Raw genomic sequence first — 576,716 nt, forward strand, 5'->3', positions numbered from 1 at the left:
ACCTAATGTAAGGCAACGAGTTATGTCGTATTTCTGTTCTCTTGCCTAGTGCTGGGAATCAGAGGCAGAAAAGGCACAGGGGTTCTCTTGGTTCTCCCAAGGTGTCCCAAATGACCTCAGAGATCTGCTGCAAGGACACTGCTAGTATTTTGATCAGATTAGGCCTGCTTGATTACCCTTTATAGGCAAACTTTATAATTTAGAAATACATCAGCATTTGTTTACCCTGTCCATGACCTCTAATACAGAAGAAATTCTGACAAATCTGTTCTAGTTGTCAGACAGCAGCAACAGCAAGAGCTGAAACTGAAAGTAGGAGCCAAGCAAAACCCAGTATTTTTATGCAATGCCAAAATATGTCTCCTTAAATTTTTAATTTTTTCCATTTCCATGTCGGAAGCTAATGTTGAATACAATAAAGCAAACCGACCTGCAGTAAATTACTTGCGAATGAAAGATCCAAAGTATTTTTTCTCACAAACAAAAGGTAATAAATGGAACAGCTGCACTAAGTAATAAAGAAAAAAATATTTCTAATTTATGGAATGTTAAAAAAGCTTTATTCATCCAGTTACTCTGGGGAAATGGACTGTAGTAATAAATATTCTTTAAATATAGCCAGGAAGGAAATAGAAACTGACTTAAAATAGAAAACCTCACTATATAAACATTGCTGAATGATGGTGTCTAGATGCAAAACAAAAGGTTCCAGTCCCTGTGGGACAAATATAAGACTGACTCATCCAAACCACTGATGTAAGAACAGCTCTATATTACACATGGGAGAACACTACAGCAATGTGTAGCCCCCACCTATAATGCATTTCTGAATGTTTAAGATGTCACACACATCTCTCTTTCTTTAATACTTTAAGTAGCACAAAATGTAACCTGAAGTATTTTTTACATTTGACTAACGTGACAAAGAGACACTCCCCAAGTCACAACCCAGCTCTGGCAGAGGTAGAAACAAAAGTCACACTTCACACATATTCTCCACATAGCAGAGTTTTCTGTAGCTAACTGAACTGGTCCTTCTCAAGGACACCAAAGCTTTCAGCTCCTGAACAATTTCAAGTGCATGGCTTGAGTCCTCAGCAAGAGCTGCTTCTCTATAGCGATCTGTCCTTGTAGACCTCTTAATGCAGAATCACAGAATCTCTTCCTGAGCTGGAGACAAAGAGTTCATTCTATGAAAAACAAGCCTAGAGTGAATAAGTTACTATTCATTTCTCATCCCTTCTCTGACACCATGAGATCCCTGTTGCAAAGCCTGGCCAGGGTGTTTTGGGACAGGGACACACACATTTTGTTTTACACCGAGAGAGAAAACTCATTGGGATGGCTTCTAGGCAGTAGCCTTAAGTATCCTAGTGTTTGAATAGTTTTGGAAATTATTCTGCAGAGGTAAACGTAGGGAGAGAAAGACCATGGAATTAAAGAAGAGAGAGCAGTGGAACAGGGGAACGAAAGGGCAGGAAAGTAGAAGTTATCCACAGGTTTGCCATTTATATACACAAACAAAATTTGGCTTTTAATAATAACAGAAATTTAAAATAACTTTTAGGTTCTCCAAAGAGTAACACATACATTTTTTCATGTTCATCAAGCAAGACAGCACATTGTACATATGAAATAGGATCTCACAGACTGAAAGTTCATCCAGTTCCAAAAATGAGAAAATTTAGCTATTTCACTAATTGCCATTTCTCTAAGATATCATAATGACCTTCATGGAGTCTTCCTTTGGTGGCTTTTATCTACTGTTTCAAGGCCAGTGCAGCTAAACCCAGAAATTTCTATAATCTTCCAAATCTTCTTTTCTCTCACTGTAGACAACAGCCATCCAGTACTAATTCCCAGGCAATACCTTCATTTCCCCTTCTAGGTCACAGAGATTTTTATGCACTTTAAATGCAACTTTTATGCACCTTTTGCAACTTTTGGTGCACCTTATGCACCAAAACTAAAAGTTTTCCAGAAACTAGACCTTTTCCTAGATTGCCCAAGACAAAAAGCTCTTTTTTAAGTTTTCATCTCTTTACTACAGTTTTTTTTCCTTTGTTCACTCTGAATTCTGCTGCAAGATCATTTCCCTCGCACGGCCTGTTGGTGCAACATCTCTATTTCCACGTTTTACTGCCTTCCCCTCTACAATCTCTGCTGGCAAAAACTGAGTGTCCAGCCTTTCCTGGTCACTCCTGGGCCAGTTCATCCCTCTAGCCCAGAGCATTTGGCACAGCTCTGAACCACCCACAAGCCCTCCCTCCATCTGCATGTCAGATTTTGAAAGACACATCACCTTCTTGCTTACTGTCCTTCTTTCTCGCTGAGCTCCCCAAAACTTTTCTAGATCACCTTGTTGTTTATTTTCATCCCCCCCCATTTTTACCACTCATAGAGATTCAAGATTTTTTGCTCTTGATAGGAGTCTGCCTGCGGCATGAGAAGATCAGCCCCTGTCATGCTGACAAATATCTTCCTATTCCCTTGTTTACTCTCATCTATATGTCAACATCCATCATATCCAGCACTCATATTCTTGGAATATTATATTTTTCAGCAGGTATTGTCTTTTTCTGTTCAAGAGACCAGTACAGCTGTGAATTTTAGACATTCCTCCCCTTCTCAAAAGAGCTGAGAGAAGGGTGAGTTCACAGTAGGTCACATAAGTTGAATTTAATTTCTCTCATTAGGAAAGGGACTAAGGAGCTTTAATGCAGGATTTTATCAACTGAGGACTACAGAAACAGGGATAAGAAAAATGCAAGAGAGATTGCAAACTTATTTATGTTCATTATCAGTTAATTTTACCAATGGAAAGCAAAATGCCTTTGTTTAGGTTGAAGAAAGAAAAGATGGCTGGACTGGACAGGGCTTGGGGCAAACTGGTCTAGAGGAGGGTATCCCTGCCCATGGCAGGGAGGTGGAAATGGATGAGCTTTCAGTCTATCCCAACCCAAACCATCCTGAGATGCCTTGGAAGGAGGAGGAACATGGTCTTGTTTAGAGCAAAGGGGCAAGGATTGCTCTTGTAGCAGGAAGTCTCGTGTCAGCCCAGTGCCACTCACAAAAAGGGAAATACAGAGCAGGCACAAACTGCAAAGCTGCACTTTCATGTGCACAGTTTCCCTTGATCCTTTACCTATAGTATGCAATTAACATTTCAAGCTAGGCACAGCATTAACATTTTGATAAGGAGGCTAGATAAAAGGGATGCAATATGTATTTTCATTCTGGGTTTTTTCCAAGTTATGTTTTTGTTCGTGACTTGTGTTTTTTTAATTGCTTTGGATTACTATCTCAAGAAAATGGCATGCAGCAATCCCTAGAGTCTTCCAGCTAGAAATCTGAGGGTGTATCTCTAAAGGCAAAGAATTGAAATCCACATTTGCTGTACTATGCTCTGTTCAAGATTCACACTGAAGAAAAGCAGTGAAACAAGGATCCTGATCGTAAAGGGGCAGAAAATCATGTATTCCCAAAAGAACAGAAATAGTAATACAAAACTGAGCTTCCTTTAGCAGCAATTTCCTAGGAGACATTTCCTAAAACATCCCAGAATTTTCCATCTCTGTACACTCAGAGGAGGTCACCATCAGGGAGGTACAGGTTGCAGAACTAAACCTGCACATTGTAGTCTTAAGGAGTACAAAAGCACAGTGAGATACCAGTTCTCTCCAAATGCAATCCCTCCATACAGCCAGCTGTGAGAGTGAGAAACCCTCACTTTATAGAGTTTAGAGTGCTCTTTGTGCTCCTCATGAAGGTCCAGCAGAGAAAGGCACACTCAGTACTAAATTACTGAGTGCTGAAAATAAATCTTTTTCAGTCGATGCACAACTGCATAATCATCCAGGAGACCTCTAACACCTATATTTAATATTTTTCATTTAGGCATAAAGACATAAAGCTATATATTTAGATCCAACATGAGCCCTTAGTAGTTATAGTCAAAACTGCACACAAAATACTAACCATGGAAATCACTTCAATTTTCTAACTAGTTATTATTTCCATACTTCACTATGAGATGTTTTAAGTGAATACAAATTTTTCTTCTCCTCCCCAGGTTTAGATAGTAGATACGAATCCCCTCACAAAGCTCCAGGGACATAATTCATTTTATAAGAAAAGAATAATACAAGTAATAGAACCATTAGTGAGAGAAAAGGAACATTGTAATTATTTCTTGCAATATAGGTGTACTCACACACTGGAGTCCTCTCAACTTCTCTACAAAGAGAGCTACTTTTTATACCTTGCTTTTGAGAAAATATTGGCTTGATTGCATAAATATATTGTTCAGTTTTTGCAAATACTTGTTTGGATTTTGAAGAAATTAAAGCAGAAAAAGGCAGGTACTCCTGGGGAAAAGCACAGCTTGATGCCTGATTTTTTAAATACGTCATCAAAAACGTGGTAAAAAAATGTGTGGGGAAAAAGACCCGTGACTAGCAGCAAATGCTGTCCACGAATCCTGACTTGCTCAAAACTTACCTGGAATTTTAAGAGACCTATTGGTATGTTTGGTAAAATACTCCTCATACAACTTCTCCAAGCATTTTGCTACCAGATAGTTTCAATGAATATTGAAGATTTTCTGTGTACTCACCAGTTGAATCTCTTGGTAACATGATGCTCAATTACTCCTACCAGTGATCCTCTGTCTCCCACTCCTACATCAGGCTTCCCACACAGACATTCCCAAAACAAGCTAATAAGTGCAACAAAGAAGATCACGTTATGTATTCATATTTGTGTGTTAGTTTGATTGCACACAGCAGAATGTTTAGCCCCAGATCTTTGGGATTTTACAATCACCACAGGCATTCTGTTCAGTGCAGGTGGAACTTCTCACTTAAACCAGACAGGTCCTGCACAGTGTTATAGAACTGAACCCTTGCCCAGTGTGTGTGTGGGGGAAAAGCACTGAAAACCATTTTTCCTGCAAGGGCTCTGTCTGGACAAGGTACATCCAGCTGTCCTGACAGCTCCCGGCAAGGTGAGTGAACATTTAGGAAGGAACCAGCTCATATTCAAACACCTTCTACAGATTGCATCTGGAATGTATTGGAACACCCAGAGCAAACAACTGGATTGTTCATTAAAATCATCTGATTGCAAGCACTTATCTTTGTGTTCCAAACAAAAGAGAGAGAAAGAAAGAAGAGCTGCTTTTTTCAGTCCTTTGTACCATCATCTCTTTCTATTAGAGTCTGCCTATTGCAGAGAGGTTTTACCATGATTGGTTTCTTTGACATGTATTTCTATTGCTTTTCATTTGAGAGGAGAAGGTGACTAAAAATTAAATGAATTCTTCATTTAATAGTTGCCCCTGCTTTGAGAAAAGGTTATCCTTTCTTTGGATTCTTTGATGCTGTGTTAACGATGCCTTTTCTTCCATAGGTTTTGTGCATCAAAGACAAGCTCTTGGAGAAAAGATTGGAAAATAAACCTTCTCCAGTCCACCCCTCCCATGATGGTAATTTAAGAGATAACTGTTTTCAAGATAAAGCTGATTTCTGATAACAAAAGACCCACTGTTTAAAAATGGAGTCTGAAACTCTTAGCAGATGATTGACAAGAAAAATGGCCCAGTAGAAGGATAGGTCATATTGGCTGATGGGGACCTGCAACAATGAAAAATAAAGTAGCAATCATAAATGAAAATTACTCCACTAAACTCTTTCTGGGCTACAATAATTTTCTTTGTTTGTATTTTGTTTTAAGTGTTGGTGCATTTGGACAGAGCAGGAATGTAGGTCATCTCATATGAAATTGCATCCTAAAAAGAAAAAAGGATCAGCCAGCTCCTTGCTTCACCCATCCTCTGTCTGTTTGTGAGGCAGACATTCTGAGCTGTGGTGTGTGAGTTATGTGGGTTGTGTGGTGCTTTTCCCCTCTCTTATCTTTCATCTGTTACTGCTAACAGAATCAAGTTTACTTGTTCTTAAAAGGAAAGAAGTTAGAGGAATGTAAAAAGGACAACAAAAACAAAGATATGTTTGTGATTAGCATTTATTATTTCTTGAGTATTGCCTTATTAGGTAATATGTTTATAAGAATTTGTAGGTAAAAGTCCAAGGACAGTGGTTTAGATTCATATTAATTTTTGCTAAGGGATGCTTTCATACTCAACAAATTACAGAGCAAAATATCTAACAACTCGAAGGTGTCAGCACCTACAATCTCATGGCGGATGTAGAATAATGATGCACCATTAAGTTCCTTGCCTAGAGAGAAAGGACATATGCTAGTTGCTTTTTTAATTATTCTGCAGCACTGTTCACCAACTATGAATATATTGATGGGAGAAGAGGCAATAAATGTCACCCAAAGTCCCCCGCTTGTTATCATTGTTCTTTCTCTACTCAATTGTTCCCATCACCAAAACATTTATATTCTGCATGCATACCCTACCAGAGTATGGTGCATGGAATAGTACTGAGTAAAAGAGATGGAAAATAGGTGAAAAAATAAACCAAAGAAATCAGATATGGCCAGGAGGTGTTAATACCAAGAAACTGGACAAGAGGCTCTGGAAAAGTCTCCTCAAGAAGAGTTTGGGTGCAGTGCAGCAGCAGCATACTCAGAATTATACACCAGATAAAGGGCCTGCAGTCTGCTGCCTGGGGAGAAGACCCTTGCACTAACTCCATCCATATGTTTGCCTTTTTACTAATAAATGAATGTTTGGATGGATTCACCACAGATTTGAAAAGGAAAGGAATATCTTCATTTTAGGTGGTAAGATTACCCTTTGATAGTTCTCTATATGATCAACCCCTAGAAAATTTCCCTCAGAAATACTTATGGGGTGAATTCAGCAAGGACTGAAGAATGATGTGGTGCTCAGTGCCTGTCCCATCAGCTCAAAACTGGCTATATAACTTGCTCTCAGTTCTGAGACCTCCAGCTTGCACTAGCACAGCTCAGTGGTTATCAGTGTGTATCGTGTGTTCAGGCTCCTAAGGACACTGCAGAGAAAAGTCTCTCCTTTGGCAGGACCTTCCAGAGTGTTGTTCCAATAACAGCAGGAGAAAAACGAGTTGAAGCCAGCACCAGGTCAAACTCCTGGGGCATATTTTTCTTTTTATCAACACCCTCTTTCCCCTGGAGCTGAGCAAAGCTGGATGCTGCTCCACATGTACTTCTGAGCCTCAGGAACATCTGGAGAGCACATCTGTTGCAGAAGACAAGAGCAGATGGGTGTCTGCAGCACACTGGAACAAGGAGACCTCCAGGGGTCTCAAATAAGTGTTGAAAAACAGACTAGAAAGTCCAGTCCTCAGGGGGGGTCCATATGCCAGGGTCACAAGGGACAGGAGCAGCAGATGTTTCTCATGCTCCTTTGGGACCTCCCTGTCCTTCTTTCTCTCCTCTCTTCCAAACTACTGACACTGCTGGAGTGACATGAATCTACAGCTGCATGCTGTCCTGTAGTTTGTGGTTTGGACAATCAACATTCATTGACTTTTGCCTCCAAAAAAGGTTCCTTCCACCTCGTTCTGATCATCCTTTCCTCCAGTTATGTTCTGCCAAGGGTGCTGACACTGTCAGGATTGTCTGGAAGATGCTGGTCATTCCTGACCCAGCTGGGGCCCTGACAGTTTTCAGGAGGACTGGATACACTTCCAGTGCCAGCCCTGAGCTGTGAGCCCAGACACACACATATGCTCCTATATGATTATTGATGAATTCTTGATAGGTCTGGAAAGCTACAGCTTCAAGGTAAACATGAAATATAATTCTGAGAGCTGTTTGCAGAAACAATCAACAAACATTACAACTTTTTTCCATAACAGAAAAAGGAAATAACTGTTCCTTTTCACCCAGTTTTAACCAGGAGTTAAAGTTGCAATTGTTTGGAAATTATTGTTTCATCTTTCTCAGTTCTTTAAAATTAAAGTGAAAAGGGTGGATGACTGTAAGAGCAGAAAACATGACCTACAGCAGATCTGAAGTAATTGAAATCATCTAGCCTTGAATATAAGAGACTTGAAGGAAAACAATAATAGCTCTAAGATAAAGAAAGCAAATTATACACCATGACATGTTCCACAGCCATAATATATGTGTTCTTTTGACAAACATTTTTTTCTGTATGATTACAGTGACTTTTATTAAAATAAGAAAACTACCATTTGAGAGGGAAGAGGGGAAGAAATTGATTAACTGTATCTCATTTTCTCCCAAATATCTGGATTTAAGAATCAGAAGCTGCATGTAGCAGAATGCTGACACAATTGTTTGGAAATTATTTCATAATGGTTCATCTCAGCTTAGGTGGGGAAGGGACAGATTTTGTCACAATTGTATGTATGAAACATCACTCAAAAAGCCCTGTTCTAGTGGCACACAATGGAACCTCTTTAGAAGTGAGTAAAATCTCTCTAGCACAGGTAGGGTGTTTCATGGGAGTCAGGCCTATCACTCAACATGCCACTACTTTTTTGTTATCTATTCAATTGCTGTCATTTTTAAAAAGGACTTGGAAGAGAGAAGCAAAAAAAGAGGCTGAGATTCAATATATTCACTGTTAATCTGTATCTCATGCACATCTAGGCATCTTCACCTCCATATAAAGGTACATTTTTAGTACATTGTTTGCCATTCTAAGGAATCATGGAGAAATATAGGATCATTGATCAACTGAAGATACATCTTCCATTTGAGACAGACATACAACAAGCCTTCTTCAAGACAAACAATCCTATTTTATCACTTCATCAGTAAAGTACTACGTTATTCCTACAAAGTTTTTGAACAATTGTATTTCATAGCACTTTTTCTCAAGTATTCTTTCAATGAATAAATCTAACAGCAAAACATAAATAAGAAGACAGCTTACTGCTAGGCAATCTGTGATCTTGGTTTTGCTGTTTAAAAACCAGTCCTGAAATAGTATTTGAAAACCAAGAGAAGCTGAGTTACTATCACCACTGCAACTACGGGAATATTTGGTAGCTCTATACTTCCACTTGTAAAAAAAAAAGAAGGGACAAAGAAAGTGTAAGCGAATCAGCCTTTTTAGCTCCAAAATGGAAAATTTAGGAAGTTACCTTGAATAAAACCTGAACCCTTGTACATGTCAGTAAAGCTCCTAAAACCTGGAAGAAAAAAGGCCATAGTGATATTTTCAAAATGCTTGCAAAGAAAAGTAAGGATAATATTTCATTACTATAAAATCAGCAGCTTTTCAGTTACTTAGAAAATACCAGCACAGGTAAAGGCAGCTGAATAATAGTTAGTGAGAACCAGAGAAGTAGCTGAGTTCTACACACCTCTTTTGTTCACTAAGGTGAAGTTCAATGAAAGTAGGGGAGAATTAACTTACCTGGAGCCAGGAACCCATGGGAGGAGTAACCAGGCTCCTCCTTGACTTCCATCAGCCCTGGAAATGCACAAAAGCATTTTTGGGGGGGACAGGTTGCTTGATTGTCTCTGAATAAGAAAGGCAGAAGCCTTCTCTGCTCCAAAAACCCAAAAAACCCAAAGAAACAAAACACACAAAGCTGAACATCCTTAAATATAAGAAGATGATGGTGTCTGCTGTATTTCCAGCAGAAGCCAAGGCTTACTGCCCCAGCTGGCATTCATGGAACTTCCCTGATGATCGTCCTGTCTGCAGCTGCAGAACGATGCCTGGAGGATCCCAATGTTTCTGTCCTTGCCTGGCAGCTGCCACTGTGTGACAGATATAAATTGGCTCACAAGGCACTTTCTATTTATTTTATTTCTAGTAAAGAGCAGAGCATACATGGGAAGTTCAATCACCTCCTGTTTTCAGTAATAGCCATATTTTCATGCAGCATTTGCCAGAGGACATTGCCACAGACATTTGCACGTGAGCGCAGACCCACTCAGCTGCTCTCTCAAATGCACCAGCACTTCCCCTCAGTCTGGGTGATAGATGCAGTGCAATCTTTGTTCCCTCCAGAGTGTTGCACAGCACAGGGAAAAAGCAGGGAAGGGGATGATACTCGCTCAGCAGTCCAAGGTGGACTGTGTTTTTATAACTCATTAGTATTTCTGTGCCATTGCATTTCTCATTAAAATCCCTTTCTTGAAACTAAGTACAATTTGCACCATGTTTTCCACTTGTTTGAGCTTCAAGCTGTCGCTCAAAAAATTAATTTTAGCTGGGTTCATCTTTCCATCACAATTTTTTTGTCACAGTGGTTGATTAATTCTATGTCATTGTTTGCTCTTTTGCAAGATTAATTGCAGGATGAGAGAATAGATGACTTTCTGCTGAGGGAATATATGAAGTTATTGTAATTCCACAATGCTGGAAAGCAACTTTTCCCTCATCTGACTTCAGGCAGCAAGCAAATGATGTAATGAAGCTGGTTTGGTCTGCTGCTGGATCAATAACTGACACAGGGAAAGACTTTGTTGAGATTTTTGGTTAAGTTCCATTTAAAATCTCCAAGCCCTTAAAGTCTGAAAATTACATCCTGAGCCCTGGAAGGAGACCAGCCGTACTCACAAGCCTGCACAGATTGACCAACGATGGGCAGGTCAAGCATTTCAACAAGTATTTCCTCTGGAATTCCATTTAACATTTACAGTAACATTTTAGGGTAGGAAATACTGTCACGGAGGTTTTCCCCGAGTGGGGCTTGCGCCCTTCCAGCCCAGGTGAGTTGGCATCTCAAGGTGAAATACCCATAAGACACAGTAGATTTATTTGAAGTAAGGACAGGAAGGGGGCTTTGGGATGCTTTTTTCAGTCTGTAAGGACACAAAACAGACATTATTTTGTATTCAGTCAACCTTTCATTGGCTCCCTTTAGTATACATTTATTTCCCCACAGAGCTGCTTGGCAGAGCACATCTTCAATGCTGCATGATACCCTCATGGTGTTCTTTTCTATACAAACCTAATTTATTCAGCTCTTACACCATTTATTCTGCTTACTGATCCTTTGCAAAAAATACTACCCACTTCTTAGACAACTGAATTGATATTTCTCTACTGGTTTTTCATTTAAGTTTGAACATAGTCTTTCTGGTCCTCATTTACCCCATTGTATAGAGAAATAAAAGGTTTTCCAGAAATGTCTATGCTCCCCAGATGTAGAACATTGTAATTGCTTGTCCTCTTCTGCTCTGAAGGCAAGGAGAATATTCCTCAAGTTTCTATGAGAGCAAGTTTAGGCACTGCTTGTATAAATTAATTTAATGAATAACGAAGAATGAATTGCTTAGCATCATAAGGCATCCAACCCAAAAATTCATGGTGCTGCATAAATGCAATAATATTGTCCACAGTCTGTGAGATTTTTACTATTTGAATTAAATCTATAAATACAGATTGGAACTGAGTTTTCAGTGTTCAGCAGAACTGTGTAAAAAAAGGAAAATGCTTGACATTTTAAATTTTTGTTAATTTTGTCCAATCAGCTATAGTTTTTTGTATGCACAAAACTGGGTGTGCATTGCCAGGAATATTACTCTTTTTTGTCCCATGACACTTGTAAGCAAATCCAGTAAGACCAATCCAGGTAAGAGAAGGCAATAAAGCACATCACTTCACTGGTGTTAAACCTTCTAATACCTGGAAACAGCATCTACTCAAAACTGCCTTGAGCTGCACGAATATATGGATATAACCTGAATGTTAATCTGAATTTTGCAACTCTCATAGAAATAGATCATGAACATTTAAAACACCTATCGCCCTGCAAGGAGATAACTACAGCTTCGTTTGTATTATTCTCCTTTTTTTCTGAATTTAACTGGAAAAAATTAAATTGAGTTCTTTTTAAGAATGCACTTCAATGAAGTACTTTCAATTTTTAGCCTTTGAAAGCTGAGCTGCACCTTTTATTCTGAAAAAGACCCTCACTCTAGTTTACCCAAGAAAAATACTCTGCCATGTTGGAAGCATGTACTGGTCTACTATAGTAAAAGCTGACTGTAAACAAAATCCACCCGTCTCCAGAGTATGAACATGATAAAATATTCAGAGTTTCTGTAAACAGCACCAAGCTACTCATGCAGCAATGAGGGAAAAGTACTGCAGTGGCTGGATTGAGCTGCTGGTAGAAGTGTTTCGGTTGGTGCTTGTATTGGCCGTGTCAAAAGTCTTCCCTCCATGAATCCTGCTGGGGAGAAGCCCTGTGCACAGATGAATGATAACTGATCACCTGGGACTTGTGTGCCTAGAACACCGGGGGAATAAAATCCTAGAAACAGACATTGTAAAAGTGTTATCACCTCCAGAGCATGTAATTGCTTCCTGATTTCTGGATCAGGGTTGCTTTAGGAATGAGGAATGCGAGCCCCAGACCAAAACCCAGCAGCCTGTCCAGTTTACTTGGTTTACTGTTCTCCTTATTCAGACTTTTCCAATGTGTCCTGTCATATCTTCTGAGACAAATCTGCCTCCTAAAATCCAGCCCGTAGAGGAAAGAAAACCTGGTTTGACTTTTCCAGGTATTAAAAATATGTGTTCTTTTGGGAACTGATGTACCCAATTGAGTGAAATCATCACAGACATTACAGCATCAAGCCTGTGATTATGAAAGTCTGGCTTTTGGGACTTACTTCAGAATTTAACAGGAACTACATGACTCAATCCCATCAGGAAAATCCCACGAGGAACAGGAAACTTTCAGTATTAAAACTGAAATTCAGTGAAAAACCATGGGAGAAATCACTCTGTTCCTTACGTCCAGGTAGCAATGGTGAAATCACATCCTGTGTGGAGGATGCTAAATAAATATGTGAGATGTTGTAACTTACAAAGAATACTCTTTTTAAAGCTATTTTACCCGCAGGAATATTTAATACATCCCTCTCCATCGTGAGCACTCCAATGCCACACTGAGGGTTCAAGGAGGCTGAGTAATTTCTGCAATTCCTCTTCAGTCCCAGCTCTTTCAGCCTTCCCACACCACAGCAACGTGTCTGGGGGAGAATTTGCAATTTCTTGTCACAAGGCAGCATCTCATAATCAAAATGTCATCTGTGCTGTAGTCAGCAAGTCAGAAGACGAATTAACTGGCCATAACAAATACATAAACAAGAATGCATAGTTTTAAAAAACTCATGGTTTTTTCTTTCAATGAAAAGCTTTTCTTAAGTATTTATCAAGGCATCAGGATTTCAAGAGAATCACTCAGATGTTTAAAGCCTGTTATTTGTTTAAGTGTCTCATAGCACGAGGAAACTAAATTTAGTGAGCAAATTTAGGTTGTTCACAGTATGCGATTTTTTTCTAGTCTTGGGACTCTTGGGCATTACACCAAACAATATTAGAAAGCAGTAATAATTAGGTAGAATTGCATCCAGAAAGTAAATCTCAATATATATATAGCAGCGTAGGATTTTACAGGACTTTTCCCCTCCCTCCAGGCCATCATACTCATTTTGTAAAAATGCAAAAGAGAAATATACATCAGTAAATGAACAAAGTCTCAAAACAATTTAGACTTTTACATACCTCTGAGGAAGTAGGACAGCTTTATTAGCTACTGTAAGGCAGCACAAATAACTGCAGATTCAACTGCCTGGTTTTCTGAAACTTGTCAAAGAGCTTAATAGAAAGATAAATGAGAACTTCAAGCTTTAGGCTTCAAATCCTTAGGATACGTCAAGCTACAGCTTTAATACTAAACTTCATCTCTAATACAGTCTCCAAATTCAAAATGAAGCTATGAAGTGAGACTGAAGGCTTTTATTTTGCATCCTAAATTCCATTCTGGTGTTCAGCTCAACATACTTGATTTCTGGGAATTCCTTTGTGCTTTGAAATAATATTGCACCTCATATCAGACCAACCTGCCTTTCTTTTCCCAAAAATGTTTTTAATTTTTTTTTGCAGCAGAGTGGTGCTGACATTTCATGGGTTTCTTTCATGCCAGGAACTGGGATGACCAGACTATTTTCCTTCTGAAAAGGGCTGTTTGGAGATTTTAATTTCTCCATTGGCTCATTTATCACAGGAGGCATCACCTGCTTCAAATTGCAGGACTTATCTCGTGCCAGGGAATTGAGGATGCGGGTACATGGTTTGTTTGGAGACAGCCAATTCCTGTCCCTGCAGCTAAAACTGGAACTACATAAACAGCATGGATGTATTAGTTTTCCCTCAGTGTGTGTGTGTACACTAATACACCCACCCACACATACATTTATCCCTGTGTTATCTGTATTGCTGTTAGAATGAGAATTTTGCATCTGTGTAATTGAATTTTCAAAAAGGCCAATGTCTAAGCAGGAAAACAGAGATCTGCAGCAACCCAACTCCTGCTCTGCATGACCACAATATTTGAAGCCACTGCAGCACACATTTTCAAATATCCCATTATCCAGGAAATTGCTCTTTGACTTCTAAGCTTTTAATCATAGCACTTTTTTTTCCATTGGAAAAAGTCACCACGGTTTGCCTCCTTAAAAGAAAAAGATTCCCAAACTGAGTTCAACACCTTAAAAAAAACCATATACCCCTGGCATTTCAGGGAAAGAAAAGAAGACAAATCTGAGACAAAATATCAAGATTTCAAGTTTTATAAATAAATTTGAAATACGCTCTCCATGATTTATTTTAGGAATGCCAAAAATCTTTCTAAGAAAAAACTGGTTTACATCTATCAGTAAATACATGTATATTTATGGCAGCATTTTTAATGCTATATTTAATTCATCCAGAAGATATCCTTTCCTTACAGCCTTTGTTTCCCTGCTAAGAACATACTCAGTGCACACCTTCTTGTGGAAGAAATGAGGGCACCAGACTTCTCTAATCCTGCATGTGCAATCCAGGAATTGTTTCTCGCCTGCAGGTAGCAATAATTGGTAGCTGTGATTTGGTTTTCTTGGAAAAATAACAACTCAAACAGCTCTTTATCAAGGCTGTTAACAGCAAGGCTTTTTTCTCCAAACCTTTTGCTTTCTCCTACCTGTGTATAATTATCCACACACTCAGATCAATTTATTACCCCATGCATAAGCACGTTCACTCTCGTTTTCCTTTCCCTTGGGACCTTTACATTAAGATGACGACTCAGACTGCTCAAGTAGCCCAGTTGTAAATGCCCTTTGATCAAATGACGACTCAAGGAGACTCAAAGATTACCCCTGCAGGGAAAGTCAAGGCAAATTGATCAGTGCTGTCACTGGAGAGCAACAGCTCCTGAAGGACTGGATTTAAAATGCATTATCTTTAATGTAATCAAAGGAGCATTTAATTTAATTTTAAAATGCCTAGCAATATTTGTTAGTGCTATCATTTCAGTGTGTTGCAGGGACAAAAGTTAATCATGCTGACTAGACAAACACTAATTTGTATAATTAAGGCTATCCTGCTTTCTTTGGGTAATATTTTTCCAACTTGGTCTGCCCATACATTATTTTTGAAAGAGCAGGAGCAATTGTAAATAAGCAAAAGATGTAAATAATCTTTCATGGTAGAGCTGCTGAGCCTAATGAGATACGAGGGAGAAACTAAAGGAAAGTAAGGAAAACTAAGGAATAGAAAGAACTTTTTCTTACCACCTCATGACGCATTTTAGATTTAAATGTGAAGATAATAAACACGTCTGTGGCATGGATTTTCCAGAGGAAGATCATAATCCACCCATGGATTACCCAGGCAGCATGAGTGAAATTTTGGTTTGCTGCCTAGACCCTGCTCCCAGAGCCAGTGATTAGGGAGAGTTTGCAGCCTTCTGCTGTGTTGGCTTTGCCCTTTACAGGAAGGGTGAGCTGCAGCAGTGATGGTGGGGAAGGTCTCCAGAGGAAAAGCCCTTCCCTGGCCAAGTAGCAGGAGGGATGTGCTGAGAGAAGAGGCTGAGAGCCCTTAAACCCAACCTCCCTCCCAGAGCCCCCCAGGCCACAGAGTCCCACACCCACCCTGGGCACCAGACACACAAACCCCAGCTGGCTTTTGTCAGGCTGCTGCAAGGCAGGCTTTGCTTGGACTGAGCCAACACCCTGTATTTCCTCTGTTCCCAGGTATTCCCATGGGCTCCAGAAAGCAAGTGAACATCAAGCTGGCTGTTCCTTATCACTTTAATTTCTGTGACAGAGACTCATTCTCCTTCTGGTTTATCCACTCTTAGATGATGGCATTAAAGAAAAAGACATTTAGGAACCAGTGAAAAGTGGACACCTGGATTTAAATAACTATGAGACAGAGTGGGACAGGGAAGGAGAAATAGGGAAAGGATGTCTTGAAAAGTGAAGTTCTGAAGTGAAAGACAGCGAGTATGAATAATGTTATTTTTAAGGATCCTCCAATGGTTTTTTCCCATGTAACAATCCACGGCCATGTGGATGAAACTCAAACCTTTAAAACCTTTAAAAGGGAAAGAGATGGAGCCTGAAGAGCTTCTGTACTTGCCAGATATCACAGGACTTTAGACATAAATCAGGAACTAACCACAACCTAGAGAAAAGATCATAACAATTATAGAGGAGAACCAGGACTGCACCAAGAAAAATACGACTCAAACAACTGAGAGCCCTGACTAAAGAAGCCAGGTCACCTGGCTCTAAACCAGGTGAGAACACATCTTCCCTGCCCTTATGTAGGATTTGTGCTTCCCTAGAAAAATCAGTTGCCCCCGTATTCTGCCTTTCAGTGCAAGAACATGGTGTCTGTCCCCTGTGCACAAGTGAAACCAGAATAAGCACAGGGAGCTTTGCAGGGTGGTTTTGGTTTTACAGTTGTTATATAAAAGAAAAATCTGTGTGAATTTTCTCCACCCGTATTTTTTAGATGCATTTTTTTCTTCAAGAAATTTCATTGTTAGTAATTTATTTGTAGTACTCTGACTTTAAACAAGTTCTACAGCAAGAAAGTTTTGTTTAGAGGCAGCATTTACTCTTTTTTTATTTACTTTCTGTGAAATCTACACTGCACCTCACAAGAAACAGACTCAAACATAGTAAATTTTAATGAAAAAATGCCTGTTAAATAAAGCATTTATTCACTGGCACAGCATTATCAAACCATTGGCAAGACCCAAGATTTAAGAGACCAATGTAAACATTTTCTGGTGTTCATCCATCTGCTTCCCCATAATAATACTGTGTTTGAAAGCTTTTTCTTCAGTATCATGGGCACAGAAGCAGCTCTTTTTCCAGGATGTCAGTCTTTGTTCTACCACTGCTCACCTTCACACCAGTCATCTTCTCAGTCAAGCAGAAAAGTGAAAATGGAAGCAACACTTCGAGTCAAGAAAATAATAAAAAGAAAATTCTCTGAACATGACAATTTGGATAAAAGCTTTTCTGTGCATCCTCCCTCTTTGTTGCAGAAACAAGAACGAGGACGTGTTTGATCTGCTTTTCATTCAGATCTCCAGCTGTGGGCACAGCTGCGAGAGCTGCTCCCAGAAAAAGCACTTGCACAGGAGGAAGAGCAGAAAAGATATCATTTTTAGATAAACTCCTAAAAATGCAGAATCAGGCTCTGGTATATGTGGAGTACTAGTGCCCCAAGTATAGTTGACTTCCAAGAAATATTTAGTCCAAAATCTGTTACAGAGAAATGTTACTTTCTTTCTGATTCATCTAAATTTAGGTCTAAAATTTTCTCAGAAAGTTCAGCTATAATGGATCTCTTCTGTCAAAATGCACTAAAAAGGTTCAGCCTGAACTGGTTCTTGGGGTCATTGAGGTGGAAAAAGCATAGACTACCTCAATTTGCTTGGGTTTTATTATAGGTCTGTAGCTAGTCGTGCCACTCACTTGACTTACAATGCTGTTTCCTTTCTGCACACACAGAGTCTGAGTAATGAAAAAGGGATTCAATCTTCCTATTTCAAACAACTGCATAATACTATGAGAAAATCTGGTTTGCATTAAAAAAGGGCATGTTTTCACTAATTTTCCTTCAAAATTTCATTAAATTAGAAAACAGCAGCTGCATTTACAAACTGTCCCTTTCCCAGGACAGTCACTCCAGACCAGTCTATGGACTTACAGCTCAGCATCATGATTATTTTGAGTAAATTGATTTTAAGGCTCCTCTTCTTGGGTTGGAAGGAAAAGAAAAAGAAATTACTTATATAAGCAACCATTTTTTTTCTCCCTTTCAAATTCAATAAAGCATCTTAACTCTTACCCTGATCTTTTGTGAATATCTTGTATATGATATCACAGAAAAAAAAAAAAAAGTGGAAAAACATTCACTCTGTAGTCTGCAGGCCACTCTGCAGCCTGCAGCTACAGGCGAGTAATAAGCAACAAAGTTACAGGATTTATTTGCCATAATCCTGGTTCCACACCATTAACCATCAAAAGACCTTCTCCCCAAAAAACCCCCAAACAACCCAAAATCTTATCTGAGAGTCTGTATTTCACGTACTGAAAGCAAGGACACTGCACCTGCAAAACTGGAAGGAGAAGCAGAGGCAATGATTTCTGGAGGTTGTGATTTACAGGTGAGCAGCAGCAAGGCTGTTCCAGGCAGTGGAAACAAGAAAAGTACTGAGGACTTTGAGACAGAGAAACTGAAAGGTGAGAGGAGGAAAACAGAAGGTGTCCTCAGTGGGAACAGACACAGTCTCAGCCAAAGTGGTCTCCTGTGCGCCAGTGGGAAAAGACCTTGTCAGAGTGAAGCAACAAGACCTCAAGGCATATAAATTTCTTGCCTCAATTTGATTTCAAACTCCCTCCACAGCCTGGAGCAAGTCACTCCAGAGGAGGAGAGCAGCACAGGTTCAAATGACACCTTGGCAGAAAGCCTAAAAAACTCTGTGCAGGCTCCCACTGGATCATTTCTCCTGCTTCTTATGGCAAGTTTTCAGACCAGACCACAGCCAGATTTAATGTTCAAGTTAGCTGATTATGAGTTATAGTCCCCATCGCAGACCAGGTCACCCCAGCTGGCAGTGCCATGAGGTGCTTTGGAAAAATAAGATGGATGGAAGCAGCAGGAGCAGAGGAGCAAGCTCTGAACCAGGAGTAAAAGCAGAGCTCATTTAAGTCTCTCTTGCACTGCGCTGCAAAAGCTTGGGAGGGAAGAAGAGCAGGGGTAATGGTTTAAACTTATATCAGTTTATATTAAACAGAAGGAAGAATTTTTTCACAGTGAGGATGGTAAAACACTGGCACCCATTGAGGTGGTGGGTGCTGTGTCCCTGGAAACATCCAGGGTCAGGTTGGATCTGAGCAATCTGACTGAGCTGGAGATGTCCCTGCTCTTTGCAGGGGGATTGCTCTGGGTGAGGGCACTTCCAAACCAAGCTATTCTATGACTGCATGGTTAACTTTTCCTCAGAAAACTTAGGGTGGGCTGGACTTACAGAGGTCAGATTGGAGGAACCTAAACAGAACTCTTCCTAAATAAAGGTATGTTATGGTTAAAAAAAAAACAAAAACAAAAACAAAAACAAAAACAAAAACAAAAAAAAAAAAAAAAACAAAAAAAAAAAAAAAAAAAAACAACAAAAAAAAACAAAAAAACCCAAAACAACCAACAAAACAAAACCAAAAAAGCCAGAAAATCTTGGGACAAAGGGAACAGTGGGAAAAGATTTGAAGAATGACCCAGGCAAGTAAAATATTCCTTCAGTATCGGACCATACCAAATTATTTTTGGTATTACACTCTCTTGGGCTGTACTGAGGATACCTGGCTATGCTAAGCAGCAGAGCCTCTGAAAGTCCAAAAAATTGGCCTCTGGATATATTCAATATAGAATAGAAAGGAATATATAAAAACAGTAAAGTGAGGAAACCTTCTTTTGCATAGGTAAATAATTTCCCATTTAATGTAACTGATAATATTCCAGTAGCACTCATGGAAGAACACTTCTGTCACAAACAAACCATTGAAACAAGGGATTATTTCCTATGGACTGGTCTCTTCTGTGTGGGATCAGTTACAGTTTAGGGTTAAAAGCAGAACATCTGTTGGAGATTTTTCCACTTGCTTCACACACATTTTCTACCACAACAGCATGAAGATTTAGGATGCTTGATGTTTATTCCAGCTTTAATTTTCTTCACAAATTCTTCATCTCTGTGGCAAATTAAAGGAGCAGATGCATCCCTGGGAAGGTTTCCAGACTGATTTTGAAGAAAGTGAGACATCCAATACTTGCTGAGCTGAGCTGGGGTTTCTGATCAATGGCAATTCCACACACAGGATCAAAGAAGAGCTTGCACTAAATAACTGATGTGTAGAGTTGTATCACATGGGTAGGGTGCAGATGGTTTCTGTACCTCCCCATGGATTGCTGCTGAAAATATAAACTGCTGATCCCCATCTTTGATTATCGCTCAGATCATCTATATTGCCTTATCTTTTGATGCAGCTGAATACTCTGCTTTATTATATGGGTAAATGATGAAAGCCCTTCCAAAAAATAAATACACATGTAAATCTTGTATGTACAATATTATTAAACTACTGTGCTATAATCCAAAGTCTTTTCTACAAAAACTTGACTTTTATTTCAGATTTATGGCATGCAAATAACAAATCCCAATAATTCCACTCTGCTTCACTGGGCACTGCAAATAAAAAGGAAAATATCAGCTCTTTATTTTGCTTTTAGTGCAGGTCCAAACTAAGTGTTGCAGAGCATTTCGAACACTAGTATTCATCTATTCAGCTTATTGTATGTGAACTCCCACTGATTTTCACGAGGTAATGAGCATAAATAATGCATTTGAGAAAATTCAGTTACAAAATTAAACTGATCATTGTTCATCTGACGAAATAAATTCTATCCCTTAAGCACAGGCAAACGAGGTTTGGGAGTGTGGTTTAATCTCAGAGGGGCTCTGTGAAAGCTGACGGAGTTGGCACAGTTTTTTCTGCATAATCATGGTTTTCAGAACAAAGCTGAGTTTTATTGGGCACATCAGGTAGAACTACAAATAGATGCTTCAAATGCTACTAAATGACCATTGAACTGACACAAACAGGCATCAATTTGCAATAAGAAGCCCAAAAAGCTTATTTCTAATACCAACAGAAATCTCTTACTTCAGTGGCCAATTGCCCTTTTCACCACATGAATCCTTGCCATTTCTTGGAAAAAGACATTTCTTGAGAAGACTGTTTTGGTTTTAATCATGTAGGCAAAACCTGAGGGGAAATTGTAATATAAGTTGTAATTCAATCATTTTCTTTCAGCTCTAGAATTTGTTCTGGTGTGGGATTGGCCAAGAGAGCTTTTGTTTCATCCTCTTAACTGTATATTTCCTTTAGTATGGAGTAAAGAGATATTTATTTTGTTGCTCTTGTTGAAGTAATTATTCCCGTGTTAAGATCAACATTGCAAACATGAAGAGAATGGTTTCATTTATAGCAAATGAAACATAAAAAAAATTTCTATGAATGATTATGTTTGAAATGTGTATTTGTTCTCTCAGAAATACAGTTCATTACACAATATGAAGCAGAAATACTGAACTGCATAGCTAGGGCTTTCAGCAGAGTCTTAAAGGCCAAAATATGCAGTTCTACCATGTACTGCTGTATTAAAAAAAATGAAGGGAAAAGAAAAAAGCAAAAAAAAAGGTGCAGTGTCATTAGGAAAGAGGAGAAGGGATTGCCAGGTTTTGTGCACTGCATTTACACCCAGAAAGTGCAATTCACACCCAGGGAAAAACTTTCAGTGGTGGCTTTCGGAAAGAGCTGTCTAATAAATTCAATGTGTAGAAGTGAGAGCTCTCATACCTTCTGAGGAGAACTCTGCTGATCATGGAACTGGAGATCCAAAATTAAATGTAAAAAGTAATTTCAATATAACCAGATTTCCCAATTAAAAAAATAGATTGTGAAGAAGTAATTTTTTCTTCCAAACTCAAGCAGTTCTTCTGTTTTTACTTTCCTCCTGCACCCACGTTTTCATTCGGCATCTGAACTGACACCTCTGGCTAGCCCTGGGAGGGAGAGAGTATAAGGTGGGGATGGATGAGAAGCAGAAGGACACAACACAGCAAAGAAATCCCAGCACTTTCGTGACACACACTGATGCCAAGAAGGAAAAAAAATCTATCCAGTGATAAATCTCTGTCCTGTCAACTCCAAAACACTTCTTAAAACATTATCCACTGCCATTGGCACACTGTGCTGCTGGACTTGGGATAATCAAGGGAATGTGAGTGTTAAAGTAGAGTGAAATTAGAGTATCCTCACGTAGCTCATTTTATGCATTATTTGAGGGAAAACTTAATGAAGGGCTTTCTATCAATGCAGAAGACCAGGAGGTACTTTTAGAAGTGCACTTCATTCCTGAACCTACTGAGCCCCAGAACCAGATACTTTACAAGATTAGCACAAAGTGACTGCACTTCCCTTCATTTAGTGGTCTTACTGATGTGATTGAAACTATTTGTTAAGCACTGGTGAAGCAGCACCCCAGTGTGAGCCACCCCAAGGGGTCTCTGCCTCTGGGGACACTGCCTCACGCTACCTCCTCCCTTGCTGCACCAAGGAGCCCCTGCCCTCCCCAGAGCTCAGCCAGCTGCTCTCCCACTGCTCCAGCAGCAGTGGAAAATTCCTTTCTGTCTGAAAGGGGAACTGTGTGGTAAATCTCAGTGACAGGATCAGGAAACATCTTAAACCAAATTAGCACAAAGCAAAGCAGAGTGAACAAGTTCTAAATTGTATTACCCATCCTAAGTGTCCCTATGGCCTCAGCTCTTGCTCTCTGCTTTTAATCTTACAAAAGAATAGTTTGTGCTATTTGTTTCCTAAGGCTTCTTCTGCTTCTTTTAGGAGGAGAAATTCAGAAGCAGTGGAATTGTAAGGAGTGGTGTCTCCAGCCAGATACAATGGGGTGACCTATTCCGAAATGCAGTACAGCCCTCAGCATTGAAATTATTACCAGAAATAAATCAATTAAATACAGTTATTCCAACCCGGGGTAGCAGTTTCTTCCAGGAAACAAGCACCCACTTGCCAGGAGATAGATATCAAATCCTCTGCAAACCTAAAGGAACAAAAACATGAGCCCACTAATGAGCTACAGCTCTTTCAAACACGTGTGTGCTTTTGTTTCTATTTGCTGCAGGATCTCTTCCCTTTCTCCCTTCCTCTAATTAATTTTCCTCCTTCATTTGATAGACGCAAACCTCCTTCCCAATATATTTTAAATACAGAAAAACCCACCACATATTCAATGGTGTGTCCAGTGCAATGTAATGACATAAAGACAAGAACTTCCTTTAGAACCACTGCTCAACACCCAACTGTCAACACAACAGGAGGACAGTGCAACACAATGAAGTCCATGATAATTAATCGGAATCTGGTAATTTGATCTTTCACTGCCATCCTGAACACAAGATAGGATGACTTTTGGAGATGCTTCCTGGCCTGGGACTGCAGAGGGACTTGTGGATTCTCTCCTCTCCGTCTAGCTCAAGAAACAAGAATAATGTTGAAAAGATTGAGACTTCTTGTCACTTGAGCTTAACTTGTACTTTCTCAGCAGCTATATAAAGGCATCAAAGACATTTTGTTCATGAAAAAAATCATCCCAAACTGCATCTATCAGTGTATGGGAAATTTTCTGTTGTTCAGCCTGAAATCTTATTTTCAACTAACTTTTAAAGGGTGTTCTCAGGACTCTCCCTAATGTTCTCCAAGCTATAAAGACTTGATAACACAAAGAGAAGATTCTTGGAAATCTGAGGAACACAAAAATGGTGCTACACAGACAAAATTTTCTGTGTTAAATCGATGATGGAAAATGTCCACCTCCTGCTTTCTATCCCAATTGTCAGGCTGCGCAGCTGTGAATAGTGGAGGGAATAATAAGCAGGAGGCATAACTAGCTGGATTTTCTTCTTAAAAAAGGCATCCAACCATTTTTGCTTGCGGTAGAGAGCTATCCCAAGCTTGGGAGTAAATATTATAGGTAGGGGTAGCCTAGAAGGACTTTGAAATAATTTTAAAGAAACACTTTACAATTAATATGAGATGGAAGATGAAGCAAGAGCAGCCTTGTGAGCAGGGGAGCTTTTGGTCTGGATCAGAATAAGGAGTTAGGGACTACTAGGTCACACTAAAAGTCTGCAGGGTCTCCAAAATGCACAATATGACACTGCTCAGCATTGTTAATAAGGAACTTTGTCCTTAAGAAACACATTATTAGTTCAACTTCCTGATACCCACAGTTAAGCCGAGCCCAATTACTGAGGCTGTGAATTAACCTCCTTATGGACTATTTGCCTTCCTCCTGTAAAAACTGCCTTAGAATTTAATGTTTAAGACAAGGTTTCTCTTTTCAGAAACACCCACCCACCACACACTGAGTTTGCCAACAATTAACCAGACAATCTGTCTGTAAAACAGCTAAATATGTTCTAAAGAAAAAAAAATCTTTCTATTTAAATAAAAAAATTACAGAAAGTGTGAATTTTTTTCCATGTACCATTTTTTTTTGAGGGCAACATGGCCTATGTCTTGTGTGTACCAATTATATGAAAGTTGTGGTTAAGACTCAGCAGCAAAGAGCTTGATTTCACAGTCTCTCTTATATCTTCCTCAAATTAATATTCTTTTCAAAAGTTGTTCAGCAAGGCTGAACATCCTCATGCTTCTGTTGACAGCAACCTGAAATGGGAGCTTTTACATTTGGATCTGTGGCTTTTTAATTCTGTCCATTCACTTTGGTGCCAATCTCCCAAATACTTCATTTCAAGAACTGATTAAAATTAACTAATAAAATTAGAATTAAATTCAATCTCACTCATCACCTATCATGCAAATGAAGCCAAGACATTTCCCTCAATAGATTCCGCTTTTCAGATTTCATCTGCAACACAGCTACAGAGGAAGCAGCTTATGGATCCACACCAGAGTCCAGGAGGTATCGCCACACAGGATGGTGTTTGCAGAATACAAATATCTTTACATCTTACTGTAAACTTGTCACTATGGCCGCTCTATTTTGGATTGCTCCTGCATTTAATTTCTTCAGTTTTTTTTTTTGACATTTCCACTTCTTAAAACTATGCCTGAATAAATCTTCATGCCGTTTCCACTTGCTATAATTAATCAATTTCCCGAAAAACTGCAGAAGAGAGCTTGAAAGTGTTGAAAATCTTCCAAATGGGACATTTTGTGAATACCAAAGTATGAAAGAAAAAGCAACAAACTAAAAAAAAAAGCCATGGTTGAGCATGTTTGCAGTTCTGTGCTGTAGATATCCCTGGGATGAAGGGCTTGGTCTCTCGAGGTGCTGAATGTGTTGGCCATAAATCAGCATTTCACAGCCTCAGGGTTCAGTCTCACCTGTCCCCAAACAGGTTGCTGAGGAAGTGAGGTGGATTGGAATGAGATTACAAAATTTTTATGCACTTCAGCAATACTAGCTCAAATTATTGTTAAAAAGAGCATAAAGCAGTGATCATAATTTTTTTAGAAGTTCTCAGATTTTAATGGCACAAAAATCAGCCTAAACTTTCCAGCATACAAAGTGTGTCTTTTTTCAGCTTGGATACCTGAGAATTTCTTCAATTTAAATGCATTTCTATGTTTACTTCAATTCCTGAATTATTGACAAGTGTTGTATTCAAAGAATTTTTTCTTTCTGCAGCAGCATATGTGCACAACTCTGAAAGACAGATGATGCCTGCAACATTGCCAAGCAAAATTCTGCCTGGTGCAGCATATTTTATTTTTGAAGACTGAAATGTACTGGTCTAAGAGAAGATCAGTTCCAAAATTCAGGATAACACCACATCATAAATTAATGATCCATCATAGCATACCATGGATGCTTCTTTTTCATCTTTCTCCCCCCACATGGTATCTATCTGGTTAAAAAAATAGTGAAAGAAGAAAAAAATGGAAGCTGAGGGTTGTGTAGTTTGACAAGTTGTCAGGACCTCTCCCATTGAAATTTACACTCAAATGTTTCCAAGACTTTTTTTTTTTTTTTTTTTTTTTTTGACAAAATGAATTCACATTTTCCCTGGAGATACAATTTTTCTGGAAAACATGACCCCAAAGAAAGGAAAAAAAAAAAACCCCACTGTGAAAATTATATAATCAAAATTACATTTGGAACGCAATTTTCATTTCTGTAGTTTACCCTACCTGAAAGTCAGGTCTTACATGTCATGAACACAGGCAATGCAAACAACAAGACAAAGAGATGTAAATTCACCGAACAGCAAAGGTTTCCATTAGGTAACTCAATTCTGAATGAAGCCAACCTGCACATCCTAGGAGCAGGGAAATATTATACAAATCTCAGAGTGAAATGGTGGGAAAGGCAGCAAGGCAAAGTCTGTCCAGCCCCAGTTTGATCTATCTTTCAAAAAACTTAAATGCTTTAGGTAATCCAGATACCATTTAATACCATAACATTTTTAGCCTCAACTGCTTGGGTTTCCTTTCAAGCCACGTTTATGTTACATTTAAGCTGTTTAAACACTTTAAAACTCATCCAGATGTGAAAGCTTTTCCTTTATTGTTACAAACCAATTCAAATGAGCCAGCCTGAGCCAGCAGCACTGGCTGCTAAGGTGGGCACAGCAAACCTTTTGCTCAGCTCAGCAAAGGGAGGTTGGAGCTGCCCAGTGACACCAACCTGGGGCTGATCCAGGATTCCTGCTCCGAGGGTCAGTCAGGAAAACAAATTTAAACACATTATCCTGGGGCAGCAGAGCTGGGTTACTCTGTGTGTGGCTTGGCCTCCACCAAATCCACTCAGGGTTGTCATTTACAGCACCCAGATCCTCCCCAAACACTGCTGAATCACACACCAGAGGAATTTGCTTTAGACCAGTGCCTGCTTCCCAGTATCCCCACTAAAATGATCTCCAGTAAAAAGCATAATAATCTCATTCTCAGTGAAAGAAGAGGTGTTCTTAGTCTGTTGCAAACCAGAGCAATCCCTCTGAAGCCAGGGGAGATGAGTGACCTCACAACAACTCCACTGCTGCTGAGGCACCTGGAAGATCCTACACTGGATCTGCTTCTGCCCTGCTTCTAATCCTCGTTGCCCCACAGCTGGAGCATCCCTGCTGGGGCTTCTGCTGTTTGTTTTTGTTTGGCTTGTGGCTTTTTTGTTTGGATCTGGTTTGGTTTTGTAAAGACAGTGTTCCTCTTTAAATCTCTCCATTCTCATGCCTGAGGAGATTAAAAATTTCTCAGCTAGGTGTGAAATACACCGATCTGCTTAATGCTTGTGCCAGCTCCATCCTACCAAGATCCATGCAAAGCATGTGGGAAGGAGAAAGCTCTAGTGGAGAAATGAGCAACTTCCATATTGATTGAATGTGTCTCACAATACTTATCAAAGAGATTGCTCATCACTTTGCTTTTACTTGAACACCCAGATCCCTTAAATCTTCCACAATCTAGATTTATACGTATCCTGATTACATTCTCAAGTTCCGAGAAAGAAACCTACAGCTTGATGACTTTTAGCTCAACCTGAGGATTTTCAAGAGGTTTGATGCATTATCAGTGCCTTGATTTCCTCTGTCTTTGATGCCAATGGGAGGCAAATGGGCTTAAGTAGCCAGAGGGACTTGATTTCTGCAGAGCATTCCCTACTAATGTGCCCATCTCACAGGCAGTGCAAGGAAACTTGATGCACATTGCTCTAGGAACACGAGGTGAAAGTGCCTTTGATCAAAAATGCAGTCAGAGTAGGATTTTCAAAATATTCAACTCCCGCTGAAATCCAAACTCTACCCACTAGCTTTAAAGAAAATAGATTTAGGCCAGAACTGAACACCTTTGAAAATCCAAACCTGAAGCAGAAGAACTCCATGTGGTCACCACTCCCTAAAGTTAAAAGATGCAGATAAACCAGCTGTGACAGAATGTGGATCTACTGGAATTTACCTAAAACCATGCTTGAATCTTTGCTGAGTTTGTTTGCAATTAATTTGTGATTTTTTCCTTCCCAAATGATGAGTTCTGGAAGCAGCTGGGAGTTGGACTGTCATAAGTGTAGTTTCCATAGCATTTCCAGTCTGACTGGAAGCCAAAAACATTAGAAAGCCCATGAGACAGCCTGTTTTCAAGAGTTCTCAAGCAAATTTTGGCTGATCCACTATGTTTTGATGACTTCAGAAAAGCATCCAAACTGAGGCATATCTCATAGCCAAGCTAAGACCAACCCTGGAGAAATTTGACTGCAACAAGATATGATTTGAGAAAGAAAAGGATGACCAAATATTTTCTGTGGTTTATTAGAAGCATATAAAGGCAGGCAGAGGAGAGAGAATAAAAACAAATAGATCCTGAAACATAAGATTGACCAACTGTTTTTCAGTTCAAGCACTCAAACAATACTAAAATCCAGACCCCTTGCCACATAACAACATTGCTTTGGGCAAAATTAATTTAGGTAGGGTTTGAAGATGGGGAACTGTGTGCTGGGGTCTTTACTCTGGACAGGATATGTTTCTATATGCAAAAGAAGAACAGTTGTTGTTTTCCCCATTTTACCCAGGAAAGGTTGGACTCCAAGTTCCTGACAGGATACCAACTGCACAGAAAAGGCTTTTCCAGGCATGTGCTAGCAAGAGCAAAGTTGAAAATCTATACTCAGGCTTTGTACCAGTAATTCACATTTTCATTCCAGTGACAGAGCCTTTCCTTCAGCAGGTTGGATATTAGCTTGTTATCAGGTTTTCCTTGAGTGCCAAATTGAAACCACACAAAAATAATAGTTCATTCCTCCAGAACACTTCTAGCCAAGGTGTCAAGTGAAGAGATATTCGTTATGGTGAGGGCTTGCAGCTTGAGCAGTCAGGGAAGTAATGGATTTTCCTGCAGTTGGAATCAAAGACCTGACCAGAGAGATGAGCTGAGAGAAAACTACAAGTTCAGCCTATCTTTGGTCATTGTGAAGCCCTTCTAGGTTTTGTAAGCATTTTGGAGCCCCAGCTCTTTCTCTGCCAGCCAGAGGAAAATATGGAAAAGTGCTCCTTTCGTACCTCACCTCATGCCATGGCCAGACACACAGAGCCCTCCTTCAGCAGCACCTTCTGAGAGCCTGGCTCCACCAGAAGGGTCAGAGGTACGCTGCTGGAGAGGAGCTTCCAGCAGCTTTATCTCCCTGCTCTCCTGGTGCTTGGCCAGGGACACGAGGAGGGCTGGCAGGAGCCTGTAGCCATCAGCTCCTCCCCAAATCCCCAGAAGGCCTGGCCTGCAATGTGATGCATGCCCTTCTTGTCAGACCCCCAAACTGCTTCCTCTCCTCACAGAAGATGTCTTTTTTCTGAACAGAAAGGACACAGCTTCCAATAGAGACCTTGCTGCAGGTTCTTGGTGGAAGCAGAGCTGCCTGCTGTAGCTAGTGCCTCAATAAACAGAGGGGGAAAAGCTAAAAACAAATAAAAACCTGAATGCATTAATTTACTTCATGCTCTGCATGAAGTACTGAGTGCATCATTTTCTGTAAATCAAAGAGAAGATGAATGCTAAGTGTAATTCCAACTTCTCAGCGCAGATATAACAAACTATTTCCTGGCTCCAAATCTCAACCAGCCACCGTGCAAGAAAATACATATGTATGTTAGTGTTTCTTGTTTGATCAGTGTCAAGATTGCTTCCATTTTTTATTTCAAAAGAAACTAAGAAAAAGCATTTTTAAAATTCACTGCCAAGCATAGATTCAGTTAGAAGATCAAACTCCCAATTGATTGCATCCTTCATGGCCGCTGCAGCAAATTCAGGGTACCAGCTGTGCTCGTCACCCTCTCAGAAGGCAGACACGGTAAATTACCAGATCTTTAGTTTTATTAGCTGCACCACAGGTCCCAAAGAGACCTCAACTCAGTTTGTTTTTCTTTCTGCCGCATATAACGCCTCTCCTTCTGCTGTACGTGCTACTTCATTGTGCATTTGAATTTCTTATTTTAAGTTCAGAAATGTGGCACTCATCCCCCCAAATGGACTTCAAAGCTCACAAAACAGGCCAACCCTTGCACATAAATAAATTGATTTTAAGAGCACCCTTGTCTTTAGGAAGAACACTTTGGCTTTGGAGAAATATTCCCTGCTAATGTCTCATGATCCTAGTAGTGACAGGAATTTTTCTCAGCCGAGTATGTGGTAACTCATCACAAGGTGTAGCTGCGGATTTCACACGGCAGGACTTCTTTGTCAAAACAATCCTCTGCTGCAGAAGTCTCTTCTGTGGGAACTCCACAGGGCTCTGAGTACTCTGACATTTCAATCAAATTCTCTCAGCTCACAACTCATTTTCAGCTCTCTGTGCTAAGCAGATTTGCCCTGGAATGGCACACGGAGAATGTTCCTTACTGCTCCAGCAGCTCTCACAGAGTGCTGCTCTCAATTCCCCATCAATACACTCCACAGAAAGCAGTAAGGAGATCAGTACAGATCCAAAGGCAGCTTGAAAAATGTTTCAAAGAAATAATTCGATGTTTTTTCTAAGTCTATTGCTTTTCTTCAAATATAAAATAAATACATAAAGTGTATTCAGTGATCTGTATTCTGTGTGCAAGAATTACTGAGAAAATACACTTTCAGCTTAAATCAAGGTAATTCCTCAGTTTCACAGAGTTTCATTCCTATTTATATTTTCTTTACTCCCTCGTGTTATCAGGTCCTAAACTGGATGAACCAACTACATGTTTCTTCATTTTATTTAAAGCCATATTTAATACTTCGTCAAACTAGAAACTGGCTGCTACCAGACTGGTGAAAATCCTGGCAAATCCTCTCTCAATCCATCTAATTGAGTCTTCCTTTCCTTGTCCCTGCAGATCAGAGGTATTTCTTGTACAGTTTTTTGACTTTGCAAACTGGTTGAAGCGGCATAAAAATGAGAGTGCAGTTGCCAGTTCTGTGACTTGCTACAGAGCCATGGTTGTGGAAACAAGTCATTATCAAAAACTGAGACTGGGAGTGGTGATTGAATTTAGCCCTGAAGACTTATTTTTTGCTTCTGAATTTTAGATATAGAAGGAACTGTAACAGTTATTTTTACAAGGAAAAGAGAAAAGTCTTTAATCTTATAGGTATATGCAGGAGTGTAGCAGAGTAAGGCTAAAAATATAGATTAATACCTGGAAAATGTATTCCAACAGGTTTCTTTTGGAGAGGAGAGATTACTAGAACTAACAGTGAGATGTTGTATTAGTTTATTTCAACAGAAAAATGTGGAGAACAATGAAGAGGAAAGGAACCCTAACTTGGTCCATGAAAACAACTTGTGTAATTGTGTGGTTTTTAACAAAAGGAGCAGTTGAGTCAAATTCCAGAAGGCCAGATACCATGTTTTCAGGGAAAATAAAATTCAATTCCATTTTTCAAAGTTTTTTTTTAAAAAATGTGTTACCACAAAATGGATTAAAGTTACATCAGACCCAGAGGTTTTCTTGTCACTGGAGATCACAAGAGAAGATTTTATATGAGAAAGCAATACAGAAACAGTATGGATTGAGGTGGAGAAAATCCCAATGAAAATTGACCAAGAGCAAGGGAATTGAGATGAAAATGCCTGATTGTTTTAGAAGAAATGGCTCATTACACATATAATTTCTGAAAACTCATTGAGTTATCAAATTGCTTCAAGGATGGCAATGGATATTTCTTTACTCGAAAACATTAAGAACTTGAGAGGCACAATAATTAAACAAAAACCAGCATAAATTAATCTAATTATCAGGTTGTCTAGTGACATAGTGACACATGGATGTAAAATGGATGAAGGATATTTTTTTTTCCCAGATGAATTTACAAGATGAATGGCTAGGTCACTGCAAAAGTAAGAGTTCTCTAAATATATAAAGTGCAGCACTTCACCTGAGGTCATAGTTTATAACCCAAGGCTGAAAATCATATAATATTAAGTCCTTTGGAATCTTCTATCAGTATCTTGACTTTCTTTGTTACTACTTTAGTCAAGCTGGATTCTTAATGTAGTATTTTACAATAGCTGAGCAAATACAGACAGGTAATAAAGCAGATTAATTTGGTAATATGGTTTTTTCGATTTTCAGCATTGATTATTCAGCACCATCATTAGCAGGCACTTCTTTTTCCTCACTAAAAAGATCATGCAACTCACTGTGTTAAACATAATTTTGTTCCAGTTATTCAATTAATGTCTGCACATATGCAAAGAGGGGAACTTCAGACTAATCCACTTTACTGTAAGATTTTCCACTTCTCATCCATCACTCCAGCAAAATAAGAATCCATACATATCCCGCGTCTTCTAAGTAAAATAAATGTATTTGAAACAGGAAAGTTAATTCAGTTACTGGAACTCAGTCTTCATTGTCACATAGTGATAAACAACATCAGATCAAACAGCTCTGTACTTGAAGCCATCCATCCAAGTTGCCCTTCAACACTCTTATCATCCTCAGACACAGCCCAGGTCCTCCTAGAACCCACAAAAGCAAATATTTGCAGGTGGGATCACTCGTTACCTGAGTGAGCACCATCTCCTCTACCCTGCAGGGAGTTTATTGCGCAACAAAGCAGCTCCTCACTCTGTGGCTGGAGGGAGAACCAGGTGCCAAGGAACAGGGAAGGATGAATCCTCCAGATCACCTGCAGGTCCTGGAAGATCAAAGTTCATCCAGGATTGCTTCACCTCAGCTGTCAGCCACTCCACACCTTCCAGATTTGCATTTTAGGATAATTTAGTAAGAATCCGTTTTATGGTTCCAGCACATGTCTACTTGAAATCTGAAGACAGGAGAGCTGGCCCCAAAATCCAGTTTGTTTTTTTTTTTTCCTTTATGAAAACAGTGCAAAACTCAGGGCAGCTTCTTCGTTAAAATGAAATTAACCAAACTCACATTCCAAAAACTGATACTGAAAGCCTTTAATTTGAAGTTCTCCTTAAGAAATGATCCTTTTCTGATAGTGGAAGCCCATTTCTGAGTAAATAACTCTTTTCCAGTTTCTTCTGTAGAACTCAAGCATTAATAGTTCTTGAGCATATCTTTAATATAATGAGCAGATGCATTTTTTATGTATAAGTTCTAGGCTTATTTACATGAATAGAGGTGTAGTAAAATGAGATTGGGAAACAAATGAAAGATGGAGAAAATAATCTATTGGTACAAAGCCTCCATGCAGCCTTCATTTCCTTTTAATTTTCTGTGGGTACAATAGCTGCATCCTTTGTTTGTGTTTTTCTCTCCTTTCCACTCCCACTTTATCACATTCTGCACAATAATGTGAGAGTTTTTGTCTTAACTGTGCTCTGAGACAGCTGACAGCATGGCAAGTAAATTCCAAAATGGAATGGGTTTGAATATTGGAACATGAGATGATTTCAAAAGAAAGAAATGGGATTATTTTTCTTCTCCCTTCTGACCATTGCTTGTTTTTCACTGCCAACCCTGGGGTGAGGCTTCTGAATGGAAAATCCCTACTTCATGTGATGATCCATTTTTCCACTCTTTCCCTTGTTTGTCAAACTCCCGACAGTTTTGCAGTGTTATGTCTCTTTTATTTAAGATCTAGGATGTTCTTAAGTAAGACAGATAGTCTGTTTTCAGAGCTGTGGCATGTGTCTGTTTATGAATAATGAGTATGACAGACAGACTGATTAACAGGCGTTTTCTAGGTGGGAAGAGGCTGGAAAGGAGGACACTGTGTGGAATAATTATTAATGACGTACAGTCAGCACCATGCAATGGATAAGGACTCTGTGGGGAAGAAATATGGGAACATAAAGGGAAAACTGCCCAAAACCTCCAGAAGGACTGTAACGTAGGTGGTCAAGGAGAACAGCACAAAAGAGGAATGGAAGGCAGTGAAAAGTGATCCGGTCACATAAACTTAACTCAAGAGCACAAAGAGCCTCTGTTTGATTCTCTAATGCAGGTAAATGACAGAGATGATCCCAGCAGTGTCTCACTGGCAAAATTGTAATTTATGTTTTATCCTGACTGAATTAATGAGCACACAGTGTATCAGTGTCAGCAGAGCCCAGCCTGAGTCTCATTCCGTCACTTAAATCTGCCACTCAAACACTAAATTGCACTTCTCAGATTAAAGATCTGCCCAAGTGAGCACCTGCTGGCATTTCCCCACTGCTGCTATCAGCATCTCACAGTGCCTGCCAAAAAGTCCCAGGCTGAACTACCCTGTCTCAGACAGGAACTCCAGTAACTATAGCTGCAGAACATTTATTTGCAGCTTCAACCTTTTCTGTCAATTTAGCCATTCCTGACAAAGAAAATGGAAGAATTTTTCAAGATTCAGAATGACCCTAAGACAGTCAGGTTTGCATCACCTGTCACTTGTTTTCTCATGTTTAAGAGCCAGAGCATGCAGTAGTTCACCTCTAGAGACAAACACCCCTCATGGTTGTGTTTTAGCCATTCATTAATAGCTTCTAAAATTCTCAGTAAAGCAAAGGGGGAAGGGGAAGGGGAAGGGGAAGGGGAAGGGGAAGGGAAGGGGAAGGGGAAGAGAGGAGAGGAGAGGAGAGGAGAGGAGAGGAGAGGAGAGGAGAGGAGAGGAGAGGAGAGGAGAGGAGAGGAGAGGAGAGGAGAGGAGAGGAGAGGAGAGGAGAGGAGAGGAGAGGAGAGGAGAGGAGAGGAGAGGAGAGGAGAGGAGAGGAGAGGAGAGGAGAGGAGAGGAGAGGAGAGGAGAGGAGAGGAGAGGAGAGGAGAGGAGAGGAGAGGAGAGGAGAGGAGAGGAGAGGAGAGGAGAGGAGAGGAGAGGAGAGAAGATGCATATGTTAAAGCAAGATTGAGAGTTATTCTAACAGAGAGAGCAGAAAAAGAATTAAAACATACCTATCATGCTCACAAAAGAAACTCTGTCACGTGTATACCTTTTACAGTGGTCCTTCAGCAAAGCGAGTAAACAAAAAATTGTTACATAATTAAAATAAGTAAAATCTGCTTTTATTTTTCCCATTAATTTCCTGCTAGTTATTATTTCCCACTGTAGTTTTTCAGAAGTAGAAGAAATAACATTGGTATATTTTTATTTCAAAAATGAGAAATTGCTCTGTATGTCAATGTCCATGGACTACCATCCATGGCTAATATTTTTCATCACTGATCTTTATTAACATGTAGTATTTTCACCCTCCAAAGAGGCTGTAAATTAATCTGAAAATAAGGTTATGTAATGCCTAGCTTTTAACAATTTTCTCTTTTTTTCTCTTGAAATAATAACTTTTCTGTGAAACACTAGAATCCCCTGTGAATGCCCACTGTGTCAAGCAGAGACTCAGAAGCACCATGAGACCTTCAGTTCCTATTCCCAGTCACAGAGAATTTTAAAGTCCCTTCTCTATCATTATCTCTTAGGAAAATAGGGCCTTTTTTTCCCCCATTACCCCACTTAGACACAAAAAATCAGCATATTTGCAATCCTGCTTTATTATGTTTTTTCTCCAAACCCTCCTCTTCCATGTTGAAGACGCAGTGGAGAAATGTTGTTATTGTGGCTAATTGTGGTGGTTGTTGTGCCAAAGAGCCCCTCAGAGCTCTGTGAGGGGTTTGAGCCCCTTCCTGGCCCCCTGAGCCCCCCTGGCACCCTGAGCACCCTCACCCAGCACCGCCAGCACGGGTCAGTCCAGCAGGGCCAGGACACCAGGATCTGAGATCACACCTGCTAAAAGGCCATATTTTTATTTAAAATGCATGAATACCTGAAAAGAACCTGTAGGTATGTTTACTCAATTTAACATTTGGATCATAAATAAAAGACGGCTGGAGGATGGGATTTCCTTGGAGAGTAGCAAGCTAAGTGCCTTGCCACCAACCTATTTTAGCATGTCTCATGACTGTAATTTCCAGCTCACCTGGTTATCAGCAACCCTCATTGTTTTCATGTTCAAGGGGTGATTTCAATGCCCAGTGCAGTTTGATCCTTTGTGAGCTGATTTGTACCAGTTTGAACTGTCTTTGTCTGGTTGGATGCAGTTGGATCTGGTTTGGCCTGGTTTTATCCAGTTTGTTCCAGCTGGAATATGTTGCCTGTATATCGATCCTCACCTAGGGAGATCTGCAAAGCTCAGCTGGAAAGAGCTGCAATGGATTTTACCCAACTGTTTTCAAAGTTATTTGTTGTTCTGCTTACAGTGCTCACAGGTTTTTCTGTTCCATTTCCTCTTGGTCCCCATGCCCAAACTCTAGGATTATTTTGTTTAATTCAATAAATACCTTCCTCAGTGATATGTGGAGCCAGGCAAAAACCTCATTTGCAGGATGTAATTTCTGTTTCCAGTGCCCAGTCCTGTCAATCCACTGGTCTCAGGATTCCACAAAACTGTCTGATGATACATTTTTCATGCTATCCTCTCTGATCAGCGTGAAAGAATTTTATTTCCATAAAATAAATGGTTCCATAGTAAATAAAAAGTTTGTTAAACTGCACCGAGACTCAGCAGGCACAGATAAGACAAAGCCTTAATTAATTTTTCAGCATCAAGTCTTTCTACATCAAATTCATTTTAACCCTTTACTAACTGGAAACTACCAAGGCAGACGATCAAGGAGACCATAATGCAGTGACTGGCCTTACAAATAGGTGAAATATGATGGGAACAAAGGAAAATATTTTCCCTCCTTCTCCTATCCCTTCTTCTCCAGAAGAAGCTGCTTGGTCCTTTGTGCAATAAAGGATGTTCTTCCTGGGAAATTTCTCACATTCAGCCCCAGCTTCTCGAGAAGACTTTTCCTTTCCTGGAAAAGGAAAGGATCGTATCTCCTGCAGTGCAGAACCCCGTTAATACGGTTTTTGAAATATGCCCTGATATAGTCAATCACAGGTCAAGTTTTCTTTGTTAGATATAGGAAGTTTCCCACTTTGGGGCAGTCTTAGGAAGGCACATGTGACCCCACAGTGTTTACTGGGGGACCAGAGTGGGAATGGGAGAGGAATGAAATGGCATCTACAAAGACCCATAAAATGCTCACTCATGAATTCATTCCCCAGTACCTGGATGTGCTGTTTGAGCACATGAGGCCCCAGTGCTTGTGAGGTGGGTATGAACCAAACCTGGTCCTGACGTCTCTGCCCACTTTGGATCATCCCTTTCCTCCTCTCCCTTTTTTTTTTTTCCCCCCAATTATTTCATCATGTATATAAAGTGAAACAATGAAATTCAGTTCAAATTTCAAAGGGCAAAAAGCTGGAAACCCCATTGATTTGGTGTTGTTTATTTTAGTTTATTTGTGAGATCAAATTCCTGTCTGTGAGAAAGGGGTATGTGGATAAGGATGATGGCATGTTCTTTGGAAGAACACAACCTGCTCAGAAATGTGGAGTATTCACTGTTTGTATTTCATGTGTATATCAAAATCATAAAGTAACTCCCTTCTAGACTTTTTTACCATTTCTCATCATTCTGCCAATTTCAATTTATATCTTTGTCCTATGAAATGTAAAAGCTTCTGACAATTGCTGGAAAAGGGACCATACTACAAATAAAAATATCACAAAACAAGATGAACTGTATTTCTTATTAACAGCTCATCATCAGTTCTCTCAAGAGAAAACTTGTGTCTCTGGAAAGAAAAGCACTTCAGCTGAAATAATTCCTCAGATTTTTAATTAGTACATTCGTCTTCAGGAGTCGTCTTTTAATTGCTAATTCCTTCACCTGCCCCTCTTTCTTAATCCTTGAAAACAATCCCCTCAGAAGTTCCAGCAGAGATGGGCTTTGCTCAATGACATTTAAAGATAAATCAGAAAAGAAACAATAAAACTGACCAGCTCAGAGATTGATTTTAGAATTAATATAAAATAAATCCCAGCTACTTTTTTAACTCCAATTTTATTTATGTTAATGCAAACAGAAAAGAACAGACACAGTATTTCCCTGCAACCCAGAATCACAGAATGGTTTGGGTTGGAAGGGACTTTGAAGATGATCTTGTTCCAACCCCTTGCCATGGGCAGGGACACTTTCCCCTAGACCAGGTTGCTCCAAGTTCCATCGGACCCAGCCTTGAGCACTTCCAGCTGAGGATGGGCTTGCACAGCCTGAGGAGTCAGAAGAGGTCCCAGGTACTCCAGCACAATTTGCTTTTGAGTAGCAGCTTCCGCCACAGACTGATGGGCTTTACAGGGCAGAGTTTTGTGTCACTAGCTGCTCTCTCCTCCTCAGCAGGGCCCATGAGGAAAGGAAACCTTGCTGGCTCTTGGCAAATAGCCTGTGACCTTTCCAGGGGCAGAGAAGTGCCTGTGTGCTGACTAGAAATGATGCTCACCTGTAATCTTCACAAATGTAAACCTGTCTTTTTAAGTTATCATTCAGGAAACCTGAGAAAATTAAGTGAGAATGATATTAATATTTTATGTCATGTAATGATTCCAGTTCAATACTGGAGACCTCTCAATCACTCTTCACACTGTACCTTCAAATCTACAAGCAAAACAATGAAGAGTTCTTACACACAAACATACACGTGGTGTTTGAGTAATTATTCTACTTTGAAAGCATGAGAACTGTAAGTAGCAGGAAAAATAAATTACTTAAGAGAAAATGTATATTCCTCTTTTAAACTCCTATATAGGCTGTTTTTTGGAAGACCTAAAATTGGAAATCAACTGATTTCTTATTTCTGCATAATAGGCTGCCTGGACTACTGCTGCTCAATGATTGTTTTCATGTGAACTTCAAGAGCCTCTACTTTATTTAAAAATACATATTTTCTTTTCTTCTTCATGCAGGGGTTTGCTTTTTTCTCAGCAGTAATTCCATTTGTCTGGGTGCCAGTATCACTAAACCAAACAAGGCTGTTTATTCTTCTGCAATTTGAGTCACAAGAAGAGTAAACCTAGACATCAAACCCTGAGCACTAAAAACAGCCACTCGAGGTATTGTGCACACTCACACAGGTCGTAAGATAAAAATCAGAAACCCTCTGAATGTCTACTCAGAGACACAAGTCTGAGCAATTTCATCTCCACGTCTGTATATGGTGTTATTGTAACTCCTAATTGCTCAGATTCATTCTTTATACTTTCATTTGCAGTTTGAAAATATTTTTCTACCTTTTAAGAAATATATATATATATAGATTTAGATTAGATATTAAGAAAATCTTCCCTGTGAGGGTGGGGAGGCCCTGGCATAGGTTGCCCAGAGAAGCTGTGGCTGCCCCGTCTCTGGAAGTGTTCAAGGCCAGGCTGGATGGGGCTTGGAGCAACCTGGGATAGTGGAAGTTGTTCCTGCCCATGGCAGGGGTTGGATCTGGATGATTTTTTGAGGTTTCTTCCAACCTAAACCACTCTGTGGTTCTGTGATTCCAGGGAAGAACACATGGTCAGCTTCAACTCCAGGACACATCACTTTTGTTGTAGGACCAGGACAACTTCACCGACTTCACCCATTTTCATCTAAAGCACCGAATCACACAGCAGGAAATCTGGATCATCAGCCTTATTTAATGGTATAGCAGGACTTTCCAGCAGAGTGATTCATCACAGGGACTGATTCCCAGGGCTCTGCTGTGTGAAAGGCTTGGCTGGATATGTGCCAGAGGAGAGCAGGAGATAAAAAATAGTAGGCATATTCAGAGAGCATCCTTTTATTTTTAAAGTTGCCAATAAACACAATAAATATTTATGCTAAAATAATGCTTTAGCAGCTTCTGAAAAATGAGAAAATCCCAGTGTTGGGTAACAGCTGACTGCTTCAAATCTAACACAGCTGATCAAGCAGAGTTGATGAAATTGAGGAAAACTGTGAAGATTGGTCTCAATCACACATACACACAAATACAAAAAAAAAAAAAAAAGGGTCTGTGGAGGAGAATTTCTGACAAAGAAAGTTTGATTTTGAGAGGGTAGAAAAAGAAATGACTGCTTAAAACTTCTTCCCGCAGAGAGGCAACAGCAAATCAAGTGCCTGGTTGATGAAAAATTTGCTGTAGATAGAAGGGATGAGTGGAAGGTGTGGAGTCTCCAGCTACCTGGATTTGTCTGTAACTGCTGATGGAATTTGTTCTTGGCCACGGGAGCCTTTGGTGATTCAGGGTGAACAGGAACCGCCTCTGGCAATGGATCAGTGACAATTAGGGACACGACCAAGAGCAGTGGATCAGTGAGGCTGAAGTAAGGGTGAGACTTGATCTCAGGGCACAGATCTTCGAGCATGGTTGCAACAGTGAAACAGCTCCTCACATCCTGAAAACTGTGAATTTTTAACTTTTCTTCAGGCTCTGTGCTCCCAAGAAGTCAGCAACATTGGTAACACCCAACGTATTTTCATATACCACAACTAAGAAATTAACCCTACTTAGTGAAAGTTAAAAAAAAAAATTACCTCTTTTTTCTAGTTCTGCTTGACATGGAGCCAAATAGCTCAGTGTCTAATAAAATACAAGCTCTATAACTTCATACAGTTGAAAGACCTAAAAAAAATTAATAAAATGTATCAGTACAGATTTTTAGTAGCCCTCCTTCTGGAAGTAAAGCTTTTACATTAATTAGTGTCTCCACATGCTTACAGATTTGGAGATGTCCCAGAAAAGAGTTTCTAGGGATTGGAAGCCTCTGGCAGACTTCAGCGAAATATAATAGGTCAGAGTAGAAAAGTCGATTAATACTCTCTGCCCACTCCATTGTGAAAAGAAAAATGGCTTCTGTATATGAATATTAAATCAAGACCCTAAGCAAGGGAAAAATTACATTACCTTCTGATTTCAAATCTTTGTAAACAGCATAGAAAGAAGGATGGCAAACACCTTTGGCTCAGAGGCATCTCACTCCCTTTCAAACCTTCAAATTTCCATTTTCCAGGCAGGGCCACTTCAGTGGCATCCACAGAGCAAGCAAACCTGGGAGCTGACATTCAATAAGTTCCATCTGAATATGAGGAAAAGCTTCTTTACAGCGAGGTGACAGAGCACTGGAAGAGACTGAGCAGAAGGATTGTGGGGTTTCCTTCCCTGGAGACACTCAGAAGCCACGTGGAGATGCTCTTGGGCACCCTGTGGCAGGTGAACCTGCTGCAGCACTGGGCTTGGGCTGGATGGTCTCCAGAGGTCCCTTCCAGCTCCAATGTTCCTGTCATTAAGGGATTTAAGAAGCTGGCAGGATCAGGACACAGAGCACGTTGGGGCAGCAGGTTCAGTTTATTACTGTTTTCCAAGTATTCCTTTTCAAAGCCTGTGGTGACCATTCTGCTGTAGCAGAGGTTTTGAAGAGATTAATGTGTCCTCTTTACATTGGAAGAGATATATTTTTTCCATTGCTGGAAATCCACACTGATTGCATTTTAAAGCCTCTAGTATTTAATACTTCATCTGAAAATTTCTTAGCTGTAAAAATTACCTTGAGAAGTGTCCTCTTATATTCAATACATGCCTCTACTAAAAAAAAAATTAAAAATAAAAGAAATGGTGTTGGTCTGGAGGGAATTTTGGACTTTTGGTTCAATAGAAGTGGATTTTTTAACCATATTTTTATGAAGACCTGAAAGAGTGACTTGTTACCATCCACTATACCTCAAGTGGAAATGAAAATCAGAAAATAATCAAGTACATGGAGACCAATCATCAAGTCAAAGGAAAAGGATAACTAGACAACCCAAAGTGCTCTGGGGCAGGACAAGATAAACATTTGCTCCCAGGGAGATGACAAGTTTTACTTTGCTTGGCAGCCCTGAAAAACGCCAATATTCACCAGAGGAAAGGGCCCAATTAAATCAATTAAAGAAACACCAATCAGGAGTTGACCAAGTTGAAAGCTTTTCAAAATGCAAACAGTTATGTTCATGATTGATGACATTCCTGTGTGCTGGGTATTTCAGACATTTTCTCTCTTGATACAGCTCCTCTTTGATCAGTCAGGGAATAGTATTTGAGCATAAATGTTGCTGTGACATACTTCATACTCCATTACAAGTTAGGCAAGTATTTCTGTAGTGAATTTGGGTTAAGAGAATAAGTTAGAATCATATTTCTATGATTCAGCTTGTACCTTTCTCGGTAATAATTTGACTATTTTATTACGAAAACTATAAATCTGCTAGATTTCATCATAAAGGCAATGTGAGAAAAGCAAAACTAACTGCTCTCTCAGCTCTGAATTACTTTTAATTTAGGAGAAAGAATTACTCCCCTGCCCAGAAACAGGACTGGGTGGATTAGCTGTAGTTGCCTCAGGGTAATAGCCTAGGTGCAATCACGAGAAAACTCTTGAAAACTCTGCGAACTAGTCTGATTTTTGCAATGTTCCAGTTTTTCCTTTTGCTTCTGTGCACAGAAGCAAAACTTAGCTTGGCTGGAAGTTGTTTACATCTTATCCTGGTACATTTTCCATGGCACAGCCATCTGTTTCCAGCCTGCTGGCTCTAATAGTAGATCAGGAAAGCGCTGGCCCCACAGGTTCCCTGCGTCAGCCAGGGACAGAGTGGGCTCAGGCTTTGTGAGCTCCTTGTGCCATTTGAGCTTTACTGCGCTGGCAGGGCTGGAAGGACACACTGTGAAAAAGCCCAGAGCTGAATATCCTGCCTTGCTTCAATAAGTAAAGAAAGAGAAGTCAGTATTAAAGGCTCTAAACATGCCATAAACTCAGTGGGAAAAACCTTTGCGATGATTTCCCAGGAGGTACGGAAAGGTTAATGCAATTATTCACTTATGTGCCTTTATTGCAGCTTCTCTTCCACCTCTTGACTCCACCAAACCTCTCTCTACCCCAATAAGAGCCAACCACCAAACCTATAACAAATTCTTCACATCACACCTCTGTTTTTAGAGAGATCGTCAGGCATCCCAAATTAGACAACAGAATCCTTAAGCACATGCTTAATTAAAACACTGAGTATTGGGAGTTAAATAGGTCTTTAAATGCTTTGTTCAAGTGTGCCATAAAGCAGAATGTCACTTTCCAGACCAAACTTCACCTATCGTTTTCTTCCCTACAGCCTTGTGAGCAGTCTCCAGCCAAGCTGCTACACAGGTTCCTTAAAGCACATCAGGGTTTGATTCCCTGCCAGCTGCAAGTGCTGCAGCTTGGAAAATGCCTCTGACTCACATGCCAGCCCCGGATAGCTTTTCCTGCCCCAGGGCCCTCTTCCACTAATAAACATAAGTTGCCTTTAGATTTAAATTTTCTTTATCAGCCTTAAGGAACTGTAGGAACAACATCTAAAATTTCAGTTTTGGAAGAGTCATTGTCAACATGGAGGTGTTTCTATATCAAACATTGTGCCATGGGGTTTTCAAAGTCAAACAGTGCAACTTTTATTACAGATTTATATGCTCTAATTTTTTTTGTAAGTTTCCCTTAAAGCACCAGCCCATCTGCAGATTAGTTGGGTTTTAATCAGCTCTCAGAGTACCAGTGGATAGTCCTGTGTTCCTTAACTCTGCTGCAGCTCCAGTACTAGGGAAAGGGAGGAGTAAACTGTCCAATATTCAACAGTTTGGGGGTTTATTTTTCCCTTGAAAGAGAGCTTTTCCAAAATAACCTCTCTGCCCTATCCTTGTGCTTGACAAACCTTCTGCAGCCTCAGCGTGAGCAGACTGAGAAGCACAGCTATACCCTCTCTCCTCTACACACAGCACATGCACTGCCAAGATGTGGTTTCAATAACAATTCCCAAGGCAACTTTCAATATTTCTTTGAATATGCTACACACAGCCCTTAAGGATTTCCATTAAGCTCATCTAGCAAGAAACAATCTACAAAACACTAGTCACCCACAGGAAAATAAATCAACATAAATATATTGTAGAAAGCACAATACTGTAATATGCTTTTTAATATTCTGAACCAGAAGTTTTTAAAGGAAAAAAAAAAAAAAAACAAAACCAAAAAAAAAACACCCACAAAATGAACAGGAAAAAAAAAGCCACACAAAAATGAGTCAGAAAATGTCCTTTCGCTGTTAAGAAACACCTGTGATTAATTCTGGCAAGGCAGATGTCCTGGGGAGGGCTTGTAGGTTTTTTTTCTGGTTGCTGGCAGCTCTGTGATGATGCTTTAGGTGGTTCAGGATGGGGTTGGGCTCAGTGCTCCCTTGGATGCTCAGCATGGCACAGAGCCTGCAGGCACTGACCTGCCCGCATGGATGAGGTGAGCAGGCTGAAGTTGGTTTGGAGCCCTTTTACTTCTGATTTAGACAATCTTGAGTTTCCTCTACTTAAAAAGTGAATTATCCTGATTTGTATTCTACTAAAGCCTTGCTTTGGTCTGAAAGAATGTTGATCTTTGCAGGGAGCTGCTGTTGCACGAGGCAGAGTGCTGGCCTGGGGTCTGCTCCCTTTAGGGGGCTGTGATTGAGTGAGTGTTGGTTTTTAAACAAATGTCTTACTGAACCTGATTTAAAACGTTGTGAGAGGACAATAAGTAATGTGATCCTGTAATTTGACAGATTTTCAAACTAAACACAAAATTCTTAGCTCTGCAGGTTCTCATGGGTGTTTATGTATTGTATGCTCTAGAACTGCAATGTTTCTGAATTATTGCAAGTGCCAACAGGAGAACAAAAGTAATTTTCATGCAAAAAACCCCTTTGTTTGCTTGATACTTTGTCCCTTCTCCTGTCATTTGGAAATGATAGTATTGCTGAAAACTGCAACAAATTAATGCATATTTCCAAGGTGGATGCATGTTATTAACCATAGCAGGAGATGCCGATAAGTTATTAAAAAGGAAGTTTATCAAACTTTATTATATTTAGTATATTTAGTCTGTATGAATGTTTGGTGTTTTTAAGGGAGTGAATGAAGAAACTGGAAGGGGACTTAATTTTTTGTTTTCACTCTGTTTCCTTTACTAAAAATGTAACTTTAAAGAAACAAAGAACAGCGTTAGGGAAGAACATGGGAGCAAAGGTATCTGTACAGCTGCACTTCTGTGCTTGAGCACTTGGAAGCTGCTGCTGAACAAGCAGAGGTTTGATGGCTCCAAATCAACACCAGACTTCAAGAGACGGGCTGGAGCAGGAATCCTCCATGGGTGTCACAGCAGGTTGTCCATCTCTTAAAGGGAATTTGGGGCTTTTGAAGAAAACCTCAAAGAAAGAAGAAATATGTTATGGGGAATAAGGTACTGGAATTAGGCTCTCCAACAGGAATTTTAATGTAAGTTTAATTTATAGAAGCAGTAGCAGGAGTTGGCTGTTGAGGCCTGGATTTCAGGGCCTTGGAGGTAACCCTTAGTCCTGTGTTCCCTTCTTGCTTTTTCCAGGTGCAGGGGAATGAAAGATCCTGGCTACAGCAAAATAGGGAGGAAATTAAATAGAATAGTATTCCTGTACTTGCCTAATTTAACAGGCTCATGTAAAATGAGAGCTACAAAAGCCATTGTTTGCTTTCTTTGCTACTAACTTTCTGGGATCAGTGTGGGAATTATCCATAATCACAGATTAATTTATTAAATCCATGAAGTAGCATGAAGAGCATTCATTGATGATGCTCAGATAAGTAAGTAAACCAGAGGGTTAACAGCCTGAGAAGAGTTACAGCATTTGCAATGCATAGCTGGTTCTAAAAGCTACTTCACAAAGCAGCTGGTGATGATACAATGATACTGCACAAGAAAAAGATTGTTATCCAGCTGTCAACTGCCTTACATGTTTTCATCCATCAAGTGCTTTAAAGGGGCATCTTCCTACGCTGCTGTAATTTAAGCCTCATGGCTGTGACACCCTAGGTCCACTTTATGCAAATATGAATTATCTGTATGCCAAAAAAACCTCTTGATCTCCCTAGTGTGATCTTGAAAATTGAAAAATTCAATAGATCTTTCTATCCCAACCACACAGATGCATATAGAAGAACATTTCCTGGCTAAAGAGTTCTCCTGAGTAGTAAATATCTACTGTTCTTTTCTTAGAGTTTTGTTCCTTGCTTTTTCTTTTATGGATTTTATCACAGTTCTTACAATAAATCTTGTGTGCATTTGCAACAATAGCTCTGCAGAGAGATTGGTTGCTCCCTCCTTTCCAGCTATTCCAATACTCAGGATTAGATTGTTTACAGTTAAGAGTAAGACCACAGACATATAAAAAGTGCTTTCTTATTTTTCCTACTGTTGCTGCCATTAAAAAGTCTTCCCTTTTTATCTTCTCAAAGCTCATCTCTGAAAGGTATACTTTAAAGAGTATTTATCTACTTCAATTAAAACAGTACTTTTTGCAGTTAAATATATTTCTGGAAGTCTGAAAAGATCAGACTCTAAAGACTCAAAACGCTTGTTTTCTCTCCCATGGCTTGTGATGTTCAGTTAACCTGCAAATGCCTCAATAACAATCAGGGAATAGTCCCAAGCCAGTTTATGATTGCTCTTGCAAGTGTTTTTAGCTGTATTTAAGTATTTGGATGATTTAATATGTGAAGCCTAACAGCCATAATATCTGAATGAGGCCTGCCAAATATTCACTGAACTTACTGACTTCCTTGATAGTAAATATTCATGACTTGGACTCATGTTTTAAGATGAAAATGAGTTTTAAAAGCCAGATGTTGCCTTGCACTGAGCTGTCCTCTGCACCTTCCGAGGGGAGTGATGAAGCAGAGCCAAGGCAGCAGGAGCAAGGCTGATCTCTGCTCTGGCATTTTGAAGCTCTTGCCATGAGTCTGGATGGCATTTTCAAATTTGAATTAGGTGCAGGAACACGAGCTGGATTGGGAATAAGTATGTAATGCAAGTTAAATGCTGTTACCACTGCATTCCCAGCCTTTCTGCTGATGCTTTTCTGGGATGTGCCGGATCTCTGACACTCTTGGGTTTATTGGGACCCTTGGCTGGAAAGGAAGAGAGCAGAAGGCTGGTTCCAGCCCATCCTGGCTCTTTGAGGTGATGATGTTCATGTCAGTGTGCACAGGGGCTCCACCCATCCTTTCAGTTTTAGTCTTCTGTGGCTTAGCCTGATGTCCACAGGAGCTGGAATGTTGAGATAAACACTGAACTCTGGCTTATGGTCAGCCCTTATAATTGACTTCAGTCTGAAGGACTATGGTAAATACTGCTGAGTGTATTAGTATTGACCTGGCTGCAAGATCAGTGCCTGTGGTTCAGCTGGGAATGGATTTGAACAAATCTGTGTGGCCCTGCATGCATTTTATAACACCGTGTTTAATGAGCTGTTCATTCTGTTTGTTGCTACTGCATAAAACAGATAAAACAAAATATATTCTCTGCTCCCAGGACAGATAAATCCTGGTGCTGTTTCCCTACTTAGTTGACACGGCCTAATAGCAACACTCTGCCCTCGCTGTCAGGGTGTGTGTAAGAGTTCTTCAGCCTCATTTCGCATTCTGTTAACACCATGTTTCTTTTCAATGTTTTCTCTCATTGTTGCAGCTAATGTTTTGTAGATTTGTATCCATGCTGATACAGCCTGGTGCAGGGAACACCAATTTACCTCTGCTTTGCTGTTCATTATTTTCTAGATCTCTCCTGCAATTCACAAATCCATGCCAATGTCACTTTTCCACAGCCAGTACTTCCCAGGTTCTCTTGCCACTTAATTGGAAGCACCCTTGACAGGAATGACAGATATGCCTGAGGAAGAAGTAGTGTCCAGGGGAGAGTGTTGAGATAAAGCTGAAATTAATAAGCAGATGAGTTTATGATGATGCTCTTGAATAAAGTGGCTAATCAATAAAGCACACTTTAACAAAAACACTCATCCTTTATAAGTGCAGGGACTTGCCTGTGGCTGGAAAGAGAGAAAACGTGTGAGAAACTTGCTTTTGTGGTGTTAACAGGGCTCTTACAGTTAAGGTTTTAAAGCAATCTTGGAGATGTATTTTACAGAAACGTAAATATTTTGAAGTTAGAACAAGAAAAATAAGTAGGGATGGTTATAGGATGTGTTGTTGGAAGAATGCTTCTTTTCCACTACTGGTGTGGGGTATTTTTACGCTTTGTTTTGTTTGTTTTTTTGTCTTTTTGGTTTTTTTTAAATTTTATATTTTTTTAATGCAAAACAGCCTAAAGGGCCACAGCTGCTACCAATTTACCAATTGGACAGGCTGGCATTAGGAAGGGTACACTGCCACAACGACTTTTCTTTTTTTTTCTCTCTCTCTCTTTTTTAAAATAAATATATTTTTCTGATTCTACATCCAATACCATTTCTGACACCCCCAAGCAGTCTCTTTCTCCATGCAGAGGCTTCCTTACAGCTGTCCTATGAGTGAAAAATGTGACTTAAGTGTTCATCCAGTGCAGTGGATGTGAGTCCACACAGGCTGGGCCATAACTCTTGAATGCCATTTTGCAGTCTTTCACACTTGGTACTTATACTCTAATGGTTTTATTCCTTGCAGCCAAGCAAGGCAGGTTACTTGTTATTCCAAAGTTATCAGAAAACTTACCCCTTCTGCGTGTCTATCCTTCATTCTGTCTGCCCTGGGTTTTTCTTTGCAATGAGGCAGATTCTGTTTCCTTTTTAACGTTGTTGGCTTTGTTATTGGCTGTGAGATTGAACCCCAAACTGTAGATTGCCACTATAAAATAATATCCTTAAGCAGCTGTAAACAAAGTGTGATTTTCATTGCTTGCCTGTGGTGCATGCTGCTCTCCCCTTGGGGTTTTGCTGGTACTGAGGAAAAGTTCCCTCACAAAAAAGAATTTCCTTGGCAATTTCCTTGTCCATTACACTCACAGCCATAGAATTGTACAGGAAAAGATCTCTAAGATCCTCAAGTCCAACCATCAAGGTAACAATGCTAGGTGCAGCACTAACCCCTGTCACTAAGTACAGAATATACTTGTTTAATAAATCCCTCCAGGAATGGTGACCCTAGCACTGCCCTGGGCAGCCTGTTGAGATGTTTGACCTCACTTTCAGTGAAGAAATGTTTCCTAATATCCAACCTAAACCTCCCCTGGTGCAACATGAGGCTGTGTCCTCTTGTCCTATGAACACCCAGTCATTCAAACCCCAGTTTTTTATTAAATTACAAGGCTAAATCATGCAGAGTCAATTGCAAATGTTGTTCAGTGATAACTTCTGCCAGGAAACACATTCTCCATCATTTATTGGTTTTTAACTTCCATATTATTCCTGAAGTGGGCTCTTTATCAAGCGTGGAGGCTCTGTGTCATATGGTAGCAAGGACACACGTGTCAAACTACACACTGGGACATGCTCTTAGCAGTGGCCATGGCAAGAAGGATGTTTGGGATTTGGAAAAGCAGTGCTATGGGTTTTCCACTTGCCTTTCACTTCTGATCTTCCTGTGTAATCAATATTATGGCCTGCAACTCTGAAATCAGCATTCCCAGGAAGGAATTCTCTTCACTGAGGCATCTGGTGGTTTTTATCTGCAAGCAGGAAGCTGGCCAAACTCATAAAGCATCTGCCTTGTTAGTCCTGCTCCTCTGCCTCCATGGTTAGATTTATAGTAGCCTGATGCCTTTCCAGATTGGTTTAAATTTAAAATATTACATGGAACACGTTTCAAAACAAGATTAAAATGACAGTATGGTTTGGACTCCATTCCAAAAATACTTGTTTTCCCTGCTCCTTAAGGACACAGGCTCTGCTCTGTTTTGTTTGCTGCCCTGGGTTTCAGTTCCAGCCTGGGCATGAGAATCCGTCATGTGGATACAACCCAGCAGAAGGAGATCCCTCTAGGCTGAGACAATTTGGGCCCAAAACAACATGAGGCAGTGCAGAACTGAAGCTGCAGTACAGGTTTTTTTGGTCATAATCTGTTTATTTTGCTGTACCTTTTGTTTCTACTTTCAACAATAAACCACCAATAACAGCCAGATGGGGGAAGCTGCTGAGACTTTTGGACCTGTTTTCCTCTCCCACTCTCCTAATCACTAATGGACATTATCCAAGGAGCTTTTATTCCTGTGGGAAATATTTAATTTCTCATGTATTGCTTGGGGACACAGTCAAAACGGGAAGAAGTGGAAGAACTTCCCCAATGCCTCCCCAAACCATATAAGTGCTTATTTGTGCCTCAGTGGAAAAATGTAAATATTTGAATGACCTTGTTTTTTCCTTAATTTTGTTAAGGGAGTGGATCCCTGCAACAGCATAAGCGTTATTCTACAAACCTTGTCTGTGGGAAAGACCCATTGGAAAAATCAGCTCTGTGTAAACCTAGTAAATTTTGAAGCAAGGGGAAAAAAGTGACTGCAGTAGTGTCAGATGGCAAAACTCCCATTGTTTCAGTAGGATCAATATTTCATTAGTTGGTCCTGCTTCTCCATAGAATGAGAAAGGAGGGAAAACATGCCCATGTGAGAGAAGTGGTGTATATACATAGTATAGGTGGCACTTGTCAAATTCATTTAAAATTTGTGATGAGCATCTTCTTATTTCCAGAAGTGTAGTCTTGCTGAAAGCAGGAGTTTTTGCAGGAATTTTTTTCATTTTTAGTTTTAAGTTGACATTATCAAAGCATGTAATTTCTAGTATTTTTCAAGTTGTGTGGGAGCATAAGCTCAGCAAATCTGTATGATGTTAACAGTTTATACACATAGCTTTTACATGCTGAAAATTGGAGATTTACGTTTATTGCTGCTATTTCAGTGTTTGGGGTTTTATTTTTTTTAAATGCATCCAATCTGAGGTTCCCTTGGACAGGCTAAACTAATTCCACTTGTTTTGCTGCTGGGACTGAGAGGGAGACCCATGGGTCTGGTGCAGTCAAGACTGTCTCTGTGCACTTGCATCCCCAGCCCCTGCCAGTAAAGGGAACATTTTTTCCTTTGCTGCAACATCTAAAATGGCTTTTCTCAGCCTCTTGTAAAAGGAGCAGGCTTTTATCACATCTCCTCTTGACCCTGCACATTCCCACAGGGATGCAGCTTCTTCTCCTGGATGGTTGTTACACAGAGCTATAAAATCACACATGGCCACACTCTGCCACCACAGCAATGTGTGTTTCCACCATGGAATGCACTTACATGAGACTGGCAAATTTCTACTAAATCATCTCCTTTGCTTAAACCAAGGCTGTTTCCAATTCCAGTAATAAATGTGTGTGCACTGAGCTGAGGAATACAGGGGGCTGTGTAAATGAATGTAAGTCATTTGCAGAGCACCCACTCCAGCAGGTTAAATGGAATGTGTGCAGGAAATATTCCCTCACACCTGCTGCATGGGAATGAGGTGTTCAGGCAGATAAAGCAGGCAGGCTGCAATCACCCCTGGGACTGCCAGGAGCATGTTATGGATGGATTCTGTCTCAGCGGTTTAATTGCAAAAATGAGATCGAGTTTTGTGGCTATTGATTTTGCTATTTGCTCCACCAGTCATTTAAATGAGTGTGGAAGGGAACTCTTGGGTGTTACACTGCTGAGAAATAATTTCCATAAAGTAATTGTGGTTTGTGTCTTTACTAGGCATCCTGACTGCATTTCCTGCATGGGAATTCAGGACAGGGAGAGGGACAGGATCAGTTTCCTTATTAACCTTCTGGCTTTCTAGTCTATTATTTCCTGAACACTGTTTTATAACATACTTTATGTAATTAGTGCAAATCCTCTTAGAAAGGCAGCTCTCCTTGCAACAAGATAATCTGAGCCTGGAAGTAACAGTTTGGGTTTTGGTTTCTCAAAATGTTACTCCTTGGATAAAGTAATTGCTGGAATTAAATTACCTGGATTTTGACGGGTCCAACTGAAGCTGATGACAAACAGCCCTTGGGTAGCATCAACAGGGCCTTCATTTCTCTTCCTTTTTTTTCCTCTTCATAAGAACTATTTTACTTTATCACCTGAGTAGGGTTTGAGATACTTCACCACACCTGGCTTTTCTGAAGCTTGTGTCAGGGAAAAGGTTTGCCACTGTTAAAAGCATAAATTTGCAGGATCTGTGCTAAGGCCAAATCTTTCACAAAGAAAAACCTCTCTACCTGCCTGGTGATGTGCAGCAAAGAATACAGAAATAACACAGATGAGACTTTAAAGAATAAACCTGCTGAGGCAGAGAAGTACTGAAAACTTTGGCAGAAATCTGCTCTGTCCCAGTATGTCACAGAGCCTTTGTGGAACTTGTAGAGTGCAGAGACAAAAAAAAACCAAACAAAAAACCCAAAACTGCCCAACTTTCCCACTCCCTCAAAAAAAACCCAAACTCCTCCTCAACCAAAACTTTGTACAGCTGTGAGGCAACAGGAGAGTATTTTCACCTTTTAATAAAAGACTAATTCAATTCTTTTCGTAAATGGGTGTTTTCCGCATATCTGTGTGGAATGAAAGGATACCTTGGCTCAGATTGGTATGGTAACATGGAAAAAGCACATGTTTATTTACTCATTAAAACTGCTGGCAGGGATTTTGAGTTCAAAGATTCTGTCCCTTGTGCCTCCATCTTTAAAAGAGCATTAAATTAAATTGTCTCAAAAATATGTAATTGCAGTTTCTGGACTAGTTTTCAGGTCTTTTTAAGATCAGAAGGATGCATAGAAGTACCTAGAATGTTAATTTTCCTATTACTTGGGGAGCTGCAATACAGCCACATTGGGAGATGGATAATTTAAGTGCATCAGAGGCTCTTTATGAACAATTTTCATTGATTTTTAGCTACATATTCATATATATTAAAATTACTACCCTGGACTGCCTTGCTCTATTTTACTGGCTTAACTTCTTCACAGTCTGAAAGAAGACTTTTTCCTACCTCTACATCTTTCCCCTTGTAGTTATAGGAGACAGTATTGATGTTTTTCCTACTTTTCAAAAAAACTTACAGGGTATGATCTTGCATTTCTTTTGTGAACAAAATGTATTTGAATGTTAGAGGAAAGCCCAGTCTTGTTTCTTTAATCATGTTGTGTAAATGGATTTCAGAAAAGCTGAATGAGTGTCAGCATAAGTAGCATAAGCTTTATTATCAAAGTTTCATCCATCTCATGGGACTAACTTATCTATTCATCCAGGTTTTTGCCTGAGGAGAGAAGATTAGAAGAAAAGAAAATTTAGTAGGAGCTAGTCTGCTTTGATCACTCATTTTATGAGATATCATATATGCTACAGCATTTTAATGTCCAAGGTTTGCTAAAAGCTCAACAAATGGCTTCAATTTATAGGTGGTAAAGCAGGCAACCTTTCTGTGGAAAAGATCAGTGAACTGAATGTATGGTCATATTCTTAAATATAACAGAGGTAGTAAAAATGCACCCCTGATTACGGCAGTCTTTCCATGAATCTGAGATAATTTCCAAAGGCTGACTTCCAGTAATCACTTCAGAATCATTTGCCTGAGATTTTAATGTGAAAATGGAGGAGTCCTGACCTGCAGGGTAGAGAGCAACAGGTAAATGACTCTAGTAGTCATTTCAGATTTTTAGATTAGATGTGAAAAACGGCCTTATAGCCTAACCCAAGCTCACTAAGCAACACAAGTTTCTCCTTTTCCTTAAAATCTTTGCATATTGCAGAGGAAATTCTTGGAATGGAGGCAGCTAAAATTTATTTGGGTTTATTTGGGGTTTTTTTTAATGATCAATTTAGCCCCTGATATAAAAAGAGGTAGACAGGAAGGCACTAAACCAAACTTCAAGTGTGAGGTAAAGTGTTGGGTCTGCCCAGCCCAGAAATTTCTTTAGGATGGATGCCCAATGATATAAATAAAGTACTGTTTTCTTTGCCTGAAAAGAGATCTGTATTTCCACTTTCAGCTACTATTTTAATAATTAACAAAAACCCATGCCTTTTATGCATGTTAAAATTGTCCTTCATTGTAGCTTTTCCGAAGGCCAAATTCATGAGTGTACCGGGATGTAATTGGCAAAAAAAAAAATACCTGTAGTAGATGCAAACCTTGTTTTGCACAAAGTAACTCAAACTAATAAAGCAATTTCTTGAGTGTCAATTTTTCCCTTCTGTTAGGTCTAGTTCCACACATTCTTCTTAGGGTCTAAAGTCCACTTTTAATTTTTATGCCCTAGAAGTTTTTATAGTCACTGTCTGTCACTGGACTCAGCTGCACAGATTTAGCTCTTTTAATCTTCTCTAATAAGTCAGTCCACCTCCATCTGCCTCAGTTTATGTTGCTCTCGGAGTTCCCCCAGCGTGTCCATCTCCTGTTGATGAGGTGAACTATCACCAAAACTCCTGGGAATGAGACTAATTCTTCCCTGATTGCTGACACGACTCTTCGTGATGTGTTGTACTGGGACGCAAAAGAGCTGTGAGGTGTAGACAAGTGGGGAGCTCACAAACAGCAAAATGTTGTTAGTTGTGGTAGATCTGAGATGGGAGAACTGATAATTCTGATTGACTGATAATCAATGTCTTTTTTTATGTACTCTAGAGCCCAGTCCTAGGGGTACCTGCAAGATAGAGAGGATCAACATATTAAGTTTAACTTAACTGGGAAGCCGGCCACAAGGAAAGGGAAGTCCTTACTGTCCTTGGTGCTCAGGAGATCTTTGATTGTGACTGAACCTACACAATTTTCCTAGGGAAGGAAATGAAATTTCAGTAAGTGAAGAAGAGTGGTTTTAAATTTGCCACTGGCAAAATTTTAGTTACACTGTTTAAAACTACTTCTTGGCTTGTCTCATATTTGGGGTTTGGTAGACTACTCACCAGTAGTTTGTTAAAGTCTCCATTATGTTGCATGTATCAATGTCCATTGTATTTTCCATAACATGTTTCGAGTGAGCTTGGCAGAGTGAGGGTTCAAGGCTGGGCTGGATGTGGCTTTGAGCAGCCTGGTCTAGTGGAAGGTGTCCCTGCCCATGGCAGGGGTTGGGAGCAGACAGTCTTTAAGGTCCCCTTCAACACAAGGCATTCAATGATTCTATGACATGGTTACATTTAGATGTTAAATGTGCCTGTTCTTGTTTGGTGGCAATTTAGCTGAACCCCTTCTCTTATGCTGGGACTGTGCAGTCTTGGGGTACATGTTTGGCTGGTGGCCACAGAGTTCCCAGCCATGGCACGCGCTGAGTGCCTGGGCTGTGGTGGGTCCATCAGTATTCCAGCCCTGGTCAGAGGCTGAGACAGCAGTGCTCTGCAATCCACAAAATTCACAAAAAATTCTAAGGGAAAATGAAACCACCTGGATGCTGAAAAATCCTGACATCCCCCTCTGAACTCTCGCAGTTCACACTGAAGGCTTGGGGATTTGTGTGTGTATATATATATGTGTGTGTATATATATATATATGTTACTATAAATACATATATATATATATATATATATATGTATTTATAAAGGGGAGAGGGGGAAAAAAATAATGTGAAGCTGTTGTGGCATGCTGGCACAGTATGCTCCTGTGTTAGCACAGCCCTGATGGGCTGGCAAGGTGCCTGGAAGGAGCAGGCAGCTGCCTGTGGATCCCTCCACAGGCTGGGCAGGGGCCATGCCTGCAGCAGAGCCTCAGCTGCTCTGGCACCACTGAACAGCAGCTGAAGCAGAGTTCATGTTTAAAAAATATTTTACTGTTGAATTACAGTTCATTTAAATAAAGTCTAGCTGATCTTCTTTTGTCCCTGCTAGTCTGGGAAAGGCAGATCATGAACCTCTGAGTGCTGCTCTGCACAGCAGAGCTCAGCCCAGGATAAAGGTTGTGGATTCTGTCACTTTTCCTGCAGTTTGGATCATGCTATAACTTTTTTTTTTTACCCATATTATTTTAGAAATTTACTTCTATATCTCTGCAATTTTGCCGTATGAAGGCAAACACATGCCTATTTAATTTTCATTATCTGAATTCCTAGCACTACTGCTCTCAAGGCATTTTGGCTAGACAAAACAGTGATTTAAAACATAAAGCAGCATTTATGGCCTATTTTCCAGTATTTATAAATTTTGGTAAGCATACATGCACGATGAATCATGGTAGTGTCTTCTGCAGACAAAGCTCCCTGGAATAAATACTTGATGCATAGTCAAGAAGAGCTCTGTTTATGCAAAGCAGAAAATACAGATACAAGCATTTCTGTCTTAAAAGGTAATCCTGAGGTGAGACATTTTAGTTGGCTGCTTGTTTTTAATAACAGCAGGGAGAAGAGAGATAGGAGTTTTAAGGAGCACAAAGCAGTGTTTTTGTTTACATTCAATAACACTGATTTTATATTTTGGGGTTGGGAAAAGGCTTGTCTTACAAAATCAGCCCAAGTAAACATTGCGTACAAAGCTGTAATAACACCTGAAATAACACTTGATGTGGCTTACAGCAGGCTGTCTTGAAGGGTACATGCTTCATTGATTTTCAGAGCTTATTGCTTGTAATATTTCTGCAGCACACTCATTACAACTGCTGGCTGCTATCGGGCTGGGAGCAGGCAGCTGTGAGCTGACAATGACATCTGATGCTGCAAGCCCCTGCTTGAGAGAGATTTACCCTTTTCAAAGTGATTATGTAGCTCAAACCTGCACTTTTTTCTTTTGGAATTCTCTTGCAGTGCTCTCATGTAACATTTATCCAGTATCTTACCGCTCATCTGAAAGGCAGCTTGTTCCAGGCATAAAGGTTCACATCTGTGTTGCTTTTGTAAGGAAAGAGTTGTGGGGAGGTTAATAATAAAATTAGTACTGCCAAGAACATTTTAGAGTATGATCTGCAACCTAAACTAGTTACCTGGATGTTTGTTTATGCTGCACAAAGGTAAATACCAGCAGGGTCTGGGCTTTTTCCTTCTGGGCAGTGATTGACTTATTTTTCTACAGCAACAGGATCTGTATTATGATCTACTTGGAAATTGAGCTGAACTTCCTCTTCTCCATAACAAAAAAGTTTCCCTGAAAGTACAGCTACCACTTCAATCAGCAAACTGGTGGAGTGAATTCTTGTCACCTAATTACTAAGAAAATGTATGTTAGGAGAGGGATAGCCCCAGAAATCAAAACAATTTGTGCCCTAGAAATCTGTGAGGGTCTGATACAGTGAGTTGTCTGGCCTTTGAAGGGCAACAGATACATATTTGAACTCATAATTATAATATGTAACATATACTACATACTTATAAATATATAAAAAGTATCAGAACTCTATGGTTTCTGAAGCATGGGTGCAACTCCTATTTTTACTGGTTGAGGCTCTGGTGTTATTCAGCTTGGAAAGTGAAGTCAGGTTGATTTAGACTGCCTTGAATCAATATAAGAGAGGGTTACGTGTTCTAAGAGTGACAAAGGAAAAAAATCAGTCAAAAATTTCTCTGCTTCTTTTTACCCTTCTATTGCAGGTACCATGTTTTCCATTACATTAAAATTGTCACTAAAAAATTGCTATTTAGATTTAGGATGCTAGAGAATTTTTCTGACACGAACAGCAAGAAGGAAAACAGTGCCCACCCCAGGGAAATCTATAATGAAGTGGAAGCTCCTGAAGGGCTCTCATGGGCAGGCTCAGTCCTGAGCACACTTATGCACATCCACCAGAATAAGTCCTCAGAGCTTGGTAAAGCACGTGGCACCTTTATGCTGAGAGCCTTGTGCAGGACAACATCCCAAAGCTGCCAGTCCCAGGCTGTGCTGTCTGCATGAAAGGGGAAGGATTTTCAGCCCTGGATAGAAATCTCTGATACCTCCTCTCACTCACAAAAATGCTTCTCTCATTCACGGTGCCTTGCAGTGATGTGAGAGGCAGCAGTAATTCATCAGGGCAGGAGCTGCCTGTGGGACACAACACTGAGTTGTCATTGTTTTCCTAGCTCTTCAAAACATGTTTTTGTTTTTTTAAAAAAGCGATGAAGAATTATACCAGCTGTCAAATCCAGGTGATGTAAAAGCAGGTATTTTGCCTAATTCTCTCAGGCTGTTCAGCTACTGAATTTCAATCCTAACCCTTTGCTTTCCTATTCGTGAATTTCTCTTATAGCAGCACAGAGTTCTTTGACACTGCCAGCTCATCATACCTGTGCTGAGCCCCAGTGACACAGCCCTGCCTTCTCAGCTCGATTTTGGCAGTGATGGCAGATCTGAAATAACAAACACCTAAGGGGTGACAGCCATGAGCTGATTGGGTTAATACTTTGCTGCCAAGGTCTTGCCAAACTCCTCTTTACACAGGAATTTGTGACTGCAGCCATCAGTGAAGACATACTTGGCCCTGGCTGTGGTCAGTGATGGGGGTGATCAAGTGGGTTGGTCCTTCCCCAGTTCTGCACAGGTTAGGATTTGACAGAACCTCTTGGATGCCCCAAAACTTCCTCATCTCCATGAGCTTCTTGGAGGGGAGAAGACGTATATACAGCTTACCCTGTGCCAGAAAAGTTTGAGCAGTTTTTACGTGGATTTTTTGTAGCTTAGCTGTACAAGATACAGGGTTTGCTTGCGCTCTCACAAATATTCACGTATCTGTTTATGCGCATGCAAATGTAGAGCATGCATGTTTTGGAGGTGTAGTGTTCAGGACACACCCATATATACTGGAAGCCTAAACTTCATTTCTTTAAGGGAGAGGGGAACTGAAATGTGATCGACATGGTTACTAAATATAAATACCTCTCGGAGGGCACAGTTGTGCCTCTAGTTTGTAATACCAAGGAAAAGCTCAAGATCAGACACCAGAGCAGCTAATTATTGCAATCATTTAAGTAAATAGGTTGGTTCTTTCATTATAGAAAGTTTCCTTGCTGAGCTAGATGTACAATATATTTATCTTTTCATGAATATAAATGTCTGCTACTGATGGAAACAGTCAGCTGTCACTACACTACAAATGCAAATTGCAAACTGATGGTTGAACAATTAAGATCTAGTGCACAGAGCTTATTGCCACTGGAGGACTGTAATTGAATTCCTATTGCTGTCAGACAGGTTGAAAATTACTGTAATGAAGAGCATCAGTTTTCTACTTTACATCTTGTTGTTCCCCAGCCAAGGAGCATTGGTGCTACAGAGGTTCCCACAAATAGATAATTGAACAGAGAGCAACAAATGACAGAGGAATGCTACCTGTCATTAAAAAGGAAAGTAATTAATGCTCTCGTTCCCACATGCCCATGAAATCCAGGGAACTAAAATCGTGGTCCTTCCCCCAGTGATCCTGGCTGTGTTGGTGTGTATGCAGAGTGCAATTAGAGATCAGACAACTGTGTACCTAAATACCGGATGATACTGTAAATAATTGGATAACTTGATAGAGTTCCTCTTAATACAGAGGAAAGTCATGGTTGTGTGACATGTGAAAGAGGTTTTGAAGTAATCTTTGGTTATATGTGTGAAGGTAGAGATTTTTTATTGATACGTCCTTTAAAATATTCAAGGTGTACACATGCATGTGTTCATGGCGTCGTAATAACAAGAACTCTGAATAATCTCTGGAGAGAGCAAATAAAGAAAGATTAAATCATTACTTACAATGTGCATTAGTTGGTGCAAAATTCCTGCTTCTTACATAGATATTTCTGCTTCTGATATTGCAGGAAGAAGTATGCAATAGGGAGCTGTCAGCATTTGTTTCTCTGAGTTTGCTTTTTGGGGACGTTTTCGCCCATAACAAGAGTGTTCAGTGTTGCTCTGTGGAGAAGATTTCCCTGCCATCTCAAATGTGAAATGAGTTTTGTAGACATTGAAGGTGACTGAGATGTGCCAGCCCCCCTCCCTTAGAGCAGGATGTTTGCATCAGCTGGGCTGTTCCTGTGTCAGGAGCTGGAAAGGGATGGGCTTCTGCAAGACCTCCAAAAACTTTGTGCAGTGCACAAGAACCCACCCCGAGCTCTAGCACATCTACTGGATAGCTAAGGTTAGACTGTAGGAGTGTTTTCTGTTTGAATGTTTGGAGCTTAAGCTCTCTGACAGCAGTGGATCTCATAATCAGAAATGCCCAAGAGGTACTGCACCCTGTAAGAAAAAAGGGAAATTTGGTCTGACAGGGTCACTCCTACCACGTTTTCTTGACCTGTCTTGACCTAATGCTGCAATTTCAGAGAACAATTGGCTTTGGAGGTGTCAGCTTTCCTGTGAAAAGGGACTTTAAAATTTTTCAGCATCTAAGATGGATTGGAGAGTCTATCAAGGGGATAGGGCTACTGATGGAGCATTTGGCTGTGAAATCTACTTGGCCAGGGCTGTCCCTGATGTGGCTGCAGCCTGGAGCTGTGCCTCAGACAATACAGGTGTGGATCCAGCAGTACAAAAAGAAAGCACCTGCTTCATCTAAGCAGCTACAAAATTTTTGTTTGACTGTGTTATAAAGGCCATATGTTGTGAAACTTATTTGAATTTAAAATATTGCTGCTGTGAGTAATTCTCTGTTTAATTTTCAATTACCCCGCTCAGCATGATTGTGCACATATTCCAGTATACTAAATGTGAAAAGAAAATGAACATTCTGGAATATGAGCAAGCAACATGTTGTAATCATCTGAATAGGCATTTTACAATTTAAAATAGTGCAGTAGAAAAATAAAATTGAGGGTCCTGCACAGCTTTTACATCTATTTTACGACCTTCAGAAGTCCTGCATGTGTTCCATATATGACTGTATATACCCCACTATAAAAACAAAGACAAAATGGCAATTTTTCTGCTTGCTCTGTAAGCTGCATAGCTCAGGTGACAATGAAGGAAAAAGACTCTTAACCAGTCCCACAGATATTATTTCTGAGTTTGGTATTTTCACTTTCATGTAACATGAATTTCTTGCTCTTGTGATCATCATTGCTCAGGGCTCATTAGTACCCTGCCTATGGCTGAATTCACTTATTTTGTACCAGCAGTGAATCCTGAACAGAAAATTGCCTGATGTTTACTTCAGTTTCCGTAGAGGAGGTATAAATCCATCTGGATGTTGTGGGGGAATTCTTTTGTTACATTGAATATTTAGTACTCCTTAATAGAATTCAATGCAGTATTTATTATTTCTGTGGATATCAGCAGTTGGTGGGACCATGCAGCTCTTATTGCTTCAAGAACCATTAAATCAAAGCAGAACAGCAGTTCAGGACAGATGTAGTTTTCTTTAAGGCACTCCAGTGCCATAAACGTTGTGCTAATGTAGGGCTGGTAGTGACAAACAGCATCCTTTTGGCAACACCAAACCAATTACAATCTAATAAGTGTTACACCCCAGCAGCTAAATAATGCAAGGTATTGGCAGAAAGTTTCTGTTCTATAAGTCTTTTCAGCCCAATGGAGTGAGACGTAACTAGATTTGAGGAGCAAGATCCATCTTCTCCCTTATTAAGAGGTTATTGTACATTAATAGAAAAATGTTCCCGCATACAGGGTTTTCCAGTGCATTGTATGATGTGCTTGAAAACCACATAATCCAGTGCTTCAAAATTAAAATGGTCTTTCTTTCATGGAATGGTTTCATCCCTGATGAATACTAAAAGTCTAAGCTTTGCTTCAAGTAACAAAGACCATTTTCTGTTCAGTGCAGAACGATGCACTCAGAGTGGGCCATTTAACAACAAGTTACACACAGACTGCACACTTTTCCAGGAGAATAGTTTTATAACCAGTAATTGCTTGATTTTGGAGCCTGACACCTCTCATTGAAAAAGATCTTTGCTCATGCTGAAAGAATACCAGGATATCTGGAAAGCTCAGCCCTTTCTGGCCTCCTGTCAGCTGTGTAATGTACTCCAGGCTGGTGACACCTTCCTTGGCAGCAATGGTTGGGGAATTTAAAGCATCTAACTCCCTTGGGAGGACTCAGCCCATTTGATAAAGGCAAGTGGTTGTGTTATCCTTTACTTAGTGGTATTCTATACCAAAATTATAGTAGTCCACATAGAGTAGGAAAGAGCTATCAAGTAAGAAGCCCACTCATCCCAAAAATACTCATTCTTGCTTAGATTGGTGATGTTCCAGTAAAAATCAGAGCAGACAACTTGTGCTTGCTTTCTCACTGAGCATCTGCACTCACCTATAACCTTCTGCTTCCCTGGACACTTTTATATTTTCTGGTGTCTTCACCTTTTCCTGATTCCTGAGTGCTCCAATGACGCACACAGGGGATACACGGGTGAAATTGTCTGCTGACACCAGAGGGAAGGCTCGATATGGAAAGTGTTTAAAATGGCTGATTGTTGTGCTCTTCATTCTACTTTTAGCACCAAAAGCTATTCTGTGCCAGCCAACCTTCCTGCTTTATGCTCCTGTGTTGCTTTTTTTTCTGGAGAACACCACAAAACCAAAGCAGCATCAGCTGGGGGCTAATTGGTGAAGAGTGTCCAGTGCCCATGGTGTGGGAAAAAGAAAAGCAAAAAATCCCTGTTATCAAAGGATTTGTAAAACCTTCCAGTTCTTTGGATTTGTTCCACACTGAAATGGCATTTTATGTGGCCAGTTTCCAGGAGCACTAAGCCAAGCTTGCCTGCATACTGCCTAACCAGGAAAGATCTATGTGATGTGAGGTGTGTTGATCAGATGCGGTGCTGGCTGTTATCTCAAGAAAAAAAAACCCAAAACATCTGGTACCAAAAGAAATGGGTGCTCCTTCCTGAAAATGATATCTTAAATGCCAAAACCGTGTGTTTAAATTCAGGTGGTTTTTCTTCCAGGCCTAATGACAGATAATCAACCAATTTATTTTCTTATAATAATTCACAAAAAGGCTTCAGAATTGCCAGACACAGAGGGTTTTTTTTTCACTTGAATATATATAGATGCCTCTAAGAGGGGGGAAAAAACTCTGCAAAGAGAAAGACAAAATCTTGTGGATTATCCTTACTTCAGCTAGAAAAAAAAGCCATTAATGCTTCCAAATCTCTTTTTTCCCCACCAAATCTTTTTTCTCTAAAGGGAACTCCATCACTGTTTAAAACAAGAACAACTGTAGTTTTCAATTTCCATGGGTTTAATTCTTCTATAAACCTAAAAAAATAAAAACAAAAATTCCTGAGGTGTTTTCGTGGTTAGACGCTGCAGCAAGAGCCACGTTTACAAGATAAAGCTGCCAGATCAAACAAACAGATTCAGCGACTGGCGCTGGATGAGCTCAAATGCTTATTGACAATGCTTGATATTGACCCCAGGAGAACAATTAATTAAATGGCCTCAGCAGTGAGTGCTGAAAACATTATCTGCAATGAACGTGTCCTTGTTCTGTGTTTGGTCTAATCAGCACAGAGAGCAGTAAGTAAATATTGTTATCTTCCCCACCTTTGTCTCAGTTTAAAAACATGTGAAAAGCTCTGCCATGGTTTTCGCCATCAACCTTTTCTGAGAAAGGTTTTTAATTCACATTTAGAGCCAAATTTGCTTTTGCCACACGTGCAATACCACTGACATCACTGCAAGCATTGATATGAAGGAATGACTGAAATCCCTGCTTGTAGTAAATTCGTCTGTTGGTTTTGTGATCGGGAAAACTAACATTCAGCTTGACTGCCGTGATCAATTCATGCCACAATACCCTTTATGTTTTACCAAATACTTTAGTTCTACTTCTTTCTGCTGTAATTTGACTGACAGTCTCAGGTAGGCTCACAGTTTCTAAAAGAATCTATTGTACACAGGTAATGTGTTTTGCTGAGATGAAAAGTGCTGTTATCCCATGGAACTTTTTCTCCTGAACAGTTAAAAATGCGTTCCAGAGACACTCTGGGTGCACTGGGTTCCTACGGGTGGCATGTTAAATGTTTCCTCAGCTGTGGTGACATTAATCCTGCAGCTGTTGAATGAAGCATGCAGAAGGTACTATACCTTATTTTGAACCATTTTTAGCTACAAAGCTTTTTTTAAAAAATCTCTGCAGATTTTCTAGTCATCTATCTGCTCACTTTCTCCTTTTTCAGAGGTTCCTGGATGTTTTAGAGCCTTTTCCAGGAGTAACAGTGATGGAAGCACAGCAGTGAGCTCAGGCAGGTTCAGAAGTGGGAGGGCACAAGTTCCTAAAATTTACTGGAAAAAAATAAAAGCAAACAAACCCAACGCTAGATGTGTTACCTGGGAGTGAAATGAGAACACTGTTTGTTGTAAGATGGTCTGGCATGTCCCGAGTGCCTGTGCTGTGCCTGCGGGGTCTGCAAGAGCATTTCTGCACGGAGCCATGCCCACTGCCCCAGGCACAAGGTGTCTGAGACATTCCCCAGCCACTGGAGCTCCTTGGGATGCTGCAGGGGCAGGGCTGCTGTGTCAGTCCTGCTGTGAGCACTCAGAGATATTGGGATGCTTCTGTCACTGTAATTAACCCACAAAGTCAGAGGCTGTTGGTGAAGGCAGTGACTTGTCCTGGCACTGAGCTGCCCAAGTGTTTCAGAGGCAAAAAAGAGCTTGTTCTGGAAGTCCTTACAGCATTCCTGCATTCCTGTCCCTCCCCAGAGGGCAGCAGGGCTGGAGTGTGTGCAGCTCATTGGCTCCTGGGTACCAGGGGTGACAGTAAAGTGCCAATAACATGGACATCCTTTGAGGGGGGATAATGGAGGGGTTGTGTTTTTTCCAACTGCTGATCTCTCTCCGCCCTGCCAGTCTCTGTTAGTTGCTGCCTCTGCCAACAGGCAGTCCCATTTCTTTTCCCCAGCAATAGCTGTGAAATTAACTTTCACATATCCAAAACAGCTTCTAGGGATTTAGCCATGTAATTTCTTCTGACCTTAGAAGAAGATACATGATTAAAACTTAGCTCCGTGGCCTGAAATTGTCCCTGTGGTGTTTTCACCTTATCCTGGCACCAGTGATGCCTCAGCATAGTCAGGGCTCTCGGAGGCAGATGGGCTTGAGGGCAGGGAAGTGACCTGCTACTTCTGCTCATGGCAGAGAATCCTCATCCTGCTTGCTCTGGATACACTGAACACGAGAACCTCTCTGCAAAATAATTAATGAAGCAGGAGGAGGTGTGAGAAGGGTGAAAGGGAAGGTAGAGGAGAAAGAACTGGCAGAGTTTGAACTGTGGTTCTCTTGATTTTACTCTGTCCCAGTAGTTCTGTGTTTTCTCGTATAAATTTACAGAGAGGTGCAGCACATGCTGTGTGACCACCATCCCAGACAGCTGTGACTAGCCAGAGAAAAGCTGCAACCTGTATTTTTTGTGAATATAGAGTGAGCAGTCAACAGGGAATACAAAAGCACCAGGACAACCCTTAAGAAAGGCAAAATAATTGTCCCAAAACAACTTGGCTCCTCTTCCCACTCACATTAAAAGTGCTTGTATACTTCTTTGGGGGAAAATAAGATTTTTTCAGCTACCTCCTCTGCCTGGGAAATATGTACTGCTGCTGCCCCAGGGGTTGTTCACTGCAGTTTCCTGTCATTACAAAGAACAGGCAGCACAACTCTGAGGAAAGCTCAAAGAGGATGCATAATCTTTGCTCTCTTGAAAAAAAAAAAAAACAAAAAAACCCAAAACCCAGGACTTTGAAATACCTCATTCCCAGGAAGCATTTTCTTTTACAATTCTGCCTTTTGATGTAATTCAGATTTCAGGAAGAATTTTTTTCCCAAAAAACGTTGGACAAAAAAAATCTCCAAGTAATTTCTTTCTCTTTGCTCAGTAATAAAAATGAATGCTTTCATTGTTTCTAATTTTGAAGCTGAATTATACATCTGTAGTTATATGACTGTTGCAAGCACTGTGTACATGATTAACTGTCTGTAACAGAGCCAGTCTATTTTATATTTTTGTAAGGCAGTCCCTTTGCTCCCATCACATCATCATAGCAAAAGTAATTTCAGAGTTGATATTTACAATTGTAGAATGAGAAACAGGAGGGCTTCCCTGGTGGCTTTTAACCCTACACCACACCTTCCTGAACAAAAGGCACTTTGGAGCAGCTTGGGAGGGGTCAGCTAAGATGAATTCGGGAATTGTTTTGGGGTTTCTCCCACCCTGAGAAGCATTCAGCTGCTTCCTGTCTTAAAGGGTTTCCATGTTACCTGCCTGGTGACAAATACGTGTCACCTGTTTGTCCTGAGGACATAAAAGTGCCCTTGTCCTCCCCACCTGAACTGCAGTGTAGGTGTCACCTCCAGCTCCCTTCTGCCACCATCCAGGGCTGTCACATTCCTGCCTGTTCTGGCTGGTTCCTGTGGCATATTGGCTGAAATGGGAGGAAGTGGAGTGCAGTTTGTGAGGCAAAGTCAGGCATTCGCTTTTAGAATAAAGCCTGAGAATGTTTGCAGTCAATTAATTGTTCTATTCTTCCTCTACTAAATATTCCAGTATAACCATGTTGATTTATCAGGGAACCAAGGAAAAGTAGTAAGAATGCATGAAAAAAAAGAGACAAAACACAAAGCACTGAATCATAACATTAATCTAAGGACATAATAGATTCTAGAAGTTAGAGACAAACTTCTTGCCAGAATATCTTGCTGGTATTTTTCCCTTAATACAATGGAATATTTGTGTTTAATTATCTGTGGTGATAAGTGAGATCTGTGAGTGCTATTGGAGAGACATTATTCAATTTTGCATTTACCCAGAAAGGAGATAATGATACCAATTTCATGTACATGTTCCAGTTTTGTAGCCCTTTCTCACTAGAACAATAATCCAGGAGCATTTCAGAATCTTCCTTTGGCTTTACACCATCCACTGTAACATGCCAAAAGACCAATCATTCCCAGAGCTAACAAATTATCAAGCATAAAGCACTGGAGCAGAACAAGGCAGTGGCAGTGGTGTTCTGGCTGGTTAAACAAAGAACAGGTTAAGATGTTGGAGTGGAAGAATATATTGCACTCACAGCATCATAGCTCTCATGGACTGATAACTGTTCATGGTGATTTCACTTCCAGAAGTGACTTCTTGCTTCTTTCTCACAGCATGCAAGCTGACTTTTTTACTGTGTGGTGGTTCCCCAGGCAGCACTCTGGCAGCTCTGGGCTGTAGTTGGTTCCTACACTTGGAAGTAAAAAAGCCCCATTATTATTTCCTGGGTCTGCACAGGCTCAAACGGAACCTTTAAAGAATTGGGCATGTTCCAAAGCAGATGAGGTGCGCAGTGCTCCAGGTGCCTGGTGACTCTTGAAGGTCAGGGTCTCACCTGTGCTGGGATGTTTTAGCACACGTAACAAAGTGTTTGAGGTGAGAGCAGGCCAGGGGTCACAGCTCTGCTCCAAAGTGCTCTCAGGCTGGGAGCTGGGTTTCACCAGTTCAGACACATCCAGTTCTGTGACAACTACTCTTGGAATACAGCACAGCCTAATTTTCTAAACTGTGAAGCAAACTGTCACAGTTTGGGTTCCTCCCACCCTTCCAATCACAACACATATTGTATTAGTTCAGGCGTGATTCACACACTGAATGTTTATGAGCTCCCTCTGAGTGTGTTTTATTGAAACAGGCTTTGACACTTGCTAAAGATTTTCAGTGATAAAAATACAATCTTTGTGATTCAGGCTGTCCCCAGGCTTATTAGAACAGCAGAGCAATATGTGTGTCTTGAGATATCCCAGGCAAGAAGTGCTTTCCTCTGAAGAAACAACTCAATCTACTAAAGCTTCTTTTAGAGAAATACCCAACCAATTATTATGTTTGTTTATTAATGTAATTCCCACAGGTATCTGCACCAAGAGATTTTATTTGACTTAGTTACTGCTCTGGAAATTCTAAACAAAAGCAAAACTGACTCAGACCTGAAGGCCGGGGTTAAACCTCTCTGAATCCTGGGAGCCCAAAGGAAGGTTTGCCCTTGTTTGGGGCACTGTCCAGGCAGGAGGCTTTTAGCCTAATAGAAGGACTTCTTTTCATGTGCCCATTTTCCTCTGATCCTTCTGTCAGGAACTTCTGTATTTGCTCACAGTGTATTATGTCTGGCCCCAGCAGGAGCTGCCCAGGCCATCTGGAAAGCAGCTTCAGTTTCATATCTCATTTTACTAGCAAAATGTGAAGGTATTGCAATTCACATACTTCTTGTGCCTGAGTTCTGTTTGTGAGTATCTCTGTGTATAAAGTCCACAGCAGTACATAAACCACTTCTACTCTCACCTTTCTGGAGAACTTGTGTCCCTCTCCTTCTTTCCTTATTTTAAACTAGGAGATCTTTGGGGCAGTGATTTTCCTCACTCTGGCATCATGTGTTTCCAAGTAGAACACAGGAACCAAAGCTCTATTTTCTGCCAAAATTTATAGAGTAATGAAGATAACAGCCTATAGAAGCATAACAACATTGCTTCTCATCCCTTTTTCACCATCTTGTGAAGTTATTATGGCCACCCATTACTCTGATTCTCCTGTGAGTTTTGCTGGCAGAAGTGACTTGGCATCACTGCTCTGCCCCAAGCAGCTCCTCTGGCTTTGCAGATCCCCTGCAGAGCAGTGAGATGTGGATCCAGGCAGGATCAGTCTTTTGCAGACAATGGCTCAGGCCTGAATTTGAAGGAAAATGTGAACAAGCATAAGCTCAGATATCAGTAAAACTCTCCCACAGTCTGCCTGTCAGCACTGTGGAGCTTTTTACATATTAATCAGTGTCAGAGGAGATGATCTCCTGGTCTCAGGAGGGTGAATGCAAGTGTGAAATTCAGTGATGCCCTCTCAACACATTACTGAATATTGTACAGAATATGGGTAAGAAATTAATTTGGCATAAATTGAAAGGTTAATCAACTGGTCTTGTGATTTTGTACTGTGAATTTCCCCTTGTGGTACTACTGGCCATTTACTTAAGAGTTGGACTCAATGACCCTTGTTGGTCCCTTCAAACTCAGAATAATCTGTCAATCTGTGAACTGTGTCCACCCAAAATAATAAAACCTGCAGGGCTATGAGGTTACAGAATCTAGCTGGAACAGTAATGCACCTCTTGCTATGCACAAAGCATCCCAGAGATCCTTTTCTCAGGGGCCAACCCGAATTCCTGACTTCTGTAATGGGACAGGCTTTCACCGAAAGAGGTTTTCATTGTCAAAATCAATTTTTTGACTCTGTACATCTACCTGTTAAAAACTATCATTCTGACAAGAATAAAATCCCCGTAAATCCCAAATGCTGCTGGATAACTGACAGCCTGAACTCCTAATTCACCTGTCACCCAAGAAGAATTTTGTTTCAAGATGAATGTCTGTCACTCCTGTGTATTATTTTATGTATGAAAATCAGTGCAAAATTTCAAAAATAGCTATTAAATCACAGATCAATAGATTTCATTTCTCTCTGCAGTGTTACAATCAATTCTCTTTCTGGACTTGTAAGAGTCTGAGCTCTGCTGTGGAAAGGGGCACATCCAGGTGATCAAGGTTTAATTATAATTAACATAATGCTAATGAGCTGTTACCCCTTAATGGGGAATAGGAAGTAGAAGAGAGAATAGAGATACAGGATCCTTCAGCTAAAGATAGTGTGGACTCAGTCCATTGAACTGAAGTGTGCAAACAATAAGTACAGACATCCAAAAGATGTGACAGCTTCTTTTCTGCGCAGTATTAACACCAACAGCTTTATCTTAACAACATATGAAATTTAGTGTTAATAGAAAATGAGTCACCAAAGTAATGTATTCTAGAACTAAAGAAATGTAAAAATGTAGATTTTCAACAGAGGGGTAGCACAATAGAAGATGTGTCAGGGAAGCACAGTGAAGTACTGCTGCACATGTCCTATATTCTGAAATCACATATGCTAGATAATGCATTTTTATTTTCATTCATATCTCTAAAAACTAGCAAAAGAAAACACACTTATGGATACATGGGGGTAAAAGGGGCATAAAGTTCAAGCCCCAGTTTGGGTCTATAAATCCTGCCTTGTACTACTTCAAGTATTTTTAATAAATGTTCCTGCTGAGGCTGAAAGATCTATAACTTTGTATACTTTCCTTGGTAAAAATCTCATTTATTGTATATAAGCCACTAGAGAATGAATAAAGACAGCATAACTAGTCCTGTTTCAGACCAGAAGATCTTGCCACCAGATAACACTATCATTAGCAAGCGGATAATTATTAGTAATTAATTTCAATAGGATTTATTGTGTTGTAACATCATCTTAGCTCCAGTCCTAAAGACGAGGTTGTGAATATGATCTGCTGAACTGATCAATCTCTTGTAAAAGCTGAAAAGTCCTCTGTGCTTGCAGAAGACAACTGTTAATGTTCAAATCACAGGGCTGGACTTCTCATACCAGCAATACCCTTATCAGATCTGTTATAAACATTTTGGCCCAGGCAGCTGTTGTGAGTTTCTGACCATACTACCCTTACCAAATAAGAAAGTGTCTGGTACAGAAAAGCACACCTTTCCTACTCTTTTCATGCTGAGATGCAGAGAGCAGGCTAACTGAGGAGGGGGATGGAAATAATGTTTGCGGGCACTTTCTTGTGTAGGTTTGAACCTGCTTTGATAAGAAATCATTCGTGAAATGATTGGTGTTGGCTGCATAAACATTGCATGAGCTGCTCTGCTCGGGGGCTTTCACAAACTGCTCCCCAGCGCTCCTCTGGCTCTGCTCTTCCCCTTCGGAGCTGAGTCACCCTGTCACTCCCCTGAAGGAAGGTGTTCACTGCTCAGGAAAACAGAGACTCTCTTGGAGGGATGATGCAGATCTTTATCTTACCTTTGTACCCTGCAAAGTCTGTGCTGTGTCTGGCGACTGCAGCAGCTGCTCTTTCTCTGACAGAGCTGTAACCACCAGTGCTTGTGTTGCCCTGAAGATGTGGGTGTTACGAAGCAGAGAGCTTGGCATTTGCGCCTTATTTTGGGGTGTGATGGAGAGTGAGAAAGTATCTTCTGTTCTTTCATTTCAGTGTATCTTCTTTTCCTTGTGGGAACTTACAGAATAGTCTGTACTGACTTATAAGCCTTGTCCTCCTCACTTGGCTTTCTCCTGCTGGAAATGTCCTTAGTCACAAAAGATAAAAGCTTCTCTGAAATACATTAAACTATTCAAACCTTATTACATGTTTTCATCCCTCTAGCAGGAGAATTTTAGTACTGAATATACAAAGCATCACCACATGTAGATCTGTAGACTCTTGCTGGTGGTGAGAATGAGTCGAATTGTCTTTCCTTGGTAAAGTGAGAGAAAAACAGGACACCTAAAAGGCCCAGCCCAGAGTGAGTATGCTGTGCTGATAGACCCACTGATTTCTGTGAAAACAAGAATTATTTCTTGTATATAACAAAACCTGCTCAATGTGAAAGAAGATTCTGCCCTTCTCAGTGATAATGTCTCCACTGAGAGGTCTGTGTGCTTTGCTGGCTATTCCCTGGGTGATTACAAGCCTTGAGACAAGTGCACCCTGGTGAAAATCCCGTGTCTTTCAGAGCCAGCACTCAGTGCAGCACGTTGTTACAACTTCCCTGCCAGCTCAGGAGGGGTCCCATGTGCTTCCCACACAAGCAGGATGCCCACAGGGACAAGGAAACACAGCAAAAAGCACCACTGGGAATCTGTCTAATGAGTCCTTCTGGTCTTCTGCTGGACTAAAGAGTAATGGTGCCAAAGGAATGGTACAGTCAGGAGAATTGTCCTGGGTGGGAGAACATGCTGTTCAATACAAATGCTCCTGCATGAAGAAGCAGAGGGCAGAAACAAGCCCAGTGTGTACAACGGATTGGAAGGAACTCCCTGTTAAAGAACAGTGCAGTAGAGGCAGGAAGAGCAATTCCTTTCTGCCCAGGAACATAAGGACAAGTGCATGCTACCCTGAGCAGCTCAAAAGCAAATAAACACCCCAACCCACCCCAAAAATGCCCCCAAACTGACTCCCCCAAACAAAAAACCCTTTTCAACTTTTCAACTTTAGGCGTTACTCACAGTGCTCAGGAGTGTGAGCAAAGGGAGAAGCAATCTGCCACACCACAGGTTGGTTTCATCCCTTGCCATCCAATGTTAGCCTGCTCTCCTGGAAGGTTCACACATATCCTGGGTAACTGCTCCTATTAAATAAAATGTAATTTTTGCTGAGTTTCTTCTTTGTGCCCTAGTTTCCACTTAAGAGTACCAGCCATTCAGAAGGAAAAGCCTCTGTATTTTCCCCCCTTGAAGATCACATCATTATATCCAGATTTTTTGTGCTCTTTGACATTTTTAATGAGTAATGCTTGAAAAGGCTGCTGGCTCTGGCTATTGTGTGAAGCAGTATCTGAGACTGACATTAGCAAAAAAGCTCTCAGTCCAACTCAGGAGTGATATTGCTGATGTGCCTTTCACATAAGGTGTTTCATCCCTTGTTCTTACATTCAGATTGATGGATTTGCTGGGATTATTCCTTCTGGGCTAATAGCTACAATTTCTTTGTACATAGAAAATTTAAAAGGAGTAGTACATTTGATTGATTTGTTCAGGAACTAGGTGTGATTTTTGGGAATACGTTTGAAGTGTCAGATGTTGAAAGCTAATTGCGTATTTAACTGCTGAGCTGCACCGAGGTTTAACTTTAGGACTGAGGGCCAGATGAGTCACTGGGTTCACATGACTGGCTAAATGCTAACAAAGCAATTCAGCCCTGTCTGTTCAACCTCCACCTGATTTTGTTCATGGCTGCATTTTTACCTTCCTCCTGCCACCAGGCATTCCTCCCTGTGAACAACATTGCTAGCAGCTCAAGCTGAACTTTGAGATGAACCAAGCTGTCTTGAGCAACTGTGCCTGCCCCATCTCTGGAAGCGTTCAAGGCCAAGTTGGATGGAGCTTTGAGCAACCTGGTCTAGTGGAAAGTGACCCTGCCCACGGTCAAGGGATGGAATAGGTGACCCTTGAAGATCCTCTACAACCCAAACCAATCTCTGAGCCTGTGCAACTTAGGACTTTAAAGTTGTTATCTGCCCAACACTTGGTCTCCTTGTTTACATGGTACCCACAGACACTCTCCTGCCTGGCCTATTGCCTGTACAAAAATCTTGGTAAGAACTTCGTTTTGGTAGATATTTACTTTTGGTAGGCCTATGAGTTGGAGTGGCAGGTAAATCATCAGCCTTGAGGGGGACTGCATGGCTTCTGTCCCACAGGTGTGTGGAGGCAATGGACTCCTTACCCCTGGTAAAATCTGGCCTTGGAATATTTACTCACCTGCATGTCTTCCCATCTCTTCATGGCAGCCTGCCTGTTCCCTGCTCAGTTTTCTTTCTATTTTTCCCTGGGTTATTTTTCACTGTTGTTTTTCTCACTTATCCTAAATGTTAAAGGAAATACTTTCAAAGAATTATACAGTATATTTGACTGTGTCTTGGGACAGAAGAATAGGCTAAATATAGTTTTAGAAATACTTTCTTGCTTCATCATTCATCATTCCATCAGTTTAAGAAAAAATTGCAATTTCAGTGAGACTCTTCATGGGTCAGTGAAAAATGAATTGAATTCCCCAACTTCCCCTGAAAGAATAAGCATGAAGCTGTGAAATGTCACATCCTTATTAGAATGCCAAAACCACTACTGTCTGTTTCAATATTCTCAGGAAAGATACGGAGTAATTATTTTTCAGGACAAATACTTGTTACAAAAACACTCCCAACCCTTAAACCCAAGAAACCCTGCAGCAAGACACTCAGTTACCAGTGGCTTTATGTTAAATAATTCTCAGTTATATTCCAATATCACCAAATGTGACATACTCTTTCATATGTGAGGAAAGTGAGGAAAACATTGCAAGAGAAACTGGACCAAAATATTTTCCAGTTTATGTTGCAAATCTGTATGTGAGGACATAAGTGTTGCTATGTGCCTACAGACACGTCATTTCATTAAAAGATTATATGGTTTAGTATATCTGGTATTGCTATATAAATCTGCAATTAATCACATTCCATTTCATGCAGCTTTTGTTTGTCCTTTGTTACAGGCACACTATGCCTATATCCCATATTTTTAGCTCTTATACAGCCCATTTTATGTATGTAATGCCAGAACAGATTAGGAACTGCAGAGCTGTGCAGAAGGGCCACGTGCAGAACTAACACCGTGGCAGTTTTCTGTTACTGCCATGTTTCTGTCCTGACACTTCTCTTTCAGGGTTGTACCAGATCAACCTGTCTTGAGGAATGTTTTCTTCTTATTCCTGTCCATAATTGCTCTAACTTGAGCTGAATGTGATCAGGACTTTCAGGCAATTTGTCCTACAAGAGATTTTTAGCACTGTTTCTAGATTTTTTTCTTTGATTTGCTTTCTGAATTAAAACCACTTTAAATACCTCTGCCTCAACTAGTTGTGACTCAGCAGTAAGATTCACTCTAACTTCTGCAAATCTTTTTTACTTCTCCTTTGAATTACTTACCTTCAGTTCTAGGCTCCTACAGTATCAATATTTCACACAAGGCAGTGTCTCATCTTTCTGAAAGGAATGTCTATTTTCACTCCAAGAATCCAGCTAGGGAGATCAGAAAACGATTTGGCAGTTTTTTGGCAAGAAATCTTGAGAGCATCCAGCTAAGAACCCCTGTGCTATGGCAGAAGGGGGAAGGCAGGTTCATCTGACAGTGTTGTGGGGAGCTGAGCAGAAGAGGGGAGAGGAGGAATCTCTTCCTCCAGGTTGGCTGCTGCTCCAGCTGCTCAGACACAGAGCTGTCTGAACTGCAGATAATCAAGCACATTCACATTCACAGAACTGCTTAACATGAAGAAAAGGATGTTTCAAGAATCAGTCCTGTCTGCCACCTACATTTGCTCTCTCCAAATTCCAGGAAACAGAATATTTCAGACTTTGCTGATAGATAGCAAGAACCAAGTCTGTGTTATGACACATGGAACAGGGGGACCAGATGCCATCCTCCCACCTATAGCAAGGAGAAGGATAAAAGATGTGGAAGAAAGTCCATACCAAACACAAGCTCCTCTGATCCTGGACCAGCCCAGAGGACAAGAGCTGTGGGTAGAGAGGTTTGTCCTCTTGCTGAGGTTCCCCACAGCCAGAGGGACAGGAGCAGCAACAGGGAGTGAGCTGCAGGGTTGTCCGCAGGTGACATTCCCCAGGGATGAAGAATTGCCAAGAGTGACGGCACCAGAGCACACCCCTTGTGAGTTGCATCCCACCCCCTTTATGCAAGCAACAACATTTCAGTTCTGGGTTGAGAAACTTTTCCCTCTTGTTGTGTGAGAAAATCTGGACCCAAAAATCTTTTCTAGTCAGGCAGTCACTTTCCTCAGCCCATCTTCCTTCAGGGGCACCCTGGCCATGGAAAACTGAAATGATGCTGAGCCCATAGTAATGAAATGTGATTGTTACTACTTGTTCTCTTGCCTTGTGCTGGCTCTTCAGCTTGCTATGTGTCTTGACTCTCATTCATTAACTTTGCTTCTGTTTTCTTGGCAATCATCATGATAATTATTCACCTCTTTCATGCACATTGCACACATTCCCAAACTCCCAAAATAAGACACCTCAGTGATATGAATAGGAGGCACGTAGGTAGGTCCTGTTCTGCATCATGCTCCTGAATATTTACAAGATAATTTCAAAATGAAAAATAAGTGCAGCTCACTAATGAGTTGTAGCTCAATGTTTCTCATGGATATGTACTTATATACATATTCTGCCTGTTGATCACTAAGGATCAGGGAGGATCAGCACATCAAGATTGAAATGTAAATAACAAAGTCAATTTTTAATAATCTTTATTTATTTACAAACAAATGGAAGCAAAACTTCTCATCAGGAAAAAAAAAACCAAAACCAAACATTCTTTTCCTTACTGATGGGATTTCTTTTTTGTTTCAAGCTTTTCTGATAGAAAAATAAAATAAGAGGGAAGAGTTTGTAGCCGTTACTCTCTCCAGGGGAGAGTGGTTCAGAGTAGTCTTACCAGAATGATCTACTAATGAGACTTTTGCCTCAAATTCCCTTTCTTCTCACCTGAAGAGACTTTATTCTCATATCCTGAGTCCTACGAAATAGGACAAAACACAGTCACAAATAAAAGATAAAAATCACAGCATTAATAATCCAGGAAGTGCCTCAGTCCAGGATTTGCAGGATGGCAGAACTCCTGCTGGCAGAGGCAGAGTGACTTCAGTGACCTCTTGAGCCGTGTGTGCACTGAAGGTGTGTGGGAGTTGCTCTCCATTATGGAGCAGATCAGAGGGATGATATGAAAACTCCCCAGCAGCAGCTGTCTCCTTAAAGAGTAGGAGACAAAGTAAGAGCTGTCTGGCTTGTATCTTCCCTTTTAGACTTCTTAATGGTGCTGAACTCAGTGTTCTGGAAAACCTCTAGGCACCCTTCACTCTGCATTACATTTCTTGTCCCTGAGTTACACAGCTCCTTGATCTGCAGCCCCGTTGGGGTTTGGTGAGACTACCCTGGACCCTGCCAGCTGCCCCCTGGGGCCACCCTGCCAAGAAGCAGCTGAGGTGACACAACCTGGGGCAGAGACTTGTCCTCTCTGACCTTGGCATTGCCATGGAGCAGCACTAGGGGCTGGTTTGGGGAGATATTCCTGTTCATCTACCCAACGTTGTGCCAAGAGTTACTTTCAAGGGTGTGTGGCCTGTGTAAAGAAGCAGAGAGGCAGGGTCTAAACTAAAGGTGAGCTAAAGGCCACCTGCTCCTCTGCCCACTGCAACCCAACACTGAGTGGGCTGAGCTTGTTTGAAGCTGCATCTGCCAGTCCGTGGGCTCTGCCACAGCTCCCTCTGCCAAGGCAGCACCGTCCCTGCTGAGCGGGGATGTGGTTTGGACAGTGCACAGGTACCCCTGCAAAATCAATCATTCACTGCTTGTTCTGGGTGTTAAATCAGCCTTGTGAAGCATTGTCCAAAGCAGATTCCCACGAAGGGTGGAGTGGGAATCCTTTGTGTCTGGAAACAGCCGTCTCTGCTGTCCAGGACCAATTTGTTTCAAAGGCCAGGGGTTTGGCCTTGCCAGTGACTCAGCCTCTCCCTCGCTCCTAGGTTCTCCTCGTATTTTTTCATGGCTCCTTTCTTTCCTTCTAATAGAGAAGTGGTCCACCTTCCTAAGATGATAAATAAATAAAATTCTTGTGCACTCTACCTGCGTAGCAGCAGCAGCACTGTGGGAGATGTTATTTACATGAACTTCATTAATATTTATAATCACATTTATAGAGTTGTTCACCAGGAGGCTTGATCAAGTCAGTAGTATGTCTGGAGAGCAGTCTTTGGTATACTACTTTTAATGAGAATAATTTGCATTTAATAAAGTGCCTGAGGTAGCAAGTTTCAAGGAAGATTTGATTTTTCTTGGTGTTTAGGGAAATACTTGGATTAGTGGTTTGATTCCACATCCATTTTCACTTGCAGTGATGGAATGAAAACAGACATCCAAATCCAAGGAATCAGGCTGACAGGAACAACACAAGGATATGCCAAAAAACAAACGGGGCATTTCTTGTAATCTCTATGACATGGGTAATGCAGAATTAGAGCTGGATCCTGATTACTTTGAGTGTCTGCCTTTCTCTTTGCCATAATCCCTGGAGATAACTAGGAGGGGTAGCTGGAGAAGCCTGGGGTCTTCCTCTGGTGCATTTTAAACAAGTTTTACCCCTTAAATCTGCTTTTACCTCCCCACAAATATTCGTGCTCAGGCTGCTCTGGTCTCTAAATGCTCTAATTTCACCTGCCTCTGTTTGTGTGACTTCATGGAGACACTGTTCAGAACCAGGCAGTTTTCAGGACCAGCCCTTCAAAGGCATCCTTCTGCCACTGCAAAAAGCACCACGTTCATTTGGCTGTAGTTATTTATAGGCCCAGTCCTCTCCACAAAAAGTTGAAAGGCCAAGGAGTTAATAGATGCAGAGTGACTTCAGATAAAGTTGGTGAACAGAAATAGATTCAGGAAAAAAGCAGATCAGAAACCTCTCTCGTCCTGACCTCTGGGTAATTTGAGGGAAGGGATTTATAATCTTTTTGTTCTCTTCTATTGTCAAAGACATAGAAATATGCTATATCTGGTTATATGCCCCACTGTTTCTCATTATTTCGTAGCTTTGTGATTTATTTTAGCCTCAAAGTACTTTTCCCCCCAAAGAATTAGCATTCTACCAGCCCCAGTTTTTTTCCCTGGGCAGGTGGTTTGGCCAGGCCATGTCTGCAGTGGGATCACCCTGATGGTGATTGTTATTTCCTGGGAGCATCAGAGTGTGACCTTTGGAAGTGGTGAGGAATTAACAACTGTGTGTGACCAGCAACACCAAATCGCTGCTCAGAATCCATGGTGGAACCTGTGGCTCCTGTGCATCACTTGAATGTTGTGTGGCACATTTCACAGAGCAACCTGCTGGCACAGAAGATGCCCAGGTTCCAGCTCTTGCTTTGGCTACATCAACTCATGTTTTGAGTTTTCAGCCAGCTGCTTTGTCACAAAGTAGGATGTGACAAGGGCTTGCATGTCTTCTTATACTTCATATGAGCCATAAATTCTTGGATGTACAAAGACCACTACTTCCAGCCGTTCTCAGATGGTTGCTGAGCTTCCATCTCATTGCAAAAATGTTACAATAACTTTATGAACAAAATTACAGCTAAATTCAGTGTATATACTTGTGGTTTTAATGTTCTTGACCAGAAAATCACGGAGATAAGGATTACCTGATATTGTTATTTATATAACCTGGTGTTTTGGACTGTGTGTCAGCTTATGGCAGGGGCATTGGAATTAATGATCTTTCATTTCCTTTCCGCCCAAACCATTCTAGGATTCTGTGATATCGTAGAGACTACAGTTATTTTAAACAGCTGTTACAATTTTTTTTTTCTGGATAGGCATATTCTGTTCAGCTTATTTTTACATTTTGCAGTCATTTCAACAATTGTTCAGCAAACAATAAATGAAGGACTCATTGAGGGCTGACCTTGCAGAGATGAAAGGAAGAGAAATAAACAGAGGATCTGTGCCTGTAGGTGCTTGCAAACACTGAAACCTTGACCAAGGATGATTTAGAGCCTGAGCAGGGTTTATGTAAATGCTACAATTCTTTTGCATTCATACCTCAATGCTTCTTCACTTCCTCAGGAAGATATTTTTGTGTCCGAGGTCATTAATCTTCCCACACAGTGTCCCCTGATTCTTGAGATTTGTTAATACATTTGGCAGTCTTGCTTGTTATTCTTGAGCATATATTGAACTTTTACACAGCAGCTATTTGTATAATTCCTGTAACATGCCAGAACAGCTTCCAGTTAGTGTCCAGAATTTTCTGGCTCTCTGGAAGTGCTTTTTAAAAAGAAGGAAAGATTTAAAAGATCTTACCAAAGCATTATCTACAAGGCAGGGTGGAAAACCATACATGCACCTCATTAGGACAAAACATTTAGATGTAAGTGTGAATTAAGACTTACAGTGTGAAAACTACATGAACTAAGGTAGATTTTGACTGCAGTGGATTACAGTGCTGTTGTCCACATTTGTAAATAGGATGATTGAACAGTGGTCACAGGAAAGAGTTTCAAGGTTGAGGTTTTTGGGACAAAACTTCTACAGAGGCTCTTTCCTTTAACACAGCAAGATGAGAGAGGATATGATCACCAGACAAGGTTGCTTCTGCAGTAGTACTCCTCAATCTAGGAGAAAAGAGTGAGAGCCAGTGATTGAAAGTGAACAAAGCCAATGTGGAAATGTGATGGATGTTTTTATCAGTGTGCACCATCAGCTCCTGGAACACCATGCTGAGGTTGTTAATACCATCTTCTTTTTATAGCAGGGTTTTGTCTACAACATTTCAACTCTTTACCAAACCATTATATGACAATAGGTAAATATTTTGGTAGCTAATCTATTAATGCCATCTACTGCGACCAAAGTAAAGGGAAATGAGAACCTTCACTACTCAGTTTTGAAGGAGGCTGAATATGTTGTGAAGGGGGTGAAAAGTCTGGGATTCATCTGGGAGAAACAAATGGGCAGATACCAGTTAATATTGTCATCTGCTGTTCGGCAATATGGGGGGTTTTTTTTGTTCCTTTAATCATTAAACTGTAAATCTACAAATCAGAATGAGAAGCAACATCAGTGCAATTTGAATGTAGCTCCAACGGAGTCAGCAGTGCTAAACTGGTTTGCATAAACGCTGAGGAAATGTGGCCCCTGGGGCAGGGGTGAGAAGAGCTCAGGGTTTCACTGTCAGAGTGGGTGTTTTGTGCCTGCCTTGCACGGAGAGGTCACAGCAGAAATGCATCATGATACAGCACCATAAGTTAAGGAACACTGAGAGGTACCTGAAAATGAAAGCAGCAAAGCTGCAGAGAGATTTGGGTGGATGTTTCATCTGATTCTCATCACATTCAACTAGTTAGCACAAATGAGTATTTTTATAATCAGGGTTCAAAGGTGACAAAAGAGAAGCAAACTGCAGTCAAAATGGGATCATTTCACTGGTGACACACACAAAACCTTGAAATGCTGCTTGACTTTTATAGGAAGCTGTAAATCAGGCCTGGATTACTTGAAAAGTTCAAGAGCCCTAGAAAATGTTTTAGCTAAATGCAGCTGAGTTTTATGATTTGTGCTTTTATGCACTGAGCTCTGAAAATGAGCAGTGCCATGAAGTTATTTCAGAATCTCCCTAAAGAATGCTGTGCCTGCCAAAAAGAAAAGTAGGAACCGATGATGTTTCATTTGTCATCTTTGCAGATGTAGCTGTACTGCTCACCAGGGTGAATGCATGCAAAAAAACCACCTAAGGGCTGTATAGGTATTCCTTATGAGATTAAAATAAAAGTAATCACAGAATGGCTATTTGTCACAAATTTGTCACAGGTTTTAATCACAGCTGTAGAGCTTTTAAGGGCATTGTGTACTTGCTCCTATACAGGACAGCAAAAGAAGTAGCACTACTCTTGAAATACTGATATTGTTACCTATTTGCAATTCAAGAATATCGTATCAACCATTCTGATGTCAAAAGGGGTAAGGGAGCCCAGGAACTCAGCCTGTAACACAAATGTGCTGCAGTGGTTCCTGGCTGCTTTTTCTACTTTCTGCAGCATAGGAAAAAGGGGAGTGTTATATTATTAATAAAAAGGCCTGCCATAAGAAAATGCAGGTTACATTTCGCAGAGAAACAAATATTGTTACTGAACCACAAATAAAATCCCTATAATGATGCCCTGATTAACCTTTAATACTTTTTAAGCAAACCAGCCTGGTTTGGAGCAAAGGGCAGTTTCCTTTGCTGCTGTCCTATTTATAGAGTCTAAAGGCTTGCAAAGCAACTGGCAAGCAGAGATGAGAATCTGAAATGTGCCCATTACAACCTGGCAATGTTCTTTCTTAGGTTTTAGGAAATTTGAACAGGAATCAATTTTAAGTGCTGAAACATTTTGTGAATTGATACACAGCAGAGGTGTACTGCCTGGTAAAGAATGCAGAGGAAGGGAGAAGAGGTTTCCATGCCAGCAAATGTGTCTTTGACTGTACCAGAGAACGAAGTGTACAGACCCTGACTATAATTTATATTTGCCACGAGACCCAGAGATGTCAGAAGACATCATATTAGTCAGGACAATTCAAATTGGAGGATTTGTACTATGCTGCTTTTAGCTTGAATGTCTCAAATGGGAAAAGACATGCTGAACACTTCAAAAAGGAGTAAAATTTGGTTTTATTTCACTGGCAGCTGTATATATCATTTGCAGGAAAATCACCAGCAATGTCTTTGTTAGCTTTCTGCATTATTTGCAAACAGCAATTCCTTTAAAAATGCTTTGTCTTTTCCAGATCATCATTTATGCCAACAAGACTCCCCCTTGTCTTAAATACATGGAGGAGAGGAGGCTCAGGGGGAACCTTCTTGCTGTCTACAGCTTCTTGGAAGCCAGGTGGGGGCTGGTCTCTTCTCCCAAGACATACAACTGGAGGAAATTGCCTCAGGCTGTGCCAGGAGAAGTTCAGATTAGATAATTCAAAATATTTCTTTACTGAAAGGTCATTAAGCACTGACTGCCCAGGGCAGTGCTGGAATCACCATCCCTGGAGGGGGTCTACAGAGCAGATGTGTAAATGTGGCACTTGGTGACATGGTTCAGTGGTGGCTTTGGCAGTGCTGGGGGAACAGCTGGACTCGATGGTCTTAGAGGGCTTTTCCAGCCTGAACAATTCTGTGACTCGCTGATATCCTCAGCTGTACATAAGCATTTGGTCAAGAGCTCTATAATGACCTGTTGGGCTGATGCATCGAGGCACAGAACCCAGGGTGGAGATGAGTTCAGAGATGGGCTGGAAGGCAGCAGAAAGCTGTGCAGCCTCTAGCACAGGGAGTGATAAAGTCAAGCTTTGGTTTAACAGGTTATAGCTGCAATTACTCCTGGGGTAGGGAATGACAGGGCCTATACAGGGAGCTAATCAAATAAACAGCACGGGCATTTCACAGCAATAACTGATTCGATTTACAGGTGTGTCTCAGGAAACTGAACTGAAAGGTTGAAATTATGGTGACACTCATTATTGACTTTGGCATTAACTTGCTGGAATGCAAAAAAATCACTCTGTAGGAAGTAAATTAAAACCCATGAATGAAATTAATTTAATTTGTACTACCTGACCAGTAGACTTTGTATTCCAACAAGATGTGATACAGTGAGAGGTCATTTTTCTCATGGTCATTTGAAGGAAGGGGAGCAGCAAGCGGAGACTGAAGAGTGGACATGTCAGAATTAATTTGAACCATGGTGCTTTGGCTTTAAAAAGTTACAGCCACAGGTCAATTCCAGCTCATAGGAACTTCTGCTGAGCCATGAAAATTCCAGGTATGGAAATAAGGAGTTTGAATAACAGCAGGTGTGATTCTGTCATGAAAGTGTTCATGGCTGAGCAGAGCAAAGTGCCAAGATCCTGTGCCTGGGGGCTGCAGGTCCCTCCCATCACCGAGGGCCTCCCCAGAGCTGACCTTTAGACTGTTTCAGAGGTCACTTCCACCCCTTTCTTTCTAGGATTTTATAAGGAACTTGCCCTTTAAAAGGAAAACCAGCTACATTATTCTGGGAGACAGACATCCATATGCTGGGGTGGGGATGAAATGTGATGTCAGATTTGCTGTTTCTCTTGGTGCATATTCTGCCTGTGTATCTGCTAAGGCAGACAGTGAGGCTTCTCATGAAATCAAATCAGCTTTGTGACAATTTCCTTTTTTCCTCCTCACTCCTTGCATGTCCCTCTGTCTCCTTTCAATACTCTGGCAGTTCTCCAGACTAGAAATTTGATGAAAGAGCAGGGATGTGTTATGAGCATTGGCAAGGTTTCTCATCTTTGCTTCCTTGTTCTCTGCTTGCTTACCTTCACATGAGCAATGTTAAACTCTGTCTCTGATTGGGGTAATGAGGACGTGGTACCCTGTCAGAAAAAGCAGATGCTATTCAAATCTTCAAACCATAAGAGAACCTAACGAACAAAGAGCAGTAATAAGTGTGTCTTCAGACACCTCTGAACCTGGCACAGGAGAAAAGCCCTGGATATCATTATCAGTTTCCAGTGCTGAAGTAAACGGAATTATTGGACATGTCCCTGATTCTTCATTATAGGTTATGTCCTTTTATTTCTCAGGAATTAAAACATCCCTCGGAATCTGAAATCTTCTCTGAAAGCTGACTGCTTAGTGCTGTCAAACCTAGTAAAAGCCAAGACAGGTTTGTAAGCTCTTTTTGCCCTGGGATTTATGTGAGGTAGACATGAGTAAGTCAAGTGCACTCACTCCTCAGGGCAAGTGTATCAAATTCTTTCAGGTCTTGGCCTCTTATCCTCTGTTTCTGACATCTCACCCTTGACAGTTTTCTCTGCCAGATACGAGTTTGAGAAATAACTCAGGTGCGCAGAGAAGCAGAAATGTGCTGCTCCCTGCTTCCATGGAGTAAAAGGCAGCTCTTGTAGGTCATTTCCAGGTGGTGAAATGCAGGAATCCCCAGCTCTGCAGTACTCCTAGAGAACACAAATGAGAACAGGAGTCACAGGCCACCCTACCCCTCTGCAAATCAGCTGGAGGGTGAGGTCCTCCAGATTAATCCTTCCCCTCTGCAGACTCAGATCTCTTACAGAGCCTGTAGAATTTAAACCTGAGCTGTGTGGAATAGCTATCCACGACTGCCAACATTGGAACTCTTCATATAGGGGAACATTTTTAATTGGAGCTCACTGCTCTCTGTCCAGGTGCATTCAGCAATTGGGTCAGCTGGGCTTGTGGCTGTACAGGTGAGCAGATCCAGGCAGTGGTGAGGGCCTGAGAGAAGAGCTGGGGGATGATGACTCAGTTTTGAAAAGCTGTCATTTTCTTCCTGAAGCTCAGAAATGGATACTCCCTTTCTTTAGTAGTGATGCATGTCATAGCTGTGCCAAGGAGACAGCCCTGGGTAACCACAGTGTGGGGAAAGTCTGTGCTAAGGAACTTTCCCTCGGGTGAGCAGGGAGGACTCCAGCACTCTGCCAGGCTGGCACAGGCAGACCAAACCTTTTCTTCTTAGCCCAATTTAAATAAAGCTTCAACCTCATTTCAGCCCCTCTTTAGGTATCAGAGACACTGCCTAGCAGAAAACAAAAGCTTCCAAAACCTTCTGAGGGAGCAGTGAGGTCCCTCAGATAAACTCCAGAGGGATGGCTGATTGTCTCAGACTGGGTGCTTCCCAGTCTCTCATTTGGGCTTCCTGATCCTCAAGAAGAGTTGCTCCTGCTGCAGCCATTCCATAGCAGAGGCATTAAAAAGTCTCTTCTCTTCTTGGCTATCCATCTGCACAAAGCTTGCAGAGACTTTTTCTCTGTGGGATAGAAACATCTTTGTGACACATCATTCATTTGAGGAGGAAGAAGCAAAGCAGAAAGGCTAAAAGGCATAAAAAAGTGAATTACAGGCAGGATTTCATTTAGTGATAAGACAGCTGTTTGGATTTTGTTTTGTGGGCTTATTAAAAAATGTTCGTGGTTAATTAATGCCAATGACAACAAAAAATGGGTTCAAGCATCACAATGACAGAAATTACAGATGAGCTTTCTAAGAATATAGAGATTCAATTTTATTAATAGAAGACAAGATTGACTTTTTGATGAATGACAGAGAAATTAGGATAGACTTAAAGACTAGTTGTACTCTCTAGGTATTATTCCTGTTAAAAGAGATTAAAAAAACCCAAAAAACCAAAAAACCAAAAAAACCCAAACAACAACAAAAAACCCCCCCAAATTACTCTATTTTTCATGTTTCTCTTGATCTTCTTGTCCCTTAAATACTCTGTTCCTCCAAACCTGGGCAGCTTTAACCTCTCTAATTCACAATCTCAGCAAGCCTTGTCCTCAAAAGTTACCAAGTGAAAGGTCACATGAGGTATCTGAGAAGATTTTGATATTCAAAGCTTGCATGAGCTTTGGGAACCTTGGAGAAGAAGGAAAATCTCATCAAGAAGTAAGCAACATATGTAAAAATAGAAAGGTTTCTGGATTAAAATTTATACTTTAAATATTGTTGTTGTCATTGTTGTTATTATTATTATTATTATTATTATTATTGTTATTATTATTATTATTACCAGTATGGTGATCTCTGGAAATTTATGTATAACTTTCTGACACCCAAGAAAAGACAGGCGGGTTGAATATTATACATTTAAAAGTTCAGTGTCATCTGTGCAAGTTCCTGTATGTTTTCCCTTTCACAGGAAAGGGAAAGGACAATCCCTTTGGAAGTGTTGCTCATCTTTCCCAGATATTCAGTGTAATGTGGTGCAGTATCAGGTTGTAAAGTTAATATTTTGCTCTAGTGCTCTGTTAAACCTAAAATTCACTTTAATGAGATCTCCTCACACTGTGGCTTACAAAGGATCTGCTTGCCCCTTTTTAGTGTGGCTGACACATAGTAGAGCCACCTGGACTAAAAATACAGGAAAGGCAATAATTATAACTGAGCAAAAGCAAATATCCTTGACAATCCTGTAAATCTGAGAAGTCTCATGAGGATAACAGAAGGCAATGAAAGGAAAGGGTAGCTCAAAGCTGGAATGAAATTTGGAAGATTCTGAAAATGTGTATAGGCAGGCCCAGAGCTGGAGTATAAATAGATTTGTTGTCTGTCTTTCTAGAAACCCAAGGGAAGGTGCAGCTATACTTTCCCTCACTGCCAACTCCCGAGCTTCTGCAAAGATGGCAGCATTTCTATGTGACACTCCCAGATAAAAGAGTGCAGAAATAAAGTAGAACTGTAGATTTCTGGGCTAAAACACGTGTGGGAGACCCTGGGGCCCATATAAGCACACAAAGACAGTATTCTCCACCTTTCTGGGTGCCAGTCCTGCATCTCAAGGCATTATTGCTCCTTCAGAAAAATAGGAATTTTCCTTATCACACAGCTCCCCATCTCCCAAGCAGCTCTGTGCCAGAAAGCTCTGGAGAACATTGGCAGGAGACAAACCTTTCCAGCAGATCCCTGTCTGAGGGATCTGCCCCAAAGGGAAATCCAGAGTTCATCTGTGCTGCAGAAATTGCTGTCCCCAAACTGCTGCATTTTGACCTAAAACCCTTCTGGCCCTGGGCTCCCTGCCTTTGGCATGGTGCTGCTCGAACTGTGCAGTCCCAGAGAGGCCTCAGATCAATTCTGGCTTCCCAGAGCAGGACTGGGGAGTCTGAATATAAATTATCTCTTCTGGACCTGAAACCACAAAGGTTTTATTTCCTGAATAACGGGCCCCTTATGGAACATGACAGAGAGCATTTTGTTACTGTGCAATCTAGAAAAGGGAGGAAAAAAATACTTTAGTCCAACTTCTCCTAAAAACAGGGCAAGGGGTAGGAAAAGCCAAGCAGAACACGTTGTCTTTCCTTTATGATCTTTACCGACAACTGTGGGATCACCAGTTTCATATTCACTGGCAAGAGGAAGCAATTAGCTAAAGCATCTCACACCATTTTGTCTCTGCCCCTTCCAGGCCTGAGACAGGAGTGACATTTATATCCGAAAAATGAAAGATTCACTTGCTAGCAGTATTAGTGTGTGCCAAAAACTATGAGATACAGAAAAATTGATTCAGGGATATTCTGCCAGGAATCCACTTATCCAGGGTTCAAAACCAGTTTAAACTTTAGTCTCAGGCATAATTGTGGAAACCAAAATCATTATCAATGCTTTTTACATACTCACAGGACTTTGCTTAACCGCAGTCTGGTCATGGGCATTCAAAGAGAGTTTTTTTGTTTTAAACAATATTTTTTTTGTATGGCTAGAAAGGCGGTTTTTGTATGAAATCGAGGTCAGACAACAGGGTAACAGGGACCCAGGGACATGCCCAGTTGTGCTGCCCAGTCACCCCTCCCACCATACCTGGGTCCTTCAGAAAAGGAAAGAGAGAGCATTTTAGCAGACATATTGTCTGCAATAAGGAATTAATTTTCCAAACATGTATCCAGCACTTAAAAGAGTCATTTTGATTGCACCCAGGGAAGAGGCTCCAGACGGATATGCACTGCCCACTGCAATTAGGATCACAGTGTGACTGCTGGCCATGAAATGCAAAATTTAAATTTGTAAAGATGTAAAGGGTGTCAGTCAGACACTTCCTGGGTCACCGACCTGCTGCTTTGTGTTTATAAGCATTGAAGAAAACCACTGTGTATGCTATGAAGCCTCAGTGAACCCGAAGGAATAATTTAATGCATTATTAAAAATCCTCAAATCCAGAAGGAGAATATTAACTGTGTTTGGTGCTGAAGTTGAATATTTAATGAATAGAAGGAAGCAGAACAGTTTTGATAATAATGGAATTTGTTATCTCTTAGTTTTACATACTTCAGACTAATTTAAATAATTAGGTAAAGGTCACTGTCTCTGCCCTTTGTTCCAGGTGGCAGCAGCATCTCATTTCAACCGATTCTGTGTAAACTGACAGCAAGTTGTTGACTGAAACACATTTAAATTATTTCTTTAATTTAATGGAAATTCATCAATCCATTTGATTTCTAATGAAATAACTAAAATCAATGTGTCACCTATTTGCTTGTGTGCAGTTTCAGCTCTGTGTAATTAATATAACCCTGTTTTGTTCCCCATAACATAGTTGTTCTAAGTGTAATGTGACCAGCGCATCTGGGTTTTGTCCTCTTTGAGGAACCCATTCCTGCCCTCGCTGACACACAAAGAGGGGCCAGAAGTTCTTGCCTAGAGGAGAATAGAAAAGGGCTTAGGAGTGATTACTTCTCACCTTTACCCTGAGGAAATGACTGCACTCCGGGCTAGAAAAGCTCTGAATTGACTGAGTGAATTGGATACTTAGAAAGCATCAGAGACACCATGACAGCATCCTGCTCTGAAATCTGCCCCAGGATCAGGGCTGGGGCTGTGCCGAGGTGGATGTGAGCCCTGGGGAGGATCACAGGGGTTCTCCTGCTGACCTGGACACCATCCTCTGCTGCTCAGAGAGCTCTCAGAGGAGCAAAGGGCAGGGTCTGGCTGCTTTCCACCTCCAGGGAATGCTCTACTCTGCTCTGGAAGGTCACTTCTTGATAAGATCACTGCCACCGTGACACTGTTAATAGCCTTGGCTCTCCCAGGACTTGTAAGGTTTTCTCCTGCCCAGTACTTGATTCAGTGCAAGAGAGTAACTTCTGGTACTTGCAGAGCACCTTGAAAGCCTCCCCAGGTTCTCCCTGAGTGCACAGCAAGGGGACAGTCACCTCACTGGGAGTTGTACAGCCGGAGGCAGAGAGCACATGGGCCCAAGGAAAGGACTAGGAAGCACCAAGCACCAAGAGCAGCATGGCTGTGCTTTTCCATTTGTCCCTGGTGCAGGAAAGGGGCAGAGCTGAGGAATGATATTTTGGGTGGAAGAAGCTGAGGAGATGGCAGAACTGGGAGTTTGAGTGATGAAGGAAATGTCACCTAGCAGGCAAGCACAGCATTTTCCAGCACTTGTTACGTCTAGTAAGGAACAGAAGTAAGCAATGACAGATTCCCTGCAGGCCCATCCTTCATGTGCTAAAAGATGATCAAATACACATCTCTGCCCGACCTCCTGCTGTTACTATTCTGTGTCTGTTATGAAGGCCTCTCAGAACTGAGGGAATCACTGCCCTGCCCAAATCACCAAGGCACAGACAGAAGGGTCTGTGGGAAGCACCCCTAAACACCTGCCATATTTGAGGGCTTGTGAATCTCTACCTTCCATCCCTCTGACACAAGGTGCATCTCAGGTCACTGGCTGTGGGTTAGGCTTGTGTAAATCAAGAGGTATTACTGCCACTTGAACTGGAATTTCAGTTTTTAGCATCACTAGTCGTTTTGCAATACTTTTTCTTTGCACACTGAACAACACACCGGGAGGGATTTCTGCTGCTGTTCTGTTTTGTCTGGCAGGATGCTGGTGCCATCTACTGCTCTATCCACCACTACTGTGCCTGAATTCTGAGACATTTGCCTGGAGGAACCTCTGCCCTGCTAAACCTCATGGGACAGAAACACACTATCCTGGCAAGGAGGATGTCCTTAGCAGCTGAGAAAAAATTCAGCAAAACTTAGCTCCTCCAAATGTCTCTAACAAGCAGTTTTTAAGTCTATTGGGAAAAAAATTATCCCCAGTAAATTAAAAATCATTGTCTTACTGACTGGTATGTAGGGGTATGGACATTGCTACCTGTCTGGGATTCTACAGTCACGACTGTACTCCCATAACAAGCACATCACAGAATCACAGAATTGCTTAGATTGGAAAAGCTTTCTAAGGTCATTACGCCCAACCATTACCCCAGCACTTCCAAGGCCACCCCTGCACCGTGTCCCCAAGCACCTCATCCACACACCTTTCAAATCTCTCCAGGGACAGTGACTCAACTACTGACCTGAGCAGCCTTTTCCAAAGCTTCACAACCCTTTCAGTGAAGAAAATTTTCCCAATATCCAACCTAAACCCCCCCCCCGACATAACTTGAGGCTGTTTCCTCTCATCCTGTCACTTGTTATCTGCGAGAAGATAACAAGTGACCTGGCTACAACCTCCCGCCAGGGAGTTTTAGAGGGTGAGAAAGTGCCCCCTGAGCCTCCTTTTCTCCAGGCTAAACACCCTCAGCTCCCTCAGTCACTCTTCATCAGACCTGTGCTCCAGACCCTTGTGCAGCTGTGCTGCCCTTCTCTGGACATGCCCCAGTCCCTCAGTATCACGGTGTGTCTGCTCAGCAGCTGTGCAGAATCAGTGCCTGAGTGCAAACAGGACTTTGAGAGTCTGTATTTGGTCCTGCCAAGCTGTGTCTTGGTCACGCTCATCGCCACAGGCCACAGAGAAACCTGTTGGGTGTAGTCAAGCTAAAAGCAGCTGGTTCCCAAGAAAAGCCCTGGAGCTGTAATGCCACCCTGCCCTCTCTGTTCCAGAGTGTTAAAGCCACCTCTGAGAACTTTATTGAAGGGAATGATCCTTTATTGTCTGATTAAGGGAATTCTGTGCTGCTGTGGAGAGATGCCAGTGTCTTACCACATTTTTTGGATGTTCCATTAGCTCTGTAATTTTTGCAGGTGTATTTTTATCCCATTGCTGTATATTTTTAGCCTCGCTTCCATTTGCAAGTGCCACACAGTACGATAGCTATCATTACAAGAACACTCCTGTCTGGCTTTCAGCTAATCATGCACTGTCCCCTCCAACATCAGCATTTAATGTCTCCCTATAATACCTGGGGCTAAAAATAGCTCCCCCTCCTACTTGCAATGTGAAAGCTGCTCAGTGCAGAAGCATGTGTAACTTTTGCAGTCAGCAGATATAATGTTAGATGTCAGGTCTGCCACCAGCATTTCATCCCACAAGCTGCTCCCCAGTGATGCTCAGGAGATGGGCTACACTGGCCACCATACAGGCTGCTGACTTTGATGGATGGTTTAGTCTTGTAGCTCTTTACAGGAGTCCAAAACAAAACATGAAAACATATATATATATATATATATATCTTTAAAAGCTACTTCATTTCCTAGCTTCTGTTGGAGTTGAGGGCTGCACAGCAGTTTCCACACTTGATATTCCTTCTGTTTCTGCATTTACATGGCAGAAAGCAGAGTTTATGTGTAACCTTTGTACTAGAAACAGTAGGAAAAAAAAAAAAAAAAGAAGTGCAGTATCACATGAAAGTATCAGTGACAGTGGAAGAAATGCTTTTTGTCATTAGGCCTAAGCTAAACATTTTTTTTTCCTTCTGTCTAGTCCATGCCAGGGGTACCTTGGATGCATTTTCAGTTGGATAGATTGCAGTTGGACAGTTGGATAGATCTCCAGGAGATAACATGGGAAAGGATTTACACAATACTGGAAAATACAGCAGCATATGTAGTTGCAAAACTTCTTTACCACTGAACATTTCTTCCTTATGCTTTCATGAAGTGAGACAAAGGCTGGGCCTCAGTGGAACTGAAAGCTCACCCTGGGACTGGGTGATCCCTTGCTGAAGAGAGATTGTATTCATTCTTCTCAAGCAAGATACCTCCAGAATCTGTAACTCGGTCTGACTCTACTGTCTGCGTTTGTAGTGAGTGTGCAAGCACGTCAGTTTTTGCTAGAGATAGGCTTTATTTGCTTTTGACAATGAACAACTGCTCTCTGAGAACAGTCATTTGTGCTTTTTCCACAAAACTTGAGGAAACAAGAATCTGAACAGATTACCAGCACAGATCACTGCCTCTGCCAGCATGTGAACCTTCAGCTGTTTGCTTGTCAGGCTCCCCAGGAGCCAGAGCAGTCATGTCCAGGCATGGTGCCTCTGCACAGGGAGCCTTGGAGAAGAAAAAAAAGACAATCAGCTCTCTGGTCTGAAGCAGGGAATTGAAGGAGATGTGCAAAATGCTGAAAAAAAGGCAAGTCAGAATGTAACCAAACACAGCAGTGCAGTGCAGAGCAGCAAGTGCTTCTTACACCTCCTCAGGCACCCCCAGCACACAGGCAGTGACTCCTCTGCCACAGCCAACTTCAGTTCTGTGGCTATTTCCAGCCTGCTTGAGCTACAGCATCACAGCCTTGAAAATAAAAGAGCCTTCATTCTGATTCCTTGCAGATTAAATACTCCACTGTGTTTCATGATGTTTCCTTGTCTTCTAGACCATCTGAGCATCCATCACATCTGCATTTTTACAGAAAGTTTAGTAATCCTTCATGCTGCAGTAGTTCTTTTTTTTGTTTTTCTTATTTCTCTTAACACAAAGCAAAAATCCTGAGTTTCCATTTCATCTTGATCTCCAGGACCTGAATGAAAATCAACCAAGACCAATAATTCGTTTATCTCCAGCAATCTTACCTGTTCAGATGTTTCCTTGCTTTTTCTTCCTCTCCTTATTAGCCTCTGCCCTTCCTCAGACTGATTCCTGCACACTTGTCTGTAGTCATGGGTTCACTGTTCCTATTGCTCCAGGGATTTTGTATTTGAAACCAGGTGTGTGAATTTGTGATCCTTTCTCCATAGATTTCAGTTGTGCCCATCTAACTTTTTTTTATCTTTCATAGCTCTGCATTATCTGTTTATTCCTGGTTATATTTTGTTGGTAGCAGCTGTTCTGTCACTGGCCATAAATTACTTTGCTGGTGTTTCAGTGATGCTGAGTACACATGTAGGATCAATACAGCTGCCGGGCAGTTGCTGAAAAGGCTGTCTGTTCCTGTTCTGATTAATAAAGCTTGGAGAACTTTTAGAACTAAGGTCTGATTTACAAACTTGAGAATTTATAGCTGTTTTAACATAACTTGAAGGGGAACCTCAAAGGAATTTTGCAGAGCTGCTCAGAAAGACCTAAAGAAACTCTCTTGAGACTTCCTACTGTAAAGAAGAATTGGGATAGCACAGGCTCAAGTGGCAAAGAGCCAGACTAGGTAATTTAAACTGCAGTTCAAGAGATGTATATTAAAGTAGTGCTTCAGGGCTCCTGAGATACTTTTCTAGGTGGTGATAGTGGAATAGGAGCTTCTCTAAGGGGATGGAGCCAGTCCTGGCTCACAGGGGTCTTGTGTCACTGATGATACACTTCTGGCAAAGGGGAATTTTCAGACTTTCTGCTACGCCTGGGCAATTTCTGGTTTATGATATTGCACCTAGATCCAAGTCCTGAGTATTTAGCACCTAAAAGAGCATATGGTGAGTTCATTCTGTAATTTATTTTCAGCTGGAATTTTTTCTTTGTCCTCATATAGGCTAAAACTTAGTATAAGCAAGCTGGACCATGGTCAAGAGACCAAGTAGTCTGCCTGACACCTGTCTGTATCTAATTTTGCAAATAACAATTAGAAAAACCATTTTAGAATGGTTTTGTTTTCCACTTAGTGGAAAACACTGATGCTTAGTGTTGCACACATCATGTGGGTAAGCATACAAAGTGAAGTAAATTAAAGGCAAAACACACATTTTGCAGCCAGCAGTTGGTAAATACCTGATTTACTGGAGGAATTCAGCAAGAACCCCGAAGAGGGCACTGTTGGCTGCCTTAAGGCTTCAAGTTGCAAAGAGCTCTTTCTGTTCAATTCTATTCATTCCAAGCCTGCCCCTACAAGAAAATCCTCATTATATTTGGCCAGGTAACTAAAGGTAATGCTGAGAGCCTTTGCCCAATACAATTTACACGTTGCTGTAACAATTGATAAAAGTATTCCTGGTTAAGTCAGCTCTAGTCAGAGATAAACACATCTGCTTCCTAAACTCTGAGCCTTTCTGTTCCCAAACGCGGCTGGGCAAGTAGGAGCCCAGCTAATGCTCTCCCTGTTCGGAATCACTAAAGCAGGGGGTCCCCGGCCATGTAAGCACTTGGCCCCAGTTTCATGAGCTTTTTCACAGCAAGTTTTGCGCTATAAAACTCAGGGTGTCAATGGTCACAAGTTACTGAGGCCGCAGCACCTCCCTCCATTACCTCGGAGCGCTGCCCACAGCTGCCCCAAACACAGGGGAGTTGAGGGCTGAACAGCAGTTTCCACACTTGATATTCCTAAATAAATTCTTCTTTGTGTCTAAAGGAATCAACAGCCAGATACCAAATGCAAAACCGAACTCTTCTTCTCACTGGAAGTTTGTAAGCAAAGATGAATTTTGCTCTCATATTAATCACTGAAATACAGGATGAACACACAAGAAAACTCCAAGAATATGAATAGAATTCAAAGGCTTGGCTAGATGTGTGTCCCGAGAGATGCCTCTGTGTGGGAGGAAAGGTCAGGAGAAGCCTTTGCAAAAGATCCAGATCAAAGAGCTCTCCCTTGCTGACAAATCTGGTTGCATAAAGGACAGCCCCTCTCTCCGAAGTTCAGGCTTCTGAAGTTACCTTTAGATCTGTGAAATCAAAGGCAGTTTATTGATCATATGCCTTTAGATCACAGTGATTCCCAGGTCATCATCATTTCAGGCAGGTAGAAGTGAATGGGGGAATTTCCTTAGGTTTGCAGGCGGGAGAGTTGTGCATCTGTCTTGGTAGGGCAGTCAGTGCCATGGCTGATGCCTTTTTGGGCTACCTGAAAACAGAGGCTAGACAAAATCAAGGGAGTAAAAAGCAGGTATATTTATTGAAGGGCCTTCAGGTACATTTTGGGCAGATGAAGCCCCACTAGGGTCTACACCCAAAAATGGATGACAGGTCACAGGGTTCTATACTTTTAAAAGTTTGGTCTATTTGCATAGGGGGAGTTAATCTTCCAATTACAGCTTCAGGTAATGAAGTCATTTACCCCAAGTTTGCTCCTCCCCAACTCAGTTTTGTTTACATTTCTTGGGACCTGAGAGTGAAGTGTCCTTGAGAGAGGAATTATTTTGTCTGACCAAAATGGGAGAACAGTAGCAGACACTCTATGTGGAGTTGAGAGTTATACACTAAAGAATTGCAGGATTACAAATATATGAAAAATATAAAAGCTAAAATCATAAGGCATCATAGAGCCCTGCCGAAACGTTCCTGTAATGCCCTGGCCAAGCCACAGATTTTTCTTATGCAAACATCACCTTAGACGGATGATTTACTAGTGGCTGTACCTTTGTCTTCAGATAAAAACCCCAACACTTGTTGGAGATTATAAAGAGTGTTTAGACATGCCAGATTTCACCTATTCCAAAAGCACTGACTTTCCTGCTGCTGCCTGCCTGTGGTGTGACTGACACAAACACCCTCAACACTCCAGGTACCCCAAATCACCCCCCAACTCCCCAAATTTGGGGTTAAACCCCAAAAACACCTCCCGTGTTCAGGCCTCTGCCATCCCCAGGCTCTCTGAGGATGCCACAGCGGGTCACCTCCCCATGCAGCACCTGGAGCTCCCCACACACAGCCAAAGGCTCCTTCCCAAGGCCATCCACATATATCAGAGCTGCTTCTACATGGCAGCATCTGCTCATGCAGGTTAAATGTTCTGCTTTTTTTTCTGTTTGTTCTTTTTCTGCCTACATAAGAGGAAGGAAGAGAAATGGTAAAAACAATTCACTGCTCTCAAGAGTCTCATCAGTCTCTCTCTTGCCCACTGATGCTGCTGTATGAATCTGTGAGTGGTAAAGGACATTCACGTGTGACTCGATCCATGATTTTTGCCTGTATATACACTTCCAGCTTTGCAGGGCACCTTGTCCACAAGAAACTTCATGTAAATATTTGTCCTTCCACTGTACCTTTACTCCTGGGAGATAGATTGCTTTTGCTCACCTTCCTTTCAGAGGCGAGTAATTTCTCCTCCAGCATTTTAAAAACATGCAAAAGAAACAATATCTTTTGCCTAGGACGTGAATAATATGTTTTCAGCTTAATTCAGACAGGAAAGCAATGAAGTGTGTGAAGAAACCACTCGTGAGAGAAAAGTGGAGGGCACAAGGAATTTTGAAAGCTAGAGAGCAGCAGTGTTCCAGCAAGAGAAAAGCAGCAGGAACGAGGAACATTACAGAGGGCAGTGTTAAATGGAAACCTGGTGGGGTCGAAGACTCAAGTGAGCATCTGAGATTAACAACAGGCTAAGAATTAATGAGCCAGCAGAGCTGTCCTCAGTGAGCAGCAGCAGCAGCAGCAGCAGCAGTGCCTCGTGCTTCGTGCTTTGCCTCTTGCGCTCTCCTGCTCACCACACCTCATCTCCCATCGACGCAGAGTCAATTTGCAAATCTATATTAAATCCAGGGAGAGAGCACTTCATGGGCAATGTGTTAGGTCATTCCATCATTGAACCTACAAAAGCCAAATTTCACAGGCCTGAAGCCTGATGGCTCCCAGATGGGATCCTGGGATCCAGTCAACCCATGCAAAAATCTAAAGAAACGGCTGGTATCTGTCAAGGTGAATATTTGATGTATTTGCATCCTCCTGTCCTGTGGCTTTCTGGTCACTGTTACTGTTTACAGAGGACAAAGAAAGGCCTGAAGACATCTCAGCCTGCTGTGATATTCTATAGGGCTCAGTTTGAGAAGCTACTGATTTGCTGGACTGAAAAACAGAATTACAGCTGTACTCATCACATGGGGTGTTTTACATTTGAACATTTTAATATCACAAAAAAGTTAAATAAATTTTAAATTAAATGTTTCTATTAAAAAATAAATAGAATGTTACCTACAATGAGCCTAAACACTTAAATACAGTCAGCTTTAAAAAGAAAACATCAGAAACAACTGTGGGCTTGCTTACATGGGTATAGCTGATACACAGGTTGCTATGATGCCTTGGTTACTGGTAAAATGTGTGCAGACTGATTACAGTGTCATGTGTGAGCTTCAGTGAGAAAGTTTAGCCATGCTGATTTTACACAGTCTATCCCTTGCATTTCTCCCTCTCCAGTGTTTCTTTGTGTGCTACATCCCCTTTGCATTAGAATTTAAAAAAAAAAAAAAAGAAATCCAGGCTTTTTATATTATTTTTCCCTATCTTCTTCCTGCTCTTAAAAAACCCGACAATTCTGGCTTGTAAAGAATGTAATTCAAAGTTGATGCAACAGGGCTTCAACCCAGGCACCACAGGGTGGATCCAAATGAGATGCAGAGGTAAAAGGTATATCTGAGACAGAGAGAGACAAACACATTTATTCCAGGAGCTCTCTCAGCAGGCAGAGGTTGTGACAGTTCTCTGTATCTATAATCAAGGGCTCACTCATGTTGCTTTCTAAATCTGCCATACATTCCTAGTGACTTGAGTAGGATAAATATCAAGATCTTCTTGCATAATTGTTCTAGTTAAACAAAGCAAATAGACAAGAAATCTGTTGTAGACTGTAGTCAACAACACCCCAGAAAATAGCTCATAGTGCTAAAAATAGCACCCCCAATTCAATTTCTGAAAATTCATGGTTTAAGAATGACTTGAGCTTTCTGTAGATCTGTACCTTCCTCTGCTTCTAAAATGCAGAAGGAAGGAACTCACATCAAACCAACCCTCTGCTTCACACCAGGCGCTCCCCAGTCCTTCCCCTCCTGTCTCTCACCCCAGCTCAGATCACAGGTGTTCTGGAACTCACCCACTGAAGTCATGGAAACTTTTAACCAAGTGAAGGCAGGCAATTCCAGACTACTGCCAACAACAGAATAATTTACTAAGAATTATCAAAGTTATCACCAAAGACTGCTTGATCAAAGCCTCCATTGAGAAGTGCCCTTTGGTGGGAACAAAAACACAGATCAGAACTAGGTTTCAAAGCAGTTATTTGCATATTATTTGTTCTGCTGTTACACAATACCTCTTGTAGCCTCACCCTCTGGGACTGGGAGATGAGTGGATTCCTCTGTTCATGGGCTGTGTCTAAACCCAGAAGAACCATGGTGACAATCTGCTCTGATCTGTGGCACAACTCAGCACAGGAGCCTTCCCCTGTCTCTGTTTTAGCTCTCACCTCCTATGTGGCATGAATTCATTTCATTTCCATGTGTGGGTTCAGCTTGTTTGGTGGTGCCATAACTCCAGGCTGCTTACTGGGGGAAGTTAAACAGGAATGCAGTCTCAATAGAGGATGAAACAATAGACTTCGAGGAGCTAAGATGTTGTTTCCAAGCTCAGAAAACCTCCCAAATTAATCGCCCTTCACATTTGCTCTAGTTAAAGGTTAGAATAATCCATTCCCTTCCATCGCTGTAACCTAGCACACTGTTATCACTCCTAAAACCTTATTAAATTTCAAAATATGATTAAGTGGATTCTTGAGGGAAGCTGGTGTGAGGGGAACTGGGGGGGCTTTTTTTCTCCTGAAAGGTTAAAATATTCATTTGAGTATCAAGCACACAGCTTGTAGGAATTCTTCTATTTTATGGTGGTATATGATACCCAGAGGCATTACATGTAAAGAAAACCTATTGATCTCTAGGTTTTAATAAACACTAAACTACTGCACTAGTGAAAAGAGTGGTTTTTAATCAGGAATGATTCCATTATGATGAGAGAAATCTCACAGTGTTTCAACCTGCCTTTTTTTCCAAAAAGCTGCCATCACACACAGTGACTTGTTGAGTCAGCTGCAGGGAGCCGTGAAGGGGACAGCACTTCTTTCTCATTAGGGATGGCAATCATATGAAATGGGATTTTACTCTGGATCCAAAGAAAAGCAGAAAAGGTCAACATTTCTGAAGGAATAGTCATGCATTTGTACATTTTGCTCCAGCAAAAAAAGGAAAAGTTGTACCTCATGACTTTGTTTTGGACTTGTGGATTTTACTTTTAAAAGAAATCCAGGGTAAATGGCCCAGCTGTGGTGAGAGTGATGAGTGCAGTGGCTGGGACAAGGTGCTGGCACCCGGCCCTGAGTGCTGTGGAAACAATCAGGGAATGCTCACCTTGCTTCACCCAGCTGAGGTGGGAGCAGAAAGCTGTGCCAGTACACCTGGTTCCTAATGACCTACAGGCTTTTTGACTGGTTTTGTTTTGTTTTGTTTTGTTTTGGGGGTTTTTTTCAGTTTGTTTGGTTTGGGTTTTTTTGTTTTGTTTTGGGGTTTTTTGTTTGTTTTGTTTTTGGGTTTTGCGGGGGTTTGTTTGTTTGTTTGTTTTTATTAAGGCAGTGCTTAGATCATGTGGGTACTCTGAGAACATGGTATCTGTAGAATCCTTTGCCTGGTGTTGATGTTATTGGGTGGCTTTTTGAACTGCTTTAAAAATCAGAGTGAGGACTATTGAGCTGGGGGGGAAAGGAGAAGTTGTTCAAGCAGCACCTCTAACACATTCACGAGCTGCAAGACAGCTCCCAGAAAGAGATCATTTTGTGTCAGGGGACAGCAGATGAAAGGACAAGATCAGGAACATTGCTTAGGATATCCAATGCCCTCCTTAATAGCTAGCTGGCCTCCTTCCAAGGAAACTCAGACAGCTGCTTCATCTCAAGGCCAATTTAATGCTCAGGGCAAACTTGGATTTGAAGTATTCTCAGAGCAAGGGTAATGTGAGAAGACTGAGTGCATCACCAGCCCCATTTCCAGCCTCTGAGAACCACCTGCATGCTGCTCACAGCACAGAGCCTGTCCCCTGTGCCTTCCAATGCACCTGTGGCTCCTCTAAGATTCCCCCAGTGACAAGATATCTGTGCAGGACAACACTACACTGTGGTATAAGGGGAAAAAAAGGGAGAAGAGAAAGCAGTTCATGTCATCTCTGCTGTTTGAGTGCTGCCCTGATACTTTAGCTAAATCTCTGTTTCGGAGAACACTTGACTTCAAACTGACATAAAGGCAAAATTGCAACAATTAAATATTAAGTACGTAATTTCTGTTTCCAGTACCCTATATCTGTTCTTGCTGATAACCATGTCTGTTTGCTGCCTTTCCACCCAGCCACATATTTCATTTCTTAAAAGCTTCGGAGTTTGGGGCTATTCTGTTTTTACTAAGTTATTTATTTTGATGTAGATTATGCATCTTCAGAGGGTGTATTTCATCACTGCTTCAGAACTGGTTTGACACTTTTCTTCTGGCATATCTGTCTCCTGAATAAGACATCTGTGACATAGGCTGCTATAAATCATGGATGGAAAAAACAGCATCAGGGACAATTTCTCTAAGGGCAGTAACACTGAAACCATCTATGTGCAGGTTTTGGATAAAGATGTATTTTAAAATGAAGGTAAAATTGTATTACTTTAAACATGCAATGAGATCACTTGATGGGAACTCAGTCAACATTTATTCCATATCATTAGCCCCTGAGCATTTTATAAGTGCATAATGTTTTAGGACATCCTCGTGGTCATGAGCCAAAAGCTGTGCTGAATTAGGAATCAAAAAAGCTCCAACTGGTATATCATTATTAATCTCTAATTCCCTATCTGCAAGGTGTAGCAGATAAAAATCCTGTGTCCTGAAATTGTATTTGACAAGCGGAAGAAAAATGAATGTCAGCAGTGGTAATGAGAAAGAGAGGCTGAAGAAGGAAAGGATCTTGCACATGAAGCATGTGAAAAATATTTTAACAGAATAGATGTGGATGAAAACTCCTACTACACCAGGATTGGAGGCAGAAGTCTCTACTTTTCAGAGACTTCATGAAGTGATTTGGATGTCAAAAAAGAAGTGACATTTAATCTCCACTTTGCATAAGTGTTAACAGCTGTACAAGACTCAAAAAATGGGAAACATGGTTTATTTATTTCATCTGGCACAGTATGTTATACTGCAGTAATTTGCACAGTAAACTGTACTCCAAGAATGTCAAATTTATCATCTTGTCACTGTCCACCAATCTGAGACCCAAAAGGCATAATCAGAGCCGTATCCAAGGAGAAAAGATTCAAAATTCTTTAGTCAATACCTGTCAAGTAAATAGAGTTTGAGAAGTGGGACTTTGTCATTTAATCCACTCTTCAAAGTATTCATAGAGCTAATAGAACAGAAAATACACTGCAGAAAGCTTTACAGGGCTCCCCTCCCATTTGGAACAGCTCTGGAATTTCTGAAGGGTGCTGGTTGTGCAGCTACTTGGTGTAACCCCTGTGGAAGGAAACAAGCTTTAAATTAAAGCTGGATTTGGGAAAATTAACACAAATGAGCATACAAATCAATGCTTGGATAGCTCTGGAAAGGACAGGACGTGTGTGCAGATACTCTTGCCCTCCTCCCATGTCTGCCATTTCACTCCTGTGATTGTGCTGACAGCCGGAGATGCTGCACCAAGCCCCGTGCAGCTTCAGCAGAACCCTCCTCACATGTTTCCTCTTTGGGAATGTGAGGATCTCACCTTGAAGCCAACCTTGCAGCCCCTCAGAGTTACAAATGAGACAGTCACTGCAATGGCAAGCTTCCCATGGAGTTATTTCCTGGGCTGCCCTGCCATTTTTTTTGGTCACTGTAATTAGTCTTGGGTTTAGCTGCTGTAGCTCAAACAGCAATTGTCCTTTACAAGATTACACTGAAAAATGATTTAACACTGTATTACACTGAGCAAAGGGTGATACTAAATACAGGCAAGTATGCAAACATTTCAGTAGGCAGGTAATCACTGTAGCCAGAAGAGTATATTTGCTAGAAGTTCTGCAAATATTTAGCATTTAAAGGTTGCTGCTGTTATTTTACAGCCTTATAATGTCTTACCAAATTATACTGTCCTAGCCTGAAAACTAATTTTTTCTTCAGCAGAAGTCATGGATTCAAAAATTCAGTCAGCTTGGATAACTTGGTCCTCCACAGGTATGTGTGGTCTTTTCTGTAAGCCAGAACTTCAAAGCACTTCATGAATGATGCAGGATAACGGAATGCAAGTTGAAAAGGACTTCAAAAGTTATAGAATACTCTGTCAACACAAATCCTCCACACTGCAGGATTTATATCATGACTTCTTCCAAATAAACTAATTCTAACCATTGGAACATCACCTCTTGTAATACAGAATCTTATAATTTTGTGTGACAAGGAAAGAAATAGATTATTTTCCTCACTATTTTGGTTTCTGTCTGCTTATAATGACGAATTCCTACTTACATCAGCAGTAACACCAGTGTGCCTTCTCATACAGAGGATCAGACATGCAGCATTCTGATTCAGCATGGTAGTAAAAAACCTGATTATTTAATTCAAATGTTTAAGTAAGCCTTGGAGTTCCCAGCCCTACATCCCCAAATCCTTTTCCAAAACAAGGAAATAAATCTGTTGAGACAGATCCCCTGTGTTGAAAGCTGTCCCGCAGCCACATCTTCCCTGAAATGTTAACAATTTCAAACCCATTTGTCTCAAACAGAGTTTGGATCTCCTAGAAAGTCCTTGTAATATTTAAATTGAAAGTACATCAATTCCTTGTCCCAGTAGTTTTCTTTTTTTAACTTTTTAGTGTTGATTTTTGACAATGCAGACTCTTTGGCTGCCTTCAGTAAAACACCTCCTGAAGAGCTGTCAGGTGGAGGCATCACTAGGTTTTCTCAGGTTTAATTTTAAGTCTTATAACGACCAAAAGCTATTTCCAACCAGAAGTTCTACAGCCAAGATCCCAAAAATTGTATTGCAGGTCTAAGAAAGAAGAGGGAGTTCTTGCTGAGCTGCACTGGAGCAAACCAGGAGTAGCTCTATTAGTATTAATGTACCTGCATCAATTTTTCAACTGATGTAAGGAGAAAATAAACATGTGGGTTATCTCTCTACCACTGCCCTTTAATTTGCAATGCCAGAATTATCAACAAGTTCTTCTAAATCATTTGTTTTCCACTTAAGATTAATGCTAAGATTAATAGGGTTCAAGAGAAAAGATTTATATCCTGTAAGGCCCTGAGTGCTATTGGAATATTTTTCTGTAGGGAGTACTCTAGAGGAGGCAACATGGATGATTAGAGAGGGCACCAGATTTGGAAACTCTCTTAATGAGGTTGACATTAGTCTCTTGCATAGTAGGAAGGTCATTTCAGTTCCCTGCCCCAGCTTCTTCATCCAGACTGTCATGAGGATCCTCCTTGGCTTCCTTCAGTCCAGCATCTGTCTCTTATTCTGAATATCTCTCTCCCCTTCTCCTCATTATGGTTTAAGCCACACAAAAAATAGTTTCTAAAATAATTTGAGAATCAAGCTCACCAGAACAGCAAGATATTTGGGGATTTTAAAAACCATTAAAATTATATTCAATTGGGTTGCCTTTTGGTTTTCTGAGGTATTAGAAGTTACTGGTATGGGGTTCAGGGAATCTAAGTAGTTTAGAAGATAGAAATTTGCATTTAAAAATAATGACAGCTAAGATTCTCCGGGGAGTTGAGAATCTTTAAAGGAAAGTACTTTGAAGCATAAGAAATGTTACAAGAACTGAGAATTTGAAAACTACACTGTGCTTTTCTGAGAGACTGTGCGAAGTTGCTTTTGCTTCTCTAAAGATATTTGCGTCTTACTCTCAGAGGCCAAACTGTGCTTTAGATTAACACCTGAGTACTCCTAAACAGCTGGTTGCAAATGAAGAGTTCTCTTCTATCTCCCCCACATACTCCATACACCACAGCTTCTTGGGAGGCTGCATTTACCTTGGACCGCCCTGTCCAGCAGCACAGAGACATGAAACAAAGGCAGGCTGGGACAAGGACATGGAGTGACAGAAGGTAAAATGGCTTCAGACTGACACAGGGCAGGGGTAGATCAGATATCAGGAAGAAATTCTTCCTTATGTGGGAGGTGATGTCCTGGCACAAGGTGCCTAGAGAAACTGTGGCTGCTCCATCCCTGGAAGTGTCCAAGGCCAGGCTGGATGGGGCTTGGAGCAACCTGATCTGGTGAAAGTTGTCCCTGCTCAGGGCAGAGGCTTGGATCTAAATGATCTTCAAGGTCCCTTCCTTCACAAATCATTCCACGATTCAAAGAAATCAGCCTAAGGGCAAACTGGAACCTTGGCAACCAGTGGCTGCTCGCACTGATAATTTCTAATAAAGGTTTTTCATACTCCCAAAACTCTTTTCCCACTGAGAGTCTGCTGGGCTTTTATTCTGTGTTGTTTTCCAGGTGTCCTTTACAGGACTCTGAGGTCTTTAGCTGCAGGTCAGCAGTGAGTCTTATTGACTCATCACTCTCCGTGACATCCCTTCCATGGGCACATGTGTGGCTGTGGATGCCCAGCATCAACAGCAATCCGTAATAAAGACAGGAAAATATTCCTTGAAAAGGGACCAACCTCTGATCATTTGATATGGTTTGTATTTTTCAATAACAGTAAGGATTTGGACAAAAACTCAGGGCTGAATAGATGGCCACAGGAGCTGTTGCGTGCTGAGACAGAATAACTTCCCGTACTGTTCTATCTGAAATGTGAGTTGGATTTCTGCTGTAAGTAACAAAAATAAGCATTGTAACTATTCATATGTAGGGAAAGAAGGACGAGATATGGTTACTGAGCAAACTGGACTTTAGCAGCACCAGGTAAATTAAATGCTAAAATATTTCTTTGCATCCTACATCACTACGTAGGGTGCACTTTAAATCCAGAAGGGTTGATGTAATTTCACATCCATCAGTGGCAGATGGGATCAAAGGTTTTGTTGAGGCATCAGAATTCCAGCTGTGCCTAGAGTGGCTAAGGAAGGTGTCAAATTTGATTCCTTTTTTTGAAAACTGAGGAAATTTGAAGGCTGAAAGACCTGATTGTTCTTTAGGGTGTAACGAAACCAAAGGTTGCAGAGCAGCAGTTGCAGACATTAATTTGGGTTTGTGCAGTTCTTGCAAATTCAAGGAGATTCCTCAGTCTCCCTCCTCGGTGCAGAGAGATCTGTGGAAGTGTTATGTGCACAATCCCTCACTTTAATAGGATGGGCTTTTAGTTAAACAACGTGGTGACCTGAAGAGAGAAAAGCTCCTGGGAAGCAGCAAAGTGCTGAGCAGCCTCACTCAGAGTTTTCTGTTTGGCCATCCCACAGGAAGCTCTCAGCACTTTTTATTTGAATCTCTGTTGTGAATCCCTGAAGACTTCATCAGAAGGAAAAAAAAGGAAAAAAAGTTCCATTGCTTGTCACACTCAATTTTTTTTCCTGAGAGCCTCTGAGGGATAGAGTGTCTCTGCAAAGACAAAAGTAGAACTCCTCCTTTGTCAAAAAAATAGTCCAGAAAGTTAATACCTTTATCTCCACACACAGAGTATTCGATATCTCTAAGAGCTTTTTTTAATTTATTTTTAAACAGAGCTATACATTTCCAAAGACTGGCTCCTTTTGTGTGTGCAAAGGGCTCTTTCTCTGCCGCTGGAATTTACCATGCATAACCTTTCTTTCACATAATAAACCCCCCCAGGAGAACAGGTCTCTGCCTTTGGAACCTTCAGCTCCACCAGCCAATTGAAGGGTCACCCCGTTCTTAAGGGACAGGTTTCTGGGTCTGTTCAGCTGTCCCAGTGTGACTAAAGAAGAAAGGACTGAGCAGGCAGGTTCAATAGGTTGAATTGTAATGTCAGAGAACACACCACCATCTCCATGGGAAAACCTCAGCAGCATAAACTGTGCAGATTAAAAAAAAAAAACAAAAAACAAAAAACAAAAAAACAACATTAAAAGGTATTGCTCTAAATTATTAGAGTGAAATAAATTAGCCATTTTCCACAGTCAGCTGTGTTGTTTCAATGACTGGGTTGGAGGAAAGGCCTTCACCCTGGTCATGAGACACTGCACATAAGAATTGTGTCTAAATGTGGATTTCAATTTTGCAAAATGTATTTCCCCCTTTTTAGCAGATCACTAAAATCTGACATTAAACAATTCTGGCACATTAAGGTCTTGCTGCTACTTAGAGGTAGAAGACCCAAGGGTCAAGTTATTCTATGCATGTTGCAGTCTAAGAGATTTCTCTCTGGGTTTTCAGCAGGGACAGCTTCACTTGTGAATTCAGAATGAGAGGGTGGCTCAGTGACAAGGATTTAGGGAGCATCTCCCAAAAGGCTTTAGACAGACCCAAATAAAACTGCTCCAAGCCATCATAATGAAATGTCTGGCAGAGCCAGACTGGAGGCTGAGCCTGAGCAGATCCATCATGACTCTCAGCAGGAGCTCAGAGAACTGCCTGACCTACAGCAACCTCAGGGCTTGCTGGCCTGAGGGAAGAAAGGGCTCAGATCACTTCCTGCAGAAATGTCCCTAGAGAAATGGATTCTAAATCCACTGGGAATGAAAAGACTTTGTGGAGTACTTGTGAAAATCCCCACTAGGCTCCTCTCTATGCAAATGCAAACACTTCAATAGTGACTCCTGGGGTCTCACTAGCTCTCAGTCTTACTTTACCTTTAAAGTGGGAAAGTCCTGTCGTCCTCAAACATATTAAAAAATAAAGAGCTCAACCAATGTAATAAACCAGGGATTGCAGAGGAGCCCATAAGGGAGAGCATGCTGATACAAATATCATAGTCTGATTAAGCTCTGATTCAAATAGAATTTCGAATTACAATATAATATTCAAAAGCAGTAGATGAAGACATACAGTTTTCACACAGAGTAGATATGACAGTGTTGCACAAGGCTTTCATGTCTTTATTTATAAAACTCTCTAGCATGTAGAACTTGGTATTTGCTCCCACAAACAGTGAGATTTTAGCTCATATAGCTGCTTCAGCTGCTTCTGGGAAGACAAGTCACAAGATCCAAGGGAACTCAAGGCATATTTAGAATGTTGTGGTTGCCTGCTTGTGTACCAAACTTAGAGAAACGTATTTTATTTAACGTGGGCTTTTCTTGTTTCTCAGTGCACTAGCAGATTAGATTTTTTTTTTCACTGCACTCTTGCTTTAGGGAGTTAATCAATGTGGATGTTGGGATGCTGGACCTCATTAGAAAGTACCTCCATTTCCTGTTGCTGGCAGAAAGGGGAACTGAGGCCCTGAGGAACTGAGCTAAAGGACTAGAGAGGGCTGGGTTTGGGACTGCTCTACAAACATTAGTACAGGACCAGTCTCCAATCAGGACAAAGACTTAAATATACAAGATAAGTATTTGTGAATGACTACAAGTTTGTTTTGCCCCTGGGCACTGCTCCAGCCTGCTCCAGTTCCACTGTGCCCCTGGCTGAAGCTGGCTCCAGGCCACCCCCGCAGGGCAGGCTGTGCGTGGGCAAAGAGCCAGGCTGGCAAAGGAGCTGATGTGATTTCTACTCCACACTTCATGGTGGTAGAGCAAATATACCCTTTCTATAGCTCTCCAGTTCAAGATTGTTCATACAAATAGCTGTGCCTATTTTATCTTCCTCTAGCTTCCCTACAGGAAACCTTTTTCAGTCGGAAGCAGAAATGTGCATTTCTAAACTGCAGCGGGCTTATCCCTGGAATGAGGTCTGTGTGATGACCTTCCTCTAACTGGATCATTTTTTGTGGTATTTTCTGCAGATTGCAGCAGGTAGCAAATAGTTTTAGTCAAAGCTTTCAAATACAGTAATTTGATGTTCCAGATGGTGCTGTACGATGTTATTTTGACTTTGCTGCTATATTATTTGATGCTCTTTTTGAAAACTAAGGCCATCATGTGAAAAAATTCTCATTAAATTATTCAAATATTTTCTTATGAGTCTATAATACAGGTGAAATGTGGAATGAAAAGAATTGCTGGAGGTGTTCTTTTTTACCCAAGAGCTATGACTTTCTAATAAACATAATATTCCTTGCTGAAGAAGATATCTATTTATTAAAAAGAGCCATTGTTTGCTTTTCAAGGTAATGTCTTGGACTTTTGTTTGCTCCTTAAGTCTGAATGAATAATGTGTATTTACAGTCACTGTGTATAAAGCTGCATTATCTTTCATTACTCTTGCAGCCTTTCTAGGGTGTAAGGTTGGGAAATGTATTGTAATTAAAAACGAGGAGCTGGCTTTAAAAAATAGTTATCCGTGGCTGTGCCCGGGAAAGAAACATTATTTCCTCTGTGACAAAAGAATAATAACCCTGGCAGATGGGTTGCTGCAGAGCTGGAAGAAAAGCTCTGTTAGAGTGGGACTGACAAAGCCATCTGTGCCGAGCAGGAAGTCCTGTCGTGGAGGTAATAAAAAGATCCTGTTTCAGTCCAACTGGTACCAGATAATCCCTACTTTAAGCTTCCCTTCTGACTTGCTAGGAAACTATCATGGTGCCAAGATATCCATGGCTCTTCCCGCTTATTGTAATGGCCTTGTTGTTGTTTCTTCAGCAAATATTATTTGAGTATCCTGCCCTCTTCTCTCTGCTGGATCCTACCAGCACCTGAATTCCTTGGCATTAACACAGAACACGTCCAAGGAAGTTCTGTGGCAGGCACGGCTGTGACAGCTACAGATGCATCCCACGGATCCAGGAGGAGAGGAAATGTCCCTGTATTTGCAGAGTGAGATGAGTCTTTGAGGAGGATTATCCCGAGCAAACTTCTCAATAGAACCTCAAGTGGACCGTTTCAATTTGACTTTTGTTTTGTTGACTATTCAATGTTACCCAACCTTTTCCTCTCTTAAAACAGATTGATGGATTTCATACCAATCATTCCTCCCATCCCCCCCCCCCTTTCTTTTTGTGGTTTTCAGCTGATTTTCCTGGGAAGGAGGTGGTACTGATGTAAGTATTATGGCCTCCTCTGGCCTGTGTTACAAATGAGAGAGATTGGATCCCCACTATTTGCTCTCTTTATTTTTATATCCTTTTTTCTTTGCTAAAAAAGTCCATTTAAAGGAGGTGAAGCAGAAAAGCTTCTTTCAAAAATAATTACTTAGAGGTTTTCCAGCCATGTGAAAACAAACAAAATCTAAAAACCTAAATCTTTAACAGAGAAATGCAAAGCCATTGGTAATAAGCCTTTACCTTGAAAAGACAGAAAGGTGCAAACCAGAACATTCAGATATAAATCCCATGGTTTCTTCTTGAGGAGGAAGACACTAAATTGCAGACCTAATCAGGATGCTGCTCTTTCGGGATTGGTACAGTCTGACCCCGGCAAACTGGAGCTTTGCTCTGATTTGATCAGAGCTGCAGCTCCAATACTTGGTTGAAAGGCAAGATTATCAGCAGGGCCATTGATGCTGTGATCAGTGCTGTGTTTGAGAGTAGCAAGAGTCCTATAAGAAACAGCAGGGATTGTTTTCCCATTTCTGTGGAGACTGAAGTACTATAACAGCTTGCAGACTTTTTCATTGTGAAACCTGACTTCTCCTGGCATTGCAGTCTCAGACCTGCTAAAGGTGTAAATCTGGGCATCCTCCTGATCCTGCACCCAAGGATTCTCTTTGGAAAGCTTTGGTTAAAAGCATGAGGGCTTGAGCATTTCTTTTGTCTGAGGCTGTGTATTTTAAGGGAAACCCATCCTCCTTGTTTGATTCCTACCCAGGAGATTCTGGTACCAAACAAATCACTTCTAGGGGAGCAATTCTTCATAAAAATAACAACGGATTCTGAGTAAAAAAGCCGGTACCTGATTAATTCTGCCTTTTTTTCCTGGTTTGTAAGAAGGAGCTGGACAGGGAAGGAAGAGCAATATTTCACAATTTAGTGTTTTCATATGTTACTGAGAACAAAAGAGCTCGTGAGAGTACTTGAGTCTCACTAAGCCAGGTTCAAATTTTTATAAAGGGAACAAATGCTTCAAGAGCACAAGAAGGTTTAGCGCTTTGTTTTCCTAATCTGTTTTCTGAGTCCAGACTCAAGTTTCTTTGCTTTGCTTTATTGACCTCGAAATTAGCAATGGTAAACAGACCAATATAAATCACCTTGCTAAGATTAAGCTCTTTCACGGTCCCTCTCATAAAACAGCTCTGGGGAGTGATTGCAGGAGTCTTTGTAGTCAAATAAGTACCAAGCAGCCTTGGCTCCATGGATGAACAGAAACCACATTGTTATTTAATGGTACTAGCAAGGTTAATTAACAAAGTGAGATGATTAATTCACTGAGACATCTCAAGTAAACACAAGAGTTTGAGTTTAATCTCTGGATGTGCCTCCACTACTAAAGCTATTTTATTTTTATTTTAATAGGGAAAAGAAGGTAGAGTTGATGTTTCTGTCAAGAATGTGCTTGACTCAGCCAAAGACATCACAGTGGCTGTGAGGGTGCTTTAGATGTTCTGACCATGTTGTAGCATTCACAACTACTGTTTTCAGAGCTTGGATTTACAAAGGGTATGAAAACAAATTTATAGAAAATCAGATCTATAGCCTTCTTTAGGTTACTACCATTGCACCATTTCAGTGAAGAAGGTAAAAACTTAATTAAAATCAGTGCAAATGAATCCCTCTCAAGGCGGTAACAGGTGAGCTCCACCTGCCAGGTTCCAGTTGCCTGAGTGCCACAAGATGCCTGTTGTGAGTCCACAAAGAGCGCCCTCAGCCCCTCCCAGGTCACACATACAAAAACACAGCCTGGGGTTCAGAGGAGACATGGCATGACACTGTGCCAAGGGAAAAGTAGTTTTATTGAAAATGTCAAAAGAGACTGAAATGTAGTGAGAGTAAGTCCTCAGTTTAACTCCTCTCTCTCAGCAAGATGGGTCACTGAGAACTGGATCCCTTTCTCTTCACACTTAAGTTAACTATAATTCCCCCACTGGTACTAGAGCTGATGTTTTGAAGCAGATATTAGTGTTTCATTTGCTTAATTATTTGCAGCTTTGGGGCCTGACCTTTCATTGCATCCAACACAAAATTAATGGCACATGAAATACTCACTGCTAAATCTCAGGCCTTAGGTACTGACCTAAAGCCCACTGATGCTGAGCTGGTTTTAAGACCCTCAGCACCCAGTGACCAAACTGTCACTCTGCACATATTTCTCCTGCTGCAGTAACCATGGATTAGCAAGCAAAATTTCATGAGAATAGCAAGCAAAATTTCATGAAGTTTTACAAAATCGTGTTATTTTAGAGCACAATAGGAACTGATTATCCATATATAAATAATGAAAGTTTTCATTTGTATGGAAAACAGAAGACAAAACTCACTGTTAACAGTTGCCTCTAACTGAGGATTTATTAGTCACTATTGGAGCCTTAAGACTAAATTGGACTCTTTAAATACAAATGTCTTTATATTTTAACTCAGTGCCAATAATTTTTTTTATTCTTCTTGAAAGGCAGCTTAGTAACCATTAAGTATCTTCTATTCCTAGAAGATAAACCAACATATGAAATGCTGTGCCAGGGAGTCAAAAGCAGGAGGCTGAAGTGAATCTTGCTACTGGGGGAATGAAAAGCAATCTTTATGTTCAGTGTTAATGGTCCCTCTTTGCCTGTTTAAGAGACCTTCTGTAGTAAAACCCATTAAACAGGTGATAACAGCTTTTCAAAACAGGTTGAATTAAATGTTGAAATTTCAAACTGTGTTGAGCTTCTGTTTCTGACAGAAGAAAATTAAGTGGAAGATGAACAGAAACGTTAAGAAACTACTTCTTATGCCTGTGAAGGTGCTAGGATGGGAAAATTACTTTCCTTTGTTAGTAATCAGTCCATGGTTCAGGTACTCAGAAAGGGGGTATTTCATCCACAGTAGAGAGAGTGGGCAGAAATATCCCAGCATTGGAAGAGCTATTCTTGAGGGAAGGTTTTTAATTGTCTTTGGCTGAGCACCCATCACTGTCTTTTGGACCAGGGAAATTATTTTTTTAGTGCCTTCACCTTTGCTTACAGAGAATATAACACCTTCCTTCTGTTCTACCAAGCACTCTCCATTACAGCAATGTGGACGAAATTTATGACATTCTGAGCATCATAAAGTTAGGCAGGCTGCACTCAAGCCAGTTGTCATCACTCTTTCAGAAATAACACAATTTTAAATAAATGCAGTCCCAAGTGTTCCCTGTAGTTATCACCACAAAACAATGCAGGGAAATGTTGCTTGCTGCAGCTGACATGAAGACTGATGGTGGCCCATTGAAAAGACCGCTCACTTTCTTAAAATGCAAATACCTGCAGACCAGATCTGAAAACAGCTAATGAGCAATTGCCCTTGGAAACGTGTAAGACAGAAGACATTCCATCCTGATCTTTTATATATTCACAGGTATGACTTCTGGGTAATTCACCAGAGCCATAACTCACTATATGATTCATTAGATGTTAAAAAAAATGTTCGGAGTTGTCATAAATAAGATGACAAATGTGCAAACTACATGTGCAACTCTGATGAAACTGCAGAAGATGAACAAAGCAGACTTTCGTGCTCTTTAGAAAGTTCCACAAATTATTTAAAAATTCCCAAACCACAACACTCCAGCACAGTGATGTCCCAGTTTAGCAAAAGCTTTCATAAACTGTTTCTCACCACAAATATATCTGTTTAATTCTCAAGTAAATCTTCTGTAGTAAACTGTCACATCTTGTGACTAAAGACTAAAATAAAAGCAAAACTTCTGAATAATCATACTATACATCTTTAGCCATTCTGAAAGAAAATGTTTTTCTTGACCAAGCACAAAGAGTTTTTGTGACAATTTCCAAGATTCAGAAAAACTTCAATATATTATTAAGCTGCATTTAAAAAGAGAACAATCTTGCTCGAGTTCTGAGTAGCTATACAATAAACTTTCAGACACTGCACAGCAGTGGAAGATTCTCCAAAGCACAGACGGCATCACACATTGCTTTTTGAAGTCCACATCACTGCATCCATGTGCAGTCTCTGTGTAAAACCACTGCAGCCTGTGCCTGGAAAAATGTAATGTTCTGGGCATCCAGTACCCTCTCCTGAAGAGATTTCACTTTAGAAAGATCAGGGTTTTGATGGTCATATTCCTTTTACTAGTTTATGGGTTGAATTTACTCCCATTCAGATTGCCTGGGAGTTAAGCAGCACCAGGACTACTGAAAAATAAGACAGAATATTTATAACTTTCCAAGTAGCCCGAGCCTGTTAATTTTGGGTGCATTACTTAATTTTTTATTTTCCTAATCAAGATTTGCACATTTCTGAGGAATCAGCTGTGTTGCTTGCATTGCTGAGACTTTGTAATTCCTTCCTTTGCTCCAAAGTGGACACAAAAAGACTTCAAGGTTTCCAGCAGGTAAGAGGTCAATTCCCACTGTGAGCCTGTGGGTGTGATTCCTGTTTCAAAGCACTGTTGCTACCCCATGGATAGGAATATTCAGCCTGCTGCCCTCACTGCCAGAGACACAGAGAAAAATGGATAAGTAAATGCACGAGGATGCTGAGTAACCTGTCACTTTGTCAATCCAGGCCCTGTTCAGAGACTCTTGCACAAATAACATCATCTAAACATGACAGAAACCCTGAATAGTACATAGTGGAGGAAAACCTGTGCTATGGGGAAGCTCAAAGAAGAACTTGTTAGGTCACCATGAGATGCCAAGGAAAAGATTTGGGTTCGTCTTCTGACAGATTATTGAACACTGTAGAAAAAACAACAACAAAAAAAAGCTTCACTGTGAATAAAGAGGCCAGGAATTCAATTCTCAGGCTCCTACAGGAGAGTTAAGCCTACAGGAAGACTGCATTATTACATGGTCCAGAGCTGAAATGTTCAGGTTTTGATCAGCAACTGAATGCTTTGACACTGCTTTTTTCATGATAGGTCTCACAGGGCTTTGGTGCCTTTCCTGCTCACTGTGAAATAAAACTGTCAAATCTTGAAAGCTGCCATGGAACAAGAATGTGCATCCTCCCAGCAGCTTTGCCTGTCATTGACATGATTATTTCCATGCTACATACAGGGTGAAACAAAGCAGAGAGATGAAACGATAAACCTTCCCTCTACATTTTCTCTCAGGCTTTTGTCCTCACTTATCCTCACTTTTATCCCGTTTCACCCTTTGGTTATCTTATCATTTCATACCATACTGTTTAAATATGTGGCTTTTAGACCCAGAGTGGGACTTTGGGTAATTTGGAGGCTGGGTGCCTGTGTAGCTGCAAGCTCCCCTCTGGCACTACCCCTCACTCAGACTTGTGGGTGGCTCACAGTAACCTTAAGGGAGAAAGGGCTGCTTAAGGGATGGGTGATTTAAGCTTCCTGGATTGACCTCGAGCTCAAAGAGACAAAAAGAATAATTCTACAGTGTGACACCACTGATGGTTGGGAGGAAAGTCCAAAGCCTACTGCTGACATGTCCAGCTGGCTCTGAATTGTTGTTCTTGGGAAAGGTGAGTCAGGCAAGCCAGGAAAGACAAATCAGAGGTTCTAAAACCTGTCTTTCCTTCCTGATGTCCATTCCTACTAATCACAGCAGCTTTTCCTTTAAACCATCTTGCTTATGTGGGCACTGTGTTACGTAAAAACCAAAGGATGTTTTGAATCAATGATTTCCCTGCATGGCATTTGGAAGATTTACATCCTCTCTGCTGTGTTCTCCCTGTAGCTGGGAGAGTCCGAGCCAGCCTTCCCTACTCCTCTCACTGTGTTGCTGCACTTTTTTTATAATTGAGTCCAGTCTCCTGCCTGCTTCTTGGGGATTTGAATTCCCCACCTTCATGTATTATCTCATGCCCTTGCATTTCTATTTAATGCAACAGTTGAGTATTGGCATCGAGGCTGGTCCTTAATATTCAGAGTGAAACATGGTGACTCCAGTAACAGCCTGCTCCTGGGCTGGCGACAGAATTATCTTACTAAATATTCCTACTCTTTGTGCCACTTGTTTTCTCAGGAAGGAGTTTCATTCTGTTCTCACAACTGATTTTTTCTAGCAGACTCCTAATACAGAGATCTTTTGATTTGAAATTCTCAGAATCTGAAATTTTTTCCCCTGGTGCTACATAGTTTCGACTTCCATAAGTTAACTTTAGTGAATGCAGTACTTAAAATTCCAGCAACTGTGTTAGCTCTCTTGGTTATACATATATTGAGAGAGAAACTCAGTACAATTTCATGCCTAAAAAGACACAAGTACCAAATTAAAGAGTCTTTTTATTGATCTAAACATTGAGGTGTACCTGCCTTACAGAAAATATCTTCAGGCATGTTAACTCTGAGATGGGAGTGTGCTCAGAAGTGTAACAGAATATAACAATGAAATATGGCCATTACAGGGAACTGTTTTAATGGTCATGAATGTGTCTACCTAGTGATAACATGGCACTCTCTACACAGCTAACAAAAATACTTGTGAGCTGCGGTGTGACTTATGTACACAGTTTGCCTCACACACTGCAGTGAATCTGGGCTGTGTTTTATAGGACTTGGCACAAAACAAAGCTATTAAAAGAGTGAGCTAGAGAGCCCACAGGGGAAAGGATCTCTGCTCTGCTCTGCCTAGAGAGGAAAAGAGCCACTTCTTGCCATGGTTGATGCAGCACATATGGGTCTTAGCTCATACACTGAGATGTTGATCCTTGGTGACTCCAGATGATATGTTGTGCTTTTCAGGGCTCTTTCCAACTGTTTTGTGCAATTGGACTGGAGTATTTCGTCAAGTTAAAGGCTGGAGAATACCAGCCTTTACCCAGTAGCCCCAAAGTGAGAGCCAGGCTCAGGAGTGGCACTGGGGCTGGACCTGCAAACTGAACAGCTCAGCCGTTCATGGTCACTCCTTGCCCACTGGGAGACCTCTGGAATTGTGACACACAACCAGCAAGCAAATACCAGCTCTGTAACAGCCTGGCTGCTGCAGCAATCCTCCTGTGAATGCTCATGCAGGAGCTCTGATTATACAGGCTCTGATTTAAAAGCAATGAATTTTGGGGGGAGCTGTCTCAAGCCACTTATTTGACCATAACAAGAGTTGATGAGAATTTGTGCCTGAGGTGAACAAGAGACTGTAATGGTAATAATCTCCAGACCCCACTGATCTAAGTAAATAATAACTAGAGCTGTGAGATGAGCTAACAGCTTCAGACTATCTTTTGCTGCCTAGTTAGGTGAACTGTGTCCATCTTTCCCTTTACGCTTTCTGGCAAATGAGAGATACAATCAGTGTATGAGAGTTGCTATACGGGAGCAGAGGGCTGAACACTGTTGAAAATAGCTGGAAGTAGGAATAAGAAATCTGAGTGGCAAAAATATTTAAGCAACTCAATTTTTACTTTTACTTTTACTTTTACCTTTTTTTTTTTTTTTTTTTTTTTTAAAGCAGGGTATTTTATATAATACTAAGGCTGTTCTTTGCATTGCTAATGGCAGCCTGCATAAAGAGAGGAACATACTTTAAATCCCAGAGTGTTTCTTCTGGGCTATCTGTCTCATGCATTGGGCCTAGAGAAGACATCCTGCTCTGTCCCCCCTGTCTTGGTTGAAATGATGCCAGGGATGATGCCTCTCAGAACTTGTCTGTGGGGTAGAGGTTTGAACTGGAGCAAGGGTGTCATTAGATACTGTTAGACTGTGCTGACCATATTGTAGCATTTCAATAAACATTCTCTTTAATCTCTAGTTCTCGAATAATCTGCACATAAGCCAATACAACAGGTTTATCACCTGAGAAAGAATTGTGTACAAAGGCTGGAGGGCACAAATACTTGGGGAGGAGAGATGATGATAGGCCTTTTTTCAAAATGTCTTATTTGATGCTGTTGTGCCATGGATCCAGATAATGATGGGTTCAGGGCATTTTTTTTTTTTCCTCTTTAGAAAAATGAAATATGTTTCTGTGGATCCTAACAATGAAATTTACATTACAATGCATGGCCTTTCTAACCTTCTGCCTGCAGTGTTCCAACTTTCCTTGTTCATAGTAATGATTAAAAATCTCCCGAGCATACAGTATTTTTGGATGTTAAAAGATTTTATAAGAGGAAAATCTTAGATTAAAATCTGAAGTTAAACAGCATATAAGGACAATTAAGTACACAGATCTCACTTCCTTACATTTTCCTGTTTGGTGTATTGCCTCAGGTTTCATTGCTTGTGATCAAAAGATGAATACAAAGTTCAGACAGACACAAATAGGTCATCCTCTCTTGCGTGGCGGTATCAGTATTGTGCAGCTGTAGTTGAGGTTTGCAAGATCTTTAACAAAAGTTCATTTCTCATTCAGAACACAGACAGATTTGTGTTGCTGAATCCTTTTCACATCCACTCACCACACAAAAAAGCATGTGCTAAATTGAGTTCAGCCCATAGCAACAGTTCTTCTGATAACCTTGGAATGCAGACTGCATGGACAGAGGACACTTTAAGTCTTTAGGAGGAATACTTATTAAATAAGACCCTGCTTTTGTAATAAAAGACCAATTTTAATAAAACACTCACAGACATTCTCTTTCAAGTAACTCCTGCATTTACAGAGCCAGGTGCTCCTCTTGCTTTTATCTCACCACTTCTAGCACAATCTCAATTTATGGTTTTAAATTTTTTGCTTTCTGGCTTTTGTCCCTCTCTCTTTATAATTGGGCTTTTATGTTTAACTCCATGCTTGCCATCATGAAATCATGAAAATTCAGTTGCTACTGCTGTTCGGATGTTGCTGTTTCAATTGTTTAATTACAGTGCTCCTGGGGCTTTCTATCCTATTCTTTATCAATCTAATCCAGATTTGATTCTGAGGAGAAGTAACAGTGGGGAATGACTGAGGTGAGATATCACACTTCTCTTTGTTTTCTGGCTCTGAATGGTCGGGTGCTGTGGGAGGCATGCAGACACGTTTCTACTTTTCCTTCCCTTTCCTCAGCACTTGCACCATACAGCAAAAATCAGACTATTGTTTTTCTGCTCAAGCTTTCTAACAAATAGAGTTCAGCATTATGGATGTCTGCTGGAAGGATCCTGGAGTGGGCTCACACTCTTTCCTTTGGTTCTGTACCATGTGCCCTGCCCACCTTCTAAGTATTTTTCTTTGTCTAACGATGATGAAGCAGCTCCACAAAGGGAGATTAATGGGCATTAGGTGATACTTGTCTGCGTGTCCTCTCTGGAGCTCACCCACAGAGCTGGCCTGTGAAAGAATCCAAGAAAAAGCAGATAAATGATTTTTCAACAGATTATCATCTGCCCTTACTGGATAGAATAAAACAATATAAATAAAATGCTGTATCACACAAAACTTTCAGATGATAAAAGGTGAAAAAAATCCCATTAAAGTTGAGTGTACATAGAATATTTTTAGAGACTTATCTGCCTCTAGTTTCATGGTCTCACGGCTGCATATCTTTATCATTAACCTTAACAAAGGATATGTGCTATGTTCATTACCGAAGATATTTGCTCTTATTCATTTTAATTTTACCCTTCTGAATTTTGTCCATCACTGTTTCATCCTGTTCTTCCCTTTGGATGCACTTTCTTTTTAACAAAACACATTCCTATGAGCAATAAGGTCTTCCTATCATCCTGCACCTTAATATGCTGTGGTCCATTCTTTAGGAATGCTCTGCATATCTTTGCTCAGAAATCAGTTATGTTGGCTCTTAGTGAAGTTGGTGTTTCTTATCTAAATTGCCCCCAGGTTCCTTCTGGCGTTTGGATGCCTGAAGTAGAGAGCTAGATCTCCAGCAGGTGTAAATCAACACACCACTATTGATTTTAATTATGCGCGGTGTCTTCTTATACTGGCAGATGGCACAGCCTGGAATTACAGTACAATAGATACCTTGTGCATTTCAAGGAAGGAGGCAAATTGTTTTCTCCCTGGAAGCATCCAGCTGTGTTTCCTGTACCATTTTCTCCAACAGCAACATTGCACAGGGCAAACGAGAGTCTTCTAAATCTCATCCTTTAACTGAAGAGCTGTTCTTGTGATATGGAAGAGCTTCTTCCAGAATTAACCTTCCCTGGTTCAAGATACCATCATAAGCTGCTAAATCTGTATTCACACAGTGGTGGCTCTGAGCCTCCCGATAAAGTAAAAGCCTTTCTGCTAAGCAGTGTCTCTGGGATTTAGCTTGGGCCCTTCTCTTCAAGCCATGATGAAGACATGAGGACTTGATGAAGAATTGCTCAGTATTTCTTCCTTAATGGTAAAGAAACACTGTGGATTTGGACATGACCAAATAAAAGGCTGGTTCTAAATCCCTATTCTGATAGGAGACAAGCATGCCAGTATATTTTATGAGATTTATGTGTTAATTAGACACTCCTCATCAGCCAGCCTGAGACAGGAATTGTGTTCTTTAGAAAAGAGACAAAATCTTTCTTAGTTGCTGTGCAAAATACAAGAACCTGATTTGGTTGCTGAATCTGGTGTTTACACATAGGAACAGACACTCAAAAGCATAAAAGTACAGAAAAGTTAAAAACAACTAGCTACCAAAAAAATTGGTGTAGTTCTCCATCTGAAAAGACAAAAAGGGGAAAAAAATACCAAAAATCCAGTTAAGTTTGATGCTTTTATGCTAGAGGAAGGATATTTGATACAGCAACATAAGTGATAGCAAAATTCATCAGCTAAAATTGTTTTTATAGTTAGAGATGGCAGTTACTAACAACTTATAGTCCTGATTAAAATAAACAAAACCAAAGAAACAAATGAAAATTAAACTCTCTTCTTCAAACACAGTTCGTAGACAAAATGAATAAAAGATGACTTTGTTTCTCTCCCATGAAAGCAAAGAAGAGTTGAACTGTCAGTTCCTTAAGCCAGCTCTTAAAGCAGTTTGTGACTGAAAAGTGATGAAAAGAGAGAATAAGATGAGGGAGTACTTAGATTGGCACCTCTCTATGATGAAGTGAAAGCTGTTTTCTGGTCAATACCTGCCACGAAATATGTCTACCCCATATACTGGGATCAAATTCTGAGCCTAATTGTTATAGACTATAGACTGAATAATAAGTTAAATTCTGCAATCCAGTCTGATTATGTGCAAAGTCAATGTGACACAGTCCTAATTTGAAATATATAATTAAACGTCATAACTGCATTTCCTAGTTTTTCAGAGATTGATTTTTTTTCCACCCTAGCTCAGCTATTCAGATACATTTTAAGGAAAATTTTATCTAGAAGAACAATCACATAATTTTAAAACTGCTTTTCATATTCATATTTGCAGAGAAATGTTGGCCAAAAAGAGTATAAACAATGACTTCAGGGAGGCTGTTTTCATGAGTAAGATTGCACCCTGTAAATATGAATTTTGGAATTAGACCTGACTGGCAATTTTTGTAAATGCACAGTTCCATCCATAATGATATCCAGCACTTGCTTTGACCCAGGTTCATTAAATTTATCATACATAGCTGCATCACAACAATTACTGCTGGGGCTGAAGATGGGAGATGGTGAACGCTAAACTGTGCAGCAGAGCTGAATTTTGAAGACAGGAACTGTGTTTGGGCAGATGTTGATTTCACAAAGCAGCTTTGCCATTTAACAAGTCAGTGTGTGTGGGGAGTGATGCACAGCTGGATGGATGTGGCAGGTGCCTGATGAGCACTGCCAGAATGTACAGATGTGTGTTGGAAATGAATGAATGCAGTGCTGCTGCGGTAAAGAGAGTCACAGGATACTTTGAGGTGAAAACTCCTGTTCTTGACATGTGGTACTGAGAACTCAAACCCATGAAACCTGGGCTCCTGTTGCAGAAAACTGTGGTTCTGCAGACCATGCTTCCTGAGGCAGAACCTTCCATAAAAGAATTACTCACTTCCTACCTTGGCAAGCCTTGGACTCAGCTGAACACACCCAACCCGGTCAGTAGAGGAGCCTGAACAGAGCCCCTGGAGTTCCTCAGCAAAACTCTTACCCTCACATCACAGACTGACACCCTGTCCCACTTCCTTCCCATGGGATGGGACACAAGGAAAATGTCACCTAAGCAAGAACTGCAATGCAAGACAAAGGTCCAAAGTAAGAGGCAATTAATGCAGCTTTCTGAAAGCAAAAGTAAGAAAATAAAATAATCCCCGTATGTTATCTCATGAGAGTGGAAGAGTAAAAAATGCTATCTAGGGTTTGCCAGTCAAGAAAAGGGCAGGAAAAACCAGGCCATCAGCATTTCTGCTGCTTATCTGAGCCCCAAGCAGTCAGGCTATCCAATTCAAGCAGTAAGGTTTCTCTGAAGATATCTCTGAAGGTCTTCACTGAATTTCTGAGCCTGAATTACCTAAAATTTTAGCTGTGCAGGAGAGTCTGGAAGAAGGAAGTCACTAATGGTTGGGCTGAGATACTGTATCATGCCTCTTTGATATTCAACCTTAGCATAACATTTTCAAAATAAAAAGGCCAGTAATTCTCCCTCCTGCTAAGGAACAAAGTTGCTGTGAAGATGGAAGATGGTTGTGTCTCCTGAGTTTCTTTCACTGCTCTGCTCCTCTTAAATACCCTGCCACAGTGTGAGGGGAAGAAGAAGAAAAACAAAAAGAAACAGGGAAAGAGAAAACAGAAGCAAGATAAAATCCCTGAAGTTGCCTCTAAGTTTACCCACAAGGTCACATCTATGTTTAAGTGCTTTGCTGAAATAACTTCTGCTGTTAGGGTTCTGGCAAGGACTGTCTCATATTTTATGTATGAATTCTGAAACCCCTGGTTGATGTTATAATATAAACACTAGTAATTATTTTTAATATTAAGGCTGAAGATAGCAGTCAGCAACTGGATGCAGACTATGAGGCTGCCCTTGTCCTGAAAAGTTTACAATCTAATTAGGAGTTGAAAGTGGTCTGAGGATGAACAGTCACACATCTGCATACATATATATTGTTCTCCTCAGCTCCCCAAAGAAATGCATAAAACCAAATCCACACTTCATTTAAATCTACATTTAAAGAAAATTAGATCTTGTAAATAAAGCTGAGTCTGAGGGGAGAAAAACACACAAGTAGAATTTCCCAAGTTGCATGGAAAGTGGAGAATGAAGAACAAATATACTCAAAAAGTTATTCTTTTATTAGTCAGGACCTGTTCACACAAATAAGACAATAATCAATGAGAGGTATATAAGAACTTACACTTTGTTATAAATTTCCATCTTTAGCAAAGATAGACTTAGTAAATTAACATCAAAGTCCCAAAACACTCATGTAGACAGATGCTAGAAAATCTAGAACAATGATCTTAGTGTGCTTCAGACTTCACTCTGTATGATGAAGCCCATGAAATAACAGAAAAATTTCAGCTAAAAAGAGCAATGTAGATATACATGTAGGAGTATTTAATGGTGGTATAAGACAAAAATCTGTACGTAGTTTCAGTTTCATAAAAAAAAAAAAAAAAAGAAGAAATTCAAATAATGAATGCCATAAAAACAATGGAGAATGTGTGCCATGCAAAAGGTCAAAATGGCATTTTGCCATCTTTAGGGTTTGCCAAAGCTGTGCTTAGATGTTGCAGTCCTCATGACCAACTTCACTGCAACCCCATGGAGGGGTCTATACTTAGAGCAAGGCCTTGTTTGAAAGTGTTGTCAGAGCAGGCTGTTTGCAAATGGGTGAGCAAGGCACAGTTCGTGTGAGGAGTCTCAATCAAAGCAAACCCACCTTGGAACTTCCATCTCAGCTGCAGCTCTTGCGTGGCTTTGTGGCTCCTGTTCCCCCAGGGGTCCATCATTCTCCCAGAACAGCATGGTCCACATGTCCTATCTTCTACAGACCATATAAAAATAAAATACAGGATAAAACAGATTTTTTTTCTGTGTGAGGTGATGGGCACTTTCTTTTATATCAAAACCAAAAGTAGCTAAATGCCAAAGATCTTTGCTCTGATTATAAGGGAGAACTACATCACACTGTCCATGAGAAGTCTTACTTATATGTAAAATCAAACAACTCAGTGTATTGGATTGTAGATATAAAATATCACAAGAAAACCATGACCCAGGCTTTGATCCCATCGCTTTGACTTAACCCTGTGCCATTGTAAAGTTTGGCTCTGCCTTAGAGTTTGGGAGCAGACTCTCAGCACTTTGGGTACGTATGTGGAAAAGAACAAAGATCATCCAAAAGTTTCTGCTATTTGACTCAGTGGCCAATAAATGATGCAAGAGAGGTGAAGAAGACGTGACCTCCTTTTGTGTAAGGAACTCTGGAGGTATTTATTTATCTGTTTGTGGGTCACCAGGAAAATCCTTTCCTTTTAACGTGTACTTTCACAGAAATTGCTGCCATACCCATCCTACATTAATATTCAGAATCTGAACTCATAATCCATTGCTAAGCAACACTTAACAAAATTGATCTTGCATTAAGCAAGCTCTGGAGCTTGAATAATACATTATTTCCTCTTTCTACTTAAAATCAGAGAAAACCTCTGGTTGCTTTTTGAATGTCACAATATTAAAACTGCATTTTAAATACAGATTTTAATTGCTGGAAAAGTCCATTTGGATTAAGGATTGGATGCAAATTCACAGCTCGTACTCTTTAATGCTAAGAGTAAATAAATTGCAAAAAAATTGTTCAACCCTTGAAGAATATGGAAAAACTCAAAAACTGAATGCAGTGTAATACAGAGCAGCCATATCCCATTTTGCATTCTGACACATCCAGGGCAATACCTTGTCAGTTTTTGTGTGTATATCTTAAGCATCTCTGTCACTGTTTATTTATATTCTGTATTAAGATTACACAACCGTGTGCATTTGTATGCTGAATAGAGGAGTTTGTGATTCCCATACATGAATTTTATGTACATAGGAAATAACCTTGCCTCTCTGGAGTTGTCTGAATGGCTGCTGGGGATAGAATTCCATGCCTTGAAGTTGCTAGAAACTACCTGTTTTGTCTACCAGCCCATTTCCCTGCCACTGCAGGGTAGTTCCCCTGAGTATATTCACCAATGCCTTAATCATGCTCTTCTTAAGAGTCTCAAGCAATGTCTCCTTCGGGAGTTCTCTGCACAGCCTATTAGTGCTAGACAGTGCTTATTTATATCCATCCTGCATTTATTAAGCCAGAGTCCTTCCTGGCTCTATCCTTCCAAGCCCCTGCTACACCAGTGCAAGAGAGAACGCAAGAAGTGATTACTGAAGGTGTAGGGGTTGGGATAAATATGTATGACTCCACTTCATGGAATTATTAGCTATCTTAAAACTCTAAAAGTTGAGCCCTGGAGAATATGAATTGATTTTATTTTCATAATGTCAGTCTTCATTCAGTAGGAACTAAATCTGAAATATAATCCCCAACAGGATCCAGACAAAGGGTTAATTTACTGACTTCTCTTATTTTTTTTTGCTTATGCTCTATCAGTCTTCATCAAAACGTCCAGTATCCATGCTGTAACACCTGGGACTGATGTGAGGAACTTTAATCAAAGGCTCTTCCAAGAATCCGTACTTCGCATTTAGGAAGTGTATGAGTTGTTTAAATAAATAGAGAATATAAGTTATGTATCATTTGCCCAAGAGAATTTTTTTTTGTAAAATTAACCAAAACACACCATGTCCTTATCTGGAGGTTAGGGTTTTTTTCTTATTTGTCTTCGTCAGTGTAAAACTTTATGCTGTGACTTAAAGAGGGAGGGAGTTATATTTTTCTGTGCAGTTGAGAGTTGAGAACAATTCATTACTCAGTGCTTTCCTATAAGATCTTAAATGACATTTTGCTTTTGCTGAATTGTATCCCATCTGCTTCCCCACCACTGTGTATTCCTTAGGCACAAACCAGGATTTGTAGGGTCCTTGCACTTCGCAGGGAGCACAAGAGTTTGCATCTACCCCTAGAAGGGAAGGCAGAGGGAAGCTGTCACAGTAAGCCGGCAAGACTCACATGTGAGTGCCCTTCTGTGCTATCTGGGTTTCAGAGGCTGGGAAGCCTCAGGTGAGAGCTGTGGGATGCATCTGGGACTCAAACCACGGTGCTGGTTTTCCACCCTCTCGTGTAGCTCTGTGTCCCGAAGGAGTGCAGCTTTAGATTTTGAACATCCAACAGGTTTCCCATATTCTGTTGAATAAAACATCAGCAAGTGATTAAACTAATTAATTTTTTTTTAAAAAAACCTTTAATATGAAGTCTGGAAACAAGTCCAGTGTGTCTGGGCAGGCTATTTTTTCTTTTGACAGTTTCTCACAGCAACCCTCTGGACTACGAATGATGAAAAATACTGGGCAGGAATCTGAAGCCAATTTCAAATTAATGGCTTAATCTGAAGCCACATATACCAAGCTACCAATACAACTTACTGAGCTTGTTTAAGCTCATTTACATATTTAGAAAAATAAACAGAGACATAGGATTATATATTTAATTATAGTTTCTTGCAAGAATGCTGCTGAGGGTGACAGAATAAAATAACTGTTATGTATTTGTTTCTAGACATTGTTGTTAAATTCTCCTGTTGGAGAGGACAGCAGAGGACAGGCAATTTTTTTTATGTGGCATCAGTGTGCTGGTGATTGTCTCCTAATGTGCTCTTTTACTCAGTGTGGTCTCTCTTGCTGGCCTAGGTGACAATATTTAATAACACATGCTTCATTTGAGGCAAGACTTCAGACATTTTCTTAGAGTTTTTAATGTCTAAAGTCACCTTTGTGTATATCTTCATACATTTTTCTATGAAGCCTTGGGGAGTCACTATCTTTGCCTCTTTAACAATTTAATAATCTCATTTTTTAAAGTATATGGGCCAGGAACATGCAGAGCTGACTTGTGCTAATAGTACTAATTTTTTTCTTCAGGGGGATCTCAGCTGTGTATTTGGAATTTGCAGTTTTTACTTCATCTGAGGTCAGACAGATTGGTTTTATGAACTGGATTCAGAAAAATATACATAAACAAGTGGTACACTTTGTTCTGTTGCACTTCTGTCCAATATTCTCGAGTGTGTGTATGCAACCAAGAGCCTTGCACTTGTAGATGAGGAAAAACAATCTCAAAAGATTATTTTTCAGGTCCTCTGGCAATCATAATGAATTTTCTATATTCAGTTTGAGCTGGCAAAGTACCTAAGAAAAGTGTTCACTCTGATTGAGATAAAAAAATTACTTTTCCATTGGAAAATTATTGTTAGGTTTCTGCAGACATAATGGTCTCCAGAGCAAGAGAACTGACCAGTATCTTTTTCCTTTTTCTCCTTTTCCTTTTCCTACCCCAAGGCCTGAAGTTGCCTCTGAGAATCAGATTTTCAGATCCCTCATGCCACACCTGGGACAGCAGGTCTACAATCCTCACATTTCCTAGAGCTGCCCTGGCTCCCAGCAGACACTGAGGTCGATCCTACCTGCATCTCTTCACCTCTTCCAGCAAAATGCCACACCCAGTGCCTCTCTTCCCTCCCTTCCCAAACTCTTCATCTCAAGCACTTGGGCTTCAAGGGATTCGATGGTTGTGTAAAACAGCATTTGGTTTTCCATAAGGGTCCAAGTTATTGGCATAGAGAATTGTCAGCCTCCCTAGAGAGTTTATCCTCACATCTAAAATGTAGTGACAGGCAGAAAGAAAATGGTTTCCCTGCATTATCTGAGAGTATTTCAATCAAACACATCTTCACATTATCCCCCATAGGAAAGCCTTGAAGCCACAAAAACTTTATGAGTGTGCAAACCATTATGGCTCAGCTGTGGCTCATCTTTATTGTTCTCATCTATAGACATCAATACTTCTATTTTATTTCCTTTAATGAAAAGAAGGTTCAGAGAGAGCCAGAATACTTGGTACAATAAATCCCAAGTTCCAGTTGTTTCCACATTGCTCAGCAGATTCAAATCTGATGATAACCAGATGCAGCTGGGCTGATGCCAAGCCTGGCCTCTGAGCTGCAAGATGTTCTGGGACTCCTTGTCCATCAGGCAGCACTGGCTCCATGAGCTATTTTTGTAAGGATTTTAGTATGTGGTTATATGAACCAGGGAAAAGGGGGAATTGGAAGAGTGAAGTAAACAAGAGGAGAAAGGGAAGAATGGAAGAAATTATCGTGAAGAACCATAAAGAACTCAAAATGTGAAGGCTCTATAAGGTCGTGTTAAAGATCAAAGAAAAATTGCAGAAAAAATGGGGAAATATGAAATAGTTTAAGGAGGAGAAAAGAAAGTACAAGCATACTTGAGTCTTCTTTAACATTTACATGAATGTAAATTTAATGTATGTAGTTCTGCCATTAATAATGCTCCATTCTTCCATGCAAATTTAATTTCTGAAAGTTGACTGTTAACGTAAGTGGTGTTATTTATTATTGTTTTCTGCTGTGGTGCCTGGCAGATGTTCAAAACAGATCTTGCTGTGGTAAAAATTGAACAAACCCTTTTTATATTCCACATGTTAATCTCCAAAATCTCTGTTCCTGTTCATATATTATAGAAAGGCTCAAGGCAACCCTGTAAGACAGTTTGACAGTGGCATGATATTTTCCAGGTTGAAGAGAGCCACAAAACTTCATACCAGTGTTCATCCCAGCTAAGTAAAAAGTCTGAGGATAAATTTAATTCTAATGACCTTTTCCATCTGAAAAGGAAGGCTGCATTGGCAGAGTTAACTCTGGCATTAAACGGTGAAACCTCTCCACTGCAATATTTATGTTAACCGATTTTTGTGACGTAATTCCTAGTAAAAGTTCCAGTAGTAATAAAAGCCACTATAAAATACAGTTGCCATTTCACAAGAGACTCTGTGAAATACTATAAAATTACTTTTGTCATGATCACCATACCCACTAGAAAGATAAAAAATTGAAACCATTTGTCAAATATGCAGGGATTATCTTCCCATTAAATACTTACTCTTTAAATTGATGAATGTTCTGATGTGACCCAAAAAGACTGATTCATGTCAGTCAAGTTATTTTTTTACGTTAGTCTGCAGCTCCTGAGGACAGCAATCACAAGGCCTCCCTTACACCTAGTGTGCCTCTGGTTTTGTAGGCTCTTTCTGGAGCTGATACCATCCTTCACAAAACAATCCACAGTGGCTGGAACAGACTCCAGCTCTAAGGCATCATTCAGAAAGACTTGTTTCTTTTTCCTTATGACAGAGGAAATTGAGGATTAGCCTCAGAAGACACAAGTTAAACATTATGAATACCTGCCTCAAACTCATTTTTCAGCTTAAGTGTAACATTGTATTTGATTGTACATTTTATGTGAACATGAGTCTTTTCAATTTTAAATGTATTTTTCTCTTCCTACTTCTAGACAGACGTGGGCAAGATAGGTTTGCAACTTGAGAAAGACTTACCTAGAAAACCACCTGCCATTTTTTATGTGATAAATAATTTTATTTATTATTTTTTTTACTGTTCTTTTACTTGAATTGTTTTGCTTCTTATACTCTCTACCATAAACTGTGTTCAGCTTTTACTTTCTCCAGGACTTGCCATCATTTCAACTCACTTTAATCTGGGTTATTACAACTAATACACACTAGTAAATAGATCGCAGAACATGATGATCTTGCCACGTCATTGGATGTTTTCTCTTTCAGTGAAATCACTGACATGGGGGTTAAGTGCTTCAGAAGGTTGAGAACATGGGGGATTGCACCAACTGCAATGTCACCAAAGTAACTGGGGACACTTTGCCTGCTAGAAACCCATAACTCTCCGGCCGTGGGACATACTCACAGCTCCTCTGGTGGCAAGCATTTAGCAAATTCTTGCAAAATTCCAGGCACTGTTGCAATAAAACATGGCTGTCACAGGGAGCAGAGGCCAGAAGCAGAGGCAGATAAAGAGGTCAGATCAGAACCTGTATTTGTGTTATTTTTGAAGAAGAATTATGGCCTGTTGTAAAATGAACAAATGTCTCAGGAACTTTGTGTAAGCCACCGATCACTTATTGCACAGGTTAAACTCGTTTTTTTTTTTTCTGCACAATCGCCCAGCAGAGCTAACAAAGCTGAATCTGCAGTTCTGAGACTCACAGGAGGAAATAAAACTCCTGACTATTAAAAGGATACAGCAGTATATGGAAGACACAAAAGGTTGTTAAATAAAGGTCTGTCCCACTGCATGCACCTTTGTAGTGATATATTTTTTAAATCCGTTTAAATTACCAGAGCTGAATTTTCCTAATCCAGTCAGAGAGGACTCTGGTACAGGAAAGAAATACACTTTAAACATTTGTCACTGCAAAGATTTTCTTTCCTTAGTGAATGTTTCAAAAAAAATTAAGCGAGTGAAATGGTGGCACACAAGAGAAAGGGGAAAACCATGAATAAAAGTCCACAGAAGCTTTCAGGCACCACTACAAAGCCTGAAGTCTCTCCCTCAGGAAGTATGGAAGCAATGAAGGTGGTGAAAAAGTGAATCTTGCTGCCAAATATAAATGGGGGAAGTAAAATCCTGCACATACTAAGGCTTCTGTGCCACTGCTATGGACATTATCTTGCTAGTACAGAGCTGCTGGCTACAGGCTCTGATGTGAGACCGGGTGAGGGGAGCTTCAGGGAAAGCAGGAGTGCCTGGCTTGGTTTTCCAGTCATCCTTGGTTTGTGTTTCTGCTGCTGGCAAGGCTAGTGCTGAAGGCTCTGTTTGTTAACTGAGGGTTCCAAAGTGCCCAATTAAGACAAGGAAGACATTCCTCCTTATGGGAAGTTTAGTCTTAGTCGAGATCTGGCCCTTGATCCTTGTGTGTGTGAAACCCTTCCTGCACCAGAGGGCTCTGCCTCCAGAACAAACCTGGACAGGCCACAGCACAGAGGAGCTGGCAGGGAATGGTTGTTAACACAACTTCTGACCAAAAAATTTATACAGTTGAATTATCAAGTAATATCCAAAATCAATACTGTGGCACTTTTTACATTATAAGTAAAAAAAGAGAAAAAAAAAAAAAAAAAAAAAAAAAAAAAAAAAAAAAAAAAGGTTTTTACCTCTTCAGTATTTCTTCTAACTTGGAACAAAGGAGCTGTTTACATCCAAAATACCAAATACTTGAGTCATCCACAACATGGAGATGTGCAATATTGTAATTTTGGATGAGAATTAGAGGCAATTATAGCACTGTCCCAAGATAAAAACCAGTCGACAAGGGTGTTTCAATTCTAGTCATGGATGATAAACAGTGTGGAGGTGAAATGCTGCAGCTACTGAGTGATAGAGATTGCTATCAGGATTAAACAGGAAGGCTGTGTTTTACAGGATCAAGAAAGATTAGCCATGTGTTGAATATAGGATTATGAAGTAATTAAATAAATGAAGATACATTTCTGACACAAATGCTACACGTAAGAAAGTAATTACTCACTTTATATACAATGTTTCTGCAATTTATCATTCAGGTCTTTGACTGGCAAGCAGAGCAGTCTATTTCATACTCAGTAAAGTCAGCAGTACTGAGGTCACCAAAGGACTGAGCCTGGTTCACTGTGCCAACAAGTGTGTTTTCCAGGGGTGAACTAACTGCTCCTATAAACACATAATGGGTAGAACTCCTGCAAGTTTTGGGGGGAAACAATATTCATCTGCTTTTTACCAGCCGAGCCTAAGAATTCATGAGTTGAAGAATTGCTCAAGGGAGAATCGGTCAAGGGAGAATTGGTCGGATCTCCAGTGGGAGCAAGAAAGCAGTAATTATAGAGCATCTATGCAAAACTGTCATGGTGCATAAAAGTCCTCAAATATTTAGCAGGTAAAGGGGTTTGTGCCTGGTGGTGCTGACATGCAGTGCTATCTGGGGTGAAACACCAGTCAAATGGAACTGTGTGAAGCTGAATGCCCAAGGATTTCTGTAAGGTCACGGAGGAAATCTCTTAACCATCAGGTTAAGATCTTTAAGAAGAAAAATCTTTAATGTCTGTGCAGAAGAGACAAATTCTCTGTTGTTAAAAGCCTTGCAGAAAGGCCCCATACAGAATAAACTGAACAGTGTCCCGTTAATCTAAGTAAGAAGGGAGGAAGCTAGCGCTGACCCTGTCAGGTGGAAGTTATATAAAACTTATCTCCCACAGAAATGAACAGTTTATAGGATGGCTGGTGCACGCAGAGAGAGATTTGAGAGGAATATGTGCCCTGGGCCACCTTCAGCAAAATGCTACAGTCCATTGTAGAAGGGAGGACAGAGCAAGGCTTTTAGGTAAGGATTTACATTGAAATCTGCAGGGCTTTGGTTTGGATTTCTTCTATTTGTTGCTTTTATTGGGTTATATTTTGCCCTCCTGCAGGCATGTAGTTTTCATTAGATTCTATGTGCACCAAGGGGAGGATTCAATGCGGGGCACTTACGCGCTTGTGTTTGTTCTCTGCTGTTAAAATTAATAAAACTTCACAGTTTTCTTTTAAATCCCAGAGGATTTTATTGAGGTAACATCATATTTGGAAACTGTATTTAAAATCAGATTAGTAATAGATCTGTATCTTGTATTCAGTACTCAGATGCAGCAGTAAAAAAATAAATAAACACGATCCTTTTCTGTGTTACTAAAGAAATGCTTAATGTGTCTGTCATGAATGTGGAATTAACCTTGTTGACAGTTTTTTGGAGAGAAAAGGCATTATTTACAAGACAGTTTAATGAACTGTATTTGAAAAATGTCATATGGAACAGTAGTCCCAGCTGTATTTAAAATGACCATCAAAAGTATATGTCCTCATTTTTGGGCATCATATGATATATCATGGGATGAGTTCCCTGATGTAGGAAACCAGCCAGCCCCTCCCTCCCACTTCCTCCACTGACAATGAAGAACTCTCTTTTATATCCCTGGAGAAGGTATCCCTCCTTTCACCCAGCTTCCAGACCGATGTAGCTCCCCTTGTGTTTCCTCCCCGTTTTTAACAACAGGAGCTGGTTCTCACTACACCCTTCTGACGACCTGGGCAGCATCTGACATTCTCCAGTGCAGGAGCGAAACCTCTTCACAGCGTGGGGTATGCTCACCCAGGGAGGGAGCTCCTTCCCTGAAGAAACCCGGGATGACCTCTGGGCTTTGGAAATGTCACTGCTTCTGTACATTGCAAAACCATTGACTCAAGACAATCATACCCTCCCCAAGGCTTATGAAAGCTGGTGTTTGATGGGGGGGTTATGTTTTCAAGGCCACTTTTATGTCTCTTCAGACTGCACTGCTAGTGAAGACTTCGCTGATGATTTCTCACAAGAGATCGTCCCCAGATATGATCACAGGCACCCTCTCCAGGTATCCTCACAGACCTCCTCCCCAAGATTCCTTACACACCTTCTTCTCAGGATTCCTCACAGCCCTCCTCTCCAGGTATCCTCACAGGCATCCTCCCCAGCCTTCACTAAATCCCCGAATGGTTGGGATTGGGAGTGACCTCTGGAGATCACCCAGTCCAACTCCAATGCCAAGCTAGGGTCACTTGGAGCAAGTGACACAGGCACGTGTTTTCAATGAGTTTTGAATGTCTCCATACAGGGACACTCCACGCCCTCCCCGGGCAGCCCGTCCCAGGCATCCTCCACGTGAAGTTCTTCCTCATGCTCAGGTGAAACTTGCGTTTAATTTATGGCCATTGCTCCTTGTCCTGTCTCTGGGCACCAACGAAAAAAAAATCCGCCAGCCTCTTGGCAGCCGCCCGTGCGACATTTAACCGCTACCTTCTCCTATTTGCGCTGAGCGCTCCCACCGCCCCAGGGCCCCGCGACCCGGCCCGGCCCTGCGGCGGCGCTGCCCGCGCTCCGCCCCCGCGCTGCAGCGCGCCCCGCGCCCGCCAGGGGGAGCCAGGCCGCGGCCGCGCCCGCCCCGCGCGCACCCGCGACACGGACACGGCGGGCTCGGGACCCGCCACGGGCAGCGGCTCCGGCAGACAGACGGACGGACGGACGGATAGACAGACAGCGGCACCGCCACAGCACACACACACACAGCTCCCCGGCACCGCCACAGCACACACACTGAGCGCAGCGGAACCGCGCGCAGCTCAGCGGCATCGCGCGGGGCTCAGCCACAGAGCACCGCGGCAGCAGCAGCAGCAGGAGAAGGACAAGCATCGCACGGTGCTGCGAGCCCCGGCCGGCGGCACTGCCCGGAGGTAGGAGCTTCCTCTCCGCCCTGGCAGCCAAACTTCGCGGAGCCAGCGCTGGCTGCGCCCGCGGGGGGCTGGGCTGCGGTTCCGTGCCGCCGTGCTGATGTCCCCTGGCTGTTCTCCGCCCGGCCCCGGTGGCTCGTTTTGTATTTATTGTTGTTGTTATTATTGTTGTTAGTGATGCTGTTTGTTCCCCGCCCCTCCGGGCTGGGCGGGGAGGCGGCAGGTCTCGGCAGAGCCGGCAGCTCCGCAGCCAGAAGTTGCCGAGGGCCGTAAGGGGCGAGTGGCCCCAAGTTGGGTCCCCTCGAAACTTCCGTGCCCGGGGAGCCGCTGCTGCCCCTCGCCTCTGTCCTTCCTCTCTCCGCTCCTCTCTCCGCTCCTCTCCTCTCGTTGCAGATGTCGGGGGTGCTGGTGATCGCTGCCTGGTGCTTCCTGCAAGTGGAGAGCCGGCATCCTGAAATCATCACGAGTAACAGCAACCATGGCAATTTCCTGGACAACGACAAATGGCTCAGCACCGTTTCGCAGTACGATAAAGACAAGTACTGGAACAAATTCCGGGATGTAAGTACTTCTCCCTTTAACGCGTGTTTCTCGTTCCATTGGCCGCAGCATCCTTCCGGGGGGCTGCTGGCTGCGAAGAGCCGTGCGTAGAAGAGAAATGCGGCTTGGGCAACCGGTTGCTGCCTGTGTGAAGGATGCTCAGAGCTGTTTGGGAGCTGGACAGACAGTCCTGGCATTCTTGATTTACCCTATCGATTGGGGCAGCCTGGGCTCCCTGTCAGTCTCTCTGTTCTTACAGTCTTCGATTTTCCTCTAGGGAGGAACTTTGAGTGAAGTTTCGGTGCTTGCTGCTTAAGAGTCTGGTTAACTGAAAAATGATGGAATGGTGTGTGTGTAAAAAGGAATACTTACCAGTTCAAGCCACAAGGTGGTAAACAGCGAAGCCTTTTGTGCCTGCAGTTTTTGTGGAAAGGATTTTATTGTCAATTCTGCTTGTAGAGATCTTAGAGGCTGGTATAGTGTTGAAGGAAGCAGTGCTTTGGCTTTTTTTTTTTTTTTTCCCCTGCAGTCTGGAAAAAAGGGATATCTTCAAGATGTGTTACCTGTATAAAACAAATTAATTTCTTAATTCTAGACTTTTCCCTAGTTTGAATACAATCATGTATTAAGTCAATGGCAGCAGAAAGGGAAATGCAACTTTTTTTTAAAATAAAAGTAATATTTAAGTTGTTCCTTTTACTTCTGCTGTCTATACACTGAAAAAGCCTTTTGGGAGCACACACAGAAAACCCTGCTTCAGTCTGCCCAAGACCGTGTGATGGAAGCTTTACTTTTCATGTTAATCATGAGCAAAAGTGAGGTTAAATGTTCTTCACTGTCTGGGATTTGTGCACTATGGCCACTGTGAGACTCTAGGAAAGGGAAGACTAGAGCTAGCTAGCTGTTCTGGTAGTACCTTCTGTAAGAAGATTTGTTTATTTAGGAATAAACAAACTGGCCTTTTATAGGATATTAACAAGTCAGACTTTTATGCTGTGCCTTTGTCTCTGTGATCCCAAATTTGTATCTGACTTTGCAAAGGGGAAGTACAAGTATTGCACTTAAATTTGGTGTGTCCCTGCTTAGCTTATTCTCCCTGTGTTTTTGTGTAGTTTTGGGTATCTCTGTGTGAGAAATGCTGCTGGGAATCTCAGCATAACAAAGTGTGGCCTTAGCAGTGGTATCAGTTAGCAGCTATCTTGGAGTGTGTCTTCATGTGCAGTCACCAATCACATCCACCTACTGGGACTGCTGAGTTCTCGTACAGAAAAGGGGATTCCACAGTAAACAAGAATTCTTAGATTTACCAGACTTCAAGGGAATCTTTGTTAATATCTGGTTTAGTGTTCTGGGAAACAGAAGTTAAGGATTTCACTTGTTAATTTCTACATCTCACTTGACGCGAGAACTGAGCGGCATTTGAAAATGGTAAAGTGAATGAAGGACTAACACATTGATTTGAAAACAATTCTAACTAGAGGCAGATTCGTAGCAAGCAATCTTTCAACAGCCTCCTTCCAAATGGAGGCCTCATGTAAATCACAAGGCTTAAAGGTTTTATTTAAATTTGTGTAATTTTTATGTTGTCTGCTTCCGTCTTACTTTGCTCTTTAAAACTGGAGTCCTTGCAACTTCTTTTCTTGTCCCCTTTCCCAAGTCTCACAAGTCCAGAGAGACTATTTGTCTTCCTGTGGAAAATATTCATGAAGAATACCTCTCATATTTCAAGATTTCACAGCTACGGATGCTTTTGTAGACCCTCTGAAAATGCTAAAAAACCCCCTATAAAGCCTCAAAATCTTTTATATAGGAAGAATCATTCTACGGAAAAGTAAAGTCAACCTTAACCAGTGGTCTACCAAGCAAAAGCAAATAGTATAAAGTTCATGCAAAGCTTAGGTATCTTTCTATCTGGCCATCTTAATGGTTCTATTTAATTGCTTCAAAACTAGCATGTTACATATGATTATTGATGAAATCTTTTATGGAGCAAATGAACAGAGACTACTAATCATCGCCTACTAAGCCTTTTCCAAAAAGAAAAAATAAAAAGCTTACATATGTAATTAAGCTCTTAATTACTTATCTTCAACCAAATTGATTTACTGGATCGTAATCTTCCATGAGAAGTTCTGTGTCCACAGATGAAGACATGCAGAGGTAGAGTTGCTGCCAGCACAGCAGGTATAGCAGTGACAGCACATTTATTGCATGCAGAGGTGGTTAGAAGAAATCTGGTTCTTGTTTCATGGCTGTGCTGTTGAGGACAGATTGTTAAAATGTTTGTTAAAGCATTTCTTAAAAGACTGCCTGATGAGACGTATCATTACAGTATTAATTGCTGTGGATGGACTAGGCCAGCATTTCGTGGATAAGTGTTGATTTCTAGGAAAATTATCTTCCTTTTTCCCCTCATTGCCAAACTAATAAACTAATTTTATAGAGTCATGTCTCCATAAGGTTTTCAGTGTAGGCTTTGCACAGGAGGCTGGAGTACAGAAATGGTGTTGCAGTTAAAACTTTCTTGGATCTGACACTGCAGTTACTCCAGGGCAGAAGCCCTGCTTTGCACCCCATAAATCAGCAGAGGCAAGGTTGCAGTAATTAGCACAATAACCCTTAGCTGCTCTCTGAAATTTACGTCATGTTATGTAAACATCTGCACAAATATTTACATGTCTGTGCCCTTCTGTGGGGTGGGGGGAAACACTGAAGGTGTGGAGCTGAGATTTGGTGCCTTTGGGTGTGGCCACTTTATGTGCATCAGCACAAACATCTGCACACACAGATGTGCGCATAAATCTGTTAAAATGTTGCAGTACTGGGTGGGTTGTTTACTCAGATGATGTGTAATTGAATATAAAATTTTAAAATTAAGCTTTTCCCAACTTTTTCAATTATTCTTTTCAAAATCAATTGGTTGGTCAGCCTTATTGAGCTATGGGCCGATATGGCCTAATTTGAGGAGAAGCTATGGATTGATATTGTTTAGCATGATCCATATTTCTTTTGGGCAAAGGCAGCATGGTAGTTGCACTTATTGTCTCAGCAGTCACTACTTTTTCTGTGAAAAGAGAGCACATTTGAAATCTGCATTACAGCCACAAAATCATGTTAAGTTTTTAAACGTGACTGAATTCAATAGTGTGAAATGTCATCAATTTCCAAAGGCCTCAAGAGATGTGTCTAAAACAACAGTTTACAACACAATCTTTTCATGTGATTTGAACACAATTTGTTTATTAAGTTCTCAATTTTAAAAATAAACAGCTGTAAATAAACAGTAAGACCAATGTGACTGATCTATTGCAAAACATTTACTGTTGAAAATCTTGTATATTTTAAATTTGCCCGGCATCAATAATGGTGTAATGTCTATGGTATTAAAAAGGTTTCAGTGCAATCTGAACCTGTTATTCCAGTCTGTCTTTCACTCCCTTTTCCTTGTCTGCCATGGACTTTGTGTGATACATGACAAAATCTTAGCTGTGTCTTAAGTTGCATTTTTTAGCTGGGGATAATAGTACTTTTCTTCCTCACAACTGTATGTTGAAGCTGTAAATAAGAAAGGACGGAGCTCAGAATCTGTGGTAATATGGAATTTATTGTTCACTTAATCCATATATTGAATGTGTCTTGGTACATACTTAAGTAACTGACTAGTAAGTTTCTAAAAAATAAAAATTAAATCAATGTAATTATCACTGGAAAAAGAAAAAAGTAAGCAAGGTGCACTCTCTAGGGAGGACTTCCAGCTATTTCCCTTGTGCAGATCTTAGGCTTGGAAAAGCAGACATCAGGATTATGAAAGTCAAATTAGACCTTCTGATACCATGAACCCTAATATGAAGGCCTCCTTCTTTTGATCAAACCTGTTGAGAGGGATCCTTTGGCTTGAGAGGAGCTTCAGAATAGGTTTGATAGGTGAATGTGAAGTGAATTCTTATGAGCCTTAGGAAGCATTTATTGTTATGGGAATAGGCATACATGTTATTGTACCAGGTCACATTGCAGCATCTCATTGTGTTCATAGAGGCTTGGCACAGACAGCACAGAATAAATGTCATTTTAGTGTTAGATCTGCCTTTAATCAAAATTATAGGAATGGACTAATTCTAATACTTCTGCTTGGAGTTATGTCTGTTAAATTATTAATGCTTATATATAAAAAGGTAATAAGTTCAACTAGCCACGGATTAAACTGCAAAAAGGAAGAAAAAAGTTAAATGAACTAAGAGGATCTAGTATAAACCACACAAGGAATTTCTATGAAGTTGAAAGCTAAGAATCTTGGCATGAACTCTGGTTTCAGTGCGTGTTTATGCATGGCAGGCTGCCAGACCACGTTCTGAGCATTAACTAAGCTGTTTCTCTAAATTTTATTGCTTACAGAGTTTCAGTTCAGGCTATCATGTTAAAAACCCCCATGCATTTTATGCCTGGAGATGCCTTGAGTCTGTGCAAGCCTAAGAAGCAAGGCATGAAATGTCATCATCTGTGTGTGTACATTGCTCAGGCTTACTGGGGATAAATAGTTACACATAACTATTCACACTGAGGATGGTTATCAATAGATTAGATGGATATCAGACTTCTGACAAAAACCACTAAAGGGACAATTTTGTCAGCTATTAATATACATCACCTTTCTGAGCCTGCAAATTTCTCCTCACACCTGATCAGAAGTGCAGTGTTAGGTGACAGAACAAATACAGGATTAGGTACTGGGGGATTTTTATTGTTCCAGCTTTGCCACTGATGATTTTTTGTCATTTGGGTTGGCTTTTCACACTTCTTCACTGCATTTCCCCTTGTTGGCACTTATCTTTCTCTGATTTTTTTAGCCCCAAATTAGAAGTGTGGTAGTGAAACTTGATAGCGGAGAGTTGGAAAACATGACCAGTACTGAGAAGGGTTGGAATACCAAGCAGGCAGAATTGGAAGACCTTGAGAACTCAGGTAATAGAAATGAAATGAAATTTAAAAGTACAAAGTGGAAGGTCGTGGAATTGAGAGCTAACACAAATTTATTCTGGGTCCTGGCAGCTCAGCTTGAAATAGATGAGAGGGAAAACCTGTGTACTTTCATTGATTTGCAGAGTTATTCTAAGTTACAGAAGTAATACTACTCTGAGGAGAGAAAATATGTTGTAGGAGTGCAGAAAATGAAAGATTTCTGCTTCTGCTGAAGAAGTAAAAATGTTCAATGTATAGAAGGGACCACTTAATTATGAATATGGTGAGCACTTCTAGTCAGTAAAATTTATGAAAGATTTTTATGGAATTGGTGGTCCAAAGGCCTTCCAGCATCATAGGAGAAAAGACCCTGTTCTAAAATTATATAATGTATTAATTTACTCACACAAAAGTCATTACAAAGGAGTGGATTTTCTTCAGAATGTTTATCGAGAAAAGGATACCAAATCCAGCATTTTGTCAAGATGAGATATATCAATAGATAATTGGTGGCAAAAATAATCTCACTGATAAATTTAGCAATAAGGTTATTTCTCCACCCACAGTTACGTTTTAAAAAGTTATCTAAACGAGCACTCCATTTTCAACATGTAGCTTGTATCTTAACAAAAAAGATTATGATGTAGTGAAGAGCAATAAATGAACATGGATTTGGGTATTTCTAAAGGCCTTGGCTTTTTGTGTCATGTGTCTATGAGTTTTAGAGCCCCTTGCTGGATGTTGTCTTGCTCCTCATCCATACAGTATGATGGAACTTGATCTGTGACACCCAAATATCTCCTGCTCTGGTGTGAATTTTGAGGTAAGAGGTGATTGCTGTAGACTGGGTTCTTTCTGCTCTCCCTTCCCTGGCAGAAACTTGCCTTCAATGGGTCTCCCTACCAGAGATTTGATATCACTTTTTTTTTTTCCTATGTTGTATTTAGGTCTACAGGAAGAATGAAGTAATTTTTTTGCCAACAATTTATTAACAGGACATTTCTTTTTTCTTTCTTTATTTCAAATGTAAGCACAGTTTTTTCTGTGATGCACTTACTGGTACATTCAATAAATACATTCCTGGAGAAACCATTCAGGTCCTGCTAATTATTTGTAGTGAATTTAGTCATAAGGAAGGTTACAGTACACTTGAGGAATATCTGCTGGCTGCGTAATGGATGTGCCAAGTGGTTGGGTTGTGACAGGACACAGGCACCTCAGGCTGGCTTCCCAGGAGATTATCATTCCAAGCCCACCTTGAGATTTAATTGAAGGTGAAGACTCAGTGTGTGTGTATTTCAGTGGATATGCTGTACAACAGGGTTGAAATGTGATTTATAAGTCTACCCAGGCACTTCTAGCATAGGTTGTCTCTTAGAGCAATTCTTACTCAACAGAGGGACAAGGCTGGAATATAAATGTGATCGAAAAGTACAGCTGAGATGTACTTGCATGAAATTTAAAAGAATGGGAAAACAGGAGGCTGAATCTGTGCAAGTGTAATGCATAATCATCTTCTTACAACAGAGGAGATATGCTTTCTAAAAAAGCCCTTCTCAAACTTGACACTTTCCTTTTGCAGTGGACAAGGGGAAAAATAATGGCATTTATGTCAGAATAATTAGCTTGGAAGGTACAGAGAGCCAGCTTTTTCTAATTAACTGACACTTATCCGGCTTCCCTAGGAATTACCTGAGACTCTACAGTTAAGTAGGTCAGTACAAAACTGGGGTGTTAGTTTCTGTATTATGTTTTGAATTATAACTTTAATAGTTTCTTCACTTACAGAAGGGTTCTGTAGACTGCAGTCACAGATCATATCCCTATCATGAAATTCTGTAGATGTAAAGTTTTGTCCAACATATATTATGCATTTTTAGAGTAACCATTCTTTTATTCTGCTAGCCTTTGTCCTGTCCTCCCCCCCCCCCCCCACCCACCCAGGTGGATTTCTTTTCCATAGGGGCTTGTTTAGTTCAGATTTAAATTGTATTTTTTTCAGATTCCCGAGAAATTGACAAAATAAAAAAAAAAAGAAAAAAGAAAAAAATGCTACACAAATGAGCTGTATGTCAGTGTAATATAAAATGGATGGATTGAAAATCATTATAGGAGGCTGAGTTCTGATGTCAGTTAGTATAAGAGCTGCTATCAAGCTCAGGTATCTATGGGTAAATGATACCAGTTTTATTTTAGGTATGTTGTCGAGGGTTAGAGTTGAGAAAAACAGGTCCATTATTCTCAAGGGCCAAAAGTTACAAGTTAAAGCCTATTTATGATACCCTGTTTTGACCATCATGGAGATTATCACCTTTCTGGCAGGGGGAGGGGGGGGGACAGGAGGTGGGGATGGGGTTTCTCAGAAATTTTTACTTTATACTTATGGTTTTAACCATGATGCTAGAGATGTGTAATTCCAGTCAGTGTGTCTTTATCAATGTGTTTTGAGGGTAAAATGCAAGCCTGTCTGAATTTGGGGTGGAGCGGCTGAGCTGCTTTTGCAAGAAGTAGGACTTCATGAGGAAAGTGGAGCTCAAATATTACAACTGGGGTGTGAAACCTTTTTCTTTTAGATAACATCTGCTTATTCATGGACTATTTGATTATTCCTTTCCCTTAGTAACCAAAACTGAGATTTGTCCAAAGGAGATGTAGTGAAGCCTTGGTTACGTTGAAGCTGATGGCCAAATTGTCAAAGACTTTAATGAGGCTTGAGTTTGATTCTTGTAATTGCTTATCTTCCTTTTCTCTTAGACAAAGAACAGTGCATGACAGACCAATTAGATTAAACAGTTCTTTTTGCCTTTTGGAGGACATTGTGGAATTGGAAAAGCCTGAAAGATCAGGTGTCTGGCCAGCATAAATAGAAGAAGCTCCTTCAAAGTCCCTGGAAGAATCAAACTATCTGAAAATCAAACATCTGTAGTCTACAAAGTACACACTTTATAGATTTCAACCAAAATAAGAAAGCAGAGTTGACACAGAGTAAAATTAAAGTGATGCTGCTGCCTCCAGTGTGGTTTTTCTGTACTTCCACCACTTAACACTTCCAGCTTTAGAAAGGGACTTATTGCTGCAGAGGTACCAAGTCCTAACTCTGAGTAAGCAGTCTGTCATCAGCTAGATAACTCCAGTGGTTATCATTGGGGGATTTGCTGTAGCAGGTTGGCAGCTAAAATTGAATTATACGTTTGGACTGAACAGCTAATGTCTAATGACTTTCAAGGCTAAGATATGATTCAAAATTCAGTTTACAGATAAATTGCTAAGCTACTCAATAGTGGCTTTGGCAGGGAGTAGATTGGTCTTTATCTGTCACTTCTGTGACTTGGCTTGTAATCCTGGGTAACAGAAAATCATTCTCATTAAATAGGTACACGGGGACATCAATTAATTCTGTGATCTTAGCTGTCCTCTTAATGAACTTTGTGTCATAAATTTACTTCACTGATTGCTTTCTCCCAGCTAGATAGAAAAATATTTTATTAAAAATTACTGTCAGAGTAACTATTTTCAGATTAGTTTTTGGAAAAGGTTTCAATGTATCACAGCTTACAGCTGAGTTCTGACTAACACAGGGATTTATAGAGGTAAGTGATACTTGTCTGTCTTTTCAGGTTGCTTTGAAATTGTCTAATCAGCAAATTCAGCTGCGTACACAATTTCATTTGAAATTGTGCAGCATAAATTTTATGTGGTTTTAACTTGGAGATCTGTCTTCATCCTTCCTTCCCTGGGTTCCATTGTCCATGCAGAAGTTTATTCCAGCACTGTCTTCCAGTGTTTGTGTGTTGGCCTTTCTGGCTTTAAATGGCAGCAGTTAGAGAACTTGAACCTGGAAAAAAAGATTGAGGTAAAAAGGTAGAGGCAGCTGCAGTCACTGGAACTCCGTGGGGGGACGCTTAAATTTTAAAGAATGGGAGAGAGGCGGAAATTATCCTTGTAGAATTAAGATGAAATTAAGCTAAATTGTTTCTTCAAGGGAGTAGAAAACATTGATTTTAGAATAGTGTTTCTGTGTGTACTAGGGATGTTGAAGTTCTTGGTAGAATTTTTGATTACAATTGGTAAATATTTATAAAAATCAGTTTGAGAGAATTCAGAATTCCCTGGCATTTCTTGGTGAATAACAAGAGTATTGTACTTTGAACCCATGTTTTCTAGAACAATTCTGTCAGTCCTTCTGTCCATGTACCAGTGCACCAGTGCCCTCTCTGCTGCCAGAGCAGAGTGTAGCCCTGGCTCTTGCAGGGTTTGCCGAGTGTCCATCGCAGGCGGCGGGTCCGGCCGTGCTGCCCGGAGCTGTCCAGGGGCTGGAGCATCTCAGATGATCGGGCGTGCCCTGCCCGGAGCTTTCCGGGGCTGGAGCATCTCAGATGATCGAGCGTGCCCTGCCCGGAGCTGTCCGGGGCTGGAGCATCTCAGATGATCGGCCGTGCTGCCCGGAGCTGTCCAGGGGCTGGAGCATCTCAGATGATCGGGCGTGCCCTGCCCGGAGCTGTCCGGGGCTGGAGCATCTCAGATGATCGAGCGTGCCCTGCCCGGAGCTGTCCGGGGCTGGAGCATCTCAGATGATCGAGCGTGCCCTGCCCGGAGCTGTCCGGGGCTGGAGCATCTCAGATGATGGGGCGTGCCCTGCCCGGAGCTGTCCAGGGGCTGAAGCATCTCAGATGATCGAGCGTGCCCTGCCCGGAGCTGTCCGGGGCTGGAGCATCTCAGATGATCGAGCGTGCCCTGCCCGGAGCTGTCCGGGGCTGGAGCATCTCAGATGATCGAGCGTGCCCTGCCCGGAGCTGTCCGGGGCTGGAGCATCTCAGATGATCGAGCGTGCCCTGCCCGGAGCTGTCCGGGGCTGGAGCATCTCAGATGATCGAGCGTGCCCTGCCCGGAGCTGTCCAGGGGCTGGAGCATCTCAGATGATCGAGCGTGCCCTGCCCGGAGCTGTCCAGGGGCTGGAGCATCTCAGATGATCGGGCATGCTCTGCCCGGAGCTGTCCGGGGCTGGAGCATCTCAGATGATCGAGCGTGCTCTGCCCGGAGCTGTCCGGGGCTGGAGCATCTCAGTGAACAGTCTGTGCCTGTCGGGCTGGAGCATCTCAGGGGACTGCACAGCACAAATGAGGATCCTTCCTCTCTCTTGAGAGTCCTGAAGCTTTTTGTGGCATCCTGTACTACGTGGGAAAACACTTTCCTGACATGGTTAGGCACTTGGGGATGTATATCTAGATTAGATAGATGTGAAAGCAGAGGATAAAGCTGGTTCAGAGTTATCCATCAAGCAAATGCCAGATATAACAACAAAATGTATGTCGTGCAAGTCCCAGGACAGTGCTCTTCTGCGGAGCGATGAACTGTGCTGGCATACAGAAAGACAAAGCTTAACAGGTCTGTGTGGATATATGTGCCACTATCTGACAGCAGTGTTTATTGGCCCAGATTCATTTCTTGTTTGATAACATTAACTTCATTCAAGGTATATAAGGGATAAATTTTGTTTCTTTTTTTTTTTTTTTTTTTTTTTTAAGTGAAGTCAGGATAAGCAATCTTTTATGCTAGCTAAATGTTATTTATTACTTATTTAATGCTAGGTGAATAGCATATTGGAAGGGGATCAGGTATTTCCTGTTAAAGCAGAGATATTAGGCAGAGTGGATTTCCTGTATTTATTTTATTTTTATGTTAAACTACATGTAGTGAAATGCATGAGGCTCATGTCTTTTACATCTACTGATCTTTTAGAAACTTGTTTAAAAAACCCACTTTTTCAATAAAAGTACACCAGAGTGCTGCATTCAGGATATCTATAAACATTTGATAATTAGTGGTTTAAATACAGAATTGACTGCAGTATTCCTTAAGCATAACCATGAATCTCTACATTATTGTTCACTCAGGACAGCAGCATCCAAAAAGAAATTGTGCTACATTTAATTAGAATAAATATAAACTGTTAAAATACTGCATACTGCCAGTTATGCGTAGAACTGCAGTTATGCAGCGTGAAGAAAGCTGATAAACCAGATATATTTGCTCATAAGGAAGCATAGAGTGATTCAGATCAGTGACCACAGATTTATTTATTGCTCTCTTCATGCTTATATAACAAAGTTAAGCTGGATATAACAAGACACTTAAGGGTTTATTTTCGTTGGAATATGAGGCAAGATGGACGGAAATGGGGATTCTTATGTGACACAAATGTCTGTTTTTATATTTAGTCTCCTTTTTGTAAAGCCTTTGTCTCTTCTGATGAAGTGATTTCTTTCTTATGTGTGTGCCTTATCTTAATAAGTTAAAATGCTCAGCAGAGCAAAGGTTTTGTGACTTGTAATGAACTTACAACCTGAGATGAAATGTAATCCTTTTCCCCTGGAGATTGTGCTGTTGGAGATTGTGAGCAAGCATTTCCTATCCATGTGCACTGCCTGTAAAAAAGAAAAGACTGAACACAAGAACAAGAAACTTTAATGGGTATAGATCAACAATTTTGGAGCATTCTTGAAAAGCTCCTATAAACAATTTTAGAACCATGGTAAAATGCATTGAAACTTCCCCTTGTAAAGTAACATATGGCATCACAAATAGTCCTATCTCAGTATGTAAAGGAAAAAGAAATCCAAACAACTTCTTATGGGCCATATTTTGTTATCAGTATTTTTTTAAGTAACGGCACAACCTTAGCATCAGTTTCTGTTGAGCTACTGCATCCACACTTTAATGGTAGAATATGTCCCTGTGTAATCAAGAACGAGCAATATTCTATTACAGCAGGGCAATGTACAAATACAGACAGATGTGGCATGTGCTGCAGTTTCCATTAGCAAAAAAAGAAGCTGCAAATAGGAAGCAATTTTGAAATCTGCCACCATAATTGCAAACCCATTACTGATATATCAGGGATGGTGCAGTTGATGTGTTCCCTCTAGAATGACACAAAGTTGTCTATAAAATTTGAACTCACTAAGGAGAAATGTGGATATAAAATAAGATGCTATAAGATCCTTAAGGCATGGCTGATTTTAAAGCTGAAGCTCCCTGAAATTAGGAGTTACTGAAACAGCAATGATGGAATAAATGTGTTTTCTCCACTTATTTCTGTAGGTGCAAGGAAATAAAAGAAAATAAAACTAAAAAAAGAAACCAAACAAAGGTTCCCTAATACCAAAAAAATCCCAAAGCCCTGAAGCACAAAATCTGTGTCAGAGGCAAATGAATGCTGGATAATTTAGTGGATCCAGATAGAGGAGTCATGACTGAAATGGAGACATGCTCCATTAGGTGAGAAATCATGTCTGGAAAAATCTTTACTAAAGCCCAGTGATTTCTCCTCATGGAAAATACCTGGCAGAGAGAGGAAATCAGAACAAGACACGTGTGTGCATATACAGCAGTAATGAATCTATAAACACAGAGAGAGAATGGAAAAAAAGTAAATGAGGAAAACCATGTTTCACTTCATTAGAGGGAATTCCAAAACGACAGTGATGGTGTTAGGGTTAGAGGGAGAGAGGAACAGGAAGGGATTTAGGAAAGATGCAGCTGAAAATTATTTACCTGCTGAGCATCATCCTGGGTGACCCTGACTTGGGCAGCAAAGAGTTCTTGTGAGCAAAGCTGCTGGCAAGCCCCACTTCAGATGTGTGATTCTGCAGTTTTAAGCTTGTCTTGCTGAGTATACACAATACATTTTGGACTCTGAGCAAACACCAATGGCCTATTGCCAGATGAGAAGCTCTAAACATCTGCCCTTCTGTGGTCTTCCTACTGTGGGACTTGTGTAGTGGGTGGTATTGCTTTTCATTTGAGACAAACAACGAAGATGCATGGCAGAAAGAATGTATGCACTTTAATTACTTTTTTTCTTTGCAGTGTAGTTGTGGATATTTGTAGCATTCATAATTAGCAGAGGAACAGATGGCAAAAGCTTGGTTTAAAACAGAGCATCCATCGAGTGATCATGTGGTGCTGCAAGCTTGTTTGGGAAGAAGTTTGTTCCCTTGGATGATGCTCCAACACAGTGGTGCAGGAGTAAAGTAGGAAGATAATTTCTAACAGTTGGTGTAATTCAGTGTGTAGGACATATATAAAGCATGGAAAACATTTAAACATACAAAATATCTCCTGGATTCTCATGCCTTGTGCTGCAAAAGGATGAATTTCAACTTTACTGTTCTGCAAAGCTGAAACCTGTTATGTACGAATTTACATACAGGGGAAGTACAGCAAAGTATCCCTAAGATTTCCCCATTCCCCTGTCCTATATCTGCACAGCAGGGAACAATTTAGTTGTTCTGTGCTCAGATTTCAGGAACTATTGTACTGTAGGTTAATCAAAAAACACCCCCAACAAAACAAATCAAAAAACCCTGGGTATATATTTCACTTCTCTGCTTCCAACATTAACATGGTGCTGCAATTTTTCAAAGCTGGAAAACATGAGAGGATTTTGTCAGCATTTCACCATGACACTTGTTTCACTTAGAAAGCCAGAGGGCAAAACAAAGTGGTTTCTTTTGGTCCATGTAATGTTTTTAGAAGGCAGTGGTAGCCCGGCAGGCACAATCACTGAGATATGTATGAGGTAATGTTTGAAATGATGAGATTCTGGATGTAAAGGCTGATTGATTAGTTGCGTGATTCCATGTTCCAAATTCAAAACTTAGAAATATTTGATTTTAAGGAGAGGTAGGAGCAAGGAGAAGATTGCTGAAGAGAAAAATAAGCTAAATCTGTTTTTCATCGATAAAGCAGAAGTATGGTATTCTCCATCCCAAAGGAGCTGAATGGATTATTGCAAGCACCCAATCTAGTCGAGATCACGTTTTCTTTTTTGCTTTCATCCTTTCTTAAAAAAAGATAAATGAACCCATGTTGAGATATTTATCTCTGTGAGATGACCTGTATTTACCTTCGAGTCACAGTGAACTGGATATTCTCTTTCTCTGTGAAACTATATCGCTCTTTCTCCCTGCAGACTCTATGGATGCAGACGAAAAATATTTCTGTGAAAAAAGTGCTGCCATTCCCTTTATCTATGTAATATTTTGGAGAATATCTGTAATAGCCAATGAAATGATCTTTGATAGCTCCTATTTTTTCTCCTATTTTTAAATATATTGTGAGTTGTGTTTTCTTTTTCTTTCATGAACTCCCTATATCTCCTCACAGTAAATAGTTAAGAGAATATACTAGTTTTGTGTTTGCCTAAACATCTTTCTAAAATTTTCATCTTCAATTTCCATGCAAAACTGAGTCAAAATTCTTTCACTGTGAAAATTAAAGTTTCCAATTGCACCAGTTTCTGCATTGACAAGATTGAATGAATTGTTAGTGCTTATTCAGTTCAGCTGATGGTTTTTTGTAAAAAAAATTCTTGAATATATTTAGATAATAAAACTCTTGGGATGGAAACACTTCTGGGTTGATGGTACAAAAGCTGAGACTGGGGCCTGTCATCTTTGCAAGGACTGCTGACCAGTATAAATTTTAGAATACAAATAATTAGTCTTTATCTCCAAATGATGTGGTGAGTAGTAGAACAGAATTAAAGCAACCATGTCAATATGGGGTCTTTTTGCGTTGACAATTTCTGATTTCTCAGTGTGCTGCTCTTGTTAAGAGCAGTTTGCTCAGACTACGGCCAAACTTCAGCTAAGTTTACTGAAAGAACAGCACTTTCACAGGGTTAGACTTTTCCTGGGGCTCCTGTACCTCCCTTTCCTTTTGCAAATCCCATAAAACCAGTTCAGGTCCAGAAATAGCCTTCTCTAAGTTAGTGAAGTATTTTCACTTTAGGGATTATCAAAACACTCACAAACCATCTTAGTATTCAGTTACAAGAGCTACAAAAGCAAAATCATTTCAGTTGCCCCGTAGCAGAAATAAGCCCAGGCTGTTTGAAACTTTAGTCAGAAATGCTTCCTTCACCAAGAATTTCCAGAAACTATTAGTTTATTGCAACCACTTGAGTCAACAGGCCCATGAGTTGTAGGAACTTTGCCCAGTAGAGTTCCACTTTCTCCCTTGTTTTTGAAGCTTTCAGTGGATTTTTAAGATGCCTTTCCTCACAGTGATTTGCTGAACACCACCTCAGAGGGTCTTAGTTGCACGTTCACGGCTTCAGAAGATGCTTCTTAATTTCTGAAAGTGTAGAATAGACAAAATGCCTTATCTATCACCCAGGGTCTGAAGTTAATGCAGCTGTGCTGCTCAAAACCCCAACTACTTCAGGAGCTGAGGAATTACATGGTGCTCCCCATAATGACAGGGCTTACCGCTACCTGCTGGGTTGGGAATTGTTCCTCCCAGCTTAGACTGTAACTTGCACTAACGTGACTGTGCAAAAAGCTGAGGAAGAAATTAAGGCCACCTAATCCCTTTTGCTAGTGCCACCAGCAGCCCAATAGTTAGGGCTGTGTATTGAGTGGCTGTGGATGGTTTGAGGAAAGCGTGGGGGATGTATCTCAGGAATGTACAGAGACTGGGAGGCTTGACTTTTGTTTTGAAAAAGATCATTAAGTGACTGCTCAGCAACACAACATGAAGAATGTGTATGGTGCTAGAGAAAACCAGTGAAATCCAACGACAGGGAGTAAACAGCATATTGTTAACAATTAAACAGCATATTGTTAACAACTGGGAGGAGTGACAGGAGGGAAAATAAAAGGATTTCCATAAAGCAAATTTTCATTTGCTGCCTAGGGAGTGTTTCTTTCTGGGGAAAGTCAGAATACAAATTGTTGCTCGCTTTTGTCCAAAACACTGTGTACAGAGTGAATTCCTGATTTGGGGGCATTGCTGTCTTTCCGAATTTTCTAACAAGTGCAGTGTTAAATCAAACCATGGAAGATTTACACCCTGCTGTGATCGTGCAGCTCTTTCTCCTCCCACCTCCTTTCCATATGTCAGCAGCAGTGCTCAGCGTTTGCTTGCTTACCCTTCCTGAGCACTGCAAATCCTTTTTATTGGGCCTGTACACAGAGACCACAGCGGCAGGGGATGGTTGCTGACTTCCTTTGTATTCCTGCACAGAACACAGCAACTACCCAGCCTTCCATCCATGTCTTCCAGTTCATCACTCCTTGTAAACCTGACACTGATTTCACTTCTGTGCTTAGTTAAGAGCACTTCTTTTATCTTTTGTTTTCACATGAACACGGTACACAAATAGTAAACGCTAGAGTGCTGTGGGAATAGCTCCTCCTTCATTTCAGCCTCATCATTTCTGTTACATAAGTGGTTTTATTTTTATTTCCAGCTTCCACTTTCTGAAAAGTGAAGCAAAATATATGGATTTTTAATCTCTACAGTCTTGTTTTTACCCTAATTAATATGAGAAAAATAAGTCTGTTTTTCAGAGATAGACCTTAGATCATGTTTCACAGTTTCATGACAAATTCCTAAAAGTGAAGCAGTAGGAGCTGCCACTGTGGTTTGGATAATAAAAACAATAAGAAAATGCCAGACGAAAAGTCATGTCCACCTCACTTAACAAACGAAATGACAAGCTACTAGCCAGAGTTAAAAAGAATATCCAGTATCCACAGACTCTGCTTTTATGCCTGTACCACTGGCAAGGCTCCTAGATTGGTGCCTGGGAGAGTGTTGATAATTGGCCAGGATATGGCTGCACGGAAGTGGGAGAGGCCACTTAATCATTTGGCACTTCTGGCAATTTTCTTCCAGGAGAGCACTGGGATTTCTGTGAGTCTGCAGCAAGCAGGATGACTGCTCTGGAAGAGGAATGCTAATGTGCTTGCGATCTCTGTGGAAAGGATCCGCTAGCATTTTGAGATGTTCTGGCAGCATGAAGTACTAATGCCCCTATTACTGAGATTCTGAGGGTAAAAAAGCCTGAGTATAAAAAAAAAAAAAAAAAAAAAAAAAAACCCCCCAAAAACAATGAACCAACCCACATTAAAACTGTCTTTGACAGTTTGTTTATATGAAAGTTATTCACACACTTATTTACAATTATACAAAGTATTGTTTAAGATTCAGAGTTTTATGCCTAAATAAAAAACCTGTTTATATAAGTTTTTCTGTTTATTCTCAGAGAAAAATCTATAGCATTGTCCACTGAACCTATACATGCATTTTATAAAGAAGTCATCCATAGAATTAATTTACTGTGTTTTCTAAGAGTTTCTTTGTCAACGAAGATATATTCAGAAGCAAAACAGGCAACTTTTTTTTACTCTTCTCCTTGGTATCAACTAGAGTAGACATGTTCTATGATTCTATGATGTTGTTATAGTTTCTGTTCAGAAATAACTGATATTCCATCTGCTCCTCTTCTGTATTTTGCAGTGAGTTAAGCTGTGTAGGATTCCCTTATAACATGCTGAACTCTCCTATGGAAATAATAGACTGTGATAACAGAGGCCAAACTTTCATGATTTCTGGAGTTATGAATTTTAATGTGATACTAGAGCTGAAAAGAGTCTTTGAGAATGAAAAATTGATGTTTCCTTATCTCCATTTTGAAGTGTGGTGTAGAGAAAGTAAAAATAATTAAGTGCCCTTCATTTTTCCTTCTGGCGACCAGTTTTCTGATATTTACCCATTTGGTGACTATTTTAGCCTCAAGCCAAGTCCCTGAAAACCAGATAGAATATCTTTCTGCCTCACACAGAGTTAAGTCAGTATTTCTGAAAGGGCTGTAGCTAGTGTAGATTATACTTCAGGCAGTGCTCTCTCCCCTTGGAAGCTCTGCACTGACATTTAAAATCCTGTATTTGACATACTCATCAACAATATAGGGATAGGTGATGTGCTTCCTGAAAGAGATTTAGTTATAAAATATTTTGGTTCATGTCCTGCATAAAGAGATCTTAGTAGAATTAAAGCATCTCAGATTTTCAAAATAGGTTTTTTTCTGTTATTTAAGGCTTCCTGCTTCGTCTCCAGGTTCCCAGGAACTTTCCGACTCTTATTTATCTCTGAGGTTGATTTTAAGCAAGAACTCGGCTCTCAAGGAAAGAAAACATTTTGGTGGGTTTCTCATAATAATCTTGCTAGTAAGGCATACTTAAAAATAAACTGCTTCTCTCCTTCCCTCCCTTCTAGAGTCAGCTGAGAGGACAACAGCTGAATCATCTGTCTGAGTCATGCAAACTGCTGTCATTGTTTGATGTAAAGATGAACTAAAAAGCTGTCATTTGCTTGGGAATATTTTTATACTTGACTCACTTGTCCAGTGAAGGGAAGAGTTTTTGTTAGGTTGTTTTGGGTTTTTTTAGCTTTTTTTGCCTCCTTTCACATGGAAAATCACAATGAGGCCATGTGTCATTTTTATGGCTATAAACTCTGCTACTAAAAAAGCTTTACAGAAATCTTCCACCTCAGAGCATCTGTCAGCCCAACAGTCTGGCTTTTTTGCAGCTGTACACAAGCTCTGTGAGGCCCTGTGCAAAGAGACCTTTCCTTCAAACTGTCTGGGCTTGTGCAAACACCTTCTCCTGCCCAGCTTGTGCTGCCTGAAATGATTCACTCATCTCTGGGCTGTCCATGCTGTCACCCCGATGTCTAACAGTTGATCCTCAGATTCATGTGCTTCTGCTTTTGCTTTCACTCTCCTTCCCCTCCTCCATCTCGCTTCTTATTCTCTCTTGGTTAATCTTTCTTTATCTCTTGTAGTTGACTCTGTAGCACCTTCTACTCTTTCTTCACTCTGTCATCTCTGTTGTCCATCCTCTTTCTTTTTTTCTAGTGTTAATATTTCTCCCCTCCTTTTATAATAGATACCTTTAATATTTTCTTCCATTAAGTCCAGGTTCTTCCAAGTCCTGTGAGTTTGCTATCAAATATTGCTAGCCAGTAAGTCACAGCAGAACAGAGCTATTTTATCCAAACTGATGATGATGTGATCAGTCTGATTTTCACCTCAAACCTGGCACACTGAAAGCCAGCGTATATACCAGGAATTCCTGCACTCCGGGACTACAGTACTTTTAACAGTGAACCAGTGCTGCAAAGTGATATAAACTTGGCAGAAGTGCAGAGACTACCTCAGAGTCCTAATTTCTCTAGCAGTCTGTGCAACTGTAATTGTAAGACTTTGTTTCAGCTCCCTAACCACAGCCTCACAAAAAAGTGGAGTTTTTCAAAACTGCGTAGCTGAAGGAAAATCTCTACTTCCAGTTCAAGAGACTAGATAGGAGACGAAGATGCAGCTTCTCTTCATTGCTGTGTCTACCATAAAACTTAACATTACTGACTAAATGACTATTATTATTGTTTTAATACCTCTGAAACAAGTAATGGGTTTAATACATTTCTTACCTAAGGAATCTAATGATACAAATCTCACATGAACTGGAAGGCTTAGCTGTCCAGTTTTGGGGCACTTAATGTTTCTTTCTAGGACCCACATTAAAGCAAAGTGTCACAGTATCTTTGAAGTGTAGTAATTTTGAAATCTATTACAGTTGATCTCAAAATACTAAAAGAAAAGAACAGTGATATTTCTGCTTCTATAACCCTACAGGATCATTTCTTTATGGTTCCAATTCTGGAAGATGAAATTTATGTCACTTAAGCTTTGAGGCTAAGCCCAAGTACAACACTCTCCACTGTGACTTGCAGGCTGCACTATCATATTTTTTCCTCACTTACCCCTAATCAACAGGGTAAGCTTCTTTTTTGAGATCTGTCTCTCTCCAAATGGTATATTTTGAATGCTTCTCGTGTTTTAGAATGTGTTGGATTCCAAGGGAAGTCATTTAGAGATACCAGATTAGAAAGAGTTTGGATTCCTGAGAAAGTGCTGTATAGCTACCAGATCAGTACAATCTTGAGTTTAAAGCCTAGCTAAAAACATTAATTTTCCTGTTAGACAGGAGATCATTAACAAGTGTAATTTTGTCTGTCCTGCAAAATAAATTGAATAGAGGCTCTTGGAACACCGCATAAGGGATAAACACTAATGTAATGCAGATACAGTCATTTAACACAGGAAATGAAGGTATTGTATAAAGCAAGTTGCATTACATGAAAGATCCATTTGAAACCCGAGGTTAATGTTTTATATTGAGTATTTACCATTTTATAGGTGCTACAAAAATTAATTTAGTTTGTAAATGTCGTGCTCTCTTTCACAAAAACTGTAGCCTGACCATTATTATGTAAAATACCATGGAATTAAATTGCATTATTTTGATTAAGTCAATATAATGTTATCTCATTTCTCTAGGCAGAAGTACTAAGCAGACAGCATGGCTATGCTATGGTTTTGACACCTTGCTGGAAGCTTCAAACAAATTGTTATAATGAAGCTGTGAAGTCCTCACCCTGATAAAGCTTTACCATGTTCAGATTGGAGATACTGCTTCAGCGTATTTCAGAAATGCAGAATAACCCCCCCACACCTGGTTCTCTTATCTTCATGGCAAACCACGGTTTCTGCTTATCTGATCCCTTCTGTGTGTCACAGCAGTTTCCTGGAGAGCCTGAGAAAACTGAGTGTGAGGCAAATGACTGCCTCTCTGAGTCCCACTCCATTTTTCTGACAGATCTGCTGAAATTGGTGGCATCCTTCCACTTTACCTGTGTGCACATTGTGTAACCACAGGGATGAAAGTCAGTTACGTTTCCTGTAATGTCAGTGAATCCTTATCTTCACGTTTGTGCTTAGCCCAGTGCAACCAGTAGAGTTTTTGTAGACCCCAGTAAGCTGTTCAAGCAATTAGCCTCCTCACACTTTGAAGTAAAAGAAATACATAACCTTCCCCTTTCTTTTTTACTGGTTTTATCACCCAGCCGAGTACAAGTTATCTTCCTCTTCAGTTGCCTTCTGACAATTTTGCTTATGATTCTTGTGTATGATACAATAAGGTGTAGCAATCTGTGACATCAAGTGAAGTTTTATAACCAGATTCCTTGCAGCATTCTCTTCAAATATGTCTACTTATCCATATTTCTTTCTGCATGGTGCTTTTTCTGATGTGAGTAAATAGGGAAACTAGAGGGAAAAAGGCTAGCTTTGGGAAGGAGGTGAGGAGAATGTCTTCCTTTCAAAGGAGTTTAAAATAAAGAAAACTGAGTATTCAAAAATTCAGTATGAATTCTGGTAGCTGTAGCAAATATGTTAACTATCAGTTCTGTTAAATATGCAGACATTATGTTTAGAGTTGCCAAATCTGCAAATGTTTAAGTAGGTGTTCGACATTAAAGAATAGTGATTAGTTCAGTGGGCTGGTTTGCCTTCTCCATATTAGGGTCTTCTATAGCTGTTTGCAGAATTTATGTTTAGTGATGCATTTCATTAGCTTATGGTTGAATTTTGAGCCCAAATATGTAGCTGCATAGTTACAAGTTTCAAAATCTGTTTGCCTTCACTGGAAAGCTATTTTTTTGCAAAAGTAATTTAATCACTCAGTCCTGGTAAGAAGACTTTGGTAATAAGCAACCAGAAATGCTGTGTTTAGTGTGGTGGCCATATGTGGATGCCCTAAAGTCACAAATACATTACACAAAAGAATAGGTGTGTTTGAATCCTGCAGAGAGTATTGAGGAAGATCTTCTAGTGACTGACTTATTCCTAAGACTTCATAAAATTGTGAAATGCTTTACCTGTCTTTGAAGGCAGCTGTCTGCAGGGTAAAATGTAGCAGCTGGTCTTACACACCAGAGTTAACCCAACCCTACCCTGCTAGGCTTGGAGTCTGACAAAATCACAGTGGGAGGCTGTAAGGCTGCAGGCAGACCTGCAAAAAAGCAGTATAAATCACTGACAATTCCAAATAAATGGCTGAGTGTGGTGGGAGATATGGAATGTGCCATTTTGTATTTTGTGAGATCACAAAATGTATTTTATTCTTTTCAAGCTGAGCTTGCCTTTTGTTTTAGTGGGGTTGATACTTCTCTATGAACCCACTTCAAGGGTTTGATTATAGGTCCATTTCAGAATGACAAGGTGACATTACTTTCTTTCCCCATTTCGGTGTTGTTAAATTCTGAGTGCTGGCAGGGCTCAAAGATTAGTCACTGGGACAGATTTGCCATTATTTTCAAGCAGTCTGGTGACATATTGGTGCTCTGAAGCTTTCGCTTTAAACAAAACTAAACCCACCTTTGTGGCTGTCTTTGCTCTTGTTTTGTGGTTGAATACTTCTGTAGCTGATGTGCAGCTCTCTGTCCTCAGCTGCTGATCAAAATCAAATCAAATACTTATTCCTGAACTTGAACCTCTCCCAGCGTTTTTCAATTTTTACCCACTTATAGATGTTAGTTATTTGTAATTTTCAAGTGCCTGTTGTTTAAAGTTGAAATTGTGGTCCCGCTCAAGTCAGTTAAATTTACCTCTAGTGGGGTCGTGTTTTCCACATGAAAATATCAAAAATTACACATTAATTTAAAGATTCTTTCCCTTGAAAGACAAGAAAATAATCCTATCAGAAGAACCTGATTTTTCTGAAACATGTCTGTACTTTGCTTTCTAAGTCAGTAGCCTCAAGCAAAAAACAAAGAGGTATAGGGCAAAAAAATATCATTTGAGGTCAGAACACAAGAAAGCTGTAGCAAATGGCCTTTAGAATTTGTTCACTAGCACAATTCAGGTAATAGAAGAGTCCCACAGCACACACTCATATATGTCATGTCCAATACTGTTACAATATAAACCAAAAAATCATGGAAATAGTAACAGCTTCTAAATAGAAGAGGGGGAGAAAAAAAATTCAAACCCTGAGCGACCTTACTGTCTCACTTTGTTTATAGTTTATAATGTATGCTAACTGTATAAGGGGATATCAGGATTATGATTTAGCAGTTTAAATCTGTTTAAATTTTCAGGTCTGATCTAAAGGATTTCTGGTATTTCTCCTCAATCAGTCTGTGTGTCTGTTCTGTCGTTCAGTCATTTCAGATACAGACAGTCTTTTCTATTGATTTTATTCCCTGTGATATTGCATTTGATATGGCAATTTTTCCTGATAACATTTCATCTGATAACCCACTGAATGTGCCCCAGATAAAGTACTTTGCCCTGCTTCAGTTTGCATACAAACTGGATCAGAATATTAAAGCCAGAGTTTGATTGAAATATTGGTATTCTTCATAGTCAGCTCCCAAACTTCCCTTGGAAAAGGTTGGTATGGGAAATTTGCAGCTTTACATCCAGGCTTCCTTAAGTTGAGTTATACTCAGGTATATACAAAACAAGTTTATCTTTCTAATCTTCTTAAAAATAAACGTATATACATTCAGATGTGTAGGGCATATTCCACAAAAATACTTTTGTAATGTCAGTGATTCATACAAAGAGTCATTCTCTTGAACTTTAACTGTGAGAAACGTGCAAATACACTGTTTTGTTTCTATCTTGTTGGAGGTATGACTGGCAAGTAATGTAAAAAAGAACTATAAAGAGCTTTTCATTCTCATATCTTCTTTTTGTATTTTTGTGTTTGGTTTATTTGTGAGGACGTACATCAAAATCCCTTGCTCAGGTTTCCTTCTTCTGCCTTATATGAATTCTTACTCACTGGAGCAAGATGTTGCCAGTGACAGGAGCTTGCCAGTGTGACTGAAATTGTTGCACTGGACCAAGGGAGCTTTATTTGATTTCAGCGGTTGAGCAAAATGACGTAGTGGTGAGAGGTTTATGGTCAGAAAACATGAATTCAGTCACTTGTATTTTACTGGACATCAGCATCAAGGAAGGATAGTAAAAGAAGAAATAGAAGCATTTTCTTCTCTCCCTACTCAGCATGTCACTACCCACTGTGGAATGAATGCTCTCAGGTTTTGGGCTGTGTGGCACTGTGTGGTGGATGGCTCCAAACAACAGCATTTGGATTTCCCCGGGAGATCGGGAGCCCCAGGGAAGGAGAGGATCATGTTAAGAAAATGGACAGAGTAGCTGTTCCTCATTATTGATCTTAACTAGATCTATCCCCAGAGGCCATATCACACTTGCTCTAGGTTAGATCTTTATTTTGAAGTAGTTACTTAGTAATTTATGGAAGAAAATTTTTATTTTCCAATTAAATATTAGCATTTATGTTAATGAATAATGTATTTTGAAACACCTAACTTCTTAATTTTTTCCCTTTTTCCCTTCCCCTCCATGTAATTACTCTTTGATTTAAGGTGGCTATTGATTTGTTATACACTCGTCCTTGGTGTAAATAGATAACCCTTAAACATCAGATAAGAGGACATGAGTGACACTTCCCATTATACAGCTCGTGCTGTCAGTTACCAGGGAACGTTTCCTGCATTGAAAAAGATCTTCCAATGGATTTTCTTTTGTAATAGACACTCTTTTGTGGTATTTGTTGGCAATACTAATGACAATTAGCATGCTTCTCCATATCAACAGACAGTGAGGAGCCTGTCCCCAGGGCAGCTGGCATGTTTGTCACTCCTGGAGATGAGGGTGGAAAGTGAATCCTGGCAGGAGGCTGGACCTGGACGGAGTGCAGCTCTAGAAAGAAGTAATGGAAGAGAAATGCCTCATTATTGTGAAGTAAAATAAGAGTCTTGCCACTTTGAAGTTCTTCTGGAAGGCCACAGAGGTTTGCACGGAGAAATCACTGATGACCTAAGACAGAAGGAGCTGGTTCTCTTTCCCATAGGACATTCTTGTCAAAAGTGATCAGTGTTTCCTGGCATTTCCAGGGGACAATAACTCTCCCAGCAAGTTCCCCTGTTGCAGTTAGGGCTGCTGGAGGTAGGATTTTGTTATATGTGAGCGGGAAGCTGGAGCGGGAGCTGCTGTCCAAGGCAGTGACTTACTGACTGGTTACCTGAGAGACTCAGTGCTGCTGCAATTGGCACGGAAAGACTTCTCAGTAAAAAAGGAGAAGGGATGTGTAGCTGACTGCTTTCAGTGAGAGCTCATTGCAAAGTTTGTCACTTTTAGTCTGACATGCTGAGTACTTGCTGACCTTCAGAGGAAATTGCAGAATTCCTTCTTTTGCAGACATTCTTACTGAAAAACTTTTCCCTGGGAGGGATTTTTCATGCACATTTTGCTTCTGCTTTGAGGCCTGATCTGGTTGTCACATCATGCATGGATGCTGCTGCTTTAGGTGGTTGATTGTGTCATTGGCAAGGCTTTCTATGCTCAGAAGAGATGCCCTTTCATGTCTGTCCTTGTGAGTGTCCTGCAACAACAAATGGAGCACAACAGTAAAATTTAACTCTTACTGTCCATAGTCCAAGGAATGTTACCTTTGATTAAATAATAAACCCTGGAGAAAAATCCAGGCTCATCTGCTAAACGTTTTCTGATGCCCAGGAATCGTAACATAATGCTGATTAATACACCACATATTTTCTAGTTTTGCAGAGCATGTCACAAGTAATTGATCTAGGATCATATTCCCCTTTATTGCCATGCAGCTAGAAATATATACCAGCACTTAATTAGAGACAGCTTTTAATGAAGATAATGAAAGGAACAGCAGTAAATGGAGCAGAAGCAAGATCCAAGTATTGCTCAGTGGAAGTTACAGGATAAAGGTTTAAAAACGTCCTTTCTAGGCCCTTGATTGTGAGGCAATTCTGTGCAAGGTCAGCAAGGTCGAGGTTTCTGCCTCCTATAATGGCCTGTTCTAGTCCAGCAGAGTACTGAATCAGCCTGGAGATGTGTGGGGCATAAGGAGAGTCTCACTCTGTCCCTTCTCTTAAATGTCTCTGACTGAAGACTGAGATGGCAAAAGAATTTATCCAAGAGATTTGGTTCTGGGCAACAAACATTTGTCCAGATAAAAACCTACCCATACTCAAGGCATACAGTGTTTTTATATTAAAGGCACCAAATGAAGAAAATATTAAGTCAGTTAAAACAAATACATCACCTAATAATCACTAAAGAAGATCCAAACTGCGACCAACAGGCTGTTTGTGGCATCATGTATTATGGCAGAAAATTAAATGTATCAAAAATGCAAATTCAAAGCATAAGAAGCAACATTTAAAATCATTTGCAACGACTGATAGCTGAAGAGAAATATAACTGTGATTGCTACAGCGGCAAGTGTTTTGCAAGGTTATGGAGCTCCAAGAGGAGAGCAGTAAAGCTGTAATCATTTTTTTTAATCAGAGACAGATTGGCAAGACACAACTCTGAGCCCAAGGGCTCAATAAATGAAACTGCAAGGACCCACAAAGTTACTTTAATTTTGCGAGGAGTTTGGGTAAGTGGCAGCATTTTGCACATGCATTAAGAAGTGAGAGGATGAATATTCAGTTTGCATTCAACCCTGAATGCTCTGATGGTGTTTGTAACTGTTCAGGCAATGACCCTTGTAATTCAAGGGCTGAAATCTGCAAGCCATCACCATTGGCTTATCTTTCCTTCCTTTCTTGTTTTACGTTTTCTTTGTTCTGTTTGCATTGTATTGTGGGGTTTTTTTTCTTTGTTTCTTAAGGTTCCTTTAAATTGTGATTGGGCTGGGGGAGTGCCAAATAGAACATAACACGTTGGAGGTGTATTTTTCAATAAGTGATGTGCACTATCACTGGGTGCATCCAGGGGAAGGTGCAAAGTTCATTGGATCTACTAGAGAGCGTATTGAGTGCCAGCATTTAGAAGATTATAGGGGCTCTAGTTCAGAGTTAATACAGTGTATTGTTTGTTCATCAATCTATCTGCATATAGAAGAACCCCTCAGAAAATTCTGATGGGTTGTGAATTCTTTAGAAAGTGAATCTGGGAAACATAGTAAGGTTTTTTTCCTGAGCTGTGCTTTTCACTGCAACAATGACAATTTTCTAAATCTTACAAGAAGGCACCTCCCTGATACCTTTTGACTTTCATATAAAATTCTGTTTCATCACAGTGTGCTGATTTTTGCAAGGTTGCTGTGAATTTCTGTTCATTCATTGCAATTGTAGAGAGTGAATAATGACGTATTTGGGAAGTTCAAAATGCAGAGGAAGTCACAGAGGAATCTATGGATTTCTCTAAAACCTGTGGCCCACTTGCACTGGATTATTTGAGAAACTTAAGAAAATGAGGTGTGGGTGAAAGGAAAGTGAAGAGGGAAGTCTGTCATAAAAATAACCCTCCCTTTTTATTTCTGGGAAAACTCCTAAGGCAAGAAACATTCTTTTCTAGTCAAGTTTGTAAAAAATGCACCACAGAAGTGATAGTGTTCTGGCTGAGGTATTCTGAGACTAAGGATAATATCCCATTTTTCATCCTGATAGATTTAAATATGTTGAAACAAGGCGTAAGTATTTTCTTGATTTGCAATGTATTTTCACACTGTAACACATTAAAATAAAGATTGATTCCCATTTTATTTAGAGGTCATTATGAATTCCTTTTAAAACAATGCATGGATCAGCAAATTCCCTACTTGTAGGCTACCATCTGTAAGTCTTACTGGATCTATTTAATTAGATTTCCATGCAGCATCTGTAGCAGTGGAAAATGCAAATAATTAAGCTTCATGATTTCTTGTGTATTATAAATGTCACACATCTAGTTGCTGCAGAGCAGATAATTCCTTTTGTAATTGGAATTTCTGTCATGAGTCGCTCCCTCATTTATAGCAATTAGAACTTTTAAAATAATTTTATATAATTTGGTTCAGTTTGAATTACCTTTTCCTATAGCTTAACTTTTTTTTTTTTTCTGATGTATCTTTCTTTTCTTTTTCTTTTCAGTTACATTTTATGTTTTCCCTAAACTGGCTTATTATTCCTTAATCAAAGGAGAAAAAAAAACAGAAACAGATCTGTCGTGACCCAGATGTAAGCTGAGTCGGGTTCATCCCAAAGCATTCCATGCTCGTGCCAAGACTGGAGTTTCCAAATGCATGGCACTGGATAACAATCTCTGTTTCGTTAAAAGAAAGAATTAAAAATTCAAACAGCAACACAGGCAATATCTGGAAGGGTGGTACCTGCATTTCAGTTTCTGGTTCAAGGGTTGGTTTTATAGTTGTCGAGTTTTTCAGTGCTTAGAGATGAAGTCCTTTAAGTATTCAAATGTGACCTTCTGGGGCTCTCAATTTATGGCAGCTGCTGCCAGAATCGGAGCGCCAGTGCCTGGAAGATTTCATCTAGATTTCCATTTTGGTTTCTACCTTCAAAATCTTGGAAAATAGTTGAGAATATAAGTAAGATGTAATGTAAATATTCTAAAGCTAAAAGGCAAACAGCTCCCTTCCAGATAAAATCTACACATCATTTTGAAGTCCCTTAGATGACAGTTTGATCTCCTGATTTCTGTGACTTCTTGGCTTATTGAATTTAAATTCACATCATTGAAAATAACAAGGTTAAAACACAGAAGTCTGTGGAAGATATCAGTTGACTGTGCTGTTTGTTTGGTCAAGCACTGAAATTTGAACCTTAGCATTTTAGTTTTTTCAGGAGTGATGTTTTTAATAAAACCACTACATGAAATTTAAAAACTGGGACCAGATTTTCCTTTATACTGACACTGAGCTTCAGGTGTTGCCCCTGCCCTTAAAATGAGTTGTTGAAAGATCAGGCACTTTGATCCAATTCTTGGAGAGGACCACAAGGCTTTCTCACTGTTCTTGAGATGTCTTAACATGTCCACAGAACTGAAAATGTACTCAACACCCTTAATGAAGCTGGAGTACTGGAAGGCATTACTCTTACACCTCGTGCTTTCTCTGCAGTCACAAAGGGTGTTTCTACTTTGGGAATCTGAAGCAGAGAGGTGATGTAACTTTTTTGTTTGACATTTTCCTGGGTGAAGGGCAGAGCCACAAATAGAATTCAGGTCTCTGCAGTGTGATCCTGCACTCTACTTGAGCCTGCTGTTACAGAGGCTTTGCGACCCAGCTGCAAGCAAATTTGGGGACAGACATATTTTACTTAACTTGTGTATGTTCTTCATGCAACTGCAATTACTGCATTTTTCTTTCAGTTAATGAAAGCCTCTGCACTTGCATCCTACTGTTACGTGACAATTCTGTCAAGCAATGAAGATTTACAGTGATACTTGTGGGAAATGATGCATTTATTGAGTGTTTATTACAAATTCCTTGCTGTAATGGAAAATTAGGAAGCATGGGGAACATGCTGAATAGGTATAAAAGAAGGAATCAGACAAGTTGAGAAACACTGCGGGTAAGGAAACGCTGACTGGCTCTTGAGAATTGCCACTAAAGCTCTTGGAAGTCACTTCCAGTGTGTGGGGGAGACTGTGAGTGTCCAGCTGATCAAAGCTGGTAAAACACTTGGCAAGATACTGATTATAGTATAGAAACTTGGCACTGGATTCTGCAGTTTCATGACTTGTGAGCAAAACAAAGGTGCAGTGGGATCAAAAACCCCAATGTGCTCAATAGCTTTGATTTCCAGGGCAGGCTGTTGAATAAAAAGGTTAAGACAGACAGTTTTATAAATGGCAATATCACTGGCTTGGCTCCTATTGTATAGGCCACACATTAATCTCACACCATGGGGAGCATTAGTGCAGCAGTCCCAACACGGTTCTTTTGTAACAGTTCTGTCTTTTCCAGTGATTAATGAATTTAGCATTAATCTATTATTACCACTGGGAATTGAGTGGAATCAGGCGTATACAAGTTATCAGTTTCCAAAACATTTCTGAACTAGGGATTATTTGTCTTTTGAGGGGTCATTTTATTCTTTCGTTGTTTATTTTAAATATGCTGCATATGATTTATTGTGATTTATGGAGCTGACAAAGACTGGATTGTTTGGAATACGAGGATTAACTTTGTCTATCCATTGAATAGTAGCTTTTGTTGGAAAGAAACTTATGTTTTGGGATGCTTCTTAAGAAGTGCAATTTTCCTTCTTTCCTCTTGTGGCATTTATTTAATGATTTACAGATTTATTTTTGTAGTATTTTTTATTCTTTAGGTAAGCAACTCAACTTCTAACTCTCTCTTCTTCTGTTGCTCACAATTTGATACAACCCAATATACAGAAGGAATTAAAATACTCTCAGTCTAACTCACTCAAATTGGTTTTAAGTCAGTGTAACTTCACTGAAATAACAAGATTAATAAAATCCCAAAGCATAATACTAAAATGCTGTTCTGTTGAATTAGACTTGGCTATTAGCCAAAAATCTGCTGATAAAACTCCAATAATCCTGCATTTGCATAATGAAGTAAACCAGGTATTTTTCAGGGGCTCAAAAGACCCAGAGAGTGTGTTTTCCTGAAATTGCAGTATGCTTTATTATTGTTGCATATTTCTGAATTTTCTGGAATCACATAGATTTTTTTTTTTTCATGGTTAATATGGGTTCTCTGTTAGCACAGAACATCATGAAAATTCATGTGAATGTCACCTGGCAAGTAGGAAAGCCTTTGAATGCACAGAAAAAGCTGATGTTCACTGGCATGAAAAGAACATCCATAATAGATAAGCCTGTATCTCTTAATCCTAATGAATTGTTACAGAAGTTACTGAAAGGTAACTGCATGTTTTTCCAGCAGTGGCTTAAAGGAAAATATTGATCAGCATGGATGATGTAATGTAGTATATTAAGACTTTTGGCATGTTCTAAGCTTTAGGCTCCTTTGCTTATACCATGGTTTTAGCAGCATTCAGGCAAATAACAAAAATGAAGATCAATAAAAGCATTAGAAATAAATGTTATTCTCTTGGGTGAAGTAATCCATTGTGCTGCACCTGAACAAAGCCCGGGTTTGCAATACAGTTAATTTATAAGGATGATGGGCTGATTGATAGAGGAGTTGTCTCAGATATCCTGTCTTTAATATTAGAAAATCAATTCTATGGATGGGCTTGCATAGAAAAGAAGTTTGTGATATGGAAATTCCCAGTAGTGCTGTATAAAAACAGTGCTGCCTTCTGACCAGGCAGTGCCATTTTACTGTGTATTTCAGAAGATGTTTGGTTTATATGCAGTTCAGCAATAATACCTTTGCATCTAAGAAGCCAAAAGAGATCCAGTTTTTTGGACCTGGGGCAAACATCTCTTAAAGAAGTGGCTGCTCCTGACTCCTGTAGGGAGCAGTTGCTGAGGTGGTTGAGCCCAGATGTCCAGGCAAATGACTGCAAGGCATATTCATGGAAGTAATGGGCCATGAGGGCAGTCTCAGAAATTTGTTGCACATCACAGACTCATCTGACAAATGTCTGTTGGCTATTTCTGTGTATATTAGGCATTAATAATTCACATATGTGAAGAGCTGTGTGTCTGTGCTCTGCTTGGGAGGTTGGAACCTTCCCACCTGAATGATGTGGTGATTCTATGATTTGTGTCCTGATACAGATGTGTTCAACCGAAAGGATTTGGGGTGGGTTTGTTTTTGGTTTTGTTTATGTTTGGTTTTTTTTTCTTTTGGGGTTGGGTTTATTTTTTATTGTTGTTTTTGTTTGTTTGTTTTTTTCCCTCTTTTTATTGTGTTTTACAACTGCCAAATTGAGATCAGATAGTGTTGAGAATTTTAGTGGTTCATGTACTGGCAATTTATGACTAATGAAAACTTAGGTTTTCTCTTATAGAAGGTGGCTCTAGAAAAACCAGAGCCCTAGAGGACCCTCAGACAGAAATTCTTCTTGTTTCTGGTGATATGGGGGCGGGGAGAGACAAGAGGCAGCGGCTTCATGAACTATTGATGGTTCCTTATAGCTGAAATTTGTTGTCCTTGCTGAGTAGTTGCATGAACAGTTGTGATGCCTGTGACTCCTGCTGAGCTGCGCTCTGTGGGAGCTGAGACATGGTGTTCTTTTTCAGTGGATGTGCCTGTCAATTTCTAAGCTTGATGCTTATGTAAAGTATGGCTTTTAAATATTAGGGTGGGTTTGTTTGGTTTTTTTTTTTCCTCTTTGTATGATAGTAGTGCAGTTCTTTCAGGTTGACGGTTTGTCATCTTTATGTAACCATTTCAAGCTGGTTGAGGTTTTTCTTTGCAGTTGTTTCTTTGAGGGGAGAGTCAGGAGTATTCCTGGATTGGAAGACTGGATTGTGTGCCAGTGGTCAGCTCTGGTATCACTCACATGCCCAGGGTTTGCTGTGTAGGGATGCTGAAGAGGTTGTGTCAGGCTTTCAGGGCAGGCAGGTGGGGGGCTATTCTCTAATACCCTGGTCAAAAGTCCTGTGGATTTGCTGAGTTTAGCCATCAAACAGCAGCATTCTCGTGGAAGAGAGCTCACATGGGCTTTTTGGATGATTGATGGGATTGAAGGGGAGAGGAAGGCAAAACGATGCTTTCCAGCACGGTTCGTTGGGCAAAGGTAATGGTGTGAACCCTGACAGACAAGAGATACTCTCTCTGTGAGAAGTCTGCCTCAGGAGCACTGAATTTCCTAAAAGACTATAAATTTAAATTGTTCTCTAGCTTTGCTGGGTAACAGAGAAGTCTAAGATTAGATGAACTACATTGTGTTATTCTGAAATAATGTTCTATAATGTTTTGTTCTATTTAGTATGAAATGCACCTGTTTAAGTAGATAACAGTAACTTCAAACTCTGATCACGGGCTCCTTGAAGGAGTACAGGTTCTGTTACGTGTGGTTGCAGTAAAATAAATGGCCCCACTGAGGATATTTCTCTCAAATCTGTGAATTCGGAGTATGAGAATTGTTAAATGCTTTTGCAAACCAGGGAAATGGAACAGCTGTAACATTTCAGATAGGCAGGACAGAGAGACCAGAAAAGGGCAGAGGAGTAAGTTGCTACATTACCATGTGTATGTACAGAGACATTAGAGCCTCATCTGCTTTCAGATTTGAATCAGTGCAGGAACTGAACCTGCTCAGCATCCACTCAACAGGAATGATCTATATTGCTCCCCTGTCACTGTTTCAGAATCCTGATGGGGTAAAAGACCTTAAAAATAAAAAGTAAATATTTTAATTGAAATGAGGGAATACTTGAATTCATTGGAATTCTGGACTTCCAGTTGTTCTGTCTCTCAGATTTCAGTGCACTGCTTTTTGTTCAGACTACCTTATTATAGCACTTAAAATAACAAATAAATGTAAGTAGCTCATCTCAAATGCTTGGTGTAATTTATATAGTGGAAGCTAAAGGGTTGTTCTCCTGTGCCCATAGATGCATTTCTAGTCGTGCTGTTTGATGTACAACACAGCTGCTACTGTGTTACTGAGTTTTCTGTAGAAGTGAAATCAGTTTCTCCCACGTACAGCCTGATTAATCAGCCTGTACGCAAAACTGAAACCAGACTGCAACTGAAATGTGCCATCTCAACCCATAACTGGACTGAAGAATATCCTAGTTTTTATCTAAGGACTGGAGGAGCAACAGCAGGTTTTAAGTGTGACTTGTGCTGACTTAAAGCCATCCATCATATCTGTATGGATACAAATTTTATTCCACTGTCTTGGCTGTTTTGCACCTCTTGTGGGGGTGATTTCCCAAAAACAGACATGCAGTATTTCAGTCGTGACACTGAGCAGCTCACAGAGGAGGTGTGACTCCATCAAGAAGGTGCAGGTCAGGGATTTAGAAAACTTGTTTTCATTTCACATCCCTTCAGGTTTCCTGTATGCCCAAAGCCACTAAATTAGAGTATATCCCAGCTTCCTGGCCAAACACCCTTGGAGTGGGAACTTGCCTGTGAGGGTGTACAGACCATATAGTGGCATTTGTGCCGCTCGCAATGGTCACCATGCTGTGGCCCCGTAAGTGCCTTAGATAGACTAAGGATGTTCTTAGTCCTTAAGAGTACTTTAGGAAATGGTTTCCTCAGGCTGTGATTGATTCTAATTCTCTGGAGAACTCAGTTTTTCCATAAGCTAAAATATCATCTGTTAAAAGTGCTAGGACTTTTCCCTGACCTTTCCTTTCCATACTTCCTTCTCATTATTCCAGCGTTCCCTGTTTATCATTCCATAGTTAGCTGAAACAATTGTGGTTCCAGCAGGAACACCTGCAGTGATTAACTGAAGAGCCATATGTTGGCTCAGCAGGGCAAAGTCACCTATAAACTATTTTAATTTTTTTTTCATTCTTTTTTGGGTTTTTTTGGGATGGGGAGGACCGATCTTACTTCCAAGAAGCAACTCGGATGAAAGGATGGTGAAAATCCCTCTCCAAAGGGAACTGGCATCATTGTCCATCCTGCTAGGCAAGCAATGCAATCAGGTTTCAGTCTTGCTATTTCATTACAGAATTCTGCCAGGCTGGTGATCTTTCAGGCTTTAATAGAGCAAAATATACACTTTAAATGTGATTCATCTGATCTAACCTGAGCAGGCTGCACTATAGTTGTACTTCAGCCAACTGGTTACACTTTTTTGCAGCCACTGGAGTGAAACGGACAATTAATTTCGGATGTGGTTCATCTGACCTAATTTAGACAGCTGTGTTAGCATGAGATGAATGGGGCCTGCTTCAGCTTATTGTGGCTAAAGGAAACCTAGACACCAGCTCAGAGGGATCCTGCCTTTCAGGTCAATATTCAGATATCTTCTGATACAGAATCTTTCTATACTTTAAGCTCAATCAACACATAGTCCTGAACAGAACAAGAACAAGAACAGAACAAGAACAAGAAAAGTTTTCTTATGAAAATGGCACTAAATCTTACCAAGTCAGTATCTTTGGGCTGCAGAGTTTTTAACTTTCCTATAGATATTACAGAATATAAATAAATGAGCGCAGCTGGGGTACTCAAGGCAGTCGGCAGCACAGAAAAGACTGGTGCTAGGTTATAATTCTAATAAATCTTGTATTTAATATGCTGCAGTGATCTTCTCTCTGAAACATAAATAATTTACTGATTTTGCAAAAGGGGACAAAGAAATGTACAACTCCAGTGGGAAAAATGAAAGAATGTGGCCTTCCCTTTACAGTAATAGGATATTCTTAACAAGTAGGCCACAGAAGGAAATATATTGGGAAGGGAATAGAAATAAAACATTTTCTCCTCTGTTATGCCCTGGTGACCCATGGGTTTTCTGATACAGATATACATGGGAACTTGGCATGTAAAAATGGACTTAATTTTCCACTCTAGAGCACAGAGGGAAGTGACATTCTATCAGGTATGGGGTTCACCTATTGATGAGCTGGTGTGAGCACTGCCAGCTGATAACCTTATCTGCAACTCTGAGGGGCTGAATTCGCTGTTGCCTCCTTTGCAAGGCTGAAGCAAAGGAGCAAGAATCTGAGAATTCCCAAGAACGGCAAAGCTAAAGACACTGCAGGTGTGGAGAAGGCGGTGGTAATGTGAAATTCTTCATTGGAACTCAAAGTCCAGAGCTGAGATGGCAGGGTCAGGGGACAGTGCTCCTGTAAAGGAGAGCATGGACTGGGAGGGCAGGACACAGCCCTACCCTTGATGGGAAGGTTATCCAGTTGGGATCTGAATATGAAACATCAGGACGGCACCTTTCTCACTGCCAGTTCTCCCTGTTTTGCTAATTTGAAGGTGTTGTCCATGGTCAAGCTACTTCCTGGACACATCAGGTTTTGTTCAGATAATGTTGCATTTCATTCTAAATCAAAGTAGCTCTAAAATTAAAGCCTGTGCCTGCTGGCTTTTCCTCATTTATATGGTAATGCCATTTGGGGAAAAAATAATCTTTGGTATTTTTATGGGTTTTTGCAGAATTAAAAGAATGGATTACAAATGAGAAGCTGGGTTAGAAAAATATACTTTAAAAAGCAAGGGACAGTGAAAAGTAGAATTCATTAATGTTATAATCTTTTTGTTCACATGCTTTGTAAACATGAAGTTTTATGGTTATCTTCCATATTTCTCCACCATCTGGAGAGTAAGACTTTCAGAGCAAAAGTTTTTTTCTTATTTTCATCAGTGCATCAGAAGTTTGCTGGAAATGCTTCAGGAAGAGCAGTTTTCTGACATAATGAACTTGAAAGTGAGTTTTGACAGAGTCCCCCATTTGTCTAATAAGTACAGTTCCATAATACAATATATGCAATTGCTGCTGAGAATTTCAGAAATTTGGATGGCATTTAAAAAGTAGCTAGCTTCTACTTAGGACATTGCATGCTCTTTAACAAGTTTTTTCACTATTTCAAATTCCACCTGAAAAAAACACCCTCATTTTAGCAGTAATAGCTTAGAATATTTTTAACTATAATCTTTATTCTAGTGTATTCCACTCTCAGTTTTTCTGAATGTCTGGTAATATGTTTGTATTAAATATATATATACATATATATATATACATATATATATATATATATATAGTAAAAAAAAAATTGCTAGTGTTCCAATGTAAATTAAATTGAACAATCAATCAGAAACAGCCATTCAGAAGTTGTTCTTCTGGAGGAGGCCAGCAAAGAATTAGCATGAAGCAGTGTGCTGGAATGAAAACGCTCAATTGAACACGTTCCACCACGCAACCAAGGACATTTAGAGATTCCAAAGTTAAATCTAACCAAATCAGTGGATATACAGGTCAGCTGGTTTGTCTTTGAGGCTTGTTCAATGCCTCAGAATTAGCATAACTATCTAAAGGTATTTTTAGAGGTAAGTTAGTTGCACAGAGTCAGCTTGAGTGCCTGAAGACTCGCTGTGTATGTAACAGCACCAGAGGCTTGCAGAAGGGATCCAGCCTTTCAGGTCAATATTTTCGTTTTAATCTCCTAGTCCTAGAGTTATTTAGTTACATTTGACTCTCATCTTCTGTGCGTTTCAAGACTGTGTAGAAAAAGTTAGGAAGCCACAAGGTGGAAGCTGCTAGGTTCACAAATTTATTTTTCTTAATCCCATAATCTGTAATTTTTAGGTGGTGTTTTTTTTTTTGGTGATTCTTTGTGAATCTTTTTTTTTTTGTTTATTTGGTAGCAGGTACTCTCTAATTCTCTGAATGTTTGGAGTTATTAATGCTTAAAGTACTCTTTGCTGGCACACACGATATTTTTCACGAGATGGTGGGACTGTTTTATCTGTTATATTGCATATAGCATAAGGAGACAAAGCAGTTAAAGATTTGGAGGCCTTTTGCAAAAGTCTTGGTACATGCTCCTTGTACTGACAATCAGAACATGTTTGGGGCAAGACTGCTTTGAAAAAGTTTGTTATACTTTCCTTATTATCAAATGCAAAGGGTTCCAGGTGGGGAGTAATGGCATATTGCAGTTAAAAATTAAAAACACACAGCCCAGAAACTGAGAGGGAGAGCTGGAAATCTCATAATCTGAAAAAACGGTTTCAGTAGGGCCATTTACAGACTGAGGCTGCTATGCCAGGTGGGAAGAGAATTCCCTGCAGACAAAGGACATTTTTTTGGATGTCTAGGAGTTTTCTACTTATCTCACAATACATGTTTCCAAATTCTGTTATTCTGACAGGAAAACCTCATTCTAAATGGACAGAATGACTTGGAGGAAAATTTGAGGAGGAGGCTTCTCTACTTAGGAAACCATCTGGTTCACAGTTGGAAGCTTCCTGCTGTACTCTCTTTTGTCTTTAGCTGCAATGACTGTTCTATATGTGTCCCAACACTATGCATCTGATAGCTGCTGTAAACCAAACAGAATATAGATGTGTGAAACTTCTCTCAGAATTTTGATTTTTTGATCAAAATATTTATTTTTAAAGTAGTTTGAAAGAGTGCATTAGATGGCATTAATTTAATGATTCTGCATTTTGGATTATTTTTTATCTGCATCATACCACACTGAAGTATTCCTGTAGATTATTTTCTCTATTACATTCAAGAGATTTGCTTCAACAGACTCTTTAAGTCACAAAAGTAGCATCCTTACCCCTGTGAACAGTCTTACTAAAGCTGGCAGCTGATTACTTACTGCTGAATGTAATGGATAAAAAACCCCAGAAAGTACTTGTAAAAAAACCTTCCAATTGCTTCTGTGCATCTCTTCAACATCTTAAATAGCCTTTGAATGTGTCTCCAAAAGCTGTGTGTGATTTCTTATTTTCTTGCCTGCTGCAATTGTATGAATTTAAATTCTTTTGTAAGTGCTGTGTGTAATGACAAGTGAATTATAACCAGTGAGTGAGGGGAGTCCACCACGACCTAGCCTTTTTTTCCAGCATCACAGATGCAAACCTTTGTTTGTGTGGTCAACAAATAAAGATATTTGGCTCTCTCACGCTCTCTCACTCTCTCTCCTTAAATAAAATTGGATTGTGGCCAGGAGAATCAATAGTTTAAATACTTTATTTAAAAGCAATGTGGAGATCAAAAAGCAGCTTTATAACAGGTCAGACACGTTGAGAGTTCTGTGCTGGGTGCTCAGTCACTCCCAGAGAGAGCCGTGCTGGTGTTCCTGGAACACCCAGATCCAGCAGGACAAGAATGACATCTGCAAAGGCACACCTTCAGAACAAGCTTTACAAACCTTACAGTTCTGAGGATGTTACAGCTGGAATCAAATTCTTCCAAGGCAGAAACCCCAAACCTACTGGGGAGCTGAACAGAATGAGTTAGTCTTAGTCACCAGATATGATGAAAATGAGAAGGGAGTGAAGTGTTTGATGGAAGTTAATAGCCACAGTTTGAAGACTTTTAGAAGAGTTCTTTCTTGTGTTCTTTTTTTGTTGCACCATCTAAACAGCTGTAAGTGATGGATTTCTGTTCTGAGTTACAAAATCATCAATCCTAGTTCACAATTAGGGGTTTAGACGCCAGATACCCTCTGAATTTGTTCAAGTATTGTTCAGAGGAGTTGACTCAACCTGTGACTCCACTTCCTTCATGAACAGTTATTGCCCTTACATTTTCCATAATGACTTCTCTACAGGTCACTTGCTGCCGTTGCACTAGACTTCAATAATTTCAATCTACAAAAAGCAGAATCATTGTAAATACGTCTCAGGGTCAGTTTACTGAGTAAAAGTGAATTTCTTAGTTCAGTTTCTGAATTTGAAGATGGGAAATCAGTTTCAGTGGACCTAAAACTTGGTAGGAGGCATTGTTTTACTTTTTAGAAAATCTCTACGCACCATAAATTAAAACCCCTCATACTGACAAAACACTTTTTCATATTTTTCTGTGGAAAGCTGCTTTGGTTTGGTTGTAGGTTTTTTTTCGTGTGGTGGTTTGTTTGTTTGTTTGTTTGTTTGTTTGTTTGTTTTTTCTGGGTTTTTTGGTGGTGTTGGTAGGTTGGTTGGTTTTTTGTTTGTTTTTGTCTTGCCTTTTATCTAAACTTTTCCACTTCTATCAATGAATCTTGGGGAGTTTGTAATGGTTGCTCCAAGAGCACAAGGGTTGTTCAGCAGTGTCCAGCAGGGATCATGGTCCAGTTGATGAACACAGTGCTTATGTCTGCTATGGGTTAAATTCTGATAAGTTTTACAGCTTGTCAGAAGGAGGGAGAGAATTAATTCCAGGGATGGACATTTTCCACTGAGGTCCCTAAATGTGCTGACCATGAGGATGCACATCTTGTGTAACTTCAGCTCAGCACCACAGGCTTCATGTTCTCTAGTGGCTGAAATTTAACCAGTTGTTCAGGCAATTCAGTCATGTACAGCAGGCTGGTAAGTGGTAGGCTTGGAAGACTGGCTGCCTGCGAAGTGAAATAATAAGAAACCTCAGATTATTACAGTTTAATCTTTTTTTCTCTCCTCCATTCATTGCTTCTGGCCTGCATTTGGCTCGTAGGATATGAGAAAATATCATTTTTTTTTATATTTATCCCTAATTGTATGCTGATAATATTTGTATCATAGTAAGTGCTAAAGGGGGTTTTGGGTTATGCATTTTAAAAAAATTATCTTACCTGAATGGAAATTCTGCCTGGAACTACTGGAATATTACCTAAGAGCACAAAGGTTGGATGAAAATTTTTATGAGTTTGTGGTATGGTTAAAATTGGATGAAATAGGACTGTTTTGTCTGATGTTGAAGTTGTGTGAGGCAAAAATGCATTTTAAAGTAGCTTGCAAAAATAATGTTAAGAAAACACAAGAAATACATCATAAATTCAGTACATAACATTCCTGATGACTTGACTGTTGACTGAAGATGAATGATCTCTACCAAAACAATTTGTTAGAGTGGTTCCTGGAAAAACGAAATTAGATCATTTATGACCAAATAAACATCTTTGATAACAGATGAACGGTATTAACATAGAATTATAGAGTAATATAATTAACTGTATTTTTTGCTGTGTTTGTAAGTGGCCAGTAGCCATTTGTAAGTCAAATTTGTTTGGGTTTTTTCTGCAATTAATATTTTAAGTGCAGAATTTAGCTGATGCAGTAAAATGGACAAGCTGTTCAGTCTCACTGTGTGTATTTCAATGGGGCTAGAGGCAATTCAATGATCTGTTCTCAACTAATTTCCAGAATTCAGTGGCAGCTCTTGAGAAGTGACTCAGCAGTCCAGTCTCATTCCTGCAGATCATCATTACAGTCCCTCTTAAATCTTCCTCTGATGGAACTGAGAATAGAAGCTGCGGCTGAATAATTAAGAAGTCGTTGTTAAAATACCTAGGAGGGGTGTATATATATAAAGTAGCTTTTAAAAAGTAAAATCTCGTTAGACCCCATCAAGAAAGCTGAAATAATTTGCATGTTTTTCCAGTAGAGTGTGTCACATAACTTCTAAGCAGTATTTCTAAAAGTGTATTTATGTTTGCTCGCAATTAAACTTGAAATGTTGATGTTGCTGCAGCCTGTGCTACATGCAAACCATAAAACAACCTTGGTGTGTGTTGTTCAAGGAGGAATTTAGAAAAGTGCTAGTTGAGTATCAGCATTTTGCTGCAAGCTCCATGGGATGGGGACTACTCCCACAACAGAGCAGAACAGTAAATCTGAGGATGCTTCAGAAATACTGAGATGACAGCAGCCTCTGGTCATCAGAAGTTATCATACAGAGTTAGGGTTTCTACTCTAATACTTCTAAGGGCCTTTCAGATTTCCCTCTCTTGCAGTACTTGAGGATTTTCTTTGCCAAACACCTTTTCACTCAGGAAATTGCCACATGAGCAATAAAACCAATTTCTTCTTTGTGTGCACGTATACAAATAGAGCAGTGAAAGAAAGCTCCATGTCTTATATCCATATCTATATCTGTACCTAGCTGTTTCATGGCAATGTGCAATTTCAAGGTATTTCAGTGTTAAACTTACAACTTCAGCTCCCAATGGAGTTAGGGGTTTTCCTACCTGAATTTCTTACCTTCTGTTGAGATGTACCTTTGATCTATGGTTTCATTGAGGTTCAGGAAGGAAGGATCTCCCTGAGTCAGGAGTCACAATTTTTTCCTAATGAGGACAGTATGTCATTTACCCTTTTATACTTGCAAAACACTTTGTTTCCCTGACCCTTGACTTCATGCTGGCTTTCCTGGAGGAGCTGAGCCATGCCTCATTCCCTGTTATTCACAGAAGGGAGACCTTCTTACTTCCTTTTGACATAAACAAAAGTAAATTCAATTTGTGCATAAGTGCCAGGCCTTGATTATGTCAAAGTCTTCCTGGATATGTGTGGGAGTTTGGAGACACAAGTGACTCTGCCATATGATGGATAATATGATTTTTTAGCAGTAATGATTAATGCTTCTTGAAAGTGATTTAACCTGACTGGAAACTTTGTATAAGTATCAAAGTTGTATGCAAATTATGAAAGGAGAAATAAAATGATACTCAACATTGAGTGAGATGATAGTTTTTGTTTTGGATCATTCAAGTGGTGTTAAAAATCTCCAAATGGTTTTTGAAAACACGCTCATTCGCTGAATCCTCTGAGGGAGCAAAATTTAAAGAAACCAAGCCATTTGAAATGTGTCAGGCATAAATGACTGATATCTCTGTCTGACAGAATTATTTGGCTTCATTTGACTTTCTGAAATGGGGCTTCTGCAGCAGTGTCTTACATAAGAGATGATTAATAGAATGAGGAAAATAAGGAGCTGAAAAAAAAATCAAAAATGTTTTCCTTCCCTTGTGTTATTACAGGGTTAAAAAAAATCTGAGGCATCCTACAACTGTTAGAAACCATTTCAAAGAAAGCTTTTTGCCCCGCAAACAGCTTCATGAAAAGTAAGCATAAAAAGACATTGCCATTTTAGCAGCATCTTTTGAACAGTAAGTCTCTCTTCTTGTACATTAAAACCTCAGAATCACTTTCCCTTATAGTCTGGGAATTCTCTGTCTTTGAGGTAAGGATGAATCTGCTTTTTTGATCTATTTCATGTTTGAGGATATTAACATATATTCAGGATAATGAAAACCATTTCAAATGCACAGAGCATCTTTGTTGTCATGAAGGGCTGATGTTGGCTTCCTGCTGAGGTCTGCAAAACCAGAGCTCTTGAATTTAACGGAGCTCAGAGATGTGCTTCTGGACTTACATTGAGTTAAGACGTTTCTTCCTTGCCATGTTGGGCTGCTGCAATTTTTGGTACTTTTTGGTTTTTGGAGGGATGGGGTTTACTTAGACATAATGCTTATTTATTTTCTTTTGCTACACAGGGACTCAAAACATGATTTTGTGATATAAATTGTAAACTTCTGAGGTCAAGATCCTGTGCCACCTACATATTTATTTATTTATTTTCAGCTGCTGGAGTTGGCATTTTTCTTTCTTCCTATTGTGTTAGAGTTTCAGAAAGAGTTTCGTGTTTAAATCTCTGAATGCAACTTTAATTACAGACTGCTGAAAAAAGCCCATGGTCTATCATAGCTATGAAATCCCTTTTTTGAGTGATGTACCTGGAAATCTTCTCCTTATATTATAAGGACCTCTTGTTTCAGTAAAGTTTCAATAGAATTTCCACCTTTTTCTGACCTTTCCAACCATTAAATCTTCGTTTCATTGATTTTTAGAACCAAGTGGAATATACTCTTCTCTTTCTTTGTGGGAAAACTAAAACATTTTTGTTAATCAAGTCATGTCTGACTGTGAATGCAAAGACTTCTTCCAAGTGTTCTGGCACACCAAAACATTCACATTTTCTTAAGGACAGCAGATGTCATCTCTGAGAAATGGTGTTTTATAAAAAATGTTACTTTCAATCAAAGTGTTTTTATAGAAAATCTTCAACCAGTCTAACAATGCACCACCTCAAGCATGTCACTGACTGCAGTTTGGATTTGAGGGGAAAGAGCTTACCCAAATTTTGAGGCCGCTTATTATATTCTTTCCATGTTTCCTGAGGACTGAATACATTTGACAACTGTTTATCCTTATTAATTTAATCAAAAATTCTTTCCTAGGAAATTACCAGGCTAAAAACACTGACAAAGGCAACTAAGGCAAAAGTCTATTAGCTTTGTTTCTTCAGGGAAACACTTCATAGACAGAAATTATGCTCTCAAGAGTGAGGAAAAATCATTACAAGAGGAATTTCATTATTACTGAAAAGACTATAATGTGTGTGTGTACCATTTCAGCAAAATGCCAAAAAAGATGCATGATCTGAACCGTGGTGTCTTTATTACTGCAGCACATTATCCTGGCATATTCTGTACTAAGTGCCATTGAGCAGAGCCAACATTTTGGAGTAGAATTCTTCTTCCTCAGGTGTTTATTTTTTTGTTGTTTTTGTTTTTTTTGTTTTTTTTTTTTTTTTTTTTTAACATTTTCTTACCCCTTGGTTCATTCTTCCTCACCCTGATCTTGCTTTGAAGTTGTCATTCTCAGCCCTCATCTTTTGCTTTCCTGTTTCTTTTATAGCCTTGCTAGCATTAGTTAAGCAATGCTCAATCGCCATTTAAGCAACTTGGGGATAACTTTAGGACTTGCATCTGATCATCAAATTGTCTTAAAAGTGAAAATTCAGCACCATTCAGGCCTTGTTCCATTACTCTTAGGGAGTTTGCCTTGCTGTTATAGGTAAAAATAAAATGATTTATGAAGACAAATCAGGTGTGCATCATCCTCCTAGTATGCAAAAAGAGCTACATATCACATTATGTAAGTCAAAGAAGTGTGAGAATGTTAATAACTCTGTCAATCAACTTATTGTTTCATTTTAAGCCATGTTTTACCTCTAATCTTAAAGCAGAGTAGTAATCCCCAGTTTCAAAATACTATTGCTCACCAATCCATTCCAAAGTGCCTTTCACTGTATTATTCCTATTTTTTATATCAGGAGAAACTGAAGCAAAAGTAAAATTAACTGTCTGAGCCCTATCCAGCTTAGTCCCTGATGCCATTAGACTTTGCTTGTGATTATAGCTCTTTGCTTAAAAGTGTCTTTTTTAAGACAGTCATCTTCTCTTCAACTCACACCATAGTCATGGTCATCTCACATTCTGTCCTTTCCGACTGCAGAGATGTGGGATGAGTGGCTTTTTTTTCACTACCACAAATGAGCCACAGGGCTGCAAAGGGCCTTATTCTACTCTGAAAGCAACTATAGCCTGAAATAGTTCCAGAAGCCTTTCTGGCCTTGCCCTTGAATTGTGCAGGATTCTGTGAAGAAAGCTGGTGGTGTGAAAGAGATGAATAAACCTCTGTGGGAGCGAAGAAGACATTGACACCTTACAGGAGTGTGCAGTGATGCTGATGGCAGCTGTGACATGTACCAGATCTACAGGGTTTGGCACCAAAGAAAGGACCTTTTTTAAGGTGGAGGTAAATTATACCTCTTAGGAAGAGCTGAGGCTGGGATGGACTCTTACAGGGAATAATAGCTGGGTTAAGTATCTCAATTTAATATCCTAATCACCAGCCTACAGTTTCAGCCCCCAGAGAGATGCAAGTTCATCCTGCCTCTGGTACTGTCCTCATGCATCTGTAATGGTTTGGTGTCCAGTCCAGCTCAGGTGGGTGTCACTGGTACAGGGAACACAAGTAGTTGAAATATGTTGCATAAAAACACTCACAATTTGATTTCTCTCAGTGCATTGTAAAGCCATGATGATTTCCATAGAGAGATCTGGGGCACTGTAGTCAGCCTGTCATGACAGTTTGCGGTGTAACTTTTTTTTTTTTTTTTTTTTTTTTTTTTTTTTTTTTTTTTATTAGCCCCTTGTCAAAGGAATGGGGTAGAGCCTTAGACATCCCCTCTCTGTCTTGCCAAACTCTCATACAGGTCCTTTAGTCTTGTCCAAACCTAACAGGTTGTCTCCATCATGGAAGAGGGAGACGGTTTTTGCACTGTGGGGATGTGATAAGTACAGAATCTTCTGCTCCTGGGTGTCATTTAATGGGAAAAGGAGCAGCAGGTGCCCCATGCTGCTCAAACCAAGGTCTTTGCACATCACACTGACGTCCACATGTTGGTTTCCTCAGACTTGTGTACAGCCCTCAGGCAAAAATAGCCTGTCTCTATGGTCCTATGTGCTCTGAAAGGTTATGTCTGGAATGGCTATTATTTATTTCTGGTTTTTTTCCAGCTTTTAACACCGTGGTGTTTCTGCACGTCTTGATTCCCGAAGTGTAACTGTTGATTATGTGCTCAAGTAGATGTACCCAAGTTGCCAAGCATTCATTTCATAAGTAATACTCAAGTGCTCAATGAATGCTGATATAAAAAATCCAAGTCCACAGCTGTGGATCAGATCTTTTCCTGATGTAAACTGATGTCACTCAGAGAATGTATCATTCAGAATATTTCTGCTGGGAGTCAACATGGGGTGAACTTAATAGCTGGAGGTTGGGAGACACAATTACATGGAACCACTAGACACTTTTGTAAAGGCACTTTTAAAACACTCTCCAGTTGAATTTGAAGGATGTGTGTGGCAAATCTTTTGAAAGGGTCATTGACTGTACAAGGATAAAAGTTGTGGGCAATCAAGTTCTGTAATTTGTTTCTGCCTACTGAAGAAAAAGGGCAAATGTTTCTACAGAGGATTTTGACTTTTCATTGTTTTTATTTTTATTCAACATACAAACTTTAAAGGAATCATTTTATTTTGGAACAAACACACATAAAAACATGACAGAAGACTATTTGGCATAAAATAAATTACCAAGAATGCACACAGTTCCAGAATTTCTGCTTGTGAAGTTCACGGCACTGTTTAGAACCTGAGCTTCCGTGTGCATCATAAACTGATGATTTTATTTCACTGTATTTGATAGAATATTTATAAATTTAGAATAGACATTCTTAGGGGATGAGAAAGAAAATGTTCTCTCAGATTATTTGGCTGAAGATAGGGTTAAAAAACAAGTCTGGGGTGACGGGGGAGCAAATAACTTGCTTAGCAAGTTGTTGCCAAGCTGTGACCTACACAGCTGTTTGTTTGAGAACTTTTGCCCATACTCTAATTTCAGAGATGATAAATGTGAAGCAATTAGCACTGATTCATGCTTATAAGTGCTACTTGAGAGTTCAGTTGAGGAATTGTGCCTTTGTATGATTTTGTGTAAGTGGTGCTTCAGCATATTTAATAAGGTCAGTTATAATACATGTTTGAAAACTGCATAAATGCAATCAGGAAAACATTTCTGATTGCATGAATAATAGTTGCTGCATATGCTTAAAATGCAGTAAATTATGATGGGATATAAATTGAGCTCTAGAGACATTTTTACATTAATAAACTTAAAATCTCATGTATTTTGACTAAGTGTTCTGATTAAGCAGGCATTTGAAGAGAGTGAGGAGGGAATACCCCGTTGGTGAAGAAAAGGCAGTTGCAGATGTCACAGAACCCATTTCTAACCTGAGCTGATGACACAGACTAGGATGGATGGGTTTTGTGCAGCTGAAATGTAGGTTGTGCTTAGATAAACTATTTTATGAAGGGGTTTTAAATCAAAGAACAATAGGGCTGGCAAGACCTTAAAGTTATTTGGCCGACCCTTTTGCTCCAGTACCTGTGCTTTTCCCAGCAAATATTTATTGACTCTGTTAAAACACTGAATATTCCTACCGTCGTTCCCCAGCTTGCACATGAGCTTTGTTCTTCTTGACTTAAATACAATTTTTTAGTCTCTACTCAGAATATTTCTGCTGGAATTTGATGTGATTTTTTCTTGTCCTATTTACAGGAATATAAAGAATAGATACTTCCCTCTGCGTTAATCTTTTGGGGACCGTTTCTTATCTTACCTGCAGACTGCATGTGTTACAGGTTGAGAGGGCACAGTATCCAATTTTCTCCATTTCCAAAGTCACTGTGAGTTTCTCTCACTGCTGTTCCTTTAGTGGCTGTTTCCATGATACTGTTATATTCCCCAGCTTTCACTCTTGGGGCAATTTCAAAGGGCCATTGCAGAATTCAGTGTCCATGAACAAGTTAGTATTTCTGGTTTCTGGTTCACTTAAATTTCCTTCCACTTCAAACTGCCTGTTAATTTTGTTCCCCATGTCCTTTTGATAAGCAGAATAAATGGGAAAATTATGTAAAAACTGTTTCTAGGTGTTCTGCTGCATTAAAAAAAAATGAAAGAAAAGACAGTACTGAAGGTTCTTGAGTCTCAATGAGTTTTGGGGAATAAAGTCTGTACAACTTGAAGAACCAGCATGTTGGGGAGAAGAATGTAGGGATGAGGATGATGAATGTGGTTTCATAGATAGAGGAGAGTTTAAGGAACTCTGGAGAGCAATTGGCTTTGTGCTTAGCCTCTAAAGAGAGGAAAATTGCATTGACTGAGACTGAAACTCCCTTGGGTTTCTCATTCAATTCCACCCTTGTACTCCCTGGGCCAATAAACAGATAAAGAAGAACTAATAAAAAAAAGAATCAGGTTAAAGAGAGAATCTGTAGCTGCTAGTGCAGCTGCAGTTAAATCCTTTCCTTGCATCATAGATTGCTCCCAAATAAAATCATTCAGGCTATTGAAAAGACAAAAGCTTCTGCTTTTTAATCGTTGCCTGCTGAAGGCATTGACCTTTGGCTGTGCTGAGGCAGGAAGACTGTGAAGAAAAATGCAGATTGGAAGTAAGTCTGCCTTCATTTTGAGGTGCGTTCCCTTCCTCAGTGCAGGAAGGAACTGCCAGCAGGTTTCTCAGAGCCACTCAGGTGGCTCTGGGTCTCTTTACAACCACCACAGGTTACAGGTGGTGTTGGCAGTTCTTCAGGTGCTGGTTCAGTTCCCAAAGGCTTCCTCTGCCCTCTATTAGCAGAGCTGTACCTTCCCTGCCTGCTCTGTAAAACATGAGGGGATCTGAGTTAATTTCTGGTTGTTTGCATTTACCCAATCATGACTCTGACCCACTTTCTGCCCTTTCCTGAGTTAAAAATATACATTGTCTTAATAAAAACTACAACAACAACAAAAAAACCCACAAAAAATCCCTTATTGCAAACTGGCAGTTGTACACATATATCTAAGGGCAAATAAAGCTTTGTATTTTGCTAACTTTTTTTAGTTCTTATATTAAATTGCATGACTGCAAACCTTTGCTTAGCTCACTGTGTTTTCCCATGCTGTGGTATGACGGCAAAAAAAAATGTAACAGAAGACAGTTAACTAAAATGGAAACCTTTAAGTTGGAAGGAGTTTTGAGTCAGGTTTCTAAATGTTGCAGTGTGTGTTTCATACACCTGTTCCCGGGGGTACGTGCAGCACACTTCATTCTGTGGACAGCTTAAATGTTATGAGGTCTGGCAGTTCTTTATTTCACTGCTGATTAGATGACCTATGAGCAGTGTAGCATGTCACCCTTGCATTGGAGAAGAATTGGCACTGCCTGTGGAGTTGGATTCAATTGTTGGGATGTATGAACGTCTGCTTCCAAATGCTTGACAGAGATTAATAAAGTGCAGAGTTTCTTAAAGAGAATCAATGGCAAGATGGCAGATGCTATTTTCTTTGTCTTTTTTTTCTTGGGGGTAGCGTGGGGGAAGTTGCTTTTTCGAAGTAACAAGCACCATAAAGGCTTGGGGACAGCTGACGTGGGATTCTGAGAATCTACTGTTATATATAAGTTGCACTTGCTAAACAGTAGGAAGGTGTTTAGTTTGGGGTTTTTTTAATTCCCCGTTAGCATTTCAATGCAAGTTTGGGTGTGATGTTTTTGGGAAGGTTTGTTCTTGTGCAAATGTGTCCTCAGATTGAAAACTGTATGAGGACGAAATGGGAGACCCAGCACCTTCAGTGAAATAGTCCTCAAAGCCCCTCTGAAAACCCAACTTGCTTTTCAAACTCTGTTCCACCTGTTCTAAATTTTTAAACCTACAAGAAAGTCATGCTATTCCGTGCTTTTACAGAATAAAAAGAAAATCCCACCACTACCAAAAATAGAAGCTATTGATATGTCAAAAAGTGTTAATGTATACCACCTACATGTACTTCATTAGGTCTGTTTTAATTCTTCTCACTTTCCCCCTACTCCCCCACCATTTTCCAAGAGTTACAGGGGATGTGTCTATTCCTTTGCAGCTCAAGTCGTGGTGTGGCTGAGAAAAGGAGGATGGACAGCACATCATTCTGAAATGGACCTAGTGGGCTAGTTTCTTATAGAGTTATGTGCTCACCTAATAGTGAAAGTGTTCATTTTAAACACCATTTCCCCAACAAGTATTTCTTATATATATTTTACTGAAGACTCCTGAGCGAGTTAAGTTTCCATAACCTTCCTTTGAGACCAGCTGGTTTGTGAGAGAATTTTTTCTGACTACAGTTCCAGAATCAATACCTGAAAAAGCAGTCCTGTATTTTCCTGTTCTGTGGGCTTTGAGGTCATTTAGTTCTTTCTGTGGTATCACTAAGTGCCTATTAAATTGGAGTTCAAGGTAGCGAGATAGGAGGCAGGAGATAAAGAAAAACTGTGTTTTAAATGCTTGATGTACTCTGGCAAATTTTCTTGAAAAAGATCTGCAGAGGGATAACACATTCTGATTGGTGGGTGTCTGTAGGAAGCAAATTGAAGGAAACCCTTTTCATCACTTGCAGATAAATATAGCTACAACATAAAAACATACTGTAGAGGGGGGAAGAGAGAATGTATGTTGAGAAGTCAAAAGCCTATTAGGGAAAAAAATCATTCTAATTTAAACAGTAGAAAGGAAAGACAGTTTTGTGAAGGTTTCCAACATTAGGTTACACATTTTATTTCCCTTATCGGTATAGCATGTAGGGAGTGTATTAAATAAAACATATCTTATTATGGATTTTAACAGTTGGGTAAGAAAAAGGATTATTTTCATATGGGTCAGCATACAGAATTATTTCTGCTTTTGCTAACAGCTTAAATGTCTTATGTAAAAATTTTGCCACCAAAATTTGCCACATATATAAATAGAAAAGGCTTATATGGAAGACTGAATCCAAGTGATTAAATGGCAAATTGTCTTGCCTTTTCCTAATAATGGAATAAGCTAGAGGCTTCAGAAAATGAGGGGAAAAAAATAGGTTTTAACTCCTTTTATAAGTAACTGCCTTTCTAAACTTTATCTTAGTTTTTTTACACTTCTTTCTTAAAAACCAGAAGTTCATTTAACCCAAAATCTTCTGGTGGGATGCTGTCTGTTTCCACAGCACTGTTATCAGAACAGGATGGGATTTCACCTCAAGCTGTATTGAAGAAGACAGGTGAGAGAACAGCAATGATTGGTATCAGCTCAGATGTTTCATGTCTACCTGCAGTCCTTCCTCTGGCTCATTAGGGTAGAGGATTCAGGCTGTTTCACCAGAACCTTCTGAGTGGAAGTTCAAGTCTAGGCAGTTCCGTGCTTTTATTTTGTGTGTGTAAATCTGCCTCTCTGCAGTCCATCAGGGTGTGGTGATGGTCCAGAAAAGATGTTTGTCTTTCCCACAACACCAACAGCTGCATCTGGTTGAGGGGAGAGAATGGGGGGCTGGAGGAGCTGGGCTGCCTAAGCAAACATTGCCATGGAAAGAAACCTCTCTCAGGTTGGGCCCTAAATGCCAAATATATTTCTTCTTGCAAAGAACTGAACGCAGTGCTGCTGCCTGTGCAGTTAAACTTGATCCCCTTTGTCTCAGAGCTGCTCAAGGGAGAGTGGCTCTCAGAGATGCACTGATGAATTTTCACCTGTGTCAAAATGCATTCTTCCTCTAGCCATTTTATTCCAGTGAATTTTAATGTCAATACAGAAATACTTTTTTTTCCTGTTCTCATTTTGTCAAAATCCTATTTAATGTGGGGTTTGGTGAAAATAAAAACCATTTACTTATTAACTAGAAATGTCAAGGAAAGAAAATCACGAAGTCTTGAAAAAACCAGGTCAGCTTTGGACCTTTAGGATTAAAAACGGGCTTTAAAGTTCTGAAAAGATGTCACAAGGTTTTGCAGCCATTTTTGCTCTTCGGAAAATTCTTAGTGCCCTCCTTTTATCTATCGCTTGCTACAGTTTTTTCAGCTCCATTATGAAAACTCATGGAGGCCAAGGGATGAATGATTTCACAAGAAGGTCGTCCATCAGCTTGTTCTTCACTCTCTGTAATTAAACTTGGAGCACAGTGGGAGGCTCATCTTCATACTCTGACCTTCCTGCAAGAAGGGAGGTTATGAAATAGCAAAGTAAAGTTTCTTCCCCAGTGTAATCAAATCTCTGAGATGAGGTTTATGTACCTGCAGCTTCTTACCAGGACACAAGACAGAGTCCTAAACTGGCAGGTTCTTGTCCTTGTAATAGGATGAATACATCAAAAGTCACCTTTGGGCAGACAGATACATTTCAGTGACGTTTTTTATTTAGGATTTTGCTATTTCTCATTAGCAAAACCCATTTAGTTGGGTAAGAAGGTTTCTTCAAGATGGAGTGGGAAGGTGACATAGGGAGCTTCCCCAGAGAATGGGACTAAACCCAGATTAGTAAAAGACCAACAAATAGGTAAAGAGCATATTGATAGAGTGCATAGACAAGACTGAGCAGGAGAAAATGTGTATACAACTATAGCTGTCAACAGTGAATAGAAACTGAGAAAGTAAAACCCATCTAGAAAATAACAAATGAAGAGCCTTCTGTAAACATCCAACCAATATGTGTGGAAAAAGCAATTCAAGAAACACAGGCTGGTTATTAGATAAGACACAGTGGTGGCAGTGGGAAGCAAGTGAAGCAGAAGAAATGCAGAGTAACAGATTTAGGATTTCAAGGTTAGATATAACTCCATAATTACAGTGTAGATGGGGTTGCTCTGACTAAGTTGATTTCGGGTTTACCCATCTTCCACAGTGAATTAAATTCTACTTCTTAAACATTTTCACATCTAAGGGTATATTATATGGTCCTTCCTTGAATTATGTGCACTGAACCACGTAGTGCATTGTCCTTCAGGATTTTCAAAGTAATCAGAAGCAAATCCTTATGACTAGAACTTAATGGTGACAAGTTTCTGAAGGAGTAAAAAAGCAGATACTGCTGGAGTGGCAACCACATGACTCAGTGGATACAAGAGAAATCCTTTTCTCCCAGCAGAGAGGATGTTTGTGGGCTGGTGTGTCTCCCTGGGCACTGTGTGTTCTCTGTGTTTCAGCTGTGTCTGGGGTCCCTGAACCTCATCTTACTCATGCTGCAGTGATGTACAGGAGTGTCGCTCTGCCTTGGTGTGTCTGCATTCTGAAATGTAGTTGTCTGATGTTTGACTCTTTTATGCTTTGCAGAGATGGAAATCTACTGCTAACAATTACCTTTCCCTGTTAAGATTTAGGGATACTGAGCTGTGGAGGATTTTTGTACAAGGTTATTTTTGTGAGGTTATAACACACTTTAATAGGTTGCAATTGTTTTAACCAGAGGCTGTAAATATTAGAGAGAATTACATACGCTGTAACTTTTGCAGGCTGTTAAAAAAAAATTATGGGAGGAAGAGGGTGTAGGAGAATGCCTCCATGGGAGATGCATTTTCTGGGTAAACAGCCTAATGGGAGGAGGGGACTGGGATGTGTGGGTTGTTTCCTCAGCTGTGCTGATGGGCCTGCTGGGTGACCTTGTCAAATGTGTTCCCAACTTTGTACCTTGGTCTCCTTATCTGTGCAGCCATAACAGCTTCACTCGCCCTGCAGTTCCTATCTAGGGCTGGGTCAGAGTGTCCCGCTGCTCCCCACTCAGCTGAGTGTTCCTGGGTCCTTGACATGCTGTCTCCTGCTGCCATTCTCTTTGCTCAAAAGTTGCTGTGAGGAATCTGGAAATCAGATTTATTTTTTTTCTTTTTTTTTAAAGACAAACGATGCTAGATGTGTCCCAGTTTGCAAATTGGCTAGACAACAGTTACTGCTTATTTTTAGTAAAGGTCTGGGTCTGCAACTTAGGTGCCAACACACACAGACAAACACCTATCAGGATTTCAAAACTCAACCTATATTTCCAAACAGTCCCAGAAGCTTTCTCCATCTGTTTCCAGTTCCCTACCCATTTATTGAGTTCATGAATTTAGTTTTATTTGAGAAATTAATACAAATTTGGCAGTGGTGTTCTCCTTTTGGATTGTAATAACTAAATGTTTGCATCTCTTAGCACCCAGCAATTATTTTAAAAATCAGACCCAAATAAAACAGATTTCTGATTGAATATTTAGGGGCAAGAATTGAGGGGACAGAACAGAAAACAAGGCAGTCTGAGGCCGTAAAATAGAACAAAAAGAAATTATATAAAAATGCATATTAGCATGTTTGTTCTGAATATTTTATTGAATAAATGTCAAGAAAGCAGGTAGTAGATAGATTCCAGAACCCATTGTCTTCTTTCCCATTATTTTCCTAGCTTTTTTTTTTTCTTTTTATTTGGAAGAAAAAGCCATGTCCTGTATATAAATATCTGAAACGGTTTTTATAACAAGAGTGGACAGATTGATAGAAGGTGCATTCCTTGGAGAATATCTGACTGGTTTTCCCTTGCAGCTGTTAGTAATATTTGTCACTCAGATGATAAAGCTGTTCACTGGAGGTTGGTTGAGAATGCTTGATGCTATTTTAATAAACATTGCATATTTCCCCTGTGTTGAAGTGGACTGCTTTTATTTGATGGGAGAGGCATTTGTTCCAGGCACAGGAAGGGCCCCTGACAGTGGTGCCAATGTGCCACTTAGAGTAATTTGGTGTTGGACTACTGAGCCAGTCTGATCCACTTTGAAGAAGCCAAAGCACTTATTTCTCTGAGGATTGGCTGCTTATTCATATTGATGAAGCATTAACAAAATACAAATGAAAAAAAAAAGATAAAAGATTATCATACTAATTTTGTTTTTTGATTTCTCATGGGATTTCAAAAGAAAAGAAAAAGGTTAACAAAAGAAAAAAAAATTGAAAATTGGCATGGCTTTCTTACCAAGTGGAATATTAATAAAAGGAGGTGAATAGCATTGAAACCAAGTCTTCAGCTTTAAATCTAACCTCTGGAAATAGCATGTCCTTTATTTCATGTATTACACTTACTGTGAAGCCTAATTAATAAATATAAACCCGTATGTTTCTGTAGCCTCTGTCTAGGAACCAGGCTGACTGGAAAAAAGAGATGAGTTTTCAGTCTAACACAGACATAAAATCCCTGTTTTCTATTTCTGTGGCAACGGTGATTCATGTTGAATTAAAGTGACCAAGTAAACATAGCTTGAGCAAGGAATTTAGCCTAATCTGTGGTATTTACTTGGCATAAGGGAATAGCTGATATCCTGATGACATAAGCAGGGCAAAGCCAGCAATCTGAGCTCTATTCTACCCGTGTAATAACACATACCATTAAATTTGGTGGCTTTACTTGGGGATTTAGTGTAGAATGAGATTGTAAATCTTCTAAAGTGCAAATAGACACAATGTTTTATCTGGAGCCTACAGAGCTAAACTTGTTCTAGGAACATTGAGATCTGCAGTCCTCAGTACAGATGAGGAGAAATAAATAGATGATGGGAGATTGAATGTGGAAGGGAGCAGGACTAGAATCCTTTTCAGTGAAAAGAGGGCAAGGTGGGAAAGGAGCCCCTTGGGATATGCAGGGTGAGAGGGGATTTTTGCTGAAAGTTGAGGCTTTGATTGCAGCTTCTCCACAGCTGCATGGAGCGTGTGCTCTGTGTTGTGCACAGCCCATGGGGGAGAGTAGTGCTTGAATATCTGGTGCCAAATTTGATGTGCTGTGCCTTCCCTCCTTGGAGCAGTGCATAAAGCTTGTCGGCTCACTGTAGCCTCCCCAGTGGTGTTTTGCTTCTTGTCTCGTAGAACTGTGATCAGATAAGTGAGCATTTTACTTTTCTGACCTAGTGGTGTGGCCTTACCTTGGGTTTGCTCTTAGTGGTGTGTGAAACAAGTGACTGGGTAGAAAAAGTGACGGTTTCAGAGCAATGATTGATGCAGAGAGTGTAATGTGGCACCAACAGGAGGTATGCCTGGCTCCTGAGCAGATAAGGAGAAAGAAAGGCTGGCTGGGAATTACTGCTGCTTTTTAAATTTTTATGTTTTTTGAAGTTGCAAGATGTTCTCTGCTTTTCTTGATATTATTTCCACAACTAACAGATAAAGTAAAGTACTGTGTGTCTGAGATCTACCCGTTTCTGTCCTGCCAAGAAAGTCCAGGCTTGTCTATCATGCAGTCACCATGGCTTCAAGTCACTATAGCTGAATCCTCCCAGCTAAAAATCCTTGACAAGATTCTGGTGCTGCGTTTAATCCTAGCTTTGTTTTAATCATGATTGTGTGTATTCTACATTTCTGAGACACGATTATAAATTTGAAGACAGCTTGTGGAGAAGTCGCTTCAAGGCTGATGCTCAGGCCAGTGTGCAGGAGCAGAAACAGCGGACAGAGGTATGGCCTATCATCCTCACAACATCACAAGTTGAGGATAAAAAGCAAGCTGGCTTTCAGTTACCTGAGTTACCAGATTTTTTTTCAGGTTTTTGGATGAAAGGCTGGGTTTTCTTCCTTGAGATTTCTTATAATTTAATGTTCTATTCAAAAAACATTTCTTTCCCTACAAAATGGAGGGAGGTAAGGGCAGGCAGAGACTTAAGATGCTGTAGAGAGAAAAACTTGATTGGACAGAAGCTGAAAAAACAGCTATGACACAATAATGAAAAATCTGTATTTCAATCCTACACAAATTATGGGGTAATGAAACCTACCTACTGCAGTTGATGACTCATTGGATTATAATCACAGAAGCAAATGGATTTCCAGACCACTGTGGTAAACTCAGAGATTTGGGTAGGGCAGGTACCTTGAAATGAGCCCACAGGTGTTGGGATGTTTATCTGAAGTGCAATAGGTTACTAACTCCTTTGGCATTAAAATTAGCAACACAAATCTAAGACATTTCCAACAAGTACTTAATTCCAGAGATCAAGGATTGCTCCAGAGGCTGAAAGGAAATTGTAATGTTTTCTTTGTACATAGCTCCTACTAAGTGCCACCCTCTGATGCTGAAGATGTGACATCACCTCTATTTTAAACACTTTGGGACAGGGAGATGCTGCTTTTGAGCACAACCTTTACAAGGCCATGTGATGGGCAAGGAAGTTACTTGAAAGTCAACTTAAAGAATAATTGCCGAGGTGACTCTGAGTGCTGCCATTAAACAAAAGGATGAGCACAAAGCAATAAACTATTTGGATCCAATAGCTTCCATGAATCTGTCTCCTTTTAAAGCAAGTATTGATCTTCACCATAAGATGAGGCAATCAGTCACTCTCGCACAGTCACACATATGCATGCAAGCAGTAATCACATGGGGCATCCAGTTCCCCAGAGAAGTATCTGGGTTTGGGTGTGGGGATTTCGGTGAGTTTTTAAAATTTATTTAGAGCGTTTCCCAAATATGATGTCTTAAAAATATTTTTCACCACACACGTGTTTTATAGGCACTTTTTTTTCTTTAAAGCTGTGAAAGCTAAAGCATGGCTGGGAGGCTAGTTTAAGAGAAAGATTGATTTTTAGGAAGGTTATTGAAGTCTTAAATGCTTAACTGCTTTATTTCAATTCGATTATATTGAAATCACTGGTCTTATCAATTGGTCAAGTCAGAGTTATTTGCTTTAAAGAAAGATTTAAACGTTATTTGCTTGGTTGTCCTTCAAAATACGTCTATATTCTATGTTGATGAATTCTCACTTTGTGGGAGCAACAGACAATTAAATATCCACCCAAATCATTTAAGCTAAAGATATTTTAGTTTCCAAGCATCCATTAAAAAAAATCCACCAGAAAAACTCAAACACTGGGGTTAAGGGTTATGATTATGCTTTCACTCAAGTGTAATCCTTTTAGCTGGGAGTGTGTTCTCTGACTATGCAGACAAACTGGAACAGAATGTATCTGACAACTACCTGAAAGCCTTGTTATATCCATAATGCAGTTATATATCTGTATAACCATATATCCAGGTGGTTATTCCATATTTCCCTACTACTACTGTGCTTGTGGTGGAATAGGCCTCCATTTACTATTATTTTTATCTGACAAAATTAAGACTTTTTGAGGTTGGAATGCTTGCATGTATCTTGGGAGCATTGATAGCTGCTATATATTTTCTGCAGTATATTTAATATGAGAAGAATTGTTCTTTCCAAGTGATGTTTCAGGCAGGAGTCTGAATTTTTTCAATTTTTTTCTTTAAGAGTAGCTGACTTGACTCAAAGAAAAAGTTTTGGGATGAAAGGGGGATCAGAAAACTGAGAACAGCACCAGGTTTCTGAAACCTGTTTTGCATTTCAATATTTAGAGTCTATTTAGTTTTCCATGGACTATAAATTATGGAGTCATCATACATTGAGAAGTTTCTCGCATAGTTATTTGCACTGAAATCTTGACTTCCTGTAAATCAAAGATAAAAACAAATTTTAAAAATGGATGTCTAATAAAGCTATGGCTTTGTTCCGAATCATAGAATCGTGGAATGATTTGGGTTGAAAGGGACCTTAAAGCTGATCTGGTTCCAACCCCCTGCCATGGGTAGGGACACCTTCCACTGAGTGAGTTATTCCGTGTTGTTCAAGAGATGCCTGAGTAAAAATATTTTTTTTATAAAATGATTTCTGAGACCATAAAATAAACTTTTCATTTTGATAGGGCCTTTTTTTTTCTTTGTGTGTGAATGAGATTTTGAGGTTTTCCTTAGATCTAGAATTGCTTTAGAAGCACATGGCATTTGTAATGTGTTGCATTGTCACTCTGAAGCTTCTGAATAGATCACTGATCTTGAAATTCACAAGACCTCTGAATATATTTATATTTCTTACACATCTTATGTGTAAGAAACACATCAGACAGACTCGAGAAAACCATAATTAATTTTGCTGTGCTGTTAATATTAAAGCAGCACAATTTTAAAGCAATCCTTCTAGAATTGGAATCTGTGGACAAGCATTTGAAACTTTCAATACTTTGGAAGCTTTAATATGGCAAAGGATGTACAATCCCTAAACCTTAGCTGGCATAAATGTAGAATTTGATCACCAGACCCTGTTTTTGGGAGAGATTCCAAGCCCCAATAGCATCCTGAGAGGGGATGAGGTACAATAAGTAATTGCTCATTTTGCAGAACTTTTAGAGGTTATTCTCAAGGCTCTGTTTTGTATTTTTGTGTTTCTCTAAACAGCTGTCAAGGTAAGATCCACATCAATAAAATATACAATCAATGCTGACCTCAGGTCCCCTGGCTTCAATAAGACAGCCAGCTACAAACTGTTCTAATTGAACTCTCGACACCCGAAGTGTGCTGATAAGATTGGTGTTGCCTTCTGCTGAAGGATGATAAATCATCCGGGTGAAATCAGTTCATTTAAACAAAGTCATATTACAGGACTGAATTCTGTTTTCTGGGAGAAGAGGGATGTATCAGTAAGAGTGGACTTCAAGCCAGAAGGATTGTTCTTTGGGCTGTGAAATAATTTTTCAAAGTAAAAGCCCTGGAGAATTTAAAATACAGGGTGAAAGTCTGTGGGAGGCTCTGGTGAGGCAGGTTACTTTCTCCAATAATTGTTTCCTGTTCAGGACACTGGTAGCCCCAGGAAATGTAGCAAACACCTTATAGAGGGGACTTTCAGAATTCAGTTCAAGGCTTTTCATTTTACATTGTTCCTACTGGATTTTTTTAAAAATAATTTAAATTAAATGCATTAGGGTTTTGTCTTGGGGAATTCCATTGAATGTGCCAGACCCTTTGACAAAGAAGTGTTAAAAGCTGGACCCTCGGAAAGGTGCTGTGTTGGAGCTGATCTTCCAGTTTGGTCCTAGAGGAGATCCAACATGGGAGACAAATGCACAGTGGGATATCCTCAGTCTGCAGCTCCCGAGAGATAGCTAAAAGGCTGGAATTTGGGAAGGACATGAGGCAAATCCACTGTGGTCAGCAGCAGAGAGGGCCAGAAGTCCCCATGTGTAATGCCTGATGGGGAAAAATCTGCTCAACCCTTTAATCCCATTCCACAGGATTAAAGGTCATTATTTTAAATAATTTAATTTTACATTTAATTTTAAAGGTCTTGAAAAGGAGATGTAGCAACAGAATTGGGTAAGGTGCTCTATATTCATGTTTGAATTCTAGAGACATCTGGGAAGGGATTGAAACATTCCTTCCTGTGCTGACCTAACAAAGGGCCTCAAACCCATCCCTGTATTTACTGTCTGATTGTCGTTGGGGGTTGTTCTTCTCTTGGGGCTTTCTTGCTGTATAATTCAGAATTGATCGAAGCAAAAATAGTGGGCAGGAGAGGCCATCAATCTAACCGTCTGTAGGAGAAGATGAGCATATTTTCTAGAAAGATGATCAAGGAAGTGCAGTGGATGTGCCCAGGAGAGCTCCTGCCTACGTCCCCATGTGGGGTGGGAAATACACCACTGGTGTCCCGTGTGACACAAATGTGGCACGTCCTGTGTGTCCCTGTCCCCGTGCTCGCTGCTTTGGGACAAGATGAAGATTTAGGAGTGTAACAGGCACATTTCCACATCTGAAGCAAACAGAATTCTGAAGAAGTTTCAGCCCACCAGTACAGGGCCCTGTGCTCCTGACCCAGACAAGGACAATGGGATGCTCCAGCACAGGGAGACTCCCACTGACTCAGAGCAGATTTTGTTTGTTTTGTGTGAGGGCACAGCAGAGAGTGAAATTTACAGGAAGCCTTCATTTGTAGTATTTTAGACAACATTGGCATTAACTCTTTCATGTTACATCTGGGACTCAGGACTGTGCACTGAGGTTTTTTGATCAGAAGATCCCCCACAATAAAATAGCAAGATGTGCAACTGCAAATATATCATGTCACATTAGTAGCTAAGTGCTTCAACTCTAATATCCAAACTTAAATTTTGAAGTGGTTTTTATTTATTTATTTGTCTAAAAATGTGAGAAAAACCTTTTTCTGCTCTAGTCTTCCATTTTCATCCCAGAATAGCAGGAGCTGAGCAAGATAGATGGGTCCTCCTGAGAGCAAACAAACCAGCAGCTACTCATAAATTGAAGATAAGGATGTGGTGGCCAAGGCCAATAAAACTCACCTCATCACTGAAACTTCTAATTTCTTGAACCAGTCCTTTGTTATAGTTTCTTGGGAGGAATATCATCATTACTGAAGGAAAAGAATTTTATTGGGGTTTTCAACATTTTTTTGACCTTTCGATTTAACATGTCCACTACCAACTTAAAAGCTGTGAAAGAGTCACAGAGTTATTTCTATATTGACTGTACTTGTGAGATGTCAGTGTGGGCTGTGCTCATAGACTGAGAGATGAAGAGTTTTATAAATGCAGGTGGTCTAACACAATAAAATATTAATTTTAGCACATACCTTAATAGTGTGTATTAGTTTTAGTTATGTATTACATGTATCATTAATGCATTCAGTACATCAATATATTAAATTGTATTAACCTGGATAACAATAACTGGAAGTAGCTCTTCCTTTATTACTTAAAACTCTGGATGACACTATTAATTTTGATTTAATTATTAATTATTAATAATTATTAATTTGTCTGTACATGCAAGGTATGGTTGGGGAAATAAATCCATTTTTAAGACAGAAATAACCTATAATTAAATATAGATTGCTGTCTATTATGATACTGTGTATTAAGTACTGTTTTTCTGTTCCATTACATTTTTACCCATTCTCTACGAGCTGCACAGATGAACAGCAAACTGTAACATTTCTCTCCCTGCTAATCATAGAACTGTGTGTTTCTGCACTGTGTTTTGGGCAAATATTTTATGCAGCAATGTTTTCATTTCTTCCAGTAAAGACCAGACTATTTAATGGGAAATCAAATATTTTCTGGGCTAGTGTTTAAAAGCAGAGAATGCACTTAAGCAAAAATTTGCTGTGCCCTGCCCAGATCTTCCACCTAATTATGGACATTTAACCTTCATATCCCGAGATGGTGAGGAGATGTCTTGTGATGTATTTTATGCTGTGTGCTCTCTGACTCCTTGGTTAACATTCTTAAACTTCCAACAAAAATGTGTAAATATTAATAAAAGCCCACGTTACAGTCCCTTTGGGCTGTCTGCCAACTCGTCTATCTAGCTGGTAATAGAAAAAGTATCTGCCTGGCCTTTTGGATTAATCAATATTTAAGTACCTCGTGCAAACTGGAAAATTTTCTACAGGAAAATAAACAATTCCAAGGCAAAGCAGGGATCTGCAAGTGGTCAGGGAGCGCCTTTAACCCCAGTGGGAATACACCTGCTCCTGTGTGCTGACCCCTTGTCTCTGCTTCAGCTACCCAGCCACCCCACCAGAAAGGATCAAGCCTCCTGCAATCTTAGTTACTGGCATAAATATCATGGTGTAATTTGAGGGTTTGTTTTGGTTTGATTTTTTTAACTGGAATTTTGCTCAGGGTTAATTGTGTTCTGCTTTTTGTGTAGTTCTGGGATGTGGAAAGGTAGGAAAATCCACCCCTTAGTGGCGGCTTTGAAATGTTGTCTCCTTTTTTAATTTTATATTCTTTTAAAAAAAAACCTGAAAATCCCAAAATATCATGTTTATAGTTTCTTCGGTCTTCAAGAATTTCTGAACAACAGAGCTTCTTGACTGATCAATAGCAAGAATTCAGTTCATATACCCAAGTAAGAAAATTTTTAAATCACATCTTCGATTCCTATAATGAAATAATTTTTCAGACCAGTTTTGATACTGCTGATCTGTGTTGCTGTCACTGTCTCCAGCAGCTCACTGGCAGTGTCTAGAACTGATGCAGTATTTCCCTGTCACCACATCCATTCCTCACTTACCACTGTGGCAGCATGAATGAGAAATAGACACACAATAACAGGCCTGTCAAGTGATAACCTTTGCCTTCAGAGAAATCTTAGCATCAGTTGGTCGAGATCCTTCCCCGGCTGAGTGTTTTGAGTACTGACCTCTGGAATACTCCTTCATGGGGGTGTGAGACTTTCATTACCATATGTCAGGGTAGCACAGGAGACTTAGGTTTGGTTTTTCCCCAGCTGTGATAATCAGGTTTTCTTCAGAGAATATCTAGTGAGTAAATTATCTTCCTGAATTGTAACAAAAATGCTGCGTTAACTCCAGTGAGGACCATGTGGGTAGTTGGAATTAAATCCTAAAATACTTTGTAAAATTTTAAGTACTTTTAAGATATTTGGGCTTCCTAGAAGCTTGCTACTTTTTTTTGTCTTTTTTGTTTGTTTCTGGATTTGGTTTTTTGGGAGGAGGGGTTTTGTGGGTTTTTTTGTTGTTGTTTTTGGTTTTGTTTTATTGTTTTTTTAACTGTGTCAAGTGAACTAATTGGTCACAGGATGACGAATAGTCCTGCAATTTTATCAGGCTTGTTCATCTTGCTTGTATCCCTTGTCAGCTGTGGGTCAAATGCCAAAACCTTAGACTCCCAGGTTTGGAACTGGAGAAAATAGATAAGTCTACAGTGTCTGCACTGATAGCTAGCTCGGAATAAGCAAATATTCACTGAGCAGCAAATTAACGAGGCTTGGTTTCCTACAGATTTGTGCCATGTGAAAGCTTTTCAAGCTTTCATAGAGCATCAGGCACATGAATAATAAATGTGTTCATACACAGCCTCTCCCTTAGTATTCTAGTAGAGACAGTTAGAAAAGCTCTCTTCTCATCCGCTTCTCCTGTTGGGATATAGTTACATGTGAAGCCCCCTGCTCTTTCACCACCCTGAATTAAAATCAGTCTGTGTATTCAGAACTTGGTAGCTTGTGCACAAACCCCAGCACAGAAAGAATGTATGAACACCAAATCCTTAGGAAAATATACTAAAAACTTAGCGTAGATGTGAAAAATGAGGGAAGTTTAGATTGGGTATTAGGGAAAAGTCTTCACTGAGACAGCTGTCAAACACTGGAACAAGATTCCCAGGACAGTGGTGGAGTCACTGTCCTTGGAGGGGTTTAAAAAATGTGTAGATGTGACATGTGCACCATGCTTGGGACATGGTTTAGCGGTGGCCTTGTCAGTGCTGGGTTAACAGTTGGGCTTTATGATTTGAGAGGACTTTGATTCCCTGATTCTGTCCTATGCTGAAGTGCTGTGGAATGGGACATCTGCAGTGCCAGCCGTGGCTGCACGTGGTCTCTGGAGCTCAGATCACAGGATGTTAAGCTGTGATAGATGGACTGAAGAGCTGCAGTGAAGTGCCCAAGTAAAACTAAGGTTTTCAAGTCCTTTCTAGTGTTTCCCCTGAAATAATGGCCCTACCTGCAAGTTTTTCTTCCTTCTTTGTTAGTTTACGGCAATGAAATTCTCCCTTTCTTATCCACACATCTGCTATCTTCTCAGCATCCTGCAGAATAACTTCCAGAAGCAGCCACTTTCTGCAAATTGTATCTTACAGCTGTCTGAGCTGTTGAGTGGACTGAGAACAGCTTCAGTTCCAAGGAATTGGAGGAATAAGAACCTGCAGAAGCACCTTTATATATGCAGCTGACAATGCATATTGTTAACTATATCGTGTTTGTACCACTATTACTTTGGTACTATAATTGCATTTCATGAGTCTTCACTCTGCTGTTATTAATGGCCATCATATTGGCAAGTTAATTTGGATACAGTTATTTCCTTCTCCTAATACAAACAAGATTTGATTAATGAGAAACATTAGTAATATACAATGGGCCCATTATTGTAGTTGTGTGTTTGCCAGCGTGTATTGATGGCTGGAAGAGGCCTTGTGGTTTTTTTTGCTCATGCATGCATTTATTTCACTTGCATTCAGTGTTTTAAATAACAGAAAATTGCTAAAGTAGGGAAGCAGCAGTAGAAAAAAGTGTTTAGAGCTGATGATTAAGTCATGTGAGTCTGTTACACTCCAAGGTGTGTGCAGTGAATATGGAAGCCATTAGAAAGCCTGGTTATTTCCACGGTGTTTTAGAAGTTCGGTGTTGTTCCTTTTCTGGATTTGTGCCAGTGTCAGTGATGGATTATTGATGTGCTAATGCTAACACTCACCTTCTGGCTTGAAAAGGTATCAATGACAGCATTAATATAAGTACAGAAATAGTTGTCCTGCCTGTTTATGTAAAGGCTGAATTATGAGAAATAAATGGATTGTTTATATCAAGGAGGGTATCTGGAGCTGAAGCTGTAATCTTTCCAGTTCAGCCCACTCCTCTGCCTTCACAGCTTTCTGACAGTTAAATCAAATTGCACTGCTTTTATGCTTGGTCTCTGCCCAACCTTCCTCCCACCTCCAGATATCTGGGTTTGATTTGTAAGAGAAGGTGAAATATGCAGAAATCCTCCTGTGGAAATACTTTAAGCTATTTTTTTCAGCGAAGAGAAGGCGAGAATAAGAATAGGCACTCGCGATATCCCTTTCCAGTGTTCCTGGTTGGAATCTTCAATAATTTAAGAAGTCTAATGAGGACTTGACCCTTTACAGCATCATTACATGCTTGCTCTCAGCAAGCACTGAACAAACCATTATAAGCACTAAGCAAAATAAAAAGTTGTGAATATGCAAAGTGGCAGCGATTCAAGGAATGCCACATCCCTGTGGATTTTATGTACACCACGTCCCCTTAAAGGTAGAATAATGATACTGTGTCCCTTTCTGCCACGAATATAAGGATATTCCAATAGATGCTGGTAGCTACTGCTCAATAGCCAAACAGATGAGAACATGAGGATCAAAGGTCCCTGTTCAGGACTACTTTCCAGAGTCCGCATGGTCATTCTTGTGTGTTTCCTGCACCACTGAGGCATGAGTAGAATCCAATGTGCAGAGAAGAGTACATACATATGTAAATATATATTATGTGTTTGCATATGTAAATTTACATACATATGTAAATTCTAGGCAGCGTGAATTCCTGATGTGTTAAGGAGAATTAAAGAGAAATGCAGAGGATCACTTTCTTCAGTGTTTTCTGGGCAGGGACTGTAGTTTACAGATGCTCTATGCAATTTGAACAGCCAGACTGTCCTGATGCATTTGGCCCTTTAAGTATATAGAAGTATTTTGCTGGGTGCTATTTTCTATGCAATAGTGCGTTTTTATTCATTGTAAGCCAAAACATAGTTTTAAAGAAAGAAAGCACTGCTGTGATTTCAGTCCTCTTAGCTGGAGAGGCAGCTGGGTTCTTCTCTTTGTCCTTCTTGCTCTCCTCAGAGGTTTTGCAGATGGCTCTGAGATCAGGTACCAAGAGTAGCTCAGTACTGCTCAGTGTCTCCTGGGCTTGAGCAATTCTCAGCATCCTCAGAGGAGATGCAGTTGGTGGATAGGGATAGGAGGCAAGGAGCAGAGTTATCCCACCCAAAAGTTTAATCAGTGCAGTTCCTTATCCAGGCGTACTCAGTTGTGTGAGTGCTTGTGCTGAGACAGTGGAGAACTGGTACGGGGAAAAATAATGATAAAGGGGGTGGGGCTCTTCTTTTCCAGCCTATGTCAGGTTCAGGCAGCTGTGAAAAATGTGTTCCTGCCAGGAAGGAAGTAATACCATCCTTCCCAATGCAATGTTGTCTTGCAGTGTCTTCAGCCCCATTCTTGTATATTAAATGGGACCCCCAGGTCAGAGGGAAGTAAACAGAATACGGCAGCAGGGCTCTAGCATACAGCTTTTAGAAGCACAAAACATCATGAATAAAGAAGATGGAGGATTTATTCCAAAAGTCACAGCACATGGTTAATCCATTTCACCTCTGATGTTATCTAGGAATTAGGCTGTCAGTTTTGGCTAATCTATGGAGGTATTGATATTATGAGTATCATTCTGCTGTCTCAGTGCTTACATATCTGTTGTATATTGGGGAAGAAACATCTCTAATTTAATTAGTTCAATTTATGGCATGAATGAGTTTAGGAATTATTATACAGAGGATGCTTACTTAAGAGGGACTTAATTTTTCATTTCTGCATTTGGGTAACAGTAACATTGCCTCATCACAAATAGTCCTGTTAAGCTTACAAGTATTAGTTTCTTCCAATGAGCTGGATAAAAGTCTGATGAAAGAAAACACTGATGCAGACACAGTAAATTACCCTGCTCCCACCTCACACTGAGATTGAGTTTAGGCATGATTAATGTGCTATAGATTTCTGTAGCAGGTCAAAAGATGCAAAGAAAATGATCCCCTCATTCTCACCAGGACACTACAGCTCTAGTGTTTAATATGTTCATCCACGCTTTGTCTGTCTCAAGGGTACGAATTTGGAAGCCAAAAAGGCATTTATCTTTTTTCTGTGTAGAGAAGGGAAAGGATGACAATTAAATTACATAATGGAAAGGCTAAGCCTCTGCAATTTGTATTTGATCTAAAAACAACTATTGTCTAAGAAAAATGGATCAAATTCTACTTTTGGGGATGTCGTTACTACCCTGCAGTGTTAACTAGACAGCACGAGTGTGACTGAAGGACCTTCTGGGTTTGTTCATTGGGTGTCTACAACTTAATGTTACTGATTGAGAGAAAATCCTGAGAATTAAATGAATTATTGGGATGAAGAGACTGTTTTCTCCACACTTTATTTCATGATGTCTCTCTCCTGCTGTGTTGTGGCAACAGTTTCCATAAGAATTTGCTTAGACAGCCTGCGTTTTGAAGCAGAATTAACTTTTCACTTCTAGATTAATGTGCTTCACTTTATGACATCCCTGGGACGTGTCCTGTCCTGGGAGAACTGGGAGTGATCTTGCTCCTGTGTGGCAGTGCTTCCACAGCAAACTGAGGCTTCTGTTCCTCTTGGGGCTTTTCTTTCTTTCACAAAGGAATTGTCTATAGGGGAAGTTGATGTTCTGTAAGAACATCACCAAACCTCTGAGGTAGGTTATTCTAGTAAGAACTGCTGAGTGGGTTTTCCTGAACAATTAATTGAGATGTATGCAGGCAGGATTTCAGTTCAATTGGCAGTCAGCTGCAAAAGGTGCTTTTGTAAATATTAGATGAAACAATAGCTGGTCTTTTATCAAAATACCAAAGTTTTGTGTCTCAAGCCAAAATATATTAGGTTATCCAGGTGATTGTTATTTGTGCAGTTTTGTTGGAATGGTTTAAATTATATGTCAGTCAGTGCCTCTGGAACATGATCTATTAGCAACGATCCCACTCCCCATGCCCAGCTTGAATCAGGCGTGAGCAAAAGTCTGAAAGCAAAATAAAGCTGTGTGTGAAGCATTACAGAACTCAATTAACGAGGAAAACTGAAGTGGACTCAGCTTGAAAACCATTTCAAAGGGAATGGAGGACCCATTTGGAAAAGCTTTTTGCAAGCAGCTCACTTGCTCACACATTCAGACCCAGTCAGCAGCCAGGCTACAGCAGAGCAGTGAATCTCCAGAACTTCTGAGCTGTGTGTTCATGTCCGTGCTCCAGAGATCTCCCACATCAATACTGATTGTGCTGTCTGCTCCAAAATACCCTGGGTATGTCACTGTGCCAGCCCAGTCAGCCAGGAGTGGGTACAGGGTGAGTGCCAGAGCTCAGTGGGGGAGAACTGTTTCTCTCAAATCTCTTCTACAAAAGAAAGACATTTTCCTTGACCAATACATGTTATAGGTACATTTTCATTTGATCAAAAGATGCCCTTTTGTTATCTTTTTTTTTTCCAAAAAACCCCACCCCCACAGACACAGATTTTTATCTTCTCCATTTTGCAAGTGTAGTTTTACTCAAATAAATACAATATTTCAAACAACACAGCTAAGACAAATGCAGAACATATTGAAGGTACATATCTGGGAAATATAATCTGCTAGCCTATTTGTTCTTTCTTTTTTGCTTTTTTCTAAAGGAAAAGATTTGTTCCTGAAAAATACTTTTGCACTGCTTCATGGTGAACTCAGACACCCCAGAGTCAGCACATAACAACAGCCTCAATTCACCTGCTTTCAAGGTTTAGTCACCTCTCCTCGTCTGGATGTCAGATTTTCAGCAAACCTGTTCTGCAGGAATATTTAGCTGCTTCTTGAGCACTGCAGTGCAATATATTCACTATTCTGTCCTGGTTTATTTATTTTAAACAAATTCTCTTTTCTTGCTTATGATAGGCTAGTCATCGTCAGAAATTATCTCTGATGTTTGCTGATCAAGGGTGGATGCTCCAGAGGAAAGGGAACATGATGCTGTCACATTATTTTTGTTGGGAAATATTTGTCTTAGTTGTTACCGGGTGTGATACTCAGGGTTGTGATAGGATCCAGTCATCCATGTTGCCATACCAAATGATAAAGGAAAATTATTATCTTTAAAAAATAAAAATAAATAAACTTTTTCTTTCCCTTTGTCCAGTGTTCCTCTCAGTATCAGACAGCAAGGAATTGAAATGAGTGGAGTTTATGGATGGCTGCAGAGGCTGTCTCCGTTCCCACCCTGTATATCCATCAGCCACTCTGCAGCATTTTCCTGCAGCAGCAGGGGAACAGACAATCAGCCCCATCCCACTGGAGTGCTCTGATGGGATGGAGAGGCTGGACTGTGGCTTTGTGTAGGCTTGGAAATGCACTGGAATGAGAAGTCTTTTTAGAGCTTAAGCAGTCACAGGCACTTTCGGGGAGTAACCACCCCCAGCAAACACACATATTAAAGCCCTTGGAGGTTTTAGAGTGAAAGGAAATGCGTTATCTGATTTTTGTTTGTTCTTTAAGGCAATAATTGCTTATTGCAAAAAATCAAGTACCCATTAAATAGTTTGCAGACTCTACCTTACCTAATCAGACTTCCTTATATCACAGCAACTCAATTTAGATACAGTTAAACATAAAAAAAATATTTTTTTATCTGTAAATCACTTTCAAGAGCAGAATCAATCATCATGCCACTCCACAGCTCCAGATGCTAAAGGGAATATTGCAGTAAACAAGCAATGTTAAGAGCTTATTTAGCATACAAAAGTGTAGGTCATCACACTTCAAATAGAAGAAAATGGTTTTAAGTAGAATTGGGTATTTTGTGTGTTTATATGAATTTGACACAGAAGATGAGAGGTCCCCAGGACATCCCCCAGATTCTCTCTGAAATTATTTTGAGTGATGAGTTGAAATAAATAACATTGATATATAAGGCAACAAGTATAGCATGATTCTTGCTTTAGAAAGATTTTTCTGTTAGTTGTACATCCAGCCCTACTCTATCCATCTTCCATCTCAGGATTTTTTATTTTGCTATGCATTCCAGAAAAGCTAAGCACACCCTATGGCAGCCAGCAGAATATATATGATGTATATAAATAAAGCAAATACTTTAGCTATCAATCTGCTGAGCTGCAGAGATACCTGGGGTAGCTCAGTGCTCAGAGGCGGCGCAGAGCACTGCACTCCAAAGAGCCAAGCAAGTTCTGACGTTTTAAGAGCTATACTGAGAAAAAACCGAGAGTCATCTCAGGGACTTGAAGGGTGTTTTGGGGTGTTATGTTTTATCAGCATTTGGATTTGATAATCTTAGCTGCTAAAACTTGACAAGGTCACTTTTGGAGGGGATTAGCTGCTCCTGAAGGATTGTTTCCCAAGTGCAAGCCTGGAAAAGGAGGAAATATTTCAACTGCTTGAGGAGAGACCTGGGAAAGTGACTGTCAGAAGCAGGAAAACTGTTCATGTGGGAAGGAGAACAGTTTGGTCAGCCACGTGTGGAGAACAGTCAAGCAAATCAAGCAGAGGAGGAGCAGAGAGAACACGGGCCATGTAGATGAGTTAGGGAATAAACAAAGGCCAGCTGCCGCCTTTCAGGAAAAATTATCAATTTTAAGATCTTTGAATCTCACCGTGCTGTCTGTGGAAAATTAAGTCTCAAGATCAGAGTTGTGTGAACAGCCTGTAAAACAGTGCAGCCAAAAAAACTGGAAAAGTGATCGGAGACCTTTCTCCTTCATTGCATCCCTCAGTGCTCCCACTTCACTTGCCCTTGGGGCCAGCAGATCCCAGCCCAAACTGCCCAGGAGGGCTGGAGATGTGCCCTGGGGCAGGGCTCTGTGTGTGTGTGTCCACATCTGAGCTGCTTCCTGCAAAGCAGCAAAGGAGCAAAGCACTTCTGAAACCTTCACCATCAAAGAAGAGGAACATGACTGTTTAAATAACACATGGGAAGCGATGGTGGATTAGAAGCACTTGGAGGGTTTCTTCTTAGTGAAGTGGAATTTTAATCCATTTAATGAAAAATATGCAATGTTACTGCCTGGCTAGAATGGACTGAAAGTAGATTCAGATATAATTTCAGTGTGGAAATGCTGGAATTGTAATAAATTGAGAAGGTTATTATGTTTTGAGCTTACTGAGAATAAGTCGTTGAAGTAGGTCCAGGGGATGGACTGTAGCAAATGTCCAGCTTTCTAGGGAAAAATTCTTTGGCTCAGTTTGCACAGAACCACTAGATGATTAAAGTTTCAAACAAATAAACTACAGTCTAGTTCAACTTTCTCTAAAAATTGATGCTGTCTGGCTTTAAAATATAAAGTAGGAAGCAATCCATTGTCTAGCTGATGAGTACTATAGGTACAAATAAGCAGTGTTCATCAGAATACCAAAAAATATGGGAAGAATCTGGAAGTGTCAGGATGGTGAGGAATGGCAAGTTTTGTGTGAGCACTCCCTAAATAATAATTTTTCAGGAAATTCCTTCAAATTTTCTTTTATTATACAGACAGGTAAGAAATAGAAAAGTAACTTTGTTTTAGTCTACAGCATAAGCAAGTCATGAATTGCTGTTTGTGCTAGTGCTGTTGCTGCAGATGACAGAAAGGAATCTGTTATGCTTAAGCATAGGAAGAAGTGTTGTAAATTCTCAGCCATGGTTTTCCATTATATATATATATAGAAAGAAATTAGGTGCTGTTTATTTAGTCTGTATTCTGCTCTCATTTCTGTCACTTTTACATCTGTACAAATCTGTTAATTTCAGTTCACGTACTCCTGATTTATATAATCTGTCCCAGTGAGTGCAAAGTAAACAGAGAGAAATAGGTAATTAAAGATATCAAGGACATTTAGGAGAGAGAAACTCTAGTGACAATCCATCAAATGCATTGGGACAGATGGTGAAAAATCATGGTATCTCCATGACAGCCAGAAGTGAAATTGAAGGCAGAATAGGAGTTGTTTTTCTGACATAAAGAATTGCCAGAGTGAAAGATAGTGAGAACACATTGGAGATGCAGATTGCAGAAAGCCAAACAGCCAGGCTAAGCTCATAATAAGAGGAAATAAAGAAGTTGGGTTCATATCCTGAAATATAAGTGAAAGATATTTGAGTGAAAAAAGGAAATAGGCAGAGGAGGGTTAACTGTAAACAGTCTTTTACTAAAATGTAACATGGGTGGCTGAAAGCAAGTATGAAGTTGGGAGAAATTTAACAGATCAGTGAGAGCAAAGGAGGTTTAGCCTGATTGAATGCAAAACTAAGAAGAAAATCTGAGCCAAGGTGAAGAAATGCAAGTATTTAGGTAGTTGCATACTAAAGTTGAAGCAATAAGCTCAGAACAAAAGCAACTGCTAACAATCTTCGGTGAACACTCCTTTTGTTGCTGGAGTTGTCAGCAGTCACAAAGAAATCTTTGCAGTGTTTGTAAACCACAGAACCACTGAACCTTGCAGAAAGAAATAAAAGATGTACAGGTAATTGTGCATTTCTCTTTATTGTCAATGCAAACCTTCAAGAGAAAAGCTGTCCAACTGAAGGGGCACTCAGAAGATACTGAAGGTCTTAAAATCCAGAAGTGTGAAAATTTTTGATTAATGAATTTTTGCTTGCCTACCTTATTTTGAAATGTTGATGATTGTTTTTTTGAGGCAGGAATGTGAAATTAAGCATACAGGACTAGATACAATAAACCAGTCAGTGGAGGCAGTTTTAAGGGAGGTGAAGAGCTGCTTTTGAGAGTGTAATTGCACAGATATGGTAGCCAGGAAAGCACAATACAAGGTCACACCTCACAGTGGCAAAGAGCCACACAGAATATTGAATATGGTTATTTTAAGTTCTAAGTATATTGATTTAGTGTGGGTTTTTCAAAAATCAAGGCTCCACTTTTTTTTTGTCTCATTTATAGACATAGAGAAGAGGGGATTCTACTGAGCTAAAACACAGGCAAATAAAGCAGTGCTGTTTCCTGCAGAGACATTGGTGTGGGGTATATGTTTATTCATCCTTCTGAGCAGAGGTGAGATTCATTGTGGCCATTTTCTTCAAGCTCTTCATGGCTCTTGTCATGATTAATGACACGACGTTGGAAAGGATAGTTGCCAATGTGTAATGGTGCCTTCCAGCAAATTTCAGGATCTACCAGCCTGTCTCAGAGGTGAACTATAGATGTAATCTCAGATGAGGGTCTGCTGTAAGGAAAAGAATGATTAAAAAGTGCAGAATATGGTCTATTGGCAGATGGCTCTTGTGATTCCTGCTTGCCCTTTTGCTGCTGCATTGTACTTCACCTTCTGGATTCATCTTGCATTGGGTCAGACTTTCCCCTCACTTTCTTTTCAGTCAGTGTTATTGCTCATCCCACAGCAGTTCAGCTCACATGATCTGCATTTAACCATCCTCTATTTATTATCTATTTTAGGTCTTGAAGTAGTGTGCAGTGAGCACAGGGCATTTCTTCATTAGCATTTTAGTTTCCATCCTAGTCTACCTCAGAAACAAACCTCCCACTTGTTTCCAGTCACTGCACTCCTTGCATTTCAGAGCACGTGAAATACATTCTTTATTGATGGAAGGAGAAAACAAGATGAGTTTGGAGATGTGTGAACCTAATAGGCAAGAGATCAGTGCAGGGGATCAGGCTGGAGCTGCTGCAAAGTGTGAATTTAATGAGCAGGGTAGATGTTGGATCCTCAGTGTGAATTATCCCGTCCTGCAAATGCAGTCCCCAGGCTCCTGTGGATGCAGGTGCCAGAATCTGCACTGCAGGAACCTTATCTGTGAATCTCCTTTCTTTCCATAAGATACAGCTGCAAACCTGCTTGTGCACTTTGCCACTGCTGAAGGGTCTGATCCTCTTCCCCCTGTCACAAAAGTGCTTTTCAGCCATCAGATGTTCTCAATCCTCTGTTAAGAAGTGATACACTAGACCATAATTTGCATTTTATTAACTGATGGCAGGATTCTAACATGAAAACAAGTGCATGCTGTTTCCTTTAAACATCCATTGTGTCTCAGTGTGGTTAAACCATAATTTTCTGAGGACTAGACAAACTGAGAGATCTAGGGGAGTGTTATATAGGGCAGATTTTTCCAGTCCTCCAGCTAATATTAAAATTCTCTAGGATATTATTCATTCATCTGGATTTTTTTTCCTCTTAAATTCAGGTTGCAGTTTCCCTCACAAACATTTCTCAAAATACTTGGGTGAAAATGAGTTCACCTCTGTTGAAATATTCCTCCAGCTCATATTATGTTTGACTGAGCTGACAAATGGCTTGACAGCCTTCTTGAAATCTGCCAAAATACAGTGTCAGGAATGACAATGCCATGCAAGGTAATAATCTAAATGAATGTTGCTGCAGCTGAGCAGTCACATTCCTGACTCTCTATAATTCAGTTAGAACGAGGCAAGTCCCCAGATGTTTGTTTCTTAGCAATTGGAAAAGTTTGGGTTGTGTTTCCCTATTAACAGATGATTATAATTCACATTTCATGGTTAGCTTGCAACAAATTTAACACATTTCAAATTATTCCTTAAGTAATGGTGCTTTATTTATCTGTTCAAACTCCATTGGAGCAAGAGCTGCTGTTATTTAGTTACTCAGAAATCCCAAGCATACACAAACTAGAAGTTTCATAGTGTTTGTGAATTTAATCTTGTGGAGTGTGGAACGTTAGTGGGTTTGAAATGTAATTTCCAATTTGAGCTGTCTGAGATAACCTACAAATAGACATTACAGCTTTAATGTAAAAATTATCTTCTCTGCCTTACCAAAATATGTCTTAATTCGATTAATATTTTAATGACACTGTTGTCACAGATTCACAGGATGGTTTGTGTTGGAAGAGACCTTAAAGATCATCTCATTCTAACCCCTGGAATGGGCAGGGATGCCTTCCACCAGAACAGGTTGTTCAAAGCCCCATCCAAGCCTGGCCTTGAACATTTCTAGGGGTGGGGCAGCCACAGTTTCTCTAAATTGCCAGGTAATTTAGTGTTTTATATCTTGCAGTACATGTTTTCAGAGATCCTCAGCACATTTCTTTAATTCCATACCCTGTAGTTGCAGCTGCTCTCTGAAGTACTCATTTCCTTTGATTTTATATCTCCAAGGTTTGGAGATTAGTTACACTGCAAGTTTGAACTATTTTCTCAGTTGTTAGAATTAAATAGCTAGTTGTACTAGACCTCAGGTGTAAAATTACAGCTGATCAAAATGCAAATGTTCTCTTTTTCTTAAAGAATTCTCTATGACCTTCTTTACTCTTTTGCTGGCTTTTTCAGGTTCTGTTCTTTGCTAAAATGCTGTTTTGATTTTCTTTTAGACCCATTTCATGATTTATTCCCTTCAAGAGTGAGCAACTATAATGTCTTGAGATCAGGAGCAGACTTCTATTTACAGCTGAATAGTTCAAAAACTTTGAGATCTGGGAGCTCTATATTCTCTTGAGCCACGGGCACTTGGTTAGGAGGTTCCTGAGATTGGAAAATAAAGTTTTGCTACATCTTTCTTTCTCATGTCATTGTTCACTTCATGCCATGCTTACATACTGACCTTCTGTCACTGATGCAGAGGCTCGTGTTCTGGCAGCCTCAGGAGTGCATTATATCTTCCTGCAGGAGACTCTTTCAGATGTGTGTCCTTGATTCCAGTGGAAGAAATGAAAGGTCACTTAGTTTTCTCAGTTTTATCTGAACTTAGTTTGAATGTTGCTTTGTCATCATGATCACAGCTGTAGAAGCCTAATACAATATATATTTCCTATTTACAATTTATCCTTTTTTAAAGCAGCTCTGAACGTGTGTCAGTAATTAATACTGACTTGTTTCTGGAGTGTGTACTGTGTGAAATTCCCTATGTACGCAATTACAAATCTTAGATGATGAACCAAGTGCCAGTGCAAGCATAAATAAAAGGATCAAAGTTTCTGAAAACATGTAACACCAGTGAATTATCTTTGAACCTTTCTGCTGCCTTGTTCGACATGATTCTGAAACAAAGAGTTCAAGTATAGCAACGTAATGGGGTTTGTTATCAACTTCCAGCTGGCATTATGATGTAGGATTTGCAGCAGTTACTTGTGGGGTGAGCAGTAGTGGGATTACTGCTTAGGGCATGAGGGCTCACTGTCTCCCTCCCTTCTTGAGGGGAAGATGCTGAGATGGAGTAAAATCTTTACCCAGTAATGCTGGAGTTCCTTTGCTGTCGAGGAGTCCTCCTAGCGAAGAGAGGTGTGTAAATTAGAGCACCTTCTTCTTTGCAAATGCAAGACTTCTGTGGCTTAAAATGCTCACCATGGATCTGAAGTTGCCTTTGGACAGTGTTCTGTGGACTTCTTAGAAACAAGTTCTGTGCAAACTGAGCAGTCAGGTGCTCTCTTCTGCTAAAATAAAGTAGGCTCAAAGGTAGTGGAAATCCATGCTGTGGACACCAACAGTTTTGGCATTTGAATCCCACTGGAACCATTACTACAGTCTGCTATCTGGTGCCTGAATCAGAGTATTTTGTTTCTGTGGCCTTTTTAGCTTACTTTTTTATTATTGTTGTTATGGATTACTTGAGCAAAATCCTTTGAAATACCGTTCCCAAAAAGCCTGTTTCTCTACAAAATAGAGAACATCTACAAATATTTCTCTACAAAATAGGAACATCTGTTGCTTCAGCCAGATGGCAAGTAGCAGTCAGTGAGGAAAGGTAACTTCTCATTGTTACTTTAAAACTGACACAGAAAATTAATTTATTAATATTCATTAAAATCTTATTTAATCAGAGTAATAAATTAATGAGGAACTATCAGTTTTAAAAAGTTATGTTCATGTATCTCCAATATTTTTTCAGGAAATGGGTAGAGGTAGCACAAGTCTGTCAGTAACAAAAGAGCATCATGAAGGACTTTCCTGAATGAAGGGACTTCACCTGTGGATGCCCCATCCCTGGAAGTGCTCAAAGCCAGGCTGGATGGGGCCCTGAGCAGCTCAGTCATGGGTTGGAACTGGATGACTCTTAAGATCCCTTCCAACCCGAATCACTCTGTGACTCTGATGACTGAATCAACCAGTCCCAACTATTATGGACACTTTTATCACGTGATAGCTTTTATAAACAGAGCAAGGCACTTAAAATAACCTGCTGGGTGTTCAAGTTGTTGGTGACAACCAAGGTGAGGAGCCTTTACCTGAGGGGGAACAGCATTTCTGTTTGCAGCAACTGCTGCAGGTTTTTTGCTGGTTTGCACCCATTAACCCGCCCTCAGTTCTGCATAATGATTTTTGATGTAGTGTTCTTTTTTTTTTTCCTTAGAATGGATAAAATGTCAGAGACAATTAAGATGAATTAAATGATGTTAGAAACTGGAATGAAAACTGCACATTTGTAATGGCTCACAGGGTTTCTGATGTAAAATGTGTACGACCCTCTCCCACACTCAGCAGCTGGTTATGTCATGGACTGCTTGCCCATGACTGCTTCTTCCTGATGCAGTTCTAAAAAATTTTCAAATATTGGCTAAAACTGACTAAAGGGCTGCAAAGCTGTCCTTTTCAACAGCAGCACGTTTAATTTCAGCTTTTTGCAAAGGTTTCTTCAACAATACTTGGAACTAGATTTTCCTTGAAGCTACAAATGACGTACTGAGAAATGCCTGTGTGCTCCCAGGGACACTGCATTGCTCATGATCCAGTATAATTCATACAGTTTCTTTCCAGTCATTAGTTATGCATTCAAATAAGTATTTGAAAGACTTGGGACATTGTAACGAATTTAATTGTCTCTACAGAAAATTGTGTCCCTAAATATCAAAGTTAGATAAGTTGATTTTATTCGACTGCTGTTTGTTGCCATGTATGTTTTGACCACTGGGATTTGTATATCTAAGTGGAACATCAATACTTTATGCATAAATTTTATTTTATAACTTTGATATTAGGAGAATTATCACTTTATTTCATAATGAAATTATTCCCATTATGGTAAATAAAAAAAAAATTCACATGACTCAGAAAAAAATTCTGAAAACTTGTAAAATAAACCAAGAACTAGCAACATATTTGATCATTATGCAAATTTTTATTTGCTGTAAAGCAGTTCCCATGTGGGGAAGCAGTGGTAGCATTAGATTTTTTTTTTTTATGTGGGTGTTGTTCTCCAGATACAAGCCCCAAATGATCAGCTAAAAAGAACCAGTGATTGTGTCAAAAACAGCTACTGCAGATGTACTGTCAAAGCAACAAGGGTAATGAAAGTGAAGTCACATTGCCAATGGCTTTATAACCTTCAGGCTAATGTGTTTGGCTTTCAAGCTGCCTAAAAACAATTGCTTTCTAAGCACGTAATTTGAATTTTTGACTGAAAATTAAGATGTGGAAAGAGTTTAGCAGCTCCCCTTTCAAGGTTTGTTTTCAGTATTACACCTGTTGAGAATATGATTTATTAACAATACTGTTCTCTCTACAGAGAACCTGCAGGGGCCATTCCCCAATAATATTTGGAATTATAAACTGAGATAAAGGCATGGTGGTTTTGGCAAGTGGAAAACAAGCAAATGATCATCAGTGAGAAAGCATCATTAGGCCAGGTTGTGACCTGTGAATCTTCATTTCACGTGGAGGCAACTTCTGTTATTTTTGCACATGAGTTGGGATCTTGTAAAGCTCACCAGAGGCAGTGAGTTATCCTGGCAACCCAGCTGAGAATTCATGCCCAGTGTTAGTTCACAGATGAGAAGCAATGCTGCTTTGAGGAATTGCACCTGGAAGGAGAGGGGATATATTTTTGTTATCTCTGACTGGGAAAAGTGAGAGTCGATCGTTTCCATTGCAGTGTTCAGTCTGGCCTTGGGCTGTGGCAAGTCCAGCACATCCAGCCCAGCAAGGATCACTGAGTCCATCCCTTGGGAATTTTGCCTTTCTGGCCTCGTGGGAGCTGTCCAGCCTGCAGCATAACCTGCTGTGACCAGTGGGACACACTGAAGTGTGAAAAGCTTTATGAATGTGAAGTTAGAGAAAATTATTTAATTCAAGCAGGGGTAACAGGCTCTTTAGCACTTGATAATGAGTGCAAGAGTTCAGGCAGAAATGCATTGTAGTTCTGAAGTTAGTCTGCCAAAAGGGAGAGCAAATAATAAAATTCAGGCACTTTTCCCCTGCTACTCCCTGTTTTAGATATTCAGCACCGGCCAGCACAGACGGTTGTGTGATTGTCCCAGCCACCCAAATATATCAGCTCTGTCAGCCATGTGTGCTGGCACAGGGCTGTGCCACTCCAGCTCTGGAGCTGCTGGTTCACAGCTGGCCCTCATTCATCCTGCCTGGAGCACAAGCAGAGAAAATGAGCATCTGTTTGCCCTCAGCATTGGAGACATACACTCTGGCTTCATTCTTTTGGATAAGCAAAAAGTGGTTTGGGGTTTTCTAAGAAATATTTTTAATTCTTACCATATTTGTATTTTTACAGAAAATCCTAAAAACTTTAAAAAACCCAAACCGCCCCCCCCCCCAAAAAAAAAGCCAAAACCAACCAACCAAAAAAAAAAAAAAAAAAAAAAAAAAAAAAACCCACAAAGATGGAAAAAACGAACTGCGTAACCCAAGAGAGCAGGATGAGCACCAGGAGAGCAGCATTTCTATATAAAAACTCATGTGATTGAGTTGTAAAGAATGACAATTCTTACTCTAGCTGATCTGGGTGCAGGGGTAAGAAATATATTTCTTTTTTTTTCCAGATATTTCAATTTAATTTTAAAACTGTTGCCACCCCAGTGGATGATTGTTAGTGTGGGTAAGAACAGTCTGTGCTGAAAGTTTCGCCTGACACTTTCTCAGTATTGTTCATGGAAACTTCTGGAAAAATCTTTCAGCAGAACAGGAGTAGCAAATCTTTCCTAAAAAAACCCCAACCAAACCAAAGAAAAACTTCTAAGTTTTGAAAATAAGAAACTCAGTAACATTCTGGGCCATTAATATGGCCAGAAGTTGGTTTTGCACATTAGTGGAAACTCAGATATTCCTGGCCTTTCTGGGACATTTCTCACTGAACTTAAAGCTTTCCCATTCAAAATTTAAAACTAAATATCTCCAGCAGCAGCATTACTAATTCACTATGCCAAAGCATCCTGTTTGGATGCAGTTCTCTGATTCCTTGGAGAGAGAAAACACAGAATTGGTTAGACACATCTTAACATAGAGATCTCACTGGGGAGCTTTGTTCACTGAAGTACTCAGTGGGTAAAATATATTCTCTTCCTCTTAAGCAAATAAAAAAATAAATAGATAAATAAATAATGTGTAATTTGCTGACAAAAGCTATTTGCATAAAACAGGCAATAGGCCTAGATATTTATGACAGGCTGGATTGACTTTAGCAAGCAGCAGCTGGTGCTTTAACACTGCTTGGTGTTGGAATGATCTTCTACACTGCAAGGTGGAGAGGCAGAAAATGCAGCTGCATCTTACAGGAGCTAATTTTAACAAAAGCCATGAGCTGGTGATTACCGCTTTTTCCAGCTGGGTCCTTATGAGGGTGAACAGTTTGTTCATAGATGGAAGGTGGAAGAGGGAAATATTGAGCAGGCTGCAAAGCAGTGTTAATAAATGTCCCTCCTGGAGATACTTAGAAATTTAAACTGGCGTTGGCTAGGAGGGAATGAAGATCGTTTCCTCGGGGGTCTCTGTGAGTCCCCCTTTGTGTGGGAGGTTCCTCAGGAGGGGCCTGTGATGAGTCTTTCCTGATGGTTCTGCACCAGTTCTGAAGGACCCTCCCAGGCCTTGGGGGAATGAACTGAGCTGAGCTGGTTCTGAAAGGTACAAAATCAGGGGAATGTTTTCAGTCAGCATCTCATTTCTGCTTGAGTCATACAAATAAGTTATAAGCTCAATTAATGCAACAAATATAAATATTTATGAACCCATTTAGCTAATGTTTGGCTGTATTTATAAATAAGAGCATCTTGCAAGAGCTTCTTTTTGACAAGTAAATAAAGTGTAGAGAGTGTTTGTGTGCTAAATTATCCATGCTTCATTAACTCTTCCGAAATATCAAGTCTTAGGTAGTAACTAAATTCGAAGTGACAAAAGAGTAGGATTAGTGGGAATAACTTTAATACTTAAACTTGAGGAGAACAGGAAATTGTTTACTTTCTTAGTTGGTAGGGGAAAAGAGGATAAATGTGTTTGGTTTTGCCATTAATTTAAATTTTTTTAAGACTGTATTGTTATTGTAGTGGTAGGAGGGGTAATAGGAGAGGAGACCAGTCTCATATTAATGTCCTGGTCTTAGGGACAATTTCTATTTGCTGACTTTTCTGAGGTGACTAACAGGAAATTTTATTAGACCCAGGTCTACTTCAAGACGTTTTTTGCAAATCAGAACACAATCTATGAATTCTGATAAATCTAAGGGTTCCAATGGATGAGATTTTTGACTGTTCTGGCTTTTTGTGAACTGTTAAGCTGGTTTTTTTAACATGCCCTTCGCATACTTAGTTTAAGATATGAATATTCTCTTGATTGACTTTGTTGATGTCACATCAATCTATGTTGGCTGGGTTTGACAGCCACATATCGAATGATAAAGGATCATTTTGGTCTTCTTAAGAAACAACAATTTATTATGCATGATGTGGCAAAATGGATTTTAGAACACAGTGCTAGTGATGCCAAGGTCACTGTTTCAATCCCCATGTGGGCCATTCACTTAAGAGTTTAACTTCATGGTCCTCATCAGTCCCTTCCAGCTCTGTGATTCTGTGAAAATGTGTTTGCTCTAACCTCTTGATAGCTCAGATCAACATAATAAAAATGCAATGAAAAACTGAGGCTCAAGTCTAGCAATTTATATTGGCTTTTATAATTTTTCTTTCATTTGTTATGTTCACAACTGATTCCTAAGTCAAATATCCTGAGGGTATAATCTAGAAGTAGGGTTCCATGATGTGAAGTGGTGAACAGATTGAAAAGGCAGCTCCTGTCCCAAGTCTTGCAATGTAATTAGGGTGGGGGAAGTCACTGGTGAGCATCCTTCTGTGTGAGTGGCCCCTGGGCTCCTTGCCTTGCTCTCCCAGGCTGTTGCCCACCTCAGGCAGGCAATAGATTATATAAAGGGGGCAGAAAAGAATCTTAACAAAGGCCTCACCCCACCCTAGTGAGAAGAGATCAGGACTCTAGATTTCCTCAGAAATTGCATTGGGTTTGACAGGAGATGGAATTCTCCTGGTTTGACAGGAGTTGAATTTCTTTTCCTGAAACTGGAATATTTAGGCTGTGATGTCAGCCTTGGAGTCCAGAAGGAGCCAGTTGCAGAGGCCAAGCCAACACATCACTTTTCTATAACACTGAGTTGAGCTAAGGGACTCAGATACAGCCTTGGCTTGCAGTATCAGCTCTTCTCTTTTCATGCATGATTTTAGGTGTGCAGAGTCCCTTCAGTTAATTAAAAGATTGACTTAGTCGTATGCAATCACTGAACCATAGGCAAAACCTTCAAAGTGTGAATTCTATGCAAGAAGAAAGATATTTTCAAATATTTGTTCATCAAAACCATTTCTCAGTTGCTGTCACCTGCTGCATTGAAGTGGCCCTGTGCCTGGTTTTGCATTCCCTTCAAAGTCCATCCAATAAATATTCTTTAAAGTCAGCTAGGAAAAAAATATATTATGTCTGTCTTATACCAGGTATGTACAGATGAGTGTGTGGAAAAACACTTTATGGTGGATTTGTCTGTGAAAAGAGAATGAAAAAGCCTTTTTTGATGCTCTACAAGAAGGAAACATGTTAGTAGAATGGCATTTAGCTAATAGTACAGCAGATAAAAACTGGGTCATGGCAGCAAAGAAAGAGAGAAAATTGTTTCATTTGGGGGTGAAGGTCATTTGAAATAAGTGATTTCACATTTAAAAGGCCACTGAGGAGAAAATTGATGAATGTTAACCTAATTTTGTATTGCTTTATTTCATTCTTTTTTCTTTTCTCGTTTGTAATGCTTACGTGTTCAGGAAGTTGAGGTAGGTTTCTCAGTTTTAACTTGTAAATATCCATGGAGTGAATAAAAATATTTACAATATATCATAATTCATTCAATGTTTTGAAGTCTTATGATCAACTGTTAATATTGTTACAAATGAATGGCATTGATACATGTTAATTATTAATGTGTTAATATTGATTAATTAACATGTTAATATGAAAATTGTGTAAGTTTCATTTGTTACAGAAGGCATAAGAGATTTTTAGCACATTAGTATCAGCCTTAGTGGAATTCTCAGAAATGCACAGATTTCTTTCTGTCATGAAGGTATTTTACTGAATGGGAAATTTAAATCTCTTAAATCAAGTTGATTGTGTATATATATATATATATATATATATATATATATATATATATATGTGCTGCTTCTCTGTTGGAAGAAGTTACAGGAAAACGATGACATTCCTTCAGAGACAATCTGAGTTCCACCTTCTAACAAAAGTCATTTGAGGATATTGTTATAAATCTCAGCCCCTTCCCGAGTACTGGCACAAAGCCCTGTCTGCTTCTGAGTCAGAGCTTTAGGTTGTATTTAAATGTGACACAGATTTTCTGCTCACCATATCCACAGGGTGAGTTTCACCTTTATGGTGCCATAACCCTTCAGTCTCAGTTCTTGCGGGTCTGGATGCTGAAGTGGAGCCCTGGTGCTGTATTTTGTGTCATTTTGCTTTAATCCAGGTACCACCCAACTCACACCCTCACCCTCCCCATTACCTGGGTGGCACAGGGAGGAGAACGGGGGAAAAAAGATAAACCTGATGAACTGTGATACAAACAACATTATTATTATTATTATTATTATTATTATTATTATTATTATTATTATTAATATTAATATTATTATTATTATTATACAAAAAGAGAGATTAATAAACCATAGCCTAGTAGTGCCCAGTACAATTTTCACCACCAGCTGGTCCCCCAGTACTGACCATGTCCCCCCAGCCAACTCACCCCAGTTTATATTCTGGGCTTTAAGGTGTGGAATATCCCTTTGGCCAGTTTGGGTCACTTGTCCTGGCCATTCTTCCTCCTGGCTTCTCTCTGAAGAAGCCCGGGAAACTGAAAAGTCTGGCTTTGAATAAACACTCCTCAGCAACAACTAAAACACCAGTGTGTTATCAACATTATTCTCATCCCAAATCAGCACTGTACCGGCTGCTAAGAGGAAAATAAATTCCATCCCAGCTGAAACCAGGACCGTTGTCCAACTGGCATAAGTTATTTTGAATTTCAATTGATTGTATTGCTCTAATGTATGTATAGTCATTATTTACTCCTATAAATAATAATGGGGTTTATATATTGAAAATCTCAAAGGTTTTCTCTATTCCACCTTTTGGGGTTTTTTTTCACGTATTTTTTCTTGTTTATTTTCTATGTTATCACACTGTGGTTTCAGGCACATTCTAAAATAAACATAATTTCAATTTTCAAAATGGAATACTAAACCGGTCTGCATGAAGGAGAGGAAGGGGAATGATAGATCTACAGAAGAGATGGCTGTGTTGTAGGTATTTTTGTGAGGAAGGTGCAGTTTTTTGTAAAATATTCCTTTGACACTGAAATTGAGATAAACCCCCTTTCCAAGCCTTATTTCAAAACTGGTTCCATATGCCACCAGCGTAAGAAATCCTTGTTGGGAGTTGAATTATTTAACAGTTTCTGATGCTGAAAACCCAGCAGCAAAGCAACACCTTGGAAAAACTGTAAGGAGGCACAAAAAGAATATTTTGTTGCTGAAAAAAAATTCTGCTGTAAAAGCTGAAAACCCAACACATTCTGAAAAGTGATTAATGCTTGGTGAATTTAGCAGTACATCATCATCAGTTACAAAGCATTGTATAACCATGAGGGGGTTTTTGTATTAGCAAAGCTGTGAAATTCAAAGGCAAGCCTGCAATTCTATTTCTGGTGCCAAGCCTTGTACTTGTGAAGAAAAAAATATGGATACTTTTGATGTATCTGAAATAAATTATGGGTAATAGTCTTTGCTGCTATTGTGGAACATTATCACTGTCCATAAAGTCAGTATGACACTGAGCATGAACACACTAAAAAAATATACATTTCCTCCTGCTAGTCGTGCAGAATAATTTGACCTAACCCAGCATTTGCCGATGGTTGCCTGCTCCAGAACAGGCAGAGAAGAGCAGCAGAACGATTCATGTTTCTCCACGCTGTCCGTAGTGTTCTGTAAGGAACATGAAGTGCATCTCCTGGCGTTGGCTGGAGCTGTGGAGTCTGCACTCCTTGAAACAGCCTGTTCTGAACCCATAAAGTCATGCTGACTTCCAAGTCTCCAAAATGTCCCAGGTTAGGGTGACTGGATCGTGTGAGAGCATGTGAAATTCAGATAAATGGTAAATGGAGCCCTACAGAAGAAGTAATTTAGATGTTTTATTCACACAGATCGGTTTTTAGTTACCATCCTGGCAGGAAAAAGAAATCTCAGTGTCATTCTGGACAGCTTGATGAATACATCTCTTAAGTGACATCCCTCAGGAAATTAATATAGACTACTGGATATATTAAAAAGGAAAAAAAAGATTAATATGCAGAAAAATATGACAGTGTTGTAGAAGTTTTCTATGCTTCCTCACCTCAAATAGATAATTTGTGTTGTTATCACATCCTCTCAAAGAGGACACAAGTGAGATACTCAGGGTATGCTGAATCAAATATATCAGCTGGGCTTAACTCCCAGTTCTTCAGCACCAGGGTTGATGGCACTCTGAAGCAGAGAAAACTTTGCCTTCAGAAAAATATTTGCTAAGTACATAGAATACAGACTGATCCAACACATGGAAGAGTTCTCCATTCTTTCTGCCAAGAGACTAGTTTGCAACAGTCATTATTTGGCCAGGCACTCTGACAGTCCCTGCTTTCTCCAGTGGAAAATCCAGTGAGAATTGTGTAGAACAGAACCACAACACTCACAGTAAAATGATCTCTTTCCATCAGACTTCAAAAAACTTTTAAAGTTTAATAGTGGGAACACTGACAAAAATACTGCAAGTGCTCCTGGAAGTTTTTGTACTATTTAAGTATAATGTTTGCAATATTACTCCTGTATTCTATACGTTCACAATGGTGTGATTTACATATGTATGTATCTTTGGATACAAATGGATGTACCTTTGAATTTACTTTGCTGACTTTTCACCCCACCGGAATGGTGTGAACAATATGTTCTACCTGAACAATATGTTCTTTCTTGTCAAAGACTGTGGACTAACCTGAAATAATACAGACTTATTGTAAAATATTTGATAATGGCCGTGCTTTCAAAAACAATCCAAAGAAAAATTCAAGGTGCTGAATCCGAGGAGTTCTTTATTCGTTAATTTCTAACCTGCATTGACTATTCTTTAGGACACAACCTGTTGATAGTCTTATCTGATTGGAGCTAAATCTGTTAGAATCAAAACACAAGTTGATTCATTCAATTGTGTAAAATAGTACTGAAAACACTGGTTGTATTTTTTCTGAGATTTCTTTTCTTTTTTTTTTAATCCCCATTTAGGATGATTATTTCAGAAACTGGAATCCAAACAAGCCGTTTGATCAAGGTAAACTTAGTACACATTTTGTGGCTGTGGCTGTCTTCTGCTATTTTGTGAAATCCCCATATGCTTTATGCCTCTCCTCCTCTGTCTGTCCCGTGCATTACTGGAGAGCTATATTCATACTTACATCTTGTTCCCAATTTAGTCACAGCTTGAGGTGGTTTATGTAGAAGGGTTTTGACTCATCTCGGTATTTTTTCACCGTGTTTTTTAAACCCCATCCATTCCACTTTATATTCAATGCTGAAATGTGTGCTCAGAGAGATTCTCTGTAACCATGAATCTTGGTTTAACATGCAATTTAGAACGGGGATCTTCACCTTCATTTTCTTTCATGTTAAAGGCTTTGCTAAATTAATGTCCTAAGTGTAACCACTGCATTTTCTAACACTCAAGGGGCCAATTCTTTGAAACCAGCTGTAATGCATGAATTTCAGGGCTGATTTTAAAAGGGAAATGGTGTTTTGTATATGCTGCTGTTTCAGATGCAGGCTCTGTAAATGATGTTTTGCACTTTGTCTTGGTGAATGTTTAAGTTATTGCAGTATTTCGAATATTTCCAGGCCAGCCACTAAAGGATAGGAAAAAAACCTCAAAAAAAACCCCATTCTAATTGTGTCCAGGATAGCGCTGGATACAACAGTCATACCAGGAAAAAGAAATTCAAAATCACTCAAGCGTTTAGGAAGAAAATACTTATTGGAAGTCTCTGATGGTTCTTCTGAAAATTTCACTTTACATCTATTTCTATATTTCGTTGCCAACCATGTTCCTTGTATTGTCTGTAGCTCACAGGAATATCATTGGGGTTAGAGCTTAAGAGTGTAGATTCTCTGTCTTTAGGGAAATGGAACTTCAGTGTCAATGGAAAGGCAAAGTTGATGCTTTTGTCAAGACACATATCCACAGAGGTTTTCAAAGGCATTCGTGGGATTTAGGATTACAAATCCTATTGACTTCAAATGGAACTTATGCTCCTGCCACTTTCGGAGGCCTTGTGACCCTCTGTCTTCCCAAGAGGAAAAACAAAAAGGTAAATCCTGGCAAAGTATTGCAGAGAGATTTTGAACTGACATGCTTTAAAACTGTCCTGTTTATTGTGTTGCTGAGATGTCTGACTCTGGGCAAAACCAGGAATGCTTGTAGAGAATCTAAAGTCACACATGGATACCTTGAAGGGTTATGTTGGATGTCTGCTGAAGATTTCTGTCTCTTTGTAAAGAAAAGGATCATTTCTTTTTCGGGGTAGAGCTTCTCTGACACTGGATGTCTCTGGTGAGGAAGCAGAATGCAGACTAGAGGGATGCAGTCTGAGCAGGGTGCTCTGCCTTGTACAAAGATCTGCGCACTGCTTTTTGCTCACTTAAATCTTCCAAACGGATTTTATTTGACCAATAGATCATTCTTTTTTGACAGAGGTCACTACTCTTGGCTTTGACAAAACTCACCCTGACTAGAATGTTAAAAATAGCCACTCAAACATTTCTAAAGAGATTTATTGCACACAAAAAAAAAAAATCTTTTGAAAACTGTTGATTAGTTTAGTTACATATACATAGAGCGTGAGTCTTTAGTCATTGATCCCAGTGTTGTCACCCAAAAAATGAAGAGAAATCACATGTTGCTACTTTGGGCCCTATGAGTCAGATGCTGACAAGACTAATCCTGAGTTATATTTGCATATAGGTATGTATATATGTGTAAATGTATCCATGATATATTTATGTGAATATAGAGGGAGTGGCATTAAAATAGAAACTGCTGAGATGAAGAAAGGGAGGGAAGCTTTCTCTCCCAGATGTTGTCACCAGAGCTTTAATTTCTGTAATTTTCCACAGAGAGGAAAAAGAATAGTCAGAAGAATTTGTCCCAGCTCCTTCACACAGCATGAGCTGCAAGACAATTGTTTAATCTGTTTTTCCTTTTCCATTCTCCCTGCCCTAGTATTTTTCCCATGTTGTTGTCTGGTTTGGGGGAGTTTAAATGCCCCTTATGCTCATGTATGGTTTTGAAGATAGAAAAGCTTTCATTTTGTATTTTTTGGGATTCTGATATCTGGAGAGCTTGTGCAGATCCTGTGGTGAGGGGCCCTAGCTTGCTCCTGTGAATTGAGTAGCAGCTCTATGTTCTCACCACACAATTGTTATTTTGAGAGATATCCCGAAAGCTTCTTTTAACCTCACAAGACCAAGATTCTTCCTAGTTACTGAACAGAAAAAACTTCTCCAGTGGGTGAATGAAAACACATCAGGGATTTTATAGAAAAATCTAAATCTGGTGTCACCAAGCTAAAGTTCTTTTGTGCAGACACTAACTTTTTGGGACGAGTTTGCAAGGTTTTAATATTAAAAATCTACTTCTCAATTCTAAATCTAAAATCCAGCTTGAATATTCTAATTGTGAAGTCTTCATGTGGAGTCAGACTGTAGAGCCAGGCTGAAGAGCTAGGAGGACAGAGCTGCAAGTAACTGAAGGCAGAAAATACCTGCCAGAGGGACCTCACAAGGCAGCTGGAGGATTCTATATCAGATGGAATTAAACAGTTTCCATCTGATTTAAAAGCTGATTAAAAACAAGTTTAACAGATTTAAAAAGCAACAGTAATCAGAGGTTTTGAAAATCAGCAGAGTTCTGCTTCCAGGCTTGTTCTTCATTTGCATCTTTTAAAGAAGTCTGCTGCATCCAACCAACTCTGTATTCTTTTCTAACAAAAAGCTGGCTTTATTCAGCAGCCTAAATTATTTAATTGTGCATCGAAAAACAATAGCAGTGTAATCAAGCTGTCTGCTTTCTGCTTGCAATGTGGCAAGAAATACCTGAGTGTTAGTCTCAAGCAAAAAAAATACCTTGTTTTGTAAAAAAAAGCATTCATGGATTTCACTGAAACCACGAGGAGTGACACGAGGTATCTTTGGATAACAGGCCTGTTCAAGGGAAGTCAACTTGAATGGTTCAACTGCAGCTCAGAGGGCACTTGAGTGATCAGAGTTTATTTTTAGCTGAACTACCAGCCCAGCTTTCTATTCATCTTTAACCCAGGAGAAACCAATACAAAAGTGAGCATCTTACTGGCAGAGCTGAGCTAACAAGGCACTTGGACTGCAGAAGGCAGCAGAGTTTGTAGCCTGGAAATGATTGCTGGTCATTAATATTGAACTCGATTCTGTCACAGTTACAGAATCAAGAAAGCAGAAGAGCAGAAGGGGCAGGTTATTCAGGATTTTGAAATATGAATCAAAGAGTTGGGATTTTTTTCCTGACAAGGTCATTTGAGAGTTCTTAAGGAGTTTGACAGCTAACTTGGCATACTTTCCTCGTCTTCTTCTTCCGCTTTGGAGAAAGAAAAGAGGGAATAGGGGAAAACTTTAGCATAGCTCAAGTGAGAGATTTTGATACGTCTCATATTCGGCACGTATTCATACTTGCCAGAAAATGAACTCGTTAAGACTTTATGGATTATATTAATTGAAAACTGTTAAATAAAAAAAAGTAAGTTAAACTTACTTAAAATTTATGCTAGAAGCCACCCCTAAAATTTCTGGCAGCAGTTTGGAATGGTGTCCAATTTGCCATGTGACTTTTTAAAAGCATCGTTACCCGGAACATAGCAGCTGTGGAAGTAATGGGGTTCATTTTGTATTGCAGATGCATGAGCTCTGAAAACATTTAAAACATCAAGCTGCCATTATTATTAACAACACAACTGTAGAAGGATGCAATAAGAGGGGTAAAAATTTGATTCTGTCGTAGTGTGGATTTTTTTCCCAAATATGTGCTTAAAACGATCCACTGACCTGTTGAATTTTCTGTTCAAGGAGATGCAAGTTTCCCCCTTTCTATTTGGATTGTGACTCTGTCAGAGGATTTGAGTGGGTGGAGCTGGCCTGAGTCCCCTCCCTCAGCTCTGCCTTCAGCACTGAGGCACAAGGACTGGGTAGAAACAGGGTACAATTTTACCCATCGCTGGTGGTAGCAATACCAAATATTCCAAGCTGCTGGGAAAAAAAAACTCCTGATTAGAAACAGTCTGACCTTCCCCCCTTGTCTTCCAGCCTTTGTCTTTCTTTTCACTATCTATTCCCAATCCTCTTCCCCAATAACTGATAAATGTGGACAGGGATGTTCCTTCTCAGGACTTTCATTATCTGCCCTTGGAGAGGAGGGAATACAAAAAATTAAAAAAATTCAAACTCCTTATTCCATTGTACTGTGTGAAAATCTTTATCTGCCTGAATTGGACCTATCAATGAGTGACTCTAATATCAGACACACTCATTTAGACTTGGCTATCATTATTAATTACAGACATGTACTCATTTCAAAGAGCTCCCCTTGAGCACTAATGAAAGGCTGAACTAGCAAAATACCCTCACTTTTGAAGAGGAAACACTGCTTTTGAGTGGGTTGAGGCCTCCAATGTAGCATAGCCCATGACTTTCACAGCCCAGCAGCCCTGTGAAGTGAATTTGCCAAATTTAGGGCATTACATTTCAAGATGAGTGTGTTGGTATCCATGCTTCCTCTCCTTGTGCATCACATCCTACCTGTGTCTTTCTAGTGTTTAAATCCAAACTCCAGAAAGGGTTTCTGCAGCTGTGCAGAAAAAAAATTGCCTAAAATTCATAAGCCTTCCAAAACAAAAGGAGTGAAAATGGGAAGCCTGTGATGCAGGATGAAAATCATAGAACCTGCAATTATTTTTGAACATGTAATTTTCTGTTAGCCCAGTTAAGATGTTCTTTCAGAAAAGCCTGAATAAATTCCTCACAAAGAGATGTTTAGTACTGAGCACATCTCTAGTCACAAATATATGTTAGTTTTATAATAAATGTTTTCTATTACGGTGCCTCAGATGGCAGATTTCAATTGAATAACTTATTTTGCAATTTATTTTTTGACTGTGCTTGAATTAGTTTTAGGGGCTTATTCATAGTGCAAGTGCACATGAATTATGTTTGCAAATCTTCAGTAAATCAGTCCAATTTTAGAACATGTTAACTGAATCAACCGAAAACAATAGCTGAGATGCAGCACATGAAATATACTGTCTCCCATCAAATGCATTTCAAGCACATGTAGCTGCTTATCTCCAAGCAGATGCACATGGTTCTTTTTGCATGCTAGATACATAATATTAAATTCCTTATAAGCTTGTAAGCAACCAATTTTGTCATTAAATATGGCATGAGAAGTGACAGGGCTGGGGTCCTTGTGTGTGATTGCATTATGGCTGATGTGCTTTGAGCAGAGACAGTGATCAATAGGCTGCTTGCCTGGTATTTTATTAGCGCTTGGGGAGCACTTGTTAGTTTTGTCAATAATGGTGTTGGCTTGCTTTTAATATCTTACTTCGTTGACTGTGAAGCAGACATGATTTTCAAAGGGGAATTCATGCCCTCCCCATGCTCATGCAGCTTCCATTGAATTAAGGGCATTTTTGGGGAATGTCACAGAACCCAACCCTGCTCTCTTTGGAATCTCTCAGGGAGCAGAGGTTTCCTTCCCTGTGCTTCAGTTCAGAATTCATGTTTGGTAACCTACCTAGACCTTAAAAGATGAAGTGTGCATAAATACATGCCTGCAAATCTTCCTTCCTTGTTTGCTGCAAGAGAAACCCCGGTGCATCATCTGAACATGTTTCCATTACAGCCTTATAAGCAAGTTAAAGAAGTGCTGTGTAAAGTAAATAATTAATTATAAGGTGGATACAAAATCAGTTGGAAAACTATGTTCTGGTAGTAGCTGTCAATGGTTCTATGTCAGGCTGGGAGGATGAATTGAGTAGAGGTCTCTGTGATCTCTTTTGGATCCAGTATTACCACTTTTCAACATTTACCATTATTTACCATTTTAATTAAACTATAGGTGTTGAAATTAGGCTGCCTATTAAATGTTGCATGGACATAAAATTCTCAGTCACCTTAAGAAATTTAAGAAATGGTCTGAAAACAAAGGCTAAATTCAGTCTAGGCAGATGCAAAGTTCTTAGATAAGAACAATCATCTGCACAAAACAGGATGAAAACCAATCAGTCACACATTTGGAGCAAAGGGCTGGGGGATTATAATGGATTACAAATAGAACATGAGTCAACAATGTCGTTCTGCTGCAAAAAAAAGGCAAATGTTGCACTGGCATGTGTAACTGTGAGTAATCCTTCAGCTGTAAGCAGTGCCAGTAAGACCTTGGCTGGAATACATTGTCCAGATTTGAGTACCAGGCTTCTAGACTACTGTGAATCAACTGGAAAGTACCCAGAGAAATGTAACAGGGATGATCAGAGTTGCAAAGATATTCTCTGTGAAGAAAGAAAGACTGAAAGAGAGGAGCAAACCAACAAAACAGCAACAACAAACCAAAATAACCCACAAAAACCCCCAAAACAATGCACAAATCCTGTTTTCAAATACTTAAAATTAACTGCAAACTGGAGGGCTGATTCTCCGTCCATTGTGGATACAACAAGGGGGAGTAATTTTACACTGCAGCAAAGAAGATTCATTTTATCCTTCAAAGTGGCAGCAATATTTAAGCATTGGGAGAGATATTTTAAAGAGGATGTCGAGAATCTGTTGAAAGGTGTTCTGAAATACGTTTGACAAATGTCTTGCAGATAATGACCCATGGGTAGCTGGTCTAGCAATGGAGAGGGGGAATGGAGCCAGCAACCTTCCCAGAACTGCCATTCTAGCACAGTGATTCTGTGACTGTATTTTGATTAATGAAAACCAGCTAATTCCATTGAAATTGCAGTAGAAATGCCGAAGAAAGTATTTCTTAAAATGAATTTCCAGCCAAAGCAAAGAATGGAAAATAAATGAACCAGTATTCTTGATAGATGTTTAGGCACCACCTGAAAAAACACAGGTTTTTATTTGAAGGGAGTAATGCTCAAAAACTGCAAGACAGGCACTAACCATGGTTGTCATGGGCTTGCAAAGCTCTGTGAATGGAAACAGGGACTGGGAAAAGGAGGGCCATTTTCTGTGACTGCTTCTTCCTCCCTCTCTCTCTTCCTTTCTCATAGAGTCAGGAGGACTTCCTAGGGATGTAGTACTTGGTATTAGTAGCTGTTTGTTGTTTATTTTTTCTCCAGACAGGAATAAAGGTTGTGATCCAACCCTAAGGCTAAAGATTTGGGTAAAAAAATCAGTTACCTATTCTTTTTCAATTCATTAGCTAAGATGTGATGATGCATATGTATTTAGGAATTAAATCTCCCTCTGCTATAAACCTAAGTGCCCAGGTCATCAAAACGCTAAGTGAATCACAGCTATTTTACTTCCTCTTCTCATTGCTTCAAATTAAACATATTTGCATGAAATAATATTATTTCTTCTCTAAGCTGATTGTTTGCATTCTAGCTTTGCAGCCTTGGTCATTTGGAAAGTTCCTTTAAACTCCCGACTGCTGATGCTAAGCAGTCCACGGCAAGATGAATAAAGAAGTTTTCAAATATATTCTGATGCGGTTCTGCACTAACAAATTCCCTAAGCATAGTATGTTGAAAGTTAAGTTTGGCAGGTGTTGTTTAATCATTTGATCTCATTCTGTCTTTTCTCTGTGTGTCTTCTGGTTGCAATACATCCATGGACTTCACCATCAACACCTGTTTGTGTTTAACAGTTATTGCCCAACAGCTTTGGAAGGCTTGTCAAATTTACATACATTTCTTTAAAGTGCAGAGACAGGAAAGCCATGTCTGAAGACTGAAATTTTGCTTCTACTGTCCTTCTTGCAAGGTCTGTTTTGGGCTTTATTCTTTTTTACCCAGGGAAGATCAGCAGTGTTGTTTCCTTATAGATGTGCATCCTTGCACTGCCTCTTCTGCTGTAGAAGGATGCAGACAGATGAAGTGCTGACCCAAAATGTGGACGTATTAGATTCACTTGAACCACAAGGCAAGGCAGTACAATAAAATCTGCAATATAAGTATGTTCTTCTCCTGAGATAGCTTTAATTTTATGCGCTGAGCAATTGAATCAGTCTCTCACTTCCCATCTTATCTGTAACAAGTAAACAGAACTCTGTGGTGACTGGATGTACAGTAGAGCAATCCTAGGGATCATTGCACATTACAGCCACCTTTAATGCAATGTAAGTAAGCATTATTGTAATTATTTTTATGTCATCTGTGTGTTCATAGAGTTTATCCTTTATTTAATTGCTGGAGGTTAAAATTCATTAGAAGAGGCACGTATTCTCTAAGAGCAAATGAATGTATCTTTGCTGGGAAGGCTCCAGCACTGAGACTTGTTTCTCTCTTCAGTGGGGCCTTTGGAATGACCTTTCATATTTAAAACCAGTGAAAGGTTGCTGACATAACCAGGAATCTGCAAGACCAAAAGGGAAGAACCTCTGTATTTCATAGTGTTAAATACAGGCATCTAACAAAAAATCTTTGGTTCTCTCTCAGTGGACCATAAGGCTGCCTCAGGACTCAGTGTTAGCTAAAAGAAATTCAGTAGCCATGATTTGTTACTCCTGTTCTCAGCTCTAGCATATGGTTATAGTTAATTCAGTCTAATCCAATGGATTTATTTATCCTGAAATCCAGATTATGTTTAGCTATCCCAAAGAAGATAAAAGTAAAACCATGAAAAGCCATGTGCAAGTAGAGTCATGAAAAGCACAGGTCTACTTGAAAAAACACCAGCAGGATGTTAATGTGAATGATATATCCGAGTATTAGAAACATAAATATATTGGTCGTGATAGTTTAGACATAAAGACTATGAGTTGCTATGTTTTTCATCTTTAGATACTTCATCAATAGAACTCCTAAATACGATATTGCTATGTGCTGCCTGTAGGCTGTGCTTAGTTGCTCACCCTCCTAATTGCCTGACATAGCTTCTGGCTTCATCATTATTGTATTGCAAGAAATGGGAGTTGATATTTAGGGAAACATTATTCATTTTCCTTATGTTTGTACTTCTGAGCTACTTTTTCATGAAGTGGCACTTCTAGTATATTTTCCTACATAGGGCTGTGGCAATAACATTTTCCCAATGCCTATAAATAAATTAAGTATACTGTGGCTTGAAAGAGAAATTGCTATCAGCTGGTGTTCCACTACCTACAAAACATTTTATCTTCTTTCAGTTTCTATTATTTTGCTCTCCCTTGATTTTGTAGGGGAAGTCGTGGTCCCTGTTAGTGTCATGTGGTGCATTTGTGAGCGGCGTGCTTGATGTATGGAACTATCACAGGCACCTGGGGTGGAGAGCTCTGCTTTGGAAATTGCATTTGAAGATGAACTTTTTGGCAGATGAAGGTGTTGATATGATTTGGAAATAGGCCTGTTTGTATCAGTCAGTCAGGTACTTCATTTTTAAGATGGAAAAAAAGAAAAGTAAAGGTTGGAGATGAAAGAGGAGAGGCCACCTGTCTAGAGGAAGCAGAGAGCCCAGAAGGAGGAATGCACTCTCTATTTGTGTCTTTTATAAGAATGCAACAAGTTAACTTCTCTTCACATGCTGCAATTTTAAAAAAAGGACATAGTTGCTTAACTTTTCCCATTTGCACAGTCGCACAAATTCTGGAGGTGGTTGTTCAATGTGGTTCACATTAGGAAGCCACTCTGAGGTCTAGCTAAACCTAATTAACCTTTAGTGGGATAAAGTTAGATGGGACCAGGTGCAAACAAGAGGCACTCAGGGCTTCTTCTAGGCACTGATCTCAGCTGAGACGCTGCTCATATTAGTTATACACAAGATATTTGAAAATTCCTTTATCCAAATTTTCTGAAACAATAAAGAACAACTAATTCTGGCAGGCTTTCAAATTAAGACAAGAACTTGGAGGAAATGTGTGAAATAACCATGACAGGTGTCCCTTAACATGAAGGGTTCTCCTGGAGCACAATCCTCAGCCTTTGTGTCATCTCTGGGTATTTGAAAATTACCCAGTTTCAGTGGGGAAAAAGGTGTGTTGGAATAAAGGCTTCAGGAGTGGGAAACTTGTGGTAGTGTCCCTTTTACTGTTTTCTTTTGGGTTGGGAAGGGATGAAGAAGAAAGAGAATGCTGAGAGAAGCAAAAATAAGGTATGCAGTACATGAAGTTTAATACTTAGAAAAAGGATCAGGTAGATTAATAATGGATTTTTTGTATGGCAGTCCCCTGGTATAGCTGATTTTTGCCTGCCCGTTAGTATGCTGACTTTTCCTTCAATCCAGTAGAGAGAAAAGAGTCTTTTGCTTGCTTTTCTGAAATAACAGGAATTCTGTGATCTCTGTACAGGTTTAAAATTATTTCTATTTTTTTTAATTAAAATATTGAACCCATACCTTCGAGACCTTAGGATAATGAAGTTTTTATCTCACTTCTAGTTAGTATTCAGTGAAAGGGGGGATGGGGTTTCGGGAGGTTGCTGGAGCAAGGTAGTACAGAATGGAAATAGAATGGAAATAGATCTTTTTGTGTGTTGGAGAAGGCAAGGAGTGAAAAAGGTATATCTGGGGCAAAGGTGTTTTTTGTGAACAATTTTATTAGTTTTAGGGATGTCTATATTAAATTCTATTTCACTATCTCCCTCCATGTGTTTGTCAATTCATGGGCACAACAAGAGGTTTCAAAAGGAAACTATTAAAAATTAAAGTCTGAAATATTTACAAGCTTGTTTTTCTTAAGGCACCAAATAATTATGAGAGGCCATTCTTGTATGTCGACAATTTCCTCTATGATGAGAACACTTAGTTTGAGAAAGTAATTTTTGGTATGCTGACTAAATAAAAAAGTTCATTAAAATCTTTGTAGGGTCTGTAGTAGGGAGCTAATTACAATGCTTTTTTTTATATTTCAATTATGGTAGATGTGAATTAACAAGTATTTTAATAAAACTTGGTAGCATTTATTTTCCACCAAATGGTGTGAATTTAAGTGACATCTCTGACACATAAAGAGCCTAGGGTTGGATATGTGTGGTGAATGGATTTTATTTTAATGAATTATGGTATAATTTTCATGTCTTAGCAATTAAAGTTGGGCATTAACTCTAAAATTCATTAATTCCTTTGCATCCTTTTTTTCTTTGGTAGAGGACGTACTAAAAATTCCTTTAAGCTTATAAAACTGGATGGGGTGTGTGACAAATAGATTTAAACCGGATTACTGAGGGGCAGAGCACAAAGGCAGAATTACATCAGTGTCAAATTCTGCCCTCAGTTACATGCAGGCTCCTTGAGGAAGTTACAGTGATTTAAATTTGGCTGAGACTTGCATAACTTGGATGGAAAATGCATGTTCATTGGGTATTTCTTCTTTTCAGTCATTCTGATATAAACCTGGCTACTGGGCATTTGTATCCTGTGCATTTTCCTATCCATGTAAAAACATCATTACATTATGGCAATACTTGAGCAAATCTGGTCTGAATTAGTTGCTTCTTAGGCTTTAATTAATTTCTTAGCTTGTGGACTTAAGCCATTTCTCCTCCATCAGATAAAAGTACTAAGGTGCAAAAGCAGTGTTGATAGTGTTGGTAGAATTGTCTAACGCTTTGGGGGGATTAGGAAGCCACCTTCTCATCTCCTGCCTTCCCTTCACATGACAGCCAGAGCTCAGAACCCTCCATCAGTTCTGCTGAGTCTGTTTGTGAGGGGTGACCAGCAAACCTGGTGGGCTCCTTGCCTCTCTCATATTGTGGTGTCTGAGCTATCTGACCTCATTCTTCAGATGCCTATAAGGTCATGTATTTGCAAGAATTCTCCAAGTGAATGAAGCAGATGAAGCGGAAGGATTGTGTCTGCATCTGCCATTTTGTAATTTTACCATTCAGTGCTGTTTTCTGAGGCACAATTTCATAGCAGAGACTGAAAAAGTGTCATTAGTCCAAACATGAAAAAATGAGCATGTGACCAGATCTGGCTTCCACAGTTCCCTAGAAAATATGCCATAAACAAGGAAACTGCAGATCCAGAGGGGAGTGATGAGCTCAGCATGGTCCTGAAGTCTGACAGTTCTGTTCTTCTAAACACTGTCTGATGTTGTTATGTGCTGAATCCTTCTACTGAAGCAATTTCACACCTCATCTGCTAGAGATGAAAATGGCAGGGAACAAACTATAAATCCAGCTAAAACTTAGTTTAGTAGATATATCATCCTATCAGAATCTTTTCGTATAAATAATTAGTTCATCACTTCCTCAATCCACTAAACTTGCAAAGCTTTGGAAATGACATGGTCTGTCATTATCTCAAGAAACTCTTAAGGAATCAAAGTAATCCAACTCTTCCCACAAGGCAGCATCAACCCTGTCTGCATCACTCCTGACATCTCCTCACTGTCCACAGTCTCCCCAGCAATTTATTCTGGTATTCTTAACCATTTGAAATTTGTCACCTGAACTTTCCTTTTCTGTAGTTCAGACCTTTGTATCGAAAACTTTCGTGTTGTGTGCCATTGACAAGACAAACAACTGGGTGTCACCTTAGGTTTAGTGCCTTTTTCTTTATATGAAGGCTTGCTATGTTTCCTTTCAGTGCTGCCATCTTAACCCCAGATTCGTGAGTTCTTCCTCCCAGATCACTTACTGGCCTCATTAGCCTCTATCAAACGGGTCAGAATGAGGGATTTCAAAAGCAAGAGAGCAAATACCAAGGAACCAAGGGTTTAGGAACTGGAAGGCCATCTTCTGTGGCTCATAGTACATGTGTCCTGGTTCCAGCTGGGACAGAATTAATTTTCTTCCCGGTAGGTGGTTTATTGCTGTGGTTTGGATTTCGGATGAGAATAATGTGGATGACACACTGATGTTTCAGCTGCTGCTGAGCAGTGCTCACGGCAAGTCAAGGACTTTCAGCTTCTCACCCCACCAAAAGGGAGGCTGTGGGGGCACAAGAAGTTGGCAGGGGACACAGCCAGGATAACTGACCCCAGCTGATCCCAGGGATATTCCAGACCACATGAGACCCTGCTTAGGGTATAAACTAGGGGCAAAACTGGTCAGGGGCTGCTCCTGAGGAGGTGGCCAGGCATCAGTCAGTGGCAGGTTAGAAGTTGCATTTTGCATCACTTGGATAATATTACTCTTATTACTGTTATTACTACTATTATTATTATCATAATCATCCCTTCCTTCTCTGTCCTGTTAAATGTCTTTATTGCAACCCATGGATTTTTCTCTTCTTCCCTATTCTCTCCCCCATTTCACTGCCAGGGCAGTGAGTGAGTGGCTGTGTGGAGTTCAGCTGCCATGGTGACATACCTGTGAATTTCCATGTACGTGTGGAACAATCTGTGCATCCATGGGCACAAAGGTGAATGTGCTTGGTGCTGTTTTTGCAAACAAGCAGAATCAGAGGAGCAAGAAAGTTATGCAGTAGGATTTCATTCACTTCTTTCCAGCTACATGTAGTAGTTTGAAAGAGATTCTTGTCACATCTTTCCAAGATACCACAGTGGTTAGGTAGTTGCCATCATGAAGAGTTGCTGATATGTTTTCCAGAGATCACACCAGATGTTTTATGGTTCCCAGTTCCGTATGTGGGTGTGTGTGAAGATCTTAATTATGCAGTCTCTTGATAAAACTTGCACATGCAAGTGGGACTGCAACAAGGTTAAGGCAGGGCAGATACACTACATTTATAACATTCCTCCTCCTCACCTTTTTCACCCTGTGTATTACTCAATGTGTTATGGGTCTGTAGAGGGTTGGAATCTGTTTTAAGCTGTTGGACTTGTTGATTGCTGGCATTGTGGAGTTGGCAGAATTGCCAAAATCAAAAGTTTGCGGAGATTCTTTAGCAGCTCTGCAAAGGTCTGTGATGCCAAATGTAACTGACTGCAAGCCTGGGCAGGTACTGTCACTCTCCATTTCTCTTTCCTTGTTCCACTTGTTGTGTGCTCTGATTGTGCAGTGAACTGAGGCAGCACTTCGTGTGGGCACCCTGCTGTAAAGCTGCAGGCAGGAAATCTGGGAAGGGTCTTCCCAAACTGGACTGGAAGTCAGTGAGACACATAAAGAGTATCAGTGCAATGGAATGGACAGGCCAGCAGAATATTGTTCATTCTGACTGCTCATGTTTTGTTTGACTGCATTAGACATTTACATGCTTGACCCAGTACCTGCAGTTCAACAAAATATGTTTGATCTCTCTTCAGGATAAGCTTTGTTGTGTATAAAATTAAAGAGAACTTGGGCATTTCCTTCTTGCACTTTGGATTTTTTCTAGGATTGTGTCTCCCATAAATAACACAACTCAGTGGTTTTACTTCCCATGGTTTTCACTAGACCCTTCAATTTTCAGTTTGAAACAAATGGTGTTTCCACATTGTTTGAAATAATTTCAGCCTCATTGCTTTCATCTGGTCAAATAATCCTTTAAACCATGCTCAGAACCAATTTATCTTTTATTTTTTAATGTTTTTCTTAGTGGATGCTTATATTATGCTATGGTAGTGCAGATAAAGTATGATTGATCAGTTAATCAAATGAGATTTATTACTGGTTCATTAATTCTGGCTACATAGATGATTAAAACTACAGATTTTTACACCCAGGGCTAGCGATTTTTTTTATAATATGGATTTAGAATATATTTATGCAAGCAGAAAATTGAATCAACATTACCATCAGTGCATTAAATTACAGGATTTTATTAGAGAAGAATCCCTTTCTAACAGTAGATGTAGATACGGGGAAAAAAAAAAGGCATGAGAATTACCATGAAAGGTTTTGCATCTATAAACTGCAATTTGATCTTTAAAATATTGTGCATGCCCAAAATCATTCTTTTTGCATGCTGGATACCATTCCTATGTGATTTATGTGTTCTCAGTGTGCACACCTTTCTCCCTGAATCATGAGATGCTCCTGATGATTTGGTTTATGTGCTATGATTTGTGCAGTCTGAGTTAGTATGGTCTCCTGGATCAAATTAAATAAAAGGAAGGAAAATTCTCTGCTATGTGGAGGACTGACTTTTTCCTACATTATAAACAAGTGAAACATAAATATGACAAAGAATAACTGTTACTTAAATCTGACCAGGGCAGCAATACTGTGATTGAAGAGTCTGCACTGCCTCTTTGTCTCTTTCTGGCCATGCTGGGAAGTTCACAAGACTGGTCTCTAACTATGAATTCTGCCTGTCAGAGAGAAGTAAATATGCTTCATCTCTGGAATATTCATAGAGTAGTAATCTGGCCCTTGTGATCATCATTTTTTCTGCCAGATCATACCATATCTGTTGGAAAAAGTGCTTTTGTAAACAAACTGTTTAATAGGTTTAGCTTATGAAAAAGCAAGTTGGAGGGCAATGGATTGTGTAGTATAAATTCCCTCTGCTAAGGAAACTTGGACTGCTGAAGCAACTTTTAAGAGGAAAGTGATAAAAATAAATGCCAAAAGTAAACACAGATTAATTCAAATTGGAAATTACTCTCACGTTTCTAGAGTGTGCAACTAAAATATTCACCTTTCTCTAATAGAAAACAGCCATAGAAAGTTATGGAAGATTATTTAAATCCCCACTCCTGGAATTTCTCATGACAATGCATAGGCCATGAGACAAGATGGTCTAGTAGTTAATTCTATCCTTCACATCTCTGAATGCATCTCCTCTCTAACTCCATTAGAAATCAGATGGAGAACCATGAAATAAAGTTTTGTTTTCCAGCTCTAATGTCAGCCTCTTGAGATCTCGGGATGAGATCATATAAACTTAGTTTTAGCTCCATGTGCATGTAATTGGAATGATAAAATTTTCTTTTTCCTCTCCTCCCCTGTTTAGTTTAAATGTTCACGTGTGTGACCTCCATGAATTGTGTGCTCTACAGCTCTTCACTGGGACTGCCCTCCTAGTTTCAGTAGAACTACTCTTGGAGAAAAAAAGAAACAGTTGCAAAATTTCTCATCCCTTCTCTTCCCATGTAGTCCATCATCCTTCTCAAGTTTTGCCACCTTGATGGTCCCAAGTACCAAATCAGGAGCCAAGGTTCAGTATTCATTAATCAGTGTCCAGTAATGAGGAAGTTGTGAGCTATCAGAAAGGGGGGAGCAGGAACCCCTCCAGGTGGTGGTGGAACAGTCACTGACAAGGCAAATGCCCTTTAACAGCCTCCCTTTTTCCCTCAGCCACCTGCTCACCCTGCCCTTTACTGATCAGTACCCACAAGCTTCCCCCGAGGAGGAAGCCCTCCTGTTTGTCCCACATCCCTTTAGGGACTTCATCATTATTCACTGCTAATGGTCCATCAGCTCTTTCAGCTTCCTGCCATTGCACTATCCCTTGTGGCCAAGTGAACTTTTGTAAAAGCTTTGAGTTTGCTCATGCAAATTCTATCCAATTTTTCATTCAAATGAAAAAAAAACTGCACTTCTGTGTACCCTTCTGCTACTGCTTTCTGTAAATTGATAAGAAAAAAGTGATGATATCTTTTTTGACACTGTTCCATGTAATCCTGCAGGATCTAAAGTTCACATGCCCGGTATGTTCTCAGGAGGAAACACCAGCTTTCCTTGTAGTCAATGGGAATTTATGTCATTTATCCTAGTGGAGGCAGATTTTCAACCCAGATGCTTGCATTCTTTTTGGTTCTATTTATTTCTAAATTACCTATAGAGATTTTTAGGGGATGAAAGGGGAAATTATGTTATTTGGAATAAAAGACAGGATGCAATAAAGCAGAATGGTTGGCTCATCTGAACTACTTCAGAGACCAAAAGTTTCTGTTGAATCTCAGGAAAAGACTTTCTCAAGTTCATTGATTTTTTTGAATTGGGTCTGGGTTTTGGCTTCATTTTCTTTCAGAACTTCTGTTGTATTTTCCAATACTGTATCTTCTGGCTTCTGTGAACTTTGATGTTTTCTCTGCCTTTTCTTTCATTCCACTACTTTTGGCTCTCTCCATCCCAACTATTATCTGTTTTCTTACTTCTTCAGCATGGATCCCTCTGACTTGTGAAGTGCTGATATGTTCCCCATCAGCAGCGTTGATTGCTCCCATTAATGCTTTTCCAGTATCTTTTTGTGTGATCAGAAAGGTCAGATCAGCCTCCATGTTGTGAGCATCTGGTGTTTTTGCTAACATGAGAAGTAGTAATCAGAGGAAAAAGGAAAGAAAAGATCAGGGAGCAGCAAGATGCTGCCATGACTGAAGGACAGCTGGAAATCATGAATGAAAGGCTTGCTGTCAAACATTGCATATCTATATGGAGCCAGAAAATAGCAATATTAAGAATGGTAAGTTAAAAAAAACCCACCCAAAAAGAAGGGAAAAAACCCAAATGAGCAAACAAAATAAAACCCTAAAAGGTCAACATTTTATTTAATGAAGTCAGAACTGTATAATCCAGGGCAAAAAAAATGTTGGTTCTGCAGGAGTTAAAAAAACAAAGTGAGCTTGTTTAAATATGATCTCACACAGTTGTGCTCAACCAGGTTTCTAGAAAAGCAATTAAGGGCAAAACATCAGCAAGGAGACCTTCCAGAATGAAAATGAAACTGAAGATTGTTTACCTTCCTCCCCTCTGAACTGAAATTACTTTTTGTTGTTTCTACATTCAAATGCAAAGACAAGAGCAGTTTATTCTATTTTATATCTTTTCAGAAACTCCTGATGGGAATGATCATTTTTCCAATCTGCCTTATTTGTGCCTAAAGAAATAGAAAAGTAGCCCAAATAATATGTTATTTTAGTATTTTCCTTCAGTTCCAAAATTCAGCCCTTACAGTTTGTGTCAAAGTTTCTTTTTACCTTGCCCACCTAATTGTCATTCCAAACATGATCTAAAATGGGGAATGTGCTTTACATTTACAGTATGCTCTTTTCTGTGGGAAGATATAATGATATTTGGCTTATTATTTTGTCATATTAAGATGTGATAGTGTTTTTACTTTGATGTACGACTGAAATGGGATTATAACCAATTTTAACAATACAGGATAATTCAAAGTAAGATATTGCCTGAAAGTTTGGAGTAATTTTTGCTGCTAGAGTCAATTACAGGAAAAATTATTTCTAATATGACTGCCATATATTGATTGCATGTAAATACATTTAAATAACCCTCTGACTCACGCTTAAGAGTATCTAAAGATGACCAGGAAAATGAGAATGAGTTGTGTTCATACTCAGACTGGATGGACTCCCTAAGGATAATCAGAACATTCCTCATTGTGCTTTTTTTACTGAAAATCTGTAACCCGGTTGTCTCTTCAGACTTCAGAAATTCATTATTTTCTTCCAGTCATAGAACTCTCCAATACGAAACCATCTCACCAGAAACAAAGCCCTTACCTTGGCTTCATGGTCACCATATTCTTTCCCAGGGAGGTGGGGGGTGATTTCCCACTGTTTCCCCAAGGACTGCAACTGAGCTGCAGAACCTGTGAACCTCCTCTCCTCCCAAGAGGTCATATAACTCCAACAACTGCTCGCCCAGGCTAATCATAAACCTGTGGGGAAGGCAGTCTGATTCCTTGTGAAGATTCCTCCAATGCTTCACCAAAGCCCCCACACTGGAATTTGTTTTTTCTCATTCTGTCCTTACAGATATGGAGAAAATTTTCAAGGATAACTGCTTGCTTTGTGGCAAGTATTTTCTCGTTTTAAGACATCTCATTACTCCCTTGTTGAGTCTTCCCTTTCTCAAGTAGTTCGATCTATTTCCTTTTTTCATTTCCTTTGAAGTCATATAAAAATTTTTATCAATTTTACTGTTCACCCCTGAATTCTTATCCTCATCTTACCCTCTTATCCTCTGTATCTTGTTTATGCTTTTACCCAGACAGAACCATGTGCCAATAAAAGCATCAACAATGCTTAATAGAGCAGAACATCTCCTGTGTTTTAGTTAAGACTTTCCTGCTAATACACTCCATTTAAAAGAGTTTACTTTTGTTGCAGTGTCTTGACAATTTTGATTCCTATTCAGCCTGCAGTTTGTTGACACTCTGGGATCTCATTTTGTATTATTTCTACCTAGTCAATCCCCATTTTTGTTTATTGCTTTGATTTCTGCTTTGTGATGCTGCTGCTTTGTATTTGTGTGTACTGACTGTTGTCTTATTCATTCCTCTCATTTCCCAAGATCATTTTTAACTGTAACCTCCAGAGCATTACAGCTCTTTTCCTCATTTCTGTGGCTTATAAGCCTGCTCCCCATTCCATTATCCAAACAGTTGGGCTATGTTTTTTAATCTCAAAACACCTCCTCATTTAACTGAATCATGCCAATTAGCAAAACGGCCCTTGTGTGAAGACAGACTAATGTAAAAAAAAAAAAAAAAATAATAATAATAAAAAAAACCCCAAAAAACCCCCAAAACAAACAAAAAAAAAACCTCCTCAGATGTCTGTGTTCATTTTAGCACATTTTATGCGGGCCAGGCAGTTTTGCTTGTTGGTGTCTGGGGGCTGAGGATGGATGTTGACTGTTTAGCAGTTGCTCGGAGTTATCCTGTATATTCCACATTCTCTGAGGGCTGAGCCTCCAGAGGTGCCGAGCCTGCCCAGCAGCCCGGAGGGAAGGAACAGATGTAGCAGCTTCACACATCCGTGGGAGCAGTTTGCTGAGCCAGGGTAATGTTTGTTCTCTTTGGCAAGGCAATTATCAAACTGGTCAAAACCCAGGAGCCTTGTTCTCACTGTTGGGAACTGAGCATCCTTCCTGCTGAGAGTGCCTGAACCTAAATCAAAGCCATTAGGCACTAAGTACTGACAAAGTGACAACAAGAAGTCAAGGTGGTTTTGTCAGATTCTTTTTTTCCTAGTCAGAAATTGAGCTGCTGAAAACTTTTTAACACGGAGATATTTCATGTAAGGGAACTGAGCTGTCTGAGGCTGATCGCTGCAAAGGAATAGAACAAGAGCTGCAAGTCCTGTCTTGGTACACAAGAGAAATTTGGGGGTGTGGGTTTCGTCCACTGCTACTGTGTCTGTGCTGCCTGCAGGAGAACTGCTGTGGCTGTGCAGGGGTTGGCAGCTGGACCGCTGGACCCTCCGTTTCTGTATCAGCAAGGACAAGAATATCCTCTGTGGACAGTTTTCCAGATTTAGAGCTCCTCCATGTCAGCAAACTTCCAATTCAGAATAGTATGATAAGTAAGATCAAATCCAACTATGCTGAAATAAATCATATTTCCAGCAATATTTGATGCTTTTCTTTACACTTGCCAGGGTTTTTTCCCTAGTTCTGTGCATGGGCAAGTCACATCTGTGCTCCTCACAGATGTTATCGTGCAGTCTCTCCTGTGAGCCAGGAGTGTCAGTTCTGTAAAATGCACTTTGATCCCATGAGGTGTCACTTCAGCCTTTACCCAGAGCGAGGTGTAGATGGCATGCGTGGTAAATACTTTAATTTGGTCAATAGTTTAATTTGGTCTGAAACTTAATGACATTTGAAAGTATGCACTGGCATTTCTGCTAGGCTGCCTGCCGTCATTTTTGCCTTGACATGGCAAATAAAGGTTTACTAACTCAGGAAGGAATTAGCATGAAAGATGTCCATCAATCTCCATAAAGAAGCATTATGTAGTAGATTTTTATTAATTCTGAAGTAAGCGCAGTATAACTGAGCAGAAATGTGTGCAGCGACTGATAGGCTTGTTTGAGAAATTCTCAGTGTTGCTGGTTCTCATTCTTTTTGAGCAGCATTTTAATTCCAGCTGCATTTCTTTTCCTATCACTCCTCAGCCTGTGGACAATACTAAATATTTTATTTTGAGGAGCTTTGCAGAAAAATCTGTGTTTCTTACTCCTCAGAAGGGGCGGATTGACCTGAAATCAGATAAGGTGCACAGAAGAAGGTTCATTCTATTACCCCTGTGCTGCAAAGTCACTTCTAGCTCAGCTGGCTGTTATTAGCCCTATCTAGCAAAATAGTTCACAACATCCTATATTGATAGCAGAAGATAGATGTTACACTAGATGCACTTTAGAAGTTCATTCCAAATTTAGAAGCATCACTAGTAACTGAAATATCCAACAACTTAGGTATGAAGAGTATCACTGGAATTGATATTGCCTCACAAAAAGATTTTGAGAACCTGCTGCAAATTAGCCTGGCTGTTATGAGCACATTCTATTTTATAGCATTATATACTGCAAAGCATGTACACCTTGGAAAAAATGGACATAAATTAGCCTTGTAAATTGTCTCATATCTTGTGAATGAACTGCTGAGAGTCTAATCAAAAAAGCATGGACGTAAAACAGATTCCCATTGATTTCAGATGCCTTGGGTTCAGGTCCTATGTGTGTGTGTGTGCTTGTAGAAGTCATATTGTGAATCCATTCAAGTTCCAGAAAAATTAACCACCTTCAGTTGCTGAACTTTTAAAGCTCTAGGTTTGCTCATTAGTTAGGTGCAGGAATGCCAATCATTATCACTCTTCCTTTCCATGCACAGTTTCTGTTGACTGCAGGAGGAGTTTCCTGCTTGGAGAGACAGAAGAATCAGCCTTAAAAAGGTGAATAAGCCAGAATCACCTGCTCAGCTTTCATTACTCAGAGTGCCTTGGTGACTTTTCACTGATTAATTACAACTGTCAGGAAGTAAGACTGAATTAAGGATTTTTCTGTTGCTCCTAAGATGTTACTTTATGAGGTATCCTATAGGTTCTCCATTTTGGGGTCAAAATGTTTGTACCAATTGCATATTTGTAACTAAATTGTTGAGATTGCCAAATGTTGAGAGACTCTGGTAATCATTGAAATTTTGCCTCATTCCAAGTTCCCTCATATTCTGCAGTCCTATGGCTCCTTAGCTGAAATGCGCAACCTTGACATCAGAATGAGGTTTTTAGTTGCTTGAGTAGATCAATGATTTTGTGACACACTTTTTAGTGAGATTAACATTCTTAGTTTACTTTAAAGGCTTATTCACTCCCTGATATATTACAAGAAAATAACTGTCCTCTATCTCCAGAAGTCTCTTTATTTCACTGAGAAAGCATCTTTAACTTCAGCAGGAAGGAGCTGTGTTAACTTTTACATATTGCTATCCACCACCTAGCCTTGATTTGTTAAAACTGCATCCTATGCAGAAAAAAGCATCCTTTGGTTGGGAAGCGTCCTAATATTTAAACTCCAAAGATTTTTTATATCCTTTAGTACATCACAGTAACTTGCAGCAGATTTCTTTCTACAAAGCTGAGCAATGAAAAGACAAAAATAGACAAAAGGGCATTAATTCTTTGCAATTAGATCATTAGATATGTGGCACATGAAACTCCTGATTATTAAATCACATAAAAATATATTTCACTTGCAGCTCTTTCTTTGAAGTACCAGAGGCCAGATGCGTACGACATCAATAACGTTCAGTTACCCGTTACTTCAGTTCAGCCCATCAGCTTTATGTGGCACTTCGTAGAATTCCTCATTAGTGGATTCAGGGTCGTGGATGCAGCAATGCCCTGACCACCTCGGTGCTCTGAGTTTTCCCATCAGAGATTGCTAATTGCTTTTGTGAGATGGTTCAGCTTGATGGTATGCACAAGTAACCATTTAGATATCTAGGATCTCAGCTCTCTCACAGGATAATTCCTTGAATTGTTAAAGAGACATCTTCCTTTTTTTCTTTTCAATTTTATTTGTGATGCAGAATCAAGATTTGCATTTTTATCAGAGCCCCTGAAGCCTGGTTTTGCTTTACTTGGTTTCAGTGCACTGATACTTTTAAGCCTCCCAAGTGCTTCTACACTCATTACTTGTGTTTGTGTGTCTCAAGGTTTTCCTTCCAGAAACTCACTATTTCTTTCTTAGTCCATCGTTGCTTTGTTCTGGGAATGATAAAGGCAAAAGCTGCTTTACTGGTCAGCTCACTTGCGTCTTCATTTGATTCATCCTAAATTAGGTTTCCAAAACTCAGCATGTAACTCAGACTTGGGATCTGCAGCAGCTCAAGCTTTTCTAATTCCTGATGTGTGTAACCCTGTTCTCTTTCCCAACCCTGGCTCTGCATTCCTTCAGATCACCTGCACTTTATCCAGCATGCAATTGATTAATTTTTTTCCTTAACTTTCAAGTGTGCCTACAACTTCTGTCTGGTTGGTTTTCCACTCAAAAGCCCTGTGGTGGTTTCTCACACAAGCCACTACTGAGTGTGGTAAGTAAAAGTGGAAAACTCTGGTCTCTGGCTCAAATATTCTTGAGCATCAGGCCAAAATTGGATTCAGCAAACAGCAAGGGAGAGGAAGATTTCATTAGAAGTAGTGATTATGTGGCAACATGGATTAAATAGGTGCAGTACTGAGACAGATGCATTTTTTGCAGCATTTTGTAGGAACAGCTGTTTGGCACTTTTTTTTCACCTCCAACTGAGGAGCTTCCTATGCATTGTAGCACTTGGGCTTGTGTAGTGAGTGATGTGCAAAGGTCTATCAAGGCACTTCCATGAGGTATTTGACTCATTTATTATAGATATCATAGTAAAAAAAAAGTAGTTCTCAGTCACGTACTTCTAATTTTCCACGCTAATTCCCCACATTCATCTGCATAAATTGTACTCCTCCTGTCTTTGGTTAAAGGCTATTCTTTTATTTTCATGGAAGGCACTTTTTTTAAGTGTTTGGAAATTATGTGGTTTTTTCTTGAAATAAATCACTCCTGGGATAAGACATGGATTTGAATTGCAAAAAACCATTATTTATGAATGCAAATATCTTTTAATCACCCCAAATATAACTGTCATCTCAAATGCCATATAACTCATGCAAAGCCCAAGTGTGACTGCCTTGTGAAAGGAACTATGACTTGCTGTTTATATTTCTGGGTCTTATCAGTATAGCTGTGGGGGGGTTTTGGTTCTTTTCTTCTTTCTTTTATAATAGAAACTTGGGAAGTAGATATTTTTCCCAGTGATACAGCTGAGGTCAGACAGGACAGTTCAGTTGAATGTGTTAAATATATTATCAAGATACAGCTCATCAAGTGATAAATATGTAAATACATCAGTTTAAATAGATCTGGGCAAGGAAAATTAGCATCAAAGGATGTTTCCTGGTGTCCTCTAGTGACCAAAGCTTCAAAAATGGGCTGTAGGAAAATAAGCTTTTAATTCTTTGGCATCAGACTTTTTTTTTTTTTTCCTGCTGTATAACAAGGGCAGCCAGAATGTGGGAAAATTCAAAGCTTGCAAGTTTTTCATTGCTCTTAGAATTTCAGGTATAACAAAATAAATAAAGAAAAGGCACTCAGGGAAACAGTATTTGCATTTTTGCTAGCTTGGGGCCCAATCATGAAATTCAAATACTACACTGTGTATTTTACTGTGAATATACTGTACTGTGTAGTACAACTCAGGACAAAATGGGAGGAACATTTCTTGGATAGGCATTCTGAAAAAAAAAATTCATTGGAGGTGCGATGATCTGTTTGGTTTGGGTGTATTGACTAAGCCTGTAAAATACCCTTGTTGTTTTCCCTTTTTGTTTTGTGCTAAATGTACCGTAAATGCTTCATTGGAATCAGTGTAAAATGCTCATCATTCTTGTTCCTCTTGAGCATTTTGCACAAATGTATTTTGCAGTTTAGATATATGTCAAAATTATTTTTCTGATTTGAAAAATGAGGAAATACTAATTTGTCATTCAAAGGTCTGATAAGCACAGTGTTAAGGTCTGGAAAGCAAACAGTTCCCAATTTACTGTGGCAATAATAAGTGGATTACATTCACATAGGAGGAAAATACTCTATTGTCACTAATTTAATCTGGAATTTTTTCTTGGGTGGAAAAGAGATGCTGGTGTTCTACTGAAATCTGCTGCAAGACAGGCACATCATTATTTTATAATTCTCCAAAAGTCCAAACCTTTGCACCGAAAGAGTTCTGGGTTTTTTTGTTGCTTATTCCATAGGAATAAGAACTCTCTTCATTAAAACCATATGATAATAGTGAAAAGAATTTTTTATTATTCATAAATAATGGCTGTTGACCTGGAGAGCAGCCAGAGAGATGAGTGATACAATTGGCTTCTTGATTTTTAAAAGTTTTATTTATATTTGAGCTCTGACAGCAGCCTTTTGCTGAATTGATGTGTTAATGCACATAATGCATTTGGCATGACAGAAGATCATCTCTAAGCCATAAATCCATTGCTTAAGAGCAATGTTAATCAAGCTGCTCCTCAGATTTGATTGAATTAATGAAAAATAAAGGAAACATAAATATAATCAATGTAGAGAAGGAAAAGAAGCATTATGGACAACTTCAAGTTGTTTGTAGATAGATAAGGAGCGACCTGAGAGGACTGCATAAGCTGGTTGTCAAAATAGGAATAAGATAAAAGTCATTTGCATCTGTTCAACATTTTATTCATCTGTGTTGCTGGAACTGTTTGTTCAGGTGCATTAAGGATGAAAATGTGCAGACCAAATATTTCAGCAGGGAGGCAGTAAAATTGTGAAGCCATGATAATAACTTTGGGGAAAAAATTATGTATGTATTCTGGTATCTGCATTTTGGCTGCTGTCAGTCGTGTTGGTTCCATGTTTCATGGAAGAAAAATTTTTTCTAGTGGTTGTTTTTTGACACTAGGAGAAAATTGTGGAAGCTTCAGCAGCATTAAAATAGTTGTTAATGAGCTGTAAAATCATGAATGGGCAGAGGCAAAAAATGTCATTACAGGAAAAGATGCAATATTTTGCAAACCTGAAAATTGATTTATTCCATTTTCTTCATTTGCAGTTAGTTAATTTAAAATGGCTTGGAGGCACTTGGATGAGTAGGAGAGAAATTATTTTGTTTAACTGATTTGACCATTACTATCAGCTAGTAGTCTACAGTGTAAACAGCCTTCCCAGCAAGGTCTAGGACTGCTCCAGAAACTGTCACTGCCTGAGGAAGGGCTGTGTTTTGATATCCCTCAGCACACTTGTGCATTTTAACTGCCTCAAATCAGAGCAGGATTTGAGGATGACCAGGATCTGTCCCGGCTGTCACACCAATGTGGAGCTCGTGCTGCTCAGGATCAGAGTTCCAGCAGCACTCCCTCTGTGTTCTCCTTCCTGAGGAGCAAAACTTTCCCCAGCAGTGCTCAGGGAATCCCAGTCACCTCTTTGCCCACATGAAAGACCAGGTCTTGAAAATGCTGTTCACTTTTTCCTTCACTTTGCTCATTAGGCAAGTTTAGGTGCATTTATGACTCTACTTGTTTTCATGAGAGGTCAGTATTTTTTTCCCAAAAGTTCAGGTAAATTAAGGCTATGTTTTATTAATTTTGGATTAATTGAAAGCAACAAAACTTTTCTCCTATGATTTCTTTAAGAAAGTTTTAATGGAAATTGATACTTCAGCACAGCAGATGTTCTCAGGTAATGCAGAGGTGCCTGTCCTTCAAATTTTTAGGTTCATATATTTAATAGTTCTAAAACACTATAATTTCTTCTATTTTTCTTGTAAACATTTCTTTAAAAGCTATTGCTGGCAAATCCTCAAACTGCTCTTTCAAGTCTCATACAAAATAGTAAATGTCTTTGATATGTAATAAAAGGATTCAGCATACGGATATGCAAACATATTAGCCAAGCTAAAAAGGATGGAGCTTTCACACTTTATGCCTCATCACAGGATCCCTGAGAGCCTAAAACTCTTCATGGGGGGAAATTGTTACTCAAGTGCTTGATTTTGACGGATGCTGTGATCTGTAGTCTTGAATGATAATCACTCCACTGAAATCAACAGGAATATCAATAGGCAGAGATGCAATATTCTATAGGAGCTGCTCTCTGCATGACTAAATCAAGCTTGACTGAGGATGATGGAGATTTTATTGATAGCTCTTTCTGTCGTTGTGTTGGGCATAACCCAACAATGGGCCTTATTTCCACTTCCTGGGAAATGGCTGTTTTCTCTCTCTGTGCGAAATGGTCATAAGAAATTTGGCTTTGTTACTCACTCTGTCTCTCCTTAAGTGCAAATAATTTAGCATCTTTTTAGAGAAAGGTTCCTTATTGGTTCATACCAGTTTTGATAGCAAAGTTTTGTTATTGTTGTTCTTTGGGCAAGATTTGTTGATGATTGAGTGATTAGCATAATGTAATTCCTATATCCAAGTAATGTTAGATAATAATATCTAATAGTAATGTCTTCAGCATCCAGGGCCTACCATTGGAAAGGAAACATATTTTAAAATGTGGCTTTTGAACTAATTGCACACCTGTGTAACCATTGGTATATTCGACCATCGAAATTATCTGAATTTTGGACTAGAAATTGGTGTTCTGATTCTCTTTATAAGGTTTTATATACCTCTGTAGTAATTTCCATACTTCTAGCATTGATCTCCAGTTCATGCAGTCAACCCTGCCTGGCAGCCTTAATGTCCCAGAATCAAGATTTTCCTTTGTGATGTACTGAGAGATAAGCAATCAACAGACCCAGGGAAACCTGGCAGTTATGTTAGACTGCACCACTTTTAGAGAAGAAGGTATAAATATGCTTTATCAGCTTCCACAGAATTTAAACGATTTTTTGAGCTACTTACCTTTCCTGATTTGACTTGGGGAGTGAAGTAACTCATTTCTTATAGCTGGATGGTTTTGATCTAACAAATTAATGGCAAGCAAAATAAAAATAGGTTAGATTAAAGATGCCTTGCCAGTTGATTTGTAATTGGCTGCTTTTATGACAGTGACAGATGAAATGTAGGGACTTTTTTGGCTGTGGAGTATGTTCTGTTACTGTGTGCAAACCTCACATTTGGAGAAACATTCATTCAAAGCATTACGAGAACTGCAAGGAGTAAATAGTTAATTAACAGCTAAAGAACCTGCAGATGGTGGTTAACAACATGGCATCATATCTGGGTTCTGTGTGCCGCAGGAAACTCACTGGAGGTTGGAAAATGGTTTTCTGTAGCAGCAATTCACTTCTTTCAGGGGGGGGCATTAGTGAGGTAGTAATCAATAGGGAGTACAATAACATGCCCGCCAATGTTGAGAAGAAAAATTCTGTTTGGGGTGAAAAGAAAAAAGCCTCACCATTGCTTGGCTTTGATCCTTCTTGCGGTGAGGAGAGGACATGATGTTAGCAGTGAGGCTGCTCCTACAGGTACATATAAACAAACCAGAAAGATCAAATAGCACTAATGGAAAAGTACCAAACCCCAGCCTGTGGGCAGATGGACAGGGTTTATTTACTGTTGAATAGTCTTTGGATCACAGTGGGTGCTGCATGAAAAGGCAAACAAAACATGAGCAGAAGTGCTGTTACACAGACCACCAACAATTAGCCAGCAGCAAACAAAGGGATCCACAAAGAGCTCCAGGAACACTCCAGGAGGATTTGCAAACCACAAAAATGTCACAAGATACTCAAACCTGTGCAGTGAGGGACTTGAATAAGCGCTAAAGTACTATTTAACTGAGCTGTACCAAGTGATTGACTCATGCAATTATCAAATCTCAAAAGATGAGTTAATTCCTGATAGATCAGTAACATGAACAAAGAAACTTAAAAAATTCTAGTCATCGGGCTCACACTGAATGCAGGATAAAAGCAGAGATGATTCATTAAGTTAGGGAATTAATGAAAACAGAAGAATTGAAATAAAATTAATGAAAAAATAGAAACATACAATTAGTAGAGAAAATACAATTGAATACCTATGGGTAGTGGCAGAAAATAACATGATAATGAAAAATAACCTGCATATGGACTCTTGCTGTAATGGCAGTAAAACAAAACAAACCTCTACATGGGAAAACTGAAGGGACTGTTATAATCTGGTTTAAACCCAGAAAGGCAAAGAAAACTGAGTCTCTGTGTATAAACTGGAAAGAACTTTAAAAGTTCTAAATACACCCAAAAACGAGATTAAAACCAAGTGAGGTCAGCTGTTGGGGCCAAAAAATTGATGTATTTTATTTAATAGTAAAAGAGGCAGAGAGAAAGAGTGAGGGAAAGAGAGAGAGAGAAAGAAAGAACGAGAGAGAGAGAAAGAAAGAGAGAGAGAGAGAAAGAGAAAAAGAAATAAAGAGGAAGGAAGGAAGGAAGGAAGGAAGGAAGGAAGGAAGGAAGGAAGGAAGGAAGGAAGGAAGGAAGGAAGGAAGGAAGGAAGGAAGGAAGGAAGGAAGGAAGGAAGGAAGGAAGGAAGGAAGGAAGGAAGGAAGGAAGGAAGGAAGGAAGGAAGGAAGGAAGGAAGGAAGGAAGGAAGGAAGGAAGGAAGGAAGGAAGCTCTGACAGTCCCTTGTTCTTAATTATTGACATTAGAGGGTCTAGTAGTAAAAACAAGAGTACAGCATCTTGGTTTGCACTCTGCAATTAGTGTTTTTGCATTTTTAGCCTTTTTCTATCCTAACCTGCTTGCAGGATTCATTTCTATAATAGTGGCTTTTAGTTACGTAGTCCACAAAACCCCTCAGGAATTTATGGGTTACTTTAAAGGACCCAGGAAGAGGGATCCACATATAGTAAAGCTGCTTCTAAAAGAGTTAGATTTGCTTGCCTCCCCAGATGAGCTTTCTTTTTAATCTGAAAATCAAAGACATATGAAAATTGATGGTATTACAACTTTGTTGTTCTCTAGTAGCACAGACAAACTGTCGAATACATGGATTACGGAAAGTTACCTATATTTTCTCACTCCCACTATAATGTTGATCTCTCAAAATATTTATTTTTGCATCTCCTTTAACTGACTTCAGCATTAATTTCTGTAAAAGGCATTTTGTACAAAGCAATATGTTTAGTCAGGTTCAGTCAAACTTAGCATTTTGTAATCTTCTTCCCCAGGTAGGAATAAGAAGTCTCTTGATACTTACCTGAACAAATTGTTATGAAAATATCCCCTGCCTGTAGTAACAGCCTTCATTTGCCACATCTGTAAAGAAAATTGGGTATTCCTCTAGCAATCTGAGGAAATACAAAAGAGAGGGTATTTCCTTACATTTCAAAATAATCATCTCCGCTTGTACTGCTTATAGTTTGGTCCCATTCCGCTCCCCCCCCACCCCAATCCTTTGTAGTCTTTGGTAGCACTGGTTTAAAATAAAATGAAGCATACAACAAATCTAGATTTAAAAGAAATACTCTGTATTGATCAAGCATGTTTTCTTTTTCTAATATACTTTGATAATAATGACTTTTTTGTCACACTTTCCTAAGGTTAATAGAACCCTTTTGGGGGCCATGTCTGTCAGGGATGAAGTGTGTTGACCTGGTGACACATACAAAGAGATTTTGAAATACTGAACATTTGTATTCTTGCTCTCTTTTTTAAAAATAGGTTCTTTTGGGGTTGTTGTTTTTTTTTTTCCTCCTTCCAGTCCTAAACCCGTAAATACTAGGGTCAACGGTTCAAGTGTTGCTAGTGTGAATGTTATATAAATCACGTGGAGATGCATGACTGGTTTCTGACAGCCTGCCTCCTTGGGTTTTGCCAGCAGGATAAAAAATGTTTGAAAAATTTGGAAAGTTTGCTTTAACCTCAGTGTTTGGCCTTTGGCTCCATTGTGGCACTGTAGGTTTGCTGGGAACAGAAGAGAGGAGAGTTTGGGAATCTTCATGAGTTTTCATTGCCTTCTCCCACTTCATATCATGGGAGAAAGTCAGCCCAGTGTATTCAGCTCAGGCTGTGCTCCTCCTCTGCTCTTTGTGGTCTGTGAGGTCCCTCAATATTCCCTATACTGCTGTCTGCTCCTTCCCCTCTTCACACAATAAATATCAATGTCACTGCTGACCATCTTTGCAGAAAGACTGAGGCACAATCATGTGCTCACCAGAATATCCATACAGAAAGCAGACGTCAGTGTGTTACGAGAGAACAATTTTTGTCTAGCACTAAGGTTTGTTCTAAAAGCTTTGGTAAAATTCTCAGTGGATTATTTTTCTTATACAGCAATATACTCTTGGGATCTAGCTGGTTTTGCAATTACTTTACACCTCTTCCTCCTGGGGAAAAAAGAAATAAGGATTAGTGTAATATAGCTATGGTAAGACAAGTTGATTTCATTCTTGTGCTGTTTAAGTGATTGGAATTGTCAGATTTTTCTGACTTTAATCCCTTTTGATTAATTTCCCTATTTTATCCTTAAAGTAATATCTTGCTCTTCTATAAAATCGTTCCACAATAACCTTGAATATTTAGGGACACTTTTCTGCTCTCAGTTATAAAACTGTAAATCCACAGTAATGCTACACAGTTTCAAGGCTTTGCTTTCAATTTACACTGGAATGTACAAAGTCCTGGCTCTTACAGCAAAAGTAAAGGAAAAATAAAAAAGGTGTCCTTGAAATTTTATTCAATAGTAAAACTACAATCCCAAGGTAGCAGGAAATTCTGCTGACAGCTCTGCAGGTTTAGATAGGAGTGTGTGACTAGATCCTCACTGTGTAAAGGTCTTGCTCAGAGGAAAATTCCCTCCAGATTGTAAGCACCTCATTGAAGGAATTAATATTTTTCCTTTTTCCTTAAGTCTGATTTCTTGTGAACTCAAAATTTCTCCAATTAGTATATTTATTGCTGTACTAAAGTGATTGCATTATACATTAGTTCTGTGTAGAAAGATGTATTGGGGAAATATACTGCTTTTATAAAATATATCTATTTTTGGTATGTTTTAATTCTGAAATTTTGAAAGGTTGCATTTATCTTAAAATGACTGTCTGCATTCCCTATAGGGAAACAGTCTTTTCTCAAGATTTTATTTACCTGACAGAAGATTTCAAGGCTTGATTTGAGCGAGTCATAACCTTCTGGTGCACTGATAAATGCTCCCCTCTTCACATGTTCCCCCTCTGAAAATTAAGTTATGTACCAAAGAATATAGACTGCTGTTTGCAGTGAATAAATATTCCTGTTAGAATAATTTTGTTCTTTGCTTATGACTTTTGGAAGTCTCTGGACTTATGTTTAAATGGACAAAGAAACCTTATTGCCCTTTAAGTTAGGGAGGTTGAGTGATATAATGTCAAGAAACATTCAGGTTCTTTGCTTTAAATTTGTAAGTTCTCTTCTCTGGAGCCACAAATAACCTCAATTTCCAGGGCTGTGAGACCAGTTTATCATCTTTATGGTTCTTAAATTTAGCCAAAACAATAAAAGCAAGTTCCAGGAGGAATTTAATTTTCTGCTAAGTGACAAGAGCCTTTAGTTCCTTCCTAGACTCTGACAGTGATACTCCTGGAGAAGAGAACTGAAAAGCAACAGGTGCTGAAAACCTCTCATTTTGCCTCTCACTTTCAGCATTATCTGCAGAATATTTAAATAACTTTTTTTTTGAATATTAAAACCTATCATTATACCATATCTTTAGGCATCATTGGAAATTTCTCTCTAGTGTTCTTCCCCCAAACTGTCACTTTGATTAAATAATTTAGAAAGAATGTAATAATAAAGATGATTCCTCAGAATCATGTGGAATGGGTTCTTTTTCTTATGTATATTTTGCAATTGGTGTTTACCCTTAAATCTCAGCGTTGGTATAAAAGTTTTATCAAAAACATTTATGTTAACTCAAATATTTTCAGATGTCTTATGCATTAAAATGAAAAAACCCTCACTTTCATAATTTACTTTTCAAACTCTGTTTAAAGTGTATTTCTGCTGTAACATGAAAATAAAATTCAAAGCAATGCTTGGAAAAGCTACGAAGAAAAATTCTGGAGTTAAAGAAAACCCTCTTGCCAGAGTATGACACAGAACAGTACCTGGTTTTTCTCTTGGTTTCACATACTTCTGGAACAGGAAGCTCAGCTCAACCTCAGTAGCAATTTTTCCTGAAAAAATATTTCGTTATCAGGTTCCAAAGCTTTGATTTCATCTGCTGATCCATCAAGGTTTTCAGCAAAGTATTCCAGCTAGAGCACAAATAGAAATCTGCCTGGGAACTTTTAAATGTATGTGGATGTGTGTGAAGTTTATCAAAAATTGATAAGAAAACAAGAAAGAAATCTGATAGCATTACTCAACTTTTCTTCAAACATAGGTACTAAGTAGAAGGGAAAGAATTTTCATTAGAGATAATGCAGTTGTTAAGAATAAGTCAGCTCTAAAGTAGCTCTAATCAGTTCTTTGAACAAGTGAAAACCAGCTATCAGTTCTTGGAGTAACACAAACCAGGTCAGGGAGAACTGACTTTCACCCCACTGCAGAAAGCAATCAATTAGTCAAGTGCTTTGATTAGTTGATTAAGAAACACCTAGGTACTGAATATGTATGAGATTCCTAAATCAGCATCCTCAGATCAGCAGATGATTTCTTTCAAATCACTTGTCCAGCAAGTTTGAATGGTTTACAGTTCATGAATATACATTCATCCATGCATTAATACATGAAATCCCTGTTTCTGCTCCTGGACCCTTAAGTAGGGGGTGGCTGTTGACAGTCAGTCTGTGAAAACAGTGTGTGATTTATTCTATTTTCCATTTTCCTTTCTTGTTTCCAACACGTTCCAGCACAATCATTTTAATGTGTGAGGTTGCTACAATCCATTTTTCAATAGAGCTGTACCTAAACAGGAACTCACATTTAGGACACAGCCTTGAAAATTGGCCAGGATGGTATTTTCATAGGTACCTGTGCTTTTCTCTAAGATCAAAGGAGTCCTGAATATATGGACTGCAGAAATTTCTGCCATTGTTGGTTCCTTCTGGGTGATTTGTGTAGTTAATCCCTGTCTTGGGGGTCTGACCACATTCAGTCCTGGTGTGCACGGGCAGAGCACCAGAGTGGGGAGGGACACTGCCCATCCCTTTACCTTTCCTTTGCATCCTCCCTGCTCCTCTCTCACTCAAAATCTTTGCTCTCAGAACAAAGGCAGCCAACTCTGCAATCTCCAGACACCATGGGAAGTGTAGCAATCCAGACTGAGCTCTGAGAAGCCTGATGGTGCCAGCCTTTGGAAACATTGGCCTGGAGAATTATTTGTCTCATGTTGAAAGAGCTGTCTGGTACCTTCCAAGGCTCTTACTTGTGCTGCATTTCCTTCATCTCTAAAATGAGATTAATTGTATCTTCCATAGAGCTGAGTTAAGAGGCTTTTAATATGTTCTACAGCACTTCAAAAATATAAACTGCTCCCTCAGTATAAGCACTGTTACTGTGTCATGGTAAGTCCTCACTTGTGCTTCTGTCTCACAGATTCTAACTCTGTGTCAGTGAATGAAATCTCCTGGTCCTTCCTCCACCCATCTGATTTAGCTGGGGCTTTGTACTGCCACAGTCAACATTACATACTATCCACGGCTATCAACATCAAATTTTAACACCAATTAATTTCATATGATAAAATCTGAATTTGGCAGCAGGTTTTGAATAAGATCATGATACAGCTGTCTGGGACTCTTTTCAATAAAACTAAATTATTTACAAGAGAAATATTAAAATCCACATAAAAGGAAATTGAAATGCTATAATGTTATATTTTTGTAAGCAAATATTACACCGAGAGTACTTGAAGTTAATTCAGAAACAGCAGGGAACCTCATTAATGTTATATAATGCAGATAAGTATGTGTGACTTCACAGCAAGCATCTTTCCTTTTGGGTGTGTTTATGAGAACTGTAGCAATATTTCAAGTTTTAGTTGCAAATATTCATTATTATCAGCTTCCATGAAATTATTAGCATTCTGTTGGTTCCTATTTTGTTGTCTTGTTCATTAAATTCTGAGCACTTATAACACACTTGTCAAGCAGAAGTGCCCTTTGTACACCGAAGTGACAAGCTGACAAAAGAGTTACATGATGATTTAAGTCCTAACTTCAATACAAGTAAACCCCACAGGAGGGGAAAAAAGCAGTCCCATGTCAGCAATTGTAATAGATACAAGCCCAATAGATACCCCAGTGACACTCCAAAGGTTTCAGGACTTGCCAGAGAAGCCAATTTCATAAGAACTTCATTTGGCAGGGAAATTTGTCAAGGAGGGGATAGATTTTTCATTGAAAAAGCGACAGAAACAAATTGACAGTCATGTTTTGAAGTTGTTGGGGTTTGCCATCTTAGGGAGAGGAGAAAATTCACAAGGTCCAAATGTTTCATCATCTTTAAAACTGAGTGTTCCATTTGCTTTTTTGGAAATTTGGTACGTTTTTCCATTATGTACCAGCATTGTTAAATAACAATAATTATTATTATGTATGAGAATACATAACTATTTGTTTTACCTAAATAAAGAATATGCATGTAAAAAATTAAATAAATAGATAGATAAACAAAAGGAACCAAGAAACTAAAAACTGAAACCTTGAAGCACATTATCATCTGGGGAATAACAAAATCTCTGGTTATGTTGTAAATTTTAATTTATTCTGGAAGAATTCAGTTAGTGATAGCTCCTCCGGGCATTCATTTGGTGCTTTTGGAAAAGCACTATATTATGGCTACAGAACTCATTACAGTTGCAGCTTTGATTAAAAGCCTCTTGGTTTACTGAATAAGTTAAAGGCGAACAAGTTATTTTCAGTAAGATTCATGAAGGCAACACCACCACATAGTCATGTGCATCTTGCTAAGCTTTGAAAAAAAATATAAGTTTCCAATTTGAGTCCCAAGTCTTCCCCTTAATGTTTGATATTCAATGATATTTGTCACAGTCCTTCAAGTTTTTTCTCTCGCTTTGAGGAGAGTTTTGATGAGTTGCAGTGGAGTCTCTGTCCACAAACCCCTGAAGCACTGGAGGCCTCCTGCAACCTTACAGGAAAATCAGGGGCCCATCTTTGAACTGATGAAGAAGACGGTTCCCCTGTTATTTCCTTTATAATAGATACAATTATTTGCTGAATGGGTTTTATTTTTAGGCTGGAAAAACACTAAGTTCATGTAATATATACCAAGAAGGGGGATTTCTATCCACTACCTGTTTTAATGTAGAGTAGGCAGTAATTGAAGTGTAAGATCTCACAGACAGTTTGTTCCTGGCATGTTTTACTGAGATATTTTTGTGAAATATACAACAAGAAAAACAACCTGGGAAAACAATTTTGTCTTCTTTTTGTGTGTGTTTTTTGTCTTCTAGAGGAAATGTCAACTTCGCTACAGAAAAGAAAGTAAATCATTAGAGTAGTTATGGGGAGAAAGACATCTCCCCCATTCACCAGGGAGTTTAACTTTGGCACATGAGGGGAAGAGGAGCATGCAACAGGCATTGGAAAAGCAAAAATAAAAAAGGAATGGCAAATGAAATTTGGATTTGTTGTGCAGGTGGCCTGTACAATGAAATCTTGCAGATAAAAGAAAAGGTTAAATAAATTCAGGGAGACTGTTAGGTTGGTTTGGTTTAATGGTGTCAGACTAATGTGGAATCAAAGTTTTTCTTCTCTTGATACAACAGGGTCTGAAAATCCCGAATTTCTATTAAAATTAATGAATTTGAAAGTATTCATGAGGAAAGAAATCACCTGTGTGTGGGATTTTTCTTCCTTTAAGAAAAAAAAAGGTTCTTAGCAAGTTTTAGTACACCTAGGAGAACAAACATTAAAAAACATCAGATTGAGTTAACTTCAAATTCAGTATTTCAGAAAATAATGTTTATATGATAAAAGCTTCTTCCAAAACTCCCAGGGAATGAATTGAACCCTTTTTCCCCATGGTGCTCTGTCAGGTAACTGTGATTTGTGGCATTTGTTTCAGCTGCAAAATTCATAAAGACGAGCAACTCAGATCCTTATCACTGACTGCAGCGACTTAGTCAAAAAGATCTACAAAGCAAGGAAGCTCAGAACAGAAAATGTTACAGACCTTCTGGTATTCAGCTTCCTGAAATGTTTGAATTATGGATAATTCCTTCCTCAGGACTGGCATTCTGCTGCCTCCTGTTTATCCTCTTATGGTATTTTAAGTTATCTTAGCATCTAATGAAACGAGGAGATTTGATTTAGAGAAGAGTTGAAGTGCACAGAGGGAGCAGTGCATCTCTCCCTCTAGAAATGGAAAATTGAACAAGCTCAGCCCATTGAGCAGAGCCCAGTGGGAGCAGAGCAGGTGTTGCAGGAGCTGGGAAACTGTGTGGAAGAGAGGAGAGCCCCACGAGATGGATTTGGTGCAGCAGAATCCCTGAGGGCTCATACCACGCTTCAGTTTTCTGATGTTGTTCTGTGGTGAGGAAAAGTAAAAAGAATTATTTCTGCTTGTTCCAGAGGTGTATTCCGATGATGTTGAGGTGCTCATGCAAGGGAATATACATTTTAAAAATGTGTGCATTGGGTGATCACCTTGTATAGTTTCAGTTTACATTTTTACCCACCCATCCATTCAGTGTTGTCCAGGCATGGCTGGAGAACAATAGAACTTCTCAAGCAGCTCGTTCAAATCAATTTTCTGTTTTAAATGTATTCCGGGCTATTTTGTTTGGTCCAGAACAAACCATTCATTTCTACAAGGGAATTTGTTTCACTAAGCATTTGCAAAGCTGAATCCCATCACCAGAGGATAAAAGGAGATGAATCCATGCAGGATTTTAACACAGCCCTGAACTGACAGCATGTCAGTGCTGGTGATTTCAGAGATGCCAGTTCATCCAGATCTTGATTCATCCAACAATTAATTAGCATGAAAAAAATAAAAATAAACACAATTGAAAATAAGGCAGATAGAGGCAGATTTCAGCTTTGGACTCCCAGTGTGTTAGTGATAAAACGAAGTTGTCTTCAGGGAATTAGGATGCTGATGGAGAGGAAAATGTGTGATCATTTGTAAGGCAGCAGCCTGCTCAAGACTTGTGTAATGGTTTCCTTATTCTTGTAGAATTGAATTAATTTGTCCTATCAAACACAAATCAGTGCCTGTCTGTTACAGATTTTTTTGTGATTCTTCCATGCAATCATAGCTTAAAGTGTAAGGTGAATTTTGCAGGACATAGAACTCAGTTACTGTAGACATTTCTGGCATTTCGAAAAAGCCCAATATGAACCATTATTTTTAAAAAAAGTAAAAACTCCCACATATTATATTTACTTAGGAAAAAACCTAATTGTTTTCATAGCTCATTTTTGCTTTGATATTGCTTAAAAATATATAATAGAATAAAACATCTTAGAAACATTGATGCTATGGCCTGTAGAAGTAGCAGAGAGCTTTTAAATTACTGCTGGCTGAGAAAAGAGTTCATCAGTTTTAGGCAAGGAAGCCATCATTTGTTGATGGATTAAATTTATTTTTTTGAGAAAATATTTTTTTTAAATGAGAGTTTCACCTAAGTCATATCCAACTGCCCTTCTAAGAAAGAATCCTGCAATAACTCCAATTTTGGCTGTCAACTTTTTCAACATAATAAAATGTGATGCTTTTACAGTGCCTGTCACTGTAATATCTGTATCCTTTGCAGTCCCAGACTTTTACATTAAAAATTTTTGAAGTAGGCAAGAATAGTGGTATGATCAATGCAGAAGTGAGGTTCCATTAGCATATCTATAGGTCTGTAGCTTCCTCAGGACAGAACCCAAGTTTCAGGGGACACAGTTCAGTGCCTGAAATACAAAATCCTCCTTCCTTCCCTCACCAGCTTTTCCATAATATATTATTGCTGTTTTTCAAGAAGGAAAGAAAAACAAAACACCACTTTAGAAAAGAAACTGAAGAGGTGTTATTTTCTATTGAATATTCTTTCCATTTGTAAAGGATTTTTAAGCTACTCTGCATTGCAATTTTCTCCTGTTAGTGCCACTTGAGGTATATTGCTATTCTATCCTATGTATGCTGTCAATAAACAAATCAAGAAAATATGCCTGAGTTTGGGAGCTGGGTGAAGGATACTGTGTTTTTACTTATTGTACCTCCTCCTATTCAAGTGTCTTTGTTTCCTAGCTACCAGTTGTGTTTTCTTTCAATCTCTGCTGAACATGATCAGAATTTACATTTGCTGCTTAAACAGCTGTGATGCCAAGATCCTTTTGGGGCAAATTTTGTGGTGTATTCATGAGTGTGCTCTCCAGACCACACGTATCCCTGGTGTTTGCAGTGATCCTTCACATGGCATTTTGAGTTCGGAGGAATCTGTATATGAATAACAAATGCAGTACTGGGCGTATTTTAGATTATACTTTCAAAAAAACCTCTGCTGTGTTTTAAATACCAGTATAATTTTTTATAGTTCCAGCTGGGACATTTTACACAAATTGAGTGTGTATAGAACCTCTTGGCAGGGCTGAGGTCTGTGTTTGAATTGGAAAAGGCTTGATCTGCTTGAAAAAATGTTATGTTAATTAGGAGAATACCATGTATAGCTGTTGTATATGTGAGTAATCTCTTGAAAGTTATTCCAGCACCATTGTGTAAAAATTTGGGAGGGAATGGGATTCCATAAGCCTAAAAACAATTACATTACTGCAATGCTAGTTATGATAACTTCTCTTAGGAAAGCTCTTCCTTAAATCTTTGATCTTATTCTACATACCTTGATCCCCTTTTTTTTGTCTTTGCCTCCTACATTTTCTCCTTTCCATCTGAATAGTACTTGTATGGCATTGAACACCAACATCTCCTAGATAACAGAACGTTACCACTGTGTTTCAGCATCAACAGAGGGATTGAAAAAAAGCTTTAGGATCTCCACATGTTCTGTCAATGCAGTGGCTCTCACCATGCTCAGAGCAGGGTTTTACAGGAAAAGGTGCCCCTGAATGAAGCTGATCTGAAGCTCTGGCAGGCAGTACAGCTCCAGGCAGAGCTCTCCAATATCCTTCTGCCCTTGCAGAAGAACACCACCAGGGTAAGGCAAGGAAAGGGGTGACTCTGGCTGGGTACAACTTGAGTGGTTTGTTTTATACACTTTCTGTCCCGATTGGGCGGCAGCCATTGCCTGGCTGGCACAGAGTCATGTTTTTATATCCCCAGGAATCTCTGTAAAAAGATTGATCTGTCATTTCACTCGAGGTTTGCAATATAGCTAGCACTCTCCAAACATCTGTTTTCACAGCTACGCTCAAAAATAGCCTCTACTGAGACGTTTAATGAAATTCAGTGAGCTATTTTAAAAATTACAACAAACGTTGAGCCACAACCCTTGGTTATCTGTGGAATATGTTGTAGCTAAGCAAGTTTAATATGACAGTCATTCCCATAATACAACACGGTGCAGTAGTAGGTAGGGAGGCAGGAGAGTTTGGGGGTGATAGGATGGGACAGGTCCTTGAGCCCCTCTTTTGAAGCAGTCAGGGATTTATTTATATGTCATTTCCATGCTCTTAAACATCATCTTTTACAGGACAATACAAAGACTAAAGGGCTGCACTAGTGCCAGCTAAGCCAATATTGTATGTTATGATAATTAATATATTTTTATAGACTTTGGTTCTCCAAAGTAGTTCGTATCTCCTTGGGGATGCAAAGTCCTCTGATGTCCACTGACACTGATGAGTTGAGGCTTCTTTAGCCATCTGCGTTCTCTTCTCAAGAGCCCTCAGAACTCTTTTGTTGCTACACTCAGTGATAGCATAGAATTGAGGCTTTTTATATTCAGCAGTGTGATCAGGTCACTCCTGGTGTTAGAGAATAGGTTTCAAGCACTGCTTCTGTTTTTGCAAGTGCCAATTACCATAACGTTCCTTTGTTGTAGGTGCCTTTTCGTCTTGCTCCTGAAATGGCATTAATCCACCTACTCCAATTTAATGGATTAAAAACAGACAATCAGTTAAAGTAATTGAGTAATTGAGACCATCATTTCATCATCTTTGAATAGGGCAAAGCCTGTGTCCTTTGCTGTAGGTCCTTGGGTAGCACAGTACTGTCAAACATTACATCATTCTAGAGCTGCTTTGTCACAGCACACGAGAGAAAATGTTCTCCAGCACCAGGGAGTAGAGAACATTTTAAAATGTTTAGGAGTGCAACAAGTACATAATTCCTTCTACCTCAGAAATCCATGGGAAGTAAAAGATGGTGTAAGTCATCAAAAGAAGAGGCTGTCTTGCGCTGTACATGTGCATATTTTAGTATATAGAGATATGTATTTACAGGTATTTTTATTTGAAAATTCTCGGGGCTTTTACTCGCTACACTTCAAAAGTGAACAAGAAAATGTCATCTTGGGTAGCAATTATCACTGAATTTCTCACCAATACCTAATTAAGCTGTGCCAGCTGTGTGTCAAGAATTTTAACCCTGCTTCGTATCTAAATGGTTGTTGGCAGCTTTGGGCCCCTATAATGCTTTAAAACTGCAAAATTACTCTCATTGCTTCTCTCAGAAGAAACCAATTTGGGATGAGAGTTACTCATGTGTGCAGTAAATTGATGGTCCTTGCACTGCAGTGGATGGAGAGTCATCGCTGCAAACCTACAGGATAGGGAAGCCAGGGTCAAGTGGGGATGACAGACATGAAATAGTTTAGGGCCATGAGACCATTACTTCATTTCAGGATTTTAATACTAGGTTTTTTTCGTTCTTCATACAAATTTACATCAGGTACCAGCCCTTCAGGTTATTTTCACAGACAAACTTTTCATACTGAGCCTCTGGTACCATCATTGCACAAGTGTGTAAGCAGCCAGGGGCAGATGGAAAATGGCATTTTAAGGTGCTGGTTAGACAAAAGACTTCTTTTACTTGTATGTTCCCACTGGGAATGGAGCAGAAATTCATTTTTAATTCTTCTTGACTCATTTCTCACTCTTCTCAGTGTGTGAAGCACTTCTTGTTTGCTCCTCTCTTGCCGTGAAGATTGGAGAAATAATCTTCCAGGGAGACAGATCAGTTGCAAAAAAATCTGAGCCTTCTTTCATCTCTTTAAAGAGAGGGGGAGTTGGGAGGGGAGAGAGCTTGTGGTCAACAACCTCAAAAAGCTCCAAAGAGCCCAGGCAGCTCCTCAACCATAATGGGTTTTTAATATCATACATTGTTTGTAGCTCTGAGAGCTCACTCAGTTGCCAAAGGGTTACACAGGTTCTGTAGCTGCACGAGTTTTGCTGAGTATTTGGGGATTCTGTCTGTAGCTCCCAAGTTGTTCATTTTTTTTTTTCATTTTCACTTGAGTAGGTAGAGGCTTTGTTTCCCAAATGCTTCGGAAGAGGAGGTTTAGAAATACTGCCGCCTGTGTTTGTCCACTCCTTAGTTACAGAGGTTACGGTTGTTTTTTTCTTTGCTATTTACAACTATCTTGATACATACATATATATATATATAAAATATGTAAAATTAGATACTCTTCAAAGGTTTGGGAATAAGATGAAAAAATTACTGAGAAGGATTTTTTTTCCTCACATCACCAACAAGATAACCCAGAAGCAGCAATGTAAAACATCAGAAATTGTATTATAGAAATATCCTATATTATAAATCCTGACAGTCAAAGAGCAAGGGTAATGGCTTATTTTGAGATTCAGTTTTTGGCATGATTTACTGATTAGAAAATTCCATGTTAATTTGTGTTGTTGAGCTTAAATATTACACTAATTACACTATCATTCTTATAACTTTGCCTCTGATTTTTATCATGACTAAGGCTTCACAGTGAGATTCCATTTATTTTTTAATTTGAAAAATACTAGATATATCTTGTAAACCACTAAGGGCAAACAAGTTGTACAATAAACTGTTTCTGATCACAATCTGTAGCAGTTGCTCAGGTTGTCAAGAGTCAATTATATTCAGGTAAATTAAGGTTTAAGGCATATCTTATTCATCTTTAAAACTCATCAAATGCATTGCCCAGGCATTCAAGTCATGGAATTGTTCACATTAACTGTATTTATTCCTTTTATAAATATTACTCAGAGGCTTGCTAAGTAGCAATATTGTGCTCTAATGAGCATATGTATGCTGCAGAGCTTTCAGGGAGATTTAGTTCAGTGATTACGACTCCTTGATCTGCCAATCTGCACATCAAAAGAAGCTATTTTGTTTTAATACTCTGTCTACCAATATTAACTTCATGGAAGAGGTGACCCCCCCACCCTCCCTCTTCCAAATTGTCAGTATGTTCTAAAACTGTTTGGGGATTATATTTATGCCACTGTAACACTACTTCTGTCTAAAGACACCTCAGCATCCCATGCAGCAAAACATCCACAGATGAAAGGCAGAGAAGATAAAAGGCAAAGAGAATGTTACTAATTAACTCTGGATATCTAACGGGCCCCCTTTCCAGTCCAGTCTCCCAAAAATATCTGGCATGCACAACAGGCTCCAGATGGATTGGCTGCCATGCACATATGGCTGCAAATAACCAGGGCACATGTCTTGGGTTTTCCTTGTTGGGTTCCTGGCTTATGGGAATGGGATGGCTCACAGCTGTGACACAGAAACATAAAGAGATCCCAGTGCACTGGCACATCTCTAATAATAATTCAATTTTAGGCCCAGATGGGAGGCCCAAGGGTTGCTGGTCTTAACTGAACACTGCAGGGATAGGGCTTCTTTTCCCATTTCATCCACGTTTGACATGTGTGTATTGTTGGCCTTTCTTGGGGTCTCCAGTTGTTCTTATGAATACTTATAAACCCAGTGAAGCTTATAATTTTAATTTTTTTTTTATTATTTCACTCTCTCTGTGAGGTTCAGTTTCGCCCTTTGAGTAAGTCAGCCACCTGCACAGCCTATTTGGGTTTTAAGTCAGCAAAGGTTTGTCATGTTGGCTGGATAAAACAACAGAGGAAAACAGGAATTTCTTTTCTAAATTACACAAACAAGTCCAATGTCCCCTTTTTCAGAGGGGTTTGAGGCAGATGCATTAGAAAAAGAAGTGTGTTAAAATTGGATGATAAGCAAATAGGCAGGAATTTTCTTCATACGCAGCATTGTCCTTTGAAGGCCACTTCAAAGACACCTTCAGAACCAGAGAAACTCCCTACAGCTGCAGGCAGCACGGCCAGCAGGAGTGATGCAGAGAAAAGAGGACCTTCTGTAGCCAGAGCACACGTAGATTCTTAATGTGCCAGATATATATGTATGTGAGGGGTTTGGGATGCCAGTGGGCACCGTGTGTGCAGGGAGCAAGTGAAGCAGAAAGGAGCCACGCACAGGCAGCCACAGTCATCCATCACGGCCACCCAGCACAGCTGCACACATCTGCCCATTAGATCTTCTCCTGGGCTTTCACAGATACCGGCTTAAGCCTTGAAATATTTAAGCTTTAAAATCCTTTGTGTGGTTAATTATGTTAATTCTAGGTATTCTTCCTGTCTGCATAAATGCTCAATCCTTTGGGGACCTCGTTAAGTTATTAGCTTCATCACTTCCTGAGCAGCATGAAAAAAAAAACAAACAAAAGCCCACCCTTTTTCTGTGAATTTGCATACAACAGCAAAGTTTTGGATTTTAAGAAACTGAGCAAAGAATTGCTGTTTTCCTGATACGTGAACAAATGTCAAGTCTAAAGAAGGACATCTTGCACACGTGGAACTATAAATGGACTCGGTATTTTTCACTCCAGGAAAGCTTGTTTGAACATCCCAGGGGAAAATTCTACTTGCTGTTTTAATAAGACTTGCCTGTGTTTTGCCTTAAGAGCAAGAAGTGTTGATACCAGCCTCAATCCTAAAGCTTTCTTAAGCCAATACACAGGGCAGTGGAAAATCTTCTGCGCCGCCGGTGCCCTGTCGTGCTGAGAGCTCTCTGCAGTGTTTGTTTACCACCTGCCTCAACAGAGGAAACAGCAAATGGGGCCTTTGTTTTCAGTGACAGCAGAGATGCTGCTTTAAAGTCATCGTTGTCTTTCCTGTGCCTGGCTGCCTGTGGTGAGCCGGCCGTGCTGCCAGGCAGCGGGATCCTGTGTTTGGGCAGGAGGAGCACTGCTGAGAGAGGAATAGCTTCCATAGCAGGAGAGATGGCAGCATGCCCACCTATTTCAGGTCCATTTGAGGTTACTGAGCTCAGTATTAAAAGCTCCAGAGAATGAGCAGCTTTGATGAACCATTGCTCTCATGATTTCTTCATATTTATTATGGCACTGCCTTGGCCAAGGTGCCAAAGCTTTTGGGGCCAGAATTGGAAAGAGGATCTAAGAGACAGCTCCCCAGTTGTGATACCTGTTCACATACTGACCTGAATGAAGGTTTAACACTGACTTGTGGCAGGTACCATCCACCACCCTCCACACTTGCATGCTTCCCACCCCCTCAGGAAATGCAGAGTTGGGTGCTTGAATATTTCAGTTGTTATTGACAAGGTTGTGACCACAAGAAAGCTCCAGTGGTTTGAAACTCAGGCATTTTTCCTGCCATATTTTATTCATCTGACAACCTGCTGTTACATAAAATGTAATTTGAAGTATGGTACTTCATTAGATGATTTTATGGTATTGGAACCACCCAAAAGCTTTGATGTAGAAGATAATTACTAAGAAATTATGAGGAGATGAAGGATGGGTGGGCAGACAAGGCTAATGAGTCACAGTCAGCAAAAAGTGTGAACTGCGGTAGTTTTTTGTCATTAATATCCCAAGTATATTCCTGTTGCTTTTCTTCCCGAGGCATGAGAGGAAGACACGGAAAAGATGCATTTCCAGAGCCAGAGGTTGATTCTAATCTGCCTGTGTGGTCTGTCAGACAGTTACAGCAGTGCCATTGAAAAATCACAATGCCTTGATTTCTGAAAATTCAAGGTCATAGAAATCGGACTGATTCCAAAACAAGCCATGGTTTAAATGGTTGATTTTCTCCTTAGTCTGAAATATTCAAAGGAGGGGTTTTTTAGGAGAGTATCATTTCAGTGCTGATTTGAGTCTGTTTGCAGACTTCACAACTGCTGGCAAGGGTATTGAGCTTCATCTTAAATTTAGGTGTATGTAATACCACCAAGTCCCACAAACACACTCTTCCCCTTCAGCCTCTTTCCTCTTATCTGTTGTTTCCATCAAGAGAAGGTAAGAATCATGGAAAGTAATTATTTAGTGTTTAGCATCCATATCAGTCATGACCCACCAGAACAGGTATCACCAGGCCACAGCAAAATTCTGTAGTTTTAATTTGAGGTAGCAAAGTGGTCTCTGTTTGGTTTGGGAATTTGGGTTTTGTAGGGGTTGTTTTTAGTATTGCCAAAACTATTTTTGCTTTATATAGAATTTCAAAGCCACTGGCCATTTTTAGATGTCTTATATTTTGTTTGAGTCACGTACATAACCTGGTCCTTAGAAACAATGTCCAATGAGATTATGAGTATACTGTGGTATATCTTGAAACCAAATATACCATTAATTAAGCAGATAATAGTCCATAGGTAAGGTCTGTGGGTTCATTGCTTGAAGAAAAAATACATGATTGGGAAGACAAAACTAGGAAAGGGTTAGGCCTCAGTTTTCTATTGAGATTTTTCTTCCAGCTAATCACACATGCTGTTAGAGCATTCCTTTCATTCAGCAGGAGATGGTTTTAGACCATATTGTATTTTAATAATCTCTTCCCTGGTGTTAGCACTGCCCTCACTGTGTCTCTTGCAGTTTGTCTGTGTTCTGTTGCTGACAGAACTTGCAGTTATTGTCTCTTATATTCACAAAGGTGCCTTCCTGAGGAGGTAACACGGTATCAGCTCTTGTAGTCATTTTTAATCATTGTGTAGAATCATTTCTTTCTAATAAGGCAAGTGATTAATTATCGTGCCCTTTTTATCAGTGTAAAGCCTGCCAGGGGTGCACTAGCTTTCAATTACAACCTTGCAAGGTTTTCTTTGGTAGAATCCAGCGTACTTAGAGAGACAACCCCATAATTAAATAGCTTTTTTTTCTGTACAAGCAATAATTATCTTCTCCATTATTGTTCTATTTATTTACAAATAAAGACCAAAAATCCGCAGTGGCATATATAAAAAAATAATAAGAAATTCCATTACTCCAACACTGAAGAAAAAATTGATATCAGAAGCTTGATGGAAACGGAAATACACTATCCATTTGCGTGATTGGAGAGTATGAGCCCTTTATAAGTGTAAAATAAATGAAATACCAATATGAAATTAGGAATATGTTTCTCATTTATAGAGAGTCCTGAAGCAAGATGCTTTTGTCTTTTCCTAATAGCTTCACTTCACATTCAATTGTTATAGATTACTGTGGAGATGGAATGGAACTGTGCAGCAGTAAAGGAAGAAGGCAGGAGAGCAATGCCTGAGAATCCAAATAAAGCAGCAGGAATCTTTACAGAGAGAGTGTGAAACTGCTTTATGACAAGCCATATTGCTTGCTTCTCCATAAATCTGTAGGAAGGCTTGGCAAAGGAGTTGAGGCAGCAACAGATCCAAAAGTACTGAGTGTCTCCCAAAATCACTGTCACTTGGGGTGGCCACAAGTCTATCCACGGCAAAATCTTGGTGTTCCTCATGATAATTGAAATTTTCCATAGGCACATCAGGTGGGCCTGGAACAGTTCTCTCCTGGGCTGTGCCTAGGGAAATAAAAACATATGTGCCCCTTACTGCTCTGGGAATTTTCAAGTGGACCTGAAATTGTTTCCATCTGCCTTCTGTGTACGTTCTGTTCCTTGAGATGCCCCTGGTTTAACACCAAACTTGATGAGCTCTTTAACCTGCTCTCAGTGGGAATATCGACTCTGCTTTTGCACTGGGGTATGAAAGATTTCCTCCACAGAGGGAAAAAACACGGTAGTTCTGAGTGTTTGCATGAATATCAGAAGGATTTGGAGGGACACAAATCTCCTTCAGCAGTAATCAAATTTTTTTGTTGCTATTAGTATAACAAACTAAAAATCCTTTTGCTTATACAATTTGTTTTCCCAAAGGGAACTGTTCATGCCCTTAAAAACTCTTAGTGTGTGAAGCAAGTGCATAAATAAAAAGACAACAGGAGAAAGAATGAATATTTATACAGTCAGCGTTCAGGGCATTAATGAATCTTTATTTATTTTTTTCTATCTATAATTGAAATAACCAACAAATAATGAACTTTCTTATTGAGAAGATATTCTTAGAGATAAAGCCTCCCACTAGGCATGGGGATGTGGGGATGCTTCTGCTAATCCCAAAATCTTCTGATCCAATTTTGGCCTCACAAGAATTTGTCAGGATGCATATTTCTCTGTCTAACACATTTTGAAGGGATCATTACTTAAAAACTCAGCATTTCATAACAGAGAACAAAATTTGGAATTTAATTTTAGTAGGAGATACGGAAAATATTTTTTCTCAAGTTTGCAACGTCTTTTTGAAGTGTGCCAGTCATCCTAAATATGAAATACATTTCCAGTCACAGTACTTTCAAGAGCACAAATGGGTTTTTTAATGGCATCAGTAACACAATTCACTTTCTATTGCTTTCTGTACTTGATGTCCATTAAGTTAATCGTATTCAAATCTGGCCATGATTTATTAATGCCATGTGAATTCTAGTTTACCTATTAGTCCTTTCTCCTGTTGATACTGGTTCTTTCACTTTTTTCCTTGGAGGGAGTGTACTGTGCGTGTAAGTGGTGTTTGTTCTTTTTATGATTTCTTCCTAGGGGTGGGAAGTTCTCCCCCAAACCCAGCAGTTTGCAGCGGCAGGAAATGTTCCTGTCCTTCTCTCTTTCCCCCAGGCCTGGTGCAGTGTGACAGGCACACACTGTCCTCTCTTGGCTCCCCACTCCATCTCTGGAACACAACAGCAGGGAGCTCTGGGGTGAGAAGAGGAGCCTCATCTCCTCCAAGGTTTCCTGTGTCACATTCAGGGCTCTATTCACATTTCTGTGAATAAACAGGGATTTTTCCTGTCTACAGCACAAATAAAATAATCCCCTCTTTAATCCTGACACTGCTAGTCCTTCAGCCAGCCAGGACAGGCCACCCTTGGTAACTGAGGTCTTTCTCACGCTGCATCCAGAAATTACCAACTTTTGCAAATGCAGAGTGCGCCCTACAATTTGGCTAATTCATGATGACAGAGAAACACATTTCAGTGAACTGGCGCAGAACTGGCAGCCAGGAAAACCAGAATTTTCTGTCTAGCTCTGCCTTTTTTTCTCCTTGGCTAAGACTGATAAACTTCTTGCTTTCATTTTCCCCACAGGCTAAAGTGCAGCTGCTGCAATTTTATAAGGTTCTTGAAGGATTACTAAAGAAATTTTGAATCTTCCTAAGGTGCTAATAGTGTTAGGCTGTATCTACCAGAACAAGCTACCAGTTCTGATAAATAACTGGAGGATAAAAGCTCAGGTTAGCGAAGTCACTGTAACTAATATAGTCTAAACAGGGAATCCATAATCCTGCTTACCAGGCTTATAAACCTCAACAATCAAAAGATATATGCAAAGACAGGTCCTTGATTTCAGGTACAGGGCTGAACATGCTGCTGCTTTAATCAGTAGCTATGGTACCTGTTGATATATTTGCTGACTAAATTCAAAGCATGAGTGCTTTTCAAATTTTTTTTGATGAATAGTGGAAGATAAGATACCCCTCTCTTTCTTCTTATCTAAGGAAAGCACTTTAAAAATTGCCTGTATGAAATGGCCAAAGGACAGATTCTGTCAATTCTTCACAAGTAAATTGTATGAGACTCCCTCTAGTCGAGGTTTTTTTTTTTTTCATGGTAGTGTTGTTAGCAATTAAATATTCTTAATAACAATACCTCAGTAACATAGGAGCTTTCCAAAATTCTGTCTCTTTTTTCCTGTATGGATTGTTGCAATATCCTTAGGGTGTATTGCCACAGCAGCAGAGATTCATCTGTCTACATTTCGGTGTCTGTTACTATGGATCTCACTGTCTGGATTCTCTTTCTCATTGGTACAGGCAAATAGATACTCCAGGGTGTAATTCAGCTCATTTTCAGATTGCTGTCAGAAAACAAGTCAGAAGAGTGGTTTGGTTTTAGATGCCTACAGTGTGGAACTCTAATGCTAAATGAGATGGCTTCCCACCTGGTATGTTTATGTCTTGACATTTCCACATCAATGTAATTTCCCAGCTGGTAGTTGTCAAACACAGGAGAACTTTTGATTTTTTTTTTAGATTTAAATAGAAGTGTGAATGAATCAGATTTAAGTGATATAAATGTTTTCATTTCTCGTTTTAGTCTCTCAAATGGAGCAACTTACACTTTTGTCCCTTTGAATTTATATAGACTGCAAGGAAATGTGGAACAGAATGTATTAAGGGATTGCACTCCCTTGCATGAGATGGACACCAAGTGCTTTAAGATTGCTTCAGCTACTAGAAAGAATGTTTAAGTTTGAAAGTGTGTTATTGAAATGGCAATTCCCCTCACCACAAGCAGCCCCTGCACAGAGAAGCTCTGTGTCATACCTCTCCATATCACAGATTTCTCAAAGCACGGGTTCAGCCATGTGCTTTGGATAAGAGCTTGAATTGGACATGTAGTCAACTGTCCTTGGTAATTATTACCTTTTCATGAAGTGTACTCATTGCAATAGCTCAGAACCTTGAAAGCTGAATTCCGGCATCTTCTAATTGCTGCCTGTTACCGTATTTTCATGTATAGGACTCGTACATCCTGGAGGGCTAAAAACTGGAGACTGGGCAAGAAAATCTTCTGAGATACAAGCAGATACTCATCTTGTATCCCTATCCCATGATAATGAGTGCCATAGAATACAAGCTTGCCCCCTTTTTCTTAACCTCAGCAGTACAACAAGAATACTCCTGGTGTAATCTGTGCGTTTCACCAATACCTTACAGCAATAGCACTTTACTTACAGGATAAGACTTAAGGATATCCAATCAATATATTTTTCCACTTTTTTATCTAGTGAATATTCTAAAGAGTCTAAATGCCCTGCTGCACTGGAAATGAAAATTTCTGGAACTTACACAGTTAGAAAACTGAGAATATCAATTAGGGCCATAACCTGAGTAATTGTTCGCGGCTGGCCACACATCCTTCTCAGAGCCTCTTCTAATGTGAGTTGCTGGGACCTGAAAGTTCAGTTTGTATTAATGAGGGACATCATTCTTTCTCTTGTACACCAACATGACAAAATGTGTATTCATTGACCAGAGTACAGGTAGGATCATAATCACTTCAGGGGCTCTCAAAACAGTGCCCTGGCTTTAGCTGCCACAGCTCACATCCATGCCAAGGTTCCACACCTTCTGTGTTTGATGCCTGCTCTGCAAACCCAGTTTTGAACATCTCCCCAAGTCCACGTTCCTTTCCCAAGAGCTGGTGTGACCACATCCTCAAACTGGAGTTCTCCTTTCTACTGCATCAGTGCCTCTTCACATACTGCAATAGGAATCCCTTCAGTAAATCCAGATCATTCCTCTCATTTCCTCTTAGATTTCTAGGCAACCTGTTGATCACATGGATTTTCAGTGGTGTATTCAGCTGACCAACTGGTTTTGGTGCAACTTTCAGAACAGTAAGTTCAAGGCTAAGAGGAAGTCATTGTTGGTACTGCTTTATATATACTGTACCAAAATAAAATTCTAATTATTCTGTAGATTCTGTAGATTGAAGATCCTATTTCTTGAGGTGAATAGAAATTTCTGGATATGTTCACGTGATCTTCAGATACTTGGTTAGTTCAGTTTAAGTTACTGTCTGTAGCTGAACTTCCCAGCCCTCAGCTGAAGGAGCACAGGGATGGTGTGCTGCTTGTGGTGTTCTGCAGGGCAGAAGGATTTATTCAGTTACCATGGACAACTCACACTTTTCATCCGAAGAGTGGGCAGATGGGGCTTTTGATTCCTAAGTGACTTGGGATACTGTAGATTATAGGTTTCACTAGACTGAAGTATTTAGTTACATCAGAAATTAAGTGTTCCCCTACAATCTGAGAGTTAAAATCATACTGAGATATAGATTATGTTTCTTGCCTTTGTGCTGTTGCAGGGTCAACTAGGAAATGTAATATCATTTATATTTGTTCTCTCTTGGAAAAGTAACTAGGTAGGTGCTAATTAATGAAATTCTGCTCACACACATTCCCACCACACCCACCCCAATTAAACGTCAGCATAGTTTCCCAGGTCAATATTTCAAGGCAGTGCTGATGAGATAGGATGTCAAGTTATAATAAAAGATTGTGTTGGTAAGTAAATTTAGCACTTACTCACTCCAACTGGCAAAATTGGGGAGCAACTAGATGTTCAGAAAGTTAATTGGATATTGAATCCTCTGAGTTGTTTCAAGTAAGATGAGCAAGCCTTTCCTCACAGCAGAGGATACAGCCTAGAGTTAAATTAAATGCTGGCTGCAAGCTGAATTAGCAAATGGGATCTGGGCAAAACTGTAGAGGGGAAAATTAGGATTATTTTATGTCATCAAGCAGACAACCTGTGGTTCAACTACCAAAACATACTGACATGCCGAGAAACAGCATTTATGGGGTACTTCAGTTGCCTTTGCAAGCTCTCAAGTAATGTGTGTGCTAGAGATAGGAGTGGGGTCAGAGAGCCCACAGAAGGCATAACAGTCAGAAAGAATCTGATATTTCTGTCTCTTAGTACTTCTCTCTCTCTCTCTCCTGCATTTCCAAGAGCAGTAGCTGATGGATATTTTTTAGGTCTGGGCTTTTTTTCCACAGGAAAATGCACAGTTATCAGTACATGAAGCCTTCTGTTTTTCACATAACATTAAGTGCTCCCTGGGGGCTGTTCATGTAGGAGTTCTCTGCTAAAGATTTGCCTCGGGAGTCTGTAATTCCTACAAGAAGAGCGCGTATCTTTATTTCAGAGTCATCACACTGGTTGATGCTCACTCACATTCTGCTTCATTAACTGTTTCTCACTTGTTTCCTTCTCTTGCCAGTCCACTTAAGCCAGATTCCCCAGTGTACCCCCATGAAAGCCTTTACCAGTTTCAGGCCGAAGACAGATGGCCTCATGCCCTATCCCCTCTCTCTGCCATGTACTAATTTTATCTGAGAAACTTCTTTCAAATGTTACTAAAATACTGAATGCACTCTTTCCCTTCTACTAAAACTACAGGCATTATGATTTGGTTTTATATCTTTTTGCTAGAGAGGAAGAAACTTGACATGGGAGTGTGGAAACAGCTTGAGATGTCATGAATGGGCAGCAATACTCTCTTAAGGACTTTCTATCTTTCCGCACTAAGTCTAAAAAAAGGCTGTGTTGTGCATTTGCATATTCTCACAATCTGACCTAGGGTAGCTGATAATCGGCACGATTAATCTCAAGGAAATAGTACAAGGAGTCTAGAAGCTCTTAGGTGTTGATGGATAATATAACTCTAATTAAATGTGTAATCTAATGTAATTAAGTGGCTTCCAGCTGATCTTCTTCTTGGGGAGGGCCCAAAGTTTCTGTTCTGACAGACATTGTGATCATTTGTGGGTTTCTTCGTCTCCACGTGGGATCATTTCAGACAGTGTAATGGTGTGTAACATGGCAAATCCTCAGCTGTGGTGTTGGACAAATGGGAAGATCATTGGGAAGCAATGTGCATTATCTAGATGTTAGCAGTCATGTGATGCTTTTACTGTTTCTTCTTCCTACATTGCTTGTGTATATGTACATTTATGAATGCATGTTTTCATCTTTACATGAATTTGGGGAAACTGGTAAGTGAAGCATGCAAAAAAAAAACCCTATTCTTTATTACTTAATAATTTGGTTGTAAGGCCCAGCATTCAGCAGTTCAAGCAAATAACAGAGATGTGAATTATTCATTACAGGAGAATGAAAGATTCTAGCTGTTCCAGTCTCCTCTTTTTGACAGCTCTATCAAGCATGAGAGACAAAGATATTGGCACCATAACAGCATGCAGGGATGGGGTCATTGACCCAACCTGTCCCTACTGTTTAGTTTGTTTTTTTTTTTCTTTTAAAACATAGTGGGAGCAGTGATATGTATTGCTCAGCTATCAGCTTTTTCATGGTGGCAAGAATGTTTGTGTCTAGTGTTGTATTTCCATTTGTTACTTTCTGATGTGCATTTTTTCTCAAATGTGTCAGCAGTACAATAAAGTATTGTAATCCTCCAAGTGACCAAGGCTACTGCGTAGATAAGCATTTCCCTACTTTCCTATTGGTTCTGTCTTATGAGTCATTTAGCAAAGCCCATTTGAAAGCAGAAAGTTAAATCCCCATCCCAAAGAAGTCAAAGCTTCCACCAGTGTATGATAATGTCTGGTGTTTCATCATTAAAAGATAAGTATCTGTAAAAACACGGCCATTTGCAATTTTGCACATTCTCTGATGGAGGCACTTAGTACTTTCCATGCAGGTAATGGCTCTTCATGGATGATGACATTTCTATAGCAATTTTTAATTGCCAGTGAATGCCAGCAGAGGAAGTTGTGGATAAACAGCATTTTGAAGGATCAGCACTCCAGCTATATCACTCTGGGATTTTTAAGTAGGATGAATACCTTATTTCAGATTACTCACAGAAAGAAGCAACTATATGTTCATTTTATTTCACTATAAAAACCTGACAGTCCACTGTCTGTAAAAATACACTTCACTTCTCCGTATTTGTATCATGAGCCTGCCAAGCTTCCTCTTCATCTCTTTGATTTCTCAGGCTTCAAGGAAATAAGGAGGGTCAGTAAAGTCTTTTAGCTGCAGCCTTTTGGCTTTGTCCTGCTTCATTCTAAAGCCAAATGATCCAGAAATCGACCTGAAAACATAGTTAAGTGATGGTGAAATTTAGACATGCCAGCAAATTATCAGTAGGAGAACACGCTGAGTTTCAAATCATCCTGCAGCCTGGGAGACTGCTAAATTAATTAGCTTGATAGCAAACCTTAAGGAGGAGCCGCTGAGACAATCCACTGGAAGGAGGAAAGAAGGATGTTTCTTTGGAAACAATGACATTGGCAGTTTGACACCTGCTGTTCTGAAGTGTTTGCCAAGCCCTTGAAAAACTCGATCTATGTATGAATGCCCATGTGGCACCATCCAGTTCAGCAGACTGGGACCAGTAGTAAGGGCTACACACTCACTAATGGCCATGCCCCACACAGAATCTGCCGTGTTCCAGGAGTCCATTATGCCTAATAAATATCTTGACTGTTATCGACTGTTCAACTCACATTAAAAAAACCTCCTATGGCAGTCTTCCTTTAGAGAAAAAAAAAAAAAAAGCACGAAGATTTGTGGGCCATTTAAAAATCCATAGGGCATGAAATTGATATTGTGTGAGAAAGAGAGAAAGGAATTCCCTCATTAGCTCTTGCACATTAGTACAAAGGCTGTTACTGTAGCTTAATCTGAGTTTTTGTGATATTTCCCCATAACTCATTTGTAGCAGGCAAGCACATGGAATAATACACTAAAATACTGATATTTCTTTTAATTACATTTTCTCGATGTCTTTACTTCTTTTTATCCATCTGTACTGTGTAAGCAAGGGATGGTTAAAGTGAGTAACTGAATTAAACACCCTGAACTGAAACGCTGACTCCCTGCCTCCAAATTGTGATGTACAACATAAAAGCTCTCAAGAGAGTTACAAGGGCAGAATTTCATTTTTACTCTGTTGTTGATGAACTTTATGGTACCCAACACTGAGGCTGCCTCTGTGGCAGCAGCTGAAGCTGATGTGCCAGTGCTTCTTGTGATGGAGGGGTTTGGACTGGAACTTAACTGGTGCTCAGGATTATTAGTTGGTACAGCTGTTCCCCACCTCTGGATATCAGGAAAGTTACTTTAATATCCCAAGTGCTGAAAAAGGGTCAGAGCACAGAGCATGAAGCTCTCAGTTATTTTTTTTCCTTCTGCACTCCTGGCATGTTCAGATTGTCTTCAGTCTTTGCTCTGATGTGACTTTGAGTGGATAAAATTTTTGAGTTAGGCTTTCTGTCAGCATCTATATCCTGGAAAGTGCTGTAAAATCAGCTGGAAAATGATCTTGGGCAAATTATAAATGCAAATTCAATATTCATGTCAGACAAACACATTTTCTCTGAACAGATTTTAATGTTTGTCTATGGCAAAATCAAGCTAAACTCATTTTCCAGTTCAGTGTCAGCCCAAATATCACAGGGGCTTATTGCAAACCCTATGGAGTAGGGAGGAGGAATCAGAAAAGAGCAGAGATACGAGACATGCCCTCACTGAGAGCCTTTTTTACTGAACACCTTGTTCCAACCTCTTCTGGAAGTACAGAAGACCTCTTTGTAGTGATGTATTAAAATGGCAATTTACTGATTAAAAGCGGATAGAAATATATTCTGCAAAAGAAGCAGTGGAATGGATAAACTGTGCTGCAATAAAATTTATGTTTTCTCAACATCTCACATAGCAAATTTTTATAAATGGAAATTTTTAATCTCCTTTATATTAAGGTCACAACTGTGCCATTCCTATTTCTGATTGTCATTTATCCACAAGGATCTTGTTTGGAATCAGAAAAGTATTTGGGGCAATGCCTCCAGATATGTCTAGAGATAGATCAGACAAGTTGACTCTGGAAATAAAATATAATATATATATTCCCTGAAAGACAGGAAATCCCAGTTTCCAATTCCATTGTTACTTTGTGTTTGAATTATTCAGCTTTACTGATACTTATGGTTCCTTTTTATTAGAACTCTGTTTTATCTTTGTTCTAATAAAAAACCACATGTATATCAGGGAACCCTGAATAATTCAGTCTGACTTCATAACTCAGGGAACTTATTCTTTTCCAAGGCAGTTCTTGCCTAGGTGTTCCAGAAATCAAGCAATTCTCTTATGAACAGTTGTTCCTCTGTTGTAGAAGTCAATTTTAGCTACCATACTGAGTGCAAGGTTACAGAGTTTGCTGTTGTATTGCCTGAGGCAGCTTCAGCTCTTTCTCTGTAGGAAAAGGACAAAACAACATTTTAGCTACTCCACACAGTTACTCGAGAAAGGAACTGTTCAAACTTTAATTCTTCATAAAGGATCTTCTTTCAGAATTATTTTGGCTAAATATTGGCAAGAGAAAAAGCATTTCTCCTCTGTCGGGTGATATCTTCATCAATGCATTTTTTTTGAGAAATGTAAAGCATTTTAATTAAACTATGAGTTCCTTGAAAACCCTCTAAACATTGGGTTTGTGTGTTTAAAAATTATTATCACTTATCAGAAGACATATCAAGATGCCCTGCAATGCATTAATAAGACAAGAATTGTACCGTTTGTCAGACAACTATTTAACGACAACTTTGATTAGCAGCAGCTCTCTAGAGGTGATCTTTTGTTAAAAATTAATTTTCAGCTCTAAAAACCAAGATAGGAACTTCAGGTTGTGTGAATTAAATACTGGATTATGAGATGCCAGCATCTAAATTGTAGCGAGAAAAAAAACTGAAGAAAGAACCCAGTCTTGGGGTTTTTTCCTTCTGTACATAAATTCTGCAGTGTGGTACAGGTCCTGTGACTTCATCTTCTCATTGCTGTCATTCCACTCGACACTTCTCACCTGCAATGCTAATTCTCTTCCTTGTGACCACTTTCTGTCTTCCAGCCCATTTGACAATCTGCTTTTTCCACTCCTGAGGTCACCTGCTAATTTTACCCTTCCATCTCATTCTGTGCAGAAAAGTCACTGATCTCCTACTGTTTACGGACTCCCACTCTCAAAGTGTCTACTTTTAGCACAATTCCAGCAATTACTGATCAATTCCAGCAGAGTGGAGTTAATTTTTACAAAACGATTTTGTAATTTAGGAATTTTCATCATTATTTGTTTCACACTAAAGCCTCTCTCTTGCACTTTGGAGTGAGGAATGGTATCAGATCCTGGTTTTCCCAGGACTTGTTTCTGTTAAACTCATGCTTGAAGAAGGAATTCTCTTTGCTATATTTATATTCATTATACTCTAGAACCAGGCATGCTGGGTGTTTGTCCTTTCATTTATTTCCCGTTTAAACCTCTTCCAGATATCAATTATATGACTAATTGATTATCCATAGAGAAGCTTCATCTTTTCCTGCTTAGGTAATTCCTCTTAGAAGCAATGAAAATTCCATTTGGCAACAATCTATTACACCAGTCAGCCCCAGCCAATTTACACTTCTGATGTGTTTCCTGTTTCTAGATTAAGTACAAGCCATGTGCAGCGGCAGCAGAAGAAGCAGCACTCATTTATTCAGGGTATTTTTGATTCTGCCTCATGGCTAAAATCCTTATAATTTAATAATTCTAGTGGCTTCTTCTGACAATAAATTCTTTACCTGTAAACATATAAATATGTGATTTTTCCATTGCATCCCTAATCCAGAGGTGTTCCACGGAACACTGCCCATCTTGCAAGGTTTTCCACAGCAGTATCACCTTGGCAGGAAGTGCTTCCACATGATAGGACTGAAACTGCTCTTTTCATAATGAAATCACTCTTTCAAGAGCCTTTTATTTTAGTATTTGTTTTGCTCAGTGCACACTAAAACTAATGTAATATGGAAACAAATCTTCTGTTGATGGCGAAGATGAAGTGTTTTTCCCACGTTTCCATGGAGACAATCAGGCTGCCATAAATGAACAGGAAATGGCTCTTAGTTCTGCAGTTTGGCTGTTCTGAAATCATTCCCTTACAAGTCATTCTCAGGTTCCTTCACTTGTGCTCTGTGCTGCCTTCCAAGAGGCCCAGGCTGATTTCTAGACACTGAGTTTTGCTATCTCCATTTTAAATGCTGAAAAAGATACTGAGGCGCACAGTGACAAACTCATTTATCCCAAGGGATAAAAAAGGCAATGACAGAACAAGAAGACAATGTTTTGTTGTTGGCCCATTGTTTTCTTGTTGGCCCATTGACTAGGACAGACACTGCCCCTGCACTAAGGTGCTAAGAGCGCTAAGAAAATGTGCAAATTTGGGAATTCTTCCCTGACATATTGTTTCATAGAATGTTATCAGTGTTCTAGCTTATTCCTTAAGTAGAAAATCTCAGAAGCATAGAATGTTTTGGGAAAGGAGGGACCTTAGAGATCCTCCAGTTCCATTCCCGTGCCATGGGCAGGGACACCAGCTTGCTCCAAGCCCCATCCAACCTGGCCCTGAACACTTCCTGGGACAAGCTTATAAAACTTTATATGCAATAGCTGATAATGTTTGGAGCCAAATTCTGTTTCATTTATCCCAGAAAATAAGCATAAGAACTTAATGGGAAAAGTAGAGTTTTTCTCATTTCCAGAGCAGCATGTCTTATCTCATTTCCCATTTAAATACAGGCATGTGGAGATAGGCAGCAGCCTGGCTGGGAATTGCTGTAACTGTAACAACGTTGACATTCAGTCTGTCGACAAATAGAGCAACCTCGTCAGCCTTTCAGAGAATTCATACCCAGAATTTTTATTGCTTGCTTAGCTCTCTACAATGCTGTGCTAGAAAAGAGTTGTAATTATGCATACTGAAATACTGATCTGTAAAACCAGTTTGGTCCTTATTTTTTACTATTTGCTGATGGAATTATATTAACAGTGATGCCATTTTTCTTCTGCATTACCTCTAAAAATAATCATTAAAAGATATGCATGTTGTTCATGTTTTGAAATGAGATTTAATGACAAAAAATCTATTGAATAATAAAATTTGATTGGTTAAATATTTTCCTCTGTGAAAAATACAGAGGAGTTCTACATTGTTTCAATTATTTCTTTCTACTCATAGTTCACACTATTAAACTTCATTATAGCTTTTAATCAAAGTTGGGAAAGGGTTCAGTTATGAGTTAGCTATCTGAATTAAATCTCAGCAATTTTTTATCCATTATATTACTACTTCAGCTAAAGTATAAATTCCAACAACTTTGAAAGTATTACAGAAGTGTTTCACAACATACAATGCAACTTCTCTCTGAGCATGTTAAAATATGTTTGTATTAATCTGAAATGGGAATGGTATTTCTTTAATTATGCATTAATAATTTCAAATACTGTTTTCTGTTGAAGGTATAACCTGGTTTGTTTTCATTGGCCTTGGAGTTAAATAATTTGTATTAAATGAAATCCCACTAAATAAATTATAATTCACTGCAGTGTAACAGAAAGCAAAAATAATCTATGTCAGTTCACAGGAAAAATTATATCCAGTGTTTCAAACTTACCATGGGATTGTTAAGTCCAAGCATTCAGAAATCTCAATGTTAAATTAAATATACTTTCTCCTTTTTCATTTATTTATGATGATATGGAGTCTTTTGTATGGCTTTGACATTATTAAACCTTTCTAGTTTTATTTTCAGGATTTTCCTAGCAGCAAAGAGAATAAAATCTTTCAGGCACTTGGAAAGAAACACAGAGTTCTGTTCTGGCACTGGGATCTGGAGGTTTCAGGGGATCAGGCAGTGTCACAGGACCCAGTTCAATGACAGATATGCAAGACGCAGTCTCACCTTCTTACAAAACTTAAATCTGGCTTAGAATCCTTAGGCAAGGTGTTACCAGCCAGCCTGATATAGCAGTGCAGAACTCCCAGTCTGTCTCTCTTTTCCTCACGCTCATTTTCCAGGAAACTGAAGGTGTCAGTCAGAGGAGGGTGTTTCATTCCCAGAGGGGCTGGCAGGGCGCCCATGGGTCAGCAATGGCTCTCCCAACCTGCCTGGGCAGAGCAGGGAAAGGCCACAGTGCTGGGCATCACCGGGAGAGCCTGGGGACAGAGACTGGGTCCTCCCAGGGATGGGGAGGGGACACAGAGGAGCAGTGGGAGGAAGTGGTCACATTTAGCTCTGCTCCCGTCCTGAGGATCTCTTACAGCACATCCTGCAGAGCTGGGCCCTCCCTGCAAGGCAGACCCCGGGGTTTCAGCATTTCCTCTCGTTCCACCAGCTAAAGATCAGAGCAGTTGTTTTGAAGCTCTCACTTCCATCCCAGCAAGTTTGAAGCTGGACAGTCTGGGGGTTTTGGGGACTCTAAACCAGAAGTTGTAAAGGTGATGTCATTAAACATTTGCCAAAGCCCTCTGAGTCCCAGAGAATGGGGTGATTTTTATACCCCACTACTTTCAGGAGTTAATAACTGAATGTAACTTCTGACCATTATCTTTCTGTCAGGGGCCTTTTTAAAGTCTGTTTTGCCTTCAGCTCACTGGGACATGCAAAAATGCACCCTCAAGTATGACATGTGCAAGCAGAAGTTATTCTGTAGTGGAAGTGCTTGGAGCTGAGGGGAGTTATCACAACTCCAAACATCCAGTCCTGTCCTATTTCTCTTTTCTTTCCCTTTCTCTTTTTTCCCACTGCATTGGATTTCTGTTTATTCGTCAAAAAATTTAATTTAAATACCAAGGGTTCTTATCCTTTGCTTCAGAAAGGAAATCTGCAGAGTCCTTTGAAGCATCTTCTGCCTTGCATGGCCCTCAGCAATGTCAAAAGCAATTATATGTCAGTTATAAAAAGTGATTTTTAAAGTGCCTGTAAAAATTAAAATAGAAGTTTCTGTGCACTGTATCAGCATCTTCAGCCACTCAGATGTTAGAGAGCTCCAAAACAAAGCTGCACAAAAATATCAGACAGGGATGGAGCAAATGCTGACAGTTTGAGATGTTATTGCCTAAGTGCCTTGGGAAATTCCATTTATTGAAAGTAATTCACATACATGTTTGAAACATTCAGTGATTAATTTTCAGCTGAATTGATTTCTCTATCCAAACTACTCTGAGGAGAGAGAGAGAGAGACTTAAATATCAGAGCTGGTGGTTGGAGGACATGTTCTCTCCTAAACTTGGGGGTGGGCTAGCACAAATTTACTTCCTAATGAAGCTGAATGATTTATGCCAGGATTTGCAGAGGCAGAATAAAACCATTGGTGTTATTTACATTTATATGGTGGGTGGGTCTTGTAATCTCTTGTTAAATAACACTTTGTAAGACCAGAATTATTAACAGTATCAACTCTGAGAATAAATGTTACACTCAGCTCCAACAAAGAACCAAGTCTTCTGAATGGCTGTAAAAGCCCGGAATTTCGTCAAGGGCTTCCTGGGACACCTTGTCCATTCCAGGGGGATGGAGGAGTCCCATTGGACTTGGATGGAGCCCCAGTGACAGTCTAACCCCAGCACATGGAGTGGTTCAAGTTTACCACTAGAGCACTGAAAACTTACCATGCCTTCACAGAGAAGTGCTCTTTAAATTAATATGTATTATCATGCTCCCCTTAGAAAAAATAGCATAAAGTCATCATAAAGCTGATGAAGCTCTAACTCTGATGGGAAGGGTGTGGTGTACTTCAAATAACCAAAATGTGAAAGCCAAAGCTGGTCTTAGCCAGCATGTGTTGAAAACATGTCCTTTCCCTAGCAAAAAATCAAGAGCAGCTTGTAAGAATTTTCATTATCATGTTTCTGCTGGCTTAGTGGCTCCTTCACACTTCCTCTATGATGGTTTTCATGGAAGCACAGGGTAAAATTCCCCCAAGGCACTACTCAGCTGCCTGTCACTTTCTCTTTGGTCCTCACTCTGCTCGAAGTGGACACACGATGCGGAATTCCTCCCAGATCTGAAGGTTGACATTAGATGCCATTTGAGGTTCATGCTGAGTGGGAAGGAAGAGTCAGAGCCTTCTGTCCTCTGCCTGCCCAGACCTGCTCATGTCCACAGCTTTCCCATTCCTGCCTTTCCCTTCCCTACCCATTTCCTGGCCTCTACAGCCAGGATCTGTGCTTTCCTTCTCCTGCCTGCCTGTGGAGTATAGCTGGAACCAAGTAACACATGATGATATTGAAATGCACACATATAATGTAATGCATCATTTAATTGAGAGACTTAGTTTTGTTATCAATCTTTTTTGTATTAAAATACACACTAGGATCTTTCCATTGAAGACAGCAGGTCTCGTTTTCCATTTCATCACACCTCTCCCAGCAGATGTTCTTTTCTTACATAGTCAGAACAGTTCCAAGGGGATTGCATAAAAGCAACTGCTCTTGACATTGCATTATGCAGGAGCATTTTGTCATGGAGTGATAATAGTACTCATTGGCAGGCAATTTTAAAAACAAACCCCCCAATATTTACATAACACCATCTCTTTTTGATTGTGCAGTGCATTTCAGCTTCATTGAACAGATGCATTTTGAAAATACTCTCCTCCCCCTGAGGAATGGCCATAAAAACAGAATCAAGCTCATATATCTTTTTGCAAACTAGTTGTACAGTTTCTGCAGGATTAGACATCCATTGCTGTGAGACACTGAAAGTGTTTATTTGTTATCACCCTTTTAAAGTCAGATGTGTGAAAAGCAAATTCTCTCTGTTGTGATTAACATGGTGACCCACTGGCACAACATATGGAGCTACATCCTTACAGAGCAACTTCCCCCTGTACTGCCACTGAGTGAACTAAGATTTTCCTGCAAGTCGTCTTTTTTTTTTTATTGTGGCACCAAATAAAAACGTGAAATGTAATAGAAAAGTATCTCAGACACTGTTGGTAGGTCTTTGTCCAGCACTGATTTATATTGCAAATCCACAGCTCTGGTGAATGGTGCAAGGAGGGGAAAGTGTGTTCAGTCCTTAAGGGAAAGTTCTCTGGTCTGCTGTGTGGAGCTGGGACAGAAAGAGGTTCGGGATGCAGTTGGTGTCTGTAGATCTTTTGGTATTGGAAAGCAATGTCACCGTATCATTAGGAGGCTTTTAGGAGGCTGATGCCGCACTGCAATCCCTGGTGTTTACCAATTATTTTGGTCTCTCTCTGAGATTACCATAAAAGATGTATAGTTTTAAGAGAGAACTTAGGTTGCCCTGTATAATAAAAGCTAGACCAAAAAAGAAAAAAAAAAAAAGGGGGGGGGGGGAATGCTAAAGGACAGGAATTCTGCACCTCTATTCACTTCTTCCCTTGCACTGTCAATTCAGAGACTTCTCAGCTCTGAGTACCTAGATGGCTGCCCACAAAGCAAATGTCAGCAGCAGAAACATCTGGGTGTGAAGTGAGGAAGACTGAGATTCATGAGCCAAGTTGAAATTTTCTAATTTCCTACATTTTTCCAAGATAAGAATTTTCTGAAAATTATTATACTGAGATGTCCACTACTACATTTCAGTCAGCTGCCTCCTGGGATGGATCCTTCCCTTGGAGACCCAGTGTCCATCGGAAATGCTCAGAACAGGACACCATGGAGACTGCGTTCAAAAAATGATAGGTGGGGTGACTGAAGTGAGTTTTCATCAAAGAATTTTTGTCCAAGTGAAATATTTAATTCCAGTACTGGCTGGATTCATATCTCCGTACATAAGTGTTGAATGAATGCTCAACCACTCGAAAGCAATTAATCACATCAGTTTCACCTCCAGACTCAGCCTAAGGAAAAAGTGGAAAAATGCTCGCATCTCAATGCCAGGCTTAAGGTATTTTTGTTATTGCTGCGCAGACAGAGCTGAGTGCAGACTCCCTGACATAGAGAAGGGATGGTTGTGGTTTTCCTTTCGAGCTGATAAAGTAACATCTTCTTCCCACTTTATTTATATATTTGTACTTTTAGCTCTTTATTTTTAAAGAGTTCATACTCATTGCTTTAGGACAAAAAGAACTGTAATGACAAATATGGTTGTGTTTCATCTTATTCCCAAGAGTGTCTTCTTCTTCCAATGATGAGCATCTGCTCCTAGTCATGTAGAAATCTGATTAACAAAGCATGATCTTTGATTAGCATATTTCAGAAATTGTTTCTTATTACAAGCTCTCCTTAGGGCTTGTGTTGCTTAGAAGTAGAACAACCTTCTAAACGTATTTAACATGTTGAGGAACTTTGCAGACATATAAATCCCTACTTTTACTTTTATGAACTTTTATGTTCACGTGAATCATGCATTCTGCATAAGTGGGAAAAAAAAATCTCAAGAAATAACAATCCATATCATGGGGTTTTTGCTGTCTTCTGACAAAGTCCACAGTTTGGCTTGTATTTAATAAACTACTGTTTTGAACTGCATGTAAGGACTGTTTGTAATGAATAATAAATGATGCTTCTATGATGTGTTCCACTTAAGGATTTTCCTGAGGTTTTCCACCATGAATGAAATAATTCACCCAACACATCAGTTGCTTTATTTATTGTCAACATTAGTATTGTTTTCAGAACAATGGTAGAAGCAAGTCACCAAGGTATAGGAAGTTGAGGTCTGGTTTGGAAGGCAGTGGTGGCTAGGTTTTCCAACCACATCTTTTCCCATTGTTTTCCTTCAAACTGATGATTATTCAACTGTTTTTTTTTTTTCTTTTCAAATAGACAATTTTTAAATTGCAAAATATTTCAAAGTTGTCTTACTTTTACCAGTAATGTATAGTGTGATGCTATTTCAGAACTGCATGCACTTTTATTGCCTTAGAAAACCTAAACAGTTCCTGAAATAGATTCACCAATTGGAGTAAATTTTATGGGGGAAAAATGCTAAGTATTGTAGCTGTGCATGATATCACATAGACCATGTGGGCCTAAATTTTGCTCCTTATTCATGCCAAACTAGTATTGACTTTCCAGGGTAAACCGACATCCCCACTCCTCAGGTTTTGGCTGATAGAACACTGAGCACAAGGCCGGGCTGTGCTCACCAGCAGCCCAGTGCTCCTGGCAGCTCTTAGCCCTGGGCTCCCAGCCAGTTTGCACAGTGATTTCTGTTGATGCAGCATTTTGCATCAAGGATGTGTCACCAGCAAAAGCAAACAGCGTGCGTTGGGCTCCAGAAACAGAGCAAGGCCAGCTGCAAGCAAGCAAAAGTTCTGGTCATTAAATTTGTGTGTGGAAGTGACCTTTGAATTACCTCAGCCACTGAAACGATGATGTGGTGACCCTGAACGCTCCAAGTGGTGCTCACTCATTAAAGGCTTTGCAGAAGGAAGGTGTTTCACTGGTTTGCAGTTTAAGAGTATCCAGGTAGACAGCCAGCTCGGGAGACTGTGGCTGGCCATTTAAATCCCTGTCAAAGATCTGCCTCAGTCCTTGACTCAGCCTCCAGTGAGAGTGAAGTAAGAGGATTAAGAAGGTGTCTCTCACTCTGTGTTCTGGGAATGTCCGGGGCAGGGAATCAGATACTTCTCATCTGTCTGGCAGAAAAAAGACACCAAAAGGCAACAGTGAAACACATCCCTGAAGAGCCTTGACAGCCTTTGGTCTTTCCACTGGGACAGACCCCGGCTCCTCAAGCACTGCCTATGTATTTTCCTGATGGCAACACATTGAATATTGCTCCTTTGTTGTTTATGGTGTAGGAAACAGATGGTCTTTTCTCCTTCCTTGTTCACTTCACCTCTTCTATCAGTTTTAATAGTTTAAAAGAAAAAGCTTTTAACACTTTTGCTTTATTTTTACGATTTCCCCGTCTTGCACCAAAGGCATTCCAGTAAATACATATGCACTAGTGAAGCTTAATTGCCCATCACAAATGTGTAATGGGTGTTAATGTGGCAGGAGCTTGTAGCTGTGGCTGTTTAACCCAGCACAGAACAGCTGCAACACTTCAGACCCGAAGGAAAACAGAAGAATCCTCCACTCGTTGGAAACATATTTGCTCTCAGAGAAATCTGGTACACAGCAAACTGAAACTTCTTCTACTTCAAATAGTCTCCTTTGAAAGTTTCTCTTATTATTCAGTAGAAATGGGAAATGGTTACCATAAAGGGCAAGTAAGAGCTCAATACCATCCCCAAAATGAAACCAAGAGTTGCCCATTTCCAAGAATGTGAGGAGGGATGGGAGAGGCAAATGGGATTTAAGGACATTGAAGAGGAGTAGAAAATTAAATCCATGGCAACAGAATGTCCAAGAAGAGCTTCTCTAAAAATCACTTCTTAAACAAGACTGAAATTTCTCTGTGTGACTGGTACGGCAGAGACCTTCTGATGTGTTCACATAAGCATGCTGTGAATACTTGTAATTCATCTTGGCAGAAAATGTCCTATTGCTGATTTTTAGAAACCTTCTTTTGTAGAAGAATAAATTTAGACAGGTACCTTTCAAATGGGACAAGAGCCTGGACATATTTGCTCTGAGATGGCAACTCATCTTGCTATTTAATCCCAACTCTGACAGCAGTGCTGGTGGTGCAGGTTGTTGTATGAAAGCCAGGATTATTTTGCTGTTATTACTGCTCTTCTACTCAAGGATTTTAAATACAGGAGTTACTTAGCTGTAAAAGTTAAAAATAATCTCTAAAAGTATGATGCCTGTTTTACAGCATCTGTGAAATAAATTAATTTATTAGCACTCAGCATTATATCAGTTGTTAGCTTCTAAAATACCAGTCATTTTGTTATTTGAGTACATTTTATGCAAACATGGCTTTTCTGTGAAATAAACAGCGTGATATAGATTGTTAAACAACAACTTCATCCCAAAGTCTCATATCTAGTATTAATGTGAATGCCAGTTAGACTCAGATCACTGTTCAGTAATCAGTCTTTAAGCTCTCCATCTATCTTTCTCTGTAAACTTCTCTACTTCACAGGCAGTCTGAAAACAGCAGCACATACTATAAAACATCAAAGTATTTATTCACTCACGTGTGGGAGTGTTCGTTCTAACCAGTTGTCCTCTGCCTGCCAAGACAGACCTCTGCATGCCTTTCTCACTTTTTTTTTAATATGTTTGCTATTTTATAGCCCTTGATCCATCCAAGGATCCCTGCCTGAAGGTGAAGTGCAGCCCCCACAAGGTGTGTGTCACCCACGACTACGAGACCGCGATCTGCGTGAGCCGCAAGCAGCTGGTGCACAGGTGAGGAAACCTCCCCGTGCCTGAGGCTTTCGTGTCTGTCACAGACATCCAGCGTGGGAGAGGAAGTAAAATGAGAAAACCCCAAAATTAATACTAAAAACCCCATAATTTTACAACGCTCTTTTGAAGTTTAATTTCTGTTAAAAAAAAAGAGAGAGAGAGAGAGACAAACAGAGGTTTTATATTTATAACTGAGGCTATGTAAAAAAGATGACCCAGAACATGCTGCATCCTGTGGTGTGGATTGCATAATTCTCTCCCAGTTCTGGGAGGGATTTTCTTTCCCCCAGAGAGAAGTAATTATGCATCTTTTAAAAACTGAAAACATGAAATATGAAAACACTGTGCCAGAGATATCTACAGTTCTGGTAACTTAATTAGAAGTAATTAACAGGAGATTGATAAAGATTTTTTAAAAAAATATATCAAACCTCTGCTTAAATTTGCTAAAGAGCTGAAAAGTGTTGGTGGAATTTTATAGAGCAACTCCTTGAGAAGTCGCATAACTAGAGGAATCTCCAGATCAGATTGCTAAATGACTGAATTAAGAGCAAATGAACTAGCTAATATATTACAAGGCCAGGATATCCAAATTAGACCACAGAACTTCAGAGAGAGAAGCTACAAATAAAAGAAGAAAAGCCTACTGATCGTGGGTTGAGATATGTTACAACCTAGAATTGAGAAATTTATAAACAAATGTTGAGAAAAAAAACCTAACTTTGCCCTATTTAGGAAGGAATAGAAGAACTAGTAGAACCAGTGGGGAAACTAGAGTTGAGTTATCTCCAGAGCATGGGTCAAGACCCAGAATTAAACTGGAGGAATCAGCCCCTGCACTTGCCAACAGATATATAACAGAATAAATGGTGTACTGCTGTAATGAGCAACTCTGGATGCTTGGTCTGCACTTTAAGGAAAATGCATTGTCTCGCTTTCATTATGTTTGAGTGATAAATCTGGGGACTGCTCTTCAGTTTCTCTCCCTAGTATGGGAGAAAAAAATTTGCCTGTAACATAGCTCAGGTCCCCAAATGTTGTCAGCCAGTGTTGTAGTTCAACAACTGTTTAGCCCAACTAAATTCAGGATGATCTGATTTCCATGTACTGCATCTCATCTCACTGTCACCTGGTTGAGAAAGCTAATCCTGTAAGAAAAAATTGTCTTTGACTGATAATGCAAAGTTGATGGTGTCATGTGCATGAGGCAGTGTGTTCAGTGTTTGGTTTTCAGTATGGAATGATCCCTGGAACAGAGTTAGGAGTCTGCTTTGTGCAGTGCTGACATTCTAATTATGTTTTTGGCATTATGTAGCTTATATTTTCTAGTTAGGATGGGTTGAAACTTGGTTTAAATCCTTGCATTATATACTAGTCGTTGTGATATATAGACATAGATGTTGAGCCAAATGCTTTCTGAGCTATTTCCAGTATTCAATGTCTCCAAAGCAGTCAAAATGTTCAGAGGAATGGTGCAGAGGAACTGAATATCCTCTCTTTGCAGAAACCAGGCTGCATTTCATGTGATCTCTCTGTGATTCCTCCACTGCCTGCAGCTGTTTCAGCAAACCTTTGAGTAGCACTGTGACTATGGAGATGAATTGAAAAGTATTGAAAACTTACTTTGAAAATTCTCCAAACAATTTTCAGCAAGTTTTGCAATGCTGAAAGAACTATTGCTGATGTGTGACAGTGGCACATACAGCCCCACAGTGGTTTTATTTTCCAGGTACCCAGCTATCCTGGCCTCAGAGGGCAGATAGGTCAAGGAGGGGAAGTAACCAGGGGAAATTGTCTGTTGATTTGAATCAGTGGAGTGACACCCCCTGAAGGTTTTCATCTTTAGTCCCACAGCATTCTGTTTTTTTCTGTGCCTGACCTCAATACTGCTGTATATCTTACTCCAGTCGTATCAAATGCCGTGTTAATCAGGAGTAAACACATTAAAAGGGGTGGAGTTGCACCTATTGAAACCAGCAAAAATCTGAATATATTGGTGTGGGCACATGTAGTAACAATTACCAAATAACACGGTGCTGTTGTGATTGTTTTGCACATCCACGGTGCTGTTGGGTGTGCTCTGGAGGATTTTCCATTTCACGCATCATTATCAACTTGCTGCAGTGGCTTTACACAGTATGTAGGCTCAGCAAAAAGTAATCAAGAGCAACACCTTAGTTGTTGCTGAGCCTCCCAGACAGAGCTGTGCTGGTTTGTGTCCCCCAGTGCCTGGCTGCATGGAGAGCTGTGGTTTTCCCGGCACTGTCTGTTGCAAGCTCTGAAATCACCAGTGCCAGCACGATGCCATTCCCATTTCATTTCCTTTCTGCAGGAATGCCTGCTTTTTAAACCACTGCAGCAGCTCAGTAGCAGTGTAGAAAATTGAGTTGCATGGAAATGTGTTATTTAATCTACTCAGACCCTGCCCCTGGGGCAGTCTGGCCTCTCCTAGGTTCAGCATCTGCAACCTCTTCCTTCTCTGCTCCCCCTCCACAGTCACTTGTGAACAGCCCTGGGTCTTGAATCATGGAATGGTTTGGGATGGAAGGGACCTTAAAGATCATCTAATTCCAACCCTCTGCCCTTTGGATCTACTGATACAATCAGTTGGTTCCTCAATTAACCCTGCTGTGCTCATAGATTTTTTTCCATTCTCTTGCTCCTTTTCATACTGATTCTGAAAATAATTGCTTTTCATTTGGTTATTATGTACAATTCAGGGAAAAGGGCATAGCCCAAAGGGAACTTTGCAAAATAGCATCATTTGGATTCCTGCTGGTATATTTATCCATGTTAACTATTTGTGTTTTATTTGTATGTATTTTCTTGAAGGGCCTATCACAAGCAGAAAGATGGGAGAACACAGACAATAACAGGGGAAAACCACTGGGTAGTTTATTAATTTTTTTCTCTTTCTCTATGGGAGTTAACCAACTCATTTTTCTAGTTATCTGTTAGTACTGAAGAAATTAAGGCATAAGATGTCTGAGAGGTATTTCAGACAGATAATAGAGTTTTGTGAGCACATCCTCTAAGGCGTTTACAGTACAAATCAGCACATTTAGAGAAAAGGCAAGAGTGAGTTGTAATTGAAGAGTGTGAAAAAGATAAATTTGGAGGTACCTTCTTATATGCTTAATAGTCCTTGTACTAATGATAGAGTCTTATGAAATCTTTTGGGTGGATTAAAACCCCTTTCAATTTGGACATCTATGAGGAAAAGTCTTTATTAGTTCAGTTTTGCATGAAATGCAGTAGTTAATATCTCTCAAAGTTGTCTCATGCATTCTCAGTCCCATAATACTTGAAGCCATTTGTCTCTGCTGGTGCTGATTGTGCAGCGGATGGGAAGGAAAGATGTCACTCTTGGGCTCTTTTCAAAAGAACAGAATGAGAAGAGAGGATTGATGAGAAAATAATGGGCATATTACCACGTCCAGGATTTACAGCTTCGCTCAGTCCATTTGACCAGCAATGACCAATTAGTTCATCACTGCCATTTAAGTCATTCACAAAGATAATCACACATCTTCTCTGCTTCTCTGCTGTGTCGTAGAAATCCAGCCATTTACTCACTATTTCCTCAGTACTTTTAAGGATAATGCTGCTGACAAAAGAGTCTACTACTGATTTTCTCACTTGTTGTTTGTTTTTGGGTTTTTTTGAGATCTGGACAAGTTCCCAGATAAAACATCTGTTCTTCTAAATTACACGTCAAAACCTCGGTCTGACCAGCATGGAGGTGTTGGCAATTACGCTTATCCACAAGGAGCAGACAAATCTCCCTCTCTTTCTTTACAAATCCTGCAGCTGATGCACCATTCCTGGTTAGGAAGGACCATGTACAAAACAAGTCAAGTAAAACATCCCCGTATGTGAAACAACATTTTTGTAGCATTGCTCTGGTTTGCCAGTGAGTGCTTTAAATTGTTTCCAAAAGGGGGAGGCAAAGCAATCACTGCCAGGACGACAGTGACCCACCTGCTTTGGAGAACTGCTGGGAGCATTGCAGAAAAATCTCTGACCACAGCAAATGCACTTTTGGGGATTTACTGAAAAGTTGTGCACATAAGCAAGGATTTGAAACAGTGCTATTCCTCAATGTCTATGATTACATCAACAAGCACCTGCTAAAAGGTGCTAAAATAGGCCCTATAAACCCAACCCTGTTGTTTTGCTATTCCCTCTGATTTGTGTCTGCCTGTGTTTTCTCTTGTTTGCTTCACTGCTAAATGCTGATGAGGGGTTGGCCCAACACCAGGGATTCCTCTGGGGGTTACAGCTTCCTGTGCTGAAAACCTGACTCGCACATTCCCAGTGCCCTGACTGATGCCATGGAGGGCTTGGTCCTAAGCTCATTTAATTCTGCCTGATTTATGTGGTAATGTTTATCAAAGCCTGAGTAGGTGAGAAATCCGTAGGAGAACCAGATTTGGGTGATGATTAATTATCTTTGGATTAACTAATACCATCAGTTGGTTCCTCACTTAACCTTGCTGTGTTCATAGCTCTTTTCTATTCTCTTGTTCCTTTTAACTCTGACTCAGAAAATAATTGTTGTTCATTTGTGTATTATGTACTGTTCAGGGGAAAAAAGCATAGCTCAAAGAGTACTTTACATGAATCATGGAATTACAGAATCACAGAATATGCTGAGTTGGAAGGGACCCATCAGGAATATCGAGTCCAGTTCCCGGCCCTGCACAGGACACCCCAAAAATCCCACCATGTGTCTGAGAGAATTGTCCAAATACTCCTTTAATTCCATCAGGCTTGATGCTGTGACCACTTCCCTGGGGAGCCTGTTCCAGTGCCCAAACTTTTCCTGATATCCAACCTAAACCTCGTAAATACTGTAAATATTTTTCACATCTCCCGTAGTCTTGGTAAATTTTGGGATGAATTCACAGTTATGAGTTAATTTTTACTGCAGATTTGTTTATAAGCATCAAATGAATTCTTTTGCTGACTAATGTTTTCAGAATTAAGGGAAGAAAACTGCAAAGTTCAGAGTGAAAAGGAAATCTTTGACCATTGTTTTATTATAAAAGAAAGCCATTTAGAATAAGTTGGATTTTTTCCCAAGCAACAATACAACAATATTTACACACTGCAAACTGATTTGAAGTCTCTAAATCTGACTTTTTCTAGGGAATAAAAAAAAAAAAAAAAAAGAATGCTTTCATGAAAAACCTTTTACCTATCTCTAGTGCTGAGTATTGATTGATCTACTGGCATAGATTTTTGCTTCAGAAGAAAGAGCATAGAAATATTTGATTAAACACAAAGTCACAAGACCAAACAGATTGCATTAAGTTTCTTTCAGACAAAGCTATTGTACTGGAGAAATTACCAGAATTTAGGCTTCTTATTCCCAAGGGTAGCTCTGATAGAATCTTGGAGAGTTACTTTAATCCTCAGTGAATGAAAGTTCTAGACATGAACAGGATTGAGTAAACATTTGTTGTTTGGGGTATTTTTCTCTAAGTTGTTAACTCTAGTGCATTACTCTGTAAAGACTGTTATTCTTACTAATATCTAATCCCTCACGGTACATTGCACAGTTTAACTGTGGCTCATGCTGTTTGTCCAGAAAGAGAAATGAGAAGCAGGAAAATCAAGGAGAGGAGGCCCTTTGAGGTCACAGCCAAGTGCAGTAGATAATGTGATGCATGCAAGTCCTTGGAGAAAACTTGAAAGTTTTTAAAAGTCTTTAATTTCCAGATCATCTGACAACAAAGGTACCTCTACTACAGTGCAAGAGCTTGGGATTTTGCAATGGACAAGTAACAAACACATGGAAATAAGGAATGTTTGTTTTGTTATGGAGTCCAAGTTGCCTTTTCATGAGACAGAGAGCACATGTTGTGATGTGCCATCAATCTGTAAGTGCACAAGGGGACCGCTGAGTATTAAAAGAGAACAACATAAGACTCTGGCGCTATCCTCTATTCCCCATTACAGTTAATTCTGAAATTTTGATTATGAAAATTACAATCTAAGCATGAACTCCCAAAGGTGAATAGCTTTTCTTCCAAGACAGTCTCCATCAGTAACTGCCCGGGATTCAGTCCAAGGATGCTTGAACGTTGGAACAGCACTCACTGGTTTTAAAAGCAGATATTACTCTACTGAACAGGATCATTTGTAAACTGTAGGTCTCCCTCTCAAAGTGGTCCATTTCTCAGTTTCAGCTCTGCCTACATTAAGTTGCTTTTAGCTGAAGAGACCATGTGGAGAGGTTGTGGAGGGACTGGCTTTCATCTGACACGATGATCTGAGCTCATTCAATTCCGAGTCTTGAGTGACCTACCTCCCGCCAGGGGTTTCTGCACAAAAATCCTCCAGTTGATTACTTTCTGGAGGAAGCTGGCTATGGTCTGTCCTCTCAACAGATGAGAATTCATGTTCCTTTTAGGCTGCTTTCTGGCTTTCCCAAGCTCTAGGTATGCTGTTGACTTTGGTGTATTTGAAAACTCAGAGGTAAAAGACCGCTGAACAATTCACAAATTTAGGAAAGATCCTTCCTTGGCTTTAAGTACTGCAGTCATCCTTAAAGCTGAATTCAGATTGGATTACTGACTCAAAGCAAAAGGAGCCCAAATTTGACACCATGCATTTTGGTATTTCCATGAATTTCCAAACTTCTACAGAAAAATGTACTCATGGAAAACCATGGTCAGGCAGAGCACAGACATCTCCCATGGGAATTGCACAAGATTGTCACCTCGGACTTGATGATCTCAGAGGTTTCTTCCAACCTAATTATTCTGATTCTGATTCAATAGCCTGGATTTTCTTCATCCCAAGGCCAGTTAGCTCCTCTGTTTGTCTCTCCACAGAACTGCTTCATGCTCCATCAGCTTTAGACCTCATTAGAGTAGTGCAAGGTGATGGGCTCTTCCTGGACATGAGTGATTTTTGAAATATATGGTAATGCACAGCTCTTTAATAACAGATTTTAGAGTGTGTCCTCATCCCTGTCTGCACTGGCCATGCCAGCAGATAAACTTGTTCTTGCTGTCAGCAGGGGATTTAGGGTATTTTCCTCACAGCCACCAAGCACCAGGCTGTGAGTGGACATCTCACTGCTGAGGTCACTGGCTTTTACCCTGCAGCTCCTGTCTCACTTTCACTGTGCTCTGCTTTACCCTGAGGCTGCTGCAAGCACAAAGGAAACCCAAAGAGTATTGAGACAATCACCTGCTTTTAGGCCAGTGTCAGAGCACTCACTGAAACCACCTGAATATTTCTGGGTACCTTTGCTATCATCAGAACATTTTTTATATTGAACAGAATGAGAAAATAACTTATTTTTTTCGCACTTTAATTAACATTTATAAATAGTTTTTGCATTTAAAGATACTATTATTGAATGGGTTGAATGCCTCTTTGTAATATTCCCACTCTTAATATTTCTAGTTGTACGCTTTTAGCAGTACATAAAAACGGACTAGAAGTGACTTCTTGGATCATTAAGTCTAATCCCTCTGCAAAAGTATAAAATAAACTTTTTCATAAGCCTATCAAGTTCTGTCTTAAAGATAATAAGGTTTTTTGCCTCCTGTATGCCATTTGGATGAATCCTGAACATCTAAACCTTTCTTGTCGGAAACCTGCTAGTATCTGGCCTAAATTTGTTCAAATCCAGCTAAAACTTCTGGAGTTTTCCAAAATGGTTACTCAGTATTTATTTTGAAATAATGACCTTCTGTGGTTTTGCTACATTTTGCAAATGGTCATAGCGTTTTCTTATCAATTAAACGCTCTTAAGAAAGACATTCCTCTTGCCTGTTTCAGTTTTCCTTTGTAACAGAGATCATTGGGTTTGGCTGCTTAGATCAGTAAAGAAAGAAACCCAAAATTATCACTTCATCTTCTTGCTGTTAAAACTCTTTTTAGATCTTTGGTTTTGCAGTGACTCTGAGTCATCAAAAAAGATGTTAATTTTAATCTTTATTTCTTAAATTATTCCCCTTTTTAAAATGGCTGTTTTATCCATGCCTGTTTCAAACCTCTGGATGATTCTTCCATCAGCCCTGGTGGAATGTGTGCAGCTTGGAAGTCCTTATTCCAGGTGGGGTTTCACCTGAGCTTTCTGGAGAACAGTTCTGGCTTTGGTGCTTTGTGATCTCTAAATTGATGTGTATTGTAAATACTTGAGCAGTTTGCTGCTTTAAGCACTCCTGCATGACATTCTGTATTTGTTTCATCCTTAATAGAAACAAACACTAATTACTTTTCTCTGTAATCTAAAATGTTTTTTTATTAACATGATAACAAAAAGGAGGCCGGGGAGAGAGTTTGAAATAAGTGCCATACCTAGTTCAGCATCACATATAAGCTATATATAAAATGCAGTGTTTAGAGCTCTGAGCTCTGACTAATATGTATGCTAATGTATAAAGATGGAAAATGCATGTCAGAAAGTTAATGTGTGAATGTCAGTTTGTGCAGCAGATTCATAGGAAACAGAAGCCAGCAGGAAAACTTAAATTTATGGAAGGTGAAATAAGGGCAACATCATGTTTGTTCTTCAATGGTTTTACTGTCTCTGTGGGTTCTCTTGGAGACTGCAGACTTGGTCATATGTAAACCTCTCGACACGACTCTTATCAGCTTTTTAAAAGCCACCATCCAAAGCTCAGTCAGCATCCAAAAGTTCCTGTTTCCCTTGGGATATCTGGAAAAAGGCAGAGTTAAAAGTTCAGTCACCTCCTCCATGGCATTTTTCTGTTTCTGACTTCTGGATTGGGAGCTCTTGATAGCATAAGGGATGCTGCCTTTTTTTGTTGTTTGTAAAGCTCCTCTTGCTCACTTTGAAGTGAGCAAGAAATGAAAACAGTAATTGATATAAATGTCATCTGCTTGGCAAATGTCTCGAGATTTGCCAACAAGCGAATAGTGAACAAATGAATAAAATTGGAAGGGATTCATTGCCTCTGAATCCACGTTCTCTAAGAAGCCGTTAGGTTTTGCACATGGAGCAGCCTCATGATTCTTGCATTTTCAGTGCTTTTTCAATCAATGTGGATACATCATCATCACTATAATTAAAGTACAAACAGGTTGGTATAAGAGGGTGTGGGATCCAGGAGAGCAGTTCCACTCTCTGGGTTCCTGCCAGCAGCACTACATTTGACCATTGGCCCTGGTGTTCACATGGGTGTATTTTTGCCTGAGCTGTTGTCTGACTTTTTCTGTGACTGTGTTAATCCTCACACGATTTGGAATCTGCAATATTTTCAGGTTCACCAGAGCACAGTAAGTTTAAGATGTATTTCCTGATTCACCTTCTTCGTATTTCTTATAAAAATCTTAACCATGAAATTGCTGGAAGCAAAATTGTGATAATATTTAATATGTGCCTGTAGTTTTGCTTTTTATCCCTATCTTCAATCTGTTGAGTAATCCAGTCAGTCATAAATTACTATTTAATGTTCACAAATGACCTCCAATGCACCAAAAATTATTCTGTGCTTATACCATAATCTGTTTACTGGGAATTCTAAATTTATTGCTGGTTTTTGCTGTAGAAGCCTCAGGACATGAATGTGTTCAGTGGAAGTCTTTTTAGTGCTAATAAAAGCCATGCTTTTGTGAGATTGGGACTGATGTTTACAGTAAAGGAATTTTATTAAAGTTTTTCCTCAATTTCCAGCATCCTGTTATATTGGAAAAAATGTTACACATGCAGCATTTAAAATCTTGCCTTTTGGTAAATGGCATTATACATTCCAATTGCAGTCAATATTCCAAACACTACACTTTGTATGAAATTTGTAAATTAGGCCTTAAAAATATTGCATATCATTTGATGCTGGCCAGTTGGCTGCTTTTTCCAACCGTGTCTCTTCTGTGTGATGCAGACTCAACACACGCAGCTCTTAAACCAACTAAAACCTGATCTTTATTGTTTGCAAAACAGTTCTTTATTTTACCTTTGCACTGCTGAGATTTGCCAGGAAATGCTTCTAAAGCCTTTCGCTGGCAGTGAATTGGTTTCCCTGGCACCAGTAACAACAGGCTGAAATTCTCTTCAGTTGGGTCAGACTCTTCCACACCTCTTGCCTTGAGTTTTCACAGCGTCCTCCCCACGTGTAGGGCTCTGCTGGTGGGGAGCTTTGGCTCCTCCAAAGCTGAGAGTGGTTTCCAGCAGAGTTCTGCTAAATTTCACATCTCCTTCAACATCCTTCATTTCAGGCACAAAACTTCACTGGGAAAAATGATGAAACCCTATCCAAGACCACCCTAAGGAATTGATCAACAAGCTTTCATTTTTGAGTTAAAGCTTTCAAAAAACTTGCACTGTGAAGACATTTCCACAGAGGTTTGCCAGTTCCAAACTAGATTAACAACAAAGACATGAATGTCCGCTGAAATATGAAATTGAAAAAGATAGTCTTTGGTGTTTGATCCCTTTCAGAGCCATGCAGTTCCATCTAATGGCACTCTTTTGAAAGAAATAGCACATGAAAACAATAAAAAGAAGCTTCTTGCATCAACCATTTTCTTACTTGGTGCATGTTACGTTATCAAAAATAACTTCTAATCTATTACTTCCTGCTTCTTTAGTATTTCCATTTTTATCATTCTCTTTTCATTAGCAAGCTTATTATTGCCTCCTTGGTGCTCTGCCAGAGCTCATCAAGAGTTCTACCTACAGATTTTCAATTTAGTCATTTTGTATCAGATTATTTCAACCAATGAACCGCAGGTGACATTATTTATGGACATGAGCCACCAAAGTAAAGTCTATTCAAAGCTCTGTATGTAGGTAGAACTAAGCATGATTCGAAATCAACCCAAAATATTTTGCTTCTTTAAATGTTTTTGCTCAGGCGTCGCTGTCCTACTCCCAAATTACCTATAGAAAGGTGATGCTGAGCCATTCACCTTTTAGACACAAAGATAAATACCTTAGCACACTTTGGAAATAATATTGCTTCTATCTCAAGGTTTAAAGCAGTCTTGTAATATATGATAATTTAATTCCCATGAGTATCTTCTACGTCTTGAGAGGTGGGGCAGAAAAAACCCATGGACATGAGGAAGACATTCCTGCTCATTGCAGGGTGTTGGACTCAATGATATTTTAAGGGTCCCTCCAACTGAAACTATTCCATGATGTCTTTGATCTGTATATTCATTCTAAGCTGCTTAACCAGCTACAGCATAGAGCTGTCTAAAATAAATAAATTTTTAAAATATCATGATAGATTTCATTACATTAGTGGAGCATAATTATCAGGAAACATTTCTACAAATTTGTGTTATTAAATCTTTGGGAAATAACAGGGGCAGGAAGATTAACAAGTTTTCAAATTAGTTAAGAGAGAATTATCGAGTCTTCATTTTGTTGTCAGTTATTGGGTTTAGGTTCTCTGCTTTCACAATGAAATCCTAAAAGATTCATTGCAAGTAAATACAGAATGCCCAGTAACTGCAATTTAAGAAAAATAAAATTTCTGATACATTCCATAGAGTTATTTCCTGCTCCAACTAGTGGTTTAAATAAAATCAGAGAGAAAATCTTGCACTGCAGTCACTGCAGTCAGTGTAAAATTGCCACCTCTATGAAATCAAATATTGCAATTAGATAAAGTACTTAAAACTGTGGGAGTTTTATTGTTCTTGGATTAGCTCTTAACTTTGTAGAATTATCTGTGTACTTTTTGCTCAGTTTGCACTTGACTCCCTGCTGAGATTTTTTTAACATTTGAACATTCTGAGAAAGTGGAAATAGAAATAAGCTCAAAATGAAAACAAGCTTTCAGCTCTAAGCATGGAGTAGATGTGTTCTGGAGTCTTCTGAAAAAATGGTTTTCCTGTCAATTCAACAAAACATTTTCTAGCAATGTAAAGAATTGTTCTTGACAAGAAAGTCTCTCACCTCAGAAATGTGAGTAGGATGATAAAGAGACCTTGAATGTAGAATGTGAAAAAGAGAGGTTTAAGCCTTGTCACTCAGGTAGTCTTCTGCATCTTCTGGTGAGTGGGTATTGACTTCTCTTTCCCTGGAAGTCTGCAGGTTTTATTCCTTTCCTTTGGTGTGAATTGAAGAAGAGATTTGATCTCTTCATTAATTATGCCAAAATCACGCAGTAGTCTGATGGTTATGGCACTCAGCTGGCACTCAGGATTTACTGAGTCTCTACTGCTGTTGTAAATAAAATCCACTCCCACGACTTTCTAGCACACCTTTGAGAAGTCAGTCAAACCAGAATGGTGCTGTCATCACCTCCCATCTTCATGGAATGACAAATTTTTTTCATGTTAAGCTTGTGAAGATAGCATATTCACAGTAGCACTTAGACAGCTCCAACTGGCTCGAGTATTCAATTATCATTTGCACCTAGAGAAAAAAAAAAATTATCTTTCATTATTATGTCTGGACATAGAGTATAAATTTGCTCCTGGAAAAGTGTTGAGAGATATTTTTTCTCCTCTTTTCATTATTTGGAAGGGATCCAGCATTGCTGCTTTCATATTTTATTTCTAAAATGATAGCTATTAAACACACTGTATTGTGATTTGTGAAAGATGAAATCCTTTGCCTGGGTCTTCACTGGTTTCTGATGAATGCAAACTACTAAAAAACATCCCTGATCTCCTTTCTTTTCCATTTCCTGGGACAGTGTCTTTAATAAGTAATAATATTGCAAAGTAGACTTTCCCAAAAGCCCTCAATTTATCTTTCTTTCTGTGCATATGAAGAATAGGCAATTTCTGTCATTATCTCTCTGCATACTTTTCCAGGGAAAGCAGATTCTTCAGAGTGTTCTGAGGACTTGCCTCTACACCTGCAGGATTCAGGAAGAGAAAAAGCTCATAAGTCTTGTGAACACTTAATGATGTGATTACTCTAATTACTGCAGTGTTTTGCTTACATTTTACTTTAGCTCCAGCAACAAAACTTGTCATGGTGTAAACATTCTCTGATAGTCACTGTGCTTTTCTCCTGTCGAGGTCTTCACTTTGAAAAGAAATAATTTTGTCCTTAGTGAGGGCTTATGTTATCTCACACATCTGAATGAGCACTCCTATACAATGTCATGCAGTTTTAAAATAAAGAACGATTTTGTACCTTGAGGTCTTTTACAACCATGTCAAATTTTGAAACTGTGTTAATTTTCCAAAAAAGGAAAATACATCCAAGGGCTAAAACATGCTGTGCATTTCATTGAAATCTCAATTTTCACTGTATTTTAATTGTCCTTCAAACCTAAACTATTGCGCAACTGATTTTTTAAGGGGGTCATGGAAGGACAGTCACAACAGTTTTGATTTGGATTAGAAGAGTTTTCTACTACAGCCACAGTTCTGACCCAGACTGAATCTACAATCTGTAAATTCTTCAAGTGGCAGCTCTACTAGAAAAGAATAGTTTAGTAGAGGTCTTGCTGAACATATTTCAGTATTGCAGTTATGTCACTTCTGCAAGTAAAGTTTTACAAACTTTTTATTAACATTGTTTGCTTTCAAATTTAACATATTTTGTTCAGAATTAACATTCAGCCTGTCACCAATGCAGATTGCAGCCTTATGACTTCAGATTCTCTTGCAATTTTGTCAATTTTTCTTCTGTTTCCACCCTTTTTTTTTCTCCTTTCACTGGCAAAAAAAAAAATTGAGCCTTTTAATTTTTTTTTTTTTTTTTGCTTACTAATATTAGTAAGAGACAATGGAGTCTGCTTGGTTTTGTTATTGCAAGTGTTACTGTAAGCTTTATTATGATAATATCTAGGAAAATGTTCTTCAATATGTATGGGGAGAGAGAGCTGGGTTTTTTGGTTCACTGATTTATCTGGCCTCTAGCTTTGGTCACCATGTAATCCATCTCCTTTTATGAAACAAAACACACCATTCTGATTATTTGGTTGTTACCATCAGTGACCCTCAACTGTGGAAAACTAATTAACCTTAGTAGTAAAACATAATGTGAGGTTTTTTGTTCATTTGTTTAATGAGTTAAGAAGTCAGATGAACAGAGTTGGTAAAAAAGAGACAAAAATATTAATGGAGACCCAAACCTGCTCCTCTAGTCTTGCATCCAGTCCCTTGCTTTGCAATTCAGCAGAGAGAAATACAGAAAACTTTCACATCCTCTGCTTCTTCTTTCCTCTTTTTTCATAAATTCTCAATTTGTAACTTATTGGCATTAAAAAGATGGTTCATGTTGAACAAAAAGGACACTTTATAGTGTTGTTGCATGAATTAGTCTGTCCGTTATTCATTGCCCTATATTGTAATGTGTGTGCCATTATTCTGGACAGCTTTGAATCTCTTTCAAGTCCTTTGACAGATTTTTGTAGTCTTAGCTGCCCCAGTTTACCCAGAGCCCAGGACTGCCAAGCTGAATTACACCACGGTCATTCCTGCTTAGCACCTCATCCATAGTTAATTTCTTGAGCCTCTGTGTTTTATCTGTGTATAAATTTTTCATTTGCAACAACACTTTATCTTAGCTCAGAAGTCTGGGGGTTTTGTTAATTAGTTCCTTCGTTAGTTCAGAAATTTTTGCTTCATTTTGAACCAGCTTCCTGTGTAACAGGTTCATAGTCCTTTTAGTAACTCATATGGATGAAACACAATGAGAGCTTTTTTTATTTCGTAATGAGTTTCACCCAGGGCTGTGCAGCACAGCAGAAATGTGAGTGCTGGAATGGAAACCCTGCCCTCCTCACAGCCAAGGAGAAAACTGCTCTGACACTGACACCTCAGGATCACCATCAAGATGAGATAAACTGCCTGCAGATGCTTGTCAGGAAATACAGGCTGAAGTTTCAGCGTTGCTGATATTCAGTGTTTAGAGGTCCCTCTGCTAAATTCCAAAAGGCAGAGAAAAAATGAGGATCAGTAGAGCGTGAATCAGAAGCACAGTTACCAATACAAAAACCGGCCTTACAGCTGCTATCATGCAACCCTCAGAGGAAGATTTAACCAGCCTCTGGCTTCCTTTAGATGGAAGGAAATGGGCTCATGAAGGAGGAATCTCAGAACATGTAAATTCATTTCCAGCTCTGGAAAGAAACAAAAATATTTTGTATTTTATCTTTGCAAATATGTCCTTCCTTCGCCAAAAGTATTATTTACTAATTAGCCCTAAATGTAAAAGTACATTTGTCCCCTAAGTAGTGTACAGACTGAAAATAAGAATAGAATAGATTGTAAACAAATGAAATAGGAGAATGATTGCTTAGATAATCTGAAAGAATTTTAGGAAGATATAGGACAGCTAAATTCATGATTGCCTCTTGAGCATTGTGGAAAGCAGTAAGATAATGTGCTCTGGTTTGCAGCTGGGAGAGGGAGGATATGGTTAAAGAACAAGTCCAGATAACAAATATAATGACAGGGAAACAGCAGCAGAAAAAGGAAGAAGATGATATGAGAAGAAATACAGGATATTTGGTCTCGACATAGTGAGCTTCTAATGTGGACAGGATGTTCCTGAGAGGAAATGGCAGTAATAGTGCAGAGAGATAGAGGGATAAACCAGAGAGGACACCTATAAAGTTTCTCAGACTTCCAAGGACTCAAGTGTAGAAGGGTAAGAAGACTAAACTATTACAGGTAAAGCACCAAAATGACACTGAGATGCCATTTAGAGGGAATATAATACTTAATAGGATACATCCTAGCAGAGAGGAAAAGAAGAGGCAGGAGTAGATGAAGAAATAACTGCTTCTCCAAGAGGCCTCATTTTTGCGGTTGAATGAAGCAGAAGAAAGTTTCAGAAGTAGGAGGGGAAAAAGTATGAGGAAAAGGAGATTGTGGGGGAGGAGGTCAGGGCAAAGCGGTCAGGCTGAAAGATTGGAATCACAATGGTTAAATACAACAGGGAGTAAGAAAGGACACTGCAATTTTTTCACAATTTTATCAAATTTTCCTTAAAACAGCTGACCAGATCTTGGGAAAACAGGGCTAGAGGAGAAAGTCAGCTAAGCCAGTCAGGCCGAAGGTAGAGCACAGTCTGTAGGATTTCAGAAAAGAAAAGTGATTTTGAAGAAATGCAACGGCATTTGGGAAAAAAAGAATAGCTTTAATTTACAGTGATAAAGAATTAGTGCAGTCTCTAGATTTCCCTAGCAGCAGCGAAACTGTGGAAAGAATAAGAATAGAGTCCAAGGAATCAATAGCGAGCAGCTGAAGTGAAATTTGGGTGGCAAGAAGTAAGGTGCTACATCTAAAGCCAACAACACTCAAAACTGATTCCTGTGTAGTAACTCAGCAGCAAAATATTTTTTTCTTTACAAAACCTTTTAAAGTCCCAAGTAATGTTCTGACTTCTATCTAAATATGCCACTGATTGAGTCTTATTTTTTCACACAGTAAAATTAACTTTTGAGGAAGCAGCTATAAAATGCTGAAACTATCAAAGTGATAAATGAGTAGCTACGTTGCCTTTTAACACCACCTTATCCTCCATGGTAGAGGGGCCTATGGAGCTACATGGTGAAAGAGGATGGGAAGAAGGGATGTTTTGTGATGCACAGGTGCTTGGCTTCATGATTCAAGGTCACAGCAAAGTGAGACCTTAAACACTCAGTGGAAGTACCTCATGAAATGTATATCTTGCAGTTTCTGCAAGTATGTCAGTTGAATTCATCTTCAAATTTTACCCAAAGGTGTGTTTCACCATGTGGTGTCCCTACACTGGATCATGTGCATTCAGTTTGTATCATAAATTAGTGTGATTATGTAAATCCTGTCCATCAGTTGGGACCTTCCTGAAGCTGTAGTCACCTTTCATTAAGACACAGCCTGATAAAAGATGGGCTAATGTTTCTGATGGCCTCATTTGAGAAGCTGGCAATGGTACAGATGCTATGAGCTCCATCTCCACCATCCAATAACCAGACCGGCAGCACTGAACACGGTGAGAAATTCAGCAGAATGTTTAGACATTCATAGTACTGAGCTCTATAAATCAGCAGTGCTGAATAAGCAACAGGGGTATTAGCCTATTTAGATGCTAAAAGGGATGGGATTTTAAAATTACTCAGCTCCTTATAGTATTTATAACTGGTTTAGTTTGCATGCACTTCACTAACATTCATTTTATTCTGACATAGGAAACTGCATTCTGATTATTTCCCTGAACCTACCTTGAATAGTGAATTTTGACTACACTCTGGAGGTGGCTTTGGGATTGATTATTTTTTTTAATTGTCTGTTGCTTGACAAGCCAATTCTATTCAGAAATCACACATGAATTCTTAGGTAATCGATGCTAATTGTAAAAATCCTCAGCAGCTTAATCTGCTGTAGCTTTCTTGAGAATTTAATAAGCCTACCTCATAATAAAATATGTCAGAAGGGGCAAATATTTTGCTAGCACAGCTTGTAAGTGATTGTCTGAATCATGGTGCCAAGTATTCACAGAACAGGAGTACTCTGCAGCCATTTTTAAACAGAAACATTTGATTTCGTGCCTTAAGGGCAAGAATTTTTACTATATTTTTAAAATTCATTTACTTTCTTATCCCTACCAGCAAAATGTCAAATTTTTTTTCTGAGGATTGCATGTTATTTGCCTTAGGATAAGCAAAAGCAACATAATGAAACAGAACACAGCTGAGCTGTCTGAGGATGCTTTGGGGGGCAGCGTTGATTTTCTCCCTTGCAGTTGCAAAGTGACAGTAAGATTTCTAAACTTTTTTGCTTCAGAAAAACAAAAAAAAAAAACCAACCAACCAAACTCTCACATTTTGAGCAGAAGGGCCTTTTGCAATGTAGAATTAAGGGTTGTGTTGCACGTGATGGAATAAATTGGGCGGGGTTATAAATTGAACCAAAGGCCATGGAGCTGAGCAGGGCCCCAGGGTGGGTCTGTCACCTCCTTGAGCCCATTAGTTTGTTCCGTCAGTTCCATTCTGCCAAACTGCTGAAAGTTTGGGGAGACATGAGACATCAGAGCTTTGATGGTGCTAAACTTCACATTTGGCCTTCACCTCTGCATTTGGTCAAGACTGAGGATGGTTTCAAAGCTATTCTGTCCTCAGCTTCTGGGAGATTCATGGGTCATGCTGGAGCTTTAAAGTGTTGTTAAATGCTACCAGGAAATCTGCCTTGAATTTTAGCCTTACTAAGTAACCTGCACCTGTGTTTGCACAGCTATGGTTATGCACAGCTATGCAGGGTTCAACACTGGAGCTATAAATATGAGCTGGAGCAGGGAAATGGTGGGAAATGACTGCTCTGCCAGGTTTGGTGAGAACAATTTTGAACCTGTCTAATTGCATGAAGCAGGGCATAGTGAGGGAGGATCAGCTTTCCTCCCCAAACAACTTGACAGCTCAAATTAATCTCACACACCATCAGCAATTCACCTTCCTTGGAGATCTTGGCAAGTTCAGCCAGCAGGAGGAGGCAGACCTGATCAGTGCATTATTTTAAAATCAAGGTAATCAGATCCTGGGCAGAGAAAAGCTTCCTTTATCCTTTTAAAATGTATTCTTTTTTGGTAATGGGGGAAAAACCAATAAGCTGTCCTAGAAGGAAAGAGGGCCAGTGCCAAAGAAAAGGTAGTACATTTGCTGCACATTTCACCTTGAAGTGCTTGGTGCCAGGTTCTTGCATCTCTTCCAGCATGTGAAATCCAGGACTGCTGGAGATTCCTGCAAACTGAGGAGTGGTGAATAAGATTTCAACTTTAATTACAAACTTCCTGCTATCTCCCCTTCTTCTTTGAAATTCAAGGCACTTCATTTTATTTTTACATAGTTCAGTGTCTGAGATTCCTTTTTATGTTAGTGGGAAAATAACGATGAAAAGAAAAATAATTCTCTTATGAAAATTCATGAGAACAGGCAGCGTTTAGAAGCTGTGTTTTTTATTCAGGAGAGCACAGTGACTTTTAAGAACACTGGGATTTTATGTTTGTGTGGATTTTTTGGTTTGGTTCTTTTCCTTTGTGTACTTTGCCTGTTTTCATACCTGTGCAGCTGTTGAGCATATGTATTAGGTCTAAAAGTTGAAAATCATTAAGAATTTAGATTACAAAATTTATTGCCTATAAGTGCAATAATCTTTTAGCCAGGATTGTAAGTGGAACTTTCAAACACCATTTTTATGTATTGAAGTGCTCAAAGGCAGAAATCCCTGTGCTTCTCTAATGGCCTTAATAAACAACCTTACCATTTTTAGTCCAGGAATAAATAAATCCAGAACTCACATCTCAGACAGATACTGGTACTGAGACGTTGATACTGTGCAGTGTGGGTTGTCCTGACAGTGTAAGAGTATCCATGTTTAAATGATGTATTATATCTGTTTAGACACAGACCTTGCTGCTTTCTGAGCAGACTTGCTCAGGAAGTTGCGTTTGGGGTTCTCTGGTGTTGCTGGATCTCAGGAGTCGCCTGCAGCAACTGCATCACCTCAATCAAACTCAACAGAGTTTTTCTGACCTTGTAGGCCCTCAGAATGTGTCAGCTTTTCCAAGTTATTTCTTCCTTTAAAACACGGAGAAACATTAAAAATAAAAAGATTCCTTCATCTTGCAGAACCAATAACCCTGAGGACCCTGGGCCCCCAGGCCCTTTGTTCTCTTTCCAGAGATGGTTGCCAGCTGGACTTAGCGGGATCCATGCAAGAATCTTCAGGGCATTTTCCCTGCAAGATGTGTCAGGGGGTGTTCTTGCAAAACCTACACTGTAAAACGTCTTTCAACCTTCCCTACATCCAGCTGACAAGTTCCTCCTGGAATGTTGTTTCCCCCATGCTTATTTCATAACGTCTTCTTACTGATGGTAAGAAATAGAGGCTCGACTCTTCCTCTTCCCTTGGAAATACAGGTTTTTCACTTCACTGGAATGACACCTCGTTCACTTTCACTTCAGCACTTGAGATTTTCGCTGTAACTCTTCCCTAAATTTGTCATCTCTATCTCTTGTCTTCTGTCTACCAACTGCTTTCTGGGAGCACTCCAGTGTCTATTGGTTCTCTCTGTACAGACTTCATTCCCAATATAATCTCATCAGTGTCATTGTTTGAAAGAACAGCAAGTAAGGAGAGTATCCATTTGCTGTGGGGCCAGTCTGGAATGAGTTTCATTCTGCCAGAAGGGTCCCCAGCCATTGCCAAGCCCCCATTAAGTCCTTTGCACATCTACCAGTGAGCAGGGACCTTTTTATTTCTCATGGCTCTTTTAAGCCAGATCTGCTGGAGAGAAGATATAAAGGCAGCAAGAGAAAGCAAAATCAGTTGGGTAAAATTATTTCTTTGAATATTGAAATCAGGGAAAATGGTACTTAGTTCAGTGGAATGATGCTGAAATGCAAGGCTGCATGTTGTTATTCTTTGTATCTGAAAGTTTAAAACCCAGGTGGAGAAATTGCTGTAATCATATGTCTGTTCTCATTTTACAGTGTTTATATTAAATAAAGAATCTGTATCAGATTCAATAGCATAGTACCTTTTTTCAAGGTAATATGTGTAGACTCTTTTCTTCACAAATCTTGACTGGTAGTGGCTCAAGGTATACACAGCTCTTGTGAAAAATATGAAAAATTCTAGAAATGAGGCCAAACTCTTTGCTCTAACAGAATACCAAAATGATACAAAGAGAGGAGAGGACATTACCATTTATACTGGCAAATTTCAGGTTTGTCATTCTTTTCCTCGAGAACAAGAGAAACAACTTATGCAAAGGAAAGATAAAAGCAGGCAGGCACTGCTGGCTTTATCTTCAGGGTGATAAGCTTCCTTCAGGGGGACATGAACAAACTATGCATGAGGCATGGAGACAGTACAGACGGTACATTTTAAACTGTTCCCACTGTGAATCGTTCCAGCTTCAGGAAGCCATTCAAGTTTGCTGTCAGAGCTCTTCTGGTACCAGCTCTGGTGCACTGAACTTTTCAATTTTGTTTCAATAGAGTTTAAAACAGTTTTATGTGACTTAGGAATTGTGGTTTGATTTAAGGTCCAGAAAGAAAGAAGGATGGATGGAGTTAATCCTAATCTTGAGGAAGGTCTCTGTGGGAGCCATAATTGAAAACTCCAGTACACAACTCACAGACCCCCAAAGACACATTTACCTGGAGAGTCCTTGCAGTGGGTGGGCCCTCCTGTGGGTGCCTAACTCAAACCTGCCTTCCAGGGAACTGGCAAACCCCAAGGATGGTGGCATGGCTGGTGCTTCATGGGAGAAGTTTCTGGAAGAGACTGTTGGGAAGAGACAGCCTTTGCTGCCATCAGCCCAGTTAGGAGGGGCAATGTCAGTAAAGGTTCAGTGGCACCAGTTTATCTCCATGAAATAACTTGGTTTTGTCAAGTCAGTATTTTGTACATAAGGCCTGTTCTATTTAAAAAAAAAAAATCCTAACGAGCTCAATGCTGTTCAAATAGGACCTGAAGTAAGTAGTTGTATTATTTTAAGCTCAGAAAACACGATAGGTGTAAGTAATTTACAACATGAATTGAACCAAATTCTATGGTTGTGTAACATCACTGAAACAGCACGTTAAAGAACAAGAAGAGACAGTACCAATCTCACTATTTGTTTACCTGATACTTTCTGTCAGAAGACATTGTGTAACTGATTTGTTGGGGTTTTTGAGAAACTTTCTGCTGTTATTTGCAGCAGACCTTTGAAAACTCACCTAACAAAATCTTCTTTGGGTAAAATGTCTTTTTCTTGTCCAATAAAATTACCGAATACATTCTAAAGTCCTAAGGAGAAACTTCTATTTGCTGTCTGCTTCATCCTAAAAGTTTGTCAGGACTTTCAAAACAACAGCCTGCCAAAGGAACCTGATTTGTGATTGCATTAAACGCATCAATGCTTCATCTGCTACTTTACTGTAGGTGCATTTAGGAATAACTGGTCTTGAAGCAGATTAACATATTCTTGATACTGTACTTTTTTTTTTTGTAATGAAAAGTCTGAACATCCATCAAATATAAAATTAAATGAAAATAAATCAAGCTGTAAATATAAAGAAACAAAACATCTTTTTTTGTGCAAGTACCTTTACTTTGACCCCTGGCTTTGCCAGAGGTTATTCCCATATATGCTCCTCTGTACTCTTCCTAAGAAAACTGTTATCAGACAGATACAGAGATTCCCTAAATAGCTCAGCCTGGGTCGTCCAGTCAAGGGTTGGTCAGGAATTAAGGCTTTTCATTTTGGGGTTTGGTTGCTGGTTTTGTTTTTTTTTTTTTCTTTAATCTGAGTCAATTTAAGATGTTTTGTTTGACAAACTTTTGCTGAATCAAAGGCACAGTTCAAACTCCCCAGCAGGCTCTCAGTGCCCAGAGCTGATGCTCCCAGACAGGCTCGGACCCAGCTGGGTGATTCCCATCCTTGGGGCTGCCAGCTGCACCCAGCTGGGGCTGAGCTTGTGGCTCCCCAAAACACACCTGGAAGCCATAATATCTTGAGTGGAGCCACTTTTCCTGGAGCTTCTGAGGTCCTTTCTGCGTGGCTAAGGCATTGAGGTTGGAAGCCGAGTGCTGACGTGCAGGTGTCGTGGCTCTGGCTGCCCGAGCTGCCACAAACTGTGCTGGCATCTGCCTGGTGGCATCTGCAAAGCCTCAGGCACTGTCCCTGCCCCTGTGCAAGCCAAGCAGATGTCAGCTCCCTGGGATGCTGCAGTGTGTGCTGAGCAGTGTGTCTGTGTGAAGTGTCGTGAACTTGAGTCGCTGTGCATTCTCCCTGTGTGAACTGTGAATGCTTTAAACCACTGAGATTTCTTGATGGATTAAAATACCAAGAGGCTGAATTCTGTAAAACTTACCAACTCCTTAATTCTTCTACCTTTTGGTACATTGATTCACCTGTCTATAAAGCAAAAGCAGGCAGGGTTTTCCTATAAGTCTTAATACTTGACCAAAACATTCATCCAGCTTCTGGAATAATGAAAATAGTAGTAGATCCTTTCAACTCTGAGTCTTAAAGCAGGATTAAATTTGGTTGTCAGAAAAGAAAAGAAAAGAAAAAAAAAAAAGAAAAAAGAAAAAAAGGCCTAATTTGCTTTGGCCTGGCTTGCTCCTGACACAATCATTCCAAACCAAGATGATTAGCAGAGCAGAGCATTCCCGGAGTATGTGAATGGGCACTTCCATTGAGAGGGGATTTGCTGGCTTATGGCAGCCAATGTTCTTGTCTAGGTTTTAATTTGTTTGTATGTTTGATGTGCTGTTAGGAGTTACAGGATTGAAAAGCTTCCAAAAGTCCTGTCCAGCCTCTCAAAACATGACTGCAGAAAAATACATTTGTTTGAGGAAAATAGATGTTCCTTTTACAAGATAGGAGCTCAGCTATGGTTTTGGTTGAGGGTGTGAAACCTGGGTATCCAGTTAAAACTTTCAGCTGTTGCTCACTTGGCCAAGCAGACAAAAATTACTTTTGATTTGCTTCAAATACAGTGGCATGGTGCAGTTTCATTTTGGAAAACCATGCAGCTTGAAAAGAATATATTAATTTTGGAAAGCCAGACTGTTTCTTGCAACAAAAATGTCTATTGTGCTACCAGTTCTATGCACCTGCAGGAATGAGGGAGCTGCAGATCGCTTGCAGCATTCCCTGCCTCATTACACATTATATGACATGCTACTAAAATTGTTTTGGTTTGTTTCAAATTAATGAAATGCTTGGAGATCTACTCCACCCTAAATTCTTGTTATTAAGCATCACTCTTTCAGACAATAAACTTCCTTTTATTATCAAAAGAAGATACTGAAGATGAATGTGGGGGTTAGAAAGAGTAAATAGTTCCTTTATTGTCTGCAGGTGAAACACAGCAAAGTGTTGTCTCAGATGAAACTGTCGGGGTCCCCAGATGAGGGGACACACCAGGCTCGGTGTTGTCTTCCAGGCAGCTGCTCTGAGAAGAGAGCTCAGGCCTAAGGCTCTGCATGTTCTTTATACTCTCAGTAAAGTGATGGAAAAGGCCACCAGCCTCGATGAGCTGCTGGAATGGCTTGAAACATTTAATTTAATTACTTTTTTCTTTTATTTTTTTTAAGTGATGATGGGTGAGGGGAAAACATCATCAGCTCCAGAAGAATTTTCCAATAGGAACTGGCTTTGCAATATGAATCTTGAAGGGACCAAAGAAGGATTAAATAAATTAAGAGCAAGGGGGTATAAGGCTGTGCGGAGATGGACAAGCAGCCCTGTCCTGAGTGGACTTTTCTTTCAATGTTATGGTGCAGAACACCTGATGTAGTGTGGTTCACAAACGCTGTACAATGTGTTTTATACTTGCCACTCAGATCCTGTGATTTTTTTAGGCATCAGTCTAGCTAAGAACTGCAATATATTTAATTTTGATGAGGTGCTCGTTAGTTCACTCACTCCCCTCCATCCTCCACACTTCGTGGCTAATGGCTTTCATGATGATGGCACTAAATCACACACTTCAAGTTTAGCATTTCTTGGCTGTTTTTCTAGAACTAATCCTAAAATGTTCTTCTTAACAATTTTATGTATAGCAAAGGATCTATCTTTTGAGATGGTGGAAATTAAAATCAGTGAAAAGTCTGCTTTATGCTATGACTTTCTGCAGTCTCCTTTCATATTCGTCTTTCATATTCCTCTACTCATCAGTATCTACAGTACAACATTCAAACATAATTTTGACTCTGAGTTTGTGTTTTTCCAAAAGTGTAGGGCTTTAAGTAAAGGAAATGAGGAAATTTTCCTGTCAAGCTGAAAAAAAAACAAAAGTCATGCCTGTAATCCAAAGAGCTCAAGAAAATAAGATAATCATTACATTTTGATAAGAAAGCATGGCTGGGGGCTGAAGAGAAATCAGCTGCTGTGGAAAACTTAAATAAACAGTTTGTACAGCCTCAGCATAAGAGATCAGATCCACAGAGCTGCTTTAGGGGGTTCAGAGCCAAGTAACCACCCATCCACAGCATTTAGCACCTGGTATAATCCTACCTTGGTGAGGCAGAATGCATCTAAAACAGGGAGTGCTGCTCTCTGCATTAAGAAGACTTCTTCAAAATAACAAGGGAATTTAGTCTTAAATACTTGGCTTCTATTTTCATAGTTTATTATATTATGATTGGATTCCTTCTATGGACTCGATCTTCTTAATAGTACTGTTCATCCCTGGCAAAGGTTAAACTTGAGGAAAACTGGGACTGAGATGAAAGAATAGAATTTATATTATTTAGCAGCTGAATGTGTCATTACATCAGAGTTGGTATTGTGTAGCAAATTGCAAGCAGTAGAGAAATTGCTTTAAAAAATATCTGTATATATTTTTCTAAAACTGTGATAAAGTCACTCAGCAGCACATTGAAATGCATTTCTTGCTGAACTGTTATATCTTTTTTTTCCTGTGGTACAAGAACAGATGGCAGTTATTTTTCTTACCAGTCTCTGCTGTGGTGCTTTGCCTTCCCTTGTAAATGCTTTCAAGTGAAAGACAAGTACACACGATCAAAATGAATCTGCATTGTAATACTGGATTGGGGTTTCTAAAGCAAACTTTTAATCAGCTTACAGCATTAGGGTGGTGATAATTACTTAATGTCCTATCAGTCAAGTAGTTCATTATGGCAGGAAAATTAGCCGTTAGTCAGAATCAATGGCACATTTTGCAATAAGTTTTTGGAACAGATGTCTTTCTTCATAGACATTTTTAATGCAATAATTGAGTATTCTATGACTTGAACACAACCGCAGTCACTCCCCAGGGGCACACATTGGTGGATTTGGAGGTGTTCTCTGTGATTTTGTGGCATACCTGGGGGGCTGTGATTGATCTGAGAACCTCAGCTGATCGTTCAGTAGCTGGTGTGTCAAAAGGGCACCTGCCCCTGCAGTGACAAAAGTGTTTAGTGATTCTTTACATTGTTATAAGCACGGTATAAATGGCAATGTTTTTCCAAGGATTTTGTTCTAAAATCATTGCTACCTTAGCAATAGTTTGGCAGCTCTGAGAAGGCCTAGTGAAAATGTCTCTATATACAACCTGGTGTAATGTTGCCTGCATCACCTGAAATGCTGTGTAGCTCAAGAAATGCTGTATTCTGAAGTGAAATCATTTGTAGTTATAAATCTAAATGAAACCACCAAGAGTTGTAAATCTAGGGCTGCCTACCAATTTATGACTTTTTAGATTGCCTGACCGTAATGTGACATATTATAAAAGCATTGTTAAGAGCTGTATTTAATTTACTTGCTTTAAATTATGCTTTAGTAGACTTGGCAGTGCTGGGTTAATGGTTGGACTCAATGATCTTAAAGGTCTTTTCCAACCGAAATGATTCTAAATTAGCGCTGCGCTGAAAATCCAGCTTTATTCAGAGAAGCTGTAATTCTTCTGTTTTATACAAACTTTTCAAAAACCACAGCGTGTGTTTATTTTGCAGCCTTCGACAGAAGAAAGGTAGCTTGCCCCAGAAGCACTGGGCTGGAGCAGCCAACATAGCCAAGTGCAAGCCGTGCCCCGGGGCACATCCCAGCGCTGTCTGCGGCTCCGATGGACACACCTACACCAGCAAGGTGAGCTCTGCCTGGGGCCTCGGCTCCAGCAGCATCCCAGGGCTCAGCTGGGATGTGGGGAGAGATCAAATACCTCTTGTTATTAGGCAGTATTCAGTTACACTCTTCATTTATCTATGAATATTTTTTTCCACGTGAAAGGTGCTGATAAATGTCGGCTTGTAGCCCTGGTTTCGTGCCTGAGATATTTTGGTTTTCTGAAATTCTTTTCCCTGGGAATTTTCAGTAAACAGAAATGTTTTTCTAAACTGTACCTATGTTTTCATTCCTTTTCCTAGAAGGGACTTCTTAATGTCCCTCTGGTCTGACCAATGTGAGTGAAGAGGTTTGTCTTTGTTTCACCAATCAAATTGGTCTGTGTAGAACAGTATTAAAGGGAGACACATCCCAAAAGTAAAGGAGTCATTTTCAGCCTTCTGAAGTTTGGAGTCTGTGTCGTTGTGGTGTAAAACAACATCATAGGCTTTTCTCTATTTGATAAACAGGAAATCAGAATGCCAAATCCCAATCACAAGTCACAAATAACTTTCCTGTTTCACATTTCTCCAAACAGCCTGTTCTCTTAATGAAGTAGAACATTTCTAATATTGATGATGCAACTGAAAAAAAAAAAAAAAGTTATTTGGTGAGATTGTCTTGTTTAGAAAAGAGGATTTGCGGGGGTAGTTTTTTTGGTGGTTTGTTTTTTGGGTTTTTTGGGTTTTTTTGGTGGGGTTGTTTTTGTTTTTTGTTTGTTTGTTTTTTAATTTGGTCTCCAAATCATGAAACTTAGCAGAATCATTCTTCAGTGATGGATTTATTTTTAATTGTCTCTTTTTTTTTCCTAGTCTGCATGGGTAACATATTACAATTCATTTAGCCTGTGGTTTTAATAGGCTTGTGTGCCAGATGCAGCATATATGGTACCATAAAAAAACTCCCATAACCCAGTGGGGATAAATTGACTCATTGTTATACTGAAAATACGATCACCTTAGGGCTTGACTCAATAAAAGAAAATGTCTTCACAGCCATTCAGCATTCCAGATCTCCCATTAGCAAATAAAGCCTTCCATGCCTTGGATACATGTCCCAAAAACAGCACTTCAGGCACTGGAAAGATTGTTTTGGAGAATACCCTTAAGGTTCTCTCATCTTCATGCATGCAAAGGAATGTTTGACAGCCAGTAAAACTACCATTTAAAATCCAAAAATAGCCTTCACCAAAAAAAAAATAAATAAATAAAAAAGCAGGAAAATAAAGCTATCGGGCAAAAAAATTCTCCGTTGTAACAGCTACATTATTTTCTCAGCTGGGCATCTTGAATTCTCCACTTATTAATGGACACAAATATTAAAATGCTGCCATGCCTTGGTAATTTCAGCTTCTCTCCTGTTCTGGCTGAAGGATTTGCATGGCCAGAAGGAGCAAATCAGAGCAGAAACTCTCATCTGTGCACACAGACTGCAGGAAAAATGGCCACATGTTGCCTGTTAAACAAGTTACTCTTTAATACTCTCTAGGAGTGTGCATTGCAGTAATTTAGCTTTGGTTTTCATAGTTAAGATGGGCTCATTTTAAAAACAACTTTTTCTGTCTGAACCCGTGAGTCCATAAGATGTTCTGTAGTTAATAGATTTCATTTCATGTTCTGTCATGCTATTAACTCATTTCTGTGCATCTTACTGCATCTCTGTCAGCTCCAAATGGGCTTTTGGCCTTCTCCCTTTCTCGCCATAAGATCTAACTGGTTTTCATCAGACATGCTGCCAATGTTATAAATTCACCAAGCCATTGTGATTATGATATAATCCTGACAGCTACAATGAAGACATGAAACATTTCCTGGTGCTGACATGTTTGACTGTCAAAGAGACACCTCCCAGAAGCTGCCTGTTTGGGTTTTGGGGGTTTTTTCAAAGGAAATTTTTTAAAGATTTATTCGGAAATAACTGTCTCATCTTTGTTTATTGTATGTTTTACTATCAATTGCTCCTGTCCTAGCAAAATCCATTTTTTTTTCTTTTTTTAGAAGATGAATTTTGGTAAATGGGCTAATAATACTGTAGGGAGAGAATTAAAATAAAATAGTATATGTTAGTATCCTAACAAATAATATTTCTATGATAAGGAATGATCATGGGTGTCTGGTATCTTTTACAAAAAGAACATCCTGCTTCCCTCAAACTCACTATTAGAATTCACCAGACAATGTGATCCCTTTTTCTTGCCTTCAAGTCACTAAAATCAAAGTTTTCTCAGTAATTTTCTTTTACATGCCAGTGCTGTTGGCAAGCATTATTTCTGGCCCTGCAGTGCCGTGATGTTCTAGTTTTGACTGTGAAAATGCAACGAGGTGGAGTCAAGCGTGGGCACTGCTTTGTGCAGGGCTGTGTTTGTTGGTCCCTGGCTCTGCATCTGCTGCGTTGGGAACCTGCAGTGACAAGCTGGGCGAAGGGGCAGATTCTTGCTAAGCTTGTAAACGAAAAATGGAGAGAGGCCACTCAGTTTCGGGGGGAAAAAAAATCACCTGAAGCTGTACATTGGGTTTGGCCTCTCCTGCAGGCACAGCAGGGGCTGAGGTGGGAGATGGGCTTTGGGCTCCCAGCTCCTGGCCTGGCAGAGAGCATCAAAGGGTTTCAGTGATGACCTGGGGCTGCCATCCTGCAGCAGCAATGTTTGTACCAGGGCTGGCCCTTCCCGTGCTTTGAACTGTTATCTGAGGAGAAAAATGAATGAAAAGGAAAAGACACAACAGAAGTGTGAGTGACTGATCAAATGCAGATGAAACTTGGGTGTCAATAAACACCCAGGAATTCACATTAAGAAAATACACATGAACTAAATATACATCTCACAGACTCTCATTTAGCCATTTGATCCTGGAATAATTCCAGCTGTTTCTCAGGAAATGTTGTAGACCTAGAGGCAAGAATTTCTTCACAAAATCAGGGAAAGTCAACCAAATCAATAATTGAAGAGTTACAGGGGGAAAAAATAACAAAAAACAAACTACAGCTCCATTTATGAGCTTACTGGTTGATGTAGACAGAAGTTCAGGATGTTTAACTCAGCCTTGCATGTCCACCAAGACACGGAACACTTCAGCCCCACAACTGATTTATTGAGGGCTTGTCAAAGGAATCTTTTGTATTTTTAATCTTCCATTGCAAAATACTGAGTGGTGTTGATTTCCAACTCAAAGACAAATGGTAAAATGCTAAAAATTATGAAAATGGCATGCCCACACCTTGTGCTACTATGATTTAAGTGTCACCTAAACTATAGGAGACACAAGGTAATGAGAACTTTGATGGCTCTAAAGTTGATTTAGCTTCATGTGTGGGAGTTGTATTGCTTAAAAAAATCTCACCACCCTTTAGGCATTAAAACTTTCTGGTTCTCTTTCTGAAGTCTTGAAAACTTGACCTGGATTATTTCATCTTCTTGCACAAGTGCTAAAGTAAAAATTGATAAGCCTGTTGAAAATTGATAAGGCTGTAGCGTGTGGTGGGGTTTTTATTGTTCTAGTTTTGTTTTCCAAATGACAAACTAATTCTTCTAAGCAATGGAATTCTTCAGTCACACTAATAATTCAGCACTTTTGCATGACAAAATTTGAGCACAGATGTGGCCCGGATGTACTCAGTCTCTGTACCCTGTTTTCAGCAACTGAAAAATTAGTTTTTTGAACTAATTGCTTGTATTTCTGGAAACTTCATAAGTTATCGCCCTTTCCTGTGAGCTTTGAACTCTAAGGGGCTTAGGTTTATCAAAGATTTCAAGGATTTTTTTTCCAGTTAGTGCTTGAAATGCAGATGTTTTAAAATGTATACCATCTCTCACATAATCACTTTGTACAAAGAAGTTTCCTGGGTATAACTTCTCTATTTAATATTGTGACAATACAAAGCACTTCCATAGGTTATTACAGAGTTTTCAAAGCTCTTTAAGTACTAATGAATTAAGCTTATGAGGTACGTAAGCCCCATAAAGAGCTCGATGTAATTAGTTAATGTTTTTGTGAACAACACATTAAGAAGAATAACTTTGTACATGTCAGTTTTACAGGAACTTTAATTAAGCTTGTTAATAAAGCAATTACCTGAACATGACGATGACTGTACTTAACTAGTCAGAAAATGAAAATTAGGATGATCTTAAATTACAAAACATACCACCTCAATGACTAATGGTCCTTCAAAGATGGAAAGGTACATTGGTGTAATTATTATGTTTCTAATTAGGTACATTGTTGTTCTGCAAATTTTAATTAAATCATTGTGAACTAATTAAGTCCATGATCATGTCTCTTTCTGTTTGAAAAAGTAAAAATCATGTCCTATTGTCATAACATTAGGTAATAAATTTGATATTAAGGGACATACAAGAAAAAGAAAAAAAAATCCAACTATCTTGAAACATAAGAAAAAAAAATAACGACCAAAAATAATGAGACATTATTAGTTAAATGTGTGCAATGTGAAGGCTGCTGCATTTAATTAGGAGGGGTCTGTATGCAGAAGCACAATTAGCAAATACTTGTTAAAGTGTCTTAACTGTTGAGAATCACAGAATGACTGGGTTGGAAGAGATCTTCACGATCATCGAGTCCAACCCATGCCCTAACACCTCAACTAAACCATGGCACCGAGTGCCACATCCAGTCTTTCTTTAATCACATCCAGGGATGGTGACTCCACCACCTCTCCAGGCAGACAATTCCAGTACTTTTTCACTTTCAGTGAAAAACTTTTTCCTAATATCCAACCTATATTTCCCTTGGTGCAGCTTAAGACTGTGTCCTTTCATTCTGTCAGCTGCTGCCTGGAGAAAGAGACCAAGCCCCACCTGAGCACAGCCACCTTTCCGGGAGTTGTAGAGAGTGACCAGGTCACCTCTGAGCCTCCTTTTCTCCAGGCTAAACAACCCCAGTGCCCAACCCTTGGCTTCTCCTGATGGAAAACAAGATACTGGGCAAAGGCTCAGCAAGTGTTAAAACTACTTGTGTGCCCAGTTAGATGAAGGGTTAGGTTAAAATCTTTGCTAACTTTTAACTTTGATCTGGTTTTGTAGGGGAAAACTACAGAAATAAGAGAGGAGGTGGGGGAAAGGAAAGTGAGACATCACAGGATATGATTAAACAATTCCGTGGGGAAGAAAATCAAGTCATCCTTGTGCTTCTGCTCCCTGGATACATTTTAAAGATTGTTGGTGGGAGGTACAAGAATAAATTATTCTTTCGTATATCTCTTTGTGGAAATTAATAGATTTTATGGGATGTGACCATTCTGGATGAAATTTCTACAGGAAAAAGATTTTGCAGCATTGTAACTTCTTTCTTATTCTAGCAGCAGATTTTCAATATCCATCCCTATGTCACTACTTGACTCCCTATGTTACAGGGGGTTCCTAACTGCAGCAATACATCTGACACGAGGCTTTTAGCACTACTGACTTTATTCTCCCAGATAACCACTGGGAAACTCCAGAGGACTGTGAGAGAACTAGAGCTGGCCTGATGTTCAGTACTTCTGTACCTCCCCTCCTTTGACTCTGGCAGATCTGGCTCCTGCATTCCCACAAGGCAGATGTTCCCTCAGCCTCTGCTCTGGGCCAGGGAGACTTGAGTTGTGTAATCCAAAAGCTGTGTGAAGCTGTTATTGCATAATCAACCCCTAAATTATAAATTTTGTCTCTCAGAAGGCAGAACAGGCAGAGTTCTGTGCTGTGCATCCAGGGCTGCACAGTTTATTTGGCTTGAAGCATGAAGTGAGCAATATTTTTTGATCAAGTGCTGTGTATCCTAAAGACATCCTGTTGTTCATATGGTGTTTTTCTCTGCAGGGTATCTAGGAATGAGCAGAAATTTGGGAATAAAGTAGATCTGTGTTCTTCTGTACCTTGTAATCCATGTCAGTGTCTTAAGATACTTAAGTGTAAAGGGCATTTTTGCATATGCCTGAAGAATGGCATTTCTCTTTTGGTCAATTAATATGATTTAAAAATGGCTTTCTGCCTCCTACAGTCTTTCCAGTGATTCCTCTTAAGGGTGTCTTGGCCACAAATTAACAATCCAGGACAAAGATCTGTGCTTTCCCCTGACTGGGGTAACCTTTGTTAAATTTTGAGGGAGCTGGGAAATACCACTTTTGAACTCTGCTCACATAATCATTCAATTCTGCAAATTCCTGAGCTTCCTTTCAAATCCCATTTAGTTCTGTGTTGAAGTGAAGAAGCTTTTGCTTTTCAGTGGTGTCAGATAGTAAATTCAAAATCCCAAACAATGCTCTACCAATTTTACATCCTAACAGGGAAAAAAATAGCCCTGCATAACCACTCATCTGTGCACTGCTGCTGCTCCTGTGACAGCTCCCCAGCTAAAGCCCATGAATATATACATGTTTGCCAGGATTTTTACCTGACATAATATGAATTGTGAGAACAGCCAAAATAGAGGCTTCTGCAGTGGCTCAACAGATAGAGGGGGAAAGGGAAGAGCTCTGGGCAATTTCTACAGAGTAAAGGGCTGCTTTGTCATATTGCCAGGTTTGAGATTCTGTGAATTAATGAGAAATTGCTGTGGCCCAGGACGAGATGTTCTTTCAGAGACTGCTTGTTGCTATCCCCTTAGTTTTTGGAGGAAGAGTCTTCATGAACACAGTTCTACAAACATGGACTGAGGGGGCGGGGGGGAAGGCAACAAAAAATGAACCAAGAAAGGAAAAACAACACAAAAGGGGTTTTTTAGTCCCTTAAATAAACCTCTTACAAAGAAGATACTGATTCTTTTTGTTGGAAACTGGCTACTTAAACCTCTGTTAAAACTACTGGTCAGTTTTGGAAGGAAATGGGAGTTCTTTGGTCCTGCTGAAGCCTGGTGATCTCTGCTCCTTTATAAAGGCAGGACAGAGGAGGCATTCTGCCTCTGCATTGGAGGTATGCTTGTGAACAGATTAAAATGGATCACACCCTGGTTTTGTTTTTCCTTGCTGTAATCTTTTTTAAGAGAAGGTTACTTAAAATTTTTACTGCTTTAATTTGTGCTGGGGTCAGTGAGCAAAAAAGGCCCTGACAGGACCCAAAATTTATCCAAAGTTGTGTGTCCAAGTTTTAGCAACTATGAGTTAAGCAAGCTGGTCTAATTGGGGTATGCTGATGTTTATCTCCTTTCCCTAACCTTGCCTAGCAGGGAAAAGATATTTTTAGTTTGTTTTTCCATATTCTAACGTTTCTCAGTCCAGAACAATTTATCCTTGCACAGTCTGGGCTCTTTGTGATTAACATACTGTGTCAGTTTCTAAATCCATATTTTCTCTTTAATTCCTGAATCTGTTATTTTGCCATATTAAGGCTTGTCAGTGTTGAATGTTTTAATTATCAAGTCATGCCTAAAGATTCTGGAGGAGATTACAATTAAACATCTCTGTTAGGTGGGCTGCTGCAAGTGGTAATTCTTCCTTCATATTATTTTGGTAGCTTGACTATGGAGAAAAAACTGCTCTTAACTCAATAAAAAAATCCTTCTCAATATATGCCTGCAGCAGTGATGTATAAATACCATGCTGGGGAAGGCAGTATAAGAACCTGTGCAGAATAAAACAACCTTCAGGTTTCCAACCCACAGCCCCCATCCCTGAGGGACAGGGAGAGGTGAAACTTCAGCACAAGGCTGCTTCTCTCATATCCAGCTCCCTTAAATTCTGCACAAGCCCATTTTCCCAAATGGGCTCTCTAAAGCAACTGAACGTGCTCATGTTTTAGTACTGCAGGATTTTGGCCTGATTGTCTTGAGTTTCACCAGTGCTCACACAGCACAGTAAACCTTAAATAAATTTTAAAAGAAGAAGTCTGGGTTTTTTGGCTGTTTTATGCTTTTTTCTATTGTGGTCATTTCAATTGACAAGACTTCATTGGTAGGATTCATTTAAATGTACCTTCCTTAAATAGACTAGATTCATATTTACCCACTAACTGTCTCTAGGACCTGATTAGACCTGCTGCCTGATAATGCAGCTCCTCATATTTTCATGTCAGTTGTTACAAAAACACCAGAAAAAGACCTAGGAAGGGACTGGGAGGTTGTGTGTGGGGGTGAGTCATACGTGTCTAAAATATCGTGGCCAAGGTGTCCACAAACAACAATATTTTTGGATTTTATTATGGCAATTTCTAGCATACTAAAATAATTTTAATATAGATTTATGTTTCATTTTGGTTTTGGTGTTTTGTAGGGTTTTTCTTCTTTAAAGGGAGGGAAATGACACATTCACTTTCTTTCCATAGCAAGGGTTAAGGCTGAAGAAGCGCAGTTTCTTGCGGGGAGTTTGGTTCATGTGCTTTATTCAGAAGGATGAAATGATGTTTAGGGTGTCACTGATTTTTCCCCTTCCTGTTTACGAACTTCTGCAGTGTTGAAGACAATGTTTTTATTTAGGCACTCAGGTAAGTCCTGCCAATAATTAGAAGTCTGAATATGTAACACTCCTGCTGCTGGCTGCTCATTATTCCAAAAAAACTCAGAAAAACAATGTTTTTCTAGGGAATGTATTTAAATATATGTGCTGAAGTCTTACTGAATTAAGTAAGACTGAATCTTATTAGCATCTTGAAAAATGCAGTTCTGTGCCTGTTTTAGGCTGGAAGATGTAGGCCTGTCAGCTGTATTTTACACAGTAAATGAACATCTTGTTTAGAACATCAGTTCTCTAGGTTGTCCAAAAGTTTATGGTTTTTCCTAGAGTTGGTTATTTTGTAGCTGATTTTTTTTTTTTTTTGGGGGGGGGGGGTGGATGTATTTTTAATTCTCATTACAACATTTTCTTAGATTTATAAAAAAAAGTATTTGTTAATTAAACATATCACCAGCAATGACTTCCTTGGGCACATTACCCCGAAGGAGGGAGCATTAGATCTTGTTAAAATAAAAGCACCACTTGGGGCTTTTTTCTTTTCACATGTGTGGAAGGAGCCAGCACTGAGTGGCATAAAACAATGTCCTTGTTAATAAGCTTCTACATTAAAACTACGGCAGGAGCACAGGGAGAAAGGAGCAGCAGTGAGTCGACTGTGACTTGTGTACTTTGAGTTACTGTGTCAGTAATAAAGGATGGAGCAAACAATAAAATTTGACCTGTCAGGTTATGCTTCTGAGGGTAGATCCCTTAAGGCATTTGTGGTTGGCTTCAGCCAGTATGTTAATGTAGGTGGTTTGGAAAATTAGATTATTTGAATGATACAGGCTGGTTTGCATTTTTAGTATTTGAAAGAAAAGACTAGAAACTCAAAGGCACTGAAGTCATAAGGCTTGTTCTTTGTGAGCTGCCTGTTGTCCCTGTATAATAGAGCAGGCAGAGGAGTAGTTTTCAGATGAGATGTTCACAGTGTGTAGAATATGAGTTATTTTAAATGATTTTGTGGGGCATAATTCTTAAACAGTGTGTGGGAGGTGCAATGCACATAGTTTCCATTACACACATAAATCTCATCATTATCTTCTTTATATTCTACATCATGCTCAAATGTGCCCCTGTAGTATAACAGGACTAGAAAACACTTCTTGGGGTTGATATTACTCAGTGATTTGTCAGTGTGGCATGAAGTGCTTAAGTGAACACATTTCTCATAGCTGAAAAAAATCTGGGCAGTGTAGGTGCACAACTAAAGTGGGATTAAATAGCTGTGCACAAAGTAATTCTATCATATTAAATATGTTCAGTTGTGTTAGAAAGAGATCACATTGATATTATACACATAATATTGAGGAGATATTGTGATAGTTGTTACAAGTAGAATGATGTACATATTTTCCAGTGAAAGCATTTTATAGCATAATGTCAGTCTGAGCTCCCAGAGTTTTCATCAAAATCAGTATTCTGAACCTTCACTGAATCGAAGACAAAATTCAGAGACAAATGTCTCTTCGCCCTCAAAATATTTGTACCCTGGGCTGGAAATCAGCTGAGAACCTGCCCAAGGATAACTTGCATGTTGAGAGTTCTTCCTGAGGAGATAGGGAGTGGGTTTGGGGAGGTTAGAGGATGGGGGTGGTGGGCTGTATTTTATTTGGTTTGGTTTGGTTTGGTTTGGTTTGGTTTGGTTTGTTGGGGTTTTTTTAAAGTGAAGTGGTGGAGGTGGGACAGAGTGATCCAAATCATCAGAGCGTGGAGTCATCCAGGCTGACTTTCGGTAGTACTGTAAGGATTGGGCCATTTCTAGAGGGCTTTGTCTTTTCCCTTCAAGGGCTGTTCAAATCCTCTTCTCCATTCTCCCCTCCCTATACCCCCATGTACTCTGTTTTAAAGTGTTTACTCCTTCCAAGAAAAGGAAATGGCTGGAGGGAGTTCTGACCGTGAAGGGGACCTGAGGGCATTGCAGAGGATGTCGAAGGTGATTTTAGACTCATGGTCTTAGGAGAGGATCTGTGAGAAGGAGAAAAAACAATGCTGAGAATTTACAGTGGAAGGGAAAGACATAGGGAACATGAATTCATAGAAAAATTAGACTCCATTTCACTGTTTGCAGAAAAACTTGAACAAACTGGGCCTATGCCCAGTCACTGGCAATTAGAAGATAAAAAGTGGAATTTTTTGACTCACTGAGGGTTTTCTTCCCAGAGGTAATACTACACAAAACAGAAACAGAGAGCTCAGCTAGTTCCATTCCCTTCATCCAGGTTATTTTTATCACAACAAAGGAGAGCAAAGAAGCAAATTTAAAATACATGTAGTCATACTTAATTTTTTTTCCACATGCTTTGGATTGTTCTTCAATGATCTATATTCTCATTTTACCCACTTCAATGTGTTACAGGCAGAAATAAGTATGTAAGGAGGAAGAATTTGTATTTTTTAATGCTGCTGTATTGTAATCCTAGTATAAGGAGTTTCTGCTGCAGATATACTTTTATAATTTTTCCTTGGAGAAAAAGTTTTGTTGTATATGTTTGAGAGTGGCAGGTATTTTCTGATGAATGCAGATTATGCCTTCATTGTTGTTACCTGTTCAAACTGAGACAAGAAAGTGAAGTGGGTCATTTTGGGTCTAGCTGGCTGTACTCACTTTTTCTTGCAGGTGATCTTGATGAAAAGGTAGGGAAATAAAGGAGAGATGGAAGTTTCTGAGTTTAGATTTCAGCAGTGCTGTTTGTGAGATCTCAGTATGAATTTCTGCAGCTGGATAGAGCAGATATATCAAAAGAGTTACGGTAACCTGCACTGTCAGGTAAAAAAACCCAACTTTTTAAAAATGAGTGACATGCTGAAAAGAGAGGACCAAAATTTCTTCTGAGGAAAAGTTTCTTTAGGTAGCACAGGCAGAGTAAGGAGCCTTTAGAAAGTTCAGCAGCCGAATGGGGATGGTGGCGGCTTCCTTCAGTGAATGATGCAGCCACAGCCCTGTGTTCATCTGCTTTGCATGATGAGAATGAGCTTTAAAACGTAAGACATTATTAATAGAATAGCAGAGGCTTTCAGAGGGGAGACGGCACTGTTATTCAAGCTGTCTCTTCCAATTCCTGTGTAGGATAAAAAAGATAGGAAACCTTCGTAGGATGCAGCTCTAATCTGGGTTTCTGCCCAGCCTGGCAGAGTTAACCCTGCAGGATCTGTGCAAACAGTTCTCATGTCCTGGGGCAGCACATGGCAGCACCACACAAATTCTCCCTGCTGGATTGTCTATTCTGCAAATTATATCCACCCCTGCCTGAGCTCTTGGGGGTGAACTGAAACTGTTGATGGGGCTCAATCAGCAGGGGAATATTTTTGTCCTATTCTTACATGTCTGTCTGCAGCTGTGCACCACATGGTTCTTGAAAATTGGCCTGCAGTCTTGATATTTTGTGTTGAGACGCAGAATTCCTTTTTGTGCAGACGTGTAATCACACCATGTAATACATCTTGTCTGCCACCGTATAGTATTTGGCTTTAGGTGAATTTTTGGGGTTTATTTTTCTCTATTATACCTGGGCTAACTGAAGTGTTAGGTCAGTCCCAACTGACTGGAGAGGTGGAATCTGGCTGATTTTAATAAGTCAGTAGCTGCCCTTCTCCCACATGTGGTAAAGCACATCTTTCTCACACCTCCCTGGCTTAGAATGACACAGCAACAAGGTCTGCAAAAACCTGGTTTGGCTGTAAATGTGCTGGAGTAGCTCTCTCTTTCTCCATCAAGCTTAAGGTAGAGATCAGATTGGAAGACTTGAAGCCCATATTTGGATTTCCAGTAGCACATCCAAACAAAATTACATCCTTGAAGCAGCTCCCTATGGAGTGTGGGATGCTCTCCCCTCACATTGCAGCTCCCTTTGGAAGCTGGGGCAGTGCTCAGCACCATGAATTTGGGGAGGTGCAGGTGCCGAGTGCTTTGCTGTGAGAGGATATTCAGGGATGGAGGAGATTTTTATATTTTTATAGCCAACAGTAGCACGTGGGAGTGAGAGGACGCTCCAGTGAAATAAATAGAATATTAAAAGAAAAATTTAAAACTGTTTGTGTCCCAGCATATTTTAAACCTTGAATTAAGTGTATAATCATTTATTTAGCCTCTGAATCCAATGGTATCCTCAAACCCGTAGTCATGTTTTGTTATGTGTACCGTACTTCCACCTTTTGGGTAAGATTCAGTGCATAAGTAACTTTCAAGACTTCTTGACACAGGTCATAATCAACAGCAAGTTCTTGGGTTTTATGGGCCACTTTTTGATTTTGACCTAACTCTAATAGACTTGTAAATGGAAGTTCACAAATCAAACTGGCCCGAATTGTTACTACTTCTTTTAGCTGCCTCTTTAAAAGTAACAAATCCAATTAATCAATGGGATTAATTATCTGTGGAAATGACATCATTACCAGGCAAAAGCAACACCAGGACTATCTCCACATTTCAAGCAGAATATCTAAAGACGAAAAATTGAAATATGCAGAAAGTGCAAAATAATTAATTTCATTCACAGGGGTTCTTACCGGGGACTGTAGATGCACTGTTTGAAAAAACCTGTCTTATTAAATACCAATTAGATTAGATAAAATTTTAAAAGCCTCCTATAGATAAAGTCTTCAACTTGTTAATGGACTTTTTTCCTCTTAACTTCTGAATTTCAAATATTTTCAAGACTCTCTTGCCTTTCACACCAATGAAAAGCTGCTTGCTAGAGATTCCAATTCTAAAGTCTCTGTGTTTAACATTCTCAAGAGAGATATGTCAGAGGCATCTGCCACCCAGGGGGTGAGTGCTGCAACAAACTGTTTGAAGTTTGAAGATATTTACTGATCAGATGTAGCCAATTTAAATTACAGGGAGACTGAAATGAAAGTCTATTTCAGCTGCTGTGCCTCACTAGGCTGGGGTAAGGTCTGGTTTGAGCTGGGCACCAAACCTGGGACCATCTGATGTACATCATGACCAACTCCTGCTGAAGTTGGTATCAAAAGTTTTTCAGTTCAAAAAAATAAATTAACAGTAGAAAATGACCAGTCAAAGCTTCTGTATGGGAATAGAAGAGGAATGCTAGCCTGTATGGAGACCTCTATTTTCACATCTGAAATCTGTCATCATAAAGCCTGTATAGAAGGGTTAGTGCCAGAAGCATGTTTTATTACTTAAATCTATCTTGCACAAGCAACACTGAGCAAGGAAAACCCTTTTGAGTTATACAACTCTTTGATGGGATGCCTTAAGGTCTTTCTTTTTAAGCCAGTAAATTCTAGAGCAGTAATTTAAAGAGTGCACTTTTCCGTAAATCTAAAAGCATGTTCTAAATCCTGCTGTATTTAGTTTGAGCACTTATCTGAGAGGGCTGTTCCCATATTTCCAGACAGAGTGACATCACCTGCAGGCACTCAGACTTGCATTTTGACACACATTTTGCCTTCTGTGAGGCAGCTCTCCCAGGTGATGGCACTGGGAGGCAGAGCATGTCACCAGGCAGATATGAAATGGGGTGAACAGGAAACAGAGTGAAGACTTGGGCCCCTGCAGAAGGCAGCATCATGTGGGGTGGCCAGGTGTGTGTCAGCCCTAACACCTTCAGGCAGGGCACATCCACGTTTTGTCCTGCTGGAAGCAGCCAGTGTGACTGATCCAATAGACTTTAGCCAGTTACTCTTGCCAGACCCTGTAATTCCCACCATCTGTGCATCAGAGCTGGAGTGGGACTCTGCACCCATCCACGAGGGAAGGCACAAGCAACCTTTTTGGGTTTTGATGTGCACATTTTGTTTGGTTTTGATGGGATATCAGTGCTTTTGCTAAAGCCGCTGTGTAGATGCTGGTACTTAACTAGGGGTCAGGTGGGGACACTTCAGTTTTCAGAGATGTTTGTGTACTTTCCTTTCAGCAGTAATTTTACTTGTAGGAGCTACTGAATCCAGTCTTGCGGCTCTAAGTGTTCCTGGTGATGCCAAAAGATATGGGCTGCAGGCTGAGGGCAGTTAACTGTTATGTTTTCACTTAGCTGTTTCTTTGGACCATATAGTGTCTATAAAAATAAAAAGAAGCTGTTCCTTGGGAAATGAAAACAGGAAATAAGGCAGGTAAAGATTAATTCAGGGGGTGTTTATGGACCAAGAATGTTGTGAGCTCATGTGGTCATATACAGAGAGAGCTTTTGCTGTCAAATACAATGAAATATTTGATAAATTTTAGATTGGTAAAATGAATAATATATAAATTGGTGGCTGCAACAAGAGGTTAGGATTAAAAATACCTGAATATAATCTGCAGCAAACAGCTTCCATGTGGCTAAGAGCACAGCATCAAAAAATATAGTAGCAGGAGATGTTCTCTTGCCATTATTCAATTAGCGCTCTGCAATCAGCAGGAAAGGCAGTCAGGATTTTTGGGGCACAAAGGCCGTTGGTTGGAGCCATAAACTGAGGCTCCAAAAGTGCCCAGTGCACCATTATGAAAGTAATTCTGTGATCCCAGGGGTATTTGCCATAGATTTGCTCATTGATGGTGAAAAATAAGTTGATAGGAACTTTGTTAGGTTTTTAGTCAGCTTTGTCAGATCACTGCAATGATGAAGTATGAATAATACAGGGGATTAGATGAGGCAATAGCTGTAATTCAGGAGTGAAGGGTGAAAACCTCTTGAGATTTACAGGTGAGTGTGAATCATGTTTCTACTGGGGTGATAAATTAGACATTATTATCTAAATTTCAGCTCTTTCTGTTTGTTGATTCCACTAGTTTTCAGACCTAAATCACAACTGCAAAATAGTAGGAGGTCGTTTTGAGGAACATCCAGGCTGACCTGTGACTGAAGAGTAGTAATTGTATTAGTTAGAAAAGTCATGTGGGAAGAATTCTTCATTTATGTCTGTGTGGAACAACCCCACAGGCTGATGCCACGCAGTATTTAAATGATGGTCAGCAACAGTATCCTGGTATTCCAACCTTAAATCTCATTCATCCTGGTTTTCTATTAGTTTAACTTAGTGCATTTCTTTTCTATTAGTAGACAGTTTCTGTAAAGTTGTGGGATTTTTCTTCTTCTTTTAACTAATATAAAAGTTAACTCTAAATCTAGTTTTTGTCATTGTTTCCATTTTCTTTAATGGGAAGCATTTTTAATTAGTGTTTTTCGTTTGATGTACTATCATAAACTTTTCCATGTCATCTGTGTGAGTGAGCCCACAGCACAGAATGTGAAAGCTTGGAGTAAGTCTTGTGACTTTCGAAGCACAGAAGCTTAGAAAGCTAATAAAGTTCTGTAAAGTGACTTAGAAGAGAGCTTTCTTCATTACCCACAGTCGTCTCCACAGTGATGTGATTAGTGAAACCCAGTTCATCAGTATCTGAAGTGTCACCATCTAATTCTTCTTCAGAGAAGACACTCTGCAACTTCAGCATTTTATCTCACAGTCTACCAGTAAATTGAGTGACCCACTTACAGCTACCTTTGGAAGAGAATCTGAGATGTAAGCTGACACTGGAACTCCAGTATTTTCTTCCCTTAGGCAAAAATCTTCAAGACTAAGCATACACTGTGCTTTAAGGGTGGCAGATCACTCTGTGAGATTTGTTGCCTCGTTAATATGCTCAAGACATTATCTGTCACTGTAGGAGCTGGGAGCACTGTCCGGGGTTTTCTGTTCATTGTTCCCTGCCTCCCTTATTTTACAACTTTATCTTTGGGCTGTATCCTGGGTTTGGGGGAGAATCAGTTGCCACCCAAAGTCTGACATGCTCCAAGCCTCCAAGATTTCCTCAGTATCAACAATCATTTCCCTGCTTCTGTGCAGCTCCAGGATGCCACTTTTAGAAATTTAAAAAGCTAATCCTTCAACTTCACATGCTCTTCTGGATCCATGATTTAAGTTCGTCTCTTTAGTGACTTTTAGTTTCAGCTCTGCTTGCATGATTTTGGGAAGGTGAAGAGAAAGGAAAGGTCCTTTCCTATTCCTTCCTCCCTCAAATGAGCTGGTCCTCCTGGTTTTGGGTTTTCTTTTCTCTCCTTATTTTGAACAGAGCTCTGTATCTGTAAATGGAGTCTGCCCAGGCACTGCCCCAGCCTCCTCAGAGCTGCACCAAACACCCAGCCACTTCCCTCAGTGTTAAAAATTGTCAAAAAATTGTGTCCACTTCTACCCCAATCTCTATTTCCATTTCATCTCAGGGCACAAGACACTTGGCCTTAAGATCAATACATTTTTTAATACAGGTTTTACATCTAATAGCCAAATGCTTCTTTTTTACCGAGCATCATCTTTGCTGTGGAGCAGGGCGGGGACTGTAGGATGAGCCAAGCAGTCCTGCATCATTACACAGAGGATGTGTGGATGTAAAAAGCAACAATGAACGCAGGGAAAGCCTTTTCCTTAGCATATCCAGGAGGCTAGGAAGGAAAGGCAGTTTTATAATTCATGTTGGGTGCCCTTGCCGCTGATCATGAATTTAGGCTTGATCTTGGCAAATCAGTCACACTTTAAAGAGTGACAAGGAAACGTAGTGCTGGTGACAGCCTGTATTGTGAATATTTTTAAGGTCTCGGCTAAAGCACAGTTCTAGCCCAAAATACAGGCTCAAGGCCTTGCTAGACAGGCACACTTGTCAGGGGCAATTGTGACAATCTAATCTTTCTTAAATTAAATGTTTTTTCTATCGAGGCAGTTGTGCAAATCCGTCATGTCCCCTCAGTTTCCAGCCCTCAGCCTGTGCATTGCTCGAGGATGGATTTCTTTGGTGATCCCATGCCCAGGGCTGCAGTTGACTTCTGCACACTGCTGTCATCCTTCAGCACCACTGACAGCACACTTGACCCATTCTCATCTCATTTTTAAACCAAATGATCCTGATCATGTCTCCTTCTCAGCACCTTGACGAGGGGAGCCCTCCCTGCTGAGATGAGACAACCGAGAGACCAGGGGGATGTGTAAGGGCAGTGAGGCTTTCACCCATCTGTCTGTCCAAGCTGTGGTCGGAATGAGAAGGGACTGATGCCTTTCCTGAAGGATGGAGGCCAATTCTCACTGATTTGTTAAATGTCTCCCCATGGAAGTGAGGCTCAGAGCCCCTACCAGGCTCTCCAGGGCAAACGAGTGGGTGCTGCAAAGATGAACTCTACAGTCATTGAGTGATTGATTTAAAGCAACTCTTTATTTCAGATATTCTTCTCACAGCACCTTCAGCCAGTGTACCAAATACTGTCAGTCAAAATATTTACATTATTTTCCACATTTTAATACAATTAATTCTTCAATATCTGTATATATGCATCCTATTGATTGTGAACAGCTAAAAGAGGTCAATTTATGCTTCTATCTTCAGCCATGTTCACCTATCTCAGTCTCCATAATGTTCAAGGGAAAAATATCACTTCTAAAATGGCAGGTGAAGCTTCAAATGGGACCCCGAAGTTGGCCCTTCTGGCACCAGTGCAAAGGAGAGACAAGAAGTGCCATGAGAGAATGAGTCTGAAGTTTGGGAATCATGTAAAAACCCAGCCTGAGGATTAAGCATCTTTTTCAAGCATTAAATGTCTGCAGATTGGGCAGATCAAACCTCATTTGGGCACTTGTTATCAGTCACTGTAGGCATTAATTCTGAGCTGCAATCAATTATCAACTGGACTGGCCTCACTTTCCTTGGTTCTTTGGGGGGGGTTGGACCCTTTCCAAACCCAGGTGAGAAAGGCAAGTCTGGAGTGTCTGTCCAGGACGCTTTGCAGTGCTTGGCCAGTGCTGCCTCTAGGACCCAATATCCCAGTCTCTCCTCTAAGCAGGCACCAACGTTGAGCTTGGAGTTTCAATTGTAAAAGCAGGACTTGAGCAAAGGTGCCTCAAGTCCTTACATTTCAAAAGTGGCATCCTCTGGACAATTTGGGTACTGTGGCAGAAGCCACACTGATTTTCTTCTACTGCAAGAACTAATTTCAAGGCTCAGTATGGAAGAGTTCAAGAAACTGGTTCCAAAAAAAAAAAAAAAAAGCAGTCATCTTTGAATTTGGTGAGGCTTCAGTAGGAATTTGAAATAGTGTTACAGTCTGCAGGAGGGATGATGAATTGTCATTTAGAAATGTAATTTCTGAGTTCTATTTAAGGACATCCAGGAATGCTGCAGACCTGTGAGGGGGAAAAAAGTAAGGTTTTGTCTGGAACATCACAAGCAGCTACAACCAGCTTTGAGCTCAGCCATTTGGAACAAATGGAACATTCACATAAATGGGGGATAAGTGCACGTACCAATAAATGAGTAACCAACTGGTCAACAAAATGTGCAGTACTAGACATGAGAGCTTTGCTGTGTTATTCTAGGAAATAGCTCTTTCAAAGGGAGTTAAAATAAATTTCTTGCTGACAAAAGCAGTTCAAATATCAGTGGTGTATAACTGGCTGTTTGATACTATGTGAAAAATACTCATTTATTATCTAGATACATCTTTCGGTTCTTGAGCTATTTATATTTTAGAAAAAAAAATCTTAGTCTAATGGGCTGAATCTCCTTCAAAAGGGTAAATGCACTCTTCAAATGTTTTTCATGGACTTCTGAAGCACAAAAATATGACTTCAAACTGCAGTTTTACTTAGCTCTCTATAGGGGTAAACTTCAGCAGCGACATCCTTGTGTTCCTTATTGCTCAGTCCTGTAATATTACACAGAAGCAGGAATAGATGGCATTTTCCAGTGCCAAAGGGTCTACTAATATTTATGAGGTCATTGTACTTGTCATGGCAGGAAAATATTTTTAATCTTCTGGAGCCTTAGAGTTCTTTGAGAGATAACATCTAAGTTTTGCTAATAAGCTTCACTCATGTTTGATGAATTTATACTGGCAAATGAGAAGATTTATGCCACAAACTTCATCTGCCCATTGGCCATCTGGAGACTGAGATTATACTAGCTCTAATATTTAGTAATTTTGCTAATATCCATACTATCACCCACACTGCAGCTCTACTTTATGGTTTTCTTAAAGTAAAATTGTTGTGTTTTAAGTTGGTATGTGAAACGGATTAAAACTGAAGAGTTTTGACCCATTTGTGTGGTTCATTATGTGCAACTGTTAGCATAAAGGAGGGGGGAAGATTTTACTTTTCTAAAACTCCTGTAGCAATTCAGCTGTAAGGCTTAGGGGCTGCTTTCACAGGATTTGTGTTTCATGGGCTTTTCCAACTTGAAATAGTTTGGTTCCAACCATTCCTTTTGCTGGAAGACAACGCTGTTATTACCAGTCCTGGTGCTACTCAGTGCCATGCTGAGTTAATGCAGGTACAAGCATGAGACTTGAACCCGTTTAGTAGTCTGAAACCCATGGGTTTTGGGAGAATGTTGACACGCTTGTTGATTTATGTTTAAAGCAAGCAGTGGATTCTGACAGGGCATCTGTGGGCGTCTTACACAGGGTCTGAGCACTACTTTGCTTGGCCAAGAGAGGTGTGTAAGAAAATACATACAGAGGTATGTAAGAAAAGCAAAGCTGCTTTATGAGGCTTAATTTTCAGCAGCTGGGAAACAAACAAAAGTCTGAACAGAAACCCTGTATTTGAGTGCAGGTTTAGTGCTCTTATCTGGTTAATTGGGTGTTGTCATCTCTCTGGATTTAAATGGCATCACTCCCTTCGAACATCCCATTATGTTTTCTGCTGGTGCAGAGCATTTGATATTTTCTGCTGCAGGATTGGCTGCACTTGAGCAATACTTTGTATTTATACCTTTATCCATACATAGGATTTTGACGCCTTTGTGGATGAAAGGAGTCATATAAATGGTAATTTTATTGCATAATTGTTTTTATTGAATATTTTTCAAAAGAATATTTGGGAGGATAGATGTAGTACATCAGTCAATTAATCATTCTAGTCAATTAAACTTCTTTGGGATTTTTTTTAGGATTAACAAGTTTTTTCTGGTGTTTACAGAACATGCAATATTTCTCTCACAAAACCTGTTTGAATACAAATGTTTATTCCTTACCTTGTATTGCATCAAGGTTGCATTTTCTCATTAGAAACGTGCAGAAAGTTTTAAACGTGTTTGAGAAATTTACTGCCCTGGACTATAGTAAGAGCAATATGTTAATTGGAGGAGCTTTACTTAGGAAATATGTATGCCATAGAATATCATATTAGAATAACCAAAATGATTCAGCTTTAGAGGAAGTTCTTCAAGTCTTCAGATTTCTTCAAAGTCCATGACCTTTTCTTCTCCTCCCTTAGGGACAGATGCCAAAGCTATCCAGACAGTCTCACTTTTGAACTCACTGGAGTGGCAAAGCTGAAATAAAACATGTTGTAAACTAGAATTTTGTGTTCATTATTATGCACTTCATTAAACTAGAGGATTGTTTGGGGTTTTTTTTTTTTTACATGAGCATTTGTCAACTCCATGTCAGATTTCTTGAAAAATATGTTGAATTAACAGGACATGTTTAATTCAGTTCTGACAGAAAGGTTAATGAGAATTCAGAAGGCAGCAAGAAGGAAAATAATACATAGATGAAAACTACATAGAACCAGGGTAAATTGTAAGTTGGCTTGCCTTAAACAGTGGTATTTACTTATTCTGCAGTGAATGAAATTAAAAATGTGTTGAGCAGTTCCCTCCTTTGGTAACATCCAGTACTCTGTGTCTGTTCATAATGCAGAAGACCTAGAAAGTGGGTCCCACTGGTTGAATTATTTTGCCAAAAAATGTTTGAGATGAATCTTTCAGCTTGCATGCTTGGAAGGGAAAAGAATTTCTTCATCTGCGGTATGAGACTGCATAGGATCAAGGTCTCATCACTGAGAATGGCAGAAGGAAAAGTGCAAATGAAGGCCAGTGTCATGGTCACATCCTGGTGAGAGTGGGTGCTGGTTTATGGCTGCTGCTTTCTCCCATCACTACCCTTGTTTAGCCAGACCAGATATTCAGAGGACTGAGAAGGGACACAGGACAGGGAAACCTTTGGCTTCCTTGCACTTAACCCTGACACCACCAGAACCTGCATTTTTATATGGCTTTTGGGAAGTTCCCAGAAGTTCCCATGCCTGCCCCTAAAGCTGCCCTGAAACAATTTTCACTGAAGGGGCTGATCAAAGCATGAAGCACCAGGGTTTGAGAAGCTCTGTGTCCTTGAGCTGCTGTGGCTGGCGACCTGCCCTGTGCCATGAATGCTTTTGGGCAAGAACACGCCCTTTGAAAGGAAGGAAGCAGTAAGTGGGGATTGCAAATACAGTATTTGTTCTTTTTGGGAAAGCTACCAATCTTGATGATGGTAATCACAGGTCTGCTTTTCTAACTTGATTAGAATCACAGTTGTGACTGCCAAATCAAACAAATTGGCATGTGATGGTCGGAACTTAAAAACCCGTCAATTACAGACACTCTTGCACTAAGGACAACCTGATTGCTGCTGGTGTTAGTTCCACTTGCCTGTTGTACATTTGGTGTGTAAAACCATTTATTTTTAAAATCCTTCTTTCTGCAGTCAAGGTCAAAACAGGAGAAAACTGTTATTTACATGGTGAGTCATCTGATACAGTTCAAGACTGAAAGTTGTGTTCTTGACATAAAGAGGAAACAAGAACATCTTAGAGTTTATTGCACCAACTTGCAGCTCATTATACAAGCTTAAATACAAATATCATTTGCAGTAATTTAGTTACCTTGTTCCAAGCTTGTTGCAAGCTTGTTCCGAGCTCTGTGCCTGCATTCAGTCAACCTGCAAAATTCCTTATTCCAGTAATCCAGTGATATGATGTAATGGCTGTAAAAAAGGGGGATTATCTGCTTTTGGCTAACTGGGTTATAAGGGACATGTATTTCAGGATTTCCCCCCCTAATGCATGGGCTCAAGAGGGACCAATGCCTGAGGTGCTTCAAAGTTGTGGTCTTAAATGGTCTCTGACCTTCCTGAGAGGTGCCAGCCTCTTAGTATGGGAGAAGGATTTTTATTTTTTTTAGTTTCAGAATTCATATTTTGAGCTTTTCCTAGCAAACAGCTCATTTGAGCCATTTGAAACATCAAAGGAGGTGTTTCTTGGCTTGGGTACATCTTTAATTTAAAGCAGATTTATTAAAGGCCAAAACAGGATAATACTGCAAAAGGATTAGCTATGATTACTTGATTTTTGAGCAAACAGACTAATTCTGCTTTCTTTGTATGGGTGTCTTTCACAGCAGGTCCATTCAGTGAGCATTGAACTAGGCCTGGGGTTTAGTTTTCACAATTTTTTTTTTTTAATTTCTTGTTGTTTCCATTGTGTTCTTTAGAAATCAGAAACGTTGCTGAAAGCTTTAACTTCAAAGCTTAAGCCTGCTTACTCTCCCTTGGTTGCTATGCTCCAAAAAACATTCCTAAAGCTTCTTTGCCAGTAACTGTCAAATGTTTTGTTTCAGCGCTTCTTAGCATTGGAGATTCAGTTTGGCTTTTTACAAAATAGAAGTTCTGAGAAGTCAATTAAAATGCAGGCTGGCATTCTTAGGACTTTAGTCTTGCTGCTAGTCTGAAAGCAACCCAAGCAGGGGTACTGCAGGATGCTGAGTATTTTATATTTGTACTTGCACTTCAGATTTGCTCTGTCTGTAATCAACAGACAAAAACTCTCTCTGAGACCTGTACATTACATACATCTGTACATTTCATACATCTGTAACAAGGAATGCACACTGCTGGGGCCACATTGTGGTCAGTGAAATCTGTGCAGACCTACTGTGAACCAGCTCATCTAATAGATGTAATGGATAAGATGGGATTACTATTCCAGAGAAAAGGATTGGCTTCATGAAATCTATTATCAGGGAATAAGAAGCTGCTTGGGAACAGAAAAACTCAGACTGGCTTTCCTCTCTCGCATGCAAAGACACAGTTTGGTTAGAAAAAGATGGCACATTTGAAAACCAAGCATGCATGCTGGAAAACCTGATGTTTCCAGTTTTGCTTAGGGACTTCTGGACTTGATGGTATGATTGGCCTATGACTGGCAGCACAAGTGAACTCCTGAGTTTGCTGCACCACCAAGTTGTCAAACAAGCCAGGGTGCTCTTTTACTGTATCTCCATCCTTTTCCCGCCACCATTTTCTTGAAAAAGTGCAGTGAGTTCTAAGAAATCATTACTGGTGCAGGATATATGAGCTCTGAAGGCCAGAGTACAGCACTTGGTCTGACCCTTGTTCTCTGTGTTTCCTGGAAGCTCCCCAGACCTTTGTCCACATGGATTATGAGATGTTTCCAGGTACTTCCTCCTTCTCCCCAATAATTTTATAACACAGACCCTGGGAAGCAGAAAACTTTGTGACCACAGAGTGATAGAATGATTTGGGCTGTGAGGGAATTTAAAGAGCACCTTGTTCTAACCCTTCCATGGGTGGGGACCCCTGTCACTAGACCAGAACCACATCCAACCTGCCCTTGAACAGGGATGGGCTAAGCTGTTACACTCCAGCTCTTACTCAATATTTGTGGCAAGGCTGCTAGAGAAGAAATGGGCAGCACAGAGCAAATTCAAGACTAATTCACCAACATTTCAAGAGGGGAGGCAGCTGTAGGAGCGACTTTTCTTCGACTTTGATTTGTAAGCTTAGATACATCAGGGAGAGGGTTGAGCTTATCCTGATATTATATCAGGACTTATCTGGGCTTTTCCTGATATTCAGTCTGTACAGCCATAAGCGGTCAGAGTCCCATCCCCAGTCACATCCTGTTGGGCATCAGACATCCCAAAAGTAACTGCAAATATAGCACTAAATACTTTGCAATTACTGATTGACAGGCAGAGTTGATAGATTTTTGAGATGCTAAGATACTGCCATCATACCAATTGCATAAGAGTCTTCAGGGAGCATGCCTACCCTTTATGCTGGTCACCAGCTGCTGCTTTTAGTCCAGGTATGGGCAGATGGGGATGGGAATGACTGTGTAGATGGAGCATTGCCTCATCTGAAATCTAAATTGCTGTAGTCACCTGGCATAGCTAAATTGCTGTGTTTATAATGTGATTGACTGGGTGGAGACCCTGTGCTTGGGGATCTGAGTGTCTGGTGTTGCCTTCCCTCTGCCATATGCAGGTGGTTGTTTAGCTGGTTACAGGAGCATCAGTGTGTGCAGAGAGCCACAGATCGTTACCTCTTGATTATGTTCGCGTTATCTGATGTGTTGTCTCCATGAGAGAAATTAAATTGCCTTTAGTAATTTGGAGCAAGTAAAAATGACAAATCATCGTTCTCATGTGATCAGTAAATGGCTGCAGAATGAGAATGAGAATGCATCTCAATTACATGGCAAGTACATTTCAAGCAGCATCGATCACTCCAAATCTCCAATTGTTTTTCTGTGATTTTCTTTACTTTTAATCTAAGATGGCTTTGGTCTATTAAAGGGGAAAAAATTGTAGCTTCGTTCTACTTTGAACAGTGCTATTAGCTATGAACTCACAGTTCATGATTATGAGGAGTTAGAATAGGGAATAATTTCATAGAGACAAAAGCAATACAATATAAATCTAGAAATGAAAGAAACCAAATGCAGCAGGAAAGTGATTTTTAAAGTCCATGTCTTGAGATACAGCAGACTAGTGTACTGGAAAGCAAAAGCTCCCATGTGCAACTAGGAAATGGTCATCAGTGACCTGTCATGCAGATCCTGCAGGGAGACATCAGAGTAGAGAATTACCAACAGGAAAAGCTTTTGTGACTGAATACAGGTTATAGAATATGGGGTTGGGTGACTGTGCATCATCTCCTCAGCACCTCAACTCCTGCATTTGAGCCCAAGGACCATGGTACAGCCCAGAGTGGGAGCATGACCTTGGTACTCAAAAATGGTCACCAAAATCAAAGTGCCATAGCCTTCGGATGATATGTAAAAGGAGCAGGATGGGAGGAGAGCAGGGTGGTTTGCAGATTTAAGCCAGACTGGTGCTTTGTGTTAAATCTCAGTGAGAAGGGAGGATGGGTGTCTTTATTTATGTAAGGGACAGAAGTGCTTTGTCTTCATTTCCCATTTAACTCATCGTGGTCTCATCAGCCACTGAAGGAAAAGTTGAAATCAGCATTGCACAAATGTTTCAACTTATGAGTTGATTCTTCTGTGTCAAGTTCCAGGTCTGTTTGGTCTGTACTTCTCAAAATAGGAGACAAATTTCTTAAAGATGATAAACTAAGTGAGATATGCCCACACACACCCCTCGACCCAGGTGTTTCCAGAACTGGCATCTACATTACTTGTAAAAACAAGTTCAAGTTCTTTATGATGCAGTAGATTTTGATGCCTGGAGCTATTTTCTTGCTTGTTCACAGAAGGGGGAACAATTTGTTTTCATTGTCACATTGCATTAATAAATGGTCCCTTGAATGTCCTTCACATCCGCATCCAGTATTGTGACCTTGAATACCATATCATCTAGCTCATTCAATCAACTGCGTTTTTTTAAATTTCCTGCTTCACATTGAGCTGATTGCCACTTGTTTCTTGGGGCAATGTGTTTTGTATTAAAACAGAATTTTGTGCTTCAGTGGTCTGTCCAGAAGTCCCCAAATTAGTTGATTCCGCTCTGTCTGTAAGGGCAGTTTGCAGCCACATGATTACGGGATCATTTGCTTAGTTTGCAGCCCTGCCAGTCACACACTGAGATGGTTCAACATGCCTTCAAGAAGTCATCCTACTAACTCTTCAGCCATCAGTCATGTTGGAAAACAGGGTTTTTTTCTTTTTTAATGAAGTCTTTAATATTTACCTTATGAACTTTCTTTCTTTCTTTCTTTCTTTCTTTCTTTCTTTCTTTCTTTCTTTCTTTCTTAAGTCATGGACTCTTCTTAGGAGCAGAGCTGACCCTTTATGGAGCAATCAAGCTCTAGGTTTTCTAAAATCACTCTTTGTCTTTAGCTGATGAAAGGAAGCTCCTTCTGTTCTCCTCCTCCTGAGAAGTTGAAGGCTATTTTTGGAGAGATGTGTACAGTTCTAATTATAATGCAGAGCCACAAAATATGCAATTAATGCCATCCTGAATTGCATGATTGCTGCCAATTGCAACTCAGCTTGTTCTTTTCTGAAGCCCAAGAATCAATTGTTTCTTCTTGGAAGATGAACCTTCTGACTTTCCTCTTGCTCTGAGGATGGTACTTTGTGATTTAAACTTATGCTGTAGTAGTGAAAAACAGGTAACTCTGATTGTGTATGGCTGGGATGTAACAAAAAAAGCAACTAAAATTTTTAATAATTTAACAAAAATATTGTTACATTTTAAAATCTTAAACCTGGCAATTCTAATTGTAATGACCTGAGCCATGTGCTTGGAGCACATGCAGTTGCTGACATGACTGCCTGACTTATCATGACATTTAAAGATTGCTGGGGTCTCATGCTCTCCTGTTCCCTGGTAATTTTACTCAGAGGGCAAAGTCCTGCAGCTCTCCCTTATTAGAGCTGCAGGATTACAGAGGGCAGGGCTGTGCAGTGAGGACCAATTTCTGGTCCTTGGAATTTTGCTGTGTGAGACCTTTCAGCGTTACTGCATTTGGCTGCGTAAATCTGTTCAACCCGTTTAATATCAGTGGCTTGGAACCTAGGTCTCTCTCTTCTTGACCCTCCACCTGGAAGCTGTTGTCTTTTTCTAGCAGATTATGAACCACCAGCCTGTCAGCTAAGTGTGCAGTGGGAGACATTCTCAAATATTTGTTGTTTACCTGAGATATAATAAGGTCCTTCATGTGTCACTCCTTGCTGAGAGGGGAATTTCTGAGCCCATCAGCTATAACATCTGCTTCAAAGCTAGAGCTAGCACACATTTTAAAAAGGCTTTAGTATGTATTTACACAATAGATTGGTTGTGTTAATTAGAGTTTATTCCACCACTGGTATGCATGCATAACTCCCATTAATATCAACACCAACTATGTATTCTCATAAGGAGAACATAGCTCCTAATTAGAGCTCCAGGATTTTAAGATATCTTTGTACAGCTTTTGTTGCAAAGATTAAGTGCTGTGTGCTTGCCTGGCAGCTATTTTAAAAGGAAAAAAAAATGGTGGGTTTTTATTATAATAATTTTTTCCCCAGCCTGCCTTTTATTTTTTATTGCAATAGCACTAGCCAGTCCCATCCTGGAGCAGTGCAGGTGCAGGGCAGGAGGCCTGGCCATGGGGAGCTTTACTCTGTGAGCAGAAGGGTGCCCAAAGAAATGAGATAACTGCATCAGCTCCCAACAGTGTTGGTCTGGCCATGGAGCAGACACTAATGCCACCAGGAAGCCTGTCCAAGTGGGAAGTCCTGGGTACAGAGCTTGGCCATGTTTTCAGCGCCCACCTGAGGCTCTGTGTCCCAGGGCAGCCCTTCTCCTTCCCGACACCCAGGACAGGGGGGTCTGTTAGCAGAGCAGTAAAAAGGCAGCAGAACCCACAGCAGGGAGGGCAAGTGCTGAGGGACCACACAGCCCTGCCCTCAGCCCAGTGTCTGAGACTCACCTCAAGACTTCACATTAGTGTCTGTTTTTTTTTTAATGAGCACAAATTCATGTGGTTGGCTGCTGTCTCTCAATCCTTATTTCAGGATTCCAGGTTTTACAGAGCCTGAAAAGTTCGGAGAATTCCCATTAAAACTTAATGTATGTGTTCAGCAGGATGCAATGGGGGTGCACCATCTGACATTTCTTTTGGGATTTGTAGAAAAAATACTGAACCTTTTTTTGCTGTGACAGGTTTTAAAAAAACCCCCACACTTGATCTGAGTGTGTTCCAAATACTGTATTTTTTTTCCATCTGATGAAAACTGGAAGCAGAGTCTTATAAAGAAAATAGTGATAAGAGTCCCAGCTAAGGAAGCAATGGCAAGCACTGCTCTAAAGCTTGTAAACAAACAACCCCTCTCAAAGGGGTGTCTGAATTCCAATGGATTCTAATTATCTGCTAAGACAGATAGGTAGGAAACACTACTGATATCAAGAAACTCTGGACTGAATATATATATATGCTATAATTTTAGGAAATTTTAGCTTCTGCTTGTGGCAGGTACTGGGTAAAAGATAAGGTAGAAAATAATGAGCTTTTGTTATTTGTATGTGTAGTTTCGAAGAGACATATTGTGAGTGAACAAAAGATGCAGCATAAAACAAGCACTGAACTGAAATCACTCTTGGTGAAAATGTAAAAAGCTGTAGGGTGCTAAAAATGCAGTGTCCTCCAGGCAAGAGCACTGTTCATCAACAAGTTTAGAGAAACTGCCATTAATGTGATGTAATATCTCAAGAGTTTAACGCTTAATTAGTATACTATAAAATTTAACCTCCTGTTTCAGTGTTCACTCTTTCTCAAACAAGACTTCATGTTTATCTTTCTCATGTATATTGTCTGCCAATTCCTACATACCCTCCTGTTTAATTCACATTAAATTAATGCTAGAAGCAACAGAAGTTTGGAACCTAACACTTTCTCCTGTATTAGTGTGACTGCAAGAAATTTTCAGTTATAGGTTTTTGGCTCATGAATCAGTCAGGTGCTGGTCTTTGATGATCCTTGTGAGTTCCTTCCAGTTCAGGATGCTCTGTGATTTGATGCACTAAGACCAAACGGGGGTCTCAGAGAGCCTCCCCTGAGGATTCCCTGGGTGAAGGGTTAAGGGTTCTCTCCTTCCCTGGAGTTTGTTTGGAGGCTGTGAGATTGCCCAGGACACTGTGAGTGCTCTGTCTGTGCTCTCTGTGCCCCATGAACAGGAGCAGTGCTGGGCACACAGGGTGTCCCAGGGGCACTGCAGTTACATCTCACACTGCTTTGCCACGGAAAGGTGCTGTCAGGGCTTGGGTGTGCTGCTGTACCTGGCTTCATTTTAAGCAAATCCATGAGTTGTTTGTGTCAGGAGGCAAAGCTCTTCATGGCATTAATGCACTGGGCTGTACCAAGCTGTCCATGAAACATTCAGCAGTCAAATATACACCCTGGCAGAAAAGATCACAGTCACTTATTTCACAGGATTACTTACTTGCAGGTTAGATCAAAACCGGGCTGCCAGAAGTTGAAAGCCAGAATAAAAGCAGAGATACGCTGTTTTATTATATCATTAAAAAAAAAAAATCTATATTCTCCTCTAGCAGGGACTGGAGGCTGGAGACTAACAGACAAGAATAAAATAGCAAGGAATAAATTTTATGTAGCTATTTTCTTTCTCCCTCAAATGTGAATGCTTATGCAAAACACATTGCTGTAGATTCACTGACAATAAAGAGGGAATCATTATATGAGTAGTGGATTCTCAGGGGAACACTTTAACCAAAACACACTCTGCAGTAATTTCCCACATCTTAGTTGAATAAATTAATTTATGAATTTTCCATGAATATGTTCAACCATTTCTCCCCTCATATACTTTATTGATCTCCATATACATTTAGCAACAAATAACAGAGCTGCTTTTCCATTTGCAGTAAAATAGTTTAGAGATGTTTATGTGGGCCTTGGGGTTCAGAGTAAACAAATGCAGTTCACACACCAGGGAGGCTGCAGAAAAATACAAAGCTTGCACAACCCAGGGAGCTCGACTAGAACAGCTCAGCAGACAGTTGAGGCATATCCAATCATATCAGTGGCAAAATGAGTCCCCTGAAATGAGAGAGAACAGCCCCAAACTGTGGGAACTGCTCCCACTGAGTCCTGTGCACAATCACTGCAAGGAGCTTTGTGACTCATGTGTGCAAAATGTATAATGTCCCTTTGGGGTGAAAGACTGAGAGTTTTTCCAAGTACTGTGTATCATTTTATTGTCCATGGTCTGGAGAAAGCCAGCAGGCTCCTTATAGGCTGTAGATCCAGTGAAAGAATAATCCAAAAAGTCATTATTGCTCCACAAGACATCCTCTGTGGCCACTCTCCCTCTGAATATCACTTAGCAAGGCTTAGGCAAAGTCATTAAATCCAAAGTTGAGCTACTCGTGTAGGTTATTATAGTGAGTAAGCACACCATCACATGCAAAGTAAGGTATCTCCATGTTTTCCTTTAGGGAAGGAATAAAGAGTTACATACAGTGATTAGGTGTTGAAAAGTAATTAGTATTATCCTAATCTAATATTTAAAATTACGGAGTTCTTTAATCTTCATCCCCCAACACCAAGCATCCCAAACAAGCATGGTGGGAATATAATGTGCTTAATCATGGGTGTAAACTTACTCACATGTGACTGCAGCATTGTGATCTTCAGGCTGGGCTAAAATAATACAACCCTTTAACCAGTTTGGTTCTTTTGGTTTACGTTTACCTTTTCGGTTTTCATTTTTATCAATCATATGGAAAGCTGAGGAAAAACTCAGTGCAAACTTCACTCAGTTTCTCAGTGTAAAGTTCTTCCTTTCTTAACTGCACGTAATAACAGGCTTGAAAAAGGTTGGTGCCATCTTAAAGACTGGTATTTGAAGTATAATTGCTAATGCTTAGATACATAATTTACATTTATTATGCATAATAAAATATGTAAGTAATTGATGTTCTGTAAGGGATTAAATTATCAACTCCAGCTGCAGGAAGAAGATTCATGCCTGTGTTCTCAATAACACATTGACTATCAGAATATGCTACAGAAAGTCATTGCCTTCAGGACTGCACTTGGTGTTGTCCTTTCCCCTGTTCTCCTTCCCCTCTGATGTGCTCTCTCTTGCCTTTGTGCTCTGTGCAAAGGGAATTTATGGAGCAAAGAGTTGAAAAATAAGTACAAACATTCCCTTCAGTCTTGCGAGGAATTGGTGTGGGGCTGTCTGTGCATTTTCTAAATGAGAAGGGCAGGACATCACAGAGAGCACAGAATCACCCTGATGCATTGAAGCTGAGGATGGTGGGGGGGATAATGTCAACAGAGTGGGATGTCGGCACCGCATAATGGTCTCCTGCAGCTAGATTAAAGCGTGGGCAACGATGAGCCCTTTTAACAAAAAGAAATTCAGGCAAAGCCAAGATATTTGCCGTGCTTTCAAAGCAGGAGCTCTTTATCTTGTAACAACATCCTGCTCTGTTCTCTTGGCTCCCACTGTCCCAGAATTACAGAGGATGAGGCTGTAGGTTTCAGCAGGGGCTGCTGCCCAGTGAGCTCCAGTTGCCCACTGCATCCTCCATGGTGACACCGTGGTCTCAGGCTCCATGTCCTTCAGCTGTGTCAAAACATGTCTGTCCCACTGTGTAAACATGTTGGCTTGCTTTTAAATGAATCATGGAATTAATCCTCAATAAAACTCAGATCAAAGGGGTTTTTCAGCCCAGCATTCCCCTTTTCCTTGTCAAGGGGCAATCCCTTCAGGGAGGATGTCCAGCCTGGGCACCATAGGCAACACTCCCCTGTGTATCAAAAGCCCTTGGATTCTGGTCTGATAAAAGCAGTGCTTGAAGGAAGACAAAAAATGGAGCTGAATTTTGTTAATTAGCTGTCAAGCCAAAGAAAACATTTGTGTTTCTGCTGCCCTGTGCTGTTTTCTTTCACTTCGTTTTTTTACTACATTAGTCCAGTGTCCAGCCACTGGTGCTGCTGGGCACAGAATGGGGAAATACCCATGGGGCACTCACTGAAGAGAGGGCAACTACACAGGCACAAAGCTCTTGGAGGAAAGTCAGAACTAAAATGTAGGTAATGCAAACAACAAAGGCTAGGAATAGTCAGTGTTATCTTACAAAAGTATTTGCAGTAGAGACTGAAGTTTTGCAATCTATCAAATGCCATTACTGATAACACAATTTCTCATTTAATCCACAGCCTCTATTTTATATCTTTTCCTAATTAGTATCTTGCCTTTTTTTAATGCATCTAGTGCAAGATGGAGTTCCATGCATGTACTTCTGGCAAAACCATCACAGCTCGATGTGAAGGGCCCTGCCCCTGCCTGCCAGGACCTGAAAGTTTAAAACACAAGACAGAGAAGACTGGTAAGTTGAGCTGTTAGTGAAATCATGCAGATAGTTTGGCTCCTGATATGTTCTTAGAAAAATGTAAGATATACTTCTTTTAACTGGCATATTTTCCATGTAAGGCTTTCTGAGAAAGAGGTAAGGTACAACTAATCATTTTCTAACCAGGCAGTACTTTCAAACACCTTAATTGCTTCAAAAGTAACTCCTGTTTGAGAAAGTCTCATAGGAAAACTGAATTCTGGTTAATGAATCTCAATTTTAAATGAAAATATTTCAAATGGAAATACTGAAGAATTATAAAATAGTAGAAAAGAAATACTACTTGATGGTTCATTATTTTGTGAGTTAAAAATCAGTAGACTGTGTTAACTAAAAAGTCATTTAAAGTCACACGTGTATTACATGGGATCTGAATTATCATTTTCATCTCTATTGTTATTAATGTTACCATGAGAAATCAAATATATATTGAATAGGCAGATGTATCTGTGTTTATATATAAATCTGTTTCAACAACAAAGTAATTGCAAACGAGGCTGTATCAAACTGAAGGCTGGAGTCTCAGCACAAATGGCCTTTTTCCCTGCTTGCTCTCTGGTGAGCTCTCCCTGCAGGTCTGAAAGCCTGGTGAGCTCATTCACTCCCCCAGGTCTTTTCCAGGGAAGCAAGCACAACCTGTCTTGGAGTGACCTCATCCAGAGGGAATTAGTTCTGTCAGAAGAGACTGGCTGAAAGCAGAAGTCCAGCAGCAGGGGGGAAGTATCACAGCCAGGTTCTGTCTAAGAGTTTTCTCCCTACTCTGAGGAAAGCCCTTTGGAAGGAAAAAGTTTTTTTCCTATGGCTGTGGTTTCTTGGTACGAGTGCAGACGTTCTGATGAGCTGGCACAGTGAGCATGAGCCTGGGTTTCGGCCAGGTTTTGAGTCCTGTTGTCTCCCCCCCTTCTCTGGATTACAGAAGGTTTAACTCACTGACTGCTGCTGACTCCTGCCTGTCCTGGGAGGTCACAGAGCCAAGGCAGGGTTTGCTCTGTCATGTTGAGTAGAGAAATGTGTTTATTTGTCTTGTGCTTCACATGGAGTATAACAAACAAGATTTAACAATGGTCTGTTGGACCCCAGATGTTTGTGAACCTCTTTTCACTCTTTCTCCTCCCCACGGTGGACATATTCTACAGATAGCAGGCACAAGAAACGGGGAAAAATGTTTAAACAACATTTCTTCTGGATAGTTCAGGCCCCGTCACCTCAGCTGAGAACACTCATGGTCCTGCTGATGGTTCTCCCTGCACACGTTGTATACTCTAGCACAACACCAGTTTTCACATTAGGCCTCCATCTTCTTTCTAGAACAAGTGTTCCGCCAGCCTACAGTTCAAAAAATTCAGGTTTTATATCATTTTTTGAAAATTGCAGACATTTTTCTGCACAGCTCTCAAACTCTGACCAAGTGTTGTAGATGGCAGTGTTCTGAAATCGATCTGTAACTGTACTATCGCTTTGTGTGGCTTGAATCTTTTGGTTACAGAATGCCCACTGATAAATTGCCTTATTCATATTTTCTATTTCTTGTAGTCCTTATCAGGCTACAAGAAATATTTCTTTTTCACTGCCCTTTCTATTTCTTTGCCCTTATCAGAAAGAGTATCAGATTAATAAATCTTCAGTGACATTTCAAGCTTACGATTTCATTCACAAGAGAGAAAAAAAGATTCTAATAACCCTTATCTTGATAAATGCAATTTGACAGGGTATATGTATTCTGAAACCCAGGCTTTTGTTTTGCCTGACTCAAACTTTAACTCCAGCCAACAAAGTATTAATTTAATGAATTGGGTGATCTGCAGACCAACTTTCCTGAAGGCTTTTTCAAGAGGCCAGACTTGAACTAGCCATGCTTCTGCCATTGCCCTGGTAACAAGGATATTATTATTATTATTATTATTATTATTATTATTATTATTATGTACTGAAATGTCCACAAAAGGATTTGGAATTGAGAATCAAATAATCAATAGCAAACATGCTTTACAACTTACTTTTCTTCTGGATCTTTGAATGTGCCTGTAACATTTCAGTTAAAGACTTCCTTTATCTTCCTCAGTCTCCTTTCTTCAGACATTGTCTCTTCAGTTGACCCACTTGAGTGCAATGGAGTCTCAAACTGAATATTTCAGAGTTTTTCAGTCTTCTAATAAAGTGCTCCCAAGAGCTTCTATGAGAAAACATGAGTAAATTCTGCACACCAGCATAAATTTTATGGAGGTACAATTTTAGCATCATCTGAACAGGGATTTGGAATTGTCTGTGTCTGCCCTTTGCAGCCTGGGTCCCAGCCAGCTTTCCTTAGTGTATGAGAAAATTATGAACTCTAGTTGCTGACCAAAAAAAGAAATCCAGTGTGCTGCTGCCTTTTGTAAGATTCCTTTTTCTGATGAACAAGAAGTGTCAGCTGGCTTTGGAGAAATAAGCCCTGACCATTGGCTAAGGTGACCCAGCCGTGCTGGGTTGTACAGCTGGATTCAATGGTCTGAAAGGTCCAACCTAAACCATCTGATGAAACTGTGTGTGACATGGGCAAATCCTTTCCTAGACAAGAGACTCACCAGACCTGGCTATGACAGCACTTCAGTGATCTCCTCTTCATCAGATCCCCAAATCTCTGAGTTGGGAGCTTCTGACTGGAATGTTGGTTATGTGGTATCTCAGCGATTTCTCTAGTGTTCACACAAAATTATTTTATTTCCTCATATGCTACATTAGCATCATTAATACTGCTGAATTAGCCTAAAAATCTGTAGTTTAATTTTCACATAAAAATTCACGTGAAAAAACTCTGCAGACCATTGGGATTCATTTTTGCTCCTTATTTAGTTGCCAGGTTTGTGAAGTGTAATGTAAAGTGGAAAATAATAGAGAGCTAAACCTCATGCCTTATACAGACATGCCAGTGGAAAAATGTTAAGGAGAATAACAGTGCAAGTGCTTCCAGCAAAACGGAAATGCAGCTCTTCGAGCTCACATGTCAACGTTTTTATGCCTATTACACAACAAGGTTAAACATATGTGGTTGTGAACTTCCAGTCTGAAGACAGTTTGCATTAATCTTTACACATTCATTCAATCATTATTCAAATGTTATTCCATGATAAAATACTTTCAGAAATTAAAAATTTAAAGGAACATTTAATTTCCAAAGTACTGTAATTCTAAATGTCATGACCTTTTTTTTATGCGCTCGTGAATAAAATTGGCAGCAGCATCAAAGAAAAGCAATCTAAGTGTATGTGCTCAGAGGTAACAATGGACTGCAGTGTCTGAGTCTTATTCCTTCCTCCTCCCTGAGCTCCTTCGAAAACATCCCAGCTTTGAGGACGGAAATGAAGACTAATAATCACGTTAAAAATTGGAATTCCTTTTGCAGTGCTAACTGCTACTATGGAGACATTAATAAAATAGCACGAATGCAAGCAAAAGAAAACTACACCAGAATTATTACCTTTAATAGCAAATAACAACAATAAAATCTTTCTACCATAAAGTTAAATCTTCGAGGAGATGGCAGGATCATGTTCTTCATTTTCTCAAATGGAATTTTCAATCAGTGTCTGAGAGGTAGAAGACAGGTCTCTGTGAAGATTTCGGAAAAGAAGACAAGCCCTAATGCTTTTACTCTTTGCTATTTTAGGCCCATTTAGATTCCTTTGATTTATCCAAACACTTGATATGCTTTATAATTCACAGCAGTATCCCAGCTTTACAATATGCCTCCATGATAGCTGTTGATTTTCAACTTGGCTACCCAGAGACAGAGGTTGAACTGTAAACTGCCCTGAGGTTAGCTGCCCTTCCAGAGTGTGTATGCCCTTTGGTTTAATACTGTAAAATGAATAAGGCTATAATTTCAACAAAAGAAAAGGACTAGAAACTGGCTGTAAGTGACAGAAATTATTTAAGGCACAGAGCCTTGTCTGCTGATGGTGTTCAGGTATGTCTTTGTAATATTAAGTAGAGTCCTCATCACGCAGAACTTGTTTTTAGACCAAATGAAGCTTCCAAAAAACCCACCATAAATAACTTCAGATAAGAAACAAATGGTTTCAGTTCTTCAGAACCTTCTGGCAAAGGGAGAGATTCTTCCCTTGAGTGTGCTGTTCATTCTATCAAAACACCAACACAGGGCAGTGACTGGGGTGTCTCTGGGCAGGTGTGAATTTGTGGTTGCAATAATGTGGTTGCATCAACTTCCCCCGTTGCTCTGTGACTGCTGTTTTGTCTGTGTCAGTGGTGGAGGTGCTCAGGCAGGGTGGTAAAAGTTTAACAGCCTGTCAGAGCTCTTTCTAACCATACCCTTTCCCTGCTTTCCAAGTGCTGTACTCCCAACACACCAGACTTCATTTGTTGCCATCAGGGTTGCAGAACCACTGGAGCATGAATGGATGCAGTAATTCAAAGTAGGTTTATCCCTGTCTGTGCAATTGTGTGCTTTTGACCTTGCAGAAATGCCCAAGGCAACTTCTAAGGAAATTCTATTATCTTGACAAGGGGAATATAAGGTCAATAGGCAGAAGGGAATATATTCAAATATGCCGAGTGTTGTTTAAATTTCTAAGGAGAATCAAGGGAACATTTTTAAGTTGCAGGAATAGGTCTTGGCAAGCTTGATCAAGAATCTACATTGTTTAGGGTATGAATTGTAGCATTTAACTACCAGCCCTATTGGGTGTGATGGATGAGAACGTCTAATGTTCCTTTCATATATAAAAAGAGCACTCAGAGCATGAAGTTCATTCAAAGAAATCAGTCGTGTTTCCCAGATGAGTTGTATCACTTCATGTGTCTGAATGACTGGAAACTAAAAGAATTTAAAGCCTTGAAATCCACTTTCAGCAAATATTTCAGCTTCAAATTGCTGTTCACAGGTTTTCATAACTGCAGAGTACATAATTTTAAAGTTTATGAAGATGAAGTATGAGTCATGAACATGGTTGATTTGAAATTGGTGCAGATTCATCAGGAAGTATTTCCTTTTGTGGCTTTGGTTTTGAAAAAAGGCTCTTTCTGACACTGAATTTCCAGGTAGATTTTTAGGTTGCTTACTTGAGTCTCAAACTCTGGGAATGATAAAACAAAAGCATTCCAAAATTAAGGTTACCCAGGGTTTCTATGCTTCATAATATCTCATGAAAACTACGTGGGTTTTTTCCTTTGGACTTCATCAATAAATAGTAGGTTTAGCTCTAAACTGTGCAGGATCTGATATTTTTGCTCCAAATTTTTTCTGTGTGAATACTGCAATTCAGTTTTTTAATTTGATGCATGATGAAATGAACTTACCGAAGTAAATCTGAGTAATGTCATTTCTGTAAATAATAATTACTATTTCCAATACAATTTTTCTTACCTGCAAGCTTTCACACAAACAGATCAGTCTTTATTCCAAAACCATGGAAGAGCATCCCCAAAGCATGAAATATTCACTCTTTTTTTCACTTCTGCAAGATACTGTTTGTGAGTAGTGAAGTAAGTGACTGCTCCCAATTAATATTTTATTAAAGAAAGCCAGGAAGCAGGCAAGGACAGATACCTCTGCTCCTCATGGATGGCTGTTGGTGTCACCCACTCCTCTTGGAAGCAAAAGCCAATAGCTCCAAAACTGAGCCAGCAAAATGAAGCTCTTGCCAGTGTCAGAAGAAAGAGAAAAGCAATGGTGGCTGGGGTGTTTTTGTTCTGCTGCTTCACCTTACATGAATCTTCCTTTTGTGCACTGGGCAAAAGCAAGAGCTGGTGGGGCAAAGGCCAGTTATTGAATTCATATGGTGTTTTTCCTGTTCCCAAATACGACTGACTGTGACTGTATAAATAGACAACACAAAACTTGATCATTGAATAAACAAGTCTAAATTTCTCTTCCACCAGTATATGAGCACGTACGTGCAAACAGTCATAGTGGTATGATTTAAGAGCTCAAAGCTGCTCGGCAGAGGAAGAATAGAGAGAGATTTCAAACATCATATCTTAAATCACTTTTCAACTCGAGCAAATACTACTGGATTTTTTTTGCCACCATTCAATGTGCCCATACTGAGGTTCTGAATTATATGTATGAAGTATTTATACGGTGGAAATGAAATGCAAATTTTCAGGTTGCTGTATTTTCCAGTACAGTTGTGTTGTAAAGGAAAATCAGCCCAAAAAACTTGGTTAGGCATGAGAGTAAATTCAGCTTTGGATCTGTGGTACCTCAATGCTTTTTTTACCAAGGAGTATGAATTAAAATAATTTTTGTGCTTTCAACAATTATGCACAGAAAGTACTCAGATGCCTATGTGAAGCCTGCTTTGAGGTGAACTTGAAAAGGAGAAAGAATTGTCCCCTGTAGAAATGTTGTGTTTTGATCTGGCTCCAAGGTTTTGGAACTCTGCACAGAAGCATTGATTGCAGCAGGCCCCAGACAGATAACAGGTTAGGGACGATACCATCCATAGACTAGCTGTCACTTTTTTGGCATGATCTTCTATGGATTTGATCAAACTACAGCAGGCTCCAAAATACAGCAGACAACATCTGCTTTAGAGGCAGCAGTGACAGAAAGGAGGAGCAGGCAGCACTCGAAGCCTGGTGTTCACTTTGCTGCTTTCAGGGGCTTGCTGAGGGGATGCTGACTGCAGTAGCAACATCCCTGTCAGCAGGATTTGCCCTTTTGGTAAATGCATTTCTTTAACAAGCTTACATGGCAAGAGAATAACCTTGAGCCAAAATTCCTGGCATAATTTTCGAGGTTGAACTGGGACATGAGACATAATTCCTCATCATCGTTAAATAACTAATCCCAGACAGCAGCAGGAGACAGGAACTGCATAAAAATAGCTCTGTTGTGGTGTAATTATATTAAAAACAGTAGGATAGTCTTTTCAATCCTTTTGAAATCTTTTGAAAGAGAACTTTTAAGGCTGTGTTAACTCCCTCGCAGCTCTCCGTGGCTCAGTCAAGTACTTATGATTTCTCAAGCATTTACAGCTGTACATTTCCCCAGGCTTAGCAGTAAATAGAGGTTTCACTCCTTCCCAGGAGTGGCCAACTGCTAAAATAAAAATAATATTGAAAAAATTGATTTGGTAGGTCTCATCCATGTAACCAGTAGCTGTGGACTGCTCAGTTCCACATTAAATTCAATACAGAACCCAAATCTAAATGGGCCAATGGTCCCAAGGTCAGTGTAGGCATCACCTGGATCACTGACCCTGCAGACAACTTCCCCAATGGACATGTGAAGGATACAGGATCCCAAAGAATACTGGCATGCATAAACCCACAAAAACAGTAAGAGCACACTGAGACAGCTCAGGGGTTGTTAGTTTCATAAACAGTAGTAAATAAAAAGCTAAAATGGCTATTGATTTATTTTTTTGGCATAAATAAAAGGTTAGAAAGTGACAGACATAGTAAACACTTTGTGTCAGCAACTAACAATCATTTTCAGACAAGAAGTAATTTGATTTTGGATTGCAAACAGAAAACTATTGAAGTGGCACACTGTGTTAATAGAAACACCATCTAGTAACAGCAGGTGTTTGTGTGCTGATACTGATAATTAGAGCACTATAATTTCTCTCATCATAAAAAAAAAATCAAATAAATAAGACTGGTTCCATATAGTTGTTCTCATGGATATTGATTTCTGCATTTTTGGGAATATTTCCCTAACATTTACTCCAAGAAAAACTTAGTAAAACCTCTGGAAAGCTGAGAGTGAAATAAATTATAGTCCATATTGCTGTGGTGTTGATGTCTTGAAGTGGCTACCTAGAACAGAGGCCAGACAAGGTTAAGAGAATGAGGTAGGTATTTATTAAAGGCCTTCAACAGCTACACCTTGGGCAGTCAGGAGCCTCCCAGAGCCTACAGGCAAGCTGGACAATGCTCACGAGTTTTTCAGACAGAAATAAGTTTGGTCTATTTGCATATCAGGGGTTAATCCTCCAATTCCAGCCTCAGGTAATGAAGTCACATTCTCCCAGTTTGCTCCCCCCTAATTCACTTGTGTTTGTGCTTTTTGGGGCTTGAGGCTGTAGGGTGTCCTTGAGTCCCAGGCCTGGAGAGGAATTGTTTTGTCTGAATAAAATGAGAGAACAGTAGCTGACAGTCTATGGAGCTTTAGAGTGAGACACTAAAGCAGTACAGGATCTGAAAAATACAAAAGCTAAATCCTAAGGCATCAGAATGAAGCTAAAACATCCCAGTGTCAGGGGGGAAAAAAAACCCCAAACCTTTTTAGTAAAATGTGGGAGAAAATAAGACTTTTGATGTTTGAAATGCATCTCTTTTTTTCTAGTTTCTTGCTTGTTTGGGTGTTTTTTCCTTGGTATCTTAAGGACTAAATTCCATCTTTAGCTATTCCAGTATAAATCTGGAATAGTTCCATCAATGATGTTGAACTGGTTGCTTTTGGTTAAGTTATTCTGAGTCTATAGAGGTATAAATGAGTATAGCCTAGAGATTAATTGATCATTCCAGACAGGTTGTAACTTTTTATGCAGCATTAGTTCTTGGTTTCTTCAATTTCTAATTCCTTATTAGTGCAGAAGAAGGGAGATGGCATTTGTGATATCACCACCTCATTCCAAATATATATCCCTGCATATTTTATAGCTTCCACTGACCCAGCAGCGACCTTTCTACATGAATTTTCCTCTGAAGAATTGCATTTTTTTGTAATTCAGTTTAATGGACTGCATGTAAATCAAAAAAAAATAATGTTATCTGTTTTCTCTAAAGCAGCTGTCTTAGATGCGGACTAGAATGAGAATCTTCACTAAATTACTCAAATCTGAATAGTTTGGCCCAAGTCCATCTCTATCAAACAGGAGTCCAACATCCACACAAAAACACTGAAATATCCTGCAACACAAAAAATAAATGTTGGAGAAACTTCTCAGTAACCACCATAGATCTTTATGACCCAAATATTAAAACATCCATGTTTTGACATTTAGTATTTTTTTTCAGATACAGGGTCAAACTCTGAAGACTGGGTTGGTCACTCAGAATTGCAGTTTAACCTTCCCTGCAGGAGTCCCTGCAGCCTCTCTGGAGCAGTCCTTGGGTTTAGCTTGGACAGTCAAATCTCAGATTTGGAGCTGAATTATAAATCCTTAGACCCCGCAAGCATTCAGACAAGCCTTTACAATATTTCTAACTAATAGTAACATACAGAGTGGCTAAGCTTATGTCTAAGCAATATGTTTATTCTGTGATGATTTTCAAACTTAGTCTTAACTTCATTTATATAATATTGTATTCCCATTTCATTAGTAACTTAGAAAGCTGCGTTTATGGGGAAACATTTTCCTTTATGAGAATATACTTTATACAATGATATCACTATGTGTTTGGATTGAATAATTTATAGTCTCCATTTTGCTTGTCTGAAGATGATTTTACTATCATTGTGACCTATTTTCCTGTTTGTTTACAGAGATAGTTGGGGTTCAGGTGTTATTGGGCACAAACAGGCAAAAATTGTCCAAATTGTAAGTATGGTGTGCAGCAGCAAGTACTTGCTTATCAGGCAATCCCTCTCAGCAGGAAAAACGAATACTGGGTAAAACAAAATCATGTCACTGTCATTTCAAACAGCAAGTTGCCTGTTACAAGAGCCTCATTGATCATTCACAACTGAAATTCAGGTTTAAGCTCTCAGTTCTTGAAAAGGTGGCAAATGTCATGGAGAGTTTAAGATGCAAAAGAAAAAGCAAAAGGGATACCATCTTTTCAAAAATCCTGGGCATCTTGGTTGAGACCACCAAAACTGGGCTTCATTTGGAACTGTGAATAGACAACAAAATCATGATTTTTCAAACAGTTATGCTACATGGTTGTTTATCTCTGTAATAATTCGCTGTAAAAAAGCAATGCCCATGTATTTCTCAAGTGTGTTACATCCTCTGCTAATGTTATACAATAACATTCAGGTGTGGCTAAAAAAACAGTTATATAAAAAGAGGTGAATCATTCTGTTTCATTTTTCTCACAAAGGGATTAATTAGCTTCTGCCTGAGCTATGTTTGATTGAAATGAAACCCAGGAACACACCAGAAACAACTTTGTCTCCACAAGTCCCAGTGCCGAGGTGCCAGTATAGAACATTTCTGAGAAGAGCTGATGAAAAATTCTGAAATTTAAGGGATGGTTTGCATACCTTCAGTTTTCCATGCATGAAACCCAATGTTTGTTTCCAGCTGATCCCATCCCAAAAAGGGGAGATCCTGCAGTTTCAAAGTGCACTGAGGTTGGCCTGTGTGAAAAAAAAAAAAAGCCTCCCCTCATTTGCAGTCCTTTCCTCTAAATCTGATGGACTGCAGAGGCACTGGAAAAAGCATCTCATATATGAAGCACCTCATCTCTAAATTAGATTAGTGCTGGGCATTGGAGACTTAGTTTGAGGGAAATTGCCAAAGGCACAAAACTAACCAGTGTTATGAACTATATATCATGCTGCCCTTTCATTTTAAGTATTGACACTAGCATTCTGGACATTATAAACAAAAAATCTTTCATGGAAATCTCTATATTGTACATTTGGGATTGTTACGTGAAGCTTATATATTAATCACTATCCTCAAATTACTAAAATTCCATGAGCAATTAAGAAGTTCTGAACAACAAAAAATATATATATACAGATCAGAATTTTCAAAGCACACGTTCTTACCAGCAAATATAACTTTTAAGTGTTTTGACTTTTTTTTAATTGTATGAGGAGTATGCTATATAGCGTGTAGAGTAAGTGCATTTGAGAATGCTGTTACCCTGAAGGCAATAAATGATTAAAATAGATTTTTCAATAAACAAGCAAGTGGAAGGAATTGTTATCCGTTCAGTTCACATTATGTCAAGAAGTCGAGTTGTTTGCAAAAAACACTGGACGGTGTTTCACTTTTTTAAAAAATAAGTTCCTTTTTGTATTTTCAATTGGATGTCCTTGAGAGCTGGAGCAATAGGAATGGGAAGAAGTTCATTAGCACAAAGTGCATAATTGTACACTTGGGTTCTAATAATATGAACATCTGCTTTATCTAAGTGCTCTTTGGTTAGAAATGTCTAGAGGAGGAAAGGCCTCAGTGTGCAGACTGGTCACACGATAACTGTGAGCAGCTTTGAGCTGAGAAAAAGACTTATTTAAACCTCAGGGATATCAGGAGAGGCATCTCCAGAAATATTGGCAATACTTTACAGGGCATTGGTAAGACTTTGTCTGGAGCTTTTTTTTGTATATGCAGATCAGCAATGCTCTATCAGAGAGAATTCCAAGATTAAATAGGAGACTGAGCAAGTTTTTCACTGTTTTAGTCTAGAGCTGAGCCATTCCTGTCACAGACTTCTTTGTGCTTGGTACAAAAACCAAGTAAAAAATCCTGTCTCCTAAAACTTAACTCTGAGCACTTCTGAAAAGATCTGTTACAGCTACTTTGGAGAAGCTAAAGGAAGAAAGAAGCCTGGTATAGGTATTTAAATGATGCTATAAATACAGCTTTAAGTCAATTCTTGCAGTATGCATTAGGTGGGAAAAAAAGGTATTTTTCACTTAAATTTTTAGATTTTTTTCTTCTAGTCATATATTTTAGGGTGTGAAATGAATGAGGAATTTGAGGAAAGGGGAAAGACATCTGCTACTTGTAAGGGATTTTGGAAAATGAGAGCTCATGGCAGCACTTCACACTGCGTTGCAGAGGCAACCTTGCAAATGTCTATCCACTTGTACCCACTTGATTTTCTCTCTCTTTCTTTTCCTCACTCTTTTTTAAGACAAGTCTGTTAAACATCACTGGTTTCTATTTTTTCCTCACCATCCCTAACATAGTAAAGGTGATTGAGGAGCTTCTGTTCATGGGCTGCTGTAATTTCCATTTGGTTTTGTAAGGCTGTACAAAGGTGATGTGTTACTGCTGAGTCTCGGGACAGGAGGCATTTGGCTACATTCTTGTGACAAAGAATTCATAAAACAGAATTTATGTGGTGCTTTATGGAACCAGCTGATTAGCTGCAGCCCTCAATAAAGGAAAGATACAATTGCCATGTGCAGTTGAAGTACAGGTATAAAAGAGCTACAATAAAGAAGATGCAAGTGAAAGCAATATATTAAGCTCCTGAGAAGCAGATTCATTGTCAGGTCTTTGTGTTTCAAAAGAAATTCAGGACCTGCTGATATGTGGTGGTGTTATTTCATGTTGTACGACAGCACTGGTAAGAGCAAGGGTTTGGAAATAAACTCCTCCTGACCTTGGAAAACTGAATTACATTAATGCAGTTTATGTTTTAAGCAGGCCTGGATTTGTGTGTCACACTCTAAGAGTTAGTGAAGGCCACAAAGTTGCTCCTGCATTTAACTTACTATACAAAGAGATTATTTTCTTATTTTATGGCAAACTGCTACCAGGTTCCAAACACGTTTCTGTTTGCTTGGGCATAATTTTTATCAGCAGATGTCACCAGAAGTGCTTCTATTTGTGAATACCTACACCTTGAGTTTGTAAATAATTGCCAATAATGCTGCAATTATTATTGGAGTTCCAGTTTTTGTAATTGGAAATTTTGTAGATATATATGAGTTTGAGGTTCTCTCTGGTAAAGTCATTGTGTATATAAAAGTATTGTAAGGCCAACTTTCTTTTACTAATGCTAAAGACTGTGCTTCTCTAGCAACTATGATAGTGAAAAATACTGTGGTTTATTTCTCCTGGTGCTTCAAATACCTGAATATGGATTAAATGTGTTACATTTTGGACTGGTGGAATCCCTAAGAAAAGTGTTGCATGAATTTGGACTGAAGTGCAACATTTTTCAAGTTATTTTTCAAGTAGATAGTTAAGGGGGAAATTCAGAAGCTTATTTCACTGGTATGGCAAGGCTCTGAAAGTAGCAAGAAAGGTTTTAATCATGAAATAATGGAATTAGAGTTAACAGGGCAAACTGAATATTTTAACATGTCCTTGCCAAACATCTGTCCTAAAGGAGAGTTAAGGAATTGGTTCAGTCTTTCCTAAAAAGCAGCCATAAATGCAAATGTTACATACTATTATATTACAGCTTAATATTCTCAATGACAACAAGACGAATTTCAGTTTGCCCAGTGTTAGAGCATTATCCTCGGTAACATTCTGACCAGTGTATTTTCTTGCCCTAATTCAGATGCAAGAGAATACCAGTCTCCAGGCTCTTCACAGGCGTTGAGTAATTGCCATTTGTTTTGTCCTTCACCTCTCTGCTCTTCTGAAAACAGATTGTATTCCACAGCAGGGTTTCGGTGATGAGAGGTAAAGCAAACCCTCCTCTAGCAATTGGATGCTTTGACTTACTAAAGTCACTGCTGCTTGAAAGAGAAATTGGTTTCCTTTGAGAACATTCGAACAGTAAAAAAAAATAAAGCTGTAGATGAGTTTGTACAAGGGCACATAAAATCCAAATTCCTGGCTGTAGACATTTTTGTGAGAAGCAGAAAACTGATTCACTTATTACTAGGGTGGCCATTGTATTTGTCTAAGGTATTTTTGAAGTCCAAAGGCCCTTTAAAAGTGTTTATTTCCCCTAGGAAACAAATGCAGGATTCTGTAGTGCAAGTCAAGTATGCCAGCCTTTAACAAGATTATGAGAGACTTTTCCCTGGGTCTGCAGTGTGAAAAACATCTTTAGCTGTAGGTCACAATGAATAAGAGGGGAAGAAAGTAGCCAGAAGAGATCCAGCCAGCTGGCTGGGTTTATGGGTAGTTGTTAGACTGGCTGGAAAGGACTGGTTTCAAATTTAGACTGGTGCCTGCAGACCAGCTGGGTGCACACGTTCTACTGGAAATACTTCTCTTAATGCTTTGGGGCAGAGCACTTACAGTAGTCAATACTTTCAGGAAATTTACTTTAATAGAACAAAATGCCCTGGGCTGCTGCAAATTACCTATCTTCCTCCTTCAGAATAGCCAGATACAAAGCAAAACTCAACTTGCTTTATTTCACAGATGACTATTTTGAGTCCATGTCCCAGGCTCTGTATCAAGGCTGAAGAGTGGCATTGATGCCACAGTGATAAGTGCTCTGTAAGTGTCTAAACAAAGAGATAAAGCTCGAGGACTCTCACCAGCTAATTCAGGATAATAAATTAAATAGAAGTGAAATGTAATTTATGTTGTTAATAAGACTCTTCTCCTGTTAGTAACATGCAAATCTATGCAAAATTATTTGTTTTGCATAAAGAAATTGAATTGGAAAGATGCCATGTGGCCTAGCTAGAGAAAGTCCTTAACAAATTGCATAATTTTAATATCACTAAACACAGTCTAGGTGTATGGATATGTTCTTAATTCAGTTCCTCTTGCTGTTAAATACGAACCAACATTCTTCTCGTGGGCACTTTAACACTTTGTTCCATGAAACCCCTTTATTTGAGTTGTTTATGCTCTTTGCTAATGTTAATGGATTCCACCTCACATTGCCTTGGGGATTCACTTCAATGCACAGGTAAACAAATGCAGACCCAGTTCCTGTGACTCACACTGCACACATCAGGAAACCTCCGGCAGAGGTTTAAATCTCCAGCTTTAACTGCTGTACTCATCTTCCTTCCAAAACAAGAGTTACTGTCCTCCACAGAAAAACATTCCAGTTGGATTGCCAGAGGGCTCTTTTCCAGGTTTTTCGTGTAGACACTTACCTTGCTCGAGGGACTGTTGTGTTATGCACATACTTTTAATTTCTTTTCAGATTTTGAAGACCAACTTCTCCCTTACTTTATTTGATGGCTGTCTTCTGCTGAGAAGTGTTAAAATAGTTTGCAGAGACCATCTGCCCTCTTGCCAAGCTGGAGTACTCGGGTTCTCTACGTGGCTGGGACACTTGCCAACTTTTTCACTCACAGCAAAGTTTCTTCTCCTACCTTTCCCCGTACATCTCTAAGTATAATTTAAGAATAGCAGACAGTATCTTGTAAGGCTCGGTCTGCCCTATGTATGAATTCTGTATTTGTTCTCTTTCACTCTCCATTTGATTCCACACTGACTTTTGTATATGGTTGTCCTATTTTCTGGCCTTTTTCTCTAAAACCAGTACTGTGCAAATAATTGATTTTTCAGTTTACTGACTGGACTGGAGAGTCAGGATTTGAGGGGGTAATTCTTCATGGCAAAGTAAAAGGACCTTTTAAAAAACTCTTTAAAAAATGAAATCTGACAGTTTTTGAAGCAGAGACATCACTTTGAAATGAACAAGCAAAATGTCAGTATTTCAGTGATTCAGCTTGTCAATCCCAATTTGTAAATTATTTTGATCATCTCCAACTACATTTTCTGCAAACAGAAACTGTATTCTAAATAATTATTATTATTATTATTTTTATTATTATTGTCATCATCATTGTCATCATCATCATCATCATCATTATTTTCTCCCAAGGAGTGCAGTAGCATCTCATGATATTCTTTATTTTCTTTTAGTGATGATTTTGCTTGTAACTCCACTTGCTGTGTAAGCTTTTGAGTTCCTGGTGTACTTCAAAGACATTTCATCATTGCATCGGTATTTTAGCTCTTGTTCACATTTTTTATCTATCTCAGCTCTAAATAGTGAAAAAAATCATGGGAAGCTGAAAGAACTTTCTGGAGAATAACGACATTACATTCTCCTAAACACCACTGGGCATCAGCCACCATCACTGAGCATTAAATGAACCTGGTGTGACCATCCCATATTCTTTTATCCCTTCACATCCTGTCCCTCAGGTATTTGTTCATTTCCCTGGCTCTCAGGAGATGCCCATTAATCCTTCCTGGTTCTGCTCAGGGGGAACATGCTCACATGTTCAAATGTCCTTGTCACCGGGCTGAAAAGGAGCCAGCAGGAGGACGTGAAAACAAACTTCCATTCCTCTCCTGCACTGGAGTAATTTAAGGAGAGTTCAGAGTTGCTCTGTGCATTGTCAGTGTTGTGACAGCTTATCCTTCCACATCAAGGAGACATAACCAGCTCCTGCATCCCCACATCAGTGATTCAAACTGCTCCTTAAATAGCATTTGTTGGTCTCTGTTGAAGTACATGGTAATCAGTTCCACAAAGCTGCACTGATGATTCTCACTTCTCTGTGCCAGAAATTACTCTTGACCATATTATGAAAGGAAATGAATGGCATATTTTTTACTTGAGTGGTTTGAGTACTTAACATATATAATGTACAGTAAGTGCTATTATCATTACAGAAAACTATTTTTTTCTGCCTTTTCATGGCTCTGTAACTTCAACTAGACTTTACATTTCTCAGTATTTGTGGCTTGTACCATACACATAGGTTGTAGGGAATACCTATTTTCAATGGACTTCTCCATACAGGAGAGTTGTCAGTTGGAAAATCAGAACAGCCAAGATCTCTGCCTGCTGCAAATCCACAGAGCTTCATTAAAGTCAGGGCGAATTTGTATCAGAGTTACCCATCCTGGAGCTTTGATGTCCTCTTCCTTTCAACAGAAATAAAGCCAGCTCTGAAAGAACAAGAGTTTAAAGCGGTTCAGTTCCTAACAATTTGTAGGGATCTACCATCACTATTATGTATGTTTAGAGTTCTGTAAATGGTCTTCTTAGAAAATTAGAATTATGTATAGTTTGCTGGTATGTTCCCATAGCTACACTAAAGATGTTAACCACTGTTAACATGGAATGTAAGAGCAAACATACTGTTAACAAATGCAGGATTTGTGCATGAATTCAAAGGCTTGTTACCATGTTTCTCTTCTTATCTCACACCTGAATGTCACCAGCCTGGGAATTATGCAAGATCATGTTTTCACTTTTTTTAAGAAAAGCATCTTTTGAAGCTTCGTGAATGTGGTTTAAAATACCTTTGATATTTGAAATCATTGTCAAATAATTGTTTGGTTTTCAAAGTACACTTGAAACTGGGAAAGGTTGCCAAGTCCATCTATTAGCTAGGATTAATTCAACTCATTTTTGTGCGCAATATCACATGGGTTTTATTGCAGATTTTTCTACCATTTAGTCCATGGCATTTTCTCAGTCAATACAGTGGTGGTGTTTTGGCCATGTCAAGTTACAGAGTACAGGAGCCAACAATTCCATCATATTTCTCCAAAGCTGCAGAGCCCAAGGGGCAGCAAAATTGCAAAGGGTGAAGAACAGAGAGAGAAAAAAACCTCACGTAGGCAGAGCAGCTGATGTGTGCTCTGCTGGAGAATTCAATTCTGGTGCAGTCCCTGGCTCTGATTTCCTTTGCGATGGTGCCCATCGTGCTAAGCCAGATTTTTCACAAAGGGTCATTAGCTGCATCTTCTAATTTTCCAGTTTCCTGGTTTGAAGCCCTGAGGCCTGATTTGCAGAAGTGCTGAGCACTCACAGGTGAAGGGAATGAATGGTCAGTGTGAACCTGTTAATAGTTTTCATATACCATGGAAAAGCAAGTCCTCAATACCTGGAACTAGAGATCCGAATATTGACTAGTAACGCCCTTCTTATATTGCTCATGCTTTGCTTTGTAATTCAAATTGCTATATAATAATCCCTATGAATGGCATAGCAGCAGCAAACAGCACTGGTGATTTATTAAGCACTTCAGTTTCTCTTCAGAGTTTAATTAATCTTAGCAGCTCTTTATTGCTTTATAGGCTCCAAAGCAATAGAGATTATTGCCACTTTAGGAGGGGATAGAGAGGAGCTTCTCTGCATGTTGGTTGTGGCTGTTCCCCTTTCTGAAAGTCTTCCCAGACATGAGAGCAGAAATTTAACTTGCTTATGAGTTTCAAATACTTGAAAAACTCTGTTCCTCCTTTCTTAGGATGAATAAATAGGATGTGGAGTTAGAGCTTCACAGCAGCTTTGAAGCCAAACTCAACAGTGCCTCATGAGGTGACCTCTCCCCTGCCCTCACAAAGACCCTTCCAGCCAGAGCTGCACTTCTCTCTGTATAATAGGATTCCTCCTAAAATCTAATTAAAGAAGAGTTTTCTCGCTTTTAGGTTTTTGTTGTTGTTGTTGTAACTGTTCATTTCTAAGCATTCTCCTGTAAGAAAGGCACACTATATAAAATTCTGTATCTTTGTAGTATAGTGGTCATCATATTTTTTATTAATCATTTGACACCTCTATTGCCTTTCCCTTCCTTCTATACATCTGTGAGAGTATTGTGGGGATACATTATCACTCCATGTGACATTTTGTACCCTTTGTCCAGCCTTTCTTAGAATTTTTTTTTTTCCACTGACACAGAATTCATTCTAGAAACTGACCTACTTTCTTTGCCTGTCTCCCCATCCCTTTTCCTGGGAGAATTCTTCTGCCTGGCTATGGGACAGTAACTCAGGGCAGCACCAAAGCGTCAAAAGGAATGCTCTGGTTTTAGTGCAGTCCATTCAGATGATGGGTGATATCATCCCTGTTTGTCCGTGTGGCTGGATAAATTGGCTTCTCCCTGTTCTCTTTCAGCACTTGCAATCCTCTCATTTCTTGCCTGACCCTGGGTCCCTTTGCAGTAAATGCCACCATTTAAAACAATAACAAGAGAAGATGATTGCCTGCCGCTTCTTTTACTCAGTGCTAGGTTCACTCTTGATTACTTTTAAGTTTCATACAAAATGAAAAACCCTAAAACCATGGTAGCAGGAAGAGGATTAGCACTGGGTCATAATACACTGTTTGGGGCTCTCAGACTTTTTAAGGGTGAAGGGTGACTAGAGCACTCCATATCTCCATGAAGAGTAGATTATTTCCCACAGCATAAATACAAGTGAACTACTGGCAGAATAAAATTAGTGGCTATTACACACCCCTCTTACTCTTTTCCGAAATTCCTTTTGTCACTGGCTTAAGAGCAATCATTGTCTGTCATTTCCTTTTCTTCCTGCTTTTTTTCTGGGCTGCACAGTAAGAGCACAGAATATATATAATCTGTAAGTCACTTGCAGTATGAAGTTAACCTTTTAAAGATTTAGTATTTTGATTATTTACCTTTACACCTGTTCCTCTCAGATTACCAAGACAGCCAAGGAACAGGAGTGACCAAGCAGTCAAACTGTAGAACCGTGAAAAGGTCAAATTAGAAACTGTATAATGCACTTAGTGCATATTAGTCTGCTGTCTCCTAAAGACTTTATGGGGGATTGAAAACCTCCCTCTTGTGACAGAGATCATAATAAGAACTGAAAATGTCACAACATAAATTGATTTTATGTTAATGATTGTAGCAAGAATGGGAAATTATTCAAATACTACTTTTTACACTAAACCTTCTGCTGCGGCGTTGCAGTGTTGTGCTGCTCGAGGTTTTAGTATTCCCAGCATGATCTGGCTTGGGCTGGGGACTGAGCACTGCCCATGTAGAAGCTGCACTCATCTCACCTTGTTCTTGGCACACCTGTAGTTACAGAGGGAACAAAGAGCCTGAATGTGTAAATTGAAGGAAGCCAAGCCAGTAGCTTCATCAGTGTAAGCCTAATATATCACCAGCACAACTGCTGCTAAGTGGGCTTGGAGGTGAAAACCAAGTGAATCAAACCCAAATTTCCCTGGATGTTGGGGTCCCTGGGCAACCTGCTGGTGTCCATACAGTCTTGCAGTTGGAGAAAACACAATTTTGAATTTAGCTTAGACCATGCTTTAGAATAAAAGGTAGATGTATGCAGTTTGGGTTCAGGCCTGCATTATTTGCATACTTTTATTACCTACTTCGCTTATTCAGTACTCTGTTCACCTCTGGGAGAAGGAGGGACTGAGTGCTGGCACCCTCCTTATGTGATTCTGGGGATGAGAATAAAATGTGCACAGTGATGTGGATGATCTGATACTGTCCCAGAAGAACTGGGGGAGTTTCAAGTGAACAAGTCAGGCAGATAGTGCAGTGACAGTGCTGTGTTTTCATCTGTCTCTAGAAGGGATTAACTTCAGCAGAATAAGCACAACACCACTTTCACAAGTAGCATCTGTGTGATACCTAGTGCTGACAACAGTTTTGAAGGCTGGTAGAGTCTAGTTCAAAGCAACTGGTTGCTTTCCTAAAGCTTCTGGGGATCTGGATTCTACCCTTTTTCTTGTTGTTCTTAGGTGGATATTGAGACATCTTTTCCAGAAAAGGCTCACTAGTGTTTGGGATGTTTCATACATACCTAGATAAGAAGGAAAAGACTAATACCGCTGTAACCTAATTCTAACAAGACATCAAGATACTCTTCCCTAAAGCACTTTCTAACCACTTATTCTATTAACTTTCTGTGAATTTCTTGAGAATGTAGTATTGGGTTTATCTGCACATGGAATCATTCTTGGAGGAAGCAGATGTGTTGTTTCCTGTCCATAAATAACTTCATACATAAATGAGCCTTACTGACACCCTGCAAGTATTCTGAGAACATGTAGTAAAAAAAACCCCCACAGATTTGCAGAAGAGATTTCTAAAAGCCCAGTAATAAATGACATACTTAAGGAACTGATATATATCTGCTACAAGAAAAATAAATGGCAACAGCTAACAGTGAATAGAAGTTCCCTCTGAGATTTGCTACCTGTATGAAAAATAGTATGAATAGGGATGAGGTAGGCAGTCAGATCTCAGAAGTAAGTACCTATTTAAGGGTGAAAGAAAGAAAAAATTACAGGAGTTACAACTTTAGAAGTGAAAAATGTAGTTTCTTGATAAAATCAAATCACAGGCCTCATCTTTTGATTTTTTTTTTTTTCCTCACAGCTACTAGAACTTTGGGAATCTAAATAAAAGAGGAAATAGCAGACTTCAGTTGACTCTCTCAAGAACTATTGACATTATCCTTAAGGATGCAACTGATTATTTTAGTTGGAAAATCATGAGAAAATGAGGAGATTTGAGGCAATGTGTGGCATGGCAATGAAGCAGCAGCAGAAGGAAAGTCTGCATCTCCTCATTCCTCTAATTACATCCTCTTTTCTAAGGTGTGCTCCCATCTTCCAACACACCTCAGCCTCCTTTTCACACTCAGTCACTCCTTGGCTGGCTTACAGGTGCTTGCACACCTACAGGTGTGTGTAAGACACATTTACAGGAGCTCTGTGTCAGCATCCTGCACTTACAGGTGCTCTGTGTGTCAGGAGCCTGCTCTGTCCTCCTTTCCCAGCTCCTATGTTGCTATCCCAGCTCCTGGCAAAAAAATGACACTTTTCTGAATGTGTTGTGTGCCACCAAAAACTTCTATTCATCACCAGCAAACTGCCTGAGCACATACAGGTTGGCTCTTTCCTGCCCCACATCCTTTTGTTTGATCCTAATTCTCTTCTCATGAGCACAAAGCTTTTGAAATGGATTCTTTCCAGAAAAGTCTGTCTGCTTCTCTTCTATGTATGAGCTGCTCCTACTCTTCGGCCCTGATCTTTCTTCCTATTTATATAATCTTTATTGTACATTGTCATCTTAACTACATGAATAACTTGAAGTAAAGATCATATAATACATATTATTCACTTTTTTATAAATATTCGCAGGTAAATCACAGACTACTTCCCAGTATGAGCTAATGTTCTTTTCAGAATGAAGGCATGCCCATTAACTAAAAATTTTTTACATGGCTTCAGCTTCAAACCTGGTGCAATTTTATCTAACTTTCATCTGATTTTAATTCAAGAATTTGCGTGCATGTGCCAAGTAATTTCCATTAGTTTCTTCCCATTATCTCTACAGCCCTGTGAGTAATTTCTGCTGTCTGTGAGAGAGTATGTATAAATATTTTGTTAGACAAGATTGTAACAGGCGACTTTTTACTCTGATTTTCACAGATTGATAAATGTGATAAAGAATAACTTTTCCAAAAGGCCAGTCTCTTTAAACTTCAGGTCCATGTAACAAGCAACCAGGACTCTTCATTTATAATATTCCACACAGAACGTATTGTGATTAGACTCTTAAAGATGATGAAATGTTGCCATTAATACAGAAGGAAAAGAATCAGATTTTTTTTTCATCTCAGAGCAAAGAGATCTTCCCACATCATGACATTTGATGACAGGCTTATTTGCACCTAATCATACTTGTTTCAACGAATAGCAAATAAAAAAAATTACAAACAGAACATTTTGATTTAAACCCGTGACCTTCATTCCCAGAAAATCTCAGTATTTTCTGCTAAGAAGTTTATTCTCTGGATGGAAAAAAGTGGATTAATGTGCCAGCAGTCAGCAATCTGTGCATGTAGATCCCTTCAGCTTGTAATTGTTATTAAACTGGTTCACTGCACCCTTCATAAAGTGTGGAGTCTCTTGGTAGGGGAGTAAATAGACCTCTGTTTATTCTGAGAAACTTGTGAATTACTGTAATTCATTTCAGATTTATAGATTCACCGGCTTTAAATTGATGTTGTTTTTTACAAGGAAATGAACAGCCAATTTTTTTAACAAACCAATGCAATTTAATTCTTATAGAATTTATCTGCCTGTGGATCAACAGCATAACACAATTTTAATTACACCCACCACACTCCACTGAATTCCCTCATTCTGTAGCAAAGCCTTATCAGAGTAAAGGTCCATGAGATGTGTTGAGCTCTGCTGAGCCCTAAGTCACAAGGTTTGCATTCTCATCATACCAAAAAAAAAATAAATAAAAAGAGCCAATCATTTACACTTCTTTCTTGGGGGAAGTGATACTTACTATTATGCAGAGAATTAATGGGAAACACAAACTACTAAGCGCCTTTGTGGTTAAGAAATCAAGTGCAAAACCATCTAAAAATATGATTAGAGAAAAAGGAAGGAAGTGTTGAAGCAGGTCAGCAGCACTAGACTGAAATAATTTTCTTCAGTTGTTCATTATGTATTAATTCACAGCTAAATGGGTTTTACTACTTTCTTTGCAGCACATATATGATTCTCTGCTAGTAAGGGTTTGTATCAGCCCACTCACACTTAACTGCAGTGTTTTCTGGAAATATAGATATGAATTCATTGCAGCTGCCTTTGTTGTATCTAAGAGGAAAGAAGCCACTGAAAGGAGATCCCATCCGATGGCAGAGACCCTGTGTCTCTGTGTCGCTGGTAAATGCAGCAGAGCGGTTTCCTCACGGCAGAGTGGGGGGGAAAGGCCTCCACATCAGTACTCTGATGGCTTCAACATAATTTTCGTGGCTTTTAAAATAAACCCATGGAGAGGAATTGTCTGAATCAAGAACTATTTTTGTCTATTGCATTTAAATACATTTGAGGTGTTTTTTATAAAAGCTGGGAAACCTGTCTGCTGAACTGCCTTTCACACCTGTTGAACCTACAAATAATCTCAAGCGGAGAAGTGGAAGTGGTGATTCCTATCTGGTTGGGGGCAAAAATTGAGAGATGGGCTGAAAAAAGAGGCCCAGGGGGAAGATTTGACAGAAGTTTGGCCTGACACCAGCCCTGCAGACAGAAGGAAAGTCGCTGTAAGCTGCTCCTTGGAGATTTAATTTTGTGAAAAGGTAGTTTGGGCATGACTTTGGCACATGTGACTTTAGAGATTTCTATGGGCTCAAAGCCACTGGGGACATAGGAAACAAATCTGAAGCAAAGCAGACTTTCTTAGTTCTGTTATTTAGAGCACTGTTTATTTTATTTTTTATATACAATCAATAACACATGGTGGTAGTTTGTCTTTCCACTGAAGAGTAGAAATAGCTGAGCAATTTAGGACAAAAAAAAAAGTAATTTCAAGGAGTTCTTAGGAAGATTTAGTCAGTGATTTTGATTTGGAATGCATCTGTAAGGGAATAGAGAGAAGACAATTTGAAAAAGAGATCTCAGTCGATGTGCTGTCACCCACCATTCATGCTCCTTGGCATCTCTTGTAACGTCTCCAAAGTTTGACAGCAGAAATGGTGCAGTACAGTCCTACAGTACTTCGCAAAGTACAGATGGGCCAAGCACAGATGGCTCAATTGCATCCTGTGCAGCCTCTCGCTTAAACAAATATAGAATAATTTCCCTGACACTGCTGGGGTGTTTTTCAGATTTACATTGAACTAAATCATGCCATGAATTTTTGATTTTCTCTTTATCGTCATCCATCCCAATTAGTGGGTTTTCTTTCTGACACAATGCCAAATTGTTATATTCATATCCTTTACAAGATACATTTTGTGCATCTGGAAGGGGTTATACAGTTCTCTATTTTAAGTCACCTTCCTTTTAACAATTTCCTTGCTTAGCTAATAAAGTAGTCAGATATTTGCTATGCCCATTTCATGAAAAAGGAAAAAAAATACGGTTTCTAAGCAAAAAGTTTACAACCTACATAAAGCAAAGGGAAGAAACAACACCAGCACTGCTAATTAAAAATGTGCCAGCACAGGTCAGCAGCATGTGCAGTCTTACAGTCAGCGCCCCAGACAAGAATTGTCATGTTTTTATCTGGGTTTTTTGTAGGCATCGTGTTAAAGCTGAGTGTCAGAAGTCTCTGAACATGACTTTGCAGGTGTTTACAGAGAGTTTCTGACAGGTATGACAAGAAAAGCTGAAGATACTTGTTTCAAAATTTAGCAACTGGGTAATAAAGGCTGTCATCGTTAACAGAGAGAAGTCAGTGATGGCTCAGTAGAGGTGTGATTGGAAGTGAAACAGAAACTGTGAAGGGTCTCAAAACTGAGACTTACAGCTCATGTGCTCTGTGGGGACTGGGAGAGCAGTGGGAAGATGCAGGGAGCAGAGATGGCGTGGTCAGCAGAAGGAGCTGGGCCATTTTGTCTTTGTGAAATTGTCTCTGCAGAAGCCCTTTGGAAGGACGTGAACAGAAGATGGTGGGACTCAGCAAGGCCAGAGGAAAGGGCGTGAGAATAGGCAGGAGGAGAACTGATAAAACCGGCTTACCTATGAGAATGGATTGGAAATGATGTTTTAAAGTATCATTTACTGACTTTGCACAACATTTAGGCAGAGATAAACTTGAGACAGTCCTGGGAAAGTCTGCAGCCTCATTACAAGCATAAGAAAAAGGGTGGGGGGAAATCTGCAGTGAAGGGGTTTGAAGACTAGAGAGGAGCAATGAGGAGCTCAGTTCTGCCTGTGGGGAATGTAAGCTGACCAGCTGGCATTTGTGAGGTGTATGAAATTTAGGCCAAAGTTTCAATTTGATGGGAAGAAGTCAATCCATCCATCTTTCACATGTATGTCTTGGAAATTGAACTGATCTTGTGTTTGTGGAGATCAAAAGGAGAGTGGGGACAGAGGACATCTCCCAGATTGCTGCAGAGAGCAGGGATGGGACCTGCAAGAAGACAGGCAGAAAAATGTGGGAGGCAGAAACCTGGGACAACAAGATTCTTGAGAAAACTGCACTGAAGGTAGCTGAGAGTTGGAGAAATAGGAGAAGAGGGGTTGGCATCAATGTTGGATCCATTTGGAATGGATGAATCTGTCTTTACTGGTGTGCAGAAGGTGGATGCTGAGCTGGGAAGGAAATTCTGGTGGTGCTTTGGAACAGAGGGGGAGTTGAGTAAGTTCCCAGAAAATGGGGAGATCACTGGGATTTATGGTAGATTTGTAGTAAGAAGAATGATTGCAACATTCTTAAAGTGAGAAGTCACAGTTACTCCTGTACTAGAGGGCTTTTATTCAACAGTTTTACAAATGTATTCTGATAGCGGGGACAATGCCATAGCTGTAGCATTTGCCCAGACAACACCAGTATAACAAAAGATACTTTTTTTTTAATTTAGTAAAATATACCAAGCTGTTTGACAGTAAACTGATGGTGACAGCAAGAGGACAGAAAAGTGGATGTCATTTTCATTTTCTAAACAAGCAGAATAATTATCTTTAGAATTCAACACAGCAGCTATTGAATTTTTCATTCTGAGATACCATAAAAGATTCGGATATACAACAAACACAACTTCTACAAAAGCAACCAGGTGAAAAAGGCTCAGTGAGACTTGTATAACTGAATTTCCTCTGACAGAAAAGTGATTGGCAGATCAATAGCCAAAAAATCCAGCTCTTGAGAAATCTGTGAATATCCAGCTACAACTCTATTGCAGATCACAGTTCATTTCTGAGTCCTTCCACCCTTATAGGAGCTAAAGAATGAATGGATTAATCTTTGCTGACCTATTGACCTCCACATTTATGTCCTAGAATACAGATTTACTTTTGAAAATCCCGAGTTACTGTGCATGCATACATACTCCATCATCCTGTATATGCAGTGCAACATATGGGGAATTGATATGAATCCTTTTCCTTTTAAAAGTGCACAGAGAGGGTACTGGAAGGGGAAAACAATCAGCTCTTGTTCAAAAGCAGGTCAGCTCAGGAACTGAGCAGCCAATTTGTAAGCTGTGAGACACTGTTAGATGTGAGGTTTCCTTCCATGACCCTGCCAAACCTCCTCTGCTCCCTGCTCTCCTTGTGCCCTGATGTCGGGTCATATTCCACTTCTCTCACCTCATGGAAATCCAAAAAAAGGTCTGTTCATTTTTGGGGCTTTTACTGGCTGGCTCAGAGGTTGGCACAGGCTACCCCAGCACTGAACTTCCTCCCCACTAAGCACTTGATTGCCACAAGTTGTGTTCCCTGCACACTTAGAGCTGTGTCCTCGTCACCTCCACCTCCCGGGGATCCTCAAGAAATCCTTTAGACTGATGTTTTGTGCTGCTACCTTGTGACTGTTGGCTGTAAATACACCACTGCCTGAGTTCCTGCCTCCCGGGCTTCCCACTCACCCTTCTTCTGACAGAGGAAAATATACAGACTTGTTTTCTTGAAATGTGGGTGCTTGAGATTTTTTTTTAATTACAGCTGAATTCTGTTACACAGTAAAAAAGGCCTTGTAGGCTGAGTTAACATTTTCACTTTATAATTTTGACAGTGCAATATAGTACAATTGAATTAATCAGTTTTTCCTGAGTTTCTGTTACAGAGATTTTGAGGGTCTCCGTTAAATCATCCTATTTGTAGACTGAGTACTAGGGAGGGAATGTATCATTCTGGGTTTAAATTATCTTTCTGGGAACAGATCTTAATCTTGCCTTCTTTTTTTTTCTATGGAGTCCTGTGGATGTATTCAACTCTGTGTTTTCAAAATGTTTTCTATTTTTGTCTGTTTAATGAAGCATGCCAAACATTCCTCACTTTTTGCACTTTAGAAATCTGCAGGAGTAATTTCTTTTCCTGCTATTTTTCAGAAAGAAGGATTAAGGATTTGCTTTACTTTTTTACTTTTTCCAAAAAGCATAGAGTCTTTCATGCATGAGAAGTTGTTTCCTATGCTTGTCTAGCATTGAGCATGATGGGTCACTTAAGAAACCAACTTCTCAGCTATGCAGTGCTGGGATTTAGAAGTGTGGCACAGGGTCAGATCTCTGAGGGACCAATCTGGTGGGACAGGCTGTGCTCAGAACTCTTTGCTTTCTAATGCAGCCCAGCGATGTTTCATTGCTGCTTTCTAGGAGTCAAATGGTCTTTTTGCTGAGTTCCCCCTGAGGATTCTGGCCATGAGATCTGGAGCACACAGGGCATTTTTCTGCCAGCTCAGCCCCAGCTCCTCGGTCCTCAGGACCAAGCAAGATGTCAAAGCTGTTTCTGTACCTGGGACCAGATGCTCTCTGCCCAGGGTGTGTGCAGGTACTTTGAATCAGGAGTGTGAACACCTGACATTCGGGCTTCGACTCTTTTACAAGAGCTGTTGAACTAAAATTTGAATGATTTAACACCTGACTTGGGGACAGCAAAGCAGTTATCCTGCTGAAGGTCACATTCGATCACTCGAGTCATGATGAATATGAGGGCATAAGACAGCTCAGGGGAAATCTTTATTTTTATGAGGCAGTCCAGGATCCCACCACACTTGTGGAATATATAGGTAAGGGGGTGGTGTAAGGAATTGGTTCTTTTCCCCATGTCTTCTCTAGTAGAAAATAAAAAGGATCTATACACCATAGTATGAAATCCAAAGTGTATTCAGCCTGGAGAACTGCAAACTCTGCTTTCTTTGGCAGTGTGAAAAAGGGACAAGTAAGAAAGAGAAAAGGGAAGTCTTTAATCCCTGTGTGTGACACTACTTAGACAAGTGCTTTCCAGATTAGTTATCACCATCAACTACCACACTCAGCTGGGCTCTGCTCCTTCGTATGCACTTTCGGTGGGACTTTCACATTTTCTCTGAAGAACTGATTATGTAAAAGGACACTGGCTTTCTTATCTCTCTTCCCACAAACTATTGCTTTTCAATCAAACCAACACCAGCAAAGGTCAGGATTTATGCAATAACATTAGGTGGGCGTGTTAGGGGGAATAGAAGCTGGAATCCAGCCATGAGCCATGGCCAGCTCTCTTCTTTCCTCTCGCAATGTTTCCCTTGGCCATGAAGGAGCATTAACATCTCTGTGTGTACCATTGCTGTACACACTGTTGGGAATCTGTAATGTCGCTCTTAGTAACAACATTCCATTATTTTCTATCTCACAGTTGTCAATAAATCATCTGTTAAATGAATCAGGCCTTGTGAACTTGTACTGGCAAGATTGATTTTTGCATGATGTTTCTTTAGGAAATGAATTAAATCTTAGAAAGAAAAATGTGTGCACAGTGGCAGAGCATGCTTTCACAGAGAGAGTATTTATGATGAATAGAAGGAAAATAGAGTACACATGCTTCAAAGAGCACATTCTTGTAATGATGCTCAGTACCATGATCTGAAGTAAAGATGGTAAGATCAGAAGCTTTCAATGCAGAAAGATTACCATTTCCTTTGAAAGCATTATTTACTCCAAAATCCTGAGATACTTTCAGATATACATTGAGTTCTTCCATTGTAATTTACCTAAGTCCCTTTTTTTTTTTTTTTTTTTTTTTTTGCTTTCCTCTGTATCTGTCAAAATAATTGGGCTTTCAGCAGTGCTTTTTACAGACAGAGGGTATTAATCCAAGGGTGATTTTTTTTCTCTTTACTGCCTGCCTTTACAAGAACTGAAGGAGGAAGAACCTTTTGCATTATTACTTGCATGGAGGCAGCTCTGTGAGTCTGTGAGCAAGAGTGAATGTGTGTCCCCTCCACCTGTTGGTACACAGATACTTAAATCCAGTCTCCTGTTGCTGTCAGGGAAGGCTTCAGGAAGAAAAATAAATTCCCAGTGACTTCTCTAAGATTATCTTAACATTAGAAGTGCGTTTCTATGATCAGTCATAGCAAGTGTAATAGGGAATTGTTTTTGATCTTAGCACCGAGGCACACATAGAACAGCCTGTGGTTATTTGCTCGCATTGAAATGATAAGTTGCCTTTATGGGATGGCTGCTTTTCCTGACAGGGTTAGCAAATCGTGCACTAAAGTCCTGTCATCTGCAGATCCTTCAATGTCCAGGAGGTTGTGGCAAAATGGGGCAAGTACATTCCAGCTCTATAGTGAATTAAAAAAAAAAAAAAAATTAAAGGTATGGAATATGAAATTATATCCCTGCATCCTTAAGGAGCACTAAAGGAATAGTGAAATCTCAAAGGCAGAAGGCAACTTTTGGAGGAAGAGTAAAAAATACATTCTAAAATTCTTTCAATGTGGGACACCTGAAACTTTCAGCTACCCGTGTAAATTCAGAACCTTGGAAAATCAGATGCCGGCCCATAGTCTAATTTCAGTAGTGTGGTCTACATGTACTGAAATCTGGGATTTGAACTGGACAGCCTGATAAATAAAAATCTAGGCAAAATCCTGTTTTCATCAAAGGATGAATTCCTGTAGGCAGCTCTCTGCAGCATTAGAGAAACCAGCACAGCCTCGGAGTTCCCAGTGTCAGAGCTGCCACTGGAAAGCTGCTGATGTTTGCACAGTGTACAGCCTTACCCTGATTCCAAATGCTCAGTCCTCCAGGATGCCTGGCTGGACCTTTGACAAAATTTTCTAATTGCAAACACTTTGAGAACATTGATCCACAGCCACTCTGATGACATAATTACTCTGAAGAGCACTTCTGTGGCCTGGCAGGGGATAGGGCTGGAAAACTGACCCAGATCTCATTCAGACCCCTGCTGCTACCCCCCTCCCAGAACATTTCTCTTTCCTCACCCATTCTTTCAGCAGGTACAATCCAGAAATTTAATTTTCTTCAGAATGACCACATTTTAAATTAGATTCAGATCATTTTGACTTTGGCTTAAGCCATCAGCAAGTCAGCATCTAGGCCTGAGGAAGCAGGGGGTCTCTTTTTCAGGCAGCCTTTTCTCCTATCTTTGCTTTTTTTTGCTCGCAGTCTTGCCTGTGCTTTGGGGAGATGATAATAATTGCATCTACAAGAGCTTACAACTGCCCTACAATACACCCTGTCAGCCTGGCCACTTTCAAAGCTTTCTCAGCCACAGTTCCAAATCTGTCTCTCTTTTTTTTTTCTACAAAACAAATTCCTTTCACACAAGCCATTTTTATCTTTTCTGGAATTGCACAGCTTATGTTTTTCATAATGCCACAGGATGTTTTTGATCTCACTTGCTGCTTTTCTATTATTTTGGATGTTAAATTTTTAATAGTGCAAACATCTTTAAAAATTGGGACATTTTCAATAAACCATATCCTTGAATACACAAAACTCAATCCTACCTCCTAAAGACCTTAAAAATACACAAATGCACATCAAGAGCTGAGAAAAGAATTGACATTTCTTTAAATGATTCTTCAAAACATGCATTAGTAGAAGATGTTTGCGGCTACATTCCATACTTTCTTGAAGTTTTTGATTCCCACAGCTTCTGAGTGCCAGGTGCTCATTAGGAAGCCCATCTCGTATTTTTCTTTACTCTGCTAAATGAAATTTTGTAGCTACATGAGGTAATACATGTTACAGTAAGCAAATAACAGTGAGTGTTTTGAGCCTTTTTTATCTACAGCCTTCTCTGACACTCAGTTCATCTTAGATATCCTCTTTTCAATCCTGGAGAAGTTTGTTTTGTGCTTTAGCAGTACTCCAGCTCTTTAGTCCAGAATCAGAGGCCAGGACAGTGTCAGTGACCACCTCAGCCAAAAGCACCAAGGTTTGTTAAAAGTGGAACCACTCCACCCCTTTGCCAGGGTAGATTCAGGCAAGTTCCCACGGTTCTGTCAGGGAGGAGGTGTTCATTCATTTCACCCCCAGCTGGGGTCCTGTCCCTTGGGAAGTGTCTACAGTCCCTCTGCTCACAGCACACAACAGAGTTGTCTGCGCAGAAGCCAAACCCCTGCTTGTGATGCACTTCCTTGTGCATCTAATGGGAAGTGCATTCTAATGCCTTTGTTAATGGGATGCCCTTGAGCGTTGATGAACCATCCCAGACAAGTGTGTTTGCTCACACACCCATTGCTCTTCTCTCCTCTTAATGGCACCGCTCTGGTGTACAAATGGCTCCAATAAAACCCTAGGCAGATCATAAATCCATGCAAATTTGGTTCCCAATATTCAGGGCTCTTGTATTTCCTCATGGTGGTTTCTGCTGCTCTTGGTCATTCCGTGCCGCCCTGAGCGCGGGGTCACCGCGCTGCATTTCCTCCTGGTATTTGTGCATTTCTGCCTTTGCAAGGTGCAGCAGTGCAGAGATGGTTCTGATTTCCTGCCAGGGCGTCTTTGCAGTCCACAGGGGAGCTATGTTGTCTCATTTGCACTTTCTGATTGAATTTCAATCAGATTTCCCAGCAATTTGCTGAAGGAATTCCTGTGGGACACCTTCAAATGCTCCTAGCCACATGCTGTCCTACAACTCCTCATTTTCTCTTCTAGGGCTGTCTGTGTTTTCTCGTTTAAGAATAATTCACCACATGACAACATTTTACATTAATGAAGCCCTGGTGGTATCAGATGTGATGACATTCTGTAGGGAACAGAGAAAATAAGCACAGGAATATACTCAGTATAAAGTAAAAATCAGCTGATGTGCAAAAAAGTTAATGAGGGGGAAAACCAGCTTCTGCTGGCATATGCTGACTCACGAGTATCTCTCTCTCTATCCTGCTCAAGCATGGGCAAATTGGATTTATCTGTTGCTTTTCAAGGGTCCCTCAGGAAGAGAATAAGGATGGTGGGCTCCAATAAAAATTAAGTGAATCTACTCAATTGTTTCCCTCTTTTTTTCTGCCTGATAGAGCACCAGTTCCTGGAAGAAGGAGTCTTTCCAATCAATTCCTGGGTCCCTCTGCAAGTTTTAGGCAGTATCTGCTACCCTGGCAGGGATTCTGGGAAGAATGTGGGGTGTTTGTTTTTTTTTTCCTGTGAGAAGTCAGGTCAATCCTACTGCTCACTGTCACTCTGGAAATGCCCTGTGCTAGATCCACTCAGGCTGCACAGGGAGAGGCCTGCCTTTGCCTTTCTGTACAATATTCCGCAGTTCTTTTCTTCAGGTAGAGCAATGATCATTATGGTGAGGTGATGGCGGAGAGCCCAAATATTACCTCCAAAATAAAGCATATCCAGCACACACTGGCATTTGGATCTTGCTGCCCATAAAATTAAAAACTTTTCACATTAGGGCAAAGAAAAAAACCCCAGTGACTAACTGGGAACTCCTTAATTTTAGGTTTGAACAAACTTTGAGAGTAGTGTCAGAAGAACAGAATTGTGTAAAAGCAGTTTTATCCCATGAACCACCTTCACGTGTTTTAAAAGAATGGTATCAAATAATAATGGATATCACTTTTTACTATGACGTTTTAGAAAAATATATCTACTGCCATTGTGTGTGTGTGTGTGTCTTGTTTTTTTTTTCAATTCATTTTAGGTCTATCTGTGATTGCACAAGGAACTATAAAAATTAGAGCTCTCTTACAGCTCATTTAATATATAGTAATATTTTCAATTTCTTTTTGAGAAGTGGTGCATGTGCATATGTTTCAACATAGGCATTCTGTGAAATCATCCTGTGTTTTCACTTTTTCTCCTATATATAGTCTTTTCATTTTTATTCTTGACTGTTGCTTTCCTGCTCCAATTAGACATAAATAGATCTGCCCATTTCTTCTCAAATACTGTCAAATTACTAATTTTACTTCCTGAAAATAATTTGGTCTTTCCAACTCAAGGCTATTTTCTTTATGGAAAGTAGCAGCTGCCCTTAACATCACCAGCTCGAGTTATTTACAACGACTGTAACTGAGAACGTTTTTTATTGAAGATCAGAATCTAAATTTCTCTTTGTGCAGCAAGGGGAGCAAAACAGCCTCCTGGATGTGAAGTTTAGCAGGTTGTCTCTAACATTGTCAGCTGTGGCTTTGGAAGGTCTGTGGGAAACAATTCCGTTTAAAGCCCAAACACACACACTGTGGTAGCCTATACTCTTTGTCGAAAAACAACTGTCCCACAATTCCTTCATTTTAACCACAGTGAGTTTTGTTTCTACTCCTAATTATTCTTCCAGCTTTGCTTATTTGTTCTTCCCAATGCCTTAGAGTGCAATATCTGCTGAGCTGTCAGCAGCAAAGTCAAATACCTGTGAAAACCTCCCCTGGGCTGTGAGCTGTGTGTTTACTTTAAACACTGCTTTGAACTCAGAGCAGTGGTCAGTTTTTCTAAGACCTCAACCCTCCTGCAAAGATTGGACAGTGCTGGACAGGCCATGGCTAAAGTCAGCTGGAGTCTCTTCTCTGAGATCTGCTGGGGACATCTGTTCAGAATAGAGTGTAAAAAACAGAGAGGGAGAGAGGGAGGGAAGAAGGAAGGCAAGAAAGGAGGTGATGACTCTATAACGCCTTTTTTTATCTAGAGTGCTATATGAATTGTTGGAAAAGTCCACTCAGTCTGACATTTTTATTTGCTCTGCTTTAGTTTTCAATTGATGTAACTCTATTCCACCTTTCAGGTATTATGAAAGAATTGAATGAGGCCATTAGAGTGAGCTGGCAAACGAATTTTGGGAGGCTAAGAACCATGCAGGAGATAACATTTTAATTAGTACCTGACATGGCCAGAATGTCACGAGGGACGTTACTCCCACAAGCTTCCTGCTTGGCTTTGACAGAACCCCACCATCATTATAGTGTGGATGTATTCAAAATAAAACTCCAGGCTTCTTAATCACCTGGCAAGGATGAACTTTCCAAGGTTTCACAATTAATGTGAGCACAAAAGGAAGTAGCAGTAAGTACTAGGAAAGCAGATGTACACTTTGCCTCCAGTGCTGGCAAGGGAGCTTTGTAGCTCTCAATCTTCCTTCACACAGTTCTAGCTGAGCTTTGTGTTTTAAATGTGCCATTTTAAAGAAGCTTCAGATCAAAGCCTTTTTCATCTTCCCAATAACTCAGCTGCTCCTGTAATCATCTCAAAGTCTGAGCTGCAGGATCTTGGCATCTGATGCTGTATATATAAGACAAGGCAAAACAGGTGACAGAAGGATCAGAGGTGGTTATCAGCATAGGTGTCAACGCTGGGAAGAATAGCCAGTGAGTGCCAAAAATGCAGTTAGACAAATATATCCACGTAGAATTTTGTCAGGAAATGTTGGTGACTACGGGGGCAATTTTACATGTGAGCTGTTCATTGATTGGACCAGTAAGGCATGTTTGGAATGCGCTACCTTTCCTCACAGTAACAGCAAACAATCCATTGCTTTCTACTCCATAAAATTATTGGCATAATACTTTATATTTTATTGTTATAAGAAGTTGCCTGGGGCCTCAATGAAAAGAACAAATTAGAGCATTACTCCTTCCAACCACGAACAGTGAAATATTTGTGGGGGTGATTATCACCAGAGTTGCATCACCAGAATATCACATCAAAAACACTTGGGACTCATCTACAAGTCAGCCAGATGTGTGTATGTTTGTATGTATCTGTGTGGAGCTGGATTGGAACTGGAAGGTTAGCACAGCCCTGAATTTATCTTTACTTTCAAACCAGCTCCTGCAGCAGCAGCGTTTAGAGCACTATTCTGCATTTCTGGGAGCAGATCCACCCCCTTAGTCCAAAAGATGCTACAATTTTTTTAACTGCCTGTTTTAATAATCCACACACATGTGGACACAATTATAGCAGGGTGAAATAAGATGGTGACTTACCTACAAGAAAATGTCATGATATTTGTCAGAGAAAGCATGGTTAAAATTGCATTTTCTTTTTACAAAGCATGCAAAATACAAAGATAATATAAAAATTAGTGCTTGGAAGAGAAGATCTCCTGTCAGCCTCTGTGCTAAGGTACATTTATGTCAAACCTTTTTTAAGAAGTGTTGCCACATTGTTTTTCAATATGTTTTACCATATAATTTTGTTGAGTTAGTCTTCAAAAATACAAAAGTGTGATTTTTTTTTCCCTTCTGAATTGCTGAAATAATGCCATCCTACTTTTAACTGGAGGAATAGATCACTATTGGGCAATGGCATTTAGGTCTGTGCTATATCACGTTTTAATCAAAACTAAATGGACTTGTCCTCCAGGCTCACAGGACAAATGACTGGACCATTTGTTACCACTCACATATGGTACCAACAGAGCAGGTTTCTGCTGGTGAGCCAGGCAGCAGGCAGGGCTGGATTCCAATAATACATCCACTACCTCTTGTTGCTCGGGGAATCAAAAGCATCTCAACCCATGGGCTCTCTTGCAAAGGTTCCTGTTTCTTATTTACGTTTTGTGGCTGGTCACCTCGACCACAATCCGTTGATTCTGGTCCATGGCAGCACGTTTGCATCCTTAAGTAGGTCATTAAAAAGTAGTGGCATGTCCCTAAGCTGAAGATTTAATTTGCATGAGAAGAACGCTAACCTCAGTAACTAAATATGCATTTTTTAAAGCTCCAACTTTTTCTTTTTGTTATTTCCCTGCACTTGCAGTTTCTTTCCTTCTACAGTACAGAAATAGTTGAAGCTGTTCCACCTCTCAGAGGTGCATCCCTTTGGCAATCAGGGCTCATCAATCTCCACCTAAGAGACTAGTTAGTATTATATAACAATAATATGAACCCACAGAACCAGTCTCTCCACATGTAATTGGTGGGAATGTTGTACTATTTGTAAGAACAAGAGCAGTAGGAGGGAGAAGGCAACAGACAGATGCCAGAGAGATGACAGGGAAGTCAAATGACACAAAACCTTTTGTACACATTCTGTCATCCTCGTTGCATACTTTACTTGTTGGGAAATAGTGTAACATATCACTGTAACTTGTTCCTGGGCAATGTGGACTTCTTGTTTGCCACACAGTGCCAGAATATTCCAGTAGCAAGTGAGACACTCATACAGTCCTGCAAGAATGTGCTTCCTAAGTATTAAGTTTTGCTTAGAATTCACTGCAGTAGGAGTTGTGAGGCTTGTGTTTTTTTATTTTGTTAGTGGATGGAGATTCGACAATGTTTCTTTGCTAGGATGGAGTAAAAATGGGATGTGATTCAGTATTGATTTAATCTTATACATCTACAGGTAAGTTCAGTTTTAATGTTGATTTTTATCACTAAGTACTGTTGAAAGTCCCTATCTGAAAGAGTGAAATTAAATATTATACTGCTCATTTTCACCACCGATGTATATGGATTAGTATCTGTAGAGCTGCAAAAGTCCATAACAAAAGCAGGCCCATAAAAGCCTGAGCCTTTACAGCATGCTAATGGCTTTCCATTAGGTCAGATTAATGCTTTCTGCTTGGTCAAAATGGGTATTTAGCAACAGTGCTTTCAGTTTGTGAGGAATAAATAACTGCTGGACCCAGTGCTTCACCCTTGGGAATAAATCTGCACTTTAGGTGCTTGTTAATAAATCATTTCTGCAGGATAATTTGTCACATCAGCAGATGCAGATTTGAGGGTGTTGTTGCGTCCAGCCGCTCTCACATCCTCCTCCCCCCAAATTCCCATTGCTGAGACTCAGAGCCGGGACAGGTTCTGCTCCTGCTCGAGGTCCTGCTGCCACCTCACGGGCAGGGGCTGTGCTCTGGGGTCAGGTTGGTGAGCTGCCTCTCCATCCCAGGCTGCTGCTCCGGGGAAGCTGTGGGCTGTAAGCAGATCATCAAAGCCATCAGCGGGGAAGGATCCAAGAGGTAATGTTACAGGAGGATCTGGTATCAGATGGCTGCTAAAGCAGAACCTTTGTTGGCATCAATAAAATAGCAAAGGTAAAGAACTGTGGGTTGTTTTCTCTTTAAAAGGTGTAGGAAATGAATTGGAGCCAGGGTCTCTTACCTTGGGGAAGATACACACCAGTGAAAATGCCTACTTACATATATTTGCACTTGGGTCTGTTTCACAGCTTTAAATGGTTGTTGACAGTTGACTGGACAGATTTCAGTTGCAGGAGAGGTACTATGGAGAGGTTCCTCCCTTGGTGATTCTCTTCAGCCTGGATTTTTAAATCAGTGCTTCAAGTCATGTCAATATCCATATTGTTTGCAGCCCCAGTGTTCTCTCCTTATAAATCTTCAAATAGCAAGAGACCCATTATCACATCCAGTCCTCCTACAGCCCTGTTCTTCTCATCTGAGAAATGTGACTTGAAACTTCTATTAATAGTAGAAAGGTGCATTTGCACTGCACTTTTCATGAACAGGGTTCTTTAAAATGCTTTATAACTTCTACTAATGTAAATTTATATGTAAGGATCTCAGATGAGGGGTTCCTCAGAGCTATGCTTTCTAATTGATATACAACTAATGGGCCCTACCACCAGAAATAAAACATTGAGTGCCCTGGTTCCTGGATGCCGGAGCACTGACTTTGTGTGCGAGTCCTGCCCTCTGAATGTCAGTCCACTTTGAAGTGTCCCAAATGTGCCCCAAACCAAACAAATTTAGAATGATTATATGCCTCTGATAATGTTCACATGAAATAAATAAAAATGGAATGCAGTTGCATTGGGTAGAAAGGGAGGATATTTTTAACCCGGCATGGTAGCATTACAATTAAATTTAATACAAGAAATCTAAAATAAAAGGATACTTCCTCTATTTTAATGTGCAGGAGAAAGTAAGATTGAGGACATTAAATAGCTGAATAGAAATTTAACTGAACTTTGCATTAAATTTTTGAAGTCTTGTCCCAAAATTTATTATTCACTCCATATTAATAGCAAAGTTTGCTCCTGTTTGACTCACGAAACAGCATTTATTCCAGTGAAGAAAGACTGCAGTCCTAAGAGAGAACCTCAACATCATACTCACTGTGGGATCATCCTTAAGCAGCATACTTAAGGAATATCTCAGTTATACATAGAAAAACTATCCAGAATGCAAAAAACTCCAGTTCTGGGCTTACTGTCAATCATACCTCAGATCAAATTCCAAAGGAAATCTCCAGGGTTTGTGGTCAGCAAAAACAAGAGCAATAAATTCACCCGGGGTCCACTGTCAGACACTGCCCTCCAAAAAAGCTGTTTCTCCACATGGCTGAAGTTACAGACATGGAAAAATGGTAATGGCTTTATTACAAATGGCATTTTACAGACTCGGACTTGTTTGATTGGCTCAGTTATAGAGAGGAGTTGTTCCAAGTAGGATTTACCATGAATTACTTCCGTTTACCATTAATTAATTACTTCTGTCCCACCTATGCTGTGCATTCAATCCTGGTTTGTATTGCAGTTTAAAAGCATGGATTCCAATTACCCCAGTCAATGCAGTTTACACCAAATGACCACTTTGTGAGATTTATTTTAGAGACTTTATTTGGCCCTGGGGAGTGCATCCTTCAGGCTGCTGAGGCTGGGAGGGGAGATGAGGGTGCTCCTTGTTCCTGCCCTCCATACAGGATGAGTTTGGGAGCAAATTTAGTGTCCCTCAAATTGTTTAGCTTACTTTGGGTTGCTTTGGTGTCTGGGGTTGGCTTTGTGTTTGGAAGTACACAAATCTGAGTCAGGAAAATGGCTCTAGAAGATATTTTCTTTACTATTATTTCTTTCTCCTGTGCCTTGAATGTCTGTGAAGCTCAATGTACCTGTCCAGAAGGCACAGTGAGGGGTCAGGAAGGCACAGGAATGGATGTTTGTAGTCCAGATTTCCACTCTTGGCCTCCTAAAGGTGACATTTGCCACAATAATTATTTATTGTGGTATCACATTTGTACAATAAAACTATACTACTCCTTTCTTGGATGAATGAATCCTCTTTTTTTTTTTTCACTCAACTTGGAAAGATAAGATAGTTTACCATGGGCAGAATGTAATGTTAATTTAAGTGAGAAAATAAAGTGGTAAGCTTTTTCAGCAAGGTAGGCCACTTTACAGTTAGCATTGCATTGTCTTCCATTTGTTTTACATTGATGGGATGTTTTGTTTAAGACCTGGTTTTTCCTTACCTGGACTCAGCTTTAGAGAGACAATTCATATTTTTATCTTTCATAGGAAAATTTATCAAATTCCTTCAGTGTTACAGAAAAAAAAAAAAAAAAAAAAAAAAAAGGGAAAAATCTTTCTTTTTCTCCCCCCCTAAAATTTAGATATGGCTACAATTTCTATTTTTAACTTCCAAGTTATTCCTGTCCCAAACTAAAGTGTGACAACAAACAAATCCTCAGAACAGCCATGACATATCAGTAAGTTCCTTGTCATTGGAGCCGTGAGTTTAACTTGGGAGAGCTGTGGGACTCAATTGTTCTTCAGTAAGATGGAAGGAGGAATATTATAATGTGCAGTGAGATGGAGAAGACTTATTGTGACTGTGAAGGATGTCTGCCTTTGTGGCATAAAATCTTGCTCTGTATTTCAAGAAATGTCATTTAAAATGTAGAATGACTGCACAGCAGGAATAATAAAATTGCCTGAGTGTGTGAATTTTAAGCACTAAACATGATACAGAAATAAGAATATATTTTTTTTGACAGAAACTCGTGGCTAATGCAGCTTTCTTCCCTAAAAATATTTGCTTCACCTGGACATTAATCTCTTGGCAGAAGTTTCTGGGAAAATTAGATACTTCTCAGTAAAATTTGTAAGATAATAGATGTTTTAAGTAGATAACCAAATGGAATTGACAACCTTCAGAGGTGGCAGAGTCTCATTTGCAATAGAACTAGAGCAACATAACAATTTTTTCTGTATATAATAAGTATATATATTTTCTATTACGGTGATAATGGCCTTATACCAAGCCAAATGTGGTTATAAATTACCCCTCGCATCTTTTTCGAGTGGCATGTCTCGGCAAGGATGTCCCTCCTCTCCATCTATTTGAGTGATATTTCTCACTGTGAGTGAGGATTTCTCTGAAATCCTAAAAGGTGAAAACATTGAAGTTAAATAGTCACATAGCTCTAATTGCCAACCAGCAGGGAGCTCTGCCTGGCGCTTCTTCCATCACCAATCGTGTCAGCTTCCACGGAAGTACTTGAGTACAACTTATAATTCATAATGACTTACATTTTCTTTTTAGCTTGCATCCCTTTCCCTGACCTTCTCTTTTTCCTTCAGCGCTCTTAATGAGGAGAACTTTACAACCATAAACACAATTTTTCTAATGGACTCTCTGGGGAGGAGAAGCTTTTCCCTGGTGCTCCTGACTCAGTGTGGTGCTTTGTTCTTTTCCTAGCTTGCACAGACAAAGAGCTGAGGAATCTGGCCTCGAGGCTAAAAGACTGGTTCGGTGCCCTTCACGAGGATGCAAATCGAGTCATCAAACCCACCAGCTCGGAGACGGCACAAGGCAGTAAGAAAACCCCTTTCCCACTGAACCTTGGGTGTTGGAGGAGCTTCCCAGCCTGAGAGAATTGAACTGAGCTCGGCTGTTGGTGCTGCAACAGCCTGTCAGGCAGGTCTCGGTGACCTTGGGCATGATCCTGTAAATAAATGCTGTTTTCTGAAGGAGCTGCAGCCCTTCTGTCCTCTCTCTCTGGCCCAAACTGCTCTAAAAGCTGGCAGTCAGAGACAGAGAGACCTTCACGAGTTAATCAGGCAAATAACTGTCTGAAGGCCATGGAGATCACCTCTGGTGGAGTGACTGAAACTGCTCAGGGACTTTTCGCAAGTGCTGGGGTTAATTAATATGGTGTCGTTTGTGTCTGTACAGTTAAATTCCATTACCCTCCAATTCAACGTGGCTGCATCCAAATCATTTCTCGGGGCTGGACTCTGACCTCTGCTTAGCCACCAGTTTTATGGCCAAGAATTTTCTGACACAGTGTCAGAAGTTGAAAATATGGCATACAAGCATAGGGAATGTTATGCCAGTGTTGGAAAAAAAAACTCACTTAGTTTTTACTTTAAAATTTCCTGCTAACAGTTTATGTAAGGGAAGGAATAATTAGAACATCCACATTTGAGCTGCGGAGCTAGAAGAGTTAAATGGTCGAGAAAGCTGGAGCCCATTGTGTCCTACATGTTTAGTAACACCAGCTTTGCCTCCTTTGATGCATTTTTTTTTAAGGAAGAAAATGAACAGTCTAGAGGACATTTACTCTCTGTGGGTTAAGCCAACATGACTGATTTTGATGTCATTTAGCCACCAGGGAGGGGAAAGATTCAGATAACAGCATTAAAAGAGGTCATGCTCATCAGAGAGCAGATGCAAATTCACTTTCTGTAAGGACTCATTAATTCTTTTAAACAGTATGTCCCAAAACATGTGGGCCCTTGGGCTGCAAAGTAGGATGCACAAGTTTTGTCGAGGTGTGTGCCTCACTGTCGCGTCACTGATTCTCTGGGATGAGCGCTCTAAAGCCGGGGTCCAAAGCCAGAATTTGAAGGGTCCAGTCAGCCGCTATTTTTATGGCTCTTTTCACCTGGTGTCCCTGTAGAGTGACACCACAGAGGCTACAGGGGCACTAGAGCAGACCCAGCACATTAGGGTGGGCATTTTCTGTTGGTTCTATATTCTTTTGTGCTACATCTCTTTTGTGCTACATCTGAGCTGGGGTAGCAACAGATTGCCTCTTCCTAAAGAGACAATATACCACAGGTTATGTTGCTCAAAATATAGTCAAACCCAGTAATTTCACCACACATCTTAAGACTGTGGTGAAACAAGTCATGTTCTGTGTAAATGATCTTTTTTCATGTGTCCCTTACTTTGCATAGTATTTACAACAAAGCCAGTATCTTTAAAATCATATATCCTATTTATTTCTGAAACAGTGCTCCAAAAAAAAGATATACTCATGCAGAGGATCTGAACCACAGTGCAAAAAGCAACTGGATGTACAGCTAATCATGACTTCCAGATGTGAATTCATTTCAAACCCCATGACAGAAAGCCTTAGAGGCTTTAAACTTTGTCTGAAGTCCTTTAGACCCAGAATCACAGGAAATCTCATTTTATCAGATTGTCAGAAGGATGTTTTCATGCAGATGATTCTTGACATCCTCATGATGACCTTGCCAGAGGCCAAAGACCAAATACAATCCTAAAGGTGTTGAGTCTTTTTTTTTCTTTTCTTTCTTTCTTTTTTTCTTAAGCAATTTCAGTGAGAAAAACATTCCTGGTAATTCTGCAGTGTTTGCTCTGATTCACAGAGGAGCTGTTATCTCTTTTTAGCTTAGTTTGATTCCTGGCAGCTTTTATTTGAAAGGCTGCCTGATGATCTTAAACACTTGGTCTCAACAATGTTCATTTTTAGACTGTTGACTTAGTTTGGCACATTCTCTTATTTTCTCCTAAATCAGTAAAAAAAAAAAAAAAAGAAACTTTATGAATTTAGATGCCTAAGCCATTTTTGAATTCCACAAAACTTGGGCTTGTTTTTCTTTCTGAGGTTTTGCAACAGCATTCATGAATTAATCTGCATGTGCCAAATTCTGCAGCTCACATTCTCTCTGGTGCTACTGAAAATACTCACAGGGTGAGGACAGCAGTGTTTGGCTCTCTCCAAGTTCAAACATTTGTAAAAATGAAAGACACCTTAAATAGGGCTCAGAATTCAAAGCAAAGTTCACATACCCAAGCTGTAGAAAAGAATGTGTGTGAATCCTGGCAAGCAGGACACGCACAGCTCTGGAAATATGCTCTGATGTACACATCACCCTTTTTATGGCTCTGCATGTGTTACCCTCCTCACCACACACAGCACTTCATTAAGCTGAACTGGTTTGGTTGTGCCTGCAGAGTTTGAAAAGGCATGAACATCCTCAAAGTAATCCATTTTGGATGTGTCCCCGTGGCAGTAAAAGGAGCAGATGGTGGGATGCCATGACTGCGATGCCTCGGACACATCAGCTGTCCAGAGAAGGTCTTCCAGCAGAGATTTGCCTATGCTGCATTCATTTTTCAAGATGTTAGTGTGAGTGTAAATAAGCATTCTGAGCGTATTATGTTCACCCTCAGGTGAAGAAAAAAAGTACACTCCTTTTTGTTGTCTTTGTAACTCTCTTGAAAGGAAAAGGATGAGGGAGATCATTGTGTTTAGATTTCAAACCGCCTTTCCCTGAGCTCTCTGATCCCAGCAAAGCACCATGGGCCAGGTACTTTGTCTTCTGAAGGCTTTGTGCAATTAAAATCTCCTCAATAAATGATGTAAGAAACTCGGGGACATGCTTTGACATAGGGAAATAATAAAACTAATTAGGTAGAAAGATCAGATTCAAATTGCTCCTGAGCCTGTTGATAATTCATAACATCCCCGTATTGTATCCAGAGAGTCTCCTTGGTTGGAGTGGGTGTTGTTTTTCTTTTACTAGAGATCTATGCAATTAAAGGATTTTTTTATGGGGAACATTTCTTCTCCTCCTTCTTTTATTTTAAGCGATGGGGGAAATTAGGTTAATTATACCCCTGTTAATTTAATTGTAGTATACTTTAATAAAATAAAAATGGCTCACGTAAGTCAACTCTTGAAGGGGGAAAATAATTTTTTCATGCCAGAAGGTGTGTTTATTTTTAATAAGGATTTTCACCTAAAGACTTTTTTAAATTTAATTCCATTTTAATTCAGAGGAGGTGGAGTGTTTTATGTGTTAATGGGATGAGAGACTTTTACATGTAGGTCACCAGCTTGATTTCCTTCCAGCTCTGTAGTGAATGAAAGTTGTCAGGATGCTGAACAGCTGTCAGTTGGAAAGAGGAACACGATGGTCTCAGTCCAGGTCCTTGTGAGCAGGTGTCCAAATGAGAGCAGCCACCACCTCAGCTGACATTAATTGGCATCTGTGTTGGCAGCCTCTGCCAAGGAGCCAAGAGGGATGTGGAGCCTGCACCTTTCTCCTGCTTCTCACCAAAGGCACTGCAGCACTGCGCGGATGAACAGAAAGATGCAGAAAAGTTCTCACTGAGGTTGCTTATTCTGGATCTCTTGTGCTGGAAATCCAGTCTGTTAACCAAGCACTGAATTCTTTACAGAATTACAGTATATGGTTTATTTCATCCAGAAAATTGCATCACATTTATAAATAAGTATATCAAAAGACTCTAAAAGGAAGTTAATTTGTTCAATATCACTTGGCCTCACCAGGCTGGTGGGAGCAGTGACCTCCCAGTGCAGGTAAGTGAGCTCCAAAAGCCATTTTCCATCAGCTGCCCTGGTTATGCCATGGGTCAGAGCCTGTGTTGCACATTTAGGGCACATTTGGCTTTCACTCCTGGTGCTGGGTGCTGAGAGCAGCCAGGATTGTTGGATTTGGGCTGCAGATGCAATTTTGCAAAATGTGATTTGTGGGCAGCACCTTTTACCAGGAGACAAAGTGAAGTGGAGCTACTATTTACCTTCAATGAAATATTGGGGGACAGTTAAAGAATTAACTTTCCACTGATAATAACCATCTAGCTCAAGACTTTCTGTCACACCTACCACTTCAGCATTTCAGGACTTCCAGATCACATTGTCTGATAATCCAGCACTGTTTAGTAAACCTGCCTCTTAATAAACCTAATCTAGAACTCTGATCACAACAGTGAAAGCTCCCTTGTTTATAAGGAATTATAATCAAAACCCCTTCAACTGATGTAATTAAGTGTCTTCTCAAGTGCCCTTTCCCAGCTGTATCTCCCACCAAGCCCTGATGGTGTGCCACAGAGCAGCTCTGTACCCGCAGCAGTCACTACGGGTGATTTGCTCACTCAGATCCGTGCTGAGGGCAGGCTGGTGGTGTATCCCCATTGCACACACAGGTGGAGATTTCCTGGAGGGAGGAAAACAAGACTCAGAAATCATCTACAGGCACTGTCAGGGGCAAGTTCATTCCAGGATCTCCTCCTCCCTGCCTTGATCCCTTCCAGTTAAGAGATGACCTTTAGAGACCCATCGGGGCTGAGCAACACATTCCGTACTCAGCTGATCATACAACACACCTTGCAGTTACTCATCTTTTGCAGCAGTAAGTGCCACCACGGTGTGTAAAGTCCTTTACCAGAGAGCATCTGTGCAGAAAAAGAGCAGACATTGGAAACTAACTCTTTTTCTCTTGAAAACTTAAACTGGGATAGCTGGAGCTGATCCCAGCTCCACCATGCACTTGAATGATCCACCCCTGCCTGTTTGACTACTTTTAACCTGCCCTGGGGTGGAGAATCTGGCACCATACAGCTGCACAGGGCAGGACTGTGTGCCCTGCTCCTGTTGCTCAGTAAAGGCAAAGGTGAGGAATCTTAAATCCTTTCACTTGACAAAAGATTGCACAGTGACCAAATCCTGCTTGCCTTCTTCAGATGACTTAAATAATTGAAGTCAATATTTCTAATTGTTTCAGCAAGGCAAGCAGCTCCCCCCTACATCTACTCACGCAGCCTTGTTCTTTTTCACTGTGCTCAAACATGATTAGATAATGTTATGGGAGATAACAGCATAAAAATGTGATGAAATGTTCAGCATGATTTCTCTCTTCCCTGCCTGAGCTGCCTCTAGCCCTGAGGAAATGGCGTTACCTTCTTCCTTCCTTAGAGAAACATGTTTTATGAATGACACAAACCTTCCCATTTGTTAACCCTTCTGATTGTCCCTCTGTGTCACTGACAACCTTCAGCCACAGCTGCATACAAAAAAACACAGCTTCCAGCAAAAAGCCCTGCACTCCTTTGGATTAATGCCTAAAATAGCGGGTAGGCTGCAGAGCTTGGACAAACTGTCAGCGTGATTCCAGCAGCAGCTCAGCTTTCACTTCAACAAAGCAGCATCGTGCAGCAAATAAAGGGACACCTACAGCAAATAAAGCTAAGCTTAACCTCTTCCAGTGGAAGTTGCAGCCAAAGGAAAAAGCTCACCAGGCTTCTCTGTGTGGCCCAAAGCAGAGTGAGCAGTGCACAGGCAGGTTACTGCTCACAGCTGGAGCAGAGTGAGCACCAGAGGCCCGGGGTATCAGGAGCCCTCTGTCCCTGCATATCCCCAACTCATGTTTCTGAGTCCTGGCTGAAACCAATACCCTTGTTATCAAATTTATTATCTCTACATTACCAATATGCTTCCTTACCTTGTAGATAACTTGGAATTTAGTCTAAGCATTGAAAAAATACCATGACAGTGTGGATTTATAGTGCCCCATGCCACTGTTTTTCTGGAGACTGCAGGATCCTGGAAGGTGCATCTCATATACACAGTGGGGATCTATATGCCTGACTTGGGCTTTCTGTGATAACCACTGCTGCTGCAGCAGTCTTTGAAGAATCTGGGCTATTAAAATGAGTGATGGTGATGGTTTGCCAAAGCGCTGGAAAAGCAGAATCCTGTACTGCTGCAGTCCTGGAGGCTGCAGGAAGGAGTGGTGCTGGTACAGAATACAGGAGCATGGGCAGCTCCATGCAGCTCCAGCTGAAGCAGTGCCCTCCCTCAGAGTGGTAAGGAACAGAGACACTTCACCTGTTCTCTCCCCCTGCCTCCCCCAGACAGCTTAAAGTCCAGATCAAAGCAGTTTGTTGTCACAAACCACACAGACAGGCCTTTGAAGAGTGAAAGGCAAGGATGAGAGGTAGAAGGTGAGAGCACAGCAGGAAAGAATTTGATCAGGCAACTAGAGACGAGTCCGGGAAACAGGATTTAAATTGCATTCAGATTTAGTCTAGTTTGAAAATGTGGTGGATGCAGCCTTTTCTCATCACATTTCAGTTTCCTGGAACCAGGCCAACCCACTTGGACTGAGGACTGAGAAAAAAGAAAGCAAGGAAGAATTTTTTGAGTAGAAATAACTACAAACTCCAGAAACCAGTTCTGCATCTCAGCCCTCTCCACCCCACAGCTCCCACAGAGTGTGCGTAGTGCTCTGGTTTGTAGCTGTCCTTGGGCTTTAAGCTTTACATAATCAGTTCAGCCTTAGGATTTTCTTCTGCTTTGGGCAAGTCAGCTCAGTGTTCAGAGTCCAGCCAAAAAAAGAAAAGTTGGCAAGGCTTCACCTTAGCAGTGGTTCCTGTGCCGGGGGCATGCCGGGGTTCAGCTGGGGAATGTTTGCCTGTCTTCTTGCAGGATTTGACACCAGCATCCTACCAATCTGTAAGGACTCCTTAGGCTGGATGTTCAACAAACTCGACATGAACTATGACCTGCTGCTGGATCCCTCGGAGATCAGTGCCATTTATCTGGATAAGTACGAGCCGTGTGTCAAGCCACTCTTCAACTCCTGCGACTCCTTCAAAGATGGGAAGCTGTCCAACAACGAGTGGTGCTATTGTTTCCAGAAGCCGGGCGGTGAGCTGTGCCATTTGCAATACAAACAGGAGCTCTTTGGCTCTCCCTGTGTGTCAGGGCCTGCCTGCAGAGATTGGGCATTGGCAGGCAGGTGTGTTAAAAAGCCCTTTTCCCCAGCACCAGTGTGAAGGGCATTGTGGAACCGTGTTTAATGTCACAGATGAGCTTTATTAACATCCCTTGATCATTAAAACAAACAAAGTAGTAAGTGTCAGTGCACACAGTCTAGAAATAAGCTCTGTTGCTGACAGGAAGCTCAACAATTTACTCTTTTATTAACACAGAAATTAGCCAATTAGCAAGTCATAAATCAGGGTGCTGGCATGATGTCAGTTTGGTGGAAAGAGAGGTAGAATGGTTTAACAATTAAAATGGCCCCCAAACACTACTCTCAACTACAGTGTGTAGCCTTTTTTTTTTTTTTTTTTAATTAGTGGAGCTAATGACATAAATTTGTTTTGCAGTACAGTACCAGCATATGGGCTTCTCTCAGTCCCAGGTGTACAGTAGCCTACATTTCATGTCAGCAGTGAAGCCAGTCATTACAGAGTCTATCCCGTACCATCTGGAAACTGATTCTTATACATTATATTTTAGGTCTTCCTTGCCAGAATGAAATGAATAGAATTCAAAAGCTAAGTAGAGGGAAGAGTCTGTTGGGTAAGTTCGATTACTTGCTATTCATTTACTCAACTAATTAAAGCTTCTGTGATTATTGTAACTTTATATGCAGTAATGGTTTTTCAATTAGAGACTAATGTTTTGAGTCGGGAATATGCAGCACCGAGCGTAGGCCTGACACTATGAAATTAAACAAATAATGAGATAGCAACACAGAGAACAGGTGTCAGCATGGCAATGGGTTCAGAACTAATTTACAGCTCTCCAGAAATGCAAAGCCTTGTCTGCACAGAGCTTAATGCTGCCTTCATCACCTCACAGGTCAGAGTAAGTACTGGGAGGCTGCTTGATACTCAAGGCTCCTGTTTTTGAGGGGTGACTGAAGGTGCACAGCCAATGCATTCCAGTTCCCTTCCAGTTACGGTGCAATGCAGGCTTTCCTTGGGGTTCACTCTTTAAAATATTTCAGTGTATTCTGTGTGTATGAAAACAGGAATTCATATCATCTCATTTTAGGTAGCCTGCAGGATGCTTCATGCTGTAAGATGTGGTCATGCCTGTCCCTCTCTCTCATGCCTGTTGGGAGCCTGAATTGATTCATGACTTGCATTCCTCTGATGGATATCTAAAATTAGGTTAAATAAATCCCCATCTGGCATTTTCCCAATTAATTGCTAAAAAATCAGGTTGCTGAACTGAAAACATTTCAAGTGACTGATTCCCTACCCTAAAATCACACAGTGATGTGTAGCCTGGCGTTGGTGTGCTGGTGTTTTACCAGAACTTGTGTCCCAGCACATTTGTGCACACAGAGCCCAAGCCCTGAGGCACAGCAGGACAGATGAAAGACCCCGTTAACAGCAAGCCTTGCACTTCACCCTTGAGGAGGATGGCTGACCTCAGCCCCAGCTGTCAGCCCCATCAGGGAGAGCATGTCAGGTTCCCCCAGCATCAGCAGCTGCAGCCCAGGGTGTGCATAGGGTCAGCCCTGCTGCAGTGCTGCTCACAGCCTGGTGTTCCTCCACACTCAACAGCAGAGCCTGCACACAGCTCAGCTCTGCCAAATCCCGCCATTCCCACATGCCACTGCCATTTGGGCTCAAGGTTCAGGTGCCTTGTGAACAATGCCAACCTGCATTCATTGGTTTCAATTAAGAATAAACATTCCTAAAGGCTGCAGGGATTGTTGTTTAGATCCGTCATCCTTTCACAGCAAGTTCACGTGAAGATTAAGATGTTTCATAGTTACAGCTCCTGCTGTCCATAGCTGTGGGACCAAAGGGAGAATTGATCACTCAGGATATGTGTGCTCCATTCAGTAAATATTCTGCATTTGTGTTCAAAGGAATGTTGTGGCAGAGGAAGTCACAGTGTTCTCTGTCTCATGGGTGTCATGATTTTCAAAGCCACCTAAAAGAGTAAGGAGCCCAGTTCTTAATAGATAGCTTTGACTATCCCATATTTATTTTGTGCTTTGCTGTTGTGTTCTATGTGCAATAAATGTCATCTAGGTTGAAACATAAGTAGTTTATTCTGGTGTGTGGGAAGAATGATGCCTGGGTTGCAGGTAGTTCAACATGCAGGTGGTTGTAGCACATGTCACTGGGATCTGATCACAATAGCAGGGGTAAAATGACAAAGTAAAAGCAGTAAGAATGGTCCCTTTGCACAAATAACTTCTAGTCAACTGTATTAAAAAAAAAAAATAGAAGAAGAAGGAAAGTGGTAAAGCTCAACAAATCAAGGTGTCAGGCACAGGTTGTTCCACAAGCTAGAAGATTATAATATAAAGAGGAACTCTTTGCTTCACCTACCCTGAAAGTCTTCCTGCATAATGACACCTGTCTGGGAGATTTTAATTTGATATCAGAGCTATTTATACAGCAGAAGACATTGTCTTTTCTCTTCACTGACTGAACAATTATTCAAATGGAAGCCCAAACATACACGTGACTTGTAGCAGTGGTAAAGTTGGAAAAGTGAGATGAATATTTTCAGAGAAACTAATCTTTAATTATTCTCTTTCCTCCTCTGACCCTGACACAGAGAGCACAGCACTTACAGTAGCCTGGGCAGTAGCATGAAGAATGTTTTTGTTAACTTGTATCCATTGATAAAAATGATGACTTTTGATATTTCCTTCTCCATAAATTTTTTCAAAACACATGACAGTTGCAACAAAGTACTTCAAAGCCATTGCCATTAGATATTTGAATTTGGAGGCTTTCAAATGAAGTCTAGCATCCCAGGAGACTGAATTAAAAAGTAAACAGCACTATTCATCTTTTCCTACCAGATTTATCTGGAGTACAATTAACTGCAGAGACTGTACTTTTAGAGCATACAACTGTGCAGCCTGATAATGCTTCTCCCACATCACTAAAGTAATAAATTTCTGCTCCCGTCAATGTTTTTTTCCTGTATCAACCCTGTGGATTCAGCTAATATAAGAGCTAATACCAGGAGCTGTGTGCTGGCCAGCACTTAATTCTGACTGACTTTTACCTGTGTGCTTCACTATCTCCAGCATATGATTATTCTCCTCCTGTTCTCTAAGGAAGGGGAGTATTATATAGATAAGGAATGATGAAAAAAAAAAAAGAAAAAGAAAAAAAAAGAGGTATAGGTCTGGGTCCATAAAGAGGATACAGATGAAACAGTGCTGTTCAAGCTGTGGAATAACTAAACCCTTCCCACAAAGGGAGATGGGGAGGCAGGACTCAGTAGCTTGAGGCACTTTGTGGGGAGTGACTCACATTTTGTGGTGCTCAGGCTTGTGGGAAAGCACTGCCTGTGAAAGATCCTCTGGAGAGGAAAGCTCCAGATGTTCCCTGATGCCAAACCCAGCAAAGGGTCTGTCTGGGTGCCATGCTCCAGGATAGCAGAGCTTATAGCCAGCTTATTTCTGATGAAGACAGGCTGATATGTGTACAATTTGCAGGGAGAATCATCACATTGTACAACACTTGTTCCCAGCAGCTCTCTATCCTCTCCAGATTATCACCTGCACCTGACACATTGGAGAGGACATGCTGTATCTTCCCTCTGATGGTTGGCAAATACGGTGACATTAGTATGCACAGCTAAATATTTAAAGCTCCAGTGTTACATACAAATTGGCACGAATTTCCCACGCAGAAGGAAAAGTACCTTCCACTCTTCACTGTGACCCAAAGTGTGAATCTATTCCACACACAGTTATGTTGGCAGTGAGCCTGGGCCATAATTTATTTTTAAAGCTTTTAAAGCTTTTATAGGCGGCGTGCAACATTTTCATGCCTTACAAGAAACAGTGAAACTATGCAAAAAGGCCTGCTTCAAAGAAGGAAAAGGTTGCATTGCCCTAGGAAAAGAGAAAGCATCAGACAGTTTAAAATGCAGAAGCTGTTCTCTGCTTACCCTGTAATGCCCCTGAAGTCCCCCCTTTGATCCTGCCCTGGAGCCAGATGTTCAACAGATATAAAAGGGCAGCTCTAGTGACATGCGTACAGCTATGCTGATTTACACCAGCTCCAAGTCAGCACCTGAGCACTTTCCCCAAGGTCGTGTATGGTTTGATAAACACCTGGAGTGCTTATCAGAGATGGGACATGAGCATAAATATGAAAAAAATATCTTTCCTAATCAATATTGAAATGAAGTTTTGAATACTCAGTATTCACTTACAAAAACCTGCCCAGGCCAATACATAAATGTGTTATTAAAACTATTGTCTTATAAATAGTGAAAATGAATCTTTGATAGTTGAAGCATGCTTACATTTGTACGTGAACATAGTGGTGTTACCTCTTAGCAACCCTGCTGCAAGATCATGCTTTGACGTTATTTAAAATACTCTCACTCATAGATGTGGTCTCCAAAACTGATCTGATATACAAGGATTTCTGCAGATGTTCAAAGATTTCTCTTCTCATCTCCCAGACCTGTATTAGCAGCACTCAAACATTAGACAGGGTCTGCAGAGCAATGAGTTTGGATATTCAGATTCACTTTGTGTAGCTTTCTGTGCATGAGACTGACTGACTTCCACTTTTATGTCCTTTGTATAGGAAATCTGGTAACATTTGGGCAGCACCTTCTCATTCACTTTTTCCTGTGAGAAATGTAGTGGAAGTGGGCCCTTTGACTCATGTGCTGTCTGAATAGATGCTACACATGGAACTAGTTAAAAAACTTTACTGAACCACCAGTAAATCACTGGTGTCTTTGACAAAGGAGAAAAACACACTCTCAAAAATCATTTGAGACAAGAAATTTGGGGGCAAGGGTGTGTTTATGCCACATTTCAAATTGAAGCAATTGACAAAGAAGGGAAAAATGAATGTACTGACCTCCAGTGGGAATAAAGCTAACTCATCTCAAAGGACAAGAGGGCTTTTCATATTGAAGTACATTTGCTGTATCTGCTGAAAATGGTGGGAACAATAACATAGGTTTCTCCTGAGAGTTTCCCTCTCTGCAGAAGCCACAATGAACCACACTCTACAAGGCTGAAATATATTGGTTTTATTGTGAGACTTGGGCTTCCAATTCAAAGGCTTACAGATTCAAATCCTGTTGTCCTCTGTAAAGTTGTGCATTATTTCTTCTTTTATACATGGGAACTCTCAGTAAGTCGGGGGATGTGCCTGAGATTAGCATGAATAGCAAGCAGATGGCAGATACCTTCCAGGGATAATTACAGTGTTGTGGAAAGACTCATGTGATAAACACTGAAGGAGTGAAAATGGAGGGAAATGCAGAACTAATGAAGTTTGGGGTAATAATCCAGTTGGGAAGAAAAGTTTAAAACCAGGAGTTAAATGTGAAAAGGCTCTGTGGGAATATCAATCACTCAGGGACAGGCTGAACCTCTCCCTAGAACTGTGTGCCACCCTTCTCCGTGTGCTGGATACAAACACACCAACATTTCTACACTGTGACCGCGGTGTCTGAAAAGACTTAACCAGAAATAATTTCTTCCCCCTTTCAGGCACCAGATAATCACATGTATTTCCTTGCCAACATTGTCAAGATCTTCATGTATATAAGTGCAAAGTTCATAATACCCTCTCTGTGTGTTTGCTCCTGCAGAGGATTGCATTACTGAGCACACCTTATATTTTATTCAGGTGCTTTCATCCCCCGGTGCAATGAGGAAGGTTATTACAAAGCCACGCAGTGCCATGGCAGCACGGGGCAGTGCTGGTGTGTTGATAAGTATGGGAATGAGATAGCCGGCTCCAGAAAGCAAGGCACAGTCAGCTGTGGTGAGTAATGATCTACTTTCCTCAGACAACGAGGGAATTAACACTGCGGTGAGCCCTGCCATTGCTGTGCCACCGAGTATGATGGCAAAAGGGACAACAGGGAAACACGAGTGCCACGGTTCAAAGTGCTCCTCTGTTTTCCTGTTCACACCACAAATGGGCCCCTCCTGGGTGCTTTGGACAGCAGGGGTGCGGCACAAGGTAGCAGGCAATAGCCACTGTTAGGGTGTTTTTGCTACCAGCCTGGAAAGTGCAGTTAGTGATATTAAAATTAAGGGTCTGGGGTTGCTCTGCACGGTTATTAAATATATTGTTCTGTATACTCTGGAATGCACATCTACTGGAACTTAGGTGTGCATTCCAGAGTATACAGAGCAATATATTTAATATTTAATAATATATGTATATATATATTTAATATAAATATGTAAAACTGGATACATTGGCAACCAAGCCAAATGAATTTGCTTACAGGACATTATTACATAGGTAAGTGAAATCACCAGTTATCTGTTGTGCCTAGACAAGGAAGATATCACCTACAATCAGTCCTTCAGAGTGCTTCAGGATGGTAGTGAGTGCAGCTTTCTTTTTTTGAGAAGGAACAGAGACCTAGAAGGTCCAGGATGCTCAAGATCACATCACAGATCTTAGGTTCAGTAGCTACATTTGCAGAGTGAGGCTTGTGCACGCAAATAAAACCATTTCCTTTGGATTTTTTTAGCCTGGTTTACAGAGTCATGATGGAGTGAAAGTATTTACAAAGTAATAGTGATTTTCTGGCCTGCATGCACATGATCTGGAACTTTCCAGTCACGCCTCTAGGAGGACGACAATACATAGGGGGTGTTTGATGCAAGAAGATTTTTCAGAGATACATATTTATCCCAGCCTATACATAGAAGATTTTTCAATTGATACATATTTATCCCAGTTCAGAATGAAAATTGAAATTTTAAGGTTGTTTCATGAATAGCTGAACCAATTAATTTAAACAATAACATTGCAAATGACAGTGGCTTGCATGACAAGGATAGTGGTCAATGTGGCATTTGGTGTTCTGTGAGGAAATGACCTTTCCTGCTCACCTGTTTCAGAAGAAGAGCAAGAAACCTCAGGAGATTTTGGCAGTGGTGGATCTGTTGTATTGTTGGATGATTTGGAAGAGGAACCTGAAGCAACAAAAAAAGACAAAGAAGGGAAACTGAAGATTCATGTAAGAGCAGCTAATGAAGATGATGAAGATGAAGATGATGATAAGGATGATGAAATTGGTTATATATGGTAGTGCCCATCATAATGAGGACTCACGTTTTGCACAATATTGCAACTCACATCATATCTCTGCAATTGTATCTGAGAGTACCTGGCACAAATATTCCCTCTCTATTGAGTTTAATTTTGTATAGTCAATTTAATTTGGATGACAACTTTTTTTTTCCAGCAAGGACTGTTTGGAATACTGCTTTTGTTCTGTTGGTTTGGGGGATTTTTGTTCTGTCCACGGGGGCAATGAGTTTTGTTTCAAAACCATTTCGTGTCTTAATCCTCACTTGAACCACTTAGGAAATCCATCCTGTGAAAGAATCCTGGTAGGGGCTCAAAAAAACAATACAAAGGCTTAGAAGCCCCTCTCATGTCAGAGAATTTGTGTCATAAATTGGATCATATCAGAAAAAGGTTTTTCTTTGACGAAGATGGAAAAGTAGGTGCCTCATTTTCTAGTCCATATTTATAATGTCCCAGTGAAGAATAAGTCACTTTGGACAGTGGCTGCCCAGTACCTGGGGTTTAATCCAGAAGAAAACCCACGGGCAGGACTTTCCCTTCCTTCCTTTTCTGACAGTGAGTCCAGCAGGCTTAGCCCAGCTCACACTGGAGCCACCAGGGCACAGATCAGCTCATTGACACTCTTCATTTGATAAAGGAACATGGCCTTGACCTTAAGAGATGCTGAGAACCTGCAGCTGTCCTGGACCAAGCCCTCGAGGCAGGGGACAGAGTCCATCTGCCTTTAAGAGTTTTAAGAGGAGAGTATTTTGTGAATTTGTAGCATCACAGCCATCCCCAGAGCTGTTCCTCAGCTCCTGTCTGAGCTCCTTTGCATCAGGAAGGTCTCTAACAACACACAGGCAGCCTCTGCTCCCAGCTCACACCCCACAGACCTGCCTGTCCTCCATTTAGCAACCCTCCTTGCAAAGGCAGAACGCTCTCAAAGACACAAACCCTCAAAAGTAACTGTCACTTGTTTAATGTAAAGATACCTGTTTAAAAAAGCAGCTTTAGGTGGTGATATTTCAAAAGCATAACCCCTTGGCTCAGTGTGACGCTGCACACTTGTAACACGCACTCCTGAAATAGAGTGGTATTAAAATCCAATCTGTGATTCCCTCAATACCTCCCATCTATTCAAAGCCCTTGTATCAGAGCATGTTGACATTACATTATTTGCAGTGTCCTTTCCCAGGGCAGTTCTCGGATGCAGTAATGTGCTGTGGTGACCTTTTATTATTTTTGCTGTCTTGTGAAGCAGTAAGAGGAACCTTAACCCCACTCTTGCATTAAGATGCAGGTTTAAGTATTTCAGCAGTGCCTGTGGTTGGCCAGTGAGCTATTTTGCAGAATGAAAAACGTGGTTTTTATAACAAAAACTAATTAGATTTTTTTTTTTGAGTTAATGGTGGATATAGAGGTAGAGACAGCATTGAGTCACAACATGGTTGACTACATAGTCAGTTGAAAGCTGGAAAATACCACACAGGTTGGCAGAAGTCAGTTTTTTAGGTGCATTGGCCTGGGGACCTTGGTGCTCAGCCCTCTCCAAAGCCAGTGGCAGCCCTTTGGGTAGGACCTCTGCTTTCAGACATGATCACAAGTGGAATTCCTTCAGGTACCATGTGCTGCAGGGGCTTCTCCTTTTTTAGTTCCTATTTATCCAGATCAATGACCTGAGAACAAAGAGCAAGCCTGCATAATCATTATTAATGCAGAAGGCTGTGTAAAACCATGAGGAATTTGTTGTTTCATGCCCCTGCATCCTCCCAAAAATTTGCCATCACAGTCACTTGCAAAAGGCCTGCAATCTGCCCTGCCTCAAATAAATCCCTTTGATTTACCCATAGCTTTAGAAAAATATATTTAATAATCATTTTCCATGAGCTGCATCACACACAGACACAGACACAGACACACACCTCTTCTATTTGCCTTTCACAGAAATCCTGCCAACTTGCAGGAGGAGCAGATAATCCAGCATTTCTGTCTCCCCAAATATGATTTTGTGAGAAGCAATTGAACACTGTCAGTAGGTTCCTTCTCAAACATCCTGTCTACTTTTCCTCTGGTATTTTCTTAATTAACCCCACACTCTCTGGGTCTGGCTCTGCTGTCCTGTGCAAGACCTGCCTGAGGCACAGAGCTGCCATTTCATTCTGACATAAATCTGAGCTCCACAATCAGCAGATTACATTTATCCTCCTGACTGGACTCATTCTCCACACAGAGCTGGGGGTTTTTGGCAGTCCTGTGTCCCTCCAGAACGGCTTATCCTGGGCTCTGCCTTACATCAAAGGTCACAGAGCAAATCCCTTCTCCTGCCAGCGCCTCCCCAGGGTAAAGTCTCAATCCAAGCCCTTGCAGGCAGTACCAGGTCTGGGGCTGCAGAGGGCTGTGTCATGTGGAAACGTGCAAGATGGTTAAGTGAAAGCTGTTAAAATAAGCCTTTAAAAGTGAATGTGAACATCTGTGAGTTTACATGCACAGACATGGCAGCACCACCCACTGGTGGTCTCCTGGCTGTGATCTTTCACATGCCATGCTTCCAACTCAGAGCTGGGAGGGTTTGTATCTGTCCCAGACTCACCAGCTCAGACATGGGGCGGGTCCCAGTGACACAGCTCCATGCCCAGCACAGAGGGCAGGTGCCTTGGCTGGCTCGGTGGCCTCTGGTAGCACATCCCCCTGCACCCAGAAACACAAACACAACTGTTCTGGGCCTGCTGGCCTGGATCCAGCAGACCCCCCTCTCAAGGTGACCTTTCAGTCACCTGTTTGACTCGTGGAGTGTTCTCCTGACTCCAGCCAGCGTAGGAAATGCGTCACTTTATGGGCTGGGGCAGCTGGGGGGACTGCAGGGCAGCAGTGCCCAACCCCAGGAGTCCCAGCCAGGCAAGAGCAGGGCACACATGCTCTTGTGCTTGGAAGGGCAGCTCAGACTCTGCACTGCTTTGAGAGCAGGTTCCCAAATCCTTTAATAAAGCCCTTTTGTGATCCACTGCCATCCTCCCTGGGTGGGGGATCTGCAGCCTATATATATACATAGGTATATCTCTGTGTGACTGTATATATACATTTATGCACAGATATGTGTGTGCATATGTATGTGTGTGTCCAGTTTGGGGAGATGCATTAAGAAAATCTTCTATTTAACGAAATAGTGATAAAGAAACCAGTGATTCTATGGAGAACCAGTGCTCTTCCAGATGAAGCCCCTTCCATTCTTCATGCATTGTAAAGGATTTAATTTACTTCCAACTTAATTTAATTCAATTCCTTTCTTTTTCTCTTTCTTTTTACTTTTTTTTTTTTTTTTTTTTTTTTTTTTTACAAAGCAGGACTTCCTCCCCATCTGAATCAAGTCATTGACCTTCCAAACATTTTCTCATTGTGAAAAATGGAACCTGAGGTGTTCCATTCTTTTAGAGACAAAAACCAAATGGAATCAGAGTTGTCCCATCCTTTTAGAAACACAAAACAATTTTTAATCTCATTTTCTTTTCATATTACAGTCTATGAGATACTGTTAGGCATTGCTTTACATTTCTTTTAACTACTGTAGTTAAATCAAAATGTTGAGTTCAGATTTCGGCACAGCTGGGTTTTTTGGGTCATTACTGGCCTTTGCTGTGAACACAAAGAATCCTCTTCATTTTCTTTGCCTGTATTCTGTACTATTATTTTAAACCAGCTGAAGTGTTTATTTAATATTTATTCCACAGTTTATATTGAAGATGTAAAGTTTATATTTAAAACAACACTGTTTGTTAGTGAATGCTTCTCTTTGCCTCTCCAGCCTAGTCTGTTAGTCTCAGTGTACATTTCTGGCATGGGAATATTTTGATATTAGGAGTTTTGTAGTCTTTTCTCCCTCAAGCAGCAACTGACGTAGATCTAAGGTCACCACCTGGCCCAGACCACCAGGTCCTCAAGCTTCGCTCCCTCCATTTGTTGGCTTCTCTCGCAGTCCCTCCTGTGTCCCATCCTTTCATCCACAGACTGCTTTGTACAGTTACTACACATCAAAAAGCCCTTTCTACAGTAGGTGGGTTTTGGTCTTTTTATACTTTTCTCAATGCTGTTGATGTCTGTTACTGTTCAATGTGTAGATCTGTAAGGAGAGATCCAAATATTACGTGTTTCAGTTCGATGTCCCTACTGTAGATGGATGTAGACTATCATAGCAAGTAGAACTGCATAGTAAATTCTGAATGCTTTTTCCATAAGGAGTTAAGTGGAATGTGAGCATTTTGCTACCTTTGGTTAACTGTAAATGCTTAACTGTAGTCTGAAATAGTTGCATTTTTGTCTGTCTCAATAAATTTTAATTTGTCTGCGATTCCTTGTTGCCTGTCCTGAATTTTATTAAACTTACGGGATCAAAAATACTGCAGTACCTTGCATGGAAATGGATGCTCCTTTATATGTGCTTCATAACTTATACCTCTGTTCAATGCCAGCTGTAATCTGTGGAGTTAATGCAAGGTCTCCAGAAACCTCTATTTTAGAAGCAGAAATTAAACCAAACAGAATGGAATAACTGTACCAAAATCAGAACTTTTCAAATTATATTAAAATTGATTTTTAAGGAACTAGCAAGGGAAGAGGGGAAGTTTTCATTTCTATTTCCTCTCCAGATGGTAAATTGTCTTTTTTTTTTTTTTTTTTTTTTTTTTTTTGTCTGTTCTGAAGGTATCCAGGGCAATTCCACAAACACAACCACACTCTGCAGTGGCCATTATCTACATGATAAATGAAGGCAAAATTATATTAAATACAATTGGTGGGAAGTCATCCTCATTTAGAAATACCTGGGTTTGTGTCATTGTAATTAAATTAGAGCTCCTCTTTAATATTATTAACCAATTTAAACAGCCAGCATTATTGCAGTGCTACTTACAGAGTTTAAAATGTTATTTCATCACCTTTTCCCTGTATGTGGAATATTCAGAGTACCAGGTGAAAACAGAAACCTATTTTCAGGCATTTACACAATTGTCATCTCATCAGCTATGCACTGATAACGTATCTGTCCATACACCATTGGCTGAGTTGGGCTATCAGGGGTCAGAACCTGCCTGAAATTTCAGGTTAAATTTCCTGTATTCATTAATTTATTTTTACTGTGGGTACAACACATCACTTGCCTTAACTGACTCTGAGAACAACTGGGTTTGCCCTTTCCCAAACCACTCTGAGACTCCTTGAAGTGTTTGATCTTCTGTGCTGAAGTATCTCAGCTGTTCCAGGTGTCAGATGCTCTGTGTGGCACTGAGTGCTGGGAGCAAAGCAAAGAAAACACAGAGCTTAAAGGTGTATGAGTTGCAAATGAGATTTTAGTTGTCAGAAGGGGTTGATGATTGGAGCTCTATTTGTTTTTTTTAATATTCCTTCTAGATTTCAAATTGCAGGCACGTTGCAAGCTTTGTTTCATATTACACATGCACATACCTACACACCACTCCCTTCTAATTACAAATGTGTGTATAAATAGATATATAATACATGCATATATACATATATAGTCTTTAGACCACCCTGGGAGTGGGATACGCATTGGAATTTTGGGATATCCACTTCTGGGAATTCCTTGTATGCTTCATATAAGGTTCAACGTGTGTTTTATCGCCCCTACTTTGCTACTGCCTCCTGTAACGACTTGTACTGGGCTTATTGCTGTACTTTGCTTTCATACATTAAAATACTCATAGTAGATTATTATATCCCAACTGTCATGTCCTGATAAGCCGTACTGATTTATATTTAGCTTTTCCATGACTCTGACTCCATTTTCCAAGGAGAATCTTGGGCTTTTCCATGAATTCCCTGTCAGGAGATACAGTCTTTGCTTTTCCACTGATACCGAAGAGTGTCTGTGGCTGAAATGCTGCTCCAGCAATAGTAAAAGGTCATTTGGGGTTCAAGGTGAAATGTTGGCAGGGACAACTCTTGCCTGGAGGACTGTGGAGTTCATCCATACCCAAATGCTGTACTTTGCATCCTCAGTAAAATCTGCCAGGCTGGGCAATATCAGGGTGGGATCATACCTCTGCATGAAAGGAGCACTCAGGACAAAGTTACAGAAATGGCCCTTTTCTCACTGTTTTCCAATATACACTTTCCTTACCTTACTAATATTATTTTGCAAATGAATACACTTCTTGTTTTGTTCTCTGAAAGCTCTAATGTGAGATGCATGCATACACTTACACCTCCTCTCTCTTGCTCTCTTTTATATCTTCTCACAAAATTTTCTTCTGAGCTCCCCAGCAGCTATAAAACAGCAGCATTACAGCCTTCACTGATGATTAGTTTCATTTTTCCTTAAATACTGACAGTCAAAGGGTGAGATATTAAAAACGAAAAATCATGTCACAACAGCTTTGCACACTGTACAGCTTTGTGAATAGATTAAAAAGAGGCAGAGAGCTATTAATAAGCTTTTGACTTTCTGAACACTCCCATTTTTGGAATGAGACCAGCGCTTTTAGAGGGGGTGAGGAGGCAGACTGCAGAGATGGTTTCATGTAATCTTGGAAAGAGAAGGGAAACAGTGAAACCAACAGATTTAGGTAAGCTGTGAAAGAGGAGGATGGATCCCCTGAGCATGGACAGAGAAGTCCTATCCACTTCTTCCAGGACTGAAATTAGTTTTTTCCAGTGGAGAATTCCCAGTGTCTGGAGCAGCTCAGGGTCGGACCATGAGAACCCAGAAAGTGCAGAAGCAGATTCCTGCTCCAGGCTGGGCAATATCCAGTAACTGCTTGAACTGAATTCCTGAAAACCAGGCTTAAACCACACCAACCACACAGCAGCACTCTGAGAGGAAGGGAAGGGCAAGGCCAGAAGCGAATTCTGATGCTGCAGCAGTGTGTCAGCCCAGCAGTGAGGGAGGAGCATGTAGAGGCTCTGATGTGAGCATTCAGTGGCTCTGCAGTCTCCCTCCCAGCTGAAGAAACCCCTCTGACGGTAGCCTAAGAAATACAGTCTGGCAGCCACTGCTCTTGAGTATCAGCTTCTTGCACATATCGCTATAAATTCCTGCAATTCCACGCTAAAGGCTTGGGCAGAGAGAGAGTTTGTAAAGAAAACTTAAAATGCAAGGTCTTTGCCAGGTAGTAACTGCCTTTTCTCATCTTTAGTTACTCAATAAAAATCATTGCTGGAGCATGACTCTGCTTCCATTCCCAGCCAATACATTTGCAATCTGGCCCTTGAACTCGGGAAAATCGACCCTGGAGCATATTGCTAAAGGGAAGGTCCATAAGCACATTGGTTTCAGATTTGGAAACACATTACCTCTAGAATTATTTGGGGGGGGGGGGGGGGGGTGTTGAGAGATTTGCAGGTTCGACACTTATTTTCCTGTATTGAGTATCATGAATCTGCTTAATGCAAATATATTCGAGTAGGAGTCTGTGTAAGTAGAAGCCCCGACACAGTTTTGCTCCATCACAGATGATGTATCAATTTATCACAACTGCAAAGAATTGACCCAAATAACTACTAGCCTAAAGTAAAATTAAATAAAACAGAGACTGTAACAAGATGTAGGTTTTCACAGATTAATGTAGGCTATTGAAATACTTTGGGTTACAAGGGGCTGTTACAGAAGATCAATATCCCCATTGCTTTTGGTACAGGTCACGTAGGAATTCAACACCTGCAGTGAGTTTTGGTGGCTGTTAGAGACCCTAAAGCTGCAGCTCAGCCCTGCAGCCCTCCTGGTACAGCAGGAGGAGCTGGGAGGCACATGAACAACAAACACATCTGCTGAACGCCTCCCTCGTCATGTACAGCACCAGCCAGCTTGGAAAGGTGGGCACTGAGCAGCTACACAGAAGGAATTACCACAGATTTGTTTTGGCAGGCAGGAGAGCCCAATTTGGCTCAGCTGGCTGTAGTGGTGGAGACAAACATCAGGCTGGTTGTTAAACTACCCAAAATAACTCCACTATCCTCTCAGAGCAGGGCTGTCATCCCATCTGGTCTCCAGCCCAGTTTCCATCCTCTGTTGGAATGATTCTCTCCAACTGATTCTTCTGTAGGATTTGGAATTTTTTTCCCCTTTTTTTTTTAAATTTTGTCCCCAAGCCTGTGCATTAATTAAGTCTCAACAAAGAGCTGTATCATTGTAGAACAGGGTATCGGATTGCTCATCTGTTTTACATAATTGATTAATTAATTACCTTGCTAATTGAGTCTCGTGAAATCCTCTGTTATAGTGGAGCAAGAGTATGTCCCGACCCATTGCTTGCAGGACTACATTAAAATCAGGGCATTTGGGCTGCAGCTCAGTCTGCCCCAGACTCTGGTGCAAGTCAGGGCACAGCATTAACCCAGCAGGGTTCCTGGGCACCTGTAGAGATGCAGAATTACTGGGTGAGCCTTGCTTTCACCTGTACCCAAAATTTCAAACCTTCTGCCAAGTTTTTCTTTCCACACCTCCTGCAGCAGCTCTTGCTTTGCTCCCTGGGCAGGCTGCCACTCTTGCTTTGCTCCCTGAGCCCCCACTCACAGCAGCCCCACAGCCAAATTTAGTGACATTTTCGTCCACTTTTGGGGAAGGGTGAATGGCAACACGGTTGTAAAGGAAAGTGGCAAAGCAACCCTCCCCTCCACTACCTGAAAACTGCACCTTGAGCTCTTCTCAAAGGCATTGCCTTCAACATGCTGTGACCTACATCTTTTCTTGGGAGCCATCACAGCTGAAATAAGGCAGAACGTGATGGATTCTCTGCTATTAAATGGAAATGGACTTTCCATGGAAATAACCACTGACAATACTTTGCATTTTAATGTCATTTCTTTCCTTCTTATTACCCCTAGACGTAGAGCATGATGTATTTTTGCCACACGATATTGTCTGCGAGCCAGCAGCAAGGTGGAGGATGCAATCTTTGCCTGAGCACTGCTCCTAAGGGGGCTTTCCAAACGAGCTTCAGTCTTTGAGAGCAGCAAATACTTTCCTTCAAATCTGCCCACTTACAAAATTTTTATTCCGGTTCTAGCTCACTTTCATTTAATGTGACATAAAGCCACAGCAACTGGGGCTGTTCAGCCTGGAGAAAAGAAGGCTCTGGGGAGAACTTAGAGCTTCTTCCCGTGCCTAAAGGGGCTCCAAGAGAGCTGGAGAGGGACTTGGACAAGGGCCTGGAGTGACAGGACAAGGGGGAATGACTTCAAACTGACAGAGGGCAAGACTGGATTAGGTATTGGGAGGGAATTCCTCCCTGTGAGGGTGCTGAGGCACTGGCACAGAGAAGCTGTGGCTGCCCCATCCCTGGAAGTGTCCAAGGCCAGGCTGGATGGGGCTTGGAGCAACCTGGGAGAGTGCAAGGTGTCCCTGCCCTTGGCAGGGGGTGGAACTGGATGGGCTTCAAGGTCCCTTCCCACCCAAACCATGCTGTGCTTCTGTAATTCAGCAAACATTTGGGGGCGTTTGGGGCACCCACAGTGGGCAGGTGAGCAGGAACCTTCCTGCTGTGCTCTGGGCAATGAGTGAAAACTGTCCTGAGACAAAGCAACCATGTTCTGAAACAGCAAATGAAGGTCTGTCATTCCTCACCTTCATTTTCAAGAGTCAGCCAGGATGCCAGGGTGTAAATCCACCAGCCCTCATCCATCCCAAATCTCCTCAGTCCATCCTCAGTGCTGATCTCTGGCTGCTTTATACTCTCAGCAGCAGTGGCTGAGCTCATCCCTCATGCAGGCTGCATTCCCACTCATGCTGAAGGGTCTTGGCATGGTCTGGTCTTGATGATAATTTAATCCCCAGGATCTGGAAAGGATTTAGGACCTGGAAACAGAGATGGGATAAAATTCTCCATGGTGGACGAAAACTGCCTCAATACATGCATCTGCAGAAGCTGGGAACAGTGTGTGTTTATTTTTGAATAGCACAAGGATTCCTGAGATAGGGGGAGGGGGAAGAAAGAAAGTGCAGTGAATCAAGAGACAAGAGTTAGCCTTCACAAGCCCCTTCTAAATGGCTAAATCAGGAAGGAAAAAATGCCATCCCTTTTTTTAAAATCTGTCTGTATCGGTGTGAGAAAAGTTGAGGGCATCACTCCTGCCAGGATTATTTGTATGTTGGGGTGGAGGAAGGAAGTGGGCTGGTATCATGTCTTACTTCCACACTGTTGGTGAAGGTTTTGAGTAATGAGTCCAGGGTCTAATCCATCGTGTCTGCCATTTCAAAGAGCCCTGATACCTCATGTCTTCTTGTTTTCTTCTTCAGGCTTTTGCAGATTTGCTAACACAAGTTTCCCCTGAAGAAGGATCACATTCCAGCCCTGAAATGCTCTGATTATTTGCAGTTTGTCACACCATAATTTATATTTATTGATTGTGGCTTTTATTTACATATGTTCATTACTTTCTTATTTTAGTCATTTATCCTGTATGTCCCCACCCTGCTTTTTCAATGATTTCACATACTCACAGTTTATCAATTATATTGCCAAGATGCATTTAGAGAGAATAATTTGTTTCTAATGTATGATTTTTTGACAGCATGATTTGTTTTCATCTTTGCACTGAATCTTGAGACCACAGTGACTCTAGGGCAGAGAATACAAAGTTGTGAAGCTTTTTTCCTCTGAAGAGTTGTACTCACAAATGCAGCATGCACGTTGCATTGGCAGCATTTGCTTACCCACTCATCAGCTGCGTGTTCAGCTTCGCTCCTCCCAGGGCAGTGTTAGAAACTCTAAGAAATTTGAAGTGCTCCCTTAGTGCTGCTGCCCCACCAAGCAGCATTTATCGGTCACTTTGGAGGCGGCTAAAGCACCTGCAGTGGGCTGGCAGGGCTGCTGAGCCTGGCTGGCCCTGGCAGAGCTCAGACATGTGTGTTTGCTCCCTTTGGAGCAATCTGTAATGACAAGGATGACAGGCTCTGCCTGCCCATGACTGGGGCTGGCTGGGGAGCAAATGGAATCTTTCTGGCAAAGTGCTGTCATGAAGAGACTCTGTGCTCAGGTGGGCTCTTAATGCACTCAACTTCAGCCTCATTAGTCCCTTTGCTTATTAACAGCAGTGAGGGGGTTTTCCTGCTGTCTGGCTTTTGCTTTCAGAGCTTTGCAGGCTGGCAAGGTAGGAGGATTGGCTCCTCAGGGGTCAAAGCCAAACAGCACAGAGCCTCCCAGCATCCTTCAAGGAAGTCACCAGGGTGCTTTCCTCCCTAGGACTCCCCTGCCTTCATGCATTTGCTAAGGCAGCCTGGCCTCTGCTACAATGGTGCCTCTCCAAAAAGCTGAAGCAATGACAAACATACTTGCTGGTGTTTGCTCTCTAAGTGGTCTCTATCCCGGGGCCAGAGCTTGGCAAGTGCAGGTCAGCTGCCACCCGTGCCTGTGTAAGCCACCACAGCACCTTAACACAGCCATGGTGCTGAAGAGCTCCTTAGGACAGCTGAGTGCAGGGGATGTGCCGGAAAACACTCGGGCACTATTGATCCATCACTTTTGCTTTCTCTCAGTGCTACTTAGCTGACAGAGATGAGCCAGGCTGAGCTCTGGCTTTCCAGCACCAGGTCTCTCGTGGTTCCAGCATCCCCCAGGAAATACTCTGCAATATTAAGCTTAAATTTACCATTCTGCATCTCCAAGCAGTGACAACACCAACCATGCTCCCAGTTTTGGTCTCATCCAGAGGAGGATGAAGGAAGGAAAAAGGACTGCTCTGGGTGAGAGTCTCATTTTTAGAGCCATGGCACATCAGGAAGGGAGCTGGACATGGCACAGTGTGCACAGCAGTGCCAGCTCAGCCCGAAGAAAACATCTTTACCCTGGAATTCTGAGGCCTGATATTCAGCAGAAATTCCTCAGTGGTTTCAGTGCCACAGCCCCAGACCCATTTTCCTGGATGGTTTCTGTCACTGAACCCATGCTGCTTCAGAATGTTTTGCTCCCTTGATCCAATTTATCGTGCCCAGGTTGCAGAGGAGGATTTATGGTAACAAGGTCTGAAGCAGCCATGTCAGACAGCTCATTGCTGAAAGCAAATCAGGCTCCTTCTCACAAAGCCCCAGAAAGCTGGGCACTGCTGTACCAGTAACCAGAGGTGTTGCACTCCCCTCCAGGCTGATTTTTAAAAAAGCCACCTAGAAGTGCCCTGAAAGGGCTGGGGAGTAGCACAGGAGATGTGGAATGGTGACACAACGGGTGTTCATTGAACCTTTTTTTCTGTCTGGGACAGGTGAAGGTTGATGGGTGAGTGTGGTGCCCTCACAGAAATGGCTGAGAACATTTGTCTTTAAAGGTCTGAAAGGTCAAATCTGCCGCCGGTGTTTTCACATGTGACATTCTTCATGTCCCTCCTTTTCCTCCCTGCCTCTGCCTTGCTGCCTGCAAAGCCCTTCCAGAGTGTCTCCCCCCTGGCACACGACAGACGGCTCCCAAAAATCCCTTATCAGCCAAGAAACGTGGGCTGAGCTGGATGCGCTAAGCATGCACCTCCAAAAGACACAGACCTGCCTTGCAAGATGCATTTCAAAACTAAAATATTTTGGTTTTACTAACCTGAATGCTGCATTCATGGCTTGTCAAACCCATTTTAGTGAGCAATTCATTTCTGAAGTTTGAAACTGTCTTTCAAAAAGTGTATTTAAGTAAATACTTGGAGAAGATAAGAAGTAGTAAGAATACAACTCTGAAAATATTTATGTACAGAAATCGAAGCTTTTCACACTGAATTCAATAAACTAGCTTTATAAGCTTCTGAATTTGGAGTCTGTTATACAAAATTGGGAGGCAGAAGCAAATTCTGTAGGATTTTATAGGAGTTTGTAACAGAGAGCGTAATCACTTTCCAGAGAAAAAAGCTGTAAATGTCTAACAGCTTCATATAATAAAATTCCAAATGGGACATCAGATGGGATGTTTAATTTCCAGATTGGATACATTACAAAAAGGTCATTTCAGTTAAAAGAAATGTATTCATTCTTGGTCCAGGGCTGTAAATCAGTGCAGCTCCACTGAAAGTATCTAATTTAAGGAGAGGGATATGGGTAGGACCTGACCTCTATTTTTTTTGAACCAAAAGGAATCACAGGAGATTCACTGTCATCCCACAGTGCTTATGAAAGACACTTTGAACCTTTGGTCTTTTTAGGGTCTGAGTAAAACAAGTATTTTTTAAAGGCAAAGCTCCCACATGAAAGATGCCTGCAGTTCCCAACAGAGGGGTGTGGGTTATGTCTGTGTGGGATTTGGGGGATGTGTCTGGGATGCAAACACAAGCCCCACCTTCCAGCATCCTTAGGACTCTCTCCCACCCTCTCTGCTTTCCTTGAAATTGGTGCAAATCCAGCTGAGAACAGTTCAGATCTGGCAGGACAAGCTCCAGCACAGCAGCTCCTGCACATCCCAGGCTGACAGGACAAAGGAGTGCTGCAATGGACATGGGAGTGCTCAGGTAAATGCACCACTGCATTTCTTCTTCAGCTCTGCAAAAATTTCCTTTTTCTCGGCCTTGTGCTGTTGGGGGGTTTACAGCTGTACCCACCCCACTCAACTTTCTGCACAGCAAACTCCTGCTTTTCACCTTCAGTCTGACTTTGTAATCCATGGTTGGTTTCAAATCAGCCTTTCAGCATGGTAATGAATGGATTAACTTTCTGCTTTCTGATGGGTAGTAGGAAAAATGTTTCTGAATTATCAAAAAATAATTGGAATTAAAATTGTAAATGGTTTCTACAAGGGAAGTTTTTGTAATTAGTTGAATCTGTGTGATGGAAGCTATTATAAATAACAAAAAAATGTGTTTACCTAATCACTGGGAAAGTGCACATTAGCTCCCTAATTAGAAGTCCCTCATGGCTCTACTACAAACTTCGGACACAAAATAATTTGTTTCATGCTTCCTTTAGCAGGCAAAGGAAACTCCATCAGTTCCATTTGTGCATGCCCACTTCTGTGAAGGCGGCTGGAGCTGAATTACCAAATTACCAAATATTTTTCTCAGCAGGTCCCTGTGACTGTCCAGAACCTTGTCCTGAGCCCAGCCTGCAGACTGCAAGAGCCAAATCAGTCTATGCCATTCCAGTGCCCCATCCAAGCTGACCTTGAATCTTTGGATTCTTGGAAAATGTGCACAGTGATAGAAGTTGTAAGCCTGGATGGCAAATACCCATTTTTTGGTAGTGTTTTACTAATGCTGCTGGTTGTGGACAGCAACTGCGTGTTAGTTCCCAACAACTGAGGCTGTTGCATGCAAAATACACTTTGTAAGTCTGGGAAGAACTGTAGGTGCCCCAAATTACTGAAAATCTAAGTTGCTCAGGCTCTTACCTTGACATAGGAGGCAAATACCATGAAATCAATTTCTGTGCCAAATTTACTCCCGTGACACCTGCACACATTTTAAAGGATAATTTGTCATTTTGCCTCACTTGTCACATTATTTCAGGTCATGGGACCATCAAGTCAAAAACTCAGGTTTGACCCTCTGCTCCATAATCCAGAAAGGGAAAGTCAAATCACCCCTTTTTTTTTTTTTTTCTCCCCTCAGAAGAGAAGCCACAAGTTATAAATAAAAGTAGATAGAGTGGGTAAATCACTGCTGGTTTTCTGTCACCTTAGGCCTGCTCTATTGTAAGCAAGGCTTTTATTATCCCACAGCCCATGATGGGAAAAGACCATTTCATGTCCAGGGAAAGCGTGACGTGCCTCATGGCCAGTGGGTGATGGGAGGTGAACATGAACCCTCTGGGTAATTTATCCACCTCCTTGTTTACACAGAGCTGCAGCCTCAAACAGCAGCAGCAGTAAATGGGTATGGCAGAGAGTGACAGGGTGATATTTGGTGATATACTGAGCAATTTGGATGTAGGAAGCATAAAAAGAAAGGAGTAAGGTGGTACTAAATGCAGTCCCCATGAGACAAAATGATGGAGACAAACCAGTAAAAAAATATATATACATAAACCAAATAAAACCACTACACAAGTGGAGGCAGAAAAGGGGGGCAGAACAGAGCAGCCCTTGGCCAGATGATGAGCAAGGACGTGGGGAGCAGAGGAGGGTGAAGGGCACAAAAGGTATGGATGACCCCACACAACCTTCACAAGGGTGGGCACTGAGCACCAGTGCTGGTTCTGGGGTGCTCACCCATGTTTTCATCCTGCGTGGGAGGAGGATGGAGAGGACAGAGTTTTGTGGAGCAAATGCACAGCACAGCCACTGCTCAGCTGCAGCTAGAGAAGCCTTTTTTACCTGAGTCCCGCGCTCAGCACTTGCATTGTTCCACATCTGTAAGGCAGTTTTTATGAGCCAGTTTGGTCACTCCCTCCCAGCCCCTGTGCACAGTGCACTGCTGGTGAGGCCACGTGGGAAGCCCTTCCCAGAAAACCCACCCCAGAGCCCCGCTGTGACCCTGCCAGCCAGGACTTGTCCCTGCAAGGTCCCTCTCACCCTCACAGGAGGTCACACAGCAGCCAGTGGCAGACAGTGACCAGGATGCTCAGCAAGGAGAGCCCCAAAAAAAATGTTGTATTCCAGCAAGGACTTTTAAAATCCATCAGTGCTTGGGAATCACATTTTATATCTAGATAAAGTTACACATATAAAATTGCTGTTATTCATCAGTGAACTCCTTTAATAATCAATTGCTAATTAAGTTCCACTGCCCTAGTAGATCTAAAGCAAATCCCTTTCTGAGATACTGGAAGTCTCAGAAGTGCAGCCAATAGCATTTATTGATTATGCTTGTCACAGGCTCTGGAGAGGGAAAGGAGCCTTTTTTTCTTGCCCCTTCAGAAGCTGTATGCCAGCAGGGTCTGGAAAACAGAAATCAGAATTACCAGAATAATTTGTTATTACCTGAGTCCTTTTGACTCTGGGTGTGAACACACTTTCTACAGGAACAAAAGTACCAGGAAATATCTGGTACCTACCCTGACCAAGAGAGAGGTGGAAAGAAATCAGTGTAGTGCTCAATAAACACAGAAAAGCTGGCTCCTTTTCAATGGCTCTTGAACTTCTGCTGGAGCAGCGGCTCCAGTGAAATATATTGTACAACAGTGGCTTTTCCCAAAAGATATTTGTCCCTAAAACCTTTGGTTTTGCAAGTTCTTCCAGCATGGCTTTACCAAGCCTGACCAAGGTCTGCCTGGAGCCTCAGCCTGCAGCCAAACCTAAGTGAACTTTCTGTTGAGACCTGCTCTGTTCCTCTGGGCTGCTCCTGGCCAATTACATATTAAACCCATAAATTCCTTCACTAACAAGAAACAATGCTCCTTACCTATGTATTTTTTAAATTATAAATCTTGCACTTAGAACAATTTAAAACTGACTTACAGTTCCTTTCTCACTGCTATCAATCAGAGATGCACTTCAATTCCACAGTGCTCTGGGGACCCAGCAGGTAAAAAAAAAAAGCGAATAGGAAAATAGAATGAATATTTTATTTTTGTTATTCATTGCAATAGCCTGAAAGCAGACCATGAAATCTGCTAAAAATAATAGGAACTGGCTGCCCTTTTAATATATCCTTTTTTAAGGTGTCTATTAGCAATCCAGAACACAGTTCAATATTCATTCCAGCAGCATGCCTCAAGTTTTTTTATTTAAGCCCAAATTTCTTGTGTGTCAGACAGACTTTATGCTCTTTCTTGCTAATATTTTACTGTGGCTCAAACCTCCATTTATGCTGTGTAAACATGGATGTGAGTGTGAGCATGTGAGAGAGGGAGCACCCACCCAAAACCTCACCTGAATCTCTGTCTTGTACCTTTGTGCCATTTTCTGTTGTTCTGGGGCCACCCGACAACCTAAAAGTGCCCAGAAACACTGGGCATAAACCAGTTTTCAGCCAACATCTGATTTGTGACATTTTCCTGAAATGAGTCTTTTTTTTCTCTATATATTTTCTTTCAAAAGCCCAGCTGTGCAAAACCATTACAACCATCACTGATGCCCCAGGCAAACCTTTTCTTTTTCTTTTTTTTTTCCTTTTTTTTTTTTTTTTTTTTTTTTTTTGGCTTTATTTCTACAGCAGGAGGTGATTACTGAGAGAAGTTCTCTCATTCTTCCTGAAAATCAACCAAGTTTCCCTTTGCCTCTGGGCATGAGCTTCCCAGCTTGGGAGTCTGTCATCTGATAAAGACAGAAGGAAGAATCTGGTACTTAGAATATGGGAAGAACACCTGAGTCAGTGTTTAATCCTGGACTGCAAAGAGACATTAGATCATTGGCTCATACACGATGTAAAATCTCACATGTCTCCTCCAGTTTCTACAAGTGAAAAGAAAAAATACACTCAGTGTCTTAGCTGGTTTTCATTTTATCCTGGTGTTGGATTACTTTTCTTCCATCAAACTACAGAATAAGCTGCCTCATAGTGATCATGTGGGATATCTCACCAGAATGGTTGTACTGGTCAGTAAGAGGGAGACACTGAGATGTGGGGTAGCTGAGATAAATCAAGGTTTCCTTAAATCCTGATCAAAAAATGATAGACTGGGAAGAGATTTGTCTTCAGTGCTGGGAGCGGGTCCCTGCCAACTCCACCAAGAGTCGATGGGTGCTGAAAACACTCTCCTGAAGGTGTGGGATGTCAGAACCCCTGAGAAAGCAAAATAACAGGAAACAACACAGTCCCAGGATGGAACCTTCTCATTCTCAGGGTGGACCCCGAGCTGAAGGGGCCTCCAAGCCCAAACCCAGGCTGACCCCTGAGCAGTGCCCCAAACAGCAAGGGCAGAAATGGGGCCGAAACCCAGGCTGACCCCTGAGCAGTGCCCCAAACAGCAAGGGCAGAAATGGGGCCCAAACCCAGGCTGACCCCTGAGCAGTGCCCCAAACAGCAAGGGCAGAAATGGGGCCCAAACCCAGGCTGACCCCTGAGCAGTGCCCCAAAGAGCAAGGGCAGAAATGGGGCCCAAACCCAGGCTGACCCCTGAGCAGTGCCCCAAACAGCAAGGGCAGAAATGGGGCTGAAACCCAGGCTGACCCCTGAGCAGTGCCCCAAACAGCAAGGGCAGAAATGGGGCTGAAACCCAGGCTGACCCCTGAGCAGTGCCCCAAACAGCAAGGGCAGAAATGGGGCTGAAACCCAGGCTGACCCCTGAGCAGTGCCCCAAAGAGCAAGGGCAGAAATGGGGCCCAAACCCAGGCTGACCCCTGAGCAGTGCCCCAAACAGCAAGGGCAGAAATTCCCCCGGCCTTTCTCCCCATGGGGGGACACCCCAATGTCCCCATGGCTGGGGCAGAGGTGCCAGGGAGATTCCTGAGCTAAAAGGGCTGCAGCTCCCTTCCCTCACACCAACCACTCCCATGGCCCTCAGGCAGATAAATAAAAACCAAGGCAGGAATGCCTCATTTCACCTGACACTGGGGAAAAAGGCAAATTAGCTGACTTGAGCAACAATTAGGAAGCAGAACATTTCTCTGGGCATTGCTACAGAAGCTGATCATCCCTCAGAGCAGAAGCCATAATAGCTTTTGAGTCATTATAAGCACTGCACATTCAAGCAACAGTGATTTGCACCGAAAATAATCTCAGGAAGGCAGGGAAAACAGCATTTATGTAAATAAACTAACCTCACTGTTTGGATACATTTGTATTGCACATGGGTGTTGTTTTTCCACATCTGAGGAACCTCATATCAGAGAAAGAAAATACGAACAAAAAGGATTAAAGAGCTTCAAGAATTTTAATATTTCACTTCCATTTTGTGGACACTCTTTTCCACAATCTGATACTAGATGCAAATAGTTGCAGCCAAATCCAGTTCTGTGTTTACCAATGCAATTCTAGGTTGATATCCAAAAGCCACATTTACTCAAACCCAATGAAAACTGTATGTCAATCACAATGTCTCCATCAGAACCAGAGTTGGAATATTTTACAAAAAGCTCCGAGAAATTGCCACTCAGGAAAAAAAGGTGAAGATGATTGAAACTGTTACTCCTGTGACACCCTGGCACTATCCATAGCCACCTGTACTCCTGCAGCTGTTTTAAACAAACCAGGTTATTTTTTATTTTAAAAGGAAGTAAAATAAGAAGGAACAATTAAAAAAAAAAAAAAAGCTACTGAGAGAAATAATACAGACATGAGGTTCTGCAGGGCAGAGAGCTCGGAGAGCTCACCTATCTGCACTTCTGCATTGCAAGACACAAACAAAACATGCAGTTCCAGATTAAATTAATGCAGCCCAGTTTTAAAATTTGTTTGTTTAAGTCAACCAGAGAACTATTTTCAGTTGAACTCTTCCCTAAGGGTTTTGCTCCATTTTCCTTTGTTTTTACACTCATTTTAGTTAAACTGTTCCAGCTTTGCCTACAGGAAGAGTGTCTGGATTTAAAAATACCTGTGCTAGGAACAAACAAAACTGTCCCAGGATGCCAATTGTACCAACAAGAAGCTGGATTCCTCATGTGGTGGCATCCTCTGTGGTATCTGTCTTCTCTCACTGCTAGAAAAACAACCCAGCAATCTACAGCTGTGCCAATAAAGATGGAAATACACTCCTGGAGAGCTGTCCCTGCACTGGCTACCCAAGGTAACCCCAGCAGGACATTTTCAGGCTGATGAATTTATCAGGAGTGCACACCCCACACATCTTCACTGACCATCTCACAGCTCCAGCACAGCTCACCTCTGAGAGCTTTGGCACAAATTAAGGTGTCCAGGCAAGCTTTGAATAATATTTTGCACAGTGTCAGGAGTCCTTGGTCAAGGTAGGAAGACCCAGAGCCAAGCAAGGCCAAGTCCTCACACAACTCCTGCTTAATGTCCCTCATGCCACGGGGTTCCTGATGGGCTGAGATGGATGAACCTGCAGCTGCTGCAGCATTTACTCCAGAGACACTCTGCCAACCCAAAGGTCACCAACACACCGTCCCCACACCCTGGGCTTCACCAGAGAGGGACCATAACCCTTCAGTGCTTGGATGAAGCAGTAGTGCCCCAGCTCTGAAGAAGCGCCACAGAGATGGCCTCTCACTCCTCTCCAGGAGGTGACAGTGCTGGCCAAGATGAGCCAGTCAGTTGTTGGAATGATTGGCAACATCACTCAGGGAGGATTTCAAAGGCCTCAGCAGTTTTGGGGAGAATAAAGCAATGCATCAGAAGTGAAAAAAAAATACCCAACAGAAGTGAAGGTGTGCTGGGCATTCCCCTTCTCCTGCATGTCTCCCTTGAAGCATTGCAGACACTGGTGAGATCAGAGCCTGAGCACACGGAGCCATGGAGCACTGCTCAGCAGCACAGCAGCACTCCTCTGCCTCCAGCCCTGCCTTGGGGTCTCTGAACTCTGCTTTGGCACCTCTCTGAGCCAGCAGCCTGAGAGCTTTTGTGACACCATCAAACCCAGCACCACACCCAGCTTGGTCCAGAGAGGTCAGAGGGTTCAGCAGGCACCGGGAGACATCTCAGATGCCTTCAGCTGCCAAGGTGCTGCAAACCTCGATCCCTCTCATGCTATGGAAGCCACAAAATCCCTTGTTGAAGTGGTGTCACCACACACAACAAGGACATTCTTACATTTGCCGTCCAGGTGTGGGAGGACACGCATCAGAGCTGTTGTTAAGGGCTGCGGGAGAACCCTTCAGGTTGCTGCAGAGGACCAACAAGAAACACAATTCTGCAGCCACAGCCGTCCTCCAGACCTGTCCAGGCTGCAGAGTGCTCTGCTCACAAGTGGGAGCAGGCTTGAAAAGCCACAACTGCAATGTGCTTCCTCCCCACCAGGCGTGGGGCTCACTCTTGCCAGTTTATTGTTTTCTCCATATCATTTTCTGTCAGATGGGGTTTGCAAGTCTGACACAACTCTATTTTATAAAGTAAATTGAGTTCTTGCCTATCTACATAATAAATATTAAAACATCATCATTGTAATTTTAGGCTGGGAATGTTTATGTAAAACATCGTGCAGATGTGGTGAAAGGCTAATAAAGAGATGCTAATTATCTAATCAATCTTTCTTAACCTTTGTCTTAGACACTACAGAGTGCTCATGCTAAGCTTAGATTCATTTTTCAGGGTCTAAATAATGTTGTCATCATAGCTGTAATGTGTGGGTTCATTGGAAACTTCTCTTTAGATGTAACATTGTCAGTTTACACCCAAATCTGTCTATAAGCCATCTGTTGCAGAAACCGGTCATTATCAATTTCATCAATCTGTTCCCAAATATTGCAGATGCCAGCCACTAGGAACCATCTGTTAGTGTCAAGAAAAAGTAACAATTCAATAAGCAGACTATTTGGGGAGGAGGTGGGGAAATATGGTGCAATCCTTGGCACAAAAGGCAAACTTACTAATTGTTGCAGTTTTACTACTGACCTACAACTGCTTTTGGAGTGATGCCGAGCTGATCAGCCATCAGTGGGAGGGAGACTTCCAGAAGACAGTAATAACCATCAGCAGTGATGGGAGAGGAGAACTGACACCTACTCCTGCTGTAACATATTGTCCAACAGTGTCCAGGCTGGTGCTGGCAGTGACTGTCCCGAAGCCACCAGTGCAACTGGAGCAGCTTTGACTGATTACCTGTGGCTGTAGTTTAAATAAAGACAGTCTGCATAAACAGGCTGAGATCTTATGTTCTCATGGGTTTGTTCAGTCTGAGAAATAAAACAAATCCCACATCTCTTTCTCAAATGACCAGCCCTTACTGCCGCGCTCAGAATGGCTGGGATCCTCTGAATGCCCCAAAATCCAGCCCCCTGAGCCCTCCTGTGAGCTGACCAGACAAGCAGCTCCTGCAGAGACAAAGCTTCTTTACAAATTACTGCAAGAGTTCCCAAAGCCATGCTGGGCATTCAGCTGGGGTTGGGGGTGTCAGTGCCCGTGGTGGGGCCAGGACTGGGTCTTCTCAGAAGAGATGAGAAGAGACAAAAGCCATGTTTTGGTCAAAAACCTTTCAATCCTTCATGTTATCACTTATACATCTGTAAGCTTGTGCGTTAGCCATCCAGCAGAAACTTAGATATTAACCATCATGATAATGACCATTTGGCTATCAGCAACTTGCTTGGGCCTTGTGTGGCCACCACCTCCACCACATTTGTTTGTTCCTAAGATGTTTCTGCTGAGGCCTGAAAGCCCTGGGTGGAGAATCATGAGAGCTAAAAAGTTTTGTGCAGAGAGAAGCACAGGCTGAAAAATAAGAAAATCCAAGATAAGACAGACATGCTGACACTGAAGTGCTGGCCAGAACCTGTCTCCCTTGCTAACAATTATATTTGCTCCTCACTTGTCTTGTCCACAGAGCAGCCTGATTTGACAAGTACCTGGCAGATAAACATGTAATGCTGGAATAATAAAGCACAGAAGAATTAGTGTGCTTTAGAAGATTTTTTTTTTCAGTGTAAATGAGCTACTCTTGCAGCAAGAGCAAAAAAAATCCCATATGTTTTCAGACACAGCTTTCTCAAGGAGGAAAAATCCCAGTTTAGTTTCAGTTTGTAAGAGGATGTGCATTCAGAAAGTGCTTCCATTTGCAGGTCCTGATGGGCACTTTTATTTGGGTCAGATGTATAATTGTGTAAGCAGTTATTCTCTGGGAAAGCTGCTTTGTCCACACAGTCAGCCTTGGGACCCTTTCACCTCAGCAGTTTGGGTTAAATCCTTATCTGTCTCAATCCCATTTAGAAACAAAAAGACCAAACCATTTCCTTCAGCCAGAATAGAGTGTCTGCAAAACTATCGTGCCAGCTAATCGCCATCTCCAGGCCTTGCAATTCCTTTAATATATTCTGCTGGGCAATCTGTGTCACAAGATCACATAGAACTCCCCTTGGTTCTAGTTCAGGAGAGCACCCATCATCTTACAGATCTAATGCTTCTTCTCATGCCTATATATTCATATGCACATGTAGATATATGAATATATAAAAATGTCCAGGTCCAAAGCGTTTTTTTCTGGAAAAAGGAGCATGGAGATAGGCTGAGATAAATACGGGAGTGGATTCTTAGGTTAGAGCTCCTACAGCTCTAAGTTCATTCATCAATGCTGTTGGGGAATGAAGAAGTGCAATTATTTCTCTGAGGATGTGAGTGTTGGAGTAGGCAGGCAGGAGGCAGCAGGAGGAGCTGATATTTGTAAAAATTTGATAGGAATTGATATAGCTGAGCCCTTTGCTCGTAGAAGGAATTGGAAAAAATTAAAAGCTCAATATTCATATGCTTTGAGGAGAAAGCCAGACCTGTGTGGCATTATTACAAATGGATTTGGCTGTGCTAGGGGTTTTCAGTTGGGTGTTTATTATAAAGGGCAGCTAAACTCTCTTACTCACAGCTAAACATCAGCATGAAGGCCGGCAAGGGTAACTGACCTTTTTGAATGTTAATTATCTTTAAAAGGCCTGTTTGCCCAGAATTGTCTGAACCAGCTGTAACCAGCCAACAGGGTCACTGAGGAGAAATGATGGATGTCATGAAGAGTCATTTGATATCCATTAAAGGGGAGGAAAATCATTAAAATATATCGGGCCCAGGGACCTTATAAAACAAAGAGAAGGTAATTACTTTAGGCTCAGATTTACCTGCCTGGACTAATCAATAAAAAGACACCCTGAAAAGGAGAGAGGGAGTAGAAAGAACACATTTTGACATGTCTATGAGGAACATCTGTCACCAGGGCAGAAGGAAAGGTCAATGCCTGCCCAAGTGCTGCTCATCCAGCTGTGCCCAGTGAGGGGACAGGGGCTTCAGTGGGCAGCAGGGGCCAAAATACACATTTTTAGAAGCATCACAGGTCAGAACAACTGTGCCAGCACATCCTCAGCTTTGGGTGGTGTGTGACTACGGGACTATCAGGAGATGCTCAGGTTATATTAACTAAGCAGATGGAGGTCCCTAATTAGGAGCCCTCGTTCTGCTGTCACTGTGTATGGACATCAACTGCCCTCATGGGGGCTGAGCTGGGGGTAGCAGAGCATTTCTGAAGCTTAAAGCACATCCTCAGTGGCTCAGCAGCTATGTGAAAGCAACCAAGCTGCTTTTTCCATGTGGCAGTAAAGATTAACTTTGCAAAAATTCCCAGGATTATGCATCATCTTCTGGGGCTCTCCATGGCCAGATGCTCAAGGCAGCAGGACTCAAGCCCTCACAAAAGTTTGCTGGCTTTTTAACACCCTGATGGGCACCAAGCTCTTTGAAAAACCTGATCCCACCTAATCCCTTTTAAAATGTAACACCAATTTACTTCTCCACCAGGATATGTGCAAATTAACTCAGCTATAGAAGACGAGCAGGAAGGCTTAGGAGGAGAATTGCCACGGGCACCTCGTACCCCAGCAGTGATGCTATCCTGCCTTCAATACCATCAGTGGGCATTTCAGCACATTTTTATCCAAAAGCAAAGTTGCTGACTTTATTCACAGATCAAATCACTCAGGTTTGTGCAAAACAAAACATCCTCTGAGCCACTTCACAGAACTCCATGTATCTTCCAAAATGAGACATGCTAAAAACCCACTAGTTAATTTTGTGTCATTACTCACTCTAATTAAAATCTTTGTCAGGGGAATCTATTGCCTTTCTTCTATTTTCTGCTCTGATGTTGCAGTCCTTGACATTACACTGTGGTCTATAAAGACACAGAATATTAATGCCTCCCATTCTAGGAAAAATATATTGAGTCTTCTCTACTATTTTGACCTTTTCAGTACATTGTATTTTGATTAACTGGCCGGCTTGCTTCTGCCCCATAGGTTTTCCAAGGCTGTAGGGGGACAAAGAAGTGGAAAAGCCACCAAATCACATTTGTTATCTCTGGGAAGATTGAAGGGGTATGATCAAACACCACATCTCACAGACTGGCTGAGGCACAGCCACACATGTAGAGGAGAATGCTGGAAACCAGAACCAAAGGGCCCCATCCTCATCACAATCACCTTTTCCATCTTGAAATTCTGAAATTTTCTCTCTATAACCTCTGCAGGCACTGTCTTTCCTGAGAACCAATTAATTCAAGTCACAAATATCTGCCCTGAATTCTTGCAGGTAATTAGCACCACGGGTTATCAACAGGAAGCTGGTACCCACAGGCACTTCAGATAATTGTGTTTCAATATTGGCACATTTCTGCTTACCACAAAAGGTCACTTCAGTTTCTCTTCTCTATTTTATCCCTCTCTTTCACTAAATGAATGAAAAATCGTTATCATTATTTTGAATGCTCCAAACACTTGGCAAAAGTTTTGGGCATTGCAGGACAGACATGAGTGACATGGGCACTTCAGGTGGTTGCAAAATTATTATTTCCTAGTCCTCAGTTTCAGATATAACCCTCCTCAGCATACCAGTGAATGGAAAAAAAAACCCCAAGTGTAGTTAAACACTCATGCTCCTGAATTAATTTCAAAGAAAAGCAATGGAAAAAACACATAATCATAATGTAGCACAACTATTGGTCACTTCAACCAGCACCTGCAATTTAGGTAAAGCTGTATTTAGTACTACATAAATTTGGAGGACTTTTTGCCTGTTAAAATAAATTTTAAAGAGCAACCACTCATTTAATTATATGATGAATAACTTCCATGGACTAAGTATTATACATGAAGGACTATGGAATTACTTTGTGAATATAGGGTTATATCTGTTCTTGAAACAAGAAAACAAATAAAATCAGCCTTGCGGAATTGTACTCCCCACTCACAGTGAGTGAGTAATTCTACTGCAAAAATAAATTACAATCACCATCTTCTTTACAGAATGGTCACAGTAAAAGGACATCTGGGGTGGTTTTGTGACAGGGCCAGACAATTTCAAGGCAAGGCTGTATCAAGTGTTAAATTTCTGTAACAACAAAACCTTCCCTGCAAGAAGAATTTGAGAGCATGCAATAATTTTGTAGTTGCCTTGGACTGCTGAATAAACCGTGTACTGGAAAAGAAGTCAGCAGTTGTGCCCTGTTAAGCAGAAGTTTTGAATCACAAGCATCACTGCTGGGAGGAAAGAGGGTCAGCCATGGCACCACAGCAAGTGAAAGCCAAATTTATCCTTTCACAGGGGAGTTTGCACACACACCCTGTGGCACTGCTCTGTGAGGTACCAACATGAATCAAACCAATCTTGCACATTTGCTTTCTGAATTCCTGTGATCTCATGTGGAGTGCATGAACAACAGGAGTGCTCTGAGTTGCTTTGAGTTACTCCCCTTCTATCATCACTGCATTATTGCACTTAGGAGTTTCTTTATTGTATCATTAAAGTTAATGAAATTTTATAGACACAGAACTGGTGGGTGGTATAACAGGGAACATTAAAATCATACTCTCATTTCAATCCCTCACAAAACCAGAGAGCCAACCACTTAACTACTAAAGACTGCAGAGAGCTTGAGTAAAGAGACATTGTGGCCCATAATAAAAATGAAAAGGGGAAAAAAAGTGACATTACCTCAGCAAAAGAAAGTGTAGCCACAGTGCAATTCCCAGTAGCCTTCAGGAAATCAATACCCACTTCATACGGCAGAAAACTTTTCCTTTAACCTTTATTCAAGGTGCAGCAGGACAATCGATCCTGGGTGAGGTGCCAGTGACCTTCCCCAGTGACACAGACCCAGCCCCGGTGCAAAGCTGTCACCCCGGGTGTCCTCAGGGCACATCACATCCAGCAACAGAGACCGTAAAAAAGGGCAAAAGCTTCATGCCTGCAGCCACCCAAGAAACTCACGGCCTGCCCAAGAAGTCAACAAACCACTCACACCAAACAGATTTTTTTCTTTCCTTTTTGCCCCCCTCAAAACGTGCTGTTCTAAGAGTCATGGGAAGTTTTATGTATGCCCACCTCCCACTGTGAAAGGGAGTCAAGTGCTTTCTTCCTAAAGAAATGAAGCAAAATATCAGGACAAAAGGTCGCCTTAGCTCACCTATTTTGAATAAAGATTGCTTTGGTAAACCAAACGATTTTTTATTTTTAATGGGGCCATTGGGTCATTGAAGCTTTTATTCACAAATCATAAATGCCTCTCACTGCAGTCAACTGCCAAAGAAGAGTGAACATCATTCCCAACCTGACTCACACCTAAAACCTTCAGCAGGAATCCTGCAAAGCAATGCCCTCTGCACCTCCTTGTTCACACCTCTGCAGTGCCCTGGATAAAACAAGAAATTATTTGCTCCTCTAACAAAAGTTTTCCAGTAGCCAATCCAGGGAACACACCTCCTGAGCTGAAATTCAGTTAAAACCTTCTACTGTCCGAGTGTGAGAGTCGTTGCTTAAACATTATTCTTCAAATTTCAACCTCCTGATTTCAAACTTCATAATCTCACACAGTTCATGATCTCCTATGACCCTTGATGGTGTAACTCACACACCACATGCACATCCACACTGGTTGTGAGCCCCCAGATCTGCAGCCTCCTGTAAAAACTGGAGTCAAACAACAAAACTCGGCTCTGGACGCTCATCCCATCATGGATTTTTCCCAGTTATGGAGAGGGTGCTGTTCACAGAGACATGACAGGAGTGACCCAGTGCATGGCAATAATCTGTGTGTCCACGTGCCTGAGTACTTCATTTGGTTTGTTTTTTTATCTGGTAATGCCTATTTGCAGCATATTTACTTCCACTTCCAGCCCTGAGCATCTTCAGGACTCTGTTGCACACATATGCAGGGTTCTGCTCAGGTGACAGACATGTGTGTCTGCACTGTTCCATGGTTTTCTGTCACTCACACCTGTACGAGCAGGAGGGGTTTGGGTGTGGGTTTGATTTCCTTCTGCCTCCTGAGATGTGTCCAGATGGATGTGCTGGTGATGGTTGCCTTAGAAACCAGCAGAACTTAATGTGCCTGGCCAGGGCAGAGCCTCTTGTGCTGCCAAGAGCAGGGAAGGAGCAAGGCAGGTACAAATGTTCTGGCTGGAAATGAAAGGTTTTTCTGCTCTGCACACAGCAGGAACTCCACCATGGAGTGACAGCTCCAGGAGCCCCGCATCCACAGGCCCCTTCCCAGGGCCAGGAGATGCAGCTCCAAACTGCTGCCAGCCAGCGTCTGACCATCCCAGGAGGAGCCTCATCTCTCTCCAGAGGGGAGGTGTGTTTTCACTAAACAAATGTTTTATTGTATTAAGCAATTTCCCCTCTGGTTTTATGTGTAAATGCAAATGATACATAACACCTACAGATCATTATCTTGATGTTTATATGAAGTCATCTACACATGCAAAGACTACTGCTATGATTATTTGTATTTTAATTACCAGCACAGTTCTGCTGATTTCAAGCTCCAGTAGAAATGCACAAAAATCTGTGTTTGATAAATGGGAAGAGGCATCAGTGGGTCAAGGAGGATTATTTCTGCACTTTTAAAAATTGTACAAGAGAAGTAAACAAAAATGTCGGAAGTTATTTAAAGAAACACATTTGAAAATATCCCTTTAAACAGGTTTAAAATTTACATATATTTATGCTGAGAGTTTCCCAGGGTATTTGAAATCATATTCATTATTTTTGGGGAGAGAGGGAGAGTGGGGCAGGAAGAGGTAAGAAAATATACAAATATTTGAAAGCAAATTTTAGAATATATTTAAGACCTTTTCAAATGCAGTTTAAAGGTCTGCAGTCTGTGCAACCATTGCCTTCAGTGCCATTTTTGTCAGTTCAGTGCAGTATTCAAAATCCATTAAATGCCATGAAAAGGAGCAGCCGTTTTCATGAATTCTGATTTATTTAATATTGAATCCAAGTCTAACATAGCACAGAAGCAGCAAAAATTATGCTTAAAGCAACAACCAAACTTCCTTTCCACTTTGACAGGTGAACAAGCAGTTATTACATCTCTGCAGAGCCCCTTGCAGACTCCGTGTAGCTGAGTTTCCCTATTTAGAAATGCAATTTCACTTGGGTGTTGCAACAGCAAAACGTGGCATGTTGGGTCATGGCTAACAATGGAGACGAGAACATGAACACAGATATAACTAACTTTCTCATTTTTCCCAAGTGCAGCAGTAATAAAAATGGAAATCAGGTCCAAAGCTGGAGTTGTTGCCAAGCCCTGGCCAGCACTGAGTGATGCCAGTGGCCACAGCCCATGTGGGCACCATGCCCAGCCCTGCCTGAGCCCAGCACAGCCCTGAGGAGCTGGGCAACGGCAGGATGAGCAATGAGCATCCTCTCTCCAACACTGGCACACAGAGCCTGGCCCAGCCCCTTTGGTTTGTGCAGTGCCAGGGACACAACCAGAGCACACTTTTTAGGGGAGCAGGGCAGCAGCTTTTTCTGATAACATATGCAGCAGCTCTTTAGAATCATGAGATTGTTTCGGTTGGAAAAGACTTTTAAGATGAAGATCTTTCAGAACTACCAAGTTCATAAAAGCAGCTCTTTTAAAAGGATCATAAAAGGATGCAAAGTCCAGCATCTTCTAAACCCAAGCCCAGGAAGTCCATGCAAGGGCAGCTCAGCAGCAGCCCAAGGTGCAATGGAACAGCAGCTAAGGGATGGCAAAGCTTAGGAAGTGACAAAGAGCTCCCTCGCCTGCAGGAGGAAACTTGTCCCGTGATGAAGAGAAAAGGCTGATTGATTTATCTCGATATCCTGTGCTCTTTAATGAAACTACAGAATGAATACCTGCTAGGGTAGGGATATCAAATAAAGCAATGATTAGATCCACAAAACAAGCAACCAAATATATTGCACTGAGCTCCAAAATTAAGATGCCAACAACAGACAATTACTTATCCTGACTTTTCTCTGTGTGTGAATTAAGGAGAGTTAACTTCACCAATGACATTAGTTATTTGAAATGGTGAGGATGAGTAATGTCTTGTAAGTAAATTCATTTTACATCTAATTATGAATGTGTTTTCCTAGTTTTTGACCAGGACCAAATCCCCTCTACCTTAGTGCACAAGGACAAATCCTCAGATGAAGCAGGGTGACAAAGTCAGCTGTACCTCTGACCCAGAGTGTTTGCACTGCGTTTTTCCTGTATAGATACCATTAACAAATAAGGTTGGCAAAGGGATTCCAATAGCAAAGCAATAAAAAGGTCCCTGTGGTAGCTTGGCAAATGTTTGTCTGCAACAGTTCATATTGACACCATTTGTGCCAGCTCTGTGTTTTCTCTCCTCGGGTGTTCATGTAAATGAGGTTTAATCCAATAGCCCTGCAAATGCTCTCCCGTAGCTCCTAAAGCCAGCCCAGCAGCAGCAGCCCCACAGCAGAGGCTGTGCCCCTGCCAGCGCCCACCAGAGCACAGCTCCATTCCCAGCTGAACCCACCAAACCCACAAACTCAAACTGCAGCCGAGGTAGGGACGCTGGTACAGAGGCAGAGGCTGCATTTCTCAGGGAAAGGAGCGATAGGAAGTATTTGCTCTCTCAGTTCCACAGAGCTGAGAGAACAGGGTTCCATCCACAGGAGGGCTGTCCCTACAGAGCAGAGCCTGGGGCCTGTCCTGCCTGTCCCCTCCTGCGTGTCCCTCTGTCACGCTCAGCCTGGTGGCCGGAGCTCAACCCCCAGCAAAGCAGCTCCAGCCTACTCAGGGCTGAGACTGGTGTTTAAAACAAGAGCAGCTGTGCAAGGAAAGTACAGATCAAGTCACACTCACTGGACAAATTCTGGTCCTGAGGCTACAACCTACTTAATGTGATAGGGGTGTGATTTGTGAAGCCTTTTCTCAAAAGACATTTTTCCTGCTGAGATCAAAGTCCCATGCTGGCAGGGAAGGGAAGGAGTACAGCAATTGCTGATTGTTTGCTCCCCTGCATGCCCTCCTGCAGCGGACACCAGGTTACAACTCCCATTTTAAAATGCTCATCTCACTTCCCTCTTCCATTAAAGGCAGCTACAGACATTTCTCCTGCAACATTGCCATGAGCACACTGTTGCTGAGGGCAATGTTGCTGAGGGGGAGGCAGAGCAAAATGCAGAAATATCTCAATAATAAGAGTGATGATGATGATGATGATGATCATAATAATAATAATAGTAATTAAAAGGGTGGTTGGGAAATAGTTGTTTGAGCTTGTACAGAGTCAGCTTGAAAAATAGACAGAGGACTGGGAAGTAGACTGCTTCATTTTTTCCTCAAGGTTATATTCCTCTCTACTTTATCCACCACCACTGTAATTCTGTTTCTAAACCTAATAAATTTCCCACAGAAGCCCTATTCATTCTAAAACCTATGACTGCTGATTCAGGGAACTGTCATGTTTTTCCATGCCAGCATCAGTTCACACTGTACTAAAAGGCAAGATAAGGACTAGAAAATAAAAGGCAATATTGTGCTTTTACCCAAAAGAAAGAGGCACCTTAGGGGGAGCTGACAGTCTTATTTTGCTGATCATCAGTCTCTGCAATGGGTTCTGTGACCAACTAATGAAATGCAGGCTGGAAGAACCACGATTTCACAAGAAATCTGGCATCTCTTACACTGACATGTAGAGATAAACGTGGGGTGTAGCTGTACCTGTGCTGTGGTGCGCAGGCTGAGCAGCCACACAAATGTGGGTGTCGAGGGTGGAAAGAACACAATGGGCAACCCTACACTGCCCCAAGGACCATGGTAAACATTCCCACAGGCAATGTGACACTTGCAGACCAGAAAAAAGGGGTTATTCTTTTCCTTCTAGCTTTGAAACAGATGCAGTCTTTACATCAGAAAGACTTTTATTTCCTTTTGTAGGTAGAGAACAAGATCCTCTCTGCCACTGCATGTGGTACCACCAAAGGGAGAGCCTGGAGCCCCTCAGCACCCCAGCTCCTGCCACAGCAGGATTACTTCAAAGCACACAGCACTCCAGGCTACCCTGCCCTGGGCTTCCCTCAAAGCCTTCCAACAGGAGTTCAGCAAAAATGCTGGGTGTTTTTTGATCCTGGCATCTGTTCAGGAGTAAGTGATCTGATACCAGCAAACTCAGTCATTTTGCCATCCAGAATGGGACAGTTGCACTCCCTGGTCCCACAGGCAGCCTCGTCTGCCTCCTGGCACTCCTGGTCACATTTTCATTAAAAAAAAAAAAAAAAATTTAGTCAGATTACAAACATTTGTTTATGCTGGCTCTTTTTCTCTTGGGTCTGCTCTTTATATGCTTCTCTCCCCTGAACCTGCTGCGTGTCACTGTGCCAAGAGAAATCATAATTAACACACAAATATTCAGAGGGCAATAGGCTGAGCAACAAGTTTTGCCGTGTTTGCACACATTTCCTTTTTCTAAGGTTAATTCTCTCATAAAAGAAATCTAGGCATTCTCTTTGAAGCTGTTTTAATTGGGGAAGAGCTGGCTCTTGCCAGCTGTTAAAACATTGATATTTGCCACTGCTGAGGTGCCTTTTGATTTGGTTTGTCTTTTTGCTGATACAATTTGCTAAGCGGCCAACCTCATCTTCATTTATTTATTTGCTCATCTCAAGCAACTGCTACAAGTTAATTACACTTTGCTTTGCAACACAAAATCGTGCAGCAAATGTTTCTTTATCAATGATCAAATCCTTGGATTACTCTGTTAGTTGTGACCTGGATTAACCACAGAGAGTATTCCAATGTTGTAGACAATTTCCTTGGATTATTTCTGCAGTCACAAGCCATGTTTCACTGGCAGAAAGTAAAGTAGAACCATTAAGTGTGCTCTGGGAATGGTGTTTAATTTCTGTATCGAGAGTTCTCCATTTAAATGTGCCACAATTTCTGCTATTAAAAGAAGCAGAGCAGCAACCCAGGCTTTTTGTAATAATTCATAACCTCTCAGCACCCAAGAGCATGTTACACAGAAACCGCTGCATGATCCATCTTCACCCCCCACGGACTCAACTTTTGTTGGCAGATTTGTCAATCATGTTTATAGGCTTCTTTCTGCTGTACAGTCAGGAATTCTCATCCTATTTTGATTTGCGTCATAAAAATGTACCAGGACTGATATACACCCAAGGACTTTCTGTTGATTTGTTTCTGTGGCACAATCTATGTCTAATTTATTTATAACTTATCTCATCCTATTAGATCACTTTGTAATCATATTTAATTTAGATTTATTCCCAACAGTTCAGGCTGGCTCCAGGCATTTAATTAAATTTTGCCCTCTTAAGCCACTTAGTCAGTCTAGATTTTAAACATGATGTCGTTTTCCCTTGGACAGCGCTTTTCTATCCATAACCTTTGAATTGGTAATTTGTGCAGTTGCATCCTACATGACATTTTCAAGAACTCTCGATGCTGTGCAGTGTGAGCACCTGAGAGAAGCCCAGGGAGAGGAAGCCCAGCACCATCCAGTCATGATTTGATGGGCACGGCACCATTTAGACATCATTCTACTCTGCATTTTAACCTGAAATCGACACCAGCGACTCAAACATGGCAGAAGGGATGAGGTCAAAAGTAGAGATAATAAAGAGAGTAAACTGTGGTACTAAATTTCAAATTTAACTTGGTTTTGAAGGTTCAAATTGAGAATTGAAATCTGTGTTCCTCAAAAATTCTAGTATAAAAGTATTGAATACTCCTAGAATTCAACTCAATTCAGATTATTTTAATTTGATATTATTACCCTTTAGGAGATGGATCTGAAAGTGTTTAGAAAAAAAAATAACATGTATAACTGAAAATTAAGATAAAAATAACCTTAACTAAAGTTTTCATTAACTACTTCGCTGTTCTTCCCTGATATCTATTGATAAGCAAAAAACCTTTACATGAACAGGATTCTTCGTAGTTTCTTAAGAATTTTTCCTCTCTTGCTGATTACTGGAATTGTCTCTCTCCTTCTGCTGGTACTGACAGATTACAGTATTTCAAAGAACGCACTTTAAATTTCCCTTTGTCCTGCAATTTGCCTCACTTTTGTTCCTCAGTCTTGAACAAAACCCTATGAGTTTCACTCATGCCTCCTCCTTGGTGCAAATCCTCCCCCTTCATTTTCTCCTGCCACTCTATCGAGTCTGATATCATCAAAATGCAGCTTAAGACATGACTCCATAATAGCCACACACCTTTGTGTGCTCTGTTGTGTTCTGGAGCTCCTAAAGCACCTGGACATGCTGCCTGCTGCTTTCTTGCCCACACCCGGGGCAGACCACACTGCAGAGACAGCTGGGCTAATCATAATGCAAATTCAGTGATAAACTAGTCACTTAAATTCCACTAATATATCTTAATTTTTCACTCAGCAATATGATATATGGTGCCAATATAATTCAATCTTCTTACATTTTTCATGAGTTAAATAAATCACATCAAGATAGAGTCCTTCAACCACAGTATTTCACTCTGTCTGCAAATCTCCTTCACACGAGTGCAGAGGAAATTCCACATCCCCTTTTACTGGCATCAAGGAACTGGAACCCAAGGAAGTGTGGATCCTGGGAATCAGCAGGTGATGGACACAGGCAGTCCCCCAGGTTAGCACTCTGTCTCTGGGAGTTACTATTTCAGAAAAGGCTTGGGAAGAGCCTGTCTGTGAGGATCTTTCCTGCTGCTGCTCAAGCTCAGACACTGGGGTAAGAGTGATTACACCCTTTCCATAATTCTGGACTTTCCTTTTAAAGCAGAGCAATTGTTTCAACCCTTCCTCCCTCAGCCCAAAGGATTCACAGCACCCACAGAAATGTCTGGACCATTTCAGCATTAACATCTCGCCTTCAGCACTGCTGGGCAGGAGCAGTGAATTCTCCCGGAGTTGATTTCTGAAGGGTTAAAGAAGGCTCTGATTTGTTGTCACAGCCTCACAAACTTGGGCCACCCAGGATTCCTCCGTGCTGCTGCTGCTGGGTTTCAGTCTTGCAGCACCCCAGGCTGCCTTAATGAAAGCGTAGTAAAAATCTGGTTTTCTCCCCACATTTTTCATGGAAAAGAGCAAAGAGAAAATGGACAATTCCTATGAGTAAGCATCCATTTCTATAAGCAAAGATCATGGAATGAGACTCTGGAGGCACAGGCAATTTTGCTACCAGAGCAGTCACTTGTACATCTCAACCTTCATAGTGGTCGCTGTGGTTTAGGGAACTACAATTCTATAAGAAGTTTCTTTAGCATTCCATGTCAAAGTATTTTGGGATCATAAAGAATTAGACATCAAGAAAAATGTATTTTGTAGCCTTGCTTTCCATTTTTCCCTCTCTAGCAGAGGTCATTCTGCTATAGAACACTTGCTCTCCTACCTCTGGCAGAGCCGCTCTTTGCTGTCTTCCTTTCATCATTTATTTTCAAAGCTGCTCTATAAACTTCTTATCAATGCATTTCTAATAATCTTAACAGACTTTTATCAAGGAAAATGATAAGTTTCCACTGTCAAGAGGCCTTTCTCTGAGCCTCAAGAGCTGACATTTTTTTGACAATTTATCTAAAGTCAATTGTCTTCTATTGACTTTTTTCAGCTGCTTCCAGAATGACGACACTTTATAGCTCTGACAGTTCATTTGGCTTTCTGTGCTTTCTCTTTCTTTTGGTTTTTCCCCACCATCCATAAATCTTACAAAAAAAATAAAAAACAAACAAAAAAAACCCTGTACTTTGCCAGCAATGTCTCACTTCAAATGTGTTCCATTAATTTCTCTGATTCTGTTGCTCTCACTGCCATCAAAACCAGAAGCAACAAAACATTTTTAAAAGCTATTGAGGTTCTTATTTGATAGCCAATTTAGGTATGTTTTCAATATTCCAGTTTGTTGGACTGTGGAGTGTTCCTTGCTCTCTTTTCACTTTGGAATCACTAAGTGCTCATCCTGGAAGACGCTGGAGCTGACTCATGGACCACAGCTGCTTTGTCCCTAGGGAAGCCAGCAAGGGGTGGCTGTGTCCCTTGGGCAGCCCCAGTCCATTGATCCATCCAATTCCTCAGTTTCCAGCTGGTCTGAGGTCTAACTCTTCACCCTCTTAGCTGCCTGCTCATAACAAACTCTCCTCATGTTCAGCAGAGAAAGATGAAAGCATCATTTACAGCCTTTGCTGAACTGGAACCACATGTCTATTTTCCTTCTGCAACAGACTTTTTTTCTGCAATACAACTCCATTTTCCTACATGTTCTTTCATTCTTCATACACAAACGATTTCATTGAGCTTTACTCTATATTCTCTGCAATAAACCATTTCAGGATTTATTCCAACCTTATGTTGCTGGAATGTCATGTTAGGAAGCAAATTAAATTTAATTCTATATCACTTTCTTACAAGACTGTCTGTTCAAACAGGGATCTCCTTCTTCTTCCTCTTCTTCCTCTTCTTTCTCTTCTTCTTCTTCTTCTTCTTCTTCCTCTTCTTCCTTCTTCTAGGAAATTTCAGGAACACCTCAAATTCCTTGCAGCCACCTGCCATGGATTTGTGCCTGTATCCACACTGCGGAGAAATCCCTCTCCGCTCCATAAAGGATTCTTTAGGTGTGACTTGCAGTTGCTAATTTTAAATTCATAGCTGTCACCATTGAAAAGCCTTCCTCAGCAACTTCTGCCTTGTATGTTCTTAGCTATTACATCAAACCCTCCTCCGCTACCTAAGAACAGAACAAATAAATTCTAATCACATGTACAAATATCCTTCCAATATTTGCTAAGCATTAAATCAACTCTTTATCTTTTCTCTTATTATTTCCCAGCATACTCCTAAAGCTCAAGAGAGCCAGAAAATGAGAGGAAATGTGCAGAGCGTGCCAAAAGGAAGCAGGAGGGGACTGCGCATTTTTGATTCAAGGGAGAAATCAGAGGCTTGAGTGATGGCTGACAACAGACTGGATGAGGAGCCCAGCACCAGATTTGAACCTCAGTAAAAGTCTGAAGCTTATAACTAGACCATAGCCTTGAGAAATATATTGGGTGAAAAGGTTTATTATTATCAAAGAAGAAAATGTGTGGGAATTTTCAGAACAATATGTATGATAGAGAAGAGACCTGTAGTCTTTTCTTCCTATAGATCAGTTTGGCAGGTGCTGGCACAGCCTCTTTCCATTTTAATCTCTCCTAGGTCTTCATTGTTATTTACTTATGCCACTGTCACAGCCTTAAAAAAAATCAAGATCTCATTCAGGATGGAATTTTTCTACACTTCTAAATTACTTGGAACCATGAGTCCCTTTTGCTCTTGATAGCAAAGCTACTCCTAAGAACACATGAAATCTTTAATCTGCCAGAATTAGACGAGGCAGGGGAGCATGTCTGTAGTAGGTGGAAAATATTGCAGCAACAGTGGAAGCAAAGGCACTCCCTCACTCTCAGAGCCACATTTGCCTCACTCTGAGCCAAAGCGACTTTGCTTGCCCACAGCTCATCTGAACACACCTCCAGGAGCAAAGCTGAGGAGAGAAAAAGGGGTGGTGGTCCCAAAGCCACTACAGAAGCAATAAAATGAGATCTCTGCTTGACAGACTGGAAAGTCAGAGAGAAATGGGATCTTTGACATGCACAAAGCCAAACTAAACCCAAAAGCTTTTTTCCTTCAAAAAAGGTCAAGAACCCCACACATGAACACAGTCTCAGCACTCAAGGCACAGCTGCACACAGACATGCAGATATCCTTGTTTTACCAGCTCCAAATCTGACAGTTGCAAGGAGAATGTATTCAGTCTGGATTGCCAAATATATTGCTATAAATAGCATACAAAGCTGTGAAGAATATGTAATGCTACCAAGAGAATTCCTTCATTTTATCTGAACCATTTCTTTCCGTTTTCATCATTTTCCTAACTGAACCCACCAGCGTTTTGCGTTGCAGGAGGTATTGTTAATACACACCCATCATGTTTTCTGTGTTCCTGAGATCATTGTTTCTACAGTGCATTTGGAAAAGAAGTTCACATCAAAAACATGCTCCCAGTAGTGTAAAATGGAAACTGAACTGTGTGGAAAGGTGCCTGTGCTGTGGTGGGCTGTGGATGGAGGCAGAACCCAGAGCCCTGTACTGGAGAGCACCTGTAATGCCACACACCTTGTCCAAAAAATACATGAGAGGACACAGGTATGGAGAGAAAAGGAGGATGCAGCGGGGCTAAGGGCAGAGAGAGGCAGAACCTCTCTCCTTTGTGAGCAGTGGCTTTCCCAGGCAGGCACTACCCACAGTGACACTGGTTCCTGTGAACTGCTCCTCATGGGAGGATGAGAGAACTGCTCCACCCTCACCCCCTCCAGGTGAATCTCCCTTCTCAGCTCTGAAGCACCAACAGGAGCTGGTCTCAAGTCATAATTAGTGCCTTTAACAGGAGTACTGAACTCTGAGGGCACAGAGAAGAAACTGGGCATTTGAAATGTCAATCAGCACACACCACAGAGAATTCTTCTGACAATGTCCCCCACAAATGTTAGGGGCTCAAGACATCTACTAATTACAGGGAGCAAAGGACACCTGGAGCAAGAATGGTAAATTAAATCAAGGGTGTTTCGAAGGAAGAGTGGTTCCAAAGCACCTGACAGTGTAGGGAAGGAACAAGGAAAATAGCTGTCATGATTAGAATATGCTGTCAATGTTTTTAATGAACTTTAAATTCAGATTTTATATTTGCACATAACATACACAGAAGCAAATGAGCCTACTCTGTAAAGCTAAGCAGCCAAATCCTGCTAATTCCTGCTAATAACCAATATTCCATTACAAGTTGCTGAAGCTAAAAAAATTAGTGAGTAAACAAGCAAATAAGACAAGCTGAAAAGCAGAGTATCACAAGCTGGTTTTTATGGAAGTTCAATGACTTGTAGCTGCTTGTGGAAAGCAGACATGTAATTTTCTACCCAGTCTCATCTGACAGTCAGAGAGGAGGAGGAGGAGGAGGAGAGAGCCAGTGGCTCATAATGCCAGGATGGCTCCATCCTCCCCACCAGGGCAGCACCCTGGAGCCTGCTGCAAACTGGGGAGCAGTGGGAGGGAGAAAGTCCTGGCAGGACAAGAAAAAATTTTAACAGGCTGCAAATTCAACACCATTTCTGTAGGTCATGTTACACGGCCCAAGAGGGGCCTGTTAGATCAAGTGACACAAAGCCATTAAACACCATATTTCCCCAGTGCAATTGGACTAATGAAACACCTTGAGTTAGATGAGTCTGTGCTACCCTTGCCTGGAAATATCAAAGCTGCTGCTGCTCGGGAGCTGTGCCTGGATTGAAGGGAGGGATACAGAGCCTGGGGCCAGGTGGGCAGCACAAGGACAGAGCCCAAAGCACTGCAGAAGATAACCAAGTGCAAATGGGGTTGTGAGGAGCTCGACAGCTTCCACAAAGAGCCTGGAGGTTCTTGGCTTCCCAAAGTGCCTCTGCGGGAGAGCCACAAGTTTCTGAGGTGTCATTCCACTGCTGATCAGGAGTGGTGGGCAAACACACAGCCCTGAGCAGCAGCTGGAGCAAGGGATGGAGCACATGGTGAGGCAGCAGCCCTTGTGCCACACCACCAGCTGTGTGAGGGCAGGAGCTGTGCTCCCTGCTCCATCCAGAGCATCCCAGGGGCCCTGGGAATGCCAGGGCGCCACATCCCATCCATGCTCAAGTGCTGACAGACCTCGGGGTCACTCCCAGCTTCATCCCTTTGTATGTAAAGGTTTCATTAGCACAGGCTGTGGAGTCACACGAGGAGCAGGAGAAGGGGAAGTGCTGCCAGGGAGCCCGAGCTGTGCAGCAGGGGCTGGCTACACGGGCACAGGGGCTTCCCACACACTCAGGTCCTCCCACACACTCACAGCCCCGGAACACAAAGCGAAAGAGAAAAGCTGGCCTTAAAATGAGTTGGCCAGGTTTGATGAGCAACACAGGGTAGTGGGTGATCTCCTTGCCCATGGGAGGGGAGCAGGGGTTGGAGCTAGTTGATCTCTAAGGCTCCTTCCAACCCAAGCCATTCTATGATTCCATGAAATCCACGGAGTTAAATAGTGACAAGGAAATGCAAAGGAAGCCCAAAAGTGCTCAAAGCTGAGAAGCAGCCTCAGCAGCTTTTTGCCAGCTTCACAGGTATGAAATGCAGCATGAACACCCAGGAGAAAGTTTCCAAAAAGACCATTTTTCTCAGCAATTCCCCAATTAGCTGATTTGACACAATAACCACCCCTGTGCATCCCAAACCTTCTCTATAATAATGTCAGGAGCAAAAGCAGACAGGCTAGTGGGCAGTGAGCCCAGGGAGAGGAAAGGCTGGAATAGCCCCACCATGTTCCCCCCTGCTCCAAACCCTCCCACCCTCCCAGCACAGGAGGACACATAATTTTCCACTTTCCATTTATGATTTATTTTTAAAGCACCGTATAAATCCAAGTCTACATGAAGCTGTTCCCACAGAAGTGCTGCTTGCCAATACTCCCTTTGAAGAAATATTTCCTCAGATCCCATTGCTGCCAGTTGCCAAGCCATGAGCACCCTGAGATAAGGAACCTTGCCCAGGTGCTGCAGCACCTACTTGTGGGACATAGAGATACCACCCAAAATTAGAGTGTGAGAGAGAGGGAGAGAACAAAGATATGGATAGGTCAAGAGCAGCAGAACAGCTACAGGCACTTTTGCTCTCCTTCTCATCCATCTGCTCCCCAGGGATACTGTCAAGGTCTTGCCCCACAGCAGAGAGCTGAAAAAATAGTAAAACTAGGAAAAATTTCATTTTTAGCTCAGGCTTTTTCTGTTGAAAGGAGGCCTTCTCTCTTCTATTGTATTTTTTTTCAGACTTCAGGATCTGATCATATCCCTTTTAAAGTTTCCTTGTTTCCCAGGAAGATAACCCCTTGTCACTTTATTTCAAATGCCTGTACTTTAATATCAGCCACAGGCTACTCCAGGAATTATATATATAAAATAAAAAAAATTAAAAAGCACATCCGAAAAGATGAGGAAGTCAAATCATTTTCCCTGCTTTGATGTTTATTTGTGTTTCGTACTGCAGGGCACTTGTGCAATATGCACAGAAATGCCAGGGGAATGAGTGAATCCTGTTCAAGTAATTTAGAGGATGAAATGGTAAAAGAAACCACTTTGAACTCAGCCCAGCTGGGAAAGGCACCTCCTGGATCTGCACATTGTCACTTTTTCCCAGCTTGGGTTTGTTACCACCAAGGCAAGATTGGCCATAAACACACCAGGCAGGCCTGGGATGTTAAGCTACTTCTTTCTGTCAGGGTTGGAGACAGCAATTGAGGCAGATTTGATTCCAAGGAAATATGTGCCTTGTTATTCCTCAGAACCGTCTGGATTTAAAAACTTTAAAATCCCCAAAATCTCGTCTTTGTCCATAGTTTAGAAAATGGGTCCTAAGTTGCGAGGGAAATGTGGAAGAGAGCTCTGTAACTGCCCCTTGTTTGTATGAGCATCACACAAATGTTAATGGTTTAGCTAAATAAACTTAAGTATTGCAACTGTAAATTGAAATCCAAACCTTGGCTAATGTGAATTAGTGCTGGATTATAATGCTACATCAGGATAAGCAGCTTCAAAATATTTCAAACAGATTTGGAAAGTTGTTCTCCATTAGATTATAAATACTATTAACAGATAACAAACCATAAAAGCCCATCACTTCAAAGGGGATCTTCTGGCCATTTTCTATCAGAGGAGCTGAAGGGACATAGTTTACTGATCTAAATTTGAAAGCAGAAAGCAAATCACAGCATCTAGAATTATTATTGATTCCTGGAGTTATTAACTTAAAGGATTACCTTGTTCACTTCATTTTTGTTAGGGATAACACATTAGCTAGATATAACAAGAGATAAGACAGGCCAATATTTTAGGTCTAATCACTAAGGCCCTTTGAAGTTATGCATGAAATCCTTATAAAGATGGGGGTTTTTTCCCCCAGAACAATACTGGGATCATTAGGGGAGAGCAGGGGACTGACCTGGACTGAGAAAAGAGGCAGAAAAAAGCTTCATGTCTGAGACACTCAGGCACTTCCCCATGTCTGCACAGGACACATCTTTGTTAACATTTTATGAAATAGTCATTATTGACAGATCCACTCGGGGTTATGCCAGCAGCTATGCAAACATGTAGTTAAAAAAGCAGAGACAAAAATGTCCTTCCCAAACGAACAAATCACAGAGGCTTAATGAAATGGGGCAGCCAAGGCCTCCTGAGGGAACACCAGACTAAATTAAACTTGCCATCAGCTGATCAGCATGAAGTTTTCTTCTCAGCAAAACCCATCAAAAGATATTTCATTGCAAAGCACTTCTTGGACAACTAGTTTTTGTTAAAGGGTTCTAAAATGCCTTCCTCCTTACTCCGGCAAACGTGTCAAACCCTTGCCCAGTCTAAGTGACAGCATTTGCACTGACCCAGAGAGCAAAGGGGGTTCCCTCTCTGTGATTAGAGCTGAGCTGTCATGCTCAGACCTATTTTGATCCTGGAACTCGAGATTACCCCATAGACTAAATGGGTCTGTATTTAGATTGTACTGTCTTGCCACTGATAACAGAGATTTCAAAAAAGTGCTTCATGGGAAGGATTACAGCAGGATCTGTCTGTCCAATACCCCTGTAAGTACAATCCCCTTTCCCAAATTCCCAATGTCCTCCCTATGGGCAGCTTGTCTCGATGGCCACAAATCTCTCATATAAACCACATAACAGGTAGTGACACATTTACAGCACTTTTCATCTTTACAGCACGGTGTGTTGGTCAGTTTTTATTACACTTACCAGACAAAGTGCTTTCCTTCGTGTCCACTAGCAAAGAATATTTTTTTTCCCAGACAATCTGTAACCATACAATAAAGATATAGACACATTTTGCTACATTACAGTAATTGACAGAAAAAGTTAGGTCTAAGCCCAGTATGTTTCTGCCTCCATTCCCAACTAGTCCATCACATCATTGTGAAAATGTTCTTTTTATGGTGCCTTAGTACTTGGCACCATCTAGGCCTGAAGTGCTCCCCCAAGGGTTTGCATTAGGCTCAGAAAGGATGAAAGAATGAACTAACAAGATCAGAGCTGTAGCAGGTTCAGCTTTAGGGGCCACAGCAAGTAAATTTCTAGTTTGTAACTCTTGCTTATTCCTGAAGTTATTAATCGCTCCCATGCAGTATTTATAGCTGGGCTGCCTGCTTCCCTTTCCCCCAAGCAAAACTGTCACTATTTTAATGCTATAATAAGCTGATTTCCTAACATATAACTTCAAAAGGAAACTTTCTTCTTCTGCTTGATGAAGTATTAATGGGGATAATGAAGCATGGTGACATTACACAGAACCCCAAGAATCCTTTTGGGGCTCCAATGCAGCCCAGTCCCTGGCTGGCAGCTTTTGTTCTTGCAGGCTGTCTAATAAAGATGCCTGAAGGAAGTTCTCTGTCTTCTTTCCCAAACTGTGACTGGGGACTGAAGATATTTATCCCCCACTTTCTGTTCCCTTTACAACACCCAGTCAAGGTAGTGCCAGGAGGACAAGCTGCAGAGGAGGCTCCTTCATTTCACACCTGGGAGGGTTTAGCAATGAGGATACAAGTTGGGAGGGATGAAGGAAGAGGCAAGAACAGGCCAGAACAAGGTATGGCTTAAAACCTCCTCAAGAGAGTGCAAAAGGATGCACCCACCATCCCAGGCTGCATCTGGCAGCCACACCCACTGCAGAGGATACCCAAGGTCACATACAAGCTACAACCAAAAATGCTTCTCCCTTCCAGCTAGGGAGGGTCTGGTGGAGCTCCCTCAGTCAATATTTGATGCACAAACATGTCAGTTTAATCTGTCAAATGCAACACATGCTCCTGTCCTGGGTTTGCAGCACCAGCCCATGCCCTTGCATTGAGATGAATTTGCAGGAACCGCACTCAAAACTACTTGAGGAGTTCAAACATGTAGGATGGCTGGAAAGCTGTGAGGGGAGCTGTCAGGGGAAAAGAAAGCTGAAGAATAGCTCGGACAGCAGTTCTTTCTGGGGGCTGGAAGCCACAGGGTGCCAATCATGGACGGGCATCTGCATTGCACAGAGATAACAGAGGTGCTGAGCTGCAAGGAACATTTCAGACGAGACCCTCCTGCCTTGTCATGGCTGTTGGCTCTGATGCAAGGGGGTAAATGCAGCTGTGATCTATGGGGATTTATTCTAATTCCCTTTCAGGTCTCCAGATTCTATGATTTCTTTTCCCAGCATTGCCAAGTCTTCCGTGTAAAAGGAAGGTGCTGCAAAGCTTGGGAGAACCAGCTCTGCAGGTGTGCTGCAAATGGGCAAATACAGCATGGACTGGGCTGAGGTGGGGTGACTGGGTTCCACCTTGGGGTGGTGCTGGCCTATCGCTGTTTATGAGCTTTCTGTCAGATCTTTCACTGCTTTCCACCTCATTTCATAATGACTGGTATAGCTGCTGCCATCGTGCCCAAGCACTCAATTTCAGTTATTTGTCAACATATTCAATATCCAGTTATTTAATCTGAATAGTACTTACATGAAAAAATGAATTCTGTGCTGCTGGTGCCATCCCACAGGTTTAATGTCACCTCTGGCTAACCTCAATAAGCGTTTCAGCACCCCAAGTCATTATTCATTAAAGGAACATCAGCTTCTGCCCTCTGTAAAGGGTCCAGTGCCCCATCCTGCTGTGATGGAGGCAGAATCACCCCCGTGCCGGTGCTGCAGCACCAGCCTTTCCGTGTGGGAATCGCACAATCCACTTGCTTATTCAGCCTCTCACAGAGGAATATTCATTAATGTTTACTGATGTAGAATGCACACACTACATTAGTCACAATCCTATAAGTAAACATGTTTTTCATCCACACTACATTAATCCTGAGCCTATAAATAAACAGATAGAGCACAATCATAGCCTGCTAAGATACCCCCTGCAGAAAGAGAGTTACTGCACCAGAATACAGCACAGAGCAGGACTGTGGCATTGTGAAGAGGCCTCAGGTTTGGTTATTATTGTAAAATGGGAGGTTATTTAAAGGTAAAATTGGGATTTAGGTGGGCAGGTGGGGAAATTTCTGTACTGCAGTACAGACTTTTGGTGCTATCTCATTTAAAGGTGTGAGCTGCTGCCCACAGCCTTGAATGACAACTTTATAATAAAGCCAGCTAAATAAAGCTTGGTGTCCATCAACAGCACCTAAAAGACTGGATCGTGCATGGAGACTTTTCCATATGATGAATGTACAGTGCCATCTTGCCTTCCCACAGTATCCCTTCTACTGCCCATTATCCTGAAGGAAAAGCACCATGCTCTCCAAATTAAATATCCACAGGAAGGACTTTACCAGACACAGAAATGTGGCAGCCAAATCAAACCAGCTGGGGTGGAGAGGACACCGTTCCCAAGGAAGATGACAAGGAAGCAGAAGGAGGCAGAACATGCTCACCTAAAGTGGGATTTGAAGCCATCGAGAGTGGATATTGGTGCCTAAATAAAGGCAGTAAAAATCAGTTATTAACAACCCACTTTAGACACCAACCAGCTAAAGAAATGCCAGTGAAGGAAAGAAAATAAAAATAGAAACCATTAAGATGATGAAAAGGTACAGAAAGAAAAACAAAATGGAATTGAGCCCCTTTAACCTCAAGCAAGTGGGCCTGGAAACTTGAAAATAATTCAATATAAGGAAAGAGAAAGGAAAAAAGGAAAGAGAAGGGGGCTTAGTATTTAATCTAAGTCACAGTTTCACTGGTTGTGTCTTATTCTTTAGCACAGTATTGGGCTAGACCCGACATTTTTGTCTTTGCAATAAATAATAGCTGTGTTTTAACAGGTGATAAACCTACAACTAAGAGCATCTTACAAGTCTCTCTGGCTGTGTGCACCTGCATCTGTACAACCTGAATTATGTTCAGGAGGCCATAAAAAAGAGGGCACTGAGCATTGCTCAGATGGCTGGTAATATGATGCACTGGCTATTTTAATTAACTTTCCCACTGGGAGCTGACTGTTTATACAGAGCACAATAAAATGCCTTCTTAATTTTTAAGACTTTAAAGATAACAAGACAAAATTGGAGCAAGCTATTTAGACTGCCCCTAGAGATCAGGACTGTTGTGCTCCTCTTTCCCCCATGAGGAGTGGACCAAGCCAGCAGCATTGGAGGGGGAGTGCAAATGATTGCCAAGGCATGAGATTGACTCGATGTACAGAATATATGAGGCCTGAGCAAATTTCTCTCTAACATTTCCCTTCAAATGTTTTTACTGCATCTCATCCTGTGAAAGGCACTTAAGCAATCAGAAGAAAAAATAAAAAGTTGACTTCCTTTCCTGGTTTTCCTTCTCAAGAGGGTGTAATCAAAGGAAATGTAATTGTTCACAAAAGACAACATCTGCATCATGTATCCATCACATTTCCACTTGGAAAGCTTCCCAGGGTGGCTGTTGTTTGGTGTGCATTACCTTTACACTCATCCTTAATGAAGTTGATTTCATTATTAGAGGCCTGAAAGCTGTAACAGGGGGTGATGTTTATGTCCAGAACATCTGTGTGCTTTTGGTAGGAGATGCACCTCTCCAAATGTGGACACAGATGACTAAGCCAGTGGCCAAGGTATGTTGACTTTTGATTTTATTCAACAGTAATGAGATGTAACAAGTGCACCAGAGGGATGCATTTTCATAAGCAGACAAGCAGATGGGTGAAGAAATTTGACTTGCTATAAAAAGCTCGTAACTGCCAAGCAGCCTGAGAGGCCCCATGGAAAGAGTCGTCTCCTGCACAGTGAATTCCCTCGTCAAAGATTCCAAGTTATATGTGGCAGTCACTCTCTTTGGCATTTCACATCCTACAGGTGACAAGCCCAACACATGGCTGCTGGAGGCTAGCCAGAAGCCATACACTGCCAGACCACATTTTGCTTGAATTCCTCCAGAATTCCCTCTTACACAGCCTGGGTGGAGTGTGGGTGGGGAGGACAGAGATTTAAATGTGAATTGCTCATTCAGTTGATTTCACTCCCTTGTGGAAATAATGTTTTTCCAATAAATTGCATTAGAACCTCAGAAGTTCTCTATTTCAAATGATCCAAAATCACACATGTGCTAGAGTTAATACCAACTACCACCCAAAGATTAGGCATGAGAACAGCCAAGCCACAGCAAACCAAATCCAGATTCTTCCACATTTGCACTGCACCAGTCAGACAGTTGTATCCTTTCCATACCTTAAACTGGAGGAATTCATAGTTTGATGGAACACAGTGGGACTTAGTTGTAAATTTATTTTTTGAGTTGAGATCTCCTAAATCTGCTATGACTGCACTGTAGATATGCTGCTAAATTTTAGTGGCTAAAGTACTTCACATCCTTTCTAGTTGTGATCATGGAATCCATCCAAAATACCCACAACAGGCACAAAAGCAAGAAAAATGTCAGCAACCAAGTGGGAGGGAGCAGTGAGTGGAGTATTTCTCTTTTTCCGCACCCGATAACACCACGCTTCCACCCACAGCAGCCCTTAATGGCAAACCCTTCTCATTATGGTCACAGCACACAGAACACAAATTTAACTTATCAAAATCACAATCAATAAGACATTTCTTAAATTACCTAGATTCAGAAGAAACGAGGAAAATTAATTAGTGCTGCTTATCCCTGGATGAAGGTTTACACTGAAGGTCCAGATCAATACTTTTGAATACAAATGCTGAAAGTCAGTCCCATCACCCTGCCAAGACTGGTGGATGGTGGCACTTCTAAAATCGAGGCAGCTCCCTATCAATATTCCATAAGCTCCTTATTGCTCTAGAATGCTGCTCTCAGAGCAGCAATCATGTTCAGCCTCCTTCAACATTTCCCCGCACCAACCTGTTCAACCTGTTTCTTTGTTGTGCTCGAGGTTTTGTCTTTGGGATTTCACATGCAAACTGATTTTCCTGGTTATTTGTGCTCATTTGCAAGAGGCACAAGTCATCAAGAGCAGACACAGATGAACACTCCACTGCTCATCGTGGGTTTTCTTTTTCATACCAACACAGCGTAACAAGCCAACTTGAGAGATGTGTGTTTATAACCAGTCAGCCAGATGGAAAAATCTGATTTGCTATAAAAGCTTATAGCTGCTGAAAATCTTCAGGATTTGCTGGAAGGACTCAGCTGTAACAAATCATGCCAGGGTAGTAAAAAATTATGGTGCTTTGTCCAACTGTTGTCTCAACTTCAGCTTTGTCACAGCCAGGGATGCACCTGAGGAGGTGCTCTGAGATGGGATGGGCAGTGTGGAACCCCTGGTGCTGGGGAATGGGCACACCACAGATGTTCCAGGGGTTTGTGTCAGAGCAGCCCTTCTCTGGATGCCCTGGAGGGCTGGAGCACATCTCCACTGCCCAGCCAGGTCATTTGAAGGGATCCTGCTCTGAGCACTCGGGGATGGCTCTGCTGTGGAAACCAGGGCACAGGAAGTGGGGACAGTCAGGGGATTTGCTACCGAAGAGCCCTGTCACCCAAACCACAGCACTACCACAGACAAATCCACACACACAGAGCTTTCCTGGGCAAACAGGAGCCTAGGGAGCAGGTTCACGATCTGTGTGGAGTGTCTGCTAACTCCAGTCAGAGCTCAGCCCTCTACAAACTGTCAATACCCTCTGAAATCCAAGTCCCGGCCTCAGTTGCATCTTCTGAGTGACATCAGCTCTCAAGGGCCTGAAACTCCCAAAGGAACAGGAGATGCTTGTGCCAAAAGCTCTCATGTCAGAAGCTGCTGTCTGTCAGGCCTCCAGATCCAGCCTATGCTGGAGGAGGTGTCCACACCATCGTGGTGCATTTCAGACCTCTCCAGCACACAGAGACTCCTCTCAGCTATCCCTGGGAGCCCAGTTTCCACAGCCCATTACTTCCTCTACACCCCAAAGCCACTCTTTTACTTTCTGCTTGTTGCTAATCTGTTTTGCAAGTACAATTCAAATGAACTTGTCAACAGACTACAACATTTCCCCATCATCTACAAGCAGAGTACACAGATTATATTTTTTCTTTAGTCTTCACAGGCAAAACATTTCTTTTGCACCTAAAATGAGATCTGCAGAGACACAAAAGATGTCCAAAAACTGCCATGGGGTGTTGAACTGGAGGTGTATCAGAGCCAGCAAGGCCTTTCAAGGCTCTGGGCAATGCTTTGCCTCTCCTCTATGTAGTTTTTCTCCTGCTTCAGGCATACACAAATTTTATCCTGATGGAGAAAAGAAATTGCTATTCACTTTATAATCTATGTTTTTGTGAAAGGCAGTTTTCATATCTTTGGCTCTGGGTCTCTGGAAGCCTGGATCATAAAAGGGTCAAGGTTCTCCAGCTATCCATCCTTGCAGGGCAGGTACTGTGATTCAATATAGATGAAAACAAGAAATACTTACTCTGAAATGGAAAAAAAAAAAAAGGCAGCTGTACAGAGTCATACTTGATTTTGACATTGTAATCTGAGAGATATCCTCAAAAGCACTCTGGAAGCAGTTTCATCAACCCTAAACACTTACTAAATGGAGCTGTTGGGGCCACACCTGCATGTCTGCTAAGTGCCAGGTTCCCTGTTTCATGCCCCAGTGAGAATTCAGCTTCCCTCTGGCAACATGGAGCTCCCCAGCATGCAGCCCTACAGTGGAAAGGCACCAAGCTCATCATCATCCCTGCTCAGGTAAAACATTCCTGCCTCTTTTCCTGAGGTTGAGGAAAGGGAAAATCACTGGAAAACATATTCTGCTGTTTTAAAACCCAGCAGTGATGACTGGAATCCATAAATCAGATTGGAGGGTTGTTTTTTGGGGTGGTTTTGGTTTTTGTTTTGTGGATTGTTTGGTTTGTTTTTTTTTGGGGGGGGGGGGGGTTGTTGTTGTTGTTGGTTTTTGTGGGGTTTTTTTCCCCAGACTTGTGGGACTGCTTCAAGCATAATTAGGTTTTGGGTTCACAGAAAAATGCCAGCATCTGTTGCCTGCTCTGTGCATGCTGCCAGTCTGAGGGGACTGCTCCGGGCTCACTACAGCTTTTGTTCTCACAAATAGAGAAAACTCTGTCAAGCCTGGAGCAGGGCTGCTGGCCAAGGGACTCTGAGACTCACATTATTTATGGGACTGGGAGCAGAGGAGGAAGGAGAGGAAGGATATTGAACTCAGAATGCCTCATTCCCTGGTTCAATTTAATTTGATGAGTCTCTGTTTAAATTAAGACAGGGGAAATTCCCGGTAACAGCTTCTGCCAACAGTCCCATTACAAAATAATGCTGGTGTAAAATAATCACAAACATATGCATATCTCTCTCTTTAAAGTCAGTTCCAAGAATTCGGAGGCTGGCCGAGCCCCTTGCTGATGAGCAAGGAAAGATCATTTAGTTGGATGAAAAAGCTTTCCTCCCTCATTCACAGCAGACAAAAACATCACAGCAATTCCAGCAGAGCAAGCCCATCTCCAGCAGCCCTGGGTGCAAGGGAAGGTTGACAGAGGGGGATCTGTTGGTCCTTCTCCACTTCCTTGAGGAGACTCCCGGGGAGCTTCTTGGAGACAGTGGTGCCAGCACCATCCATGGTCATCACACCCACATAGTGCTTCCCCAAAAACTGCACAATGTAAAACCTCAGTGAAGGCTCTAAAGGAGGCCTGTGCTTTTTTTGGTTCTTAACAATTCTCTAAGGACTGCTCCTACTACAAAAGCAGCAGCTGCAGGTCACTGCACGCAGGATTGCAGTGCAAACATCATCCTGCGGAACCATTGCCGGCCCAGAAGCTTCTATCCAAACCCAGCTGAACTTCTAAGTACGTTTGTGTTTAAATCCCTTGAACTCCATCTGATTTGGTATTACTTTCATTTCTAGGTAAGCAACTCCATCAGTTCCTCTTGTTTCAAATCTGACCTCCCAACCTGTTTGGACTCAGCAGCTGGATCCTCTTCCTCAGCGCAGTGCCTCTTTCCTTTCTCTGTACATTACTGTACTGCAAAGCCATTGCTCATGCTCGATAAAGTTCTTCTTTTCCCTCTCTGAAGCCCAGGAACACTTCCAGAAATCCTCCCATTATTTTTAAAGCGCTGCTTCACTTCTCTAAGTCAGGAGGAAATTCATTCCCACACCCCCAGCATCTCCCACACAGGGGTAACCCATTAGATTATTTGGTTGTAAGTAGCACTGATTCGAACTCTGAGGGCCATGTTCAGCCAGCTCAAACCTGAATACATTTTTAGGAACACATTATGTATGAGGGTATAGCTACCCAAATAGAGTGAAAGAAAAAAAATAATAAAAGCTGAATGTTGAGAGGGAAGAGTCAAATTACCAGCCCTGCCTCATACCACAGTTCCAACACAGGAAATTTATGACATTAATATGGACTTGTATTTCAGAGAACAGGGTATTGCCAGGTGGCAATATGTATACTGTCAGAAAATGAGTGGTACATTTTCAAAGACATTTTCCATCAGGTGCCTCCTAGCCAGGAGGGACATGCACAGCCAAGGACAGGGTCAGGAGCACGAGCTTTTGCACTCAGTCTTTGCTACAGCCACTAGTAAAGAATTAATATAAAACCAAAGTGAGTTGTCATGCCATGAAACACCAGGTTGTGCGCAGTCTGCCCAAGGAGAAGGGCAGCACTTCTGCAGAAATAAAGCAAAATAGACCACAATCTGTGTCTAAAACGTGCAGAGTTGCTGGAGACTTTGCCCTCATACACCAGGCTCTTCGGTCCTGCAAGTTTTCTGTCAAAGAGCTTTGATGCCAAAAATGCCAGGTTTTCAATTTGCCTTCATTTGCCTTTTTATTTTCTTATCTACTTTTCTAAAAATGTAGAGGAAAGAAATATTTAAAATAATTTGATTAAGGATTAATTGAGAAATGCCTTAAACTAAAAGGAGTAAAAAGCCATTAAGTGGACATGTAGAGGGAAAATGGTATAATGATATGCTACCTCTACATGATTAAAAGTTAAAATAGTCTGTGAAAGAAAGATTGTATTGAAGGCAAAATAATAGACCCATTTCCAAAATAATAGACACATTTCGAACAAAAGGCTGATAACATGACTTGCCAAACTTTTCTGAGATCAAAAGACAAAAAAACTACCTCCTGGGGAGTAAAAAAGTTAAAAAGAACATTTCTGCTTGCAGGAAGGAGGGTAGCCAACGCCAGAAATGAACATTTTCTTCTCTCAAGTCTGCTCCTGGCCAGTGGACTTAAACCCAGGAGAGGCCATGGGGGATTTCCAACCGCAGGTTAACAGAAAGCCACCACACCTGTAATCCCCCACTAAACTCGTTTAAAAAGGGGGGAAATAGACAAGAACACCCCAACCACCCTGTGCTGCACAGGCAAGCCTGTGTGAGGAAAACCTGGCTCTCCTCAGCATGGCACAGCCCTGCCCTGCCTGCTTGAGAGGCAAAGCCATCACTGTTTGGGAATGATCCAGGATGAGCAGCAATAGGTGATGCACACAGGAAAATGCAGGTGCCACCTTTGCTCCGCGGTGTTTGTTAGGGGCCAGCTCAGCAAATCCTCAGAGGAAAAGGAGCAGGACTGCTGCAGGCACTCTCCAAGGCACAGACATGGTCATTGCTCTGACGCTCCCTCAGTTTTTGGTGCAAAATGGTGAAGAGACGAAACATCTTGAGAACAGCGTGAAATCCCCCCCAGTGCCTCAGCCCTGGAGTGCTTCTCAGGGCAAAGGCAAATACCTCCCTCATTAGCAGCCCTCGGGCTGCTCTGGGCACAACCACCTCCCGGTCATTTCGAAGTGCTAATCTGGCAATTTGGTCAGAGACCATCTAGACAAAATTAATAGTGGAGTCAGGGTGTAATCGTCACAGAGTGGCTTGTTTGGAAAAAGCCCTTCTTCCCCTCTCTCTCTCAGCCTAATCTAGTTCAGCCCTCCAGGATCAGCCATGCCAAAAAGACACGTCAAGTCGAGCAATATCTCTCGGGTTTGCTTTTCAAGGGACTGGACGCTGCAATAAATAGCAACCCCAGGCCAAGTTTGGAAACCTGCTGGCTCAAACACCCATTGAATTTCACGTGTGAAGCACATGCAAGATCAAACACAACCATCACTGTTACAGCAGCCCTTACAAAGGCATTTTATGCTTCAGGAATAACTTGAGAGCTGCAAGAGGAGCAAAAGGAGGTGAACATTATTGTGCAGTTAAATGGAGACTCAGCTTAGCTTTGTACATTGCTGGTGGTGGAAGGGGCTGTGAGAATTCACCATCCGCCACAAGCGCACATGAAAGCCTGTGACTTTTTCTAAAAACAAGAAAACAAAGCATGAATCTGAAGAGTTTTATGAAAGCCAAAGCAACACACACACAGAGCAGTTGAAAGAAATAAGCCTTTGGCAGCTCTAAGTTGTAAAACACAGCAAAGCAGAACCTGTGGTGGCACTTGATAAATCTCCAAATGCCTTGTCATAACCTTGTGACACTGTGAGTTACAGTCTCCAGTGTGACACTTTGAGAAGTGTTGCTTTTAAGACAAACTCGGGGGGGAAAAAAAGAAAGAAAAAGAAAAAGGAAAAGGAAAAGGAAAAGGAAAGGAATGAGGTGATTTTTTTTTTTAAAGCTCTTTTTAGAGGAGTGTGGCCATCCTGGAATGTTGTAAAGAGCCTCTATTTAGAAAATAGTACAGATCTATGGTACAAAAGAAGATTTTGGACATCTTTCATAACATAAAATGAAAAAAAGTTCAAAACTCTGAATGGAGGAGTTTAAGAAGTACCAATATATTCTGAGTTTACTGGTAGATTACTGTTGGATTTAAATAATAACTACAAAATTATCTAAATCAATATAAATTGCAGTCCAGCTGAGGATGTTCAGAGATTTATGAGGCAACACAAGTATTTAGAGGGATTTTACCTCAAAAAAAACTTTATAAGGCCACACGGAGTCAAAATAGAACCCTGAAAAAGGACTGGAAAATACACATGTGAAGCATTGAAGATGTAAATGAGGACTTCTATAGAACAAACCACAATAAAGACCTTTAGAACACATTAGATGACTTTTAAATGAGGGCAAATATTGTTGCTTGCTTACAGCAAACAACTGAAAGGCTTTAGGAGGCCTGTGAGGGAAATATAAACTCACTTAGATCTGATGTGCACAAACAGCAGAAAAGCATTTGCAGGCAAAATTTCGTTTATTCCAGTAGGATCACAATCAGCAGCTGCACTGGCTAATCTGATCAGTGGGACCTTCACTTCATGCACCCAAAATAAGCTTTTAGGTAACACAGTTTTCCAAGAGACACTTGTGAGACAAATACTTAGTTCATACCAGTCTGATATAAATTTTAAAATGTTCCTTTTATTTTAAATCCCCTCTCGTCTCAAGCCTGTCTGTCTCAAGCCTATCTCTGCAAAACTGATGCCATCTTGTGGTGGAAAAAAGCAACTTTTCCTGAGGCTTTCAGCGCCCTTTAATGGCCAAAATAATCCTTGACTAACTCAGTGTTACAAGCACAGTGACTTTATTCCAAACCAGGAATGTCTCCTCAGGACTTCCAGCCTTCATAACTGTATTTCTATTAAACTCGAAATGCTTATTCCAGCACTGAAATCAGTTAGAGTGTGAGCTTTTAGAAATTGAAACTGGATGAAGATTTCTGCCTCATTCGAACTCAGCTACCAGCCCTGCAGCCACAGTGTTTCCATGGACAGCACAAACCAAGGCTGCTGCTCCCAGAACCGCCTTTTATTTTTAAACAACCCAATTTCCTTTCATTTGCTGAGTCTTCCTCTTGCAAAGTCGTTCTTTTCAGGCATCGGCATTCCTGTCCTACTTTTGGCTTCTTTCAAAGCCAGTGTAGCTCACAATATTTCTTCTTTCTATCACCTAAAGGAGTTTCACTGACTTCTAGATGTTTTACTCACTTTTTTTTCCGTTTTTTCTACTCTGACAGTTTTTTCCAAACTACGTTTTCTACATACTGACCTCATCTGTTTCATAGAGGTCTGGTCTTCCTTCTTTCCCCTGCACGTGTGAGCAGACCCAACCTCTGGGCAAAACAATTGTCTCCATCTCTCACCCACACTCCCTGCCCTTCCCCTGCTGCTGGGAAGGGTAACATAATTTGGATGATGTGCTGTGAAAGTGAGCTGGTGGATGGAGTGGCCAGGAAAAGCAGGCACAGATCCAGCTGCTTTGCTCAAACTCTTCTTAAATATTTCATCACAGAGGTGTCACCATCATCTCTCATTGGCCCAGTCTTGGCCAGCAGCATGTACCTTTTCAGAGCCATCAGAGATTGGCTCTGCCAGACATGCTGGAAGCTTCCAGCAGCTTCCCACAGGAGCCACCTCCGTGGCCCCCCAAAAACCAGGCCATGCAAAACCAACGCACGACGTTGTCACAAAAATCTTAATCTTAAAAGCAGCCTCCCTTGAATTACTTGATAATTAACCTCTAGGCACAACACTCATCTTGTTCTGTTATACCTTCGTTATTATCAGATTCATTAATTTCATCCTCTGTGTGCTAAGACATTGCGTGGTTAAAGGCAGCATTTAGTAATACTTAGCATCTTGCCAGGGTTCCCCATCCTCTGCTGAGGAGTTTGCAGAAGCCAAATTATACCACAAAGATCAAGAAATTAATTTTTCCTTTAAATCCTTGCTATATTCAGGTAATAGTTAAATTAAATTAATATTAGTACTTATTTAGTTGTAATTTCAGTACGTGCTGAGCATAGTGAATGGCCTTCAGATGGACCATGAAAGAGCAAAGGCCAGAGGGTGGCTGGGTGAGCACCTTCCTTCCTGCAAGGCTGGAGAAAGTGGGATCTGCTGCCACAGGGGATTCTTGGCCCCTGGGGTGAGAGTTTCACAGGCTGAAACACTTCTGGCAACAGCTGAGTTTGCTCATTCTCCTGTTAGCCAGGGGTCTGTAAGCCACTTGTCTTTGTTAATTCCATAGCTCTTGGCAGTGCTTGCATTGCCAGGTTGTACATAATTCCTCTATCTTCCAATTCCATTTTAAATGAACCCCTTTGGATGTGGCCAGGAGGTCAAATAGACAGAAGGAAGTGAAGGATGGAAACAGCCGTCGAGGTTGTGAGCTCAGAGAAACTCTCCAAGTGATTTTGTGATGAGTCCAGACACAGCAAAGCCATCAGGGCTGAAACAGTCTATCCAACCCTTCCGGGGTAAGATCACCAAATTATCTATCATTAGAGCTATGATTGAATAAAATGGGGTGTCACACCATTTATCATTAGAACTCTGAGCAGTACCTGCTTGCAGAGCACGTTTTTGACGAGATTCCCCCACCTCCCCACACCCTTCCAGATGCCCTCCAAGAACTACAATATAAAAGTGTAGGGTCTCAATCTGTATCAGTTTTATAAAAGCTTCCATACAGCACCATCAGAACAAAAAGGTCCTGTATAAACATAACACATCGAACCAGATCACTGCCACAAAGAACATTTCTGTGCTCTCTGACCATTGAGAAGAACAAATGCCTGGCTTATAAAAATAAAAATAGTTGTACACGTTCCAGCTAGAGGCATGGCGAGCAGAACAGCTAAAACATAAAGCACAGCAATTTTTATTTTAAGATTACTAAATTAAATTTTGTGTTCTAAACACAGTATTTTAGCTTCTTAATAAATCAGTATCTTTGACAACATGTAGAGATTGACGCAACACCACTTTTGGGTGAGAAGTGATACAGATGCCCTTCCAGCAGGTAAAACAAAGAAACATTCCTCTGGCATGCTGAATATATTTGGTAAAGAAAGGAATTGAGCAAATACACATGCAAATATAGCTGGGCCAATTTAATAGAGGCCTTCAAACTCAAGGGCTAACATTTGTACAGCTTATGCTCTGCACATCTCTGTGTACTTTTAAGCTGCAGACAGCTTCATTCAACAGGACAAATATGAGTTGCACTAGAAGAGCAGGTGAAGTGTCTCTCTGGACATTGGACCCCAGGTACAGGATGGAAAATCTATTTGGTGAAAGAGAGATGGTTATTATTCTAAGATTATAATACCTGGTTTAGAGAACAAAGGTTGTTCAAATATTGAATTCTGTAAGAGGCAGAATTCAGTGTCAGTATCTCCTCCACGTGGCATGGGTCTGGCAATTCAAAGGTGTCCCCTGGGTTGTGGTGCTTTTCCTCCAGATCCCTTTAAAAAGCCAACCTCAGAGATTTGCCATTTTGCTATTACAAACCAGCCCTTTCTTGGTGTCTTTGGGAGGTTTCTGGATGGGGTCAGCACTGAACTGAGCTCAGGAGGAGGGAGCTGTGCCGGTGTGCACGGGATCCTCAGTGCCACAGCAGGGACAGCTCCAGGTGATATCCTCCACCAGGCACAATTCCCACAGGGACTGTGCCTTTTCTTCTGAATAAATAAATTAGTCGTGCTGACCTCTCAGTTATTTAGAAATTTGCAGTCACATGGAGAGCTGGTGAAGCCTTCTGCTATCCCTACCCAGCTTTTAGCTGGGCTCTGGACCAGCTCCTAATGACACTTGTGAGTGATGGATTGTGGGCTGGCACTGCCGCAGCAGGGATGAGAACACAGGCTTGGCTGTGGACTTCCCCAGCGCAGAATCATGCCCAACAAATTAAATTAAATTCGGTTATACTGAAGCCTGCAACCACTTAGGAACCATTGAAACATCAGTTAATTAAAGTTGGATTTACCAAAGGTGATGAAACAAACTGTCATCTGTTAATTGGTCAAAATCTGAAACTGAACCGTTTAGGGGATATTTTAAGGTGATCAGACAATGGAGTAGGTTACATTTTTTCCACGTTTTCTTGCCTATGTAAAGGTGCTTCCTGATACGAAAGAAAAAAAATATCTTCATAATGTTAGTGATTCCCTCAAGAAGCCACAAATGGGATCAGGTTCCACTAATAGTTCTCTCCATAAATCACAAGATTTGGGGAACCTGTCGTAGCTTCATAAGATTAAAAATGCCAAGGAAAAATATTTAATTGAAAGGGCTAGTACTAAAACTAGCTGTACAAATAATCAAGTAACTGATCTTGATTTTACCATTTGCTTTTACATTTGCTTGTGAACAAATCCAGATAGTCTCTCATTGAAAGAAACAGGCCAACTAAAATGGTATTTTCTAGAAAGGGCAGAATTAGAGGAATCTGCCTCATTTGTTTAAATGGTAATTATAAAATGAGATCACTGGAAAAGACACAGATTTCAGAACCAAGGACCTGCTCCTTAACAGCCACATTAAGAACTGGTGACGTGTGTGTGTGTGTCTCATCTCACATATCTTTTCAAAAAAACTAATTAAAAACATGGCATGGTGTCAAGCTTTTGTGTAAGTCTAAGTCTCATTTCCATAAACTAATAGAAGCTTTTCTGGTTCATCAACAAGCCGGTGACAGCACAGGCAATCAGTGCCTTCCTAGGCAGTGCCCACTTCTGGGTTATGATAGAAAAGGGAGATGCTAATAACCTCTGGGGCCTTATTTCATGAGTTGCAAATAAAAAAGCCCAGGAGGTAGGAGGCAGAGTGAAACAAATAAGGGGCTCTGATTTCTACCAGGAGTAATTGTTTGCCCTGAAACCACCTGTAGCTCCTCAACAAAATCATGCTCCCTGACATCCAGAAATTACTAAATGCTACTTACAGAGATGAGTAGCATGTAGGTAAAGGTAATGTCATTGAGACTTGAAATTTAAATGTTGTTTCCATTAGATTTGAATCTCTGTTGTTTCCATTAGATTTGAATTCAGCTGCTGGAGAGCAGCATCCACTCATCCTTCCTAGTCACCTGCACTCAAGGATCAGCAGCTTTGGCAGGATTCAATCATTATGTAGGAGGCAAAAAGCCAAATTTCTCCCAGGCATCTTTAGCGTGTCCCAGCTGGAGAGAGACCCTAAACCTGCCTCTTTTTTCTCCATCAGTGAGGGATGATTCCTGCTTGGAGTTTCTTGAGGGGGCTAGAATTAGCAGACAATCAAACTGTGAAGCGGGGTAAATCATAACATGGTTTAGGTTGGAAAAGCCCTCCAAGATCATCAAGTCTAACTGTTACTCCAGCACTCTCTAGGCTACATCATGTCCCCAGGTGCTACACTGCACTGTCTTAAATCCCTCCAGGGACAGTGACTCCACCACTGCCCTGGGCAGTTTGTGGCGGGGCTGAACAATGTTTTCTGTGATGAATTCTTCCCTGATATCCAACCTAAACTTCCCCTGGCACAACTTGAGGCTGTTTCCTCTCATGCTGTCCCTTGTTCCCTGAGAGCAGACCCTGACCCCCTCCAGCTGACCCCTCCTGTCAGCGAGTTGTGCAGAGCCCCAAGGGCCCCCCTGAGCCTCCTTTTCTCCAGGCTGAGCCCCTGCAGCTGCTCCTCATCAGAGTTGTGCTCCAGACTCTTCCCCTTATCTGGACATGCTCCAGCCCCTCAGTGTCTAACACACAGCTCCATGCACAAAACAGTTTGTGACACCCCTAAGAGCTCACAGCCAGCCAATACTAAAGCTTAATTAAGACTGCACCTTCAAGTGCACAGGTTTTGCCCTTAAAGTCAATTTAAAGGCTTCCCCACACATCAGCTGTTGCTCAGCTCACTGCAGCTTCGGCACCTCCTACTAGAAAAGAGATGACCAAATACACGGCTTAAAAGAAGCAGCCCCTAAAAACTCCAGCTTCTTATCTGGAGCTGATTTTACTGTGTGCCACCAAACGTGAGGCTCGGATATGATGACTCTGAAGAACTGAGCAGGAAGGATTTGTGTCACAGTACTTTCGTGGATTTTCGTCCCAATCTATGGAAAATACAACACGGGCGCTGGAATCGCGCAGTTGCGCTGCTTAAGAAAATGTTTATATTTTTTCCCCTAATACAGTTTTCAGGAAGTCACCCCGAATCACAAAAGGTTTTTGCTAGCCAGGCTCATGTTCATTTATTTGGCTGTGCTGACCCCCAGAGTCCAGTGCTCTGTACGGCACATCCCGAGCCAGATCCCATCAGCTTCCTCACTCTCTCTCCTCCCATTGCCACCAATTCAAAGAGATTTTTCTGGAGTGATTGCTCCCACAGCCTGGGGATGATTGCACCCTGCCAGCACCAGAGAAAACAGACATTTACCCCGCACTGACTCAAATTGCTGCACGCATTTGAAACTGCAGAATTAACTAGATAAAGGGGGGGGGGGGGGGGGATTGCATAGGCATTATAATAAAGCACATAGAGAATCTCATGGGGAAGCTGTCTGATTATATCTAATATCTCCAGCCACACACCTGGGAAAACCTGAATTATCACTAGATAAGCACCTGCTGAGGCAAAAAGGATCCTTTATATCTGCCACTTGAGCCTAGGGAAAGCTGATATTATTTTCTAACATACATTTTTAGGGCTTCCTAATTCCATTTTTCTGAAAAAACTGTTTGCCATATTAACTATCCAACATAGTCATCAGACATTATAAAACACACAGAAAACAGAGGGGGATTAATTTGGGTTAATTATTCTTAGGTAGTTGCTGCATAAGAGAAATTGTTTAGACCACAGTCATAAAGTTAAAATCACTGTAACAGACACCAAAGCTTCCCCAGGACAAGAGGATGCTGGAAGCTGAGTGATTCCTCACTCCTTTTTTTTTTTTGAGAGGAATCCCACTTCAATAAATGAAGTGTCTTTCTCTTGCACATGGCACTAAAAATCACAGAGTTCCCTTTACCCAAATTCTGATCTCCTTGGAGATGAGGGTTTTCAGCTGTTTTCTAAGCAAGTTCAAAACACCTACACACTTTTTTTAACTTTTAGAGCTCAATGCCACCTTCAATGTAGAGAAAAAGAGTCAGTTTGTCTTCAGGTAAGAGGCATTTTTCACAAGCCAGATGGGAATTATCTTCCCTCTCCCCCCTTCACAAATGATAACCTGATAAATCTCTTGTCTCAGTGCACCCTTCTGTGAAGACAGGATCTTTCCTCTTGGCTGAGCTCCCCAGTCTCTGCCTTTAGGCTGACACTTGTCCCCTGAGCTACAGCAGCAGCTGAGGAGACATTTGTGAGCAGGGACATCACCCCTGAGTCCCCTTTGTCACCAGCATGGGGGACACCAGCTGCGGGACTGGCTGTCATTGACACTGCACACACACAGGGGACAAAGGGAAAGTGCTGAAGTGTGAAAGAGAGAAAGAAAAAAAGTCATAATAAATAACATCCTGGGAAGAAATCAAAGAGAGCCATCACTTGATGTATCACCATGTACTTCTCAGGAGTCCTGTATCAGCAAACAGGCTGATGACACTGACAGATCACCCCTGCTGGGACAGCCCAGGGGAGCCAAACCAGGACTGCCACCTGAACCTGCATCCTTCAGCCCAGCACCTTGACTGCATCCAGCCCCCCAGTGCATCCTACTGCCAGCAGGATTGCAGTGGGGAGCATCACATTCCTTCAGTCAGCACCTGAGGCTGCAACCTTTTGCCATAAACAGACATACTAAATGCTGGAACTCATTAAACGTAGAATAACTTTTTAGGAATCTCTAAGCCCAGGTGAAATCGGTGGTGCTGTATCCTCAATGCATCATCTCCTTCTAGGAAAACATCCTCTGCACTTAGGGAGGGGTCCCAGACTTTTTTTCTTCTTACAGCAGGAACATTAGAGATAGAGAGAGGAAGCACAAAGGAGAGAACACAGGAATTCCCTGTGACCTGGCACAGACGCCACCACCACCCCCTGCCAAACGCCCCAATGGCTGCAACCCCCTCTGTCCGAGTGAGCCCCCCATGTGCCACCCCGGCTGAGAACTCCCCCTGCTCTGTTCCTGCCCTTGCTCCTGCAGCTCCATCCTCACTCCTGCCCCTCTCCTCCGGCCACAGGGGCACCATGTCCTCTGGTGCTCTGCCAAATCCCCCTGGCAGCCCACGCCACTTTCCATGAGTTCCACCACAGCAGCTCTCCCAGAAACCAGCCCCTGTGTGCACCTGGTGGGACAAGGTTTTGGGGACCAGCTGGGTGTGTAAGGTGCTTCTTGCAAGGAAAAAGTGCGAGAGAGTCCAGAATAGGGATCAAAACTTCCCTGCACAGGGTGGCCAGGGAAAGGGTGGAGGGGTGGATACAAGTGAGGCAACCAACCCCTGTGCTTCGGCCAATTGATCACAATTAAGATTAAGTCATCAATCAGATGTTCTTGCTTTAAGTAACTTGCTTCCACCTTTTTTAGGAAGAGAGTAACTGGTTTCCCACCTTTTTTTTTTCTTTAACTAAGATTGTAAAGATATCAGTTTCATTTTTTGTTAGACAAACCGAGCTACTCCCAATGTCACACATGCTCTCAAAAACAGAAGCATGTTTGCATTCAAGATACAGCTCTTAAAAACAACTTATGTAACAAGTAACTCGACTGATTTTTGAGACATAAAGCCCTGCTTTTGCAGGTTATTAAAACCTCCTTTTTCTTGGGTTGTCCACGGGTTGAGATTAGACCATGGTGCACCACATATCTTGGAGCATTTTCTCTACCCAAAGCTAAAGGAAAGGGGGATTTTAAGAATAATAAATGACAAAATATTGTGGGAAGAGTATAATGTAACAAAGTATAGGGGAAACATTGAAAAGTAACATTTAAACCTCTTGTGGTTAGGAAAGAAGAACAGATCCTTCGGGACAAGCATTCATACTTTAAAGGGCTCTTTTTGAAGTTTTACTGAGTGGAGAAAAAAAAACATTTAAGACCAGTAATTCACTGAGCAATATGCTCAGCAGAGGCTGTGGAGGTTTGCAGTGAAAGAAGGAGGAGGTTCATGATAACATATTTTGTAAATCAAGGCCAAATCAAATGCATTGAGTTTCAGCAGCTGTGCCAATTAAATCTCATTCAATTTGCTGAACAAGAACGTTAACATTAATCACTTTGGCAAATTTCTTAGAATATTTCGTGTCGCTGAGTAGTTAAGTGATTTTGTGCTTGTTTACAGTGCAGAATAACATTCTGTGAGGCAATATCATCAGTCACTGAGCAACTGTGGGATACTTTAGGAGCCCTGGGTGGTTCTTAGCAATAATTCTGTAGTGGTCCTTTGCCTCCTAGAGACTTTTTCAAAAGTATCCAGCAGAATTTGTTATTTTTAAACTGCAGTTATTCTGCCACATCCTGTCTTGAACTCACATCCTCACTGCAGCTCAGAGCACATGGACATGGGGAATTCCTCTTTGGCCTTATTTATGCATTTGGGCCTACAAATGAGCAGGTTCATCTTTGATCAGGTGTTGAAGTTTCCATAGGTGAGGTTGTTTCCTGCCCCAGCTTTGATTCCAGTTCTGGATGACTCAGATTCCAAACCACACAATATCTCTGCTGCAGTGGTGCCTTGGGAAGGCTGACCCGGAATAGGGACTGAACACAGCTAGAGAATAAAATAGATATTTATTGAAAGGCCTTTAGGGTACACCTTGGGCAGCACAAGAGCCTGACCAGGGCTACACTCAAGGTGGACTCAAAATGGTCACAAAAATGGACCCCTGGCCACGAGGTCTCACACTTCTATACGTTTTGGCCCATTTGCACATTGGGGTTTAATTGTCCAATTACAGCTTCAGGTTATGAGGTCTCATCCTTCTTGTTTTCTTTCTTCAGCCACCCTTGTTTGTGCTTTTGGGCCTGAAACTTGTACTCAGTGTCCTTGGTCTTCAGCAGGAAAAGGATTTGTTTTGTCTACCTGCTCTGTGAAGAGAGCTGACTAACACTTGACATGAGGCTCAGAACTACATCCCTAGGCAACACAGAATCTGAAAAACTTTAAAGTTAAAACTTAAGGCATCAGCAGAAGAGGCACATCTCACCCTGGGTTATTCCAGCATGTGTGATACCCAATAACAAAGAGAGGAGCTGCTTTTCTGAACTTGTAACCCCGCTGGATGTTTTTCCTCTATTTTCTTTCTTTTCCTCTCTGCTTTTCCTTTCCTCACTGCAAAACTCTAACCCTAACCCTTACCCATCTGAGGTGAATGAGGCAAGGTGGCAGCTACTGCAGTTTCTGCCCTGTCAAGGGTGGAAAACATGCCCAAAGGTGAAAATAGAAGATGCAAAAAGAAACAGTAATATCAGAAAAAAAATCAGGCAGCAAAATCAAGGTAGTGAGATTTCTCCCTGGATTTCCAAGGTTCTCCTTTAGCTGCAGGTTCCTGGATTCATAGATTTATCAGTTTTAAAAAATGAATTAAAAGGAGCCAGGTGCACAAGAGAAAAGTCATTTTGAAATGAAATAAGGAATAATTGCAAAGTTCCCCAGCTGCATAGAGCAACCCACAATGTGCCATTCATTATCTGTGTATCAGGTAATTAAATTTCAGGATCCCACATAGTAAATTTGATGTCGTACATTGGTGTTAACAGATGAGGGAGGCACAAGGAGCATTTCTGGAAAACCAGAGAGCTCAGTGAGATGTTTTGTGGGCATAAGGCAAAATGACTTGGGTGACTTGGTTAATGTGTTACTTGGTGTTGTTAAGAAATACTGAGTCCCAGGTGCTAAACTCTCATTTTTCGTGTTTTTCCCTCTTCCCAGCACCATTCCCTAAGAGGTTCTGTCTTCTGCCAAGGATGCCCTGAACCAAGGGCTTACCTACCCCCAAGAGAAATGCTTTCAACTTCCCTTGGAAAAGGAGCAGAGCAGAGTCTGGGACAGCCTCAGGGCAACATCTCAGCATCAGCACGTGTGAGTGCCACTGACCCACACCAAGGGGCAGAGGAACCCCAGGGCTGCTACCTGCTGTAATTGAAGAGGGGGCAAATAAAGCCAGGTGATGAGATTGTTCCTCACTGTCAGAAGCCAATGACGTCAAAACAGACCCAGAAAAGTTTAATTAGTCCAGTTTTTATTCAAATTAAATTATGGGGAACTACAGTGTGATTTTCTTTCATGATATAAATATATCAGTGAAGAATGTTTCTTGAGTCGTTCGTCACACTGGACAAGACAGCTATCAAGAGAATTACTTTGCAAAGTCCTTTGTCCTCCACACTCATGCAAAAAAAAAAAAACCCTTTAATTTAAAAAATGAGCTAAACAGTCAAATAACTTGTTACAGTATACTGTCAGCTACTGAACCAACAAAGTCTGGTTTACAAAACCAAAAAATTTCACACCCAGGTAAATTATTTCACAATCATTCATTACCCTTGAGGTTCTTTACACATAAAATATACAAATTAAAATTATCAATATTCATTTATTTATTGTCACTGTAGAGGAAAATAATTTATAAACTCATGAACAAAGATAAGGGCAGATGAAAAAAAGTGAATGAGCCCATATTCAGACCATAATGTCGAGCACACTCCCAGACACTGCAGCTTTGAGCAACAAATTTTGCTCACATGAAAGTGATTTTTGGGCATGATGTGGGGCAAAGGGGAAACTGCTTTGATAATATATGAATAATGAATCCCAAAGGTTAAGACTGAGCTGCATTCATCTGTTGAACCATCAGAGTAGTTTGATGAACAGCATTTATCTGTTGAGCCATCACGTTGGCCTGATGAACAGGCATCACACCTCACTGGATATTAGGGCTTTCGGTCTCCAAACAATGTAAACCAGAGAACAGTATTAAGCTTTCATAGTGCTGACATGCAAACGCTGCCAAGTGTATCTATGGTAATTACTTGTTGTACACATCCATAAAAAGACACTGTTTGGAAAAACTGAATGAACTGAAAATTGATTTTAATCACCCCCAATTTATCTATTAGGCACCAGTGGAAAAGATGGACTTTATTCAAACTTGTTTAAACAACAGATTGCTTGAGGCAAATCTACCCTGCTTTGCAAGCCCAGCAGGGTGTGCACCACAGATGATGCTGTTGGGGTTGGGGCTCATCCTGGGGTGCTTTTCTACAAGAGCAAAGCCCTCTCTAGGAAACCCAAGGCCAGAGTCCCAACAGGGGGTCAAGCACAGGGTGACCCCAAAAAGAGATTACAACAGAAGGAGTTGAGGAAAGTGTTCATATTCACAAAGGACCAATGTGAGGAAGAGGTCCAAGTTCGGTCTCTAAAGCTTTTACTAAAGCTCCTGCAATAATTTGTCTGATTTTGGCAACCTGGGGGGTTCTGCCCAGGCTGCTGTGAGCAGAGTATCTCTGTCTTCAAGCAGCTCATGCAGGAGCCAAGAAACAGAACCACCAAGTGACAGCTTGTCCCCCAAACTACCCAGGAACCAAACTCATGGCACAAGAAAATTAAATCAAGGTATTGAAATTGTTGTAAAATAACCAATAATCTAAGAGCCTACTGGTGTCTGAGGTAATGGGTTTGAATTTATCTCATAATGTGGAGCCCAATGCTATCATTTCAACATTAAAACCAACACAACAGCTATCCCAGATCTTTCTTACAACATGGCATTTCTTGTGCAGAGAACATACAGAGCCACACCTACACCACAGCCAGCAAAAACCACACTAGAGTGCACAGATTAGGTCCAGAAATGTCATTGAAGACCATAAAAAGCAATCCAAAAATTATTTTAAACTGTCTTATAAAAATATTTACAGTAAAATTTGTTAGTGCTAATGCTACGTTTTCAGTCCTAGAAAAAGGCAATCTGTAAAGGATCTGGCTCAGGTGCTCAAAATGAACAATACAAACACAAAACCACACGCCAAAGACAAATTCCAAAAGCATTTTGGGAGTGGGGGGTACAGCTGGTTTATCACACGTTATGGTTGTTTGTATTGCATAGCTGGAAAACGAGGTCACTTGACTTGCATAACACTGCAACGTTTGGGAAGGAAGGGAGGAAATGTGTCATTTGCCATCGAGAACTGGCTGCAGCTGGAACAGCATCACTCGTCCCTGGCAAGGGCTGTGAGTCCTAGCCCTGTCCAGCAAGCCACAGCTCTGGGCCAGCACTGGGCAGAGGTGCCATTTTAGAAGAGCAGGGAACCACCAAAACCTGTTTTCCTTATGAGCAAGGAAGGTTTATGAACAGATGGATAGCAGCAGATAAAATTTATCCCACCTCCAGGTATACCCACTTTTCACCTCTGACAAACACAGCAAATTGCAACCTTGCACCTCTCTAGCAGTACCGACCAATTTTCACCTCCAGCCCACATAAACTCAGTCTCTGGATAGTATTTGCCTTTACTCCAGTGAAGCCAGAGGTGTGAGAATGTTGGCTGGGACCTGCTCCCAACTGTTGAGCTGCAGTTGGGCAGTACAGTAGTTTATAAAGGAGTTTATTTAGCTTTATGTCTATACCAGACCTAACAAGGGCCACGTGTGCCAAAATGCCCTTGTCCAGTCACCTTCACCTAACACGAGAGGCCTCCTCAGACTGAAATGCTTTGTCTGGCCCATTTTATCCTTTATTCCCAAGCTGCATGGAAGGGAACCACCTTTTGGGCCAGTGAATTTGAGTCTCTCCCAGCTGAGGCCCCATCACCTTCCTTATGCCACCATAAAGGTGCATCTCAGGACTCTGAGATCTGAAGGCAGCTGCAGTCAGGGAAACACTCCTACTGGGAAACATTCCTACCAGGGTACATTCCTACTGGGATACAATCCCACTGGGATACATTCCTACCAGCCTCAATGGCTTTTACAGTAAGCAGCACCTCACAGGAGAGCAGCATGTCACACTACTATTTTGGCACGTCTCGCTGCAGATTGTAAAACTCAAATAAAAAGGTTTAAAGGGTATTATGGAAAATATTAATTTTTATTTTTTTTTTAAATTACTATTGTCAAGATCTCTGAGCTCACATATAGTGGAAGGGTAGGCATAGAGAGTAGTAATGCCTTTTCTTTAGACAGCTTGCCCTTGTTTGTAAAAGCAAGAACATCCAAAGAGGAGTGGGAGCTACCTCACATTCCCCATGAAGGGAATGCCAGCCCCTCTGCAGGGTAGTGACAACACAGGCAGGGGCTGTTTCTCCCACAGTGAACAGGCACCCATCTTACAAGGACTGTGTCAACTCAAACACCAAAGACTACGTATTTATAGAAGTAACCCACTCCTCTACAAAAGCAGCACAAGATGATGCAGCTTAGATCCCTCTGAAATAAATGTTTAAGTATTTTTCTTCTCTACTGTCTAAGGTCACACAGAGCAGATCTATGGGGACAGAAACCAGCAAAACGACATTGGACAGCTGCCCATAACAAAAAGCCTCAGCTGATCTTCAAGGGGAAAACAAAACAAATAAAACCCCAGACAACAAGAAAAAGAGTAGAGACAATATTTTTCTTCACTAGTTCCCTTTAGCTGGGGAGCTTCTGGGAGCTCACCTCTGAATGCAGAAGCATGTCAGAGCTCATAGGGAGACACAAAAAGTTATTTCAAAGACAAACGTCTTCCTAAACAGAAAACTTTAAGAATTTGGTATAGAAGCAAGACAGGTCCCTTACATCTGGACCTAGATTTGTCTGTTTTGAATAATCTTATGAGGATTCATACTAATAGAGGAATGCTTTCAGTAAGGGCAAGACTAAAATAGCAATTACAGTGACAGTGATTACTTAATCTCCATGGTCTGGAAGCATTAAAACACTGCAGGTATTTTAGATGGCTCATTAATCCCTGCCTGGGTGACAGAGGGCTCTCGCTGTATGGAATGTCTCTACATTAATGGCACCATAAGGTTTTTTTTTTTAACATCTAAATGCTCTATTATGAAATGGCATTGAGATGCTGGACAGAGCTAGAACTGAAGCTTTCAGCACAGCTGAAACGTGTGGGTTGGGAACATTTTCTATTCAAGCAACATTTGTTTCCCAGGAGCAATAAACCCCGTGGGAGCAGCGTGTGTTGTGTGGGGCTGTGGAGTTTTGTGTGGCTCAGCCCCAGGGAAAGGCACTGCCCAGCAGGTCCCGTCACGCACAGCACACAGCATTCATGGCAAGTAGAAAAACCACATGGTGTTTATTTCCACGAGCATTTCAGGGATACACACAGCAGTCCAGTGGCATGTACAAACGTATGACTGAGACAGCGTCACACTCGAGCCAGACCACCCTGATCCAGTCCATTTCTGCTGTTTTTCTCTGTTGGAACTCAGAAGTTTCCACTGCCAATATTGAAGTCCACCCTCCAGGCACAGTGAGTAAGTAGTTCAATCAATGATGTGCATGGAGCATCAGTAGGGAAGAAATCCAGAAACGTTCCATTTTTACTCACATGCCCAAACATAGCAGTTTTGTTTCACACAAGAAATCCTGTGCCTGCAGTCCAAGCACAGCGTTTATCTCAGGACACATGCCATCGAGAAGAACAGTTGATTGCACCACAGATAACAAGCAACACCTCATGTCTAGCATGGAACATGTCCCCAGAGGGATTTTCACTTGGCTATGCAATCCACTGCAGAGTGGATGATGCTTGCAACGTATCACTTGTCATGCTAAGACATTAACAGCAATGAGATGGGTCAAGTCAGAAGTCAGTCATCTTCCCAACACCACCTAGCTGGATCCACTCCACTTCTGCTCCTCACATTGGCTTGATCGTGTGTCACAAGGGTTTGTGAATCACAGCCACACCTGTTGTAAGAACAGACAGACACAGTTAGGGTAGGAGCAGCTCCTGGGTTGCCAGGTGGCTACAATCATCCTGCAAAGCCAAAGGCCAGCAACAAGGGAGGTGTCTCCCACTTCTGTGAAGTTTCTTCTACTGAAATCAACATGAAAAATACAAAAAGAAATAAAAGTAAAGCTTCAGGGGGCACAGCCCTAAAGTCTATGGATGAGCCCACTGCTGCTCACTCCCCCACTGCCTGTTTACCTGCATAACTCCTCCCTGTGCTCATGCTGGTTGGCAACAACGTCCACTTGTCCGTGCTGGGGTTGTAGTACTCCACGGAGGCCAAATTGCAGGAACCATCATCGCCTCCCACCACGTAGAGGAGACCATTCACCGCACACACACCTCAAAGCAGAGCACAGATGGTGAGACATGGGCTATCTCATCCCCCACAGCACGCTGCTGCCACATTCCGATTCACTCCCAAGCAGATCCCTCAACTCCCGTTTTTATCTTTTACAACACCAAACACATACGCCACGAGCACATGGATAAACCACACACAGACAAGTGAGCCAACCACCACAGAAAGGCTTGTCGTGCTTACCTGCATTTCTTCTACACATATTCATGTCTGCTACTTGCTTCCAGGTGTTTGTCCCTGGGTCATAGACCTCCACACTCTTCCTCACCAGGGGCCCGTCGTGGCCGCCGGTGGCGTAGAGCAGCCCGCTGAGCACGCCGACACCTGCCGAGCACAGCCAGGTCAGCCCCAGCTCAGGGACAGGGCTGCAGGGCCCTGCTGCTCCTGCTGGGCACGGCCTTGGCCGCCCCAAGGCACTCTCAAACACATGGGCCACGTGTGCATCAAGGTCACCGGGCACGTGGTCAACTCTGCACCCACCCACCCCGTGGCACGACAGCAACCTGCACAGTAATGCCTGGCAGATGTCCCCTCTTGGGAAGCTGTCAGGCTATCCGAGATCAGCAGTCTGGTCCCAGAACGTTCCCCGCTCTTTATTCCATCTCTTTGCACTGACTTGCTCTCTGCCTCCCACCCCACCTTGTTCCCATCTGCCTGATATTTTCTGCCATGGGACCCTCTGCTTTTAGCCTGATTCTCCCTTTCATAACTTTCACTTTTGTTTATCCTACTGCCCCTGTGCCACATGACTTCATCCCTTGGATGATCTTCCTCACCTCTACAAGTTACAACTCACAGCTCTTGAAGCTGCCACTTGGTTCCTCTCCTCCCACTCCCACCCCAAAACCTGGCAGCACTCGGCACAGACAAGGCGCCTCCAATGCCACCTTCTCAGCTATTTTTGAAGGCCCCTGGCCAAATCTCTGGGAATGACAGGGATCTTAAAGCTACTTCTGCCTAATATTAAATAAATTAGTTAATTAAAATGTTCACCAATCCGTGAGAGTTAAAACTTCCAGCAACATATCTTCATTAATAGGTTCAAAGGCCTCTATTAAAATTAACAAGGTGGGATGTTAGTAAAACAGAAAGAGATCTGAATCACATCATTTCAACCATGGGCATTAACTGGTGTGCAGGGAGGAGAGGGGCTCTGCCCGCCTGATATCAGCAGGTTTTCGACTTGGTCCCTGCGCAAGGATCTTTCCTGGCCAGGAAAGGAGAGGACAGGAACAGCTGCTGAGCCAGAGAACAGGCACCACCCAGGCTCAGCAGCTCCATCAGGAGCATCCCTATCTGGGGACAGGTACATAGGTCTACCACTGTCACCTCTCCCTTCTCCAAATTATCATAGCTTGCTACTGCTGGGTTTGGTTTTGGCCAGCCTCCTCTCACTGTACCAAGAGGTGCTGAAATCCTAATATGACATTGGCATTCATGGTTCACCTCTGGCAAACATATAATTAATCTCTAACTGCCATAAATATCCACCTTACTGGGCCACATCCTTGGTGTGGTTGAAGCACTCCAACATGCACAACTTGGGAAGAGCAGAACACATCCAAATGTGTGTCCTGGCTCCTGAGCTGTAGCAGTTTCTCCCAGTTCACTGGGAAACGGAAAGTCACTTAACTGAGCCCAGCAGCCTGGGTGTGCAGCACCTTGGCATTTGACTATACTCAGCTGTTAACAGAAATTTTATACTTGTAAGAAATAACTTAATGAGTAAACTAATTTAGCAAGTGAGAGAGTAAAAGAGATGGAAACACTCCACATGAAACTGCACACAGGGACAGAACATCCCTGCCAGCAGGGGAAGGGAACCCCCCACCTGGTCCAGCAAACCCTGGGAGTGTTCAAAAAAATGTGCAGATGTGGCATTTGGGGACGTGGTTTAGCAGTGAACATGGCAGTGCTGGGTTAACAGTGGGACCTGATGATCTTAAAGGTCTTTTCCAATCTAAAAAAATTTATGATTCTACAAAACCTGGGCAGCACCTGCACATCCCCACAGCCCCAGGGACTTGGGGTGGCTTCAGGGACTTGGGGACATCTGCCCTCACCCCCACTAGATGTCAGCACAGGGACAGCAGTGCAGAGCACGGTGTCATTTCTGGAGTAGTACAGCAGATCGTGCTGCAGCACCACTCGTGGCCAGTGGCACTGGGCAGTCCCTTCCAGTCCCTGCTGGAGGGGCACCTGGGGGACAACCAGAGCCTGAGGAGCTCAGCTTTCAGGTGGGAAACAAAAAACTGCAAAGAAATTTGGCAGGGAGTAGGAGTATTCCTAACAAAGGACTTGCTATGTGGAGAAACACTTGTAAGGCAGCACTCAGAGCAGAGTGTTTCCAACAAAGACAACTCACTAAAATCCATTTCACTACAGGGACAAAATTCTTGCTGTCTCTACACACTGCCAACAATAGGAGATACTAATTTTGCTCCCCTGGAAGGCTGCACTGGACAAGGTTTAAGCATCAAGCAGACACTACAAACCTCTTCAACAGAACTCAAGACAACAGTGCGTCCATATTTATCTCACCTGGAGCTACAGAAAAGATACTGGAGTGAGGAAAGAGAGTGAGGATGTAGAGAGCAGCCTCAAACTGCCCAGCTCAAAAGGGAACTTCTACCACAGCTTAACCTGCAGGGTCATTGCAGCCCCAAAGAGCAGCCCCCAGGCTTGGCTGTGGGTAACTGCACAATTTAACATCAGGGAGGACACACGGCACACATCGAGCTTTAGGACCAACAGTGACAAATTCCCATTCACCTGAAGATGATTTTAAATACAGTGAACAAGAGCTCTTATCCCTTTCAGAGAGGAACAATCACAGAGAAGACAAATTGCTACCTGGCCCATGATCATGTAGGAAATTCGAAACCATCAGGACTAGAATCTGATTCTTTCACAAGTCCTTTCCTCTAATCCTCCAGATCACCAACTCTTGCCAACAAAAAACAAACTAGAAACTAGCTAAGCAGGGACAATCTGGGATAAATTCTGTTATCCTACATATCACCCAATGTGCAGATGTGGTTTGTGTTGCAAAGCACCCACTGGGCACTTGCAGGAAGATCCAAAATGAAAATCCATCTGAAACTGTAAAATGATAGGGGAGAGGGAGGTGCAGCTTGGCTTTCCCGTGCCCAGCTGTGTCTGCAGCTGGCAATTTGGAAAGAGAGCTCTCTGCTTACAAGTGAGATGCATCTGTTATAGCAGGGCTACTTAGAGACACCGAACATTATTTCATTAATCCAGAAATCAATCTCAATTTGGCAGATTTTGTCGAAGTCAGGAGAGCTGTTGAGAGCTCCCACGCCATTACATTTTTACATTACATTTTTACCCCTCACGGGAAGAGGGGTGGGGGGTAAAAGAGGGTGTAAGAGGTTGCACTTGCAAGGCCAGCAATGCCAAATCCCACTTTTCCATCCTGTCTGTGAGCAGAGAGGGTGGCATCCCGAGCGGTACCTGCCCCGCTGCGCCGCGTGCTCATGTCAGCCACGTAGGTCCACTCGTTGGTGGCGGGGTTGTACTGCTCCACCGTGCTCAGGCACTGCCTCGATGCTCCATCGTAGCCCCCCACGGCGTAGAGCTTCCCTGCAACACACACAGCCACGGCTCACCTTACAGCCACAGCCCAGCCCGCGGGGACACATCTTGCCTGCGGGCGGCTCCAGGAGACACTAAACCCACCCCGATGTCTGGGGAAAAGCCTGGCAAAGGGATCTGGAGTGGGCTCGCAGACAGGAGTGGCTGTAGAGCTGTTAAATTGTCAGCAACACGAGGATACAACACAACAGCTTGCCCAGAGGGTTTTCCAAATCACTTGTTGGCCCAGGAGAAGAGGGCTTATCAGAGCATGTTCTGTTGATGGAGGGTTCTCCCCCCGTTCAGGTGTGCTGTCAAAGGCTGTCACTGCACGTTAATTACAGCATCACGTGAGCAATAAACACAAAACAGCCTCTTCTAATAACATAATGCCTGCAAAGAAACCCAGACCTGGCTCTGTAGAACTTAGGCCAAATCTAAACCCAGAGATGCTGCAAGCACAGCCGAGGCCAGCTGGTCACTGGTGCCCAGGGGTGACAGCACAGGACACACCTGTATATACACCTGTCTTGTGAGGGTCTCATGGGGTACCCAGCCCTCCCTACCTCAACTCACTGAAAGCTGATTAACACACACTGAGACCAGAACAGCACAATCAGATATCATGGGACTGCATCAAACATGGAACAAGGCTGATGCTCTACTGTCCTCTGTTCCCAGGCCCGAGTGATCCTCTCCCCTTGTCTCCCTGTATCATCTATCAGCTTGTTCTGGATTTAGGCAGTTAATTCTCTGAGCAGAGAAGGACTCTTCTTACTAAAGCAGACAGCGCATGGCATTCTGGTTTGAGTCCAGGTCTCCTAGATGCTACAATAAACAACAATTTTAAAAGCTTGACAAATATGTAGAAAAATTCTAACCTGAATTTTTGTACAAAACCTAGAAATAATATCAATTCTCAATCCATGACTGCAGAATGAGCCGTGAATGAGCTGTGCAATTCTTTGCATGCACAAGACTCCCACCAGCAGTTATCTTCAGCCTTAGGCTTTTGCATCCTCCTGTTTTTGGATGTTTGCAAGGCTCCAAGAACAGACTGGCTTTTTTCTTTCTCCCTTAGGCCCACTCATGGCCTCCTTCTGCATCTTCCTGTCTTTAGGAACATTTCAAACTCTTATTTGTGCTGTTGGTCCTGCCTGGTATTTGTCAATTAATCAGGCAAGAGTGCAAGCAAGACAAGATAATTTCCCCAGATGGCATAGATTATTAGGTATTTACAGTATATTTCAGATCATCAATTTCTGTCACATTCAGATGAACCCTGTGGATTGACTGCAGGCTGCAGCTTGTTCCCTACACCAGTATGATCAGCTCTTGTGCCCATCACACACCCTCATTATTTTTATCATGGACTCCAACATATGCAACACTTATTTGTGCTTTCAAACAAAGCAAAAGAAAAGGATTTCGTAAGTCTCCAGTAAAAAATCTGTCCATAGAAATGCATCTCTCAGGTCCATATTTAATACTTTTACTGCATTCAAGCCACTTGAAGAAATTCCAATGATTGATAGCAGCCCAGCACTTCCCAAGCATGGGCCAATTTTGAAGGAGGTGCTTCTAAATATGCAAATTTAAGTTAATGACCACTATTTATTCTGACTTTATCTTCCTTCTTCTTCTCACATAAACACATTTCATGTACATTAACATATTCCATGTACTTCCCACTCAAACAGGTCAAACCAAAGCACTGTAAAGCATGGTTTATATGCTTTATAATAAGGCTTGTGCCAAAGCTGGTCTGCACTGCACTAATTGGAAAGTGCTATGCCACATTAAAGTTCAAATAAAGCCTTTCACCTGCTTCAGAATAGATTTTGTAAAGAAAGAAATGGTTCCTCCTTGAACTTTTCATTCTCCCGAGTCCAAACCAAGCTGCTCAGTTCCACCTCCCCCCGATTTGGTGCTGACACCAAGGTGCCAGAGCTGCCACCATCCTCCCAGGCCTCCCACCTGGCTCTGAGCTGCCGCAGCACCGGCCTTTGCTGTCGTCAGCCCCTGCTCATAGAGGAACCACAGCAGAGCTGTGCCTGATGTCAATAAACACAGGTTTTAGTATTCCTGCCAAACCACCGGCTTGGGGCTGTGGGACAAACTCTGCTCCTGCTCCTCTGGCTGAGCAGATTTTCCGTGATGGGTATTCTGTCCACGCAGCGTCTGTCGGCAGCAGCAGCATCCACTGCACAGCAGCACTGCCTTTCACCAGCCAGAAGCAGCCCAGGAAGAATTTGGATTCAAAGAAACCTGCACACACCTAATTGCATTCACAGGATGCAGGGGCTGGTCTGATACAGGTGTGAGGCTCTTGGAAAGCTACACATGATTTTTCACCAAGATAAAGGGGAGAATGGAAAAAGTTGCAGCAATTACATCATATAAAATGAATCTTTCCCAACTGGTCTGGGGAACAGTTCTTGCCATTCCCTCCTACTGCACTTAACCATTCAGGCCTCTGTTTGACACATTAACATTTGCTTGATGGAAATGGCTGCTGATTTTCTTACCCTCCACAACTCCAACTCCAACACTGCTTCTTCTTGTGTTCATGGGAGCCACAAAAAACCACTCATTGGTTTTATAGCTATAGGCCTCAACTGATGCCAGACCTAGTTAAAAAGGGGATACACAGGTTTTCTAATTAAAAAAAAAGAGAAGAAAAAAAGATTGGTGTTGCACTTTCATCTGCCTTCCACCTCCTCCCAAGCCCGTAATTCCCACCACGCTCCTGCAATCCCACTTCCTAATCCCTTGCCTTTCAGCCTGGGACCAGCATGTCAATGCCACTTCTTCAGTGGCTGGGAAAACAGTTACCCCATCACCCCTGCCCTGGGACTGCTGCCTCTCCAGTGTGCTGAGGACACCAAGGTGAGCAGAGTCCAGATTCCAAGGCTCAAAATCCCCACATCCTTTCAAGCATTACAAAATGTCCATGCAAAGGTTTAAAAATTCCCCCAGACCCTGCTGCAATAGTTAGTACAGGGCTTAACCAAGTGGCAGAGCTTTTCAGCAGAGGCAGAAGTGTGAATTCAAACACGCAGCTATGCCAAGATAAATCCCAGGCACACACACCCTGTAAGATTCCTCGCTCGTATTTTATTCATGTTGCTATGAAAAATTTAACTGAAACAAGGAAAAATCCCTTTTCAGCCCAGAAAAAGCATAATCATACAGAGAACAAGGCTGAAAGAACTGTATCACTAAAGAAAATAATAAGGGTGAGATTCTCTGCAGTTACTGACAGGTCAGAGCACGCACATGGGTAGTTACACACCAAACCCCATTCCTGGCTCTTTCTCTACAGAACCACAGAGGAAGGGCACAGGAACTGTGGACCCAGTATTTTCTGAGCCTGAGAATTGCTAGCTCTTCCCAAATGAAACTTTTCAACAGTTTTCTTTTTTCCCAAAACAACCTTGGGTAAACAATATTCCTTTCCCATAACAACAGGTGTTGTTTGCTATTTCTGTTACTTAGCCAACGGGAGAGGTGTCAGTCCTACAGACCAATAACGTGCCTTTTAGCGCAGCACGTTATAAAAGAGCTGAATGAGTTGTAAATAAAGCCTTCTGATTTCTACTGCCTTCCACCTCCTCCCAAGCCTGTAATTCCCACCACGCTCCTGCAATCCCACTTCCTAATCCCTTGCCTTTCAGCCTGGGACCAGTATGTCAATGCCACTTCTTCAATGGCTAGGAAAACTGTTACCCCATCGCCCCTGCAGTCAAGCATCTTGATTTCGTGTCCTATTGCGACAAGAAACCTCCCTGAAACTCCACAATCCCTGCGAGGCCTCTGAAATCACATTTTTCCAGGTCAGGCACAGGTTTTTTGCCCTGCCACCTACCCGTGCTGCCATCGAAGCCACCCACGGCGTAGAGGAGGTCGTTGAGCACGGCGGCGCCCAGCGTGCTGCGCCGCTCCTGCATGCTGGCAATGGACGTCCACTGGTCCTTGGCGCCGTCGTACACGTCCACCGTGCGCACCCGCAGCGACCCGTTAAAGCCCCCCACGGCATAGACATTGCCAGCCATGAACACCACGCCTGGGGAAAAGAGGAGAGGGGTTTTTACAGCAAACACCTTGGGAAGAGAGTAGGATCCGTCTTAGGTCCTGCTTGCCTGCCGCAGTGTGAAAGGCAGAGCACAAGGCAAGGCTTTGGCGTTTTCTGCGGGTTGGCAGTGTTGAAGGCGAGCATGAGGAAACATACGTGTCGTATGGGAGGTGAAATGCACATGAAAACGTGGCAGCATAAGGCACAGATGGAGTTAACACCTGAATGAGTAATTCTGTGAGCCAGAGGGAACACCAAATGGTGAGCCACATTCGCAACCCTGTCAGATGTTTCTGGAGGAACGCTCCCAGCTTAAAGATCTGCTCTCCGTCACTCACTCCTCCTCACCAAGAGGGACTGACTCAGCTCCTTTGATTTTCACTAGGAAACCAGCAAGAAAAACTGGACCCCTGTGGGCTGCCAAGACAACAACAGGGGAGGAGGAGGGGAAACACTGATGGAGGAACAGCCAGGAGACAGAGAGGATGAAGGGGAGACAGTGGCTGTGGAGGGCTGGCAGGCAGGAGCAACCCCACTAGAGAGCAGGACACCCATCTGAACAAGAAGGGAAAGAGATCTGTAGGGAAAGAAGAGTAAGGAATGGCAAAAAGAAAGAGCTGCTTGAGGCCAGGGGCACAGAGGAAGCTAAAGGAAGGACTAAGGACATCCATCCAGTGCTGAAGAGCTGCATTAGGGAAACAAAGAAGGTTGCAGCAAAGTTCCCTTTACCTGCTCTGCATCTCCGTGAGGGAAGCTCAGCAACCTGATCCCACCGCTCCTCCTCAAAATCATAGCACTCCACACTGCGAATGGCTTTGGGCGCTTGCCCACCCACCACAATCATCACCTGCAGAGGGAAGAGAAGAGCTAGAAAACCTCAGACATGACCCTGGGCAGCTGCTCTCTGCAGAGAAACCATCACCACAACCTGATCAAGAGCAGCTGCCAAAACAAGTGCTGAAGGCCAGCTAGAAGCCTCTGCAGGGACACTTATTTCAGGCAATTATGTTTCAAGGGGGAAAAATTTCTCTCCAATTCAATGCATGCTAAATATGGCCACCCCATTTACCCTTCCTCACTGTGTCCAAGGTGGGCAACTTGCCCAATTTCTACTTGAAATACAAAACCTTTTGGCATCACGGCATACCCAAGACTCGCTGCACAAGTGTTTTTAAGTGAAGAAGATTCCAGCATGATTTCCACTGGTGGCCCACTGTTTAGTCATTATCTCCATGGTGGTGCTAAAAATAATCAATGCCACTTAGCAAATAAAACGTGACAGCTGCGGTGCCACCTGCGGGGAAGGCGACACTCAGGGAAATCACCAGAACTGTCACCACCCGGGGGGTCTGGGCTGCTGAAGGATGTGATTTGTCAGCTTCATTAAGGCTTTTGGCTGCCACAGGTAGTGAAGCAAATGCAGGAATTAAACCCCGAGTTCCTTACAGGAGGGGAAGAACTATGTCACGGTGGTCAAGGGCAACCTCAGGAACGTAAGAACCACTCTGCTGGGTCAGGCTAAGGGTTCATCCAGCCCCAGTCTGCACTACCAGCAACAGCAAGGGGTGGACACTGGTGGCAAAGTGAGAAGACCACAAAACCTGGGCAGCATGCAGTGTGGGCTTTCCCAAATCTGCCCTATCTACTGCCAGACAACAAACTCCCCATGGACACGGGTGCCAGGAGCCTGCAGCCCTGCACTCGAGGCTCTGAGCCCCAGCTGGACACTGCCAACCAACACCTGCACAGGCAGCCAGCCCCCAAAACACCTGCACTGGCAAGCAGCTGGACCTGCACTTTGTTCAGCACACATTTCATTCAACCTTCCACAGCCACAGAGAGGGAGGATTTGCTCCCTTTATCACAGCAAATCAGTGGGACAAACAACACCCAAGACAATCTGATTTTAACAAGGCCAAGGAGCTAGAAACAACATAATGGGGCTTCAAATATCGATAAAGAGTAGTTGGAAAACTGACTTTAGCCTCTGCAAGGCAACTGGGAGTAGCTGAGGGGTAAGATCGTCCCTTGAGGTCACTTGGATAACAAACTTAACTCCGAGCAGGGTTACTTTAAAAGTAGAGAGCTGGACAACAATTTAAAGAATTCAAAGAGCGTGGAAATAATGGCCAGTTTGATCTACAAAGATGAGAACATGATATTAGAAACCAAATTGAGTCTAAATTAACAGCCTGACTACTAGTTGTGTAACAGTCTCCCATGGCAAGCTGCAGGGCTTCACACGATTACAGAATTAAGGGATTTCACAGCAGACAATAATCCCTCATCAGCAGGACCAACAGGCCAGATGAAAGTCTCTCAGTAACAGGATTGCTCAAAGATCATCACCTCCTTCCCTTTCTTCACAGTTCAAAAGAAGGGAGGAGAGACCTGCAGAAGATTTGGGTTTGTACCCATAGGTCATGCTATAAAAGATGTTGAGAACCTCTGAACTCACCAATTTGCTGTTCCTTTCATCCTTAACTACTTTAGTCCTTGAACAAGGGTCATGTCAAGCCCTCCCTGATACCCCCAAAGCTGTATTCTACCACCTTCATCTCTGCAACAGCAGGCTGAAAGGACACTGACACATGCTGCCACATGCTGCAAAACCACGATTTCTCAATGAACAGCCCAGTATCCAAATATCAGAAACAGCACAGATCTCATACACCATCCCACAAAGCAATCTCGTTATTGTCTGTGCTTGGAAAAATAACACACTCTGGGTTTTGATATCTTGGGATCTCCAAATGCTTACTAGCACTTCAGTGGCAGTCTGTTGAGAGACATTGTGCCAAACTGCATTTATCTCTGGGGCACGGGGAAAAGTTCCTGTAGTTGTTTTTTTCTTCACTAATAAAGTGGTGGCCAGAGCATCACACGCCTGCGGGATAAAGGTGGGGAGTAGCAAGGATTATTTATTCAGTTGCTGCTTTGAGTCCATTGAAATTCGCTTCAGACTTCCTGCCCACGGGGCTGGGTGCTGTTGTTTCCTGCTTTCCTGGCTTCTGATTATGGATGCAGGAAATGAAGAGACACCTACTGTGACCTTCCTCAGCAGGGCTCCACGACACTCTTACCAGGCAGCAGCAACCTCAGCCAGCCCTCCAGCCCTCCAGCAGCCACTCCACAGCTCAGCCAGCCACCAAAACACTTGTGGCCGACAAAATGTTTCAAGAGCAGAGATATTCCTTCCCCTAAGGGTTTATCTAAGTTTATCCAACTTAATTATGCTTCCTTGCTGGGCACAGGCAATGCCAGAAGAGGGAGTAAAACACTTCCAAGCACAACCACTGAGTTAGTAAAAAGTAACACGGCAAGTTCTCCAGCTCCTGTCAAAGACTGAAAATGCCACCAGGAACAGGAGTGAGGTGACATGAAGTGACAAGCTTAGCTTACCTTTGGCAAGCTAACAGGAGTCCTTGGCTTTGTCCTGGGGTTCTTTATTAGTTGCCTTTGATCCAGAGGAAGCAAATGATATTTCATGGCTTCGATAAGGAAATCTTTACAGGTGTTGTTATTCTTGATCAAAGCTTCTTCTTCAACTGTCTGAGAACATGCACATACAACAAGGATCATTTACACAGGTCACATGGAGCCTTGTGGAAAGAATGTGTAACCTGGAGTTTCCCTTCCAATGTACCAACATTAAAAAAAAACAACAATGCAGGAGACAAACACAGACTTCCAGCTCTTCCCAAAGAAGCAATGCAGTAACATCCAAGCTTCTCACTTTTTTCCAAGAGATCATTCACAAGAGTTTATCACCCTCTGCCAAACACCTGACGCAGCAGAGGAGAATTCACCAGGAGTCTGGATACAAAGTCAATGATTTCTTTTATCTGAGTCATAATTTTTAAAGAGAGGCAGTGTCTTTTATTCTACCAGAAGATACAGATGAAACAAAATCAAAACCAGGATGGGTTCATCTTGTGAATACCAATTTTATACTAATTGTATTGATTTTTTTTAGACATATGATAAAAGCATAGAAGTCAAAGAGCCCATATGCCAGCCCCTTCTTTGGGAATTCTCAGCTTATGATCTAGGCCCAGAGCCTAGGAATTAATTTATTAAGAACAATCTCCAAGTCAGACTGAATCAGAGAGTGCCTCCCCTGCCAACCACACAGACCCACCTGCATGCACAGTACACATCTTAAACCAAAATTATCACATATTATGTGCTTGCATTATGATGTTTTGCCTGTGCATGAGAGAAAAAAGCTGCACGAGCTTGTAACATCACCACTTTGCTCTTTTCAGGGTGAAAAGATCACAAAATAATAACTTATCAATTTTTCCCCTTGGGGGACAGCAGCTTTGCTCTCAGCACTGCCTGGCAGAGCACAGGTCCCATTTACAAGAAGACTTCTGAAGCACACATTGATTTCAGAGTCCACTCAGTTTTGACTTTTATTCTTCTGTTTAAACTCAGCAACAAACCAAATTACCCATCTCAGACACAAACAGCCAAGCCACTGATTAAGGAGCAACCAGCAGCTTAAGTGCAAGTATTAATGACCTCTTTGCAGACTAACCTGTACCAGGTAATCTCTGGGCAAAAGGGGCAGGCGAACATGCTCCATCAGCTTAGCCATGTGCTCTAAGCGAGATTCCTTCTCATAATTTATCCAAGAGATTACTGCTTCAAAGACCTACACAGATAAAGTACAATTAAATGGGGAAGAGAGAACTTCCTTTCAGAGTCACCCACCCAAAAACAGAAGCATGGTGATTTTCGAGCACTGAAGGAAGGGGCTGCAAGATCTCTATCAAACACGAAAAAGCTGTGACTGCACAGAGCACAAGCAGCACTGTAGTAAAGAGCTGAGCTGACCACCCATGTTAACAAGCAACTTCACATCTAGACGTGTTGTATCACTCCCAGAGCCAAGTGCATGTCCAGAACAATCATATAACTCTTGGACATTAGCACTGGAAGGCAGCCAGGAAAGTTAATGAGCCTGCTGACATTTGCACTGGACATTATTCATGAAATCAGCCACAACAATTACTCCTGATAACTGAGATCTCCCTCCTTTACTGGCCACACAGTAAAGTCACTATGCTCATATTTAATCACTGCAGTTCCACCAGCCCCCAGAAACCAAGAAGTCTTGAGGACAAGTTCCCCACACGCACAGGGCAAGCCCTGCCCGCAGCCATGGAGCCTCTACACTGCATGCATTTCACTGCTAAAAACACTTGGATACTCCAGCTGGAGAGCAAGGGCACACTGGGCTTCTGGTCTGAACCAAAATCTCGTTTCACTTCCAGATCCAGCTGGTAGAGATAAGCATCCAGAGCTGGAGCCCGTGACCAAGTGCTCACAAACAGCCCCATGGGCAGAGCCCTGGCTGCACTGGCGCAGCAGCAGTGGCCGATGCGGGCTCCTGGATGAATATGCATGTGCTTATGTAACTGGGAGCCTCACTTGCAAATGAAAGGCCTAAAAATGTCACCGGGAGTGGGAAAGGCTTCCTGAAACACCCAGCAAAGCAGGAAGAGGGGCTGATGGAGTCTCAGATGCTGCACAGCAGGACCTGGAGCACTGCAGTGGAGTTTCCCCACAGAGAGGGAATTAAATTCTGATGCATAACTCTCATCTATCGGCAACACTCCCCAAGCTCTCTCACTGCCCAATTACTCAGGGGGGCTGAGCAGAGACCCCTTCTGTCCCATGCTTCCCCCAAAAGCATCCCTGGCCCTTCCCTCCAGCATGCCAGGCAAGCGCCCTTGGTTTCAGCTTCCTTCTGGGGTCACCAAACGGTCAGGCCAATTTGCACAGATAATTATTTCTTTCTTTCCATCCCTCCCATCACTCCCCAAGAAACCATTCCATTTGGTCCAAGGTCACTAATTTGACAAAATCAACCAAAAACGAGGGCACCATCTTTCAGTCCCCAATTGTTGCTGATAAATGTATTTGCAGGAGGCCTTGGCAGACACATCCTGCCACGAAGGAGATGCAGAGCAGAAAGGGGTTTCTTCCTCTGAGGCTAAACTATATACTTTTAAAATGCAGTAAAGCACCAGTCTCATTTCCTGTGCCAACAAAGTTCCTGCTGAACTGCTTGGAATTCAGGACACTGCAATGAGGATTTAAGCAACACAACAGGGAGCAGTGTAATCAAACCACAGCAAATGCTGAGGAGAGTAACTACTGCAGAGCTTTTAAGTATTTTAAAATTAAAATGAATAAGCAAACAAACATTTTAACTTTGGCTATGAGGCCTTTAAAGTAGAAACTGGGTTGTTGTGAGATTTTTTTAATTGCAAATGAATGTGGAAGGAGGATAAAGCAAATGTTTAGCCGACAAACAGGCTTTTCATTAACCTCTTCTGCACAAAGGCTGAGCTGCAGAACAGGTCACAGGGCTGGGACATACCCAGCTACAGGTCAGGAGGACAGTGAACAAGTCTAAAGGAAGGTAAGGCAAATGTGCACTAGGAATAAGCTGCTTCCTTGGTGCTGGCGTCCACTCCTGAGTTAGGCAAGCATTGATGCTTCCCTGCTGTGTCTGCACTAAAAATAACTATTTAAAAAAAAGAAAGTCAGATTCTGGCACCTTCCGTTGGCTCTGATTGCTAATTTCAGAGAAGTGGGAAAAAGGCTTTAATCCAAGACAGCAATCTCTCTATTTAAAGGCCACATCTGTTTCCAGTCCTGCCGTGCCCACCACAGACCCCGAGCAGCTGCTGCCGCTCCCCCGGGACTCTCCAGCCATGCAGGACCTGCTGCCAGGGTGGGATGGACACAGCAGCTCCCAATACAGCTTGGTGCAGAGCTGAGGCACGGGCTGAGGTAGCAGCTGGCACCTGCCTGGCTGCAGGAGCAGTCCCGAACTTGGGAGAAGTAAATTTCCTACTCTGTGGAGCAGAAGGGTAGAAGCCTGGAATATCCCTGCTCTGCACACTGCCTAAGGAAAGAGCAAGCCCAGACGTTTTCTCAATCTCTTCTGCCAAAAATCCATTTGTTAGAGACTCCCAAGAGTGAGGACCAAAACTTGCATCAGCTTCTGCAGCATGTCAGCAGCATGAGACAATGAATCAATTACCAGACTCTGTGCAGAATCCCCAATCCAAACATTTCAAACCTTTAAAAAATTTCTTTAGCCACTGTTCTGTGTTGGCAGCAGACCATTCTCAAATCTCCCCACTTCATACACCTTTAGTAAATAACAAATAATTATTATTTTTATATGGTTTTTTTTAGCTTGCAAACAGTAAAAAGAGCCAATTAGGTCAGGTACAGAAAACATTAATAAAACTGTCTTCCAGGCACTGTACTCAGCTATAGCAAAAAGAGCAAGCAGGGACAACAAATCTCTGCCCTACTCTGAAAGGGCCTGTGTAACTGCAGAGGCTGGTACAACAAGGAGAACAGAAGAGAAAGGAGAAGAATCCTTGAGTGATAAGGAAATGCTGCCACCACTTTACAAATAAAATATATTTCTGTCCTAGAAGAGAATTTTTGTCATCCTGATGGCCTAGGGCTATAAACAAGCCAAAATTGGTGAAGGACATATTTTATTAGGCCAATTGGGTATTAGTTGCTGGGTGGCAGAGGAAGGGGAGAACACACCAATTCCTGAGGCATTCCCAGATCCTGGCAGGACTTGTCTCTAACACTTCCCAGTGATCCAGGCATGGCAGTGCTCTGGCCCACAGGCTACAGTACATGTATGAGGCACAGCAAGAAGAGGAGCAAGAAAACTCCTTGTGACATCTGGCTGTGACAATTAAGCTGCCAGATTTCTGATGTGTTTTGCACATGCATGCACACAGATTGATGTGTGTATGTATAGAGTGGTACACACACATACATACTTTTATATAATTTATTTTATAATATATATCTCAAACATTAGCAGATAGAGAGAATAAAAGTGAGGAAAATGGCTTGTCTGTAATGAAGTTAACATGAAACAGCAGCCTACGAGTCTGTCCTCAATTTCCAGCACTTCTTTGAACTCCAGCACATTTCATGTTTATGTTCCATTCCCATTTTCTGCCTCTCTCCTGTTATTCAGATCTTTTGTTTTGAATGTACAGCTTATGCTTACATTTCCTTCCACTGCCTTGCATTCTCAACAATCTTTCCTTTTACAAGTTCTTTTACAGTCAGCTAAAGAAATACTGGGTTTGATTGTGTAAAGCTCAGATGAGGGAAGGAGCATTTTGATTCCCCTGGGCGCAAAGCCAATAAAAGCTTTTGAACAATGCTGCACAGGACTGGAAAAAATTGGTTACTAAACTTGCACTTCCCTTTGCAGGCTGCTTGGCTCAGGCAGAGTGATTCTGCTGGGAGTTTGTGCCATTTGCTGTTTCCCTTCCTGGCCCTGCCCCAGTGGCACCTCGCAGTCCCCGCCAGCCCCACGCCTGTGGAAACGCACCCGGAGCCTCCGAGTTTGCTGGCTCAGGACCAGCAGGGAGTATCCCTGTGTCCATACCTCATGTGGAACAGGTTTTCTGAGGGGTTTTACAGTTCCTCTAGGCCCAGGCACCTGCATGTCTGCAGCCCAGAGGGGCTGAACAGGAGGAGAGCACACGTGAGGATGTGCAGCCCAGCCAGCAGCACCACCACACCAAGGTCCAGCTTCAGCCCACCCAAACAAAGGCATCCAACAAGGGCCCTGAAGCTACAAACCGCAGAATCCTCAAGCTCTCTTGCAGCCTCTCACAAGCGACCATTTATATTTAGGAACATGGTTTAGTAGTGGACCTGGCAATGCTGGGTTAGTGGTTGGACTCAATGATCTTAAAATGTCTTTTCCAACCTTAATGATTCTGTGACTTAACAATCTCCCCACAGTGACAATTTGGAGATGGGTTGAAGGACTGGAGGCACATACCTGTCCTCAGAACCCTGCAACAGGTCATACAAGCAGCTCAGACCAGAGAATGGGGCTGGAGCTCACCAAGCTCCATAAACACTGGTCACCCTCCTCCCCAGGACTCCAGACTACACAACATTGCAGATCGTTTCAATCAGAAAAACAACATCAACCACTGCCTTTTCCCCCTTTTTTATTAAAAACACTGAAGACACTAGAAAAATGTTTCCTTCCTTCCTTCCTTCCTTTTGGTTCCAGGCTTGCTTTTGTTGTTCTATCCAGCATGCTACAGAAGCCAGTATTTCTCTCTAGCCTAATGAAATTCACTTTTTTTTTTTTTGAGGTTTTAGAGCAGGTATTAAATGCTTTACACAACAGTAGATTGGAGTTTCCTAGTTTTCCAGAGAGGGAAAGTAGTTGGTTCTGAGCCCCAGGGCTTTTAGCATGATATGGATCTGAGAGTCATAACTTCCTGCAAAGAACAACCAAGTGAAGGTCATTTTTATGTGTTTTTAGGATTCACATTATTTTAATCTTCCTTTCCACAAGAGCTCTGTTGGAGAATGGCCCCAAAGGACCATATCATGATAACAGTTCCTGGTGTAAGATCTAGAAACAATCCAGCATTCTTACATTCACTCTTGCTATGCAATTTACTGTACCTTTTCTTCAGAGGAGACTGTGAGCTTGTCACTTGATATTAAACTGCAAACCTGGTCCAGACTAAGGCTAAGAAATTCTTCTCCTAGCATCACCTCAGGGAAGTGCTGCTCTGTTCAACAAATGAAAAGGGGGAACAGAAAATTATAATGAAATCCATGTTTTCAGTCAGTGGAAGGACCACAGCATTCAGAGAACAGCCCTTGGCACAGCTCTGAGCACCCAAGACAGACCCACAGCAGCTGAGAGTGGAACACGGACAGAAACCAGCCTCAGAGCAGGATAAATAAACCTGATGTTATTTCAAGCAGCACCAGCCCCATGAAATACTTTCATAAAGGATATTAAACTTTCTGAAAAGCCACTGAGAATATTCCAGTGGCAAATACGGTTAGAAGTGGCAACTGAGACAAGGGCCAATGTCCAAAGAGGTAAATAACCTGGCCACCTCAGCACCCACCTTCCCAGTAGTTTTCCCCTTTCCACTTAAGCCTGCAATTGTACAAACTTCTATTTCTCCCTTTTTTGCCTCCAAATCCCTCCATACTGTAACTCTGGGAGCTGCTTGAAAACAAAAAGCACATCATGGAATATAACCCCAAACTGGAAGAATTATGACTGAACATCATCAAATCTGTCAAGCTTTATATCTAGCCAAAAGGCACACGAAATAATCACTTCATAAAAAATTATTTCTAGGTCAAATATGTCATTAGCCAGTTGCAGCAATTTTAGTTTTGCAAGAATTTCTTAAATACACTGCCAATTTAATCTCACCTGTCATTTGCTAAGTCCCATTTATCTTTGGCTGAATTACAGAAACATGAATCTCAGACGCTTTATCTGAAGCAGCTTCTTTCAAGTCCTAATTCTGGCGCTTTGAGAAGCTCAGACTCCTGTATGCAAAGAGCTCTCTCTGCAGCAAGATCTGCCTTGAGTTTTCACATCTGCAGTGCTTTGCCTGACAAAAAGCAGCGCCACAGGGACATGAGCTGGCATAACTTCCAGAGAGGAGATTTTTGGAGCCCCTGAACAGCCCCTCACGAAAGATGGTGCTGCAGGACTCCCCAGTCACAGACCCTCCTTGCTCTACTAAGGACCAAAACCCCACAGCTAAGCTAGAAGCTCTGATTAAAAATAGCAGCATGTGGACAAAGTTTAACACTCTGTTATGCTGGAAATATATATACGATTTAATGAACTCTTTTGGCCTTAAATACCTAAGAGGCAGGAAACACTACCCACACAATAAGCTGGATACACTCTGACTTCTGGGCAAAATCTCATATTCATTCATCCTGGACTGGCATCTGGCAGCAGAAGGGTATTCGATCTCTCGTTATTAGTTGGAAGCAAGGAAGAATATTTACTGATTTTAATAAAGGAGCTGGTGCCTGCATCAAGAAGGCTCCTTCACCTGCTAAAGTTATCCATTGGCCAGAACTCAGCATTTCTCAAGTAACTGAGCTCATGCATGCATGGTCTCTTGAGCTCGGGGACTTCTGTCTTGGTTTAAGACTGTTACATAAACAACACAGTGAAAAGAATTTTAATGGCATTTTTATTAATGGAGTTCCATTAACATTACATGGGCTGCTGTACTAACTGGGACTTATGAAGGCCAATAAAACAACAAAGCAGACCTTCTAATTGCCAAACAACCAAATAAATATAGAGTGAATGCACTGCTTGTTGGGTTAAAGATTAAACAGGGCCTGGAAACAAGGATAATGAGATATTACAAGCAAGCTTTTATACAATTAACCATTCCTTCCAGGGTACCTTTTTCTCCAGGGGATAATACAGCCAGAGCAGCTGAAAAGGTTTTAGTTTTATTTGCAGGAGAATAGGGGAGGACTCAGTAGATACATTTTTACTCCACTGAGCCTACTTACGGTCCAATTAGGGACAAAACTGTTAAAAAGGAAAAGGTTGCAGGACAGAGCAGGTGCTCTGGGAGACAGCAGGTGTATGCGTCCCCATACAAATTATCAGGAAACAGAAAAACCAACTGGGAGAAAACTATCAGCATCTCCCAAGCAGAGGTCAAGGGCAACTCTGCCAGAGGAGACTGGAAAGTGCTGGGGAATTCAGAGCTTGGGGCTGGCTGAAAAAGCTTTACATTTACAATGTAGAGGAGAAATGCTGAAAGCCATTGCCTGCACCTACTCATTGCAACCAAACACATTCACTCCCAAGGAAGCATGAGCCTATCCTCCCTTGGGGTAAGGGGCCATTGCTGCACAGATCAGAGCCTCGGACTGCATGGCAATTTCAGCTGAGTGTTCCAAGGATTTAATTTTGCCCAGTGCCATTTACTCCCACAGCAGAAACGCCCAGCAGTGCCTACTGCTCCCCCAGGGCAGGGTCCATGGGGAGGACACCAGCACACCAACACTAAGCTGACGCACAGGCACACCGAGAGCTTGCCAGGGTCACACTCAGGAACTGTTTTGTGGGCTGAGATCCAGAGGATCAGGCTTTTTTACCTCCTGTGGTGCGACCAAACCACATTTTGCAACTTGCAGCATCACAAAAAGAAGAAGCCTAGAACCCAAGAACGGTTGGGTTCCCTTCTTCCTGCTCTTGGGTTCCTTCCCTTCCTGTTCTAATTCCAGAGGTCTGAAGAGACCAACCAGGATGTGCTCAACCCCCGAGCTGCTGTAGCTGGGGGCAGGGCCAGCCCCACACCCAGACCCCCTCCCCTCACCTGCGTAGGCGTTGGCCTGCTGCAGCAGCTCGGTGCAGGCGTGCACGTCGGCAAAGGCGCGGATGCCAAGGCAGTTCGTGGGGTGCAGCTGGGACTGCAGGAAGTCACAGCAGTTTTTTCTAACATCCATCAGTTGCAATAAACTGGCAGCTGGCAACAAAACCTGCAAAGGCACAAGAGGGGAATGAAAGCGAGCAACAAGGAGGGATTCACAGCTTGCACAAATTGGAGGCAATTCCCTTTCCGACAGGGATGCATCCCTGTGGGGTTATGACAAGGAAGGTTCAAGTTTTAGCTCTACCCACATGCAGAGGATCCCTGTTTATGCTTTGAGATGTGAAAATGGCTATCCTACACTGGGCTATAAGTGGAACTCTTCTCACAGCTTCTCCCCACAAGACCTCAAGGCAAAGTGAGGACACGGCAGAAGCAATCACAGATGCTCCTGAATTTCTGGCTTTGCTGCAGGTAGGTCCTGCACACAGATGATTTTTTTTTCCCCAAAGGGTTTTATATTATTTATAAGCATTGCCATCAGATTCAAAGCCCATAGCAGTCCAGCAGTCCTCAAAACCCTGGACTTTGTTACTTCCAACAAAACCCTATTGGCTTGTGAGGAGGGTGCCCAAACAGACATGTAAGAGAGGGGGTTCCCAGGAGCTCAAGCAGGTATTGGTGATTGCAAGGCTCTTGGGAAAGACAGGTCCAACTATTCAAATCAGGAGCTCTCATTTACACTCACACAAAATGCTGGGGACACTTGTGGATCATGGCTGCATCTGAAAATGAGGTACTGCTTTGTACCTCCAAAACTAAGCACAGAAAAAGGAGACAGAAATGGATGACGAATGTGACATCTGCTGGAATGAAACACCTTTGAGGCCAGTGAGAAGGACAGGAACTAGAAAACAAAGTCCATCAGGACATTACAGCCTGTGACATCAGCTACTTCCTTTCTTACGTCCAACAGCAACTGCAGACGTGTCTTACTCCAGCTCTTTTGCAGCTCTGGCTGCCTCACACATGTCCTTCCAACTGGGCATCTGTGCTCACCATCTGAGCACACATTTCCGGAAAATTATTGCCAACTCAAAAAAAATAAGCAGCTGTTAAACAAAACAAATAGGCTAACAGCATTCACCTCCCTGGATCCCGATGGCAGCAGAGGGATAAAGGTGTCCCCTCCCAGTCCCTGCCACCACATTCCCATTCCACACTAGGGCAGGACCCTCACAACCTGCTCCAGGTCTTTCTAAGCAATTGCTGTGTTCCACTCCAGCCCAGCTGTACAGTGGCTGACTGCTGCCAAGCAGCCATCCCAACAGGCAACAATAAGAAGTCAATTAACCCAGGAGACTGTTTTAGCCCAAGCCTCTTGATGCCAGGAGCAGATTATTTTGTGGCTTTGACTAAGTCAAGATAGCAATGCTCTAGGATTTTGAAACCTACCTGTGAACCACTTTCTTTCTAGCTGAACCATTTCTGAACACCTGAGCTACAAAAGGGCTTTGGGCAGCCAAGTGGGACTCCATGCAAACCATCCCTGGGTACAGACTACCCAGAGCCTCCTCTGTGCACCCCCATCCATCCAGGATGCATGCCTGCTTACCTCTGGTGTCTGGGATGTTGCCTCCACAACAAAAGGAACTCACTACCATCACCACATGCACCTGGACAAACCAGTGCTGCTGTTGTGGCCTGTGCTGGCTTGAGAGGCAGTGCAGAAGGAGTCTTACACCACTTCAGCCTTCAGGAAAGGGGCATTATCACACAACACTTCTCAGAAATAGGATATAAAAAGCCTATCAAGAGATGAGGGGATTTTCTCTTTCTTATTTCCCAGTCGAATGTCTCAACGCTCATCTTGTTTTTACCAGGGAAGGCGAAAAGCAAGCAAAGGATTTCCGTGAGAACAAAGTCTGTTTCCTTTAGAAATAACAAGAGGAAATGCCCTGCCTAAACATGCAGCAGGACCAAACTGCAACCCCATTAACATCCAGACAAGTTACTCACATGGGTCTGGATTTGGCTCTTAGTATTTGAACTCCAACAGCCATGAACAATTTAGTGAGAACTGGTTTCTCTACCAGATCTGCCTCCAGATCAAATCCCACTCATTTTTTGAAACTATATCAAAATCATCTGTTACAACTGAGACTGACTGCTTTGCTCAATTCATGTCCAGAACCTCATCTATGGGGTGTGTGTCTAGATATCTATACACATATAACATCTAGTTCACCAGCTGTGCTCTGCAGACTCCACACAAATTTCAAGTTTTACACAACATTGCCTGTACAATTACTTCCATAGACCTTTGATGAATCAAAACTAGAAACATCTTTCAGCCAAAAGTGCTCTGTACATACAAGGTTCATTCATTAATGCTGGACTGCAGAGGCTGGGGTTAATTCCCTACTGTGACAGAGCCTTACAGGTAGCCTTGGCCAAAAGTTAACTTACGTCATTCCTGCTCTGCAAAACTGGGAAAGGAGCATTTCCCCTAGGCAGGGAATCTATTAAAGCTCATAAGCAGCTTTGACAATTTGGTCAAATTGGAAGGCAAATAAAAGTCCTGGCTGTAAGTCTCAGCTGCACATCCAGCTGGGACTGCACATCTGCCCAAACAGGGAGACAGCTCCCAGGCACCTGCCCAGGGGAATCCGTGACCAGAGAAACAAATGGATTTTGTGTTTGCAAGGCAGGTAAAATACAGTTTTAAACAAGCTGCTCCAAACAGCACAAACAGTGGAGACAGAACTACATTAGCCTAATGTGGCTTTTGAGTACAAGGGTGGCAAATAGGCTTTATTACACCCTAGCTGCTCCTGGGCAGCACATGGGCTGAACACTACTTCCACTTAAATGTTCCTCCTGAGGTGAAACAGCCCAGTCAGAGGAAGGTGTGACAGCATCAGGAAGTCAAAAAACCTTGTCAGGAGCAGGAGACAGACAGAGCATATAGAGGTGAGAGGGAAAATGGGGGAGCAACTGCCAACTTCCCTCCTGAGCTGCCTTCTCCAACTTTGGACACACCACCGCTTGGTTAAACAGTGAAATAAAGTGAAGACATCCAGCAGGCGCAACACAGTGCTCTGGTGCCACATCCACAAGTTTCTCCTCAGCTTTCTATTAGGCCAAGTCAATTTAAAAGACTTCCTACAGGTTTAAGGAAGGGTCCCCAACCCAGAGGAGTCAGCCCTGCAATGGCCAGGGACCCCTGCACCCCAGGGACATGCACGGCAAGGAGCTTTGGCTCCAGGGAGGGACACAGCCCTAATTTATTGTTGAAAGGTGCTCTGCCTCACCCTGGGCTTGCACCTACTATAGCTGCAGCTTTTGGACTGAACAGGGGGAAAAGAGATGGGTTGACCCATTTATAAACCCTTTATCATCAAAACTGCACTTGCCAGAGAACTCTCTTTCCTTGCTGTGAACTCCTAAGTGCACAGGGAAAGCTGAGGTGCAGAAGCACTTCTGAAACAGAAATATTGCAGCCCCTAGAAAAGCTTTTTTCCTCTTTTCTTGTGACATTTTTTATGACAATTACTATGCCTGCAAAGCTGACAGGTTCAATATCTACTTCCTCCAGGCAGCTGATTTCAGATTTTGTTCTCTGTGTATGAGCCATATCTCAAACTGTGGCAGTACACAAGGACACCTCACACACGTGGTCCGTGGCACATCGTTCCTAACAACTTAATTGTGAAATCGGGTTAATCAGGACTTTTTCCAGGGAATCATTACAACCTGAATGATAATGACTTTCTTAATTGGGAGGGCAATTCTCAGGCTGCCTGCCAGTAGTGAAGTGTCACAGGAAAGGCTGGTTGGGGCACACTAAGGAGGGACTGTAGTCACTGTCTAGAGCCAGAGATCCAGGTGTTTTCCCAGGACAGCCTGCTCCCAAATCTCTTCATTCAGCTCTGCTCAAGGACACCATGCAGAGCTTCTCCATCACTGAGCTGGCAGGTTTGACATGGAAGTTGGAAAGCAGGCAGCAATGTAACCACTTCAGCTGCAAAATCAAGACCTAATTGAAAAATTCAGTTAATTGATATGTTAAAAGCACCAGACACCCCACACATGTAAGGAGCAGCAGGCCCTGTCCTCTGATGTGTGTTTATGATTTCCATTGAGACCAACCCAGGAACCTGAGCATCTGTGAAGCTCCCCGAGACACTCACTTCAGTTTTCCTTCCTTTTACAGAAACTGCATGACACAACTTCCTTCTAAATAAATGTCTCAAGCTCTACCTTCACATGAATGAGGTCTTTATATCACACATATCAAAATTTACAACCAGCCTTAATGTGGGATGCAACAGAGGAGGAACAACAGAAGGCAGCAGGTGCAGAAATCCCAGGATGGATTTTCCTGAAACTACATGACTGAAATAAAAACAGAAATTCTGTCCCTGCTCCATGCCTTCCAAACAAGTGGGAGGCTTAATCCCAAATACATGTTCACAGGTAAAACTTCTCTATCACCCATCATCCCTGAGCCCTCCTACTGCTGCACCTATACTGCCTTGAAATCCCACTCCAAGAATGAAGTTCCAATAGATACAGCAGGATTGCATTTGTTGGGGTAATTTTTACCCACGTACCCCAGCAGGGTTAGAAGAATGTATTCCCTCCACATGGGCTCAGGATGAGCTGAAAATCCCCTTTGCCTTCACATTTGGGACATAATCTTGAGAAGGAATTGGATGAACATCCCCAGGAACTCACTACATAGATGATGGCTGGAATTGACTGTACAGGCTTGGCCCCTTGTACAGGTCTTTCCTCACATAAAAAAACAAAAGACTCTGTGGCATCCCATTGCACAATCAGCTACAGAAATATGTGCTTAGAAAAAGAGTCTCACTTCCTGAGCCCATACCAGGTCTATAAAAGCAAAAAAAAGATACATGTTTCTATTAGAAAAGAAACAACAAAAGAAGTTGTTAAAAGGCTTCTTGTTGTGAAGGGCTGGGCACTGGTCAGCATTCAAACACACTTAGGAACATTCATACTGCACTCCATGGTACCTTTGCCGTTCATCTTTTTCTCACTTTTATCCTGCTCTCATCTTATTTTTCTCACTGACAAGACAGTGTCTTTTCATTTATTCACAAGTTTTGATAGCTTGGCTGCATCTGCTCGGTTGATGTCATTGAGCAACTTTTTTTCCTTCTCATAATTTCTACAGTGACATTACCAGGCACCTGTACCCAGAAATTGCTTCTTCCAGCTACTGAGAAAGTCTGAAGAACTCCTTTAAAAAAGCACCATTGCCCAGCTAGAGAATCAGAACATGTGACAAGGAAATAGGAGAGCCCAGGAGATACCAGCTGGGAAAAGAGAAAGTCTCATTGTGCTCAAGCAGGGCTGCAAAGAAACATTGCTGGAACAGCACAGACAGGCACTACTGAGGTGTCCTTCCAGATGGATGGATGGATGGATGGATGACCCAAAGCTGTGCAGCAGGAGGATGCGGTGGGTGATGCAAGGGACCAAACCTGCTCACTTCTTTCTAACACTGACACTGCTAATTCAGACAAGAGACTATAAGGAGCTTAATTTTTGTTGTTTTTAGCCTTCAATTCGTGTGAAACTTTCCAACAAATCACAGAATATTCACTTCTGTAACCTTTTCTTCTTTTGGCTGGAGGTGAATATTAACCTGTTTATGGCATTTTGTTCAGAGTAAAACACCCAGACACAGGATGGAAATTTCTCTTTCTATTGGTTTCATAACACAATTATAATAAATTCCATAAAACATTATCAGCATGAACACTTTAAACACGTAATAAAATTTAAACTAGTCAGTTAATCTTACAGTAGATCAGCTTCATTTCTTAGCTCCTTTGAGTTAATTTACTTCTGGCCTGAAGAGTTAATCACAGAGTAGATATTGAAATAAATGCTGCAGTGAAAGGACCTGCTTTACTAGATTGAGAAAAAACACTTAGTATTCAAAACTTACATTTTTTATCTTGCTGTCTGAAGGATGAAAGCCAAAATGTTCTACTTTAGCTCTCAGTAATCCCTGGGCCACAGAAGGCAGGCTTTGGTTATGTTTTACTAAAAAAGATGCCTGTCTTGTTGCTCAGGAAAGGCAACACCTGGACTTTCCACAGACCTTCTGGGCAGGACAGAGCTGCCTCTCCAGCCTGCTCCAGTTCCCACAGCACTGCTTACACCCAGCTGGAGCACCAAAACACCCCTGGGAATGCACCTGGGGTCACTGCCCAAGACCCAGCCGAGGCAGGCTCAGCAGATGGGATCCCGAGCTCTGCACATCCCACGTGCCAAGTGGGAACTTCTGGAACACCCAACACCCAACAGGGTGGAAGAAAAGCACACCTTTCACAGAGCACACCTGTCACAGAGCAATGGATATAGCCTCCATATTTCCCACAGAGACAGGAAGCAGCCTGAGGGTGTGTAAATGTCATTTCTCCCCCAGCAAAGATCCCAGAGGTGCAAGGAGCTCCACCCCAGTCCCCCAGTGAGTGATGCTGTGTCAGCTCCTGGTGACCCTGATGTGGGTCACACAGCACACAGCCAGGCCAAGCCACCACGGCTGGGTTTGAGTCTCAGCTCCTTTGCCATCATGGCACCTTGAAGGTCTCCTCACTGAAACTTCTCAGCCTCACTGCAGGGCAACCAGGCTCCACACCCAGTGTGACAGCTGCCAGGCTGAGAGCACACCCAACAGCCACATTTGTAAAAGCAGAGGGCAGAAGGGACAGGAAAAGGCCCCCACAGATTTAGGTCATGAAGGATGGCAAAGGGCTGGGCTGCAAAGCAAGCCTAGTTCAGGGATTTGTCCAAGCTCCTGTGGGAAGAGCAAGAGGTCAGCAAGAACCTGCACTCTGCCAGAGGGATCAGAGCAGAAGAGCTCACAGCAAGAACCTCATTTCAAGCAGAACCGGTCTAATTTTGCCATGTTAATTAGGTCAACAAAACTCTCTGCAGCATCACTGACATAGACTTGCTCCCCTGGCAATGTCCAAGTCAAAGCAAGGAAGACAACAGGCTCAAACTGCCACGTGCAAACAAGAACAGAGACCAACTGAAAAGCATGTCCACACACAAGCTCTCAGCATCCCTCCCAGACACCAGTGGCTAAGTGGAGAGCCTTTTTCTTACCATAAATACAAGCAGAGTCAAAGAAAGAGCTTTACCAGCAGCCACAGCCATGTGACACTGCAAAACACTCTCTTCCTGAGCACCCTGCTTTATTTGAAGGCTGCCTTTTAATTACTCTTTCCACTTCTGAACAAATATTTACCTCTCAGAAATTCAAGACAGCGCATACACACAAAAAAAGGAAGAATGTCCTCATTTGAACAATGTATTCCAGTCAAAGCTCTGTGAAACAACTGAAACTACCCAGAAGAATTTAAAAACTAACAGCCACATTCATCTGCCATGGCCTTAAAACATTTGACTCACTGCTTGTTTGAGTCTATTCTGACCTCCGACAGACTGACCCACAAGTCAGCACAGCTTCTTGGAAGGCAAATGCCTGCTCTTGTTATAAGAGCTCCACACAAAAGCTAAATGCAACATGACTTAAGCATTGGGAAAGCACTAAAGTGCCTCAAGACTAAACAGAGGCTGGAAGCGGCCCTTTTCAAGCTCAACCTTTTACTTTCTGCAGCCTGGGGAGATCCCTCACCTCTGAAGAACTTGTGCCTTTGAGTTTCAAGCTTTTCACTTGGTTCTCCACAGGAGCTGCTGAACCAGACCTACCTGCACATTCTCCTCTGTGACCTCGATCTCGGCGGTGTAGATGTAATCAATCAGCTTCCTCAGGGTCTGCCCATCGACATCTTTTATCTCAATCTTCTTGGCCTTGCTCTCAGACATGTCTCCTGAAATTCATTTCAAAAGGACAGTTACAGTTTGCTCTGTGCTCCCCACACACCCAGCACATTGTCCTGGTGTCTGACTACAAGACTGCCTGGCCCTATCCCTCACCACTGAAGAGCCACCAGTGAGATTGCCAGAAGCCTCCTAATGCCACCTAAAAACCAACTCAAGACTGAGGACACCGGTGCAGAACAACATAAATCAATAAATGCAACAAACTCAACTTCTTGACAGAAAAGAACCTGCCATGGTTCACCTGCATGCAAACAAATGTAACAGCTAAAAATAAACCCCCAGTTTGCTCCTCATGTCTCAGCACAGGGACAGACTCAAAGAGACTATGGATGTGTCTCACGAAGGCCTTTGGAAAAATATACATTTATATATATTTATTAAATATATATATATATACATATATACATATGGATAGAATGAGTATGTTGCAACAGCTACATTAGAGTATTTTGTGGTATACCCTACACTGAAAGCAATGCAGTGCCATTCTCTTTCTTTAGAAAGAAGCCGAAACCTGCTCAGGAAAACAAGCACACAAGCCAGCAGCTACACCCAGCATGCAGCAAGCTTCTCTCCTAAATTACCCTGCTGTAACCCATCCATCACTTACACCTTGTGCAAAGCATCCACACAGAAAGATGCAGTTCTCATCTCTCACCTTCCCAACCTCACACCTTTGGATCCAAACTGTATCCCTTCTCCAAATCCATAACTCAAAGGCACGTGGAACTAGAGCAATAATTTCCTCCCTGAATATACAAGTAAAGCCCCGTAGCTGTGTAAGAGCCTACTCATGACCCAGAGCTTTATACACACCTCCACACCCAGGAGCAACATCAGAGGAACAAAAACATGCAGTGGGGAGGAGAAAGGACTCCCCACAGCCCTTCCAGCATCCCCACACAGGGTGACCTCACCCAGGATTTAATCACCAGGATCTCCACAGAAAAGAAAGAACAAACACCCAAGCGGAAAGAAAATGATAGGTGGAAAAACAAAGCTAAGCAAAGGAGAGCATGAAGAAATGCCAATTCTTAAACCTGGGCATGAATAATCACTACTCTCAGAAATCTGGTGACTCAGTACTGCTGTGGGATTAAGTGGAAAAATATTTCCTGCAGCCTATAGAAGTAATTACAGCCTACATCTCCATGCAGCATTTCACAAGACGTGGCCGGGCACAGTAAGTGCACAGCACACAGTCAGATGCTAAAGAGGGCCCAAGCTTGAGCAAAACCTGGATCCTGCTAATTGAACTTTGCTGACTTTCCTCACATGAATAAGGAGGCAAATAATAGGAGTGGGGTGGGATCGTGAGTGTTAGAACAGTCAACAGCGTCCAAAGAACTGAAATAATATTTGCCCCAAATTCAATTTTTAAAATTGAATAATGAAATGTTATTCAGAGAAGCCCATGAATACAAATGTACCAGTACAAAGGAATAAATGACCTACATTTGGGAGGCCTTCAAAGCAGGTAGGACTTTTTAATTGACAAAATGTCATCTTCACACACTTCGTCCCCCCAAAAAACCCCGAATATCTCCAGAGATGAAAGGGTGTTTCTGAGGACAGACCAGTCCCCATCAGCCCTGTGGTGCTGGAGGTGCCTGTAAGAAGCACCCACCAAACCCCCCTGCATGGGGAGGGCAAGTGGAGCCCAGAGCCCTGCAGGACCCTTGGTGTGGGGAGGGACTCAGCCACACACACCCAGAGATCGATGCAGAAATAGCATTGGAGGGACCAATCTGATAACATCATCTGTCGTGGCATCCATGTGACACAAGCAACAAAAATAAAAGCTGCGTGGGCTTCCCCGCCCACCAGCGAGCTGCCAGCCCTGCATACCAGCAGCCTGCACTGCCTCTGCTCCGGGACCAGCCCAGGCACCCCCGGGAGGGCAGTCTCCTGTCTGTGTCCACCGTCAGACAGGATCTGACCCGGCATGATGGAGCCCCTCTCTCTTGTCACAGGGTGGGCACCTCTCTAGTGCTGTGGGATGGGGAAGAACCTGGAGACACCACGAGTGAACCAAGGCAGGGGTTGGTGCAGACCAGGAGCAGCCACCAGGCTGCCCCTTCCTCCAAGCACAGACCCAGGGCGAGCCTCTGGAGCAGCTCCTGGGCAGCTGAGTGCTGGATCATTGAGGGCTTCTCATCTCACACCTCTTCAGAAAAAAACCCTACACCTTAAACCCCACAAAACACAACTCCTAGGGTGTCTTTCATAAGTCAGACTCCAGCCCTACCTGATACCTTAATGACAGAATAATTCAACTCACTAGCATCTCTCACATTTAAGGGCTGTGTGAGGAAGGGCTGCCTTGCATGGGGCACTGCACAGAGCCTGTCCCTGCACTGCGGCAGCCAGGCAGACACAAGGGACCAGGTGTGAGGGAGCAAAGGCAGGCAAAACAGGCAGGGTGGCTCTGAGCAGACCCTCTGCAGGGGATAGACCTTGCAGACACCAGCCCCTCATGGAGGAATTCCTTTCCTGCACCACACTCATCACCCAGCAGTGCCTTTACTGCTCCCCTCTGCTCATCAGGGCAAGAAGAGAGCAGAGCTCTGTTTTGTCACAAGATAAACTACAATGAAAACTGCAGCAGCCCACGGTGCTGTATTTACCCAGCACAGCAGCCTGCCCTGCCTCCTACACATTGCATTTCCCAGGGCACAGCCACAGCTTTGGCTGTTTCCTAAGTCACAGATGTGCTGAGGGAGAATATGAGTGCATTGGATTACAAAACCACAGCCTCTCACACATGGGGTGAGTGCTTTGAAGTAGCACATATGACCTGCAAGGGGGGTTTCTGCTTCCTCCTTCAGCACTTCCAAAAAATCCTAAGGTATCTGACAGGAGCAGTCCTAGCAGTGTCACTGAAGTATCTGTTACCCTTTCTGAAATGGTTGTGTTTTCTTCTAAATGGACAGAAATTACTGTCCCAAATCATCCCCACAGAATCATGCCAACAAGGACCAGCATCCAAAATGCTCTAGGAAGCCAGCATGGAAAGGGACACTGAGGAGGTGCTGGGTCCCATCTCTCCTTCAGCAGTGGAAGATACAAACGGAAAATGTGCCTACCTATTTTCAGACTTTCCAGGACTACTTCAGAGGAATGGCTAACCAGAGGACACACAATAGCTCAGAAAAGACCCCAAGGTTATCACAGGGTCATTCATGCTCCAAAGTCATGCCCAGCTGACAGTGACAGAGCCTGCAGAGCAAGCAGGGGGTCTCAGTGTGGTTCCCTCTGTTCACAGCTCCACACTGATCATTCACTACTCACTCCTGGCTGCTGGGGGACCCCTCCAGTGGGAATTCAGCGTGCACCAGCAGCTCCTGCAAATACCCCCAAAGTGCAGCTGAACCTGAGCCCTTGGCTTCATCACTGCTGTGCAGTGTGTGAAAAAACCAAGTTACAACAACCAGCTCGTGCTGAAGCTGTGATTTTAAACTGTCCCCTTGCAGGGGAACCCCCACGCAGCTGCAAGGAGATCACACACTTTGTCCTCACAAGAGAGAGGTCCACACCTTAGGAATCTGGAGATAGCTAGACTGAAAGCAAAGAGAGAGGCTGGTCTTTGCCTGACCTTCTGCCCCTGGGGACTTGTCAGGGGGAGGGGACAGGCAGCTGCCGAGGCTGTCACCCAGCCCAGGGGAGCTCCAGAGCCAGCCACATGACGGGTTAGCTGATTACTGTTTAACTCACAGAGTGAGGGATTACACGGCCCAGAGAATTCCTGCATGGAAACATGAGCAGCCCTGCACCACCACCTTCCCACTCAGATGACCTCTAAGGATCAGAGGGTTTTTCCAAGAGTTTTTCTTTACTAAACTCTTCATCAGCATCACAAGCCGTGCTCGAGGTGCCCTCACACACAGCTGCTTCTGAGCAGTGTTTGCTCCTCTGCCTCGCCACCACAGCCAGTACCAACTTCAGGGTACAGCACCAGTGCCCCAAAAAACACAAATGCTCTCCACCTTAGCTCACCACACTGACAAAGAGACCATAGGGAGTGTCACATCTTGCTTGCCCCACATTTCACACGTGAGGTTTTCTTCCCCACCTCCATTAGAGAAGGGCAAAAAGCTTCACCAACTGCAAGCTCTTGCCTGAGAAATGCTGCATTCTGCTTCCAGCAAAATGAATGAACTAGGTCTAATCTCAAGGCTTTTAAGGAAGAAACAAAGCCCAGACCACAAGCAAATGAACATGAAACAGGGAAAAAAAACCCTGAATCTCATTTATGTTGGGGCTCAGGGACAGTAACAACCACTTTGTGGGGTGTACAATAATTTCCTTTGTATTTGTCAGTTCCTATCCTGGAAATGAAGGCAAAAAAAGGGAAGGAAGTTAAGGAGTTTCTGACCACACTAATTTTGCTAGAATGATTTAAATAAGCTGCTCACTCCCCTCCTTCAGGATTGACACAGCTTTCTTTGGGGTTTTTTTGCTGACCCATCTGGGCACAGCCTTTGAGAGCACCTGCTCCACAGATCAGGTGATTAGAGCAGGAATTTTGTCCTCTTCTTCCTTTTCTTCCTTTCTGTCATTACCAAAACACACTGGACTGCAGCAACTCACCCTAAAAATCTGGGCTGCTAAAACACACTGGGATCAAGAGAACAACGGTGTTATTTCAGGCAGCAGAAAAAAGTGCCATGGGAGATTAAACATCTGTGACTGCCAAATCAGTATCGGCAGGACTGAGCCTTGAAACTACAACTCCTGTGCCAGCAACTCCTTTGATGTGCACCACGAACATTTAGGGCACTGAACACGTGCTTGATGATAATGTTTTCATGATCCAAGGTCTTGTTAGGGAAAAAAAAATCTAGCCCATAAAGCAGTGAGCCAAAGCCCACAGTAACCTCACAGTGCCCCACATGCTATCCACTCACCCCACAGCCATACAACCACCCCACAGGAATTGGTCAAGGATGCCCAGCATCATCCATCAAGTACAGCAAACTGCAGACATCTCTCAAGGAAACCCTCTCCTGCCTGTGCTGCAGCTCCTGACAGACACAGCCTGAGGGCTGGGCACTGCAGTGGCAGCCCAAGCACTGTCTGGGGTCAAAAGCAGTACCTGTAAACATGGCACAGAAATAAGGGCTGCAGGCTGCCAGCACCACCCGGTGAGCTTCCATCTCCACGGTTTCGGCCACAATCACCACATCACACAGGAGCCTCTTGCTGGGGAAACACCAGAAAAGACAAAGATCATTTTGGAATTCCTGTCAGGCAAAAATCTACATCACTACTGCCTGAAAAAGTGAAAGACACACCACTACAGACACAGCACCTGAGCTTCTGTCAAATCCCAGGGGAAGGTCCTCTAATCCCTCAGTACCAGCTCCTATCACTGCCTACAAATCAAAGACTGAATCCTCCTGAGGCTGCAGCCCTGCCCGTGGTTCTGCTATCCCCTGGGGAAAAAAAAAAACAACCCTGGAAGCCAAATGAGGTATACATGCTGCCCTGAAGAACAAAGGGTAAGCAGCCCCTACACCTCTCAAACAAGCAGGGCTTGGAGAAGGTGCAGAAGAGCTTATTAAAGATTTGGGCACCACTTGTGGCCAGGCTCTAGTAGATCTGTAAGGCAAGAAATAGCCATGCAAGGGAACACCAGCATCACTTCTGTCTTTTCACAGGGAAAAGGTGGAGTGGAAAATGAAGTGATTTCTGTACTTCCTTCCATGCTTGTCACTCAAGAAAGTGGCCACCAAAATAATTCCTGGCACTGGCAGGCGCAGAAGCTGCCTCAGCCATCTGACAGAGAGGAGGTATCCATCACTGGAGTTTATCCATGGGCCTGAGGACTTCATTTACCTCATGAATTAGTCTGGGATTAAGAGTCACTGGGATAAAGAACAGGGTTCCAGACAGAAACAACAAAAAAAACCCCTTCTAAGCTCCCCCACTGACTCATTGTAGAGCTTTGGAAAAGTCACTTCATTAACGAGTGACCTTTTCTACTCGCCCCACGTATGTCCTTTGAGGATTCATTAGTTAATGTTTGCACAGAGCTTCGCAGATGCCGACAGCAAGAAGTGCTCAGCCTCCCAATAAGTTGGTTTAAGATGCTTAAGCATACAAATGCAAACTAAGGGTGTTCTTTTCAAATGTCAAGCCCGAAAAAGGATCAGTGTCTGTAAATCTAGATGTTGCCTTCTCTTTGGAAATACTTATCTCCACGCTGGACTTTGTCTTTAGGAAACTGCATTATCAAATAAACATACACAGGGCTTCTAAGGGACCAGCTACGTCTCTTCTTCTCCACATATTGAAATATGTGAAAAAACAGCTGTGAAATGGAGGGTTATAGCTGGAAAACAGAAGAAAGTAGGAACGGGCAGTCTGTACTCTACATTCATTCCAGTTTGCAAGGGGGAAGGGCAATGAGGGAAACTCTTTAAGGGCCTCTTAACGGAAGCTTCCTCATTTCTTTTAGCTGATGTAAAAGGTGCTCTGTTCAAATCCTCTTTGGGCTATAGTAATCTAAAGTACCACTCATAAAATTAATTTCATCTACATTTGCAAACTAAAAGCCTAAGTGGCACTCAGGGACATGGTTTAGTGGTGGCCTCAGCAGTGCTGGGTTAAGGGTTGGACTCAATGATCTTAGAGGTCTTTTCCAACCTAAACAATTCCATGATTCTATATAGTATATAGGTTAAAGGCTTAGCATGATTTTTCTAGACCCTTTGAATGAGATTTCTGGATGCATGTGAAGGGACAAACTATTATTTCAAGGCATCTATTAACACTGATTGCTGACAGCTTAACAGATCCCAAGCTCAGAGCACATTCAAGAGATGTGAAAAGCATACATTCCACAACAGCAACAGGAGCCAACCAAAAAAAAAGAGTACCCAGAAGATGAAAACATCATACAGGTGCCTAATGGCAGCTCTCATTTCTCTATCCTTTATCTGTTCAGTATTGCCCAAGACATCTAACCACAGGCACTAAGAAACATTGTCTGTCTCCAGTTGTTCCCACTATGTTTCAATTAGCAAAGAATAGAACAAGAGATTTCTGAATATAGCTGCACAAACCTTTAGTTTCAGATCCTTTGCTTTCAGTACAAAGAAAGGACCAGAAGGATGTCAGTTAAAAGTAAAAAAAAAAAAAAATTACAACATACCCTGCTTCATATAATAGTTACAATATTTCCATTTTGTTCCTATGCAACAGAGAATCACAGAGAATCACTGTCAGATATCTGTGGAAGGAAACATTTCCAATCCTTCTCCACACTAGAGAACCTGTGTATTAGGAAACTACTTAATCCATGGAGAGTAAGTAGCTATTACAGCATCTTTTGATTACTTGGAGCGTGCAGAGGAGCAAAACCTGCTTTCATCACATCACCTCAACAGTTATGGAGCACATGCATTCATGTGTGCAACACATACTTTCTGTAAGAATTCTTTCTAAAACTAGAAGGGCAAATAAGTCTAATGAACTAGTCAGAGAAATGCTCAATGAACTTCTCTCTGGTTTGTGGGATAACAGCCACCAAGAAACAACTCAGTCTGAACCACTGCCACCACATTGCTGATGTGATGACAGCAGTTTTCAAGGCTGTGTTCACAGGTATTTCTTCAGCCTCTGTTCTCACTGTTCCCACACAGCTGTGTTAAGACCAAGGTGTTCTCTTTTAACTAATACCAGGATTTTTCAATTTGCAAGAAGAGAGCTGACATTCTTCCTGAGTACTTGCCTTTTTTTTTTTTTTCCACCCCTTCTTTTGGAGTGCTAAGCCCAGACTGAGTGATGCTGCTAGTTAAAGAGACTAAGAACAGTACATTAATAATCTTTGGTCTGTAATTATGTGTAGGTGTCTTAATGTCTGTAATGTTCTATTATTGGGTTTCAGACCCTTATCTCAGTTAAGGACATAGTTTACAGCTGAATTTGCTGTAAGTAATGGGAAAGACTAAATGAATTATCATCAATAAATGAAGGCTATGGCTTAGATAATGTTTTTGGGAAGACAGAGCTCTGAGATTGGGGAGAGCAGCCCACCACAAAAGCCTATCTATATTTTAGCTTCCTATCTGTTGATTAGTCCTCAAGATGCAGCCATTAGCTGTAATAAAAATGGCACAGACTATTTCCTACGTCTCTCAATCAGCACAATTCTGCTAACCCAGAGAGGGTGCCCAGTAAGTGAAAAGTGTACCTCCGTAATTCATTCATGACCTTGAAAGCCTTTCTCATGTGAGAGGGATTGACTGTCACTGTACGCTGGTCCTTTTCATCTTCAGCTGCCTCAGAGGAACGGGAACTCTGCTTAACGCTAAAAACAGGGACAAAAAAAAAAAAGGAGCAGAAAGTTTGATTCACTTTAAAAAACAAGCGTCCTAAAACTGCAGCACAGGGTATTAAGCATAGAGTTACTCACAAGTCAGTTAGTCAGTTTAGGTTCTCCACATGAAGCACATCAAAAAATGCAGCTACTTCTGCATGGATGTTGAAAGCCAACTCAGCCCACATTTCAGCCAGCAGGGAAGAAAAGAAAAAAGTGCCAAATACCTGAGGACAAAGCCCAGTCTTACAGGCTTCAGGCCAGGAAAGCAGTATAGGTTGAAATTCAAGCCAGAACATAATTGCCTCACTGAATAGAAATAGACTTCAGCACTGGGAACTACAAGAGTGCCATGGATTTTTTAACATTCATACAGAGAAAAAGAAGTTTAGCCTTCAACGTCCCATCTGAAAAAGGCAAGCACACAATACATGATTTGTATCTTCTTTAGAGGCAAGTAGAAAAAGGCAATTAAAACACCCTGCACAGCTTTCAAAGCTTTACTGAAGCCACTTTCCATTTCAGAAATAGGTCTATTTATTGCCACTGAAACATATGGAATGAATTATTAAACCTTTCCTACCAGAACCACCAGCTACATAGGTAATGTCAAACCAGAGGCACCCAGCTATGTGCTGTGTTTAACCAGGCCAACAGGTGCCTAAGGCACATACGTGTCCTCATTACTTTGTTGGGAGCATTGGCTCTTTGCACACAATTGACAGCAGGTCAATATCTCTACCTCCCTGATCTGAAAGCCTGTGAAATCGCTCAGAGCCAAAGGCTCCCACCTGTGAAAGGAGCAGCACTTGGAGGCAGGCCCCTGTTCAGCTCACACCCAAGGAAGGCTCAACCCTCAAAACCCTGGCAGGCAAAGGCAAGCAAGACAAGTCAAGGAGGGTTGTCCATGTCAAAATGGCAGATCTCCAGAGGCAACTCCATCACCCCACGTGCCTGGCTGGAGACCTTCTCAGAGCTTTTTCTTCCAAAGGACAGTCTCCTTCTCCTTCACCTTTGTCCCCTCCTCCCCACTACCTTTCTTAGTTGGGCTGGTATGACAAAAAAGGCTGAATAGGGTTAAAAGAGCATTCTGGACAACCCAGCATCCTGGTACTCTGGTGACCATATGGTGATATCTGAAGAAGGGCAGATGAGGGAAGTGTGGAAGGATCCTTCCCAGAACACCCTGTCAGCTTCTGTCAAGGTGTGTATGCATGCACATATATATCTATATACACACACTTACACACATTGACCTTCCCTTTGAAGAACACATCACTCACTATTTACAACCCTTGACAGTGTGAAGCCCTGGCTAACATTACATCCCCCCCATCCCCTGCTCCTGATCAGTGGCTGTAACCATCACCACACAAAGCTCTCTGCCCCCCCAGCAGTCTTTGGTGGGCAGCACTGTCCTTCCTCGAGAAGCAAGAGGCTGAGCAGCACAAAGCTGCACATAGCTCAAATCCACACCTGCATACTGAGCAGCCTCCGGCTTTGTGCCTGAGACAAAGGTTAATGCCAAAAAAGCAGCCAAGTCCGATTCTTTCACTTTGCTGAGCGAGTGAAATGTTTTCAGTCATAAGCGAAGCCACAAGGCTGAGCACAACATCACTGAGCACATGTCCCAGTGAGGGGGACAACTTCCCAGACTCCGTTACAGTTGTCATCCAATTAGCTTAGGATGGCTGGATTAAAGGAAGAAAAATCTGAAAGGAGAATTCCTTGTGTTAAATGTTCAGTATTCAAGGGACTGGTACCAGGCAACGACACAAACAGCTTTTCTATCCCTGAAGAGAGCTGAACTCATTCTGTGCCACACGTACTGCCAAGGTGTTCATGGACATGGAGCTGTGCTGGCACTTGGCTCTTCCCCAGCTCTGCACACCCCAGTGAGGAATCCTCCTTGCTCCAGGGACACAGCCAAATCCAGCTGAGCCTCAGTGCAGTGTCTCTCAAAAGCCCTCACTGAAACTTTAGGCCAAGTGAAGTCTGACCACAGCTTTCAACACCCCAGCATAAATGCTTGATTTCTAAACAGCTAAACCTGCCCATGTGGCATGATTGAGCCAAGAGGGGAAAAAAAGGCTCTGCAAGTACAAGTGACTTCATGGAGCTTTCAGGCTCCAAAGCTGGAACACGTACAGGAAGCAAGCAAAGTAAACAAAAAAAGAAAAATAATTAAAAAGAAAGTGAAACTAAAAGGGAGTATCAGGGAGAGCCACTTCCATTGCTCCCGGGGCAGGACACCTGGATCACCATAGGACACTGCCCTGGGCAGCCTCACAGACACCTCAAAGACCCAAAATCAAGCCATGCACACAGAAATCATGGGAGCTCTTTAATAAGAACAAGCACACTGCTGGGATTTATTTATTAGCTCTCCAGTGCCGGAGACCAAAGATGTTCAAACTTTTCTGCTGGCAGAAGATACAGTTCAAAGAACACAGCGAGTCTCACTGAACACCAAAGTAAATGTCAGGTCAACAAGCCTTCATAAAGCCTCAACTCCACCAGCGTTTGTCTATGTATTTTAAAAGCTGAAAAACTTGCTTCAGGATTTTGGAAAAAGATCAGTCAGCTCTTCCTAAAAAGCAGGAAAGATAATTTTTTTAAAAACATCCTAAGAGACATCCTCAGCTTAATTAAAAGGGGCAGATTTCAGAATTTGCCAAAGGCTTACCATGAGAAAATACTGCAGATTGTCTGGTTAAAAACTTGTTTCAAAAAAGATCAAGATATGCTATTTAAAGTTTTTTTCCAAGTGACTCATATCAAAAAAACAGATTTGAAGAATTAATGGCTAAGAGTCTTTAACTCATCTCTAAGACTGATTCAGCTACCATAGAATCGTGTTCCAGTAACAGACAGAGGATGATTTTATCTGGGAGAGATATTTTACACCTCCATGCACATACTCTCAGAGATCACTGACACATTTCAAACATAGAAATGCAAGAACCTGAATGCTCCAAGCAAATGCACCCTGCCAGAAAGCAAAAGCTGCCCCTGAGAAGACCAAACCATTACATTTCACAGCCTGTTCTGAGATTTGTCCCCCCACAAGGCTAAGAATTACTACATTTTTTACACTGTTGTTATTTTAATGGATTAAAGCAATAGGGTCCTCTGATCAAAGATACCAGCCAAGACCAACTGGACATGCTAGAGCTCCTGCACGCCATGACCACAGGGACATTTCCCCCACGTTTGCCAAGCTGATGTCCTACTACAGCAGCAGGACTCGTGAGCCAGCTGCCAGGAGCAATTTGTTCTATTCCTGGGCTATCCGAGGCCGTGCACTGAGTGAATGGACAAATGATTTAATTTCCCTGGGCCAGATGAACATCCTCTTTACAGACACAGCAGGATGCTCCTAAAATGAGCAGAGAGGCTCTTAGTTTCAGACAGTGCCAACTCCACTGCCCCCTCCTGCAAGGCCTTTCAATGATGTCCCCAAGTAGATCAAATGAACCCAAATTTGAGGATCCCCAATTAAGCCAGCGAAGCTAATCACCGCCCCATTGACACTGTGTTCCTCCTCTCCAGGACCCCCTAGCAGAGCTGGGCTCAGGTTGCCACGGTTCACAGCCCAGCTCCTGCCCCAGTGTGGTCACAACCCAGCTGACAGAAAGGTATTTGAAAAACCCATAACCCACCATTCTGCTGCCCGCATGTATCAACTATAAAGTTGGGTTGCCTTAGTTACCAGCAGTAATTACAGATGTCTTTGTAGATTATGTGAAAGAATAAAAGCCTTCCTTAGAGATAAACTGTCCCCTGGCAAGATTATTGCCGTGCAGAGAGCTGGTAAACCCCAGGAACAAAAATCCCAGCTCTGCCAAATCCAATTCTAACACTGGCTTTATGGGAGCCAGGAGTTCACCCCGAAGGAAGGGCAGATCTCAGAGGCAGTCTCCTTCAGAGCACAGAAGGGTGAGTTTCTGCTCATGTTTCTGGGAGAACAGCCTCCAGGCTCAGCTCCTAACCCAACACGAACACCAGGGAGGTCCCCCTCCACCAAGTTGTCACACCGGGGAGGGGATGGGACACCAGAACTGTCCAGCCCAGCCTCATTCCACTGTGCATCACTGGGGGGTCTCTGGGAGCTGCTCCCCTCTCCTGGTTGAGCTCCACAGGCTGAGCTCTGCTCTCCTGGCCGGTCCCTAACACCACAGAGCTTCAGCACCACAAGCCTGGCCAAAGACTCAGCCAGGCCCAGTGTCCTGCATGAGCAATCCAGCACCTCTGCAGCAGGTTCATATCCCTGTATTAAGTTAAAAGTGCCTGCTAACCATAAATTTCCAAAGCCTGTGGAGCTTCCTTGTGAGATATGTAAGATGCATCATCAGAAAACATTAATCTACAGTTTCTGAGAGGTTTGACATCACTCTGATCTAAAAATCTGACAGACACCCAATAGCAGTCAGTAGTCTTCAAAAGTTTAATACTTCTACAAAGATCAACAGAATTGATCTAAACGGAGTTGATCTAAAATACTAGTTTTAGTCTAAGCACAATGAAAAATCATTTTACTTTAACTGGCCCAATTCTCTGTTTAGGATCAACACCTCAAATCACAATGCATGATGCCCAATAGTTTTATTGCTTGAGTCAGGCAGACGTAGTAAGGAAAACATCTCAGTGTAACAGCATAGTTATAAAAATATCAATTTCTGAATTTGTCTTTAGGTACATGCAAAGATATTTTAAAACCTGTGACTGAAGGGATCCACATACTGAACTGAGTTTGAGAGGATTTCAGAGAAATGCATTATTAAAACATATGGGAGGCAGCATAATGGAAAGGATTATTTTTCTTTTAATAGCAATATTATTTTCCTATTTTGTTGATTTTTTTTCAGTGCCTACATCAACATGGAGACATTAGCTTAGGAAAACACACAATTGACATACAGCAGATCCCTAAAAGGGTATTCATATCAAAGGAGACCTCAGGGGGAAAGAAGACTTTGGGAACTAGTGAGAAGAGAAGTCTTTGCTGACAGTAATGGAAACAACACAAAATAACTCAAATACGACAATACCATTTGCTTTCAAAGGCAAATATTATATTTCTCAAACAGATACCACAGACTACCTTCACCCAAATATAAAACCACAGGTGTTTTAATATTTTAACAAAAAAAAATTAACATTCCAGAGGTATTTTCCCTATCCAAACTCAAAAAACATCTTGCAAATTCAGAACCAGAGTATCATGCCTAAGTGTAAGCCTTACGCAATTTCTCCATAAAATAGAAGTCCCATCATTTTACTATCAGCAAAGTAAAAGAAAAGCAGGATTCTGAAATATTTTATTGCCACACGTGAATGTTTCAGGTTAAATCTCCCTTGCCCCCAACTGCTCCTGCTCATGTGCAATGACACGGGCACATGATACCACTGAACATCCCGGGTGTGCAAGTTAAAAGGATATTTGAGTCTGGGCAGGCTTGGGACCAGAGTAAGAGGTGAAGCGAGCACCAACAACACGGATTCTCGCTGGCTATGAAAATGGAAAATGCAGTAATATTAAAAACCAGGGAGAACTCTGCCATAATGAAAGTCACCAAGTGTAAAATTTGAGGACCAATCTGCCCAGCACAGATCTGAGCTGAAATGTGGGGCAAAAGCACAGCAACAAGCACAGACCGAGCCCACGGCGCTCGCCCACCAAGGTCATTTTTGAACACCTCCTCCCAGGACTTGCTCGGAGCAGCCAAAGCAGCCCCAGCACAGCCCCAAACCCCGTGCCCTTTTGAACCAGAAAGCAGGTGAATATTTCCAGCTTTTCCTGCCAAGAGCCAAACCCCACATCATTACTGCCCACAACCAGTTCAGGACTGCCTTCCTCTTCCCGAAAACTAGAAATGAAAGCAGCAGTTTGGGTAATCATTCCTCACTTCCAGAGGCAGAGAACATGCTGATGGGGATAGCCCTTCATGCCCTAAAAACAGATGGTCTGAAAAAAAACAGGATCCGGTAAAACAGTCCAGGTATTTTCCCAATGGCTTTTTCACTGCTGTATCCCGAGAAAAAGGCCTCCAGTCAAAATGAGACCATTGCTGGTAGCCATCAAAAAAAAAAAGTAACAAGCAACTGTGCCAAGGATGATCCCAGCCCGGGGTATCAAAACAGCTCTGTTCCACTTCCTCAAACACAGGCTCATTTATACAAATAAAGGGGGAAAAAAAAAAAAAAAAAAAAAAAAAAAAAAAAAAAAAAAAAAAAAGGAAATCGCATTCCATGAGCTGGCATCTAGCATGACAAACTAAGATTTCAAGGCAGTTGAAATTAATTAATATTTGGATTAATATCCAGAGGTGACTGATCATACCATTAAGGGAAGTAGAAGCCCCTACAATGAGAAATGTGGCAGGATGAAAGGTTTTGCACATTAAATACACAAACAATTGCAACCCTTGAGTCACAGAAGGGTAGAAAGCTGCCCTTTGCCTGGAGCTTGGAAAACAACTCCTACAGGCGGCTGCAAATGTTTTCCCTCAACAGAAGGAAAAATTCCAGAATTTGGGGGTTGACTCCAGCTTAATTTTCTAATGTATCATATTTAAATAAAACTCCTGTCAAGCCCTGACATTCAGTCCTACCAGCAGGTCAAGCCCCCTCTCTGTTCCCCCATCCCCTGCAAGGTCACCAGCACAAAAGGAAGCACTCAGCATATCCTGTTCTCAAAAAAATATTGTAAAAAACTCAGACCAGTTTAATGTTTAGTTTGAAGAAGCACAAGTCGCTTCTGGTATGCAAAAGGCACCTGACAGAGGGGAGTAACGCGGGCAGAACCAAAACACTGAACATCTCTCTGGCATCCACCCTGCACAGCAAGAATATCTTTTATGGGTCCAGTGGGCATTAAGTCGGCTCGGTAAACACTTCTTCACGCAGGTTTTGGAGCTAAAAAGCTGCCTGGCAGGAAATAAAGTCTACACGGCCCGGCTACCGTGCGAGGGAGACGCGGGATCCCCTGCACTGCCCTAACACCGCACAGAGCCCGGCTTCCACACACGCCAGCAGGAAAACCGACCCCCAAAGGAGCCGCGGACCTTTCGGATTGTCACTCGTGACTCAAAAAAGCGGCGAATATCAGCGAGTCTGTCTCGAGCGGAATGCCGAAGTCGGCTGCCTGAGGTTCCAGGCGCAGGCAGGGCACACACGCCAGCCCAGCACACCGAGCCGGCGGGGCAGCCACCCACCCCCGTGTCCGGCACCCTTCCCCGGCATCCCAGCCCCCTGCCCCGCACCTCCATTTCAGCGAACAGCCCCCGACCAGCATCCCACACGTCCTTAATTACACCCGAAACACATCCCACGGAAACCCCTCCGCTGCCTGGGAGCGGGCACGAGGGGCGAAGCCGCCTGTCATCATGACATTGCAACATCCGCGAATAGCACGGCGGGCGCCCATCGCGGGAGGGAGGCATTCCTGCCGGCGGCGAGCAGCGGGGGTCCCCGCAGCCGCGCCCCGCATTCCTGCGCACAGCCCCGCACGGCTCGCACCCCGGGCAAGGGCATCCCCATCCCGCAGCGCTCCGGGCGGACACAAAGGCTGGCGGCGGTACCCACCTCTCCTCCTCCATTGTGCGGGGCGGCGGCGGGGCCGGCTCAGCGCCCCGGGCCCGGCATGGCTGCGAGCGGCCGCCCCCGCCCCGGGCCGCTTCCTGCGGGAGCGGAGCGCTGCGTGCCGGGCGCGCCCCGCCGCACCGACTGCCGCCGCCGCCGCGGAGCCCCCTCCCCTCCCCGGCCCTCCCCTCCCCTCCCCTCCCCGGCGGGGCTTGCGAGCGTCTCCGGGCAACGGCAGCACCGCCCCGCACCGCCCCGAGAGCGCCCTCCGCACCCCGGCCCCGGCTGGCGCCGCCGGCGCGGCCCCGCTGCGGCAGCGAAATAGGTCAGGGGCGGCCCCGGGCCGGACCCGCCGGCAGCGGGACGGCAGCGCCGGCCCCGGCATCCATCCCTCCGCCCGCCCGCTGCCCGGGAGTTGTCCTCCGTGCGGCCCAAAACCGCTTCAATCCCTGCAGGCTACGGACTGGACGAAAGTTTTAGTGGCTGAACATCCCCAGCGCCGGGGTCAAGCCCGCGCACAGGGCAGCGCAGGAGAGGAGAGGTGATGGTGAGCAAGGAGAGGGTCTCAGCCCTCCTAAGTCTCCCCCTACTCTCACCGCAGAAAGCAGGATCTTGCCTCCAGTTCCCCAATATATCAAAACCTTCCTGTCCTTTATGCAATCTATCAGGCCAAATACACCCTGAATAGGCAACACGGGTCCTTCTCAACTGCAAGTGCTATTTAGCCTAAAGCAGCGAACTAAATTACATTTGTCATTTTTATTCCAATTGATACAAATGCACAGAGCTCTACATAGGTCTATTCCCCCCCTCATTTTATTAAAAGAATTTTTCAGTTAAGATTCTCAACAAGTTTTTGGTTGTATTCTGCACCAGTGAGGCCCTAGGGGTTAATTGTATTAAAGACAAGAAACATTCGCCTTCTTCATTACTCATCCATTCACAAAATGTTCTTGTGCAAAAGGAAGAGATAACTAGAAGTACCAAGAGATTTCTCTTGGAAGATGCCATTTCATCTCTTTTGTAAATAAAATTATCTCACTCTTGTATGTTTCTCCTCAAGCCATGTCCTCAGCCCAAGTTTCACACATCTTTTTCAAACCTATCAGCAATGATGATTGAACAGATGCTATCGTACCTTCCACCGGAGGGTTTCAAAAGCTCATTGAGAATCTTAACTACTCATCACCCTTCTTCAGACAAGAAAACTTGACATACCTGAAACTTAAAGGACTTTATCCAAGGCACATGGAGATTGAGAGTCCTGCTATTTAAACACCAATTGAGAGCCTACCTATAAACAGAAGGAATACAGATAAAACCATGAAGTCAAATCTCACACAGAATTCAGGCAAAATTCCTTCATTTTCCCTGGAGAATCCTGTTAAACTATCAATTTTAAACATCCAGATCCTCGAGTGCTCTCCCCATGTCCAGTCTTCCACTGTTGATGCACAACATGCAAAACTGCAGGACACAAGCTTAAACCAGAGAAAAAGGAACTATATAAAATAGTAGAATTTAGCTTGGAAATAAGGGCTAGAGCTAGTTCCCACTGAGTAAATCCCTCAGTAATCATAAAAGGTCCAGATACAAGAGCAAGTCCTGAAACCGTTGCAAAGTGCCTGTGTATTTTTATTAACACAAAATTTTTCAATAATAAAATATTAGGCTTTCACTTTAAAAATTTACATCTCACTCCAGTCAAGCTGGGAGTTAAGCACCTAAATTGGACTAAATCAGCCTATTATTTATATATAATATATATATAAACATTTATTTTTATTAATGCATATGTTAAGTATATTTATTTATCTTCAAGTGATCAAACATCCCACCCTGAAGCTGGACCTGCTTTGAGGGTTTTTTAAACCAGATCATCTCCAGGAGTCCCTTCCAAATAAACTTATTTTATCATCCTAATTAAGTAGATACTCATTTCGATAGATCAGTATTTAGACCATAGGTTTTCTTGGAAAAGGTTCGCTCAGGATATTAATAGAAGAAAAGCAAAATAATATTAGAGTCACTTGGAGATGGTACTGGCTCCCAAGGGACCTGGAGATCGAGGTGCCTCAGCAGAGAAGTCCCGAGGGTATCTGCTGCCCAGCCACCGCTAGAGCTCAGTAATAAAACCAAATCAGCAGCTAAAATTTACCTACTACAGCAGCTTACAGGAATCCAAGTTCTCACAAGGCTCCAAAGGATGCTCTGGGAGACCTCCCAGGGAAGGACTTTCCCAGAGCTGAAGCTAGGGGTGTTCTGGCAGCTGAAGCAGTAAGAGACTCCCACCCGAGCACGGTTTTCCTAAGCATGTGATTCGCAGAGCAGGGGCTGGAGCACCCACCCCAGCGTTCCCCCCGGGGTGTGCTTTTCGGGTGGGGATGCTGCAGGAGCCACCAGCATCTCCAGCGGCGCTCCGGGCTGTTGCCCTCTGCTGGCACACATCCCACTCCCGTGCTCCCGCCAGCCAGCACAATCCGCCTTTAGAACATTGTTGTCCTGCAGTGTTTTGTATAAATCACAATTCCTATCACTAGTGGGTTTATTCCAACAATTTCATAATAACATTTCCACATTTAGGGCAACGACCTCTGACCATCTTCACCCCCAGCTGTGATTTCTGGGGCATCAGCCACTCCAGTGTTCACCCTACACAGCAGTTACCCACCAGATGAAAATGTTCTTCCTGCTGCTCTCCTGACTCTTTCCTGGAGCACAAGCCACGGATGTCACCCGCAGTCACCTATGTCAGAGGCACACACTTCCTGCCCTGCAGTCATATTACATATTTATCAGAAATTTGCAAGAAGATTTTCAGATAGATTTTATTGTTTAGAATTTCGTGCTCAAAATGAAAGAAAAAAAAAAAAAAAAAAAAAAAAAAAAACAGGAAGAAAGCTGTAAAAACAACTCTTGTGGGCACTGGAACAAAGGCAAAGGCCAGCAGTCAGTTGCCTAAATGCCACCAGGTCTCTCTGCCTCCTTAGAGTCTGCACCTACTGAGTGTTCAGTTCTTGCTACAAGCTCAGAAAAAGACTGAACTTAAGAAAAAGTTTAGGCTATAGACCAAAAAGTGGGATTTTTTTTTTACCAAAATGTTTTTAATAAGATGTAATTTTAATGTGATTATTCATCTTAAAAATACAACCCTTAATGCTTCCTTATTACCTTCTGTAATAAGGGGAAACTATCCATATGCTTCATAAAGATGTATGGCTTAATTAATATTTGTATACTATAATTAGAACAGCATAAACAAAGCTATTCCCATTGAGGATCTCAACACCATAATCCAAGTCTCTTGTTACTGTTATTCCCTGTACACTCATTGTCTTGATCTCTTCTTGGAATTTTTTTAACATTTCATTTCTTGCTCTTTGCAAAAGCCAACACAGTCCACCACCCTCATTTTGTAACATAATGTGCTGCAGCATCAACACAAATGAGTGAATCCCGCAGATGGCATACACAAAAATTCAGACAGGATTGTTTCTGCAGGTACATTATTTTACCAGAACAGAAAAACCTGTCTCAGGCAGCATGTCTTTCTCACAGGTAACCTTCATTAGGCTGACCTTCATTATCTTGCCTGGTATTTTCTGAGCAAACCTCCTTTTCTGTTCAATATTCCATAGCTTATTCAGAGTGGGAACTGTGTGTCAGGGGCTTGGCTCAGGTTTCCGTTCACTTACTCGACTTTTGTGGTGTGCTTTTCAGGGCTCAGCTTTCCCATCCTCTCATTCATACAGAAGTGCACCCTGTGAAAGAAAAAAACCACACTTTAAAAAGGCGTTAGAGAGTGTGTGGCATCAGCTCGTTGCAACACTTTTAGCACAGAGCAGCTCCAGCGATAAAACAAGCTCAGCTCTTCCTTCCAAAGGTGATGTTTCTCCACTCCCTCTCATCTGACTCCCCAATATATCAAAAACAAGAGCTCCCCGCTGCCACCACCTACACACAAAGGCATCGTAACATTTCCAAAACACACACGTGGGGCTGATTCATCGCCAAGCTCACGCCTCAAAGATTTGAAAGTAAAATTGATACCACGCAGAGGAAGTTGAGATTTTAACTGGTGATGGGTGAGTAAAAGAAAATTCCCATAACATCTAGAGGATGTCATTTGAGAAAAAATAATGTGCCTGCATTTAAGACTGCAGAAAATAATGGATGGATGGGCCTAGAGGGAAAAGGCACACTGACTGCAAGGGCTGGAACTCCTTGTGCTCCTGGGGATTTCTCTTTTTCAGGACACACCTCCATGAAAGTAACAGTAGAAAGCTGGCACTACTCTTGCAGAATGCAGTTGCTGACCACCCTACGCAAGAGGCATTAGCAATGACAACTCCAAACGTCCTGCAGTCCAGTGGTGACCTCGGGGGAGAAGTCCTGAACTTGCCATCAGGACTCAAAGGAGCCCTTTCCAATAAATGGACCATCATTATTACAGCAATGGTAGAAAGAAACCAAGTCCAAATGAAATCTCAAAGTGAAGGATTTGGGCTGAATTTGTCACCTAGTAAACTTAAAAGATTACTAAAACCTGAAGAGGTACTAAATAAGCACAAGGAGAGATTTGGGAATCTGGCATCAGGAATCTTTCACAATGCTAGCCCAGGAAGAGCCAGTGAGCCCGAAACCGGAGGACAACCCTTATGAGGAGGGAGGGGATCTGGAGGATGAAATTGGAGAAACCTATTTCAAAACACAGCTGATAAGGCCGTGCTCGTATACAATAACAAGGTGAGCACAGCCTCCCCCCAGGGCCATGCCCTGCCCATGCTGCAATTTGTTCATCGGGATGTGTGGTTGGAGAGAAGGAGGCTTCCTACTGGAGCTGGGTTAGTGTGCAGTAAAGAAAACGAGATTATTGATCCACAGAGAAAAAGTAAAAAGCACATGAACCTCCTGTCCCAAACTAGTTGTGCTTTTTACCTAGCACTGCTTTAATCCAAGCCTGTGCTGCAAACAGGTTCAAAATTCCTGAACTTCCTTCTTCCCAGTCAGTGCCCGCAGTGACTACACTCATGCTTCCTTCCGCCCAGGGTTCTGTGGAAAGCAAATTTTCTTACAAAAGAGAGAAAGTCCATTGTAAAGCTACAGAAAGCAACAAAAATTACAGAAATGACAGAAGAGACTGAGATGGATCATCTTTTGAACTGCTAGATTACAGACTAACAGTGTGTTTTTAGATGTGTGGCTTTGCATGTCTTTAAATCCAAAGAGCATTCCCAGGAGAACAGGGCTTCTGTGAGACAAACCAGTTGCCAATTCCATGGCACAAAGTAGTATTTGAACAAATTATGTACTTTCAGATTCGTCAGCTCATTTTGCTTCTAAGGAATTTTTCTGCAATGTTAATCAGTGATTGGTACTTTGATGGTGGTGAGCAAATGTGCATCTTGATATATTTCCAGCCAGAAATGTAATTCCCTTCTAAATTGGCATAGATTCCTCACTGCATTACTCATGAGAAGAGGTATTTATAGTAGTTTGATGAATATAATATGCACCAAAATTGTACACAGCTCAACATAGCCCATTTTTTTTTTTTTTTAAGAAGAGCTATTCTTTCAAATCTGTGTATTTTCCATCTGCGAAAGCATTTGGGAATGAAACCATAAGCATCATGCTAAGAGGGTTAATATCCAGATGCCTCAGACAGATGGCATTATTAGTCTGCCTGGGCTTGACATCTAGTTTTCCAAGTTAAGGAGCTTTGGTTCCTTGGATGGCTGACAATCTGAGAATAGCCAGTGCTCTAAGCCTGACGTTGACTGTAACAGCAACAGGCAACATCGCAGCTTTGCCTAAAAGATTTTCAGAAAAAAAAAAAAAAAAAAAAAAAAAAAGAGAGTTCCACCAAGATTAACCACACTCAGAAAGTACTTTAAAAAATTCTGTTGCAGTTTTAGGTTAGGACTCCTACTGGCAAAGGCTGAACCACAGACAGGGAACAGTACTTCAATTTTGGTTTTTAAGCTGGCTGGTTTTTTTTCTTTTGCTACAGCCTAGACTTGAACTGTACCATCTTTTTAACTATTCAGTCTATTCAGCACATAGAACTACAGGAAACAGAAAAATCTGAAGAATGTATCTCTTCTGCAGTGAACTACAGCTTTACAGCTCTTGGTCTTTCAGGGTTCCCACTACCCACTTTCCCACAGAGATGTTTTTAGGAGGAATATAATTTATAGTACTAAAACACTCTGAGAGCCATATGAACAAGAGGCTCATAATAATCAAAATAATCAGTTCAAAAGTGACTATTTCCACCCATTTATATACAATAGAAATTGGTAAGAGTTCTGGGAGCAGAGAAGGTAAAAAGACTAGGATTTGTCAAAGTGAACAGCAATGAGAAAAGCACCCAACTCCATCAGCCCCTTTCTTTACAAGTTGTAATGTACAGGTAAATAATACAAAATTCCCAGGAAAACATATATAGCAGGAAGACTTTCATCTTGTAATGAGAAATACACATCTGACACTCATCAATAGTAACGGTTACTTTACAGCACAAATAAATGCTCATTAAAGGTAAGAAGAAGTAGAGGTAGCATCTGTGTGTGCATGTAAACGCACATACCAGAAATAACAGAGCAGTAATGCTTCACAGGAGACCTAAAAAATGCCCATCAACAAAAGCAAATAGTGCTTGTTCAGGCTAGCTCAGAACTCCTTGTGGTGTGCTTGCATTGTGAAATACATTTTCAAGTGAAGCAGGGATTCCACTGTTTTATTCATTTAGAAATACAAAAATAACCAGCAGAAAACTCATCTTTAAGGGACACATACACCAGATCACAGAACCAGTTATGCAAAACATGTTAAATAACCCATTGTTTTGTAAACTATGCCTCTGGCTAGTGTGGAACACTGAAAATTGGGCGTTACACTTTTCATCACCTAATATTAATCCAAGGTATTACCCATAGCCAGTTTCAAAAACCACCGAAAATGCCTTCTTCCAAACAGCTCAGAAAGTAAAAGGTCTGTAACAATGTAAACCACGGAAATGTGGTATAAACTTTTGATTACATGATAAACACTAGTCCATAGTAGCCACAAGAGGTCAAACAATCCTAATCTAAAGGTTTGGATAAGCTGCCTTCTATCAGAAACCCAACCCTCTCACAGACTGTAGGAGCAAAAACACACCATGTTTTGTTCACTGTGTGCACAGCAGAGGGGTGTCCTTCAGGCTGTTTTTTAGGGACTAATTAACAATATAATGATTTAAACCAAACTTTTTCATTTTAGAATAAACATTCTGAGGTACGCAGAAAAAGGAAGATGCTCTGTTTCCACACTAAAACGGAGACTGACTCTGGCTCAGAGCCTCTTCTGCAGCAGTGGCAATGCCATGTTGGGATGGCAGCATCAGCTGACAGGGCAGGGTAATAAACCAGTTTTCTGACCTACACCATCCATAGACCTTCCAGTGCTAAATGAAAGCAAAATTTACTTTACAGGGATCTCCGTTGCGGGTGGGGGGAGGAGGACACCATAAAGCATTTGAGAACTTTACTTTTTTAGCCATTTTAAGTATTACTGTTTCACAGGTCGTTAAGACCATATGTGCAAAATATCTGGCAGAGTTCAGGCACACCTCCTGTCAGTGCACACCCCCACCTCCCCACAGGGCTGAGCTCCTGGGAGCAGGATGGGACTGCCAGAGCCACTAGCAGAGCCTGGACTGCAGCTATTGAAACATTCAACACAAACCCAAAAGCTTGCCCAGTTCTGGGAGGGTAAGGACTGTCCACCCAAAGACACAGCTTTTATTTTGCAAGTGTGTCACACCATCAGTGACCCACGGAGATTTATTGCCATCGAAGCTGTCTGAGCTGTTGCCACTGTTCTAAACCACCTTTTCAGCACCTGAGATGTTAAAACAAACACGTGGGAGGCACTTCCACAGATTTGGGCAAGTACCATTGCACTACATTTACAAGTGTTTAGCATATTTCTCTTTAATGCAGTAGTAGTCAGTATTATAAAAGTGTAAGGCTAGGTTTATTAGCCAAATAAAATTTACAAGTCAAGAACAAATTATACTTTAGAGCAGACATGAACACCCATTACTAATAAAATAACTGTATGTACATCAGAACACACTGAGTTCAGTGACACTGTAGTCTGAAAAGTTTGGTTTTTGGAATTCCATTCTGGTCATGCAGATTACAAAAATAAAAGGACATCTGTGTTTTAAGAAAACTACCACATTTTTACTTTATTAAATGCTGAAAGCAAATTAATTGCTCTTATTTTCTATTTCTCACAGGTGACATCAACACAATCGAGCATTTGGTCCTGAACAGAAGGCCATTAACTAATCGAGATAATTTCAGACATAGGAACTTCATACGAACTCAACTACAAACTAAGGAACAAGCCGAGTAAAGTTACTTTATTTCTACCTTCGTGACCTTCCTAAAGCAACTGTGAAGTCACACACTTATTCACATGCCAGCTATACACCTTATTTCAGCTCAGTTCTTCCTATGCACCTCCATGCAGACAAACCCACCCAGGGCTCAGAAAATCATTAAACACCTTTAAACACCTAAGCAAGGCTTTATCAACATATCTCTTATTACTAGGAACTGTACTAGAAACAGGTTTATATTCCAAGAGTCGAGAAGTCACAGTGTCTTTAATGCCACCCAATACAGATCTGCACTTTTCTATATTCCATGGTGCACCCTGGCATTGCTGCCCTCCCCGACCTGAGCTTACAGGGTCCTCTCCAATGTCAGCTGCAGGGTCACAAATTCTCGCTCCCAAGAGACCAGGGGTCAGAGGGGAGCAGGTCCTACCCCCTCAAGCCACCAGAGAAGATGGTTAAACAGGTGACAACCTTTTGAGGGCCACACTAGGCAGCCTACTCCCTAATCCACATGGGATTTTTGGGATCAGCTCTTTGCTCCAGCAGACATTAGTCCCACAAAGATTATTGCACACAGGTAACACACATTTCAGCACAGCAGTTTCCAAATTGCCAGATTTCACATACAAAGTCACTTTTTAAAAAACTATCTCGTTCCAGTATCAACGTATTCCGTCACAGCACATAACATGAAAATACCATAAAGCTATAGTTGGTGCACAAACCTTTAGCTTCCTAAATCAAATTACAAGACACATCACAAAAGTGAACTTAACCATTTCTCTGCAAGCCAGGCTGTTCCGTAATAAGGTTAAGGCAACTTACTACTGCAAGGGACTAAATCATACCCCCAAACTAACACACTACCTAGAACTCTGCTGCTCATTTCAGCTAAAACCAAGAGAACTGTGCTTCAAATGAAGTTCAAGGATGACTGTCCAACATGGTTGTAAAGTGCAAAGGTACAGAAAAAGATTTCAAGCCTAGTGAGCCAAAAAAAACCCACCTGACGCTGTGCACGGACAAGAGCTGGCACTTGCACTGTTTTACAAACTCAAACTCAGAAACTTGACTTACAACAATGTATAAGAGATGCTGGTGTACAACAGTGACTAACAGGCTCTTGAGATAGAAAAATTACAATATAATTGCAAACAGCAAGTTATTTGGAACCTATTTATAAAAGCTCAGCTAAGCCAAAGAGAACCAGACTCTCTATAAGAGCCATAAATGACCACAATCAGGAGGAAACTCAGCTTTTAGTTTAAATCCTCATGATACCAAGAGGTTGTCCTGTTTGTTTAAGCTCACAAAGGCAATTAAGGTGATGCAGTTTCACTTCTAATAGCAACAAAGCTCATTTCAATTTAAATCATCAAATTAGATTGATAACAAATAGTAACAATACCTAGGAAAGTCATGCAAAATCCTTCAGCCCAGAAGCACCAAGCCCTACACATTTAACTTTTCACAGGAATCAGTGGGAATTATATACCTAATATCTTATGTATCTGGAAGAAAGCAAAAGGCAGCTTTTATGATGCAGTCGCATGAAACATTAGCATTCTAAGAGCTTAGAAACCTGCAGTCAAAAGAAGAACTTTTTAAATGCATGCCCCACATCATATATACTCTCACTCAAGCAAATAAGGAATTCAAATATTTTATTTGATATCCATAAACCCATAAACGTTGCTATTCTGTGTTTCTATGCAGGAAGGCAGTTTTCCCCTAAAACATTATGCTTTTTAATAAACAACAAACTTTAATTCTATTGCGTGAAAGGGCTACAAATATACATTTTATAATCAAGCAGACTACACAGATATTTTTGCTTTACAACTGGCACCTATGTTACTGGTACACTTGCTGGCTCACTTCTTAGAGCTTTTTGCCCACAGTTTAGATCACCACTTTCTGAAATATGGGCAACTGCAATTATTATTTTTTTAAATTATGTGCTGAGGCAGGTATTGCAAATCCATTCCTTTTTCCCCCCCACCTGATCAGTCCTCAGGGAGCCCATCTTTATTCACATGCAGCTGTCACTGCATTCTACACCAGTCACCTAGTGGCATAAAGGTAACTTTCCCAAGTCTGGTACAATTGTTAGCAAGCCAGTTTTACTCCTGCTTTGAGGAAGCCCACAGCACGGGGCTGCCATCCCGACAGCAGATGGAGCTGCGAGAGTTCTCAGGGAACTTTAAGGAAGGACAATAGTTCCGAGTGAGATCTGTTAACCCGAGGCTAGGAAAACAAGAATGCCTTTAATAGAAGGGATAAATGTCGACCCTTTCCTGGAACGAATCACACAGAGACAAACCAAGGACTTGAAAACTAAGCAATAAGAAATTCTGAACATTTTATATGAATGAAGCACATGCTTAACACAAACTTTTCTTCAGAACTACACAGTACATACGTTGATGGAAAAGTCCTATAGAAAAAAAATTGACCAACCATGTCAGCACGTCAAACTGCCTAGTACAAGATGGTGGATGCACACAAACTGCCAAAGTGAGAACGAGTATTTAAAAAACAGACCACATCCACGGATTGCTACTTCAAAAAATTTCTCTGTCGAGTGTTTGAAAGCCACTAGCAAAAAAGTCAGTTAGGACCTTTACTGGCAACAAAATATTTACCACTGTAAGGACACAGAGATTTTAAAGCAGAGGAACACTTGGTTCAAACCCAGAAAAGGCTTAAAACCGTACGGAATTGATCCTAGGAAAAAAAATAGACGTGTAAAGGTCAATGAACACAATGATTTATTTAAAAAATAAAAAACGTAAAAACCATTTTTCCTCCTTTACAGAAATGTTAAAAGTCAGTCATGAGATCCGAGTAGCTTTTGTAGAAAAAAACGTAGTATCCAGGCATCGAGTCCTTACAACAAAGGAGTTTACCCCAACCCTCCCAGATCAGCAAGACAGTTCCCACCCCGCGCCCCTCAAAAAACAAATTAAACCAAGACATTTTTTCGTTGCTAGTATAAAAACGACCAAGGTCCAAGTAATAATAAAAAAATAGAGTCCATCAATGACTGTAACACAAAATATGTGTATGTGGGGCCCAGTCCATCTTCAGAGAGAAAGAAGTGGCACAGGCAGCAGAGGCGACCCTCAGGGGGCATTTAGGAGCCGCTCCCACAGCAGGGAGGCATTTAAAAGGAGCTGCCCTTCGGCGAATGAGGGGAGAAACCATTTAGAAGCTGCCCCGTATCGAAGGGAGGGCTCTCCACGCCCCCCCCTCAATGGGTATGGGCGCTCCAGCTCAGAAAGAGCCGCCCCCGTAGCCTCCCCCACCATAGCCTCCTCTGTACGGTCCACTGTTACTGCGGCCCCCCCAGTTGCCGCCCCCTCCTCCACCTCCTCCGCCGCTCTTCATGGGGCCGTAGGAGGACTGATGCTGGCTGTAGCTGCCGAACCCGCCGTACCCGTTGCCGTAGTCGCCGCCTCCCCCTCCGCCGCCGCCTCCGTAGGAACCGCTGCCATAGGAGCCGTACCCGCCGCCTCCTCCCCCGCCGTAGCCGCCGTAGCTGTTGTAGCCGCCTCCTCCTTTAGAAAGCCCGTTGTGATCCCGGTTGCCGGAGCCGCCGCCGCCCCGACCCCTTCCTCCTCCTCGGCCTCCCCGGGAGGGCCTGGAAGAGCCGCCGCCTCCCCCGCCCGCCTGGATGTCCTCCTTGGGCACGGCCTTCTTGACCTCCACTCGGTGGCCCTGGATGGGGTGGAACTTGACCACGGCCGCCTTATCGGCGGCGTCGTGGTTCTGAAAGTAGACGAAACCGAAGCCGCGCTTTTTCCCGCTCTGTTTGTCGGCGATGATCTCGGCCTTCTCCACGGGGCCGAACTGGCTGAAGTGCTGCACCAGGTCCCCTTCGCCCACGTCCCCTTTGAGGCCGCCCACGAAGAGCTTCTTCACCTTGGCGTGAGCGCCGGGCTTGGCCGAGTCCTCCCGGGACACGGCCCGCTTCAGCTCCACCGCGTTCCCGTCCACCGCGTGGGGGGACGCGGCCATGGCGGCGTCCGCCTCCTCCACCGCCGAGTAGGTGACGAAGCCGAAGCATCGGGAGCGCTTGGTCTGCGGGTTGAGCACGACCACGCAGTCGGTGAGGGTGCCGTAGGCCGCGAAGTGCTCCCGCAGCCCGGCCTCCGTGGTCTGCACGTTCAGCCCGCCGATGAACAGCTTGCACAGCTGCGAGTTCTCCATGCTACCGCCGGTGCCGCGCCTGGGCCTGGCGCCGAGACTCCTCCTCCTGTTCGGGGGCACCTCCAGAGGTTTTTTCCCCCCCCGCTCCGTCTTGCCGCTTCTTCCCCCTGCGAGCAACGCGACCTCACGGCTGCGGCGGCCGCCTGCGGTGGCTCCCTCGGCGCGGCCCGGGGCCTCCGCTCCGCCTCACCTGACCGGCAGCACAGTCGGGGCGTCCCCAGAGCCGCCGCTCCCCCGGAAAGGCGGGCGGGGGTGGGGGCGAACACAGGCGCGCACAAAATGGCGGCAGCAGCTTCTCGGGAGCGCGGCCGGCGACTGGTGCCCACACAAAGGGGCCGCCGGGAGCCCCACCCCCCGAGCCCTCCCCCTGGGCCGCCGCAGCCAATGAGAACGGGGCGCCGGCGCCGCCCGCCACTCATCTTTAAGGAGCGTGGCTTCAGCCGCGATGGACGTGCGCGGAAACCAATGAAAGGGCGCGACCCCCGCAAAAGTCCCGGGGTTCGCTGAGGACGGATGTGGCGGGCACCCAATAGAGGCGCGGGACGCATTCCGCGCGCTCCGGGCGGAGGGGCGGGGCATGCTGCGCCAATGCGCCGGGCCCGCGGCCGGCAGCCAATGGGACGCCGCCTCCGGCCCGGCGCGCGCTCCCTCCCCGTTGGCCCCGCCCCGCGGGGGCCGGGACAGCGCGCGGGGGGCGGGGCGCGCGGGAGCGTTTGAAACGCGGGGACCGTTGGGCGCCCCCCGCGCGCGCCCCCAATGGCGGGGCGCGCTCCCGCGTGAGGGGCTCGGGGCCTCCCCTCAGAGCGCGGCAGGACCCCCGGCGGGCTTCTGGCCCGACCTCCCCGCTCCAGCACAGAGCACACGGCACAGGATCGCGTCCACACGGCTCTGGGACATCCCCACCGGGGGAGACTCCATATCCAGTCTGTCCCAGGACTCGTCACCACACTGTAAAGAAGTTCTTCCTCACGTTCAGGTGAAGCTTGCTGAGCATCTGTTCCTGCCGTTGCCTCGTGGTTGGCACCGTGAAGCGGAGCCTGGCCGGCCCCTTGGCACCGCCCCTTTGGATACGGACACTGCCGGCGCTCGGAGCGGCGGCTGCCGCTGGGCACGGCCCGGCCGGGCTCCACCTGCGCCCGCTGTGTTCACTCCTCTCCCCTTGCCTTCCCCAGCCCGCTCATGACTTCCCTCTTCGCGGGTTTAACCCTCCACTCTGCCCTGTTTCTGTCCGTTCCCTGTCAGCAATGGTTCTTCTCTCGGTTGTGTTCCCCTTCCCCTTGGTAGCCCGCTCCCAAGTGCCCGATCTGAGCTCACAGGACACCGAGCGGGCCCCGAGAAGGGCAGCGGAGCTGGGGCAGAGTCTGGAGCACAAGTCTCATGAGGAGCAGCTGAGGGAGGGGGGGCTCAGCCTGGGGATGAGAAGGCTCAGGGGGAACCTTCTGGCTCTGCACAATTCCCAGACAGGAGGGGGCAGCTGGAGGGGTTCGGGCTTTGCCCCCAGAGCACAAGGGACAGGATGACCGAACAGCCTCAAGTTCTGCCAGAGAAGGTTTTGATTTGATATCAGGGAAGAATTCATCACGGAAAACATTGTCCAGCCCTGGCACAAACTGCCCAGGGCAGTGGTGGAGTCACATCTCTGGAGGGATTTAAAAGACAGTACTTGGGCTCACGGTTCAGTGCTGGCTCAGCAGTGCCGAAGGAAGCGTGGGATTCGATGATCTTGAAGGGGTTTTCCAACTTAAACCATTCTGTGATTGTGTCTCCCTCACTATTCCTGCTACTGTTTCCTCCCCTGCTTCCCAGTCCTCTTTCCAACCCTGTCACAGCCTACTCACCCTTAAGCCTCTTCTTAGCTCTGAAAAAGACGTATTTTCTTAGAGAAATAATTGGAGCTGTTCAAGAGTGTGCAAGCCCTGTGGAATGATAAATAGATAATTTTGCTTTTTTTCTCTCTTATAGTTCATTAAACATTGCCATCATGAAGACTGCTGCATTTCTTTCAACTTAAGTGAATTTTTCATTAGAAAGGATATTTTTCCTTTTTTCAGTCTTACAGCCACTGGGGTTTATGTTAAAAATTTTGAGGAGCTAAGAATGGCTGCGGTTTTGCATTAGGCACTGTCAGGGTGTAGTTCCACCGTCTCCAAACTCGTCCTGCCTTTTCCCATGTGCCAGCCTTGATGCTTCTGCAAACACAAGCGATCCACGTAAGAGAACTGAGACAGCCATAAATAGTTTTATCATGGCAAAGGACTTGGTTTTCAGCTACCTCAGCTTTCTGAAACATTTTTTACACGACCTTCTGGTACTGGCGGGAGGGAGGAAGCAGAACTGCAACATCCCCCTGATACAGATCTAGTGGAAATGCTCCCTTGGAGATGCAGACACAAGAGGAACACTGTGCTGGAAGCGTGGTTAACCGCAGCCCCAGAGGAAATCCAGAGAGGCTGAGCATGCTTTTGTCTCAGAGGTTATGATTATCATTAACCAGTAGCGTTGATACTTTTGATACAGTAATCTGATTTTACCCAGACTGCATTTTTTTTTTGTGTTCTAGCCAAGTCTATAGCAAGAGTAACCTATTAAATGCCTGTGTTTGGCAATCACAAGGAAAGTTGTCACAGGTTTAGATCCATCTAAATACATGAACTGACACCATCATTTTATCTAGTGTAAGAAAAGAGACTATCCCATAATGCCGCTGAAATATTTGTGGTTTGAAAATAGACAGACATATCCTACTGTATTAAATAAAAATATTCCAGAGGCCGTCTGCAAGCTGCATATAAATTACAGGAAAACCAAAACTATGTTTTGCCTACTAATTATTGTAAGAGCTGTATGACCCTTCACAAGATAAATTAATATATGTCAGAAAATAATCAATGAGAGTTTTATAGACCCATAGCAATTTAGAGCAAAAAGGATGAAAAATTAAGAGGAGCTAATTATGGCCTCAACAGATAAGAAAGAAAGCAAAGCTTGTTTACAGCACACTTTCTCTCCCTGAAAGCAAGACAGACAAGTAGGCCAAGGAACAGATCAGAGAAAAAAGTCACAGCTCATATCAGGAGGAGATGAGGGTCTTTAAGATGCGAGTAAATCAGTAGGGAAAATCAGCCACTGACTCAATTCAAGTGTAGCCCAAATTCTTCCTCTTCATTTACACTTTTGACTGGTTGATTAATGAAAGGAAAACACCTTTAAGACACACACGCCCATGTCTTGGAGGTGGAAATGTCTCCTCTGACAATGCACAAAGGCCAAACTGCACCCGCCTTTCCCGGCTGCTCAAGTGACCCCGTGTTGTTCACACCTTCGCTGAAAACCCTCTCCGAGTTCAGTCCCCCCTGGCAAGGCTGAGGGCCCTGCACGCGTCCATGTGCCCTGGCACATCCCAGCGGGCTCTGGGATGGATGCAGCTTTCCCAGACAGCTGAACATCAGCTTCTCCTGCAGACCCCACACATCTTCATTCCTCCCAGGTCATCCGAGCTGCCTCGGAGACTCCAGCCAGACCTCTCCAGTTCCTGTTACATTCATGCCTGCTGAGGCAGCCAGTCACCCGAGCTGAGCAGCAAATCACTTGTTACACACATTCCAAGGAAGCAGGTGCCTTTCCGTGCTCCTGGAATGTGCCTCTCCCTCGAGCTGTGTGAGCCAGCAAGAGACACAGGTGCTCCCACAGTGTGAGTGGAGAACCAAAGATGGGTCTCGCTGTGTGTGAGATATAAACCGCAAACACTCCAGCAGCCACAGCAGCTTCCCCACAGAATTTTTAGACTTTTTTTTGCTGTAAACTAGTAAATGCATAATACCTTCCTATGGATATAAAAATTCATAGGGAAGTGTCATGCGAAAGAAATACATGCTTTTCACTTTCTGACAAGGCCATTGCAGCATGACATTTTTTCAATTCTGATAGCAACTTATAGAATAAAAAAAAAACAGCAGCTGAAGTTTCTAAAGTTAGGTGCTCTTTCAGATAACGGCTCTACCTGTATCATTACCTAAAGGAAATGTGTTTCTCAAACCAGAAACATTGGCCAAATAATGCCAATTAAATTAAATGTCTTCATGGGACATTTTAATTAGTGTGTTAGGAAGAAGGAAAACCAAATCATTTTCATGCATGCACCTTTCTAGTTATTCAGAAGAAATCATACTGCCTAGAGTCCACAGGAGGGCATTGCTGCTTAAGAGATTGAAAACCAGAGACATCTGAGCAGTCCCTTTCCAGCACGACTTACTGTGTTACCATATATTCTTAGTAAAAGCTGATGCAAAATAAGTTATTAAAGAATTCCTTATATCAATTTTTGTCATTCAAGAAACATACCTTTGTCATGCTGTTTAATGGGTCCAAACTGCCAAGATGTAAAAAGCATAATGAAGTTTTGGAAAAGAGCACGAAGGGCAATGGAAAAACATTGTGAAGTCAGAAGCAATTTGTAAGTTATAAATATTTTATCTAAACCCTCATATAGACATGAAGTCATATCTTTTTTAACTAGTTTCCACCTAGTTTTAATCTAGTTACATCTGTGGCTTCCACAGTTTGCAGGCATTGATTCTTTTTTTTAAAGCAATTTAAGTATATCACTTGAATTTTTAATGAGTTTAAGTATTAATTTTAGTACAGTGCGATGCTCTAGACTTAAGTTTAGTTTGACCTTTCAGCAGACAGAAAGCATTTTGAAGCTACAGGATTCCTTCATGCAGACTGTTTGCTGAATTAGTTCTACATTCACATTGAAGGCTGTAATAATATCACCTTAGCTACACACACATTTCACCCAGATTTTTGTAACTGCATAGGTCGGAACAGTTGGGAATACAAGGGACTCCACCATAATTTCCCACATCACTCTGAGATACATACACACAGAGGCAATGATTTTTATTTTTGTCATTTCAATGAGCTATTCTTAGACTTTTGGAAGGCTCACTCTTACCCAAATCAACACCTCAGGCAGAGTGTAACTGGGAGGCATTTTCTGTAAAAATACAGCAGCACCAAGAGCATTCCCAGCCTGACACCTTGCTTTAGTTACAGGTGTAAAAACTTCTGAAAGATGTACAGCTGTCCTTGAGAGAGCTCTTGCCTTTCTGGCAAAAGTTTCTCTTTCACTCTGTTCTGCTGCTGCACTTTCATCTGCATAAACATCAAACCTGTGGTCTTACTTTGGAGACTTTCATGAATTACTACTGATTAGGAGAGGGATTCTTTTTTTGAAAAAGATTAAAAATTACTGAGAGGCAACTAGATAGACTTTTACCTCCCTGAAGTCAGAACATGACACGCCTCAGGATAAAAATCTCTACCTTGTGTAAATTCAGATGGGGAATAAAACACTACCCCTCTCTTGTATTTGCTTAATGCAAAAATAAGATAACCTACAGATTAAAAGGTAACAGAATAACCCACGGGTACTATTTCTTCAGTAAGTAGTATCAAAGTTTATCTACAAAACAAAATCTTCCTGGAGCCCTTTTTAAGGGAAGTTTGCTGAAGAAAGAAACACTCTTTGTGAAGGGTGAAGTGGAAAGTCAGAGAATCAAATTTGCATCCTTTTCTTTGGACTTAAGTTACCATTTTTCCTTAAACCCTGCCCTTCCTCCTCTTCCCTCTGAAGTTCAATTTCTCTTTTCCTCTTTCATCTTTTCGCTCTTCTTTAATAATTCATTATTTCCTTTCTTCTCTTTCCTAAAATCTTATATAAAAGCTGGCCATAATTTGAAGTGATGGGATGAAAGTAAGGTGGCAAAATACAGTCTCAAAAGTCAAGATTCATGTGAAGGATCAAAGAATATAACAATGCTGTAACATATGTGAGAGGAGAGAATTTTCACTGTATCTAAGTCTGAGACAGACGAGGATCTTAAGTTTTGCCATAGACCTGGAGCCAGCAACAATCTCGGCCACACTCTGATCTTTTTCACCTGCAAATTTTTCATGATGTATACTCCAATTAAATTAAAATCCACCTGCTTTTATTTTTTTTTCCTCTTGGCTCTTCCTAGAGTCCAACTATTTCTCATTCCACAGAAACTCCGTGGGGTGAGTTTGTGATGCTCTTGCATGAGTGATGTTAAGCTTTGTTTGAACACTGCAGGAAGAGCTGTGCTGTGGTGCTCAGTAAGTAAGTACCTGCCTGAAATTAGCTGAAAGACATCGATACTATTCAAGAAATTTTAAAATGAGGTAGTGTGAAGTGAGACTTTCTAGACAGAGAATAGCAATCTAGAATTCATATTTTTAATCCAGAAAATAAAAATGCTTCTTACAGTTTGAAACATGCTGGAAAATTGAAACAGACTGAGATTATGGAAAAACCTTTTGATTATTTAAGTATTTCTTAATTAATAATTAGGACACTAAAAGACGTCATACCATGAGAACAGCAGGGTTTAGTGCTCACAGTTGATATAAAAAGATTCTAGAATTGGAAAAAAAAAATCAGAGATACAAATTGTCATATTCCTTCAAATCTGTGAGCTATTGAAATAACTCATTTTTTGGCGGAGATTACTTTTGGTAAAAGGGCGTTGGAGAAGTTCTGGAACGCTACAAAGAATTGAATGAGAGTTTGTAAAGTGAAATCTATAATAAAATATAAATTTATGCAGTCATACTCCTATTACAATTACTCACATATCTCTTTTTCAGTGAGAAAAGTAACTTGGCTGACCCAAAAAATTAAGATGCTAACCTTCCAGTCAGGGAGTGTATTCATCTCCATCTCAGCTCTATGCCAACTGAATAAGATCCAGAAATTAGCCAACAGTTCATGACATGACACAATTTTAAAAATTAATATGTTATTATAAGTAACTCATTTATAGTTATATCAGATTTTTAAACATTTTCATTCTAGGCATGAGCTAATTGAGAATCAAAACTGAGATCAGGCATCAAGGATATTGTAAAGGTGTCCTTTAGAGCTATGCAGTATAATGAAGTGAAAACTAAATTCCAGATAGTGAACATGAATTATTTTTGTGACAATTATTTCCAGTTAGGGAAAAACCTCATGGAGCAGTGCTTCAATTACACATGCACATCCAAGGAGAAAAACTCCCAGTGCATACTTAGCTATTGCTAGTTTGGTCACATTATGAACTATTTACTGAGAATCCCTTACTAGGGTGTTGATCTCTCCGCAGAGCAGGAAAATGTGAGGGGACTGTGTTTTTCCTCCATCACAGCATATTATCTTACTTTCATGGCATTAACCAGCACATCCAACACTAACATATGAGATTTCCAATTATTCTTGTTTATTTTTCTGTGCCTCTTTGAAGTGCTGTACAGAACAGTATTTATTAGGAAGCAATAATCCAGGAGAGAGATTTGCAGGTGTTGGTTGGCGAGAAGTTGAACATGAGCTGGCAACGTGTGCTTGCAGCCCAGAAATCTGACCTTGTCCTGGGCTGCATCAAGAGCAGCGTGACCAGCAGGATGATGGAGGTGGTTCTCCCTCTCTCCTCCACTCTTGAGACCCCACCAGCAGTGCTGCATCCAGCTCTGGAGCTCCCATGTGAGAAGGATGTGGATCTGTTGGAGAGAGTCCAGATGAGGCCATCAGGGTGCAATGAGGGCTGGAGCAGCTCTGCTCTGGGGCCAGGCTGAGGGAGCTGGGAGTGCTCGGCCTGACACGGGAAGGCTCCAGGGAGACCTCAGGGTCCTTCCAGCACCTAAAGGTGCTCCAAAAGAGCTGCAGAGGGACTTTGGACAAGGGCCTGGAATGACAGAACAAGAGGGAATGGCTTTGTAGTGACAGAGGGCAGGGTCAGGTGGAATTTGGGAAGAAATTCTTGACTGTGGGGGTGATGAGTCATTGGAAGAAATTGCCCAGAGAAGCTGTGGCTGCCACATCCCTGGAAGTGCCCAGGGCCAGGCTGGATGGATCTGGGAACAGCCTTATCTCGTGGGAGGAGTCCCTGCCTATTGGAACTGGATGATCTTTAAGGTCCCTTCAACCCAAAGCAGTCTGTGATTCCATGACCCTTCAGAGATGTTACAGGTCTCTGAATCAGCTCTTGACAAATCTGCTGTTAAAGAATTCCTTCACGTGGGAAACTGAGAAATTGTGCATGTACATCTCTACTAAATCTTGCTTTCTGAAGAAGGGGACTGCAACAGGCAGAAACAAGGAGTGCTGCACAGTTACATAGGAGAAACAACTAAGCAAAAGCAATGCCTTAGAGTGATCAACCATCAGCAAAGATTCCTGGTGGCCAAGGACTCATGCAAATGCCAGAGCAAAAGGTGAAGTCAAAGGAGTTAAATGTTATTTTTCACCAACAGTTTGTTGCCAATGCTACACAAGTTATTACAAATTTTAAGTTTAAAAACCTGTTATGGCACTTCACCCATCACTTAATACTGAGCAATTTAGAAATGACAAGACCATTGATAAAAAGTAAATACAATTCTGCTATCCATTAACCTTCTTTGCAAACAGACACTCCAGCGTTTGGCTGAAAAAATACACTGTGATCCCTCCTCCAGAGCCGTGGGTCCCACTTAGCATACATACCTTTGACATCAGGATTAAACACACCGGTAGCAGTTACACCCACAGGCCTCTGATGCTGCATATGATCTAATTCACAACAGCACAATTAAATCCACATGAGGCAGCAGGTTGATTGGTTGTAAAACCAATGGATCGCATGTTAAAGACACCACTTTCTCCACAAATGAAGGACTGCATACAGAATTATATTAGAAACAGAGGCATGTGTAAATAAGCAACATGACCTTTGAAATTTATAAATAGAATCAGAACATCTTTTAATTTTATTGACTTGTTTGCTTCATAATAGATCATGCATTTTTATGGCTTGCTCTGGTACTTATCTGTCACATTGCATGTTCAGGTCTCGATTAGCTTCCTGGGGTTACAGTATGACCAGAAGCAGAACTTCTAAAGTACTTTGGCAAAGCTTTGTTTTTATAGTAATTTTGATATAATCAAACCCAGCAAGTTCTAGAAATACTTTAGAAAAATATATTCACATTTCTTGATTGCAGCATTTTTGGATAAAATTTCAGAATTCCCAGACCACACCTAGAATAAAAAGCACTGAGTTAAGCTACAGAGAAGGAAGTTTTACAGGGAGGTGTTAAGGCAGTCTTCCTAGCAGTCAGTTAGGCACTTGAATACCTAATCTAAGATTACCACAAATGGTTAAAAACCAGGACAAACACATCACGAATAGACTCAAATACATGAAAAGCAGGATGTACGTCTGGCTGATCACAAAGGCTCCCTCCACCCTGCACCTATTTTATTCAAATACTATAGCATGACAATAAACAATATTTTTAGATTATTAGTTCTGAATTGCACTTCAGTACAGCGTCAGTATTGCTCATCCCAAAAATCCTACTGCTTTTGAAAATCATTCTCTCAAAACCAGACGGAGATACTGGAAGTTAAGTGGACCCAGGTAAAAATGCAAGAGTTTATACAGCAACTTACCAGATTGCAGGTCCTAAGAAATGCAGTTCCTTTCCCACCCCATAAATGTTCATTCTAAATATTTAGTGAATAAGATGAATGCTTATTTTTATAAACACGTGACTACAAAGCATATGGACTCTTACTGAAAAACCAGTAATAAAATTTAAACCCTTTTTCACTATGTGCTAGTGCCATGCCTTGCTTTTCAGGAATATGGTTTTTATCTGAGGACTATAAGCTAAAATATCAATTTATAATGAAAATCTGATTATCTTAATTGCATTTGATACACTTAATAGGATGTGCGTGCTCTTTCCAAGCAGCTTATTGTATTGCTGTATCAGTTAAGAAAGCAATATGCCATCTGCAGGTGTTTATGTATGAAATCCTGCAGAGGGAAAACATTTGAACTACAGAACAGATTAAATAATTGAAAATGAAATTGCATGATAAGATGTTTGACAGGGTGGAGGGAAGCAGCACAGTGGAGGAAAATCCATCCCCATGACTACTGGTCCTTCCTCCTCCCTGCCTCACTGCTGTTCGCCTCTTCTTGGATTCCAGAGCTCGTTTTATTCCTCAGCAGCCTTTCTACAGCCTGGCAGATTCAGTACTGTTGGAAATTGGGGATCTGTGGTTTGTTTCTGACGGGGAAGAAAGGAGAGTTTTAGGAGCCATGGCTTTGCTCTGGATTCTTTTACACAGAAAGAAGATGTGTTTGCTGGCTCTGAGAGAAAAGGAAAATTGTTAAAGGCAGCGTGGATATGACTTGAATTTTTCATCAGGTAAGAAGTCAGAAAATCCATAAAACTATGACAAAAGTTACTGAAATATCTTTTAAAGCACTATTTTATTCTCTACAACCTATATTTCAAATTGAATGTAAATTTTCCTCCACATTTGATCTGTGCAATACTTAGAAACTTAAACAATGTTTGTAATTGAAACATTTACTGATCACCTTGAAAGGATGGGACTGTTCATCTTTAGCATAGGTAAGAAAATACTTAGGAAAGAAAACCTTTCTAAAACTCATTTTATTTTAGACCTTTCTTTTGCTTGTGAACATTTCAGTAATGCAGATAGAGGAATGAAACAAGACTAAGGGGTTTATAATAACTTACAGTGTTAAACTCTTACTGTGGTAGAGAATCTTTTCCAAAATGCATGGATTAGAGGTTGAAGTAATTAGTTCTTTTTGTTGAACACTTCAGTTCTGGTATCAGCTGTAGTTGTGATCCAGGGATGCTGATTCCAATAACATTTATTTATTAGATTAAAAAATGCTAGTATATATTACAATATAGTTCAATATGCTGCAGTAAATACTAGAGTAACTTATTTTTTTTAATGCTATGAATACTCCAGATGTTCACCAAGGCAGGTGTAATTGTTTTATTGTCAAGGAAATGTTTAAATTGCCTCACAGAATGGTGTGTACTGAAGACTGCACTCTTTAACCCCCAGCACAAACCAAAGAGTGAAAAGAAATGACACATTTTCCTGAGAAAAGGACATTGTAGAATGTGCCTAAAACTGATGTAGCAAGTGAACTGATTAGGTCAGTACAGGGACTCTTCCCAAACAGAAAATGCCAGAGAAGCCCTATCATCCTGAACTCTTGGGAGAAGACATTCAGAATTTGCCATCAAACTGTGTTGTGCATCCATGGAGAAATAAGCAAGCTTAGCAAATAGTGCATAAAATATTGCAAACTTGGCTCAGCCTCATGGCCTTTTGAGTCCCCACAGCTTCTTCTGCTCCTATAAAAAGCAAGGAAGAAAGCGTTTGTGTCAGCCAGGTGGACACCACAGGCACTGCAGAGAAAGATCACCCTTGAGGCAAAGCAGCCAGACTTTAGATCCTCACTCTTCTGGAGTAGCAGTAAATCTTATTGGGGCAACAACTGCCACTGTTGGTGGTAAGTCTACCATTTAGTGCCTCTGTCCTGCCGGCACGTGCATCCTTGGGTGTGACAAATCCAGCCAGGCAATCGGTGCTGCTCCAGGGAAAGGTGGGTGACACTGCATTCCAGGAAAGGGGTGGCCTGAAGGGGCTGCTGCCCAACCACACCACTGGGTTCTGCAGGACGTGACTGTCAGAGTCACAGTCCCCGGCCTCTCTCCTGGACTCCAGAGCAGAAGGGTTGGTGGAGACTGATGGCACACAGTGGAGTACCTGCCTCATGGTCTTGCCCTACCGAAGTAGGGACACCTGCAAGGGATTGCAAAATCTATCAGAGCCACCAGACTTCCATAGTTTTTGCAGCAGGATTGTAGAGTTTTCCATGCCATTCCCCAATATAGCTTTAACCAAGCCAGGTATATTCTTTAGGGAGACTACAGGGCTTAATGCTAGCCCTGACCAAAATTTAAGTAATTTTTGGGACATCAGAGCCACACAGAGTCACATCTATCTACAGCTACTTCTCACTCCAACATGAGTATGCTGATTGAAAAGGGTATTTTAATCAGAATGACAGTGGTAATAGATGCTCCAAAGGTGAGAATAGTGTTTTTGGAGATTTTTTAGAATCCTAATTTGAAGCACCCAAAATTATGTCAAACAGAAGTATCAGGACAAAGCAGTTCAGGGTATAACCCTGGCTGGAATATTCTTTGAGTGTCTGTGGGAAAACAACTACAGAATCATAATTCCAGTTTAACCCTGGATTTAGTGTTTAATTTTGTACAGGCAACCAAATATTTTTTTAAATACTTAGTGATTAAATAACGGCAGTCATGTCTGTGAAAGGCCTGACAAATCTTCTATACATAAGCAGGTTATTTGTAGTAATAATAAAACATCCACCTATCCCTTCTGCTTTTTGTGTATCCTCTAACTTCCCACTGCTTCTTCATTCTCTTTTCTCCACAGGCTCTCAACACCATTACTAGGGGTGAAGAATGATCTCCTTCCAGCTAGAGTTCCAATAATTTCACAGAGGAATTGAGGTGAGTTAAAGCTGAATTTTGAAAAACATATGTGTAGAACATACATCCATTACCCATTTTTAAATTTTAAAATAACTCTTTTCATACTTAGCTTTTCCTTTCCCAGGTTGGAAACAACCTCTTACTGGCCAGAACACTCGTAAGCCTTTAAATTAAATTTAATTTCTGCACTCAGGGATAAATTCAAACCCATTAAGATATTCTGTTGAACCTAACTCTTCTCATTAATATTAGTTTTAAAACCACAGAAATGTGCTAATATCAGATTTTTTTTTGCTTGACTCCCGTTTAAGTTAGAGCTGAAAGAGGAATTGTCTGTATAACTACAATGTGAGCTTTATTTTGTTTACATTTTTCTCAGGTTAGATTTAGGAAAAAGGACATACTATCTTCAATGCATCAGTAGAACAGGAAACTCTCTTTAAGATATCATTCATAGGGGTTTTGAATGCCATTTGAGCTCAAGCACACATATTTTTGATTAATTCAGGAGGATTGAGTGTATTAACTCACATTGCTTTGTAGTCCTAAAGAAAATCTAAGTCTGATGTCTAAGCTAGCAGAGTAATGGCAGGACCCAATTCTTCTTTTCTGGTAATACAAAAGCAACAGATTATCCTCACTGGAATCCATTAAACCTACTTAAATCTTCAGCAGAGACAGATCTTAAAAACACTTTATTCTGAAAAGCAAACTTTATCCACAACCGGTAAAAGAGGATTTATATGAAAGTGTCCATACAAGTTTAGTCAGAGCTGCTATCACAGCTATTTCCTGTACATCAGTTATAGATTTGTCAGATATTTGTCAGATAGCACTGTCAGTGCAGAACCTCAGAAAGGTGACATCAACCTCCTTCCACAGAGATACACAAACCCACTAATAACCACGTGCTTTTGCAGTACTGTCATTAATCATGTTGGATTTGCTCAAAACTTTAAGGACACTCACTGCAATGGTAGACCCACAGTACTCACTGCTTTGTAAATCTCCATGCAAAGTATGTTGTAAATAATACAAAGTTTTGTCCATAGGTTGGAAGATGCTTCAGGATGGATAAAGCTGTTCAGCTTCCCAGTGAGATCCTGAATCAAACTATCTCTAACATTAGCCTTTCTCAGTTCTTGAACTTTGATGCATGCCGGCTTTCCTCCCTTGCAGAATTCTTGCTTATTACAGCTTACACATTGGTTACACTAGTAGGGCTGGTTGGAAATCTTTGCTTAATTATTATAATAAAGAGACGGAAAGAAACTCAAAATGTCACCAACATTTTGATTGCCAACCTCTCTTTATCAGATGTCTTGATCTGTATCATGTGCATTCCTGTCACAGTTGCATATACCTTAATGGACCACTGGATATTTGGGGAAGCAATGTGTAAAATAGGCTCTTTCATACAAAGTCTGTCTGTCAGTGTCTCCATTTTCTCACTTGTACTCATTGCTATTGAGAGATATCAGCTAATTGTGAACCCACGTGGCTGGAAGCCTAGTATTTCACATGCTTATTGGGGAATTCTTTTCATCTGGGGACTTTCCCTCATCATATCCACTCCTTTTTTAGTATTCCACCAAATAACAGACGAACCCTTCAAGCATCTGTCTTCCCACAGTGATTTCTACAAGAACAAGGTTGCTTGCATCGAAGCGTGGCCGTCTCTTACAGAGAGACTGATTTTCACCACTAGCCTGCTGGTTTTCCAGTACTGCTTCCCACTGGGGTTTATTTTTATCTGCTATCTCAGGATATTTGTGTGTCTTCGAAGGAGGCGTGGTAAAATTGACAGGATGAGAGAGAATGAAAACAGGCTGAGTGAAAACAAAAGGATCAATATGATGCTGGTATCAATTGTTGTGACCTTTGCAGCTTGCTGGTTGCCTCTCAATATATTCAATGTGGTTTTTGACTGGAACTACGAGGCACTAATGAGCTGCAATCATAACCTGGCATTTACAATCTGCCACCTTGTGGCCATGATCTCAACATGCATCAATCCCGTCTTCTATGGATTTCTGAACAGAAACTTTCAGAAGGATTTGGTAGTGTTAGCTCACCACTGCAGATGCTCAGCATCACAAGAGGACTATGAAAATATTGCCCTTTCAAATCTGCAGACGGATGGATCTAAAGGGTCTCTGAAATTAAATAATCCCCATGTGGATATATAAAATAATCTAACTGCAGTTTCCAAAATTCTGTATTTTGTTGCAGGTCTTGGTCATGTTGCAGGTCTTTTGTATTTTCTGCAGGTCTTGGTCATGTTCCCACCAAGTTTAGAGGAAGTCTTTGCCATTTAGTTCAGCAAAACAAGGATTATGCTCCCATAGGCATACTCTTAACGGGTACTTTATGATAGTATTAATGCTGATAAACCACTTCCAACAGTCCTAAAGATCAATAATAATAAACTATAAACAGTATTAACATCTTACGGTTTTAGTCCACAGTTTCCAAGTCACTGGTATACTACCTTAACTCCAATAAAAATATTTCCATTTCAGCCACTGATAGCGATGTCCTTCCTAAACACCCAGCTTCCCCCAGGTAAACCCTGAACACAGTGGTATTCCCAAATTCAGCAGCCTTTCACACACTGTTTTCTGGCATTTTTGTTTTCCAACCCTACATCAATACCCTCCCTGGTTAATCTGTAGTTAAGAGGCAGTTCACGCTGTAAGGAAGGCCCTTGAAGTTATCTTAAGACTCCACCACCTTCCTTTCAGCCCCTTCATGCAGTTTACTTTGGCTTAGTACCAGTTCAGCCCAGAAATTGTATTTTAACAAGGGAAAAGGTTAGAGCTGGACCGTTGTGGGGTTTTTTGGGGTTTTGTTGTTGTTGTTGTTGTTTTAATGAACACTAAAACACCACCCATTTGATGTTCTGCAAGTTTCACTCAGAATGATGTTGGTCAAGATGAAATATATATTCATCATTTTTTCTAAAAGCATTGCATTCTGCAAACCACTAGCAAAGATCATTGCTTTCTCTCTTACCATCATCATTGCCCCTTACAACAGACCTTTTAGAATCTCCATTATCAAAAAAACCACTATGAATTCAGAGTAATTTTTTTTTTTTAGTTACTTACTCAGGTTTCTCTTTGAGTAGAAAGTTGTGTTTGCATTTTAATTTCAGCACTATTTTTCCCCACATTTCTGCACTAGCAAGAGGACACACTTGAGTAGATATGGTCATTGTATGGTCATTGCTGTTCACAGAAACAGTTTCTGTGTTTGAAAATAGTTTCTTTTGTAACAGAGTGCAAAGAAGCCTAAAGGGATAATACTGAACGCAACTTTTCTTAAACAAAAACATTTTAAAAACCACTTTCCAGTATGGCCATAAAAAATAGCCTCACTTCTTCTTCATCCATGATATAGTGACAACATAAACAACCAGTTAATATTGAACTGTTTAAACACAGTACTTAGAACGCTTTAGTCCAAAAACTCACCATGTTTCCTCCTGTTCAGATTAAATATAATTAATTACTCGTACTGCTAAAGCCCTTCTTTTTTTTTTTTTCTTCTGAGTTTCAAAACCCTGAAGCTTCCTTGTAAACTATTCTCTAACTTTAGCAATTTATTAATGCCCCACTTAAGCAAAAGGAATTCACATTCAAATTACAATGAGCTCCTTGATGACTCAGCTTTGATGAAACTCACCTTAAGGCTATAAAGTTCTCTTGGAGAGAGAACATCACTTTCCATGGCCATCCAGTTCCTAAAGGGTTTGGGTACAGTTCTCTTGTTACAGCATCAGTTCAGACTGTCTGCACCACTCTGCTCATCAGAGGAGCTCTGTCAGGAGAGCCTCACCAGCTCCTGCAGATACTCAAGTTTGTTAAGTGCCCCCTGATTCACACTGAGATAAAAGACCTCGGTGAAATCTCTTAGTGTCTGAGCCCTAGAAGTCATAAAGGCAGCCCCATCATAAGAGCAAGAACGGCAGAATTAGTGACATGGTAATCAAATCTCTGAGTGTTTTCTATGGATTCGCTTTGGCATAATTTAGGGGGCTTGTTCCTAATTAAATCAAATATCATGTATTTGGAATTGGTTACACAAACCTTAACTGAAGCACCTGTCTTGTGCATAGAAAAGAAACCAGGAGAAAGATAAATCCCTAATAGAGACCAATGATCAGACTGTCAAGAGTATCTCAGCATTAATTATTTCCATGAACTTCAACCCGGGTCACTGGTCTGCCTTTATTGCTGATGCACATCATCTGTTTGTTCAGCAAAACAAGCACTTAATCAAGTTAAAAGCAGTAACTTGCAGTCACTGACACTGGGGTCGTGCATGGTCAGAGGGGCTGGCTGTGCTTTGGTGAAGGGATGGAGCTGCTTCTCTCACCACTGAGACTCCAAAGTGATTCACTGTCTTCATTGCACCTGGCTTGACTGAAAGCAAATCTGACCCAGGAACTTCACTATTCTTGGGGATCCCAGTACCTGTATTGAAAACCATCTACTCCTGTCAGAAGGTCATTCCCTGAACATCATTTTAATAAATGCTGGTGTCCCACCTGGTTACAGGCTGGGCTATCAACTGTATTTCCCTGGGTTTGAAACACAAATCTCTATCACCATCTTCCTCAAATTTAAATACACTCTTTACAGCTTCAGGGCCCATGCTTAAAGCATTTTACAAGCACATGACATTCACAATTTACTCTAATTTATTAATACTAGCACAGCAGTTCAGATAACTCTCATTGGCAAATGTCTCAGACAGCATTTAAGGTTTGAATCAGGCCCTGCTGAGATTCCCATGTGTGAACTTGGCCTAAGTGTCTCCGCTCCTATCCCATCCCATCCCATCCCATCCCATCCCCAAGTCCAAGTGTGCTTACTTTTACAGCAGAGGTGGTTTTAGTGTCATGTCCCAAGTGGTTTTAAAACAGCCATGAAATGTATTCTGGCTCAGATTATGCGATGCTGATGAATGGTCTCTCAACTGTCTCTCCATAGAAGTGCTTGGGCAGTATGCATTAGACAGGCAAAAAAAAAAAGATTGCCATCACTTTTTGTAATACCAATTGTCTACTCCTGACATCCTGATCAGAGTTAAGCACTCAATTTTTCCTTCCAGTCTGAGAATCTTGGTATAAGAGGGTTCTTCATTAGCAGGTGGGAGCTCTCTGAGCAATGACACTGCTTCAGAATCAAAAGTGAACAATAATACTTGTGCCTTGATTTCTCCTTCTCATTTCTTTCTCACACTTTCACTTGACTCAAGTGTTGATGGATGCTCCATTTCTGTTCTGAGCATTCAGTCATCAAGTATCTCTCCTTAATGCTGCACTTGTAACAATCACTGTTAAGGGAACAGAGGATCCTCACTGTCTCGGAGACGTCGCCCTCAGCGCTGCACATTCTCTCACTAATCCACTGGCTTCCTGTGCATCCTGATACTGAACTTCCAAGCAAGTCAGTAGGAGCCAATTGACTGTCACAGGAATAGGAACAAAGAGTAATTACTTGTTTTTAAAGCATAAGTATTATGGACTCAAACATGGTGTATGACAGTGGTAAATGTAACTGCAATATCTAATACTTAAAGATTGCTCTAGTTAAACTGGCAAATGTTGCCCTGTCTTGGGTAATGCTGATGACTTTATTTTCCCTTGTTGTATCGGTATAGCCAAGTAGAAAAACTACGGACAGCTCTTCTCAGCAGCAAGTTGTTACCTGATGTACCCAGCTGGAGGACTGTGAGCTTCCTTGAGGGAGCTGCTCCATGGAATTAACTACAGAAAGCTAGAGGGGGAGCCTGAATTCCCCACTACTATTCCCGTGTAGAAAGTCTTTGTTTTTAAAAAATAAAAACTGCGTCAGAACTTTCTTTGAGTGGTTTGGTCATGCAGACCAGACAAATATATATTTATAAACATCCTTGTAAATGAACTGTCCTTACATGTCTGTGTGTTTTAGTGGTTGATTGGTTTCACTTTAAGCCCTTTTAACTGGGGTTAGATACTTGGGAACTGGCATCCACTGTGGAAGTGATTCCATTGAGCAAATATCTCAATTGATTATTGACTATAATCCTGTCTGTGGACAAAGGCAGTGCCAGTGGTGTGTGTGCTTTAGAGACTTTGATTTCTCCCATTGAGTGACAAATAAATATTACCCTGTGTAAAATCATCACCCTGCTCAGCTGGTGAATTGTGCTGTCTGTATCTGGGATAGGACACTTCTCATTCAAACGAGGCACCAGAACACCAAGAATCACCCAAAAAGGTCCAGAGAAAAATCCAAAGGTCCAAGAGAGATGCAGAGCCTGCTGCAGCTGAAAGGGACGGCCATGGAGTAAACAGAGCACAGCTCAGGGGCACAGAGTTACTCAGGAAGGACCTGACCAGACTTCAGATGTTTGAGGAAGCTGCTGACCCAGTGGAGACAAATGAGAAGGGGGAGAGGACTCAAAGACTGCTCTGAGGAGAAGTGGTGACCTCCAGAGATGTCCTGACAAAACCAGGGGGGTACAAAGTACACTCCAGAGACAGCAGTGTGCTAAGGTGACCTTTTAAAGCATCAGGATGAGAGGAGGGAAAAAAAAAAAAAAAAAGACACAAAGAAAAATTAAAAAGCAACAGGGTATATGCAAACAAGAAAAAACTAAAAACTAGCAATAGCCAGCTCAATAAAAGGAGACAGAAATAAAAATTTTAAAAGCTAAGGGGTACAAGGCAGAGGAAGAAAAAAATGAAAACTGGGACAGAAAAATAGATAAAAGTAGACCTACAAAAGCAATTAAAAATGAGAGGAGAGCGAATATGTAGCAAAGCTTTGAGAAACCTCACAATGAAGGGTCAGACAGGCTGCAGAATTGAGTGGAACCTCATAGACTCCATAAACAACATTGTCCTTTCAATTCTATGCTAATAAGACACTTAGAAATATTCCACAATGGCAACTGTAGAATTATCTTGTCTGCTATCACTCATTTTTAAACAAGGTTCTTTTGGTTTCCATGCAAATGCACTGACTGATGCCTTTTATTTAATTTCCATTTCATTTCACTTCATTTCATTTCTTTCATTTCATTTCATAGATTTCTCCATTAGTCACAGGCTATTTACATAATGTCATGGAATTGGCACGTGTGAAGTTATTCTCTGAAGAATTCACTTCACCTCATACCTGGTGAGGAAAACCTGTTAGTTCATGTAGATGTCAGGGTTGTAACAGCTCCGTGAATTAGTTCTTCAAGCCAGGAGTGGCTACAAGAGTCACAGAAAGCTTTGCAAGTTTGGGTTCCCTGTAAAGAGAATCTCTTACCCCCTTTGCCAGCTCCATTTTTGGCTGGAGGCTCCGCAGTGTTTAATCGCACGGAATCAGACCCGCAGTGCCGGAGGGGACTGGGAGAGGCTCAGATTTCTCAGGCACGCCTGCAGCGAGTGCTGCACAGCCTCCACCTCCACAGGCTCCCAGGGCACCCTTACATTGCCCAGCACAGTCAAATCTCTCCTGTCCTCAACAAGGACCCACAGATTTGTCTACGAACAAGTTACAAAACGACTGCTTTTGGGACGACAATTGTTTGGGTGGTATAGTTGTGTCAGATGAGTCCATGCATTAATTTCTACCTTGAAGCCATCTCAGGATTTGCCATCATTACAACTACTAAAAACCAAACCATGAGTGTAGTGTGATCATATTCCCACATTTTCTGAAGTATTTGGCCAGTGGAAGCTGTTTAATCCTCATCAGATTATTGGGTTTGGGGGTGGTATTTGTGTTTTGTTTGCTTTTCAAATTAATGCAACCACTGTTTTCTTACACATGAGAAGTAAACCTACTCAAGAATAAAAGCCAAGAATCTTTGTGTGAATTGAAAAAAGGAAGGAGATCCCAGAACAGTTTCTCCAAAGCCAATTTCCTATTCTTCTGAAATTTCCTTAACAAAACTATCTAGGTGCCTCCCCTTTTACATAATCACAGGAACCTAGCAGCAACTATAGCATGGCAGTCCTTATCCATTCCCAGTGCCCCTTGGGCAGATTCCACTGCTAAAGGAGCTTTCTTTTAGCAGCTGCAGGAATGAAAGCCAACCTAAATTTTGGGAAGGGGCTTAACTCTGAAGTGGCAGAGAAGGAGCTGAATTTGACAGAGCAAAACAGAGCTGAGACAAGATCTCAACGGAGCTCAGACCCTGGAAGAGACTCAGGAAGATTCTGCAAGAAAATGGAGATAGTGTTTACAAGCCTCAGAGTAGATTGTAGCAGCATGTGAAAACAACAACAACAACAGCAAATACATATACATATATGTGTGTGCCTGTGTGTGTGTTTAATTCAACACACTGGCGGCTATCTGGGCTGCCAGAGAAAAGATTGTATTTGAGCATCATGCCTTCACAGAACAATTTTACAAAGAAAAAAATAAAAAAAAAGGACACAGGAATCGTTTCATAATTTAACTTGCACAGGTGGAAGATCCACCTATAAACTGCAGCCACGCCAAGAGAATTACGAGAGACAGGCAGTCCTTGCAGGAGCATAAAGCCATCAGGCACCTGAGATGTCAGTGAGGGACTCCCGGCCTCCTCCTGCAAGGCTTGGGAGCTCTCACAGCAAACAGCAGGGAGAGCCCAGGACAGTGCACTGCCCCAGCTGTGCTGCAGGATGGGCACTTCACACCCTCCCTGGGCGGCTCCAAGTTTATTGTCTCTTGAGGAGCTGCAAAGTCAGAGGGACCTCTATAGGTCAGAGGGACCTCACCACACACCCGCAGGGTAAACCTTTGGGAGGCAAATTAGTCAGCAAATAAACTCTTTTAAGATATCCAGGCTACTATTTCACTATATGTGAAGAATATCTTTGCCAGTCAGCCTAGCGATGCTGTCAGCATGGCTTGATACCCTACCCAGCGCACATTTACATTCGAGCATTTCAGACGGTTTTAAGTGTCCTAGTGCTTCCAGCTCTTTATTCCCAGACCTTCCTGGCCGTGTGAGCCGGTCAAGTTCTCACTTACACCAAAAGCACCGTGCACCCCTGCCCTGTGCAGAAATCAGAGATCTCCTTGGGACTGGTGTCAACCAACATCAAATGCGTGTCCAAGGCAGCCTGGGCTTTCTCCTGGAATTGTCTCTCAAGGCCTCTTGCCGCAGGCGCCGTCTGTCTCCAGCTCTTCGTGGCAGGTGGGAGCAGGAGGGAACCGTGGAAAATGTCGCACCCTGGTGGTTTTGAATTCCACCATCCGTGTTAGTGACCCTAAACCTGATTCCAAGAGAGCGCATTCTCCAGGGGCATCCACAGCCTCTGAGCGCTGCAGAACCTCCTGCCAGCCCGGCAGGGTCAGACAGAACCCCCAAAACCTAACGCATAATGAGGGCATAACCATCTTTGGAAACGCTCTTTATTAACCAAATAAACTGCTAAAACTTTGCCTACATTTAGGCATTCAAACAAAATCATTGACATACTGCACTGAGTCGTCAGCTGAAGGAAGGAAGTCCTATAACTGACTGGGAACAGGATTCCTGGCTTCTAATTAAAGATGAACTTGAGACTCGTTTAAAAATTGGCCACAGAATTAGCATTGAATCCAAAAGCAAAATCTGAGTTGACTGAAAGGTCAACAAACACAGGGAGATAATTACTGCTTGATGTTCCAGGAAACCCAAGCTCTGACACTAAATTTAAAAAGAAAAGCCTTTGATGAATGATAACAAAAACTTCCTTTCTTCCCATCCCCATCATGCTAATAGACCAGACACAGACATACTGAGGGCATTATGCAAGAAAAACCCAACAATCATGGAAGTTCAAGTATCCTGTTAAACCTCACATCTTTATTCATTAAGACACACAAAAATCAAATATTTCAAGGGAAAAGGTTGGGGTATTTTAGCATCATTTACTTTACTTTATCAATTTACAGAGTTGATTTGCTTTGAGCTCTTGTCTCTTTCTAAAGAAAAATATACAGTGTATTAAGATTTTAGGAGTACTCAAGCCATGTTAAAAGGCTGAGGCGAGTGTTAAAATACTTTCAGTGTTTCTGCATGGAGGGGATTCGCAGCAGCTGTACAAAAAGCATCTGAGAATAGCAGCAGCAAGTTATGAACAAAAACAAATCACGAACAAAGAAAAACTATGAACAGTCAAATTAATTTAATCAAGGGTTACTGTACATCTGCTGCTAAGAAATAATAGCTGCTGCTTGTTTTCTTGGGAAAAAAAAAGTCAGCTGCTAGTTTAACAATTTAGTAGAATTTTAAAATATGCAGAATGACTGAACTGTTGAGGATGTGAAAGGGCCTCTTGATATCATCTAGTCTAACCACCCATGCTCAGTAAGATAAGATGCTTTTTCTGAAGTATAGTCATAAATTTACCTAATTAAAATTTCACCAGAAAGCTGCTCCTGGGCACTGAACCACCACCGGCCTCACCAGGATGTTTGGTGCTGCTCCAGTAGAGGATTTCACCATTCTGAAGGATTAGGGTTTTTTTTCTCTGTCCCAGTTCATCTTGCTGACAACTGGGAGCTGAAGTCTCTCAGAAAAACCAAAATCTCCCAGTGGAGACCACTTCAGCTGCCAGCATGAAGGCAGCGGCGAGCAGATGTAATGCAGAGCTGGAGGAGGCATGAGCCTGGTATGTCTGGGCAGATGTGCAAGCAAAATAATCGTTATTTCTTCCTTTTTTTTCATGCAACAGACCAAACCAGGGCTGAAATCAATAGAAAATAATTTCCTGCTCACTTCATCTGTGGGATCCTGATGGATTTGGAAGTTAATATTTCAGTGCATGGTACAGATAGTGAAACGGACACTAGCAGAACCACCTTAGATGACCAGATTGCAGAGATCTTGCAAATTACTGCCATCTGCATTTTATATTAAATACATCTAGAGATGCTTGTCAAATCTGATCTTCATGACTATCTGTCAACCTTTTATACTGACTTCATTTGCTTTACCTTGAGAGCAATCGAGCTGGTCCCCGAGCAGGCATTACTCACATGCCACCTTTAACAATCAGATTAGCGCCGTGTTTGCTCTAAAGGCTGAAGCGCCGGTGCTCAGCATTGAAATGAGATCTGAGCACAGCACAGAGCCTGGCCCCAGCTCCAGCCCTGTCTTGGAGAGAGAGGTCTGTGTTCACCGTATGGTGCTCCTGCTACGCCTGTGCTATTTCCAGCTTCCAGCACTATTAGAATTGTGATGGAAAGGTTTATAAATAAGGTTTTGATGCCAAGATGTCTGCTCAGCACACCATAAACCTTTTTTGCAGGTAGTTGAATCAGCACTCTGCTATGCAGCCGTCATAGTACGGGTGCACACACCCTGCTCTTCCTTTACCCAATCCCTTAGACCTCCTTTTACCCACTTTGCTTTCTCTCCTGCTCTTCTTGCAAGCCTGTGTGTCCGGATTTAAATCTGCTTCGGCTCTGACATTATTTAACCAGATGGAAAGAAAGCTAACTTATACTCTAAGCAATTAAATGAGTCCTTGACTCCTTGAGCACCTCCTTCTACCACTTACCCAATGCCCAAACTCAGCACAAGGTGCCAGTTCTGCAGACAGACACCCCTGCTCAGCCCCGTGCCCAGCCCTCTGGGCACAGCTTCAACATAAAGTCACGTGGAAAACCAGGTACTGACAAGACCCGTTCTTATCAAAAGTTGCCCACATCCCAGTGTCAGCTTTAGGCCGCACTAAAAATAAAATAACAGTTCACCTAAAAGCATTAATTTCTAGATAAGTTGATCTAAATAATTTTTGGTAGACCAAACGCTCCTTTCAAATCAAATGATTAGGGCTGTATAAAACCCATTCTTTTCACTCTACTTTCAGCATTTAGGTTAATCTCCTGTCTAGTTTTAACATCTCAGCAGTCATCCTCCTGCAAAAATGAACACTTTGCAGTCCTAATCAAAAAGCCTTGAAAGGCTCCAGAATTCCCAGGGGGTGACAGAGCTACAATGGATTTCTCCTTCACACAGCCACGAACCTTCTTAAATGTCCCCAGCTGCAGTCATGACTTCAGTGCACTGAGTACATCAAAAATGAGCCACTTTGCTGCCAGAGGTAAGAAATGTGTTATTATCTGGGATGGTTACAGAAAGAGGAAGGTTTCTCCCAGGCTGAGTTTCCAAAATACATATGGGAAATTGATTACTCCTGTCTCAAAGCTCATCACACATTTCTAGAATCCTCCAGTGCTCAGCTTGCTCTACCTGGATTTTCAGGTCCCCTTTCCCTCCTTCTCTCTACCACTCCCTTACTGAGAAAGAGCAGAGATAAGAATTCTCACAGCATTTAGCAAGAACATCTACATGATGCAAGGATCTAGCACCAGGATTTTACAGCCTGAAATTCAGGTTTACCAATCAGGACAGTGAAAATCGAAGGTTTGATTTGTAGGAGAGAGGGGGAAAAGCAACCAAAAACCCAACTGAAACAAACAAACAAAAACCAAACAAAAAATCAACCAACCAACCAAAATAAACAAAGAAAAAAGCCAGTGATGAAAAACCCAACCAAACACACCAAAAAAACCCCAAAACCAAAACAACAAAAACCAGAAAACAACAAAACGCAATAATAAATTCCACAGACAAAAACCCCAGCAAAACACCAACACACTCTGAAACTTTTACCAGCCATCATATATAGATGAAAAAGTTGTTTCCATTCATTTAGGTAATTTTTAAATTAAAAAATAAGTACTAAAAAGCATTAGGAATCAAAGGTCAGGTTTTGGCAGCGCTAAGTAAGTCATGGGATTTTTAGTAGCAGAATTCATGCACACAAAACTACCAAATACCAGACTTATCCTTTTCCTTCCCAGAGATTTTGGCATCACTGTGCTTTCCACAGCACACCTGAGACACTCAAGAAACACTGGGCCTGCAGTACAGCAGCTGCACAGGAATTCCTCAAGACATTTTCCACCTTTTTCACCTCTGCAGAGGTGAGGCATACATCAGCCAAGGAAGCTTCCCTCCCACTGTCACCTCACCACTTCCACCAACAGGTTTAGCAAACTCCACATCCGCGTTCTCAGCCTGGTGGCGCCCCTGGCACTGGGGTTGGGTCAGCACAGCTGCATCAGCTGCAAGTTTGGATCAACATCCTTGTGATCTCTAGCTCGACATCAGCTTGAACCTTCCTAGGGAAATCAGTGTACCGCCAACGTGGTCAGACAACTTTTCCCATGCACAAATTTTGCTCTTTAAATACTTCCAAAATGTGAAGGTTTTGGACATCACAAAGAACACACGTTTGCAGATCAGCTCCCTCATTTTAAGTGCAACGAAAGGTCAGGACAAACTCAGCTCTAGATCCTTGCCCAGGTTTCCTTATTCTGCTTTGACTCTCAGCAGTGCTGTGAGGGCCAGCAATCCCTTTCTGCATGTTCCTGGAGTACCTTCAACTTTCCTGCACCAGCCCTGTGTCACCTCTTCTTCCCAAGAAACCCAGACCTCTGTTTGCCAAATTGCCACACCTTACACCAATACTCCTATAGACAGTGTTCAGACACTGCATTATCAATGAATTTATACAGCTGCTTTTAGACAAAACCCTACGAGAATCCAGACCAGCTTTGTGCATGAGCTGCCCAAGTCCTCTGCTGAGTTCCACATCATGCTCACTGTTCTGTGAGTAAAGATGAAATTTCCATGTATTTTTCTCCTAGTGGCCTCAATGTAAATATGAAGAGCCTGAAAATATGAAACAATCAGATTTTTTTTCTTGTCTCACTTTTGAAAAGAAGGAAGAAAAAATAACCAAAAGTCTCTCCCCATATCACTCCTTTATTGTATTGACATTTTGTCTTGTTATCTCTGGAGCCTCAGTCACAAGGGTTGTGGAATTGCTTCAGTCCATAATAATTACTTGTCCATGTCATAAACCCATTATGGCACAATCTGTCATTATTGGCATATATTGTCATTATTATCATTATCTGCCACCCTTGTTTGGCCAAGGCAGCAGCTGTGGTGGTCACACCTGTAGTACAGGCTGGGTTGGGCAGCTTAGACAACACAGCAAGAACCTGAACAGTGCATATCCTTAGCTGGGACAATTGTTCATTTTTTTGGAAAAAGAAGCAAATCAACTAAAATTTAGGAGGAGTGGTTATTTTTCACTGTATTTCCTGCTAGTCTTTTATGGGTACAAACTATTCTTGTGTTGCAGAAAATCAAGGCAGAATTATGCTTAGATTGTATCTAATTAATTTTTCATACTAAAAACCTTCTTGTTGCCAGATGGCTGATATGTGGCCATTTAGAAACCAGAAGGTACCAGTCAGAAAACAGACAAAGCCTTCAGCTTTGTTCACTGAGCCCTTTTTTCACCTACAGCCCAGCTAGACAAATTGTACTGTTTACTTTTGAACAGGGAAGTCATTTAAGAGAACCACAAATCTTTACAATTTTAGTGACACTCCCTAGACTTCAGAATCATTCTTTCTCATTCAGAGCCATCAGTCTCCAGGGCAAAATACAGGAATGGCAGAGTATTAACCTTAGAGTTATTTTTTATTATGTCAAAAGATCTTTGTGTCATCATCATCATCATCTAACCTGGGGCCCTTGAGAAGGAAGCACGTGGAAACCAAGAGCCTGGGTCTGCTGTGGCTCCTTTTGTCACCTCCAAAGCACAGTCTGCTGGCAAAGGAAGAGCATCCCCACCAGGGCAGCTGAGCAAGGGACAGAGAGTGCTGCCAAATCCAACACAGACACAATCCAGTCCCAAATTTGTCAGTGCCTGTGCAGAGAGGAGCAAAGCCTCATCTCCCTCTCACAGGTGAAGCCTGGGCTTGCACCAACAGGGCAAAGGCATTTCTGTCCTGTGTGTGCCGGCTACCCACTGGCTAACATTTGACAGAATGTCACACAGAAAGGAAAAAACTGCTCTTTAATTATAGTCCTTCTGCTATTCTACTCAGGGGTTTTATTAAAAGGGAAAAGCATGGAGAGCAGCTAATCAGCTGCTCTTAACAAATGAAGGTCTGGAGATTGATTTTTCAAGTGATTAGTGGTGCAAACACACATTTTTACAACTCAAAATCTTTGCATTTTTATCCAACTGCTATTTTCATTAACCAAGGAAGGATTAGAGAGGGACAGTTAACAGCCAACACCATCCTCAAATACTAATGGCTTTATTACCACAGCACACAGATTTAAAACCCTCTATTGCAGCTCTGTTCCCATAACTCCGGGAGCTCCACAGGTGCCGCTTAATTAGAAGCAAAAGCTGTTGCTGTACCTTTGCACATCCAATTCTTTCCTGATGAGACATCACTTGCTGGACAAAACTCCCCCCAGTTTGGCCCAAGCCATTCCCTGTCTCCAGCAGCATTTAGCACCATCTCCCCTCTGCTCGAGTTAGAAGCTCTAATGACAGCAGCTGCCAGCAGCCTGTGGGCTGAAAGAGGAATGGGAATGGCTCAGAGACAGATGATACACCCTGAAGGCAGCTAACAATGAGTGTGGTGGCATCAGACAGATCAGACACCCTCTGAGCTTGCCGTGCTCCTTCCCTGGCTCCCTCCCATCTGTGCTGGTCCCTCGAGGTGTCCAGAGCTCACAGCTGACTGCTGCTGGGATTGGGAGCACTGAGTGCCCAGCACTCACCAAGTACACCTCCAAGTAAACACAAACCACAAAAACTACAGTCTGCTGTATGGATTAATAACTAGATTTAATTTAAACATCCAAAAAGGGCAGTTTTAATTAAATCATCACTTGTCCACCACTTGCCACCTAATTTTCTGAAGGTGGAAATCAGGCAGGGTTCACCAGTTCCACTTGAAGAGAAACCCACTAATGTGGGGCTCTCACAAAATCCCACATGCCCCAAGCTTCATTTCCCAGCCTATGGCATGGGCAGCAGGAGCAAGCACAGGCAATAGCCGTGGGACAATCTTCTGGACCCCAAATTACACCAGACATTGGAGCAATGCACCCAGGCATCTTCCTTTCCCTTACATAGCTTTAAAACCATAAAGTATAAATGAATACACACAGGACCTAAATGTTGATACCTTGTGCTTACACAGGCTCAGAGACAGTCTCACTGCAGCTCTCAGTGGAGTTAATTCGTGCGCTGTGGGCCCATGGTGTCATCAAGATATGAGAAGGAATGCATTACATAAATATATATTCATCACAGGGAAGAGAACAGCCAAGACTAGTTTTCAGTTTTGCTTCTGCACTTAGACATGCTTTGTAGATATTTTCCTTCAGCAAATGACTCAATCCATCACAATTAAAGTAACACAATATAATCTTTCCTTTGATTTAATTGCTCTCCTTCTGCCAAATATTCAACTTCAAAATACATTCAAAGCAATATTTAAAATAGGAAGATTATTTTCAAAATTAGCACAAATCTCCTAATGGATTCAGAATTACATGCTGGGAGTCTTGCAGTGCATTGGGTTTGGGTACTTAATTTTAAATGATTTCCAAGGTATGCCAGCATGAATCTGAGTTATTTCCCAAGGAACTCTAATGGACTTGGGTATCCAAATCCCTCAGAAGATCAATCTTCTCTCCCATGTGCGGCTGCAAACACTCTCTTTCTCCCATGTGCCCAGGGCAGAGATGCTCCTCTTGCACCCAGGACAGATCCCACAGCCCATGGGAGGACCAAGCCCAGCATCCTCACAGTGCCCCAGCCCACAGCCTCTGCATCTGGGATATTCCCACAGCTCAGGAGCAAGGCCGTGGGGAAGGTCACAGATGAGGTCAGAATGAGAGATGCACGGAAAGACACCAAGGAGAAACTCGAGACAGTGTCCATGGCTTTGGAAACACACTCAGGGAGAGGCAAAGACCAGCTACAAAACCAGGCCACAGCTTCAACAACTCTGCTTGGGCAGATTTGACCTGACAACTTAAAAGCTTTCACTGATCGTCCCATAAGCTTGCCCCAGGTAAAGCACATGTACATGCAGATATGTTTGTTAGACAGCAAACCAGAGCTGTGCTCAGGGCTTTGGCACTCTCCTTTAACCACGCAGCAAGTGGACAGGAGCCATTCAACATCACCACAATGAATGGATGCAATCTCTTCTGTCCTTTCCCCATGATTTCCATCTCCTGACTTTGTTTTCAGCTCCTTTCCCTTGTACCTGCTGAGTGCTGAACTTCATGTCCAGGCTCTGCTATGGAGAACTGCCAGCGCTGAAGCTTCTTAGGCAAAGAACTGAGGGCTTGTCAGACTGCTGGGCCAGCTGCAAACAGGGGCTGCAATTCCTGCCCAGTGCTATCAATTCCTGCCCAGGGCTATCAATTCCTGCCCAGTGATATCAATTCCTGCCCAGTGATATCATGCACCCAGACATGGTCCTGGCCAGGGGAGCTGACAGAGCAGCTCATCCCAACCTGCAACTCCCCCAGGCTGCGTTTGGTCCCAGCCCCTGAGGGTGGCTGCTCTGTGCCCACCTGGGCAACAAGGAGCCCTGTCCCACCCAGCAGAAATCAAACCTTCTGTTTCTTTGATCAGCTTCAAACCACTCAAACCACTGCAGTGAGGCACCCAAGAGGGGAAGGGGAATTACCAGTAAAACTACAGTCTCCAGCTGTCTATGAAGATGCTTAGATTAAAAACAAAACAAAAGAAAACAAAAGACAAAAACAAAATTAAAAAAAAAAAAAAACCAAAACTGAAAAAAACCCCAACCAACCAAAAAAAAAAAAAAAAAAAAGCCACAAACAAACAAACAAAACCCACTACCTCTGCTATGAGCTGAATTTTAGAGCTGAAACTCCCAGCGGCTTGGTGGCGGCCGGGGCTGTGCTGAGGCACCTGAGCTTTGTGAGCAGCGCAGGGTGCTGGTGCCATCTGCCGTCCTGGCAGCCACAGGCACATCAGGAACAGCGGCACAAAAGATTAAGACTTGACTAATTCATGTCTGGCAGAAGTGAAAATCCTTCAGATGCCTGAGGGTCTCCTGTGGCAATTTAGGGATAAACGAGGTTTTAGGCAAAATTTATTTACATGGGAAATATCACAAGCAAATCCTTGTTGACACAGTCTTCGACGCTGCATGAAATTAGACACAATGCCCTTCTAGAAGAAAAGAATGAGACAGAAACGGAGACAGACACTTACTTTTAGGGTGAAATTACTTTTAGCTTTAGCTTAGTTAATTACTTTTAGCTCTTCAGCCAGGAGTTTAACTCCTGCAGCCCAAAAATCCAGCAGTCCCAAGGAGAAGGGCACCAAGTTTTTGCCTAAAAATTATCTCCTATTTAGGACAAACAAAACCACCTCCATATATAAAACCAGAGAGAATCCAAATCTGCTCAGATCCAGCTCCTTCACTGAAGGCACTTGCAGAGGGTCTCAATCCCCACCTGGAAAACTGCCTTTCCAAGATCCCCAGTTTGCACCCAGACCTGACACAGACAACAAGTCTCAAGACAGTGGTGTGAGTTTCACAGGGGATATTATTTTGCTGCTCCCAATTCAGCTGCTTTGTATGAGAATCATTTTCACTGTCCTTACAGAGAGCTATTTATACTGACAATTGGGCTCTGCCTTAAGCACTTAAGCCTGCTGTCTAGCCAGAAAACAGGCTTCCCACCAACTTCCATGTTGGAAGGGTCCTGTGCCTGCCAGTCCCTAAATGCTGCTGAAAGGTGCCGTGCCGTGCATGGAAGTCAGGAGGAATATTTCTGCCAGAGCACGGGCAATGTAACTTTTAAATGGCCTTGTCTGTGGCCATGAAAACCTGCAAACTCGAGGGCCAGAGGTGCCTCTGTGTCCATCAAGAGAGCTGCAGCTGTTGGGACGGCATCCTGAGCACTCAGAGGCAGCTCCTGCCAGAACTAAAAACAGCGAGCGCGGGCGGCGTGAGCCACGAGCCAGCCATCCACGCTCTGCACGTGTCCTGACCATCCATCCCTGCCCGAGGCACCCCAGGGGAAAAATCTCTGCTTGGAGCCATCTCCTCTGCCTCAATAATTTAACTCCATCTCCTAAGCACCGAGGGGAAAACCCAGCTGTGGGAACCACTGTGACGGGAAATGGGATGAGAGATCGTGAGCGCAATCCCGTCTGCTTTACCGAGTGGGCTGCTTAGGGAAAGGCCAGGGTAAAAGATCCCTCCCTGGCAATAGCTGCAAAACCTAGACCCACATCCACAGGGGAAACTCACATAAAACTGACATGTTTTGCAGAGCTGTATCGTGATGCAGGCTGCAGAGGAGCCAGCTGGGGGACACATCAGAACAGTCTCTATAGATATCAGGGCAAGTGTCCCACCCAGGGCTGGCAAGCACCCAGCAATGTTCGCCACTCCCCACACTGCCTATAGACAAGTCTGTATAGCCCAGACTGGCACAGGTTTGAATTACAGTGGAAAATGCATCAGATACATCAAAATACCTGGGCTTAACCCCCAGGGAATGCTGCCAGAAAGCAGCACTAAGAGAGCTGTAGGAGCACCCAATAAAGTGGTGCCTTGAGGCAGCATCCAGTAATGTCTTTATTGCAACACTCTGCAAGAACTTTAATCTGCGCCTAGCCAGTCTCCCCGCTAAAATATTGTTCCTGGGATTCAGCATGTGGAGAGCAAACAGGCCCCTCTGTTAAGTTGCTCTCAGAAGTTAATGACAGATGACAGGATATCTGCCAGCAATGCCACTTCTGTTATGTAGTAACAAAGTTCCAAATTGCTGGTGCTCATCTGAAGTCCTTTTCCACCACACTTGCTCAATCCCCTTGAAGTCTACAAATATGCACCAGCATATTTTAGAAGAGTATTTGGCTAATGTGGTCAGAGATAATCTGAATTTACCAGATGCCCATGATAAGCACCTAGGCTAAAACTACTGATGTGTTTGGCTCGCTGAGAACATCTGATCTTAAATGGAACAACAATGTCAGGAGAAAGGTCAAATGTGCCCCTGTTGTCCAAACATGGCCCTCACATAAACTTGTACTGCTCCTCTGAAGCCAGAGGAACCTTACCAGCCCAAATTTGGGGTTGGAGCAGAGTACTGTTAAACATGAAGGCAGCCCAACCAGTTCTAGTCTCAGACTTGGTTCAGTTTAACCAGACTTGGCTGAGTCTACTGGTGAGTCCAGTTTCAGACAGGTTTGACTGAGTGTAACCAGCCAAACCTGGCAAGTCTACCAGAGTTTACCACCCACATGGAGTCCCCAGTGTGGGAAGGCAGGAGGGGAGGCTTGGGGAGACTCCCAGGACCCACTCACAGCCTCTGCACTGCCCTGGGACGTCAGGCAGGCTGTGACACCCTCTGGCAATGACACCTCCGTGCGACAGAAACCTCACAGAGTCTCTCCTCTGCTCACAAATGGTGATGTTCAACTTGCAGTGGTGTTCTCTGCCCTGTCTGAGGCTCTCCTGGGGGCAGGGCCCTGGCAGCCCCAGCAATGGGCACCCCACCCTCACACAGCCCAGCAGGCAGGTGCAGAGGCTGTCCTGGCACACCCCTGCTCAGCATCCTCCCCTCCAGTCACCAGCCCCAACCAGCCTGTGACTGCCACAGCTAACCTGGCACCTCTTTGGGAAACACCTGCTGGGACCTGCCAGCCTACCTGCAGCCTCCCTCTCCTGAAATCCACAGCACTGCCAAGCTCCCTCCCCGTCCCAGGCTCCCTTGTGACACAAACAGCAGCTTATGCCCCGTTTCTTCACACAAGAGTGGAAAGATGTGCGGGGTTTCCTCAGGAAGTGAGAAGTTTCTGCCTGAACTCTGAATACAACAGTCAGAATTAATTCAATTTTTTACTGTCAAAACTACCCCAGACACCAGCTTGCCTCTGAAGATACCCAGCTTCTCCACAGAGCACATCCCTTCATCTCCACAGGAAGATTTTTGTTACCTGCACTCCTCATTCAAAAATCTCTCTGGAAAAAAAAAAAATTAAAAGTCCCTATTTGTCTGCCTCAGAATTTGATGTATAAATTGAAATGTCACTTCAGAGGCGCTTGACAAAGCAATTCAGGAAGAAGGGCCCCAGCATTTGTGGCCTTTGCACCTGCTGCTTTTCCATTTTGGGAAGGGTTTAAGATGGCTGGAATAGCCAGCCTCTTCCCACCACCCCTGCATTCAAAAAGTTTCAAAAGTTCATCTGGGAATTACGCCCCCAGGAGGTGAATAATGGTTTAAATTCCTCGAGCTGGATTGCCTCGTGAGGGGATCCAAGTAAATCCCATTGATTTGTGGCAGAATTTCTTGTCCAGAAGAAGGGGAGAGCATCCCTACACCATAGCCCATGCTGGAGGGCAGGACCATCCCATCCTTGAGCCCAAATGGTCTTGATACAATTTGCAGTGACATAAAAAATAATAAATTAATAAAACGAAAATAATAAATTAAAATTAACAGCAGTGCCAGGAGAGATGCTTTAGCCAAATGTAATTTATACCTTTTCACACTGCTTCTGGGACTCAGTATGAATAAAAGCATGGAGGCAACAGGAAATATTTGAGAGCTTGTGCTTGCAGGAAAGCAAACTACAAGTCTTGTTTTCAAGCTTGGAATCTGGGGAATGCCACAAAAGGCAACTAATTATTCAGCACCTCACAGTGCTGGGCAGGGCTCTGCAAAGCAGCTGGGTTATTTCCATGGGCACAAAACTGGTGAGGGCTGAACAGGATAACCCCAGTGGTGCTCTCAGCCATGGAAGGGAACTGCTGTGGGGGCAGACAAGAACCAATTTGTTTATGGACACTTGCAGAGCAATGGGCAGCTTTGTTTGCGGGATCCTGCCCTTTGAGCATCCACACAAAGCAATTCCCCCAAGGGTTTGGGAGCACAGGAGCCCACTGCAGCTGCTGCAGTGACCCTGGCATGGACACAACCCTCCACTTCAGAGCTGCCCTCGCTGCTGCTCCCTCCCCAGGACACCTCACTGACACAGGGCACCTCGTGTGAAATTTAGGAGTGTGATGGCACTGCACCTCTGCCATCATCAGGACGTCCCTTCAGCTCCCACCAGCTTAACACAGCTCTTCTTCCAAGTGTGGAGGGTGGTTAAGTGAGGCTGCTCAAGACAGCTAGACATGTGCTGGCTCCACCAAGATATCTCCCTGCATTCCTCAGCATCTGGGAAGAAGCTCAGGTTTTCTTTATATCCCAAGTGAATGGGAAATTCTTTACATTCCAGATCTGTATGAGTGAGTCCTGCTTCTAACGAAGTTTTTCTACACTTCTCTTTCAATGTAGAGAGCCATAATCGACCTGAGCTGGCATCTTTCCAGCACTCAGGGCTATTAGCATTTCAAATTATAAGCAATTACGGATCTGGCCTCTGTTGTATCTCACAACACTGGACCTGTTTTGTCCCAGCTAATGGTGCCACTCTGTTGACTTTCAAACAGGCTGGAGGGAGTAAATTGCTACAGTTTATTCCCATACAGCTGACATTCCCGCCATGCCATCACTCACAAGCAGGGATGTGAACATTAGAAATGTAACCCACCACCCCAGACAGCCTCCAGACCTCAGAGGGGAGCTGCTGGAGAGGAGACTTTCCGCTTCAAGACTCAGCACTGACACAAACTGCTGCCAGCAAGAGCCCCAAAACCAAACTGATGGCTTATAGAGGTAAGTGGCACTTTGATTTCTACCATACTAACCATGTTCTTGGGATGTTTGAGGTTTTTCAGAGGTGAGGAGAAGAGGCAGGGATATGATTTTCCTTTTCAGAGAGCAGCATTCCCCTTGCTGGCACACCGAGCCCTGCTCTCACCTTTAGGCTCATCAAGGGTGGTCATTTGAGCATCCTGGCAAACCAGGAGCTCCAAACCCACAGCATCCTTGGCTCAGCCCTGCTGCCTGCATGAGCATCTCTTACCCTTGCACCCAGGAAGATTGTGCTTTCCAAAGCAAGAGAGGACTCCACTGCCAACCAGGGCATCCCAGCTCCAGAGCACAGGTACAAGGGGTGAAGCCATGATGAGGTGTGCCCCCCAAATGTCTCCCTTCATTCCTGAGGTACTCTGCAAGCAGCCAATCCACCAGGGCTTCATTTAGTGCCCTGGGCTGAGAGAAGATGAAATGGCCCCCAAGATCCTAAGCTGTGATGTGGGCTGGGTTGTGCAGCAGAGCACCCACTGGGCTCCAAAGCCTCCTCCTAAACATGGCTCTGGGCAGGGGAAGAGAAAAGAGGTAGAGATGCCACAGGGAAGAAAGTGGCCAGAAAATATAATACAGCTTCTCAGTGGGTGTCTTTTCATAGCACTGGGAACTGTAGGTAATGCAGGTAACCAGAACCACAGTAGTGGATTTGGGTTTATTCTTTCACCCTGTGCTCCACCTTGCAGCAGCACAGACTGCTCTGATTCTCTGACAGAGCGGAGAATTATTTACATCATTTACAGCCATGGAAGTTCACTGTCCAGCACTGTGCTACCAGAACACATCACTGGCTGTTCCTGTGCCACAGCCAAGGAGGGAGGACAGCGGTCTGTGCCTCTGCAACAGCAGCAGAGGGTGACCTCCGGGGATGGGCAGAGCTGGGCAGTGCCCTCCTCTCCTGGCCCAGCAGGGCAGGAGCCACAGCCCAGGCCCTAAGGCACAATGAACACCTGGCCCATCATCTGTAGGCTTAATCCAGAGGGTTGTGAGAATGGCCAAGCCTGGATGGGAGTGTGGAGCCTCCCAGCTCCAAAGGACAAAACAGTGGAGGATCAAGTATTTCCCCAGCAGACCAGGGAGTGAGACAAACTTGAGGGCAGGACCTGCCTCTTGAAAGGAACTTTATTCCCTTTGTTGCCTGAGTATCTTATTTTTCATGTTTTTCTTTTCAGCTGCATTAATTAGTAAGTTTTGGGTATCCAAAAGCTTTGTCCATAATGCTGTTATCTACTAGAGAAATTCCTCACTGTCGTTGCAAAAGGTAGAAAGAAAATTGAGTGGTGTGTCTTCACTGCCTGAGGGAGGAACTTTGTCCACTTCCCACAAACACTACTAACATGAACTGAAACTCACCTCTACCTCTGCTGCTAATTTAACCTGTAACATTTTAAATGTGGTTGCTGACCAGCTGTCTAAGCAGAAGCAAACTTTTTATTTTTGGTGGGGAGGGCAGGCAGACACAAAGCCCTGGCTTTCCTGTGCCTCACAGTGCACATGTGTCTTCCTATTGCCATTTCCTAATTTCCAAAGGTTACAGAGGGCAGGGGACAGCCCCTTGCTGGGTGCCAGGGCTGCAGCACGAGCTGGTGTTCAAAGGCACCCTGACATGGCTGTACTTGTGACAACTTTCCAGGCAGGTACATATTAAATTAGGCATTTTTGGTTTTGAGAGACTTTCCAGCAATTAAGCAATTTCAATTGTCTGTGGGACACTTGAGCTGAAGTTTGGCACATGTGCTACCTCTGCCACTCTCCAGAAAACGGAAAATTAAAGCCCTGCTGTATTTCTAGGGATTTTCTACCCAGGGTGTTTGTTTTAGCTGCCAAAAAGAAGGTAATCCAAGCACCCACTGAGATCACTGCCTAGATGTGCTCTTGGCAATCAGCATACATTATATTAGCATATAATTAGATATCTAGTAAATCAACTTTTCACTGCAGAACACCTTCTCACAAAAGGGGAACACAAGGGAGTATGACCAGAAAACATTTTCAGCAGTGGGAAACAGAAAGAGGTAAAACATACTAGCAATGTAATGGATTACAGGGTGAAATAAGTAGGTCGTGCCTCACTTTTCTAAGGAAATGGCATTAAAATCTAAGAACTTAGGCACTGCATGCCTATGATTACAAATTTACAGCTTTGATTTATGATGAGTCAAGTGCAAGCTAAAATCAGGCCTGGCTTCATAATGGCCTCTGGGTGGAAATGAACATATTTGCTTTAGCAATGCACTCGGGCAGCTCGACAGGCCCAGAGTTTTGTGTGACACCAGCTGCTTCCATATCAAATGCTGTCCACGGAGTTAAAATTAGCCTGATCCTATTTCTGGGGTGGGGTTTTGGCTGTGAAGCCACTGCCTGTCTCCTGGCTGTGAGCAGTCACTGCCCGGGCACAGGGTGTCTGTGGGAGCCCAAATCCACAGCATTCATTGAAACCAACCTTTCCTCCTCCTTGGGCACGGGGTGTGGCACATGGCACTGTCACAGGAGGTGTTTAGGAGAGATGGCACAGTCTTGATGCCTGCTGGGCACAGAAAATAATCATTAGAATTTATTTTTCATTCAAGAAACATCTGTGCAAGTTATTTAATTTTATGCGATGCTTTCTGCCAGCTCAATTTTCTGTGAAATGGCTTGGGGTTTGTAAAGTAATTTCCCTAGAAAAAGCTTCCTTTGACTGTACAGTGACAGGTTAATTTAGGCAATTTGAACAATGATGGTTTGGGGAATTGGCACCTTTAACTGCTTCATGGTCTACACCTTAGTTCTATACACAGGCTTCCAAACTACAGTGCTTAGCAATATTCTGATTATTTGTACTTTTTAAATGCATGATTTAAATGTGTGCTCTGTGTAAAAGCATCCAGACAGGAATAGTTTTCTTTACCACATTTTACAGTGCAACAGGTAGGTCCCTGTTGAGGCTTTGAGTTTTGTGCTGATGCTGCAGCACATGCCATGGGCTGACAGTGCTCTGGCCACTGTTCTTCTTCCTGACTTGGTTATATGATACATTCTGGATCCCAGCAATTTTGAATAATTACCATGAGCCCTGCTGTTGAATCAGATCTCTTGGTGTAGGTTGGAATTCTCTTTTAGATGCAGAAGCTGCCCCAGCTTCTCTGGTGAAGAAATCAGGGAAAGGACCCGAACCAGGTGTAGGACTGAGAACAAGTATTTAAGAGCCCCAGCTGCGCCTCACTGCACAGTAGTAAGACCCCCTCCAGCCTCTGCAAGGCCCATGCAAGGGAAAAATGATGGAAAATGCCCTCCTTGTGTTGGCATCACTGCACCAGCTGCACACCCTGCTCCCTCTCTGCCACCCCCACAGCACAGCACTAACAACCTGCTCTAGCATAATTTGAAAGGTGCTTGAGATCATTCTGCTGCTCAGGTGGCAGCAGAGGGAAGAGCTTTGCCCCAGTTTGGGCAGGAGCTGGCCAGAGACCCCATCCTTCAGACACTCCCCTGCCCACTCCCAGGCTGCCCAGCCCACACGCTGCCATGTGGCATGGAGGGAGCCAGGCTTACACATCCCTGATGCCCGGCATTGCTGCTGGGGTTCACATGCTCACCACAAACCCCCCAGCTCCTGGGGGAGCCCCAACACTGGTGTGTGCCTCCAGGAAGCTGCCTCTGGCCAGAACCTTGCACCACCACCATGGGGACACGACACCACCTCTCGGCACCCCAGACAAACAATTCTCTGACCAGGGAGCTAAAAACACCTCCTGGCATGTCAGGGAAACCAGAGACTAGAGAACTTTAAATAGCAGTCCTCACAGCAGACAGACTCCAGGGTGATGCTGGGCTCCTGTTTCATTGTGCTCCTTCAGACCTCACCCTCTGACTTCACTTGGAAGTGCACTGCCTGTCTCAGGTGGTGAGCAGTGCTGATGGAGCTGAACTAGGACAAGATCTTTAGGCCAGAATTCACTGAGGGCACGGATGTGAGGTGATGGGCAGCTGAAGGATTGTGTGCACAGCTCCCCTGCCTGGGGCATTGTCTGGAGGAGCTCCCATGGAGCAGGACTGTCACTCCTCTGCCCTTCACTGCAGCCTCCTGCATCCATCCATCATGCAGCAGCAGCAGGAGCAGCTCAGGAGCCTCATGTGCACTGGGACAAGAGGGATGACATTTCAGCGGGCTCAGGAGCTTTGGTTCATCTCTGGATCTGCCAGCTTTGATGATTTCAGCTTTAGATGACAGAAGCATCAGACCATCAGTCAGTAACCACTTGAGGCACACCTGTGTGACAGGAGATGACAGAAGCTACAGCAGGCACGTGCTGCTTTGCATAGCACTTTGGAGAAAAGTGTTATGCAGGCTCTGCAAAAGCTACCCCACATTCCTATTTGCATCTGAGTGCAACGTAGCTATTGCTGTCATTCTAGAGACAGCCCATTTGAATGTGTTCCCATCTGAGGATATATTTCCTTTTATTCCCATGCAAATGAAATCAGCTAAGTAAAATCATGATTTTGGGGCCAGAAAATACTCTTTCTCCATTTTGGTAATTACTACTATAGCAAAGACATCCTGTGCTATAGGATGCTGTAGCAGTTGCAACTCCTGCAGTGCTGTTCACAAAAATTCCTTCTTCCTGAAGGAGGGACACACGAAACAGGTGTGGTCTGGGGCCAGTGGAGATCAGAACTCGCTGCGTTCTGCGGAAAATGCAAACGTAAGGGTCCAGCCACGGCAGCAGAGTCATTCTTGGGGCTTCGGATAGCAAAGCCATGAGTCACGGTTACATGCACTGATCGCACAATTCCCATCTCCTAAGCCTGCTGGAATGGGAGCCGCCTCCTTGGAAGGTGTGCCCCACAGGGAGCACGGGGCTGGGCAGGCTTCTCGCCCTCCTCTTCGGCCCCGTTAACTTAATCCTCCCTCTGATGTGCAGCAGAGTCATCACCGGGCCATGGTGGGGAGGTCGGCTCGCTCACTGGCTGTGAACAGTGCACGGCACATTTTCTACCTTAAATAAAAAAGACCGTGAGTTTTTGTATTATGGCTGAGGTTCTGCCTCATCATTACCTGCAGGCATCCGTGTGGGAATGGGAAGAACGCCCTCCGGCAGCGTGCAGTGCAAGGCAGAGCCGGGATGGGACCCATCCCCTCCTGAGGCACAGGCTGTGCAGCAGGAGGAGCCGATGCTCCGGGCACGGCTGCGAGGAGGGGAAGGGGCTCAGAGCTGTCCCCGAGCAGGGCAGCCCAGCCCTGCCCCGGTGCACCAGCTCAGCACTAACACAGAGCTCTCGGGAAGCAGGAATCCTGCAGACTGTGGGACTGTGCGTGTTCCCTCACAGCTTTCAGGAAAGAATTTCGTCTGGCTTTGTTACAGCATCCGACTGCAGAGACAGCATTTGCAGGTTCTTGGAACAACATTCTTTCCACGGCGCTGAACGGTCCAGAGGATTCGCATAAGGGGCCCTCAGCATCCACTAAACACAGCCCCTGGGACGTGCCTGTGCCATGTCAATGCCAAAGATACAGCGCAGAGCAGTAGACAGGCGGCACAGGATGCCCAGGGACTCCCCAAATGCTGTTGCCTGTATTCACACCTGCACATCCTCTGTGGGTCACAGCCATGGGCACCAGAGCCTTCACCCCAGGGTCTGCAGGCTCCACATGTCAGGCAGTCTGGGCTCAAAATCCTTCTACATCTCTGTAATGCTCTGGCATGCAAAGAAGTGAGGCAGGGTTGGGGCTTTTTTTATAGGGAAGAAAGGAAGGAAATTAGCAGGATTTCTGTTTGACACGAATATACTTTAACAAGTATGGAGCCTCATGACTTCAAGTGGAAGCTTAGCATCTCTTAAAATAAGCTCTAGGCTCCTTTTAATGTCGGTGCTTAAAAGGGGATTTAGTCACTTGGTTCTAGGAACTCCAGTTTGACTCAAGTGTCCAATATCTGTCGGCAGTTCAGCTGTTATCCAAATAAGGGGAGGGAAAGCCAGGATTTTCCAGCCCTGAGAAACAGCTGTGCTCAGAAGAGGCATCTAATACGAGGGATAAAATTAATTCCCCCTCAGCCCTGGTGTGTGAGCCTCTCCCAGCCTCTGGATGAAGGGTCTGTCCCTGCCAGAGTGTCCCACAGGCTGTGGGGCCATGGGGAGCCTCTCGCTAGGCGGCCCCCGAGCCCCGCCAGGGACCTGCCAGGAAACCAAAAGGAGATTTGAAGGGACAGACGTTGAGGCCCCATCTCTTCACACTGCACTTGGAGTGGGACATGTGCCTGTGAGCACAGGCACCCTGGGTATGTGCACCCCTGCACCCACAGCCCAGAGGCTTCACGGCCACGTGAGCCACACACTGGGTGTGCTTGCTCACCATCTCATCAGGGATGTGCCTTAAGCAGTTCCAAAATGAAGCTTTCCATTGTGCTCTTTCCTATATTAAAGCTGCGGTTGCTCAAATGCCGCTACATTCTGAGTGCTGATGCTCTTTGCTTTGCATCATTTGCTCTGCAAAATGGACAAACCCAACTTAAACTTAGCAGTGACTTTGAAGCATGAAACACAGTACACTCATCCCAGTAGCCATGCTGGTCTCCATGCTTGACAGTCTTTGCTAATTCCAGAGGGAGCCTCTCCTTGAAAGCCAGCACATCTTTTTACCCTTCCAAAACATGAATGGAAGTGCCCACAGGATTGCCAGGCACAATTTTGAGATCCAAATCTCCAACCTGCTTCATGGGAGGCATTAAAACCTGAATTCACAGAAAACAATCCTCTGAAATTGTGCTCTTTGGTGCTACTTGTTCTGAAAATATCCCAAAAATAAAAGAGGCCTTTGAAATATACTCAGCTGCATTTCTACAGTTTAGAAAGACTCTCAGCAAGCTTCACATCCAACCAGGATTCTGCAGTTTCTGTGAATACCTGATCAATGGCTACAATAACCTCTTGCAGCTATTTGATTATTTTCAGAATATCCCAGCTGATGCAAACCTGCCCCATTTCCCACCTGAAGAGCAATGATTTTAAGAAATCGTTCCACAAATCATAACTGTCCCTGCAATCCAACCGATCTTCTCAGGATTCTTGGAGTGTAGGAAGAGAAGCAAATAAAATCACTCTTTTCTCACTTCCTACAGAAGTCTCATTATTCACACCCCAGGAGCAACAGAGAAGCCACTCTCTAATCACACATTCACACCACTAAGGAACTCAAAACTAGAGAGCTCACTACTGAAGTGGTGACAATTTCCCTCTTTAGCCATATGGCACAGCAGAAACACAGCTCCAGACAGAGCTTTCTGCAGCCCACTGCCATTGGGAGAGCCTTGTTCTTTGAAGACCTATTCATATCTCGGTTAAGCCCTACAGAGTAGTACCACAAGATACCCAAGTGTCTAGCACACACTCCCAAAGCTTGAACACCTCTCTGAAAATGAGTGGCACCATCAGGTACATGCAGATGGCTTGCAAAATGCATCATTTTCAAAGTTTTGAAAGCTGAGTGTTATCCTGTGTTTGTTTATCCAAGCCTGTTTTTTAAATGAAAGATAAGCTGGTACATTAATGCCATGTTGCAGTCTAGCTCTGCCTCACCCTTAAGAGTAAATTTTAAAATGCCCTCCTCCCCTCTACACACACTCTTTGCAATGCAGTGTATTTCAGATCCAGAAGATGCTTGTCTTGTTCCTAAAACAGATTTAATGTGTTTTCCATGATCTAAACACCTGGCAGAAGGGCTCCGTGCAGATTTAATACTTTCCTAGCCCTGTGTTAAATTTGTCCTAGCGTTGCATATAGCATAATTCTGCAGCCATGTCAGCTATTCAGGTAATGCCAGAATGTCGTCATTAAGGTTTGTGTCAACAGCATGATCTGCATGTACCTTGTAATCATTCTGGTGTTGGGTTGCAAAGGTCCTTGGACTCTTCATTTGGCTGACTCTAATTCTGTCCACAAAGGTCTAGAGTTACACTAAGTAAAGGTTGACATTTACATGAGACACTAGGACTGCTAGAATGACTCACCAAGGTAAAACCTTGGCTAGATATTTTTTCAAGGTCGTAAATTGTAGGGTGATGACTTTTCACAGAATCATAAAATCACAGTATGGTCTGGGTTGGAAAGGATTTTGAAGACCATCTCGTTCCAACTCCTTTCCCGTGGTCAGGGACACCTCCCACTAAACCAGGTTGCCTCAAGCCTCATCCGGATTGGCCTTGGACATTTCCAGGGATGGGGCAGCCACAGCTTCTCTGGGCACCCTGTGCCAGGGCCTCACCACCCTCACAGGGAACAAGGACTGCTAACCTACTGTAGAAAACCTCTCTGCTTAGCAAGGCAAACAGACAGAGGGGCAGGTCACACACAGAGCTCCTCAGGATGTGGGACCAGGATCTCAGAAGTCTGAGAACTGATAGTTACAGAAGCCTGGAGCATCACTCACAAGGGAAAGGAGCTGCGTCAGAGAGAAAACAGATACCTCAGAGTGACCTTCCAGTGTTTTCCTGGAAGCTGAATGACCTCCTCTCATTTTTACTGCTGAGTTGGAGAGCCACACGCACAGGACAGCTTTGACCTCCTACAGAAGCCCACTATTTCAACCACGTGAAACCAATTAGTAGTAGCAGGGCTAGTCAGCATTACAGCCAGTGCCCAAATGCTATCAGGACATTTACTCTCCCAAACACACTCCGCCCTTTAAAGCAGCACCAACTGTCATGTTCAGCAGGCTTGAAAGTCTCCTGGTTTACTAAATATCCTAGCCCTAAGGTCTCAATCAAATCAAAATCAAATTGAGACCCATTAGGTCTCAATCAAAACCAGGGAATTCAGACTAGAGCAGTGACTGTCCCAGTACTGAAGCTCATAAGCTTTTTATCTGTTCCCATGAACTCTCCTCTACCTAAATCTAGTATTAATAGTGAAAGCATCCAACACACTCATGAGAAGCAAACTGTGGAATAGAAGGACCACACAAGAGGAGGTGAGAACAGAGCATCTAACATGAACCATGTGTGTGAAGGAGGAGTTTGTCTCCAAAAAGAGGTGCTGCCAGCAACGTGGATTTCAAGGATGGCTTCTGCTTTTTAATAGACACCTACAGCAGCCAAGAACAAACAGAATCCCCAGTGATGGGGTCTTCCCTCAGCTGAACTGACAGGATCTGCTCTGATGAGAGCTTAACCCAGCCTTTCTCAAGCACTGGCAGCTGCAGCAGCCCATGCAGAGCTGCCTGTATTTACTGTGGGAACACTGACTGGTGTCTCACAGGGCACCAGGCCAGGCACACTTGCAGCCCTGACAGCCACCATCCCTTGGCCATGGCCTCTGCCACGTCAGGAGATCTTAGCAGCAATCATCGCATCGAGGAACTAATGCCATGCAACTGAGTAACTGTCTTGAGCACAAATTCATAAGCTGGTGCTATTCCTGCTTAGTGCTAAAGTTCCGTGCCTCTTTCATCATACTGGAAACTTGTCAGGAGCTCTTCTTATTCAGTTCAGTAGAGCAACCTCTCTCCAAGACCCTGCTCCTCACTCCAGATACAGTATGTCCAAGGGCTCCTGCAGCACCTCAGTGTGCTGTGGTCCTGAACCACGGATGGCCACAGTCCTCTCTGACCACTGCACAGGGCAACCTCTGTGCCCTGTTTCTGTGCATCCCTTGTGTGAGTCCAGACTGATCATGGACTTGGAAACAGAGTGGAACATGCAGAGTGATGGCAGTTCTACAGATAATGAAGTCTTTTGTTGTGCACAAAAAGAAGGGGTAATGGTCCTCCAATGCAGTTTTGTTACTGGTGTCTCAGGTTCACGGGACACTCTTTAAAGCAGATATATCAGTCCAGGAACTCCTTTCCTAATCTGAACACATCTGATTTTTCATCACTCTTTTTCTTTGGTGGCAAAATAGAAAAAAACCCAAATCATCCAATATTCCAGGTCCTGAAAACTGACTATACCAGCTGTTACCTGATAGACTGGAAGGCAGCGCTGCAACCAGCACCACAGGAATCTGTGGTGGAGTCCAGCCAGGATTGGTTTGCAGTGGGAACCCAGGGCAACTCAAAAACATTGGCTTCCCAGGCTCTGCTCCCACTTCCAAGGCTTTGGATCATCCAGCAGCCCTTGCATCACAGCACAGCCCTGTTGATGGCCTCATGATATAACCTTGGACAGGAGCCATCCTTGAACTGCTTGAGACACGTTTATAAATCAAGAGCAACAGCTAGAAATATGAAGGCCATGGGTGGTCCAAGTCATGGGAAACTGTGCCTGGGGCCACAGGGCTCAGTAACACACTGCAGGAGTGAATGAGACACACAGGGATGTGTTCTTATTTTAACCAGGCAAACCCAACTAGACTGCAAAATATCCATCATGGTAATTGAGTGCCACTCTTTTGGAGAGTTCTGGAAACCAGAAGAGAAAGAGAACAGATCTCAAGTAAATTATTTGCACCAAAGAGCTGTCCAAAGCCTCTGAGGGATTAAGACACATACATTGATTCTATTTGATAAGATGGGTTATTTGTAGCCTACTGACCTCTTCAAGGTAACTAAATCCCACCCTGCTGGGGTATCTCTGTCTCTCTACACCAAGTACCCACCTGTAACTCCACCAATATGACTCCCCGTCAGGGTGACAGTCAGCTAAAAGATCTCAAATTTGCAGTTACTCTACAAAATGTGTCTAACAAACGCTGTAAGTGCCACATTCTACCATGTGAGATCAACAAGGGTAAAGATCCAAACCCTGAAGAACCAACCACACTCTTCTGACTTAGAGCACTGTCAGGAAAACAGCTGCAACCTTAAAGAGAGTTAAGGTGCCAAACCATGACCTCTCACATCTGGTTCTTCACAGACAGCAAACACAAAGGAAAGCTGCCACACAGGCAGGGGCTCAGGCAAGGGGCTCACAGGGGAACACCACAGTGGCCTTCACAACTGAGCATTCAGCACCAAACAGCTCTGCAAACATCTGCCAATACCTGCAGGTGCTGTCTGCATGGCCACAGGCACAGGGCTTGGCTGTACACGACACCAGCTACCAGGCAAGGTGGAATTTGATGCCACAGGCACCAACAGCAGGAGAGGGTGGAAGCTGCCGTAATGGATGGGGAACGCAAATCCCAGGGCCTGCTTCTGCTCATGAGGATTGCATCACAGCAGTGAGCAGCAGGGGACCTCCACGGCTCCTGCAGCCAGCAGAACGCCAGCTCAGGCATTCCCATGTCTTCTCCTGGCTGGCAAACCAGGCTCCATTCCTTCCCCACAGCTGTGGGCACACAGGCACAGGAGCACTGTCACCATGTGTCACACGTGCTGCTGTCCCTCACCAGGGCCACAGGGCAATGGCTCACTCCAGAAGCAGAGTGTGTGACAACAGCACTGCTGCTGTTCCTGCAGGGTGTTTGCCAAGGCTGGGCTTTGTCCTGGTGCAGGTGACCCCAGGAGAAGTAGGGTTGGCATCCTGGGGTACACCAGCAAGAACAATCCCTCTTGCTACAACAAAAGGGAAACCTGTAAACCCTTAATTCCCATGGTGAGCTGTTAAGATCTCAGTAACTGCTTTTTCAGTGTCAATCCAGTACACTGCAGTCTTCATGCAGAGGAACCTAGCAGCTGGTTTATGAGGTTCCATTTTCACTTTCACTAAAGTAACAAGGGTTTTTTAGACTTTCCCATCCAAATACAGGAAAACCCCAGATCCAGCATGAAGCCAGGTTTCACATGTAACTTGAGTCTTTTATAGAGGTCTGTATCAATAATCTTCTTAAAGTGTCTCTATGTTCTGGAGATTACCTGAGCCTACTCTCAGATACTCAGGGTGCTTCTATTTCCTCTGGCACCTCGGTGTGACCCCAACCAGCCCATGCTCTGTTCACAAAACAGTCATTGCTGTGTTGTAAGGAAAAGGAGACAGTTCTAAACACACGCTGCTTTATGTTTGTCTCTCCAGGTTCTTAGGGTAAATCCAAAGGCTAAGCCTCCTTGTAAGTCTCAGCATCCTGTCGGGGCAAGAGGAATGTCACAGTAAGTGTAAATATTATTGGATCATGTATACTCAGCCTCCTAAAGCCTCTGTCTCCATCCTGCCCTGTTTATTTTCCCCCACACACTAGGTAAAAGCAGAGACCCACCAGTGTTTTTCTGTTCATTGTTTCCTCAGCCATTGCAGTCTCTCGCAACCATTCAGTTCACCAGAGTTACACCACTTTAATTCAGCCTTATCTATTGACACTCAAAGAGCAGGTTACACATGTTTTAAATTATTATTTACAGCATTCTAGAAATATTTTGCAGGGATCAGCTCAGGCTCATCTTCAGCAAGTGTCTAAGAGGCAAGGGTCAGCATGAATGTCAAGGTCTGGACCCCAAGCTCTGGAAAAGGGTTTTCTGGCTTGGAATATTTCCTAGTCAGAATTGCCAAGAATTGATGGAGCAGGTGACAGGGCTGGAAATGCCCAAGGAGCTGCCACAGTTATGCTTCAAAGATTCACTTCAGAACAGAGAGCTGGTTTAGAGCACATATGTGGCCAAGAGCTGGAGAAGTCAGAACACTTAGAGACAAATTCACATATTAACCCAGGCTGGGAGGAAAGAGATGAAAACATGGGTTATTTCAAAGATAAGGTGATAAAAAAGGCCAGTGTCACAGCAAAACAAACTCAAGCACTTCAGTTGCATATTTATACGCAAGGTACATGGTTCCAAAGCTAAACGAGACAAAGATGAGTGCACATCAACACTTTGCCATAGAACAAGGACATATCTTGCACTGCAAATATTTGCTCATCTCAAAAGTGCCTTTCTTGCTTCATCAGAGGCCTCACTGGAACTTCTGTGACAGCTGAGCTTTAACAGAGGATGTCAGGACAGAGTAGAAAAGTCCTGCTCGTTTCTCTACGTTCAGCCTCACTGTAGCAACCACAGACACGACACAAGCCAGGGAGTGCCAGACCTGGGATCAGCTAAACCAGGTCAGGATCTCTGTGGAAGGGGGCAGCTACTGCCAGCAACTCTGATCTTTTACACAGAGGCTGCAAGATGTGAGCAAATGATTGGCTTAAAGCTCTGATCAACATTTACTGCTTATCACCTTCTCTTCCCACTAATTTGGTGTCTGCAGGGCAGGGAGTTGTTTTCTCTTGAAGCCCCTGAGTGGAGGAGACTCTCCATGGGGTATTCATTAGCCCAGAACATGAGCAACAGATAAAACACTCTTCTTCTCCTTCAAAGTTAAGTGCCAGCAACACAGCCAGGTTTCTGCATGTGAAAAATTCAATCTATAAAAATCTCTTTTCTTTGCCATCTAGATGCAGAGTCCCTCGCTGAGCCTGGCTGGGTCTGCCTTTGGAACCACACCTGTGTTTACAAAGGTAAAGAGCACAAGTTGTCTGAACAACACAGCTTTCCTGCAACTATCAGCATTACATTTTGCAATTTTTTCTTCCATCAGAAGGTATTTCTAGGCTGGAACATTGGTTCATTTACAATTCAAAAAAGCCGGCATACTTTGTTAGTGATGCTATCAAACTAATATCTTAATTGGTAAACGATCCAGGCAGACAGAACCACTTATAGGAATTCGTCTCATTTATTTCCTGCAAAGGAGGCTGAAGTGGAAACCTCACATTATAACCACCCTTATTATTGCATCCAGTGGAACAGATGTTTTTCCTGCATTTATATCTTTATTTAAATGCACAAGCAAGGCTCTAATGAGCACTGGTCTCCTGGTGAAAAAAACCTCTACCCACAACCCACTGCAAATGCATTTAGAATTCAGAAAACTATTGTAAGCAAAATGAAAATACAGGCGAGACCATCCTCCTCAGTGAAGGGTATATCATTTCCTAATAAATATTTCAGTGGGGAAATACTTAGATCAGGCATTTAACACAAAAATTTTCTCCTCCAGGGTCTACAAAACATAAGAGCTACCAAGGGTCAGCTGGTGGTGTTTGAGTGTCGCGTCCACTCGACACCCACCCTGCAGGTTCGCTGGTACAGGGAATATGACCAGATTGTGGATTCTGCCGATTTCCGAATCCTGCGGAAAAGTAGGTGTGGCTGCACCAGTCTGGGGTACAGACAGCTCACTGGGACAGGGATAACACAGGAGTGAGGGCTGCTGTAGAAATCAAGAGATGTTCATAGAAGCAGAGTTAAGTTTACAGTATCAGATGACCCGAAGTCACAGGCGGCTGCACGGTCTGCGCTTCCTCTGGTAGTGCCTGAGTGGGTCAGGCACAACTGGGGGATATTCCAGGCTGTTAATGATAGCCCTGCTGGGCCATGGAGGCATTGTCACCATATCCTAGAACTACTGATGTACTCAGGGGAAAAGAAAGCATAGCCTCATTTCAAACAATTTCTTATACTCCCAGGATTGAGGTCAGAGCTCCAGAGGGCCAAAACCACAACAACCAACTCCAAAGTCAGTAGAGCTCTTTGTGTATAACCTCAGTGGACCTCTTTGTGTATCAGCTCAGTGGAGAGGTGTTTGTACCACCGGGCTCCCCAGCCACACCTGAGCTTTCCCTATCCAGATGCTACTCCTTGTCATGGACAGAAAGGGAGACGGTTCCCTTGTAACCAGGGTGACGGCTGAGGTTAAGGGAAAGGGAATGAGGGCTGAAGGGTTTGGGGTTTTTTTCCCATTCTGACATTATAATAATTTAAATATTTTCTCTCTTATCTTGAGCAGAGGCTTGTTCATCAGCAGTTCCTGGTAAGTACACTGAGTTTTTGTTAGTCCTCACCACACTCAGTATTTCCCACCTCATCCAAAATAAAATGATAATGTCCAAAGGTAGCCAGAAGACAAGTCAGTCAGGCCAAGACCATTCAAATTCTTATTTTGCTGCAAGCACCTGAAAGGCCCTGATTTTTTCCACTACCTTAGAAAAAGATATCAATCCTTTTACATTCAGCCAATGAAGAGTACTCTGTGCTAAGAGAAAGCATATCAGCTGTTCTGACCTATAATCTTTTGAACTTGTGCAAGGAAAGACAGAATTTAGCAAAAAAACCCAAAACAACAAAACCACCTAAAACCAACCAAACAAAACACCCACCACAAGTAATGTGCTTAGTTTCATTAATGTCACAGGAGGAGTCTTCTTTAATCTTGCTCCTTCTAAAGCCCTTGACTTCCTATGCCCTGTACATCACTTTTTTGCACTTTATTAGTGCCCATCCCCATCACTAAGTAAAGAGCCCTATAAAGAGCAGTTCCTACAGGTTAACATTTGCCTCCTGTGGTACAACATCATGCCTGAATCTCTTATTTCAGAGGAAGTCTGCACCCTGGTTATTACAGAAGCTTTTCCTGAAGACTCTGGAATATTTAAATGTGTTGCTGAAAATGAATTTGGGTCTGCAGCATCCAGTGCACACCTCTCTGTTTCCCCAGGTAAGCACATGGAATTCTGTGTTGAGCAACTAAGCACGAAAGAATTTGCAGTTGCTCAACATCAGGCAGAATCACAGATATTTTCCAAGCAGAAGCCAGACCCCAGCGATTTTGTAGGCTCTAGAGAAGAGAAATGCCCAAAAAATGCAGTCTGCTTGGGTACCTCTCGAAGCTGGATGCAAGGTGTTCTGTGTTTGTGCTTTTGGTTCCTCTTCTTCCTGGGTAAAGGATGACAATGTGGAGATGCTGTTCCCTCTCTCAGAGGAGTCTCATCCCTGAGCTTCATCCGTCCAGGGATTCCAGCTTGGCCCAACACATTGGCTGTATCTATACCTTGTTTATGTATAAACACCAGTTTGGCTTGTGCTGGAAGCCATCTGCAAGCAGAACAGCACCTGGCATGTACCCAGAGCTCACCAGCCCTGGCCAGCAGTCAGGTTTGGCTCATGCAGCTGTGCAGGTTTCAGTCTGTGCAGAGCAGAATGAGCCTCATCCACCTGCTCAGACATTCCAGTCTCCCACCCCCTGTTATTGCAGTCCTGTACTGGTGAGCCACCACTGCTTCCTACCTGATGTGGGGACAATTCTACTTCTAGGAGCTAAAGAGCTGGAAAGCTTTGGAGGTGCTGCCCCCAGGCCAGCTGTGCAGGTCACCATGAAGAAACCCATCTTCCCCAGGAAGAGCCAGGACCATGGGGCAGCTGCTGTGCCATCCTACAGCCCAGAGAGCCCAGGGCTGGGCACCCGAGCAGCAGCCACAGGCTTTGGGCAGAAGAACTCCAGGAGCCAAGCTGAAGATTTCCATGGAGCTTATGAAAATTCACCTCAGGCCTCGCCTCTGCGGTAAGACAGAGGGGAAATCACACCCCTGGGTCAGCTTTTCACAACACATGAGGCATGAACTGTCCAGTGCTCCCAGCTGCACACCCCAGTGCCCCTTACCCGGACAGGGATCAGGCACATGCAGTAGCCTGAGCTGCTTGCCTGGGTGACAATGACAGTGTGCAGCACCAACCTGGCAGGTCACAAGCTCCATTTCACCAGTGTGTATCCACCTAAAGCAGCAGGGAAGTGCCTGATGTCGTTTGCAGGAGTGTCAGTCTGTAAGTAACTTAAAAGCATCACCCCAAACAGCTGTGCTCTAGGAGACCTTTGGCTCCACAGCAGAGCATGAGGCAAAGATTACAGTACCTGGGAAATCTCAAGATACAATTTTGTTGCCACCACCTTCCTTGGTGGCCTTGGCCAAGTGGCATCACCTCGTATTTCTCTTTCGTATTCAGAAAGACAGCAATAAAACTCGAGATCCATAAGCAAGGTGCAGACAGGACCTATAAAGCACTCTGTGGAGGAAAAGCACTAAACCAGTGACCCACTGGATAGAAGGAAAACTGTCCCATGCCATGGTAGGGACACTCAG

General features: G+C 41.4%; 5 protein-coding genes and 1 long non-coding RNA gene across 9 annotated transcripts in view; 3 read left to right on the forward strand and 3 right to left on the reverse strand.

Moving 5' to 3' along the window:
* The first annotated feature begins 131,712 nt into the window (after positions 1 to 131,712).
* Positions 131,713 to 403,304, forward strand: SPOCK1 (SPARC (osteonectin), cwcv and kazal like domains proteoglycan 1). Its single transcript, XM_066197356.1, has 11 exons — positions 131,713 to 131,980; positions 132,371 to 132,538; positions 218,236 to 218,281; positions 285,524 to 285,638; positions 311,982 to 312,114; positions 344,293 to 344,407; positions 384,812 to 384,928; positions 391,599 to 391,820; positions 392,418 to 392,480; positions 397,553 to 397,690; positions 398,788 to 403,304. Exons 2-11 carry the CDS (start codon positions 132,371 to 132,373, stop codon positions 398,976 to 398,978), a joined length of 1,308 nt encoding a protein of 435 aa, XP_066053453.1. The 5' UTR covers positions 131,713 to 131,980; the 3' UTR covers positions 398,979 to 403,304.
* On the reverse strand, positions 248,490 to 251,341 carry LOC136297448 (uncharacterized). The gene is made up of 4 exons (XR_010723167.1): positions 251,287 to 251,341; positions 250,878 to 250,946; positions 249,880 to 249,965; positions 248,490 to 249,119 (listed from the first exon to the last, which is right to left on the reverse strand). It is a non-coding gene; the product is annotated as an uncharacterized lncRNA (long non-coding RNA).
* Positions 403,305 to 463,506: 60,202 nt separating the features above from the next.
* KLHL3 (kelch like family member 3) lies at positions 463,507 to 512,430 on the reverse strand. 3 transcript variants are annotated; one of them, XM_066196833.1, is made up of 15 exons: positions 512,273 to 512,430; positions 504,560 to 504,676; positions 501,458 to 501,564; positions 496,228 to 496,349; positions 488,476 to 488,638; positions 485,768 to 485,877; positions 480,807 to 480,923; positions 479,666 to 479,815; positions 476,993 to 477,110; positions 476,057 to 476,254; positions 474,717 to 474,818; positions 472,069 to 472,197; positions 468,778 to 468,918; positions 468,432 to 468,575; positions 463,507 to 468,190 (listed from the first exon to the last, which is right to left on the reverse strand). In XM_066196833.1, exons 1-15 carry the CDS (start codon positions 512,284 to 512,286, stop codon positions 468,162 to 468,164), a joined length of 1,761 nt encoding a protein of 586 aa, XP_066052930.1. In that variant the 5' UTR covers positions 512,287 to 512,430; the 3' UTR covers positions 463,507 to 468,161. The 3 variants fall into 3 exon arrangements, with proteins under 3 accessions (XP_066052930.1, XP_066052932.1, XP_066052931.1); XM_066196835.1 differs by lacking the exon at positions 512,273 to 512,430 and adding an exon at positions 504,913 to 504,927; XM_066196834.1 differs by lacking the exon at positions 512,273 to 512,430 and adding an exon at positions 504,782 to 504,888.
* A 10,987-nt stretch (positions 512,431 to 523,417) lies between these two features.
* On the reverse strand, positions 523,418 to 525,201 carry HNRNPA0 (heterogeneous nuclear ribonucleoprotein A0). Its single transcript, XM_066197057.1, has one exon. The coding sequence runs from the start codon at positions 524,874 to 524,876 to the stop codon at positions 523,941 to 523,943; it is 936 nt and encodes a 311-aa protein (XP_066053154.1). The 5' UTR covers positions 524,877 to 525,201; the 3' UTR covers positions 523,418 to 523,940.
* Positions 525,202 to 531,004: 5,803 nt separating this feature from the next.
* On the forward strand, positions 531,005 to 539,476 carry LOC136297349 (neuropeptide Y receptor type 6-like). Of its 2 annotated transcripts, XM_066197190.1 has the most exons (4): positions 531,005 to 531,021; positions 535,057 to 535,136; positions 537,229 to 537,305; positions 538,340 to 539,476. In XM_066197190.1, the coding sequence occupies exon 4, from the start codon at positions 538,358 to 538,360 to the stop codon at positions 539,474 to 539,476; it is 1,119 nt and encodes a 372-aa protein (XP_066053287.1). In that variant the 5' UTR covers positions 531,005 to 531,021; positions 535,057 to 535,136; positions 537,229 to 537,305; positions 538,340 to 538,357. The 2 variants fall into 2 exon arrangements, with proteins under 2 accessions (XP_066053287.1, XP_066053285.1); XM_066197188.1 differs by lacking the exon at positions 531,005 to 531,021 and having other exon boundaries at positions 534,982 to 535,136.
* A 33,718-nt stretch (positions 539,477 to 573,194) lies between these two features.
* Positions 573,195 to 576,716, forward strand: part of MYOT (myotilin) — a 19,801-nt gene continuing 16,279 nt past the window's right edge. Inside the window, exons 1-5 of the mRNA XM_066197191.1 lie at positions 573,195 to 573,257; positions 573,800 to 573,941; positions 574,589 to 574,612; positions 575,177 to 575,296; positions 575,893 to 576,139. Coding sequence (XP_066053288.1) covers positions 573,195 to 573,257; positions 573,800 to 573,941; positions 574,589 to 574,612; positions 575,177 to 575,296; positions 575,893 to 576,139 — 596 coding nt within the window. The remainder of the gene's footprint in view (positions 573,258 to 573,799; positions 573,942 to 574,588; positions 574,613 to 575,176; positions 575,297 to 575,892; positions 576,140 to 576,716) is intronic.

Source organism: Chamaea fasciata, unplaced genomic scaffold, assembly GCF_029207755.1.
Source record: "Chamaea fasciata isolate MVZ Bird 193981 ecotype frontalis unplaced genomic scaffold, bChaFas1.0.hap1 SCAF_15, whole genome shotgun sequence".
NCBI classification, from domain to species: Eukaryota; Metazoa; Chordata; class Aves; order Passeriformes; family Sylviidae; genus Chamaea; species Chamaea fasciata.

Bases quoted from the DNA above. Each gene is read 5' to 3' on its own strand.
- KLHL3 (XM_066196833.1), bottom strand. The intron at 488,639-496,227 runs GTAGGTCTGGTT...GTGCCTTTGCAG, and splicing joins TCACAGAGGAGAATGTGCAG to GTTTTGTTGCCAGCTGCCAG. The intron at 472,198-474,716 runs GTAAGAAAATCA...TGTGTGTTGCAG, and splicing joins TGGAGTTGGAGTTGTGGAGG to GGAAGCTCTACGCCGTGGGG.
- SPOCK1 (XM_066197356.1), top strand. From the start codon at position 132,371: ATGTCGGGGGTGCTGGTGATCGCTGCCTGGTGCTTCCTGCAAGTGGAG. The intron at 132,539-218,235 runs GTAAGTACTTCT...ATCCCCATTTAG, and splicing joins ACTGGAACAAATTCCGGGAT to GATGATTATTTCAGAAACTG. The intron at 397,691-398,787 runs GTGAGTAATGAT...CACCTGTTTCAG, and splicing joins GCAAGGCACAGTCAGCTGTG to AAGAAGAGCAAGAAACCTCA.
- HNRNPA0 (XM_066197057.1), bottom strand. From the start codon at position 524,876: ATGGAGAACTCGCAGCTGTGCAAGCTGTTCATCGGCGGGCTGAACGTG.
- LOC136297349 (XM_066197190.1), top strand. From the start codon at position 538,358: ATGGATAAAGCTGTTCAGCTTCCCAGTGAGATCCTGAATCAAACTATC.